We start from the raw sequence: 413,855 nt of genomic DNA, 5'->3' as shown, positions 1-413,855 counted from the left end.
GTGGGCTGCGCCACTACCAGGGGTTGAAACAATCACCTAGTCAGCTATGATGATGCATCCGATTGAATCTGGTTAAAACCTGCGCTCTATGAAGGCCCCTTTATATTAATGATCGACCTGGAGAGATGGTCTTCGCGTGGGAAGCCTGATGGACTGTTGTTTTTGATTATAAGGACACTAGGTCGAACACACTCCCTACCTGGTTTTCCTCTCGCAAAGGTACTGGATACCGCCGTTCGTTAATAAACCTAATCTTGCTACTGCCCTCGTTCCCTTTCAAATTTAGTCTCTCCTTTCCCCGGTGGATATATCCCTATGAAGCATGCCGTTCTTTTGGGGGAGTCTACTGGGCCTTAGTCTTGTGGTCGGCAGCAATGCCAGCCCAGGACTGCCCCATGGCTATACTCTCGTTAAGTCCACCGATTTGGCCAAGTCTACAACTTACGAAGAAATCGGATTTTACTCAACTGCAACGACCCCTGGAGCTTCTGCTACATTCTTTCCAAAATATGTATGGACCCCTACCCCAAATGGCAATGGAGATAGTGATATAGTGATACTAATTCCGCAATGTAGGATGCTACAGTCGTTAGTGGTAAAACGCTCCCTTTCGTAACAACGACCGATGATGCCGGAGCACCTGTTACTTGGATCGGAGACTGGAATACGAATTCCGCTGGCTCTTCAATCCTAGTACCTGTCCAGGTCTGTTCAGAAGTTGCGCAACAGTTGGACAGTAGATCGAAGCTGGTGCAGAAGCGCGATTTGGTCTGCGCAGACGTGTCTGCTTCTACTTCCAGGCCCGTGCAGACTACTACACCCAAATCACCGACTTCGACGGGGTCTACTAGTACAAGCTCTGCAGTCATTCCAACAAGTCCTTCGTCGAAGCCAAGTTCTCCGACAACCAGCTCTAAGACAACTAGCTCTGTGACTACCAGCTCCGCGACTACCAGCGACTCGCAGACCACCACAGAGCAGTCGACTTCATCGAAACCGAGTCCGTCGACCCCTTCGTCGCCCACATCGCCCACAAAGAGCCCAACCTCAAGTACCTCTGTGCAGAGCTCTACTACAGAGAACAGCTCCGAAAGCACTACACAAGTTTCGACGACTGCACAGCCAACTTCGACATCTCCGGGTAGTAGTTCTCTCATAAGCAGCAATACTACACCAACTTCTCCCTCTAGCACCCCTTCGCGCACGCGGACTAGGACCTCGAGTACTAAAAGTACTGAAAGTTCTAGCTCTACTCGATCCATTACCGCATCGACGCAGAGCACTGGTGATTCAACCACTACTAGTAATCCATCCACTACCACTGGCGAGAACACAGGTACCACAGAAAGCCATTCCATAACCCAGTCGGCCTCCAAAAATGACAAGGTCACCACAACAATGACCTCCGAGCCCACCGGCTTCTCAGCTTCTACAGTAACCAACAGTGATTGGACTAAAGATTTCATCCTGACAACCACCATTGGCGGCCAAGAGACTGAAGTGCCAGTTCTTACTGATTGTGGCGACGATTGCGGCGATGACGGCGCTATCATCTTGTTCGGGGTACCGATAAAGACCGGAATACAGTACTCGTTGCCTAATCTTCCATCCTTCCACTTCCCATGTATCTTCAACTGTGGCAGTGGCGGTGGCGGCGGGAAGCCTGGACCCCCTGAACAAGGTGAGCCAGATGAAGACGATGATCACTCATCAACCAAGTCAAGCGAGAAGACTACTACTTCCGAGGCTACTACCTCCGAAGCTACAACCTCGACCTCATCATGCACATCGGTGATGACAGTGAGCGACTGCATAGTGTCATGTCCTGCCACGGAGAGTTGCAGCAAGACATGCTACAGTACTATGACGGGCTGCGATGTGACAGGCACAACCTCTACCACTACTGGAGACCCGTGCTCTTTTACAAACACCGACTACCGATGTGTCAATACCACGGCTGCCACTCAAACCCCTGGAGTCAACGAGGTAGTCACCTATACCAGTGTGAACTACGACACCGCTCGAGCCGAGAGTATCGAGAAAGCCCAAGAGACTCAACCTACCACCTTGCCCTGGGGGAATGATTCTGGGTCCACTACAACATCGGCCTCGCCCTCGCAGTCTGCGACTGTGACTACTGCGACAAGAACACCTGGGTCGACGGGCTTTACAACTCTTTCGTCTCCGACCAGATCGCCCACTTCTAGCCCAACCACCTTCAGCACAGCTTCATCCACGCGTCCTCCCATCTGCAGCGAGGGCAACAACTCATTGATGGGATTCAACAATGAGCCGTCCTCATGGTGTTTCTGTGGCGGACGAGGTCCTTTCTCAACCATCTCCGGTTCCACCTCATCGTACTGCGCCTTCACCAAACTCCCCAGCGAGACCATCTCCTTGACGTCGCACACTACATCCATCAACACTGGCTGCGTGGTAACCTCGTAAGTACTACCCATGCATACTCCACCCAACACGTACCCCCTTACCACTAACCACTCCACCCCAGAACGGTCGTAACCACCGCCTCCGCCTCCGAAACCCAAACCTACTGCAAATGCGGGCATGTAATCGCCGGACTCGGCACCACAACCATGTCCTCCGGCACGATGATGGTCGGCTGCCAACTCTCCGACTGGGTGATGATGACAACGATCCAACCAACCACGACATCACTGGACCCCAGTCCCACCGAATCCGCCAACTGCTTCCCAACGCACGGCGAGAACGACATCGACAAGATCCTTGAAATCGTGCAACCCGACGGATCAGCCTGGTGCAACAAGCCGGACACGACGCTCGTCGACGGGAGAAACCCTGCCGACCCTGCGGGGAATAACTACATTCGTGCGGGCTGGACTCTGGCGGATGACGCGCCTGAGGACTGTCAGTATTTGGATCAGGATGAGACGAGGGCGCTGTGTGCGGATCCGTTGAATGAGATCGTGAAACAGTGTCCGTGGAATGGGGGGTCGATTAAGAATGTTTGTGGAGAGTTTTGGATGCAGACTTGTACTTTGGGGAAGACTTGTGATGTTGGGAGTCCGGATTAGGGGATTTATAGTATGATTTGATTGTTTAGAGGGCTGGATATGGTTGTGTGGGAGTGCGAATGTGAATATTTGAATGTTTTGTTTTAATGCTATATTCAAGTTTAGGGCTCAACTATACAAACAAACACATGTGCCTGAATTCCGAGCTAAACCCTTTAGATACAACGAATAGGCTTCACCACCAACTAGATCAAACCTATAAACTCCCCTCTCCCTTCTTCCACATCCCCAACCTCCCATACCACATCTCCATTCCATCCGTCGCTCTCTCCTCCCACTTCTTCCTCAACAACGCTGCCTCCTCTCTCCCCGCCCACTCCTCCCGTCTCTCCTTCGCTTCCCAAATGTCCATCATAACGTACCATTCTCCTCCTCCTTCCCCTTCCCCTTCCCAACTCCCATCACCACCAAACCCCTTGGATACCATGATACCATGAACCCACCCCCCAACCGCGCCCAAACACCCATACCTCCGCTGCTGGCCCCTCGGAAACAAGCCCTGGCGCGTATACTGCCACAACGCAGGAATCTGGGCCTTCTCGGCGGGGTCCATGGTAGATGGGAATTTGGCGACGGTGAGAGCCGTCACGGGGTAGGGTGGTAATGAGGTACTCGTGGCGGAGAGGGGCGGGTGGGTGGTGAATTTGACGGAGATGGAACTGGGACCGGAGCTGGGAGGAGGTGAGAGGAGGATGGGAGAAAGGGTTTCCATGAGCGTTGAGAGAGGGGATTGGGATTGGGGTTGGGATTGATGTTGGGTATGAAGGGCGAGGTCGTCCCAGTCTGGTTATAGATTAGATAAGTTTTGCACAACAGTAGAGCTGAGAGGAGAGTAGAATGTACTATATGTGGGCACGGATAGGGGTAGGAAATAAGGAAGAAAATATCTCACCATTTACCAAAAGAACCACATCTCCATCACCGCCACCATTAATACTCCCCCTCTCAACTCTGCCCCAATACAACCTCCCAAACCCAGGTAACGGCTGAGTCCCCTGTTCCTCAGACCCGCGAATCGAATCGAGGGCTTGCGTCCAGAGTTCCCCTGCAGACGTTGACGGATCTTCAATCGGCGTGTTGGGCCGGAAGTGCAGGAAAATGATCTCCGTGATGGCGTTGCGGTCTCGAATATAGTCTTCCTGAGTGGGATGGGCTGATGGAGGGACTGGTGGGATTGGGAAGGGATGGATGGGGTATTTGTAGGGCATTATTGTTGTTGTTGGATGGTGGATATTAAATGGTGGATATTTGGGAGTTGATGACAAGGTAGGGCTGGTTTTGGGGTATTGACTTTCGGATTGATATCGAGAAAATGGATGGTTTCCTAGGATCAAATCATATGCTATGGCTGGGCTATATATGCCTGGTACAAGAATAACGTAATCACTGTCAGACGGTTTCAGATTCCTAGTTTTGGAAGTTAGCGCAAGGCTGTGATTTATTCTGGGTGAGATCGACCCTGTGGAGTGCCGCTAGGACAGTACCGGTGTGAGACGATGAACGTCTAGGTTTGTGGACAGTGGGTCGAACTCGATCTCGATATATGCAGAGGATGAAGATGGAAGAGAGAAAGAGAGCGGAGGATCATTGAGAACAAGCGTGGTCCACGTGATTGGCCCGCTCGTCTTATGGTCAGCCCACCTGCCTCCCTGATCTATCTGTGTTCGAGTTTGAGGCGTTTGTGAACCTTAGTTTGCGAGGGGGGCTCGACAGTTGATTGATGGCGAAGGCAGATTCTGTAGAGATCCTTGTGTTCTTCGTTTCTTAGCTACAGACCTACGTATACACACTACACTTGGATACATCCAATTGGATATGGCCAGCAGAATACCTCCCAAGAATGCTAGATGCCAACCAGGGAGAGTACTAATGCACGCTGTGGTTGAATGCTGGAAGATTTACAGACAAAGGCCCTTGTGTCCCATAGTCCATCGATACATAGAAAGCACCTCTTTCCGAAGGATCTGGAATTCAGGATCGCATGAGTCCGGTCTCCTGACGCGATACAAAATAGACCGGAAGGCTTTGCGGAAGGTTTTCTGCGTCATCTCCTGTGTTAGGTTCGAACCAAGACTCGTGTGCAACCCGTCAGATTGACTGACCTGAAAGTCTGTACTCAACGTCACGATAGCAACCTCATGTGCGCGAATAATCACCTCGCAGGCCTGCTCGACCGACTCGTTGGGTCCGATCTGGGGCATTCTCTCCGCGAATAACAACAGCACAAAGCTGCCGTGGAAGAGATATATGCCGAAGAGATACGGCATGAAGGAGAGCTCTGAGTCGACGCTCAGAATGTCGCTGATGCATTGGGCCGCGGCGATGGAGCTTGAAGCACACTCCGAGAAACTGGGCGAGGCGATCCAATTGCCCGTGTCTTCGAGCATGGAGATGGCGTCCCATTCACCGTGGAGAAGGACGTAAAGAACTTTGATGATGTACGTTGCGTAGGCGATTACGAGCTGCGCTCGCGTGTTGGTGGGCCCTGGAAGGGTGCTGTCTGCGTAGTCTCCTAGACTGGATTCGCAGTGGGAGAGGGTTTGTTTGATGGCGTCGAGGTAGGATGAGTTGTCGATCGGAAGGCGAGGGTGATGGTGCCGCAGTCGGAGGTCGATGATGTCTCCGAGGATGGCCATGAGTGGAAGGAAATATTCAAACAGCCCGGGCCCGGATATAGTGGTGGATGGACCGTAGGTGCGGCGTGGGAGTAAATCGAGTGGGATGGTATCGAGGTCTTGCCAGATGTCTTCGGGCAGAGGACCGAGGACTTGACATTCGGCGTCGAGAATGTGTAATGATCCGTTGAATGAAAGCGCGAGGTGCCTGTCTAGCGCGTATACTAGCCAGAAGGCTCTTCGTCGCTCTTCTTGCTCTTCAATGGTGCTGGAACAATGTTCGGAGTTATCGCTATTTCCTGCTATGCCTGGTTCCGTGTTGTATCCGAGATACTTGACCAGACCAACGGCTTTATTCCACCATTTAAGACAGTCGGCCTTGAAAATGCCACCGGAAATGACCACAGTTAGCAGCGTAAAGGTCAACACGTCGTCTACCGTCGGCTGTGGACCAGTACTAAATGTTCGTCGTGTCTTGTCCCCTTCATTGCTGCTCACACTCAACATACAGTCCTCTTCGAGTTGCCAGCCTCCTGCAACCCGATGCCAATTATCCATATCCCTTAGGCGCAAATGCGACATGGCGAGAGAATACAGATGGTTGGTGATACGCTCCCGAGCCCCGGGCACGTAGTAAATACGGCTGTCGGCAGTCTGGGCAACGCACCAGAGCATGGTTGCCAGCAATGCGGGGGAAGTAGGACGCGGCTTAGTTCTATGCAGCAGCGACTTTTTCCGCAGGACAGTTGTGAGAACGTAAGGACTGTGGGTGCTCGAGAGAGAGTTCCCGGGCTCGGCAAAGAAGGTATCCAACAAGTCGCAGGCCTCATTTGCAGACATAAATCCTTTCAGTCCTGGCAAGATCCTCTCAAGGCAAGGGTAGCGACATGAAACAGGCTGCTGTTGCCCATTCTCGTTGCTATTAGTAGCACTAGGTGAAATAGGAAACGCGACGGGCGAGAAGGAATCCGCTTGCCGGGGCCCGAATGTTGAGCGCGAGTCTGGCCCGTTGGGCAGACCAGCCCGCTCATCATGGGCTGTTCCTGGTGCTGTCGGTGACAGTTGCAGCTGCCTGAACCTGTCATCTTCAGTGGCAGCCAGATGCGATGACAGCGGTGCCATGCCCATTGAAGAGATGGACTGCGAGCGATGTCGCGCCATATGGCCATGCGCACCATAGCTATCGGAAGATATTATTGCCCCCACTGTAGATCTTTGGCTCTGTTTGGATGCATTGCTTCTGCGACCGCGCTTTTTCATTTCACGGTTGTATTGACATGACAAGCTCAAGCCTGCTAGGATTAGATATTCGCCTCTGGGTCCAGTGCAAAGAATTGTTGTAGCTCACCAACACAACGTGTACTAATGACATAAGGACAGGTTGGTCAGAACTAAGAATATACGAGAAGGATCTTATCGTACCACGGCGCATGGCCATCGCAGCGCATGCGCGAGAAATTACACTGATCACAAGCGCGCCCGATCCTCCTTCGGTTGTTTTGAGCGTTTTCTGACGAAGACAAGGCTGGGTCCATATTCCCCAAGTCGAGATCAAGCTCGTTGATTCAGCAGTATCAAGCACCTGCCGTGCGCTAGGCAGTTGTCTTAGGTAGACCCGGAGAAACAAAAAGACGGACAAATGGATGGGTTAGCGTTCAATGGAGATGGAATCAACCACGCCGGAGATGAAAATGTGGGGAGAAAGAGGAGACGAACACCAAGCATTCGATTCCGGGGAAAGCGTTCCGCCGAAGACGAGGAATCCCCAATGCAATTAGCCTGAAGAACCTCGTCTTAGCGTGATCCTCGCCTTGGCAGAGAGGGGGTTGGTGGGCTTTGGCGGATTAACGTGAAGGATCGCAAGATGCGAGAACAGAAGCAAAAACCAAAATCTAAATTCTAGGCAGGTACAATATGTACCAAAATAGCTTGAAGTATGTCCGGTGCAGTCAATCTTGAAGGGACCTGATGCATCACAGTTCCGCGCATAAACCAGCCAGAAGGTAGCAAAGCGATGCCAGATCATCTGTGCCACCAAGCAACAGGGTTGAAGCCACTGGACCAGACCAGCATAGGCAGAGAGAGTATTACAACTGCGAAAAACTCGCGACGCCGCCACAGGGGCACTTTCGACTCCTTCTTACCCGTCTCAAAGTCGTATTCCACCCATTCTCCCAACATGCCACGGACTCTGTGGCAGAGCCCAAGATCGACTCGTTCAATTTCCTCGTTGATATCTTGCAAAGCAGAAATGTCCACTTCATCTGATTCTTGTTTGGCTTGGAAAATGGTTTGCGCAGCGTGGACATTGCTTTCAATGTCACTGAGCGAGCAGATTCCCAAAATAGTGTGAACAGAAACCCCGTCCTTGGACGCTCTGTTTGCCCTGGCAAGAGAGAACCGAAGTGCAAGGCCGGCCAGAGTCGACCCTTGCTTTTCAACCCAGTTAGATGCCTGCTTCACCGCGCTGCGAAGCCCATCGGGCGCCGGGTGCCAATCTCCAAGTTTGCCAGAGGGTACATCGCCAGCTCGCAATAGACCCGATGCTAGCGGACTCGAACTGCATATCGTAGAGACTCCGGCGCCACGCAAGGCAGGAATACCGTACCGCTCCAGCCGGGTGTTCTGCAGGGTCATTTGCGCCCAATTCTGGACAATGTCGAGGGGTCGATTATATTGTTTCTGAACGGTATGCGCAATGCGCACCAGACGGTCGATGGAGTAACCGGAGATACCCACAAATCTCACTTGGCCTTTTTCAGAGAGCTCGAAAAGGGCACCAACAGCCTCGATAGCTTCCTCCATCGAGACAAATTCAACGTCGTGGCAGAAAACAACATCCAGATAGGAAGTGCCCAGTCGTTCCAACGACCTTTGAACCGACTTTTGAATCCATTCTGCGGAGTAATCAAACTGGTCGGCGGATATTCTGCCGGCCTTGGTCATCAAGATATAATCGCTGCGGGAGTATTTGTCGGTCACCTCAGGGCTGGCAAGTGCTTCACCTAGTAATTGCTCGGATGGCTCGTAGTACGGCGATGTATCAATTGCTCTCATTCCCACGTCGAACGCTCGGCGAATAATTTCGGGGATTGGGATGCTCTTTGGATCCGGATGGATCTGGTAACTGAACCCAGCACCACCGAGAATAATCGGAGGAAGCTCCAGCTGGCGGGAATGGTCTGGCGCGTCCATCGTGCGATCGGGCTGGTCGATTTCCATGATTCCTCGGCGTGTATCCCTGATCCGAAAGGTGATTTCTGGGGTGTTATAAAAGCTGCAGAAAGTTCGACCTTTGCAAATGAGCGCCGGTGCTGTTGATCACACAGCCGGACGAAAACGACCCCGCCTGCAGGGATTGCCTGGAATTGACCGATTCGTGGTGGAGCAAGATAAGTAGGTCCGAGATAGCGGTGTTTCCTGCCGCACTAGGTGTGACTGCTCAGGAGGAATGGATTAGCGTGCTCGATGTGGATGTGTGAAGGCCGGATGAATTCCAGAAGGCTGAAGAGCGCAAAAGTCGCCGAAGGAACGGGGAGATGCGCCAATCCTGCCTAAATTCCACGAGTCGAGGCAATTAACCCGAGAAATCACCCTATTGGTCCCCGCTTCCCATCCCCGCCCCGTTTGGGGTTGACGCCATCCACACTGGATGGATGTATATAAGTCCCACGATGATCACGATTCATTTACATAGGTCTCTTGGCGGAGAGTGAATTGACGAGCTAATATGAGGAACGGTCCCTTGTTTCGCGTCTGCAACTTGCCATCTCTCTTGAGCAGTGAAAAAGCCACTCGTCTTATGGACTCCCCTCATGGATGAATGCTTTCTTGGTGTTGCCCTTGAAGCTTCTATGACTCTGCCAGCCTTGCAGAGGTCTAACCACAGCCAAGGTGGCTGCAGATTGTTGAAGAGTCAAGTTCCGACCACGATTGGTGTTCTCGGATGGCTACTCCAAGTTTAGCCAGACGACAATTTGTTCGACTGATATGCAAAGCCCTATTGTTCACGAGATTGTCCGCATTCTCTGTGTGGATGATTTGCTATCACCACTCAGCCATGCGGCTTCACGAGATGCTAAAAGTGGCGGTAACAGGCTCCAGAACAATGTCCGTCGCCTTCTCGTGAGATATGCGCACAACTTGAAAGAAGAGACAGGCCCTAGCAAGTGTCGAACAATCCCCCGGTTTGTGGGTCGGCTCGCGTCACGGATCTCGACTGGGATCTGTCTGGTTGTATCTGGAGGCCAGAAAAAAACATTTGGAAAGGCTGAGGCACTCACCCAAAGACAAACTGGATCGTGTGAGGGTGGAAGAGATGCTTAAAAGAATATGAGACCAGTGCAAAGTCAATGACATCACAGTTGATGGGCATTCAGACTCCGATGACGATGTCAGCGAGCCAGCGGACGACGAATATGAAGATGACCATGACGCGAAGTTTCCTGAGATCTCTCGGGTCGAGAAGCTCCTTCTACAGAGTGTTGCATACCACTCACTTATTACAAGGCTGAACTGAACGACTGGGTCTATCCTTTGTTTCACATCCGTGTTCGAAAATTCTTGAAACTGCTTCCAAACCCTGATGGTCTCGAACTCAACAATCGCCTTCGGAATGAACTCTTCCAAGTAGTGGCCGAAATTCAGTATTTACCGCCAGGCCGAATTTCTTTCGCTTGGGGAAAGTTAGGCTGGTTTAATCGTTCCAAGGGCCCGGTCCAAGGATGGTCCGGGGGAACATGGGACTGATGGCCGTTCACACCATATATGCGACCCTTATCAGATGGCTTGTGTAAGTTTTCAAGCCGACAAGAAGACTCATGCGGTGGAAGCTGATCGGCTGTAGTGCCCTTGCCCTTTGCAAATAAGCTTTCGCGAATGATCAAGAATCCCATGCCAGCGGGTGAAATGGCTGGTAGGCATCAAAGCATGCGAAGTCATGACTCTGGCGGCTCGTCTGAAAGACGTCAAGCTATAAAACAAGCCCAAGAAGGAACACTCGATCCCAGGCTGGACAAAAACTCCCTAGACACTGCCGCTCATTCCACCGGGGGATCGGAGATAGAATCCTCCATAGCAGCTCTTCGATACGTCCTTCTACTCGTAACCACTGGCAATTCCAATCGACTTTCCCTGATTAAAGTTCATGGGGTTGACAACAATGAATTCCTTCAAACCCTTCGGTCCGAAGTACCCTCGACTGCGAGGAACCGTGGGAAAAGTTTGATGACTCTGAGTACGCCCTCGGAAAGAGAGATGAGTATCCCGACATGCACAACGGTAGAGCGGGTATCATGTCGTAGTTGGTTGAATCAAGACTGAAGGTGTCAAGCATTAGATTCATTATTATTCTTTTCTTCATCGCTGCGAAGGGAAAGACAAGAAGGGACTCGGTCTGGTCGGTCAAGTGATCTTCTCCGTCAAACACAACAAACATGGTATAATGTTTACATCCCTCGTCCTGCACGGAATACATTCCGTGCCCGATAGCTAATGTCACAGTGCATGATCCATGAGGTGATCGATGGAATCTGGAGTCTAGCTATACAGGAGCAGGATTGTACATTTAGATTTCTTCATAGTAATGTAGACATGCACAGCGTTGGAAAGATGAGTCCTTTAAAAGATATATGTTTGTCAAAGAGGGGGCAGTGACTGTAGGGAGCTAATCGATTCCCGACAACCACCGGACCAATATCGCGCGTCTATACATAGGATATAAACCACGGGCCACGGTCGGCTTCAAATCCCGCCGTGATGTAAGGATTCGAAGATAACCATCTACTCCGTACAGTTCTACAGGCTGCTCTTCGGCCGGAAGATGCCGCGATCAGGCTGAGTCAGCCGATAAGAAGGGAAAGACGTGGCCTGTTCGGGTCGTTCTGGCCCTGTACCGTAATCAATCCCCCATACCTTTACGGGTGCAGCTGCAGCCACCCACAGGGGCTTTCGGTTTCGCAAATCAGATCTTCCCCGCGCCAGTCATTCGAGGTTTGTCTTTGAACGGAACGGAGAGCAATTTGACCGTGGATTGGCATTATTCATGGAGTGGAACCTGGCGTTACTTGATGTACCTTACCTTCGTTACCTACGGGACAATACGCCCGCTCTCCTCCGACGAGACGATCTCAACTGTCAACCACGGATCCCCCGTATTTAGGAGCAGATGTCAGAGTACCTAAGTGTTGGGAAGTCCAGATGTCATCTCCTGAGGAAAAGATAAATAAATAATAATGCATAGAAAATCAACCACCTACCTTGGGAGATTACCTACTAGGTTAGCGGCAATAATATTACCGTACCGGATGGTTAATACCGATGCTGACTACTCCACGACCTCCATAATCTGTCCTTTTCGGGGCTGCTGCCTCTTCCGCTCTCAACGCTCGTTCCTCCTTTTCCTCCTCTCCTCTTTCTCCTCTTCCCCCCGTCTTTTTTTCCCTTTTCCCGCGACCGGTGTCTGTCAAACCAATTCGCTACCTGCCCAATTCCTCCCTCTCAACGTCGTCGTCGAGGTGGTTGGGTGCTTCGATGTCCCTGCGGTGATCTCGCTTTTTTCGCCTCTCAACCCGCGTTCTCGCCCTTCGAGGCGCTTCCAGACCTTTGATCTCCCTCGCCGACTCCCCCCATTGACGATCTCAGCTCTTTTCTGTCCCAATCGGTGCGACTTGCGGACACGCTGGGAATATTCTCCTATTCTCCTGCACCCTACACAAGCTAGTAGCTGCTCAATTCGTCGGCCTGCGAAAATCGCGAACGCAATCTGGCCTTTGATTGCCGCTTTTTTCTTTTCCTCCTTCCGTCTCCCTCCAACCACTTTGCTCTTTGTCGCCAGCCTTCGCCTAATGTTTTGATGCTGAATTGAATCATCGCGAGAGATCGCTTTCTAAGTTTCTCGACTTTTTTTCTTACTCTTCTCTATCCTCTTTTCATTGGGTGGTCAACGACCATTTGATCAATCTCTCTCGGCACGAATTTCGAGACGCGCGCAGTCCAGAAACTATCGCTTTTTCTTGGAATCCTTTACGACCTTTTGCTACGTCGCGTTAAGAATCAACGGTGAACGTATGTCTGCCCTGCCTCGGATACACGTCGATGATCGTAGAGCTAACCCCGGGGATTTCTAGTTTAACGATGATGAACCCGTACCTCAGTTGGGCTCTTCTGCTCGTCGTGGCAGGTGGCCTCGGCTGGTATTACAATGGCCCTACCGCTATCAAGGCCAAAGCCCCCATCAAGCCCGTCGTGGAAAAAACGGAAAGCGCGCTGGGTGTGAAGAAGCCGAAACGCAAGGCTAAGAAGTCTCCCGAGCCTTCTGCCCCGGCCGCAAAGGCCGACGAACAGCCTGCGTACGTGCCCCAGACGGAGGAGGCCGATAAGCCAGATGAGGAGATCGACCAGAAGGAAATGGCCAAGCGTTTTGCTGCCGTGCGGGACGGAACCATTGCTCAGACCAGCAAGTCCCAGAAGAAGAAGAACAACAAGAAGACTGCCACTCTCGCCCAGCCCGAGAATGGTAACAACGAGCGTTCCGCCTCGCGCGTGTCCACCCGTACTTCCTCCACTACCGGAGCGGAAGCGGATGACGATCTCTCCCCTGCCGGCTCCCCTCAGGTCAACGCCACCGTCCCTACTACTGGATATGTCTCCGATATGTTGGAAGCCCCTGCTCCTGGAGCTTCGGTTCTCCGCGTTACTGGTTCTATGGAAGATGCTCAGAAGAAGAAGCAGAAGCCCCAGTCCTTCAAGCAGGTTGAAACCAAGAAGCAGCGTCAACAGCGCCTGAAGAACGAGGCCCGTAAGCAGCAGGTCCAGGAAGCCGAGCAGGAACGCCGCAAGCTCCTTGAGAAGCAGCTTCATTCGGCCCGGGAAGCTGAGCGCCAGCAGGCCGCTCAGGCCAAGCCCGCTGCTCCTCAAACCAACGCCTGGCAGACCAAGCCCGCGAGCAACGTCTCGAACGGCACTCCCAAGGTGGCTCCCGCCGCCGCTGCCGCCACCGCTCCGAAGGTTGACCTGTTGGACACCTTCGAGCCCGAGGCCAAGCCTTCCGGCAAGTGGGACCAAGGCCTTCCTTCCGAGGAGGAGCAGATGCGCATCCTCGAGGCGGGTGATGACCAGTGGACCACTGTTCCCAGCAAGAAGACGAAGAAGAAGGCTGGAAAGGCTGATGAGAGCGAGGCCAGCGCTCCTGAGTCCCAGCCCACTCCCGCTCCCGCCGCCGCTCCCACCCCTACCCCCGTCGAGCCCAAGGCGAAGGTGACGCCCACCTACCTTCCCGACGTCCTTCGCTCCAAGCAGAAGGGTCACCCTCTTGATTCTGACTGGGCTGCTTAAATGTATTTTTTTCCCCCTCTACCCTCCTATCTCAAAAATCGTCGAAGAGCGTCATCCCTTCTGCGCTCCTATCTCTCTGTTTCAACGGAATACCTTTCCATATTGAACTGTACTTATTATTACCTTTACGGCTTGGGCGTTTGGGTCTTTTTATTATACCAAAAAGGCACCGCGCAATTGGCGAGGTGCTTTGCGTGTCGCATATTCAGCGAAAGCAACCAGAAAAAAAATCCAGAAAACCGGCGAAAAAAATCGTGAAAATGACTGGCGCCGAGAGAAATGCAGCAAAAGGCCCCCATTTCTAACAAGCAAAAAACTGCCCCAGAAAATCTTTGATCTACATAGAGTCATGTATTCTTTTTTATGTTACTTTATTTCTTCTTCATTTTCTCCCAGCTAATTGTTCGGCCTTTTTTCTTATCCATCTATCTTATTTATTGTTTCAAAACTATTTTCAAAACTATTATTATCTTTTAACACATTTGCTGTGTGATAATTAACGAGAGGATGTTTGCAATGGCCAGACTTTGCACCTTTATTTTTATCTTATTGACTTTGTTTTTGTTGATGAGGTCCTGGTGTCGCCGATGTACCTATTCTAGTGGAATGGTCAGCAAGAAGGGGCCAGAGACAGGCCGGAAGGAGGGAGTTGGGGATGGCTCCGTTTCAGCTAGAAACAAGACACCTGGCATGTGTTGTCCCCCTATTTCTTGGTTCTTGCACTGTACCTCAAACCGTCGGCGCAGCCCTTCAATTGTGTGTCTCTGGTCTCACAATTCAGGCCCCGTACCTCCGGTCGGACTCCGCGAGGAGATCTATTTTTGAATGATTTGTTGCGCGCATGGGCCGAGGGAACGGACGTGGGCGATCAATGATCCTAAAATAATAACTGGTCCCTGATTGCAGGGAAGTGGAGACGGTGGACGAGCCTTCAGGAACTGCAAGGCATTTGGCCGCTGCAGGGAGCCTGATGACAGTCCGTCAGCGATGTGGTCATCAGTTGTCCTCGAGGTACGGAGTTATAAGGTAAAACATGGAGGGAGATGCCTCCCCAGCATAGTTTCTATAGAGGAATAAATAATATTATTGTCGGACTTCCTTGGCAGAATGCCTGCCTGGAATTCCAGGACGGAATGAAGCCTTAAAAATCAGTAACGCTGCAGATGATGTCGTCATTGGCTGGAAAGGACTTGGCAGGCTAACCCAGGCCGGACTAGCGGCGCCCATCTGGGTATCGTGGCCTGAAGGAAAGTCACGGCGGGCGGCGGAGAAGCTTCGTTTGTTGTTGTCCTCTTCCTCTTCTCTCCCTCTCCCTCTCTCTCTCTTCCCCTCTCGCTCGCTCGACCTTTTTAATTGATTCCCCCCAGTCCTCTCTTTTCTTTATTCTCATTTCTACGCCCCCGGCCTTCCCTGTCCCCTCCAGTTCCTGGTTGTCTGTTTGTCCACTGTCCCCTCCCTCATCTCCCAATTGCCGAGGGATCAACCAGCTGTTTTACTGTGTCACCTTCTCTGTCCTCTCCAAGACCCTTCGCCTCCTCTCCCGCCATGGCGCAAATTCGCGGCACTGCGGGATACAATCTCGGTCACCAGAACCCTTTCCAGGGTCCCGGTCGGGCAGATGCAACCGACGACCCGAGCCCCTTGGATGCCATTCGGGAGCAAACCAGCAAAATCGAGGATTGGTTGGACACCGTGTCGGATCCCGTGAAGCCGTAGGTGGCTCCTCCCTGAGAATTTTGTTATTTTGTTTCTTTCCACGGCTTTGCCTGTCCTCTCAACGCCATGGCAGCCCTTTGATCGCGGGATCCCGGAACCACCTCGCTGACACCGTGTCTTTTTGCCTCGCAGCTACCTGCCTGCCATTGGTCGTTTCCTGATCGTGGTCACCTTCATTGAAGACAGTCTTCGCATCCTTACGCAATGGAGCGACCAGCTTCTCTATCTCCGTGATTACCGAAAAAGTAAGTCTTGTTCTTTCCGTGCTCTCTCTTCCAGGCTTCCGAGGACAGCAATTGAAGGGACGAGATGGGTTTCTAACCGTAATTTTCTTTGCGCAGTCCCTTGGGGTATTACCCACACCTTTTTGATTGTCAACGTTATTGCAATGTCGATATGCTCTTTCCTCGTTGTTACTCGCAGACACACCGAAATCGCCGTCGCCGGTCTGCTGGGCGTGGTTGTCACTCAGGGCCTCGGATACGGACTTATCTTCGACCTCAACTTCTTCCTGCGTAACCTCAGCGTTGTCGGCGGTCTTCTCATGGTGCTCTCTGACTCGTGGGTGCGCAAGAAGTTTGTGCCCGCCGGATTGCCCCAGCTCGACGAGAAGGACCGCAAGATGTATGTCCAGTTCGCCGGTCGCGTGCTCCTGATCTTCCTCTTCATCGGATTCGTCTTCTCGGGTCAGTGGACCATGTGGCGGGTGATTGTCAGTTTGACCGGTTTCGTCGCTTGCGTCATGGTCATTGTCGGATTCAAGGCCAAGTGGAGCGCGATCATGCTGGTTGTCTTGCTCAGCATCTTCAACGTTTTGGTCAACAACTTCTGGACGGTGAGTTCTGAATGACTTGTGCGGTATGCTCGGATGGTCAAGGCTAATTGAATTTCTAGCTCCACCCTCACCACCCTCACAAGGACTTTGCCAAGTACGACTTCTTCCAGATCTTGTCCATCGTGTAAGTGTTGCTCGTTCTCTGATTTTGGAAGCTGAAGCTAATGATGATTGTTGAACAGTGGCGGACTGCTCCTTTTGATTAACATGGGTCCCGGCCAACTGAGCATGGATGAGAAGAAGAAGGTTTACTAAACGGGGGGAGCGCATTTACAAACGCGCCAACGGGGAAATGAACACCAAACGATAGGTCCGAACCGAAAAGCTTGCGTTTGCAGCACAAGGAAAAATCAAACAGAGGAAAAGCAAGAAAACGGAACTCCCGCAAACTGTGTTCGCGTGACATTCATTGTTATTATGGTCTTTTTATCGGGATGGCTCCCTTTACCCATCCAAACGGAGTATTTATATGATTCATTCTTCCCCTTGAAATGCTTCCTCTTTTTCTCTTTCGTTTCTTCTGGATCTCATCTATCACATTACATTTTGGAATTGCTCAATCTTTCCGGGAGTTGTTTTCTTATTGTCCAATACATCAGTTGGTTAGGTTTTCTATTTTATCTTCCTTTTACTTCTGTATGCAAGATATGAATCATGCAGAGGGCTTCAGAGCTACAACAGTTTCAAATCAATCATCTAACGTTCTTTCTGCGCTTTACACTGGTATCTTATGTTTATGCGGAACTATGTTCTCTGGGGTTTCTTAGGTGCTGTGTATTGTGTATACAACACCCGAGGAGAGACAAACGGGACTACGTGCTAGCCCGAGCCCTTCTATACAACCCTAAACTGACCATTTGAAGTTATACAGATTCGAAAGATCTTCAAGAGTAGAAGAAGTCGGTCGTGATCAGCCCACTAGCGACCTAGCATAACGCTGTGTCTATTTCGGGTCTTTAGTTATACACCGGCTATCATAATGGAAAGGGAACAATTAATTGAACGACTCAGGTTCCCTTCCTTATCTTTCCGAGGTTCATCCGGCGACGTTCCATGTTGATTTGACCCTGAGATTGACTCTGGGAGAGTCAGCATGGAACCAGGGTGCCGACGAAAGATCTCGACGAGATAAGCGGATCCTGGCACTTAGCAGTTAGCAGTAGCGCTAGCAGTTACACACTAGGCTAGCATGACTGGCTCTAGCTTCCTCTTAATTTAAAAGGTGTTTGGTCTGCGGCAACCAGCGCGGACGCGAAACGCTCAACCCTTCGTTAGGGCCTTGGGAAAGTGGGTCGCTTGGAAGGGTCGAGTTGGAGATGTTTTCTCTCATCTCAGCTCTGGGATGTGCATCTCTGTCAATGGGAATCTCTCATTCTAGTCTGAGGATATGTGGTTTAACGCGATCGAGAGAGGAGGACCGGGCACCGGGCAATTCCTGAGCCGTGGCTATCGTGGATGAACTGTCAGTCCAGCAAGTAAGCATAAACAATAAGCATAAGGAAAGGTGGATACAAACGCGGCGACTGCAACTCTGTCCGCTGGAGCCATCGGCATGTCAGTATTGTCCATGTCAGGTCGCAGGGCTACCGACTATCCACGATTAGTGACACTAAGTCCGGAGCAAACACCATTCGGGGTTCATGAATTCTTTTTTTGGCAGGCCAGCGTCTGCACGAAGACTCTTGGGTTTTAATTAATTCCTGACTGTCACCGACCCAGACCGACAAACGCCTCCACCGCGGCGTCTCCTGCGTCTCCTTCATCTGCTTTGCCAGCTTCTATAAAGAGTCATGCAGATGTCCATCCCTTCTTGGGTTTTTTTTTTCCTGAGCCAGACTCTACATTCTTTCATTCTCATTCTTTTCCTTTCTTTATAACACTTTCTTTAATCACTATGCGTTCTTTCATTCTCTCGTCTGCCCTAGTGGCAGGCCTGGCTGAGGCTTACACCGTCACCACCTCGGATCTGTTCATGTACAAGAACATCGATCCTCTCGTGGTGCCGGGCCAGTACAAGTCCCATATGCACAGCTTCTTCGGGTCCGATGCTGTGACCGTGAACACCACCACCTCAGCTGAGCTGCAGAAGGGATGTTCGTCCACGGCCAACCCCAATGACTTTTCCACCTACTGTAAGGCCCCTCTCCTCATCCCTACTCTCTACGCGCCTCACTAATTCTCACCCTAGGGGTCCCTACCCTGTACCTCGTCAAAGACGGCACCCGCACCCCGATCACCGTCAACCGCTTCAGCGCCTACTACATCGACCTCGACAAGGCCGAGATCCCCATCCCGCAAGACTACACCGACCTCGCGGGCAACGCAGGCGCGCAGTCCCAAGCCGACGTGGACTCCAACGCGGGCATTGAATGGTTCTGCGAAGGCGACCCCGCCGAAGACAAAGACCCGGCCGCCTTCCCCTCCACCACCTGCTCCACCCACCTGCAAACCCTCCTCCTGTTCCGCGACTGCGTGAACCCGGACACCCTCGAGGCCGCGTACTCGGGCAACCCGCGCGTCCACGACGGCTACGGCGACAACTGGTGCCCGCAGGGCATGTCGCGGATCCCGCGTCTGCGCTTCTCCATCCGGTACGACCTCCGCAGCCTGCTCCCGGAGGGGTGGTCCGGGGAAGCGCCGTTCGAGCTGGCCTGTGGGTCGTCGTACTGCTCGCACGGCGACTTCATCAACGGGTGGCTTCCGGAGGCGGCGCAGAATATGGTGGGCGCGGAGTCGAACCGGAACTTTGTGGCGATTGATGGGCCCAACGGCAAGGCGGATGCTGGGTCCGTTTGTGGCGCGGAGAATGCCGAGGATGCGGACCCGGATCATGGCACGAGTGACTATGATAAGAGCCTTGAGATGATGGGCATGGCGTCGAAGAAGGTCCGGAGACATACGCCTCGTTTTGGACGTGTTCATTACTAGGTGTTGGCTTAGCTTTTGGAACATCTGCTGGGGCGGGTTCTTGCTCTATGCCATAGGGTATACCCTACATACCTACTGTGTGGTATTGGTACCAGGAAAGGTCAGGCTCTCTGCGTTGACTGTGCAGTCTTTCGTTTACATGGACGTAATTATATAATTCCTACTAGAAAAATCCATAACTACACTTCCAGGCTGTGCCTGAGAAGTATACAAACCAGATGACTATCCTTCAAGGTCCTGTAGACTTACTTGTCTTCAGTAGCATTCAAGAGGAGCCCTTCTACTATAATTAGTACTGTCACTTGTAGTGTTACGGGGCGAAGAGGCCTGAAGTTCACTGACTCGTACCACAGATGGTAGGTCGAAATGGCTTTGAAACGCCAAATCCACCAACTAGCGTATATTTCCGCACGAAGCACTTTATACAGCCGTGAATGCCGGGGAAGGGGAACATAGGCTCACCCAGATAGCAAAGCCAGCTCATCGGCGTTATTCATCGCAAGTCCAAACGTGCCACTTATGAGGGCGTTGCAGATCCATCTCGGCCAATCCTTTGGGGTGACATTGTGTTTCTGAACAGTCGCAATCGGCGGGCCATAGATTTCGGCACTCTCCAAGCACCTCCGATCCCCGGAGTATCGCAAGGCCTAATTGATTAAGAATGATAGCTTTGAAGAACCTAGGTTTCGCGACTTGTATTGTTCCGGTTTTCACACTGCGGTTGGTGCGGCGTATGACCTGACCCAGCCTGAGGTTAATGATATCCGTTGACGAACTAAGCGCGGTTTCTGCCAAAGCCTTACCAAGAACAGTCCCTGTCTCCGTGCAATTTCTTGCATCGTCCCACCACAAAGGCGCGCTTGAGGGATGGTGGAAAACTGGGCTCCGATAGCGCTGACCGTAAAGATCAGTAGCCAGTGGGTTTCTGGGGCTCGAAATGATGTTTTGTGAAGCAAGGGGAATACTGGGTGAACGTGTTCGAAGTAACGTTGCACCCAAGCATTGATTACGGGCGTGGGTGGAAGTTTCAACTTTTTGAATTGAGGAAACAATGGCTGGGTCTCTATGGTTCTGGCTAGATGCGTCACATTATCCGCTACAGTGGTAGAGACCTCGGCAACGTGAGCTAGGTTTTCTTGGTCGATGTGCTCGTGCGATACATGGTCCATGGAGGGAAGGCTCAACAACATATCCTCATTGTTGGGAGTTGGATGATACTGACGCGGTCCAGTTGTTTCTTCTTCAACTGCCGGGGAAGGATGGCGGTTGTAGGTCTCAGTGATAGCCTCTGGAGTTAGTTGAGCAGGCGAGCGGTGGCGATTGTCAAACATCAACGATGTATGCCGTGTGAACGGCCTATAGGAATTCATCAATTCATCCCCAAATAACACGGATACAGATATTTGGGCATCAAATTCCAAGCCCAGCAGGCTTATACGGTCCACAGGCTCTGCACCAAAGGGATTGGTGAGGTCCATAGCAGGTGGGATGGCGAGTGACCACCAGAAGTCGAATCCAACATCTCACCAATCCCCAAGCCCTCAGGAACCCGTGTACTTGTATCACTTACAAAAGGAAGTGGGATAAAGTGCACCCATGTGGTTTATATTAGCTGTTATTAGGTCTTTGTGCGATTTGTGTATTAGGTCATGGGGGCGGGACAGTGAGTCTCTGCCTCATCGCCTGAGCGTTATCCGGTATATCAGAACTGGGGAACATACACTCTACCAAAGCATTGACCACGATCTGCACAGGAGAAAGGCTTTTCGCTGGTGTGTGTACGGAGATGCCTTTCGTAATGTTCCCATCGCTGGAAGGAGATGTAGCAGGTCTCACAAACCACTTCTGTTGTCTGCCCTATGGAATCGCTCGTGATGTTTGGTAGGTCCATGATGAATGTGTATCTGTATGGAAGCAGCAAGGAAAAGTGACTGAATATCTGCAGGGAGTTTTATACTCAATACCTATGGCAGTACACTTATCATATGGTAAAAATACCGTTCTCACGCCCAACCAGGTCATAATATGGGCTAACCAAACATGAATATACAAGTGCGTTGAAACGAATAATCAGTAGACCTAATCAGAGCCACAAAAGATGAGATCCGACTGCCCCGAAAACATCCATATAATCTCTTCCTGCAATATATTAGCTGTTATTAGGACTTTGTGGTGGGATAGTAGCGAAGATGTCTCACGTACCCCATATGCTATATCCACAAACATAACCCCCGTTTCAACGGGAGCAGTGGCCGATCGGGCCTTGACAGAGATAAGTCGCTGTCGGTTCTCGTGGTGCGAAAAGTAGAACCGCAGAGTATCACAAGACTGTAAGGATATTTCTTGTATATCCGCCTGGACTTCTGTGTTCTCGAACCATTGACCTAGAACACATCTCTCGTCGTCGTTATAACAAAGAAGCATTCCTGTACAGCAAGAACCCGTATAGCAGGCTTTGACCGAGGCAATGTCCTTCAAATAGGCTTGCGAGGTAAAGCTAGTAAACGGGGAAGCCATCAGAAGAGACATCACTCCCAGGGTCGGGGGCATTTCTGGTATAGACTGATGCTGATTGTGTTTCTGTTCGGCCATGGAACCACATAGTCGACAAATCGCACCGAGACTCTTGATGCCAGAAATGCCCGGAGTCATATCATAGTAGAGACAATAAATCTCTCCGTCATTAGGAGTAACTATACTTCTGAAGACCGTTTTTGATGGCGGAAAATGTGGCCCAAGAAAGAACATTCGGTTCTTGATGGTCCTGATCTAGATCGTGTTAGTAAAGGAATGCACGGCATGTGCTATACATACCGCAAGATAAGGACCTGATAACGAGTCGCATTGATGCCAGTATACATAGATCACACTTATACTATCTGAGCAGCCAAGTTGGATATGGATAGGACAACCATGTTGTTGGCCGTACCAATACACGGAGCTCTGGTACGGGGCGGCTGAATGGGAACGGGAGTCAAAATGGATTCCCAGGCCAACGAACCCCCGGTTAGAGCAGAATGCAGTGAGACCATACAGACGCCCCTCTCCTCGTAGGGGTATACATGTCATGAATCGCTGACGCTGGGTCGCGAAGTCGAAATGCCGTGGCCAATCGTAGAATAGCCTTGGGTTTAGCCAATATAGTTGGTTATAGGGCACTGGTGGTACCCAATAAAAGTCACGTCCGAATGCCATATCGTGAGAATCGACGCGGGATATCTTCCAGATCTAGCTGCGTTATTAGCTTTCAGCACTTCTCTTGAGACCATAGTCAACATACATCCCAATCGATATCGACACGGAGCGGCCTGTTGGATGGACAAGGGATGAACCGAATGAGCTTATTACCATCTTGCGTCGTGTTATCCATGTCGGTAGAGTTAGCCCCGATGCTTCTCAGAAACTCTATCTTCTGGAGTCCGTACGTCCCTAAACTGAACACGCACGCAGTACTAGAAGCAGGTACCAGGATTTCCAGACATGAACTGCTTTCGTGACCATATAGTGTGCATTCTTGACGAATACCACAGATATATGTGCCTTTGATGAGATGCGTGAAATAGACAACCAAGCGTCCATATAAAGAGATAGTCGCGCTACCGGCAGCAAGAGGAATAGACGACCAAACTTTCTTTGCTGCGTTGAGCGCAAGTAGACACCGAATCGTACCAGAGGGAATACAATCCCAAATGAGTGCACTTAGTTCGACAGGAAGTCTTCCACATCGTTTTAGCAGCTCAAGTAGAATGCTCTCACCTTCGCTACCATGAGAGGTCCCAAGCAAGGGATACGTTGCCTCAGAGAGAGCATAGCTTCTATAGATATCCTGCGGAAGCCCGGTCCATACTAGCGGCGTCATCGCAAGTCCGAGATCGTAGAGGGTGCGAGGGCTTGGTAGATCTACCCCGACTACTTCACAAAGGCTATGAACAGATGGGGCATATCTGGCTTTTCTGCGCGGATATCTGTGGATCTGAATACCTTGGTCATCCAAGTAGATTGTCTGACTATCTCCTTGAAAGCTTATGTGCTTTGTTATAAAGGTGGTCGGACCAGGGCTATCGATAATGATGACTGTTGATATCAGTTTCTAGGTAGTATAGACGTGGTTGAACCGGACATACCTGCACGGAATATTGTATTCCCATCAAACTTCTGTCCGCACAGTGAACAGTGAGGAATTCTCACATATTGACCAGGAGAGTACATTTGGAGGTCCATGAGGATATTCGCTGTAGGACTAAGAATATCTTCTGGAGGTTTTGGAGCAGGATCACTGGTCATTGACTTATGATCGATCCTTGAGAGCGGTCTGCAATCGGACCCCGCAGAGGAATAGGATGTACATACCTTGCGTCTACCTAGGGCGCCAAGGTAACCTGAAGTACAATGGATATAGGCTTTGACGGAACGACAAGGTTATCAAGCTTAGACTTATGAAAGTGACCCGAACGACATCCGGAGAAATCACGAGAAGAAAAGCTGAGACTAGAGTGCAGGATGGGATGGAGCATGGAGGATTTCCAGAAGTTTTACATCCATCGTTCATGCATCAAGCTACCTGTTCTAAGCTGGCTAGCCACGGACTCGAGAGAAGCAAGCGTTTACTTCCAAGAGGAGGACGGACTTAGCAACACCAATAGGTATTAACTGGCAACTCTGGTCATTACGGGAGTGATCATTTCCTAGGACATCTAACTACAATAGACAGTTCATGTTAACCCCCCGAGGCAGACACTTATACTCACCTCAGTATTCTCAAAGATAAGCAAACAAACAAAACAGAACACGCAAAGTATGTTCATTCCAATATTGGCGCACCTGATAACTCATTTTCTTCATTGCTAACCCCAAAAACAGTCTCTCCTAACAAGCACAACAATGATACCACAATTCATTACAGATAAGGAACCAAATCTAAACATAGACTCGTCGATCTATTTATATATCAATGAAACCGGTGAACCGGGCGGGCCCTATGCTTTCCAGGAACTCAAAGTTCGCGCTACCGAAACTTAGGGCTGGAAGGGACGAAGTATGAAACGCCCGAAAAGTCAGATTCCGAGCCTTGACTAAGAAAAAGGAAAACAAACAAACCAGTCTGTTAAAGATAACATATTCATTAAAAGGTAATATACAGGAAGATGAGGAATTACAAGAAGAAAGTGAAGAGACAATGCAAATGCAACCAAAACTTTAGACTCAAAACATGAACACAGTTAGACAATCAATCAAGACAAGGAAAAAGGGAGATAGAGAGTGAAAAGAGTAAGAAAAAGTAAAGCTAGAGTAAGGATGGTAATCTGCGCTTGGTAATAACGATGCAGGAAGACAGACTGTAGACAGGACGGGATATGTATGTGTATGGACTGCTCGAGGGCAGAACACGACGGTATGAACAGGTCAAGGACGGCGATGTATTTCCCGCTTCGAGGCGATGCGTATCTTGGACCGGCCATATATACACATTCATGCATACTGTGATGATGAAACTCTTCGAACGGGGTGTCCATGCTCTTTCCAATGATGGTATAGACAGAGAGAGTGTGCGTATGTGAGTCAAAAACGAAGCACAAAAACCAATGGGGGTTATCTGGACGGAACGAAAGCTTTTGAATGCTGTCAACGCCGAGTGAAAATAAAAAATCCAAGGATAAAAATGCACCACAATGCTCTATGGACAGGAGAAAAGAAGTGAAAAAAAAAGTTTATGACCGACGATGGATGTCATAGACGATTATATCGATCAGACATCCATGCTCCATCGCCACGGCCGGATTTGTTCCAGCTGGCCTAGGCCAACTTCGTCATGAGGCTCGTTGATTTCCACATGGAGCAACTGCACTTTGTTGTTGGTCTCCCGTGGCAGAGTTGTTAGGGCTTTGGAGATGGACGGTCGGAAATGTTTTCCGGCATCCTCGGTCTCTTTTGAACCGGGCCGGGAGACAGGCGTCTGCGGAGAATGCATGGAGACCCGCGGAGATTCCATCTCGGAATCGGAGGACATCAACATGGAAGAGTCGCATCGGGAATGGAGAGACCGCGAGATGACGAAGTTGGACTCGTCGCATCCGTAGGCAGACGCTGTCGGGGATGACGAGCGAGCCAATTGGTCCTCTGTTTTCGATTTACTAGTAGTCGGGGTATGGGCATCACTGGGGGAGGTAAACGTAGGCGATGGTTTTAATGTTTTCTTCTTCACGGAAGTTTGGGTAGATATAGGAGGGAGCTGGTAGTTCCGCGCCATCCCAGGCGGAATGGGCGAGGCCTTTTTCTCGCGGGGTTTCGTCGAGGGACTGGTCCGCTCCTTCCCAGCCATCACTCTCGCACTGGGCGGCGGTTGCAACATCCATCGCGTCTCGGCTCTGCTCTTCGGTCCACTGACGATAGGCGGATGGAGGTCGTTCACGGGTGGCACTCGAGCGATGTAGTACTTGGGCTCCTTGGCTTCCGTTCGACCCTGTCCGGAAATTCCCACCGAGGAACCCTTCACCTCCACCTCCTCACCCCAAAGCGGTTCGTCCTCGCGCTGGTATCGCATACGGTTCCACCGATCGCTAACCGGCTGCATCAGACCGCCCTTATCCTTCTTGTGTGCCGAGCCTCCCGTCTGTTCCACATCTTCTGCAGGTCGTGCGTCCGACTTCCAACTATCCGTCCGCCGGTGAGCGTTGCGGTGACCACCTCGTCGGGCCGGAGGTCCTGGGCCTAGCGCGATCTCTTCCTTCCATCCTTGATTGGTGCGAAATGCGGTGGGTTGGGGGAATGGCCGAGGCTGGTCGGTGACGGTGGCGTTCAGTTTCTCTTTCTCGCGATGCGATCGGGCGGCTTCCTTCTTACGCTTCCGACGGTCGACGGACATAGCACACGGAGTGCAAGTGGCGTAGTAGAAGACGGCCGACTGGACCCCTCGATAGAGCCACATGGTGTAGGAAGATCGGATCGGAGACGGGGGGAGGGAGGGTGGCGGTGAGAATGCGGCGGGGAGAGGGAAGGTTTGATAGTAGTATGTAGGGAAAAGAAGAAAAAGAGGATAGAAAAAGGTAAACAGTTAATCAATTCAGGCGTTCACGAAGCCAAAAAGGCTCTTGGACACCGTCGAATAAAACCTGAGATCTGTAGCGACGGTGAAGGCAACATGAAGGGCGTACGGGGGTAAAGTGTGGCTTGATAAGCGGCGGAGGAGGGAGAGGAAGAGAGAGGAAGGAAGCAAGGAACGGAGGTCGCCCAGCGACCTACAACGTAAGAGGAAAGGAGGAGACTAAAGGATGATAAGAACAGGGATGTGTGATGGGAGAGGAGGGGAAGGGAGGGGTGTGGAAGAAACAAGAAGCAAAAGAAAACAGAGAGAAAGCAAGAGGGAGTAAGGCAGAAACAAAAGACGAGCAACTAAAGGGGGAAGAAGGGAAGGAAGAGATCAGGGGAAAAACGGAAATGGCCCAACTTGGCCGGGGCGGGGCGCGCGGCAGAGAAACGGCGCTACCGTCACGAGCTGGTCTTTTTGAAACGGTTATCTGCTCTCTTACCCTCCGGACGAAGTTAATTCCTTCTTAATTAGATCTCGATCCGTATACTTCGACGTTTGTTGTTTGACTTATACTCCGTCGCTTTATACTTCTCTTCCGCCGCCCCGTCGGCCGCCGAGTTGGGCACCAAACATTAACAACTCCTCCCCGGGGCCAATGCACTTGCCATGAATCCTCCGAGCGAATTAATTGATTTAATTACTCTGGCGTCGCTCTAGTCGACACCGTCGCTTATCCATCAGCCTAGACTGTTTCCGATTCCGGTGGCTGCCAAGCACGACCGGCACGCCAGATGGATCCAACCGCGTTATACTTAATCTATTGCGTCCATGCTGAGAGGTCCCATACTGAGGTCAGAATAACATGAATAATGCATAATGGATATACATGGGGCGTATGGAAACGAGGAGAAACGAAGATCGGACTGCTTTCTTTGCCTCTTCTCATCCCCATCTCTTCTCGCCGTTCCTCCATGGCACACGAGGAAGAAATTATCAAGACAAGAAACCAAGTTAGCTGCCTATACTGCCTTTCCCTTGCTTACTCTCGCCTGCCGTCATCCAGGAATAGTCCGGGGACAACGAAGAGTCGCACTGATTCCATATTTCTTTTTCTTTCCCTTTCTCTTTCCCCGTTCTTTGGCTCCTGCTGTCCCCAATCAAAGCCCAAGTGTCTCATCCCGTAGCGTCATTTGTCCGGCTCCGAGGATCGCCACGGATCGAAATCGCCGTGCACTCCCTCCCAAGGCCACGGTAACCTCGTAATGCATGCCATGATACCAGAGAGGGGAAGGAGCAGGGAGGAGAGATCGAATCCCACGCAGGCCAATGCTGCCCAGCGCGACCATGGCTCAGAAAGTACGGTCCCCCGCCGCATGGCAACATGCGCCGAGAAGCGCACTACCCGCGCGACGCCCAAAACCCTCATGCTCGTTCGACGAGGGCCATGAAACCAAGAATCCCCCCAACAAAATACCAAGGCTACCGTCGTTGCTGTCTGTCACGTCGCAATCGTCCACATCAGTCGTTTTGAGAAGGAAAGAAAAAAGCCAAAAACAAAAATAGCGTTCCGTTTTCCTCCTTACGTCCCCCACCTCTGACTGCATGTTCTTTTTCATTTTCATTTTTTCTTTTCTTTCTCCTTTGTTTCCTTTCCCCGTTCTCGCTTTCCTTTCTCGCTGTCCGCGGAATCGTCACATCGGGTATCGAAGGTCTCGTCATCAGATATAAATTGTCTCATGCATTCTTGGTACTTCGGACTACCTCGCCCTTAACCTTGGCCCAGTCGATGTCGTTGTCAATTCCTTCGTCAACCTCACCGCATAGAACCACATTATCACCTCGGATTAGGTACAAGCCGTGTTCGATCTGCGAGCTCGGCTCCTCGTCATCCGGGGTCCGAATAATCCGTTCGATCGTATCCATAAGGACCAGATTCGTCAGCTGGTCGGTGGAAAGGAGAGTTCCGAGGAGTGTGCGTCCGTCCACGGTCAGGATCAGGACTTTCTCTAAGCAGTCGAAAACATCGACGTTAGTGCATTGTGCGCTGGCGGAAGTGCCGGAAGGAAAGGGGGAAGAGGGGGAGGTAAGTCAATGAAGGACCACTTACTATTGATGTAGGAGTGGAGAGACATCGTGAGGATATGTAGGGTGACGTATAAGGGATGAGAAGAATGACAGGGGAGAGGATAAAAAAAGATCCTCGGTCAACAGATCTATCTAGAGGCACCACCGCCCAGCGCGAGGTTGGAGCCCTCGCTCGTTCAAGATGCGAATGAATCCAGGGTCACTAGATCGTTAAATTGTAAAGTAGGCAGTCGTAGCGGAAGGCAATGTATGAGCTGGCTGCAAGATGAAATCGATCACCGGGTGTGGAAAGAGCCTAATTCCTCGAAGCTGGTATCTGTTTGCGACGAAACTGGAAAACGCGGTGGATGAAATTCGCGTGAAGAGCTGATTTTCTTCCTTTTCCTTTCGCTGCGGTATTCGGAGCTGGGGAGTATTTCCCTGCCTAGAATGTGAAGCTGCAAAATGCAAGTGTCTTTTCGAAGAGCAATGCAGAGCTTCCAGATGATCGGCAGGACAGATCTTGGGGTTCAGCGGTTCAAGTTGTAGTTTACGCCGCAGTGTTGAGTCTTGCTTTCTCCGCGCCGACGGTGCTTGCGGCATCACGTGAGGGGGAGCTTGCCCCGAGCTCCATTCCTACTTCCGCTCATTCATCGAAAATTCCAAACTATGCCTACACAAGGACATCATTCCATAAATAAATACAATAGAAGTGAAAATATACAACCTTCTATTCTCTAATCTGTACATGGAACATAGAAAGAAAGACAAGAAAAAGGTAGGCTTCGTTCCTAGTGCTTACTAGCTATCACGACTATAACAATATGCAAGCGATGCGTCAGACCGACTCTCTGCACGTCCGCAGATCAAGGGACCCTGGTCTTGCATTATCGGTTTTAGCCACTCAAAGCGCTTAAATCCAAGGGCACGCTGCTGCCCCGCCCCGCCCGATACCGTCGGGTGCCTCCCGTGAACGGTCGGGGTTTGGGCAACAACCCTTCGCTTTGGAACTTGAATCGATTGTCGTCCACCGGGATCATTCCTTGCACGCCTGCGTTCCGAGGGCTTAGTCCCGGTGACGGCCCGCCGTTGCTAAGGGTATAAGCGCTCGGATCCAAGGTAGCGGCCTGAGGTTCGTACGAAGATGGACGCGAGAGTGGTTCGCTGGATGGTGCGGTGGGGGGAGCAGATGGAGGAGGGGGGGGAGGAGCGGATGGAGCGAATGCGGCCGGTGGAGGTGGTGGCGGTGCCGACGGAGTCTGCGGGCTATGTCCAAGCGCATTCCTTGCGGCTTGGACTGCAATCGAGGCAGCCCCTGCTCCGCTGGGGGGCGGCGGCGCAGATGCTGGGGGAGCGGGAGGTGGAGGAGGAGTGGATCTAGCCGGCGCTGGGGGTGGAGGTCTGGCCGTGGGCGGAGGCGGAGGAGGTGCAGCAGGGCTAGTCGAAGGAGGTGGCGGCGGCGGTGGTGCCGGAGCAGATGGCTTCCTCAGGGACACGGGAGGTGGCGGTGGTTGCTTCGCTGCGCCTGGCAATGGAGGGGGTGCGCGGGGAGGAGGTGCATCCGGGGCTGGTTTGCTAGGTGGTGCTGGGACGGTTGATGCCGGTCGCGACGCGGGTCTCGGAGGAGGCTTTCGCAGGTTGTTGACCAATGGGTTGACGGGAGGTGCGGGAGGTGATTCTGAAGATGGCGGAGGAGGAGGTGGTCGGGCTCCTGGGGGCTTCGGGGCAGACGCAACGGGAGGCCTGGGAGCTTGCGAACCATCGGATTCTGATCGATACGGCGAGTCTCGGTTCGCACCGGTGTCCACTCCGCCGCCGCGACTGCGCAGCTTTGGCATACCCCCGGCAAAGAGACCACCGAGCTGCGGGACCGCCGGGGCAGATGCTGCGCCACTATCACCACTCCCTGAGCCGGTTTCGCTATTGCTTCGGAGTCTGTTTGCGGCTCCGGTCGGAGGCACCGGCGGTGCAAGACCACCGGGAGGCTTCGCCATGGTAGGAACAGGAGGTGCTCCTCCGACAGGTGATCCAGAGGCCTTCGCGCCTCCACCTCCAACAACCGGGGCCGATCTATCATTGGTGACGGTTTTCTTCAATCGAGTGCCTTTGGTAATATCTGAGAGTAGTGCGCCCTAGCGAATCCGTTAGCAAGCCAATCGCCCTCAAGGTTCCAGAGTGATGGGCGTACTCGGTCCTTGACTTCGCCTTTTGAAGGTCGATTCGGTAACCCTCCGGGAGGCGGAGGAGGAGGAGGGCCTCCCATCGCGCCGGGCGGCGGCGGCGGCGGTGGTGGCGGAGGAGGCATTTCTTGAAGCCTGAGAGGGGTAGAGAAAAAGGAGAGGGGAAAGAGAGAGGTCTAGAGATGCCGTACTAAGAGTAGACAGACGCGATCGCGAAGGGATCAACCGCCTGAGATCGAGCAGACCATTTGACGTTTGCTTTGACGAGCGAGAAGAGAGGAGAGGAAAGATCAAGGTAGCCTTGCTGATGATATGGGGAGAAAGCGAGAGGACGTTGTTAGGTCATTACGAGGTTACCTAATCCCAGCCGGGGGGAAGAGACCCACTAAGTAGCGGCGGCAGTATCTCGCCGCCTTGTCACGCTTCTCTCGGTCTCTCAGACGGAGGTAATTTAACGCTTTGGATATCCCAGGGACATTGCCGTCACTACCATGAAAGGAGTTGTTTTGAGAGGCCGGAGGGCCGTCAAGCCTCAGGGTCTGATTTGCCAATTGTGCCAATTGACTTCCTCTCCTGCCACGCAGCCTCGCACACAATTTGCGCGATCGTATGCCTCGACTACTCCGTTAACACGCCCGTCCAAACTCGGTCAATTGCGCCCTAAAAGAGACGCTCGAAACCAATGGACACCTAGCCAGACCATTTCGAGACGATATGCCTCTAAGGAGTCTCAGCCCTCTGCGCCACTAGACCCCGAGCAGGCCCTCGAACAACTCGAGCGCGACGCCGCGCAGCTCCGCGAGTCCGACTCCGTACCGTCCGACGAATCAGTCGTCCGGCTTCTCCAAAGATGCCAGGAACTCGCCGAGACCATCGTGCACGCCGACCAGGAGAAGCCGGAGACGCCATCTAAAACCAAGGGCGACGACGTGATCACCTCGCTGCTCGACCTAGAGGAAAAGAGCGGCAGCCAAAAGCCCGCCTCCCCGAAAGCCAAGGTCGCACAACCGCATCTCCCGGGGTCGCTGAGCCAAATCGCCTACGACATCCTCACCGACGAGAAAGTCTTCATCTCCCCCGAAGCTCTGACCTACTACACCAAGACCGCCACCCTCCTCAAGCAGGCCGATCACTGCCCCGAGATCTTTCACCTGTACGCACACAAGCCGGTGCCGGAGGAGAACAGCTCGCCCATCAAATACCACAAGGCGAACCCGAAGAACATCAACAGCGCCGTCCCCACGGAATTGGCGCATATGGCACTAGATGTTGCCACCGAGCAGCGCAACCTGCCCCTGGTGCTAGCCATCATCGACACGACGTTCTCTGCGCCGGCGTTCCACCGCGCCAAGGTCTTCAAGAAGGCTGCTGTGCCTCTGGGCGCGCTGGCAACGACCCCGATCGCCTGCTACGCCATTGCTTCGTGGGCGTCGACGCTGCAGAATACAATGGATGCCAGCACGGCGACGGGGATCGCGTTTGCCGCGAGTCTGGCGTATGTCGGGGGTGTTTCGTCGATTGGCATCTTGGCCATCACCACTGCCAACGATCAGATGCAGAGGGTGACGTGGCTGGCTGGCGTGCCATTGCGCCACCGATGGCTGCGGGAAGAGGAGCGCGCAGCTTTGGATAGGGTAGCGGTTAAATGGGGATTCAAGAACATGTCTATGTGGGGTGAAGAGGAGGGCGAGGAGTGGGAGAGCCTGCGGGAGTTCATCGGTATGAGGGGTATGATCTTGGATAAGACAGAGCTGATGCCGGGCATGGAATAAGCTGTTTGTAAATGTATACTACTTGTGATATCTCGATCTGACAATAGACAATGCAAGACTACCTAAGAAAAATTGACGTATCCAGAGTGCGGGAGGTCAGGTACTACGGAGTAGCCCTGAGTACAACTACAGAGCACATCGAGAACATGTTTAGAATCAAGGTGAATCATATTTCCGTTTTAGACTATGGCATACATAATCCCACTTCTAGATCCTAAAAAAAAAAAAAGATCCCCAGCGCACACCCAAATGCGTCGAGTAATCTAGTACAGACGCTTGGGGGGAGACATGGAAGCCTTGATGACAAGGCTGCCAACGTTCTGCCAGCCCTTCTTCAGCAGGGAAACGAGGTAGTTGATGGCCAACATGGTGTTAGCGACCAGCTCATCCTCGGTCATGCTGACGTTGCCAACGGCAACACCCAGGCAGAGCACCTTCTTAAGCTGGAACTTGATGGTGGACTTGACCTCGGTGACCTTGTTGGACATATCCTCGTTGTGGGAGACGGGGGTAGGGAATTTACCAGCTGCGAGAGCGTTAGTTCTTTGCTTCCTCGGCGGGTTTCAAAATTGATGATGTTCAAACTTACCCTTGGAGAGACCGGGACCCAAGAGACGAGGAATCTGCTTGATGAGGGTGTCGGAAGCAAGGAAAGCATCGTACTTGCGAGCAAGCTTCTTGATGAGCTTCTTGTTCTTGTTGAGCTTCTTCAGGTCATCAACGGACATGGCGTCAATGCCGTGGTGCTTGGCACGATCGAGATCGTGCTGGTCACCAAGAACACTGTAAAAGTCCAACCGTCAGCACTTTCTGAACATCGCACATCGCATTCATCCAGATCGTTCCGTCGGACTCGAGACGGATCCGCAGGTGTCGTTTTGATTTCCTCGCTTCCACATACCAGAGGCTCATGTTGGGGCGGGGCACGGTGGGCAGACGGATGGTGCCAGAGAAACGCTTGTCACGCTGGGGGTCATAGTTCTTCAGACCGATCTGAAGCTCGACGGTCTCGAGGAAGTTTCTCTTCTTCTCATTCTGAGAGTAGTCGAGCAGCTGCTGGACATTCTGGCGCACTCCGGCTGAAAGACGGCAAACGGCATTAGCGACTGACAAGCGGAACAGAGGGGTGTTGATGGCGGCGAGAATAGAGCGACATACCGACTGTGATCTTGGACATGATGGCGACAGTCTTCCAAAAGAAATTCTTATGGTGAGGCTCTACGCTGAATATCGGTGCAAGGACAAGAAGAGAAGAAAAAAAAGGTCCTCGGGGCGACCGGCGCCCGCAAGTAAGAAAATCTCGTCTCCGCTTGTGGGTGTCGGGCGGCGCTAGCCCCATATGGTCTAGTCTTGCCCTAACCGCCGTGGGCTCTTACTCAGCTAGGTCTGCGGCCTTCTTTATCAGGCACCCAAGGCACCGTATACACTGGCCGTTTGCACCTGCCATTTGTACCTGGCTGGAGAGATGAGACAAATGGGCTGAGACAAAATGAGAGGCCAGATATTTCTTCTGGCTTCCTTTTTCAGGCAGCATGCGCTGGGCAGCTACATCTTAGGCGCCGTCTCCTTCCACATCTTGCCCATCCATTACATGAAAAGCTCGATGGCCTCCATCGGATCCTCCAAGCTTTGAAACGTCCAGCACTCAAAGCGAGCTTCTCAGTCAAGAAATCAACCGGATAAGGAGGTGATCGAGATTACCATTGCAAATCCTCCCACCGAGCATGCGTCAGGCCGCAATAGAAAGTATCTAAAGGCATCGATTTCCCCTCCAGTTCTGTCAAGACAGCATCAACAACGATCAACAACGATCAACACTGACTCTCTATCTATTACACGCGCTAAAGCCTCCGTCCTCCATTTATCAACGATGGCCAAATGCGTCTCGATTGCCGGCATTGACAAAGCCGATCTCACCTATGCTCTCTGGCAGCGCTCGAGTGTAGCAATGTGGTTCACCCTCAATGGTAGAACCCCGCCTACTTTGACCAGGGATGAAGCGCAAACCATGGGCCAAGATTACGACTAGAGCTTCGATTATCTGGCGGGCCGAGTCATGAAGTGCAACTTGTCTGGAGATTTGGTCGACCCATGGGGCTATGGCCGCGATAATGGCGATGGAGCGTTGGCTGCCGTTGTCGACAGCCTCAGACACAAATGACGAGGCCATACCTGGCAGCTTGTTTAGGCGCAGGGCCGACGGCTTCGTTCTAGGGAGCGTTCTAGTCTGCTTTTCTGTTGTCCTAAAGAACGCTCGAACCGATCTCGGTATTTTTCAGTCTTGATTTTCTTATGAAAGAATGATCTTATCTCCTGGGTGATATCAACCGTGCATTTACTATAGTATCTAAAACTTCAACCCCATGATTCTGAAGGAACTGTGACAGATTACATCATGTCTGTCCGTAAGAAACGTAGAATATATTGTAGTAGATCCGGGGTCCTGTGATGCCCCTGCGAGACTAACCCAAGGCGGCAATCATCAGCCTGTCGAGCCCCTCGTGTATCGTCGGCCAGTCATCTGCAGAACCCCTGTCAAATAATCTACTTTGACTCAGTAGCATCGGCGCTAATCTTCTGGATCCAGCTGCCAAGTGACTGCGGTCATTTGCCCGGCGGCAAGCACGAGGCTGACTATCCTAGAGCTGCTCTGCCTAGATTTTCACGCGCTCATGTATTTAGCAGCTCGTCTTCCTCGACTGTTCTACTTCTCTCCTCCTTACACTGTCCATCTCGACTATTTTGTATCGCATTTCCGCATCGCTTGAGCTTTCTCCGTCTATTTCATTCCTAGGAGATCAACACTGCTCTCCTTCAGCTACCTAGCAAGCTTACAGAAGCATGACTGAACCTTCGGCACCGCAACATTCCCAATCTCCCCACGCCTACTATTCTAGTTTCACAAACAGCCCCGCCATCCAGAGAGGTTTCCATGACATTGACGATGAGACCCATTTCCGAGGCTATCTAGCGCATTTGCAATCGCCGCAAACCCAGAATTTCGTCTTGGATTTCGGTAACGACGATGCTTGGTGTGCAGTGAATCTCAGCCACGATGACATCGCGTCGTTGTTGCGCAAACCTGTAAGTCACTTGGTGCTATATCGCTTGGATACAACACTGACCCAGTGTATTACTAGAAACCCAAGTGTTTTGGAACCAGATGGATGTGAGTTGCGATGGCTTGTTGCTAGGATATGATTCGAGTCCTTTGAATGCGCGCTAATAACTCCCAGCAACATTTGGAATCCGGAAGAGCAGAAAGATATTATCAAGGTGCGGAGATTGCTCGCAAATATACAGTTCGTGAATAAGTTCCGGGTTACTAACTTACCCAGGCGATCACCAGCCAATATGGTGTCTCGGAACGTTTACAAGGAATGATGTGCACCGACCCTGTAGAGCGACCGAGACCCAGTGCCTCCCAGGCAGCGGAAATTCCGAGAACAACAGCCAACGATCGATCGCCCCGTGTTCCTCGAATTGATGATCTCGAAGAAGCCCATGGTTTGAAGGACACGGTCGACCCGGAGGAATTAAGAGCGGTTGCATCCTTTAGAGGCCTTACGTTTGCGCATGTGACCAATCAGATCTGGCACTTTTGCTCCGTCGACCATGGTCAGAGGTGTAAGGCACTCTCTAAGGGATTCAATCCTTCGCTCGTTGACTTGAGATCCAGATACTTGCGTCGGGTATAACTCGCTATACGTCGTGCCGAACGTCGAATCGTCGAATGGAAAGGATTTGCCTGATGGACGACGATTATGGTCATGGCTTATTCTGTGCGATGACGGTATGTCTTCTTTCCTCAATTGAGGGGACATAGAATGATGCTGAACGCTCAAGGCACTGTGATCTCCATGCAGGAGAACCCATTCCCCAGTCTATACGGCCCGGACCCGAGCGAGCTGAAGTCCGTTCTGGGGGTAATTCGCAGAAATGTCCAATTCATCTTTTCCGGGGTGTCCAAACAGCACTCTGCCTCATCTGAGAGTGATTCGTTGGTTACCATTAGAGTGCGACCTGCTCATGGCGGCGGTCCAGAGCAAGCAACCATCAAACAGGAGGACGGTGCTAGCCTGCTCTTTTATTATATTTTTGACGACTGGATTTCGACGTACGCGCTGGTAGCAAAGCGCGAGCATGCATACGGACGGTCGCTCGATAACCTGGTAGGAACCTGCATTTCAGTTTGAACCACACCCAAGCTCTAACAGCACGATAGAGAGAGCAAATGCTATCCAAACCAGTCGTTGAACTGGTGAACGAGCTGCACTGGTTGGGCCGACGCCTGGCAGTTCTGAAACGTCTGTATCAGAGCTATGAACTTATCATGATGCGAATCCTGCAGAGACAGCGTGTGCTGCGTGACGAGCACCGCAACCCTCGCACCACATTCCCGGTCGGACACATGGTGGGCGACCATGACGTTGTGGATCTTCGACAGTCGACTTTGCAGAGCAGCCTCAGTGTAGCAAGCATGCCGGACACCCAGGTTGGCGTCCAGCTAAGCTCTGCTGCCGTCGCTCGCTTTGAGAGACTGCTCGACCGCATCAAGCTGTACTGTTTATCGGAGATCGACACCTGTTTGACCGAAAAGGAATCTCTAACATTCCTGGTAAGACCCGCAATTATATTCTCACTTCGTCATCACCGCTGACCAAAGGAATAGAACTTCAACCTCATCGCCCTCAAAGACTCGCAGGCGGTCGAGAAACTGACGCGAATCACAGTCCTGCTGGCCAAGGCAACCATCCTGTTCCTACCGGTCAGTCTGATGACCGGGTACTTCTCCACCGAACTCAAGGGGGTGAAGCACGTGTACACGACGGTCCAATACTGGGTCAGCTTCGGTGTGATCATGTTCCTGTCCATCGTGATGCTTGCGATGTTTGGATATCTTAGCGACACGATCGAAGGCAAGACTATTTACAAGTCGCTGTTCCGGACGTTCTTTCGCAGTTCGAAGGACCGGTTGGCGCAGCGGCGGGAGGGAGGTGACCCGACTGGTCGTTGACGGTCGCGGGGAATGGATATTCAGAGATTCGTTCGGTATTGCTTAGTAGTTAACGATGAATTGTGATTAGAAACGAAGATATGGGAGGATCTCAAGGACTTGTACATTAGAGATCGCATTTGAAGATCACGAGATATGATTGATGTTGGCCAATGAGACTGTCGCTATTCGTCTATCCGACGATATATAAACGGTTCACTCTCTCTATTTACAGGTAGATACTACACCCCACTGAACTCAACAACGGAATCTACATCGCACGATCTAGTCATAAATAGCCCGGAAAGACTGCGACCACAGTGATATTAACTAAGAAGATAACAAACAACCACCACCCGATCAATGGACTCTATTCCGGCTCCTAACTACTCCTCGAATACTTCGTAATCGTATGCCATGAAACTGACACTTGACTACCTAGCCCACTAGTCCCGTAGTCTATCGTCTAGCACGGATACTATTAGTTCGCTTGCCATCCGAACTAGACCAAGCCGGTCTAGGCGAGTTAGTCTAGTCTGCGAAGACTAGAAAGGAACACGTTAAATATAGCCGGGCGACAAGATTGAACAAGTCCAACAAAAGCGGTGACTCTTATCGGTGGACCCTCGACCGCCTTTGCGGCTTTGGCCCTCCTGAGCCTGAGCCTCGGGTGTAAGGAGCCAGGGCTCTCGGTGCCAGGTTACAAAAGTACAAGGTAAAAGTAGGAGGTATCCACCGGTAGGGGCGGAGTTCGAATACTGTAAGGCTAGCAGGGCAACTGACGCAGAGAACCTTCGAGAGAGACTCCGTACGGAGCCAAGATATCTTATTCTTTTTGATCTTCTAGTAGTATTATTCGAAGATATGGCTGCGTGCGGACCGCATATCGTCAGTCACAAAACGTGGCAAACTATTTTAATGTCACATGGTAGACCAAGACCAAACCACACAGACCGGCTGATCTGTCCTCCCAAGATCCATTCAAACTGGAGGCAAAAAAAGGGATGAATAGTAATCCCGTGACGCGTAGATTCAGTTGGTAGAAGGGAAAAAAGTGGTCCGGGGGGGCTGCAGCGCCCCCTTCCCTTTTCCCAGTGAAATCCAGAGTCAACAGAAACCGCCTACCCGAATCGGAGGATCATCTCTGGCCAGATATGAAGAAAAGAGATCCACTGGAACGGGGAAGATTCCAGGCTGGTCGGGAGCCTATCAGGACCTCAGGGGGTCGGGAGTCGGGACTCCGGAGGGTCTGGTGGAATCAATCTGGACTCTGCTTGTCTTTGTTCTTCTGGTGTCGAAAAGTGCAATTAATGAATCAGTATATAGATTGAATGAATTGAAAGGGGAATGACCCAAGGGTGAGTCTGGAAGACAAGATATTTGTACATGTCCAGGTACACTATCACAATAAGGCTGTGATTTGATGCCTTCGTGCCTTCTGTCGTCAGCGGACTGACTAAGGCTCCAAGGCACGGGAAACACCGTGTCCTCTTTTGGTGACAGGATCAGACGAAAGAGATGACTCGACGATGTAGATTTAGGCAGTGATCATTTGACTGAAATATTTAACACCGGAAGATATCTTTTAAAATCCTCTCTACTACTTTATTAGTTATAAGTATAACTCTGTAGGACTGGAGGTATACTCCGACGGTATCGGACAAGATCGTTAGTGACGGAGGCTACGCCGGCAGCGGAATTTCTCGACTGGCATTTCGACGCCCAAAAATTCCAACGTCGACAAAAACAGTCGCTGCTCCATACCGACTTGTCCCGGGCTCAATCTCGATCAACGACCGTCTCTCTCTACTTGAGCTTCCATCATTGTCTGTGGTAAGTCGTGTCTGCTTTCCTTCTCGCCCGTCGGTGATTCCCCTGATCCTCTCCCGTCCACGGGTTCAACCCTTTCCCACTAAACCCAACCCACCCCTGATTGTTCTTCCCCGGCGTGATCACGCTTCCCTTTCGTCCACACCTCAAATCTCCCCATTCCTCTTCCACCACCAACTTCTCTTCCACCCGCCCCGTCTCACCACCACCACCCTAGTTGCACCACTCGCAGGGTTTGTCAACCTCCCTCGGAATCGTTGGGCTTGATCGGGACGCTCGCCCGATGCTTGCTCGTCCTATCCCATCCCCCCTCCCCCTCTCCTCGCTCAGACTCGCTCCCGTTATTTATTTGATCCGTCATATCTGACATCGCATCTTTTCCTTCTAGACCTCGACTTGATCTCGCCACCGCCAAAATGGGTCTCACTTTCTCGAAGCTGTTCGACCGACTATGGGGCCGCAAGGAGATGCGTATTCTGATGGTCGGTCTCGACGCTGCCGGAAAGACCACCATTCTGTACAAGCTGAAGTTGGGTGAAATCGTCACCACCATCCCCACAATCGGTCAGTCTTTTGTCCTTTTCATCTTCTTCTCGTTCGGTTCCCGCCCGGCTTTGGTGTCCTTTGCGCGTGTTACAATTCCGACCTATATATCTGGACGAGGCTGACGATGGCATGGACGATTAGGTTTCAACGTCGAGACCGTTGAATACAAGAACATTCAGTTTACCGTGTGGGATGTCGGTGGTCAGGACAAGATCCGTCCTCTCTGGAGACACTACTTCCAGAACACTCAGGGTATTATCTTCGTTGTCGACAGCAACGATCGTGACCGTATCGTCGAGGCTCGGGAGGAGTTGCAGCGCATGCTGAACGAAGATGAGCTCCGTGATGCTCTGCTCCTTGTTTTCGCCAACAAGCAAGATTTGCCCGTACGTCTCCCTTGATCGCATCGCGTGTGGTCCCGCTGGCCGAATGAATATGTTGACGTGTCTTTAGAACGCTATGAGCCCTGCCGAAATCACCCAGCAGCTGGGTCTGCAAAGTCTCACTCGCCGTCCTTGGGTAAGTTGTCCGTCTTTTTGGTTGTCTCTGGCCGATCGGCTAACGTTGCGTCAGTACATCCAATCCACCTGCGCCACCACCGGAGATGGTCTGTACGAAGGTCTGGAGTGGCTCGCCGAAACCCTGCGGAAGGTCAACCGCGACTAAATTGTGCCCTAATATGATGAGTGGAAAGAAATACCTGGATTGTTGACTGGGAGTTGGGAGATGATGGACGGGGAACATGGGGGCCGGCAAAAGACACCTTGCGCGTAGGGATAAAAAAGGGTTGATATTGCCCCCTTTGGTGGTTGCTTGTATGTTCTAACGGCTCTTACATTCCTCTATGCTATTAGCTTTTATTTTTCTTCTTTCATCCCGGCGTCGATCCGAAACGAATTGCCTCTTGTGTGTGCCGTTTTCAAAATCCCCCCATCTCATGTGTGTGCTTGTTTTCTTGTTTCTTTTCTTTTTCTTATGTGATTTTCCTATGTGTTCACTTACAGTCAAGACTTGAATATTTATGATCCTGACGGGTTACGTTGAGTTTTGTTCAGTGTAGATTGCGTCATGCCTAGTATGATAGCAGTACCTAAGGTATGTAGTTCACGGTCATGCGCAGTCCAATGCGACATCAATTCGTCAGATATGCCATGTCTATTGAAGACATCCCTTCCCCCTTCCACCAGCCCAATCCGTCAATCCATCAAAACATCCATTCATCTCTCCCTTCTACCCAAACATTACAACCAACTAACTCTCACCACTAACCCACCACCCCGCCGCCCTCACCACCTCCATAACAACCCTCACCTCATCCTCGTCCCGGGGCGCATACACCATCACGAACCCCGCCGGCACAAACCTCGTCCCGCACAACCACCGCCGCGACGTCTCTTCCTCCCACGCCAGCGGATGGCGCTGGCCCCAGCCTCGCTCAATCAGCACCCGCACGTCCGCCGGGTGGAGTGTGAGATGCAGACTCCCGTCGATGGGGTGACTGTGGCAGATCTCGCCGTTGCAGGTATTTCGGCGGTGCTTTCCTCCCATCGAAGGGGTTGGTGGCGAGCTGGTTGAGGACGCAGAAGGGGCGGTGGTGGCGGTGGTGCAAGGCGAGGCAAAAATCCCCGTACTATGTTTCTCGAAACAGGATGTCCCGAGGACGTATTTCTTGGGGTTCGCACGGACGAGGTCCTCGATGGCTTGTGCGAGACGCGTGTAGATGAGTTTTGTGCTGCGTTGCGTGAGTTGGCGTTGCGGTGCGATTCCCGTGACTAGCGGGGGTGGACCGCGGCGGTAGGGGAGGTGGGTTTTCGTTCGTTCGGGACGGGTTTCATCCTGGTTGGGCGTGTCCCTGGCGTTGTTCTGGCTGGTCGGTGCGGAGGGGGATGTGTACGAAGGGGATGTTGGAGGGCACGGATCAAAGTATCCCGTCTTCGGCGATAATGTGCTCGGGATTGAGGGTGGAGAGAATGGATTTCGGAGGGCTATTAGGCGGAGGATGCAGATGCGGAGGTAGCCTGTCGGGGTGGATGGGGTGCCGCCGGGTCCGAGGGCTAGGAAGGCGTGGTAGTCTTTGCGGATGGTGTGGAGGAGGAAGAGCAGGGTTGGTGGGAGGAGGAGGACGAGAGGGAGGGAGATGAGGTGGGTGGGTTTGGGTGTTGGGGGGATGGTTGGGCTGTTGATGTAGATTGGGACGTGGGCTGGAGGGGAGTATGGAGTGTCCTGGGTTAATGTTAGATATGATATGAATTCTAGGGGTGGTGGAGTGGATGGTATGCATGGTGGAGAGAGGGTGTACATACCATGATGAGTAGGGTCTACTCGGAATCTCCCTGAGCGATCTTTATGTACGGAGTATATGGATAGGCAGATCGGAGGGGAGGGGTCTAGGAAGAACGGAGAAAAGGGGTATGATATGATATAAGTAGTCAATTCCTGTTGATTTGCCAGGCCGTGATTTCTACGACCGGGCTCGCATCTCACGAAGACAGATAACAACAGGAAAAAGCAAGGGTGGATATGGATGTTCTCAGGCCCCTTGAATGAAATCACATAGCCAACCACGTCTCCATCGAACAAAAGTACGACCTGCCAGCACAGTCAGTCAGCCGGATAGGCAGGCAGGCAGGCAGGAATAGAAGCCCGAAACCTACCAAGAAAACCAAAGAAGAGCCAGCTGAATTGAGAATATCTCCCGGTGCTGATGGCTGTACGGAGGAGTTAGCTATGCCGCAGATCTACAGCAAGAGCTGAAGTGGTTAAATGCAAGGTAACATTCCGATTCCGTCAGACTGATGTCAATCACCCGGATGGCTTGCTAAATCCGTCCTCCCCAGTTTCCATCGCGTGGTCAAATCCAATCCGAGCCATGGATGTTTTGGAGCCTCGTGAATAAGGTTTGCGGGGGTCCTGGGATGTCTTTGTATATCCTTTAGAGGATGACTATCGGAGGCTAGGAGTAGCTCGACCTCGTGATCAGGCTTTGGGACTAATCCGTACGCAGACAACATGTGTGATGGTCTCGGGGAATACCATCATCTGCGCCGTGATTTTGGACTGGTGTGTGGGCTATCTAGAGCAGTCATTTAGGCTCCCGACTGGTAATGAGGACTGACTCGACCAGTCTCCCTTACTCTGAGTGAATCATCCGGATCACAGGAATGTAACGATTAAGTAGTGGGGCGCGGCGAACGGCTTCCATGGCGGGACTCCACCGGGACCAATGATGTAGTTAGTTGCCGCTTTGGGGTGATGTATCCTATCCTTATTTACTCTCTCGACAGAATGGAAAAGGTGTTCATCGGGGGCGTCGCTGGAGAAGTAATAGCATCCCATAAGTTGGAGAAAACATAGGCACACTGGAAACATAGCCACACTGGAAAGCGCCCCTTTGTAGCGCAGAACAGAACAGACTTGTTTCCAGCTGATCAATGTCTCTGTGATCTAGGAAACCTAAGGTATCTATCTACCTGTAAACATGTCAAACCGATCAAACCGGTCAAACGTCATCCGAATCGGTTAGCGTCCTCTGACCTGGCGCTAATCCGCATCGGACACCCTCGAGCACGCTTGACCCGAATAGGCCATCCAGGAGAACTTCCTTCCCACGAAGTACCGACATTCGTCGTTCTTCCAATCTCTCATTTTCATCACTACGGTGTCTGCTGTTTGCTGTCTGCCACCAAATCACGCAAGCTGTTATCTTAATCCCTCTCGACCATCCTGACTCGCCATATAGTATCTCCGGCCAGTCTGCCAAGACGGCCTGGCCCGCCCTAACGCGTAGCGCAGGCTATCTCTTGGGCAACGCCTGGGGTTATATACTACCGATAGTTGCTGGGGCCACGGCTGTGTTGATTTCGCCTCCGTTATCACCATCGGCCAGTCCACTTGAGTCGCTGTTCACGGGCCAGCCTTCTTGACGGAGACTTTGGAGCATTGAACATCTTCGTGGGCACATATTGTCTTTCTTGCTCCCTTCATTCCGGATCCACCTCCCATCGTTTTCTTGCATTCCGCAGATCGATCGGAAGCACGTTTCCTGCGGAGTCTCGGGATATTGATCTTGAATTCCTCGAGCATTCCAGCAGGAGTCTACCTTCCAATACCCACCCCGAGGTGTGAACGACTATTGACCGCGCATTCTGGAACATCGATGTCGTCACGTTGAACACTTTCAACGAACCTAGTTCTGTCTACCTCTAGATGCTCACCTTCTAAACCAGAACCATGAAGGGACAGAAGAGAAGGTACTCGGCCTACGATGGCAGCGATCCCAGGGTAGATGTCGAAAAGCAGCAATCACGCTATAGTCGTCACTATCGCCAAGATAGCCGCAGTTCGTTCGACTCGGACAGTGGCGATGACTCGATCGCTTCTTCATCTGGCACCGCTTCTACAGCTGCTTCATATCGTCCCATGCTGGGAGGCGCCACACTAAGACGCACTCGAGTTGGCACCGGCTTCTATCGAGTTCCCAATCGTATCATGAGATGGCTCTGTCTGGCGTTGTTTGGAGCCCTGGTCCTATTTGTCATCACCCTTTTCCGATTTTCCCTCTCATCATCCGCCAAACAAGCCGACCTAGAAATACCCAAACCGGTTTCGAAGCCCCCTCAGTGGGAGAGCTTCCCCTTTTTGAAGCGATACCACGGGGGTCTCAAGACTCTGGTGTCTCGCAAAGACGATGTTCCCGAGTTCCCTAGCAACAATATGGAGGAATTGGCCGCAGCTGCGAGCGCTGACACGAACGGGACTGCCGTCCAAGCCCGGGATGAAACCGCTTCTCAATTTTCCAGCTTGGTCTTCAATCCTTATCCCGACTATTACTCAGCGGAATACATCGCGAAGTATGACGAGAAGCACGAATGCTTTTTGGATGCCGACAGCACAATGCGCATTCCGCTGGTTCAACACTATCCCGGCGTACCTCGCGGGTTCCCGGATGCAGCCATGGGATCGAATGAGATGCTTGGGATCCAGGACGATGTTTGCTTCGATCGCTTTGGTCGCCTCGGCCCATATGGCCTGGGCTACAGTGTCCGCAAAGGCGGCACTGGAGCTGGCTTGGAGGGTCATCGCGAAGGGTCCGAGCGTGTCTGGGATGATTTCCCGCCTGTCGACTTTCGCCGGGTAGACTGGGCTACGGCCCAAGACCGCTGTCAAGCCGTCAACAGTCATCGATTCCGAAGCCTACCGGACCCGCGTGCCGAGCGTTTCCTCTCTATGCCGGTTGGGGTGCCAAAGGAGAGCGACAGGAATACTACGGCGGCGGATAGCGAGGAACCCCAAAGCGAGAAGACAGGCTTGCCTCGAACAGCTGTTGTGATTCGAACCTGGCATGATTATCAATATACCCCCGAAGATGTGATGTACATGCGGTCTCTGATATCAGAGCTCTCCCTGCTCTCTGGCGGAGAGTATACCGTGCACTTTCTGATCCATGTCAAGGATGAAAATTTGCAGATCTGGGCCGATGATGAGATATATGAGCGCGTTCTGAAAGACGCGCTTCCGCAGGAATTTCGGGGATTAGCGACCCTCTGGTCGGAGCGCCAGATGGCCCTCATCTACCCCGGTTTGGAGGAATCGATGACCCGCGGGTTGCCTGTACATGGCGTCTACCGCAGCACCTATATGCCCCTGCAGTACTTTGCCCACCAGCATCCCGAGTATGACTTCTACTGGAATTGGGAGATGGATACTCGATACACAGGCCACTGGTATCACCTTTTCGACAAGGTCAGCAGCTGGGCGCGGGAGCAACCACGCAAAGGTCTCTGGGAGAGAAACGCCCGCTTCTATGTTCCCTCCGTACATGGCACCTGGGAGGACTTCCGGCAAATGGTTCGGGTGCAGACCGAAATTGGCACCAACAGCCCGAACAACATGTGGAGCATCGCCAAGCCCGGCCAGAGCCCCGGCGATAAGAAAGCCTCTCACCAACAGGGCGATCGACCCATCTGGGGTCCCGAGCGACCCGACGAGCGCGATATTTTCGAGATGGACGGGGACGGAATCCCCCCCACCACCGTCGACAAGGATCGATATGAGTGGGGCGTTGGGGAGGAAGCCGACTTGGTTGTGTTCAACCCGCTTTACGACCCCGAGAGTACGACCTGGCTTCTTCGGGACGATGTGACTGGATACAACCGCGAGAACGGGATGCCGCCACGTCGTACGGCCATTATCACTGCGTCTAGGCTGTCTCGCAAGTTGCTGCATACGATGCACAAGGAGACGAGCATTAAGCGTCACACCATGTTTTCGGAGATGTGGCCTGCCACGACGGCTCTGCATCATGGTTACAAGGCCGTGTTCGTCCCACACTCGGTGTATATCGACCGCCAGTGGCCCACTCAGTATCTCGAAGCCGTGTTCAACGCTGGTCGGAACGGGGCGTCGGGCGGTGCTCGCACGTCGGTTTTCGGGGACCGGGAGCATAACTTTAAAGGAACTACGTGGTTTTACTCTGCGGGGTTCTCTCCCAATCTCTGGAGGCGTTGGTTGGGCTATAAGGTCGATAATGATGGAGGCGAGCAAGAAGAACTCGCCGGGGAGGGGAGGATGTGTCTTCCACCGATGCTTCTCCATCCCGTCAAGGATGTGGAGATGATTATTGATGATGGTGCACAAGGAAACGAGCCAGCCGAGTAAGATACGAGGTTTCCAGGAAAAAAGCCCGAAGAAAAGATGAAGAGATGAAGAGAAGGATCCATTTTCTTATGTTATTTCTTACGTGATGATTGAAAGACTTTATGTATGGACCGTTTTCAAGATATCAGCGGTCTCTTTTGTACATGTGTGCCGCATACGAGGACGGGCGAACTGGCGTTGAATTACAGAGCGATTTTATTACTTGTTGATTCGACGACTGCCTGTATATGATAACTATTGCTATGAATATTATTTCCATTTGAATGACGAGACAGCAGTCATGGTCAACGTAGTATATTTGATTAAGAGGTTGAAGTTGAACTCAATGAGCTGAGATAGATGATCATTCGTAAGAACCTATAAACGCCTACAACACCCATAAACAAGCCAAGCATCAATCTTGACCAGGACAACGGAGAAACCCAAAAGACCACTCCCAACAGCCTCACACCGACCCACCATCCTTCCCTCCTCCATCCTCTTCAACCCCCTCAACCCCCGGCACCTCCAACAAATCCAAAATCCCAAGCAAACCCGGACACGGCCCCAACCTCTCCTCCAACTCCCCCACCACCCTCCTCGCCTCGCCCATCAACTCCGCCAACTTCTCCCGACAGTACCCAAACGACCCCGTCGTCTCCATATATCGCACCGCATACGCCTTCAACGCCTCGTCCTCGCTGCGCTGCTTGAGGGTGCTGACTAGCGTCGTGTTGTCGGGCCGTGCGCGGATGCTGTGGATTATCGGGAAGGAGAACTTGCCTTCGGTGAGATCTTCCATGGACCCCTTTTTTGTGGCGTAGAGCCCGCTTTGCAGGTTTAGGTAGTCATCGCGGATCTGGAAGATCGTGCCGAGCTTGTGCGTGAGGGGTGTGAAGTCTCTAGATTTTTTTTTTGTTAAGGTGTTAGCTTTTGTGGGGGTTGGTGGTATGGGCATTGGTATAGTTAGGGTTAGGTTAGGTTAGGTTAGGTAAGATGGTGAATAGATAGATAGATAGATAGATAGGGAGGGGAACATACACATCAACATCAACACCCACCTGCAACAACCCCACCGCCAACTCAAACAACCCCCCCGTCTTATACGCCACCATCTGCATGTATTCCTCCTCCGAGGGACACACGAGCGCGTCGCGCCAGTACAGGTCCATGCCCTGGCCACGGTGCAGGTTCAGGAGTTCCCGCGTGAAGATGGAGAATGCGGCGGCTGGGTCGTCCAGGTCTTTGAGTTTCTCCTGGGCGAGGAAGTACGCGTAGTTCGCTGCGTTGATCGTCTGAGGGACGCCGAAGATGTGGTGCGCTACGGGGTGGCCGCGGCGGAGACGGGAGCCGTCTTGGATGTCGTCGATTCTGGGAGGGGAGGGGTTGTGGGTTAGCTGGAGAGGTTTGTTGTATGGTTAGATGGGAGGGAGGGAAGTACAAGAGAGAAGCAGTGTGTAAGAGCTCGATGATTTCTTTGACGATGTCGAGTTTCTCGGTTGGGAGGTGAAGCCATTCGTTGAACGCGGAGATGAGACGTCCGCGAACGTCTTTGCCGGGGATGGAGAGGAGGTAGTCGAGGGGTCCTCGGATGATCTGTTCAGGTTTATATGTAGTTGGTTCGATGGTCTTTGTATATGGGATAATAAACCGGATCCTGTTGAGAGAAAGCGCACACTGACCTTTTCATATCTCGCTGTGATTTCCTCTGGCGTTTCTTTTGCCTTCTCATCTTTTCCGGCATCCCCGTTCACAGAGCATATTCCTATATCACTCTGCTCTTGACTATCCTGACGCTGGATGTGATTCTGACTTGGGATTGGAAATCCTCCTATTCCAGGATACCGATATCGAATCGTCGGAGATGTCCCTGGTCCGCTGAATATGGGCATCGGGTATTCATGAATCATGCGTAGGGCTCCTTCAGTCATGAACGTGAGCATAGCTGGGATGTACGGGCTGGTTTATTTTCAGATATGTGCTGTTCTCGTTGGCGGTTGCTCTAGAGTTCCGGGATGGTTATAGTCAAGTTAGAGAGATAGACTGGGCTGTGTTGATGTTGATTAAGATGAGCTACCTTGTTATATAATGATTATGATCCGGCCCAGTTGGTATACGATCGTACGGGACGTACGGGAAATAACTGGACAGGAGGAAATGCCTTCTATATGTATAGGACTGCACTGTCATCCTACAACATAGTAGATAGCAGACGATCGAAGGAGCTTGAAAGTAACACACAGCCAGTTCCCACATCCTCCGTATTACGCCTTCTATCTTAATCACCATCTGCCCAACGATCAAACCCTGTCTGAATTCGCTCTTATCGCTTAATCTTTCAGCTGATCGTAAATCCACCAAGAACATCACCAATCAAATATACGGATAGGACACACACCTAGCGAGCCAAAGCAACAAGAGAAACACGAATTCCGCAAGGGAACCGAGACAAGAAGAGAAAAGAAGGAAATATATCCCTCGTATACGTATGCCCATTACAGCACATTGATAGACCTGTAAAGACACGCCACAGACCTCGACGGAAAAGGCTGGGATCTTGAAAATCCAAAACCAGCCCTCCCCACAGAGCTCACGAGCTGGATATCTCACAAGACCATGCTGTCAACAGGGACAGTGACGGAGTCCGGAGAGATCCAGTAGGGCGATTGGAATTAGGTCTGTGAACTCGTGTCCGAGCACGGTTGGTTGTTGATGAGTATGTATTTCCTGACTGGGAGAAGGGAAAGTCAACCTCAGCTATTACCTATACGGTATGTTATGTCTCGTCATTCAGCAAGCGAGATAGGAGAATGAAGAGAGAAATATATGCTTGCAAGGATCGATAAACGTTGCTGACCTGACCTGACCTGACCTGACCTGTTACGGCTCGTGGTGTGGCGTTCGAAGTCATGTTAGGGCTGTCTTAGACAGCCCTGAGATAGATGTATGACGGGTCAGGAGTTGGTTGTTGCTCCATAGTTGACTGAGATGGCATGGCTGGTGAGCTCTCTTGACAAGGGGACCGTGGTAGATTATACTGATTAGCATTTTCGGCATTACTGAACAACGAAAAAATTCCCAACTTTGTCACCTTCAAAGTCCACCTGAGACAAACATACCTGGTTCTTCCTGGCCCAGGTATATTATGGAATACTATGATATCAGGACGAGATAGGACAAGAACCGTAAAGTCATCTATTTTCCGGACACGATCACGACCTACATTCTATTCCGTCATACCAGAAGAAAGCGACACGGGGACCTCCGTACAACACACCACAGTTGAAGACAACAAATCAAATATGAACCCGAGTCTGACTTGCATATCCGCGCTGTCTTTGATCCGTGCCGATTCTCGGATCTGCGATTTGTAAATCGACCGGCAACTCACCTAAGACCGATCCCTGCTGACAGAGTTGTTTGGGTCTGACAGGTGCTTGGATCTTGAGTTTATCGGAACTGGTAAGGAAGTGTGGGTCGCGTGTTAGTACGTATATGTCCCGCTGAATCTGTAGGAATGAGGTCATAACGATGGGCTTTTTCACGGACCCAAATGCACCTCTTTCCATGATACTACTTTTTAAGGGGAAATGTATCTCTAGAGATAAATCTATTGATTCTTGTAATCTGACCAATATAATTCAACAGCCACCGCTATCTCTAAAAGTTAAACAATCAAATAGATTTCAGTATTGTATGTCTTCAAGTAACGCCCAAACCCGGGACCAAAATTTCTAATGCTACGTTTGTTCTATCTTCCTATGCTTCTTCCACGCTTGTTTATGCTGCTGAGGCACAGATAAAACTCAAAGCACATGTAGCGAGTATCAGCCAGGAACTGGCCCTGATCTGTTCGCTGGATGGTAGCTGGGAGAGATTACTGTCTAAAAGTTACTTGAGAATATCGCTAAGACCTGCAGCCTCTTTGATAACCATATTAGCTCCATACAAAGGTTTCAGTGTTATAGATACTGGAAAGCTACTGATTGTATTCTTTATAAGAGAGAAACTAGGAAGTAATAAAGGAACAAGAAAAAAGCAAAAGAAGGATAAGAGGGGAATAGGAGGGAAACGTATAGAAACTATCCCGACTAACGTCATCCATTCATCATACCAGCTGTCAAGAACATGCTGTTCCAGCATTACCATGATGGGCCTTTCGCGCACTATCAGGTCTGTCTAGATGTGAAGCCTTAATAGAGGCACTGGTATAGCAAGCCCTCCGCCGCCCTCGAGGTTTCTGCGGCCGGGCCGTATAGGAACATGGCCTTTCGATTTCATGCATGAAAGCTTGTAGGTACTGCCTATTCTGCTATTTATTGTGACGATGGCGAGCTCGTCGAACATGGCGCGGATGTTTCCGCCCACATTCAGCCTTTCATGGCAGAAGACATGCGGAAGATATAGCGGTTTTTGACTATTGTGTCCGGAGAAGCGATAGAGGTTCAGATATAGTTCCTGCCTAGCTCACTGTTTTTCTGGGCACCGCGACCATCCCCGGACTATTTCTGTTCGCGGCTCAACGGTACTTTCAACGAACTCGTCCATGGATTCTATCGGCTATGACAACCAGATGGCCATGGGATATCTCTTCATCCTCAAGTGTTCTCAACGGCAATCATTCGATCGAAGAAACGGACTCTGTTAGGTCGGAAGAATCTCGGAAGAAGATTTCGAGCACTGTCTAGGAACGCTACCGGGAATCTAAATCGACTTCAAAGGCCCCGAGAAGTGACCCCGGGGAGACCAAGTAAAAAGTGCATTGAAGCTATCGCCCAAGCGGGAATCTCATCTTTTCTTAATTTGTCTCGGATACGCAGTTCCCTTTGAATATGGGCCGAGAGAGTGGATGTTGGTCGTCTCCAGCTGTTCTGCACGATCGTAAACGGTTTATTGATACGGCCTACGTTGAGAAGAATCCCCATAGAAGTATTGATATGGAGCCCTAGATCGCAGAACTGCTCTAAAACGATGTGTGTGGTCTTCGCTCGCTCGAGACAATGGGCTAGCGTCAGAACAGCAACGAACGCGCTCACAAAGATCACCGCGGACTACTTCGATATGGTTCATTTCCTGGATATAATGGGGCTGGGGAGTCGTATGGAGATGTGTCTAAAGCCTGGGAGATAGGACAACACTCACGGCGAGTTGTTTACTTACTGGTTTACCCGCGCATATTGAATCCCTGTCGTGAATGAAGTTCAAGAGCTTCAAGGCAGCTGATGACACCATCGCTCCTTCAACCTGTACCCCAGCCGCCATCTCGTCTCATACGAGACAAGCTGGGCCTCTGAAACTGGCCAGAATGTGTGTCTCACTATGTTCGGCTGAATTACGAATCTCATTTATACGAGGAAATACGAGGAAATCAACCTGACCGTTCACTTGAGTCACAACCTAGTTTGAAAACGAGTGGCGGGTGAGAGTTCTCAGCCCAGACAACATCTTCCCAGAGCTTTTGTACCATTAATCCAGAGAAATGTATGAGTTGTCAGCTACTTGTCTAGTGAGGATGTAGAGGCATGCGTTACCACTGACAAGGGTTATCCCTGACCCCGGACTTATCGGGCTATTGTCCACGATGACCTTGTTCAAGCCATCAAGGATAACTTGATATGTCTTTGTTCACGCGAGCGCAATCCCAGTAGAAAGATGTTCCAGGATCGAATGATGAATGTCAAGAGTAATTGAGTTCGAAATTAAGAAACGGCCCTGGAAGCCGAGGAACAGTACGATTCTAGAATCTGTAGAGTGCATATTCCCATTCCTCAGGAATCCAGTAGTGTTGGTTCTGATACGTGACATCTGGAACCTCTCGGAACCGAGCCTAGCCTTTCCCATGTTCGCTAAACGACCCTTCTGTTGATCACGCTCGTATCTGATCGGCCAGCTAAGGCTCCCCCATAGGCCATGGAGGATAGTAAAAGGCTTTCTTCGACGGATAATCGTACTTTATCAGCCAGTCGAGGGGGATGGTGTCATCGATGGCATAGGATTCTCCAACAATCGGCCTCATGCCACGTATTCAACCGATCGGATCACCCACCTTTCCACATTTATCTTCGCTTTATCGGACAACGGAGCACTTCGTAGCCGATTTGAAAGTGAGCTGCAGGATGAAAAGGAAAGAACTGCGACATGGTCAATGCATCTCTCCATCAACTGATCGCTGTTTCACAAATATTGATCTCACCCACGATTCCTAAAGCTTTCTGTGCTTACGCCGAGATGAATGTCCAATATAGACCAGGGATCTAGAGCTTTTACTGAGTCGTTTTCTCAGAGAACCGATGATCGCATCAGCAGAGCTGAACCTCAGGGATGTTGCAAAGCAAGGGCTTGGTTAGCTAGCTGCCATGGCCGATTGTGGCACTTTCTGGTCTCTGTTTACGAGGTCCGGCAAACAGATCGTGGCTTCTACCGGCTCTACTGGCAAGTGATTTAATGAGTTAAAGCTCCCTGTTGGGTTCTTTTCTAGGGATTGTGTTTCTCATTCCGCCCAAGCAAGGCACGCCTCTACTGATATCGAGTGATCATCTACTACCTTGGCCATCTGAGAAACAGGATACGTACTCTTCTCTCAGAATCATGCTCGACATCGTTATCAGAATCCTCACGCCCATCCTGAGTCTAGCTCTCCCGGCTCTCCTCATAAGTGTCTTGGTCGATCGTATTCCTCCGCCGCGATGGCTGTCCAAAAAAGCCCAGTTGATCGGGCTGAAGAATCCAGAGAGCATCACCTCGCATGAATGTCCGTATGCGTATCTTCGCCAGATCTACGGGAAACATCACTGGGCTCCTTTTGTGCACAAGCTATCACCCTCGCTGAAGACCAACGACCCGGCTAAGTACACGATGGTCTTGGAGACCATGGACGCGATCCACCTGTGCCTCATGCTGGTTGATGATGTGTGTCCCTCATTCCATTTTCCCCCTCGCAGCCTTGGCACCTTGACCGGAAAACAAACATGATGCCCTAACAGAGCCACCACCGAATGTAGATCTCCGACGGCAGCGACCTCCGTAAAGGCCAACCCGCCGCACATAAGATCTACGGTCCCTCGGAGACCGCCAACCGCGCCTATTACCGTGTCACGCAGATCCTGAACAAAGTGACGCATGACTTTCCCGGCCTCGCGCCCTGGCTGATGCAGGATCTCGAAGGGATTCTCGAAGGACAGGATCTGTCGCTGGTATGGCGGCGCGACGGACTGGCCGGGTTTCCCGTCGATGCGGTGGATCGTGTGAATGCGTATCGGCACATGGCGTCGCTGAAAACGGGCTCGTTGTTTCGACTGCTTGGACATCTGGTGCTGGAGAATCAGTCGATGGACGAGACCTTGACCCTGGTTGCGTATGTTACCTTCCGTGCGGTTCCCAACCAAACCCTAACTCACGCGCTAACATCCGAGAATATCTGCCCATCCAGATGGCATTCCCAACTCCAAAACGACAGCAAGAACCTCTACTCGTCGGAGTACGCCAAACTCAAAGGCTCGCTTGCCGAGGACTTGCGGAACCGTGAACTGACTTACCCCATCGTGCTGGGCCTTGACGTCCCGGAGGGCCAGTGGGTCGTGAGAGCTCTTGAGTCCGCATCGGCGCGCAATATCCGCAACGCTTTGGGCGTTATCCGTGGGGACGCGGTTCGGTCGATGTGCATGGAGGAGATGAAGCGGTCGGGCGCGACTATCACGGACTGGCTGGACTTGTGGGGAAGAAAGGAGAAGTTGGATTTGAAGGCTTGAGGAGTAAGTGGGAATCTGCGGCGTTCGGATTTTGGGGATGGAGCGGGTTGATAGGAATGAATCAACGAAGCGGTCGCGGTCGCGGTCGCTGGTAGGTGATAGCCTCAGAAGGAAGGAAGAAGATGGCAATGGAATCTATCGCGGGGAAGGGATGTTTTGTTTGTGATACTTGTGCGGTTATTTTGTTTGACTGATGCACTGATGAACTGAGGCAAGTGGATGATGATTTGGCTGGCGCCCCACCCTCCTCCCCTAAAAAAGTGAAGAAGAAGAAGAGGCCAGCAGGCTCGTCGTAGCTTACGGATAGTCTATCAGATGCGCTCGCATATCTATTAAGTACTTATTCTAGTTCATGAGATAGCGAATCTTAATGATACTCATCTTGGGAAAGTCGCTACTCGTTTTTTTCACCTGAGAGTTGATCATCAGGACGTAGAGGCGTTGATAGCAAGATGTATCGTAAATCTACTGCGCTCCAGCTCTCTTACTGACACGGACTCTTAGGCGGCTATCTATTTCTCTCTGTTACTCTCGCTATCTTTTGTGTTTTGATCTGGACGAGTAAAAGGATGCTTAGTACACTGTCTGTACGTTGCCTGAATTAATCGAGCACCGGGGTTTCCGGATGGGTGTGTATCGCTCAAAGCCTAACACTACGCTCTAGCTAAAAGTCTACTGTAAGAGCTCTATGACTCTCTATCATGGAAATAATGAGGATTTCCAACCCCGTGAGAGGCTCTTTTCATTCATTCTATGGACAATCTTGCGCCTCCAATACAAATAGAAGAGACCCAGAAACGTACAGTACATTCGATCTAGAAACAGAAAAAATAGAACAATAAATGAAAACATTCTTTTGACAGGATCTCAAAAACTCCACCAGGTAAACGTCTAAGCAAAATTGACAGGTTCAAAACATCATGTTGAAATTTGATTATCTCTTCGATCCATCTCTGCACTGATTTGCGTTGCGAACCGCGTGAAATTACGCACAGCTCTTCTTTTAATTTCGATCTGCTCGTCGTGTCCGTCGGCTTTTGGGTAGGCATAAGGATGCCTTTGCATAAATAACTCTCTCCTATCGGCCTCACTGATTAGACAGTCAGTACATTCTTGTTTCCGAGACTCTTGAAACACTCTGGTAGGTATGACTTACTCGCTCGCTTTGATTGAAGCCTCCTGGGCGATCTTGAAACCGTCCTTCAAATCCTCGTCTGTCCATGCCGTCCAAGGTTTTCTGAGTTTTCTTTTGTTTTTTGTGTCTCTGAAAGGCCTAAATTTGGCTGCTGTTGAATTGAAATCGTTGGCAAAGTCCTTATACGCGTCATACTCCTCACAACGTTGACTGGACCAAGCCCTACGCTTTGATACGTGCTTGCCCATCTTTCAAATGACACGACAAGATATGTTCGCTTTGAAGGAAACGATGACTGAGGTGCGGTGAAATCGGTTCTGGGGTTTTCTGACGTAGCTGATATGGGGGTCGAGCACGGTTTATGGGACAGGGTGGCTTCGTGAGAGGGTAGATCTTGAGCGAGTGGTGTAAAGAGGAAGGTTTAGAGAATGAAGAGGGGAGTATTGGTGTAATTTTATATCAAAGGAGCAATAGCATTATTATTGAAACCCAGCCAAGCTTCTCGTTTGCTGGCACAGGATGTGAATACATGACAAGCAAAACAGCATGGCAAGCAGAACTGCATGGCAAGCAAACAAAGAATGTATAGCAAGAGCAACAACGTGTGAACAAGACAATAGCAGTTGAATACAGAACCTCATCCAAGCACGGTGGACTATCGGTGAGCTCTTGATAGCTCTGAAAGACATGATTGTATTGATTCTGAGTTCCCTCTTCCCAAGTGAGCTCCCTACTATTTGAGCCACCAGGCGTATCGGAAGCTCCGTGTGAACAAACAGTTCCAACAGATCTGAGATGCACTGTAGGTGGGCATGGTGGTTTGCACGATATGCAAGAATTAGTGGAAGCCAACGCGATATCCTTTGTCTTTGCTATGGTAGCGAGATGCTTTCTCAATGTGGAATGGGAAACACCACAAACCTCCGACACTAAATGGGAATTATCGTATTTTCCTGACGTGAAATGGACGATGATCAACGGCTTCTTTTAATTCAAATAGCTGAGAAATGTTATATAAAAGCCGACTTCCTGGCATGATTGCTGTGCGAATAATTGAACAACAAGCTCTGTGCACCTCGACTGTCCTCACGTTACAAGAGGATAACTATAGCCATTGCGATGTCTAGCTTGAATCCCGCCACTCACTCTCATTCTCAGAGTCAGACAAAATGTCGGCTCGAAGATGATCTTCCAGTGGAACTGCACATAGCTATCTTGCTTCGCTGCCCTGATCTGGAGACGCTTCAGGCATTAGTGCACGCTTCCCCGACTTATCACGCTGCGTATCGAATAGTCAGAAAACAGGCTCTTTTCCAACTACTCTCTGCAGAGTATTACGATATGGAAATTGTGGACGCAATCGTGGCTCTTCGCTCCAGAGGCTTGTATGCGGATATACCATCGAACAAGGAAAAGATCTATGCGCTTCTGGATCAGTGGCGCCGACACAAGGAAATTCGTCACCTGAACCTACCATCGGCGAAGAACTTTCCTGATAAGCCGGTTGATCTTGATGAGATTATCCGACTCACCAATCTACATAAGATCATGAAGTTCTGTCTTAACGATTTTTGCAGCGCTGTGCATCGCCCAGTGTGGATTGAGCCAGAAGAGTGGAAGAACGACGTCTTACCGATATGTCTGTCTCGTACTGAGAAGACCCGCTTTCTCAGGGGCCTTTATCGAGTACAGATATACGCCAATATTTTTGGCAATAGGGAGTTCTACCCGGGTCAGAAAGAGCCATCTCAGTATAAGTTTAATGACTGGGAGGAGGAGAAGACCTTTGAACCGAGTGATGTCTGGCGTTTATTCATCAGCGCGATGGCACCATGGGAGTTTCAAGAGTATGGATGTGTGTGGCAATACATCTACGAGCGATACAAGCAACCATATAAAGAGGTCGCTGACTATTTTGATCAATTCGAATCTATGCCACTTGGCTGGTTCATAGCTGCATACGATATTGATCCTCTTCCAACGAACTGCACTATTATAGAGAGCGACAATCTCTCCCAATACCAAAATCATAACTTGGCTTGCTTGGCTACCATGGGCCCAATGTTCTTTTGCAAGTTCATTCGCGAGCCGTGCTTTCTGCATCGCCGGGATCTAATTGTGATCCATTGGCGGTTCATGCCTTGGCATTTCGGCGAAATGTGGGAATCTCTAGTTGACTATGACATGTATCCCTTGCTATATCCCGGATTCGAATCTGCTGATGACTTCAAAGAGACCGAAAGCTTGTGGGCAACTCTGTCGCCTACTGACAGACCGAATATCGCATGTGAGCGGCTTTGGTTTACGGAGCCGCAGAGATACTGGTCGATCTATTCTGTGGAGGCTGGGGGAGAGGAACACTGGAAATGGGGATTTGCCATCTGGGACGATGAGAGGCTGATCGAATGGAAGCGGCAGCTGTCTACCCCATTGTCCACCCCTTATACAACAGAGTACGCGGTGGAAACGAGGAAACCGTCGCAGGATTATATCATATTTACAGGGTTACCCTCTTGAACTATCTCCGATATCAATCGATAGACTTGACCGGAAATAACTATTCTGATGTGCCAGATTCTCACCTGCCATATACCTTCATTTCTTCGCTCCCCCTGCTTTCTTTGTTACTATTGTCTCCTTCCACAGTTCCCAGGAAGCTAACGGAGCCATCCAGCAGGTGGAAAGCCATCGCACCAAGAATGTTTGCTTCTATGGGCGGCTGTGAACGGGCTTGGCCTCCAGGAGTTAGGGGGAGTTTGTTTTGAGACCAACATTTGTTAGAACGATGACTTTTGTCATTTTCCAGAAGGGTACTTTTGTTTTTTCTGTTTTTCTGTTATTGAGGCGTCGTTGGTCCTGCCTTGGCCTTTTTTTACTCGAATTTATCATTTATATTCCATTTCTTTCCTCTAAAGACCCAAAGCTCTCCGTAGATATTGGTATGATGTAACAAGACCAGTGATGAATACATTTTCTCCATCATTCCTTGTGTTGACAATAGATTAAGAGTGTACTTACAGCGACCATAAGATTCATCTACCTATACATAAATTCGATTATAAGATAAAGTGACCTGACAATGTTCCCTAAGAAATGCATATAAACTCACCAGTCAACAGGTTTCAAACATCAAGATAACGAGTGGGAGCAAGGAGCATGGCCTCTACCACGATATCCATTTATAATCCGTGGGGGGATCGATCTGCTCCTGACCACCAGCCAGGTCAGGATGAGCCAGACCAGTGGCCGCCAGGAGAAGAATCCATTCAACAAGCTGCGGAGATAAGGAAAGGGCCGTGATACATCCACACGACCATGACTCCTGCCACACCCCACGTGACTTGGACGCTTACTCAACCGCTGAAATCGGCGCGGGCTACTCCAGTCGGCCTCACCACCACGGTTGACCTTGCCATTATAGTTAGCCTTACTACTACGGTCAGTGCGCGATTAGAAAGAAGGTCTTTATATAGACTAAAATCCTACACTATATAGGCCTTCTATAGTGCCGAGGCCGCCCGTAGTAGTAAGGCCACCTGTGGTGATGAGGCCGACCGTGGTGGTGAAGTGGTAAGGCGGTTAATTTTACCGGTTTTCGGCGGTTAAGTAAGCACCCGAGTCACGTGGGGTGTGGCATCGTCCGCGACGACGCGGACAGATCAGTCATCCCAGGAAGCCACGAAAGGGGAGGCTTGTCTAAGGTACCTTGACTAACTCTGATGTATTGGTCTTCGTCTGTGGGGCCCGGCTTTCTCCGTCGTAATCTTCCCTTAGCGCCGTGATACATCCACACACTTTCGCCTTTGGCAAACCTCACGTGACCAGAATTGGCTTAGTCATGCAGCAGTCTTGGCAGCTCGGTACGGAGTACTGCGCCCGTCCCTACGGTGTAGGTAGGACACTAGAACACTCGCCACCATGGTAGGCCTGCGCAATATTTACTCTATACAAAAGCTTCATCTCGAACTGCGGTTGATCTGTAGTCCGTGGTCTAGCGCTTAAGGCGCGAGACCCGCGTACGTACTGGATTCATAGCGTTGTTCGAGGATGACAGGAAGTCGGGGCTAGAGCGTACGACTACGATATTGAGTTCCTCCATAATACGTGAATTTGATCGCTATAATTTGGACTCAGTAGGGACGGGCGCAGACGGCGCAGTATGAGCCGCCAAGACTGACAGATGACTCAGCGGCTGTGGTCACGTGGGAGGGGTGCGCTAACCGGACAGCCCTGATCAATTTACCGGGACAGCCATTACTATATTAGGAAGGCGGTATCAACCCGACAGAAGGTAAGCTATCTCAAGAAAGCGGTCTCCAAAAAGCGGTCGAGCAAGGAATGTATTGAGAAATGCTACATTCTTTCGATCAAAGATCATAACATTAAGATGTAGAAATTGCATAAATATAAGTTTCTCATAAGCGATTCGGCGAAGCAGGCAGCCAGACAATCTAATATCGAATAAAAAAACAAAATGTGATCAATTTTTATTGCATTTTCGAGCGATTCATGATGGGCGAGGCAGGCAGATGATGGTGGACGAGCGATTCGGTGAGCGATTCAGCGAGGTAGGCACTTAGGGGGGTCCCTACCACCTGCCTAGAGGGTCCCTACCACCTAGGCGGGTTCCTACCACCTAGGGGGGTTCCTACTACCTAGGAGATTCCCTGGGTGCGCAATGTGGAGTTTCAGAGGTCTACGGATCAATTCCGGCTCGGGACGGAGCACCCTTTTTCCGCTGATTACTAACCAACTGCCGGCAGAATCCAGAGGGCTGTCCCGGTAAATTGATCAGGGCTGTCCGGTTAGCGCACCCCACGTGGGACCGTGCCAGCAGCGAAGGCGGGTCTGTTTATTCCTTGATTACTCCGTACTTCCCTGGAGAATGCGACGCGAATGCCATTTCATAGTGGCACAGATCTGGTTTGATGCCCTGTATGGACTGGACAACATGGCCTGAGATTTCATTCGAGCTTACATCGACTTAGCGATTTTGAGGTTACTGGTTCGACTAACTCGTAAAATTTTGGGTATCAAGAGAACATCAATAAAGGAGAGAATCTAACACTGGATAGCATGGCAGTTCACAATCCATATCAAGTCCTACGAGCATTCCATGCGGACCCAAGAAGTTAGCCATGAGCATGTCAAGATGAAGGGCGCTCAGCCGTACCATCGAAGCAGAGCGTAGTTTGTCTTGTTTGCTCTGTTTGCTCTGTTTGCTCTGCTTGTTCCCTGCGCTGCTATCTACAGACTCTGGGACTACGTTGGGCTGAATTCTGCTTGTATTAGCAATATTGCATCTCCATCCCGCTCCCACATCGATATCTCCCACGGGTAGATCAGTGGAGAACAGCGGAGACGCTGAATCCTTATTTTGTCCACTGTTCTGCGCAAGAATGACAGGTACACCCGGCCAGAACCACGGGTGCCTAGAAGGCTGCCTGTCTAGCCAGGCACAACCACCGTCGCAGAGGTCAGGTGATCGGCCTCATTGTTATCTAGAAAACCATCCTAGTCCCCCAGTTCCTTCCTTCGTAAGTTAGCTACCCCCACCCATCACCTCACAACTGACAACTTCACCCATCAATCAAACACCAAACCACCGTCACCGATTCCATTTCATCATGAGTCAAAGCGAGCATAGCTCAGGCATGGAAGACAGCGGTTCTGAAGACGAGTATGACCACTATGGTCGTCCATCTCGGCGACGGAAGACCCCGCTAAAATTCCTCCATACTATGACAGAGCTGGAAGATGAAGCCAATAGTATTGTGATCAAGGTAAGTATAACCTCTGATCTAGACATAGACGGTACTCCGGCTGGCTTAGTCCAACTTCTCGCTGCATATCGAACACAAGACTGACTGGCTCCATCAGGACTGTAAGCTTGACGCCTGTCTCGACGTATTCCTTGCCGGTCTCCTGCAGCTTGGGATAGATCGGTCCCTAGATATGTACAGTCGTCTTCCGGACTTCAAAGAATTTAGTGGCGAAACATTGGAAGCCTTGAAAGAAGACCTACGCCGAAACCTGGATCGCTTGCTGCCTGGGTTTATCTCCAGTGATACCTCGATCCTAGAGAACAAGGTTTTCAAAAAGTCTCTGGAGAAAAGATTCACGGGGATATGGCGTGATGATTTCCGCTATGGTCATGGGAGGAGCAATGATTCCGAAAAAGATGACACTACACAGACCATTCCCGTGTCTCTTTTTGAAATACTCATGGAGAAGCAGGCCAAGGAACGCAGCACAAAAGGACAAGGAAGCCAGCCAGACTCTGTGACGGACAGCCAAGCTACTCTGACGGAGTATTGTCGCCGGCTGAAAGACTCTATAGACAGCGAAGAGGCGAATGGCTGTTTTGTTTGTGGTGGTACTATCCCTGTCGACGTGAATCCCATACACCCCAGGAACGAAGGCGACCTCTTCCCCAGTCACTATCTTCTGGTCACTCGGTCACGACGCAACTGCACGCAAGCTGGTGCTTCCCCTTGATGGCTCTGCTCCAGGATCCACCCCTCAGCTGCTTCGAGAGCTGGTCACAAGCTGTGACCCGGCCAGCTTTGGACTGGGTGAGAAGGATGTTCTTGATCCTGAGTACCGCAAAGCTGGCAAGATCGATCCGGGGCAATTCGCAACCAGCTTTCACCCAGCTGACTTTGGGCTCCTTGAGAATATCGAACAAGTTCTTCTTCCTACTATCCGTGGCGAATTCGAAAATAGACTACAATTCCGGAAGATCAAAGCCGAGCTTTACAAATTGAACGTAGGTCAAACCTTTCTACATTGGCTTGATAAGGCTAATCATGTTACGACAGACCTACTCAGGACCATCTGGTCTGTTCCAGAAGCACGTCGACACTCCGCGCTCTGAAAATCAAATCGGATCTCTAGTAGTCTGTCTGCCTTCTCCGTTCGAGGGAGGAAGCTTGATCGTTCAGCATGGTGGCCAAACAGTCGAGTTCGACTGGAGCCAGCAAAGTTCCTCAACTATCCAGTGGGCAGCATTTTATAGCGATTGCGAGCATGAAATCAAGACCATTACTGCTGGAGACCGTATCACGTTGACACACAACCTGTTTGTCTCCGAGCTCATCGGTGGTGCAATTCCTTCGCCTACCTCTATCATTGATGCAAAGACCTTTCCTCTCCACAGTTGGATGAAGAAGTTGCTCTCGGCGCCAGATTTCATGAAAGAAGGTAGCGTAACACATATCTAGTTACCAGCTTTCCTGCCCAACACCCTGTACAAAATACTAACAGCATTAGGCGGCGTTCTCGGAATGTTCTGTTCCCACGCCTACCCACATACGTCAGAGCTCGCGGGTATGCAGTTTCCTCGGATCCTGAAGGGCGTGGATTTAGTTCTCTACTCAGTTCTCAAGTCTCTTGGTATTGAGCTTGCCGTTATCCCCATCGTCGACAAAGACGGTGTCTATGGCAAGAACCCCGCGCTCGGTCTGAGAGGCACTGTCGGCAGATCTGGTCGTTACTGGTATGGATCTGGCGGATGCTATGAAATGGAGCAGTATCTTCAAAATGGCGGCTCATTGAAATTCTACACTCGCGACCATGTGCCCAAAGACGTCGACTTCACCGATGTCGACCGAAGATGGAAACTGCTGCTCATGACACGCCAAATCACCGGCATGGACGGCAGCATCGAATACGCCACTCGGCATGATCTCCCACTGAAGCCGAATAGTTTCTATGCGGCAGGATTCACGCGCGTCGGCAAGTGTTTCGCGCCGTACAAGGCACACGATCGGTCCCTTGACGATGGTGACGACGAAAATGAGGTTCGTCCGTTATTCTCCCTTTTTTACGTTTGCGTTTCAAATCTCTATCAAACATTTTCTTTTTTATATTTGTTTGTTCTTGGACTCACCTATACGTCTTCCATCTAGATGCTCAACGATTGCTTCCCCGTCTACCAAATCCCCGGAATCACCTGGATCACGGAGCCGAATCACGAAGAGATGGCCTTCAGTCACATCGCACACGGTAACGAAGCGTCCATAGAAACTCGGTACTCGTGCGTCTCCATCCTTGCGATTATCCCTCCTACAGAGAAACGGATGGACATCGAGTAGAATGAAAATGCACTCAAGAATCTATTAGCTTTGAGAAGAATGGGGGAGGTAATCAAACTGTTCTAGGGTCGACCGGTCTGGTATTTCAGTTTGTTGAAGATCAGATTAGCTTCGTTTACGGTCTTTCGGGTTTTGCTTCCTTAATTGATTGGTTTTTTTACTTGGTTGTGTTTTTGCGTCTCGGGTCTAGCTTATTTTATCCCTTGAGAGGACCTCCAGACCGAATGAAAAATCGTATTCTTTTCTTTCCCCTTCCCTTTACTGACGTAACCCTACACAAGACAGATCTTCAATAGAAGACATGCAACCCCCCCCCCCCCCCTCAATATCCTGGATCGCCTTCAACTTGCTCGAATTTTCTTCTTCTCTTTCTTTTCTTTTTAATATGATTGACCCGTGACGATCTGCGGTGCTGATCGGTTCCAATTAGATCCAGGTATTCCCCGATCCTCAAAAACGATAACTATCATCCAAGAACTTCAGCATTTGTTGATTCTCATAAAACCAGTTTCCCAACTCCGTGCCTATAGCATCCACTTCCACATTCGGTTGCATCTGCATCTGCAACTGATCGTCCTGAACAGGATCTCCCCCACCGACGAGACGGTTCTCCGTCTCCGAAACTGACATTCCGGCCCCCTCTCCTCGAGGCATGCAATCCATCGAAGACCTAGGCCCCAGAAACGGAAATTGCGTAGCCAAAGACCCAGAAATAGACGTATCCGCGGCGTCGGACATCACCCCCCTCTCAACACGCACATCCCCGCCCGGATTGAAATCAATGCGATTCATCATCCACCCACTGGGCTGAGACGCTTTCACCTCGACGTATTTTCTCGCGACGTGGTACAGGGCGCTGAAGAGGCGGAATTGCTTGCTGCAGGCGCGGTGGAATGCCGAGGGGGATGTCGACTGGAGGGTTTGTATGACCGTGCTGAGACGGTGTAGGTCGCTTGGTGAGGAGGTTTCGATGACGTGGCAGAATAGGACGATGAATGGGAGAAAGGGGGATTCGAGGAGGGAGCTGGATATATGGATTCCATCCGTGGGGTTGGTTAGTATGGTGTAAGGATAGAGAAGGGTGGTATCTGGTGATGGGTTGGGATTTAGGGGTTGAAGGAGGAAAGCGGAGGAGGAAAGCGGAGGAGGAGAGCGGAGGAGGAGAGCGGAGGAGGAGAGCGGAGAGGAAGGATAGGAGCGGAGATGGAAGGTGCGGATATGGAAGGTGCGGAGAGGGGAGGGAAGGAGAGGAGAGGAGGGAGAGAGATGGGTGTTCTGACCAGGTTATGTAGAGCTCTATAAAGTTCTGGTGGATCTTGGCGGTGGTAATGATGGAGATACACTTTTCATGTTCTTGAAGCGCTTCTCGTGCGGTCGTGATGCATTCGTTGGAGAAAGCCGCTCTGGAATGGAGAGAGGGAGGGATGCCTCGGTTGATGAGGGTGAGGAGAGATAGGCTGGCAACTCTATCGGCGTGCCATATCAGTTTGTTGATCGCGTCGCCGAGAGCCTGGCGTCTCAGATGGTTGTATCTTTGCTATAACGGCTGAGTTAGATGATTCGAGGAGATGATGTTTAGGGTAAGGATGACGGTGGAATTCCTATAGGACGGTTTGGAGTCATAAGGGGATAGGGACGCACCTCAAGGGTGTCTTCGCGATATATCACATTCTTCAACTCCGCTGCGAGAGCCCTAGCGCGGGACTCTCTGACATGAGCCGGCTCGACTAAAGCCCCCGGGCTATAAATCTCATCGTACGTTCTACCCTGCAGAACTGCGGTGTCAATCCACCTAGGTAAGATAGGATTAAGCAGTGAGTCCAGTTCCTGATCATTCAGGGTGTCCAACCGAGGGACGGTAATGTCCTGGTCACGGAATGTAGATGACCGGCCGAGTCGCAATGAAAGCATTCGTTCCGTGGTATATACAACCCAGAATAGATGGACTTTTTGCCGCCGAGCTTCAGGACTCTCTGTGTGGAGAGCATGAGCGTTGTGAAGACCGAGTGCTTGACACATGAGGGACGCATTTGTGATGAAATTCCATGCAAGTGATGACTTGGCGAATTGTCGACAATACGTAGTCTTTCGATATATCAGTGGATGTGAAGTCTTCTCCTTGGGAGAGTAAACTTACGGCAACACTCATGGCAAAAACATTATCTATAGTGGCAGGAGTATGGAATGGCAGGTTGGAGAGAACGGTCTCGAGATTACGTCGACATTTTGAGGCATATTCTCGATAATCATCTTGTGTTTGTCGACCAGCGGCCAGTTCAGCGCTCTCGCTAAAGAGCCAAAACAAGCCCGCATGACGATTATCAAGTCGGCATTGCTGGCTGGAGCAGGCGAGTACACTTTTAAGAAGTAGTCGGTGAACTGGGCTATAGAAACAAATTCGATGGACCAGTTGCAGCGAAGGAAGGGGGTTTCTAGATTGAGGTAATGGTCAGCGATGATTATCAAAGATCTTGAGCAATTATACCTTTGACCTTCCACAAGCACGAGAGAGCTACGTCGATTGGAGGCATAGGCAGATGTCGCAAGCTTAAACCACCTGGCTGGGGTATAGCATGTGGATAAAACTCTTCAAAACAATCCGGTTTCTGCTTTTGAGCGTGGATTATTTCCCGAAGTGTGTCAACTATAGATGTCATATCTTGTACGTTGTCCTTGGGGTAGTCATCGTTGTTAACAACGCTCTGAAGAAACTTGGTGGCAAAGAGTGCGTGAGCGGAAAAGGATGATTCGCCCTCATATTCAGCCCTGTTGTCTCCGGAGACATCTGAGCAGGTTTGCTTGGGACTCCCGTCTGTTCCAGTCGCCGACTGTCGAACGTTGGAGGAAAGTGTTGACGGAGAAGAAGCATTGTTCATCTGATCAATTTTTAAATGGAGTTCCTCCAACTTCCTCGTGAGATTGTCCACTTTTTCTTCACTACAGAGACTGTCAGCATCTTCGTCGACAGCTTGCAAGGCTTAATATACTATCGCGCTGAGATCATAACTCGTTGACGTTTCTCTCTCGGCCTATACCGATGGGAGTAAGAGCATTTTGATTTCACCATGGCGCATTGAGAGCATGGAATGCAACGATCACAGCGGGTCTAAATGCGTTAACGATTGGAATAGACAAGGTACCAGGAATATTGAGTACCTTTCGCTTTCGACATCGGTCGCACTGTTCTTGATCAGCTCGAAATCCTCAAGATAGGCAAATATGAATCATACAGCATATTTTTGAGAACCATGACCGCCCTCATCCTGCGCGGATAAGTCGTCCTCAGCGGCTGACTCCTCGCCGTTAGTCCCCATTCATACGCGATCGTCGAGCTTACGAGGTGACACAGAGAATGATAAGCTACAACAGACGATGTAATAGTGGATGAAGGAATCATGCAGCGGTGGAGGTGGTCGAGTCGCAGGTAACGTATGCTTGTTCGGGCCTCGGGACGCCAAGGACCCGGAGCCCGACGTACACAGATAGCAGTGACAGTCTTAGCATGACGTAGACCTTGTTCTTGGTGGCAGGAATTAGTAATGAAGCTTTCGATTACGCCAGATACAAGATTTCGAAGGCAGAATGACCATTTGAGGATCCATACCAATGTTCAGTGACTTGGAAAACTACTTAAAAATCAAAATATGTCTTACCAATTCTCTAGTCTAGTCATTAACAGTCTCGCCTTGCTTCATCTATGAGAAGCCGCTTGATTGATCGAATAGAATCAGTCACAGCTTAGGTTGAGCTTGCTACGAGACCAGCCTCTATAGCCTTTATCTGCAAGGCCACGAACTTCGAGTAGATGCGACAGAGAGCGAGGTTTCCACCCATATACCAGAAGCCCGGATGGCCGCTGGGGCGCCACATCTATAAGCACGTTAGTCTTTTCGGTCATGGTGAAAAGAGAGACAAGTCCAAAGCATACCGCGTTTACTTCACCTTCATCGTCAAGATCCCAGACATCTTTGCATCGATCGGCTACCTGATCACCCAGCGTTTTACGCACAGTGGTGCGCATGTTGTCGTACCCGGTAGCAAGAACAACAATGTCTGCATCGAGAGAGCTACCATCCTTCAGGAATAGACTCCGCTCGTTAAAGCCAGTAATTCCTTCGGGGCTGCGCTTAACCTTGATCTTGCCATCCGCGATCAACGAGCTGCATCCAACGTCGATGTAATAGCCTCCGCCGCGGGTCATGTAAGCCCGCAAAAGTCCTGCTCCATTCACGCCAAAGTCGAGTTCGAAGCCCGCTTTTCGCAGACCTTCTAGAATGTCTTTCTCCGCTTCGTACACTCTGTTGGTGAAATTGACATCCAACGCGAATTTCACGGGGTATGGTAGACTCTCGTGAATGATATCTGCTTCTTCCGTAGGGGGTCTGAAGTTCTCGTTAGCGCAATAGTACTAAATCGGGGTTTTGTTTCATACCCATTCTCTTCATGGAGGCCTTCATGCATCATGAAGACACCTTTCTCGGCGGTAACCACGTAGGTGCCACTCCGTTGAAGCATAGTGACTTCTGCCCCATTTTCATAAAAGTTCTGAGCGATATCATGTCCACTGTTTCCGGTGCCAACAACGACCACTTTCTTGCCTTTCACGTTGCTTTCGGAGGCATCTTGATGCTGGCTACCGTGGTAGACCGATCCCTTGAACTGCTCCTGGCCTGGGAATGTGGGAACCTTTGGCTCGCCGGAATGACCGGTGCACCAGATCAAATGGCGTGGATGAAGGGTTCGCTCGGATCCGTCGCCCCGACCGATAACAACAGTCCATTCCGCCTTCGCATCATCATATGTCGCAGATTTGATGCTAGTTCGGAGCCATACGTTCAGCTCCATGATACTTGCGTAGGCTTCGAACCAATCAGCAAGCTTGTCTTTAGGGGTAAACTGGGGCCAGTTCTTTGGGAACGGAAGGTAGGCCATGTGGGTGAATTCTGCCGGATCGTGGGTGACAAGCGTCTAGAAAGTCAGAGAAAATTAAACTCGGTTTCTAGAGCCTCGAATTAGATATACTCACTCGGTATCGCTTTCTCCAGTTATCCCCAATTCTTTCGTTTCGGTCAACAACCAGACAAGAGACACCTAGAGATTCAAGGCGGGCAGCTGTGTTGAGGCCAGCCTGGCCTACGGGACGTTGTGAGAAACACATTCGTTGTCAGGCATACCAGAGGATAACACATACCGGCGCCGATGACAAGTGTGGCTGGCTCGTCGTCCAGAAATTCAATCTTCCTTTGCCGTCGCTCCTGCCAGTTCCCTTGACTGAGACCCCCAGGCATCGACTCAATTGTCCCCTCGGCTCGTCTTGTACCAAGTGGCTCCTCAAAGTCCTTAAACTCTTGCAAGGCAGTATAGATCGCGTAAGCCTTCCATGTGCCCGCCTCATCCTGAGTCAGACGAAGAACACCCGCGCCGCGTCCGACACGCGTCTCGAAGAAGAACATTGAAGAAATCCACCTCAGACCCTCGGCCGGGTCTTCGAGCGCAGGTTGGAATTTGCCTTCATGTTGCAGCCGAAATCCCGAAATCTGAGACCGGGGCTGGTTTTGCTGAAGAAATGCTTGTATGGCATTGCGGTTATGGATCGTACGGAAATCCCATTCCAATGCTAACATGTCACGCCACCAAGACTCTTCATGTACGAGCTCGGTAAGTCGGGAGTATTCCCCTTTTCTCAGGAGAGCCTCCAGGTTTGTGATCCACCGCTGAGCAATTAAACGGACGTCCAATGCCCTGGGCGATAAGGGGGTGACAGGGAGTTTCACGACATAATCATTTTGTGCGAGAGACATGGTAGGATAGATGATAGCTGCATGGAGCTTGTTGTGATCAAGGTGTGTTGTGGGATCTTCGGCAGGAGAGCTTTGAGTGAGGAGCAGCAGCCCAGGTACCCGAGCAGGGCCCTCGCTTTAAACGACATGGCTGTATGAGAAGGGAGTTCGTCCGAGTCGGAGGGAATGCCGAATGACCTCACGGCGAGATGCAGAGTGCAGACTGAGGATGCCGATAGCACCGGGAGTGGAGAAGGCGTGGGGTAACCGAGGGGCTCCCCGGACTAATTCCTACCGATGGAGTAACGCGTGCCGACAGTTGCCTTGCCCATGCAGCATACCTTCTGGCAGTCATTATTGAACTTCGACTCGATTCCCTTTTGAGTAGTGTTTAGCGCGAAGGTCGGTCCCGCCTGTCGTCAAAGCGCCCTGCAGCTGCCGATCCTAGGTCTAGGTCCGAGTCTGCAGACTGGTCATTTGTTGCTCAACCCCGGGCGCTTTATACATTCCTGAAATGACAAAAACATTGTTCTGGATGTCACCCAGGTGTTGTGGAATCGGTCAAGGGAAAGAGCGTATCTAGGAATGGGGGCATGATTGTCAAGGTATTGCTAAGGCGAGAGCAGTTGAGTACGGTTCCTCACACAGACTTTCTATGGCTCATACCGTACAAGGCTATTCTAGTAGATCAAAAACCTCGACGGATCTATTTCCAGCGTCCGATGCTTACTTCGAGAGAATTATGAAGGCAATCTGTCCGCTGAGTAAGAAAGCCAGAGACTTCCAACACGTGCGACACACAGGGAGCTTGGAAATCTTAATAATGGCTGTTCTACCAATGACTTGCCTGGCGGAGAATTGGCCCGAGGTCGCCTAGGCTGAAAGAGGGTTTGTCCCTGCTCTTTCAAAGTATGACCATACAATGCGCACCAAGCCCAATGTACCCCCGACTTGCCACGGTCTGCGAGTATGACTTTGAGCCGGAGCCTTCGACTTCACAGCCGTCTTTAGTCATGTCATGGCGTCGGGCCACAGATTGGACCGGTTTCACTCCTTTGACACGAAGTAATTCTCTGTCAGCTGTGCGGTTGGGAAGATCCAGGGATATGCTCAACCAGGAGCGCAAGTAACATTTGTAATTTCCTTCGCCGGTCTAGATTTCCTCTTGGTGTTCATTTTCCGGGATTAAGAGATTGCCAAATGGGTCTGACCCCTTGCATACATGGCTCCACGACAGGTAACCTCTTTGCTTTTGATGGGTTCTGCCTTTGCCCTAGAATTCTGTCTGGCAGCCTTTATTCAATGAAGATATCTCCGAAGGCGACGGAAACATGAGACTGGGTTTCTTCCGCGTCCTTTGAAAGGCGGAGATTGGTGCCGACAGATGGCTGGTATATCCATGGCGATTCTTGGCCAACGACGACGGTTTCAAATGGAATAGGCAGGACGGAGGTAAATTGGACTGCTACAATGTCAGCTCGCAGTTGGAGACTGCGGATCAAATAATCAGCGTGGGGCTTGGGCACCTTTGGATGCAGGTCCATGGATACATTCGTAATTATAATCATTGATGAGAAATGTACTTACAAGGCGCAGTCACATGGGGAGCAGGTGACCTCTACCGACTACTCCGGAGGGCTCAACGAGAAAGACGTTCCAACTTCTGCCAAATGCCGGCAACCAGTCATCCTTGCAGCCAGCCGCCCGACGGACAAAGAAAAACGAAATGAGGAGCTTGAGCGCTGACAGCCTGACAGCGACTATTGCTATTCGTGTAACCAGCGCTGCTAACTGCTTGGGCACCCATCCCAGCCTCTCTGACTTGTCTCGGCGCCTTCCACCACTGACGCTTATTCGTCCTCAGGCCCCCGCCAAACCGAAGGAACGATGCTATTAATGGAAGGCTCCGACCTGAACGTTAAATAATATTATGATACATAATGATCTGGAGCACGACTTCCCTTAGTTCCCGGGCTTAGCTTGGCTCCTGCTCCAGCCCTGGCAGGCGCAGTCGATCCTCCCTGATCTGCGCAGGAAAGCAAACAAACATAAAGTCCTCTGGGAGACCTTTCCTCTGTTTTCTTTTCTCTTTCATCTCACATCGTGCTATCAGGCTGTCTTATCCATCGTCTCTTCTGCTGCCCATCGTCGCAAGTATCGCTTACTTCGCAGCAAATTACAACCATTCTATCTCTTTACCACTTGGGTTAAAGATTCTCTTTCAGCATCCTCACCGTCCCCCCGGAACCATGCGGTGCTTGTCTCTTCTCTCGTCTGCCCTCATGGGCTTTACGCTGGCAGCGACCGTCTCTGCTACCCCGGTCCCTCCCCAGAATGCACCCGTCATCGAGGACAACGATCCCGACTTGGTTTACCAGGTCAAGCTTCTTGACAAAGACAACACGACCGTCACTGGTCAATTCACTGCCTGGGCTACCAAGGTTGGAGTCGGCATCAAGATTCATGCTGAAGTCTCGGGCCTCCCCAACGGAGATCTTCATTACCGTATGTTGCTTTCCTCCCACCCTCTTCCGAGACCCGTGCCCATCCTGACTCAGATTGCTAACGTCTCTCGCCACAGCCTATCATATCCACGAAAAGCCCGTTCCCGAGGATGGCAATTGCTACGCGACCGGTGCCCATCTTGACCCTTACAAGCGTGGCGACGACCCTCCTTGTGACATCAAGGCGCCGCAGACCTGCCAGGTCGGCGATCTGAGCGGCAAACACGGTCCCATATTCGCTCCGGACGATGAGACTTACGAAGTCTTCTACACCGACTACTATCTCTCGAACCAGGAAGAAGACCCTGCCTTCTTCGGTAACCTGTCCATCGTCGTTCATGCACCCAACAATACCCGGCTGAACTGCGGCAACTTTGTGCCCTTGAATTCCCTCAAGAGTGAGGAATCTGAACAGCCCGAGGAGCTTCAACCCGAGGAACTTGAGCCTGAGAAATCAGAGGACTGAACAAGTCGGTGTTGGAATCTGTATCATCGGTCATGCTTTTGACTGCTTTTTCTTCTGTCTATGCTTCTGCTTCTTGTGTATGCGGCATTGCCACTGTATACTTACCGTTTGGTCTTTGATTACATATGGGTAACACCCTGTTGCTGCTGAATAGGATCGCTGGCATTATCGTTAGATACCTTTACTTTTTAATGGACAATTCATCGCTGCGCGTACAACCGCTGTAACCTTGGGCAGGCTTCATCTTCTGTAAAACATGTTCAATGTAGGTTCTGAGAGAGTCATGGCTGAAACGAAGCCCCGGTCCAGAACTTCCATTTTTACCGAGGGGTATGATTTGATGTGATCCGAGACATCTGAAATTAGAAAGCCATCAACCATTCTAGCATAGAACCGACTTGATCAGTCGGAGGGGATTCTAACTCTGTTATCCGAAACCCCCGACACTGGATGCCTGATCGATCCGGATGGGTAAGACAACGAATGGCCGAATCTAAGCCACCGCGTCACGTCTTCCCGTAATTAATCAAAGACAGACTCTGTAACCAAGAATAGCTAAAGGTGTAGGTAGGTAGGTAAGTAGGTAAATGTTGGTATCCGGAACATAAGAATAGCGTAGGTAGTATACTATATACAAAAAAAAGAGCCTTTCCCCCCAAAGTTCAAGGAGGTGTCGTGTCTATCAGGTCAACTGCGCATCCAGATTCTCCAACCGCCGTTTAATAGCGCCGGGATCGTATTGCCCCTCCTCGCCTCTGTATTCTTGGAGAATGACGGTGCGCATGAGACGGCGTGGGGCGCGACGGCCCGTGAAGAGCTCGAATTGAGCGAAGCCTTGCTCGGGGAGAACGTCGAGACCGTCGAGAGCGACCCAGCCGCGGTGCGAGAGGCTGCGGATCTGTTTCATGAGGGGCGTGTTGAGGGGTTTGTATGCTAACTGGAAGGGTTCCAAGCGGGGGTGGTGTTAGTTTGGGTTTGGGTGCATTTGAGTTTAGGGGAAGTTTGAGGGAGTGAAACTTACGTCGACTACGACACCGCCCGTCGGACTTTCTAGCCACTGCAGTGGCATTTCGGTGTTCGGGGCTGGTTGGTCGCCGATGCTGTGGGCTGGGATGCAGGAGCAGATGACGGTGGGTTGTTTGTAGCCCGCTGGCCAGGCCTCTTGGGAGGAGTGGAGGATGTGGAAGGTTGGGCGGGCGGGGGATCCGCTTTTGCCGGCAGTGTGCAGGGTTTGGCGGTTGTAGTGGTATGCGAGTCGTTCGGCGTTGGATGGGGTGCGGTTGAAGATGAAGATGTCTTGCACGCCGAGATGGATCATGGAGTAGACGGCGGCGCGGGCCATGCCGCCTGCACCGATGACCAGTCCGGTGGACGAAGGACGGATGGCGTTGGCGGGAGACAGTCCCCGGCGGAAGCAGTTGCAGATGCCGATCCAGTCGGTGTTGTCGCCGTGGAGAGCTTTGATGGGCCCGGCGCGACTTCGTTCCATGTAGAGGGTGCAGTCCTCGGAATTCAAGGCTTGTTCGCCGATGTCGCCGCGGATGGGGATTAATGTGTTCACTGCGCCAATGGCGCGGGCATGGGGTGACATTGAATGGAGAAGTGGGATCGCTTCTGTCTTATAGGGCAAGCTGACACTGGTGCCGCCGAAGTGAGGGTTTTCAATGAGATCGTTCAGACCTCGGATGGAGGATGATTGGTGAATGTTGTATCGGTGTGGGAGACCGCAGAGTTTGTATGCGGCATTGTGCATGGCTGGCGACAAACTGTACGTCGTATTGGCGCCAAAGACGAAGAACTGCATAGGATCAAGGGCGAAGGAGGAGTAGAGGGCTCCTTGCGCTTCGTGGAGCGTGATGCACGGCAGCCTTTTGGCTTGGACGTCGGGCATCAGCGATTGATGGATCACAGGTGATAAGATCGGATTGAAACAGCATGATAACCGTCCTAACGGCCCAGAGTTGTAGGCTATAAGAGGTGTTTGTTTTCCTGGCATCGACTTGACATGATGTCTAAAGCGTTGAACGGCAAAGTTGTCCTCGATCGATTCCGCCGGCTGAATCAACCGAACCATGTCGCAACCAAGCTCCTTCGCCCGTTCATATAACGCGAGGTATTTGGGATCATCCCAGCCTTCTGAGGGACGCTGAAGAGTTTCATAATGACCGATGACTTTGCTTGTCCCTTTTGAAGAAATTATTTGTGAGAGGACCCCATCGTCATAGGAAAGATCGATCGTTAGGAAGCCCGGAGCTAATCGCAGACCGTGCTGCACTAGATTTAGATACGCGGTATCCGGGCGACATGATGCTTCGTTATGCTGTGAAAAGGAGTTATTAGGATTTGTCTTGCTTTCTACATGATAGATGATAGGGACAATGATATTCCGTCGGATAGTGGCCACGGTCTGGCTGATCCTATCCGCAAGGCTCGAGTCAACTCCTAGCTGCGAGGACGACCCTTCCGTGACATCTATTCTTAATTCGAATGCGTCCGCGGCAGTCTCGAGATCCTCGTAATCAAACTTTCGTTCAAGTAGGGACGACAACGGCGCGACTGCGGCATAACTGTACATGCGGGTCTCGACCGGTCGCATTGACAGGGGGAAAGAGGTGTGTTGTTTGCGCAAATAAGTGGCATCACCGATCGCAAATGCTATGAATCGGAGAAAGTCGCGTTGTAACCTTTTAAGTGTCAGGAAAGGTGTAAATGTCTCGGACCGCTGATCAAGTTCCTGGCCCAAGTGGGGATTATGATGGCTGTCTTTGCCCACCACCGGGTCTCCCGAGCCTTTTTCGTCGACATTAAAAAACTCGAAGTTGGAGCATGCGCGATATATCGGGCCCGATAATTCGAGAAATCGGTGGACTTTGTCTTTATTCCATGCATTGAGATAGGATTGGATACTCTGCGAGTCACGAATAATGTGCACGACGGGATGGGTTTTCGCATATTCTCGTAGCAGCATTTGCCCTCTGCGCTCCATGGATCCCGGGCCACAAGCAATAACCCAACCTTCTTTGTGTTCCTCTAGCATGGTCTCCATGATCCTGACTTCTTGTTGACGATATTCCGCAAGGCCAAAGTCCCTTTTGTATTCGCCGCGCGAGCGACCGGTCGCCTGTTGAAAGTATTGACCTGCATCGATCAACCGCCTTCCAGACGTCGCGGCCAGAATGACAGCCAGGCTAGACTTTCCGGTACCACGGATACCAATCAGCACCACAGAAGCATTGGGAATGAACTTCTTCTGCGACTGGAATGGCCCGTCAAAGAAAACTGGCGACGCCCGGCCAGACTGCGGTTCACGCAGCGACGGCGCATGGCGATACAGATCCCCCGACGTATCTAATTGTTCAGACGATCGGCGAGAATCGGCACTCCCATAGCTAGCCGCTCTCCTGGCAATGGTATCCGGCGATCGCGACGGGTGAGGTTCAAAGGGTTGTGAACGGCTGCCCCGCGAGATGCGTCTCTCTTGCTGATCGAACCCGTCCAGCTCGTCTAATTTTCGTTTCGGAGGCCTCACGAGGATCGACATGGTGCGAATGGAACCGTGATAGGGGTTAAACACTGAGATGTATTACAAACATTCGGACGTTTCGGACGTAGGCATGACTTGGGGAGGTAGGAGATCGAGATCAGAGCATTGATGGTGTGAATCAATCTTGAGCTGCGACAAAGCGTTGAATGCGATCACAGGCGGGGATTCGGAAATCAAACGAGCGGGATTAGCTTCATGTGGTGTGGATAGGAGTTCCCCGGGGAATTGGGGTCGAGGGATTTGATGGCAGGGTTGAGCGACGGGACCGTATTCGGAGCAGGAGGGAGAAAAGGACCGGGAAGTGAAGGTGGAGGCACGCGCTGTGAGATCGTGGGGAAAGTGCCGATTGGGGGTTAGGCTTAGGGCCTTCGGCTCTGGCGCGGCTGCGGCCTGAGAGGGGGGAGGGGAGGCGGCGGACAAAGGCTCTGCCGTCGCGTAGCAGTGTTCACAGTTCAACGTGTTGGTAACGGATGCGCCGGAGTCTGGCCGAAGTCCGACGCAAGTTGACTTTCCGCGTTACCCCGCGGGGATTTCATGCCTGGCAGTCGTGCAGGTGCCCGTGCAAGAATTTCATTTGCGAAGGATTTTCTCTTTTTGATTTTTTTTTTCTCTCTCTCTACGGAGTTTCTTCCAAGTGTCTGCATGCCGCGCTACCTGGGGGCGCGTTCACGATCCACTTCCATAACACTACAATAATACATGATTAATCCTATGCCAATTTGCTTACGAGAGAAAAATAAAAATAAAAAAGAATGACAGAAAAAGTAAAATATCTTCTAATAAAATAACATAACAGAACACAGACGAGGTCATACTGGAAAAGCTCACCGCAGCCCCAGTTTGTTGGCAATCCAGCCAATATCATTCGCATGGCAGACTAGCCGCGGCTAAAGCTATAGGGCCCCCCTTCCCCAACTCTCCAGGCTTTTGCTCATTTTTCCTTTCTCCGCTTTTGCTCCCTCCGTCGCCTAACTACTCTTCCCTCCTCCCCTGTCACTCATCTCTCTCCGATCGTCCCTGTCAAACAATATCTGCTCGCATTGGATCACGCTATCTCCATTCATCTGATCGCTAGAGACTCGGATTATCTATTCCACCCTCTAATTTCTTCCCTCGTGCCTCTCGCCTCGTGAGGTGGGGGCGAACTCCCCAGGCGATTGTGCTCACATACTCCCGCCGCCGGCAAAGGATTCATCTCCGATTGCAGCGTCAGACGATGAACATGCGTCCAGAACAATCTAGTGGCCCGTTGTATGAACGATCATGAGCAACGACACGCGCCAAGCCTCTGGAGGCACCAGCAAAGCTAAACGACGATTGATCGATGCGGACGAAGATGGCAGGCAGAATTCGACCGCCGACGACTTCGCCTCCAACCCCAAACGGCAGCGTGTCTCCCGAGCTTGCGACAGTTGTCGATCGAAGAAGGACAAATGCGATGGCGTCCAACCGGTGTGCTCGACCTGCGCATCGCTATGCAGACCCTGCACCTACAAAGCCAATCCCAAGAAGAGGGGACTCCCAACCGGATACATTCGCACTCTCGAACTATTATGGGGTCTCGTTTTTTGCAAAATACAGGGCAGCGAGGAGGTGGTGCGCGCCCTGTTGAGGGCCGCAAATATACCTAGCCATTTGGCGACTATGGGCAAGGAAGCGGAAGGGTCCGATACGCTGCTGTCGTCGTGGAAGAACAGTATTGTGTTGAAGGAAATCGAGAGGTTGCTGGTGTCGCTGGAACAACCCGAGGATGAGCAAGATAAAGGAAGCCGACCGCCGGGGGACAACGATTCTCCTGCGGACGCCGAGGGAAGCAGCGTGCTGTCTGCGGATGCTCTCGAGTGGCAGATCCCCGAAGGACTCGCAATAGAGAGAGAGAGTTCTGGGCTATCCCCAATCAAAACACCATCGGCTGTTTCAGCCATGAGAACCCACGTAACTCGCATTACTCGGGATTCAACAACCCAAACCTCTTCCCCCAGTGTCGAGGACATCCCCAATATCTCCTTTGGGCGTACACTGCCACATTCCCTCGACTACCGTTCCGGTAGGGAGCTTCTTTCACACCATACCCCCCAACTCCCCTCCAATGCGTGGCCTCTACTTGATATTTACTTCTCCTATACGCAATGTTGGTTCCCCATACTTGAGAAGCACGACATACTTCGGACGGCCTTCCGCCATTCCGAAAATGACATACCCGTATCCCCATCTGCTGCCGGGTCTGGGGATCACGCGGCTCTGTGGTCGGTTCTTACTCTCGCATCCATTCAGGAGGCGTCAATTTCTGCCACGCGTCAACTTCCACAGGCCACCAGCGACCGTCCCGATCCTAACCTATTCTATGCCACCGCCAAGAGCTTTATCCCGGGAGAAAATGGTGTACATGAGATTGGACACGCTCAGGCGTTACTCATTTTGTCTCTTGCGAAGCTTGGCCAGCAGGACTGGACAGCGGCGTGGATACTTGTGGGACAGGCTGTACGCATCTCCCAATGCTTGGGCCTGGATCGTGTACCTGTTCCGGGGAAGGATGTTGGGGATAGTAGAGCGGCGGCGCGTTCCAAGCACGTGTTTCTGGGTTGCTTCGTGTTGGAGACTCTAGTTGCCACGCAGACCGGACAAGTGCCGTCGCTGCGCAAGAGCGACTTGACAAAAGTCGGTCCAATAAATGAAGATGGGCTAGAGGAATGGCACCCCTGGGAGGATCAGACTGGTTTGCGCCCGGTCGAAACGTCTCGTGGCTCCTTCCATCGGGGTCCCCTCCATGCGCTAAGTACATTCAATCGGCTTATATCGTTAATGTGTATCCTCAACGACACGTGTTGCATACAACAGTCTCCAACCAGTGTTATCTCCCATCTGGAATCGTCCGAGCGCCAATTGCAACTTTGGGTCTCGGCTTTGCCCAAAAGCTACCGGGTTGATTTACAGAGGAACTCCGAGCGGCCGGCATCGCCACACATCTTCGGACTTGAAATGATGTATGAGGGTGTTGTCTCACATCTGAGTCTTCAGCTAGCACTGCATGGAGGCGACGGCAATATCCAGACGTCATACAGAAAGCGTGCCACCGATAGTTCGCAGAGAATACTCATGCTGCTCCAGGCGTACATGGAAAGCTACAGTCTTTCGGCAACATGCCCCACCTTTGGAATGCTATTGACATCTGGCGTTCTTCAGACGAGCGACAGGGGCAATTCAGCCCTCGCTTTCGATCTCGAGCCTGGTCTCAAGCACAAACTGCGTTCGTTTGCGTCTCACCTCGCGACTGTATGGGCCGCAGAGGGCGGGACAGAGACGGAATATCGACCCATGGAAAAGTCTCCAAGTGCCAGCATGCCGATAATGGCGCCGACGTCGCATCCCCAGGGAGCATTGCCTGTTATCGATCCTACTGCACAGAGTACTCCCCCTCAACCATTGCCCGCCACGGCAAGTACCGCTCGCCGGGCAAGTCTCATCGATGACGCGCGTGTTGCTATGCCAGGGTCAGAGCCGTTCCTTCCAAACCAATGGATGAGGACGCCATCCAATGTGGAGGATAGCGCTGCTCTGTCCTTGCCGACTCCAACCCCTTCTCTGAGCATCAACCGAGCGACCGAATCGTCCCACCCCGCGCCCCCTTTCAAAGACACTGAAGCACATAGACACCGTGCCTCTATCTCCTCTTCCACAAGACCAACACTTAACGGGACAAGTATGATGTCCGAATTAACGTCCCCTTTCCCTCCCGCCCCGCCTCAATACCCTCCGGCATACAGCGAGCCCAATCTCAATATGGGTTCTTTCGTCGACGTTGACGGATACGGAACTCTACGACGACCGCGAATTGCACCTGATCTTGATGCCTTGTTCGATGAGCTGGCATCGCTGGATGGCACTGAAAAGTGAGTTATTTAGCCCTCTTGTCAACGGTTCCAATACTTACCGTGTGCAGAACCGACAATCTCCCCGAGTTCATGCAGAACCTAGGGTTCGTGCCCGACGCGGGAGTTCCTGAGCTTTACTCGTATTCCAACCAAGTAGAGCCATTTATGCTGGCACAAAATCAGCCACCAATACCAGGCACCGACCCTACAGGGCACTTGCGACGAGAATCGCAGTCTATGAACGAGGTGCAATCGAATGCGAAGAGATGAGCATGACTAGAATCTCGAAAATGTCGATCTCCATGGCCAATGGCTACACCATGACTGTGAGGACGAGGAAGGGAGCAATCAAGGCTCTTCAAAATCAATTGGGCTTTCATATATGACCAGCCCGACACGACTTTCTTCTGTTGTACATATTGTCACGTATATAATTTCGGACATGTCAAACTACAAGGACGGATAGACACGATGTAAAAGACATTCAATATATACCAAGAAGCCAATCAGTCTATGTAAATACACATGAATCACCTTTTCCTCCCATTCTCAGATCGAGAGCCGCTTACAAGGCCGCCTTCTCCTCCCTCCCCTTGAAGTTCAGTGCCACATGCTCCACCGCCACCTTATACCCGGCCACTCCCAACCCCACGATAATCCCCGCCGCCTTATCACTGAAATAGCTATGATGCCTCCACGGCTCGCGCGCATGCACATTACTCACATGTACCTCGATGAACGGGATCTCGACGCTGAGCAGCGCATCGCGAATCGCCACCGAGGTGTGTGTGAACGCGCCGGGGTTGATGACGATCCCGTCGACGTTGCCCCGGGCTTCTTGGATGCGGTCGATGATCGCGCCTTCGTGGTTCGATTGGAATGCGCTGAGCGTGGCGCCGAGCGCTGCGGCTTGTGCTGTGGCGGATGTTTCGACGTCCTTGAGGGTTGTGCTGCCGTAGACGTGTGGTTCGCGGGTGCCCAGGAGGTTGAGGTTCGGGCCGTTGATTAGGAGGATGGATTTGGCGGGCATTTTGGTTTTGGTGGGAGGTTGGTAGTGAGGGAGAGAGGTATAGACCGGTTTGGTGACTGCGGATATAGATAGGTAGGTAGGTATGAGGGAGTATAGATCTGCGGTGCGTCTAGTAGCAGTAGGAGTAGTTTGTATGTATGTAATGTACTACGGAAGTATCTAGGAGATGGGCAACGCGGGGCCTAAATGTCATCATAAACTCTACGACGCTTACAAGCATCGGCACCATTATTGGGTAGGAATCGGTTATTGCCTACCGAATTATGAGACATGAGGATTGTTGCGCCTGCTGGTTATGCGGAGAAGCGTTTCAATAACTTCTTTCTCGCTTTGTTCTCCCGGTACTCCATTCCTGGTAGTTAGTTAGGGTCGGCTGGGTAAGCAGAGTTCCGCGTTGCGTTGTGGGTCGGGTTGAATGCTCTGCCGATGTAGCATTGCTTGCATCTTGATCCTCCTATTATAAATGCTGTAGAGAAGCGAAAGAATTTTGTGCAGACGGTGATGTCGTGGGGACAGGTTCTATTGTATATCTGCTTTTAAGATAGTTTAATTGAGTTGCATTGGATTTGGTGCCATCCATACTTCGTAGGTCTGCCGTTGTAGATGTATGAGCCCTAATCCCCGCGGTCGATGTAGTAGATCAGGACTACAACGCCATTGCCAACAACCACTCGCACCGTTTCTATTCATCATCAAGATGAAGTCACGACACGAAACTGACAACTAACGGCCAAGTCTAGCTGGACCCGTCCAACCCGTAGATCTACAGCCTACGCAATCCGGGGTCCTCAGCTGCTCAATTTGCCACTCAGCCAACATCTTATGTCTTCAATGCTTCGTTATTGTCCAAAAAAGAAGAGATTGGCTAGGATTCTATTGGAAAGTTCATACTATTGAACGGAAATCAACAGTCTAACCCCGAAAGCACACCGCAGACACCGCGATATGAATACAGAACGGCGTCCACGTGAGGGTGGAGATCTAACTCCATCGGTTACTCGCGGGGGCCGTTGGGTCTCCGCCGTCGGAGAGATAAGTTCTGTCGGCTGCGAACTCACATCTTCCCTTCATCATCTTCCTATCCACGTCACCTTTAGAACCACACGTTCGATACCCCAAGATTATAGATCCTATATACGTCGAGATAGACTGCGCATAGTACCTACCGGCTAATACTTAGACTTGCGACGACATCGCAACCCCGCACACCGCCATCATGACGACCAATTTTAGCCAGGAGCAACTAGACGAGATCTATGCCTTCGCGATTGATCTGGGGCGCAAAGCCGGTAACCTTTTGATGGAAAGTGTCGAGAAGCGCATCGGAGGCGGTGATCAATCCGTCGAGGAAAAGGACAGTGCCGTGGATATTGTGACTCAGACAGACGAAGGTATGCGGTGCTCTTGCGATTTAACAGAACATATCTAACCTGCTCGACAGATGTGGAAGTATACATCAGGAAGGCTCTTGAGCAGAAATACCCCTCTCACAAGTAAGTTCTTTCGTCTCGACCTTTCTAGACACCGTTAATCCACGCCTCAGATTCCTCGGCGAAGAAACATACGCCAAAGGTCAATCGCGCGAATACCTTATCGATGAACACCCAACATGGTGTATTGACCCATTAGACGGTACCTGCGCTCAATCTCGGCCCTGCGCAAACCCTCACACAAGTATACTAAACCAAATCCAGGAACCGTCAACTTCACCCACATCTTCCCCATGTTCTGCGTCTCGATCGGCTTCATCGTCAACCACCTCCCCGTCATCGGCGTCATCTACGCCCCCTTCCAAGACCAACTGTTCTCTTCCTGCCTAAACCGCGGCGCATGGCTGAACGAGAAACGCCGCCTCCCACTCATCCGCAACCCCTCCATCCCGCCGCTCCCCGCCACCGCGCCCAGCAAGTGCATTCTCTCCTGCGAGTGGGGCAAAGACCGCCGCGACATCCCCGATGGCAATCTGCACCGCAAGATCGAGAGTTTCGTGAATCTGGCGGCTGAGTTGGGCAGTCGAGACGGGAAGGGCGGTATGGTGCATGGTGTGCGGAGTCTGGGCAGCGCGACGCTGGATCTGGCGTATGTGGCTATGGGGTCGTTTGATATTTGGTGGGAGGGTGGGTGTTGGGAATGGTTTGTTATCCTTTGTTCCTCACTGACTTTGTATTTGATGGAGACGGTGCTGACTTGTATTGCAGGGACGTTGCAGCCGGCATTGCCATCTTGCTGGAAGCTGGGGGGTTAGTGACGACTGCTAATCCGCCAGAGGACCCGGAGGCGGCGCCGATTGAGGACGTTCGTCTGGGGAGTCGGTTGTATCTGGCTATTCGGTATGTGTTTGATTCATTAAAAGCAGGGAACGGATATGCTGACATAGATAGACCGGCCGGGCCGTCACAGACAGAAACGGGACGAGAGTCCCAGGAGAGAACGGTCAGGGAGGTGTGGAAGCGCGTACGACAGCTCGAGTACTCTCGGCCTGGGGCTTGAGCGGCACTACGAACAATTGCAATATATACGTGATCAACAACATACTCGCATGTGCATGTAATCAGATAGAAATAAACTTATATACAGAGATCCGATTCTCTAACACAGACTATACAACTATGCTCCAGGGTATGCTCTATACAAGAATCATGAACATGAAAACGTAGACACCGCCAACATCACATCAAACCAATTAGAGATTCGACTTCGACGCAGCCCGCTCGGCAATCGACTTGGCCACCAGATCCTTCACCTTCTCCACCACCCCAGGCACCTTGACGACATCCTGTCCCGTCCAGAGCCTAGCCTGCTCCAGACCCTGCCAGATCAGTGCCTCGGAGCCCAGGATAACCTTCCATCCAGACGAGGAAGCCAACTGCGCAATCTCGGTCCACGGTGACGGATGGTAACACATCTCCAGGATCACACCCTTGGGCTTCTTCTCCTCTCCTCCCTCGGCCGTCTGCGCCTCCGTCTCCGTCTCCTCACCCAGGAAGGCCTGCAGGACCTCGCGCGCGCGGATCTCCTCCGGCGTCTTGGGCGGGTAGTTCGGGATACCCGAGACAATCGCGGCGGGGGCCTCCAGGGTCGCGGCGACCGCGGGATCCGTGACGTGGATCAACGGCGGCAGGGAGGCATCGGCGTTGACGTTCCGCTGAGCATCCTCAGCCAGGATGGCATTAACCTCCGCAGTGTCGCGATTCACGACATAGATCTTGCTCGCGCCGAGCCATTTCCGCAACACGTAGATAGCAGACCGGGCGGTACCGCCACCGCCAACAATCAGGGCCGGTTTACCACGGAACAGCTCCTCGACAGGGTTCGTAGACGGCGAGTTCTGCAGCAGAGCTTCACGGATACCGATGCAGTCGGTGTTGGTACCGACGTAGGACGTTTCTCCCGAGACGGGGTCCTTGCGCAGGAAGATGGTGTTGCAGGCGCCGGCCTGCTTGGCGTCTTCGGTCAGGTCGTCGAGATGGGGCATGATGTTGACCTTCCAGGGCATGGTGACCGAGGAGCCGACGAATTTGGGGTTGGCGCGGATGCTGGCCAGGAAGGTCGGGATGGGTGGGGACCGCGTGTACGGCGGGGGGTAGGTTGCTGAGGTGCCGGTGACGCTGGAGAGGGGGATCTGGGTCCAGTTGAGGCCGAGGGCCGTGTAGACGGTCTGGTGTAGAGGTGGGGAGAGCGAATTGAGTAGGGGGTGGCCGTATAGGTAGGCGACACCGTCGAGGTGGTCGGGGATGGTGATGGGTTCCTCAGGGGGGGGTTGCATGGTGGTTGCGGTGATTTCTTGTGGAGCAGCCATGGTGGATGGTTTGGCGAGGAATTGATGAGGAGGATTAGGAGGGAGAGGAGAAACGGGATTCAGAGGACAAAAGGATCGAGAGAAGGAATCGAAGAGGAGGAAGTCTGGAATTAAAATAAAATCAAATCAAATCAGGCAAACCGCCAGTATAGAAGGGCTGACTAAGGCGGAGAAACATTCTGTCCCGTGATGGATACGTTTAGCCTTCTCCCCTCTTTCTTTCTTCTTTCTTCTTCTCCTTCTACTTTCCCTCCCCCATCCTGTTCATGATTTCATCACTGCATAACATCCAATCCACATCGCATAATGCTAAATACCCCCCCTCCATCTCTCCCGAGATCGCAGTCTCCATAGTCCATCATTCTCTTCATCTCGGCTGAACTGTGGGTTCCCATTTCTCGGCCACTCGGCCTGACCACTGACGACCAGAAAATGTCGGCTTAGTTCCGTCGTCTCGGCTGCGGTGGATGCTTGGCTTCGGCACCGACCATAGTTGATCATCCTTCCATGACCATTTAACCGTAAAGGATTTTAGCGTCCGCCGAGATCAAAGTGCCGGGGAGAACCCTTTTCCCGAGTCTTTTTAGATCCCAAGGTTTGGCCTAAATTCGCCTATCGCGTGTTCCTCATGCGCACAATCGCCCCCGTGGGGAAATTGTCGCCTCCCTGCTAGATATCTCCGGCGAAGCCCTTTCCCCAGCCACCGATGACATCCAATATGGATTGATTGGACCAGAGAATGCGAAATGATCGTGGGGAACCTTCCCAAAATCCAACATGTTTAGCACCGCGCACCGCTGGACACCACCGGGGCGACCAGACCGCGCTGGAACACACTAAAACCCACGACCTGGAGTTTTTCCTCCTCTAGCTTCCCCACAAATGCTCGCCAATCCTACCCATCTCAGTCCCCCACTCACCGAGAGAATGAGCGGGATCGGAGCGAGGCCAACACATGGGCCGCGCAGAGATTTCTTGGGTCTGTTTGGCTGTCAGTGACTGTGAGTCAGTCTTCGATTGGTGCGGCCAGGAGAGTTTTTCGACAAGGTCCCGTGGCCGGTCAGACCTGGAGAAGGAGACGAGCGAAAGCCAAGGATGACCTTCCCCTGCACGAAAACTTTCTTTTCATCCTTCGCCTCTGAAGATTCTCTGGGCATTTGTAGTTATTTGTTTTCCCGCCTTGGTCTTTTCTCGTCTTCCAATCCTCGTCTTTCTGTCTGATATCCCTTCTTCCATCTCCTTGAATCATTTCTCCGCATCTCGGTCTCGCTTTGGACACCCCGGATTTTCGAATCCCTGGGTTTCTGCTTATTCCGGCGTAGTGCAAGCAGCAAGACCCAATATTTAAAACCCCAGCTGTCTTTTGACCCCGGCATCGTCCTTTTGCTTTTCTCTCTCACCTTCCTCCTCTCCTGTTAGGCCTTGTTTATTCTTAGGCCAGGATCCTGGCTTGTCTCGTTGCCGCAACACTCAATTTTCTCTCATAACTTCGAGCGTACAAGCACGTCCAGTGTTCGTTACCCCTTAACAAGGGCGGACACACCAACATGTCTATCCTGTCCCTTGTGGAGGATAGGCCAACTCCGAAGGAGGTCTACAACTGGAAGATCTATCTTCTGGCGGCAGTAGCCTCCTGCACGTCTTGTATGATCGGATATGACAGTGCTTTCATCGGTACTACCATTTCCTTGCAGTCCTTTAAAGATGAATTCGACTGGGAGTCCATGTCGGAAGCGTCCCAGAACCTAGTGAGCGCCAACATTGTGTCGCTGTACCAGGCGGGAGCCTTCTTCGGGGCCTTCTTCGCCTACCCCATCGGTCATTTCTGGGGTAGAAGGTGGGGTTTGATGGTGTCTGGTCTGATTTTCACTCTGGGGGCGGGTCTGATGCTGGGAGCCAACGGCGACCGGGGACTCGGATTGATCTATGGGGGTCGCGTGCTGGCCGGTCTGGGGGTGGGTGCCGGCTCCAATATTACGCCAATCTACATCTCGGAGCTGTCTCCGCCGGCCATTCGCGGTCGATTGGTCGGAGTCTACGAGCTGGGATGGCAAATCGGCGGTTTAGTCGGTTTTTGGATCTGCGTAAGTTTGTCCTCCATCTGGCAAGAAATCCGGGGTTACACTACGAACGTGGCTAATATTTTACTTTTGCGGGTTAGTATGGTGTGGATGAGACCCTTCCGCAGAGCCACAAGCAGTGGATCATTCCGTTTGCTGTGCAGCTGATCCCCTCGGGGCTTCTACTCATCGGTGCTCTGCTGATCAAGGAATCCCCGCGTTGGCTGTTCTTCCGGGGCCGTCGTGAGGAGGCTATCAAGAACCTCTGCTGGATCCGCCAGCTTCCTGAAGACCACATCTACATGATGGAGGAGATTGGTGCTATTGACCAGTCTCTGGAACACCAGCGGTCGACCATCGGACTCGGCTTTTGGAAGCCATTCAAGGCGGCCTGGACCAACAAGAAGATCCTCTACCGTCTTTTCCTGGGCAGCATGTTGTTCCTGTGGCAGAACGGCTCCGGAATCAACGCTATCAATTACTACAGCCCCACGGTATTCAAGAGTATTGGTCTCCGGGGATCCAACACCAGCTTGTTCACCACGGGTATCTTCGGCGTAGTCAAGACGGTGACCACCTTCGTTTGGCTGCTCTGGTTGATCGATCGCGTTGGTCGCCGAATGCTTCTGCTGATCGGTGCTGCGGGTGGCTCGGTCTGCCTCTGGATCGTAGGCGCGTACATCAAGATTGCGAAGCCGGGGGAGAATGACAACCAGCAGATGGATGGCGGCGGTATCATGGCGATGTTCTTCTTCTATCTGTGGACGGTCTTCTACACTCCTTCGTGGAACGGTACTCCGTGGGTGATCAACTCGGTAAGCCCAGAATTGCAAACGATGACTGCGAGATGCATGTTTCGCTAACCAACGATGCAGGAAATGTTCGACCCCAACGTGCGATCCCTAGCGCAGGCCTGTGCCGCCGGATCGAACTGGCTGTGGAACTTCTTGATCTCCCGGTTCACTCCGCAGATGTTTGCCAAAATGGATTATGGAGTGTACTTCTTCTTCGCGTCTTTGATGATTCTGTCCATCATCTTTGTGTATCTGCTGATCCCCGAGACGAAGGGTATCCCGCTCGAAAGCATGGATGCTTTGTTCGAGGAGAAGCCCATCTGGCACGCTCACGGACGGGTTCTGGCACAGATCCGCGAAGACGAGGAACGGTTCCGACGGGACCTGGAGGAGTCTGGCTTCACGAAGCGAGACACGGAACAGGTGGAAGAGGCGGATGTGTCGGTGGAGTCGAAGGTGTATGGATGATTTTTCTTGTGTCTGTTTATAATGTGTGGGATAGGGGTGATAGTCGCAATGCGAGTTTCGTGTATAGTCGTTGACTTTGCCCCGGAATCGTGTAAACCCATAGCCGACTTGACTCATTTCATGGCGATCCCCCCACAAGTCCCGAGAAAGACAGGGGAGGCGGTAAAAATCTCTACCTCGGCCGTATATCATCTGGCTCGTCCGCTCTTTTCTCTGTTCATTCCCTCAATCCACTCGTAAGTGCAAAGTAAGAAACATGCCACAACTCAACATCATCATCGTCGGTGCCGGTCTCATCGGCCCCCGTCACGCACAATCCGTGCTCAACAACCCATCCACCCATCTAGTCGGGCTCATCGACCCTGTTCCCTCAGCATCTAGTGTCGCCCAGTCGCTCGGAACAAGCTACTACCCGACCATCGAGGCCTGTCTGCAAGCGACGTCCACCACGCCTGCGTCGGCCCCCAATGCGGCCATCATCTGCACTCCCAACCACACGCACGTGGACGTCGCGCGCCAACTTCTAGAGCAAAACATCCACATTCTCCTCGAGAAGCCGGTCAGCCACGACCTCGCTAGCGGTGCCTCGCTGCTTCGATTCGCGCGCCAACCCGGCACCTCCCACCTGAAGATCCTCGCGGGTCACCACCGCCGCTTCAACCCCTACATCGCCGCCACCAAAGCCATCATCGACTCCGGGTCCCTAGGCCAAATCATCGCTGTCAATGGCCTCTGGACGCTCTTCAAACCAGACGACTACTTCGCCGACGGAGGTGCCTGGCGCCGCGATGTCTCCACCGGCGGCGTCCTAGCCATCAACCTGGTTCACGACATCGACTGTCTGCATTACCTCTTCGGACCCGTGGTTCGGATTCACGCCGAGAAGACGCCCCCTCAGCGCGCAAACCCACCACATACCGCTGACGAAGGCGCCGCTTTGACGCTGCGGTTCGCCAACGGAGTGGTCGGCACGTTCCTTGTCTGCGATGCCACGCCGTCCCCGCATAGCTTCGAGGCCGGGACGGGCGAGAACCCCACCATCCCAAGGGTAGGGGGCGACTTCTATCGCATCTTCGGGTCCGAGGCGTCGTTGAGCGTGCCGGATATGGCGCGGTGGAGTTACGACGGGCGGGCGTCGAAGAGCTGGAACGAGGAGTTGGTGGCCAAGAAACTGGATGTGGCGGATGAGGAGACCAAGCCGTTTGATCTGCAGTTACAGCATTTTGTCGACGTCGTGGAACGTGGCGTCGAGCCGAGATGTTCGTTGGAGGAAGGGCTGAGAGCGTTGGTGGTTGTGCAGGCGGCCAAGAGGGCGTTGGAGACGGGCGAGACGGTGGATGTGAATGTTAACCTTCTGGACTAGGTTGAATGAGGGTGTATAATACAATGGATATTGCTGAAATAATATGAATTGAATCGAGAGAAAATTGCCAAGGCAAAACACGCAAAAGGAGAAGTTTTTGGTGATATCTTATAACCTGAAGATTTCTTTCCCCCCTGGGCGGGTAAACGCTTCATGTCTCGGATCAGCCCACATTGGTGGGTGCTGCAAGGGGGCAAAGCACTTTGCCGCCCGACGAAGGCAGCCCTAACTTATTAACTCAGCGTGACGCGCGGATGAACGTTGCTCAGCGTCTGGGGTAAGCATTCAGGATTTGATGTGTCCAGAATTGCCAGGCACCGGGGATTAGCAAGCAGATGAAAGATAACTATTGAACTAATAAATTAATTATCTCATAAATAGCAAATTGATCGGAAGTCGATGCATCACATCCTTCCTCTTTTTCTCAAACGCCAAGCACCGCCTCCTTCTGCTCAAAGTTTGCTCGTATTCCATCTGACGACTCCTTTTTCTCGTCGGTCTTTCTAGATATCATATTTCTTTCCTTCTTCTTTCTTACCGTCCTTATTCTTCGTGTTGGCCGTTAGATCATCAGATCAGATCCGATCGGTCGAGTGCATTGCATAGCCGCTGTATCCTGATATCATCTCGCAGCCACCCGCTTCATATACATCCTGTACGTACTTAAGTACATCTTCAAAATGCCCAACCGACTCGGCATCGCCTCCATGTCCCTGGGACGACCAGGCATCCATGATCTCCCCAACAAACTCCATCAGGCCTCGCAGCACGGCTACTCCGGCATCGAGCTCTTCTTCGATGACCTGGAGCATCTCGCGCGCACCTCGCACGCCGGCGACGTCCTCGCCGCTGCCCACCACGTGCACTCGCTCTGCCTCTCCCTCAACCTCTCCATCATCTGTCTCCAGCCGTTCGGCTTCTACGAGGGTCTTCTCGACCGGACAGAACACGAGCGTCTCGTCACCGAAAAACTCCCCCTCTGGTTCACCATCGCTCACGCCCTCCACACCGACCTCATCCAGATCCCCTCCAACTTCCTCCCTAACGACCCCGTCACCGGTGCTCCCCGCACCACAGGGGACATGAGCGTCATCGTCTCGGACATGCAACGCGTCGCAGACCTCGGTCTTCAACAAACCCCGGTGATCCGATTCGTCTACGAAGCCCTCGCATGGGGCAACCACATCGACACATGGGAAGCCGCCTACGAGGTCGTCGAACGGACGAATCGGTCCAACGTCGGCATCTGTCTCGACACATTCAACCTGGCGGGTCGCGTCTACGCCGACCCATCCTGCCCGACGGGCAAGACTGCCAACGCAGACGCCGAGCTCGCGACCTCGTTAGCCCGGTTGCGCGAACGGGTCGACGTGTCTAAGATCTTCTACCTGCAGGTCGTCGACGGAGAGCGCCTCTCGGCCCCTCTAAACAAGTCCCACGAATGGCACGTCGACTCGCAGCCGTGTCGAATGAGTTGGTCTCGGAATGCGAGACTGTTCGCTTTCGAGGAAGACCGCGGCGGGTATCTCCCTGTGTTGGAGACCGCGAAGGCGTTCTTTGACACCGGCTTTGAGGGCTGGGTTTCGTTGGAACTGTTTAGTCGGACTTTGGCAGATCCGGACCCTGCTACGCCGATGAAGCATGCGCAGAGGGGGTATGAGTCATGGAGGAAGTTGGTGGGCGCGTTGGGGTTGAAGACGGCTGCGAGTGCCTTGGTGGATGGCAGTGATGGGGATTCGGTCTCGGGGAAGAGTGAGGGTAGTGAAGGGAGTGAGGGGAGCGAGGGGTTGGTGGTGCAGCATCGGCTGTAGTTGGGATGGGATTCGAGTATCGAGTATTTCGGGTTTATATATGGCATTGGAGTGGAGGATTGTATTTCTTGTATGGGTTATCCGGATTGGATGTGGACTGTGCATCTACTAGCAGGCATTTAATTGAATTTGGTATGAACGAATACAGACTGATTATGTAAGATAATTCATGAGGACTGATTATCGAGCATTATAGTTTCATCGATTCACGCCCTGCATCTTGGATGTGTATAATCGTAATAATCGTAATGATGATTATACTCGAATATCAGCTCCCTGTTGGGGATTTTCCCGAGTCATCAACGGCCAGAAGACCGCGACAGGGCTAAATGAAGCCCCAAATACACCTTTCCAGTGTCATACTCTTATGTACAACCCATGAAACCGACCACCTGTAGTCCTCACGTCAAAGATAAAGCAGCAATGTAGATTTATTGCCTGCTTTTCGACTTCAAACGCAGATTCATATACCGGGTCCGCTTAGTGCCCTACTGCAGAGTTGCTCTAGTGTCGATCGATATATATGTGTCCCTAAGCAGACTAAAATTTCTAAAACGAAGGAGTATGATTATAGTTTGTTTTAATATTAGCAGTGTTTAGCTACTACTCTTCATAAGGCATTTGTCTGTAAAAAGTGCTTTAACGTCTAGAGTTAAACTCCTCTCTCTACACAATCCTCTATCCTTTCTTTCCAGGGGGTACTGGGGACATGTCAAGCACAGGTTGTATGTACAATGATCTATATAACCTCCATACCAGTCCAGAAGACCAACTTGAGCTACAGTTTAGGCCTAGCGCCGGCTTTAATGTGAGCCTGTACCTCCGCATGGACTCGATCCAGGAGAAAGGGGTCCTACAGCACAAGGTACAGGGTGCGAATGACAGTGGCCTCAGAGGACCGGCTAGTGGGTGCGTATATCTAAGCAGCGCGTGGAAAGTAAAAGGCAGGTCGGTCAACGGGGTATAGGCCATGCTTATGAAACGAAAGCAGAGATAACCAAAGAAAAGAGAGTGGCGAGTGCCGGTGCAGCAAAGCAAAGCAGCGGTGGGGGAAGGCTGCCAGGAGATAGAGGGGGGTGGAGTAGAGAGGGTGGACAGAGACAGACAGAGCCTACCCGGGGATCATTTAAGCATTGAAGCCTGTAGTCTCAACGAGCGCCCTGAACTGAAGCGAGCTGAGGCCCAATCAATACTATGGAAGTGCGGGAAAACATGTTGGAGAAACGGAATTAGGGTCAGGTAATGGAAAGAAAGCCTTTGCAAACGGTTAGCTTCTAGAGTGAAGGCCCGGTCCAGAGACTTACCGACGAGTCAAGCGTCTGCCAATCGCTAAACAGAAAACTGTCCAACATGCTCGGCATTAATCCGTCCTGCAAAATAGCTTCGGGGCCAGCGCTGAGCATATCCGAATCCTGCATAAACGAAATGCCGAAATCTGTGTTGGCGCTGGCTTCACCACCCTGGAGACAAGTACTCCCTTGGCATACATTCCGCGTTCGGCACCTTTGAGCTTCAGACCTCAGCTCGTCGAGTATAACGCTGTAGCGCTGATTTTGAGATAAACCAGTGGACGCTTGCCTGAGATGTCCACGACATTTCTCTGCGAGGTCAAAAATCTGGTCATAAACTTCGCAGGAGGATCGTGTGCCCGTGGTGCGTTGAATCTCCCAAACGTACACCACTGCCAATGCGCAGAAGATCACATAGTGGGTCCACCAAAAGGAATGAAACAACGTCGTATCTCCCGCCATTCTGTTAACGAGTTCTAAACTAGCCTTGGTAGCGGATATACATTCATTGACATTCTCAGAGGCCGCTTCGCTCATCAGGAAAGGTCGGTTCGCGTGAATCAGGGCATGGGAGTAGGCAAGTTGCAGCGCAACGGCTTGACGCCGGAAACTGGGCACCAGTGTCGAGGGTTTGACAGTACCCAGATGGGGTGGCAAACCGGCACGCCATTCGTGTAATTCGCATCCGAGCCGATTGGCAGCTGCTAGGCGATCTTGGTTGGATAGGTCGTTGACCGAGTACACTTCTCGTGATATCTTTCCGATAATACGCGCTATTCTACGGCTCAATTAGCATGTTAAAACTGTGAAATTGACTGGGAAGTATGTACTTTGCATGGAAAATGAGGCCATCGATGTGGCAATCGGCGTCATCAGAAGCCTTGGTTCCATCCGGGGTCATGTCCTCGTCATTGACTCCCTCCGGAAAGTCCTGATCGATGTCCTCGTCCTGGTATAGTCGAGGTCGTCCAAAAACAACACTTAAATACTTGTCGATGATGTATGCAGACCAGAATGTCCGTTTATAGCATTCTGAAGTGATATAGTTCTGTCGCCTGCTCGTGAAAGGGAAGTCACGCTTCTGATCCCGTCGCCTGTGCATGCCCAAGGAGAGGGTTATATGGAATACATTCCCGAATGTATACCAGCCTTTGTTCATGCGAGCTGTTTGGAGAAGATACAGAACCTGGATCAGGCGCGCCTGGGCCGACTCGAGGCGCGGAAATCCCACTTCCATGTCCACTAACTTCATTCCCGCACAGAACAGCCGATCGCTGTGTTGCATGATAAACGACTCGTCCTCCATATAGGCCTCCCTGCGTACCTTTTCGGAGCGCAGGGTTGCGATGGCCATGATCGTTAGGAGGATCGCTGTCCGAGAATTGCCTAGCAACTGACCAAGCGGCTTTCGTTCCTGCCGTTCCCTCAGGAACAACTCCATCCATCCCTCCACAGTCTGTCGATGGAATATGCGGTAGGTTACAACACATGATTCAAAATAGAACTCCTGCAACCCCCTTGCCTTCGGAGCATCCGGTATGAAGTTATCTGCTGCGTCATCGTCGACGCCAAACGGCCGATCTCCTGCCGACGTGAGAGGCTGGTTCCGCTCTGCATCGTTCGAGTCATAAGATGTCGAGTCATCCTTTTGCATCAGCAGCTTTTTCCATGCACGGTGTAAAAAGTTCAAGCCCGAAGTAGGGTCAACGTATTGGCCCTCGGCGTCTCGTTCCGGTGAGGCACGAGGATGAGGATTCTGCTGCCAAATACAGAGCTCATTTGTATGATCCCTTGTCACTTCTTGGTGGCGTTGATCGGTCGTAGCTGAAGGTGGTGGAGTCGGCGGCCGCCCTCGGCCATACTTGGCCTCATATGCGCAATTCACTTTTCTTCTAGCGCAATTACTGCATGGAAGAGTCCCATTGCATCGGATCTTCTTTCTCTTGCAAATGTCGCACGCTCGGCTGATCTTTGGGTCTTTTCGGCGATTCTCATCGTTTGGATCCTCGTTGGTGGCGGCTCGAGGGCGCTTGCCCGAGGAAGCCCTGGATAGCCCAGACGCCGGAGAATCAGTTGCCATGATTCTACATGACGGGACTTCAGAGGTGTACGGGGTAGAGTGCTTAGATTGATGATGAAGCAGGATGACCGCTGACTAGCTAAGGTCCCCTGTGGGTCACATGTGCACTAAAGTACATTGGGACTAGGCAGGGGCCAGCCCAGGGCCATTCTATTACTACACGTTGGTCTTGTGTTGGGTGAAGGAGGTATAAATTCTGCCAGTGTCAATATCGACCACAGCAGATAAATACAATAATGCCTTTGGATACTACTTATGCATACCAAATGTACGCAATTGCTCATGCCTCTGCTAATCTAATACCTATTTTCCACCCTATATCCCTGTCCCCTTTACTACCTCCGCCTACTCTCGCAACCTACGTGACTTATTCTACTTGCGCAATTAGAGTAGATAAAGTAGGCAGAAGGGAGAAGTAGTAGACGGTAGAAGATAAGGAGTAGATAGGCAAAGTAGAAAAAATATAACCCATATGTATGTAATACATATGGATAGTGATAGTGAGGTCAAATACAGGATAAGGTAAACTAGGTTAATAGGCCACATTCAGTGGCATCTGCGGTGAAGACCGTTGCGCCTCACGCTCTAAGCGAACCTCCACCGCCGCCCTACAACTCTTCAATCTGCATTCATCGACATGCATTGGCTTTTACACAGTCGAGCTCTTCAACAGCAAATAAGGTTATCAATTGCTTCTCTATGTACAATGATTTCAGGCAATTCATGAATCTTCAACCCAACTGGACGTTTTCACAGAACCACCTTACTAAGTGACGCGGCACTGATAGCGGCGTGGATCTCCTCCTCCGCACCGGACTCGAGAGGCAAAAGGGGCGGACGAACGGTGGCGTGGCTCAGAATTCCTCGAGCAACAAGGGCATGCTTAAGTGCCACTGTACCCTCCATGTGAGACCCCCGGTGATACACGCTCTTCGTGACAGGCAGCAGCTGATCATGGATAGCCCGCGCTTTTTTATAGTCTCGGGCCTTGCCAGCTTTGATGAGCTCGATTAGGGGCTCGGGCGCAATGTTGCCGTAACCGACCAAAAAGCCATCGACATCAAATGCGGTGTGTAGAAGATATTCGTCGTGGCAACTGAGGATCTGTAGGTCGGGCCGTTGGGCACGAATGACGGGGATTTCCGTATCCCACCGGCGCATGTTCCGCACGCCGTTCTTCATCGCGAAGCAGCCGGGCTGGGCGGCGATATCCAGCATAGTCTGCAGGTTGTATGTGGCTTTTGTATTATCCGGGTACTGGAAGAGAATCAACGGCAAACCGGAGACTTCGTAAACGCGGCGGTATCGATCTTGAGGAGCTCCGGGCTGGTATCCGAAGCGCAGCCAGCCGTGAGAAGGATAGAGCAGACCAGCGGACGCGCCAGCTTCTTTGGCACGCTTGGCCTCGAGAGCGGCAACTTCGGTGCCCTCGCCGGTAATCCCGGCTATAATGGGCACCTTGTTGTCGACTGACTTGACAAAAGCCTTAATGACAGACACTTGCTCGTCGATCGTGAGGAAGGTTCCCTCGCCGGCATGACCGAGAACCACGAGACCCTTCACACCGTCGATACTGCCGAGCCAGGATCCAAGGCGCTGAATGGCTTCGTAATCCACTGCTCCGTCTTTGGTAAAAGGGGTGACCGGAGCCGGGGTCAAACCGCGCATATCAAAACCGACCATTTTGACTTGTTGAAGTGAAGCTTGAGGAACTTGTTAATGAAGATTTTTTGCTGTGATGGTGACTTACATTTGGGCGGGAGGGTCTCTTTTTATGTCTTTTTACCAAAGGTGCAGTCAATCTGATCTATGAAGAGGCCTGGGGAATGTTGATCGGACTCCCGGATTCCTGAAAATGCGGACGATGCCCGTTTCGTTTATTTTCCGAGAGCCATATCGAAACACTCCGACTGGTTAATTCAATCCCTGGCTCTTACGCTACCCTATACAGGCTAATTACCTTACCCTAGATGACCCTTGGCTCCACTTTTTCTTCCTGGAACAAGGTCGGATTTCACGGAAAAGCGGCACGAGTCCGGGGCTGCCAAGACGTCGTCAACGCACTAATTTGCTTTGCATGCCAAGTGATCTTGCTATATCTACCCCATGGGGTTGCCAAGAGATGTCTATGAGGCCGGGAATCTACAAGGCCTCCCGTTACTCTGTCTTTGTTGTCTCCACGATTTTTTCATTCCAGAGCCCCTAGCTCCGTCAACATGTCCGACAAAGAAGCTGCGGTGATGCACCTGGAGAACCAGCCAGGCGTGGGGATATCTGCCGAAGATGCAGAGTTCCTGTCGAACTTCCCGGAAGAGGCGAAGAAGAAAGTAATTAGAAAGGTGAGAATGATTCTTACAATTCATGGGGTATGGAAGTTCACTGACAGACTATCTGTACGTACATAGGTCGACGTGCGTATACATCCCGAGCTCGATCCGTCAATGGGACGACTGAGTGGCATTCTAGATGAGACTTGTTCCCATGTTCATTCTGTTATATCTGGTGGCATACATCGATAAGACCAACATTGGTATGCCGAATTCGCAGCTCCATGCAATGCATTTTCTCACTTTCAGCAGGCAACGCCAAGATCGAGGGCCTTCTTCCGAGTCTGCACATGAGCGATATGCAGTATAACATCGCTTTGTCGATTTTCTTCATACCCTATGTGATTGCTGGTGGGTCGAGATTGTGTGGAGCCTCATCAGTATACTTACCGCACTGCAGAGGTACCGAGCAATATGTTGTTGAACCGACTCAAGAGACCGTCGCGATACCTGGGGTTTCTGATTTTCTGCTGGGGTGTGATCATGCTTTGCACCGGGTTTGTACAGAACTTTGCAGGTCTGGTGGTGATCCGCTTTCTATTGGGTCTCTTTGAGTAATTCTCCCCTGTATGACAATATGTCCCCAGACTGATAGGCGTCTAGAGCTGGCTTTTTACCAGGTGCTGTCCTGGTGATTTCGAAGTGGTATCTGCCAAATGAGACACAGACCCGGATCGCTATTCTCTATACATCTGCCGCTTCTGGCGGCGCTTTCTCTGGACTGTTAGCTTTTGCGATCGCCAAGATGGATGGTATAGCAGGCTACGATGGCTGGCGCTGGGTTTGTCTTACCTTTTTCTCAATCCAGTAGTTCCGACTACTGACATCCAGCTTAGATCTTTATCATCGAGGGCCTCGCTACAGTTTCAATGTCTGTCGCATGCTATTTACTCCTCTTAGACTCCCCATCTCTATCTTCCGGATGGCTCACCCCTGACGAGATCCGATATCTCGAGGTCCGCCAACTCGCCTCCAACAACCACAGCGGCCATAACCACTCGGGATTCGACAAGAAGCTCATCACCAGCGTTCTGGCAGACTGGAAAATTTACCTCCTCATCCTGGCCAACTGGTCCAACGCCGTCCCCAATTACGCTCTCAAGTTCAGCATGCCCGAAATCATCAAATCCATGGGCTACGAATCCGCCAACGCCCAGCTCCTGACCATCCCGCCTTACGCCGTCGGCGCCGCATCAGCCTTTGGCTTCTCCGTCTTCGCGGACCGTTATTCCTGGCGCATGCCTTTTATCCTGATCCCGCAGTGCGCACTGGTCGTCGCGTTCGGCATCTTATTCGCCAAGGCGGCCGACATCGACAATAACATCGCGCTCTGCTACTTCGGCATCTGTCTAGCCTGCTTCGGCATGTATCCTATCCTTCCCGGCGTCAACGCCTGGAATGTCTGCAACATCCCCAATCCGCACAAGCGCGCCGTGGCCATTGGGTACCTTATTTGTATGGGAAATGCCGGCGGCATAATTGGGAGTTACATTTACAGGGAGAAAGAAAAGCCGCGATATCCCACTGGGTATGGAACTTCGTTGGGATTCACGGTGGCTGGAATTCTGGCTGCCTGTGCGTTGGAATTCTGTCTTTGGAGTGCCAATAAGAGCAATGAGAGGTTGACGACGGAGGAGATCGAGGTAATGTATACGGAAGATCAACTTCGTGATATGGGCGAGAAGAGTCCTCTTTTCAAGTATACTCTATAGAGCTATTTACTATCCTTACATATGAATCAAATGACAGGAATGAATGTTTTGGGACGAGGAACAAGAAAGGGAAAAGGCATATGGGGTTCCTTTTTGGTCAACAGAGTGCATTCTAGATCAGATATCTTCCGGAGACTGGGTGGAAGTTGATTCGAACGTCCTTAATAGCCTCAGTTAGTTAGCGATAGAGTATATCTTCCCGTCTTACAAGCAGTGATGTACGTCCATATTATCATATTTAGCCTGTTTAGAATACTGCGATAGTGGGCATTTACTCCCATTCACCTATAAGGACTCTGTTCCTGAATGATATACCAAGGTCCGCATTTCAGGGAGTCCGCAAACCCCATAAACTGCCCCCAAGTCTCTTGAAATGTCAATATTACTACTGCAATGACATTATAGCAGAGCATTCTCAACAATCCCATGGACTCCACATAAACCTCATATGAACCATTCTAATTTGCTTTGATGTGTAACTAACTTCAATCTTCCTGTAAGGGAACTTCGATCCACTCGACATTTGGACTTCGCGGTCTTCATTCTTACTTTGCTCGAAGCTAAGCACCGCACTAAATAAGAACAGCCTTACTTAGCGTTGTTGTCGCCCGTGGGTCATAGGTGGCGTTCTACGGTTCGGCCTACTCCGTATATGATCGCCTGTCCATCCATGGCCTCCATGTCAATCTTTTAAGCTCTGTGGTGATTTTTCTCCTGACTATTTGCGCATAGCCAATTCTTCTTGCTCGTTTATTAGGAGTACCTGCGAGCGATACTTCAAACTAGCAATACCTTTATAGCATCGATGACTAAATGGGCATGCCCACCAATTCTTTCTAGAGAAAACCGTCCTCCTCCTTGCGCTGACTCTGAGGTTGGGGGCAAATTAGAAAGAATTGGGGAGTTGGGTTGAAAAGTACTCCGGTAAGAGAGGCCAAAGATTATGGATATCACTAAATAATCCGTCTAAAGTTTTATATGGTCCACTTTGCAAGTGGGTCGCTCTTCTCTAGCAAGAACTGGCCCCCAACAAGTGCAGGTCACGAAGTGTAGACAGCAGCAGATACAGGCAGCTGCTGGCAAAACGAGATGTCAGATGTAAAATGCAGGCATGGCAAACCACCGGCCTCAAAGATCCACCAGCAGAGTCAATTATCACGCATGAGTGAGGCACTTTCTTGATTCCACAGATTAGGCGGCATTAAACAGGGCACCAGTATCTTATGATCCCTGCTCTACTCATCCACTCACCGTAAGCTATCCCTTTCTTGCTTCCTACGGCTTTCCTACAGCAAAGGCTCTTGCACCACTGCCGGCCTTCTGTAGTAGTGCTCCTCGAGCTGGACTGTTAGTTCGAACTGCGGACAACCCTAGAGAAAGTAGCAAACGCTATCTGTCAGGGTGGCCACCGTTATTACGCCAATTTCGAGTGTCTCACTTCCCAGCTCTACTAGTGAAAGGGTCTACTGAATAACCTGTTAGTGGGTCTCTTTTCGAACTGGATCCGACCGACTCTAGTTATCAAATCTCAAGACGATGTCACGTCACCAACAATCTACTATGCACAGCCCGATTTGACAGTTTCTCTCTCTTGCTCTCTTGCTCTCCCCGCAATAATAATCTCCGAAGCACGCCTTGCTCATTTGTGTTGTTTTGCAGTTTGGTTCTCCTGTCTCTGCTAGCTCTATGCTGTTCATAAAGGTGTCGACGTTGACGTTAAGTTTATTCCCTGGATTTTCGTGGGCCCATTACTCTATCCAACCTTCGTCTACCGATGGCCTGCAGTTGATCGACGACCAGCGGCTGCCTGATCGGCGGTATGCCGCTGATTTCGACGATAGCGATGCCTTTACCCTCCCATCAGCCCTGGAGCTGGCCGAGGAGACGGACACAAACACTACGACTGGATTGGTTACAGAGGCCTTTGGGGGCGTTCCCCCTCGACTGTCCCAGTTTGCTTCGATCTTGACGGGTGCCTACACTGTCACGGCATCCGTCGCTGCCGCGATCTGGACCCGGTCTCATCAGAAAGACTGCAGCTACCACGCCGGCAATATCGACGGCTGGCGGTACGAGTACGACGAATCACGACTGTGAAGCCACAGCCCCGAAACAGATTGTTGAGGGTGCCATTCGCCATTACCTCAATACTGTCGAAGACAACAAGGCATGCGGTACCCAGTGCTTAACGCTAGACATCAATGCCGGCTACGTGAAATTGGGGAAAGAGGGGGTCTTTGACTCTTCGGCCTATTGTGGTCCGTCGCTGCATTGCGAGAGTTGTACGTCGGGGATGTGAACAGCTTTTGACTTTCACGACAGGAATGGGAGATAGGGGTTGGGATAGTACTACGCTCTTGATTTCGTTGTGTTTGAAGGGAAAGGGGATCTAGGTGCAACTGAGAAAATGTCATTCTGAGGATGAAGTTGGGACTTCTGAATAGGATGTTCGTATATTGTATTGTTTTTAAAATGAGTGTAAAACCTCCCTTTCCTTGTCTTTTTGTAAGGAAATTGGAAAGCTAGGATATTCTCAATCTCAGTATGAATGGATCAGCACCTTGGGTGGACTCCTGTGCTGGTAGGTTCACAGGCTTGTGGTTCTTGAAGGGTGACTTATTCGCTTTCGATCCCAGTGTCGATATAATTCTTCTTAATTCCATTTATTAATATAACCTGTTACAAAGCTTTGGTGCATGAACAACCATACGAGTGGTCCCATGACTACACCAAGCCCTAAGTCATCAACCCCTCGTTGACACCCTGGCTGGCTCTGATTCTCATCCACTTTTTCTTCCTGCTTGTCGGAGCATTAATGTCAGATAAATAGGACACTATTTGATGCAAAATTAACCTGGAAAGATAGGTCAGAGTTAACGGCAAGCCACATAATCATATGAAAGGCACTTGCTTCAAATTTAAAGACTAATTGAGTAACGAAAACACTGCCTTGATGTCCGTAGTCTTTGTCAAGTTTGATTAGTTTAAGCATTGCTGTCATTCCAAGCTGAAAACCTATGGCGTGAATGGTTACTTATGGGCACTGGGAAAGCATCAGCTGCTGGGTCGAGTTCATCTTGCGCAGGCGAAGATTCGTTTCTGTTTGGACTAGTCTCGATTTGGTCTCTTCTACGAAGAACTCAAGCAGAGAGGCAAAAACACCTGAGAAGAGGGACAAGGGATGAAATCTGTTGAGTGACAGGCGCAATACGGTTGCCTCATTCCACATGTGGGGACAAAAAATGTGGAGTAGTCTAGTTTTCTATTGTCATCAAGCCGATGCCAAATTCCAGGTGACAAATATTCACATCAAGCCGGTACGGGCATGTTCATGTGTCAAAGACATAGGGGCAGGAATAACTGCATTCAGAATATAGCAAGAGAACCACACTACCTACCCACAAATATAACGAAACATAGGCTCTTGGACACGAGCAAGATACATTTTCTCGTGTTCCTCAAAAAAATCAGAACCATCACTATCACACTCATGACGAGGAGCGTACACCCTTTGACCACGTACATTAACCATTTTTATTTCATGGGCTTCCTCGTCACATTGACATAGAAATCCATCTTCATCACAAACCAGGTGTGTTAGCCAAAACTCAGTCCTTCTTTGTGTCAGTTCCCTCTGTTTCCTCTTTAGTTCTGGCTTTCGCTTCTTTTGCCGCTTAAGCTCTTGCTCACGCATCTTATTCTGCTCATTCGATAGTCTTTTCTCTTCTATTTTGCATGGCCGTCTTAGGGCCTCGGCTGTTGGCCCTAAGTTTTCACGTGTGAGTTTGTACACCATGCGGTGTGTAATGTCTTTGAGAGTTTTTTGAATCATATCGCTGTCCTTATTTTCTGATGACGACGGCCCCGAGCACGCAAATGGACAAGCGATTGACAGCAGCTGGTTGTAATATGACCAAAAAAACCCCTTTTCGTCATTCCCGCTCTGCGGTATGTCGACATGTTGGCAGTACTCGAGGCGAAAAAGCTGAAGGGCCAGGGCTTCATGATCATAAAACATCGCGTTCTTGGGGGGGTAGCGTGGCAGATGCAGGCGTTTTTGAGCCTCTAGCCAGTTCCTTTTGCTTTGATCGAAGACAAGTCTGATACTCTTGACAGGCGGGCGATCTACTAGAAAGCTAATGAATCGGTTGAGCCTGTTCCAGAGTAACACCAGTTGACCGCGGTCTTGAGGATCTGGTGCACAGAGATGGATTCCTAAGTGGGTTTTCTGGAATGGGAAATGCTCAAACACCTGCTCAAAATTATCGCTGGCAGTTTGATAGAAGCCCCATCTAGCACGTATTTTGGGAACTTCAAGCTTGATCCAGAGCGAGGTCGGGTCCCGTGCTTTTATCCTTACTTTCACGTGGAAATCGCCATACAAGTGATATGATACCTCATCGTGGAGGCGTTGGCTGGTGCACATAATTGCCAGCCGTCTTCGTCTTAGTGTTATGTCATATGTTTTGCCCTCATTCATGAAGCAGTGTTTCTTCAATGGGACTAGCAGATCCCATATGCAGAGACGTATCTCTGGCGGGAGCTTGCCGAACACTCCAAGATCCGATGGCATAGTCATACTCGCGTGGATACCATTGCAGAACGAGGAGTTGTTTGAAGGAAGGAACGATTCGTCCGGGACCTGGTATAAGTCACTCGGAACTGGGAGATGTGACTCATCGAACGGAAATATGTCATTTCTGCGTAGGTAACCCAAAGTCAATCATGATGCGGAAGGCACCAACCTCAGGGAGTATCGGCAAGCCCTCCTCCGCCACCGAATCTACACTTCGGATGTCTGTGATAGCTATATGCCATGTTTTTGTTTCATTATCCTATCAAACACTATCAACAAGCGGACTCTGATACTCACAACACATGGGTGAAATCCATTGCCTGTCGGTAATGGAGAGAATGACGATGTGTGCCTTCCAAGTTGATTATCCGCCTGTAGTTTCCAAGTCTACCGTTCCTTCTTCAACATTGCACCTTCCTGCATGAGAGCCCTGTAGCCTGTAGCCTGTAGAAAGTTGTTTGTTCAACGGACTCAGCTTGTAGATGTATCATGCATCCATATGCTCACTTTTTACCACACACACATTCGCTATTTCCGCTATTTTCATAATGGCACATACCCATTCGTTGTAAGTTGGACATCTAGATCTGCAGGAATCTTCTTCTAACCTCGTTCTGCCGCTACCAGTTTTCACTCGGCGGCCGAATCGTCGAGCGAGTCCGGGGACGAGGGGGGCTCGGGATCCGGGAGTATAGAGGAAGATGGAAAAAACTTAGCAGTGAGTTCACCGGCATCCGACAAGCTGATCGAGGAAGAACGGCAGGCCTCGAACGATGCCAAAAATGAGGAGACCGATCGCTACCTGGAGAAATTGCAAGAGCCAGCTGTTCCGGAAGCCGTCGCATCTAATCCAGCGCCAACCTCATCGGAGGCAGCCGACAAAATCGCCGACGAACTAAAAGAATTCCGATTCCTAGCGCTCATGGGGGATTACGCGGGCCGATTCTGGAACATCCTGAAGAGCGCTGCCGCCGCCACCAACCGGGACGTGCCAGACAGCGTGGAGACTATGCGTGACTCTCTTCGCCTCGAGGATGTCATCGGCGCAGGTTATCATACTGAAACCCTTGGCATTTGTCTCAAACATCTAGAAGAAGAGGGAAAAACAGCAACTCCCGACATGGCACGTTTGGCAATTGAGATCTACACGGATAGGAACCTGAGTTGTCATTCGAAAATTGGGAAGCGCGGTGTCGCTCGCGACCTGCCCGCACTGGGTAGGGCTATCGCCAAGGACATTGTGACGCTCGACCGATTTTTACCGGATAACCAGCGACCGAACCGTCAGACATTGGAGGACTTGATGCGATTCTACAGCGTTAGTGCAGCCTGGTTTTACGCCACGGGCGGGGACCAGACGACGACAGCGCCCCCATCACCACCCACTCCCGAGGATCACAGCGATGCCTTCAAGTTTAGCGGTCTCAGAGATGTGTCGCCCGTCAAGTCAAGGTCAGTATCGCCGAGCGAGAGGACGGTTTCCGGGTCCTCTCAGCTTTCTTCGAATCGACCTTCGGCAAATCCTGATTCCGCGACGGTTGAAGAGGGGCCTCGTGCCGATTACGGCATTCTGGAGGTCATAGCAAAGCTTCAATCCACAGGGTCTGAGAAGGCAAGTATAGCGATTGAGGATTCGCGTAAGAGACTTCTGGCTACCCTGGATTCCCTTGAGCATGAGGAGGAGCCCCGGCGGAAGAGGGGGCGTTATAACTAACCTACTAACATTCGTTCAACTACTATTTACTAACTACTAACCGTTCATTGACCGTTCAACTCTTATCGTCTATATTTTAGCCCTGCACCTACTATCTGTCTTTCCTTTCCTGGTCCTTCGTGGCCGACCATTCTTTTGTTTCTCCTATCACTATTTGGTCGGTCCTTTCCCTACTATTCTTTTGCATTTCTTAATTCCCCGTATTATTATCCCCCCAGCGATAAGCTCGCACCTCATTGTGGTGCTGGGGTCTAGTAGCTCGCAAGAGTGAAGCCAAGACGAGCTTACTTCTGTTTACCAGTCACTTTACACCCTGTTGTATGCAGATGTTGTTGTTTCGCTGTGTGATGTGATTGCCACATGGACCGGGTTTGGTACTTGTACATAGATCCAACGAAGCGTTTTTTTTTTTTTTTCCATTGCCTTCCCAGAGGACCAAAGGGTGCTTGCTGATGCTCCACGACTTGATTTGGAGAAGCCATGCTAGTGCGCATGATCAGGGGGCTTGCTGTGGGCTTGGATTGGAGAAGGAGAATGGTGAAACATGTTTGACTGTTCATTGCAAGAAGGGAGTTCTTATTCTCATTAGTTCTACAGCACGAGCGGTGTCCAGGTGCAGGTCCTTGAAGTTGAATTGTTTCAACTGCAATAGAGTATCTCGTTTCTTTTCAGGCATGATATCGCAGTCCCGACTCATCTCACCTGAAATCTTCTGGTCAAGGTCAAGACCAATCTGTCATTGTATTCTCATCGTTAGCCTGAACACTTCAGTGACGACTAGTCGTTGCTTCCAGCTTGGCGATGAGACTGAGATCCCGCATGCTCCCATTTCTAGCATCCAGTCTCCTACCACGGACGGTCAATTCAGTGAACACGCCAGCGACTACGACTCACTGAGCATGTCGGGAACCAAAGCAATTGAACACGAGACAATACCGGTGTTCGTTAACCAAACCACACTTCCTCAAGGTATCTCAGGGGGGGATGAAGCAACCGAACCCCTACGTCGCCTTTGGCACACCAACTTGGCAGGTCGTCTTCGCCGTGTGTCAGTTCTAGTGATTAAGCTAGAACCATGTACCCTAGTGATATCCGTAGTGTTGGGATTGTAATTGATAGCCCTAAGAAGTAAGAAAATAGTGCAGGGCTGTGTTCTGGGCAGTGCTTAGCTCCCGCTTCCCCCAACCCCGAATATAAAACAACTTACCCGACCACCCCATGATCCCCACTCCTTAGGTACATATACATAGTCACAAACTCCATATCCAAAACCAACATCCAAAATGCCTAGCTTTAGAACAATTCGCGACTCTATCAACCAGGCGGCCCCCTTCCTTTTCATATCCTTGTTACTCGCCACCAACGGCCTCCACTACTATGTCATTCGCAATGGAGGCATGGGCCGCGACCACATCTTATTGCATAATTTCAGCCTAACTATAGCCCTTGCTGGCACTTATCTTAGGGATCTGTCTCCTAGGTACGTACCCCATTGATATATAAACTCCGCCCCGCATTATGAATATATCAAAGCAAATATCATACTGCATAACTAACCTTCTACAATACTAGAAACACCAAACTCGCAACATGCAGCGCCATCACAACAACGCTGGCATTTATCCTCATGCCTAAAGCCATATCCTTCTCAGCCGGAAGGTTCACAGTCTCGTCTACAGCCTCAAACTTCGATAACCACCATCACCACCATCCTCATTTAGATTCTTGCTCTCCCACCAGCGGCACCCACCGCAGCATCAAATGGGACTATTATCCGTCTCGGTGCGATGATGACGCTGATTTGGAAATCCCCGGGGCGGTTTATTCGTATCTGGATCGGTTGAGGCGGGGAGATGTTTGTGCTACGTGGTGTGTACGGTTAGGTGCCCATACTGAGGCTGATGGTGATGGTAAGGTTGATGGTGGGTCTGGGTGGCTGCGCATAGGGCATGCCAGTGCGTATGATCAGAGGGCTTATTGTGGACCTGGGTTGGAGGGGAGGAGTTGTGTTTCTTTTTCTGGGTGATAGGAGATGTTGAACTGAAGCGTGGGGTGTTTGTTTGGGTGTTCACTGTAGGTGAGGGCTCCGGTGATTGTAGAGCTCGATTTGGATAGACAAGAATCCACTACCTCATATAGCATAAAACAAAAATAATTCAATTTAGTCGTTGAAGACTTTAGCATAACTTATCCTAATTCAACGCTTGCAAAAATAAATAACCAATTCAATCAAACAAAGTCTACCGTCTTGCCATGTCACCTCCTTGTCTGTTTCAGCTGCTTTAGTTTCTTCGTCATAAACCGTCGTCCTTTCAACTCATCCGTCCGTCCTTTTCCTGCTGCTTCTGGTCTGGTTCTGGTCGCGTTCGGCTTCTCGCTCGTCCTTTACATCTCAAAGAGTAGTGTTGAAATCCTTGAGACGATAAATAGATACATCAAGAGATAGTTTGGTGCGTAGGGTAGTGTGTCAAGATCAAGTCGCGTGTGGGAAGTGAGGCGCTCAAGGTTATGAGTAGGTACTGTGAACAAGTAGGTAAGTAGCAGTAATAGTATGCATGCACGCTTGCTTGGTCTGTTGTCGCTTGCTCGCTCGCTTGCTGTTGAATTATCAGGGGATATTAATCACGCGGTCTATATACACGGTAGGGTGTGTGTTTTTTGTCTGTATGGGGGTGTAGAGTAGTGTAGGTAGGTAGGGTAGGGTAGAGTGTATGTATGGTATTATGTGTAGGGAGGATATGGGGGAGGAGGATTAGGCTTCTTGAGCCCAGCGTCGCTCGCGAAGAGGCATCTCCTCACCCGCCTGGGCGCGAGTCCCCTCCACTTCGCGACGCCAGGCATAGTATTCTCCTAGACGGAGTTCGGCGTACGAGGCGTAGTCGAAGTCGATTTGTGAGATTTGAGCCTGGATTAGAGCCCAGGTGCCCCTGTTCTCGAGTTAGTTGATGTGGAAGACAGGAGGATGGCGACACAAACCAGTAGAGACCGGGGATACCACGGTATCGATCAACGTCTCGGCATAGCTGATCGACAATGTCCGGTTGAGAGGATTCCGGCAGTCCTCGATGGTGGCTGTAGCTTTTCACGTATTCGGTCAGGAATTGGCGGCGCACCGAGCGCGTCGGCACCATGTTATAGTCGCAATCGTAACCGGCCCATTCGGCGAAGTGGTTGGCAATGTCGAAGCTCGCCGGCGATGGCGTCGCATACTCGTAATCGATAAAGTGTACTGTTGTCGCCTCGTCCGATGATGACTCCTCTTTCGACGGTGCGGCGATGACGTTGGCGCAGAGAAGATCGCAGTGAGCAAATACCAGCTAATCCGGAATTGTCAGTCCAGTCCTCGGAATACGATGAAAACCTCTACGTACCCCGTTTTCACCAAGACCCTTGCCGTCGTCGAACTCCTTGACGACCCGTTGAAGCTCCTTCTGTAAGTCGAGCCTCCGCTGCCGCTGCTCATCCGTCGTGGTGGGAAGAGCCCGGATCCATTTCTGAAGAACCGTCCACGTGTTGGGGGCTGGCTGTCTCGGAGTGACTGGGACCAGGTCGTCCTTCTCCGACTGCTGCTCCACATCTACATGGTGCATGATGGGCTTTTCGTCCTCCGCAGACCCGTTCGAAGTGACAGCAGCAGCTTCAGAAATGGGGAGCACAGCATGCCATTGTGCCAACCTCCGAGCAACGCCTCGCCAAATCGAAGGCTTCACCAGGTCCTCGTGAGTCGCGGGACGACCCCGAATGAACCGATACAGCAGACCGTTCTGGAAGCGAGCGAGCAGACGAGGGGCGAGGCCGTAGCTAGCGAGGAGCGCGTGGGACTTCGTTTCTCCTATAGAACACAACAAAGAACTACTCAGCAAAGTTGTCGCAATGGGCAAAGGAGAGAGGGAGAGAGATCCCGGCGGTAGTAGGCATACTTTCACGGTCTATGATAATCTCTGTGTGGTTACCATACGCTCTCATCAGTACTGCTTCGTGGTCTATTTGTTCCTCGGTCAAGCCAGGCTTGCGATTGATGATTTTAAGAAGCTGTCGTTGTTAGTCGGCGGGTTAGCGCACTGGATTGTCTCTCCTTTGTCTCCAGGAATGCGACTAGACGCACTGTGTTGGTGATACCGTCCGTGAATCGCACGAACTCGATCTGATTCTCCGGGCCTCCCCAGTGCGGGTTCAGCGTGAGGATGAGCCTCAAGGCGGAGGCTTGCGAATCGGCATGGTTGTAGGATTGCGCAATGTAGCGCAACGAGTCGGGCGATCCGTTTATCGAACCCATAGCGACGGTGTAATCGAACGAGGGAGTCGTCAGGAGGGGAGACGGCAAGAAAGAAGGGAGGAAACCAAGGGAAATAAATTTCCGCAACAGCTAGCGCGGCCAAACCATCAGTTAATGCCGCCGAGAATGAAAGGGGGAAGGGAAGTGGGTAAACATTTCTCGTACCTTGAGAGGACAGGCTCTAGACTTCTGAGACCCAGATTTGTAGACTTTTCGCAAACAGACAATCGAGACAAATTGGCCGGCAATGAATTCTCTGCAAAGGTCACCGCATGGAAGCAGGAAGTGAGGGAGAAAAAGAGAAAGATGGAGGAGAAGAAGGCGAGGGCGAGCGATGGTCGAGACGGTCTCGTGCGCTGCAGGGCCCTGATTGGCCGAAAGCTAAAATAATCGCCCCGCTGACGCCTTCCCCTCCTTGGCTGTGAAAAGGCCTGAGGCACCGCCGTTGCCACCTCGGAATCCAGGTCAGGCACTTATCGGTTCCCTATCTCTGTCCGTAGGGCAGGCTCACGTGGATACCAGTTACGCCAGTCAGAACTCAATTGTGCCTGCATTAGGATATAATATGAGATGATATTGACCGAGTATATTAGAGACTATCTATGAGAACATAACTATGTGTAGCATCTACCACGGGACTTTGCATGGGTGGCCTCCTACGCAATAATGCGCATACATCCACCATCGGGATCGACAGAACAGCGGCAAAGCGAAAAACGACCGGATGCCGCTAACCCGATGTAGCCACCCCTCTCAACCATTCACATGTGATTCTCAACCATGTGACCTGTTGCCTATTTGTCTTGGCACAGCCACCTGAGTCTGACAGCCCTAGCCCTAAGAACAACCGTCCTCGGCAACTCACTAGTCCCGAACCCCACTAGCCGGCCCACCCCTTCTCCCCTACATAAGCCTTCCACCGCCGCCCTCTCTTTTCCTTCTCTTTTTTCTCTTTTCTTTCTCCATCATCAGTAGCGGTTTACTCTACCATAAGTAAATCTTACCGGAGCTCCGTCAAAGTACGGCTCGCTGAGGGTTATCTTGTTTGGGATTTTTCTCTATGGGTTTCCTTCCGTTCCCAGCTTCGCAGAGCGACCTTGCGTCTTCCTTTTTCCCTTACAAACTATGGCTATGCTAGGGTTTCATCTCGCAAGAGAAGATCCCCATGCGCGTTAGCTGTGGAGGAGGCGTGACATTCCCTTTTTTTATGTTGGCAATTTTCTTGTCGCTGCATTTATGTGTGCGGTGGTTTTGATTATTGTTGGCATTCTTTGCTCAAATTTTCTCGATATTATTTATCATTTAGTGGTGCTGTCTGTAGATCTCGATTTTCTGGTCTGGTCTGTCTGGTATATATCACACTTTTCGCATGCAGAATGAATCGTCAAACAATGTCAATATCATATATTTCTCGTCTCTATTCGTATTCCAATCGTACTTTCTCATTGCCTTCGACCTACTCCCTCCGTAGAACCAATCAAGCCCGTCCAGCATTACCAATCTGAATCCTCTCCCCAGACCACTTATCGTCGCTGCGCAGCACCGGCCAGCTAGTCCCGTCCGCCTTGACCAGGGTCAGCTCAAGCTTAGTGCCCAGCACGCGGAACTGCGACTTTTCGGCGTCGATCGGCGCGAACAGCGAGTAGGTATCGGTGTAGCGTTTGTTGTCGGTCGTCGGCAGGTCGAAGGTGATGGTGTTCGTGGAGAACTCGACCTTGGCCCGGGTCTTGTCGATTTTCTTGAGGTAGAGCGAGACGTTGACGGAGGAGGCGGTTTGGTAGAAATCGTTCCTGCGCAAGTTAGCTGGTGTTCGCCATGCCGTTGTACTGTTCGCCATAGATCTCTCATCCCGCGATCAGACGAGACAGATATGCTATCTCCAGATCGAGAGATGGAACAGAGAAAAGACTTCAAACTCACCTCACAGTATCCACCTTCTCCTCACCCGCCGGCTTGCCCCTCCCCACGAACAAATGCCTCCGTCGCTCCTTACACCCTTGAATCTTCAAAAACTCATCAAACTCCAACACCCGCTTCTTACAGCACGACCAGCCCTTGCTCCCCTCGTGAAACACCGGCTGTCCGGGATGATGAACGCAGTTCTCAGCGTCGCGCGACGCCCCAGGGCCCTCGTAGGTGACATTGCAGCCTCTCCGCCGACAGGTCGCGTTGGCCGGGATCTCGAGGCTATCGTCGTCCGAGAACTCGGTCTCGTCTTGGGCGGGCGCGGGGGAGGGCGGATTCGAGGGCGGGGCAAGCGCGGGCGAATGGATGGGCTTGACGCCGCGTTCGGGCACCGGCGCGGTCACGGGCGTCGAGGCGGCTTCTTCGGGGGCAGGCGTCTTCGAGGGCTCCGGGGCTGGGGTGTCGTCGACGGTGGAGTGTTTGGCTGTCGTGCAGGGCGGGATGGAGAGGAATTCTTCGAAGGTGAGGACGCGGGGTTTGCAGCATTTCCAGCCTGGCGGTTGTTAGTTGGGAGTCTGTCAGGAGGGACGGTTGGTCGGGGATGTAGGATTTGGAGTAGATGGCTCCCAAGGTGAGTAACTTGTACACCAAGGTCCTTGGAACTTACCCTTCTGTCCCTCGTGGAACACCGGGGGCCCGGGATGATAAACGCAGGGCTCCTCGGGGTCGGTGAACTCCTTCCCGCAACCTTTGTGCACACACTTGGACGTCATCGTGGGAAGTTGGGATCAGACGGTCGGCAGAGTGTCAGGAACAAGACCCAGGGGTGTCCAAAAAGAAAGTCAATATGAATCAATAGCGACAGAAGGCGGGGGAAGCTGATCGGCGAGAATAGAAAAGTCAAGGCAAGACGCAGAAATACTTCCGTCGAGGTCCCCCCCGATTAGGCTTAGTCCGGGGGAGCTCGAAGGTTCCATAATTCTACGGTGTTTGTCCACTGTCCACCGTCCACCATCAATTATCAACAGTCGACAGTACAGTGGCTCATCGTTCCCACTGGTCTGTTCTTTCCATATTACCATATAATATAACCCTAACAAGCTTGACTTCAATTGCTCAATATGTTTCCCACTCTCCGTCTCGCCCAGGCCGCTCGCGTCACGCTCTTCACTCGCGCCGGCTGCGGCCTCTGCGACACCGCCAAACACACTGTGACGCAGCTGCACAAGCGTCGCCCCTTCGACTATACCGAGACGGATATTCAGCTGCCGGAAAACAAACAGTGGAAGGATGTCTACGACTACGACGTGCCGGTGCTGCACGTGCAGTCCGTCAAGGGACCGCAGACCACCGACCTGTCCGATCCGAAGAAGCTGTTCCACCGGTGGACGGAGCAGGAGGTGGAGAATCTAGTGAACGAAGCTGAGAAGAGCTCTCAGTAATATAGGCTCAGACCGGGAGATCGGGACAGAAATGGAATGGACAATTAATTGGACACGCTAGAAATATGTACAGTACATGTGGGAAATCATGAGACGGCATCTAGTACGTGGGAACCGCGGCATCCGTCTTGGTGCCCTTGGCGGTCTCCAGTGCACTGAGCAGGAAGGTCGGGAGGGCGACGGCATCGGCATTCGAACAGACAAACATACCATGTGGAAGCCCTGGTCGGCATACTTCTTCGCGACCTCTCCGCCAACGCAGTAAATACACGCTCGCTTGCCATTGTCGACGGCCGCCTTACGAATGCGCTCGATAGCGGCGCTCAGGTCGTCGTGGAACGCGCCGATGACCGGACGGCCGATGTTGTTGCCTAAATCCCAGAGTCCGATAAAGAAGACATCAATACCGGGAACCTTCGCGATCTCCTCAACCTGTTCTCTCATTAGCAGAGTACCAACGAGTTATCTCGACTCAACAACCCACATTCTCAAGCGCCTCCTTGGTCTCGATCTGAACGATGGTGAGCAGGGCATCGTTCGCATGCTGCAGGTACTCGACCCCGGTGACTCCGCCGGTCGAACCAATGCGAACGGGCTGCCGAAACCTCTCCGACCAACGGGTGGGAACTTGGCCGACTCGACCAGTCTGCGGGCATCGTCCGCGGTGTTAAGTAGGGGGATGACGATGCCGTGAGCGCCGGAATCCAGAGCCCCTAGATACCGTTAGCCATACGTAGCCAGACAGTGACAATAGAAAGTCCATACCCTTCACCATCCACTCTCATTAGCCGCAATTCGCACGATCGGACTCGTTCCCGTGACCGCAATGGCGGCGACTGCCTCGTACATTTGCCAATCTACCCTCCGTTAGACCCAATCCAATCCTGATCTCGTCCAGCACTGAGTAGATATACCAGCGATATTCCCATGCTCCGTATCCACGCAAATCCAGTCGTATCCCCTCCGAGCCATGACTCAACCATGGTTAGCACCGGGCAGCATCTGCCAGGCACACAAGGTCAGGCCACGCTCGGTGCGGAGGGCGTTCTGGAGACGAATAGAGGCTTGCATGGCTCGCATGGTGAATGGTCTGTAGCGGTATAGCTATGTGAGGGACGCGTAAAACAGAAGAAAGAGGATCAGAAGAAGGTGGAGTCGGAGAAGAGAGCGGAAAAACAGACGGAAAAGAAAGGAGCGAGAGAGATGAAGCTCGTTGCAATGACAGCCCGAAGTGGATCGCGGGGTGAGCTGAAGCGTGGAGGAGAGAGATCGATTCGAATCCAAGTAGCCGGTGTTATGGACTTGGACTCATGGCATGCGACATGCGCAATGCCAAAAAACAGCAAAGAGAGAAAGAGAGAAACTAGACAGAAATCTCTACAGGGTATCATATTATTCACATTATTCCAACTCCCCAGCTAAATCATTAGGCAAACTGCTCAACCAACCAAAAAGTTTCAGTCGACTAGAGTCATCTTGCATACTCTCGCCTTGACTGTTGGGGGAGCATATATTCATGCGCTCAAGGATACGACGAGAGTTATCCTCGTCGAAAACGGCCGCCTCGTCCGACCCCTCGATTATTCCCGATACGCTTTCGAGGGTACGTCGACACCGCTGCGCTATGTCATAGATGCGGTCGCTGGACTGCATACTTTGGTATCCTTCGAGAAGCGTAAGGACACGACTCAGCGATAATTCCATCTCTTCCGGGTCGGGCTGATCGGGCGAAACATTGGTGACGAAAGGACAAGATTGGGCGGCGAGAAAAATGGTACCGCAAACGTATAGATAGTCTAGGTTCTCCCAGCAGGGAGGCATTGATTCTTGCTCGTGCTCACAGAGATTCAGAAGCTCCAGCGCCGCTGCAATGCACTTGAAAGAGGAATCTCGGACCACGGTGAGCGCGATTGGACATTCGGGAGAGGATTCCTTCAACACGAAATGAGGGTCGCTGCCGACTTGGCAGCTGCACTTCTCACAGGCTGCCTGTCCTAATATTAAAAGGGGCCGGTAGAGTCGTAGGCGGACATATAGATAGCGCGCGCGGAGGACATTGCGCTGGCGATGGATTATAGGATGGGTAGGTCGCCCAGGCTTCTGCAGTAATGGAGAAAGGGATGTCTGCCATTGGTACAACGTACCATCCAAATGAACAAACGAGCTGAAGTTTAAGCAGAGTAGCTTTTTCGCAGCACAGCTTCCCTGCCGCATTTGTGTTTCCTCCTCCCACGTCAAGATACCTTCCACATGTTCGTAGAGTCGAACACAGGCCGCCAAGAAATCAATGATGGATGCACGCTCCTCGTCGGGTGAGGGAATTTCCTTCGAAATTACATCGGCGTAGTCGGTGTCCTTGTGAGTAGGCAGCGGCACACCAGGCGATTGAGAAGTTTGTGGAGATAGTCGCAATTGGAACGCAATCATGCGCTCCAGAAGCATGGCGCTATGCCAGATCCTTCGGACCAGCTCTTGGTCTCGTCTCGGGCGGGCGTGTCGATCGCGCGTCCGATCTTCCAAGCCTTGGACCTGTGCAACTCGAATCGCAAAACTAATAGAGATCAAAGCCGCCCTTGGGCTTCCACTCGCATAGAGATACTGGCTCTGTAGGATACACGATTGGGCTCGCTCCGACGGCGTGCTGCGAGAGTCCAAATCTTGAGAGACCGACTGCCCGTAATTAAACAAGGACGCAATATCCGTCTCCCCGACGTCGTGCCAGCTCAGTCCGGAGAGACTAAAGATTGTAACCAGGAGGCCGTGGAACGGAGTAGACCCCGCGGCTATATTCCGTCCTATTCGGATCGCATTGTACGACGAGCGGAATTGCTCCAGATCGAAAATCGGCAGATTCACATACTCATTAGTCAGATAGGCGGCCACCAGACGGTCCGCGAGATCGGGGGATATTTGTTCGGAAGACTGGCGGAACTTTGGATCGTGGACGAGAGAGAGAAGGCGATTAGAGCGGTCCAAGCCGCGTCGTGCCAACGGAGAGCCTTCTCCGATTCCATCTTGTATCAGCTGTCTTATCTGCTCATGAATCTCCCCCTTCTGTCCCGCTGGCTGGAAAGATCGGGACTCTCGATTGCGAGTTGCAGAGGTGCGGGTTGCAGAGGGAGAATTTCGAGGCAGAACAGCCGTATAAAAGCTTTCATCTGAGGGTGATGAAGACAAATCGATGACGATGGGACCGTGTTGCCCATCATGTTCCGAGACTGCTTTGGCCGACCGCGAGTCATCATCGTCATCCGAATCAGCGCTACTAGAGCTACTAGAGAAGTCCTCGGTTGTATACGATCCCACATCAGATGGCGATTTGATCACAACCATAGGAGAAGGCCGCGAATGATGCGTCTTCACGCGCTTGGGATTCCTGATGAGGTTAGCGCACGGAGCGCACTCGAGTGATACAAGAGACGCACCGGGTCTGCGACGGAGTCTGCTCCTCTGTCCGGTAGGAACAGGAGTCAGACCAACCTGTGCTGATGCATCGCTGACATGCTACAGGAGCGGTTAACCATCGGGCCTTATGCGGGACCTGTGGGGTGTCAGTACCTGGTTTGACGCGATCACACCCTCTCTTCTGGATGCGGCAGCGATCGCAAGCCGGGTCGAAAGGCTTCATTTTAGAGAGCCGATATCAGTCACAGAGCCCGCCACGTGAGCCGGGATCATCATTTGCAGGCCGAAGCGCGAAGGGCGACGGGCTAATGGGGGAGCGAGGATGGGCGGACGGAGAAGCTGGCGAGGCGCGAGGGATGACGCTTTGTTGACATGTGGCCCGTGCGCGCCTTGGTGTTTGCACTTTGCAGTCGGAAACAAATGATTTTGGCTCCACGACCTGCTCTTTTAGGGTCATCTTTCATGATATGTCAATTGTCAGTACAGATCATGAGCTAAACTTCTGTGTACAAACTTGAGTATGTCAAGAATTAAGATGAAACTTATGTCTTACTCCGCTCTCAACTACCGGCAGTACAGGTACATGGGATCTTGGTTTGTATACTTCCTCATGTATACAAGGAAGAATGGAAAAGACAAGAGAGGAACAGATGAAAGATAAGCTTACCACCTTACTTTTGAGAGTATTTGATACTAGTATGAAATTGTCTCCATCAAGGTTAGTGTAATACCCAAATACTACATCTATGCGCACCTATGGCCTACTTCTTACTTCTATCTTACCTCACTATGCGCATAAGTGTCTAATATAGAGAATAGCATGTATACACTTCTTTCAGTGTCGTAGAATGATATTCAAACAAACTTGACATCTAAAATTGTAGCGATCAGATTCTGTCTTGCAACAAACATTACATTCACCTCGACCCTCATCCCTCATCCTCACTCTCATCCACTCAACTCCAGTCTCTTACAGAAGGACACTCACTCAATATCCCTCAACTTTTCAATCAAGCTATCCATCTATCCATCGCAAACGCAAACATACCCAAAAAAAAAAAAGCCATCCGTCATGTCTGACCCAAAGACCAAACCCAACAAAACCACGATCGGTACGCTAACCCCCTCCAACTCCCTCTATACACCTGTATACTAACCCACCTCCTCGGTACCAAAACCACAGACCCAATCACCACTACCACAAACAACTCATCCCTCGACTCTCACTCCCACTCCCACTCAGAATGGATACAATCCGCCCTATCCATCATCCAAGCCGGCAGAAAAGCTGAACTGGAGCACCGCCAGATGGTGGCAGAGTTGGAAGCAATGGCCAAGATGCTGGCAAAGATGGAAGCAATGGCCGAAGCAATGACCAAGGAGTGGGCCATGTATGCGCCGTTCTCGAAGACCATCAGGGAGGTGTTGGAGTTAGTACAGAGTAACGAGATCGATGCGGCAGGACAGGCTTTTGTCGATCGGGTGCTCTGGGATGTTATTGATGAGTTGACGGGATCATCTTCATGATCTTGGGGTTATTCGGAGAGGAGCGTAGGGAAGGGAGGGAGCTGGTTTGGTTTGAAATTGTTTATATTTCCCAAGGGCATGTTTCCTTTGCGATGATCATTTCATGGATATCTGCTACTTTCTTTTCGTGGAGATTCATGGGTTGGGAGAGTTGAATATTGGCATTTAGTTCCATACTTCGGACCCCTGGAGATGGAGCACTGATTCCTCAGGAGACAACTCGCTTGGCAAACATGTCTTCCATACAATTAAACCAATCCATATGTATCTACCGTAAATCACTCAGAGGATCTTCTAAATCATTAATTAATGCACCCAAAACGACCGACGAACGCCTCCGTGGCACCAAGAACCCGCGCCAGCCAATCCGACGCCGCCGAGAAGCCTGGGCATTTGAGCTTGTTAGACGATGATGTATAGGGCAGTATACACTTGATCTGTGGGGAATGTATGAGACATAGTCAGTCGAAGGAGTATTATTCAAACAAGAAGTGAAAATTGAAGGTAAAGGAAAGGTGGAGAGCAATTTAATCGTAATTTAGTAGCTTAGTTACCTCCGTTCGCTCTTAGTCGCTGTTCTTCGGATGCTTCGGCTCTCCACTCGGAATCTTCTTCCTGTCTTCCATTCTTCGCCCTCTCCGATATAACATAACCTACCTAATGAAATAACTCCCCCTTTCCAACCAGACATGGTAGTGACACATGGCTCCATGACTTTAACGACCTGACGATCTAACGGACACTTACCTACTCTCACCACCGCGAAACAAACCTCATCCTCACCCTTGTCCTCAACCCCCGCCCGAATAAAGATCACCAAGAAACAAGGGATCACAACGATGCGCCGCCGAACCCAAAAAACAGTCACCCACTTCCTCATCCTCCTCCTCATCCTCGGCCTAATCTGCTTCCTCAACCGTCCTCAATCCCCCCATAAGCTCTTCGCCTGGGATCGCATCCGGTACCGCACGCGCGCAACGACCCTCCCGGCCCCGAACGGTGTCTGTCCGGGGCTCGACGAATCGGGGCGTCCGGCGCTGGTGGTGTCGCATGTCGACAGCGACGGGGAGACGGGGTGGTTGGATGCGTTGAGGGAGAAGTTTCAGGTTTGTGTGTATCATATCGAGACCGAGACCTCGACCGAGACCTCGAACACCGTCGAGAAAGAAAACACCGATATCCACCCCCGCGCCCCCTCGCAAAACAAAGCCTCCACCTCAACCCTTCAAGTCCCAACAAACCGCGCCCACGAAGCAATCACCTACCTAACCTTCCTCATCGACAACTACGCGTCCATCCCATCGTCAGGGGCGGTGTTCATCCACGGCTCGCGCTTCGCATGGCACAACGACGACCCGAATTACGATAACCTGTCCCTGCTAAAGAGCCTGAATGTGCCCTTCGCCCTGCACGCCTCCGGATACCATAATCTGCGCTGCGATTGGAGCCTGAGTACCTGTTCCCCAGCCGCGGGGCCGCAGGGGAGTCTAGAGAATAGTGTCCAGGCGGTGTTGCAGCCGTGGAGTGCCAGGACGGTGTCGGATCGGGGGCTGCCGGGGGCGTTGGAGGAGATTTTTGGCTCGTCGGGGGATCTTGGGATGGGGAGTCGACTGAGTCGCACGGATACAGTGCGGGCGCAATGCTGTGCGCAGTTCGCGGTTAGTAGGGAGGGTGTGTGGCAGCATTCACGCGAGGAGTATGTGGCGCTAAGGCAGTGGTTGTTGGACGGGATGGATGGGAGGAGAGGCGCGGCACCAAAGGACGATCGCGTGGCGGGCAGGATCATCTCATATATCTGGCATATTTTGTTCATGAAGCAGGATGGAGCGGGGGTGGATCTGGGGGAGCTGAATCGCAAGGCGTGTCCGTCGGCCGAGGAGTGCTATTGTCGGTTGTATGGCCGGTGTGGGCTGCGGTGCTCGGCACCGGGGAGTTGTTTGGGGCAGTATGCGTTGCCGAAACATCTGCGTTTGCCTGAGGATTGGGCGGAGACGCATGCGTCGTGAAGTGAAGTCTGAGTATGAACTCCGTGTATATAGACATGCCATAGTATATATGAATAACAAACATTATATAGTATTGTAATAAGTAACTGTGCAGCCAACTGCCAGTATCCCAGACCAACCGTCCCTATGTCCTCCCAAACCGGCGATCGTAAAACATAACATGGCCTATCAAAGGCCGCATAACAGGTACGTACACGAAAAAAGAATATGTGGCAGTTCATAACCAGCCCGTCGACGACGGGAATCCTGTCTCACTGAACAGTAGAACCATATAAACCAGATAAAGATCACAAGAATCGAACGCCATCGCCAGGACCACTGAAATAGGAAGTCGTAGAAGGTTAGAATGTCCGATAAAGGTACAGTCCATACTCGCATAAAAGGCCGAGATCAAGCCTCGAGGATACGGTTAGAACCACATGACGCCAGCAACCAGGGCGATCACAATCGCCATACAGCTCCCGCGCATATGCTCCGAGTCTTGTCCGAACCCGGTGTTTTTGGACTGGCCGGCAGTAGTCACCGTGGGATTAGGCGGTTGTGTCGATAACACTCGCGACGGAATTCTCGGTGCGCCGGGGTCCACGCTGCTGCCGTTCGCAGATCCTGTTTCGGAAACAAATTCTTCGGACGGTGCGCTGGGTGGTGTCAACTGCGATTCAGAGGGTTTGTCGGCGGGCGGAACAGGTGATTGCACTGCTTTTCCCCTCAATTGATACTTGGTGAACTTTTCTAGATAGTCGTTCCCAACGCGGCAGGCCTGCTGCCAGGATTCTCGGAAACGCACTTGCCAACCAGGTTGAGGCGCCGAAATCGTATCGTCGCTCAGTATAGGGAAGGTATTTTCGTGATCAAGTGGTACAGGAGATATTGAGGAATTGGAGAACGCGGGGGTAGGGCGCGTAGGTATTGTTTCGCAGGTGTTGTCCGTGGGATCTTGCGGAGGAGCCGGGCGGCTATCCAATTGTTTGACAAGCGCTTTGAATGCTCGAACCCCTCGAGTCAAAGTCGATGGTCCGTCGACGTACGGAGTCGGATCGTCGAAAATAGTAGAGTCTTTGAAGGAACTTCGATGAGGCGTATCAAGAACGGCATGTCGCGGGGGAGGCGGTTGACAGGATCCATCATCGATCATCCACGATTGGCATCGACCGCGAGATGTGCGCAACCTCGACCAGATATCGATTGAATCATCCTTAACTCGTGGGGCTTCTATAACACACGTCATTCAGTTAGCCAACATTCCGACCGCAGTCGGACCGGAGATAAAACGTACGTCGAGCTTCGTGCCGCTGATAACCGATGTATCCCACCTGCAGGTTATACAAATCCCACTCTTTCGCCAAAGACGGAACCAAACTCAATAGCGAAAACACCAAAAGAGCAAGAAACGGGATTGCGCCAGGTTTAGGAATCCCCGACCGCATCATCCACATTCAAAGACCTTTGCCCAAGGCCAATGTCCAAGAGATCCGAGGTGATAAGTAGCTTCCGAGGACGCAACAGGCAGACAAAATTCATAGCTTCATTGCCAGAAGAGGGGCAAGGCAGCAAAGAAAAAAAAAAGTGTAGATAAGAGTCGATCAAAACAAAAGGTGGGATGGGACAATCTGCATGTATTGCGTACGTGCGCTGCAACAAGCCTCGTGCGGTTGGTTGGTTTCTGGGGCAAGGCAGCCTCCGGTGGTCGGGGGGTAGATGATTTTTTTTTCTTTTTTTTCTTCCCTTGTCTTATCGCTTTTCGCAGGCGGTCGGGATGGTCGGGAGAAGAGAAAGTGTCCGGAGTAGTAGGAACGGCCTGGAAAACTGGAAGGCTGAAGAGATGATCCCCAGCAACGAGAAGTGGAGAGAACCGATCCAGAAATAAACCTGATTTTACCTCTACCGATGAGGATATCTCAACAGTCGGACGTTGCGAGGATGGATCAGCGGCAATGACGTATAACACCAGTCGTAGCAGTGGTACTGTGGTAGCTCACAGTAACCAGTCGCAAGCGGATGTTGCCAAGTCAAGAGAGGATGGGCGACAGCCAAGCAGAAGACGGGAAAAGGTGAAATATCAATGGAAGTCAGATGAGCGGGCAGAGGGTCTCCCTGAACGTGCATGCATGCATGGTTGATTAATCCGAACTAAATCGTTAGTTGCTCATTAGCGGTTGGCCTAGTGATTTTAGCCGGATTGCGTTCACAAGAGATCGTGGAAGAGTGGAAATTGAAACCATTTCCGGTGAGGGTTTCGCGGTCGACCGCCTTTGGTAGATTGATACCTTAGGCTGCCGTGGTTGCATTCTGCCGGCCAAGATGCCCTATCTTCGAGAATCATGAATCATGGTACGATACCTTATCATCGGTCTGGCATGATGTGACATGATACGATATCGAGTAGCCTGACCGACAGATCTAAATTAAGGCCAGAGTTTTTCATCCATACAGATCTCATCATTCATTAACATGTATATACACTCGTCCGCATCCATAACCTCGTATCTCAAGGTTCGGTGTTTATAGGTCATATGGGATTCATCATGGTCGGATTGGGCATGGCAGGGGGCAATTGACCACTCTTCTTCTGTCGCTCGGTCTTTTTGGAATCCGCCTTCTTGATGGGTGGCGTTCGACTGTCGCCGCTCCTCGAACTTTCCGCCCGGAGCGTCCCCGACGGCGTAGTGCTGCTGCCGGCGCTGCTGGTTTTGCCGCCCCGTTTGACCATCTTGCCCAGAATTCCTACGATCTCCGCGGCATCCTCGAAACTTTCATCGTCCATTCCCTCCTGTGCATTATATACATCGGCAATGGCCTGTTTGGCGAGTCGTCGGCACGCATTCGAATCATGAAGGCAGTCGTACAAATAGGCGGCGTATTCGAGTTTGATGGATAGACGCAGCGGGTGGGATCCGGGAAGAAACCGTTCGGCCAGAACGGAAGCTTGGTTAAAACATGCAGTCGCAGTGGGAGTGTAATCGAGAACGGGCAGCAGGAATGAGGATGTTGACGGGGGAGGTAGGACAGGTGCGAGCCCAGGGGGTACCTGCGTCAATTTTCCCCGAGGCGCATTCCCCGCCGCAGAAGTCGGGGTGTTGGGGACGGTTAAGTTTTCTGGTTTCGATTTAAACGAAAACCTCGAGCTGAGCTCCTTCGTCGGTGATGCTGCATCAGCAGTTCCATTAGGCGCGGTGACGTCGCTCCGGCTGCTAGCGATCCCCGGAGAATGAACGGCCGGTTGGTTGTGAAATAAGACGAATACGTGGTAGAACGAGGCCCTGAGTTTGTAGGCCAGAATCTTCAATTCCATGTATTTATCGATGAGGGGGAAGACGAATCCCTCAAGCATTAGTAGGCCCTCGCGGGAGAGCCATATGATGTGATGGTACAGCTGAAGTGACTTGGTTTCACGGGTGGGATCTAGTCGTCGTAGCCGTCGTGCACGAAGAAGCTTTTTCGAGAGCATCACTGAAAGCCCCAGCATTTTGTACAGTACGGCGGAAAGGAATGGGCTTTCGAGGCTGGTCATGGCCGCGAAGTTGCCCAAGGCCTTCTGGTCAACTTCGGAGGAAGCCATCCACAAAGTGAGCGATTCGGGGTCTATGATAGGGCAATTGCCATTGAAATCAGCCTTCTCCATGGCGAATTAGGGCGTCGAGGTGAGGGATCGTCAAAAGCAGGGGAAATAAAATAAGATAACATGAACAGTTCCAGTGTAACCAGTACACCGGAAAAGATGCAAGTGATCGACTCCTCCGAAGCTGGGCAACATGTCTTTTAACAGACCGAAGAACTGCGCTTCGACCCATCTCAGACACAGCTAATTGAGACTCAATGTGAGACAGAGAAATCCGTTAGCTTACCTCGGAAACGCGCGCAAACGAATAACAAGGCAAGATGCAGCTGATTTTAAACGCCGCAGGGCCCCATGCTCGATGCGAGAGCGCCTAATCGCAGGTTCGTCCTTTATTTTTAGTTGACTTTCGGGGTCGACAGTAAGACTGAGCAGGCGGGAATCCGATCGAGCGTTTGTTCGTCGTGTCTATTCTCTTTTTTTCCGTGTCTGTAGTGTCAAAAAAGTCGCTTTCAAACCAAACCGGAGAATTTAACAGGCAAACGCGAGCGGTTGAAAATCAGAAAGCCACCAATTCCAATCGAGAGATCGGATATGTTACATATGTCAGGTTCTGTCTTTTCCCTTAAGTCAGATTTCAAAAGTACAGTGCACAGTCAGGAAGCTTCACACAAGATAAAATAAAAATGAAATAAGCCAATAAATCACTAATAATCAACGCAGAGCAGCACAGCAATTTTGGAGCAATTGGTGCGGTACGGAAATGCAGAATATCAAAACAAGCGACTGATGGGGCAGAAACGACTAGCAATGCAAGGCACACAAAAAGGAGCAGTCAATTGCGGAAAGGGGGACGGTGAGGTGCTCGTGATTTTGAAGCAGACAGTGTTGATGCATTGTGCGTGCAACTTCAGTCGCAAGGTGTTAGTCTGGCCCTCTTTGCCTGCAAGTGCTAGTAGTGACTTAGGAATTGAATAGGATCAAGGGGAGGTAGGAAACCCGAAGGTCAGTATTTCCACCGCGGGAAAACGAGGTCTCATCCAAGGAACAATTTCAGCCACAATGGACAGAAGCGAACGGTCGTTCCTGCTGTGTGATGAAAGGGTAAGGATAATAACAGTAATAGTAGCAGAGCAGCAGAGTAATGTAGTAGTGAGAAACGAATGATGCAAGGAAAATTGATCTGTTCGAATGGAATTGCCCCTGGCACAGTAAAAGTGGATGATCACTGCGGCCGTCTGTCGCCCTAATTAAAGTGATCTGAGGACCAGCATCTCCTCATTATTACATCTGGGTTTAGGTCTCTGTTTGAAATATTAGTTCATGCCCGTCAGACTTTTTCATTGCTTTTTTTAATCTTGTTTCTGACGGAAGGGATCGGGCAGGAACAGCGGTGGTAGGACCCCAGGATTTTGAACCCCATCATCATCATAAATAGCAAGATTAGGGAGCAAGACACAATGAAAAAATTAATAAAAATGACAAGCAAAAGGAAAAGACAGTGGCAATGAGGCGGGGGGACAGCGCATCGATTAGCTCGGTACGTGTCAGAGCCCGAATGCTGAAATTCCCTGCCTTGCAGTTTTGGATCCAGGCGAATGATAAGAAAGGAATAGCACGGTGGACCAAGGTGCACCAGCCTCTCCCATTTGGCGGGAATCCATGGCAATTGGGGCTTAAGACAGGCGGAATATCCGTGCCTGACCCAGGCCGGAGTCGAGACGGTCTCATTGACTAAACCCCAAATGTTTGGAGCCCAGCGTCCGCGCGCTTCTTAGCATGGGGGGGTGGATGGCGGCAGGAATCGACTCGGGACGGAGGCGACGCTGACAGCTGGCAGACGCCAGCGTGGCATCTGAGAACTGGTCCAAATGAGTGAAAGGTTGAAGTTTCCCAACGAATCATACAACGGAGCCATCAACCTGAAGATATGTCGATGATATCAGCGGCCTCGTATCATGAATTCCTAATGCAATCATGAATTGCAGGCTTCTCGATCCCCGGAGTTGCGAGAAGGAGGGACGGTCTAGAATTGATGGATGTCATCGGAATGGGGAGGCAGTTTGACACCGCTCTGCTGACCGCCAAGTCGGGTCTTCCAGGTTGTCTTGCGGAGTCGGAGTAATTCTGCCCAACACCTTCCTTCTATACAACAATAATCCGTCCTCTCTGGCAGTGGGGAAGTGACTCTCAGCCTTGCTAACTTCAATTCAAGGTTCATCTGGCTCCAAATCCAGGCAGTCGGCCGTCTTGTCTTGCGGGCAAGCGACAAGACGCCGCCACTGACTGTCTATCTACCCGTAGTATAACCGGCTCCCGACATATACGCTTCAGTCTTCTAACTTTAGCAACTCGCACGTATTAAGAGGTTCTCCTATAGCTGAAACAGATATCTCTGAAACACCCTTCCAGCTGTACTACCCATATTCCTTGGTGTTATCGTACTGTCTTGTGTCCAATTCTCACCGCCAGAATGATGTCGACTGCGTTCGGAAGACGCCACTTTCGAATTCTCTCCCTTGCGGGGCCTTTGCTATCGGGAGGGGTAGTGGCTTAGCTTTTCTGCTGTAGGGATTCCCTCCTGTATTGTCTAGGTATTAGAGAAGAAATCAGGGCAGGCCGAGAAAAAAAAATCTGAAAGGCGTATATACGATGGTATCTACGAATATTCTTTTCATCTGAGGTCACAAAGTTCAGAAAAGATGAATTAATAGACATGAAGTGTATATACATCCAAAATGTTGCGACTGTAGCATATTACATTAGTAGTCATCTGATAGTTGGATTCACCTCCTGTGGCGAAGGAAACGGTTCAAAAAATAATGAACGGGTCATGTCTCAAGGTCGTCAAGTTCGTCATCGTCCAGATATCCGACAAACGCTCGCTGCAGAAACGCCCGCCATACTCGGTTCTTCTTGGACTTTTTCTTTTTCTTCTTCTTCCCCTCCGCATCGATCTCGTTACTGCTGCTTTTGTCCGAGTAGTTCTCCGCAATGCGCGTGGCTAATTTGAAGAAGCTGCGGACGGTGAGGTCTTTCATTTTGTAGGTACGGTCGTCCTTGGTGTCATATTCAACTTCGAAAGAGAAAACGTCGTCAAAGTTGCCTTTTCCGATCCCCATCAGGCTTGAATTGTCAGACTGCTCAGTAGCCTTCGACACTTGTTCATTGACCCTTGTTAGATTGGCAAAGTATTGGGTGTAACTCAGCCATGTAAGGGGTTGGTTAGAATAAGCTGGACCCGGGGGAGCCGATTTCGACGGGGGCTCTGGAACTTTGAAATTAGGAGGTTTCTTCTTTCCTCCCTTCTTCTTCTTCTTCTTTTTCTTGTCGGCGGAGACAGTATCGTCATCATCATCCAAAGGCGAATCAACTTCGACAGGCTCCTCGTGCGTTTCGCTCCAAACAGCCGCGTCCTCCAACCCTGTGATGTTGTATTCCACAACCCGCAGGGTTGGGAAATAGTTCGGTACCAGACTGGGCGATACTAGCGACACGCTATACCTCTCCGCAAAAGGACCGCCGATCTTCTTGAGAAAGCGCTTTTTCTTCGATTTTTGCACATGGCGGTCATCGCCGGCCGGCACGAAAGAGTCATCATCGTCCCATTCCTCTAGAACATCTGCCTTGTTCGACTTGTGCTTAGGCGGAGATGGCATCTTAGACCAGTCTTTTCTCAGACTGGAGAGATAACTTGAACGAGAGGAGACCGAAAACTTATCCGAGTGATCATCGGGTGCAGTCGAAGATGCCGGGTCGTCGTTAGTGTCAACGATTTTCACTTTATGGCTGTCTTGTAGCATGAAGTGGTCAATGTTCATATGACCATAGGCACTGCCGACTATAACATCTCGAAATTGGTGTACCCAAAGAGCATATTTCTGCCAGCACGTCTCATCCCAGCTCCGTTTTGTCCCCGACCTCGCTGGAGGGACATGTCCGATCAGGATTGCTTTCATGTTGCGAGATCGCAGGATCTTCAGCTGTACGCGGAGCCATTCCATATGCTCGAATCCCGGCTCCGACTTGGATTTGCATCCATCGACCGCAGAGTTCGACTCGTAAAAGTACATCGTATTCAAGCTGATCACCGCAAGTTTGCCGGGAATCACTTCCGATGTGAACCAGCCGCCTTCGACAAATGAATGCCGTTGATGTTCGGGAATAAATTTGAACCACACGTCAGACAACCTTTTGGTCCACCGATTCGGGCCATCCTTCATGATGTTGTGGGGCATGATGTCGTTGTTGCCGATGGTGGGGACGACCGGAATCGAAAGACCACGGCGAGAATCTTTCTTCTGGAACACCTCGTAGAACTTATGCGCAGTCAGGTCGTTCAGCTGAATAACTTCATCCTCCGTCCGAGGGATAGATTCGTCGTTGTCATGGCGGGCGGAGTCTCCAGTCCAAATGACGAAATCAACCTGATCCTTCAAATTCTGGTGTATCCATCGGAAAGTTTCGTTGATTAGCGTGAAAGGAGAGTCGCATTCCGTTCCCTGAGCTCCGAAGTATCCCGCCGAGCCTTCCCCGCGGTGGCATGCATCATCCTGGTCGGTACCGGATTTGTAGTGTAGATCTGGATGTAAATCTGACGGATAGTCAGCGACAGCACTTTTCAATCGTCAGGTCGCATTTGAAAAACTTTCGTACCAGTTATATGCAGAAAGCGCCCTGCAAGCCCACGGGAGGGCCGTCCGCTGATAGTGTCCGCATCGATGGAAAAGTCGCTGCCCAAAGGCTGCTGGTCTGACACGGGGATGGCGGAGGCGCAGACGGCGAGAAGAACGGCGGAGGGAAGGAAAGAAGATGGAATCATTGGTGCTCTCCTTTTCGCAGAGAAGCGCCAACAGAGCCAATAACCGGGTCTGTCTTTCAATCGGTGAACACACGCGTCGCAAGGAGAGATAGTGGTGAGGTACTGCGGATGCCGGATAATTCTGTGTTGGCGACGTCACATCCGCCCAAGCCCTCAATTGGGTTTAGCGGGCCGAGTACCTTGACGGACGGCACATGACCTGACTGGACCACTGCGCCATCTTTCTCTCGTGGGCGTGGAAGGGTACATTCGTCCGATCACTCGAAAGCTCTGGCAGGCCCGGAAATCTAGATAAACGCATAGACAAAAAGATAATTCGGTAGGTTCCAGCAATCTATTTCACGTCCTCGTTTGATTGTAAAGCTAGATTGGGTTTATAGAGTTCTATGGCCATTAATGTGATTCTAAGGTACTTGTTCGTAGCTCAATGGTATTGGCGGTCAGCGATGGCATAAAGAAGCCCTCAAGTCCTCCTAAAATGGGATAGCCTTCACCTGACTTGCCTGTACTTCGTATGCTCTTGTGGACTTCGCTGGAGGATTCCAACGGGTACTAAAACCATGCTATCCTTCCGCAAATATTGCTGGGCTTACCTGGGCTAAGCAACCAGCTAGCGTTCATAATGGGTTCGGTTATTTTTCACGACCCTATAGCCAGTAAGTGGCATGCCCCTTGCGAATATGTTTCATTCTGACGCTTCTTGATTCTTACTGCAATCCTACGGAGGACGCTGTACTCCGGCATCGTGGGCTTGTGGGCTTGAGCTTGTGAGCCTGCGACATGATGAGACTCTACCGATCGTCCGATCTACTCTGTACCGGCTCGGTCGGAAGGATCCACACCATCCTTAGCCTCAATTAACTTTTTCGACTAATCGCGATGCGAGAACGGCTTCCATTATTTATAACTACGGTGTATTTCCCTGGAGAAGATCACGGAACCTGGCAAAGGACTTTGTTGATCGGATTTGCCCATGTTGAATCATAACGTGGGCATAAAGTGCACACACCAGGCGTGATAGAGAAATCAAAGTCCTGCAAACTGCACGCTTTACTCCTACTCCGTAGGGTTCGCCAACCCGAGAAAAGGGCAGCAAGGCAGCAGCGATAAATAAGAGCAGCAAAGCTTTCTCAGCCTCGCAAATGGAGCCAACGAATGAAGAACCTTCGTCCAATCATTGGACATCGGAGTACATGGATTTGCTCGCCGTGGTCCCCACTATACTAGGCTTCTGCTCTCCGGGCACTCTAGACCCGACAAAGCCTTCTTTAATTGATCTCCTTAAATGGAATGAGTTATTTTCCAACGCCTCAGTGGCCATATTCTTAGCATCCATTGCGACATCCCCTTTGGTTTGCATTCTTAGACCGGACTGGGTCGATCTATGTATTCCTGGGCATCTCAATAATAAGCAACAGTTGGGTCCGGAAAGGAATACGCAGGCCCAGAGAGGTCAACTAATCCATGAAATAATTCTAGACAACTGAAGGCTTCATCATTCTCACTGTCGAGTGCGGCTGGAGCAGCACACGAGAAAAAGAGAAATAATGATCGATCAGTTGAAAGAATCACCTAACACGAGCAAGGCTGATCTGACGATTACCTAGAACAGCCGTGAGATACTCCGTACAACCAACAGGAAAGTATTGGGAATTCAATTTAATACCCGTATAACAATTCTGGTAAGCTCTTGAATACGCCCTTGCGGAATGGCTATTTACTCTTCCTTTTTCGAGAAGGTTTCAAGGGGAAATTTGTTGCTCAGCAACGAAGAAGTTCAGGACCGTAAGCTGCCTTCAATTTCCCAAGATCTGACTGACCCATGCAGTCCTAGGCATTGAACATACTGCGTCTTCTATCTTAATCAGTCAACAACCATCTATCATTCGACGTGATAATCTAATTGTGTGGCTTCTACGCGGCCTTCAGTTAAGCTCCTGTATTGTCTCGCAGCGAGCCAATCAGCCGGCGCACTAGCAACGCTAGTTTGCGTGGTGATGGGGCCAAACCAGACTTATCACCAATCTAAGTCCAATAGCCTCATGCATGCGTAAGTCGTACACCATCGGAAGAAAAAACCTGCCACGAGAAGGATCTCTTGGTCCCATTCTTTATCGCGGATGGATCGGTTCATTTCCTTTAGGCAGCCAAGCCTGTCAGTCTATGAAGGTTATTCTTAATTAGTACGGTTTATTTTGTATCTGCCCGTTCCGTCTCGGTGTCCATTTGGAACTCTCTCTCTTCCTTCGTTTCTAATCAACACAGTTTTCTTAAGATGGGTTGATCTGGATTTGTTTTCCACACACAATGAGCACTTTCTGGCCCTTAACGGTCCCTCGAGCCCTTCGGGCTATCGTGGTGGCAGCGGTGGCCATGATGGTAGTCTCACTACTACTCTTGCATTCCCCGAAAACGCAGACAATAGCTCGTCTAGAGAGCATGGAGCTCGAAAAACCACCATACAATGGAACGACGGATCACGGCGATACGCTTGACTACAGTGAGGATTCAACTACCGACTCTCTCCCGGACCGTGTGGAACAGACAATCATCCAGATGCCTGTGATTGATTCTGACCTGGTAACGGATGTGTCGCAGTACTTTATCGACTACCCCATTGAGGAGCCATATGAAAACAAATTTGGCGAGCTCGGACGACGCTGTCGGGTCTTGCGTGACTGGTTGGCTTACGCTGAGAAGACTGATCCTACAACCAGGGACCTCCTCCTCGCTGCTGTCAACCGAGTAGCCTTGTCCTCGTTTCCATTCCTTCAAAAACCTCCGGGGCAACCGCCGTCAGAGCAGCCTTTTACGGATCTTCGCGCCTCCTTCGAGGCTGGCTCTGCAGGTATCGTCATTCCGACCAGCGACAAGACGCTCCGCTTCGCCGCCCATCTCATCGGCTCTCTACGTTCCGTCCTAGGCTCCGCTCTGCCCATTCAAGTCGTCTATGCAGGCGATCGCGATCTTAAGTCACAAAGCCGAGATTATCTATCCAGCTTGGCCGAACAGGGTCCCCCAATCGAGTTTTTGGATATCTTCACTATCTTCGATGACACCACGTTGAAGCTCCAGTCCGGCGGGTGGGCAATCAAGGCGTTCGCCGCTCTAGCCTCGCGGTTCGAGCGAGTAATCCTCGCCGATGCCGACGCTGTTTTCTTCCAGCCCCCAGAAGTGCTCTTCGAACATGATGCATTCCTTCGCTCGGGGTCTCTCCTCTTCCACGACCGGCTGCTATGGAAACACCAATTTGCAAGTCGCCACGCGTGGTGGAAAGATCAGATCCGGCGTCCGAGTCCAGCAATGAACTCCTCCCGTGTGTGGACCGAAGACTACGCTGAAGAGGGTGACTCGGGACTGGTTGTCATGGACAAGAGCCGAATCGATGTTCTAGTCGGTTTGCTCCATGTGTGTTGGCAGAACACCCACGCGGTGCGCGAGGAGGTGACATATCAAATCACCTACGGGGACAAGGAGAGCTGGTGGATGGGCATGGAGCTCGCGGGGGCTGGTTATGAGTTCTCGCAGCATTATGGAGGGATTGTTGGATGGGTCGATGTGGATGGATACCTGCCAAGGGTCTGCAGCTTCGTCATCGCCCATGTCGATGCGAAGGATCAACTACTGTGGTGGAATGGAAGTCTCTTGAAGAACAAAGGAATACAGGCAATGGAGAAAGTGTACGACATCCCGACGAACTGGATGATCGATGCCGAATGGCGGAAGGGTGATACGAAACAGGACATGAGCTGTATGGTTGGCGGCGAGGTCCGGAACCTCACCAGCAACCAGATCCATACGTTGGAGAGATCGATTGAACTGGCGCAGCGTGTCGATGCCGTCATTCTAGCTCCGGAGTGAGCCGGATTTGGTACAGCAGGACTCATGGAGGCATCGCCTTCGTTATACTTTCATCCTGGTATGACAACCCCAGGTGTTGGCGTCGAATAACTCGGTTCGAGACATCTACATTGTTGAAGATCAGCAACATGCGTGCAGCAGTGTTCATGTACTCACTTGGTGCCACCGCCCTGAGATGACCAGACGTGCTCGCGACACGCTTATCACTCGCTCAATGGTTACCTCTATATACCCCTGATCGATACCACGAGCGCATCAACTTTTTGTTTAAGAGCACTAGATTCATCGGTATCTATATTCTTGACTAACTCGCGGCTCATTCTTTAGTAAAAACTTATTTTATCTCATTTCGCTAGATATAGACTCGAATCTTACGATATTCGTTATTTAATACTTGACTGGCCTTTCCCATACACAGGAAAATTCAACAAGACATACATACGTATTGGGTTCAAACGCCGAAATGCCTATCACGGCAAGTTGAATGCTGGCATCTCCATGGTCACCCGCCACGTGATTGGGGTTGCCTGGTAACTTCCTCCTCTTTGCAACCATCCGTCGCCAGAACCTTTCTCGCACCGTCATCGACGTAATGCGGCTTAATCGCCAAAACTTTCTTTTGAATGTTTGGCAGGCTATGAGAGCCCTTTCATCATCAGCTGGTCCATAATACTATTTGAGTGCCGCAAAATGCTCTTTTCGGTGATCACGTTGAGGAAGTTGCAAGGTCAGCTGCATCCGCAAAACCTTCGAAGCTTCAAGTTTGCAAGCACATTAAGGTTGTGAGCTTCTTGTAACTTCAGCAGCCGGTTTAATCAAACTCAAACCAAATGACACTCCGGAAAAGCCTTCAACGACAGGCCCGCTCGTTGAACCAAAGGTTTCAAAGCAGGACAACGCCACTATGGAAACTACAAGCCTGGCCTATCGCACGGCAGGTTACTAGATTGGAACCTGAGGTTCGCCAACGGCATTTGCTCTATACCAGTGGATGATGCCCGGGAACGTTGTTATAAACAATGAATTCCGCGAATCAGTCGGTCTATAACCCTTTTCAGAGTCAGGCTCCTTTATTTTTAGAATATCGACAGGCTATATCTACCTCACTTATTCCTACCATGAATTGGCAGGTTAACTAACAAGAAAAATATCCTCCAATGCAGAAATATGACTTCCACTTTGCAAGAGCAAGAAGAATCCACGCCAACACCTTCATCCCTCCCTCTTTTATCTACTCCTTTATTTCAACATCATTATGAAGAAGACTCACGGATCGAACACCTGGAACGCTCCTACCTTCGAGCCCAAGCCGTTGGCAGGCATTATAGTTAGTTCACCGCTCAGCACATACGAACAATTTTGACACTCCTTAGAATTGACACCTCACGATGTCGTCGCCCTGTCGCCGAAATTTTGGCGCGCTCACAAGGACTACATGGCTATAAGAGATACTGTTGCTCAGATCATTCTTATGATTCAGATTAATCTCATAGCTGGGACTGTTGCGCGTTATGCCATGGATCGACCGGATCTACGCCCTCTACTGGACGACATCCTTAACTTCAATGTCATGTGTGTAACACTGTATCTTATCTGCTTGTTATCTGCTAACTATCCCAGTGGTTCCTTTATGCTCACTGAGGTGGAGCATGGTTGTGATGCAAGAAATCTCGAGACCACAGCGACTTTACAGTCAGATGGAAGCTTTGACTTGCACACGCCTCGCCCTGGTGCATCCAAGTAAGACATCAATCTGTTGTTTGAAGTCACGTCTAATCTTGGGGTAAGGTACATGCCGCCATCCAGACCGATTGCAACAATTCCACGCATTGGCATCATCCTTGCCCGCCTCATAGTCAACAACGACGACATGGGCATACGAGCCTTCTTAGTCCCCTTAGCTGGAAAAGGGCACATGAAGCCAGGCGTGCAGTCTCAGTAGGTACCCGTCAATTAGCGTTCAATCAATAAGTCTTACAATCCTAGACTTCTCCAGCCTGCCTCCGGCGGACGAATGTTCGATTACAGCATCACTAGCTTCAATCACGTCCGACTCCCAGACTCAGCCATGCTCGGCGACTTCACTAAACCAGACAACATGCGCACAAGCTTTCTCTCCACAATTCAGCGTATTGGTACGGGCACTCTAGCTCTCAGTATCTGGATTGCTACATTTCTTAAAGGTGCTGTGTACATCGCGGGCAAATTCAGCCTTTCCCGTACAGTCCAACAGGGCTTGAATGGCGAACGTACGGCGATTATGAACTTTCGGACTCAACATCGCCCGATCTTGCACGCTCTTGCCCATATCGCGGTATTGGAGCCCTTGGCAGACCGTATTGAAAGCAACTTCGTGGACGAGACGCTTCATCCAAGCGCAAGGCACGGGCTCGGTGTTATTCTCAAGTCAATCTCTGTTCAGCTCGGACAGAGGAGCTTGGCGAATATGAGCGAACGATGTGGCGCTCGAGGGGCATTTATCCATAATCAAATCATGGAGATGGAGGTATGTTCTGCTACACTCGGTCATCGTTTAAAAGATATATGTTAGGCACCAGGCTCATTGATTGAATGCAGGCACTGACGCGATTCAGCGGCATCGCTGAAGGGGAAATACTTGTCCTCACAATCCGTATGTCTCGCCTCGAAAGATAGCCTGTCCCATCTAATAAGATTAACAGGACTAGCCACAGAGCTCCTCATAGGCCGATACTCCTTGCCCGAGGCCAGATACCCCGACTGCCTGCTGGCGCGTCACGAGGCGGGCCTCATTTACGAGGCGAGAGAGATGATCCGATACATTTCTCACCCATTACTAGCGACATCCAACGCCCAAGATCAAGGTCTCGATCACCAAGGACAGGATAGCAACCGTTCCCACCGCAGTGAATCATACAACAAGCACATCCTTCCCCTCTGCCGCCCACTGATCCTCGCCATCGCCCATCGCATGGCTTACGAAGCCGCCCTCGACGCATCCATCGACCCCAACCTCCTCGCTCTTTTCGAGGCCGAGATGATACAGACAGATCCCGGTTGGTACATCGAGCGACTAGGACTTAGCCGATCAGCGCAGGCAGAAATGGAAGACCACGCAATGGATGCCCTCTTCCCCAGACTCAAGGAGCTACTAGACCACCACGAGGCGGTTGAGCCCTATCTCACAGCACCGATGTTATCCTCGTCACGATGGAATGAGTTCCAGAAGTCGTTGCCTACATTTGACGGCAGAGAAGCAGCAAGGCTATAATTTTTCTGCTGCCTTCCCGTTTCTATCTACGGAGTATGACAATTTCTTTGTTGAGTTAACAAAAAGTCGGATCATTAAGTGAATAGGTAATAAATTGATTCTGTTCTGATCATCAATGAGATCACCTGGGGCCAAAACACCCGACAAGGGCACGGTCTACATACTCCGACCAACAACCCTAACTTACTCATCAAGGCAACACCATTCGAATCTCCCAACTAGGAAACCCCAAATTCCCAAACACGGAATAAGCCGCTGATCTGCAGTCCGCTTCTCCGTATCCATCTCCCCTCGCCATGTCATACCCCCGACCCTGTTCATGATCTACGATAAGCAGTGTAGTTCGATTAGGTCTGTACGGACAGAATCTTTGCTGCCTGGGTAAAGTGAAACAAGAAATCTTGTCGCCTTGGCCCCGACAACTCAGACTATGGTATCTGTCCAATTGTAACAGTACAATGAACCAACAGTAGTGAGCTTGATGTGTTCTACGCCATGACGGGACGGGACATCGCCCCAGTGGTGGATGAGGATCTGAGACCCTGAGTGGCGATCCTTGGTTACACTGCCTAGGGCCTTAGTTGGACTAGCTGCTCTGAATGGAGTAGTTAGTAGATACTGGACACTATAGATGGAATTGATATAGTTAGTCAATCATTATATATAAACCCCTCCCCTCCGTCCGTCTCGCTGAGTTCAATTCATCATCAAGAAACACAAGAACGCAATCAATCAATCAATCAATCAATCAACCACTCAGCCAACCGAAACCATCTTCCAAACTACCTAAAAAGCAAAACAAACCAAAATGCCCTTCCTCACCAAAACCCTCCTCACCCTCCTCGCCACCGCCATGGCCGCCTCCGCCACCGACCAAGGCTACGACGGCACCATCACGACCGAAGGCATCGGCAACTGTCCTCTCACACAGCACGCCGAGAACCACATCGAATTCTCCTGGGAGCCCACGAACGGCAGCGTCTGCGTGGACCTGGGCCGTCCGTACGCCGACGCCTACCACGCGGGATTGACCGCGCAGGCGCAGACCCCTGAGAGCGTCGACCCGCCGCAGTTTGGCGGCTGCAGGGACAGCGACTGTACGGATTGTACGTTCGTGGATATCAAGTATGGGGGTGACCCTGGGAGCATCAAGGTGGATTGTTTGGAGTTGAAGGATGCGCCGTATTTGTTTGTGGGGGTGGCGAAGGATCAGAAGAAGAAGGATCTGTAAGGGGGTAAGAAGGCTTGCTCTTGACGCTGGATTGGGGATGTTAGGGATACGGGGTATGGTATGGAGGGGACTGGGGGATTTGGAGTTGAGAGATGGATAGCAGATCGGATGCATGGTGTCAATGTCAATCGTTTGCAATTCTAGGGCTATTTTCTGGTGTCTCATATGCACTTAGGTGAATAGTCTGATGGTAGCTTCATGTCACCGAACTAAAGTATACTAGCCACGCTCATTTCTTGGTATATGTTCCTGTCTGTAGATAATTTTAGCCCTAGACAAGATAGAATTGAAAAGGCGCTAGATTATATACAAACTGCCTTACGGCCTGCTCAATATCCTCCATCCAAGCATAGCCATTGCTTGTCCGCATATTATTGCCTCGCTGTGCGCCTCTTCCGACCCTGCTGCTTTGGCGAATGCGGCATGATGAGGCGGGGCCCCGTCAGGTGTGGAGATGCCAAAGACACCGTGGAAACTGGGGACGACGTAGGAGACATTTCCTGCAGACATTAGTATACATTATACTTGAGGAGAAAACGAGGCGAGCTCACCCATGTCAGTCGAGACAGTCGCAGCAGCGTCCGACTTCAGCTGCACGTTTCGTCCGAGCTCTGCCATCTCCTCTGTGTATATCTGACAGAGTGCGTCATCGACGATAATATCCTGGTACATCGGCTCACTAGCCCCATGTTAGCGATAGTAATAATAGCAAAATGACAAACTCACATAACGTAGCTGACACTGCATCCAGTTGCTTCCCCAGCTGCTTCGAGGCAAGCCTTAGCTCGCGCCAGGAGGCACTCTGTGCGAGCAGCCGTTCGACTCCGGATACTCCATTGCATGCGCGTATAGTCCGGGATAATGTTAGGTACTTTCCCGCCATCCTCAATAATACCATGGATACGTTCGTCAGGTTGGATGTGCCGTCGTAGCATGGATAGACTGCTGTATGCCGACACTGCTGCATCCAAGGCATTCACTCCATTCCACGGATCCCCTCCTGCGTGCGCACCCTTGCCGTGGAACTCGACCCGGAGAAGACTGCTCGCAATTGATTGCCATCCAGCGGTGCCGTGGTATCTTTCTTTGATACCGCGCTGCGAGGTAGGATGCACCATTATTGCTGCAGCGATAGCTGGATCGCTAAATGCCCCGGCGGCTATGAGCTTGATTTTTCCACCGTGTGCCTCTTCGGCCGGGTTGTCTAGGATGCGTACCCGACCGGGTATATCCCATTCCTTGACTGACTGGGCGAGGCCCAGGAACGCTGCCGTCGAGGATGTGGCGATCAGGTTGTGGCCGCAAGCGTGTCCGAGTTTTGGAAGCGCGTCGTATTCTGCGCAAAAGATGACGATAGGGCCAGAAGTGCCTATTTCGGCCTCGAATGCAGTCGACAGACCATACGCTTGCCTCGTTACATTGAATCCTCGGGACTCGAGAAAGCCAGTCAAGGTTTCGTGGGCATAAACTTCCTCGTGAGCGGTCTCCGGATGGCTGTGGATCCCTAGATTGAGTTGTCGTAAATATTCTACTTCGGAGTTAATCACAGCTTGGATGTGGTTGCGTACCAAAGTGAGATCAGCCATTGTGGTAGGGGAAGGGTAGATAGGTTGACCAGGAAAATCTGCAGTCGGTTCATCGAGGAAGACTAATTCGCTCCATGCTTTTATAGGTGTGCCATCGACGGCCCCCACGTTACTATGCGCTTATCATTCGATGCTAAATCCGAGCTAAATGAGCGAGGCTGTTCGATCTAGTCCTGCGCTGACCGTCGGAGCTCGGAAACGCTAGCAGGGATGCCGACTAGACTGTCAACCCTCGGATTACTTCTGAATGAGTCACATATGATGTTGCTGTATGACACCTTGCTCGGGGATCGGAATGTTTGACAGGAATCGGGCGTATACTAAATGAATGGGACAAAGGAACCCCGTGCGGATCCCAATAGGTAATGCCATTAGTTATCGAGCCATATCTTCGCTTTATTGATATTATCGGCGCACCTTTGTTCTGGCATTGTCTGTTAGTCAAGACAAGCACCAGAGACCTAAGTGATGCAAAGCTATTTCCATGGATGGAGGGCATCGTAGACGGCAGTGCCGCATAAGAGCAGTGATCTTCACACATCGTTCTAGAACTAGTTTTTTGATAGCATTGACCGGCTACTCATGTCAATCGGATGAGGGAAATAAGAAGAGATAACTGGTTATCATTTCCGATAGTGGGAATTGTCTGGCTGCATTTCTGATGGGGTATTTACAAGGAAGGAAATGTCTTTGTCTTTGCGGGAAGTTTGTACCGTAGGGTTTGGCCCTGGGCAATCCGAGTTGGGACTCATCAGACGGAAGTAGTAAAAAAGAGAGCATACAAGGACTTGCTTTGAATTCTAAAATGGAAAGATGTTGAGTACTGCAATGCAACTGTTTCACAGCTTACTGTGCCAGGATGTAATGCTGTCCGATCGAGCAACTGTTCTGCTCATTGCCACCATCTGTTAACCCTCAAAACACACCCTTCCATCCATCCCGATTGTATACAAACAAGGCTACTTGTGCTCGGTCTCGGCGCTGATTGTGCCACCTCCACGTGGTTGGAGCCATAAAAAGGGAGCTCCCCTCTTGTCAGTGCGGGGCTTTTGTCCAGTTCCTCTTCCTTCTTCGTATCATTTCACATCATCCCATCTCACTGAACTGGCTTCTTCTGTCAAATTTGATCCATCATGTCCGCATACCCTACTCTCAAACCCGCCTTCACCATCAAGGTAAGCCCTTTGTTCTTTGATGGTTCCATGGTTCCGAGGTTCCGAGGTTATGAATTAACGGCCTACCTAGGTAAATATAGATGCCGCGTTGGCTGTCGGTGAGTTATCCTTCAACAGCATTGTCGGCAGTCAACTAAGTCCATATAGGCAGTGCCTCGCGGTCCAACCCGCTGCAGGTCGTGGTAAGTAGCTTTCTCTGAACTGACTTCTCTCGTCAAGAAGTGTCGCTAATCTCGCATAGCCCATGACCGGCGGTACCTTCAAGACTGAATCGAGCTTCTCGCCCTCCGTCGATGCCAAATTCGTGGGTGTCGGAAACGACTACATCCATGCTGATGCGGATGGAAAACATCTGCGCCTGAATGCGCATAGCGTGCTCAAGTAAGTTGCGGTACCCCATGTGTATATTGATCACTGTCTGACCGTGCCTTGATATGTAGGACCCACGACGGTGCCGTATGTCTTCCCACGACCGACCTATAGGCTGGAAACTAACACCTTCCAGCTCATCTACATGAACTACACAGGCATTCTCGCCTTGACTGCCGTCGAGCAGGCTGTGTTTGCGGGCACCGCAGACGAGGGATCGACGTCATTTGGCAATGCTTGTGAGTATCTTCCCCGTTTGATCGGAGACGAGCGCTACTGACTCCAAGGTTCAGTCACGCATTTTACCTTTGAGGTGAGAAGCTCCGCAATTAGATATGCGAGGCAGGTGAGATCTAACAAACATGTGTAGACAGGCGACGACCGCTACAAGCAGCTCGAACACGGCGTCTTCGTCGCGCAGGGCCGTTTCATCGTCCAAAAGGACAAATCGGTGGTGGTCGAGTACCGAGTCAGTCAGGTGGTTCACGCGTAATGCGATCACATCCGATACTAAATGCCACGATCATTAATTCTGTCGGCTGCACTTAATAAATGAATGACTATCTTTCCGTTGTATAGTAGCGGCTATTGCTTACCGTAGATGTCATTTATTCTGTCGAGTTGCGCAGTGAATGTTGTAGAAGATCTAGATGCCTCAGGCAATCAGCCAACTCGCTAAAGGCAAGTTCCGAAGATCTCCATACGAAGCGGAGGATTCCATTATGTCGAGCGGAAAACTTCATGAAGTTAGCCATGAATCTGTCAAGTTAATAGGGTCTCCTTCCTCCCAACTAGTTGATCATTGCAAGTATTTTTCTACATTTTTGACTACTTCGGCAGGCTACTCCTGGCACCCGATATTCGTACGAATGTTGTCCATGAAGGACGACTCGTCGCTCTCATTCACTCATGGCTCTTGCCGGAATCTGAAAGCTCTGCAACTATCGGCTCTAGCTTTCACCCAGAATTTTACAGAGTTACAGATTCTTTAATATAATCTGTACTGGCTGTTTGGACCCTCATCATTCGATTTATATTGTCCGGCTCAACCTTACATATTTGACAACGGAACCGATCATACCATTCATCAATGCCCAGATTCTCCTAAGTGCGACAACTATCATAAGAGAAAGCACAGCTACAGGCCTTGCTCCAAGTTTCCATACTGTCCTGTCCAGCGGCCTTGGTCAGAAAGAGCGAATAAGGAGACGTTTCAAGGTCCTCAAATTCAACACAAACCAGTCATCAGATGTCCTGACATTCGGATTACTATCTCTCATCTGTTTCATAATATTTATCATAATGTTAATCCGCAAATCGCCCATATACCATACAGAGAAGTATTTCGAATTTGTGGAGGAATCCAATTTGTTGTGGATATTATGATCAAATCTATCGATCCAGCGATTATGGCTATGCGAACAGAATCAGTGACCAAGAAAAGGTGATCATTCATTCATTGATACAAGAAACCAGTACTAGGCTTAAGAAGTTGGAACAGATATACCTTTCACAGACAATAGTTGATCTGGTGAGGCTGGTTACTTGGCTATGGTAACAGACGATAGATATTACGGATATCTTCACTGTTACGTAGGGCAGTCTCGCTCATCTCATCCTGGCAAACGCATTTTACAACATACAACGGCAATCTTGAGTGGAAGCAAAGACACTCTTTTCAAATATATTCCATAGAAGGAAGAGGGTCACAGAAATACAAAGTTTCTTCGTCTTTGGACATTCTTATTGCCCGCTGGACTGCCTGGTTTTATTAAGACAGTCCTTAGCAATATCCAATGCTAATGACTCAGGTCTTTCAATCACTTCCACCAAGATCTTTGCATGCTTGGTTTGGTCCTGGAACATACGTTGGGGTATGACTTGATGTTGTTCCGCCCTTGTTCCAGGGAATCTCTCTTATTCCAGCTATAGGTCAGAGCTTCACAGTGGAGTTGGAGAAATCACCAGATGCAGATATTCGTTCTTGGTCAAGATCCAGAAAAGCACAACTTCTTGAGAATCCTAGAACTGTGGCTTATCACCGTTTTCTTCCGCGCACGACAAAGAGGAATACAGAAGATACTACGCGAGGCTTTTGGTGGAGATGATTTCACTTCTGATCAGAGACATCCCTGACAAACGATGGTATCCGCCTTATCTTTCAAGATATTGTGACCTTTTACGAAACCATCAGAGGAATAGCCCAGAACTTATCACTCCGTTCGGGGTAACAGAAGCGCCTATTTGTATGTTCTTAGGAGAAACCTAAAGATTCAACGCAAATAGCATCAGATGATACACTCAGGCTACCATGGGGCATGTTGCATAGCGGCTTCATGGAATCTAATGTATGCACCTGGCTACATAATTTCAACAGAGCTTCGTCGATCTAGAATCTACGCAAATCCTACCGATGCAGGCATCCGACGTCGAATGTTTACGGCACGCCCATCGGTCAATATTACGTCAAGATCATCTCAAAGTACTATTACTGTGCGGAGCAAATGCTAGCCTCGTTGCCCTACCGGAGAGCATTTATACCAGGGAAGTTGATCTACTGTGTCGCGGGTACCTATTCAATGGATGTCTGTTTGAATGGAGAAATCTCAAGAGTTTGTACATCAGCACACCAGCACCTTTCGTGTCTCTGGACAAATTAGTGGAGTCAATCTATGAAACTCGGCGAAATCGGTGCTATCACTCAGACAAAAGGTATCACGGCTTGGTTTTTCTCGTCTGCTCAAATTTACATCACTTTAGGAGGTATGACGAAGAGAGATATGGAGTCCGAGCAAAAATGACGCTGGCATATATCGATCATCAAATGCATCAGCTGGCTAGGTCAAGAGAAACCCCGGGCAGATTGAGCCATCTTTGAACTAGAGTCGATCAGTGATTCGCTCATCAAAGACGTACAGTGCTGTCCGGCGCAAGGGGCAGGCAGGCCCGACAATAGAGCTAGCTCCACAACTACAACAACAGGAGGGTGAACGACCGTTACCACATCCGATTGCGACCTCGTATCCGTTTACCGTTCGCCAGGAGGAATTCACTACCCATGCTCCTTCAGGTACTTCCCATATATGGGAAAATTCCAGATTACTATCCAACCACGACTTCAGAACTAGCACTGAAATGGATACACAGCATTATATACGGGATCAAAGGAGCAACCAAAGAAGGAATAGCCTCACGGCCCAGTCGTTTTGTGTATGTTGCAAGAGAAACAATCAATATGCCAGAGCATACGAAATACACACGATACATAACAAACAAAGCCACCCAGTGGTGAACAAGCTGAGGAAAAGATATAGTGTGAAGCGATCCTTGCCTCATTCAGTTTTCTGTACGTGGACCTTTTTTCTCGAAACGACAGACCTACCCGCCGTAGAGGAGGGATGACAGGATACATACACACATAGTATTCCGGCCAGTAACTAACTACCAGGGAGAAAAACAGAGAAGGAAAAAGAGGAACTGCCGCGGTTCGAACGCGGGGCCTACAGATGGATTGCTCGAGTTAAACAAAGAGTTAAACTGTTACTAGTTTAACACTAACACAAGTTGCAATCTGCCGCTCTACCAGACTGAGCTACAGCTCCAAGCAGAAATGTTGGGCTGGGTCCACAATTAGGAGATACAAGAGCTTCAGGCCGCACACGTGCGGCCTTCCCTGTTTTCATGGACATAGATATAGGTACAGAGTGTGAGGACTGACCAGAATGTGACAGTCGGTGGCAGGTGCGCTTCTACCACACCCCGTCACACAGAGGTGGCGACGGTAGAATGTAAACTGTAACACGCGGGTGTTGAAACATACATAGGGGGGACATATATCCTTTTGTTAGAAGAATAGGAATCATTCTACCCGAATATTAGGCTTCTTACAAGTCAACTCGCCAGTCAGTAAGTCCAGTAAGTACCATGGGCCAAAGAAAAAAAAAAAGAAAAAAGGAACTGCCGCGGTTCGAACGCGGGGCCTACAGATGAAGTGCCCGAGGTAAGTAAATAGTTAAACTGTGTTACCAGTTTAACACTAACACGGATTGCAATCTGCCGCTCTACCAGACTGAGCTACAGCTCCTGTGTTGATAAATTATTTTGAATTTGGACACTATATTGCCAATCACGGGTTGGATCAAGGGTAAATTGGACAGACAAAGAAGAGAAAAAAAATTTTTAGTACAGCAGAGCGTAAGAACTAGAGAGGGGAGAGAAGATCATGCCAAGGCTTGAGGTGGTCATATTTCATTTTAGTCAAGTAGGATAGTTAAGTATAACAAATACTTACCATTAATGGAATGTTAGGGCACCATTCCATCGTGGCCATGAAAAATAAAGTATTTGAAGTTTTCTTATCCATGCTAAGCATTGCTGATCAGCAGGTGTTAGCCCTGGCAGTGAACTTTTCTGAAGATGCTGAGATTTCTCGTTACCACGATGAGCTACAACACAGAATGTCGAAGGACCAGGTCTGCCACAGTGGTCGGAAGTTATGAAATGAGAGGAGCCCCTCTGATCAACACTGAATTGATTGATTGGTTGACGTAGGCAGAATCAAGGTCTTCCGCGGTGTTGCCTGTCTAAAAGGTGCCTTTGGAGGAGTTTCCAGCAAGATGCTTGGCATCCTGCCAGTTTGACTTGAGAGAATCAATCAGGAGTTAAGCGGCGTATATTGACATGTACAACCATGGGTTCCTTTTAACTCTATTCGGTCCTGCTGCGACCTACCTACTGGCCATTATTGGCGACCAGGGAAGACTTGTTAGGTATGATGGATTCACCATCGTCGAGTATAGGCACTTATTTTTGATAAGGAAATATATACTCAATTGCGGTGACGGTACCCCATCCAGATGGAGCTGTAACTCAGCTGGTAGAGTGGCAGATTGCAATTCCTGTTGAACAGTTAACACTAGAACATAGTTTAACTTAACTGGAGCAATTCATCTGTAAGTCCCGCGTTCGAGTCGCGGCAGTTCCTTCGTTTTTGCATTTTTTTGCCTAGACCGGCTGGTAGATACGTTATTAGATATAGATAGATGATAAATAGATTAGATGGGTATTATTCGTCTATCATTCCGATGACTCGGGGCTGGCAACGCGCCAGACGATCCCTTCCGGGTGAATTCCATAGGTCCCGTATATACTGTTACTATGCTCATTCACGCAGCAGTAACACCATGTGCCGTTTCTCAGGCTCCCTCTCCGAAATCGAATCTCAATTCCTCGTTACCCATTGCCACCATGGTATGCCACTATCCTACCATCCAAAATTGATAGGGCATGATTTGAATGAACCATCGCCGGCAAGGCCATGCTTCGTTTGAGTTATTATGCTTCACCAACGTGCCCCGAGGCATTGTTTTGTATCCAATAAATACAACCTTTCCGAAGTTGCGGGTTTCAGCATGTATACTTATATATAGCTCTTGGACCACACGAGTAATCACGTAGTAACCAGTAAGTTACTACCAAATAAAGGACAACTCATATATTCTTTGAGACAAGCATATGGCCACCAGTACTGGCAAAATCAACTAGATACCATTTTCATGGAGGACTCTTCCAGGGTGTTACCAGCCGAAAGAAAAATTCTCGGATTCATTTGTTATTTACTTGGTTAATAGCCATGGCTGGATCGAATGAATCAATGATAAATGAATTATCATATCCCTCAGGTATAAATCCACACCCATATCTTTCATCTCATTCAGTGAAATGAACACTTACAAACAGGCAAAACATCACCATCGCCCAGGACGCAATCTAAATCCCTCCTACACCTAGCGTCAAGTAAACGCCTCCTCCCTCTCCCTCCCCAACAGCGGCCTCCGTTCCGCATCCCCAACCTCCTCCGAATCACCCCTCCCTCTCCACACCCCCCAAATCCTCCCTCTGCTTAGCTTCCTCCGTCCCCACCACCCAGGCGCCCTCCGGAGCGCCCAAACCGTGAAAATGCCCAGCGCGATGGCAGCCAACGTGCTTAGCACGGACCCCACAGCCGTCAGAAACGTGATGGTGCTGACGTTGCATCCGAACGGGAGGGCGCGCAGCTCCCAGCGCTCTTTTGACCCGAGGGGACAGATCTGGGAGGAGCCGAGGGGGGCCAGGATGGGGATGTGTGAGGGGTTAGGGACGCAGGTTGATGTCTGTGGTGTGGTTTTTTAGTGGGTTGGTTTATGATGTTGGGAATAGGTAGTATGTATGTAGATTGAGTGGAATGAAATGTTGGAACAAAGTCGCGTCGCATGAAGGTCGGGACATTGTGATATGGATATGAGATAGAGTCAATTGGAAGAGGGATATGGAGGAAGGATAGGAAAAAGAAAGGAAGATTTACCACCGCGCACCAACTGCACGCCACGTCGCCCCGTAAACACCATCCACAGGACTGTCGGCGCCAACAAACGTAGAAGAGCGGGTCGTTGGCGTCGATGCCGAACGACGCATTCGGAGGGTGATTCATCTGAGAAATGTCGCTCAAAGAGTCATGAAATACCATTGTTAACTATGCAGATGACTGCTGTTCTGATTACAAGGTTGTTCAATTGTATAGGACTGTCGTCATGATGAGGTCTGGATGGAAATATCGATGGGGTTGCGGTGTCTGGAGGGTTTAAGCTTAATTTCGGGGATCCCGTTGGCGGGCTTATTAAGTGTTAACGTGCCTGGCAGCCCTGGCTAGTACAGTAGTGCTCGCGTGTCTGCCATGGCCCATACTGCATACTCCCTGCAGAATCAATACTTTAGAGTGACTGGATTCCAAGATCCAGTCGGTTATCCATAATCTCATAGAAATCTAAACTCCTCGACTAGTACAGAATTGAGCCATGATTCGCAAAGCAATCAAAGTGCGCTGCGCTGTCCATCAACCCGCCCCTTTTATTTAATGAAAGAATGCTCGTAAACAAACATTAGACCACACGCTTAACCTGTAAGGAAAATGTTAGCCATACGTCCGCATCACGAAGGCAAAACCCCCAGGGTCACTCACCTCGAAGAATCTCTTCAACCACCACACCTGGAAAATACCCTCGCCAATGAGCACCGCAAGCTGAAAGATACTCCACCACTTGACTCGGGCGTTGGTGCTCTCCGCCGTGTTCCGGTGCACGCGCTCTCGCACCACGATATAAGACTGCTCATCCTTGACCTGGGCCAATGCCTCCGAAAGTCGACGAACTGGCGAAAGATCCGTTAGCCAATGCTGCTTCCATTGCTGCTTGCCGTTGGAAGATTTCCTTCCCCCGGATCTGTTCTTCTTACCTTCGGTCTCCAGAGGATCCTGCTCCATTTCCGACTCCGGGACGTACACGATTCCATGGACGTTGAAAGACACTTCCTTGGAGTTGGAGGTCCAGCCCTCGTTGCTAAAGCAGTAGACGTACTTGCCGTCGGAGTGGGCGTCGAACGAGTAATCTTCGGACGAAATGGCTTGTCGGTAGTACTGGCGGTTACTGGAGGGGTCCTCGACCTAATTCAGACAAGCAAGAAGTCCGTCAGTCATCTATCTTTCACCGTAGCTGGGGATTCGAGATTGGATTGAGCCGGAGAGCAGATCACAAAAAAGTAACTGTTCACCCAATTCAACCCAACTCCAACTCCGATCCCCGAGAAACATCAACTGCAATCCATACCCAGAAATCAATCTCCAAGTTGCCACTTCCGCCGAATTCCCGATCCCCGACCTGGAAGGTCACCGTCATGCGATCATCCTTGTGCAGCGATTCGTGGAAACATTCTCGCGAGTGAGCCTTGAGTTGGATGTTGTGGGCGGTCACGGCGGTGATCCATCCCAGCGCCGTGATGAGGAGCGTGGTGGCGGAGAATCGCATGGTGGCGGGAAGCGACTATATTATATTGTTTTTCTCGTATGCTCGACCGGACGCAGAGGAGAAAGATGTGGACGGGCGGCGGTGGTGAGTTTGGCCTAACGGGTTGGATACGCGCAAGGTGGTCTTCTTTCTCCGGTCGGTCGGGCGCTTGGACCAACTTGCGAGTCGTTGGCCTGAGGTGTCAAAGTGACTTGTCAGGCATAAATTTGCTTCAAGTATCTACGAGGCACTGCTGGGGTCGCTGGTTCCCATGTTTCAATAAGAAAGACAGATCAATTTCTAGTTATGACCACTATTGGCTAGCACTATCTCCCCTCCCCTCCTGGCTCTCTTTCTTCCTCCCATTCTTCCCCCTCTTCTTCTCCCTCTTCTTCTCCCTCTTCTTCTCCCTCTTCTCTTTCCTCTCTTTCCTCTCTTTCCTCTCTTTCCTCTCTTTCCTCTCTTTCCTCTCTTTCCTCTCTTTCCTCTCTTTCCTCTCTTTCCTCTCTTTCCTCTCTTTCCTCTCTTTCCTCTCTTTCCTCTCTTTCCTCTCTTTCCTCTCTTTCCTCTCTTTCCTCTCTTTCCTCTCTTTCCTCTCTTTCCTCTCTTTCCTCTCTTTCCTCTCTTTCCTCTCTTTCCTCTCTTTCCTCTCTTTCCTCTCTTTCCTCTCTTTCCTCTCTTTCCTCTCTTTCCTCTCTTTCCTCTCTTTCCTCTCTTTCCTCTCTTTCCTCTCTTTCCTCTCTTTCCTCTCTCTCCTTCTCCTCTCCTTCTCTTTTCTCTTCTCCTCTTTCTTCTTTCTTTTTCTTTCTTTCTCATCCTCTTCCTTCTGCAAGATTGATGGCGTCTCACGCGGGGTTTCGCCAGATGATTTTCCTTGAGCCTCTCGAAGCCTTCTATTCGCAAGCGCAATCATCTCGTCTCGTTTCTCCTTGGTCCAGTCCCGGGCATTGCGATAAGCCGCTACCCCTTCCCGAAAGCTCTCGGGGCTATCCATGATCGCAAACGTTCTTAAAGGTACCATGAAGCACGTCTGTCGCTCCTCATGGTCCGTAGGCTTTTTCAGGTGATGAGCAAACAACCTGATCACGCCATCCTGGTAAGTGGAAGTGACGGTATACACGTGATTATTGTAGACGGGCTCACGATGAGACTTGCCGGGTTAATACGATTGAAGCGCCTGAATTCCCCGCGCTCCAAGCGCACCATAATGACAAGCCTGTCGCTTGGATACACTGGGGTCTCCGGAATTGCCCTTTACCTCCATGAAGAAGTTGGGCGCTATTGGGAGGCTATCATCCGTGCATGGGATGATCATGTCATTGAGATCATTGCAGATTTGCCGTTCCAAGTCCTCCGGGCGTGCGCCGTAGTATATATCGGGCTTTGCCTGGGATATATTCCCATCCGTTAGGGGCGCAAGATTATTGAATAGAGTGCCACCGCCAGCATGTTGGGAGATGTTACCCTCAATAAGAGGAATCACCGAAGCTGAAACTTGTGGTTCCTTGGACGTAGTACAATATGCGGTTTTGACCTTTTCAAAATCTGCCGCAGAAAAGCCGGACGGCGATAGGGATGGGCGACGGGTTGTTAATCTTGTCTGGATTTCTGATAAATTTACGGGCTCGTTCTCCTCCTCCGTTTCCCCGTAAAAGTATCTACGTGGGTAAACCTGATGGTCCACTAGGTGCTGCTCGAAGTTCAGGCTGTAAGGCGTGGAAGGGATCTGGGCAGTAACACCATTGGACAACTCTTGTGGTTGTTCGCTCTTAGGAATTCGCGTCATCGATCCGTGTCCGAAATCGGCTCTAGGTGGGCGGCACTAGATACCGAATTAGCCATGGATCTTATACTTTCGCACGCGCGCATGTCACATACACCTCTGAGATCAGATACGTCCAGTCCTCCTCGTCGTGAAGATCTTTTCAATGGCCCCAGGCGGTTTCCAAGCTGCTGGAGGATGACAGTGACCGAATGGGAGGGTCTATAGCAGTCTGTTAGTTTATTCCGAGACACCACCTAACAAAACTTATGGTACCTTTGATTATCCTGCAACTGCTGCGAACGTCCGATTCTACGTTGCAACTCCAGAAGAGCACCTTGGGTCAACCAGACGGTTGACAAGTTATGCCAGTAGGCTGGTGGTTTCTGGATCTTGAACTCTCGGTGCGTATTCTGCGTAGATGACATGTGGCTTCGCGTACTAGCGAGTAGAGACCCAATATTAAGGGAAATGATGACGAGAGATAGAATAGTAGATGATTGTAGGGGCAAGGTTGAAAGCCAAAACAGGGAGTATGATGAAAATAGTTCCACAAAGAAACCATCAACGGCCCCATGTGTAGAGATAACAAAGAGAAGTTTCTATCCATAGCGGGATTGGGCTCGAAGAAACAAAATGATCATAGTTGGGTCTGCCAAACGCGAATGGCCTATCAAAGCGATCTGGCCCATGTTGTAGTAGTCTCTTTTGATGGATCAGGGTTGATTTTGTGCCTGGCATTTTCAGAACTGACCGAGCCTGATGCTCAGGGTAGAGAAGCACGATAGCTGACTGAAATCTAACCACTTGACCAGTTGGAATATATGTGAGAATTTCATACAGTCAATTCATGAAGCTATGGGCCAATATTGGGGAGAGAAAGGCAGTCAAACGAAAGCAGTATCAACAATCCTAGAGCATTCCGTATAAATTGTTATTCCGTCCCGATGCTTGTCGGCAAAATTAGGCAGGAACCTGTCTGACCGCTAACTCTAAACTGACCGCCCAGGGCCTGAGGGACTACCAAAACCGCGATCGCAAGAAATGACGGTCAAACCAAACTCCGGCAGCCAAATCGACTCCCACGGTCGCAGAAAAGGTGATACTGAAGATCTAACTAGAGATTCGGATAGCCTATAGATCTGTTTCTATAGAGCGTGAATTTTGAATGACATATGGCTAGTTTGATGGTATCAGAGACCAACAAGTGTCAGGGCCCATACAAATTCTGTTATTTCCAGGACTTACCACTCTCAAAAGATGATCTGAAGTTTGTGGTTTTTTAGAGTTTCAGTCACATGACCACTTTCTTGGCGGGGACGCTGGATGCCTGAGGTGTAAAGGCCCACTACCCTTTTCTCTACATCTGTAGGACCCTTCTTTCTACACAGCACTCATTCAAGAATTAATTAGTTGGATGAAATGTTTTGCTCATAGATGATTTATCCCTGCATGCAAGGCTTCTGCAGATAGAGAATTGGACCAAATCCCTGGGCAAACAAGGGCCTACGTGGTCTTCATGTACAGCAAAGGCAATGCCTGCGATGGTGAATGCGACTCCATTAACTACAGGCTCAGAGCAAACAGTTTGAGATGGGACAATTGTGGGAACTACACGCTTTAAGAAGGCTGATTAGTTAATGGATGTCGTTTGTTCGCGGGGATACCTGTACTAGGATGTGAAGGTGAATTTTCTGTGCAACTTTCATCCACAGGAGAATTTTGGTCATATTGCTCATCCTGTAAGTTTTTGTTTCCTCAATTGACTCTAATCTCAAGCCAGAAATTGTGATACTGGCGTTGCATTTCCCTCGGTCTGACTGGTCATGGCTTAGCAATGACACAGGAACACCAAGAAAGTTCCTATCAATTGTAGTTCCTGGAGAACACTTCACGGAGTATAAAGACTTCTACTAACATACAGTTATCTTAAATCATGACCGTTCGACAATACACAAATCACTGTATTCTTACTCCATTCCCAACTCTGCAATGAAATCCATATCAGCGGGGACCGTTTGTGCTGATTGTGTTCGGGGGCTCTTTCCTTTTCACTTCCCCGTACAACCATTTTGACCCCTCCTAAAAGTCCTCCCGGACAGCAAATAGCTTGAGCAGCGCAGTCACTACCTATTGCCGCCCATGCCGTTCAATTAATTGGTATCTCCGAAGCAGCCATGCCTGTCTTTGTAGTCAACGGCAAACGCTACCGCGTACGCTTCTTGTCCCTGCTGAATGGCAGCGAGCCGATCACCGAAGACCCATTGCCGTCCTTTAGAAAGGTCAGGAAAGTTTCTTTTCATGCTCCTGTTTTCTTCATTGAGTAGCCTTGGGATATGTGGCTGGTGGCTTCCGGATGGTAACGGCATGTGCTCGGCTCCGACGGCTCTATACTGACAACTACATAAATCTAGCGTGGCAAATCGGCCATCCCGGACGTTGCGATGGACCGAACATGGACGTGCGAAGAGGACAGACTCCTCCAGGAGCTCAAGAGCTGTCATATCCCGTGGAAATATGTCTCCGTCGCAATGGGGAATAGACCGATCGCGCAGCTCAAAAGACGATGGTACCATCTTCGAGACCGCAGGCCCATGGATGTCGAGGCTGTTGACTGGGGTGACCCGCCAGAAGATGGAAATGCTTGGGTGGAGGAGGAAGACGAAGAAGATGAGAAACGGGGTTTGGACAAAACCCGACGTCGAGTGTCTTTCGCTGATCCATTGACTACTGTGAGAGAGGTGGGTATTCGCAACCTCTCGTTGTTTTGGGCAGGCATTAAACTTTTCACGCTGACCGGTCATTCAAAGGTTGACGACAACTACGATGACGAGGACGACGATGGCGACGATTTGCCCCGACACCCGAAACTCAAGAAAGTGAGCTACATCGAAAGCGAATTTACCCTGAAAGAGGTGCTTCTACTCCATCGGATCGCGGCCAAGTGGGAAAGAGACCGTTGGCGGGCCATTAGCACCCGCTTCAATGACAAGACCGGGCATAGCCTTACCCCGGAGCAGGCCAAACGGATCGTCAACAACTAAGTGGCTAGAACGGGCGAATGGAGTAGACCGAAGAGAAGGCAGGTGGAATGTTCTCGGCATCGCGCGCCGAGTATCTGGATCGGGAGGACTAGAACATGACCGTGAATGTGTATGCGGGATTGATCGGCTTGGAGAAGTCCGTTGGAGGCGGATATTGTGGGTGTAGTTGCGTGGTCTTGACTTTCTTGTTTTTCCCCCTGCCATCCTATTCGCCTTTGGACTCGGACCGCAGAGAACTCTCCCAAGGTTCGTACAGCATGGTATTCGTGTTCCGGTCCTCCATGTGACATCATTGACTTTGGTCTCGGCGAGTAGAAAGACTTATCAAGTGATTCCGCCCATGGTCCCTAGGTGTCTTGTATGTAGGCTGAATTCGAAGAATTTCGGGTGAAACGGTAAAGAAGGAAGAAATAGGCTGCGGGTTCCGCACCGAGGGTTCCAAAGTACAGAGAACTTGGAACTAAGCGTCTCGCCCCGAACAATCGCACTGTTTCAAGGGATCTGGACCAGTATGGAATGCCACGGCTAGTACGGAGTAGACAGCAATCAACGTCATCGGGAAGCATGGGGTAGTCAACCAAGGAGACGGGGATGGCCGTTACTCAGGTTACACGAATGTTGACGGTCAACTCATCCAACTCGATGCACTTCTGCCCGAAGCATACCATGTAAGGGGGTGAGGGAGTCCAGACTTCGGGACCCTGGATATAGGGCACACAAGCCCAAAGCTAGCGGGGCTTAGTGAGGGTCGCCGCGGTTAATAGGGATCTTCGGGCGAAGTTGCACTTTTGCAGTAAGGTCGGCGCCGGGGTGGGTCCGTAAGGGTCTGGATTGGACGAAGGGGCGTTCGTCCCCCTCCACGATCCGAAGGACCGTTGCCCAGATCGGTTCATATTTGGTCATGGTTGGCGTTGCACAGTGGGAGACTAGGAGGAGTAGTAAGCATCGACGCCTCAGGAGGCGATTTCTGCATGGTCGTCCCCAAGATCCATCTCCACACGCTCCTTTCCCTGACGTACTCCGGTGTACGGGCTTCTATTCTTATATATTGCTCTCGTCAATCCCTTCCTTCTCTCTTTCCTTTCGGCTGATCTCTAGCGACGCTCTTTTTCCTGTTCAGGAACTCTTTTGCCCTCCCCTTTCTTTACCGATCTTATTTTGATTCGGTCCCTCTTTCTCTTCTTTCCCTCTACCTTCCGTACTGAAAGGACTCGAGGCGGTTTCCTTCGTTTCCTCTTGTCTTGAATTTACTGCCTTTCCGACTGACTACCTACATCTCCTTTCATCACTCTTTCAATTGAAAAGTTTCACAATGCGTATCGCCGCTTTGCTCCCCACTCTGCTGGCGGCCATCCCCGCCGTTGCCGCCGACCGAGGCAAACTGGGACTCGCCTTGGGCAACAAGAACGTCAATGGCCAATGCAAACAGACCAGCGACTACGAGGCCGACTTCGACGCCCTCAAGAAGGTGACCACGCTGGTCCGCACCTACTCCGCCAGCGACTGCGACACCGCGAAGAACATCATTCCTGCCGCCAAGAACAAGAAATTCCAGGTGGTGTTGGGAGTGTGGTAAGTTACCACTTGAACACATGGCATGGGAAAATCTTTGGGTAATTGGCTAATATTCTCTTTACCAAGGCCCGACTACGACGATTCCTTTAACAAGGATTTCAACGTCCTGAAGCAGTACGTCCACGGCAACGAGGACGTCGTCCAGGGTATCACCGTCGGTTCCGAGGTCCTGTACCGCGGAGACCTCCCCGCCGCCAAGCTCAAGGAAAGAATTATCCAGGTGGTGGATGAATTCCCCAAGGTGACTGTCGGTACGGTGGACAGCTGGAACAAGTTCGCCGACGGCACCTACGATGATATCATCTCCAGCCCCAAGATCAACTACTTGTAAGTTCTCCTATAGGAGTGTCGCGTATCGTATCGTTTGCCGTTCAGCAATGCTAACATGCGATTAGCTTGGCCAATGGCTTCGCCTACTGGCAGGGCCAGGAAATCGGCAATGCCACCAACACCTACTTCGACGACATGTCCCAGGCCAAGAAGCGTGTCGAGAGCCGTGCTGCTGGCAGAAAGATCCGTTTCGGAAACGGCGAAACCGGCTGGCCTACCGGTATGTGACACGAACCCTGATACACGTCAACTATCTAGCAAGGAGTGGGCTAACGGACTTCCACAGATGGCGGAACTGACTACGAGGCCGCCATTGCCAAGACCGAGTATGCCGCGAAGTACTGGAAGGATGCCGTCTGCGGGATCCTCACCTGGGGCGTCGACGTCTTCTACTTTGAGGCGTTCGACGAGCCCTGGAAGCCGGTCAGCAAGGGTGACAACGGCGAGGAGAAGGACGAGACTCACTGGGGTCTGTTCACCTCGGACCGCAAGCCCAAGTTCGATTACTCGTGCCCTAAATAAGGGCGAGACTTCTTCCCATGTGAATATTTCTATATCTTGAAAGGTGGAGATCCTGGAGGGATCTGTTACGATGGTTTAATTCTTTTGTATCATATCATGCTCACAGAGCAATAAATATCACCACTGAAAAGGGGGGTGTACGAAGCATATGCTGTTCACTGTACGGAATAATCAGAAGAACTGAAAAGCTCTGTTTCTGAGGTGTCTCTCCTAATCTTCATTTTTTTACATGAACGAGGTCTCATCCAATACTAAACTGAATGGTAGCACATTACATATAAGCTAGCCTAACACCCAGGCGTACCGTCATCATAAAGATCATTCCAAAACAACATATCCCGAAGTATCTCTTCACTCAAGGAGACATTCACGAAATGCTCCCGTTGAGGAGTTCTGATCCTCCGATGAATTTCCCCCGCGGTCTTCCAGCCCAAGAACCCCGCCATCTCCCAATCAATAAGCCCCACAATCTTGTCCTGGTCAACGATGCAATTCGATGGCGTGAAGTCGTTATGCATGAAGCCCATATCCGGGTCCGGGTTCGGGTCGGCAAACAGGATTTCCCCTTCTAGGGGATTGATGCGGCCGTTGCTGAGGATGTTGGGGTCTTGGATAACGTGGGAGCGAGTGTGGCGGGGATGGTCGGGTTTGACGGTATGTAGTTGTCGAAGTATCCCGCGGGCTTGTTCTTTGAAGGATTGCTTTTGGGTTTGGGAGAGGTAGGGCCATGCAACACCTAGCGTGACGCCCTGTAGGCGCTCTTGGATTAGGACCTGGCGCCCGTGGATCTGGAATCGTGTTAATATACTAGCTGTGGTAGACAATTGCAGAAGGGTCCGTGGTAAATACCTTGCCGGAGAAGTAAATCTCCGGTACTTTGACATCTTTGAGGGTTGATTTGGCAATGGCAATGGCGAGGACTTCATTGGCATCGGCATATGAGTAGTCAATCTCTTGGGTATTATGGAGATGACTGGACTTCACAATAACGCCTCCAAGGGCAAACACATCACGGCCACCTTCATCGGCAGGGTAGATTCTGATAGACTCGTTGCACAGACTAACCACTGACTCCCAGTATTTGATTGAGTCTGGAGTTTGAGAGCGGACGTGCTGGGGATCAACAAGAAAATCGCCCGGCTTTGGAAGATACCGTCCGTAGAGCGGGACGCCCGCATACAAGTCGGTGGCGGGGATGTCCTCTGGGTCTGTCACGTAGGGATTCATGGTCCAGGCTGAGAATGGAGTGATGTGTGGGGATATTGTGAGCTGGTTGACTTCGACCTGAACGGGCCGTGACTGTCGAAGAAAGGTCAGCAAGATCGTTCAAAGTTGTAATGATAATTCATTGTTGCATGATGACAGAACAAATAAGATGTACCTGGGTATATAGTACTTAGGATTTCTGGCTGGAGTAGCCGGCGAGACAGCGAACCTACTCGCGATGGTACACCGATTAAATAACTGCCAAACGCCAATCTGAGAGAAGCAAGGCACTTTCATGGCAACCTAGCGATATACTATACATATATATATACGTTCCATTCTAATTGTTGTGATACAAGAGCAGAGAATGTATTGTTTTTGAAACTGAACCTTACTTAAAGCTAACCCTAGTACAAGCTTTTTCCATTGATGCAACTATCCATCTGATAATCTTTCCTTTCTGGGCGAAAACAAGGCAATTCCGAACGTACTCACGGTGCTCAAGATCAGGATGACTCTGCAAGAATCGCGGGGTCACTTTCTGCTTGTATGTAGGCCTGTGGCTACTGCGCTTCGATCTCCTTGCAATCCGAGTGGATAGACCTGGCCTGCCACTGAATAGTGTTTGCCATCTGCAGAGTATCGGCATGATAGAGTTACTCCCGTCTTCCGTCCGTCCAACGGCCAGCGGAAGCGTGTCGGCTGACATAAGCACAGGTCACGGGATTGCCGGAGAACCGTGGTTCCTTTTCTATTTTACCCCTGAAATGGAGACACGAACCACGGCGAGGCGCGTTTGGATGTCTGATTATTGTTTACGCCCGCGGGAAGCTTCACTTTCAGGGGCTCACTTATCAGGTATCCACCTCAGACATCTGCCCGTCTCGAGGAGATTAGATTTAATTTATTCACCTCATAAATTCTAGAATTGTTCTTGCTTTCCTTTTGATCTCTTTCTCGCTCTGTTTATTTCAGGCCCAGATGAGGGACCACAGATGGCGGTCAACGACAACCCATCCTAGTCTCGCGCTGAGTTGGCGTTAGCACAAGTCGAGGCCCGTAGCTCCGAGGTATCGAGTACCTCATAGGCCGTGGTACTAGTAGGACCTAGTAGTACCAAGTCGTAGTGAGGACTAAGTAGTCCATACTCCGGAGGTACTGCCGGTTGATGCCAATTTGACTTTCCCTCCCCAACGCCTTTTCGACCTTTCCTCCGGTACGTTCACTTTGCTCAGTTAACTGGTTGCTGGCAGATCGTGCCATGATCTAAAACTAATTAGACAATCTCAATTCTGTTTTTTTTCCCTTTCTGCCCTTTCCCTTTCCCATTCCCCCCCTACACCTAGTCTCGATTCCTTTCTGCATCGTCCAACCTCGATCCAGCTGTCCTCCGCGTATGCGCCATGTCCAGGTTTTCCGCATACCCTAGGTATCTGTGATCTGTTGTTCGTTTTCTTCCTATCGTCAGTGCTTCTTGACTCTTTGTTTGTATTTTCTGAAATCTGATTGGGGTTCTTTTTTTTTTTTTTCTTTTTCTTTAGCACCCCTCTCCCCTGAGGAACACTAAATTTCCGCGCTCTTTTTTTTTTTCCTTCCTGAACAATCCGAGTCGAGACACCGCCCTCTCCTTCCTCCCCTCCCCCTTCTTTTCGCTGTCCTTGCATCCTCTTTCGTGTGCCGATCAGAGGCTGAATTTGCGAGGTGGATTCCTTATCTGCGGTTTTGATTTCCATGCTTCAACATTCTGGACGATAAGGAGAGCAGCAAGCAAGTGCTTGCTGCAGCAGTCGAGACGGAAGGTGTGTGTCTCTTTGGTGCTTCAACTTCCCCGACGGCATCAATTTCCCCAGCATCATTATCCTATGCCCGGAGTGTGGTTTTTTAATATAGACAATTGGATTGATACTACCGTCCTCTCCTGGAATCCGACAATCTGAGCTTGGACTAAATTCTCAAGTGTCTTTAGATCTAGGTCCGTCCGTACCCTCCGCCAATTCGGCGCATTCTCCGCCGCCGCATTCCAGAGACCCATCCCGCCTTCGTGACGATTCATACTTGGCTGCTCCGTTGATCTCATCGTCCGTATCTCCCGGAGCGTCGAGTCGTTCGGCCGCTGGTTCCCCCCGGACCCGTAGCGTCACCTCTACCAACCCGCCGAATTCCATCCCGACTGTGTCGAAATACCGTGGCGCGTGGGATTCGTCGACCTCGTCCCCGGAGAATAAAAGAGCGGAGAGCAGCATCTACTACACCACCGCCTGGGGCTCACCGTATGCTGCACCCAGCCCTCGGAGGCTTTCGTGGTCATTGAGTCAATCCGCTGGCATCGATCGTGGTTCGGGCATCAGTTCCCGGGCGTCCATGCGCAGTGGTTTCTACCACGGCTCCGAAGCAAACCATACCGAATTCCTGAGACCCTCGGCCCCGGAGAGCTCGACCACGCAATTGTACGGTGGTGATACGACACTCGACCGCTCGCCGCGCCGTGATCTGTTGGGCAGAAAAGGAGGAAAGTCCATCAAAGACTTCACCCAGGATTGGATCAACCAATATCTCTCGGGCCAACCCAGAACCGAACGCAGTAACTGGCTCAGCGACGACTCCGGTAGCGAGGCTCCCTCGTTCTTCACGGCCCAGAATCATTTCGCAGACGACCCGTCCGACGATTGGCTTGCTCTAGAGCAGGACACCCGCGACGAAGACCTCTTGAAGACCCCGACGCTCGCCGACTTTGTCAAGAGAAGGACGATTGCGACCCACGGGGAAAATAGTCCCGGACGTCAACGCACGAAAGACTATCTTCACCGGAGAGCCGATACACTACGGCAAGAAGACTTTTGGGGTTTCGCCTACGACAAGGACCCCCAGCCCATCACCATGGCCGACACAAAGGAGGGTCAGCCCCCAACATCCCAACCGGAGCTCCCCCAGGTACCGTCTCCGAGCGAAAAGCCACTCCCCCCTCCCCCTGCCGATGCTGGGAAAGAAGACAACGCTGCAGCCGTGCCTGTAGAAGGTTCCGAACCGAAAGCTACACAGAACAAAGTGTCGACAAGCAGGAATACCTCAACGCCCGTGCCGAGAGTAAGAAAGAAGATCATCTGGCGCGGCAAGGCTTGTATCATTGGACTGCCACCGGGAGACAAAAGAGGCACCGAAGAATCCGGCTATCGCCTATTGAGTGCTGAGGACGTTGAACAGAGGCTAAAGGACTGGGAAGAGAAAGGCTACAGCGTCCGTGGGTTTGATGTCGGTGCGCCAGAGGACAGCTCAGAGGTTACCGAATTAGGCGGGCTCAGTCGTCCCTCTTTCCCAGACGTGCCGGAAGCTGAAGAAGAATTGAAGACAGGGGGTTACGCCGTCAACTTTCCGAACAAGAATGTCTGGGACTCGTACGTTCGGGCCCTCCAGGAGGAGAAGCTTCGAGCTCTGGGAGTTTCACTCGGCGAGGAGGAAATGCAGCCGTCTGTATCGCCGGCCATGAGCCAGATGGCTCCGTTCCCCGGGATGGGCCCGTCACCACCGATACCGACGGCATCAGCAGCCAGCAACCCACTGTCCGGACCGAACCCGTTCTCCCCTCATTTCAACCAGTCCGCAAACAACAATGGCATTGGTAGCTTGGCATCCCCCGTCTCGCATTTTGGCGTTCAAACACCATTCTTGGGCGTTGACCAGAACCTCTTGCCCGGATATCATGTTCCGTTCCAGAATACGCCTCCTGCACAGGGCTCGCTTACCCCTCAGAACTTCTTCAACGCCCGTCATCCGAATAACCCTGGTCTTCCGGGCGCTCTCCCCGACCTAACGTCTATCTTGTCACCTGTATCACCGATGAATGGCCCGGGTGCCTTCCACCCTGGATTAAACGAACAGTCGGAGCTGCAAAACAGTGCATTCCATGAACCACACATGGATCATCATCTGCAACAAGACAATGCTATGGAAGGCCATCTTTTGCGTCCTGTTCACACCCCTACGGAAAATCTGGACAACTTCCACGCCTCGACCGTGGAGATCGCTCAGCCTACGCCCCGCGGCCATAGCCGTGGTCACAACCTGAGCGAAACGCTCCAGAAGGGACTTGATCAGATCGCCCAGTCCGACTATCATTTGGAGGAGTCAATTGAGAGGCAACTTGAGGAGGGTGACCACGAGCCGGCTCACAATTTCGGCGCCCCAGGATTGATGCACTCTCAATGGGCCCTGCCAGAGAACGACAACCGTGACCTCCAGCACCTCCCTCAGCATGTGCATCAGTTCTACGGTGGAGGGTATGCTGGCAACAATGTCCAAGAAGGATCCGATATAGATACGAACCCGAGTCTCTCTGGAACTCCTCGCAGACATGGACCACTTGGGCACCACATTCCCTGGCATTCGGCCAAACCCAGCGGTGGGTCGTATCCCGGTCACCGTTCGAAGCTGTCATCCTCCACTTTGAATGTGGACGCCAAGGAATTCGATCCAAACGCTTCGACGGCCTCGCAGCATTTCGCTTTCCAGGGTAACTCTTTCCAGTTCCCCAACGCCGGTCAGGATATGTTCACCTTCGGTTCAGGACCGGGATTCAAGCCCTCAGTCAACTCATTCGATGCGCCCCCTGCCCCCTTTTCCGCGAGTGGCTCGCATCGTATGGCTACCCATGGATCCGGTGAATTCAATTTCTCATCACCCTCTTTCAACGTTGCGGCACCTGTCTTCAACCCAGCCGCTAGCGTTTACTCTGCCGGTTCCGAGCAGCCACCGGCCGCCAATAGAACCAAGATATTCGACGACGTTGATGTTTCACAGGCTGCAAAATCTGGCAAGAAGTCGAAGGCAATTCCCATCATCCGCCCTGATGATAGTACGCCCGAGAAAAGAGATAGGGATGGGAAGGCACCGAGTGGAAAGGCTTCAGACCGCCATAAACGTGCCCGTCGCGGGGATGCGCCTTCTGATGAAGAGGCTCCGTTCAGTCCGGGTCATGCCCTAACGGAGTCCAATGCCCAGCGATCCCAGATTCCTCACGGCTCTCATGTAGCCGCCGAGGGCAAAGAAAATGCAGTTCCCACGGGCACATTGCCTCTGTCGGCTCAGCTTGGCAAGCCTGAGGAGCGCAAGGACACTCCCGTCAGTGAAGCCTCCACTTGGGCTCCTTCTGGTGCCAAGGAAGAGGCAGCAACTGCCGCGCCGGAACCACCGAAACGGGAACCCGACACGGCAGTGTCAACTAAGCCGGAAACTGATGCCGCAGCAGCTCCTGCACCACAGCAGCAGGAGCCTCCTAAGGAGCAGCCCCCGAAGAAGGACTGGAGGACAGCGTTGTTCGGATCGAAGAAAACCTTCACCTTCAAGCCCTCGGTGGCTGAATTTATACCCTTCACGGTTGATCAGCCGAAGGCTGCGCCGGAGGAGCCGCCCAAGAAGAACGACCTTACGGCTTCTCGGCACGCTGTCCCAAGCCCTCCGGCTTCGCCTAAGCGCAAGACCCCGTCACCCGAGCCGGAGCAGCCTATGCAGCCTCAAACCGACATCAAGGCAGAGGAGCCAGCGCAGCCAGAGCAGCCGGAACAGGTTGCCAAGTCTGACTCTGACGCAGACTCGCCTGACGAGGATGAGATCAACGCCATTATGGAGCAACTCAACGAAGGATCCGACGTTGGAATCGAGAGGGTCAACACACCCCAGGCTGCTGCCAATCGTATGCCTCAGACCGCAGTGGCAGGACCGTCGAAAGAAAAGCGACACGGTCCCGCAGACATCAGAAGCGACCCGCCCAGCCCCAGTCCTGGTCGGGGACATGTCTCGCACGCGTTGGATGTTCCGAAATTGGATTTCGATGCCCAGTCTCACTTCGCGGCTACTCCTTCCAAGGGCTTTGCTTCCGGTATGCCATCGCCCATTCGGAAACTCATCAACCAAAACGATCAGATCAGCGACTGGGACGATGTTATCACGTCCGGCGAGGAAGAAAAGCTGGTACACCGCAGCAAGTTCTTTGACCGTCGGATCAACGACCTCGTCGGCTCTGTGGTCGACGATCGTCTATCCCCTCTGGAGCGTGCTCTGAGCGCTATCCAGCAATCGGTTTCGGCGATCACCCTGTCGACGCAGAACAAGCTGGCCTGGACCAGCACGTCCGCCGAGGCGGAGAGCGATGCCGACGACGAGGACGACGAGTATGATGAAAATGACTCCCAGCGAGCCCGGTCCCCACCGAGAGACCGGAAGCTTGATCGGTTGAAGAACGTCATCCTGGAAGTGCTGGCCCAGCGTGACACGCAGGAGCCCGTGGAGAAACCCGAAAACACCGAGCTGGTGCAACTCCGGGACAGCGTCGCCGAATTGCAAGCCATGGCCACCGAGAAACTGGCTCACGACCCTACCGCCGGCCTGCGGGAGATGCTCCAGGAAGTAGTCGCCAACCAGTTCAGTATCCAGAATGCTCGTCCGTCTGACGCCGACGAGATTGGTGCCGACAGTCTGATGCTCCAGATTGACGGTCTGAAGAACATGCTGAGAATGACCGACGAGCGGGCAGAGCAGGAGTACAAACTGCGCAGAGAAGCACAGGATTCCATGGCAGAGCTCCAGCGACTGCTCAAGGACGTTGAAGACGATGCCGCCCGCCACAGTGAAGCCGCCGAGTCTGCCGAAGCTCGCTTCCTGCAGTTCAAGGAAGAGAAGATTCCTTACTTTGAGCAGGTCCAATTCAGAGCCGATTCCCTGGAGCAGGAGCATGCCAAGCTCAAGCTGACTCTGGCTGAAATCTCCTCGAAGAACATTGAACTCGAGGGCCACTTGGATGAATACCGTGTCTCTAGTGACAACTGGAAGCGTGACAGCGAGCGGTCGAAGGGAGAGCTTGAGGAAGTCAAGCAGGAAAACAAGAGCCTGCGTGGCTCCATCGATCATCTTAAGACGCGCATTGAAGACGGCATGAGCATCCGACACAACCTCAGCGAGAAACTGGATCGCCTTCAGGATGAAATGGCCACGGCTTCCGGGGATATTGCCCGCGAACAGGCCATCTGGCGCAGGCGGGAAGAAGAGCACGTGGCTCGGTATAACGAACTCAAGGCGGCTTACAGCCGCGAGCAGAAGCTGCGTGAGAAGCTCGAGGTTGATATCAGCGAACTCGAGCAACAGGAGCGAGAGGCCGCCAAACTCAAGTTCATCTTCGGGCAGTCCCAGCAGGAGAACGCCAGGCTGGAAGAGCTGGTGGCTAACCTGCGGGTTGAAAACCACGACATGGAACTCAAGGCGGCCCGTTTCGAGCGTGAATTCAACGAGGCTCGCGAGAGCAGCCGCGTCGAGATCCAGCGGACCCGGACCTCCATGGAGGCCGATGTCGAGGCCGCCAATAGCCAGGTCAACATCGTGCGCGCCGAATTGGAGGCACAGATTCTCCGCCTGCAGAGCCAAATGGACAATGTACGCCTTAACAATGACACCGAGCGCGAACGTTACGAGATGCTGCTTGAGGAGGCCACCGAGACCAAGGCCAGCGCCTTGGCTGCGGCAGCCGAATCGCGGGAGATGGCTGTAGAGGAACAGCGCAGCATGCATGAGCGCGTCCTCAATGACCTCCGGGAGCGCCATGCTCGTGCCTTGCACAACTCGTCCGAGGATCGACAGCGCGCCGAGTCTCATCTGATGGACAAGTTGGCGTTGTCGGATGACAAGGTCCATCACCTGCAGGATCGTGTGCAACACCTTGAAGACAAGCTCGAAATCGCCCAGTCCGCTGCTCGGGCTGCTGCGGAGGCTGCGCAGATGGCCAAGGCAGGAGTGGCGACATCCACGCCTCCTCCTACCATGCCCGTCAACACCCCTTCGATGTCATTTAACGGCTCCATGGTTCCTGAGAAGATCTCCCCGCAGGCGTTGCGCGAGTCCATTCTCGTGCTTCAAGACCAGCTACAGCAGCGTGAGACTCGCATTGAAGAGCTCGAGCAAGAGGTCGCGTCCGTGGACAAGGATGCCCCCAACAAGCTTAAAGAGAAGGATACGGAGATTAACTGGCTCCGTGAGCTGTTGGGAGTCCGAATCGATGATCTACAGGATATTGTCACCACCGTGTCCCAGCCCTCATTTGACCACAACGCTGTCCGTGACGCTGCCATTCGCCTGAAAGCCAACCTGCAGATGCAGCAACAGGAGAAGGAAAGGGCTGCGTCTGGAGTCCAGGGCCTCCCAAGCCTTCCATCACTGTCTGAGATCCGAGCATCCCCTCGAGCACTCCCTCTCGCTGCAGCTGCAGCATGGGGCAACTGGCGCAAGGGCCGGGAGGGGGCAAACAGCAACACTTCGAACCAGACTCCTTCCAAGCCGAGCCACGCCACTGCTTTCCTATCTGGTCTCCTGACGCCGCCTAGCTCTAATCGACAGGCGGTCATCAATGCCCGAGCAGCCGCATCAGGCGCGAGACGGTCGTCGGAGAGTCGCCCGCTAAGGAGCGTCAACAGTACACCTCGACCGTTGTCTTCGCGGGCCGCCGGCAAGATGCGCGAGCCTCCAACTACACCCCCTCTTCTCCGGAGGTCCAGCTATGACCGCGATGCAGAGCCAACCGATTACGAAGAGACCTACGGACAGGCCTACGGAGAGGGTTCTCCGGGGGAAGAAAATGAAAGTACGGTCGACGGATTGGTCTCTGCGTCTCCACGGGACACCAATGACGGTCCATTTGGACCGCAAATAACAACATAGACGGGATTTCCCCCCTCTTTTCTTTTCTTTCTATCTCAGCAGATACCTTAGCATTTGAAATTCTTTTTGAGACTGAATCGGTTTGATTTGTGACTTATGTGTTGTTCTCCCCCTCAGCTTCTTACTCCTCTCTTTTAATCTGACATAGTTCAATTGGTATTTCCTTCGTTCAGATGCACTGTTTAGTCTTTTTCTACCTTTTCTTGTATGTGATAGTGGGATTGCTTTTTTCGTTTCTGTTTCTATTTCCATTTCCCCTTGATCCTCCCATCTGATACCAATACCAGCTATTGTCTTATTGCGATCTTTTTTGTACAAACTCTTGCGTTAAATATCTGATTTGACTGTCACTCTTTTTGTTACTTGCATACTTTCCTTCGTGTCATTGATATTTCCATTCTGATTTATTCTTGGTCTCTGCGAATCGTCTACTTTCAATTTCTAATTTCTTCTCAGATTGGGGCTTCTTCATACCCCAGGGTTTTCTTTCTTTCTTTCTTTTCGTGTCGTTGGGTTTCTTCTTTCTTCTTCTTTCTTCTTTTTAGGCAGTGGTGCTGTGTAGATACTCTTATTATTTTTTTAATGGACATAAGATAATTTAATTTGATTGAATACGAGTGGATTTATATGTAGGGTTAGTTTGTTCATTATGTGTTTTGAAGCCTTGCTTAAAGCAAGGCTGGGTCACATTAGTTGCTCCTGCTCGATAGCATGCTCATAAATTCATTTGAACAGTCTTATTGCTTGCATATAGACTCGAATATTGTCACTTTTCTATAATGTGTAAATATACCAAATCTAGGCGACATAAAGCTTTGCAAGACTTCAACATTGATGTCATTCTGAACATGAAATCACTATTCCAGTCTAATATCAAAGTATTCTGTTTGAAACTCTTCTCTTGTCCTCCCTTCTTCCATCCTTTTCATTTATCATGTCGAATCTCATCCCTCTCGTTCCCTCTCCAGAACCCCAACCCCAACCATAACTAAACACCAACTCCACGCCCAGCACAGTTAAACCTTCTATCATCTAGAATAACCATTCAATCTCCTCACCCCCTGCAATCCCCGTAATCTTGTACTTGGAGGAACCACCCCTTCTTACCCTCTTCACTTTCAAACTCTCCACATTCACACTCACCCGATCTAACAGGAACGGCCACGTAGGGATGATATCTCGACGTGGGTAGGGCTTTTTCTCCATCCCTCCTCTTCCTTCTTGTTCATCGCCACCCCTCTCTGTGTTCAGATCAGAGCTAGAATTAGAATTGAAATTGAGATTGACTTCTCCACCTCCTCCAACACGAAGGGATTCGTGAATCCCAGACCCAGACCCAGACCCAGGCTGATACACACTCGTACAACTCCCCACGTAGCAGACGTATAGCGCCCCTCCTTCGACGACACAGCAGGCGTGATCTGGCTCGTAGATTACCAGGATTTGGTCGTCGGAGGACACGGCGAGGTGCGGGGATGAGAATGTTCCGGAGGGGAGGTTTGTGGATGTGAATCGGGGGAGGGTCGTTTGGAGGTTGTAGCTGTGGGTTATTCTTTTGGTTGTTCCGCTGGAGTGAGTTTGGGTTTGAGTCTGGGTTGGGGGTGTGGTGGTGGTGGAAGTGGTGTCTGGTCGATGAGGATAGGCGTAGAGGCATGGATACTCTTTGTTTTGGGGTGTCATGGGGATGATGCTGCTTGGGCGGGAGTAGATGGATGGGAGGAGACGGATTAGGTGTGTGGAGACTGGGGAGGATGGGGATGGGGATGGGGATGTGGCGAGGCCGATGCAGTAGGTGTCGATGGAGTTGGTTTGGATGGAGGCGATGAAGTAGCGATGGTCTTGTTTGTTTGCAGTTGTTGAACTTGAAGTCAAAGTTGAACGGGGATGATTGTCCTCCTCCTCCCATTGATCCCTCACGTCCACCACATCTCTCCCCAAAAGCCTCAGCCCTCGCAGAACACATCTCCCTCCATCACCTCCCTCTCCTCTGGCGAACGACACCCCCAACGCCGCAGAATCCAAATACACCTTCTTAATAGCCTCCCACCAATATCCCAGATCCGGTCCGTTCGTCAAGGATTCCGGACAACCTAGATACCGCACGCGAGTCGGCCGATGAATCGTCGATTCCTTGCCAATCGCCACGCGCAGCAGCGTGTCGTTGTCGACAAACTCGAGACCCTCGACTACCCCGTCGGTGTCTTCGTAAGCCGTGGGGTCTGATGGCCGCGCGCAGGCGATGTGTTCGGTGTTTTGGCCGAGGACGTATTCGGCTGGTCTCTGGTGTGTATTCTCCAGGGGATCGCGATCGAGATCTTTCTGATGCCCTTGACCGCGGGATGAATGAGGGAAAGATGAATAAACCTGAACAACCCTCCCCAACGCCACAGCCACAAACTCTCCTCGCGAAGACACCGCCACGCAATGTTTCGAGTACCGGCGATTCCCCGACCAGCTGGCATTGGAAGTAATGCTCTGGTTCATGAGTGCGCGGCACACAGACGTCCAATGCGGGTAGAGGGATGATGCGAGAGGGAATTCTTGAGAGAGTGTGAATTCGCTGCTCTCCGTCATCTCGCCTTCACCCTCATCTTGACTCTCGTCTTCGGAATCATGTTCGCTCTCGGCTTTGAAATCAGATCTATATCCCATTCTAGATTCGGTTTCCGGAATATGAGACTCAGACTCAGTCTCAGTCTCAGACTCAGATGACAATGGTTGATGAGCCCTTCGAGCCCTAAAAACAAGCACCTTCGCCCCCCTCAGCACAGCGACCGTCCTTCCATCTTCTGATCGAGCTTGTACTGAACTCGCCGGTGACGGACATAACGGCATCTGTGCTCCGTGACAAGGACCCCGAACCTTACAAACAGACTTCCGAATATGATGTCGCCGACTAAGCAGATTCAGACGTGCAATCTGTGCGAAATACGTGGTCCATTGCTCTGGCGTTAGGGTGTCTGTTTTCGGATTTGCATTCGCTTTCGCATTCATTTCCGTCTCCGTCTGATGAGTAGAAAATGAGTAAGGAAGAGGAGGAATCAAAGACGCCGGGATCTGTTGCAGCGCATGACGCAGCATGTATGGAGTTGAGGAGGCGCGGCGCCAGGAACGGCATGCTTGGTGCGCGGAGAGGTATGTTTCGGGGTCGGTTTGGAGGAGGATGGATTGGATGAGTTCGGTGGGGAGAGTGGAAGCGGAGGACATGGTTTGGTTATTTGATTTGCTTTGGTTTTGTTAGTTTGATTTGAATTTCAAGTATATATATAGTCTTGGGGGGTATATTCATGTATTCATGACGAGGGTTGATATAAAGAAGAACAAAAAGTTAATTAGAAATAGTTGAATGACTCAAGTGTGATTTATTTCTAGCGAGACCCAACATTATAACGTCTACTCAATACTCCAAGGGGGGATGGAAATGATAAATCCTAGAAAAATGGACTGGATCCACGTCCAACATATGCAGGCTATGTGGACGAGAGCAACGTCCTGCATGATCTTGCATAAGCCCTAACTTGCGACTCGTCACTTGGCAAGATCCCTCCCTCGCAAGAACCATGGACCGTAAATCGAAACCGGTCAGAACTTTAATCTTGCCCATCTTGTTTCGGGTATTCTTTCTGCTGGTTTTGTGGTGGTTGTGGTTGTTGTAGCGGTAGCGGTAGTTGTTGTAGTTGTAGTTGCGATAGATGGCGGTCTGAAAGACTGTCAGGTTGACATGTCTACCTAACCTAAGCAACTGACAACAAATCTGATGACTCATTGATGCAGCTTCATGCTGTATAACCGCGAAATACCTCTGTCGATTCCATAGCGGACCACGTTTCGGGCGATCTGCAGGAACTGTCGAAGCAGCCCAACAACCTCCTTTAGAGTCCTTGCTGTTATACAGGTATAGGCTGCACGGCAGGCGGTCAAAATCTGCACGTGTGTCTGATTTCTGCAATGATCAAACACTCCATCAGCATTGGTCTTGTATTCGGTTGGTGGCGTCGCTGAGACATCAAAGGCGCAAGGATGATCTCTAGGCTTCCGAGTGCTGACACATGGACTTGAGAAACCTACCCGTCAACAGGCGCTAATGTTTTCTTTTTTCTGGCGTGTTGAAGAAAAAGAAAATCTGACAGCTCGATGATCCGGTCCTCAAATGATGATGTGCCTTTCCTTTTGGTATAGATCCTTGAGAAGTTTGAGCTGCGTCACGCCCATTGATTGACGGGGCACGGTGGAGGGTAGCTCGACAATGGCTTTCCGCATCATAGCCAGCCCGACATGTCCAAAAAAGCTGACAATCCGCTCGGCCGAAGACTTGAGCATCGCAGAAAGAAGGATGAAGTGTGTCTCTTGAATGTCAGACGGCGGAATGGACAGAATCTTGTGCATAGCCCTCCAGAACATGTGGTTGGGGAAGGGGTTCTTTCGAGGGGTCTTGCCAAAGTTACGCAAGGTCAGCGCGGCGAACCCGGCTCCCAAGGCCGTCATTCGCTCTGCGTGCATCTGCTCGCTGATATATGGGCCACCCGGTCCGTCCCGCCACCATCCTAGGGCCTTGCGGCCGCCTTCTGTCTTTTCGCTGCCGTAGAATCCCCATAAGCCCGGGCAAACGACTCGGTATTTGGCCCATAGGATGTCCACCATGGGACAGCCTTTGTAGATAAACGCATCCATCGAGAAGATCTGTGCTGCGACGATGCCAATCGGTTCCGCGTGACCGTGGTTAAGCGAGGCCTCGTTGAGGAGCGATGCGATTAGACTTTTCGCAAACATGTTCAGCGCGTAGATCAGAAGAGCCGGCACCTTCTCATTCTCGGAGTTGGCGATCTCTGGGGGTGGGAAGGCCAGGAACTGGCGGATGTCCACCGAGGGCTCGGGGATGGAAGCGGCTTTTTCGAGCGTCGTTTTGATCTCCTGGAGCTGGGTTTTATTGGTTCCTTTGCCTTCACGCAGCTGACCCACGCACTTCTTGATGGATCGACGCATGTCTCCCATGTTTTGCTTGACTGCGTTGTTGGCTTTGCCCTGGTCTCTCATGTACTGCCGGAACTTCTTGAGATGCTGATGCAGCTCCACATAGCGGTTGTGCACCTTTATCTCGGCCTCCGTGGGCCGGCCATTGGCACCTTGGGTCCTCCGCTCCGCCTGCGCCTTCTGCTCCGCCTCGGTTTTGGCTCGAGCGGCTTCTTCCTCGGCCTTCTTGGCCTCTGCTTGACGCTTGCGATTCTCCTCCTCCACTCGTTGCTTTTCCTGGCGTTCTCGTTCCGCCTGTTCGTCGCGTCGTTTCTTTTCGGCCTCGGCCTCGGCCTTCTTCCTCGCTTCCTCCTGGGCCTTTCGCTCGGCCTCGCGTCGAGCAAGTTCCTCTTGCTCCCGACGCTGTCTCTCGGCCTTCTCCCGTGCCACTCGCTCTGCTTCCTTGCGCTCCTCCTCCGCCTTTCGAAGTCGTTCCTCCTCTACCGCTCGGCGATGCACACGCAGGGTCTCTTCGGCCTCCTCCAAGAGTTGGCCATGGCGCGCAGCGACCTGGTCGAGGGCGGCGTTGTGGACGGCTTCTAGCTCGCTATCGGCTCGATCGAGATTCTCGTAGAATGACCGGCGTTCGTAGGCTTTCACTTTCTTCAGCTCGGTGTTGTGGACTCGCAATTGCTCCAGATCCCTGGCCAGGTCGGATACTAGCTGTTTGGACGGGCTGTCCAGCTGCGAGGGGTAGCTTAGTCGGCCCATGTTCTATGATTTGAGGGTTTGCTTGTTTGGCGAATAGTTGGAAATTCGGCGAAGTTCGAAGGCAAAGGAGAGATAGATGGCGGAATAGCTCAAATGAGGGTTCGAGCGCTGGGACAGTGCTAGTTGAATGACCGCAAGACAAGCAATTTCATAGCTCGGGGAACCTTGGGACACAGTAGAAGCAGATCACTATGACCCGGACAAGGAGTTGGGTTCCGAGATACACGCCGAGCTTCAATCAATCGTATCGGATGAACTTGCGCGACCGATTCCAAGGACCAAAAAGACCTATGCTCAATTGGGATGGAATTCCCAGCAGCAGATGCAGGATGAAAGGAGGGACGAGCCAAAGCGGCCAGGTGAAAGGGATGTGAGCGTCACAGTCGACAAGTCAAGAATGGAACGCGATCTTTTTGTCTGGAAGGGCGCTGAGTCAGCCATCTGCAGCCTCAGGGATCAGGCCGAGGACAAGCAGCAAACGGTGCAAACGCGGGTCTTCCCAGTTCCTTCGGTCGGCCCGACTTTGCGTCATGATTAACCTCTCTTTTAACTCTGTAAGTACCTCTTCTTCCATCTATTCTTCCGTCGAACTGTGGTCACAACGCAGATGGTCTGGTCGCATCCTCCCCGAATCTTCTACCCGAGTGCTCCTCTCACTCCTACGAAATATCTCGAATCGATTCTACCCTCCGAGCAAGTGACCTTCTCCGGAAGCCCGCAAAGCCGCCGACAGCTTCTGTGGAGTCGCAAGGACCCAAAGACGAGACAACTATTGGATCCGGCGCATCACCCGGTGGATCCGTACCGTATCAGGCATACGGTAGCCTGTAGGGAATAGTATGCGACTAGGAGACTAGGAGAGTAGGTTGTTGGGAGGTACGGAGTAAACAGGATATCATATGGTTGGAGTCTGCCACTCGACCCCAAGCATTTCAGACTTACTACTCAGCTATCGTGTCTATCTACATGGTCAATTCAGAGAAGGATTCAGATGGACCTCAAGAGTGGGTAAAAGGAATACAATACGCCATGACAGCAGGCCGAACCAGACCCTGCAGTCCTCCAAAGTCTGGTAACTTTGCTTAGTCTCTTCCCCAGCATATGATGATGAGGATAATGATGATGATGGTGAAGAAGAGAAAGAATGAAAGAATGAAAGAGAGTTACGGCGTAAGTCGATTTAGCATCATCAGACTCGACAGTAACTCCGTGTAGACCGTCGTAGCAGGTAGACTGTAGGAACGTTCCAGTAATCTTCGTATGGTTTATATTATTATTGATCCCCGTTATTCCTTACTTGTTCATCTCTCTTTCTTCTTCTTCTTCTTCTTCTTCTTCTTCTTCTTCTTCTCCATCACTCTTCTTTCTTCTCTCTTCTTTCTCCCTTCTTCCTCCATCTTCCTTTTGACTCTCTCTATCTCTCCTTCATCTCCCCTCAATCATTCCTTCGGGTTGATCATTCGGTTTCTGTCATTCTCTTCGTGGTCAGATCCATCATCTTTCCCCTCCACTCTTGGAAAAGAAAGTCGTTCAAAAGATATTCTTATCAAATTAAAAAAACTCCAGAAAAATAACCAAAAAAATAACAAAGACCGACCCCTCGCGTGGGGAATCCAATTACCAGTTCGACCACTTCGCTTTGATCGACTGAGTGGCCTTTTCCCCTATTCCTTCGTCGGGTTTGAACCGGAGGAATCGCCCTCGTTGATCCTCTCTCCCTGATCGCAATCAAGGAATCAATCCAGAAAAATTAAGAATCGAAAATAAGAAACGACACAAAAAAAACCCGGAACGGCGAAGAAAAGTGTGAAATTAAAAACGAAGGCGAAAGAATCCCCACCGAGAGAAAAAAAAAAATCCCCCCTGAACGAGGCCAGGTGCGCTAGTCAGTCGATGGCAGTTGGGGCATCCGCTTACTCGGTCGTTCCCCTCTCTCCGTCTTCCAAACCCCCCCCCATCCCTCCAGCTTCATCCTCTCTTTCCACAAGTCGATCTAAATCTGGCTGCGGCTTGATTCTGCTTCAATCTTTTCCCCGACTTCTTTTTTCTCTCTTCTTTTTCTTCTTTTCTACCTTTCATCTTCCCTTTTCTTTCTCCTCTCCTCTTGTTTCTTGTTCTTTTCCTCTCCCTCTCTCGCTCCTTTCCCTCTGCGATCGACCCGTAACCCGGTCACCGCTTCCTTACCTTCAGTAAAAAAGGAATTTCTCGTGTGAAAAAAAAAAGGGGGAAGAGGGAAATCTCAACAAGACGTCACGGTGGACGATCATTTACCGGTAAGCTTCTTCACTGCAAAGAACCGTCAATGCCGGTCTACTCGACTTGCCTTTGGACCTTCCTCCGTGGCTTTTCTTGCCTCCATTGTCATCTGTCCGATCTCTTGTCCCCTCCATCCCTTCCCCTCGTTCCTTCCAGCCAGCTTGCCTCTGTTGATGTCACTCGCTCTCTCGTCGAGGACAATCGTAGCTTCCATCCGGGTGTCTTGCATTGCCCTCCTCCCCTTGCAGCTCTTCTTCTGACTTCCCCGATCGATCTTTGTTGTTCTCTTCTCCCACGTACTCCTAATTCGCTCCGCGCACCTAGACTGACCTATTTGTCTCTCTTATCTAGTAGCAATACTTCAGACCTCATCCGTCGTTGCTCCTAAGTCTTTCGGTCGCTTTGCAAACGCAAAACGTCCTCTTTCGCCACTCTCTTGTCATTGACAGGCCCCTCTTTGCAAAGACTTGATCCCGACGATACCCCGTCCTCTCATTTCCTCCCGAAAGATGGATCAACAGGGTCAATCCGGGGTTCCCGGCCCGGCTGGCCGCAAGCTCCATATCGCTCATCGGAGAAGCCCGTCGGAACTCACTCCCCTCATGAGTACGTCCCCATACAATCTTCCCTTTGTCCTTATACTTGGCCAACAATTGAGCTAACAACTCGTCAAGTGGAACAACTGGCTATTCAGCAACAGATCGAGCTGCTCCAACAGCAGCAGCAACAAATTGCCGCCACGCATCAACAGTATGTCAACATGGGACTGTTACAACCGCAGCAGCTGGGTCAGGTCTCGGGATTCTCTCCTTCGTTGCAAGGCGGCGGTGCGTCCGTCGGTGGCGTTTCCCCTCAGATCAATGCCTTCCAATTCCCCCAGCTTGCCCAGCAGCAGCTCGGTCAGCAGCAACAGCAGCAGCAGCTTGGCGTGCCGATGAACACCTCGAATCAGCATTCCCATCGGCGCAATCAATCGGCACTTCCGGGTCTTGGTATGGGTCCTCCTCCCGCCCCGTCCTCGGGAGCATCCGGATACTCCGACTTTAACCAGCAACAACAACAACAAAACTCCCAGCCCAAGAATGAGAATGGCAACCACGGCCGCAGTCGGGGACCCCCCGGCGGTGGCGGTCACCAGCGTCGTCACTCCCTGGCCCTTCCCGAGGCGAAGAAGGCGGCCGAGCTGGCTCAGCAGAAGAGGACCGCGTCCGGTTTCCAATTCCCCGGACCCAACGCCGGCGGCGAGTCGTCCGATAATACGGCCAACTCCGACGACAGGTCGACCCCGCTTAACACGCAGGCACCCCAGGGCTTGGGATTCCAGCGTGCGGGTAACGTTCGGGCCGGCGGCGGTCACGGCCGCAGCCAGTCGATGGCCGTGGGCGGCAACCGAGGGTCGTTGTCGGGTCGCGGTGCTGGAGGTTTCCAATTCCCCGGCCCCAGCGACGGATCGACCGGGTCGGAGAACCAGCGACGAGGCAGCCAGGCCGGCGGTCATGCTCGATCCGGATCCAGGAACTTCGACAGCAACTGGCGTCAGCCGAACAACCAGGGCCAGGGTCAGGATCAGCAGAAGGGCTTCGGCCAGCAGAGCGGTGGTTTCCAGCCCGGTCACCGTGCCCGTGCCTCCATGAACCAATCCATCGGCTCCATCGGTTCCTTCCAGTACCCCAACCAACCCCAGCTCATCCAGCTCCCCCAGGGCCAGGTGGTCATGGCCTCCCCCCAGATGTTTGGCGGTAACCAGCAAATCAATCCCTTGCAGCTGGCTCAACTGCAGGCTCTGCAGCAGAACGGACAGCTCAACAACCAGGGCCTGGGTCTCCAGGCCAGCCAGCATGCTCCTCCCCAGGTGTCTCCCCAACAGCAGCAGCAACAGCAACAGCAGCAACGGAAGACGCTCTTCACTCCTTATCTGCCTCAGGCCAACCTTCCCGCCCTGCTGAGCAACGGCCAGCTGGTGGCCGGTATCCTGCGGGTCAACAAGAAGAACCGTTCCGACGCGTACGTGACGACTCCGGACCTTGACGCGGATATCTTTATCTGTGGAAGTAAGGACCGTAACCGTGCGCTGGAGGGTGACTACGTCGCCGTGGAGTTGCTGGATGTCGACGAGGTGTGGTCCCAGAAGAAGGAGAAGGAGGAAAAGAAGAAGCGCAAGGACATCACCGATGCTCGGTCGGGCAGCAACGCCGGCGGAGACAAACTCTCACGCTCCGACTCCGGCCCCAATGGCGACCGTCAGGAGGTCGGACCCGACGGTAGCATCCGCCGCCGCGGCAGTCTTCGCCAGCGTCCCACGCAGAAGAAGAACGATGACGTCGAGGTGGAAGGTCAAAGCCTTCTCCTGGTCGAGGAGGATGAGATTAGCGACGAACAGAAGCCCCTCTACGCCGGTCATGTCGTGGCCGTGATTGAACGAGTTGCCGGACAGATGTTCTCCGGAACCCTTGGACTCCTCCGTCCCAGTAGCCAGGCGACGAAGGAGAAGCAGGAGGCGGAGCGGCTGGCCAGAGATGGTGCACACGGCCGCCCCCAGCATGACCGTCATCAGGATAAGCCCAAGATTGTCTGGTTCAAGCCCACCGACAAGCGTGTTCCTCTCATCGCCATCCCCACCGAACAGGCCCCGCGCGACTTCGTCGAGAAGCACCAGGACTATGCCAACCGTATCTTCGTTGCTTGCATCAAACGGTGGCCCATCACCTCCCTGCATCCGTTCGGAACTCTGGTGGAGCAGCTGGGTGAGATGGGTGATCTGAAGGTCGAGACCGAGGCGCTCCTCCGCGACAACAACTTCGGCTCCGACGAGTTCTCGGACGCTCTTCTAAAGAGCATTGGCTGGGAGGACTGGTCCGTCGCTAGCCAAGGCGAGGCTCTTCTGGCTTCCCGCCGTGACTTCCGCCAGGAGGTTACGTTCACCGTCGATCCCCAGGGCACCAAGGAGCTGGAGAACGCCTTCCATTTCAAGACTCTTCCTGACGGCAAGGTCGAAATCGGTGTTCACGTCGCGGATATTGCCCACTTCGTTAAGGCCAATTCTCTGGTGGATCGCGAGGCCAAGAAGCGTGGCACGGCCGTTTACCTTGTCGACCGTCTCGTCAACCTGTTGCCCCAGCGTATCTCCACCGACCTTTGCTCCTTGCTGCCCGGTGAGGACCGTTTGACCGTCAGCGTTGTTTTCAAGGCCAACCCGGAGACTGGTGTCGTTGACGACGATGTCTGGATCGGTAAGGGTATCATCAAGAGCTCGGGTCGCTTGAGCTATGATGAAGCGGATGCCGTTATCAAGGGTACTTCGGAGGTCGCTTCGCCTGAAATCAAAGCCGACACTATTCGGGCACTTTACGTAAGTTTCTCCCCTTTTTTGACTCCTCTGATTCATGCAGCTAATATATTCCTCGAAAACAGGCTGTGTCTTCGAAGTTCCGCGAAGCAAGATACGGAAACCGCACTTCGCAGCTGCCCCCTCTTCGCCTTCTGTACCAGATGGACGATGAGAACGTGCCGGTTCGCTACAACATCTTTGACGCATCCCCCGTGCAGGAGCTAGTAGAGGAGCTGAGTCACAAGGCAAACTTCTTCGTTGCCCGCAAGATTGTGACTGCGCTGCCCGACAAGGCTTTCTTGCGTCGTCAGCCCTCTCCCAACGCGCGCCGTCTCCAGACCCTGGTTGAGCGCATGAACAGACTTGGCTTTGGCTTGGACCCCACCAGCAGTGGCACCCTGCAGAGCAGTCTCTGCAAGGTCCAAGACGACAACCTGCGACAGGTAAGCTTTTCCCGATTGAACAAGCAACGACGGTACAGCGCTAACCGAATCACACGTCTATAGGGAATGGAAACACTCCTTGTGAAAGCAATGCAGCGTGCCAAGTACTACGTTGCCAGCCCTCAGGATGAGCAGCGTCAGCACTTTACTCTCAACCTCCCGGTGTACACCCACTTCACCAACCCTTCCCGACGATATGCCGATATCATTGTCCACCGCCAGCTGGAGGCTGCTCTCTCTGACGGAGCGGTTGAGTTCTCCGAAGACTTGGAGTCTCTGAACAAGACCGCGGATCTGTGCAACAACAAGAAGGATTCGGCCCACAACGCCCAAGAGCAGAGCGTTCACATCGAGGCTTGCCGGGAAATGGACAAGAAGCGCCAGGATATTGGCGGCGACCTGATCAGCGAGGGTATCGTCCTTTGCGTCTACGAGTCCGCCTTCGACGTTCTCATCCCAGAATATGGGTTCGAGAAGCGTGTCCACTGTGACCAGCTACCTCTGAAGAAGGCCGAGTTCCGCAAGGACAGCCGTACTCTGGAGCTCTACTGGGAGAAGGGTGTGCCGTCCTCAGCGTACATCCCCGAAGACGAACGGCCGAAGCCTGCAAACTCCCGTGCTGCCCAGGCTGCCGCAGCCGCGCGTGAAGCAGAGGCTGCCAGAGAGCGTGCGCGCGAGAGGGAGGAGAACATGCGCAAGCAGACCGAGACCGGTACCATGTCCGCCGACGATGTGGACGCTCTTTTCGATGACGACGACGACGTCTCCGAGGTTACCGAGATGGCCGCTGGCGTGTCGTTGAACTCGGCCGCCGATCGCTCCACTCAGAGCATGCCCCCGTCCCCTACCCGCAACGGGCACCTCCAGCAGGCCCCTCACCGCACCCGCTCGGATCCCAAGATCGCCACCATCTCCGGCGATGCTCCCGAGGCCAAGTTGACCAACAAGGAGAAGTACCTGCGGCTGTTCAAGCTGCGCGAGGAGGATGGAGAGCACATCCAGGATGTCACCGAGATGACCCGTGTTCCCGTTATTCTTAAGACTGACCTGAGCAAGAGTCCTCCGTAAGTTTATTCCATGAGCATGTCTTGACCTTATTTCGTCCCCTACTAACCTCTTTTGACTCTAGATGCCTCACTATCCGCTCCGTCAACCCCTACGCTTTGTAGAGGGCAGAGCACTCTATATTCGCCTCCTCACATGTTGAAGTAATAAGTTTTGGCCCATTTGGCAAACCTTTCACAGGGGACGTATAATTGATATACATTGGTTGTCCTACAGCTCAACCATTATTACTTGATCACTCAACCAATTGGTTGGCTCTTGCATGTCTTTGTTTCCCTGACAATATTGCTTTTTAATCAGTCTAGCGTGTTTAGTGCTCTCTGTTTTCCTTTTCCCATTTCCTTTTCCTTTTTCCGTTTGCTATAATGGCTGGTCTCCTAGTTTTTCTACAAGACCGCTCCGGGGAGCCGGTTATCTTAGGTTGTTCAAATATCAATTATTCTTACAGCGTGGTCTTGTTTTGGGGAACAGAAAAGCCTCGGGGAGAACTGTGTTGATGTATCACTGATCTCGTTTTGCGAAACGTATACTGATCCAGAAGTGTTCCACGGAGATGAAGGAACTGGAGGATGGGTCGCGTCGGAAAATTGTCTTATTTTAGATAGTCTCATGGCTTATTGACTGGCTGTTTCGGAGATACTTGAGTTGTTGTAGGATCAACCGTAAGATAAGAAGTCTACGAAGAAATCAAGTCACGAATCCATCGATCACGTTTGGATAACTATACCAAGTCTATCAATATCAAGTAATATCAAGTAATAGACTCCAATACCCAATGCGATCACAATCACAGTGGCTTTCCCGAGAGAAAGAGAGGGAGAAATGTATATAAGTCACTTTTTCAGAACTCATGTATGAATGTATGTATGCCATGCACGCCAATCAGTTGTCAGTTGCCTGTCCGATTCCAACCCTGGCCCCAATGCTGAACACTTTAAAAAACTGGAAAACGCCAAGCCAAATGCGACATACACCCCGTACAGAAGCCCTGGCATGGGAAGACAGGACAGAGGGGAATAAAAAGGACAAGGAAAGAGAAACGAACAAGAAGGGTGGGGGATAGGGATATAGGAAGAGAGTCAGGTATAACCTGAAGGTATTATAAATAAGGGTACGTGAAGAGTAACGGGATGGTTGATGGAGGATGGTTAGGTAGGTAAGGAGGTTACAGCCTCCTAATACCAAGACGAGGTTTCGCTTTTTTCATGCCAGAGCCGGAGACTTTTCTCGAGCCTAGGAGGCCCGGTCTGGATAGTTTAGAGGTGCCCAGGCCAGGAGCAGCCGCGGGAAAGGTATTGGCCGCCGTACTGCCGGCTGGGATCGTTGACGAGGGAGCGAGGATGGTCGATGGGAAGGAAGTGGAGAGAGGTTTTCGATCCCGTAGACCCTTAGACCCTGCGGCGGAGGTGGACGAGGAAGATTCATGGTTCTCTTTGCCGTCGCCGCTCATTTGACGGTCTAGGTCCATCCCATTTCCTGTCGCGGGCTCGGGAACGTCCTCGAAGATTTGGAGATCGTCACGGATGCGGCCGGAGGAGTTGACGCCTTTATGGAGGAGAGAGAGTTTAGGGGATTTGCGCTGCGGGGAGCCATCAAGGGAGTTGTGGTATTGGGGGTCGCGGACGGCGGAGTGGTGGTTGGCGGCGATGTTCTTTTCAGAGGCAGTCATGGGGTGGTCGGTGTCGGTGTCGCTGTTGTCTCCATCTGAGGCCATGCCCATTCCCGTTGCGGATGAGGGATCTGGGTAGTCGACTGGGACTGTGAGGACAGACAGGGGTCGTTTGCCGAAGGCATTCTTGCGGGGACTCGACGAGAAGAACTTGACGGGAGATGGGGATAGCGAGGGGTCGTTCTCTTTGCTGGCGGCAGAGAGGTTGTCGGGCTCGTCGTCTGAGAAGGTAGGGGCCGGGGAGTCATTTTCTGTATCATCGAGTTGGTCATCGTCGTCATCGTCGGATGTATCTTGGTTATCGAGTTGGTACGGCGACGGTTGCGATTTTGCTGTCGTCAGCGGGGTAGTAGCGGGTGCGTTCGTCTGGGCGGTTTTCTTCATTGTCACTGTTTGGGTCTTGACGTTTTTGCGAGACCGTAATAATCGACCATCCTCTTGCTCTGGAATCACCGTGCCCGCATCCTCTCCTCGTAGTTTTGCCTCGGACACTGCCTGTTTCATGTCTGCCGGGACAGGCGCATGGATAGACGTCATTAGCTTTGCCTGGCGGGCAAAGGCTTCGTAGTTTTCTTGGAGGAGCGATCCGGCCGACGAATTCAAGGCAGAGTCTGGATTCGGATAAATCAGGAGACATGATATCGTCTGCGCAACACATTCCACTGGTTAGCTTTTCAACCGTGATTCAACACCCCGGACACTAAGGCCACTCACGATAAGAACATCCTTCAACGTCAATGTCGGTTTCCAGTCCCGTTTCAATGTATCCACGCACACAGCCCCCGTCGATTCCTCCACGTTCGGATGCCATATGCGAGTTCTGAACGTGGCCTTGGGCGGGCTCTTGGGGTAATCCTCGGGCATTTTGAGGTGGAGTCGCCATAGACCCTGCGAGTACGGCGTGCCCTGCGGTCCAGCCAACAGGGTCGAGAGTTGAGTCAAGTCATCGCCGGACGAATCTTCGGAGGGATGGAGGTAATTCGGCGGGAGGTCCTCGTGTAGGGCGGCATGGTCTGCCGCCAGACGTCGGAAGCCAGACGGCTGAAAGAAGGGGCGAGGTTAGCTAAATCGTCCATTTCGTTCGTCTGTTTTATAAGTTAGAATAGTTGGAGGGTGGGCTAACCATATTGTTCCTGGTTTCCAGTTATAGGCAAGGCAATGGAGCGGTGGTGTTGGTGCGATCTGGCAGCTATTGACGATGATCGAAGTATGTTGCGTGGTGCCACAAAGGTGCCCAAGGTCCAATGGTAACGAATGCACGCTGTGATCACGACAGAGATAGAACCGGAAAGATAAAATCCGATTTGACAGAGCTAAGCCAGACACATGTAACGGAGTCCAGGCGCAAAAAGAAGAAGGCGACGATCACAGGCCAGCTTTGTCTAGATCTCGGTTGCCCCGACGTCTGCGGTGTTTCCCTTCTTTTGTTTTGATGATGTGAAGCGGTCGCCGCTAGTCTCCATCGGGTCGGCAAACAAAGGCGCGAGATCCGTCATGTGACTGACGCGTGGCTGACGCGTTTGGGGAAGTGTAATGGGTTGCCTATTCGGGACTAGTCCTTATCCCTGGAGACTATTGCCTTCTTAGCCGTTCATTATTGTGGACCGGGGATCGAGATATCCAAGATGGTAGATCAGACTAGACGGAGTATAAAAGACATCCATAGTTCCTTTGATCCGCCCCGTAATAATATCTACAATTGGGACTCAACCTTTAGAAGCTCAGGAGTGTGGATCCAGACACATGTCGCATGTACCGTGACTTCATTAGGATATTATTATTAGTTTACTACAGAAGAAGACAATTCTTATGTGCGCCGCAACTATGCATCTTTTGTAACAGGCGGTTGGCTTCGAGCAAACGAGAGAGACAAATGAAACGAGAACGGACCCCTGCCCAGCATTGATACAAATTCCAGATGAAGAGAACGTGCGGCAGATCGATATTGCTTATCTCGTAGTTCTCCTCGTTGTTCCTTTTGGGGAGGTTTCAGATGGCGGAGAAGCCATGAGCATCTGTTTCCTTTTCCCACATCGATCAAAGGATTGACAGTAGCGGGATCGACGTCAACTCATGGGTCCAGCGGGAGGTGAGATGATGCCAGTCGTTTACAGGAAAACAGCGATGGCAGCACCGGCCAGGAGACCCATGGGGCCGGCGGTGGCCATGGGCACACCGGCGTTGCCGGAGGAGGTGCTGGATCCGGTGGCGGAGCCAGAGGCGGAGGCGGATTCGCTGGACGAGTCGCTGGTGGAGGACGACTTGTGGCCGGACTTGGTCTTGGTAGAAGTCTCGGTCGAGTTGGTGGTGTGGCTCTTCACGGCGCTGCTGGACTTGGTGAGAGTGGAACCGGCCGAGCTGGATCCGTGAGCGCCGCTGGAGGCAGCAGTGGTACCGGTGGGGATGACGGGCGAGGAGGTGGCACCGGTAGCACCAGAAGTGCCACTGACAGCGGTGGTAGCGTCGTCGGCACCGGTCGAGACAGCAGTATCGGTGGCAGTACCCGAGGCAGTGGCAGTACCCGAGACAGCACCGGTGGCCGTACCGGTGGCAGTAGCAGAAGCAGTAGCGCCGTCAGTAGAAGCACCAGAAGCCTGGACCTCAGAGGTAGTGCCGGTGGGCTGATGATGCAAGCGTCAGTACGATTCGGGCTTGGATCGGATTATGGAATACATACCACAGCCTCGGTAGAGGACTGAGCGACGGCGAGAGCCGAGAAGGCGACGAGGAAGAGAGAGGCACGCATTTTGATTGAAGGTTGTTGTTGATCACGGAAGAGCTGAACGACTGACTGTTGATCGAGAGGGGACGACGAGACGGTCTTCAGATAGCGAGCAAGCGAGCGAACGAAATGAAGATGAAAGTCAAGAGTAGTTGCGAAACGACGGTGGGGGGGAGGAGGGAGAAGACTTTATATTAACGGAAGAGGGAAAGGGGAAACAAAGAAAGTGACAGGTGCAGGGGAAACCTTTAAATAGACCGTAAACCTCGTACCGTAGCTAGCTACAGGCCAGCCCCCGGTGACCCTACAGTGGTACTTCATCAGCCCTGCGTCTCGTTGGATAAGCCTACGCCAACCTGGCCATCCCTCCTAGTGGCAATCGCACCTGCAGGATCCACCGGCCACAGGGAGACGGGAGACTGAGTCTAGGGCGTTCCGGGGCGGGCTGGTCTAAGCCCTGTTGGTGCGCAGCAGAAAGCCAAATCTGCCTGGTGAAAGGGAGGGTTTGCGTATGCTTCCAGGCTATTTGGGCTATTTTTGGCCGCCACCCGGACACAGTCAGCTGCTGGGCCCACTGGTCTCGTCTGTTTGTTGTTGTCTTTTTACTTTCTCTTTTCTTTTTTTTTCCCTTGTGTTTTCTTTTTTGTGCATTCGTCTCCGTAAAAGTTTGTCCTCCCTCTGGCACTCTGGCTCCCTTAGTCCAATCCTTGTCTCACTCATCGCATCCCAAAATAACGAAGTATCCATGACTAACGGTTATCTCAGTTGCTTCTATTTTCAACCCTTCTGTTGAATTGGAAGACATGTGCAACTCCATCGAGATTGTCCGATCCGCATAGACCTCATTCAAATTAAAACCGCCAACAAATGAATCACTCATAATGAAAATGACCGGGGCAGGTCAGTTGCCCAGACCTCATCTCCCGCGCCTACCAGTTAGCCCATTGCTTAGGGGTTTCCTAGGGGAGGGTCAAGCCACCGTCATCCCAGCAATCATAATGTACAGTATTCGTACTACCCTGCAGTACTCCGTAAGTTGTAACATACTCCGGTGCCTCGACTCATACGTAATCCCCAACTGAGGGGGGGACCGAGTCCTATGTGCAAACGGCGCATGGTTTGCAATCCATCCATCCGTGCAAGTCATTATTCGAGAGTCGCCCGTATCTGCGAGGCTTGAGCCTCGACTTCGCACCACGGATTGGTTGACAAGAGTCACGGACGCCGCAGGTAAGATTGGATTTCCTGCCATCCTACCTGGGGGCTACCTAGGTATGATTGTAGCATGTAACTGTATGTATGTGTCCGGAGTATACGGATCCTACCTAGGGAAGCAAATACTACAGGGTCCATACCTACAGTAGAACTAAGGTAAAGTCTTTTTTATGTATGCCCGGCTGGTCGATTCTTACGTGTCGAATTACGAACAAGGTAGGACACAGGCTGCACACACGCACACCTACAGCCAGATCTTGACATATCGTCGAATTCCTCGGACAACGCGATGAATGAAAGAATTCCCGTCGCACGGAATCAGCCGACAAGCGACCCTTTTGTGGCAGGGAGTACGTATGCCCGCCCTGCAGCATCGGCCTGACAGACAGAATTTCCAAGACATTTGGACTCGGTCTGGAAGAGTCTGCCGTAAGGTACCGTTTCCAGGGGGTCTTGGACTTTCAGTGTAACTATGAATGTACTGTAAACACTGTAGGTATGAATTATGAAACCTCCGAGGGGAAAAGAAGGGAGTGGTCTGGATGTATTGGTAATTACCGCCCCCTCCTTCCGACGCAAGGGAAATTTAATAAACCAATGAGTGAATCATAATGAACGAGGGTTATGGCAGGATTCCCCCTTCTGAAGACATCAACAGTGCCTGACGATGATGGTATCACCGTGACCCTTTCTTTCTACTTCTAGCTCGACTCCCTTCCCCCAATCAGTGACTTAATCTGCCCCAGGACTAGGTGGATCTGCGTCAATCTACGTGATGAAAATAAGTGAGAGAGACAAAATTGAGAAAATCTCAAAAATCCAAAGAATGCGTGGAGACAAGACGGAGCAAGACACGGTGGCACCAAAGGGAGCTAACTCGTTAGCCGACATCCATCGCGGGAATGGAATCCAATCGACGGGAGGCTGTCAAAAACATGTGGTTCTCTTGTCTCGCTCTCTTTCAGACATTCTCACTTCTCACTTTCTGGCTCTCAATTTCCGTCTATTTTTATAATCGATTCCTGTCGGGTGTTTTGCCATATTGACGAACGCCCGAACGGCTGAAAGAGGGCTGACTGGGGAGACAACGTGGAGGAGTCAAATGATGCGTCGCTTCTTATAGATCAAACACCATGTGACACATGTCGTCGGAGCTGTCCGTAGAGACCCCCAAATCAGGCTAAGAGGGCGTCGATTCTATTTTAATCGGGAGAGTCATGCTCCGTTCAATCTTATACTAGGATAAATTGATGGAAGAGTCGAGAAATCAAATTAACCCGCCATACTAAGCGGTAGAGCTTAATCCGAACATTTCATTCTTATTAGCTACGACATACGAATCATCATTATCTGTCTTTTGGAGCTGACAAGACCCTGAATGACCAAATCAGGGTCCAAGATCCGTAACACCTACAGAATACTCCGTAGTTAATCAATCCTACATAAGATTATGACACCCTCTACTTTAATACGCCGTCGGAGTAGTTTTACTCCCGACATTCTGCAGCCCTCATTTTGGGCCCTTGCTTGTGTGCCTGTACGGTACCTTGCACCTCACACCTCACATGCGGGAACTCGGATGTATTCTTGATTCGATGAAATGATGTTGTCCGAGGTCCTTCCAGTCTATTCTGAAGTTGGAGGGCAACCTTTCTCATCCAGAGCTTGTGCAGAATCCATGTCCAGCCTCTCATCTACAGATCTCATGTCTGCCGAAAGCTATCTCACGCTATAATGTGAATTCACTTTCAATAATACTTGATATCTCACTATGATTCTATGCGCACAGAGTACTCCGTACTCTTCTGTCAATCACTAACAGCTAGATCATTTACCTACACTAACCAGATAACATAACCAGATGTCAGATCCTCACCCCAAAGTCTCCCTCACCAAGCCCTCATTCGCGCGCAAGAAATCCCTAAAACTAGCAAACGTCACCCCCAACTCCGCCTGCAACTCCCTCGGATCAAACAGCGTCTGCCGCTCCCAATACCACAGCTGCAGATCAATCTGCACACTCGTCTTCGCCAGCTCCCTCGCCTCCGCCTCGGGGATATGCTCCACTCGAATCTCCCTCCCACTGACCTCCGCCAGCGCCCCCGCCACCTCCTCCGCCGTCAACGCCTCCGCCCCGATATCAATCGCTCGACCCGCGAACCGGCTCGGGTCCGCGATCACCGCCGCCGCGATGCGCCCGATATCGTCCGGGCTGATCAACATGGTGCGTTTGCCCTCCGCTAACGCCGTCCGGAAGACATGCGACGCGGTCAGTTCGGGGAAGAACGCCGACGCCGTCGGGTTGAGGTAGTTTGTCATGAAGCTTGGCGGACGGAGGATGGTCCAGTTCGCGAACCCGGACGACCGCACGAGGTCTTCGATGGCGGCCTTGTCGAGAAAGTAATTCTTCAGCACGCTATCGGCTGGCCAGGTGGCCCAGCCCGGGAAGGACTCGTGGTGTTCGATGCCGCACACGCTGGGGTAGACGAGGGTGGTGACTGTGCCTGCGGCGCGCGCGGCGTGGATGACGTTCGTGGCGTGTCGGACTTCTGCGCCGTCGTTGCGGAAGGACGGGGACACGTTTAGGAATACGGTTGTTTTGTTTGCGCAGGCGCGGTGCAGTGAGTCCGGGTCGTCGAAGGATCCCTCGATGAGCGTCGCTCCGAGGCGTTGGAGCTCGAGGGCTGCGGCGCTGTTGGGTGTGCGGACTAGGGCGTGTACTTCGATCCCAAGGGCGAGGAGGTGTCGGGCTGTCGCGCCGCCTTGTTTGCCTGTGGCTCCGGTGACGAGGACGCTCATGTTTGGTGGGAGGGGAGGTGTTGTGAATATCGTAGTAGGGTTGTATGTATGGTAGAAGTTGAGTTGGGAAGCCGAGGGAGTAGATTGGTTATGTAGTCTACTGAAATGTAGGGTTCGATCTAGCCTAGCTTTTTTCGCATCGAATGGACAGAACTGTCTGGTTCTATACAGCATTCACTACCTGGACCTTTGTGTATCTTCCGGCTGGATACGGGGTTGCACCGTGAAACCCCGCATTAGCATGATTATGAATCAATCCTTGTATATTAATAATGTCAAGGTATCGAAAGGCTGTGGGTGGTCCGCAGGATCCCGGAGGCCACGGATATAGTTATGTGCAGCTCGAAACGGAGTGGTGCCATGGCACTTCGGCCAGATTAGTCGTAAAGTGTACGTAGTCGTCATATGTGGCTTATGATGCTCATATACGGAGTGTGATCACTGCCAAAGGGGTCCTGAATGGTAATCTAGTTATCCCAGTTGATGAAATGGGCGGCTATGCTCAGTTGTTTGACCCTGGAAAGGCGGCCATTGCTGATTAACTTTCCTCCTTCGGTGTCGCCGTCCTATGAGGTTAGGCTGTACTTGGAGTTGGAATTCCTTTGACGGGATGCTGAACTTGTCTTTAGTTGATCAGGTCATACACATACAAACTGTTCTTTTACATCTTGCTTGCCTTATCAAACTGAACCGAAGATAAGTACTTGATAGCACGAAAAGCAAACAGCCTCACCCCTGTCAGCTAGATAGGTTCTAGAAAGAACACTCAATTGATTCAAAACTTCATATAATACATTATACGATATCTATGCTCTCTCCTTCTCAAAGCTACTAGCCAGGTCGAGCACATACCTACAATACACCCCCATTCAAAGGTCTAGTCCATTCTCACATACTCTTCTAATTCCCGTTAAGGAATATAGATAACTAGGTACGTAGCAGGTAGCCAGAACCCATGCACCCACCCCTGACCAGATAGTATTTCACATCCCCCAATATCTCATTCAATTCAAGCCTTCGGGATATCTCCCTTCACCCAGTCCGCGAATTCCTTTCTCTTGGCCTGTCATATAACACCCGTTAGCATATCTCCCAAACACAAATATATCCATCCATCCATCCATCCATCCATCCATCCAATCCACCCCAAGAACCCTCCCATAGAGCCCATAACAACAAAACCAAACCCAACAGCCCCATTGTAACAAAAGATGAAGAAAGAAAAAACATACCCTAACATCCCAAAACCCATACCTCTCATCCAACCTACGATAGGGATTCCTCGCCCCTCCCTCCCGTTCAATCTGTCCCGCCCACTCGCTCCAACTAACAGGCTTCAATTCCGGGGCCCCGAGCACAAGGCCCACGGAGACGATGACGAGCGAGACGAGGGCTTCGATGACGATGTCGTGCGGGAGCGCGCTGGAGGCGCTGGTGAGACGGGCGTTGCTGGATAGGAGGGTATGTTCGTGCGCAGAGTAGCCTCTATTCGTTTTATGTGGTTAGTTTAGGTTCTGGTTCTGGAGATAGGGGAGGAGGGGAGACGGGGATTGGGTATGTTGTGGTGTTGGTTTTGGGGTTTGGAGTTTGGGGATTCCTAAAGGTAGGTAGGTAGGATGGTGAAGGACTAGACGTACGCGTGGGCCAGCAGCACGAGGCCGAAGAATGTGGCGAGGCGGGATAGGTATCCCATTTTGTATATGAGTTGAGGTAGGACCGACAGAGTGGAAGTGAGAGTCCAAGATGAATTCAAGGCGCCGATAATATCATATCACAGCTCCGGACTTCATGGCGTATGTAATCGGCTCGGAAAGTCTGGATTCTACGGTACCCTAGGCAGACCACAAGTGCAGGTCTGCAGGATGGAGACCTCAGGCGACAACCCCGCCGGGCCAGAGCCCAAGTGAAATTCTGGTTGGGCACCGGATTTTGGCCACTCGGCGGGGTAGGTCTGAATTGACCAGATATGCTTGATTACAATTACACATGAATCTACTGGTATAATGAAAGAGGTTGAATGTGGGTATTTTGGTTTTTTTCATTCATCAAAACGACCGGAGATCAACCGGTCGAGTTCTAGTTATTCAAGTTCGTGACATCAAATAATAAAATCCTTCATCACACCATTTCGCTTCATGATTAGACGTTTCATTTACAGCTTCTGCATGGCAGCAACGTCGGTGGACTGGACGTGGTCCTCGTCCTCCTCGATCTGAGCCTGGAGCTCGTCGGTGGAGACCTTCTCGTCCTCAACGACCAGGTTGATCTGGAGCTTCTTGATACCGAAACCAACGGCAACGAACTTGGAGGCACCCCAGACGAGACCGTCCATCTCGATGGCACGAACGTTAGCCTCCATCTCCTCAAGGTTGGTCTCATCATCTGTAAAGGTAAGTTAGCACGGTTCGACGAAAACAAGATGGCACAATACATACCCCAAGGCTTAACCTCAAGAGTCACAAGAGACTTAGCAACGGGCTTGGGCTTGGCAGCCTTCTTAGCCTTGTAAGCGGCAAGGTTGGCCTCACGCTCCTTGACGACCTCGGGGTCCTCCTCCTCGCTGTCGCTGCCGAAGAGGTCCATGTCGTCGTCATCCTCGGGCTTGTTCTTGGGGTTGGTGGGCAGGTCGGTGGACTCGGGGCCGTAGGCAGTGTAGGCCTTGGCGGAGTCACCGGGAAGAGAGGCGAAGTCAGACTCGAAAGAAGCGATGTGCTTGTACCAGCGAGCGACGTGAGGGTACTTCTCGGCGTCAGGAGCGCCGGAGAAGGCCTTGAAGGTCACAGCATCAGCCTGGGAGGGGGCGTCGCTATGAGGAAGGTTAGCCAAATGCAGTTCAACACGGCAAGCATTGATAACAGTTTTCAATCAGAAAAAGCAGCAAATGACAATAAAGACATATCCTTCCTGGCGATCAGAAACGCGATTGCTCGCAATTGTTGTGTAGTCTTGCAGCGGGGTCTTAATCCGCCTCATAAACACGGACCAATTGATTTTCATCATGCAAACAGGAACAGCTGAAACATAAAGCAAAAAAAAAAAAAAAAAAAACATGCAAGAAACATCGAAGGGGAAAATTCAAGGGTGGTCTTACCCAACAACGTAGCTCCGGGTAGAGAAGAAGTTGTTGGCAACTGAGGGGTACAATTAGTTTCCTGCAAAGAGTGTGGGAAGACGAGGAGGGGGAGAAGAGGGGGTAAAAGGGTTGTGAGAAAGAAAAAAAGAAAAGAAAAGGAAAGGTCACGTACGGGTGAGGCCAGTCTCAGAAACGAAGTCGGTGAAACCCATTGTGAAGGATTATGTATGTGAAGTATGAAGAGTGTGTTGGAAAGGAGGAAAAAAGTTGAGGGAGGGAGGGGAGTAATAAATAGGAGGGGAAAAATGTTCAAAGCAATTTCTTTCCGTTGCGAATTTTTTCGGCGCCAAAAAAGCCCCTCGACGGGGCTGCACGTGACCCGCCCACTGGTGACGGAGCTTCCTTGGAGCTTCCGCCACTCACCGTCGCGCCGGTGGAGCTTTCGAGAAGCGTCACGACGCTTGGGGTGCTCGGGGTATATAGCCACTGCCATGGACCTCGCTTTCATGGTCTCTTCGACTGCCTGAACCCTGCAAACACCTCGAACATTCCCATTTCAGTGTGTTCTTAAGCCATGGCTTCCCGGCTGCAGCTCACCCGGAGCCGTTTGCTTCGTACACCAGCTCTATCGCCCAACCGCATCATTCACCCTTCCCAGCGATTACGTCTTATCCCTCAGACGCGACCACTCCCTGCCCTCACCAGTAACGCCGTATTCTCCCCGTCAATCCTCGCAACGCGCAGCTATGCCAATGGAGGACGACCTCACCCGCCCGGAGGTACCCATCGGATGAACCTTGGGGGCGAGCCGGAGAAATCTGCGCTCGAACAGTACGGCGTTGACCTTACTGCCAGAGCAAAGGCCGGAAAGCTGGATCCGGTCATTGGAAGAGATTCTGAAATCCACCGGACCATTCAGGTGCTGTCGAGGCGGACCAAAAACAATCCTGTCCTCATCGGTGCGGCCGGTACTGGTAAAACAGCCGTCCTGGAGGGCCTGGCTCAGAGAATTGTGCAAGGGGATGTGCCCGAAAGCATCAAGGACAAGCGCGTAGTGTCCTTGGACTTGGGCTCACTCATCGCTGGAGCTAAGTTCAGAGGAGACTTCGAAGAACGACTCAAGTCGGTTCTTAAGGAGGTCGAGGACGCGCAAGGCGGTGTGATCCTTTTCATTGATGAGCTCCATACCTTGCTTGGCCTCGGAAAAGCGGAAGGCAGCATTGACGCTAGCAACCTTTTGAAACCCGCGCTTTCCAGAGGCGAGCTTCAGTGCTGCGGCGCCACCACATTGAACGAATATAGATTGATCGAAAAGGACGTCGCGTTGGCCCGACGATTCCAGCCGATTCAAGTCGGGGAACCCTCGGTCGCTGCGACAATTTCCATCCTGCGCGGCATTAAAAATAAATACGAGGTCCACCACGGTGTGAGAATTCTGGACAATGCCTTGGTTGCCGCAGCAACTTACAGCAACCGCTACATCACAGACCGCTTTCTTCCCGACAAAGCCATCGATCTAGTGGACGAGGCGGCCTCGGCCCTGCGATTGCAACAGGAATCCAAGCCCGATGTAATCCGAGAGTTGGATCGTGATATCACCACCATTCAAATTGAACTCGAATCTCTCCGCAAGGAAACGGACGTCAGTAGCCGGGAGAGACGTGAGAAATTGGAGGAGGACCTCAAGGTCAAGAAGGAGGAAGCTGAGAAACTGACCGAGATCTGGGACAAAGAGAAAGCGGAAATTGAATCGCTGAAGCGCACTAAGGAGGAACTAGAACAGGCCCGTTTTGAGCTGGAACAGGCCCAGCGGGAAGGAAACTTCGCCAGAGCCGGAGAGCTGCGATACGCCACGATACCGACTTTGGAGGCTAAGTTGCCCAAGGAGGGTGAGGAAAAAGAGTCAGGAGGATCTCAGTCGTCTTTGATCCATGACTCTGTCACCGCTGATGATATTGGAAATGTCGTCTCTCGCACAACCGGTATCCCTGTCAACAGACTCATGGCCGGAGAAGTCGAGAAACTGATCCACATGGAAGACACGCTGCGGCAGTCTGTGCGTGGGCAAGACGAGGCACTTTCCGCTGTCGCCAATGCCGTGCGTATGCAACGAGCTGGCCTGAGTGGAGAGAACCGGCCCTTGGCATCATTCATGTTCCTTGGTCCCACTGGTGTTGGAAAGACGGAGCTCTGCAAGAAGATGGCCGAGTTCTTATTCTCCACCGAGACGGCCGTAGTGAGATTCGACATGAGCGAGTTCCAAGAGAAACACACTATCAGTCGCTTGATCGGTTCTCCTGCCGGTTACGTTGGCTACGACGATGCTGGTCAACTCACCGAAGCCGTGCGACGGAAGCCATATGCCGTGTTGCTGTTCGACGAGTTCGAAAAGGCTCATCGCGATATTTCTGCTCTTCTACTGCAGGTGTTGGACGAGGGCTTCCTCACTGATTCTCAGGGTCACAAGGTTGACTTCAGAAACACCCTTATTGTCTTGACTTCCAACCTTGGTGCAGACATTCTGGTGGGCGCGGACCCGCTGCATTCCCACAAGGACTTGGGAGGTGAAGAACTCTCCCTTGAAATCAAAAAGGCTGTCATGGATGTGGTCCAATCTTCGTATCCGCCTGAATTCCTGAACCGTCTTGACGAGTTCATTATCTTTAGACGTCTGTCCAAGGATGCTCTGAGGGACATTGTCGACATCAGAATCAAAGAACTCCAGTCGCGACTTGATGACCGACGCATGATTCTGCAAGTAGATGATGAAATCAAGAACTGGCTGTGCGAGAAGGGATATGATCCCAAGTACGGTGCTCGCCCTCTCAATCGCTTGATTTCCAAGGAAATCGGCAACCGACTGGCCGACAGGATCATCCGTGGTGAGATCACTTCCGGGCAGACTGCTCGTGTTTCATTCAATGCCGACAAGACGGCGCTTGCAATCACACCGGAACCGGCAAATGCTGAGGATATTCCAGAAGCCCCCGAAGCTTCAGAGGCCGAAAAGCCGTAATGTCTCATGAACCAGTGCGCCTTATTTGTTTGTGACGTTGCATGATCTGGATCTTTGGGTTTTTGTGTTATATTATGGGTTGCTCCATCTGTATATGTATATAATAGCATCTCCTCTACTGTATATTATGTGAATTAATTGTATATGAACTATGAAATTTAGCATCCGGGCTATCCATGGCTGTTAATATGATCCTTATCACGAGATCTGGGAGCCTGAGGTATTCAGCCGCTACAAGTCATCATTTCTTGAGCCGAACTAATCCAATATTCATCTCCATTCTCTCCATTTTCGCTTGAGCTATGGAACCATCTATCGGAAAACTATCGCAAACCCTGTGCAATACAATCACTTTACTCCAATCTAGACATACCCCAAATGCCACTCCCCGCCCTGTCACTCAGCGTGCGTTACCGTTAAGCTCTCAGAGAAACCCTGCGTCGATGATCCCTCCATCGCCTATCGTCGTACACAGCAAGATCAATGACCGCCTAGATGAGCATCTCATTGATGATGTTTTCGATCAAGTCATAGTGGCTATCGATACAAGGGATTCCGGCACCGTCGGCTGCTCATACTACTCGGCCCGTGAGGAGAAGTTGTATCTGCTTGGGGATATGCAGTCGTCAGGTACCGACGTAATTGATACCAGTACGTTTTTTGCTGATGGTGAACTATGCGATATACTAAGTCGCTACTAGTAATCTTCCAGACCAAGCCTACCGTGATATTAGCTTCGCCTCGAGTCGACTATTTGCACGGCCAAGGAAGATCTGGGTCGGAACAAGGTTATAGTAAATTGGCGGTACATTGACATGGAATCCGCGAAGAATAACACGATAGCAGGCTCGGAGTCATATCTTCCGTATCAAATCGATATACGCCCATCTCAGGAATTCGGTCATGCGAGCGCAATGTCCAAGCTCGTGTCCTTAGACTTCTCGTCGAAGCATGAAGAGCGGATTAGATTCCTTGTGCCTCATGCAGGATTAGTCGACCCTGACCAAATGGATACTGAAAGCTTGGACTTTACGTTGCAAGAAGGGCGACTTTTACATATGGGTGGCTCAATCGAAATGCAAAACACCGTGACAATGGGCTGTGCTGGCGCTATCCTGACCTATCTGCAAAGGCGAAAAGCCATGATGTCGTCTGGCAATGGATCTGTCGAGATCTTTCGCATTGTCTCCGTCGAGATGATGGGATTGAAAGGTACCATGTAAGCGGCTACGCATATTCCCCTGGGCCTCAAGAAGTCGTCTTATGAAGAATGATAGGTTTGTCAACTCCAGGACTTTGCTTTCACTTCAAATTATGGAGTCAGAATCACACCCCTGCATGATCAGTCAAGGAGCTGGGAAGAAGTCTGCGTCGGCAAAAGAAGGACTTTCGGTCTACGGTTTATTTCAACGGTTCGCTTTTACACCTCAGGGTAAGAATATGCTCAAACAATACTTTCTTCGTCCAAGTACCGAGATGAACGTGGTCTCCGAACGACATAAGTTTATCGGTGTATATCTGAAACCGGACAATTTCAATGCTCTCAATAAGATCGTCAAAAGTTTGAAGCACGTGAAGAACCTCCGTTATGTCTTGATCAATCTTCGAAAAGGGATAAGTACTGGAAGTGCAAAAGTCACTGGCTTCAAAACCACCGTTTGGGCTACTCTTCTGGCTGTATGTCGAGTTAGCCAAATAATCTCTGACAAGGCGCCTGTTTGACTGCTTTTTAGTTTGCCTTCTACGGCATCGACATTCACGACGCCCTTAAAGAAACGTCCACTGGGTGTAGGCTTGAGTTGCACCAGAAGGTCGAGCTGTTGGCATACATTTAATCCAACAATGCTGACCTGTCCCCAGGCCCTTCGAGCTATTGAGGCTGCCCAACTTTACAAAGTTGGGAGGATGGTCCAAGAAATAGTCAGTACCATCTCACTCCCTTAAAACCTTGAGTAACCGCCTTAGGTCGACATCGATAGCTCTGAAGAGCAGGGCCGAACAGTTGTAAAGCCAGGTCTCGATCGAGAGCTTGATAAAATGAAGGATACCTATGATGGACTGAGTAGCTTGCTCAAGCAAGTCGCCATAGAGATTGCTACAACTATTCCCGAGAGTCTTGAAATCGACGTGAACGTGATCTACTTTCCTCAGCTCGGCTTTAACATCGCCATTCCGCTGACTGAAAGGGGCGAAGCAGCATACGTCGGGCCTGTGGACGACTGGGAGCTTGTTTTTGTAACAGAGAACCGGGCGTATTTCAAGGACTTTCGAATGAGGGAATTGGATCAGACATTGGGCGATATCTACGGGCTCATATGCGGTACGTACAGAGCCTTGAGAAACGATCGACACGCTGATCTTGTTTTTTGGTCTTCAGAAAAGGAGATTGAGATTGTTTATGAGCTAGCACAGAAAGTGCTTCAGTACGAAAAGGTCCTCATCGAAGCATCGGATATCTGCGGTCAGGTTGACAGGTGAATATCTCATATGCTTGAGCAAAGATCCTTTTTAACGCTTTTCAGTGTCCTTGCGATGGCGCAGGCTGCAAACTTCTATAAATTAGTCCGCCCTAAGATGACGGAGGAGAATATTCTTCGTATCAAAGGGGGCCGGTAGGTACTAGAAGTTATTTGAACGAGCAAGAAGCACTGACAACACGAAAGGCATATACTCCAAGAATTGACTGTCTCATCCTATGTTCCAAATAATACATTCCTTGTCGGGGGGAAATTAGACGCCGAAGCCCCGGAATCAACACATCAGTCTTCGAAGAAGACACCAAATATGCTCCTATTGACCGGTCCCAACTACTCTGGGAAGAGTGTTTATATGAAGCAAGTAGGTGTAGCAGCCCTTACGAAGGGATATGCTTCTCAAGATAAACTAGGTTGCACTCGTCGTCTATCTAGCGCAAATTGGAAGGTATGCAAGTTTTGATTCCGGTCAATCATGCATGCAAATAACTGGATGCCGTAGCTTCGTCCCAGCAGAGAGCGCAGAAGTCGGAATCACCGACAAGATCTTCTTCAAATCAAACACCCAAGACAGTGTTTCGCAGGTGAAGAGACAAAACCAAGTCAATGCTCTCCTACAGTTACTCACGACCTTAGAACCAAAGCACGTTCATGAACGATCTGCAGCAAATGTCATTTGATTTGAAGCAGGTGACAGGTCGAAGCTTGCTGTTGATTGACGAGTTTGGCAAAGGAACAAACGCAAATGGCTCGTATCACCATTTCCATTGACATCATCGGAATCAAGCTAACAAGTCATTTTGTATTCAGATGGCATCGGCTTAGCATGTGGAGTACTCGAGCATCTCCAGAGACTTGAAGACGCCCCAAAGATCATTTTCGCAACACATTTCCATGAGATTCTCAATCATCATCTCATAAAGCCCGGTCCTCGACTGCAACTAGCTCACATGGAAATCAAAATATGCGAAGACACCCGTGAAACCGGTGACCAAATCACATATCTCTACAAGTTTGAGCCCAGCCTAGTCTCATGATATCATACATTGACGAAATCCATTGTACTAACGCATACGGTCAATAGTTTCCGTCTAGGCCGAAGCAACAAGAGCTTTGGAACGGTGTATGTCTATTCTTACTTCCCTTGATTTCGAATCTGACGTACGAGGTGCAACACAGCTGCGCAGCCATGAATGGAATCAGTCAGCCAATCGTTGACCGGGCGAACGAACTCATATCCCTTGCAAATCGTGGCGAGAATCTTGTTGCTGCTTGTGCCGTGTTATCAGCCCAGGAGACGAGCATGCTGGAGAAAGCGGTATGATATCTCCGGATATTCGTATCGCCTATTTGAGAACCGTTGAAGACTTAATAAATAACACTTGATTGTAGGATAAATTGGCAAGAAAGTTTTTGAGTCTTGAGCTTTCAGATAAAGACGATATGAAAGATCAGGACGACTCGAATGATGCAGACAGAATGCTGGATAGGCTTTTTGAGGAGGCTGATGATTGATCTCGTATTTTCGGTCTTTCTTCCCTTGTATGGATTCAATTGGGGACGCAGATTGTCAGAGGTAACACATGAACGCATGCTTGTTACAGTGGTATCTTAAAGTTATATAGTACCTTTACAGCTCTAGTCGGCTCAGTAAGCAAGAATGGCGATGAGCGCTGAATCAGTTAATGAAAAGACATTAGCCTGTCCAAAAGATCTAGTAATATATGTACACGCAATAAAGAAGTCATTTTTGATATCACATATGGCAACGCCCAGACCCAACCCAAGGCTAGAGTTTAACACTTTTAACCAGGTTCTTCTTGATACCTGTGAGTTCACCACCGTAGCCGCCACGGCCTTCACCACCCTTGTACTGCTGGCGAATACTACTAAGCTTCTTCTTCTTGTCTTCGAACCTCTTCCTCTTCTTGACACGAGGGTTGCGCGAGTCCTTGCTCCGCTTGGCTGCAAGACCCTTGTTCTTCTCGATCTGGTACGTGATGGCTCGTTTGCCGTCCGGTCCGATCTCCTCCTGGACCTCGACGTGTCCACCCTCGCGGGCGGCCTGCGCGTAGGCGTCGGCGCGAGCCTTCTTGTCGTCCTTGCGCTTGTTGGCCCGGGCCGCGATCATGTCATAGTATTCGTCATCGTCGGTGCCGGAACCATCGCCTCGCAATTCGTTGGCGACCCGGCGGTCCTCGTCGTCACTGTCGCCGCCCAGCTGTTCGGCTCCCTTGGGTTGCTGGCGACCACGCTTCTCGGCCTCGGCGTTCAGGCGGGCCTGGCGATCCCTCAGGCGCTCCCGGTAAGGTAGATCTGCATCACCACCGGCATCCCGACCGGCTGCGGTACGCTTGTTCGCCTTCTGGGCGAGCTGCGAGGTGTAGAAGCGGAGGGAGCGTTTCTGCTTAGCCTTCTCCTCGGCTTCCCGGGCGGTAAGGGCTTCTTCGTCACCGAAATCCGAATCGTCATCCTCCTTGGCGGATTTCTTGGTCTTTTGAACGGTGCGCTTCTTGCCGGGCGCCGTGATGAGGTCGGATAGATCGGCAAGGTTGGCTTCCGTCTTCTTGAGTCGCTCTGCTCTGCGAGCGTCGGCTTCGGCCTGGGCCGCTTCCGCGGCGCGCTCAGCCTTGGACAGTTTCCGCGTCTTCTCCTTAGCCTCCTTAGTCTTCTTGCTATCTTTCTTGGGTGCGACATCCAGTTCCTCCTGCTCCTCGTCGCTGTCCACCTCGGAAGGCTCGGGGTCGCTAAGGTCTTTAACGTTTTCCCAAAGCTTTCGAAATTCGACCAGAGATCCCATAACCGGGTGGGCGCGCAGGTCGGCCGGCGAGAGGGCAGTTGCCTTTCCTTCTGTGTCATTCGCTGGGGATGTTATGAGCATGAAGTAGAGACCGATTGTGCCGAGATACGCCGACAAAGCGCGGAACTTAATGACAGAAACAGGGGGTGCGTCCAAGGTGTCGTCGTTGATCTCCGTTGCGCTCGCAGCCTGTGCAAGCTCCTGGTGTACCGATTGAAGGTCACTGAGATCTTTGGCCAGCGGTTCGAATTCGGGGTATCTCGACTTCAGGATCTTCAATTTCTCTTCCTCGCTCAAGTCTTCGGAGATTTCGGCCTGCGGCAGGACTTCCGTTACCACACCGGCTTCGGCCTCTTCGTCCTCGTTCTCTTTACCAGTTTCCATCCACTCAGATTCGTCGAACCCGAAGTCCGCCTCGTTCATTGCCTCCAGCTGCTTCTGTTGGAGTCGCTTCGCCTCCTTTTCTTCCTCGAACGCATCGGCCTCCGTTTCGATCTGGTCGGCATTGTAGAGATCCTTCTTGGAAGAGCCCCAGGCGGCGATACCTTCCTCGTCCTCATCATCGGAACCGCCTCGTCGCTTGTTCTTCCCTAAGATGTCCTCATCGTCGTCGTCCATGCCGTCCTCGTAGTAGCCGTCTTCTTCGGCTTCGTTGTCGTCATCCAAGTCGTCCTCGTCTACGGACTCGTAGCCCATAACCTCCTCATCGGAGAGTTGGAGATCTTGCTCTGTGACCCGGCATGGTTAGAAATCCTATTGGAAAAGAGAACCAGAGAATTGAGAGCAGCTCACCATCCTCGATCAATTTCCGGCGTCTTTTCGCATCGGGGGCTTCGTCCAGGAGAACTTGATCGCGACCGGTTTGAAATTCGTCCTCTGAGTCGTCGAACCTCTCTTCGACAGCATATTTGGTCTTTTCCGGGGCAGGCGCATTTCTAGCGGCGGGGCGACCGCCGGCCTTTCTTTTCTTCGCCATGACTTATGGATCGTAAGGAATCTGAACGAGACTACAAAACTCCGGCGCTCTCGAATCGATAAACTTTTGATAAAATTTTGGGGCGGGTCTCTCACCGCCCGCAGTACGCTAAACCATGTTGGGTGTGTTTGTGCTGTTTGCTGTATCATACATGATAATACACTGAAACCGACAAAGTCCCCGCCAAACAACGATACGGTACGGTCATATGCATACGGGAAAGTCGCTCGGCCTCTTCTCCTTCCGCCTTCCTCCTAACTCAACATACGAAACAACTAAACAGGCAGGCTCCCCCCAATTTGACCGTGTAAGGAAGCCTCGGACGGCGTGTTGACATTCCCTCTTCTTTTCCCCCTAACTTTCTCGTTTTCTTTCTTCCTCATGCATCCAACACTATCCTTCAACTTGCATGACTTATCGCCCACCCAGCTGGGAATTTCAGTCGTTCTCTTCGGATTCTTCGTATATACCGCTAGCAAAATGCTTGGCTTTGGAACTCGTAACGAGTTTGTGGTGGACGGCCGGGTGAGTCTTCTTCATCATTCTCTCGTCTCAGGGCAGTTGTCTGATACTTTGCTGGCAGACCATCGTGATCACCGGTGGCTCCGAGGGCATGGGCAAAGCCACTGGCTCCCTGCTTGCCGAAAAGGGTGCCAATGTCGTCCTCGTTGCACGCACCACCGCGAAGCTGCAGGAGTCCATGGAGGTCGTCAAGGTACGTGCTCTACTTGTAACTGGCTGCTTTGCACTTCGCTCACAGCTTTACCACAGGGCTCCGCTGCGGACATCAAGAAGCAGCGATTCCACTTCATCAGTGCCGACCTGACCAATCCTGCCGACTGCGAGCGGATGATGGAAGAGGTCACTGAGTGGAACGGCGGTCTCCCTCCTGATGTTGTCTGGTGCTGCGCTGGCTATTGCAACCCGGGTTTCTTCGTTGACACGCCCGTGCAGACGCTCAGGGATCAGATGGACACGGTCTACTGGACTGCTGCCAATACTGCTCATGCCGTGCTCAAGAAGTGGCTGAAGCCTGTCGGTCCCAGCGAGCAGCAAGCCCTGCCTCGCAGACATTTGATCTTCACTTGTTCCACTCTTGCTTTTGTTCCCATTGCTGGCTATGCCCCTTATTCTCCAGCCAAGGCTGCCATTCGTTCTTTGTCCGATACACTCAGCCAGGAAATCGAAATGTACAACGGCTCTCGCATCACCAAGACCCGCTGCGAAGCGACTCCCGCCGACGTCAAGATTCATACGATCTTCCCCATGGGCATCTTGAGTCCCGGCTTTGACAAGGAACAGCGATTGAAGCCCGAGCTCACCAAGCAACTGGAGGCCGCTGACAAGCCCCAGTCCCCCAAGGAGGTTGCGAAGATCTCGATCGAGGCTCTGGAGAGAGGCGAGTACCTGATCACTACGATGTTTGTTGGCCATGTGATGAAGGGAAGCGCTCTCGGCGGCAGCCCCAGGAACTACGCTATCCGCGACACCTTGACCAGCTGGATTAGCAGCTTGGCATTCTTGCAGGTCACTCCTGATCTCCGCAGACAGGCTTGGAACTGGGGTGTGAAGTATGGTCTTCCGCAATCCAAGGGTCGGGAATGAGTGTCATGATGTCGCATGTTACGTCTGGTCTGGTGCTGTACATTAAATACCCTGCAGTGCTTTCTTGTGTTTATCTTTATAGCCTTTGACATTCCTGTCCCTCGAAGCATATTCATAACATACGATAATGAACATTAGTTCGACTCCCTTTGGCACTTCCTGCCTTTGTCGGTCCACGAACGATGAATGAAAAGCCATCCTTTGCTTTGATCTGTCCTCCATTCTCTGGTAGTGATTGTAAAATCGAGTGTGCATCCATCGATTGATGTCGTAACCTATCGACTAGGAGCTACTACGCGGTAGGTATGTCTTGCCTCATTGAACCGGAGATATATATCTCGGTGGTAGCAAGAAGACATACTCAGCTCCACGCGTTACTCTGCCTGTATAGTATAGACAAATAGACGAAGAAGACGACTGAAACCTCAAAAGGCATCATAAACACAAAGACCCTTCGATCTCTCGCATTGACAGCAAACTGCAACCATGGGAAGGCGGAGGACAAGTCGAGCCTGCAGAACAAAGATGGTGCCCGATTAGGCTTAGCGTAGGGTTTACCGCCGATCGGAGTGACGTCGAGACCGTCGAGGGCGCGACCGCAAAGTCCGCGCTCTTTGCAGTTTGCGACGATGGCTGGGAATTTAGTCCGTCCCACTTCCCATCCATTATTATTCAATTCTTTGATCGTCCGGCTCTTTGTTACAAAGACCCCTGGGACTCTCTCTTTCAAAATGGCAAACGGTAGATGAACCATAGACCCTTGAAGTTACCAGGCGCCATATATAACCCAACCACGGCGTCGTCGGCGTCCCCACCGTCATCATGCTGGACGCCCTCTTCTCGCTGCCAATCATGACCGTCCTACTCATTCCGGCCCTGTCGTCCTATAGCACGACTCTGAATTTCATCTTCTTCTACATGACATGGACGACCCTCGTGCTGTCGCATACGCCCCTTCGCGTTGAATTGTTCGGCACCATCGCCGTGCGCGTGTTCTTCTGCTTCCTACCATCGTTGCTGTTCTTCCTCTTCGATATCCTCACGCCCTCCGCTGCGGCGTTTATCAAGGTCCATGGCGAAGCTGGTCTTCCTAGTGGCGGTCGACGGGCTAGAGTCCGACTGGAAACTATCAAAGTGGCCGCATGGTCGCTGCTGAATATCTTCCTGAGCGTCGTGGTGCAGGCGGCTATCGAGAAAGTTCGGATCGATGGCATGCGCATGCGCAGCGCGGTGAAGGTCTCGATCAAGTTGCCCATGCCTTTCGAGATCGTCAAGGGACTGCTTGCTGCTCTTTTGGTTCGCGAGGTGAGTTCTCCCTTCAATCTGCCTTGGTTCCTTCCCCTACTCGCCCAACTTCGAGCTAAATCTAACATGGCCACGTTGCCATAGGTACTCGCATACTTTATCCACCGCTACCTCCTGCACTCCCGAGATCGCCGGCTCTCCTTTATCACTAAACTCCATCGCTCCTGGTACCACTCCCTTCGCGTCCCCTTCCCCCTCACGGCGCACTACGACCACCCCGCCCTCTACATCCTTGGCACTTTCCTGCCAACGTATATCCCCGCCGCGCTGTTCCGCATCCACATGCTCACCTACCTGTTCTACATGGCGCTCGTCTCCCTCGAAGAGACCTTCGCCTTCTCCGGCTACTCCGTCATGCCCGGGAAGTTCCTTCTCGGCGGCATTGCCCGCCGCACCGAGATCCACCTGTTCAGCGGCGCAGAGGGTAACTTCGGGCGCTTCGGTCTGATGGACTGGGTCTGTGGGACACTGGTTGCGGACGACGAGGAAGACGAGAATGGTGGGCATCGCAAGGATCTGGCGGATAAGGTGCAGCGGGCGGTGGATGAGAGTACGAGCCGGAAGTTTTATGAGCGCAGTCGGTTCAAGAAGAAGGGAAATTGAGTCGGTTCGTTTTCTTGGTCTGCCTTTTCATTGATTGATTGGTTGATCGAATAGTCTAACGGATGGGTGTTTATGGGTTGATCTATGGCTGCTAGACGGCTTTGGTGGGGGGTTTTGCCTATGAGATTTGGTGCGGTACGTATGGGAGGGAGAAACTTAGTCTTGCCATTTTTTGCCCCTGTGTGTTCTTGGTGGAGGGGTTGCTTATCTTGTACACATCTGCTCTGTATGTATGCTATATGTTGCTACGATGTCATTGAATCATGTACTCTGGAGATTGGGGATTAGAACTGGATACTGCAATGATGTACGCTCTTAGTTAGGTAATTTAGTATAGACTATAGAGATAGACTAGAGAGAAACCGGGGAAGGTGGATAAGAAATCAATTCCTGGGGATTTCATTCGCCACTATCGGGGATTGATTAGGGCACACCCAAACCGATATAGAACTACTACTGCACTTATTACAGTTGAATATCCAACAAGAATCGTAGACAGAGTATGTATACTAGAATTGTTTATTATAAAGATATAGCCGCCCCTGATATAGACAATAAGATATACTGAACATGTAGGTAGTAGTAGTGTAGTGGTTTTTTTTGGTCCTTTTTCCTGTTTTGTTTTAGAATTCATATTTCGGCTCATTTATCAAAGAAGACATAATCGAGAAACAACTTTTCCTGCAGGATCAGCCGTCCAAACTGGAGGGTTCGAACGCGAGGGCAGGCGACGTGGAAAAGAAACCAAGGGGTAACTAGGTTCCGTGAAACCGAGGGAGAGGATTTGGTTTGTGTTTTTTTTTTCTTCCGAATTGACCGTAAATCCTAATAAGAGCAAAATCGGGACTCCGAATCGAAGTTACATATTTCATGAAAGCTTTGGTTTTTTCCTTCCCTGCGTTGACCCTCTTTTCTTTTATCCCCCCTTCCTGTCTTTTCATCCTCGTTTCCTCTCCCAAGGTCCTGAGCTCGAGGTATCGAGGCAGGATTGAGAGAAGTAGTAAAGGGTAGAAAAGATAAAGAAAAAAAGCAAAAAAAAAAGACTGCCAATCCGCGTTCTAAGCCGCCCCTCACATTTAAGAAGAATTTCCTCCACACTTCAAATCACCGAACCCGCGGCCGCCGCATCGACATGTTTACCACTTCATCTCGTGGGGCTTGTCGCCGTTCCGCAGGCTGAAGGAGGTAGCGAGGTAGCTGCCGAGGAAGTTCTCCTTCTTGACGGAGGCGAGGATGGACTGGTCGACGGACTTCTGGTCGCTGGCACGAGCGCTAGCAACGACCTTCTTCTGTAGAGTCGGAAAAAAAGGACCTAGTTAGTTATATGTCTTCTTCAACGAGATACCTTATCTCTTTCCCCGCTTATCTAGAGGTTCTTCCCCAGATGCGTGTGAAGGATATATCCCAAAACGAAAGCGCAAGCTCTGGTCTGCACGTACCTGGGGCTTCTCTCCCTGCTTGAAGAAAGCCTCCTCAGTCTTCTTCTCGTTGACCTTCTCCTTGGTGAAGTAGTCGGCGGCGGAGACCTTCTCGAGGGTCTTGGCGTCAACACCGCTGATGTCCACCTGGGTGCTGGTGGCGATCACGTAGCGGGAGTTCACACGGCGGAGGGGAACACCGTTGATCTTGAAGGGACCGGTGACGAGGAGAACACCCTGGTCGAGGTGCTTCAGGAGGACGACACGCTTGCCGCGGAAGCGACCGGCAAGGAGGATCAGAACGGTACCGGGCTTGAGGCTCTCACGGAGCTTGGTGGGACGGACAGCCTTGCGGACCTATATTGTTGCAACAAAAATTGTCAGAATACTTGTTTCTGTTTCCCTGGTTTGTCGAAGAGGTGCGGAATTGCGAAAAAAAAAGAGGATATATGAAATCATGCGAAAACGAAAGATGCGATCCCGTTATCCATTAGAAACTCCATGTTCCCCAATTCACACCGGTCTTTCTGGTCCTGGCGGATTCCGACCGGCGCAATTGTCGCACTTGTTCAAAAATAACGGACCGGCATCTTCCATTGACGCAGGACTTTCTTCTGCTCTTGTGCTTTCTGGATGTCCTTGCTTTCAGGATGTACTGACTTTCCGGGGCTGCGTCTCGTCATCAACGGGGTACCATTTCTGGGCCTTCTGGGCCGGCACGGTCCTCTGGCCCTTTCCAAACTGCTTCGTCTGGCCAACAGTAGAGTCCGACATATTGGCTGCTGGGGACGAAGAGGAGTCGAAAAGAATGAAGGGAGGGTGGTTGTCGACGGCGGGTTGTTGGAATTGATGTGTGACGGTCTACTTGCGGCCCAGGGCGGGAAATCTGAGGTTTGTGGGAATCACGAGCCCTAGCCGAAATGCGCTAGTGCCGATTTGGACCGCCCGCGATACCGCCCGATAATGGCCTAAGGCAGCAACTCAAGGGAGCCGCACAGCGACCTAGAACGCACCGCCAGGAGCTGACTCAGCCGGTCCGATGTTGTTGCCGCTTTGCTTGAACCGAACTGACGTATCTTCTCATCCGCGCCAGCAGCTTCTTCCCCATCCTCGGCGAATCACTCTTGTCTGGGGCATCATCACCTGTCGATCCACTTCCATTTGTCTTGCTGTTCATATTTGTTATTGACATCTCATTCATCAATCATGTCTATCGCCCCCATCATTACGTTCAAGGCGGGCATCTGTGACCTGGATGTAAGTAGCAGGCTGAGTGAGCTTCGAATCATCCAAGCTTTTGGCTAACTGCAGCCGTTCGTAATCATAGACGTCCAGTGACACCCCCATCGTCAAGCCCAAGACGACGCCCGGCTACATCTATCTCTATTCGGAAGATGAATTGGTACACTTCTGCTGGCGGCCTCGGTCCGCCCCTCACACGGAGCCCGAACTGGACTTGGTGATGGTCCCCTCGGACGGAAGCTTTTTGCCCTACAAGCCAGCCGGCAACAGCACACCCACGAACGGTCGCGTCTACGTCTTGAAGTTCTCCTCCAGCTCCCAGCGGTACCTTTTCTGGCTACAGTCGAAGTCGCAGCACGAGAGAGGCGATGCGAGCTGGTTCAGTCCTCGGGACCTCAAGCTCGGAGATATCGTCAACACGCTGCTTCAGGGTGAGGAAGTCGATGTGGAGGATGAAATCGCCAACCTCCCTAGTGGATCCGGTGGCGGCGACGACGACGAGACTATGGAGGATGTCGAAGGTGTTGACCACGACCCGAGCCATAACCACGGCGGAAACAGTGGCGGAGCGGGACCGGATGCTACCGGTGGAGATGTCAGAGAGGAAGGTCAAGAGTCGAGGGAGGGTGGTGCCGACGGCGGAAGAGCGTAGGTACATATCTCTGTTTTTCTTTTTCCGGTCTTCCGCAGCATCGTTTGGCTGGAAAGGCCCACGTCAACTTCGTTCTTGTTATGATCGTATCGCGAATCATGTGCTAATGCTAACACCTCAATAGGGCCGCAGATGATTCGGATCCTTCGTCGGTCGTGCAGAACTTCTTGCAGTCCATACAAGGGAAATCGACCAACCAACCCCAGGACCCTGACAGACCATTTACTACGCTGCAAGATCTCCTTCCACCATCAGCTACGCTGCCTTTTGTTGAATCCGCGGATGACAAGGCCGTCGACAATCTCTTGAGCTTCCTACCCCCCACGCTTCTTCTGTTGGCCGCCGAAGTGGAGGATGTGCCTGCCGAGGACAGCTCGGAGATCGCGTCAGCGGTCATGGAGTCTCTGGAGCTGTCGCAAAAGAAGGGCATTCTTCGCAAAGTGCTACACTCGCCTCAGTTCACGCAGAGTCTGGCGAGTCTGACGACGGCCATCCGAGACGGCGGTCTACCGAGTATCAGCGAGGCGCTCAAGATTCCCGTTGAAAATGGAGGGTTCATGCGTAGGGGAGGGGTCCCACTGGGCGGAGGGGATGCTGTCGAGACATTCCTGCAAGGCGTTCGGAACCATGTCAAGGACTCGGCTCAGGGCAATCCGATGGAGACGGACTGAATTATTGAATGCTTATTGAATATTATTTGAGCCTATTTTTTTTTCTTTTTCTTTTTCTTTGTCTCTTCTTTTTCCCTGATCATCGGTCATTGCCATGTAACTACAAAAGCGGCCATTGATTTCCAACAATAGAGGGTAACCAGGGGCCTGGGATCATGCAGACAGAAGACCTCTACATGAAACATGCTCCGTAGGTCCGTAGTGAACCGTTCTAAAATGAAGAACCAAGGATGGAGCATGTCAAAAATGTCCCAATCTATTTTTGGAGCTGGCGGGGAACGGAGTTAGGCAACCTCATTGTCTCCATCTGGGCATTTCCGTGCCAGGACATACACAGTCCTACTATATGATATCTAATGTATACATATAAACATAGATAGCATATACAAAAGCATAAAATCATAATCCTATCTAATTTCGTAGGAACTCCTGTCAGTTCAGCCCCGAAGGCAACTTGCGCCCGTGGCTGGTGGGATCTGCAAGTGACCATAAGGCGTTCAACGGGCCACACAGAGGCTTTCTCAGCCCCGGCTTGGCCCAGAAGCTCCGCTGCGTTCGCGATCTAAGAATTAGTGCTCTCGTCGAAGGACGACCACCTGTCCATTATTTGCTTGATTTGTTATTATCGTCCCGTATTATTCTCATTATCCAATCTTCCATTCATTTACCGACTATGCCTTCTTCGTCCAGACTGTTTGATTGATCATTGGCCCCAATTTTAAACGTTCCGTTCCGACCGATACCAACCAGTCCTTTTTCCCTGTACCTTTTTCCCCTAAAATTAATTTAATCTAGAGAGAAGAAAGAGGAAGACAGCGAAAAAAAGGACGATTTCTCCCCGGACGGACTCAGGATCGGGAGATATTTAGCAACAGCCCCCAACACTTCGATAGGAACCGAAATTTGTTCTCCGCGACTGATTGATCGTCTCCGATTCAACGACCCCCATCGTCGAATAAATCATCTTCGCTTTACGTCTCGAGCTGTTTCTTGCGGCCTGGCGATGTCTGCGTTTGGTTAGCGATTCGATTCTGTGCCCATGATGGCTTCCAATAGCCATGACCGCGGCCCCCACGAAGACAGCTTTTCGTCAGATCATTCAATCCCCTTACAAGACCTCTCCGGCCCGCCGGATATCGGGAGACATGAAGAGGTGGGAAGCAGGTTTCTGCCGGGGCGATCGTTGACCAGAAGAGGCCGGTCGGAGACGAATTACGCGAGGATAGCGGAGGATTCTCCGGTCGACAGCACGACAGCTGCAGGAACTGCGCGCCGCCACCGTCAGGGCTCCGATGCCCACGATGCCTTCCCCGATGACCCAGGGGCCTTCGCGGCCGCCATGTCCTCCGTCGGAATCAGTTTCAGCGGACCTCCGGACCACCCTGCCACTCGCAGCCGTGACGACCTCGATACCATTCCCTTGGACAGCTTCGGTCTGCAAGAGCCCGCGCATACCCTCACCCCTAGCGTTTCGTATAGCGACACCGCGCCCTTGACGAATATCGGAAATATTCAACCTATCAGCGGGGCGATCCCCGATCGCGGGCGACAGAATGACAGGCACAGCGCGCAGACCGTTCATTTCCCCGACGACGGCCATACGGGGGCGCGCTTGGGTGACGATCTACACAATCTGGAAGGTGGACTGGGTGGGAGGAGTCGCGGTGGGAGCAATGCGACTGAGAGGGGTCGCTCGCTGTCTCCGTCGGCGTCGGGTTCTGCTCTAATGCGGGCCAGCTCGATGATGAAGTCCATGTCCCAGCGTGTCGTCAACCTCAGTAACGAACCGGAGGTAGTGGAACAATCGATCCAGAGGGAAGAGTCCCACAAGAATTCGCGGCTCGAAGAACCGCCGTCGCTTCCTTCGCTGCCGGATTACGCGCACGATGCACCTCCGACGCCCGAGCTGAACGGCCGGGTCAAAAGAGAGAAGTCGACCGCCAGTAAGGCGTGGAGATCTCTCAACAATCCGCTTAGGGGGAAGTCTCTCGGCATCTTGGGCCCGGATAACCCTCTTCGCGTGCGACTTTGTGATATCCTAGTTCACCCTTTCACCGAGCCATTCATTCTCGTCGTGATCATCATCCAAACCATCCTACTGACGATTGAAACGTCAATGTCAGACTGGCACAGCGCCGGGAATTGGGGTGCTAGTGTGATGGATTACCCCTACTTTGCTATCTTTGTCATTTACACACTCGAACTGATTGCCAAAATTCTGGTGTCGGGCTTCATCATGAATCCTACAGAGTACAGTACAATAGACCGATCGCTAGGGTTTCGAAAAGCCGTAAAAGAGAAAGGAAAGAACCTCATCGCTCCACAGCGACATCCGTCGACGAGAAAACCATCGCCAGCCCCGGAGCATCCCCAGGCCTCGATTATACGCACCTTCACCGGCGGGCTGAATCAAGTCGAACAAACCCTAGCCGATGATCCTCTCCAGAAGCGTCGGGTGAGACTCGCTCATCGGGCCTTTCTTCGACATTCGTTTAACCGTCTCGACTTTGTCGCCGTGGTGGCGTACTGGGTTGCTTTCTTGTTGTCCGTGTTTGGGGTCGAGACCGCCCAGCAACTCTACGTCTTTCGAATGCTTAGCTGTCTGCGTCTTTTGCGTCTCCTTGCGTTGACGAATGGTACATCTGTAAGTTCCGTCGTTGCCATCAATATTCTGTGTTACAACGTTGCTGATGTATATGAAAACAGATCATTCTTCGAAGTCTTAAGAAAGCTGCCCCCTTGATGGTTCACGTTGCCTTCCTGGTAGGCTTTTTCTGGCTTCTCTTTGCTATTGTCGGCATCCAAAGTTTTAAGTCAAGTTTCGGAAGAACTTGTGTCTGGCGTGGCGTTGACGGCCAGGAAGATTTTCCGTTGAATGATCCGGACGGCACTCTCCAATTATGTGGTGGATATCTCGACCCCATCACCGGCGACAAGAAGCCATGGATCGACAGGAACGGCTATGAGGCCAACGCGAAACCGAAAGGCTATATCTGCCCGAAAGGATCGGAATGTGTCGAAGACACCAACCCTTACAGTGGAACCATGAGCTTCGATAGCATTCTCTACTCTTTGGAACTCGTTTTTGTCATCATGAGCTCGAACACGTTCACGGATCTTCTCTACTACATGACCGACAGTGATTATCTTGCTGCCGCCCTCTTTTTTGCTTTCGGATTTCTCATTCTAAGTTTATGGATGGTGAACTTGTTGATTGCCGTGATCACGCATACTTTTCAGGTCATCCGAGAAGAAAGTAAACGGAGTGCTTTCGCCGTGGATAAAGTAGGCACGGCGGAGAAGGAGGAGCAATCATCTCCGAAAATGAGCCAATTTAGGCGCCTATATAACAAGACCGACTGGTTTTGGGTCACCGTGATCCTTTTCGGTCTCATCGTACAGGCATTGAGGAGCGCTTCCATGTCAGATGATCGAGAAAAGTTTATCGACATCACGGAAACGGTAGTCACCTTTACGTTGCTGGTAGAAATCATCCTGCGCTTCGCATCCGACTGGCGCAAATTTCATCAGCATCGGCGCAACTGGGCGGACTTGTTGTTAGTCGTCATCACCTGTATTATTCAAATTCCCGTCATCAAACACTCTGGAAGGGCTTACTCGGTCCTTACTCTCTTCCAGATCCTTCGGGTGTATCGGGTGGTGCTGGCTTTCTCCGTGACGAGAAATTTGATTCAGGTCGTCTTCCGCAATGCCAAAGGTCTGATGAACTTGATTGTATTTGTGTTCCTGATCACATACCTTGCGGCTATCTTCGCCACCCAGCTCTTTCGCAGTCAGCTTCTCGACGTTGATGACGCCGACATCAATTTCAAAAACATTTACAATTCCTTCCTGGGGATGTATATCATCCTGTCCAGTGAAAATTGGACCAGTATGCTCTACAATGCTACATCCTACACCTATGATTACCGTACCGCCTGGATTTCCGCCACTTTCCTCATCATCTGGTTTGTCGTGGCCAACTTTGTCACCTTGAACATGTTCATTGCAGTCATCCAAGAGAGTTTCGATGTGTCGGAAGACGAGAAGCGCGTCCAACAAGTCAGAGCATTCCTGGAGCAAAAGCACGTCAGTGGGAACTCCCAGGGGAACCTTTCCCTAACCAAGATACTCATGATGGGCCGGGACTCGGATCGTTACAAAGACCCCCTTGACTACGGGCCTGCGGCTCTGGAAATGCTGCTCAAAGATGCAGTCGTCCAAGATTTCCTGGACGAGCAGGAAGGGGTTGCCGAAAACCGCCGAAGTCGTTATATGGAGGCCACGGCCACGGCCCCGGCAGAGACCGAGGAGCCGGGCGTGTTTGCGCGCATGTGGACGACCGCGACGTCATGGATCACACGTAAAGAGCCCAATCCATTCTACTCCAAGCTGAAGTTCTCCCGCGCCTATGAAGAGTTGGATCCCCGGGCCATGGCCCAGGAGGTCGTATCTGCGGCCGAACAAAGGAAGCGAGCGCAGCGAGAATACCTTATGCGGCACCCGAATTACAACAAATCCCTGTTTCTTTTCGCGCCGGACAACCCCATACGCCGAGTGTGTCAGCGCATTGTCGGGCCTGGACGAGGACACCAGCGTGTTGAAGGCGTGGATCCGTACAAGCCGGTGTGGTACTCATTCTCTGCCTTCGTCTACGCCGCTATCGTTGCCATGGTGTTGCTTGCGTGTATCACTACCCCTATCTATCAACGGGACCACTTCCGAAATGACCGAGACTGGTTCACCTATACCGACATGGGATTCGCCATTCTATTCACCATCGAAGCCATGATCAAAGTCATCGCAGACGGGTTCTTTTGGACGCCAAACGCTTACTTCCGTGGGTCCTGGGGATTCATTGACGGTATCGTGCTCGTGACTCTTTGGATCAACGTGGTCAGTTCGGTGTTCGAGGACTGGGGAGTATCTAGAGCCATCGGGGCTTTCAAGGCGCTGAGAGCGCTAAGGTTGCTGAACGTGAGCGACAGTGCCAAGAACACCTTCCACTCCGTTATCATTGTGGGAGGGTGGAAAGTTATTGCTGTAAGTCCTGCACTAATCCTATGGTAGGTACAGCTGAGCTGATGTTTTGCAAACAGGCCGCGTCCGTTTCGATGAGTTTTCTCATCCCGTTCGCTATCTATGGAGTCAACTTGTTCAACGGCCAATTGGTGCAGTGCAATGATGACGACTTCGAGGGCAACTTGGATTACTGCGTGAACGAGTACATCAGCACGCCTTACAATTGGGAGGTGCTTGCGCCTCGGACGGCTGCTAACCCCTACTACGATTTCGACAATTTCGGAAATTCACTCTTCATCCTGTTTCAGATTGTCAGTCAGGAGGGCTGGACAGATGTCCTCTCAAGTTCCATGAGCATTACCAGCGTAGGTGAGCAGCCCGAGGACTACATAGCGCCGGAAAACGGGCTCTTCTTCGTTGTGTTCAACTTGCTTGGTGCTGTCTTCGTCTTGACGCTGTTCGTGTCTGTGTTCATGCGAAATTACACGGAACAAACTGGCGTGGCCTTTTTGACGGCGGAGCAGCGGTCCTGGCTCGAATTGAGGAAGCTTCTCCGTCAGATCTCTCCTTCTAAACGCTCGTTCGAGACCTCCAGCCACAAGTGGAAGATGTGGTGTTATCGGGTCGCTGTCAAGAAACATGGACGGTGGGCTAGATGCATTACTACCATCTTGATGCTTCATCTCTTGCTGCTTGTTCTGGAATACTATCCTGAGCCGAAGTGGTGGGATTTGGCTAGAGGTGAGTTATCCCCTCAACAACGTTTTCTTTCCAAGATTGCAGTTTGCTGACTTTCTACCCGAAGAGGGTCTCTTCTTTCTATTTGGTCTTTTTTACATTGCCAACGTTCTCATCCGACTGATTGGATTGGGCTGGCACCGATTTACGCGAAGCTCCTGGGACCTCTTTTCGTTGATCGCTGTTCCCGGGGCCTTTGCTACGACGATTCTCAATTTCCTGGGAGACCAGCAGGTGATTGTGGAGTTGAATAAGCTCTTTCTCGTGGCCATCACGCTGCTGCTCATCCCGCGCAACAATCAACTTGACCAGCTGTTCAAGACGGCGGCGGGTAGTTTAACGTCCATTGGAAACCTCCTGGCCACCTGGTTCGTGCTATTCCTGGTGTACGCGATCGCGATGAACCAGGCATTCGGTCTCACCAAGTTTGGCGACAACGAGAACAACAACGTCAACTTCCGCGACGTCCCGCGGTCTCTGATCCTGCTCTTCCGAACCAGCTGCGGCGAGGGGTGGAACGAGCTAATGGAGGACTTTGCCACGATGGAACCGCCCATGTGCACGTACGGCAGCGACTTCTTGAACGACGACTGCGGCAGTGCGCCGTGGGCTCGCTCACTGTTCATTTCCTGGAACATCATCAGCATGTACATTTTCGTGTCCTTGTTCGTGTCGTTGATTTACGAGAGCTTTTCCTACGTGTATCAGCGAAGCAGCGGGCTCTACGCGTTGAGTCGGGAGGAGATCCGTCGGTTCAAACAGGCCTGGGCGACGTACGACCCCGATGGAACGGGGTACATTTCCAAGGACCAGTTCCCGCGATTGCTGGGAGAGCTATCAGGTGTCTTCTCGATGCGCATCTACGAGGGCGAGTTCACGATCGGGCGCATCTTGGAGGAGTGCAAGGTCGACAAGCGCGACTCGTTGATTGCGCACCGGCGCGTGGTGGAAGGGCTCGACATGGACCGCATGGCGCGGATCCTCCGACGCATCGATATCGACAACGTGCGCGAGCGCCGGCAGCGACTCAACACCTTTTACGAGGAGGTGCTGGTCTCGGCGGACCCGGTACGCGGCATCTCGTTCCACTCGTGTCTCATGATCCTGGCCCATTACAACGTGATCACCGACAGCAAGAGTCTGCGACTCGAGGAGTTCCTGCGTCGGCGTGCCCGATTGCAGCGAGTCGACGAAGCGGTGCGTCGCGCCACGGTTATCGGCTTCTTCGATACGTTGTACTGGTCGCGCGAGTTCCGTCGCCGCATCGAGCACAAGAAATCGGCGCGCATGAGCTTCGTGCCGCAGTTCTCGGTGCCGGAGATCTTCGTCGACGACGGATCGCATGACGACCAGCCGGAAGAGGAGCGCCGCCGACTCGCGACGCAGGAGCCCCTGGTGCCTGGCGCCGAGCCCATGCTGTCACCCACGTCGCCAACCAGTGGTGCCGGCGGCGATCCGGGCCCGTCGTCCTCACGCGGTGCTCATCTGCCACGCATCGATACCAGCCGGCTGGGCCACATCTCGGCGACCAGCTCGCCGACGACGGAATGGTCGAGCATCAGCCCATCGCTCTCGCCGCGGCGGGACCGCGCACACACGACGTCTTCTACGTACGACACGGGGCCGGACCCTCACGACGAGACGCCGGATGTTGGCGAGCGCTCGCGACAGAACAGCACGATGAGTGTACGCGACGTGATGCAATCCTTGGGCGAATCAGCCTGGGGAGAGAGTATCCGACGAAGTTTTACGCAGCGACGATCGGATCGACGATCGGATCCGCGAGATCTGTAGTACTGTACAGGCAGTACTTCCGTACATATTCTATGATATGATGAATTTGTCTTGAAGTTATTATGTTCTGCTATTTTTGTTATTGTCTGAACGATGCATAGGCCATCTGGGGGTTCTGAACACCGCGATCTCGCGCATGTTACCTGTCACATTCTTCTGAAATGTCTGGCTTTTTCTGATTCTTTCAATTTCTTGACGTTCTTGGCGTGAATTGCAGCACCGAATGCATTCAGCATTCTTCCGTCCGCTAGAATCTTGGGAATTGCATAGCGGTGGCGTGTCGGAGACTATTTCTGTGAATTTTCCGTCGGATTTGTATGTACGTGACTGAGTGTAAATGTTAAATCTAGAATGTACGATTCATGGATTGAGTTACGGGATCAAAGGCCGACAGGAAGGCCGGTAGGAACCAAGGCATAAGAGAAGGAGGCCAAGGGATTACCGGAAACGGAGGCGAAGGAGGCGATTCAGACTCCTCGCAGAGAAGGGGAACCCTGGGAAAAAAAGATGAAGTCGGAAACGGCGCCTCCCCGGAAGCAGCCAAAGTGGAAAGTTGATCGATCATCGCGCGATCGCCGTCTTCGGGCGCCTTGCATTGTTTTTCCATCTCATATAATCCCGATGTCGTGTCCGGTCCCGACTTGAATTTCTTCTTTTTGTTGCAGTGGCATCTCACTCTCGTGTTCCTTCTTTCTTTGCTTTTCTTTTTCTTTTGCTGGCGCTTTTTGCCTCCTCGTTTCGCTTTGCCTTCGTATTTAAGGTAGTCGCTACTACTTCTGACGAGGATTCCTTCGATCTGTCATTCTTTATCATCTTTATTATTCTTCTGGCGTATCTACCATCTCATCCTCCTCTCTATAATATCATCAAGAATGCGCCCCAACCTCAACCCCCTCCACACCTCCTTCCACCCTCCCTCCTCATCTTCTACTCCTCGTCCTCAAGACCAACCCACCACCAACCCCAGCCCAACAACCAGCCCAACCAGTCCCACCACCACCGCCTCAATCTCCTCGCCCTCACCACCCACCTCTCCCTTCTTCAACAACAACCTCACCACTACTACAACCCACCGACCTCGCCGCCTCCACCACACCTCCACCTCTACCTCATACGGCCAACACCGCCGCGGCCGTCTCCCCACCCGCGATCGCCACCCTTACTCCAACAACGCCAACACCAACAGCAACACCCACCCCCCCTCCTCATCCAGCGCAAGCGCAAGCCCCAGCCCGGGCTCCCCCTTCCGCCTCAGCGCCTGCTCCCTCCTCGGCGTCTCCTCTTCATCCCCTCGCCCCTCCTCAACCATCTTCCTCCGTCGACGGCCCTCGCGCACAGAAGTCGCCCTCCGCGAAGAACGATGGCGCGCCGAGGAAGATAACATCGAACGGCTGGGTCTGGAGATGCTAGAGCCCCGCCCGTCCGGATCGTATACATCGGGTCCGTATGCGGCGTCTGCGGCACTGGGGATCGGGGGGTTCGAGGACGCGGAGATGGGGTTGTGTTCGAGTATGAGTATGAGTATGGATGGGGCGGTGGAGATGGATTCGGCATCGTTTTGTTCGTCCGGGTTAGGGGTGGGGTTTGGGGGTGGGTTGGGAGTTGGGTATGGGGGTCAGAGGGTGGTCATGGAGGGGATTTTTGAGGTTATGGAGGAGGGGAGATGAGCTCTTTTTTTTCTTTCATTTTCTCTCTCGTTCGGGTTCTTCTGTTGGTGGTTCTTCCGATGGTATCTGTGGATGGTTGTGGGGGGGTACCTAGGTGGTGGGAGTTGGTTGATGTTATGTTGATTGAATCTATTTCCGGATCTGGAGTCTGGTTTGGTTTATTGATTTTGTGGTTCATTGGAATGGACTTGAGTCTGGATGGGTATGAAGGTATCCAAGCAATGACCATTCATCCATTGAGATATATGGATGATCGGAAGGAGAGATGATAATGGAGTTCATGGGGGACTCAGTAACTGACTGTTTGATTTGATTTGGTTCGGTTTGATCTGTGTACTTATAAGCGAGGGAGGATAGTTCTGATTTCGATTATTTGATTGATGGTCTGCTTGTCTTTGGCTCTTTGCTTTGCTTTATCCTTGTGATATAGGCTAGGTTAGGGTAGTCAGGGAGGGAGGGTGTTTACTATCTACTGTGTAGGAAACTAAGATACTATATTAATATATGTACCATATGATATACTGTGCTCGTCTTTCTAATACTCATCAGATTGAAATGCTAGCCATGCTAACAGTAACACCTGATAAAATGCCATATCAACAGCATCCATGCATGCATTGTATTGATCGAACCAGACCAGATCGATCCAATAGACTAGGTACATTTTAGCAAACCACCAAGTCACTCCATTCGACTCCATTGAAACTAGAAACAAAAACATCCACCGTATTATGTAACTGCCAGGGTGACAAAAGTCAAGTCAAGTACAAATGCAAATGCAAATGCGGGCCAAAACGGGAAGAATGGTACAGCAGAGCTTGGGTATTCGAGACCGGCGGGAATAAGAGCAAGAACCAAAAGTAACAGAAAGGAAAATGACAAGAGGGGTTGATGGGTGGGTGGTTTACATCGTTTAATCACACTGCTATGTGTTGCATCGTACTCGGCTCCACGTCAGAGTGACTTCGTGGATGGAGTTGGTAGAGGTCTGACTTGTAAATCATACCAAGCGACGAAACATCGGGTCGGAGACGGTGTTGAAGTAGGCGACGTTGAAGTAGACGGTGCACGTAGACGAAGAGGCAAAACTGAAGCCAACAGAGATATCTGTCCGTTTATCCATGCAATCCAGATGTACAGTTCGAGTCAGCCCAGCTGAAACCAGAAAGCCAGGACTCGAGCATGCAGGCATGTGCAACACAAGACGACAACTATCTGGTTCCCTTGCGTTGATTGGGCCACAATTGTCCTCGACAGTTACTTTCGCCACAGAGACATGCCACCACCTGAGGATCCCGATCGACATGATCGACTTTCTCGGCGCCCGGGTTATAATCAAAAGTCAACTCGGTCATCGGGGGAATCTCCTTCAAAGAGAAGAAGGCAAGGTCGTACAGTCGCTGGTCGGCGTTGTTGCGCGTGGCCGGAAACATGCGACAGTTCGGGTTACACGAGTGGTTCATGAAGCGCGTTGCAGCTCCGAACTTCTGCCCGTCTATAACGAACATGTCCTCTTCAGCCACGGTGTCGAACCAATCCAGGCCGAAAAGATAAGAGTGGCCATGTTTCGCCATACAGAGGTCCTCACGCACGTCCGCCACGTCCTTGGTGATGACTTCGCCCAGATAACAGTCGATGAATTGCCCGGCACGAATGAAATCGGGAGAACGAAGGCCTATATATCTTAGCAAATGATAATCTTGAAGAGGAGAAAGCGGAGGGTAAGTACCAAATCCACGGTTTCCGGTATGAAAGATCTCCAACCTGATCTGACGTCCACTCTGCACGACGCGATTCCAACAGCCTGCATTGCAGTCACACCGAGAACCACACTCGGAAATCATCATGTTGCGCTTTAGGAATTCCGGCGTTAAGACCATTAGCCGCGAATCGTCCTTTGCTCGCTCGTAAGGAATGATCGTGCTCTTAGAATCCCCCTCCTCAGTCTCGAGACAAGTGCAGCGACCCGGGTCACAGAATGCCGCACAAGAGCATCCACCATGAAACTCCTCTGGGGCCGGCTGCACCCCTCTGCGCAGCTTATTGCCATTAATGAACTCGAAGTTTTCAAACTGCGCTAGCAACTTTTGGTCGGCAGCAGCGAATGTGACCGGAGGACCCTTAATGACGGATAGCTTGCGCTGTAAAGAAAGCTGTAGCTGTCGGTTGACTTTCGGGCGAGAGGTAAGAAATGGACCAGGGGAGCCAATCTGAAACGGGATCTCAGTTCGATTGACCTTTCTAGTAGATGGATAGGCCCCCTTAAGTGCGCGTTTTTCGTACGCATCGGTAGGATAGTACTCCTGTGATAAACCAGTCGGGCCGCGATCCGGCCTTGACCAGCTGGCACTGGCGATCTCTCTTTTCAGCTGGCGAGATGGGGATGGGACCACGACCGTAACTTTGTTCAGTTCATCTCGGCTAGCGGGATCTGGGCTGGGAGTGGAGGACTGGGCTTGATTTTGTGACAGTTGAGGCTTGTAGTAGGTTTGACCATAAGGGCTCTGGTAAGTGCCATTGGTAGGGGCAATGTGAGGCTTTTTGTTATTAGAGTTCTGGTAATTGTACTCCACGAAAGACTGGAGCTGTCTTTGTGCTTGGAGTTTGTAGACATCGGCTGAATGTGAGGCTGTGTTCTCACTGTCTGTCAGACGAGAGTCTCCATTTGAAAACCCGGAAAAATTTGCCTGGTTGAAGGGGCTGTCGGGCAGTGCAGATGGCCATTCCAGTCCGTCTTGTTTGCGCTTCAACGGTACTGTACTGCGATGAGTTAAACTTGAGGTAAAGGCTGGTTGTGCTGGAAGAACGTGGTTTTCATTGACAGGCTGTATAGATCCGAGTCAGCTGATGATCACGAGACACGTCGACGTCAACATGTGATCCAGGGAGCATGAATAATCCAAGAGCAAGGTAAACCCAAAGTAAGTGGGTTTTGGATTCCAGGAAAATCAAACATTAAACTGTAAACCCGTCCAGCTGGAATATCACCCCAAATCTTGGTAAAGAATCGGTAGGTGGTACATGACCCCATAGCGCAGACATAGCCGATTTAATAACGTGAAGATCATCGCGAGGGGGAAAAAAATCAAGAAAGAGAAACAGGTCCTAAATCCGGGATACCCGTTACCCACTTAAACCTCACTTACCAAAGTCTGGGGGCGAATCTGACTGTCGGAATCAGAGTCCTGGGTGAGGTCTATGACCATTGTGGAGAGACACGCCCTAGAGCGCGAGGGCCAGGCCGCTAGAGTCCAGGGAGCGGGTTGGGAAGCCGGGAGGAGGGGATAAGAGCAACTTGAGCGCCCATGGAGATCTTAGAATTAAAAGGAGGGAACTGAGGGAAGTCTTCTTTCAAGTCTGGGACCCTGTTGAGACTAGTCCTGTTCGGGCAGTCATGGCTGCTTAGTCATAAGATTTAATCTCTAACGAGATTAAGTGAATATAATCAAGGCTAGTGAAGAAAGAGATCCTAGATGTTAAGAAGGAATCTTTGTGTTAGTGAGTTAAGAGATCATTTCACACCCTTCTTGCAAGTGAAGTGAAAGGGAGTGTAGATATCAAGTGAATCGCAGGTAAGTGGTAGAAAATGGCAGGAAGCGATGGATATATCTGATATCTGATATCCCACTGATTAGTGGGCGCGGGAAGAGCCCGTTCAAAGCGCTCGTCTGGCTCCGTTTTCCGGCCGCTTTCAATATCAATTAACGCTACTTGGCCAATCAGGATCTAGGACACCATCCCTCTTAATTATACTATCGAAGTAGCTAGGCCTATGCAGGAGAATATAGGGACTCACCTCGATCTCTCAGAAATAAATAAAAGGCCATGGTCATGGCAGGAGAGCGATTTGAAGTTTTTAAGCAATTCCATTGTTTTTTCTTGGCAGGCGCCGATCGGCCATGACTAAGCATATCAGGTGCACCTGCCAAGCTGTACAGATCGGGGGAGTTGGTCTCGTCCAGCTTGTCCAGCTCAATTATATAGCGAGAAATATACGAAATGTCTATACCTAAGTTTGAGTTCAATATCTTCTGGTACTACTACAATCTGGACAAAAGGTTGAACACTTTCAGTCTCCGTATACATGTATGTAGGCGGTCAATGCGCCCTCCCGCAAGCCACCAAGTATATACGGTAAGCCAGCGCCAACCAACTGGCAATCCGAGCCCGGAAGGGCACCTCGCAGCCTAGCGGACGGGTGCCCGTTTTTAGCGCCCACATTAGCCACCCTTGGGCTTTGCCTGGGGCCATCAGACATCCGCAGCCCGCGGCCTAGAGAGCTCAGGTGTTATCTAGGCCCTAAATTTGAGATACTGTCTACTTGGCCGGTAGAGGTTTAACTAGCTCGAAGTAAATCTTCGAAACCATGATTATGATAATAAACTCCGCAAGTATATTTGTTTTCTTTTACATCAAATACCTAATTTGGCTGTTTACTAAATCACCATTATCTCAGAATCACTTGAATGTCACCGGGGCACCTTGAGGGCGCCTCTCACCGCGACCATGAGGGTCGAGAGTTGGGTGAGCTCAAGTTTGTATGGCACTCTATGTGGCGGGTTGGATGGTGGAATCCCTATGAGTTTTCATGTTGCTCTTTTTGGCTCATGTGGGAGTTCACGCTATCCAGTGTGGCCCTTACATATACATACTTACCACTACCAGCAAGCGAGCGGTTTTAAGGAGCACAGGGCCCGATTGTGTTCCATGGTCTGGCAATCAGTCATTGAAGCTGTGTGACACTGAGCTGAGACAACTTCAAACAAACCGATTGATTTATCATAAACCAGTCAGCATCTACTAGTGCACATGTATCAGGGACTTAGGGTCCTCAGGAAATGACCTGACTGCCTGTGGTGCGGTGGTAAATGCGGCGCATTGCACCTGACAATAGGGGACCTGTTAGGAGTCGAGGACTACTGCTATTTCTAGTTATACTGAAGAACTAACTCTTTGTGTTTTTCTTCTATAGTGTGTAACTCGACTACTTTCTGGTTTGACCTAGATAGTTATAGATAGCTACCTACTTGTCTCAAGTATGAGGTATCAATCAGGGAGTAGGTACCTATCTATCAGTACTCTACCCTCATTGTGGGCTGGCTCTGGTTCAAATTTGCTATTCTGGAGCTATTAAAGACGCCAAATACCCCAAAATCTACTGTATGATTCTATCTTACCAATCAATATTAATCCAATGCCCAACATTCACTACATATGAACACCACATCTCGAAGTCATATCAAACAGCAACTAAACAAGAACTAAGCGCATGAACCGCAGGAACTGCAGGGCCTCAACTAAGCAGCGACAAAATTATATTATCAGGGCCCAGAAGGAGAAAGAAGACATAACGAACTGTAAACTGAGATATACAGAAAAAAGAAAAAGCGCACCTATTGGATAGCCGTATCGAACAAAACGGAGAAGTAAATAACAAAACTGATTGAAATCCATGATGCGCCCTTTCTTTTCTCGGGTCTAATATACACCATGACAAACCAGTTGCGGTGGAATTGAGCCAGCTCAAGTATGAATGCAAACCGAAAGCTGACGGGAATTGGATTCATAGTGGTGTGGAATGATGAGGGGGAACGCAATGGTGGGGGTAAGGGGTCGGTGGCATGCAATGAGGGAAAAGGCTATTGAAGGGCTGGGAAAGATAATAAAAGGAAACATGATGCTCGTGCAAATGCTTCATGATATAGGCCGTCCATATCATTCACAGGGGTGGAAGAACAAAAAACTTCTTATCGTCTCTTGATAATAAAACCAAAAAAAAAAGCAAAACAAAAACAAAGAAGAAACGATTACAGTCTCAAGGCGTCCAGGATTTTCTTGGCCATCTCGCGGTATTGCCACATACCTCCTGCAACCTTCTTGAACTGGATACCGTGGAGTGAAAACAAGGGAACCTTGACGATGAGGATTTCAAATCGGAGAATCAAGTTCTCTCCGGTATCGCTCTGGACACGAGTCGTGGTTTCTCCCACCACACGTTCTCCTACAGCGACGTTGTTGTCCCGAGGACCAACGTAATCTTCAGACGCATCCGAGTTGGAAACGAAGCTACGGTCCGGCGGAGCCCGGGTCCGACGCGGTGTTCTGGGTGTGTGGCGATTCTCTTCCTTAACCTCATCGTGGTTCAAAAGACCCCCGAAACTAATTCGTCGTCGATGGTTCGAAACAGGACCTTGTCGGTCAGGGCTGGGCGGCGCCACGTCCGTCACCTTTTCCAAATCAATACTTGGCGCGTGGCGGCAGCTGAACCCTCCCTTGATCTCGACGTAGTCCACAGAGAGTTGCTTGAGCACGCGGATAATGTCCGCGCGGATGACGGGTAGAGGCTTGCTGCTGGTCGTGGACACGCTAAATAGACCCTTAAGGTACACCGGCTTGGACAAATCTTCGCCCTCGTTCGCGCTCTCCAGTGCCGTTCCTGCCCCAGAGAGGTCCGCATCGGTTTCCTCGGGGACATTGGCTTCCCGGGCAGCATCTCGACGCGCGCGTCGTGCTTGGATACTTTCCCGGCGGGCATGGCCCAGTGACATGGTTCGGGAGGCGTGCGTACGGCTAGCTGATCTTGATTCCTTTGAAGGAGTCTGGTCCTTGGGTACGTTCGCATTGTGATCCGACCCGCTACTCGGAGGTGGTTGTCCGATCGTATCAGAGTCATTCCTTCGTGCCATGCGGCGACGGTAGTCGGCTGAGTTGACGCTTGTTGATCTCTCGAGGAATTTATTAGATCGTGAGGCCGGCTCTGCCGATCCGGGAGCGAGGAGATCTTGCTGCGGCTGGCTGCCACTGGCCGGCGGGATGGCCGTAGGAGAAGGATCCGCACGTCGGGTTTTCCTCATGCTGAACCCTCTGGACAAGGGCGAAGCCGAATCGGCAGGCGGCTGTACGCTCAATGACGGCGCATGGGGACTGGCCATTCTTCCGCGTTCGGGTTCGCGACCGCGCTCCTTCACCTTGCGGGTGCTGAAGCGCCTCAAGATGCCCGCAGCTGTGCTCTCCTTCTTGACCGGAGTCCCGGGTTGCGACGTCGGGGGAGCGGGCGACGCTTGTCCAGGGGGAGCCAAATGAAGATTCTTGATCCCATCGGCCATATCATCGTCTCCATGGGTTCTTGCGCGAGGACGAGTCCGCCTTCCGACATCCTTTTCTCCCGGTACTTGATATTGGTTGGTGTGGGCCGCTTCTGGAGCGGGTAGATCGGGCATCTGAAGCATAGCGTCTCCGGCCGCCTGCGGCACGCCAAGGGCACCGGGATTGGTCTCGGCTCTTTCTCTGTCCAGCTTCTCTTTCACTAGGTAGTAGATTGACAGTAACGGGCTGTACGCGTTCAAAGGGTCAGATCCTAATTGGACCGCTTCGGCAGACGGCGCGGACAAGGTATCCCTGCTGGCCGAATTGCGCCGCTTGTAGAAGTCGAACATGCCGCGTTTTTTCTCGCCGTGACTTGGAGGCGGATGGTCGCGAATATTCACCTTCACGGCATGCTGGTAGTCCTCCGACTCGACGATCTTCGTGAGCTGCGCGGTAATGTAGTCCGCGGGTCCAAAATCAAATCCCGTCATCTTGTCGATAACTTCCGGGTCCAATGGCAATTGCAACGGCTCGCGGTGGGGGAGGTTATTATCCGGAACGCCGTTGAATCCTTTATTCATCCAAGGGTGATTCATGATTTCCGCCAAGCTTGCGCGCTGCTTGGGGTCAGTGACCAACATGCGCGAAATGATGTGACGGCATTCTGCAGCAAAGTAACTCAATCAGTATCATGGGACATCTCTATTGGCCAGCTAGTGGGAATCAGATACATACCAGCCGTAAGTCCGGGAGGGTACTCAAACACGCCTTGTTTGATCTTGGCATGCAGCTTGGGCATACTCTGATCATCAAAGGGCACCTTCCCGCAGACTAGGACGTAGAGAACGATTCCAAAACTCCAAACATCCACCTCTGGGCCCGTGTACTGGCGTGCCTGGAGCAATTCGGGGGCGGCGAAATACAGACTTCCGCAGAAGGTCTTCAGGAGGCTTCGCGGAGAGAACAGATTGCTGAGGCCGAAGTCAATGATCTTAATGTCGCCAGTTTTGCTGATGAGGATATTCTCGATCTTCAAATCGCGGTGCACGATGCTGTTACGATGACAGTAGTCCAACGCGCTTGCGATCTGCCGGGCAAACTTCCGAGCCTGCTTCTCCTTTAATTTCCCATGGGAGATGATATAATCGAGCATCTGACCGCCGTTGACGAGTTCGAACAGCATGTACCAGTGATAGTTGGTTCGGACCACGTCTCGCATGCCACAGATATACGGGTGATTGACGAGACTGACGATAGCGGCCTCGCGGGCCGTCCGGATTTCTTTTGAACGATCTGCTCTTTCCGCCTCACGAGAGCTGCGATGTTCTTCCGTCGATTGCCTGGGGACGATCTTGACAGCCACCTAGGAGAACATTTATTAGTTATCGACTTACGAAAGACAAAAAGGATGAGAAAGAATAACTCACCTGTTCTCCGGTTTCCATGTTCTTCCCTACTTTGACCTTGCCCATACTACCTGCACCCAAGGTCTTACCCAGCGTCCACTGGCCGGACGGCGTCGTGATGGTTGTGCGACGTTTCGACGGCACCGGATTCATCGGGTGCAGTCGCGACGCCGGAACAGGCTGTGGCGGGACCGCAGCTGCGTCCGCGGCAACGGGGGCTGCGGCAGCCATATCAATGCTGTTTCGCTGACTGCCTTGAACGGACAGGTTGCGATGATGTTTGTTGGAAGAGGAATCGGGACGGTAGGCGGGGGTTGAGCGTTCCTGGGAACGTTCCTTGGAGCTACTCCGACGGGCGGGAGGCGGTTGGGCAGCTCTAGAAGCCTCGTAATCCCGACGGGCTATGTTGTCAAACAGCGCTTGGTTCGAAGGAGGGCGACGATCATGAGAATGCGATTTAGAGTGGGAGTGGGAATAGTAATTTTGCGACGGAGGGTGAGGTTGTTGCGAGGGCGACTGATTTGCAGTCGCAGGCCGGACTGCGACGCTTCGAGTTCGGTGAGGAGTATCGGATTGCACAGGACGATAGGAGGGAGGTCGGGAAGAAGTGGACTGGCTGCGGACGACCGACGGCGACGCACTGGACGGAGCAGCGGTGGACATAACGATCAGGAAAGGAAGGAGAGGAGAGATAGAAAAATTTAAAAGAAGAAGTGAAACAAAGAATCTCCAACCACTTCACTCACAGCCGGGGGAAGGAGGAAGTCTGGCCCGAGACAGGAGGACGATGGAAGTGATGCTTAACGGTCGGTCGGTCGGGGAGGCGGGGAAATTGGCGTTTGCTGACAACCGTCGGCCTGGTAGGTTGCGATACCCCCCATGTACCATAAACAAAGAGGATTGTTGTGCGGGAATGTTAGGGGGGGAAGTGGGGGGAGAAGGGAAGAAAGAAGGAAAGAAAGAGAAGGAGGAGAAAAGAGAAGGGAGGAAGAAGAGGAAGAGGAAGAAGTTGGTTGATAATGAAAGAAAGAAAGAAGAGACAGCACAGGGGCCGCAAGCAGAGGAGGCTGGTGCACTCGTATCGGGACTAGGAAGGCATCCCTTCGCCTCGGATTCTAAGGAATATACAGTAAGTCTTGACTATCATTATTCACTGTTCTGTACAAGAATAGGAACACAATTAGAGACATTCCTGGCCGGATGGATCGCACTCGTGCCAATCTTAATCTTATTGATCAAACACCACGAGCCGATCGCTGCCTCCCCATCAGGCCTGACGTTCTTAATATAGCACTCTACAGGAAGGAGGCTTACGGTGTATACATATTCTCATATCTCGACTCCCAAGGATTGATTCGCACGAGATTCATGTCCACAAGGTCCATCTACTCTACACCAAACAAGTAACCGAACCCCTTTTCCTGTACTGCCAGCCACCGACAAAAGCAAAAACAATCACCTGCGTTCGGCACGTAGAGAAAGCAAGAAAAGAAAAAAAAAACAAAAAAAGAAAGACGATCCCGGTGCGACTCGAACGCACAACCGCTAGCACCGGAAGCTAGCGCGCTACCATTGCGCCACGAGACCAGTTGATGACTACTCGCTTCAGTTTTAGCCTTATAATCACTTCTAGCTCACAGCAGCCACTCGTGGCGGTGCCCGAGTCCTCCCGTTAATCCCGTCGCATCGGCCAAGGCGACCGAGGCATCACTCCTGCAACTCCCTCTTTGCGATAACCACAACACGGTCTCCCTCTAGCCTATGGTCCGATTGGCGACCTATCGCTCGCTACGGTAATATCGTAGGCTACTCGAGTAGGCTTCATCTTTCCCCGCTCGTTCATCATCCTCGCATCTACTAACGATACGTCATCGCCTAGATTCGCGACCAGGAAATAATATTATGACTACACGCTAAAGTCGCTTCGTTTCTCCCCGCAATGGCCGGTAAACGAACTCGCGCAGCCTTCGAGGCCGATTTGCAAGCGCATCAGTCCCCCTACGCCTTCTTCGGAACTCCTCTTCCCCCGCTGGATGATCGCGTCCGCGACGATGGCTCCTACGAGCCGATCTGGAAACAGGAGGTGACCGATGACCGGGGAAGGAAACGCCTTCACGGCGCCTTCACCGGTGGTTTCAGTGCCGGGTGAGCTCACGATTCGTTGATCGCCTTGGACAGCTCGCTAAAATGTGGCCTCCGTTTTTACTATTTCAGGTACTTCAACACCGTCGGATCCAAGGAGGGATGGGCCCCGACGGCGTTTGTCTCGTCTCGCCAGAACCGAGCGAAGCCCGCTCAGCAGCAGCGACCGGAGGATTTCATGGACGAAGATGACATTCGGGAGGCGGAGGAAGCGAGGAAAATTGAAACCTCAAACGAATTTGCCGGGTTTGGCTCTACGGAAGCAGATGCCACCCGTCGAGGAGGGTTGATGGACCTGCTCAAGACTAGTGGTGAAACGATGGGGGTCAAGCTGCTGAAGAAGATGGGCTGGAGAGAGGGCCAAGGAATCGGTCCCAAAGTGCGACGAAAGGCAGACCTTGGAGAAGGTTTAGGCTCGAAGGGTCCCGAGGCCGACAAGACCTACCTTTTCGCCCCGGAAAATCCGCCGATGGTCGCCTTCATACACAAAACAGATCACAAGGGACTTGGGTTTGAGGGCGAATCTCGCTTGGAGTCTCGCAAGGAGGGGGGCGAGGCATCGGAGGACGAGGACCAGTTCTTCGGTCGACGGCTAATAGGCCCGGGCAAATCCAGGCCTCCGAAGGCCAAAGAACCTCGGCGGGGGGCGTTTGGCGTGGGCGTTTTGAATGACACCGGGTCGGACGATGAGGATCCGTACTCGCTAGGGCCGCAAATCTCCTACAACCGAACCATCGGAGGCGACAAGAAAAAGAAAAAGAAGAGCTCGACAGACGTTGGCAAACCGTCGATATCGTCCTCGAATCCTCTCTTCAACAACAAACCGGTCTTCATATCTAAGAAGACGATTGCTGCAAAAAGCTCCGTCGGGTTTAGAAGATGTCACGACGGGCGCCTGCCCCTGGACGGATTTCTCCTGGCGGACGGCATCTCGGGTCTCACCATTTCGTCCCAGGAAAAGAAATACGCGCCTCCTGAAATCCCCAAAGACTGGAAGTCGAGTAAGACCCCGTCAACAGAAAGGAACAATACCAACTACGTTTCCACGGCCGAGGCAGCCAAGGCATCTTCGCTCGATCCCGTATCCAGAGCTGCGCTCCTGGGCGAGGCCCAGCTGCCCGGGAAATCCATCTTCGATTGGATGACTCCCGAGGCTCGGGAGAGAATTATGAAGCTCACGGGGAAAACCGACCTACCGCCAGCTTTAGGCGAGAAGGCCCCCAAAGGATTTGAACGGTCCGATTCCCAGAAGCGCAAGGACATGTGGGATCTTGTCCCCAAGCTGGAGAAGCAGATCGCCGTGCAGGCCTTGACCAGAGCAGCGAGTGGTTGGATGCCATACTCCGATGACCCGGACAAACGCTCGCGATATCGCACGTTCCTTGAAGTGCGAGCCGAGCTTCGAGATACGCTGCCCGAGCGGGTACCTGGCTCCACTACAGACGAGTGGGTTGCAGAGCTCCACGAGTTTTCGCGCGCAGCGGAGGTATTTAAACCCATGTCCGGCTTAATGGCCTCGCGGTTCACGTCCGCTTCCTCAGGGCCAAAGGGGTCTTCGGATGAGTCCGATCCTTCTGCTACCAACTCGCCTCTCAGCAAACCGGCCGAGAAGCCTGAGGACCCAGCCGTAGCGGCTGCGAAGATTGGGATGTTTGGACCGATGACGCGAAGCACCGTTTCGTTTTACCCCTCACGTCTCCTGTGTAAGCGGTTCAACGTGAAACCTCCGGACCATGTGCAACTTGACCCGGCTACACAGCCGGGACGAGCGGAACCCACGTCGGGCGGACGCTTCGAGTCGGCTGGATACCAGACCGATTCTCGTCCGAAAGAATTGGTCTCGCAGGATGTGATGAGCCAACTCATGCTGGAGGCTGGCGGGTCTAGCAGCTCGGGCGCAGGAGTACCTGCAGAGGCCGAGAAACGCCAACCAGTGGTGATGGAACCGGAGCGCAACGAAGCACTGGAGGCGGAGCGGCCTGGAGAGGCGGTCTTCAAGGCGATATTTGGCAGTGACGACGAAGATGAAGAGGATTGAGTGTATTGCGCAAGCAGAGGGGGTACGAAAACATAAGTCAATATTCACCGAGTCAAAATAGAATTTAACGGCTTCTGTAACTTCAATCGGATCTTCCCTGGGCTTTGGAAAGGTTACACGACATGCATTGATCTGGAGAGCAGAAGACGGTGTGCAGCGGGGATTGGGCGACAACCAGCGGTCTAGTGTGTAGGTAGAGGTAGATTAGAGAGAGCATGAAGCTGCGATGAAAGTCGTACTATTTGAAGAGTCCCGATCCAGGACGAGTCGGAAGTGGAGGCGGCGCGTGGTTCGGCCTTAAAGTTCGGGTTCCTTGCCCATTATTAAAGGATGCTGTAAGTAGTTAACCTTCCCCTCACCTTTTCTCCCTCCCTCTCTCTCTCTCTCTCTCCCATCATCGTCTACTTTCTTTCTTTTCGCCCCCATCCCTCCGTAATCCCTACGCTCGTCGGTCGCAATTGCTTCTTTCACATCTCTGGTGGCGTCATGCCAGCTGCCCGATACCTTCAAACCTAATATACTTCCATACTTGCTGAACTCCACTTTCAGTCGTACGATTTCCGCTACAGACGCAACCATCTATTGATCACCATCAGGGCCACCCTCTCCCCTCCCACCCTTCTTCTTTTTCTATTTTTCTCTCTTGCTGCTGTGCGGGTCCGAAGAACTGATCGTGTTTATCTGGCTGATGGAGTCTCGTCGATCGTCGATCCTGTCGAAATGGTGAGTGTCTTTGGTTTTCTTTGTCTCGTGCTCAGTCAATCATCGTGATTGCGCCGTACGTCATCCATGGCCCGCATCCCGCATGCAGAACCCAACGCCCTTCTACTTGTCGCCAATGAGCCTTCTTGGATGAAACCCTCTCTATGACTTCGCTTTCGCTGTACATTATGCCTGGCTCTAATTGTGTGTCTGCAGGGTTGCTGCTTTTCCTCGCCTCGTCGTGACGAAACTGTCTCGCAACATGCCTCGCGAGTAGTCGCGGACGAGCGTCAGCCAGACTCAATTCCTCATCCTACCCATCCAACTCCAAGTTCAAACATTCTGCCCGCTTCTACCATTGCCTACCGACGCGCGACGAACCAGTATGCGCTGAGCGAGCATTTCAACGCCCCGATTCGCCGCCATGTCTGGTACAGCAAGCGTCGGCTGTGGAGTCGGGCGACGTTGGACCAGGAGCGCAAAGACTTCTTCGAGACGAGAGTGACGGGGCGTCCGGAGGTTTGGGCTGCTTTATCGACGGCGCTGACCTTGATGCGCGCCAACGATCTTGCGACAGCCCAGAGCATCATTGACGCCGCCGGGATAACGGTGCCCACGGGCGATCCCTGCCAGGGCTGCTATGACGAGCAAGGGGTGCTTTATCGGCTGCCCCAGTGTATCGTCAGCGATCCGGAAAACATAGTGCGATCAAGGTCCGATGGCGAGGTCGATGGCGGCGACGACGACGACTTCGACACTGAAGACGGTAAATTATCGGCGGACGAAGCCTCGGGCGACGAACTGATCACGGAGGAGCTTGAACGGCGCAGGGATGAAAAGGGCAAAACCCGGGAGCGAGATCTGATCTGTGTCAAAGCACGACTCAGCGACAGGGGTGGACCCGACGTAATCGTGGCCGTCGGAAACGCGCAGAATGTAGGCTTTATTGCCCGGAAGGTGCAGCAAGAAGCTAGGGTACGTCACCCCGTCTACGTAATTGTTTGATTGGATTGTGTTGCGGCAAGCTGACGTGTAACATTTGGATACCGTATAGATTCCCAGGAGTCATCGTGTACGCATCGCGTATCTGGGCAAGATGCTCAAGGAGAATTCCACCCTGGTCGAGCAAGGATGGACGCCAGGCCATGTGGTCAACGCACTGGTTACGATCAGGCATTGATTCTGAATCTACTTGCCTGGTTGCCTGCACCTTGTGTGAAGGTGATCCAGCCTCTGCTATTCATCTGGACTTGAACAAACGTTTGCAGACCGGTCACTTTCACCCAGGCACCCCTGCATACGTCGCCACGCAATTGACCACTTGAATTCCAGCGCCACCCGCCTCCAATACCCAACGACTAACTATGTAATGATGATTGATCTCGATGATTCCCGGCGTTATCTCCTGCGCATAATACCCATGTTTTGCTTTTTCCCTACATATTCACACTACTTTGTGCCTGTACTTCCTATGCTTCTGAACGCGTGTTGCAATTCTGCTGCTGTCTATTTATCTATCCATCTATCTATCTTGCTGTCCTATTCCTACTACTTGGCGGTGCTACTCCGTACTGTTTGCTCCGTACCTCTCCATCACTCCCCTCCTGATTCTTCTCGCTCATCTGGTGCGCAGCTTAAATTATGTCTCGCTTCGTGCATAGTTACGTTGACCGGTATCTTCTTGCTTCTTGAATCGTGGATTTCCACTGGCTTTATCCGGAGGTACTTTGAAACTTATCTGTCTAGGTGTCTTATCTAGTTTTAGGTACTTGTCTAGCGCTTGCTTTTACGCATATGCATGCCGTGCAATCAATTTAACTTAAATGCCTACCTTACTTGATCTATCCCAATCACGATACCTGTGCTGCTATGTAAACATGGACATACATACTAAGAAAGATTGGGGGATGACACTAAAACGAAGCAAAACGAACAAACAGGCCACTCAACCTATCGATCACATGGGTAGGTAGGTAGATAGTAGGGTAAGTGAGGGCCCACTGCCTATCTTTCGGCAATTAGACAAAAAAACAAAGAGATGTAAAAAGAATGCATCATCCGTGAATCGAACACGGGCCTCGTCGATGGCAACGACGAATTCTACCACTAGACCAATGATGCTGGGGAGTGGATCAGATTGGATTCTGATTCGCTGACGCGTTTTAGGTTTCCTATATTGATTGATGACCCTGTGTTGTTTGGACTGGGTTGCTTACGGTTAGGTCATGTATACAAAAACATCCATAGAATTGAGAAAAATCTAAACTATAACACAACAAAGTATCCAAGATACTAACTGAACGAGAATGAGCGGATGCAAAATAATATATTAATTAAACAAATGAAACAAAAATAACGAGTGGAACCAGATCTCGAACCCAACCAACATTCAAGAATACTGTCTGTCTGTCAATGCTACTCCCGAGGACGGATATACAAGTGGAAATATATCTCCAGCAACATGAACACACCTCACACCAACCGACCATTCTCCGCCTCTCGTCCCTTCGGCGTCTCGCCCGATCGTCGCTTGAATACGCGACAGATGAATTTCGCGCCGCGCACGACCCCCCGGACTAAGGAGGTCGGGTTGTAGTGTTTGACCCGGAACATGTAGTACAGCAGGACGGTGCCGAAGATGTTGAAACCGATGTACGCCCATCCGATGCCGAAGTTGCGCCAGCGTTCGCTGTAGTCTAGAGTTTGTTGGTTAGCGGGTTGGTTCGTGGTTCAATTGTGTGATTAGGTTATACTGATCTGATGGTTGGTTGGTTGGATGGATGGATGGATGTGATAGTAGGACGCAGAGGGGCATAGGGACGTACAGATATTGGAACTGGCTAGATACTGGTCCGCGTTGCGGAGCTGACAGTACTCGCAACCCTGCGTTGCGCTTGGGTTGTACAGCTGACCCGGCGCGGCCTGCAGGTAGGCGGCCAGGTACTGACCGCAAGTTTGGCCGCTGGGAGGATCGAAGACGCTGAGTTCCTCGCTGGCGCACACGATTGCTCGTCCGTGTAACCCGGTCCCCGTGATGCCGGCAATCAGGTACGTGAGGGGCGAGACGCGGTACATGAAGATCCAGAAGCCCGGGAGGGCGTTCGGGGGCTGCATCACGCCGTTGAAGACGAGGGTCATCATGAACAGGAGGGTGGCGATGGTGCCGCCGGTCTCGGCATCCGGGAGCGCGGAAATGATGAACGATGCGAACGTCGAGGTAAAGACGTAGAACTGGATGATTAGGAGAAGCATGAGACCTTGGCGATGCGGCGCTTGGTTGGCGCCATAGACGGGGTAGTAGTATGATGCGTAGGCGACAATCGCAGCGAGGACTTGGTACGGGATCTCGACGATCACGTTGGCGATCAGGAACGCGGCCCATGAGTACGCCTTGGACGGTCTTTCTCGAACCTCGTAGAGAGATCGTTGAACCACGAATTTGGGCATGATCCTGATAACGCCGTGAGCTGGAGTTGAACAAGACAAGGCACACGAGGGACTAAGTGAATAGGTTGTGGATATCGGTAAGACTTACTGTTGCACCAAGGTCGAGAAAATGGAAGTCATCATGAACGCACTGAACAGAACGTCCTGAAACCCCTGCTGGGAGCTATCGGGCTTGAAGAACGTAAAACCAATGAACAGCGACGAGGCAGTGGCCAGGATGAGTTTGGCATAGACGTAGGAGGGTTCGCGCCAGTATTGCTGAAAGACACGATAAGTGACATACCACAGCTGGGAGGCGAACGGCATGGCATATTCCGCATGCTGGTCCTGCTCGGCAGTGTCGGCCTCGCTGGATGCGGACGCGCGATCTCGATGGATTCGCTCAACCTCACTGGCCACGTCCTTGGCCTCTTGACTTTCGTTCCAGACAAGCGCCCAATCCTTGCTTGCCTTGCCAGATGCACCAGCCCCAATGATCTCGAGCATATACTCAGCCGGCTTTTTCACGTCAGCATAAACCAGGCTATTCAAGGGGAGTGAAAGGACCTACATTCTCTGATTCACCACACTCTCTCGCCCCATTGCCTTCGAAATAGTCAAGCAAGGTACGGGACTGGTCGCCGATGTTGCCAAAATAGACGGTCCTACCACCCTTGGCCAGGAAAAGCAGGCGATCAAACTGCTGGAACAACAGAGCACTGGGTTGATGAATCGTCGACAACACTGCCTGACCGTGGTCTGCCAGTTTTCGCAGAAAAGCAACAATAGACCACGAGCTTTGAGAATCCAGACCACTGGTCGGCTCATCGAGGAAAATCAACAGCGCAGGCTTTGCGGCCAGCTCCACTCCGATGGTCAACAACTTTCTCTGCTCGACATTCAACCCCTCACCTGGCGTTCCGACGATTGCACTGGCGAAATCCTGCATACCGAGCATCTCTATGACCTCCTCGACATACTTGTACTTTTCGCTCTTGGGGACAGACTTCGGCTGACGCAGGACTGCACTGAAGCGCAGCGCCTCTCGAACGGTGGTGGTAGGAAGATGGAGATCCTGCTGCTGCACGTAGCCAGTTTTTCTCTGGAAACTACTGTCCAAGGCCTTTCCATCTACCAGCATATCGCCAGTCACGACGCCGATTGAGACACGCTTCGCCAAAACGTCGAGAAGGGTCGTTTTGCCGGCTCCCGAAACACCCATCAAGGCCGTGAGAGTGCCAGGCTTCACCCAACCCGACACATTATCCAGAAGACGTCGTTGACCCCCCTTGACGGGTATATCATAGCAGACATTCCGCCATGTGAAGACGCTGTGCTGTTTCGGAATAGCATCCTCTTCTTCCTGGCCGCCTTTTTCGGGGTGACTGACCACCGCTGATGCGTTGTCGGTTTGATCCTTGTCGACGTTGCGCATGTACGCTGGAACATGACCTCGTCGAAATACCAAGAATTCGGCCTTTGAGGAAGTTGCGGAGTTGATCTCAGTAGCGACCAAGTACAATGCCGTAAAAAATATCCAAAATCCAATAAGGATGCCGAGATTCCGCCATTCATGCGCATATGTGTATGTGTATTGCGATCCGATATATGCATCCCCAGACACGGTCCTCTCGCCTGCCACAGCGCCTCGGATGGAGCATATGAAAGAGTTTCCACTTAGGTTGGGATATGCAGGCACGAACTGAGAACACGTGAAGCGTCGGCCGTGGAACTCATTCGCAATCATCGCCTCGTAAGTGTAGAAGACAGGATTGATCCATCGGATCCAGCTAAACCAGGGAATTGAGGACATTTGTGGCACGGGTATCACGAAACCTGTATAAATGACTATAGCGAGGACAATCACACCAGCGATGGACATTGCTTGTGCGAGTGTCTTCGTTGCTGCGGCCAGCGTTCGGAAGATCCCTGACATGGCAAGTGTGCTGAGGAATGTGAACAGAAAGAAAATGAAGAATTGAGACGGCTCATATCGCTATAATCTAATGTTAGTGACAAGCACGAATCCACCTTCGTTAGGCTTGAACCTACCAATCCAGCCAGAAAATAGAATATGATGTTGAACACGACCGCCGCGAAGAATTTGACCGGAATATCAGAGACAACTCCGCCGAGTGCTTCCGCAAAAGGATGAACAAAGGCATACGAGGCCTGCTTCTCGACGATAGGCCGTTGATCATAGAGCGAGTTGATTTCCGTGATACTGATGAGCGCGTTCATCCTAAAGCAGTGTGTTAGTCTAAGTTTCAACCGGATCTCGTATGTAAAAGTAAACCTACAAAACTGCAAAGAAAAGAGCTGCTCCCTTGCTTTGGAATCCAGCGGTAGCATTTGGGGTCCTAGAGATATTAGAATGGAGTTCCACCGACACTCTCGGGAGAGCTCACCCATAGTATATGGATCCAATGATAAGAGCCATACAGACTCGCCCAATAAGTGTTGTCAATGTAGAAGGTTTGTCGTTCCATATTCTAGCATCATTAGTCGGTATACTTATGAACGAGCAACGGTGGGAGAAACTAACCTCTGATAAGCTCTCATTGTGCAAAGCTTGATCTGCATGATGACCGAAATGACATAAGGACTCTTGGGTCGGACGTGCTTCGCCTGTCGCAATCTCTTCATCTGGCTAAATGCCTGCTCCGATTCTCCACCGGGAGGAAAATCCCGATGATACTGCTCGATTTCCTGACAGAGTCTAGCATACTGGGGACTGTTCTTCCAGTAATTCTCGAACTCATCGGGTGTGCGAGGGACCCGATTCTCCATCCCATTGCGTACTTGACGCTCCTGGGGGTTGGTCACGGACGTCAAGAAATCACCGGTCGTCTGACGTGGTGGGCAGTCCCAGCCCATCTCGATGAAGTAATCTCTTGCTTCTTCACAGGGGCCGAAAAAGATTTGGCGGCCTTCATACAGAACGATTGCTTTGTCAAAGATATCGTAGATCGCCTGTGAGGCCTGGTATATGGCAACGGCGTGACAGGTTCCAGCCAGATCAGACGAAACCCGCAACGCCTTGACAAATTCCAGGGCACTCGCGGAATCAAGACCCCGAGTACTGTTGTCCCACGCTGCGAGAGGCGCCCCGGAAACTGGTAGTCGTTAGCTCACAGCCGTCATTTCGTACAGTCGAATAACTTACGTGCCATCTCGGCAATACTAAAAAGTGTTAGCTAACTAGCAACGTCGAGGGCATGGCGTACTGACCTAACTCGCTTGCGTTCACCTCCAGAGACACCCCTAATGTAGTCATCCCCAACTGCATTCTTGGTTAGAATTGTCAAGTCCACTCTCAACAGAACAGTATACATACCCTTCGTGTTGTACGTGTGGGACAGGCCGAAAATGGTCATGACAACTTGCGAGACATACTTGGCATACTGCTGTCGCCCAATGCCATTCAATCGAACCTCGGGTGTTCTCGCAGCAGCAGCAAATTCCAGCGTTTGACCAACCGTCAAATGCGGGAAATGTTTATCCACTTCCTGGTTGTACAGCACTTCGCCCTTGAACTCTTTATGCATCCTTTCCATCGAGATACCATTGTATTGAATTTCCGAGCTCTTGCGAAGCTTCAGCCCATGTAATTCCCCACAGAGTGTCTTGAGCAACGTCGAGCAGCCGCTACCCGGCCTACCCAAGACGATGAGTAGCTCACCACTCTGAAGAAGACCGTCGAAGTTGCGTAGGATATGCTTTTCCGGAGATCGTCGGGCAAAACTGAGGTATTCCTGGGGACGGAGAGGGGCCAGCAGCATCGAGCTCACACTGCTCTGATACTGCAACGCAGACCCGGACCCGGAGACATTGAGGTTCTGAAAGGCAACGCCGGTGGAAGCCGGACGCGAAAGGCCCTCCCGATCCAACAACCGCAGTATCTTGCGGACCCATTTCCGCTGGTCAAATTGTCCGCTGGTCGGATCGAAAGCCGGATGGTCCTCATCCATTTCTTCAATCGTATCCTTTCGCTCGAGGGTCGTTCCACCGGTGCTTAGATTAGTCGCGCGGCGCTTGGGGAAATTCGAGGCGATGCGAGTCAGATTTGCTCTTTCCTCCGGGCTCATATTCTCGAAGACTTGGCTGCCATTGCGGTCGACTCGCGACTGTCGTCGAGAAACCGGAGGCTCTTCCACGATGTCATTCTCGTGCGCGGTATGGCTGGAGGTAGATCCGGAGGAGATATCGTTTTCGCCATGCTGAGCCATTGTGGGCAATCAATCGAGGCACAAAAGCCTGCTATGAAGCCCGACACAGCAAGATGAGGAAGAGGGAGAGTAAACACGACGAAAACAGAAGACCGTGCCAGTCAGGGGAGAAAGCCAAAGCTGGTAGAAGCAAAGATGAAGAATGCCAGAAATAGGGTGTCAATGGCTAGTTCATACCCTACTTCCGCCACATCATGTGAGATGATCGTCGACAAATGACAGGCAGATTAGGAAATGATTTAAAGAAATCCAGGGCGATGGAGCCCGATCAGTAACATCAGGGCGCCCCTGGATGCTATTCGCCCAAGGGGTGAGTGGTGATGTCATGATGGTCAGGTTATCTCCTTTGTGTAACTACAGTGGAGTTTTGCCCGGAGGAAAAGTGATCTCGGATTTGCTTCAAGCCATCCGAATCAATAGGCAGACAGCTCGCTTGGGACAGATCCCAGCCCGAGTGAAAGTTGCATACCACAAAGGGATGGAAGGAATGTGGACGTTGCCGGATGCGGCCCCGGAAGAAGCAGAACCGTCCACAATGTTTCTAGATCTTCGGCATCGGAACCAACAACGTTAAAAGACACTCTAATGAGAGGTATCGGGGGATCGGGAAGTTGACCCTGCCTGCAGATCGATTGGCATAACTATCTTTCGTTGCTTGATCGTACCGATTTCCGATAACTGAGAACTATGAACAGCATAGTCGGAGTACGGAGGACCTCCCCCACCCAAGGTCCCTTAGGGCAGAAAGATGCGGCACGGGCTCTCGGGAGCAAACACATCCGCTTACCTACAGTGACGGGCCAATCTGTGGACTCGCTAATGGCCCCGTCCGTATTTCGTATTCAATCTGATAGGGTCTGCATCATGATCGTCCCGGCAAGGCCATTGCCCGTTAAACTCGGCATGGATGGCTGCGGATCCCGAGATCATTGGTACTTGGGTGCGCGTGCATGCGACAAACAATAGGTATGAATTTTTTCTTTCTTTCTTTCTTTTGATTTCACTCTGTTCATCAAGTGTACTATATTCCCAGAGCACGCTGATGTGCTAATAAAACAAATCTATCAATGGCTTTAGTACAGTAACAGTCAACCCTCATCAGAACTTGAAAACAATAGCATGTCCAGGGTCCTCCAGGTCATGAGCGGCGCTCTTCCCCTGAGCTTACATGCTGGGAAGGGATGTGTTAAACAATAGTAATTAACAATATAAGATAAACATGAGTATATCTGGGGATATTTATAAGTGGAGCTATCTCGGTTCCAAACACCATGGAGTTGACACAATAAAATCGTGTCAACGCATAACACAGGGAGTTCTACCCACCTCCTGCAGAGTCCGATGTACTCCGTAGTGTGGGCTGCCTACCTAGGTAGGTAAACTAAGAGTGAACAAATATTGCTGTATGCTAGGCAACCAATGGCGGACATCAGTACCCTAGTGATCTATCTACACCGAGTATGTAACTAACTATACTAATACCAGTAGTCAACAAAGTAAGGTAAACATAATCATCTACTTCATTGTCTACTCTATCGTCTAACAATCGAAGGACCCTGGGTCCTATCTATTTGTTCTATATCGTCTATGATCTCTACAACACAACTGATGGTACACCTACACGTTCTTTCATAAAAGTCCACTGCATGGAACCAATCCGCCTGCTGTACATGGCACCTCATTGTGGACGAACGACATCTCCAGTATATCCACAAGGGAGTAGTATCTTTTAAATGATCTGACCTGGTCCCGGAGACAAGACGCGATTAACAAGAACTAAATTCCCCAATCGGATTGTTATATTGAGAGATCCGATGAGGCCCACTCGCAGTCTAACCAAGAACAGCAGCAATGGTGCCCCAGGCAGACAAGCAAAGCAAACAGCGCAAACAACTTTCCATCCAAAAAAAAAAAAAGACTATGGCCGCAATCGCGATAGCACTTCTTGGATTTCTGAAATTGAACGTTCGCCAACACCTACATTCGCAGTAGGACATTTTGAAAAATACCGACCCATTCGCTTGAATTAATATCAGCGACTTTACAGAACGAATTTCCTATCTGATCTGGCCTGCGACTGGAATCAGCTCAATCATATACCTACGAAACATCATGGCGGATCTACAAAAGACTCCTTTTGTTAAGGAGCTCGCCTCAAGCGGTATGTTCCCTGCAGACCCATTGCATGTCGATAACGCTTACTATACGGTCAATCAACTGACATGTTATGCCCCTGTCTCTTACAGACCGACGCACTCGCGACAAAGCCACCGAGTCCCTGACTCTCTTCCTGCGCTCCAAAACCGACCTCTCTCTTCTCGACCTCCTGAAACTATGGAAGGGTCTATTCTTCTGTACGTCTATTCCTCATTCCCTTAGGGTCTAGATTACCTAGCCTTCTAGGGCGCCCGCGCGAACAAGATCAATTGGAAGACAAAACCAAGTCCGAGCTAAACTAACCACATGATAAATTAGGCTTCTACCACTCCGACCGCCCCCTCACACAGCAAGCCCTCGCCCGGAACCTCTCGTACGGAATCGTCCCGACCCTGCCCCGAGCCACGCTGCATCGCTTCCTGCGCGCGTTCTGGATCACCATCGGTCGCGATTTCCACTCGCTGGACCGTCTGCGTCTCGATAAATACCTCTTCCTGATCCGATGCTACGTGGGCGTCGCATTCGAGATCTTCGTCAAGGGCGCCAAGTCGCAGCAAACCGAGGAGACGAACAAGAAGCGCAAGCGCCAGGACGCTGGCGGCAAGAAGGAGAAGAACAAGCGATCGAAGGGGAAGAAGAAGGCGCAGGCTGAGGAGGTCGCGGATGAAGAGGAGGAGGAGGGCACGGCGAACGGTGGCGATAGCAGCGCACAGGGTAAATGGGCGGATCTGGAGTCCTACATCTCGATTATCGAGGAGGGCCCGCTCTGTCCTATTAACTTTGATCCGGACCAGCCGGCTGCGGACGAGAAGAATGATTACGTGCCTATGCCGCATGGTCCGGATGGATTGCGCTATCATATCATGGACATCTGGATTGATGAGGTCGAGAAGGTGCTGGAGTTTGACGAGGCGGATGACGAGGAGGAGCCCAAGGAGAGGAAACCCAAGGGCGATGTGCCCATGGACCTGTTGCTGCGGCCTATTGAGAAGTTGCGGACGGATTGCCCGTACAAGCCGGTGAGAACGAGGGCGACGGAGACGCTGAATGATGATCGCTTGGTGGAATGGGGCTTCAAGACCCGTCCCGTTCAGGACGACGAGGACGAGGAAAGTGAAATCGAGTGGGGTGGCTTCGATGATTAATTGAGATTTCTCAAGGATCGATTCTCAAGGCGTCCGGGGAACCGGCTGTATATCTAGCCCAAAAAATACATTTTATCGCGGAATGGCATCTTATAGACACTGATTATGAAGACAGAACTTGTATTTGTTATGACCCCTGGGACTGTACACATGCAAAGACAACACCAAAGATGATTAAAGCAAAATCGTCAATTCAACTGTACATACAAAGCAGGCCAGTGCTTGATTGGAATGGTCTTGCGCGAGGGTATCAAAGAGTGCGAAGACTCGTCAGCAGCTATATAAACACACCCAAAAAGTCGGGGCTCGGTTTGCCCTTTCTACTCTATCTCTGTCGCGGGATCCGATCAAGTATATTTCGTTCATATCATGGCCTGGGCCCCTCTGCCTCGTAGAGGTGTCCTGACTTTGACAGGACTGTGCCCAGGCCTTTGTGGATCTCAACCTGGAAAGCTTCGAAGGGGATCCGCTCGCCATCCACGCTGATATAACCTTCCTTTTCGCGAGGAACCAGACGATACGCGGTCGCCTTACGGATGTTGACTTCTGGCATATCGAAGAAGTTGCCCTCAGGAATTGCCGTCATCATTTTGAGGGACGTGGCGACCCCGAGGGTTCCGTCGATGGTAACAATGTCCATCAACCCATCATTGGGCAACGAGGCTGGGAAGAAATTAGTGTCTTTGGACATGATAGCCATGTTCCCTGCGTAGAAGTTCCCCAGCGTCTCGGACGGAATGACCTCCCAGTCCTTAGGGAGATCATCCTGCACAGTGCCGTACTTCAGCTCCGGAAGGCCCCCGGACCGTCCAGCAGTCTCTTCAGGGGAACGGAGGGGAGGGACACTGTTCGCGTATGTGTTGTAATGGTCCTTGATGGCCTTTTTGTCATCGATTTCCACTTTGACGGCAAGATCGCACGGCCAAACGGTGCTCTTCACAATCCTGACAAGGAAACCGTACGTAAATCGATGGGCACCCATCCATCGAATATTGTCGGTTCCCAGGTCACACTCGGCGATGATGCCGAAAGATTGCGACAGGAAAGACAGAGTGCGATTCTGTCCTTGTGTGATCGAGGCAAGATCCATCGGTGTGCGCAATCCCTTGACAATAGCCAGTGCCGCCACAGACACGCTTCCCGTTCCGCAGAGATTCCAGGTCATTGCATTTCCCGAACCGCACGGTATCAATGCAACGGCCACCTTGTTCAGGGCTTCGCCGGCGTTTGGCTTCCTTGCCAGACCGTTGAAGACCTCGTACGGAAGACCGTCTCCGGAACAACAGACGATCGCATCGAAAGCATCAATGTCGATGCTCTCTGAGATCTCGCTGGCGTGGCCCGAGTGCGTCGTTTCCTGAACATCCACCTTGCAGCGAGCCGCGGCAAAGATGGACGCTGCATGATTCCGATACAATTTCACGGCGCCTCCTTTACCTCCAAAGGGGTTGACAAGAACCTTGAGCCTCTTGTATCGTTGCGCATTTCCATATGCCAGGTCCAGCAATCGGGCGATCCAGGCTTCGACGCTTGCCTTTTCCTCGTCGGCGATCGGGTACTGAAGCGCAGTCACGGAGACGTCGTCTTTGGTCGCATGCTCCGCATAGGTAATCGTCAAGCCTGCCGGAGAGATATCGGCGTCTAGTATATTATAGAACGAAATGGCATGGGTATCCTTGGTTGCTGAGAGGCGGACGAAAGGGTCAGCAATTCCGAATTACCTTGTCGGACAGCGCGGACATCAACCACACGGAAAACAGATTGGATTAAAAAGAAGGAATTGATCAAGCATACACGACTTGGGTAATAAACCGCAGCATGCGCGACTCGAAGTACGCGTGGAGGAGCGCTCATCTAGAAAAGCAACGGTTTTGGTTAGAAGGGGAAGCCTGCCAACGTGGTGACAGTCGGGTAACGGTTACATACCGGCGACGAGAAGAGAGTCGCTCCCCAAGGTGAGGGAGACGCACTGTGCTACCGTCAGAGTCGAGTCGTGCTGCAGCAATTGGTGTTGGGAATCCGGCTGATCCGCATTGTTAAGGGACGGACGCGCTGCGTCATTGGTGGGCGAGATCATGATGTTCTCAAGGGGACAGAGAGCATCATATAGCCACCGCACAAAGAGAATCAAACAGGAGCCCAAGGAGAGGATGATCACGAAGAGGGACGAAGGGGGGAGAGGATGGAGCGTGGCCAGGAAGGAGCGGAGAAAGAACGGGAGACTAATTTTTGTGAATTTGCTTATGAATGCCATCACGAGATTAATTAAGGCGCATTTCTGGTTCGCTTCGATGTCTGGGAATCGGTTCCACTTTCCCCAGTCTTTCTGCCCCTGTTGGGTCGAGGAGTCTGGCGACCCATTGCTTATAATTTATTGCAAGACTCTCGAGTCAACTTGATCAGTTGAGGTGCTACAAGCCTACAGCATACTGGGACCATGCGGCATTCCCAGCCCATTCTCGGGACCTTCCGCATGCATCTTCCACCAACGCATTGAAACCGACTCTTCCCTCCTCACAAGAATGATCGCCGACTTCTTCACCTCAAGCATTCGAACCTATTCCACCCGGATGACCGTTGTACTCAAGATGCGACCACACTAGATCGACGGCGGAGACACCGCGATCCGCGGAGCTGTGGGGATGCTGAGTCGCGGACAGAAGCAGAGGTCCCTCATTCATTTAATTGAAATACATCTAGAAAGAGTACAAGACGGAAGAGACACGGTCTATTAACTGTAGGGCTTCAATTGAAAAAGAGTCTTTTCTCATCCAGTATAACACAGACACAAAAAAAAAAAAGAAAGCGTATGGTCAACAAATTCATTCATCAGAAACAGGAGAGATAGAAACAGCCGCGGATCAAGTAGAATAAGTAAAGTAATATGGGAGAATATGATAAGGGTACTTGGGTTAGTCACTATTCAAGAGGAGAGGGAGGTTTACGCGGTCGAAGCCTTGAGGCCCTTGAGGGATCCCAGGCTCAGCGCCAGTCCCTGCGACCGACTTCTTATCCGCACAAAACCGGTGATCGGCCCGTCATCGCCCTCCTTCTCGATGCTCAGGTTCGCCAAAGCGTCCTCGCCTGTCTCAGGTTAGCCATGTGTTTCACTCAAAGAATAGGAGCCCACTAGGGGATTTGGCACTTACCAAATACACTCCGGGCATATAGGTTAGCACTCAAGAAGCGGCAATCGCCCTTCAGCGAGGCGTCCGGTGTCAAGCAGGCCATGTTGGTGCTCTCCATGAGCTGCTTGAGGAATTCGCGGAGATCCTTCGCCTTGGAGTTGATGTTCACCTTGTTCTCCCACTCGAATTCGGTCCACATCGTACGGAACTGGGTCTCGGTGCAGTGGGCGGGCTGGATGTAGTCCATGATGTCGGCATGGATGTCGTTCAGGATGACAACGTGCGTTTCCGTCGAGCTGGCGCCGTCGTACACGATGTTACCGAAGATCACCCCGGTATCCGTCGACGACACCTTGATCGTAGCCTGCACGTTCAAGAAATCGCGGGGTCCGAGGTTGTGCGTGGCCGGTCGCTCGACGACCTTCAGATCTCCCAGAGTGGCGAACTCGACCGACAGGTTCTGCAGGGTCTCCAGGGTCTGGTTGACCAGAAGCACATCAAGTACGATGTCAAACTGGTGAACGGTGACGTAGGCTTCGGCGTAGACGGGATCCGAAAAGCCAGTCAGTTGCACCACCCGGCTCAGTTTCGAAGAAACAGTTTCCACTGTCGAGTCACCGCCGGTGGCCTTGGCGAGGTCGAGCTCGATCTCCTCTGCGCCCTCTGCTTCGTTCTTCTTGGTGAATTGGCGGATGGGGATGGCGTCGTCGATCTGGACGGCGCTCTTGGCCTTTTCGGAGGCTTCCTTTGCCTCCCGTTTCTTGTCCTCGACCTGGACCATCGCACGGAACGCTTTCCGCGTGTCTTCCAGGAAGGAGGTCTCCAGATCCTTCTTCTGCGAGAATTCGGCGAGAGAGCGCACGCAGCACATGATGCGGTCCACGGAGTCTTCGTCGATGGGGGCCTTGACGAAGTGAGACTGGCCAACACGGATGATCGAGATCATGATCAGCATCGCTTCCGCACGCAGAGCGTTAGTTCGAGCGGCATCCTGAGAAACCTCGGAGTGGCGCATCACCAGCTTGGTCAGTGTGGAAGAAAGAACCGTAGCCAAGTAGAAATCGCCGTCCAGGATGAGTTGACGGAGAGGAGGTTTTTGGGCAGCCTTGACGGCCTCGAGCCTGGCGGCCGCTGCAGACTGGCTGGTCAGGGCATTCTCAGTCGCATAAGTACCGTCGGCCAGGACCTTTCGCGACCCCGAGGGCGCCGATGACTTAGAATGGCCGTTGACTTGTTCTTGGATCACATGCTCGTCGGGAACTTCTTCGAGCAGACGCTGCTCCGATGCCAGAATAGGGATTTCGCCCAGGCTGGCTCTGATACGCTTCCAAGCCTCACGGATATCCTTCTCCTCCAGGGAGTACTCTCCGACGACCCACAGAACGCCACGGTAGACCTTGCCGGCACGGACCTCGCTCAATGTGGACACCAAGCGGTCGACGATAGAGGCCCGCAACCCGGGGAATTTCTCCACGACCTCCTTGACGAAAGAAATAACGTCGACGGCCGAGTTGTTGTTAAAGTCCGCAATGAAGTCCATCAGAAGGTCGACCACGCTGGCGGCAATTTCCGAAAACTTGATGGCGCAGGTGTGAATAGACTGGATAATGAGTTGACGATATTCGCTGTTCTGTAACGCTCGTCAGCAGGCGTTCATAACTCGAGCATAGAGATATGCCTACCTTTTCATACTGCTCGTCAACCGTCTTTGCAAGTTCCTTCTTGAGGAGCATGACGATCTCTTCCACATTCTTGCTGGTGACCATTTCCAGCGCAATGCTCAAGGCCTTGCGTCGAACGTCGATATCCGGACTCGTGAGAACACGCAGGATCTCCATGGTGAGATCATCTAGAACACCCTCATTGCGAATCCGTAGTTGGTCAACCCGATCGAGAACGATCAGCTTGACGTTGTTGTCGGCCTCCCGAATGGCAAGTTCAATCAATTTGCCCGCTGCAGCCTTCACAGCAACGGGGTTACTGGTGAGTGCCGTGAGGGACGTCGCAGCTTCGTAAATGACGGTGCTCGTCGACGCATCAAGAAGATCGAAGATCAATCGCAAATATCTCGCCTGTTGGCCGTTAGCGGACCATACAGCCGACCAAATTCCTCTCCGCCCAAGCCTACCTTGTTCTGCGTGTTCTGGACCGCATCCTTGCGAATGAATTCAAGCTCCACCAGCTGAAGGAGTTCATCAGTGTTCGGAATACTGTCGAATGTCGAAGCCAGGTATTCCAGGGCCTTCTGGTGGCTGATAGACATCAAAGCCGCAAAGGCATTGCGCTTGCATGTGCCGTCGGTCTCGGTGTCGAGGAATGTTTGGATGAGTTCGGGGGCGTCCGGGATGAGGGATTCCGAATGCTGGAAAATAGAGGCGACGGCCCAGACGGCGTTCTTTCTCACGTAGGCATGGCGGTGTTCCAAGCACGAGCGTGCGGATGAAAGGAGGGGTTCGATGAGTTCCGGCTCTCGGAGCTTGCAGAGGAAGCGAAGTGTGTTGCCTCGAACGTACTCGTTGGGGTGCTGAAGGTCATTACGAATGCCGTTACTGCCCACGAATTAGACGGTCAGATAGCCAGCAGGAGACAGCGGGGAGCAAGCAGGCAGAGGTATATGTAGGGTCGGCTTCTTACCACACCAGGATCATCTCTTGCTTGAGCTTGCCATTCGCGTCGAGTTTGGGACAGATTTCGTAGTAGAAATATAGCAGTTTCTTGAGAGGCTTGCTCCGCGACGGCATCACAAAGCGAATGATGTGCATCAGGAGTTGAGAGAGAGGATCTCCATTGAGCATGATCGTAATGATCTGTCTCATTGTGTCCAACTTCGTCTCATCGGTGCCCTTCTCCAGCTGCAATTTCAACTCCTGCACGGAGGGCTGATCCGCAGTATTGTCCAGATGGATCAAACTGTATGCATTTTCCAAAAACGACGCCATGGTGACCAGGGGTGGGAAGCGGCCGTGACGGGGGAGGACGGTGGGATAAGGAGGGAGGAGAGCTAAATGTGGTCAATACAACAACACTGTTTGGCCCGCCGAGTCAGGGGAGGAGGGCCGAGGAGACGGGGGAGAACGAACCAGTGGGACTCTCCTTGAAGAAGACGCAGAGGATAGGTGACTAGATTAATTCAATTCGACGCCCCTCACCGGCCTTGCATTCATCAGCGCAAATGTAGGACAATCCGGGGGGACTTTGAGGACCAAACCAGCCTGGCCATTTGCGCGGCGGAGCGCAAGCTGTCCGGAGTGTGTGGATGACTAAGCCCGCCCGGCCCAACCCTGCAAACCTCCGTCGCCGGTATTGTTCGACTTGCTCTTCGTCGAGTCTTTACCACCACCTTAGCTATCTTTTTGGGTTCTTACCATTGACCATGTCGAATCAGAACGAGCCGTTCTATCTCCGTTACTAGTAAGATCAATCTGTGCAAGGCCCAGGTTTCCTCCGCTGCTGACAGTTCCGCAGCTCAGGTCACTCTGGGCGGTTCGGACATGAATTCCTGGGTATGTTTGCGCCAATGCCGTTGTCTTTCCTGTCAGCTGCTAATTTCATCGCAGAGTTCGACTTCCGCACTCTAGGCGATGGCCGTAGCGCCGCCGTCCGATACGCGAACAACTCCAACTACCGCAATGACTCTCTGATCCGCAAGGAGAGTAAGTACCCTGCGATCAACAAGACCCGTCACAATGGATGGCCTCTGATGACCGAAATACAGTGTGCGTGAGTGCGGCGATGATCCAGGAGGTCAAGCGCATCATCAAGGATAGTGAGATCATAAAGTATGGGATCTACAAGACATTCAACGACGAGAGGGGTGGATGCTAACGTGAACCTAGGGAGGATGATTCCAAATGGCCGCAGAAGAACAAGGATGGACGACAGGAGCTGGAAATCCGAATTGGGAATGAACATATTTCTTTCGAGGTGCGTCGCTGGACTTGACCTGGAATACCGTGATTTTCTCCTAACTCTGACGCTGTGCAGACCGCGAAAATCGGCTCGTTGGTGGATGTGACCGAATCGTCAGATCCTGAAGGTCTGCGAGTGTTCTATTATCTCGTGCAAGACCTGAAGGCTCTCATTTTCTCACTCATTTCTCTCCATTTCAAGGTAAGCCAGTACAAGTCAGGGACGTGTACAGGGGGTCGTGACCTAATCCGGAATCTCATCTACAGATCAAACCTATCTAATCACCTGGACGAGGGCTGAAACTGGCTGAGACAAAAACCGGGCGTTTGAAGAGGTGGGCGAGGTCTCAAATTATGGGCGACCGAGTCGCAAAGCGGTGATGACGCAATGCTAGATTGACTACGTACGGAGCAGACATCAATACCCATTTTATTGTACGGAAGTGCATACATATGTCAGTAGACTACTACCACGTAAGAGGGGCGGTGCACATACGGTGTACACAGCACATCGTGTAGAGTAGAGTCTATCTTATATAAGGTGAAGGTAGCCCAAAAGGGCAAAGTGGGTGCCTGAGTCGGCGGGCATTTCTGACGGGCACGATTAACCGCCTCAGGCGCCCGTTTGCCTCCCCCGCGCTCGCATGATCCACGCCGCCTTAACCGATTCGGGCAGGGCGTCTTCCCGCCCCAGACTGAATAATGAAGTGAAGATGCACTGCTTCCTTTCCCTCTCTCTCCCTCCCTCACTCGTCTTCTGCTTCTTTCATCCTTCCCTTCTTGTCCCCCTTTTCTTTTCTTTTCGCTTCTCTTCCCTGTATTTGTCGTTGTGGTTGTCATCCCTAACCATCTCTCTTGCCACCCCCCCTCCTCCGTTGTCGCCCTCTCTCCCCTTACTTCGTCGGTGCCCTGAAACCCTGCCAGTTTACTTAGTCGGATCCGATGTCATCTCCTCCCTTGGCTTAACTCGCCTCAATGCCGACCCCGAGTGACAACACACCACGTCTCGATGCCACATCAATCCTTGATGAAATTTCTGCTCGCACCACTTGTCCTCCCGAGTTAGAGAGGTCATCGTTGTGGAGAGACTCGCCCGAATCTTCTCCGACCACGGAGAGCGACACTCCTGATAATGCGCTCTCCCGGGTCATTGCATCGGCGCAGTCTGCGCTGATCCGCTCGGACGATGCTATCGCCCAAACGGTTTCCGACCCTTTAAACACCCCTGGCGCACCAATGAAGGACGCAAACAAACCCGAGGACGAGCCCGTTGTCGGCAGATTGAGCCCTACCGGCGACCAGTCATCGCGCTCCGCCAACACTCCCTCCCCTCCAGTCGCCACACCCTCAAGTGCTTCCCTTCTAAGCTATGAATTCTCCAATATCAGAGTAAGTTTTTCTTCTACCTGACTAAACCCATGTGGCATCACCTTGCTGATCCTTGAAAGCTTCTGCCGAATTATACGTCGTCCTTTTTGCGCCCGGGAAGCAAATTTACGGGTACCCAGCAGTCGGACCGTCAGATTTATAATGTGGACGTAGAGATCAAACATGTCGACATGGTCGAGTCCTACCTCTGCGGATATCTGCGCATTCAGGGTATGTTTAACCGTTTTGTGGTTCAAATCAATGCGTGTCTCAATTTTGCCTCTAATCGACTTTGGCTTTCCGCACAGGCCTCACGGAAGATCACCCCACTTTGACGACCTTTTTCGAAGGAGAGATCATCGGCACCAAACACACTTTCAAGACCCGGAATGAAGCATGGGGAGCTACAGAGAAAACTGATATGCATCATTGGGCCAGATTTCCCGCCTGGCGACCACTGGCTAAGCAGGCGAAGAGGCCCGATTTCACCTACCGCAACTTTGCCCAGCGCGAGCATATCTTTATGCGATGGAAAGAATACTTCCTCGTTCCCGACCATCGGGTGAGGTCTATCTCGGGCGCAAGCTTCGAGGGATTCTATTACATTTGTTTTAACCAGGTAGCGGGGGATGTCACAGGCATCTACTTCCACGCGAAGAGCGAGAAGTAAGTTCGATGTTATAAGTTCCGTCCTATTACACATATATACTAACTCAAACCTCAAGGTATCAACAGTTGGAATTAAAACATGTCGAGGATCACGGTTGCACTCCTGCGATTGAATTCCGTTGAGATGTATACTCCAGCATTTCCGGTTATCGACTCTTCTCACCTCATCTCTTCGCCTTTATAGGTCTCATTAATCGCCATCATCCTCTCTATATTTATCTCCATTTTCTTTGCCCATGATGGCATCTCCCATGGCTACGGTGTTTTTCTTTTTGAAGTGTTGAAGACAGCAAGCTTTTATCCTGTCTATGGTTTACGACGGTTCTTTGAATTGGCGTCTCAATTGGTTGTGGTCTTCGATTACCAGGTTTTCGTTTTTCTTTCTTCTTTTTGTCATTGCCTCCTAGTACTACTTACTACTCTCCTGCTTTGTCTATCCCCTGCCTTTCTTCGGTTCATGCGAGCACCGGTATCTCAGCTTTCCATTGGTAGTTTCAGTCCTCATTTCATGTCTTACCCTTGTCGATTTTTTCTCTCTTTTTACGAAACGAACGAAATGTTGCCTTACCCCCACCTACCCATGCAATCCATCTAGATAGGTTGTGTTTTCTTTGCCGCTATCTAAATGAAATCATCACCATCTCTTGAAGAGGTTGGTTTTTTCCTTCTACCATTGTCAAATGATTTCATCCTTGTGTGATTCTATGCGCGTGTCTTTATCATGATAACTCTGGTGACTTCGCATTATCTGAGACTTTTGTTTCGATTTAAGTCAGCTCAATATATACGCGTGCCTGATTATCTACCCAGTTCAGCTATAGTTTATCTTCGAGAGGCAATGGTTCTGATTCGGGTTTGCTCAGTTCAGGTTGCTACTACTGGCTACAAAAAGCATACCCCAATAAATATACAACCAGCAACGATGCAGGGGGAAAGGAAACATAGTCTGGTCAAGACGCTCGTATCAAGTCTGCGGCCCGTTCAGCCACTGCATACACGGTGGAGATGGGATTCGCCTGCGGAACGAGGGGGAATATGCTTGCGTCTACCACCCGGACATTACTCACGCCATAGACCTTCAGATCTGGTCCGACCACACCACCTTTCTCGCGGGGAAGCATAGCAGCCGTACCGCATGGATGGGCAGTCGGGATCGCCATCGACTCGCGCACCATTTGGGTGAGCGTTTCTATGTCGTTGGGCGGCGGCACGTCGACGAAGGGCTGGAGGTGGGTGGAACGAAGGATCCCTTGCAAGTGCTGGACGTGTCGAACCATCGAAGTGAGGTCTGAGGGGCTGGTCAGGAACTTTGGATCAATCCTGGGGTTGTCGGCCGGGTCCGCCGACTGGATATGGGAGCTGCCCCGCGAGAAGGGATAGGATGGAAAGACGCCCACGACGGCTACATCGCCGGGGTAGACGGCAAAGTGAATGCATGCGGACGCCTCGTTCGGGTTATCCAGGATCCCTGAAATGGCAGGGTAATCGTTGCCCTCGCGGGAGCCAGCGAGAATCCCGTGTATGTCTGGGGGACCTAGGCGGATGAAGGCGTTTGCTTTCATGCCGGGTGCAATGCCCTTGAGGTCCGGGTGGTCCCTCAAAGGGGCGGTCAGAATACTGATGGCATGGTTAGACAGATTCTCTCCCACCCCGGGCAGATGGACGAGTGGCGGAATGCCGAGCTCCTGGAGTCGATCTGTGTCCCCGATCCCAGACAATTCGAGGATCTTGGGATTGTTGAGCACCCCCGCGGCCATGATGACCTCCTTGGTGGGTTTGAAGATGACGGTCCCCTGGGCTTCAGTTTGCACCTCCACTCCAGTTGCAGTTCGATTTCCAGCAGAGTCGAACCGGATCCGAGTCACGTTTGCGCCCGTGATAATTTCCACATTGGCGCGAGAAGCAAGTATAGCGCCGTATCCGCTGGCTGCACTGCTCCGATCTCCTGACCGCGGGTCGATCGTCGCCGTATATGGCCGTGTGCCTATGGTTGTCCCTTCAGGAACGAAATCGCCGGCGTAATGATAGCCATTCTCCTCGAATGCTTGCTTCCAAGCATCTAGCAGAGTGGTGTCGGCCTTCTCTGTAGACACCGGGTAGCTCACTTGGATGGGACCGGCCTGTGCTTCCCCGCTCCTTGAATGCAGGGTATATGCCTTGTGGAAATAGGGCGCCAGCGTTTCCCAGTTCCAGCCGGGATTCCCCAGCGAACTCCAGGCATCGAGTCCCGCTGCAGCCGGGGGAAGGAAGATGCAACCATTGATCATGGATGATCCGCCCACGGCCTTTCCCGCAGATTGGTGGAATTTGCGATTGTTCAGTCCGGCCTGAGGGGCCATCCTGAGGTTCCAATCCATCTCACTGCCCGTAAGAGACTCGTACGCCAGGGGATCCTTGACGCGAGCATCCTTAGATTCATCTTTGCCCCGCTCCAGGACAATGATGCGCGTATTGGGGTTCTCTGAGAGCCGACAGGCAACGACTAGAGCTGCCGTGCCGCCGCCGACGATGATATAGTCGGCAGGTCGAGAATGGCTAGCCTCTTCCATTTCTGCAAATGAGCTGTAGACCAAGGGTAAGTGAACAAGATTCTGGCTGAGTGAGGATCAAGGGATCAGGTAAGGGATTCGAGGAGAGGGAAAGACAGGAATGAGGGGAACTTTATGCTATTGATTAGCAGAACCGGAGATTTCAACACTCTACGTTGTTCAAAATAACTTAAATACATATAGTCAAGGATGCTACCGGCAGAATCCAGTATAAAGAAACATGGCTGCAAGTCTTTCTTTGTCCAAGGTACGGCCCACTCCCCTTGCTAGCCCTATTGGCCTTGACGGATGTCTGAGCACATTATAAACCATGCTTTGATGACAGGGGCTCTTTCAGTTGAACGAGCCGTCCTATAGTATGTTTGGGGCAGTTTAATGCATATGTGACCCACCGTGGAAATGGAATGGTCATATGGTGGATCGAGATGATTTAGTTCAATCCGACATTCATTTACCTTTTCCCTCGACCACAGCGATCTTCTAAGAACACCCTCCTAGGCTATCTTATACAAGCTTATACTATTAGACTTAGAGCCCCGAAAGTAAATTGGTCCCGAGCCCTAAGGGGAGGTTTATCTTATGACCATGCATTCCGGCGACATTCACATACATGATACATTAACTAGGTATACTGCATACTCAGCACGCAACAAAATCTATACGCGAATCCAGCAACTCCCAAATAACCAGATACTGTGCCATACTCCCCAGACCCTCTATCCCAGCAACGCACCTCTAATCAGACAAATACAAACATCACTCATCCACCCCTCGCAACAACCGGCTCCTCAACCCTAACAGCCCTCATCTTACTCCTATCCAGAAACCGCTCCTCGTCAGCAACAAGCCGCTCCCCATCCTTCATCAAAGCACCATGAAACGCCCCGAAATGCTCAACATCCCGAAACGTGAGCTCCGCGTAGACATCGTACTGGAAATCCGCAGACTCCCCGGCCAAGATAGGCGCCGGGTACGCGGTATTCGAATGGTCCGTCTCGTCAGCATCAGGGGCCCGCGTCCGAGGAAGATAGAAGCGTTTATGAGCGATGGGGAAATGAGGCCCGGCGAGTTCTTTGAGAAGCGGGATGTGCGTGGTTTCGTAGTGGGTTTTGAATTCGGTCGGTGTGAGACCGGGTTTGCGGGCGAAGAAGGCGATGATGGTGCAGGGCATTTTGGGATTATATTTTTTTTTTCTTCTTCTTCTTCTTTATGGATCGGTGATTTTTGGAGGTTTTGTTTGACACTGACAGGCTAGGAGTGCGTGTTATGGTTGTTTAAATAGTCTCGTTCCTCCGAGGAGAGCTCCGAGCCCAATGGTTTGGAGAAAAAAAAGGAAATCGACGAATAGACAATCTCTAAAAACCAACATATCCATAGAAAAACCCGAAAGGATCCAAAGGTCTTTACTATTTACGTTCTAGATCGCCTTAGTCGGTTCGTAAGCGGCGACCTCAGCCTCGTCTTCGGAGATTACATAATCGGATCCTGCAAAAGCGAGACTTCTTCGTCATGATCACTAGTTTAAGGACACTGGATACCACTCCGCCCACGCTACCATGACTAGGAAGGTGGTATAGCTAATATGAGGGTTGAACACTGATGATGTCGGGTTCAGGGCTTTCTAACAGGACCAATTTTGGAAACAGTTCCATTCATACCATTCCATACCTAAGTGCTATTTACTCAGGCAGATCAACCAGACCTAGAACACCTAACGATACGAGCCCTTCGTATTTTTGGACATCGATATATACAGAACAAAAAGAGGCAAGAACGACAAAGTAGAAGAGAAGCTGAACGGACCGAACTGGACTGATCGACTAGCCAGCCAGTCTACTAGGCCAACAGGGGAGAAAGAAACTGAAAACAAACAAGATGTGTTCCTCCCAATGTTAGGTGGAAAATTGAAGTAGACATAAAGAACTTGATGTCAAAGAAAAGGAAGTGGAAGATAAGAAAAAGCTCAGCTAGCAAACGACAGCGTCACACGGAACAAGAGGTATTTGGTTATAAGCACATGTCTGAAAGAGATTGTGGCAGTTGTATGGGTATCAAATGCAATCTTTTGGTGTATAAGGGATGGGGTAAACAAAGAGTGCGTATGAAGTGTAAAACAAGACAGGAAAGACAAGAAAAAGTGAAGTGAAGCAGGGTAAAAAACAAGGGATGCAATGAAGAGGTGTCGTTGATGATAGCAAAGGAAACACATGAAAGAACGGCAGTGCTTAAGCATAGTAATAAGAGTTGTTGCGACTGTTGGAGGAGTTGGAACTTATGCTGCTGCCGTGGTCACTGCTAGGAGTCGGAGGCTCGAGCACGACTTGCTGCCTGATGCAGACAATCCATTCGTGTTGAAGTAGCTCGGCCGCGGTTGATCGCTTCAAAGGATCACACTCGAAGCAACGGCGAAGGAAGTCGATGCCTACATCGCTCAGCTGGTCTCGGCTAGGTAGCTGCGGCTGATTTCCTTGGGCAATGTTGTACATGATCGCCCATTCGTTATCCAGGGTAGACCAGGGACGACGACCAGTGGCCATCTCCAAGATCACACATCCGAGAGACCAGATATCAACGGCGCCTTGGCGGTGGACCAGCTTGGAAGAGTCTCCTCGAATTACTTCCGGAGACATGTACATAGGGGTTCCAGTCATGGTTTTTTGGTTCTTGCCTCGTTGTTGCGCGAGCTGCGCGTCTTTGGGAACCAGCGCATCCTTGGGGTTGGGACCAGCGAACGCATCCATGGGTACAACAGTACGGCCCTGGCGAGCGATGATTTTGGCAGCACCGAAATCGACATATTTGATGATGCCGTTGTGGTCAAGCAGAATGTTTTCGGGTTTGATATCTCGGTGCACGATGCCGGACTGGTGCAGATATGCCAGTCCCTCCAAAAGTTGAAGGGCATAAACCATGATGACTGTCTCATCTTCGACACGGCCGTGTTCCAACAAACTCGCCAAGGACCCTCCGGAGCAGTATTCCATGAAGATGTAGACCTTGTCACGGTGCACCTCAATGCCATGGTACGACACAATATTCGGGTGATCCAAAACTTCAAGCACGCCCATTTCGTCCCGAATTTGCTGGGCAATCTTGGGAATGAGCTGCGGGTCTTGCAATCGAATTTCCTTGACAGCCATGAGATAGTTGCTATCCAAGTTGATGGCGGCATAAACGGAACCAAACGTTCCACCGCCAATAAATTGTCCCTGTTGCCAACGCAGAGTCACGTTGGTCGCAGAAGACGAGAGGACAGTCAAGGACCTGTCAGCTTCGTTAGACCCTTCAAGCACCCTACCCAAAGCCTGGCGCTTCGCGTTCTCTTCAACCCTCCTGTCCTCAATCTCGTTGAGATGTGACAGACGCTGCTCACGCACAAGCTTCGTGGCTTCTTCGTCCGTCAAGATCCGGCCGGAACCGAATTTCCGTCCTCCTACTCGCTCTTCCATACGCTGCTTTTCTGCCTGGGCCGCGCGCGAGGACCGAGCGCCCATAATATCAAAGTGGGATATCAGAAGCGACATACAGCCAGCGACTTTCTGCCTTAGAAAAGAGAATTGCACATCGTCGATGGAAAGAAGGTGTCTGCTGGAGGTGATGGCCATAGCGAATTCAAGTGCGGACACGGCCCATTTGAAGGTTTTCCGATCGGCGGCATCGCAGTCATCACAAACGAAGGACACCCAGTCGAGAGATAGCTCAACAAGTCTGGCGCTGTTCATGGCCCGTCTATTGGGGTCGACGTTTGAAGAACGGTTACCGAATTCAGTAGCAAAGGCATAACAGGCCTGGATTAGATCGAGGTTCTCGATGCCTCTTTCCTTCAGTTGGTCCCTGATGATAGCCACACTATCCATGATGGTCATAGAGAGCTTGAATGAGGTCTTTTTGATTTTGTTGAGTTCCACGTTCACGCGACCCAGATTCGCGCGTTGCTCAATAGCCATATCAAGCTGAATGCCAGTTAATTGAGCCAACTCTTGACGGGCATTGGACAATCGCTGTTGTGTTCCTTCGACTACGAGGCGAAGCTTTCCCAGTCGCAGGTCTGTAGGTTGTTCCAGCACATCCACCTGCATTTCCCTGCCGGACCATGTCAAGGGCTTCTCAGGCCGAACTACCAGCAGATACGGCGCAAGAGGGGTATCTTTCGGCAAATCTTCTTCGCGAAACGATGTTCCGAGAATTGCCTGGATGTCAGTGGGGCGATCCCACAAGGCAGGGTGAGCAAACAGATATACTCCCTTCTGGCCAATAGAAATAGGGGATTTGATGAGGAAATGGTCCGAGATGAGAAGGGCTTCAAAGAAGTCGTAGGCAATATCAGTGGAGAGGTTGTATTCGGTGGCATTTTCGAAAAGCTGTCGAAGGAACCTGGAGAAACGATAGAGCTTTCGTTGACGGATCCGAGTCGAATCCAACACGCTCTTGTAACGTTTGTCCATGTCGGCCGGGTCTTCATTTGGCATTATTGTCAATTCTCGCTCGAAATGAAGCATTAGACGCTGGAGTGATTTTGCGGTCAAAGCACTAGTGATCAATTAGTTTATGGACTTCGAATTTCTTGTCCAGGGATGGAGATCTTACCTGAATTGCTCGGCGACTTCGATGTCTCCACCTTCAAGCTGGCGTCCAATGTGATTAGAGAACTCCCAGTCCTGTTCGAGAATTTCTGCTTCCTTGAACGTGTTCTTGTTCGCATTCAGCTTCCAATTTAGCAGTCGGAAATAATATTTCAGTGCGTCTAAGACCACCGAGTCGAAGTTCTCGTCGATACAAGGCGGAAGATCCCAGCCAGGTTCAGGCCTAGCGATGTCCAAGTAGCGTTGCTTGATTTCGACTGCAACTTTCATCAAGATCTGAAACTGGGAGATCATTTGATCGACCAAAATGGGAGACTGTGAGGCCGGGTCTTTCATATTTTTGGCGTAAGAGAGGCGGACTCGGATGATTTCTTGCATAAGACGAGAGGGGAAGTTGATGAGGGTCAGAAGTTCTTCGATGTAGGGAGGCAGATGGCGCTTTGCGAAATTGCTCGCATTCTCAATCAGGGTACTCTTGGCCTTCTGAATCACTTCGCCAATATCCATTAACATATTGTGGTCGCCCTGAAGCGTCCTAAGTCCGTCCTCTTTCATGATGCGGTCGAGGAAGGAGGACTCGTCAGAAAGGTCGCTGTTGGTCGTCTTGTCTCTCGGCTTGCTGAAGTCCAGCTCGTCGTTTCCAACCCACTTCCGCAAGATGGCGAGTTCCGTATTGATAAGGATTGTTGTATTGTGCCATGCAAAGACCGCCTCACGGCTAGAGCAGAACTCCTCCGAGGCAACGCGGGGCTGTTCGCTTTCGAGCTCCTTGTGCGTCGAGTAAAGCATCTCGCACTTCTCAATCTGCTCCACAATATCCTCAACCTGTTTTATGGGCGTTTTTCCAATCTCCGTCTCACCCTTGATCTCGAATTTGATAATGTCTTCAATGATAGGCCCCAGACCCGCGCGTGCTTCCTCGATGAGTTTGTGTTGCAGAGCGACGCTGCGTCCGCACGTCCGAGCTCTCACACCCAACCATATGGCACTGTTCTGAGCCGCCGAGCGTTTCGTCTCCGCAGAACCAAGCAATCGCTGCTTCTCCTGCTTCACAACATCTCCTTTCAGCACCGAAGCCAACATGGAATGCCATTCCAGCCTCTCCTGATTCTTTGGGTTCTTAAGTTCTTCGAGCGTTGGCTGGTTATCGTCTGACAGAAAGAGTTGAGTATCGGGATCGTAGGCGTCATCCTCGAACGGAACCTCCGAGGAAGGCGACGGTTCCTCTAGATCCGAGTCTCCGACGGCCGGTCCCATGTTCTGAGCCTCGTCGAAGTGGCTATACCACGCCTGCGGGTCCGCGCGGATCCGCTGCACATATGCCTTTTCCTGCGCTCGATATTGTGCATTGGGGTCGCGTCTTGGGGTTCGCTTATTAGAGGAGGAACGGCGACGGTCATTTTGGAGGCTGATGTACTGCGGTGGACGACGTTGGGGGGCGTAGGTGTTGGACGGCGTTCTGGCGGGGCCTGATGGGCGTTGGAGTCTCGCGTCGGACACAGGAGTGCCGTCCAATGGCGGTACCTGATCTAGGGCGGAGGGAGTGCTGAGGCTGGTACCGCGAGGGCGCGAGGAGGTGGTGCTGGGCCAGGAGGGAAGACCGGTCGTATGCGATGGAGGAGGCGAAGAGGTGATGGTGGTGGCCGGCGTGGATTGGATCTGAGGGTCAAAGTTCTCTGGGTATCCCGGAGTCGACAGAGCGGCGTACGGCTGCTGAAGGAGCTCGTCGGAGGACCCCGAGCCGTCCGAATCATGATTGTTCATGTCGGGCAGCTCCATGATTTGGGGAAATCCACGGTCCTGGTGCGGCTCCATGATGAGCTTGATCGATGACGGATCGGATGGACGGCCTCAGGCGGAGATATAGGGGCTGTGGCGGTGCATTCCGATCGGTGGCTGAAGGAGTGAAGTGGAGTAGAGTGGAGTGGCGGATAAACAAAGATTGCTTCTTATCTTCCATGCATTCACAAAGTGGATATATAGTCGTAGTATGGAATTTAACCAGGAAGGTCTTCTAAGTGAATTCTGAAGGTACAGGAAGAGAAGTGTGCCAACGGAGAGCTGGAGGAACTACAAAAGTCTATATGATGAGTCAGCACATGGTTAACGTCAATGTGCAGAGAGCCATGGTTCACACACACTGGTCCAGAACGTCTTTCGAGGAATAGTAGTCCTACAAATACGCTTTGGTTGCTCGAAGTATAGCTGCCCATGATAGTACGACCACGAAGGAAGAGATCAGTCGGTATTGGAAACAGAAGACAGGGAAGAAGGAGCCAAACTATTCATATCTCTGCGATTATGGCTGCCTTGAGTGATCGTCTCTCTTCTAGCTGAGAGTAACTGCTATGGACTCGATAATCGATGTATGCTCGTTACTTGGGTTCAAAAATAAACGATAGCCTAAGGTCAACTATAGGGCTGACAACAGGCAAGATCATGCACTAACGCCCTTGCCAGTCTTCCTTTCAGGAGCAGATTACCACTCCTGCAATGCTACTTTGCAAAATCTAGGGATGCAATCCAGGTAAGGAGTATATGTGTAACTTCCCAAGTCCCCGTTAACCCCTAGGGAAAAACCCCTAGGGAAAGGAAGATGGCCGAATAAGGCCGCAGAATATCTATAGACGGGAATGACACTCGTCCTATCGGTTCCATTGTTACCCCTTTTGAAACACCGGGGTTTCCGGTAATAGTATCCAATAAAGACATTCGCACATAGACAGCATTGCGACAAATACTGCTCGGTGCTCACATAGTATCGACCGAGCTCGAATGTCGATAGTGGCATGCATTGAGATGCCACCTGCTGATCAGCGGGACCGACAGGCCTAACTTGGCGTTTGCGGGTCCCTGTGAAATCTCAAGGCCAGCAAGATAACAACAACATGGACGATCTGCCCCTGTTCATGGAGGTGGGTTCAACAGGAGAAAATGCAACCCAAGGAATTGTTTGGGGCGCATTGTCTCGCATGATCGACCGGTGCTCATTACAAATGTTGGTACCTGAACTAATCTGTAGATGGCTAGTATTTAGTGACTGTCATGGGATGAAACAAAGCTGAGTCCTTGCGTTATTTCGGGATCTGCAAGTACCCTCCCATCTAGCTGGTGAAGTCATCGTTGAAACACATTTCCACTGGTGTACAATACACTCTGTAGAAGACATGTTGAGAAGTGAAGATATTCTCATGCGGGCCAAATGATCCGAACTGTGATAGAACTCGAGGGTTGATAAACCTCCGTGCCTCTGATAGTCCGACTGGACACCATTCACTTCGGCGAGAGCAGAATCACTCCCAAGAACAAAAGAAGCAAAGAAAAAGAAGACCGACTGGACGTGTCAACCTCAGGCCAGCAACGCCAAGGCCAGCGTTCGGGATGCCGAACACCAATGAGCGCCCGAGGGCTTATCTCTACTTCCGGTCCTGGAGGTAAAAGGTACTTTTCTCGACTTCGCAGCGCCCATCATTTTTGCCTGCCAAAGAGGTACTGCTCGGTATCTTTTCTATGGATGATCAGCTGATGTGTACTGCGGAAGGTCTGTGGTTGACTCTTGGGCTTGCTTCTATCTTCTTCCTTGATTCCTCCCTTCCAGGTAAACAGATTCATTGTTGGCTGCCGATGTCGGGACCCAAACGATCAAAGCTTCCTCATTCGAAGAGGTTCGTATTTAATTGCCAAGGGGCTTGTCTATCAGGCTCCGCGAACAAAGCACCGTCCAGGATCCATGGTCAGCACAATGTGTGGGAGGAACCGGATGATAAGCACCCATCGGCGCCTGCTGATTGGCAGATAAGGCACTGATATGGCAGAGTGATAGATGAGACCGGACTCCTTGTAGGAAACATCTCCGATTTTGAATTATTATGGCCATCCAGGAACTATTGACCCAGTCTGGCCATCACTCAATGCAGGGGGAAAGTAGTATATCTCACGAACTATCAGAGTCAACCACATCCAAGATGGGCTCATCCTCTGAGTCTCTAGGGCTTCATGGCGATCTCCCCACGCTCAGAAAAGATCTCCGCTCAGGCAATTGGGCGAGGAATAAACAGCAGTTGACGGCCATGCTGATAGGTAGATAAAGAAACAGGTAGTTGGGCTCGGATGATTGGTGACTACGCTCCTATCTCCCACCAGTCCCTATCCGATATCATCCACTCTATCCAAAGTACCGGGTCCTTTGGCCCCCTTTTGGCCTTTGGGCACCCTCCGGTTCCCGTTGGCATTTGTCTAGGGCTCAAAGATATCAAAGGAGATCCAAACAAAGAGGATGAATGATTCGAACGGCGGGAGAAGGAAAAGAAGAACAAAGATATGACGTGGGGAGATCTAAACCCATTACTCTAATCTTGCAATCAATGGCCCGGGCTCGTAATCCTTTGACCTTATCCGCTGGGATAGGGCTTGGCTTTTGATATCAAAACCCCAGCTGACGGTGGAGCTGATGGCGTCCTGACTGGATCCGCGCTTGCATGAGATTTATTATTTATCGCCTCTGTCCCTGTCACATTGTTTATCCCGTCAATTCTTCCTTTCGACCTCTCCTGCATAAAGTTCTGGGACCTCGCGCTATTGGATCCATTCTTCCCAGCGCAGTATTCAGTTCAGCATACACGTCCGATTCCAGGGGCAAAAATTCGAAACGCATAGATAAACGCCTCCAGTGATCCTATCTGGAGAGCCCAGAAGTCCTGACACTGCTTTGTGGCATACCACATCATGGCGGAATACCCTGTCCCTTACAATGGAACGGAGACTGGCACCGGGGGTGACTCCATGACGGAAGATCTCAATATCTGGTACAGTGTGAGTACTCATGATAGCCCTAAACAGAGAACAGGATAATGTCAGCTAACCTCTCCCAGTCTGGTGACATTGCTTGGGTTGTTACCTCGACAGCTCTTGTTCTGTTGATGATTCCCGGTGTTGGGTATGGCCGATCTTTCTTATTCATCTAACGACCAGTCCAGTCCACTTGAGAATGGCTTTGCTAACAATGTGATTCCACTTATTAGGTTCTTCTACTCCGGTCTCGCCCGTCGGAAGTCTGCACTGTCCCTAATATGGCTTTCCATCATGTCTGTCGGAGTCGTCTCCTTTCAATGGTTCTTCTGGGGTTACTCGTTGGCCTTCTCTCACACAGCCGGAAAATACATCGGTGACCTCCAGAATTTTGGAATGAAAGGTGTTCTGGCTGCACCCTCGGTGGGCAGTGACAAGGTTCCCGATCTCTTGTTCGCCGTTTTCCAAGGGATGTTCGCCTGTATTACGTACGTTGCCACATTGATCCAAGTCAAGTCACGATATCCTCCATTCAAATCTAACGAATCACACACAGAGTTGCTCTCGCTGTAGGCGCTGTCGCTGAACGTGGCCGTATGCTTCCCTGCATGGTCTTCATTTTCATCTGGACCACCATCATCTACGATCCCCTCGCCTGCTGGACCTGGAATTCGTCTGGTTGGGTTTTCAACTTGGGAGGATTGGACTTCGCGGGTGGCACGCCAGTCCACATTGCCTCTGGCTGTACCGCCCTCGCATACTCCCTGATGCTAGGCAAGCGTCGCGGACATGGCACCCACGAGCTCAACTACCGTCCCCACAATGTCACCCACGTCGTCATCGGCACCGTCTTTCTCTGGGTTGGTTGGTTCGGTTTCAACGCCGGCTCTGCCCTAAGCGCCAACCTGCGGGCTGTGATGGCTGCTGTTGTGACCAACCTTGCGGCCTCCGTGGGTGGTGTCACCTGGTGTCTGCTCGACTACCGCCTGGAACGCAAATGGTCGACGGTAGGTTTCTGCTCCGGCGTGATTGCCGGTCTGGTGGCTATTACCCCAGGATCTGGATTCGTGACTCCCTGGGCGGCGTTCATCTTCGGTGTCGTCGGCGCAGTCTCGTGCAATTATGCCACCAAGCTCAAGTACCTGATCCGTGTTGACGACGCCCTGGATATCTTCGCTGTCCACGGTATTGGCGGTCTCGTGGGAAACCTTTTGACCGGATTATTTGCCGCGTAAGTCAACCCTCCTCCCCGCGCTTCAGCATAAGAATCTCCGGGTGTTCAAGAACCACGGCTAATTCCTACCTCTCGCTTATAGTGACTACATCGCTCGTCTGGACGGATCCACCGAGATCGACGGCGGCTGGATCAATCACAACTACGTACAACTGGGCTACCAGCTCGCCGACTCCGTCTCCGGCATGGCCTACTCGTTCTTCGGCAGCTGCATCATTCTCTTCGTCATCAACCTCATCCCCGGTCTCAGCTTGCGTGCTCCCGAGGAGGATGAAATCATGGGCATTGACGACGCCGAGATTGGTGAATTCGCCGTATGTCTCTCCCCTATCCCCTTCCCTCCAACTTTTGTTGTATGTTCTGGATCTTCCATACTAACATGACATCCCTTATTAAGTACGACTATGTCGAAATCACCCGCGACGTCATCAGCGCCCCGGGCAGTGAGAACGGAGACGCAGCTTCCAAGCGTACCGCGACACCTGTGGAGGGGAACGAGACCAAAGCCTAGATTAGATGTCTGAGCGAATCATCATACCAAACTAGACCCAGTCCCCGGCCGGTGTCTAGGTCCGGGGGTGTGATTGATTGATCGTTTTTTCCCCATTCCTTCTCAGATTTCTATCTCTTCCTATATTCCTTATTCTTATAATTTCCTTTCTTACAATACCCCTTGACTGTACCTACTTTTATTTCCTTTTTGTTCTATAATAGCTATGTGAATATCAATTCTTACTGACATGAATCCATATCTCGTTCCTCTTCTTTTCCAATGATACCTACCTCTCCTGTCGGCTGTTTGTTACGCACATACTTACTCGATACTCAAAGCACAAACTTCATACGTAGACATCGAGCCCTCTATCTACCATCATCAAGTTAACGCTTGGTCCAAGATACGACCATTCCATCGATATATGGCTAATGGACCAAGCAAGACCTTGGAGTCGTTCGAACAATGGATGCAGGGTACCTACCATGTCTGTCTCAATAAGTCTCTACCCGACAGAACCAAGGATATTCCTCGCGTAAGATGTTAGCTCTAAGAAAGCAGCTAGTCGTCAATTTACACAAGAACCAGTGCCTTGACAGATGCGTGGATAATTGTTTTTAAACTATGTGCTATTTGATTTAATTGGTCAAAGGGCCTTCGAGCCTTTCAAAATTAAGAACAGGAAAGAAAATTAAAAAACGCTCCGTCAAAATAATTTGGTGGACTAAGACCTGTACCCAGGCCAGAGCCATAGAGAACGTAGGCTTATCAAGGGTATTACTCTGAGCAGATCTCAATTCACGTCACTCCGGGCTGGAGAAATTTACTCCTCACCCTCAAGGGGCTCCTCCTCGAGGCTGTGAAATCAGTTAGCTTGGCTTGATGATGACCGGGCCGGTAGTCACTTACTACTCCTCCTCACCCTCGGAGATGGAGGCGTCCTGGTACTGCTGGTACTCGGAAACCAGATCGTTCATGTTGCTCTCAGCCTCAGTGAACTCCATCTCATCCATACCCTCACCAGTGTACCAATGCAAGAAAGCCTTGCGACGGAACATGGCAGTGAACTGGTCGCCGACACGCTTGAAGAGCTCCTGGATGGAGGTGGAGTTACCAATGAAGGTGGAGGACATCTTGAGGCCGCGGGGGGGAATGGAGCACAGAGCGGTCTGGATGTTGTTGGGGATCCACTCAACGAAGTAGGTCTGGTTCTTGCTCTGGATGTTGCGCATCTGGTCCTCAACCTCCTTCATGGAGACCTTACCGCGGCTAGATGTAGAGTCAGTAACTGGAATGGACGTTGAAAGTTATAATGCAAATGTAGATAGGGATCCACGTACAAGATAGCGGAGCAGGTGAGGTAACGGCCGTTACGGAAGTCAGAAGCAGCCATCATGTTCTTGGGGTCGAACATCTGCTGGGTCAACTCGGGAACGGAGACGGCGCGGAAAGAGTGGGCGCCACGGCTGGTCAGAGGAGCGAAGCCGACCATGAAGAAGTGAAGACGAGGGAAGGGAACCATGTTGACGGCCAACTTGCGGAGGTCGGAGTTGAGCTGACCGGGGAAACGCAAGCAGGTGGTGATGCCGGACATGACGGCAGAGACCAGGTGGTTCAGGTCACCGTAGGAGGGGTTGGAGAGCTTGAGGGTGCGCATGCAGATGTCGTACAGAGCCTAGAAGCGAGTCAGCCTCTCGTATCCCCCATGTCGAATATTAATTTCCAATGCCTCGGTGAGTGGCATCAAGACATGCCGAAACATACCTCGTTATCGATACAGAAGGTCTCGTCGGAGTGCTCAACGAGCTGGTGAACGGAAAGGGTGGCGTTGTAAGGCTCGACAACGGTGTCGGAGACCTTGGGGGAGGGAACAACGGAGAAGGTGGCCATCATGCGGTCGGGGAACTCCTCACGGATCTTGGAGATCAAGAGGGTACCCATACCGGCACCGGTACCACCACCCAGGGAGTGGGTGATCTGGAAACCCTGAAGGCAGTCGCAGCCCTCAGCCTCGCGACGAACGACATCGACAACCTGGTCGACGAGCTCGGCACCCTCGGTGTAGTGACCCTTGGCCCAGTTGTTACCGGCACCAGACTGGCCGAAGACGAAGTTGTCGGGGCGGAAAAGCTGACCGAAGGGACCGGCACGGACAGCGTCCATGGTACCGGGCTCAAGATCGACCAGAACGGCACGGGGAACATACTTGCCACCGGAAGCCTAGAAGATGAAGAAGGCGTGGGTTAGAGCTTTGTACGGGGCGTTTCGGATCGGCGAAAGGAGATAGAAAATTTTCGGGCAACGAACCTCGTTGAAGTAGACGTTCATGCGCTCCAGCTGAAGGTCGGAGGAGCCATTGTAACTGTTCACCCCATCAGACAACCAATCCCACCATGATCATTTCTTTCTTTTCTTCTCTCGTCGATTCTGATTTTGATAGGTGTAAACGCGGGATGTACTTACACACCGGCGCCATCAAGGCCGTGCTCGCCAGAGATGTTTTGCCTATTCACCTATCAGTAAACAAGTATCAAGTATCAAGGATTGAGAGTCATAGGTCACAAGGTATCGAAGATGATCCTGGATAGCCCAGACTGCCAATGCCAACGTGTAGACTTACCAGAAAGCGGCACCAATTTGGTTACCCTGTTACCCCGATTCCAGTTTAGTTGCGTTCCAACAGCGATCCCATCCGGAGGGATTTCGAATTCAACATCGGGTTGCACTTACACACTGGCCAGTTTGAAGATGAACCTAAAAAGAGAAGATATTCGTCAGCATTCCAGGTCGCAGTGAACCGGTGGGGTCTCCAGGACGGAGAACCAAACAAAAAACGCGTCTGGAGAGGGGTTAGGGGATGGAGGATCACGTACGATCTCACGCATGTTGGGTGGGATTGTGACGGTGTTGATGGGAAAAGTAGGTTGGAAAAAGGCGGATGGGGTGGATTGAGGAGGTTGAGTCGACAGAAAGTCCGTCAGGAGGAAGAGGAGGTGGAGGAGAAGGAGGAAGGGGAGAAGAGAAAGAACGGGTTGAGCGGTGAGAAGGAGGAAAGGAAGTGTGCGGGAAGCATCAACAACTCAGTCAACACCCCGTTGCGGTTTAGCGTCGTCGGCCTTGGGCAGGCAAAAAGGGGCTGGCCCGATGGGGTTAGGCGCCATAACAGGGGAAGAATCGGAGGGTTGCTCACCGCCTGCCTACGGGGTGGTTACGCGAACCAGACTTTAACTACTGTTCTTTGTTGTCGTACGGAGCAGTTAGGGAAGCCCTGATTACTTGCTTTGCCCGAAAATCCCCTATGATACAAGTACACATAATTCAATCATTATTCACTTGGCCGTGTTCTCCACCGTATGAGAGCTTTCCAACCACGTGCCAAACTCATCCAACCGTTGCTCTTCGTCCGAGTCTTCCGCATCAAGTCCTCTCTCCGCTAGATCCTCCAACGCCGCTCGTTTCTCATTGCTCTTCTTAAACCGCTCACTGCCATTGGCAATGTATGCCTCAACGCGCGTTCCGCCAAAGTAGCGTCCATCCATGACCTGAGAGAGGCAATGCCATGATTAGCTCCCAATTCTATTGGAACACTGTTACATTTACGTTTCTCGCGCTGACATGGATCACGTGACACGAGATAGAGCGTAGATGTAGCGGTTATAGGAATAGAATTCGGGAATGCACTCACCTGGATGCAGCGTTTGGCCGCTTCTGGCTCGAGAAAGCGGACCATGACGACTCCATCGGCTTCTTTATCGTAGAGAACAACGTTGGTCACCTCCCCCAGTTTGGAACATTCTTCACGGATATCCTCCTTGATGTCGAGAATGGCGGCCGGATCCTCCTGCCAATGGGTCAGTCGTGTGAAACGTACATGATTAGGGAAACTCAGGGATCTTTCGTACGTTGAGCTCTTCCAAAGTAAACATGTGCTTCAAGATGACGATTTTCTCAAACTTGGAGTTGGTTTCCGGTAACGTAGATGGGTCGTCATCGTCCCAATCGGCGAGTTTGCTACGAGTATGTTAGCTCGGGCAACTCGCACTAAAGACAACAACGAAAAGCGCGAGTTCAAGATCGCCGACGACGTTCCGGTCGACGGCCACTTGATTCGCCGCTCATCCGATGTATGATGTATGCCGTACCTATTCAACTTCTGCGTCCTCTGTATGATCTTTCTCCTATCCCTCATGCTAGTCCTGGCCGGCTGCTCTTGCTGGCTCTTAAACGAGAAATCTGCGATCTGAACCCGCATGGGCCCCTGAGGACCTTCCTGTCCGATCCTAAAGTTCGAATCATCCAGCATCTGAATAGCGAGGTTGACCGACTCGGGTCGGAAGTATACGATAAGGGCTTCCCCTTTGAACTTTCCGTCGTCGTCGTTGTACATCTTGATGCGAGGACGGCCGCTGTCGATTTCTTCGGCGATCACCCCGCATTTAGAGAAGGTATCTCGGATTTCCTCGAAGCCTGCATCCAGAGGGATCGAGGTGACGAATACGGCTGTGTTGACACGCTGCTTCTTTGGTTTTTGTCCGTTGCCCTGCATCGTATCTCATGGCATTAGTTCAAGATATTTGGATGGAGTTTCTCTATCACAGATGATGAAAGCTCACAGGAGACAGCACTCACCTCGTCATTTGCCTGTTGCTTCCGCTTTTGTTTCAGTTGCTGCGCCGTCACTGTCTCGTTCTCATCGACCCCTTGAACTTTGTAGGCTTCTTGCTGCTGTCGGAGCAAGTCATCATCGACCTGGAGAACACCCACGGGCGCGCAAAGAGTGGCGCCAACCAGAGGATCAGTTTCAGAGCCAAGCAAAATTCATGCGAGCCATAGCCTTGCTGGCATATCTACAACAAGAGATATTTCCCTCGACGCTTCGCTGCGTCGTGGCAAAGCGAATAGCGATCGAAAAACGAACAACAGAAAGAAAAAAAGACATTATATCGCATAGAGGGGCAAGGTTTGTTGTTTTTCAATCACCACCACAAAGCACAGCAGGGGAATCCAGCTGGAGAAAAAGCGCGCACACACCGTCGGAATCCATCGCTTCAGCACCGTATCGTATTCAAACTCGTTTCCCTCATCGGTTTCCAGGATGAATTTGTTGTCTAGCTTGGAGAAAGAGACCCGCGGGTCGCTGTCGAATTCGGACGGATCCTGGGGGAAACTGATCGATGTCGCGGGGTTTGAGACGGCGTCGGGGCTTTGGGTCGCCATCATGGTAGCGCAAATCGAATAGGAGATTCCCAGGGATGTGAAGATGGTAGACATGACTTGGTCCAGACCTTGCGGGGAGATGCCGTCCGGCTTTGCTTTCCGCCAGGATGCGCCTTGCTGCCTCAGGCAGTAGATTACGTAGCTCCGCGGCTCAGTTCTTAGTCTGGTCGATTGGCGCTCAGCTAGCTTTTAGGTAGTATATCCCACGAAGGATCGTACTAACTCAGGGGCGATGTCCTTTAATAGGTTCTGAACCCCTGTTAAAGGTCTCCGAGTATCATTCCTCTTGAACATCATTAAGGGGCATCCCAGCTGAGTGGAAATTACTACCTACCGGTAATCCAGCAGGTTTGCTTCACGGGCCCACTAGTCTGGCACCTTGACTATTCTATATCCTACCTATCTGTCTAACCTGAGAATGAAACAAACAGAAGGAAGAAAATAAGAGCACTGTGTGAAAAATAAACATAAACCGGCTCTATCCAAACCCTCTCCTACATGGTATATCAATGAAACGGGCATTGACCCGTTCGCGAAGTTTTCAAGCCCTCGACAGTTCTTTTCTGGAACTCTTGGCCTTTCCCCAGGAAATACCTGGGCCCGACGTCAGGAATTCTGTATCCTTCGGGGTGGTACTTGCCACCCTCGTCCCCCGGAAGCGGCCGGCCCATTATCCACGTGAGCCAAGCCGTTGGTCCCCAGCGATTCCAGATGGTTGGTTTCACGTAGTAAGGTGCGGCATCCCATTTGATGAATGACAGGAAACCATGTTCATCGGGCTGGTCAGTGAATGTGGTGTAGCGGAGATAATCTGGTCGAGGGAGCGCAAGATGGCGCATGACGAATCGACGTACACGCAGAAGCGCCGAAAACACCTTCGCGTACGATTCGGGGGGGTCATCATATCTAAGATATAATTAGTTCTGTCTGAAATGAAAATCAACTACCCAAGTGGTCTGTCGTGCACTCACAGCATCGCTCTCCGAAGGCGCTTGTCCATCATGAATGACACCAAATGCAGCCCAACCTGCTGTAACGGCTTCGGAACCATGTACAACACGATGGCTGTAGTCCCTGCCGCGGTCTGGTGGTTTTTAATATTCGGAAGCATGCAGCGAACTTCATAGTCATCGCTCCATGCCATGATCTCCTCAAGCCAATGTAGACCGTCACGAAATCCCGTCTTGCCTGACGGAAGAACATCATAGCTGATCTCCAGGCCATCGCCTAAGCTTTTCCAGAACGTCCCGATAGCGCATTTTTCCATGTCGGTCAGGCCGCGCCATTCGAATTTCTCGATGAATCGCACCGGCTGAATGGCGAACAAACCCAGCGTGTAAAGCATGTCATCATCCAAGATCTTTTTTGAAGCCCGGTAGCCGCTATGAATAAAGTTGGTACGCGCAATAGATGCATGGGTGCGGGCAGAGGACGGAGCCGAGCCGATGAACTCTTGGATGAAGACGGTGGTGTCTGCGTATCGCTTGAGAGACAACTCCGGATCACAGAATTGCTTTGTACTTGTGAGAAGCCCTGATATGGTCGGTATTCCATATGTCTATCATCACAACTGCATTAGGCATTCGGCGTCAGGTGAAGGAAAGGGGAAGAACATACCCTGAACAAGGCGAACTGCAGAGCCTTGATGTAGATAAATGGGAACTCCAGCTGCAACAAAACTTTTTGGATCTCCCAGGCGTCGTTATCGGTCATACGCGACAGGGATTCACGCGTAGGATAGTGGTACCTCCGGTGCAACCATCGGACACGGCGAAAGCGCAGCAGAGATACCAGGACCGGATACACAGCCAAAATTGTCACTAGGAATATCCTGACCTGACGGAAAGAGAAATCTAACGAGGCTAAAATTATTGCAGGATGAGAGGCCCAGCCATTCTCCAAAAACGCGAAATGTGTCTCATTGCCCATCGCTTCGGGGACACAGCATTACCGATGGATAAGTGTGACCAGATCCAAAAGTGCCGATAAAGGATGGGCCAGAGACCGAGAGATTTATGGGAGCTTGGTATTGATTGTAGTTCTGAATTGAGTGATGTATTTGGAAGAGGTTACATTTAGCTCAGCGACAGGCGAAACCGAGGTCTGCAGTTCTCCAGTCACGTTAATCTTGTTTGTTTTCCCCGCACCCCGGCTTCTTTTCCTATTGTCTTTTTTCTCTTTCTTTTTCTTTCCTCTCCACTTCGCTTTCTGCCACACCGCATGTTTCTTCTTCCCTGAGAAAATGAACCGCCGAAGATGGCTGGGAAGATCGTAATTTTTTTTCTTCCAATCTCTTTCTTTGCTATCTATTCTTGAACATAGGCACACAATGTGACATACGATTCGATTCGTCCACGTTGCGTGAGAATGCCTTTTTTTTCCTGGGTCGTTGATTCTGATCAGGACTAGAAGCCCTTGTTAATCCCGCTTCCAATGAGGGTTCGCTGAGAGAAAAACACTGACAATTGATTTCAATTTGCAATTCACAGAAAGCATCCTTTACAGCATGCTTAGACGCAAACGGGTTATGGTACACAATGCAAGGAGGTAGCCGAGAGTGGGTACGTACAGAATGCGCTCGGGTTACCAGTTCTTGGGACTTTATCCAATGAAATGGGCAGAGACAAGGTCCTGTTATACATATCGGGCCCTTACATCCACCGTCAGAAATCATGCCCGCTCAGTTAACGGCCAATGATCTTCATTTCCAATAATCTCAGGGGTGGAAAAGCAAGGGCTGTGAATCCAAATCCAAGCCAGATGCCTAGATCGCAACCTCCCTCGATCGCTTGGGCAATGGGTCCGGTATAATAGGCTTGGTCCTGTCCGGGGAAAGTGAGATCAGCAACAGCCCACCACCTGCAAGAAAGGGATAGGATTAATAGAAAAGCTTACCATCCCCACAATGGCTCCCACCCAGCCGATGAGGAAAGCCGCGCTGGCAGCCATTCCAACCGGAAGTTTCTGCCGAACATTCCAAATGGACCAGTCATAACCGGTGCCTCGATTGAAGAGCAGGTCTTCCTCGACCACAATGGCAAACCAGATAATGACCCAGTAGCCGATAAGTGGTAAAAAGTTCTTGAAAATCTCATACAACGAATTGCGGCCCCCGATGGCACAGGCTGCGTATGTGATGGTCGAAAGTATGGTGAAGACAGGTCGAGGGATCTTTCGCCACATGTCTCCGAGCATCTGAAAGTTCATTGCCATGGAATAAGAGCCAGGGGCATTGTTGGAGACCACTGTCACCACATTAATGACAGCACAAAATTTACCAAAGGCCCCGAGTCTTAAATAACCCGCCATCAACAAGCTACCGGGGCTGCCGTCATATATAGCCGCCCACTTCGGTCGGTAGGCGACGCCAGACCCGAGTCCGGCTCCCAGCAGCAAGGTTGTCATCATCGATAGACATAATCCTATCGTGGTCATTGACCATATCTTCCATTTCCGAGTACTTGGCGGATAATTCACGTAGTAATCCGAAGCTAATGGAACCCAGGAAAGGGCGACAGACAGGCAAAGGGAGAAAAACGCCAGGCGATTTCCATGAAGCTTTTCTGACGATCCAGCAGAATAGCCGTTAAAGTTGAAATAGGGGCCTGCTGATCCGGTGATAACACAGAGAACCATTAATTGAGGAACCCAGGCGAACCTAAAGATCATGAAATGGGTCACCATTGTTCTTGCTTGAAAGGGGATTTCGTTTCCCGTGGCTCTTACCTCTCGTATATCTGAAAGATACGCATGCCGAAAGTTGCCATGATCCAACTTGCGAGGGCGACAACGACAATGCCCACAATGACGGAAACAGCGCCCCCTGACAACTTGGAAAGCAGCTGTCCTCCGATCATACAGTTCATCATTCCATATCCCAAGTTTGTCAATATGTTCAATGAGCAGCAGACTTTGCTAGGATGGTAACCCATGAAATACCTCGCCACGATCTGTCATGAAGCAAAAATGAACGGTAAGCCATGTTTGCCTGGAAGCTTGGGGGAAACAGCAGAGGAAGAAATAGGGTGTCGAAATCTGCGCAACGGATGGACCATACAAGTGTTCGATTTCCACTTCGGGGACCCCAAGTGCTCATCCAGCCAACTGCCAGGCCTCCGAGGAGACTTCCAAAAACAGCGCAAAGAGAGGCATCGGCATAGCTCAGTTGCAGTGTTAAAGTCCCTATTGATCCTACCACGATGTTGTTCAAAGACATCCCCATACTGAACCACATTAACAACATGTGGAGCGAGTTTGATGCATTTGATTCTAAGCGTTCATCCAATGGAACCGGTTCGATTCCGCGGGTCTCCAGCCCTTTGATGTGTCGTGCCCATCTTTGATACCTGGGCTCCGAAGCTGCTGTCGCGGGATCCCGAAATTCTAGCCCATCCTGTGTTACACTTTGGAAGGAAGAAGATACACGGCCTTTTTCAACGTCTGACACCATGTTGGCACACATGGAAGTTGAGACTGTTTTCGGGAAGGGGTAATGAGCCGGTCATACACGCTTCCTCCTCGCGACAATGACGAATCGTGGAATGCGCGTCGGATTATGAAGCGAAATCACTCAATGGATTGAGAGAGCGGATTAACGGCGGGTTTATATAGCGGAAAGAGAAACGGAAGAAAGGAGGATGCCAGGTGTGTAAGGGCTCCCTGTACCCGATGATAGTGGCCTGACATCAGTCTTTTCTCTCCAGTGTAGCACCTGCACTACTTGAAAAAGAACATTCCACGGATAATGTGCAGCAGAGCTAGGCTCCTACTATCCGGTCTAGCATCACCGAAGCACATGAACAACATTTTAGGGGACTTGAAACTGGCACGACACCCCCCGATGTCTCCAAGGGGATGGTAATCTTTACTACAACAAGGGCTTGGAATCCTACGCCAGTCAGAGGTTCCAGCACGGACGCAATGCACACCAGTCCATAACAGGATGGATGTAGCTATCTATACCCCGGCTTGACCATCTAATGAACTATCGGGTAATTCCTGTTACGTTATTCGTCTTCGAACCATGCGTACCACATACCAGAGCCATCCTGGGGTGTCAAGCCGGTTGATTGGAATGCACTATCCATGTAAGGGACGGGAGGTGGTTATACACGATCCCAAAGCAAGATTGAGTCAGAAGAAAAGAGTTTGACAAATATGCAGATGATGTTCTCATGGGTTTGAGAACCGAAAGTCTTCCTGCGACACGGTGTTTTAAGGCCATGTGTAGCTCTACCGGAACATATGATGGTCTTAGTTCACGGATATATGACCAGGCCTGTCACCAGGAAGTTCTGCGAGTAAGGACCAATACAATGTGTACAGGTAGGCTTGGTTATTTCCTTTTCTTATCAAACAATTTCCGACTTTGTTCTTTCCAACAATGAATCAAGGAAAGGGTCATTCCCACACTTCGGCAATAACTCGGGACAATCTCCTTACCAAGAACGCAGGGAATTAGTACCACTCAGATAAGAAGCAACAAGTGTAACATAATTGTTCCGCTGCCTTGGCATCGAAAGCTTGTAAGCCAACCATTAACTTTGGGGTTGTGCATAAAGAACCAAGGATGACCAGCAGACTATAGCCAGAATTTATTTACAGCACTCATACCGTTAAGGGCGTGGAAGATAAACGCCCTCCTTGACAATGACATTGTCCAGAACATTAAGATCTAGGTCAGTCGCAGCTCAAGTTGGTTTCAATACAGAATTGCTAATGTACCATCCAGACATGATCATGATCTCTTCATCCCTAAGGACAAGCTTCCGAAATGAAACCACCGAACGCCACATATCGTAAACTAGTATTTCCAGATATCAGAATAAATCTTGAACAATGTGAAAACAATACCAAACGCCAGATACCAAACACCATATCCTTCATGGCTCATGAGTCGTATTCATCAACCATCGCATATGCTATCAAACCCCAGCCATCCAGACGCCGTGACCATGATCGCTACCTTACATCAGAATAAAGCGGCATGAGAACCACAGGAGCACAGAGAGGATCAAGTCGCAATGCCTAGAGAAGGAGAGTCAAGTCAGCAACCAGATCCTAGTCTAACAAATAGAAAACCTACCCCAACGGCGCCTAGAAACGAGTATTAACAACAGGCTGAGCTTTCCCAGCCGAATAGCTAGGCTTGCGCCGCTTGCGAGTCACAAGCTGAAAAGGCTTGTCGTCATCCTCGTTGGCGAGAGGATCAGGGCCGAAGGGGTTTGTGGATGGGTCTGCTCCGCTTGCAATGAAAGATCCAGTACCCGAAGACGTGCTGGAGGATCTGGACGACGACGAGGATGATGGCGACAGGGCAGGACGGTCGGCAATCATTGCGATGAACTCTTGTTCTTGCTGGAATGAGAAACTCTCGTGAAACGGTCCAAAGCGTTCGCCTTTCTCGTTCCAGGCCATGAACGTGATATGCCGTCTAGGGTCCAGATCGCTCTGGTGGGCGCCCTGGCTGTTAGATTCGAGACATTGAACAGTCAGCTTGTATTCCAACCTGAACATCTTGTTTGGAGTTCATATCTCGAGGGAGGAAAGCAGCTGGGGAATGGTCCTACAAGAGAGTGACCTTATACGCCCAGAGAGGCGCGCAGGACTTCACCTTCATACAGTGAGCCTGGCGTTTGAGGCGATTGTCCTCCCCAGAAAGGAGCTCAGCTGGCTCGAACTCGACAAGAACAGGCATGATGCTCTGATGGACGTGTTCAACAAGCATAAGAGTAGAATCTGTGACGCTGGGAGACGAAAACAAATTGCAGTGGAGTAACGCTGAGGGGGGAAGGGATTCCAAGATCATGACCACAAGTACCAAGGGAAAGAAAGGGAAGGCAAGGTGAGTGAGGTACATCTGTTTACGACTACGGCTTTTAACCAAAGCAGTATACTCGCGAATGACTAGTTGATTTGGACTAGCTGATTAGACGTGCAGACACGTGGTTGATACAAAACAAGCTAACAAAATGGGATATCACCGGTAGAACCATCGCTATGGTAGATACAGATCCTTGTTATGGGACTCGCTTCTGCGTTTGTGGGGAAGTTGGCGGTGTGCATGATTTGTGATGCTGCGCGATGGTCATCTTTGGAGAGACCTGAGGGTAAGATCACCATCTGGATCAATCAGATCAACGAAACAAGCAAGCGAAATGCGGGGCTTGATCAGCCTTATAATCTGTGCCTGCATAAGTGCTACCGGAAGATACCCTCAGCAAAGAGATAGTGCCTATGCACCATGCTGTTTTGCGCAAGAACAGAATCAAGTATACCACAACAAATCCTTCGCTCTATGAAATACTAACATTACTGAAGATGAGCAAATTCACAGCCAATGACAGGACTGCCACCCACGGTTCCTACCTATCATACTACATATAGCATCCTCAAGCTCTTTCCTGTCACTCGTGTGATTACTCTACCTCCAACCATCCAATTACGAGCAGCGAGCCTCGGAGCCTCGTCTTTCCGGAGGCCAGACCAAGGGAGATGGTGCACGGTCCTGCACAACGAGAGCTCTGGACCTCGGAAGTTCTCACGATGGATGAGGATAGTGATTGATTGGTGGGCTCTGTGCCGTTTGTAGACACTAAAGCGGATTTCCATGGGTCCGTTCTTTGTTTGAAGATTTGATCATACGGCAGCTTCATCGGTTGGTACTGTTATGGACGATATCTTATGCTAGGGATATGGCATAAGAGGCTGTTGATGGTGATCTAGTGACTAATGCAACAAATTGCACTGATGTTAGGCTCTATTCAAATGATTCTTCTCTTCTTGCAAGAATCCTAGGCCAGTCTGCATAGTTACCACCAATATATCTTATGCTCACAACGACGTTGACATTAGCAACCAGCCTAACCCAATCCGGTAAGTCTACCCTAACCCCAATCCCAGGATTCCGGGAGATCTCATCTCATCTCATCTCATCTTTTTGCAACTCAATTCCATCCAATTTACCTCTCCCAGATAATTCACTCGTAAACATATCCTAGAAAATTGAATCTCCTGATCTCCCCGGTCTCACAACAGCCCAGGTTATGGATCCATCGACAAGCAAGCTATTCATATCCCTGCCCTTCCGATAGGATGCTCGCGTTACACCGAATGCCAGTCTCGCTGGACCTCCCGTCTCCTCTTTGACGAAGCTGTTTGGGGCTCCTGGAAGGCTTCCTACAGGCTATATATGTAGGGGGTCGGTCTAGAGTAGACTTGACTTGACCTGATCTGACCAAGGTGGACACGATGGGACTAGACGGTTGGGTGGATGTTTGCTTGCCTGGGTCATGCTATGCGATGGGTTGGGATGACAAGGCGCTTGGGGTTATATAAAGGGAGTGGTTATCCCGGCCGCTTCTGCTTGCTTGCTTGCTCGTTTGTTTGCTTGCTTGCTTCTTCCTCTTATCTCTGCATACTAGGCCTACACCCTGATGTCGTCTAGGCTAGTGTCTAGGTACGTACCTCTTCCTCTTCCTTCCTCCCTTTGACGACCATCTTCTACCTTTTCTCAGCTAACCACCCGTCTCCTCGCATCAAGCACATAAACCCATAAACCAACCAAACGAACCCCCATCACCACATACATCGCCGCAGCCACAAAAACAACCATCAGAAAAAAAGCAAAAAGAAGGGAAAAAATGGACCTCCCAACCCGCGACATCCTCACCAACCCACCCGCCTTCCCTCCCTCCCCAGCAACAACCACTCTCTTCACGAACCCGCCCACCACGCCCATCCAGACTATCCAGACGTACGAGACGCCTGATCGCATCCTCACGGGGATCCGCATTACCTGGACGAATGGGGATACTGCGAAGTTGGGAGTTTGTTCTGATGATGTTTCTGGGCAGAGCTCTAGCTCTGGCTCTGGCTCTGGCTCTGGGTCTGGGACAGAGATGAATATCAGCGCCGAGTCAAAGTCTACTACCGGTCCTATCCATACCCATAACAACGAGCACAAGATCAACGACAACAGCAATATCAACAAAACCTCGGACAACAAGAACTTAGGCACAGATACCACCACCACCACCACCTCCTCCTCCTCCAAAAACCCCAACCCCAATATTGAACCTAATCTCATCATGACAAAAACATTCACATTCGACCGCCAAGAACGCATCCAAATCATGTACATCTACGTCAGCCCCACCCAAGTCGAAGGCTTCTGGTTCGTAACCAACAAACAAAAAAGCTTCTTCCCGGGGCGGTCCAGCGAGAGGCGCGAGATGAGCGACCTGGGCAGCGGCGTGTTGGTGGGGATCGAGGGACGCGAGAAACGCGATGAGCTGGATCGGGTGGTGGGTGTTTTGGGGTTGGGGGTTAGTTTTAGGAGATAATCATCCCCCTTTTTTATACTTTTGTTTTTCCTTTTGACTTTGGTGGGTTTGGTGGGTTCGTCTCGTTTTGTTTGCTGCTAGCACATTATGTATGCGCGTAAGGGAAGTAGGGAGTATGGATGGGTGGACAAAATTGAACAAGTCTACAAGCTATACCAGTATCAATAAGAAGTAATATTCACATCAGACCTCAAGCAATATGTACAGAATCCAACTCTCACAGACCAATCAAGCGATTGAACAACAAACAAAAAAAAGACCATCCACCTTTGCGCCCAGGCCAACCCGATGCGAAAGTGTCTATGAACAACAGCAAACAAGTGCCTTTTTTTCAAATCACGGACGCCAACAAATCGCTAGACATTAAAAGGTATTCGGCAGGGGGATTAAGTCCCGAAAACTCGGAAAGGGGGAATATGAGGTGAAAAAGACGGAAACGAAAAAAGAAACCCTTCTGTTAGTAGAAAGGCTGGACGAGCAATTCGTAAGAATACATCGTTGGTGAAATAAGATGGTGGCTCAGATGAACCCAATTAACGTATCAAAATTTATGTCTTTGATAGCAAGTGATGGCCGGGCTATTACCCCTGGCTTTGGTGACTGGATCGAGAAAGTCGAGATGTAGACCGTCTACTGCGATGCGATGGAGCACGCTCTGGAGGCGCATGCTCAAAGAAGGGAAGAAGGTCGGGATTCTGACTCGGAGGGGTGGTCGAGGTCGACAGATATTGGCCCACAATCTGGTCATCGGCGGCGGTTTCCGGATGGATCTCAATGCCCTGCTGCTTGTCCAGACCTCCGTGGGGACTGGATCCAAACTTGAACGATTCCCCATCGGACGGTGCCCTCTCGACCGGGGACCAGCCAGCAATACTGCCAGCAACCACACCGGCCATAGCCGCGGCGGGCCCAAATGCCGAGTTCGACCGGGATCGGGTCCGACGTCGAGACCGCGAGTCAGGGCTAGCAGGCGGAGGCGGAGTGATGCTTCCTTCACCATTCGGCGTTCCGGGGATCGAGTTTTCTCTGGATCGCGAACCGCTGCGCGATCTTGGCAGCAGCTCCTGAGGGTGCTGTAGCTTGTGCTTGATGTGTCTTAGACGACCTCCACGAACCGTCTTGAGGAATCGCAGCTGATCGCGGATCTCTTCCAAGGCAGGGTTCCACTCGAATCGTCGATCTTCATCGGACACCAGGAGCTCTGGTCTCTTCTTGCGATGCGCAAAGCTGGGAATTAACTTTTCAAACAGGAAGTCGGGAATAAGGCGAATGATCACTCCAACGGGAAGAGAAATGACACCTAGAACCAAGCCGATTCCCCATTGCGCTCCGTTCAGTCGGGCAACGGAGAAGGCCTCTCCACCAACAAAGATGATCAAAACTTGACCGCCGATGATGATGAGTTGAATTCCAAGAAACCATCGGTTACGGATCATGCCCTCGAAGATATTGAATCGGTTGTCGAGGCGTCGGGAGTTCCACTGGTTGAAAATTTGCATCCAGACGAAAGTGTTGAATACCACTGTCTGATGTTCTCTGCCATCGTATAGATGGGCGAAGTTCAAGGCAAAAGTAACGGCGAGTTGGTAGATACTCTGTCCGATTATCATTTTCCACATAGTCAAACTGATCAGCGGGCTGGATTTCGGCTCCGGTTTACGATTGAGGACGGTGGGAGCCGGCGGATCCGTGGCTGGAAGAAGTCTCATTAGCACATGAAACTTTGCGATGATAAGACCAACATACCTAGGGCAAGTGCAGCGAAAGTGTCCATGATGAGGTTGACCCACAGCAGTTGGACCGCTGTCAAGACCGATTCCTGATCACCACTGGCAACTGCAGAGACAAATGTGAGGAGAACCGCCGTAATGTTGACCGTGATTTGGAACTAAGCAACATTAGCATCCGGTCTCTAGCCTGCCATAATTAGGACAAAGTTTCCTACCTGTAAGAATTTCTTGACCGCATCATTCACCGTTCTACCCCAAGCCATAGCCTTGATTATAGAGGTGAAGTTGTCGTCCATGAGGATGATATCCGACGCTTCTTTGGCAACCTCGGTGCCCGAAATTCCCATCGAGAAACCAACGTCGGCCGTTTTCAAGGCCTGGGCATCGTTCGTTCCATCACCCGTAACCGCTACTGTTTCACCCAACTTCTTGAGCTGAGTGACGAGAATCTTCTTATCATCGGGGCTTGACCGTGCCAGAACCTGCAGTCGTGGGATGATTTGAGTCATCTGGCGACTGCTCAGCTTGCGGAACCGGGGACCTTCGATGGCCACGCCTCCAGGAGTAAAGATTCCACACTCCTGGGCAATAGCCTTAGCGGTCATGATGTTGTCTCCGGTGACCATTCGCACGAAAACACCCGCCTCTTGACATTTCTGGACAGACTCCGTGACGCCCGGGCGAAGGGGATCCTGGATTCCAAAAATACCAAGCATTGTCATATCCTTGAAAAGCGGGTCGAATGCCGCCAAGTTGCGGTCTTCCTCCTGCGTTTGGGCACCGCGCGGCGGCCATTGCTCGAAATCACGGTAGACCAGGCCAATTGGCCGCAGCGACTGAGATGCGTAGTGAGTCATAATGTGATCCAGCGTGGAGCGATCATCATCAGACAAGGGTTTCTCGGACAGCTCCTGCGTGGGATCATTGATGACGCGGGTGCACTTGCGAGCCAGAATTTCCGATGCACCTTTGACCAACATGCGGTATTTTCCATTGTCCATTTTGTACACGGCTGCCATGCACTTGCGACCCGAATCAAACGGCACCATCTGCACCATTGTCGCATTGGACCGTGCCTCGCTGAGCGATCCCATCCCGAGATATGTCCGCGCAAACCCCAGAAGGGCAGTCTCGGTTTTGGAGCCGATGAAAGTCATCACACCCTCCTGTTCGCCTTCAAATGCGGTGGAGTTGATTATGATAGAATCGAGTAACAATTCCTTAACCGAACGCGCGAGGGCCGAAGCGAATTCAGAGGGCGAAAGAGCGCCGGTCGAGTCATTGGCATTTCGGTCTTCGTTTTCAGCGTTGGGATTAGGGGAAGCGCTGGGCGTTGCCTCCCGCGATTTGCCTCCAAACTTCAGCGTCGTGCCTAGAGTAGCGGTAACAGCGGTCATCTTATTCTCCGTTAGGGTGCCTGTCTTGTCGGAGCAGATCGTTGTCGCATTTCCCATGGTCTCACAAGCGCGAAGCAGTCGCACCAGGTTGTTGTCCTTGAGCATTCGTGTGGTGGCAAACGCAAGTGCTAGCGTAACGGCCAGAGGTAATCCTTCGGGGACGGCGACGACGATGACGGTGACAGAAACGATAAAGATCTGAAGGAATGCTTGGCCTTTGTTGTCGGCGCCCTGGATGGACTTCAACTGGGCCAAGAATTTGATGAAAAGCACCACGAAAAGAAGCAAACCTGCAGCCAAACCAAGCTTCGCGATGTACTCCGCGAGCACGTTCAGCTTGGACTGCAACGGAGTGGTCTGGCCTTCATCCTGAAGGGACATCATCGTCTTACCGTAGGAGGAATTGACTCCGACCGCGGTGACCAAAAACGTACCCACACCTTCGGAGACCTTCGCACCGGACAGGATGAACGGGTCTAATTTCGAAAGGTTCTCGTGATGTTCGATGGCGCGCGAAACTTCATGAGCCGCTGTTTTGTGCAAAATGTCCGACTCGCCGGTGGCAGAAGATTCATCGCATTTAACGTTGTGACCGTCGATGAAGATACCGTCGACGGGAATCAGATCTCCGGGTTCGAGGTGCATGACATCCCCAACAAGAACGTCGTGGACCGAAATTTCCATTGTATTTCCCGAGCGCATAACCTTGACCAGCCGATCGTCCTTCTTCTTGTTCAGCTTCACAAACTGACGCTCTTTCTGCCAGTCATTAGCCGCTCCCACAACCACCACAATGATAATGGCCACTAGAATAGCCACGCCTTCCACCCACTGCACACGTGCCTCGTTGCCCTTGGCCGTGACGGATTGGTAGATTCCAATCGCTAGGGAGATGATTGCAGCAATCGTCAGAAGGATCAGAACCTTGTCGTTATAGGCAATCCACGCTAGTTCAAAGATACTCTTGGCTTTCTTTTCCGGAAGCTTATTGGTTCCGTAAATCCGCTTTCTGTCCGTGAACGATCGATCTGCGGATTTCGAGAGGCCGGTGGTGGTTCGGCTCGGGGGGAAAGGAGGCTGCGTGTCGGACTTCGGGATCGCTTCCGGCCGTCGAGAGGTGACATCTTCAAAGCTCACGGTGCCCTCCAAACCAGTCTCATCCAGGCTTAGGCCGCTACGGACGTTGGTTCGCAGCCCTTTTTCTAGTCCTTGAACCCCACCCAGCGCATGGAACGCGCCGAGACTCTTCGGGTTCAGCAGCTTATTCAGCTGACCCGGGGAAAAGGCAAATCGGTTGTCCTCCACGTTGAACTCCTCTTCACGGCCTGGATCTGGCTTGAGAGCTTCGTCGTCGTCGATGAGCGTGTGCGCCAGATCAGAGCGGGATCCCTGGGATGTTGTCGGTACATATGTGTCCCCGCCGTAGGAACTCGAGGAGGGATTTGTGTCTTCGGATTCCAACGAATTTCCCCGGGACCTGGTGCCGGGAACCGCCAGATAGTTGGAATTCGACATGGGTTCGGTCATCTTTGAGGTGGGCGAGGAGACGTTGTGTGGGGAGGTCGGTCTGCTTTCGTGGTCTCTTGGTTCCGACGAGGTGAATGAGCGAATTGATGCCGGCGACCGCGTGTCAAAGGGAGATACACTGCCGTTGTTTAGAAGCGCGCTGGTATCGCCCGAGTCGACATTTTCCGAAGAGATATGGACCGAAGGCTGCGCCGGACTGGGTAAGAGCTGTGGAGGAGGATCGATCTGGTCTGCGGGGGAGGTCACGGCCGAGGTGTCGATAGTGATGGTCGGCGCCCGTTCCCGTCGCAGGGGAGTTGGCTGCTTGGAATCCACTCCATCCGATCTGGAATCCGACATGATCGTCCAAAGGGGTGTTCGAAAGGCCGGGAATGGTGGGTCTCAAGGAGCGAAAGTACGGGATAAACAATGAAAACAGGGATAGTGATATCAGTAAGAATGCGGCTGCAGCAGGACCATATCCATCGAGTCTCGCCGGATCATCAATGAAGACCAATCGTTGAACGGGAATCCGCGTGGAATGTACTGTAGAAAGAGCAGCTGCCGATTGAGCTCCGCCCAGGTGGATCGAAGATCAAGGAGAGACCGTGCAGAGATATCCCATGTGTAGATGTATTCTAGATCATATCAAATCGACGTTTCCCAGCTCATGTAGTTGAAGGTGAAAGATGCGCAAAGACAGGCCGTTACAGAGGAACCTATGAGCGCAAAACGATGCCGAATTGTCTGGATGAGAAAATGCCTTTGAGCGCTGATGTCGCAGAATTGAGATGAGAGTCGCCTCGAGAAGTCCAAATAATTAAAAGTAGAGGGACACGACTGGCGGTTGCTGGGAACTGCCGTGTGGGAGGATGAGAACAGCCACAACGATCTAGACGAGGAGGTTACGGAGTAGAAAAGGACTGGCGACCCCCGAAATTACAGGGGAGCTATGAGTCGAGACTGGAGGTTGCCGAAACAGCAGCCACGTTGAGAGAGTGTGAGAGAGAATAGCGATAATAAAGGCCCGTCAACCACGACGACTAGACCTGTGAAGTGTCAGTTCCAAGGAGTTGGCAAATCCGCGAAGACGGAGACAGCCACACGAAAGCGCGAACGACGAGGGAGACGGACACGGGGGGGGGGGGGGGGGGGGGGGGGGGGGGGGGGTTGTAATGCGCCTAATACAACCAACGCCGAGTCAATGGGTTAGATGAAAGGGCAAAGAGAGGAACGAAAGAAAGAAAAGGTGAATTACGTGCAGTCGACGTATGGAGGAGGAGGGAGCAGCATCAGCAGCAAATTAAGGTGTCGGGAGAGCCGTGGATGGAGAGCGAGAAGTGACGAGCCGGATTTGCTGTCGTCACAGACTTCGGTCTTACAGTACGGAAAAATGGAAACATCCAGACTGAGTGGCCCGAAACCTCGTCTGGCCCGTTTGGGTCTAGCGCGCAGAGGGTCCCTGCACCGTGAGACGCCACGGCCAATCAACAGAGCCGAGCTAGGACGCATGCGGTATGAAGACCCGTTGGCCGAATCCATACCTGCCCGGTTTGGCAAGCACCTTCTTTGAGGTGCTTCCTGCCCGTCAGCCCCACTTGGTCCGCCGAATCGGTCGAGATCCCCCCCGTACGGTAATGACCGTCTGGCCCCCTTAGGTAATCTGCTGCAGACCTTAGCTTCTTTCGACCGAATGAGTATACGAATGAAGGTGTGAGAGACTGTTAATTCAGGATAGGTATGCATCATGAATGTTGAATGTCGGGTCACCATGGTGGAGGTCGTTGCCACCCGATCAAGAAACTGGTCCTCAAAGAGCAAAGAGACTTACTTGGTGCTGCAACGACTTGTCAAACGCTGGAATGTAACTCGTCGTTGGCTTTTTTTGCACTGCCTCACTTGATCCCCGTCTTGGAACTCTTTTTTTTTTCTTTTTCTCTTTTTTCTCTTCTCCTCCCCTCCCCTTTTTAGGAGGACTTATAATTCTGATTATAATCATAATAATAATTTTACTTTTGTTCTACTTTATTTTTCATCTTTGATCTTCGCTTCAACTAACTAATTCTCATTGAAGTCGACTCACAAAGACTGGATTATTTATGCTCCCTCCTTCTAGACGGTTTCTAATTAATTAGACCGGCACCACTCCAATTCGTTTCCGCCACTGTCATGGCTTTTAGTTTCCTCTTATTCAATCTTCAGACATCCACCGCCAGTCCGGAAAACCTGACGACTTGTAGAGCCGCCCCCTCGTTCATATCGAATTCTAAATCTACCGACTAGTAGCTCCTCCGTAAGCGTTCTAGCCTTCCCAACCAACCAACACTCGACATGGGATCAATCACGATCGATCGTATATAATTGCAGCGCTTAGAATTGAGACGCAGAAATGGGGGCTCCACTCGGCGATGAGTTCGAATTTCGATATACAATTCCTACCGAGTACGGAGTACGACTCTTACACTCGGCGATAGACCTCGACTGTCACTAAGGGCCATCATCACGAATTGACTATTCGATTTCCCGCCGCCACTAATGCAGTCTCCGTCCACCGGAACTTTAAAAGCCCCTAACCGATCCCGAGATATTCACAATTTAACTGTTGTGTCGGCGTTTATCCTGAGTAGTGTTCACTGTTCACTGTTCACTGTTCACAACCTCACAAAACTTCCCGCCTGTCTGCGCATCAGTATGGAGACATACGGGAAACCCCCGACCTCTCGCCTAGATGCCAGATGGATATCGTCCAGTTTACCGAGGGACGACCCGAATGAACCAGACGAGACCGACACGGTTGATCTCCAGGCCCACGGTGTCAAAGAAAAAAGAAAAGAAAAAAAAAAAATGAATGACGGAGCAATTAGGGTCTGTGGGTCTTGGCAAATGGGCGGTGCAGACAGGACCCATACCACGTCCACACCTTCTCCATTCTGGCCTCCTTTCTTTTGGGTCCTTTTTTTTTTTCCCATGCAACTTCTCCTATCTTTCTTTGCGGGTGCGGAGGTCTGAGTTTGCTAGCTTGGGACCTTTTCGGTCTTCGCTCGTCTGTCATACGGAGTATAGGTAGGATTGTAGGTAGGAAAGAGCTGATGTGGCCTGTGTACGACATAACCAAATAATGATGACATGATTTAAACCACTGGACGTAGATTACCCCCATCCATGCGGAATACTTACTACTTGGATGGCCATCGCCTTGTTTAGGCTGGCTACTGGCCACTGGCCAGACTAGGTAGCCAACTAGACTAGCACTACCATACTACCTACTCCAACAGCGCCTGAACCGTTACACTTCCATGTCTTCCACATACCCAACCTTACGCTGTACAGTTACAGCCGCAAATGAGGCGAACTTCCGAAGTAAGAGTAAGTGGACCGGGTTACTGTCCAGTCGTGATCCGTGCGTCTTCAAGCTTGAGAAACATATAGCGTATGCGGGTGACGTAGTAGATGATGGCTGGGTTGGGACTATTGGAATTGGGGTAGATGGGGGGAGGGGTCTCGTTCTCGGTTTACCGAGCTTATGAGCCCATCATGGCGTGGCATGATTGATATATGTTTACTTTCTTCTTCTCCGGTTGGGGGATAGATCAGGTACAGTGCTTCGTACCTTGTTAGAAGTCCTCCGTAGTTTAAATGTTAAATATCGGTAACCTATCCTCCAATCTCAAGCACATCTACAGCACATACATAGAATGACAGAGGGACGTCTCACTCAAGCTCAAACATACTTTTCACAAGCATAATAGCTTCAAAGCGAACCACAACACCTTAACTCATGTCCTTGGTTGCCTACCTACCTACGGCTGTATTGCTTGATTGCGTGCATTGATAGCTAAGCCTCGATTGACATCATTATTGTCTCACTCACTTCCAACCAACAAGATGGTGCTATTACTGCTGATAACGAGGTATCATTCCATACTCAGCAGGTAAACGAATCTACGGTCTAGCTCGTTATTAGGCAGGTATCTAGGACCTGTCTGTAATACTAACTTGTATGTAAACCCAAACACCACATACACCGTACTTGATCCGAAAATCCATACTTTATCCAAACATATAAAAGCGGTCAGATGCAACCAACCTTACTAGTCGGTGAAGACCCAAACGCTGTACAAACTGCTCCTACCCCTCCCCCTTGAACGGGGAACAAGATAGGCAAGTTAGACAGTTTCAATAGTTATGGAAATGTACATGTGTCATGTCGCACCGTCAAGGTACATACATACATACGTCGAAAGTTGGGTAGAATTCTGGAACGACCTGGTCGTACAGAGTACAGCGATGCAGGTGGTACGGATGACACGAATTTGGGTCATCTAGATAGGTTAAGTAGATTATTGAAGTTACGAGTAGGGTGGGACGACCCAAGAAAGGATGCAGGTTGTGCCACCGTGCAGACTGGGTTCTTTGGGTGCCTGTTCAGGTTCTGAGCTTACGGGCTGTGGCCAATGGAAAATGGTGCAACCTTCTAGAGGCCCTTTATTTCATGTCCGATGAATTATCCTGTGTTATCGGTCTCATTTGGTAATGGCCACTGAAGTGACCACCGAGGTAATGATAATCGTAAATCGAATCAAGTGACAGCCGGAAAAAAGCGTCGCTTGTTCTCTCTTGTATCTTGTATGCAGTCGAGCTAAATAGAATAACAACCGTCCCCCGTCAAAGCGCCCTCAGAAATACTCCTCATAAATCCAGTCCAAATGCAATCAGCTGGGGCTTTTGACCGGTCTCCCCGTCCCTGCCAGTTCATCTTCGGACAAGGAAGGGGTAATTGTAACGCAAAAAAAAAGCAATGACATGGGGATAATATACAAGGCCCCTTTTCAACGCATCGTACAGTACATTCAGTCTGACCCGGGGAGATTCCCGTCTTCGGGTACAGTGACGTTCCAAAGTCCCAACGATTCACCACCCAGGAGTTTCTTTCCAGGGTCCGCTCCTGTGTTGACCATAGCTTTGCTGGAGAGAGCCAGAGCTTCGACTAGCTCCCTCATCCGGCGGGACGTAACAAAGCAGCGGGTTAAGAACTCGTTTTCGGCTAGCTGGATTCCTAGATTCATGCATTGCACCAGGTTATCGCTAGTAAGGACACGTGCGGAGTAATAGAGAGCAGCATGGTAATCAAGGAACAGTTCCGGAATGTAAGTGTTCCGGATCTCCTCTAGCTGAGCTTGTTCATTCTCTGTGACATCAACGCCCATTAGTCTCAAGTTCAACCGCTAGACACGAAAAGAAGCATCAAATCTTACCATCCGCAGCAATGGTTAACCATTCATCCAACACCGCATCAACGTGCACTGCTATTTCATCTAAAGCTTCTTGAAGCGCCTCTCGCAAATCATGGATGGTGCCAGAGTCGCGTCGATGTTTGGTCCTGATTTCGAATGGGTTAGCACACATATCTTCAGGCAGAATGGTTGGTCGGCTAAACGTACTTATCAATCTTGTCATACGTAATGGCAAAGGCCTCCAGGGCTTCAAAGCCAAGAACCAATTCTTCCAATTCCCGCATGAGTCGCGACTGTTGAATGAGTATATTGGTCTCGCCGCTCGATGGAACCCCATTGGTGGCAGACCGACTGCGTCGGTGAGACCCGAACAATCTCTTGGTCGGGCTGGAGGGCTCGATAACAGAGGACTCCAAACCATCAACGATGTTTACTGGGAATTCGGTGACGTCAAATCCAAAGAGTTCGCGCGACACATCAGACAATCCCATGCGGTGACTCAGCTCTCGAGCAGCGGCAAATTTACCACTAACTATTCAATAAAGTCAATAAACGAACTTTGCAATGGTGGCACTGAGACCGTGGAATTACATACGATAGAATTGCTTGTAAAGCTGAGCACCAAGGTGGCAGATCCTGCCCCATTGTCCATCAACATAACGGAGCCACTCGAGACTGCGAATAATTCGCTCGTCGGCACCGGAGAGGTCGGTTCCGATGAGATCTTTCTTGACAGGGGCGAGCTCGCGGACTCCATCCTTTCGAATGACCACCTTGGGGTAGGTCTTGCGAGACCTTTGATGCTCCACAGAAGAAACGCTGTCGCTGATCCAGTTCCATTGGTCTTGGAGCACAGATTCAATGTCAATAGCGTGCTTGTCCATGAGTCTGACGAGTAATTTCCTTTCTTGCGGGTCGACAATCTCAATCAAGACCTGCCCAAGAACGGAGTGTGCCATGTTTCTCGGTAACAAAGATGCATAGGAGGGTATAAGATCCACAAGGCCTGCCTCCTCGAGGTTGGCGATGTACCCGATCACATTCACGGCAGCGACGTCGGAAAACTGAGTATCCGTGCGGACGTTTCCGAGGGAGTTGGCAATGACGTAGAGATGGGTGGCAATGCGCAGAGCGTCGCCATCTTCGGCCGCAATGAGAAGGGAGTCTTCAACATTACTCGGTGACAAGTCGGGGACGAAGGTCGTTAGCTCTGTCTTAGTCGTCGCCGCCTGCGAGACTGCCTTGGCCAGGGAATGGAAGAAATTATCATATCCTTTGCTGATAATCGCAGCCTGGATGGTGCGATACGGGTTGCGCGCCTCGACTCCGACGCGTTCGTTGCCCTTGGTGTACAAGACGAACTTGTGCACGTCTGCGTAGCCGGCCGGTTCGGGTACAAATGCCACGGGAGTTGTGGGCGAGTAGGTCAGCTTTCGCTGAAATTGTTTGCAGAACCCTTGGTAGCGAGAGAGCACGACCTTGTTGAAGTAAACGTAGATGTAGTCATCCCAGTTTTGACTAACTTTAAAGGCTGCGTCCGTCTCGCCGCTAAGAAGCCCGTAAACGGCCCGCTCGAAATCCTCGGCGTGCTGGTTGCGAGCAAGCGCAGAGCAAGCCGCCCGCCAGGTGTTCTGCGATCGGAAATTCATCATGCGCGTAGCACTATCATCGACCGGCGTTCGTTCGCCATGCGCCTTTTTATCCACGCTGGATCCACACAAGCTGACTGCCCGCCAATTCTCCAGGCGTGCGTGTGCCCACTCACGGATCCGAGTCCAGTCCTCCCCCTGTCTGAGCATCTTCCAGCAAGCCATCCACGTGGCGCGCTCATGGAACTGGTCCTGCTTTTGGAGGCCGTGCTTCTGGCGAGTGATGGCATCGGGGTCCAACTGCGTGATCAGGGGTTCCGTTTTCTCGGAGTTTAGGAGAGACGTTGCGATTCCGGGATCGTTGGGTTCAAGGGGCTGTGGCCAGGCCCTAAGCCGCTTCTGGCCCTTGATGGCCTCCTTCGTGTAGAGCCAGCCATGAGTCCATAGCCCTTCTCCCCTTTCGGCCTGTTTCTCCAGCTCAGCCATGACCGAGTCGATATCCTGAGCCGAGGTTTTCGCGGTAAGCTCCAACCATTTCATAATGATCACACATTCTAGCGCGTAGTGGTCTGCATCCAGGAACTGCTCCCAGATTTCGCGATCGGACGAATAGCGGTGGAGTTTTTGGAAGGCGGTCTCCTGGGCTTGCTTGGCACTAGCTATGCTGGGGGGGTCATTGACGCTGATGAGATTGAGCAAAAGCTGCCAGGTGTTTGCTTCCAAGTGAAGACGTTGCAATTCCTCCTCGGTCTTGGGGTCATGCGCGGATCCGTTGGCTCGATTCGAGTTCCAGCCCAGTTTGGCGCGTCGCACGGTGCTCTGCTTGGAGATGTCGTTGATGGCGTCCTGCGCGATGGTTTGGTAGTTCTTCACGAGCTGGTACGCAGCTTGATAACTTCCGAATTCATCGGCGCGACTGCCCTGTTGCTTGAACCGATCTAACTTGTCCGCGAAAGCCTCGATTTGACGCGTTACCCGGTCGGCTGTGCGGCGAAGGGGGTGTAGCGCTTCTTGCGCACCAGCAGATGTAAACAGTTCGGGAGCGGGGGCGTTCAGGGTTTCTTGCATAAAGTCAGCCATTTTACCCAATGGGCATACAGAGGCGAACCCGGGTGGACAACGGAAACATACTGTGACCATTCGGGGCGGGAGCCAAATTCAAAGGCGATTCACTGCCATTCAAGCCGTTTGTCTCATCGCCGTAGTCGTCCTGTGACTCGTCCTCTCCGTCCTCGGTCTCATCCATTTCTTCGTCTTCATCTTCCTCCCCTTCGTCATCCTCCTCATACTCCTCATTAGTGTCTAGATCCTCATCCTCGTCCATAGCTTGATCATCGTCTTCATCGCTGTCGTCATCGAGCTCGATAACCTCGTGTCCGTTCGAAGGAAATGGCTGAGAAGACTTTAGTAAAATGGAACGGATGACGAACCGAATCAGCTAGACAAGTTCTCCGAGAGACAGGGCAAAAAACAAATACTCACATTAACGGGGGCAAAGCCGGCGGAGCCGGTCGGGCCCGTAGCTCTCGTCAAGGGAGCCATGAGAAGCACGGCCGGCGTGTCTGACGGGATCAAAAGCACTTCCACGGAACTGGAGCTTCTCGAGAGCCGTGCGTCCGAAGGAGATTGGGATGGGGGGAGAGCGGAGGAGAAGCGAAGCAGAAGCAGCGAACTTCTTCCTCGTTCCGCGTGTTTTGGCGCCAGCGGGCCACTAGCGCCTAAAGGGGTTTAGCTCCGTCCAGCGCACGCATAGAAAAACCTCGGATTTTCCCGTCGCTTTTTCTCTTCTTTTTTCTTTCTTTTCTTTCTCTAATGTCATTTAGGCAGTCATTAGAGTCTCGAGACGAGCAGCTTCAATCTTCGTCTAGGTCAAACGGCCTCTCTGCGTGCTCACGATTGTCTTAGAGAAATTCTGGCAATTACTCAACTAGCCTAGCTCTTGATTCCTCACATGAGGGCTGAGACTGCAAAGGAATTGTCACATCCCGATTTTTCGATTTGGATTTACTTGATGCTGTGAAATCTTCGCCGAATCGCTTTGAGTCTATTCTCTACGCTGTATACCCCAATGCCACAGTGCTATGTACAAAGTCGTCGATGGTCTTGAATGAAACACCAAGGGACAAGGAAAATTTTTGTAGGTCGTTAGGACTGCTGCGCCCGTTGCTTCATCTTCAGCCTCAGCAGATCGGGTTTAGGACAGCTGGGAGTCTTCGCTCCCTCGCCTCGATCCTGGTAGAACGCATTGCAGCATTCGTACAAGGCATTGATTTGTGTCTGGCACTTTGCCTCCTGGTAAGAATTTTTTGTCAGGCAGGCTGAGTCAGGTTAGCATGTCGTAGAGGACTGATCCATAACCAAATATATACCTTGGATAGCACACTACTCGACCGGTCAATATTACATTTGGTTTCTACCGAATGAGTATCTAGTCAAGACTTACTGCTCGTGGATGACAGGGGGGATCGTAGGACAAATCTTCTTTCATATTTCCCTGAATATACTAGTCATTCACCGTTCGATTTACCGTTACCCAGGGTGCTTTGAGTGCCGAGAGAGCTCCTACCATGATGTAATGTTGACCAGCAAAAATGAGTGGTAGGTGAAGAAGACCTCAATTATTCACTTGACTCCTGCGTTTGTTTCACTGCAAGCTGCAGGTTCTTTGTTCTTGCTAGCTTCAAACGACCAATTATTCCACGGAAGTCGGGGCGAAGGGAAAAGGTGTGAAGTGATTGAATGCATGCAGAGTGACGCTGCACCCAACCGGCATCTCAGTTCCCCAGCCAACCTCTTCCCTCTCACCGCCTTCGCTGTTCGACCTGCACCGCAAAAACAAATTATCCGAAGTCTCTCCGCTGGTGGGGTTTCCAGTTACTTCTCAGCCATGAGATTCACACCTCCGACCTTTCGCTCTCCTTCGCCCTCTCCTCAGTCATCTCTCCCTCCCGTCTCCCATATCTGCTCCAAAAGTCGCTCCGGCTCTGACCCCTCGCCACCTCCGACCCTCCCAGCTCATCTAGGTAAGTAGTCATCTCAGCCCATCTCTCGCCTCGCCTTGCCTCACTCGTTCCCCTCTTCTACCTCTTCGCGACTTGCGACAGTGAGGGGCGAATCCTCTCTCTACGAACCCAAGACTAACGGCACCTCTTTTTTTTTTGCCACTCCAACAGCCAGCCCACCCGTTTCGCAGAATCCTCCATCTCTTGATATCGCAATGTCCGACTCTGTACCTCCCGCCGGTGAGGCTCCCGTGGAGCACTTGAACATCAAGGTCACGGACAACAACAACGAAGTCTTCTTCAAGATCAAGCGCTCCACCCAGCTGAAGAAACTCATGGATGCCTTCTGCGACCGTCAAGGCAAGCAGCTGTCTACCGTCCGCTTCCTATTCGACGGTACCCGCGTGCGCCCCGAAGACACCCCGGACACTGTATGTTATATCGCTTGTCGCATTTCTCTCCCTCCATCTTTTTCCCCAACCGGAAAACCCCCCCGCTAACTTGTCAAACCTCTTCTAGTTGGAGATGGCCGACGGCGACACTCTCGAAGTCCACCAGGAGCAGATCGGAGGCTAGATCTAAAACGCGAAAGACATTCTGTCCATTTGTTCTTAGTCTTTTTTTCTTCTTTTCTCCTGCCGAAATGTTTCTTTTATCTAGGATCGTCGCGTCTTAAGCTTCCGCATCCTCATCCAATACTCTACGTCTCGTCATGTGAACATGTTCGATATCCTCATCTACGTTTCTCCCTATTTCCCCCGAATGTTGTTATTTTTTCGTCTTTGTTTTACCTCGCATACGAGACGGGCGCTGTGGTGTTTGCATTGGAACCTTTCAAGTTTTGACATGACTTGATTGGTATGGACGGATGATGTCTTGTCTTTTCTTCACAAATGACTACCTATCTGCCCTTACCTTTCCTGATCTGCCTTTTTTCTAGACCGAAAAGAAGAGTGAAACCAAGGGATCCTACTTCTATCTATAAAAACTTCTAAAAAAAACTTGCATCCGACTGAAAAAGGCATGCCTTTTTCTACTTAAAAAACTTTTCTAGTTCATTGTAGACTAATGATAGACCCTTGCATACACCCGGAAAATCAGACCAGCCACCATCCGTCCAATAACCCCTCAAAATTGTACGATTACATCCAAACCCCAGACGAAAGAACCGTCATCAAACAGCCCCGAACTAAATGTATATAAACAGACAGACAGACAACGAAAGGTCAAACAAATAAATATAAAACAAGAGAAACCACCCAAAGAGGGAGTACGATAAGTAAAAAGCTAGCTGCTAGCTGCCATGACCTCGGCAAGCAAGCTCACTCATCCCAAACAGCCGCCTTGGCCCGATCCTCATCCTCCTTCGCCTTGGCGGCCTCCTCGCGTTCACGGTTCCTTCGTCGAATCTCCTGTTCCTTGACAGAGCGGTCATACGCGCGCTGTTCCTCCGTTCTCTTCGGCGCTCGGATGCCTAACGCTCCCGCGATCATCCGCCCCGCGACAGCGGTCTGCTTCTCGGGCCTCCTGTTTGGTGATCGGGTGCCCGACGACGCAGACGACGACGGTCCCGTGCTTGCGTACGCCGGGGCCGTGACCCATGGCTGCGAGGTCTGCGGAGAGATAGGGGTGGGTGGGGGATCTAGCGGGCCCTCGGCTGTGACGGAGGGGGAGAGTAGGGTTGAATCTGCACCTTGATCTGGGGAAGCGAGGTCCGGAGACGAGGTAACAGACGAATCGTCGGCTTCGTCTTCCCAAGAGTCCGCGACGGGGGCAGCTTTCTTCTTCTTGGATGCAGCAGTATTACTGCCCAGACGGTTGGCCGACATGCTTGTCGTTTGCACGGTGGGGCGGGGTATGTCCTTTACGGGGCTTTGAGCGATGGAAAGACTGCGTAGAGATGATTGGAGCTCGGAGGTTGCTGCTGCAGAGGCTGACATTTGGTCGAGGGGTGGGAGAGGACGTTAGTTGAATGACTGATTGATTGGATTGGGATGGATGGGATTGAAATGTGGGATGTGAATTGATGGAGGACTTTAGAGGCAATTGGACTAGCTGAGCGAGGAGGATAGGTAGGTAATTGGGTAGATGAATAGTAGATACAGAGAAAGGAAGTGCTTGATGGAAGGAAACAAGAAACGAAGATAGAAGGAAAGATCACAGAGGAAGTAGTCTGGAGGAAGGAGCTTCTGGACAAGAGAGGCAAATACGGGGGAGGGAAAACACACACACAGCGATTCCACCGATCTGCCAGAAGGGCCACAGTGGACCGGAGAGATGGAACGGTGAGTACTACTCCGTAAGTTCTCCGTAACCAAGAGGAAGATCAGACGGAGTCGGTAGCCGGTCGAGAACAATAGCCACGGGGAGGGAGATATTAATAGCGAGCAAAAGTTACGGAATGCATGGCGTCAGGCGTGGAGAAGACAGACCCCGCCTTCGCTCGGTCGCTGCGGGTCATTGGCTCAACTGACTCTGCTGTGCTGGACTGGCGGTTGATCGCGTTTCATCGTCGTGTCGGTGGCTGCTGCTGATCGGTGCAGGCCTTGCAGGGAGCTGGACATGTTTCTGCGTTCTGCTTTCTGGGTTGGGGAGACTGCTCCAGGGATTTCTTGGTGGTGAGTATATCCGTAGATTTAGTAGATTCAGATGGAATGACGTGCAGATGATAGGGTTGTCAATTGCCCTACATTTTGGGGTTAAATCCGTTCCAGAAATAAATAAAATCATAGTGAGAATTCCAATAGTCCACTGTAACTGTATAAGATTCCCTCATCGTCTGAGCAACTTCCTGAAAAAGGAGGAGCCCATCTCTGCCTGGTTGCCTGACTGCCTGACTGCCTGGAGAACTACACGTGATTGATATCTGCCAAGAGAGTACAGTTCCGAGAAACCCTCTCGTAAACCCCGGCACCTCGGAAACCACCGGCAATGCAAGTCCGAGACCGGCGGAGTGACCGTCTAAAAGGCGGCGGATCTCCCGAGACCTTCCTCACCTCCTCTACCTCCTCTCCACTTATCCAGTGTTGAGACAGACCCTCCCGTCGCAATTGCACCATGACTGGCTTATACTCTCTTCCCGCGCGGGCGCGGAGAACGTCGATTGTCCAAATGCCCGTGAAGAGATTGAATCGCTTCTCTACCTTAGGACCGAGGTATAGCTATGCGGACACGCTGCCGAATTTGAAGATTGGCGCGCATACTAGGGTTTTGTTTCAAGGGTTTACGGGTGAGAGAGCATGTTCAGATAGCATTTGATAGATGGTTTTTCAAGCTAATAATCGATCCAGGCAAACAAGTACATACTTGGACCACCCTCATGACATAATTGATGGCATCGGGTGCTAACGGGTCCAGGCCACTGCGAATGTGAAAGAGTCTCTAGCTTGGGGAACCAAGATTGTCGGAGGCGTCAAACCAGGTGTAGAGGGCGAACACCTGGGGCTCCCTGTTTTCCCCTCCGTTCGGGCTGTACTTTTTGCTGGTCCTTGTTCTCAAATCCACATACACCCTACTTATATAGACGCAGGCCCAAGAAAAAGCGAAACCCGACGCGTCCGCCATCTACGTGCCAGGGAACGCCACAGCCAAGGCAGTGGAAGAAGCGATTGAGGCGGAGATTCCCCTCGTTGTAGCCGTCGCCGAACATGTTCCCATCCATGACATTTTAAGGGTACCTTGATTGTCCCCGGTTTTATAGGATGCACGAGGTACTGACCACCTGTGCAGATCCACTCCATGCTCCAAACCCAGTCGAAGACAAGACTAGTTGGCGCAAACTGTCCCGGAATCATTTCGGCGATTGGAAAATGCCGCATTGGCTTCCAGCCCCTGCCCTGCTTCGCGCCCGGTAATGTCGGCATCGTGGCGAAGTCGGGTACTCTGAGTTATGAGACTGTTGCATCGACCACGCGGGCAGGCCTGGGCCAGAGTCTTTGCATCAGCATGGGAGGTGATGTCCTCGCTGGGACGAACTTCGTTGATGCGTTGAAGATATTCGAGAATGATCCCGACACCGAGGGAATCATTCTTGTTGGCGAGATTGGTGGAACGGCGGAGATTGATGCGGCGGAATGGATTAAGGATTATCGACGGAGGAGTTCGAATCCTAAGTATGTCTAATTTATTGAGTCTCAGATAGTGTTGCTGACGTCTCGATAGACCCATCATGGCTCTTGTCGGTGGTCGATACGCACCTCCAGGCCGTATCATGGGCCATGCAGGCGCATGGACGGCCCCTGGAGAGCCGGATGCAAGCGCCAAATACAAGGCTCTGGAGAACGCTGGAGCGGTCATGGTCAACCACCCCGAGGACTTTGGGGAGGGAATGAAGACTCTATTCAGTAACCGGGGGCGTGTCCAAGGATCAACGGTACGTTTCAACCAAAACAAAAGTGAGCCATAGGGCTGACAAGATAAAGTCCGCCAATCCGGCCAACCAGAAACGAGGTCTCCATACAATGAGACGCGTGGCCCTTAGAAACACCAGACCGCAGTTCCTACCACAGTCACAGACTCGCTCCCTTTACATCAAACAATTCCAAGCCCTCGACATGCTGAAACAGAAATCCGTCCCCGTTATCGACGCGCCACCTTCGGACTCGGATATCTTCCTGTCCTTGACCGTCGATAGAACAGCACTAACACCCTGCGTTGTAGCCTCAACCAAGGCAGATTTCGACCGCTCACACACAGCCCGTTTCCCATTCCCCTACAAAACCCCAGACTTCAATACCTCAAACCCTCTGATTGGAAATATTGCATCTCAATTACAACTCCCGGAAACTGCACATGGAGGGCTAGCGAACTTAGTCCAAGCCTTGTGGCAGATCTTCAAGGAAAAAGAAGCGTATCTGCTCGAAGTCCGAGCTAACCCTTCCACGCAAGGGACCTTGGAAGTACGAGGCGCGCGCTTCGGATTTGACGATGCTGCGTTCAGAAGCTCAGGGCGTCAAGCCGAGGTTCATCAATTGAGAAACACCGCCCAGGAAGTCCCTGAGGAAGTCGAGGCAGAGAAAGATGGCATCGTCTATGTCAAGTACGTTATACCTTCCGATACAAAGCACCTTGATCCTGACATTATACTCACAAGACTCAAAACAGACTCGACGGCGAAGGCAGTATCGGCACCTTAGGTAACCCAACCTTCCTCCCATAGCATGAAGATTAACGGAACTGACAAGAAATCCACAGTAAACGGCGCCGGCCTGGCAATGAATACAGTCGACGCACTAACCCTCCACGGCGGCCACTGCGCCAACTTCCTCGACACCGGCGGAAAAGCCACATCGGAGACCGTCAAGTCATCTTTCCGGATCATCGTCTCGGATGCGCGCGTGAAGGCCATTTTCGTCAACATCTTCGGCGGCTTAACGCGGTGTGACATGATCGCTGAAGGGATCATCATGGCATTCCGGGACTTGGACATGAGCGTACCTGTTGTGGTGAGATTGAGGGGGACGAATGAGGAGGAGGGGCAGAAGATGGTAAGATTAATTCTCTTCGATGATATGTTGTGATGGATGACTGATATTTTCGATCGTGTAGATTGCCGAGAGTGGCCTTCCTCTCCACGCCTTTGATAAATTTGAAGATGCGGCAAAGAAGGTGATCGGTCTTGCTGGAGGGAAGCCCTCTAGTGCATGATATAGAGTGTTTCGTTACTAGGTGGAATAGATAGCGGTAGATGCCAAGATATAGGTATACATTCAATATAGATCTTTTAGATGAAATTCTAAGTCGACATCATGCTTGTTTCTTGTCGTTAGTCGCCCAGGGGGTCTTTGTCCGAGTCAACATCGCTTCCAACCTGGTCGCCAATACCCGGAGAGTCCACGGGTTTGGGTTCCGAAGGGATTGCAAGCGGGACTGTGGTGAAGCAGGGGCAGTCCAAAAATAAACCTCGAAGCTCCGGGATAGAAATTTTTTTGTTGGGATTCAGTTCAAAGATGCGGTTCAAGATGGCCATAGCATCGTCGGTCAGAGGTAGGACTGAATCCAAGAAGCTTGGTACTTCAAGTAGGCCCTATACGAAGAATTCTCTAGGGAAGCCAAATTCCATGGATTGCGGCCACAAATCAGATTGATACGGATAACCCCAAGACTCCAGACATCATGGGGCACCGAAGCGTATTCTTCTGAACTTGGATCCGACGTTAAAGATTCTTTCCACCGAGATCAGATTGTCAGTGGATCTATACCTCGCAGCATGGAAGGACAAGCATGAGCTTACCTGGAGACGCGTAGACATTCCGCTTATCCGTTTGTTTTGCAAACAACACTAAAAAGCAGACACTAAAGGAGGTTAGAAACCTCCAATTTGATATCGACTATAGTCTAATAGATAAGAAACAGATAGCTGGGTTACAATTGGTTCCTTCGGCTGCAAAGCATCCCGAGATACCACATTCCCGTTAGCATAGTAAGCTGACAATGGCCTCCAGCTGTGCAGGGGATTGCCGAAGGGACAGCTAAACGGCCATTTGTATCAAGACGTGCGCTCATTGAAACGTTAGATCAGGACCATGCCATGTTCTCATCAGAGTCACAGCGAGCGCTTACATGCAGCCACTGGAACAGTCCCAAGTGGATCTGATTCGCAAGATCCGGCGGTTGGGCCTCGGGCGATCATTGTTTGACTTAGGTAATCCCGCTATCATTAGTTAACCAAGACCTGTCTACTTTTGTCCTTTGTTCTCTGACCTCCTTGATAAAGATGTGACTTCCCACAGGACAATAAGGCACCCCAGAGGCGCTCTCTTGAAGAACATAGACCCCTCCAATATCAAGATTATCAGACAAATTACGTGCTCTGATTCGTCCGCAATATTCGAGGTAGATCTGGATGGACAAAAGTATACATTGAAGCTTTTCCACGACAACGGCGACCATGGATATACCGAAAAAGGTCGTGATTTGAACAGATTTCGCTGCGAGTTAAATGCTTACAAGAAGCTCCTCACTTCTGGTGTCTGTGCACGCGGTTTCGTGCCAAACTTTTACGGCTACATCGATCGACTGGATCCCGCAGTATTCCATCCTGCTTTACAATCTTTCGCCCAAGATAAGCTAAGGCCGAGAGCAATATTGCTAGAATATTTCCCAAATGCAGAGAGTTTAAACTGCGTGAATTACTCGGACGCGCTCTATCCCCAGGCAGTTGAGGGCATGCATGAGATACACAGGGCGGGTGTTCACCATCGAGACATCTACCCCAAAAATCTTCTTCTTGTCCGTGGAAATCCCGATAAGCTGGTCTGGATTGACTTTGATGTTGCAACGACCTTCACCGACTTTGGACCTGAACAGCTGGCCCGCTGTGACCACGAAATTGCGCTTGTGAAGGGATTTGCGGAAGCTCTAGTATGGGTTCTGTTGCTGTCTATATTGGGATTATTTAGCGTGCTAACGAATACAGAGAGATGACCAGGCTGAGGGACTCCCACCGAATACAAAATTCTACTAAGGGTTCCATAGAATCTACATCTGGAAGAGCCGCTCTCAAAGCCAATTGGATCCTGCCTTAGCTACATCGTTTGCGCTGCAATCCTCGTCTAAATTGATCTTTCGCCAAAATGCCGGGTATATCTCCGAAGCAGGTAGATTTACCACAAGAAAAACCGGTATATAGTAATACATAAGGGTAAACGGTATTGCCAATATCATTCCAAGGGAAACATGATGATTTCTCTCGTACGCTCGTGACCATAGAGGCAGTGAAGGCGGTTGTTGAATTGCAGCATGGCGATTGCGGGGCTTCGTGTACGCCAAGACTAGGATATTGATTCTGAGGGCTGAGATACTTATCTATTTTCAGGAGCCAATTGAGGTTTGTATGAAAAACATGAGAGGAGTGTTCAGGAATGGTCAATAAAGAGTCGGCAGCTGATCATTACCAGAACAGTTCTGCCGAAACGGGTGAGCAACTTTCGGACTTATGGCAAGAGTGTGGAGGTATATATGATTTCGAATACTACTGTAATCATTTGAGACACTTCTCGAATAATCATTTCAGTTTTTCCTGTATTCTCCTTTTTAGATTCCTTCGGCAATTTGGAATCGTATAACAAAAAGAGAGAAAGAAATCGAAACATGGAGATCTACAGGTTTATAAATATTTAAAAGATTTAGCAAATCCGAAATAGATATTCAAATAAAGTTAAACCCAAAGGCCAGTTTCAGTACTCAGATGATCATCTAAGATCATATCATATTCTAATAATGAATAATTGTGCCTTATCTGAGTAGTTTATCTGTAGCCTATAATTCTCTAGTGTATAACCAAGCCTTGTGATTCTTTAGAGGTTAGTTATCGATTATTATCTAAGAAGCTAATACACAACTAACCAATCTACAAGGCCAGCAAGCTAGCGGTTACAAGCAGAGTTTACCACTCGAATTAATCAAAGATTCGCCCTCCTACTTGCCACCTCCCGGTTTTCCTCCCATTTCTTCCTGATATGAGTGGATTCCTCCGCACGTCTTACCAACGCCGCATGTAAATCAGCATAGACTCCCCCCTCTCGCGGCAAATTAACCTTCTTCCCGGTCCGGTGGTTGAAGAATACCGTCCACCCCTCTGACTCAGCCACAGCGACTCTCTGCTTCGTTGACCAAACAGAGAAACGCCAGTGGAATCGATCAGGACGGACCTCTAAGATGCGAGCTCCAGTGATAAGCTAACGATCAAGTCAGAACGTCATATACCCTTGGTTATCTGTTCTGCAACCAACTTACTAAATCCGGATACTTGACAACCCTCCTCACAGTTATCGTGATCCTCCGACTCATGGCACTGATCCCCTTGGCGGTCATGAATTCCGGAAACTTGTCTCCAAGATGCTCCTGGAAGGATTCGATGACACGATTGCCGCACTGAGCGGAGATATGACCATAGGTTTGGAACATGACATGGCCGAAGGGGTCTTGGTCTTCGGCCCAGGCAACGCTATGTTGAGTGAGAGTGGAGTACTCGTTTCCCTGCTCGAGCATGTTTTGAGTTATCTCTTGGACTTGTCGGCGCGAAGCGTCGTCTTTATTGGGATGAAAGTATGAGGATGCCTCTAGGGCACTATTGGGTTGAGGCATGGTAAGCCGATTTCTTTTAACGAACAGAACAAAACCAAACGATACGCAATCCAAATGACTTAGCGGGCTCGGGGCAGGTATGAGAAATAAGAACTCTCTGGGTTAAATGGTGAATCTCCGCGTTGACTCTACAGGCTACGTTACCAGATATTTATACCCATGAATGGAACCTAAAACGCAACAAGGGCGCGACATTAGCGGTCCGATTGAGGTACCAATTGCACTCTGATGTCACAAATGTCTGCCATTTGTTAGTACTTCGCGAACTTCAAGTGGCTGTCCTCAGCTATCGCCTGATGCAAGCTTCCTCCAACGGTTCGAGGACGGGATTCGACAAGGTTTCAATGACAAATGCCGACCTTGTCTCCTTGCTTCACGGATCACCAGTCATATTCATGCAAGTATGCGAAGAACATGAATTGAGAACCACGATACTTGATTTTCTCCGTCAAGTGGGTCAAGGCCAGCATTCTTTGTGGCTGAACAGTCGATATTATGACACAAGAGGATGGCATGCTACGCACGTCCCTGTGAAAGGCTATACATGCCATCATCTCTGGAAGCTAGATTGAACCTTCCATTGGCTGGGATATATATCCACGAGACGACGCGCTTATGACTTGAGCGGTAAGATATGGAGAATTAGTGTGGAGTGGATAGACTGGATTGCATCTCTCCGTTCTCGCCATACACTACTCCTCCATGTTTAACCTGTCAAAGAAATGGAATGGTTTCCGCTCTGCTAGAGATTCTAGGGACCTTACGATATTGGTCTGAAGTATAGTTACAGTCTACAGCATCACCATGCGGTGATACAATCGACTCCAACTCTCCGCTCCGATCATCGGCGCCGGACGCAAAGCCCCTCATTCCGCAAATCACGCAAGAACTGCCAATGCAGAGAAATCTCTTGGACGGTCAGACATAAAGGTTCGCAAAGAGACCTCTACAATCATTTCCATATAGATCGAAACAAAATCAATATAAATCCCGACAGGATCCTCTCATCCTGAGACCTAGCGCCGCCCAACTACTGTAGAGAACACGCAGTGCGCACGCAATCCCGCGATCAGCGCCCCGCTCTGTGACAGGACCGCCACGTACCTTCTTCATCCTTTCTTTTCCTCCCTTCTTCTTTTCTTATTTCTTCTACACTTCTGTCAATTCTCTTCCAGTTCAATTATTTTTCTATATACTAGAGTCCTCATGATGGCCACGTACGTTCTATTTAATTTCCTATTTGCTCTTCAATGTTGCTTCCCTGAAAATTCCACCTATCCATTACCCCTCCATGCCCATGCCCACCATCCCACCATCCCAATAACCCAAACTAACCCAACCCAGAAACATCACCTTCCACGCCAGCGCCCTCACGCGCGCCGAGCGCAGCAACCTCCGCAACCAACGCGGCCTCACAATCTGGCTAACCGGGCTCTCCGCCTCCGGCAAATCCACCCTCGCCGTGGAACTCGAGCACCAGCTGCTCCAAGACCGCGGCGTGCACGCCTACCGGCTGGACGGCGACAACGTGCGCTTCGGCCTGAACAAAGACCTCGGCTTCAGCGAGAAGGACCGCAACGAGAACATCCGCCGGATCGCCGAGGTCGCGAAGCTGTTCGCCGACAGCGCCTCCATCGCCATCACCTCGTTCATCTCGCCGTACCGGGCGGATCGCGACACGGCGCGCGCGCTGCACGAGGTGCCGACCCCCGGCGAGGACACGGGGTTGCCCTTCGTGGAGGTGTATGTGGATGTCCCCGTGGAGGTGGCCGAGCAGAGGGATCCGAAGGGGTTGTATAAGAAGGCGAGGGAGGGGGTGATTAAGGATTTCACGGGCGTGAGTGCGCCGTATGAGGAGCCGTTGAAGCCGGAGGTGCATATTAAGAATGTCGATTTGCCGGTCAAGGATGCTGTGGCGCAGATTATCAAGTACCTGGATGAGCAGGGGTATTTGCCTGCTAAGAAGGAGTAAATTTTGTCTGAGTTGTGTTTGATGTTGCTTGCGGGTTGCGAAAGGGTATAGATAGATTTGACTGTTATGATTGATTCCTGTTGTTGATATCCTTGTGTTCCTTCTTGTACGTGTACATAGATGGACGGTGGTTTTTGTTGCTTGATCGGTTGATTGATTCAATCATCATTAGAACTCTGGGAGATTCGTTGCAAATGACTCTGTCTATATGTAGAGGTGATGGCCTACGATTCTGTTCGGTCAGAGTATGTAACTTCATGGTATGATAGATCAAACTGCATAACAAATGTATGTACGGTACGCTACCAAAAAGCAAGGTATCAAGTATACCAGCCAAATTGCAGAACGAAAATATGTCACAGAGATAATCTCCCCTCGGCTTAGTTGAATTCAAAATCATAGTACACATATGCCGTGTACTCGCCACCTCCCTCGCCGTGCATCTCGCCCGGGTCGTCTCGCTTGACCCGGCCCTTCTTGTCGCGGCCGAAGGCGTTGCCGGCCAGATACGAGTATTTCTCGTCCAGGTTATACTTGGCCTTGTCGGCCTGTTTCGAACTGGGAGTCTAACGTACTCGTTAGTCTAGCTCTTCTTGAGTTGCGAAGGATTAAGCATACCCGGATAATGGTGCAGACAAAGTCAAGAGGCAGACCGTATCGCAGGACGGTCTCGACGAACACCCGCAGGACCAACACATGCATCCAGACCATGACGGCCTCGCTCCACGCCGTGCGGCCCAGTCGCAGCGTCTCACCCCAGAGCTTGCGCTCGTCGCCGCCCACGCGCTCGAACTCCTTGCGCTCCTCCTCCTTGCCGCCTTCGACGTACTTGAAGTCGCGGGGAATCCACTTGTTTTCACGGGCCTTGTGCACAAACTCGACGCTGTGTTTCCGGAACGTGGTGACGGCGTACAACGTGAACTCGTCGTCCGACGCGACTAGCGTCGCCGACCGCGGAACTACCATCGGCGACACAGTCTCGTACGTCTTCAGGAACTCCTTGATCTGCTGGGATGGCACGGCGACGAGATGAGTCTCGATGTATTCGGAATCTTGAACGATGGCGCGAGGATCGACGACGGAGGCGAGCGACTTGGTCGATAGGTTGCCTCTGTATACGTGTTAGAATCGAAATCTGAATGTAGAAACCCGCGGGATTGTCCAGATAACGCACGTCTGCTTCCGCTGAAGAGTCGCCAGGTTACCCTTCACCTGGTTGTATTGGGAGTATTTCGTCCGGATGTCGTTATCAATGCTAGCGGCCTCCTATGCGCGAGTTAACCCAACCCCAGTAGCCTAGACCTGGCTCACGAGCCCATGCCGAAACATACCTTCTGAAGAAGGTCGATCAATTCACCCAGCGACTTATCCGCCCGATACTTGACCTTGTTCCACGAGAACGTCCGCAGATACTGGTCCACCGGCTCTACATCACGTTAACCGACCGTCGCTCACGGACCACGAGTCATCTGGAAACCAGACAGACAGGTAGGCAACATACTGTCATTCACGGTCTTCATCTTCTCGATCTGCGCTTCGTCGCCGTCCAGGATGTTCTTCAACGCATCTCCGACCTTCACCACCACGGCCTGACAGGCGGACTCGAGCTTGGCCAGCTCGTCGGCCTGCTGCACGAGGGCGTCTAACGTGCCGATCTTGAACTCCGGGATGGAGAAGGGGGCGACCGATCCGTTTTCCGGGGCGACGGTGGCGGAGACGGCGTCGAGGGCATCGTCGCGATGGTGGGAGGGAGTGATGGAGGTGGGGAGGGAGACGAGGAGGTACTTGGCTGTCTTGGACATGATGGGAAGGGGGTTGGGTAGAAGTTTGGGGAGAAATGGACTGAGTAACTAGTAGAGAGGAAAGTCCGTTGCCGCGCTCGAGGAAGCGGGCATGGAGGTAAGACGCAGAAGTTGGAGGGAAAGTCGGGGATCGAGGGAGGTGGAAGCAGGTGAGTCCGTCATGCTGGGAATCTCGCCGGAGCTGCAGCTGGCCGGAGGCGGTCAATCCGATTATCTCCCGCGGGAGAGAGGCTACGTAAGAGATAACCCGCCTGTCCATCAATCAAGTCTGTCTATTAAGGATACTCTTACACATTCTAGTTAAAGACGGACAATGTGCCTCGTCCGAGAGAAGAGAATAATATATACAGTAATAAATACAAGCCCATCTATACGCCGGCCCTACCCGAACCCTGGATATAGACACCCCCCAGATAGCCCATAGCCCCCATTTAGTCTAATTTCTAGTTGGTGACTTTGTAGAGACTCGACATAGCCTGTGGACAATGTTGTCAGCATACTTTCTCATTTAGTCTCAATCCAGTCAGTGAACCTACCGCAGCCTGCTTGGGCTCGACAAACAGCGCCTTCGCTTCCACCAGGACAACCGGCTCCTTGCCCTCCTCAGGCAGAGTCTCGATGCGTCCCTCCACCCACGCCTTCCGACCATCGACCTTCACGGTCTCGGCCCGCAGCACGACGTAGGCCTCGGCCATGGCGGGCCGACGATAGTCGATGCTCAGGTTGGCCGTCACACCCACCCCGTTCGGCAGAGCAGGGAAGCAGCACCGTCCCATGGCTTCGTCCAGCAGAGTAGCCAACAGACCACCGTGCACAATGCCCGGGTGACCGCAGATATTCGAGCCCAGGTAGAACAGGGAGATCAGGCTCTTGCCACCCTCCTCGCAGAAGATATACGGAGGGACCACAATCTTTTCAGGACCCGCGAGCGTACCGGCCGTCAGATTGCGGGTGCGCATTTGCTCCGGGATCTTCAGGTGAGGGCGCGATTCGGTGAACGCCGGGTTCTCCCGCAGCGACACGGCGAGCGGATGGTCGCGGATGAAGTCTTCCACTTCCTGGGAAATCGCATCGGGAGGGATGAACGAAGTGAGGGTTTCCTCGTCGGTGGGCATTGTAAGCGTCATCATGCGCGACACAGTTTTCTGAGTCTGGTAGGCTAACCCGGCGGAGAATGCAAGGACTGCGATGGAAGTGAATCCCACGAAGCGACGAAAGCGGGACCGAGGCTTAGGGAGCTCCGGTGAAACGGGAGAGGAGGCAGCTTCTGCAGTGGGGGATTCAGGGGATCAGTAAGTCTTCGGACGGCCGGGGGCACGGAGGATCAATCAGGGAAATAGACGGCAGCCTACCAGCAGAGTACAATCGAAGACGATTCTGACGGGTCAGACGCACGAACCACGAGGCATTATTTGTAGGATTCAAGCTGAGACCGAGCCTGGTCGTAGTGGGGACCGCCCGAAAGAATCTCGACACTGGGACTCGCGGCATGACGAAGAGTCTGGACTTGGCGGAGGAATGGATCCCAGAGGCAGGCTTCCGAGGCTCTTTTGCTTTCTAGTGTCTGGAGGAAACGCGATGCGACTGAAAAATGGGGAATCCGGTCAGCGTAAGTGACTGGTGAGCCTCCGGAAGTTCATCGCCAACGGTCTTTCATGCAGCCCCGAAGATCATCAGGGCACCAGTCTCCTCTGATTGGTCAAGGGCGAGGCGGACAAAGACCGAAAGAACCTCGGCTGTTGCGAGGATGAGTAATCCCCGACATGGAGAAGAGAATAGAATGAAGAGAAGAAGAAAGACATCGTCACGGATGATGCCGGAATTCCAGCCAAATCCTCGAGTGATGCCTCTTGGACAAGTCGTGGTTTGCCCTGTTTGTTGTCTTTGCGCGGTATGGCTGCCCCTGGCACGTGACAGTCGCCCTCTCCGTCGGCCAAGTGGATCTTCTTCTTCCTTTTTCCTTCTTCATCCTCCATCAACGGTCCGGGATCCACCTTCAACGGCCGGCGGAGAACTTTCGAAATGATGTCGTCTCATCGTGATCCAGCCTTTAATGGTAAAGAACAGACGGTCTTGATCGAACTATGGGACCCAGCGATCTTATAAGTTCTCTCCGGGTGGAATGATGTCCGGCCGCATCATCGTCCGGACTGCATGTCGGCCCGAGTCCCAAAAAGGGAAGGAAAACATTCGAGTCCGTCGACTTTCTCCGTCTTCCGTCGTGTTCGGCGGTCTTTCTATGAAGTCTGTACAACATGGACGGGTTGATTCCGTAGCTCCATCCTACTTCTATGGGCTAATTGGCACCATCCCTGTCAGGGCATCGCGCTGAATCCTCCGGACTTGATCGATCCTCCGCATTTCTGGACCCTAGCGTGAACTACTCATTTCCCATAGCCCTATTCGATAATCATTCTCCTACTGTTGGCGAGACATGCGTCGATCTTCAGGGGCACGTTGCATTTTTACCTGCAGCATGCCTGCAGTTATATTAGCTTTAGCTATCGAAGACTCCCAATGTCCATGAATGGCCCATTCCCAGAGTCCGGCGCCCCTTGCTGGGTTGCATTGCCCGACAGCATGCCGGGAAGGAACCCTCTGGCCAGCGTAAAGCAATTCTTGTCACCGACTCGCCATTCTTAGATACTCCTGTCACTCTTTTATCTACCAACTGTAATTATCTTCAGTGATCATGGCCCTTTATCGCGCTTTCGCGCTTCTGGCCGCAACTCCATTCGTTCTGGGCTCGTCCGACGACCCCCTTCCTCCGGTGCCTGACAACCACGATGTCCTACAATACGTCGATCCACTCATTGGAAGTGCAAATGGAGGTATCTGCTGCTCTGCGAATTGCCTCGGTGCTTAGCCTTGCTCTTCCAATGCTAACGAGGATGATTGTTCGCGTCCAGGAAATGTCTTCGCGGGCGCCTCCTTGCCTTACGGCATGGCCAAAGCCGTGGCCGATACCGACTCCCAGAGCAACCAGGGAGGTTTCGCGTACGACGGCAGCCGCATCACCGGATTCTCCAGTCTGCATGATTCGGGAACCGGTGGTCAACCCTCTCTCGGAAACTATCCTCTGTTCCCCTACGTAAAATGTCGCGACGACGATGTCAATGGCTGCGTGTACCCCAAGAAACAGCGAAAGACGACTTACGCTTCCGATTCGGTCAAAGCAAGCCCGGGTTACTTCGGACTTACGATGGAGTCGGGTATCCATGTAGACATGACGGTGGCTCACCACACGTCCCTCGTTCGGTTCCAGTTCCCTACGGATGATAAATCGAGTCCATTGATCCTTCTGGACCTCACCGATCTATCAGACACACGTCAGGACAATGGGACTGTCTCCGTCGACCCCATGACAGGGCGCATGACTGGACATGCTCGCTTTCAACCGAGCTTTGGTAGCGGCACATACGTTCCCTATTTTTGCGTCGACTTTGACAGTGCGGCGAAGGTGCGCGACCACGGTATTTTCATCAATTCGCGGGCAAGCACCGATGTGAATCACCTCGACATCTCGCGAAGCATTAACGGGTACCCACTTCCGGTTCGTGTCACTCCATGTTTCCCATGCTTGGAGCTGACATTTATAGGGCGGTGCATTTGTTCGTTTTGAATCAGCCCCGAACATCACGGTGCAGGCGCGAACCGGTCTCAGTTTCATCAGCAGCGATCAGGCATGTCGAAGCGCCGAAGCCGAAATCCCCAACTTTGACTTTGAGGCTACTCATTCTGCGGCAGTCGAGCTGTGGACGGAGAAGATGGCCCCAATCCGCGTGTCAAAAGAGGGCGTTAACTCGTCGGTCTTGACCAATTTCTACAGTGGTATTTATCGTACTATGATCAATCCGCAGGATTATACCGGGGAAAACCCTCTGTGGAAGAGCACGGAGCCGTACTTTGATTCATTCTACTGGTATGCATGCCTATCCTTTGTAGATCCTCTTTCTGATAGCCAACCAGCCTCTGGGATTCTTTCCGGTCCCAATTGCCTTTTTTGACTATCTTTGATCCGGCGTCTTTGGCCCGAATGATCCGCTCGTTGATCGATACTCAACAGAACTTGGGATGGCTTCCTGATTGCCGCATGTCTCTCTGCAAGGGTTTGTGTCCAATCCAACTTCGGTATGGCAGTGACTAACCCAAGTTAGGGTACACCCAAGGCGGCTCCAACGCGGATGTCATTCTTGCGGACGCATACCTTAAGGGCATTACGGAAGACATTGATTGGCAGGCAGGATATGCAGCGGTGAAAAAGGATGCCGAAGAAGAGCCCTATGACTGGGCCAATGAGGGTCGAGGGGGGCTAGTCAGCTGGAAATCGCTGAATTACATCCCGGTTGAGGATTTCGACTATCTCGGGTTTGGACCCATGACGCGAAGTATCTCTCGTACGCTGGAATACTGCTACGACGATTTCACTATTGCGCAGATGGCACGCGGCCTGGGAAAGACTGGTGATGTAGAGAAATTCGAAACGAGCTCTCGCTACTGGGAGAATCTGTTTCGAGAGGATCAAACCTCGTTCCTCAATGGGACGGATACGGGATTTAGAGGCTTCTTCCAGCCGAAGTATCTGAACGGGACGTGGGGATACCAGGTATGCTCTCTCGTGCTTTAGCATGATAGCACTAACCACTGACGACTCCAGGATCCCATCACCTGCTCCAACATCGACACAAGCGGACGAGCATGCTCGCTGCAGAACAACGCTGCAGAAACCTTCGAATCCAGCATCTGGGAATACCAATTGTACATTTCATCCTACTCCCCACCTCTACACAGCTACTAACATACAATTCCAGCTTCGTCCCCCACGACATGGCCTCCCTGATCACTCACCTCGGCGGCCCTTCCCAATTTGTCCGCCGCCTCGACTACCTCCACGACAGCGGCATCACCTACATCGGCAACGAGCCCTCCTTCCTCACCGTCTTCCAATACCACTACGCCGCTCGCCCCGCCAAATCCACCGCCCGCGCCCACTTCTACATCCCCAAATACTTCAACCCGGCCCCCGCCGGCCTCCCAGGCAACGACGACTCCGGCGCCATGGGCTCCTTCGTCGCCATGACCATGATGGGCCTCTTCCCCAACCCCGGCCAGAACGTCTACCTCATCACGACCCCATTCTTCGAGTCCGTGTCCATCACCTCCCCGCTTACCGGGAACGTGGCCACCCTGCGCACCGTCAACTTCGACCCCAGCTACCAGAACGTGTATATTCAGTCTGCGACGCTGGATGGGAAGCCGTATACGAAGAGCTGGGTTGGTCATGATTTCTTCACGGAGGGGAGGGAGCTGGTGTTGGTTCTGGGTCGGAATGAGAGTTCCTGGGGTACGGGGGAGGATGATTTGCCGCCTTCATTGTCAACTTCGTTTTCTTCCTTGGGATAGAGGAAGTAGAGTAGGTGAGGTATGTTTGCTTGACTACTTACTATTAATTCTTAGGCGGTAGTGTTAGCAGTATCAAGACCACGTGGAGTTAAATATCTTATGTGCCTGTGTAGTGAAGGACTGTAACGATTTAAAACACTGATAGCTAAGGTACCACCTAGATACATTTATACCATCTTTCAAGTCGTGATGACCCATCCATCTATGCTGAAACCGTATATTGCAACCGCTCCACTACTTCTCAACTAATACTACCCAAACTAGCTGCTTAGCCATCCTGGTTGGAAGCTTGAAGGGGAAGTGGCGGGGGGAGGGAGATGTTGAAACATGTAGGTAAGATGTCCATCCATAACACACAGACATGACGGGCGTTTGAATAGGGGGATGAAACTGTAGTGAGCATGAGAGAGAAAAAGTCGGAATTGGAACGAAACGAAACAATGAGATAAAGGCAGAAAAAAAAAAAAAAGGAAGCGAGAGAAACAGGGAAATAAGGATATCGTAATATCTATGTACATATTTGAAAGCGCTCGTCATTGTCGAAATCATACACCTTGGCGTCGAGTTGAGCAACGCCGTTTCCCCCAGGTCTACTACCTCTCATCATCAGTCCCATTTCTAGGTCAGGGTTGACGAACTCAGGGAGCAGTAAAAGAGAAGAGAACCTAAGTCAGGGCAAGCAAGACAGGCTGGGTAGGGTTTGATTCATAATGTTATTTATACTTATTTTTTTTTTCTTTTCTTTTTCTCTTTTCTAACCGCGGTAGAACTTGCTCTCAACCCAAGGCATACCGACAACGCTCGCCTTGCGAAGTCGACTCCGCACGAGAATACCCACCTCGGTGCCCTTCTTATGCATACCCTGCTTGATATACCCCATAGCGATGTTCGTGCCGTCCAGCGACGGACTGGGCAGACCGGACGTGACGACTCCAATCTGGGTACGGGATTCATCGTTCAGATCGACGATGACGGCGCCCTCGCGGGCAGGCGAGCCCTTCTCGACGGTGAACCCGACGCGGCGCTGCGAGAGGGTCTTGGCCGGGGAGGCGATCTGGGGGAGGATGGCGGAGGAGCCGTTGAAGTTGGACAAGGGGGAGGTAGAGTCGCGACGGTCCTTGCCGACGACCCAGCCGAGGGAGGCCGCGGGGGGTGTCTGTGCCGTGGAGATGTCGTTGCCGTATAGGCACATGCCGGCCTCGAGGCGGAGGGAGTCTCGCGCGGCGAGACCCGCGAGACGGACTTGGTCGGGGTTGGAGAGGAGGAGCTCGGTCACTTGCGTGGGGAGCTCTGGGTGGCCGGCGGAGGGGATGGAGATCTCGAAGCCGTCTTCGCCGGTGTAGCCAGTGCGGGAGATCAGGAGGGGGTGGGCGGTCGGGGAGCCGTTGGGGAGGGTGAGGTGGAGAGAGCGGCAGTTGCCGAAGTAGAGGGTGCTGAGATCGGTTTCGGGGCCGGAGCCGTGGATGTGCGATTGCAGGACCTGCGCGGCGAGAGGGCCCTGGAGAGCCACGAGGGCGCGGTCGCTGAGGATCTCCCACTTCAGGCTGTCGGCGCCGTGGGTGTTCTTGTAGCTGTCGATCTCGGCTTCGAGGAATGCCAGGTCCTCGTCGCGGCGGCCGGCGTTGGTGACGAAGTAGAAGGTGTCTGCGGACCGGCGGGTGATGACGGTGTCGTCGATGATACCGCCGGTGGCTTCTTCTAGCAGACAGGAGAGCGTGGACTGGTTGTCCTTGAGCTTGTCCAGGGAGGACGGGGTGACCTTCATCAGGAGCTCCTGGGCACCGGGGCCGCTAAGCTGGTGTTGCACCCTGGAGGGATTGTGTTAGAATCGCTGAATTCAGACCAACAGTTGCCATTGGGGAAGCTGGATACGCACATGTGGCTCACATCGAACAAGCTTGCCTTCTCCCGGGTCCATTTGTGGCTCTCCACATGGCTCAGATCGGAGTATTGTAGGGGCATGGAGTACCCCGCAAAGGGCACCATCTTCGCACCGCGGGCGACATGGAGGTCGTAGAGCTGTGTCTGCTTGACGGGGCCCGAGGAGCTGGACGAGGCATAACGAGCACCGCCGTTGGCAGCTAGAGAGGCTGTACGGGGAGAAGGGCGGGCAGCAGCAGCGAGCGGGGAGCGGAGACCGCGCGGAGAAGCGAACTGCCGCGGGACGAGAGAAGAGCCATTGGCAACGGCAGGGGCGGTTTGGGCGAGCGATCTCGATCCCAGGAGGTGAAGGCCTCTTCGCAAGGGCCGTACGGCAGACATGATGCAGTTCTGAAGAGTGTAGAGGATGATTTACAGAAACAAAACCGGAGGAGCAACGCGAGGGTTGAAGAGCGGACGGTCATGCGGAGATAGCGGGAAAGTCACATGGCGATAGGGCAGTCTTCCCGCGGACAACGTCGGGCAACTCCATCTACGATAGACTGTGGACTGTGGACACGATGATATCACGGATTCTCAGTTGATGCCAATTTGTCTGAGTATCTGAATCATCTCTAAGAATCGAATAACAGGGACATCGTTTGATTTAGCTTCAAGCATCCGCTCCGACTATAATCCAATTCTTCAGAGTTGAACTCCAGGATCTTCTATATACACAAGTGGTTTTATCAGCTAGTCTAATCATATCAATGCAGAATCCTATCTAATTTTCGCGCCTGGTCCTCCAGTTCTATTCTATCATCATGCTACCCCAGACGTGGCGGTGCCCGCACCAGGCGGTGATCCGGCCCATACATTACCACAGCGTGAGTAGAGCGAGTGATCTACGACGACATATATATAAATGCCCCAGGATCTGCTGCGAGCAAGGGACAGAAGCAGCACTGCATCATCCATAATCCCACCCTGGGTCTGGGGTGGTCTCCAAGCCCTTTTTCTTTCAGCAGACCAGCTTCCGGCTGATCTACAGGGCTTTCTTGCTCGCGAGCAGTAGGTTATTTTGTATTGACCCATGACAATAAAGGTTGGGCAGTTGAAAAACGACAAGATCCCTGCGTAGAAACGGAAGATCTGCCCGCATCAAATGAATCCGGCCTTCCAGGTCCTTCGACATTAGCACCGCCCTTCTCTCGAGGTGTATTCGACATCACAACACAAATCCCAGCTATTTTCTGGAAACAGTACAGCAAACAAAACCAAACATGTCATGGAAACTATCATTAGAGTCCGTTATTGGCGCAGGAAAAGGGGCTTCCGACGGTTCCAGCCCGATAGTTTAAGATTACACTCTCGATAGAAGCCTGGTATCTCGTTAGTAAGCCTGCGCTCTGACAGATAACAGGATGAGAAAAACTTACGTAGGTACCTGGTCCCAGGAAAAAGAGCCCCACGCCAATCAGGCCGACGTTCAGTATGGCTCCGGCCCAGCCTCGAATGCCTCGGTTCTTATAGAACCCCGGCCCGTAGTCCTCCCGCCTCATCCGGAGGTACGCGACGCCCCAGAAAATGAAGCCGAAGAAGGAGTCGAAGAGCGAACTCATGATGGAGAGCAAGTCGGAAAAGAATGGAATGACCTGGGAGATGATAAAGGCCAAGACCCACAGGACAACCAGAATACCGGTCCATGCGGCCCAGCCGACCACAGTATGATTGCCCTTGTGACGAGTTCCGTCGAACAGGCGGAAGAAGACGAAGCGCGCAGACACCGAGGCATACAGCACTCCGAGGAAGATCAAGGTCGGGACCATGAAGGAGAAAGACACCTTCTTGTAGACCTCATTTCCCAGCGAACCAAATGCCGGCGCAGTCATGTACTGATTACCGGTGTAGACATACACAATAGATCCCGCCAAGCTGAATACGATGATTTCTGCGATCGTGACCGCAGTTACCGACTTCCAGAAATCCCTGGGTTCCTTCATTTCGGCGATGAAACTTGGCAGGGTGATCTGACCAATGAAGGTATAGCTGATGTTCAAGAAAGCGCTGACGCCGGAGACGAAGGTTGTCCCCTTCACAGGGATGGCCGTTATAATGGGCTCGCCCAATTTAGCGCTGTAGCCCGCGGGATGATCCTCAATTCCGGCAAAGATCATGGCCAGCAGAACCGAGATGAAGGTAGTCAGAGCCGAGAAGGTTGCCACTTTCGACAGCGTGCTAAATGTGCGCGGGAGCGAGAAGATAAGGGACACAATAGCCGTCACCAGGGCAAACACGATTGAGCAGGTGGGATGGCCGGTGACCGTGTTTAAGTACTCGGCGCCGACCAGACAGTGCAAGCCCTAACTAGACATTAGATCTGTCCAATAACATAAACCCGGAAGAACCAACCTGAATGAAAGTGTTGTTCAGCAAGAACATTATGGCGGTCAGATACCAGACAATTTTCGAATCCCAGAAGAGGAGCTGCCCAATGTCACACACGTCGCGGACATTCGGATGACGCAAACAAAATCTCCTAGGCCACTCATCAGTATGCGCGCTCCCGAACCGACAGCCTGACACACGTACCAGATAATCAGCGATGTATAGAGTACAACCGCCGCGATAAATACGGTTAGGATCAACCCCGGAACGAGACCCAGGACGGAGTAGGACCAGGGAAACGACATGATCGCAAGACAGATATACTCGGAGAAAAGCAGCGCCGCGGTCTACAACAGAGTATCCGGGTTAGCTATGGTTCAATGAATGGGCTTTGAGATTGGGAGTTTGAATGCGCTTGCGACGTACCTTTTGCCAACTGCAAGTGCGATACTTGATCGAGTTCCCGGCCTCCAGTTCGATTTGTCTTCCGACATCGCCTCCCTCGGATCCAGAGTCCATTCCGATGGGCTGTTGAGTCTCGGGATCCAGTTTCACCTTGTCATTGGCCGGATCGAGCTGGTCGGAGGTGAAGGAGGGCCTACGGCCCGCGGCCTGGGTTGTGTTGTACTCCGCCATTTGATGGAGCGGACGAACCGCAGGTGGAAGGAGTCGATGGAATGGGAAAAGGAAATCACGTTCAGGAGTCGCAGATGCATGTACTGCTCCAGGAAGTACTAGGCGGGGATGAATCTAGAGGTATTGGGTTAATCACGGATCGGAAATGACAATGGGATTCCCCCGGCTGTGAATGACGAGCAATGGGTTGAGATGACTGGGCAGGCGAGGGCAGAGAGATTTATAAAATCGAGCCGAACGAGGCGAGTGAAGAAATAATCAAGCGAGTTGTTCGCTAGAGGGGTGGAAGTGGGAAGTGCAATGGACCTACCGGAAAGACGATGGGCGGCGTACCAAGAGTCCAAGACACCGGACGAGGGGCGAAAAGTCTTGGGAGGAAATCAAGAAAAGGCGAAGCAAAGCCAAGGGACGAAAGTAAAGGCTTAAGAGGAGGACTTGGATGGGAATCCTGGTCTTTTTTTTTTTTTTTCTTTTCTTTTCTCTACCTGCTTATCTGGTTGTCACGTTGGCTGAGATTAACTTTCTAGTAACGAGGATTTAAATTAATTCCGTCCATTCGGTGAAGATCGACCGATAAGAGCGGCAGGAAGTGAAATAGAAATAAAATTGAATATTCAATAATATGATAATAAAATAAAATAAATCTAAGCTCCGAGTCCCAACGCAATCAATGCGGCCATCCAGACCATGACGTGCTCGGCGTGGGGCGCTGGACGCTGACGGCTCTTAACTTTGAATCCCTGACCTTCCACGGACCTGGTTCTCCCCTGAACAAATGAGGAAATTCCCACAGCCATGTCTGTCCTACACCGAGCGATTGGAATTGAAATTTTCTCACCTCTTTTTTTTGTTTCTTTTTTCTTTTTTCTTTTCTCAATTCTCTTCTTGCTCGCAGGCTTACCCGAAGCGAACTAGTCCGAGAGCATTCCACGATATACAGCGGGTCTGGGGACAGTCTCCACCTCCATATCGGCTTCCCGCCAATCATGGCATCTCCGGAGCGGCCAGGCGGAGTCATCCGAGTTTTCTCAGGCCCCGCAAGCGTCTTTCTTTTCCGGTTAGAACTGACTTGCCTCTTTCGGGCTTTCTTGGGTGTCGGCTGCGTGCGACCTGCAAAGTCAAACATGGTCGATGAGTCATCCACTCAATTTTTTATAAGGGACAGTTGGATTCATAAGTTAGTTCATAATTAGGTAACCAGCCAAGTCTTTCTTGGCAGGACTGCAGGATGCACCGATAGTCTGACTGCCTGCAGGGATCGAAAGAAGACAAAGAAAAAGGAAAGAACTGCCTCTGGTTGGTTTTAACCTCGAGCACGCTATGCACTAGCTGATGGCGTGATCGTCGTTCCACGTGTGTCTACTCAGTACAGTCTAGGTGCTGTAGTCTGTATACTGTCAACTACGGCCATCTCCGTGCCCCCCGGTCGCCCAGTCGCCTTCGTTTGCCTCTCTGGGAGACTCTAGTCGCTAACCGGTGCCTGAATCCCTTGCGTCGTATGACGGGAATGCCTCGTTCTCATATGGTCTTTCATCTCCGATATAGCAAGGGATACACCCCACAAGTACACTTTACACTTTCTTTTGTTTGGCGAAATCACCCTTCCCCTCTCTACAACATGACTGACGCCACCTACCTCACCGGCGTCAGTCACGATCCCATCCATCTGCATCAAATTCCCGATGCAGAAGCCCTGAATCTCCTGTTCACACATATGCAGGGTCCAGGTAGATAGAGCACCCATTCTATACAACCACGTCTAGAACTCGAGGTTCCACGGCTCACTTTCCCCATCCGCGCCATTCCCATCTGCTCCGGGCCTTGTGCAGGCCGTTGCGGTCGGGGAGTTTCGAACCTAAGATGTGCCTGGTCGGGGGGACAGGCACGTTCACATGTTATCAACCGGGCTCTCCTTGTATGTTCTCGATCTTTGTACGGAGTACGGAGTACCTGTCCCACTCATCCATGCCATGCCACTGCATCCCCACTTCCCGATTCCGACTGTCGGATTTAGGGCTGGCCTAGCCTCGACCGTAGTCTGTACTCTGTACTCACTACTATGCAGTAGTAGGTAAACCACTCAGTAAGTACTAAGTATGCGTAGGGCAGCCATATGGAAAATGCATCGAGCACGCCATCGACATATTGGGGCGAAGCAGTAAGATGAGAGCATCTATCTCGCACTGACACCAACAAATTACTTCCAATATCCCTCGTATCCAACTCACTAGTAGTTGGTACCATGGCCTAAATCGAATGGTCCAGATCAGGAGTCGAGCGGATTCAATTTTATAGTTTCATTTAGCTACCTTAACTAGGGCTGGTCAGGAAGCTACTGTAGCCCCATCGGAGCTCAAGAATGCTTGTCATTCGGCCCCAGATTCTCGTCCAATCGTCGCCCCATCGCAACATGCAGGTGGTTCTACATCGATGGTATCAGATTAGCGGTGATTGCACCATCTCGGGTCGGCCCACATGGATGCACCTCAACATCCAACAATCTATGTCTGGCTAGTGGGAATATGGACGGAGTACGAGTATCCATTATTGCGAATTTTATATGAATTGAAGGAGGAAGGCGCTGTGAGCCTACGTACAGAGTTCAGTAAATGGAGCTTTTCTTTTTTTTTCTCCTACACGGTACACTTCGTACTGGGGTCACTATGGCACCCGCAAGATATGGTCAATGCTCACTATTCGGTGACCGTAAAGATCTCTCCTATTGATGCTTCATTTTCGTTCTCTTGTTCCTCGTGCTCGTGGCTGTAATCTTCTCGCGAGAAGACATGCGCCTGTATCTAGATGGTGATAAAGATGGCCGTGGTCAAGCAAGTCCGCAGCCCTATTTATTGCTATAGTTCGCATAAGATCACATTGCATCTTGCAAAATTGGAATAAACATCCTTTGAAATCTTTGGTTTCTAGTACAAGATCCCGACCGGGACAAGCCCCCGTCTGTTCAACTTTGCAAGCCGTCGATAATCATGTACAGCTGTTTATGGTTGGGAGATCAGCATTCTTTGGCCGCAACCCTCAAGAAAGAGAGAAGAACATGAGAATAGATATGAAAAAATGATAATGTGAGTCTCCAAGATACATTCTCATATTATATCTAATGCTTTATGAATTCACCCCCGGTTCGCTAAGCTGTTGACTAGATACTCCCAGCCATCGCGTCTCCATACCAGTCCAATGCTTCTCATCTTAATCCGGTTTTGTCCAATCGTATATTCCACGGAGGTCGTAGGTATTTCTGGGCTGATGGTAGCAAAGGCTATCAATAGACTGTTGTACCTCAACATCCATAATGCATGTAAGTAGTACGAGCTTCACGCTCCTCGTCGGGTCTCTAAACTTGTATGCCGCATTCTGCCAGACCTGGTTACATAGATCTCTAGTTTGAAATTTTGGGTAGTGAGATGACGATGGCCTTCGGCTATTTTTTTTCTTTTGTATCCTGAGGCTTTAACCCGATCGTGTAATCTGAGTTGCCCGGCCACTGTCGGCGCAACTTGCAGCTACACGTCTGTCGGGAAAGTAGCCAGCGGCTTTATCGAAGAGGCGTTTGGTAGCCTTGAAAGGATTGCCAACTATGTGACGACCTGATCGCAGTCGGAGGCTCTGCAGGGTTCTCGAGAGCTTCTATTGCCCTTGGTGTGACAGGATTAGGATCGGTGCGATTAAGAGGCTCTATAGCAATGGTATCGACACGATGGAGAGACTCTGTAACAATCGGCTCAGCGGGGAGCTCAAGAGATTCTTGCTCCGGTTAACGAGCTTGCCACCGAAGTCGAGCGGGATCGTAAAACGTCAAGAGATAACGGAGACTCGACACGATCGAGAGGGTGCAGACTAAACCAAGCAGCAAATTGCTCGTCACCGCTGTCCACGAGGTGTTTGCTGAGCTTGATGAACTCTTTCGCAGCACGACGGACGCTGGGCTTGTAGATCAACCAGTCGACCGGGAACAGACTGTCTCGCTTGACTGAAGGAGGTCTCGGAAGGGTGGCAGAGACAAATTGAGCTTTCAGTATGAGGTCGTTGCTGAAGTCCTGCGACCAAGGACACTCCAAGTGCTCGTAGAACCGGTGTAGTTGGTGACCAAGCTCTGCAAGACGGGAGGTCATGGAGAAGCTCTAGAGGTGTTCGAGAGGGTCAACGACCGGGCCCTTAGGCCAAGATGTATGGAACGACCAAGTCAAGTGACATGCTACCAATATGGAGCAGCCGTGTTGATGGAATCGATCGTATTCATGAAGGTAAGTGGTGTTGCAACTGCGGATCGAGACCATTCCACATGTAGTTGATCTGCTGGAATTCGTCCTCAACTCGTGCGTTGCGACAGAGGCGTATGACCTCCTCTGCATATACCTGAGGCGCATTTGCTATATGTGGTCATTCCATGCACAAATGTGTTTCGGAGAATAGGGTTGTTCTCTCCCGCATGGAGCTTTAGGACTGCATATAAATCTTTCCTTGTTGATGACAGGAGCGCAACTGTCTTGGAACACCAGACGGATCTTACCTAGGAGTATATTTCGCTGCGCTGCATCGTAGCGTATTTCTCTGTCGGCTTTTGTACATCATGGACCAGGTTTCCGATACCCAGTGACTGCAGTTGTCGGGTTCCTAGAGTCGGATATCGAGACTCCTAGTGTCATATAACTGAATGCTTGACGGCGGCCTTTGCTCAGCGAGTCAGCACTCCAAAAACATCCCTGGGCGTTCATAGATTGAATGTTATCCAGAAAATTTTTTCCGCTGTCGATGTTAACCGTCAAGATTTTGACGATCAAGAAGTACGATTCAAACTACCTGTGTGCGTCGACCGCACGCCTCCCCGTCGATTCGGAGAGTCCAATCTCGACAACCCATTCGGTAGCCTGGTGGTTATTAAGAAGACCCCAAGGAAGTCCGGTTCTTTTGAGTATGGCCTGAATGTTCATCACGCTGCACCCAGGGACACGATCGAGCGAACTTCTCGCAGCTGGGTACACAAGTGAATCCCCCTCGGTTGTACTCTATAACAACCGGGCGACCTTTTGCAACCCGAGTACTTCTCGGAACGGTATTCGCAGAGTTGGATTTGTAGTCTAACCTCAAGGGAGAGTCGATTATTCATCGAAGCCCTACACCGTTTCCCAAAAACGGCGGTTATCTGAAGATAAAAAGTTCGTTTTGTTGCTCCTTGCCAAATGCTGTTCAATTCGTCCTTTCGACTTGTTCCAGTTATGGAACTTCTCGGAGCATTATCGGAGTTTTGTATGATAATGACCCAGCTTCCCTCTGACCGAACCGCAAGGATACATACTTCCCTGATCCCCAGATTTCTGGGTCAGGAAGTCCTCGCGGCCGGCTGACGTAGTCGTCTTAAGTGTAAATGGAATCGGGATCCACAGTGCCCCGAAGGACTAGCTGTCATTCAACAGCTGCAATTAGTTGGACTCCATACGCTTTGGAGTTACTATGAGCAAAAGTGTATGATATTCACTGGCCGAGAGGGTCGTCGTTGTGTCGCTCCCACAACCAGGTCGTCGTACTTGTGCCCAAATTCATCAACGAAGGCCAGAAGCTTAACGTTGAGGATGTATGTGTATCTCCCCGGTGTGGCTCAGATAGGCTTTCCTAGCTCTTCTTGGAGAGTAAATGCGGCCACGCCCTGAAAATTATCGCCTGTATTTCTCGCAAGGTCAATTGTCCAAGTATCTGATGACAGTGGACAGTCCAGTATTTTCAAAGTGCGTTGTTCAAAATCCTTCAACGCAAATGAGAGACATGCGAAGCGGCCGAGCATTCTTCACAAGACCCCGAGTGACAGCTGCTATCGGTTCCTCAATCCTATCTGTTATAGTGTCAGGGGCCAGACCAGCTACGCGGTGCGTATTCTTTGACCATTCCTTGTAGGGTCCTGGTGATTCAGAGGCATCCTATCCTGCTCGTAATCCGGAGACACCGGAGACATGCTGTGGGCCCAAACATCACAGGACCTTGTCACAATCGAAAAGTGTGGACTAACAACAACACAGCCCATCGTGGTCTTGTAGAGGCCGATACGCGCCACATATTGTTTTGATAATGGCGGACATGCGGAGGATCTCGTCTTAGATCCCACTGTGGCTCCCAGGATTCGCAAGCCGCTGTAAACCGCTCTGTTTTGCAGGTTTGTAACCACCCTGCAGGACTTAAAGTCAACCCTAACTCTACAGGACGGTTTTCTATCGGTATCAATATCAGCCAGGTTCTTGCCAATAAGATGCGTTAAGGTTCAACTCACAGAGTAATTTCTGATCTTTCTGTAACAGCCAGAAACTTATGTGTTCTCTGATATGTCATGGCCGATTTCGCCAGGTCTCTCCCTAACTTGGTGCTGCCTGGCAAACTACATGCAGGCTTTCTTTGGCGAGTCAAGAATACTGTCCGTACGATATTAATGGAGAAAGTTGACTAGATTTACCCGGCACACTGGCAACGTACGCAACGGAAGCCGGCATGAGTAAACCACTGGACAGGCATTTTCACCCAGAAAGTCGAATTTCCCTTCGATGGGCCCGCCGGAATCGACCAGGGCACTTCTTCTAAAGCGTCGGTATTAAAAGGATTATGCTTTGGTCAGTCACTTGATTATGGGAAGACCGAGTTCTTGAACGAACTGTCGGCGTCTTTTTCCAGCGCAGTAGACACCACGTAGCGGGTTTCATAGCGAGAAGCAGCAGAAGCACGAATCTTGGCTTGAAGAAGAGGAGATTCTATTGAACAAGATATTGACGGTGGAGGAAGAAGAAGGGGAGGGAGAAACAACGACCTACGAAGTAGAGACGAAGAAAACTTTTTACAGTAGAAATATTCACATCGGATTACTATGCTATTCACCGAACTGATCGTCTCACATTCCCTCATCCTCATCAGCCAGCAGGGCCGCGTAGTCGTCTGCCGAAGCGAACGTCGGCAGGTGCTTGAGTTTGCGGCGTTTCTGCTTCTCGGCCTGCTTCTCGTCCTTGGGAAGCTCGTCGACGGTGCCAAGTTCCACTTCCTCGTCGCTGCCCACGAAGGCCTCGTCGTCCGAAACGTCCATGTCGAAGTCGTCGTCCTCGTCGAACTCCTCCTCGGCCTTCTTGGACTTGGGCTGGGCCTTGGGTTTGGCGGCGGCGGGCTCGTCCTCGTCCATATCCTCATCATCGGATTCGTCGTTGAAGATGACGCCTTCGTCGCCGCTGGCTTCCTCGTCATCGGATTTGTCATAGGCGGACTCGAGGTCATCCATGTCGAGGTCGTCGTCACTGTCGCCACCCTCAACCTCAGGTCTCGAATCCACGAGAGCCTTCCAGATCTCAGACTCGGCGTCACTGAGCTCGTCGTCGTCGTCTCCGGTTTTGCCGGAATCTTGGGCCTTCTTCTTGCGAGCCGCCTTCTCCTTGTCCTTTCCGAGACGGTTAAAGTACTCGTGGAAGAAGACATCCTCGGCGGCAATATCTTCGGATTTCTTCTGCCAGAAGGCCTCCGAGTTGAGGGGAAGGTGGTGGGCGTGCTTGCCGGAGCTGACCAGTCGGTCCTTCGCGTCGCTGCCGGCAAGGGGCTGCATGATGGACGAACCACGAACACCAGCCGAAGCCTTGGGGGTTCGGTAGACGAAACGGTCAAGGAAGTGAGTCAGCGTGTGGATGGTCATATCCGGCTTGCCACTCATCGGCTTGTGATCAAGTAGATGCTCGGCATTGACGGACACGGACGGATGGAAATGAGACAGATAGGGTAGCTGTAAAGTGTATCAGCATGCGCACATGCAACTTAATTAAGGGCGGAGAACTCACCAATTCCCAGAGACACGTGCGGTCGGCATTGCTGTGCTCGGGGTCTCGCTTGCGGGGGTCGTAGTTGTTGGAAGGCTTTTGTGGGGTGGCCTCAGCAACCACCGGCTCTTCCTGCTCGTCATCCTCATCGGGCACATCCCTGAACACCTCTTCGTCGTCGCTGTCGTTCTCCTCGGGCTGGTCGAACAAGGACTGGAGTCCAGGGAACGTCTTCTCCAACTCTCGGATCAAGTAGAATACACCGCAAATGAAGGCTGGCTGGTGCAGGCCGAGAACTTGGATGATGCGCTTGACGAAAGCCTTGACACGACGGGGGTTCACATCGTTCTTCAATGCCTTGAACAGCAGGTTAAGGTAGAGGGATTGTTTCGAAGACGTAGCCACCCGGGGATCGAGGAGCGACTCATACAGAGTACGGTAAAACCGGTCGGCGGCAACTTGGTGAGTGGATGTCAATTGCTGAATCAACATGAGGGCTTGGATGCTGGTGTTAAAGTTGGAAGAGTGGGTGATGCGGAACAGGGTGTCGATGTGCTTGGAAAGCCTACGAAAGTAATTAGTAACAGTCTCATGGTTGAGCAGGCAGGTTCAAAACATACCGCTCCGTGTCCGAGCTGGTGAAAGGATAGGCTCGGTTGACACCAGTCAAAACTCCCGAAATGAGTTTATCTCGCATTTCTTCAGTCTGAGCCTGGCCCTTTTCTGCATCTTCCTTTTCTTTACCACCCTTTTGACCGAACTTGCCATGTCTCTTCTTCTTGTCCTTTTGGGGCTTGAAAGATTTCAACAAAACAACGAAGAAAGTGAAGTAAATGTCAAGCAGCTTGATAGCGACCTGCTCCTCTTTCAGGCTCAGAACGGTCTGGTTGAGGGTGATCATGGCATAGTACTTGGCGTGCTGGCTCTGACCGGGACGGAAAAGGACTTCCTCAACAGAATTAATGATAGTCATTCTCATCAGTGGATGCGCTTGTTCGAGTTGAAGAAGAAGGTAGGAGGCTCGGGAAGCGATCTTCTTCGCTTTGTCACCCAGTTTGTTGACCAACAATCGCAGAAGGTTCGTTTCCTGTTCGGGCTTCTCCTTCAGAAGTTCGTAGACGTAGCTGACCGCGCGAGAGCGAGAAAATTCGATCTCATCATTGCACCACACCTCGAGAATCTTCAGCATCTCGAAATACTGGTCCTTAAGGAAGCTCTCAAAAGCCCAAACGATCAAGTGGCTTTCCTCGAGACCTCCCGGAAGAGCGTCGCCCTCCGACCATCTGCCTCCCGCGCCTTGGAAGGCCGTCAAAAGACCCGGCTGGTTTGCAAACGACCGGAGTCTACGATCACTAGGAAGCAAGGTACCCTGGGCGAACATATCTTTCAGGGACCGGAGGACTTCCACGGCCTGGGCACGACTGCGCTTTTTACCAAGGTTGATCAGACTCTCCAGCGACTTGCTGTTGTGCACGGGCGACTCTTGAACGGCAAGCGTCAAGGCTGAGATCTTATCGCTAAGGGTTCCGGATGACATGATTGTTGTGTAGAACTTGTGGGAGGACGACGCAGAAGCTTGCTGGGCCTCGGAGTACATCTTGCTCTCCTTCTCGAGCAGTGTAAGGGCATGTTGGTACACGCGGTCAATCAAGTGTCGGGGTAGTGCGTTGACTTGCTTCGCAGGGATCGGAGGAAGTTCGATGTTGTACCAATCAGATCGTGGGGAAACCGTCTGTGCCTCGCATTAGTATATAATAACCTGCAAGACTTTTGTGTAAACTCACAAGCTTGGAATATTCCTTGGGGAGGCTGTGAACCGGATCTTGATTGGCTTTCTGCTTCTTCGTCTCTTTCTTAGTCGGAGGCGGAGAAGCTTCCTCGTCTGACGATACATCGCCACCCGGGCCCTCGTTGAGGTCGCTCTGTTCCTCCTCGTCCACATCCATTTCGTTATCCTCCGCTTCGTCATCTTCCTCTTCCTCTTCGTCCTCATCTTCAGCTTCGGCTTCCTCGTCGGGTATATCATCAGGAACAACCTGTCCCGCAACAGCCAGCATACTCGACAGTTCTTTCCGTAGGATGTCGTCGTCTGACTTGTTATTCGACTTCTTGGGGGTCTCCTTCGCACCCTCCACTTCAGAGTCCGATTCGATCTCCGCTAGTAGATCAAAGTCTTCCTCGGTACCGCCTAGAGCCAGAATCTCCTGTCGCAGGGTATCATTGTCATCCGCTCCGTCCGTCTTCGTGGGCTTGGGCTTCTCCGCATCTTTCTTTCCTCCTCTCGCAATCACATCGCCGTTGCGATCACGCTTCTTGCCCTGGTTGTTCTTATCGGCATCGGATCCCCGCTTAGCAGCTTGCGTCGGGGCAGCCGGCTTGTTGTTCTGCTTCGGGGCATCCTTAGCACCCGGCTTCGGCTTGGCGTTGTTGTTCTTCTTCTCCTTCGCCGCATTCTGGTCCTTCAACTTCTGTTCGATCTTCTGTCGCAGGCCGGCAAAGGCCCCCTCTTGCAGCTGGGGGAAAGCATCTCCAGCAGCGCTGGAGTCATTGATGGGCACACCACCATCAGGGACAATCGCATTCGCCCCGGAGGAGCGTTTACCCTTATTCTTAGCCATGAAGGGCAGTTCAAATCAGCCAAGATGTGGGATTGAATTGATTGTCTGATAACTTTTTTTTTTCTGCCGCCCGAAAATCCCAGACGGACGAGGCCGCCGGAGAAATGGTTCCGCCGAGAAGTGGCCGGTGCACGGGCCATCCGGAGGCCCATCGATTCCGACTTGTTTGATTTGATTTACTTCCCGACATGAAGATATACTTCGATCAATCTGGGGCTCTGGGGATTGCGCAGCTCGGTCAATTGACTCAAGGGTTTAGTGAAAGCTTCAATTGAACCTCTCGTGATTCATGCTCTCCGGGGTCCGCCCGACTGCGGGCCGCTACTCGGGTCCGTATCGAGCATATCTGGGAGTCTTGCGGTTCCAGAGAGTTCCAGGATGCTGTTACCATGTATGTTTTCATGAGCTCAGGTGCGATCATCATTGCTGACTCTGTAGACTGATGGGCGAAGTCGGATATCAAACTTCTGGATCCCGACAGGTGGCATCTCGAAGAAGAATGTCACGGGAGAAAAAGGTACTCGCGAGAACCGTCGTCGCTCTGATTGATAGATCTAACTCGGAATTAGAGGATGCAAATGATCTCTTGGTCAGAGGCGGTTTTCTTCGACAGGTTTGTGTTCATGCTGTGCACTCAACGAGTCTGGTGGGTCTAATCTGCTTCAGGCTTACTCGGGCATCTTCCACATGCTACCTCTGGGACTACGTGTTCAAGATAAACTAGAGCGTCTAATCGACAAACACATGCAATCAATTGGTATGTACTTCTACCGAAATACTGCAACGAAAAAGCTAATACGGGCTTACAGGTGCCTCCAAGGTTTCTTTATCGTCCATATCCGCCCAAGAGCTTTGGGAGCGGTCCGGACGTTTGACGGACAGTTCGGAGGTATGGGCCCATTACTTCCGGCTAAGGCTAGTCGCTAATTGTTACTCTTCAGGTGTTCAGATTTCTTGACCGCAAAGAGTCTCGCTTTCTTCTCGCTCCCACTCATGAAGAAGAAATCACCACCCTGGTTGGGAGTCTCGCCAAATCTTACCGCGATCTGCCTCTAAGGGTATATCAGATCTGTAAGCTCAGATTGTTTAGCTGTATACGGCGAAAGGCAGCTGATCATCATCATAGCGAGGAAGTACAGAGATGAGCCAAGACCCCGGCAAGGCCTCCTTCGTGGGCGTGAATTCATCATGAAGGATCTCTACACATTCGACCACAGCGTGGAGGAGGCGCTGAAGACATACTCGTCAGTCAAAGCCGCCTACACGGAACTTTTTAACGAGCTCAAAGTGCCATATTTGGTTGCTGCTGCAGACTCAGGTAACATGGGCGGGAACATGAGCCATGAATTTCACTTTCCCAGCGCGAAAGGTGAGGACACGATCATCAGCTGCACCAGCTGCGACAGTGTCTATAACGAAGAGTTGGCGGATGGGAAGGCCCATGGGCCCGAGCAGATTCCCCACCAGGCACCCCAGGCGGATGGATTTGACACCGGAGGAAAGTCCATCGACGCGGCGTTCACCGTTTCAACGGGTCTCTGGATGGCTATTTCCAAGGACAAGCAAACCTTGCTTCGGGGCTGGTACCCGATATTCTCCATGCAAGACGGAGGCCAGGAGCCCGTGAAACGAGAGGTCAATTCTCACGCTGTCAAATCCGTCGCGACCGCAGCAGGTATCGATCTCGATCTCAGCGTCGAGAACCCCTTGGAGCAGTGGACGGAACAGATCAAGTCTGCCAAGGCATCAGACAGCTCTTCCTACCGACCGCGGGTTATGGATCTGTACGATTCGCAGGTGCGCGTGTACAAACGGCCTCCTCTGAGTGATCTGCTCCAGCAGGTGAACTGCGAGGTAGACGACATCGACTATTCAATGCTCGACCGATTCCCCGAGACGACCAGCGGGCTCAACCTGGTCAAGATGCACGAGGGAGATAAATGCGGCCAATGTGCTCAGGGACACATGAAAACGCACACTGCCATTGAGCTCGGCCACACCTTCCACCTGGGCACCCGATACAGTGAGGTTCTCAAAGCATCCGTCATGCTCGACCAAGCCCACAATGGCGGCGGCACGGAGGATAAGGTTGTGCCTATGCAGATGGGCTGTCACGGCATCGGCGTCTCCCGCATGATCACCGCAGTCGCCGACAGCCTCGCGGACTCCAAGGGTCTCAACTGGCCGCGTGCCATGGCCCCTTACGAAGCCATCGTCGTCCCGATCAAGGGTCTAGAGGAAGAAGCCGAGAAGGTGTACGATATTCTCAGCGCGCATTCCGGCTCCAGCTCTCCGATCGATGTCATCCTCGACGACCGCGACAAGCAGTTGGGCTGGAAACTCGGCGATGCCGATCTGATCGGATATCCGGTGATCGTGGTTGTGGGTAAGGGATGGAAGAAACAGCAGACCTTGGAAGTGCAATGCCGTCGACTGGATAATCTGAGAGAAGATGTGCCACTGGACCGACTGTCGGAGTTTGTCAAATCCTTACTGGACCGACTATAGTGGAGTGTTCGGCCATGTCCGCGTCCTTGTACAATAGATAGGCGGTGCAAAGATTGTATACTAGTGTCTCTATACCCCTCATATTCCCAACTCATCTCATTCGCCTTGGACAGGAACCCCGATCCATAATCTCACGTCAATCAACAACAAGAAAAACCCCTCAATTGACGGTAAATGCACGAATCAGCCTGCTCAATCAAATCCAAGGCAAAATCCACCTATAATTCAGGAAGAAACCTTATAGCAAGGCATTCTCCGTGTCTTATGCCTGCCTATCAAATGGCTGTGGCGGAGCGGCGTTTACCTGTATCCGTAGGGCAGGGCAAACGACGGCATTTCTTGGCGTTGAAGTCAACAATCACTGACTCACCGTCTGCTGTTCTCTTTTCTTTCTTCTCTGATTCTATATAAGCATCCCCATATCTGCAATCCCTCCTTTCATTTCTCCCTGAATAACTTCCTAAAGACTCAGTCACGTGCCTACCGTTGTCCATTTTCATCAAACCCCCCAATCCCACCACATCCACATATATCCCCGCACACTTCAGAAAACCAAATATCAAGAACAATGAACCCCCGTATCGGAGTCGGCGTCTTCATCCTTAACGCCCAAGGAAAATTCATCCTCGGGCGACGCAAGGGCAGCCACGGCGCTGGTTAGTATCCCTCCCCTTAAAACCCAGCCATCCGCCACAATATTCAACCTCCAAAAATCAGGAACATGGGGTCTTCCCGGCGGCCATCTTGAATTCGGCGAGTCCTTTGAAGACTGCGCAGCGCGCGAAGTGCTCGAAGAAACGGGCCTGAATCTGCCCCCGCAGAGCATCAAGTTCCTGACTGCCACGAACGACGTCATGGCGGCGGAGGGGAAGCATTACGTTACTTGTTTCGTGGGATGTAGGGTTGCTTCTGCTCCTGGGGGAGGTGAGGTGGAAGTGAAGGTTCGTCTCTTGGATTTCTTTTGTTTTCTCTCTGTTTTTCTCTTGCTCCTCTTGGTTTATTGGCTTAGTTTTGCTTTGCTTGGTTGTGACTGATTCTGATGGGTTGTTAGGTCCTCGAACCAGAGAAGTGCGAGGAATGGCAGTGGGTGAGCTGGGAGGAGATTGAGCAATTTGCGGCAGCGCAGAAGACTGCAGAGGAAGAGGGACGGATGGATTCGTTTGAAGGAAGGAAGCTGTTCATGCCGATTGTGAATCTGTTCGAGCAGCGGAAGGGGTTTCATCCGGTTCATAGCCTGAGTGCATGAGCTTGAACTTGAACTTGAACTTGAGTGGTTGTTTACGCGAGTTGGATTGGATTGAACTGGAACCTTCACGTGTGATGAATTGATGATGTTTTTCGAGAAGAGCTCGTGAAGGCTGATGAGTGAATGACGACATAAACCAACATAACAGAGTTAAAGATCGATTAAGGGATAGATTGCCTCCCTGCATTTGTTGGTCTCTGTTTCTGATGATGATGCTGTACGCTTAGTGATGTACTGAGGTAAACGGTATGAGCCTCCTTATCTCTACTGACCAAAGTATACATGAACGTTTCCTATTTCGAAGTCTACATGGCTCCTGCGCCCGCCTTCCTTACCTATACTTGGTTGAATGGAACAGGAAGGTGCAAACCAGGCAGGCGAGTACCTCTCTATTTACGCTGAAATCCTGTATGACATTCAACTCCTTTTTTACACATATGCTATCCACTAAACAAGCACATATATCCAAACAGCACTATCCATCTATCTTCTAAACTTGTGGCAACCCTCCTTACTACCCTCACAGAGCCCTGTTCGACACTCCAAGATGGACGAATCATCTAAACGAGTCAAAGTTCCTCCCTTCGCCGGCCTCTCTCAGGCTCTTCCTTTACCGAGCAACGAGCAATATGCGCAAGATCACCGCCCCTCTCCGAGCACTCAAGCAGACAACCTTCCAAAGAGAACCACCATCGGCCTGCCTGAGATACCCATACTCAAAGGCCAGAACAACTTTGCCTTCTGGATCTATTGTGTCCAAGCCGCGTTGGATGCTTGGGACTTGACACAGTTGATCAACCCGAATCTGCGTCGCCCCGACCGGACGAACGCTGAATACGTACTTTGGCGAAAATGGGCACTGCGCGTATCGAGCTGGCTCAGATTACACATATCAGAGGAGGTAGTGAGGGACCTTGTACTCGTTCATAAACCGAACATGTATCCCGACGAGCTGATCTGCACGATCTCGCAGTTGCTCTTCTCCACTCTGCCTGACGTATCGGGCGATAACGTGTTCTTGTTCCCGATAAGAGAAGAATCCTTAACACGATCGCACTATGTGCTGACCTTGTGGGGCAGAAAACTGTACTCGGTTGCACAGCACAGGGAGGTGAATTTGTTCAAAATGTCATTATTCATGCTGGCGGCTTTGGATGATGAGATTCCCATAACCGTTGCGGCTGAACGAGATGTCCTTCTAAACGGCAGTTTCATGACGATGGAGGAGGCTCAGTTCAATAAGTTGCTTGAGAGGCTTCTGTCTGCTACTGAGTAGTCCTTCTGATGGATTTGGGGGGTCGACACAGCGGTCCTGAGATACTTTGCCAGGGCCATCCTTCTCTTCGTTCGTTAATTCGGCATGCTTTTCTGGTTGCTTACTTGTTTATAACTAGCCTTTCGCGGGAATTAGACATGGAAATCCGAGAGCCTTGAGCAATGATACAGGAAGATTGTAAAACTGTAGAAGGCTACATGCCCAAAGCAGGAGACATGATGTGGCGTATGCTAAACCGAAGGGTAATAACAACCAGTAGGGCCATCGCTAGGTCGTCGATCTACGGTTTGGTTACGATTATTATTTGGCAAACCATCTAAGCTCTTCAACTAGCGATATAGTTCTAGGATTCTAGAAATCATGGTCGTCAAACAAACCAATCCCCAGCATTTTATTACTTGATCTTCTACCGCAGTCTTGCGCATTCACCAATACTGTTATGGTGATGTTGCGGCACTTCTCTATATTGCGACAATATGGTGCTAGAGAATTTAAGCACTCTCCCTCCAGACCATCACCCCAGTCCCACAATGCGTTCAGCAATGTGAGCGATTAACTCCAGTAGTAGCCGAGTACAAGCAAGGGGTTTGTTTGGACATTCCAACAATGAAGCGGTGTAGCGCCCCTTCCTGGACCATATAGAAGGAGTTCCATATAAGCACACCCATGAGTATATCTTTCATCCAGCATCCGCGGTCCGCACGCTGACAATCTCTTCTCAGTCTGTGGATCTGTTGGTTCTATTATGCTAAGCGCCGCATTAGAGATCATCGCCCCTGTACGGGCCGATTATCCAGGGGTATTTGTGTTCCTGTTGAGTAGCCTCTTGCTTGCAATTGCTTATAGGCCACGATATACGGCCGGCCTGCCACTGCTCAATGGTAAGAAGCCATGGGAATTATCCTCGTACAGGGCTCGGAAGCGTTATGTGGCGAACGGACCAGAGATTCTCAGGGCTGGATTCGCAAAAGTGGGTTTCGTCTGCCCCTTGGAGTACCGGGAACTTCACTTGGTCGACATAATCTAATAAGGATATGGTCTTCCGATATAGTCGCCCAGAGGTTTCTATGCATTGACAGACATGGGGATCGATCTGATCCTATCCCACGAATACACAGAAGAGGTTGCAAAAGACAGAAGGTTCGATGTATTCGGGTACACGGAAGAGGTATGTTTTGTCTCCCTTTGGACGATCGAGTAGGCAGTAGCTAAGTTTACGTGACTTGGGACTAGAAAATGCACGGGAACCTCCCTGGTTTCGCAGCGTTTACTACGAAGTATATGCCAGCAAATAAGACATTCAACTCCTTTGTGCTTAAAGAACTCACTTCGGCCATAGGTAAGCTAGCTTTATAGTACTGCCGATGAGGGGCCCTCATCTGGGCTAATAAAAGCGGACTATAGAGAAATCTGCAGGCATCCTCTCCTCAGAGGCCCATAACCATCTTCAGCGGATTTGGACTGATAACACAGGTGGGAAGCCTAACTCCCCCCAAATCGCATCTCGGCTAACTTTTATGCAGAGTGGCATGAGATCTCGCTAAAAGACACCATTTTGACACTACACTCTGGTATGAGCAGCCGCATCTTGGTAGGAGAGGACCTATCCCACGATCAGGCTTGGACGGAGCTCGTCAAGCGCAATGCTGTGAATTCGTTCCAAGCGGGCGATACGATGTACAACTGGCCTAAGATCTTCCGACATCTTGTCCACTGGTTCCTGGCCCCTTGCCGCACCCTACGTAGGGACATGAGAGAAGTTCAACAGCGCGTCAACGAAGTCATACAACAGCGCCGGAAGTCCCAGGCAGCGCGAAAGGCGCAAGGAAAGTCTTCTGAGTATTTCGATTCGATCCAATGGATGGAAGAGGCAGCAGACGGTCACGACTACGATCCGGCGTTGGTCCAGCTGACGCTGTCGATGGTATCGGAACATACGATGACGGATCTACTGACGCAGACCATGCTGAATCTGACGAAGCATCCAGACCTGGTGCAGGATCTACGCAAGGAGATAATCGCGGTAATGAAAGACGAGCAGTGGAGCCGACGATCCCTTCGCAAACTCATGCTTATGGACAGCGTGTTCAAGGAAACGCAGCGCCTGAAACCAATTAGTCGAGGTAAGCAGTAGGCTCTTTCGTCTTTCTCTTACCTCCTTACCTGAGCTGACAGAGACCTAATAGGCACAATGAGACGCAAAGCGCTTACCAATGTCCGCTTATCTGATGGACTCGAGGTCCCTAAAGGCACGACATTCTTTGTCTCCTCAGAACACATGCAAAGCAATTCTACATACCCGCATGCGCACAAATTTGACGGATACCGCTTCTACAAACTTCGACAAGAGCCCGGCCACGAAAATCTCCACCAACTAGTCAACACCAGCGTCGACGAGGTCGGATTTGGACATGGGGGATATGCGTGTCCGGGACGATACTTTGCGGATGCTGTGGAGAAGATCTCACTTTGCCATATTTTGCTAAAGTATGATTTCCGCCTGGCTGAGGGATCCAGTGCCGATCCTATAAACTATGGCACGTCTTTGATCTCGGATCCGACGGCGAAATTGGTCGTCAGACGTCGGCAGGAGGAGATAACACTATAATATGACGTGCTCCTATGCTTGACAGTAACCATTTCAGTAGGGTATAAAGGACTCTCTGGCGAATCATCCTCCGGGCCAACTACAGAGAAATATTAACGCGAAATTGTACGATACCACTGCGAGTTGGATTATCCGAGTAGTTCTACTCCTGGGCGACTACTATACCAGCCTCAAAAGTACAAACGAGTTTAGGCATTAGATCGGGCAGTATATATAGTGAACCAAACGGAGCGATACACCGATCTAAAGGCCAATATATAGTGTGGTCGGTGGGGACAGGAGAGGAAGAAAGGAGGCGCCAATGAGTGCAGGATAGAGGACTCAGAGGGATGAGGAGAATGAGAAAGAGGTTGAAAGGGCAAATCCGGGTCTTTTATGTCCAGGCAATGGAGGGAGAGGTCACCTGATGGTGTATTGGGGCACTTACACTACAGATTCAGTGTAAACCAAAAACAAAAACAATTTTGGCTGTAAAGCTGTAGAAGTCTTCTCTATATCAGTGTTACATATGCAAAGTGCCATAGAGGGTGAGCAAAGAACGTCATAGTGTGTTTCCAGATGTATGCAGGGTGCTAGATATTGATTCAATGTTGACGTTTTGGGGGAGCATAGTGCAACCTCAGGCATCAAAATACCTACAAAAGTACCCGCTGAATCAGCACAGCACTAAGCCCAAACCAGAATCCCCGAACGTGACGCCGGAAAGAAAGATCTCCATTATTGTTCAACGTCCGCAGCTCCTTTCTCTTCGACGGACCTCAACCCCCTCAAGAGTGTCTCCGAAGCTCCCCTCCGGACCCTCGATCTTCAATTCCCGTATTACACTCAACCTCAACTCACCCACAATCCGGAGGCTCCTTCGACCCTCCACACACCAACAAAAATGCCCCCTCCAAACACCCCCGCATCGGACCCCCCTCCGGGCGCAGGTAAAGTCTTCCTCCTCCAAAACACACATCTGCTGTAGGTGCAACCCAAGCTCTTGGGACTAACAATCTCATCCAATAGTCAACATCAACTCCCTCTCCTCCCAGCAGCTCCGCGCCCTGCAATCCCGCCTCTCCTCGGAACTCGAACACCTGACTTCCTCGCACGCCAAGCTGCGCGCCGCGCAGTCCAAGTTCCGCGACTGCGTGCGCTCCATCAACGAAGGTGTCCTGGGCTCCAAGAAGAAGGGCACTGACGGAAAAGATGATATCTTGGTTCCCCTGACGAGCTCGCTCTACGTGAAGGGGAAATTGGCGGATCGCGAAAAGGTCCTCGTTGATGTTGGGACGGGGTTTTATGTTGAGAAGGTGCGGTTTTCCCCTCTCCCATTCTTCCTTCGTTTTTATTGTGGTTTGTTGAGTGCTGGGACTGTTCATTTGGATCTATGGAGAGAGATGGGGGTGATTGAGAGCACACCTGTTAGATTGGAATGATTGTCCCGAAGTCTAGCTCGTGCAAACCAAGCTAACTTGATGAAAACCAACAGACACCGCAAAAAGCGATCGAGTTCTACGACGAAAAGATCAAAAGCCTAGATGCCAACTTGCTGGAATTGGAGAAGATCGTGCAGACCAAGAGCTCGCAGCAGAGGCTCTTCGAAGACGGTATGTTATTCCCGGGCTACCACCAGCTCTGGTATCTAGAATACCTGCTAACTCGCATGCTTTCAGCCCTGAGACAAAAACTGTTGAGTGAAGGTGCCGCCGGGGGATCGGGTCAGGCTGCCGCTGCCGGAGGCGGTTGAATTTGACGTATAGTTCCCATGCAGGGAGTTCATGATATGGGACTTTGGGCAATGTCAACGTGGACAGGACTTTATTTGGTGGACGATTACCATACTGGTGGGACCCATGAAAATAAAATTTGAAGTTATACCAGCGTAAATAGAGCTTGCTGGATGTTAGAGTCCAGTTATCAAAATGATGTTAGGAATAAAACGTTCCGTTGCCTGGTCCAGCTCGAAATCAAGAATCCATGCCATTGAGCGACTCTTTTATTCCTACCGGAAAACTAAAGAAAGAAATACAGAAGCCTTGACCACCCATCGATGCAACAGGACGACAATTAAATCCCGAAAATCAATACCATCTTCCATCAGAACAGAGTACCTAGATCTGTCTGCATCAAACCGGTGGAGCCTTCCTGTGAAGCAGGTTGTGGCTTCTTTTTATTGGTAAACTTCGAGCTAAAGCTAGTATTTGGTGCAGCATTGGGAGGAACGGGGGTCGAGCCAAGCATCGCAGCTATTTGCCTGACCAAGGATACGAACTCCCAGAAGCCCGTATGTTTGCCTTCAAACGGCGATTCCTTCTGGGCTGGGAAGAAAGTGTCCAGATCCATGCTGTAAGCTGCCGAATGTCCGACGGATAGATTGGCGTGCCCTCCCAGCAAATTGTCCCACTTGGGATTGAACACTGATGCACCCCAAGATGTGGAGGGGACATCAGAAATCTCGCTCACCATAGTCACCATGCTTTGTTCTGGGAAATTTTGCGTGTTGACACGGCTATATTCGTCATAGCGGGCAATTTCGAGGATGTATTCGGTTCCTTTCAGCCGATACCGCATGGCTGTCTTCTCCACAAACCTGGCCACCGGAGCTGACTGGGAAAACATCACCTTCCTCTGAGGCTCTGCAAAGATGTCGTGCATGGTAGTGGAACGACGGAAATTGATCAAATGAGAAAATGCTTTCAGGGAGACATCAACCGAGGACGCTTCATAAAACTCCAAGGATTTGACCTCAAGCTGCCAGTCGGATCTACGCCAGTTTAGCTCGCTATATCTGACTAGGAGAGAGGGACTCAGACGGACGTACCTTTCAAAATCAATGACCCCAATCTGCAGAGGGGCCTGCCTCTCAGTATTCTGGCCACTTTTACGAGGTCTGAGCCATCGCCTCTGTCTAATCTCATACTCTTGTGCACCGGGAGATCTCGCAAACTCTGCTTCAAGCCGGAGCATCGAATTGTTCGAGCCCAGGAATTCGAAATTGACAGAGTAAGCAAGCTCTGCATTCTCTAACGAGGAGCATGTGGTATCGTAAGGCTCGAGTAAATGGGTTGCTTTATAGCATCTTGTAAGAAGTTCCTTTTGGTCGACTTTCAATCTAACTCGCGTTCGGTTGTCAGCAGGCAGGTCTATTGCTAATGAAATGAGAGGAAAGGCATACCCAGGGATCAAGCGGCCTTTAGTTTGGTCGTACAGCAGCATCTCTCGGAACTCTTCAAATCCGTACCAGGACTTATCATCTTTGGGGAGTCGATAATTCTCCAGGATAAATGAGCCAATATTCACTCGCATGCGCAAATGTCCACGCACGAAGACAAGACCCCGCAACGATCTTTCAACGGCGTTTATAACGCGCGCATTATTCTTCGACTGTATGAGCTTTCCTCGGCTGCGCCAATTTCTCAATTCCGATTCACTCAGTATGGCTCCAGAAAGCGCGGCTCTGTGCAGGGTATTATTTTGAACAACAACCTTTCTTCTCATATAACCTGCCTCCGGTGGCTCGACAATGTAAACCTTGGATACGATATTGCTATTCGCAATCACTTCGGCCCACTTGGTTCTCAACCGGTGAGCAATGTGCTTGATGGTGTCATGGTCATCACCAAGGACACAAATGAAATTCGGATCATCCTTTAGAACGAAGACGTGGCATAGGAATTTGGATCTGATTGAGTCAAGGGATTCAAGCTCGGGTCCAAGTGCCTCTTTGATGGATGGGCCTTCCTTGGGCCAGAGGAAAAGCAACTGAGAGGGAGACCGATTTAGTAAGGGTTGAATGCGAGGACGGTTTTATGTGCTGACCTGCTCTGGAAACACGTAGGTCATATCCGGTTCCTTCCTCAGTTGGACCAACATGCTCTCGTGTCTCTCTGCCATTTCAGTATTTGCCTCTTTGTTGGCTGAATGTGCGATGATCCTTGGCCATTCTCCTTTCTTGCTGCTGAACATACGTTGCAGACCAATGCACTTCGAAATGATACCTTCGAGTAGTTCCTTTGCAGCAGAAACCTGAGCCGCTTCACCCCATATGCACATTACCTTTAGTCCATTAGTGCTTCAACTCGGTGTTTCCAAGAAGTCTCAATTGCTCACCGATTCGTTATAAGAGGGCGGATTTACATATGCACCAGTTTTCTTGCCGACGGCATCAAATACCTCCTGCTTGGCATTGGCTGCCGAATGGCCTCCGCCTAAAAGGTGCGTTCTTGCCACTCCAAAAAACCTGCACGTTGTTCAATATATCAATCTATTTCAGTGAAGACTTAGAGCATACTCATGCTTGAAGGACCCAAAGGGAGCGGGCAGATTCATGAAATCTAGAAAATTCATACATCGTTAGCGCTGTTTATCGATAAACAGGGAACCTCGATGGTACTCACGAGCTGGCTCGTTTCCTGACCTCCATTTTGACTTGGCAGGGGACTCCTGAAAAAGATTCCTTGGCTGACGAGGCGGGGATGATTTACCCCGGAACCCACCACGTCCTCTCGATGGGCGAGACCAGCCTCTGGGTCGGTTCTCGAACGACGGCTTTCCACTGGGTATTTCGACCGGCACTCCTTCCTCTGGGTTTTGATTGAGAGGGTTTCTCGCGGCGGGGACTTGGACTTTGGGAACGGGCTCTCGAGGTGTAGTAGGCTGGAACGCTGGATTGCTTTCTTTCAGCACGATACGTCCGTATCCAGGCAAGTGCCATTCTGCAACAAGGTTAGCAAAAACTCTTGGTACGACGAATCATTCACCCAACAGAGAAACGGGCATGCTCTGGGATTTAATGGAGGGCTGGAAGTCAAGCTTGATCTTACCTTGAGCGCCCGAAGTCTCGTGGCTACAGTGGAGTTAGCCGACAAGAAAATAGTGTATATGAACAATTACTTACTCCATTCTTTGCAGCTCGAGCGTGGCAACAACCAGTGAGAGATTACCCGATAAGAGAAGACTGCTAGGGAAAGATCTCGATGCAATGACGACACCCAACTGCTGCACCAGAGCTGTGTCTATGATAAATGATAGAATGAAGCGCTGCAAAGTCTGGATGCTTGCATAAGAATTGATACAAGCAAGGAATTGAAGAGGATAGATCGCAGAGAAGGGGATGATTGAGAAAGAAGAAATGAGAAGTGAAAGAACAGTGAAGGCAACACTGAGGAGGACTGCGACCCAGAAGGGAATGACACGTGCCATGCTTGTTGTCTCTGCCAAACGGGCAGGAGAGGGGAAGTACCTCCACTGCAAATTTCTGAGCAGTAGTACCTACCACCAGGTTTAAGACATGGCCGCCAGAGTGACCGGATAGCTGCATCGGCCATGTCTGTGAATTTCTGGGGTGAATCTTGTAGAATATGGCCCGTTCATATTAGAGCCTACAAGGAGGTATAGAAGAAGAGATTTATTTCCCCCTAGAAATCCCACGCAAAGGTGAATTTCCAGTTCCATCTACCTACCTACAGTAAGGCCCTGACTGATATTTTGATTGTATAGATCCAATGGAGGCCTTGGATTGGCGGATCAGCTGAGATCTGCGCTAAGCCCGAACGGGATAAAAGTGGACGACGCGCCTTTCCTTTCCCGACGTGACGCTTCATTTTCTCCCTGCGCCGGCTTTGCCTTCACTGCCGTTCAATTTCCCCCGGATATCGCTCCTAGCCTTTGACGCCCTTCATGACGGAGATGACTCCAGACCCTGCAGACGAATCTAATCAACTGCAGTCCCGCAAGCGCAATGCTCGAAAGCGCGCTCAGCAATGGATGACCAAGGGAGGCCTGGTCCGCGACGACTCCGATGACGAGCTTGGTGATGAAGACCTTCCTTGGGACTGGATATACGACGAAGATTCCGACAAAAATGCGGTAAAAGACTCGACGACCGATGCTGTGGACGATACCCCGAGGTCAAGCCGGAAACGCTCATCCCGTCCGAACGCAAAGAACCGCCGAAAGATCGTCGGAGCTCGGATGGGCTCGTTCGAATGCCGATTGGGACAAGTGGTGCTTCTCAAGTCTCCGGAGCCTGGGAAAGACTGGATCGGGATTATTACCGAGTTTCTGGAAGAAGATGATGATGAGGGTGAGGGAGAAGTCTTGAAATCGGTCAATATCATGTGGTTCGCCTCGCCGGATGAGTTCATGTCGACACGAAACAAGCGAAGGGCGGATGCTTTGCCCAATGAGCAGTATCTGACGGCGGACTTCAACACAAACCCTCTGACCTCGATCAATGGTAAAGCCACGGTGATGTCCAAGGATGCTTTCTATGCCAAGTATCCGAACGGCACCCCTCCGAAGGGGAAGGACGAATTGGCCGAGTACAACAAGTGCATTGTCTGCCGCAGAGGTGTCAATCAACTCCAGGGACGATACACCGATGAATTTGTTTGGGAACAAGTCTACCAAGAGGATAAGATCTTCGACCTGATTAGCATGATCAAGAACGGCCTGAAATCGGCCAAGAAGCGCAAACAGGTTGACAATGATGTGAGTTGCCGCTCGTGACATGAGTTGAGGGTGTCTACGATGCTAATAGATCCAACAGTATGAGGACACCAAAGAGGACGATGACTTTACACCCACGACCCCGAGAAAGAGGCAGAAAGTCACCTCGACGGCCACCACTCCTCAGTCCCGACGGCAGAAGCCTCTGACAACGCCAACTCACAAGAGGTAAGGCGCGCACACCTCTCCCTAAAACCAAGATAGACACTAATTATATTCTCGATAGAATCGTTGTTAAGAAACCGCTCGAGTTCACGCCTCTCGGAACTCGCGTTCTCTCTCCTACCCACTTTGCTTCCCCATACCGTCAGGCACGCAACCTGTTGCATGTGTCCACAGTCCCCACATCGCTTCCATGCCGGAAAAACGAATTTGACACGGTCTATACGCACTTGAGCTCTGCGATCATGGAGGGGACCGGAACCTGCATCTATATTTCCGGCACGCCGGGAACGGGCAAGACAGCAACAGTGCGTGAGGTAGTTGCGCAGCTCAATGGCGCTGTGTTAGCGGAGGAGATGGATGATTTCATCTTCGTCGAAATTAACGGAATGAAAGTGACGGATCCTCACCAATCTTACTCGCTATTGTGGGAGGCTCTGAAAGGTGACCGCGTTTCTCCTTCCCACGCACTCGACCTGTTGGAAAGGGAATTCTCACATCCGTCCCCTCGACGAGTCTCGTGTGTCGTTCTCATGGACGAACTGGATCAACTTGTCACGAAGAACCAGTCCGTGATGTACAATTTCTTCAACTGGCCAGCCCTGCGCCATTCCCGTCTTATCGTCCTTGCCGTCGCAAACACCATGGACTTACCCGAGCGAACCCTAAGCAACAAGATCTCCAGCCGTCTAGGCCTGACTCGTATCACGTTCCCCGGCTACAAACACACCGACCTCATGGAGATCATCAGCACCCGCCTGGCAAATGTCCCAGGAAACATTGTCGATGCGGACGCCGTCCAGTTTGCCAGTCGAAAGGTAGCAGCCGTCAGTGGTGATGCTCGCCGTGCACTGGACATCTGCCGTCGCGCCGTGGAAATCGCCGAGCAGACCAGCGATGCCGCAGCCAGGGTCTCAAACTTAGATCAACCCAACGGCGACGACACCGAGTCCCTCCCCCCAACCCCTAGCAAGACCCCAGCTCGCAAACAAAAATCCACTAACAAACAGCCTACCCTCCCCCCGATCAGCGAATCGCCCCAAAAAGACCCTCCCCCCCAGAAACAACCCGCCGGCCGCGTCACCATCGCCACCATCAAGCAAGCAATCCAAGAAGCCACCTCCACCCCCCTCCAACAATCCCTCCGCTGCCTACCCCTCTCCGCCAAACTCTTCCTCGCCGCTCTCGTCGCCCGCATCAAACGGACCGGCATCTCCGAATCCACCTTCGGCGACGTCATCGACGAAGCGAAACGGATCGCCGACGCCGCCGTGGCCGTGGCAGGTGCCGCCGGTGCTGGAGTCAAAGAGTTCCTGCTCAATGGCGGGAGTAACACAGCGCGCGTGCGATCCCTCGGCTACGCTGCTATGGAACTCATGAACTCGGGTGTCTTGGCCGTCGAATACGGGACCGGAGCCCGAGGACCGGCCGGTAACTCCTTGCTGTCGAACAGGGGAGACCGCACGGGGAAAGTAAGGCTTCGAGCGGCAGTCGAGGACGTCAAGCTTGCTTTCCGAGAAGATGTCGAAGCGAAGTCGCTAGGGTTGGGGATGGATTCTTAGAGCTATAATTGTTCTCTTATCGTTCAAGAGAATCGGTATAAAATCCAGCAAGCATATATGGCGTATGCAAATGCGGTTATTTTGAGATTATTTAGAAATACGGCGGGTAGCCAGCTTGTACACACAAGGTACACAATTCGATAGATTAATTATATATGATACCCATTCTATGATATATCTATGTCAAAGCAATGAACATACAAGGCTAAACCTCACTAGGGGTAATAGATAGTCAGAAGTAAAGAATCCTACGTTTCATATCATATAATACAAACGATCGCAGCGTGGCAAAGGATGAAAATAAAGTCAACCGATCAATTCCTTTTGCGAACCCTCCCCAATACCAACGGATAAGTAAATAGATGACATCAAAAACGCTGAACGCCATAAAAGTGCGCAGAACATGTAGGTAGATGGATGGACAAGGTAGATAGGTAGGTTGAAGGTTTCTTGGGTCGGCAAATTTCCCTCTCTTTGTAAGATAAAGATCAATCCGACCAGTTAATAGAGCGGGGGTATAAGAAAGGAAGGCAGAGGGGATGTGAGAAGATATCTAGTATCTCTGACGACCCAGGGTAGGCGCCCAGGTAACGGGATGCGATTCGGGCGTGGCCTCGTCGTCCTGCTTCCAGACCTTGATGGTCTTATCGGCTTCACCGGTGATCAGACGCAGACCGGTACGATCGAAGGTGGAGGCCATGATGCCGGCTTCGGCATCCAGGGAACCGGGCTGAGCGGTGGTGTCGATGGACTGGAAGCGGTAACCCGTCTTCCAGTCCCAGAAGGACATGGAGCCGTTGTCGCCGCCGGAGAAGAGGACGTTGTCTTCGTTGACGGCGAGCGAGTTGATGACGGCGTTGTGGCCGTCGAAGTTCTGCATAAAGTCACCCTCCGGGCACTTCCATTGCTTGATGCTGCCGGTGCTGGCACTGGCGAAGGTAAATTCCCGGGGATGGGTGACGATGTTTCGCACGCCCTTCTTGTGGTGTGTGAGCACGCCCATGGACTTTCCGGCGGCGAGATCCCACAGACGCACGGTGGCGTCGAGCGAGCCGGAGATGATCTGCGGGTCGGCTTCCTGGCATTTCACGTCGGCGATGGTGCCCTTGTGGCCGGTCAGGACGTGCACGTTGCTTCGGGTTCGCATGTCCCAGACTCGGACGGCGCCGTCACGACCACCAGTGACCAGGAGGTCGAGGCGGGGGTGAAGTCCCAGTGTGTACACACCGCTGAGATGACCGTGATAGTGGCGGATGACCTTATTCGTTTCCAAATCCCAACATTTGACCATCTTATCTTCACCGCAGGAGAAGAGATACGGGTGGCGAGGCGACACCGCCAGGCCACGCACAGTCGAGATGTGACCCGTCAGCGTCAAGCGCAGGGCACCCGTCGCAAGGTTCCAGATCTTAATCGTTCGGTCACCCGCACCACTAGCAAACCACTCGTTGTTCGGCTCCACGGCCAAAGCCCGTACCCATCCCAAGTGTCCGGAAATCACACGCATCAGCTTCCATGGCGCGTGCCAGTCGGGTCTCTGCTGTCGCGTCGCGGAGGGTCGCTGGATCAGACTCTTAGGTTCGTTCTCACCACCGATGCCGCCGGCCTGGGGACCAGCAGCTCTCTTCACCAAGGACATCGAGGCGCCGCTGCCATCCACGGGCGCTTGCGCCTGCATGTGAGTCTTCGGCCGCTTTGCGCGCCCAGCGGCGGCAGCCTTAGCTTGCTTCTCGGCGAGAGCTGGTGGAAGTTCCTTCACATCCTGGTATTCGGCTTTGCGGCGGTACGAGACTCCGATCGAGCCGTTTCCTGTCGAGGGCGTGACCATGAGGTAATCGGAGCCGAAGAGCTCGGCGGTTCTTTTGGCAGACGTGCGCACTGCATCTTCCGGCGAAAGGGGGGACGGAGCGACGTCCATTTTTGCGATTGAGGGGTGTGTAGTGTTGTAGTGTCAAGAATCTCGAACGGTGGCGGAGCTACTTCGACGTGATCGCGAGAGGCGTGAACGAAAAAGAGCGTGTCGTTAGCGTCCTAATCCGCTGTCAAGGGCTAGGGTCGTTGAATTCGGGGAATGACCGCGGGTCCACGGTCCTCCAGATGCTGCTCGACGCGAGAGAACACGTCCAGAGAAGCGAATGGTGGACGGCGAAAGGGAGTGGGAGGAGGAAGTGCGGCGGACGGGACGAGATCGACTTAATTTCCTGTTCGACTTTTGGCGGAGAGCTGTTGCCGCCTGAGGCATTAAGGCAGTTAGGTGTCGACACCCACTCGTTCTTATCGCATCTCCGACAATCATCCGATCTCTCCAGAACCGACCGCCATCGATAACACCATGGATCCCGATCACGACGCGAAGTTCCCTCTCCACGAGGCTGCCCGGGAGGGCAAAAGTACGTACCTCCATTTGCATGTATGCCCGGTATCACCTCTAACTTCCTCTAGCTCAAACGGCTGAATCCCTCGTGAACGTCAGTGCCCGCAAACTGCCCCGCATCCATCCGCCGCAGCTGTCTCCAGCTAACGGACAGCACCGATAACATGCTGGACACCATGTACTAACGAAATCTCAGGCGAACCCGAAGCTAGCTAACACGAAAGATGACGATGAACGCCTACCGATCCACTGGGCTGTGGCATACAACCACCTTCCCATCGTCGAGCTCCTAGTGTCGAGCAAGCATTTTGATCCCGATGTCGAGGTTTGCGCCATCGTCCCACCCGCGGTTCACAGAGAGAGAACTCATGAGATTCACAGGACGGATCAGGCTGGACCCCGTTGATGATCGCTTCCAGCTTGAAAAACGCAGAAGGCGATCCGATCATCGAGCTATTACTTCGAAAAGGCGCCGACGTAACAGCCAAGAGTAACTCCGGCCAGGTACACACCATTCCCTCCACTCCCCATCCAAGCAAGAAGAAAAGCAGACTGCTGACAATCGGTATCCGTACACAGAATGCGCTCCACTTCGCAACCTCCAAAGCCAACATCTCCACCGTCCGCACCCTAATAGCCAACAAATGCAGCGCCAGAGTCAAGGATAAGCGCGGGCAATTGCCGCTTCACCGGGCCGCAGCGATCGGGTCGACGGCCATCATCAACATCCTTCTGAAGGATGGCAAGAGTCCGGTCAATGCGACTGACATGGATGGCATGACGGCGCTGCATCATGCTATCTGCGAAGGCCATGGTGATGCTGCGATCACGTTGCTCAAGGCGGGTGCGGAGACGGACAAGAGGGATGCTGATGGGAGATTGGCGATTGATATGGCTCCTGATGGGAAGGTTTGTCTTACCTTCTCCCCGATAGCTCTAGCTGGTAGTTCTGGCTTGATTGAAGATGCTGATGCTAATGGTTTGGATCTAGGTCAAGGGGTATATAATCCAGACTGCTGAGAGAGAGGGCATAGAGTTGTAGGTCTATAGTCTTGATGATGCAGACGAGGACTAGGAAAGGGAAAGGGCGTAACAATACAGATACCCAGACTTTGTGCATGCAGCACCATGAAACCCTCTTCTTCCTATACCAATCTCATACAACCTCATTCAATTACCGCGGTGGCTACGGTGGGTGAGAATCTTCTACAGAGCTAACCTATGTGGTCGAGGGCAATTTAATAATGAAAAGCTCACTACACAGAAAGATTTTCTTGTAAAATCTGTATCACATAACGTCGTCTAAATCGGAACCCATCTACCGTGAAATGCTATATATACAAGAAAAGAATGATGTGAATAGTAATGGGGCAAAGAAAACGAAAAATAGAGATTAAGACTTTTCAGAGTCCATGCATCGCTCATTTCATAGTACTGTCGACCAACTCACGATAGATCTTCTTGAGATCGGTAATATCAGCCTGCAGCTCTTCCACCTGCTCACTCTTCTCACCCAGCATCTCCAACGTGGTCTGATACCGCCGGTCGAGATCTTCCAATCGTTTCTCGAGCTCCTGGATCCGATCGTCAGATTCCTTTTTCTCTTCCGACTCCCGCATCAAGTCGACAACTTGCTGTCGGGCCTCGTCGCGCTGGGTCGTGATTCGGGCAAGTTCGTCTTTCGACGCTGCTCGCTCGCTCTCTAGTCGACGGACCGTGGCGCTCATACGTTCGACCAGTTGAACGGAGGGACCGGCACCGACGGTGGACTCGGAAATGATGTCGTTGATTCCGCGCGACTGCGCGCCTCCGTGAGCGGACGGGGTGCCTATGCCTGTGAAGAACTCATCCGGCTCGTAAGAGATCCCAGGGGTTTCGGGGATTTGGTGGATCGATACACCGTTTGCGACAGAAGCCGGGAATGAGTTCTGTCGCGGAGGAGTGCCGATTTCTGACGACGCCATTTGCAAGGTCGAGGGACGACGGCTCGTGGGCCGGTGGTCGGACAGAGAGCCGACGGGCTCCAGGTTGCTCGATCGGCGACTGAAGCCCACGGGGGATTCTGTCCGGAGCAGATGCATAGGCGAGGGAGAGTGGTCGCGTATCTTGGACCGTTCTTCTTCGAGCTTCTGCGTCCACGTCGCATCCCACACCTTCTTTTGTTCGACGAGATCGTTTTGTGCTGCCTTCAGATCGTCGCCGGCTTTCTGTAGCTTCTGCTCTAGTTTCTGTAGCTCTTGGTCGCGTTCTTCTAGTTTGTTCTCCAGATCCTGCTCGGTTTCTTTGGTATTCTCTAGTTCTTCTTCTGTTTTCTTGACCTTGAGGCTCTGCCCATGGCATTCATGTTAGCATGTTGTTCTCGATTGTTAGAGATTCATAATAGTTCTTACCACTTCGCGGATCTTGCGTCTCAACTCCCCCTCTCGCTTGGCAACTTCATCTCGCTCTTTTTCGACATTGGCCAGTCGCGCCATCAACGAGCCCTCTAGAGCCTGCCAGTTCTCACTGGCCACGGCATACTGCGTTTGCAATGTCTCGATCTGTCGCAGAAGCTTGGCCTGGGTGTCACTGGCGACCCCAGACGAGGCTTCCTCTGCCTTTGAACGAAGCGACTCCATCTTACTCTCGAGGATCGACTGCTCGCCTTTCAGCTCAGCCTCTAACATCCGAGCTCTCTCCTTTTCTTGTCCAATGGCCTCTTTCAGGTCACTGATCTCTCTCCTGAATTTCTCCTCGGTGATGTCACGCTCAATCTTAATGCTAGTCAGCTCCTCTTCCAGTGCGGAAGCATGTCGCTTTTCCTGTTCCAAGGCATCCGAATGGGCTTTCTCCTCGGCATCTTCGGCGCGCGCAACGGCTCTAGCAAGCTGGCCTTTCATCTCCTCGACAGTCTGGCTTAGCGCATCCCGCTCGGAAGTAACTGCATCAAGATCTCGGGAAATCTTCGACTGGGAAGTGAGAGAACCGGTTGCCCTTTTCTCTGCCGCCTCCGCTCGTTTAGCCCGCGCTTCTGCACTAGCGAGATCCCTTTCCAGCCGGTCGGTCTTCTTTTTCTGTTCCGTTTGGAGTTTCGAATTGTCCGATAGTTGCTGTCGGAGCTTCTTGATTGCTGTCCGGTGGTCCATCTCGGTTTTTGAAAGTTTCTGTCCCTCCTCCAGCAGCAATGCTATTCGCTCATCCTTCTCTCGCAGCTGCTTTTCGACACTTCCAGGGTCCGCTGTCGCTGCTGCTTTCTTCGCAGAGTCTGCAGCGTCTTTGGCAAGATACTTCAGCTTAGACTGCAAGGCATCGATCCGCTCGATGTACCCGTACATCTCTTCCTGCCATCGCGATTCGGCCGCCTTGTGTTCTTCCCTCAACTGCGCGACCGTTTTCTCGTCGCCGTTGACTGTGGTAACTGTGGTGGTTTCTGCAGTTTCTCCTGACGTACGTGGAGGTTCGGTCGGTTCGTCTGTTGGTGGATCCGTAGGACCAGCCGCATCCTCGGAGGTTTCGGCTACAATCTCAGTCCCATTGTCCCTAGATGTAGCATCATCGGTAGACGGAGCGGTAATCTCTTTCGAATTTCGTGAAGGAACGCTCGAATCATGGCTGGTTCTCGGGTCGACCGTTTCTTCTTGCGGTGGAGGGCTCTGGGGAAGCTTCTCGGCTTTATCTGGGGACTCGGAATTCGATTCGACATCCAAACTTGAACGCGCATCATTGCTGGCTGTCAGACTGGCGACGGGCGAAGCGACACGGCTCGGAGGGGAGGATGAGCTGACATTTCCCGGCGCATTGTTCTTTACAACGGCTCGCGCTAGACGTTCTTGAAGGCGGTCGTTTTTGCGCGCATTGGATGAACTCCGAGAAATGTCTGGAACCTCGTTAGTACAAATCAGACGGGGAGCAAGGATGAGCATACTGCCGCTCTGGTTGGGTTTTCCAGTCGCGGATTTAGATTGCGACTGTTGTTGCTCCTCTTCTTCCGCCAAAATCAGGTCCAGTCTCGACTCTACGCCGGCGACTGCTTGCTGGAAGAAGGATCCAACCTTCCATTTCGGTTTCGAAGATTGTTGCGCCATGATGTGATTTCTAGCGGTAGGTAAACTCAACTTAATCGGTTCTCTTCGTCATGAAAGGCAACAGTTCCTGACAATGACGATATGATTAGACGATGAGTGGTTATCACCAACAAGACCAGTTCAACGGGCGGTCCACGGGGGCGAATTCGACAAATAAATAACAGAAACGAGAGACTAGGGTAGAGAAGGCAGACGAGAGCGCGCACAACCACGTAGGCAGAAGCACGACCGGAGAACAAATGGCTTGCGTGGACGAAGCGTTGAAGACGGGAATCCGATCGGGGCTAACGGGGCTTGGCATGGAGAACGTCAGTCGTCGCTCTCTCGACTTGTCGCAGCTCTCCCTCCCTCCTCCTTCTTCCCTCGTCTCTTCTTCTGTCTTCCCCTGTTTTTATTTTTATACCTCCTCCCTCTTTCTCCCCGTCACATCTCCGCCCGGGCAGGATCCCGTCTCTGTCCCACCCTCCTCCCCCCTTTTCTAATCTCCCCCCGCCCGACACCATGTCGACCATGCCGTTGGAGCCCCCGGCCTATCTCAGCTCCCTCCAGAACAATATTCGAGCTCGTCCGATCCCCTGGGAGGGGGCCGTTCGCGCAGGTAACATCACCGATGATCATCTGAAGAAGATCAAGGCGGTCGATAAGGTCCGCAAGGAGCAGCGACGTCAGACGGTGGAGGGAGACCTTCCGAGCTATGTTAGTCTGCTAGCTGGCAGCTCCGACGGCAAGAGTGTGCTGGACTTGGCGTCCAGGAGAACCGATATTGTACAATATATTCTGGTGTTGGCAGCCGATTTGATCAATGGTAGGTCGCTTTAATGGGTGACGGAGTCTTGTGCTACGAACCTGTAACTGACTTGAACAGATGTCCCGTCTTTATCGTCCGCACTGGTGGCGCATCCCAGCCCCTACAAGCCATTCCTTCCCCTCTTGCGTCACTCCACAAACACCGAAGATCCCATCCCCCTCCTCACCTCTACATTCTTAACCAACCTCGTATCGATCAGTCTCGTTTCCACGTCCAAATCCACCCCGCGAGATGAGGAAGCGCTCCCGCAACTTTTCACCTACCTTTCTAGCTTGACCCAGAACCAAGACAGCGGACTGCAGGATATCGGGGTTCAGGAACTGTCGGCGCTACTGCGCACGTCGCGATCTCGGGAGATTTTCTGGAAACAGAGGAAGGAGACGGTCGATCCCCTGGTTGAGATCCTACGTGCTGCTGCCGGAGCCAAAGACACCGGCTCCAGCACTCTGGCTGGTAGCTCCCGCATCGAGCCCGGTCTCTCGGGTGGAGTTGGCCTTCAACTGCTATACCGCGTCCTCCTGGTCCTGTGGCAGCTCAGCTTTGAGGGAAGTTTGATCGGTGATGATCTTCAAGCGTGAGTTACCTTGCTGGGCTACTATCATGGGCTTGTGTACTGACGGACTACAGGGACCATGAGTTTATCCAACTGTACTCCCACCTCCTGCGTCTGTCTCCCAAGGAGAAGACTACGCGCCTCCTTCTTGCGACTCTTAAGAACCTCCTGTCCTCCAACCGCTCGACTCTCCTCCCAGTAGCGGTATTCGTGCGCCTCCCCGCGCTGCTCACCAACCTCTCCGGTCGTCATCTGACCGACCCCGACCTCCTCGAGGACCTTAAATACTTGGCGGATATGCTAGAGGAGTACACCAAGACACAGACGACGTTCGATCAGTACGCCGCCGAGCTGCAGTCGGGCCACCTGCGCTGGTCCCCACCCCACCGCAATCCCACCTTCTGGAAAGACAACGCCCGCCGCATCCTCGACGACTCCAACGCCGCGCTACCGAAGAAGCTTGCCGAGATCATCTCCAAGAGCTGGGACAATGACAAGCAGGTGCTGGCGATCGCCTGTAACGACGTGGGACACCTGGTGAAGGAACTGCCCGAGCGACGGAACCAGCTGGAGCGATTGGGGTTGAAGGCGCGTGTGATGGAGCTGATGGCGGACAAGGACGAGACGGTCAGATGGGAGAGTCTGCGGGCAGTGGGCGAGTGGCTTCGGTATACATTTGACGACTGATTTTGTATTCTCTTGTGTGATTGATTTGTCTGTCTATATTACCCAATGTGTTGATTTTTTCTTGTGTTTATTTGTCTCACCTCAGGCATCAGTAAGAAACGGCCGTTGTGTTGACGGTACAGCTTGATGTGCATAATAGAGAATTGGCAAATGCGACAGTGACCCAGGTTCGTCCGTTATGCATCTTTTAACTGTATATCAACACCTTGGCGATAACCGAGGGCCTCCCTCAACGTGACATACACTGTACTCAACCAACCCATCTCCATGGATCAGCAATTCAAGGCTCCGCAAAGCACGAGTCCACAACTCGATCTCCGGGGAAGAAACAGACGCAAAAGGCTACCCCGCATGGAGAAACCGCCGGTTAATCCCTGTTCGTCTCCGCTTCGACAGATCGAAAAGAACAAAGGCGTCAACACTCTGTATGCCATTCCATCATCGGCGTTTGACTTGACTTCCAATATTTCCTCCCTTATTGGACACAGCCCAGTCTTCTTGTCCTGATCTGAAGTGCTGGCAATGCTCCAGGGCGATTGAGACAAGAGGCAAGATCCTGTGGACCGCAGTCGGTGATCGGCCGCTATCTCGACACATTCCGTGGGCCCCGACGGACTTATCTTTGGGTGTGGATTTTCCGCTGATAGCCAGTCACCACCCTGGTCGTGGTCGTGGGATTGGGTCTTTTTTCTCTTCTTATTTTTTCTTTCGCGCTATATCATCGCATCTGAGGTATCGAATTGCACTGGAATCTCATTTCGAAGAGAGTTGGTACATACTCTACGGTGTCTGGCAGGCAGACTAGTTTCGCCACAGATATCGAGTTCCGTTCAAGACGAAAAGCGAACAACGAAAAGGGGAGAAAAAGAGAGGGAGAGGGAGAAATTCCCACAACTCCCGCTGTCAAATTCCCATGTCTCGATCGTTCACCGGCTGCAAACGATGTAAAGCTCGCCGACAGAAATGTGACGAACAACGACCGATTTGCGGCCGATGCAAGACGGCCGGCACGCAGTGTGGGTATGCGATGCAGCTGCAATGGGGAGGAAGAGCCTTTTCGCGATCAAGGTTCGGCGCCTGCGTGGGGACTGGGGGGATGCAGAAGTTCGGTGCGTTTTTAACCTCCATTTGACTTGGGCTAAATTGTCCCTGACTGTTGATTGTTGCTTGGTCTAGAATACTCCCCCGGAGAATTTATCTACACCACGAATGCCACCTCCCCCACCGCCGCCGTTGAAACGTTTCCCCTCGTGCAACCCGTCGATCCGTTCTCCTCGCTCTCATCGGACAAGAAGGCCCTACTCCACCATTTTCTCAACGATGCGTCGCAGATCACGGCCTGCCATTCCGGCATGCAGCGCGATATCTGCAAGATGCTGGTCCCCATGGCCCTGCAGACCCCGTCGCTACTGTATGCGACGATGGCGCTGTCCGCGATCCACCTACAGGCCTTGTACAATCAATCAGAGAACGTCAAGTCGGCGCCGGATATCGCCCACCTGATGGCTCTCAGCCTGGAGCATTTTCGCAAGGAACTGCAGAATCCGCAAACGAGGGGCTCGGATGCGCTGCTGGCCACCGCTCGAACGCTCTGTCTCGCTGAGGTGCACTCGGGCGCTATCCATCCGAACTCGTGGCGCGCTCACATCGAAGGTGCCAGGGCTTTGATGGCCGCTGCCGATAACCGAGGAAGAGGAGTGTCGCCTGGCTCATCGGACGGGTTCCGCAGATACCTCGACCGGTGGTATCGATCGATCGTGTCGCTGACGGCCTTAACGGGGAACGGGCCGCCGGTCGAAGTCAAAGAAGAGGTTGTGTCCGACAATCGACATATCGATGCGTCCGAATCTCCGGACTACCTCGACGACTACTGGGGCTTCACGGTCAACCTGGCGGCGATCTTCCGGCAGATCGGGGCAGCAGCCTGGCGACATCACCCGAGCCACGCGACTCAGGACGGCGGCGACGACGAAATCACAGTTCTCCACGAAGCGGAGACGCTCGAGTCCTCGCTGCGACGACTCATGGACCGGGGGGCCGGTTCCATCCCCACGTTCTACCCAGGGGTCGTCGAAGGCCTATCCGCCACATGCATCCAACAATCCATCCTCTGCAACGAAGCCTTCCAGCACGGCGCGCTCATCCAGATCCACCGCCGTCTGCGACGGACGCCCGCGTCAGCCCCAGAGGTGCAGGCATCCGTGAGGCGGATTCTCGACTGCACGACGCAGATCGGGCCGTCGTCGGGACTGAGTCCGTGGGTGTTGCTCACGACGCCGTTGTTCATCGCAGGCTGCGAAGCGCAGGGCGAGGACCGCGCGCAAGTCCGGCAGCTGCTGTCTGCGCTGCACGATACGATCCGCGTGCCGAACGTGTTGCAGTCGTTGAAGTTTCTGGAGCAGTATTGGGGGAATCAGCTTGATGAGAGCGAGAGTTGGAATCAATTTTTAGGTATGTTGAATGCCGTTTCCATTTCAATGGTGGTTTATCTGACGAGATCCAGATCGAATGAGGTTCGATTTTATTCCATATTGAGTGCGTGAGGTCATCATGCATCACGCATCATGCAGTTTATGTTTACGATATCAAGCGAGCGAGAGGATCATTCTGTTTATATTCATGGTGTTTCTGTCGATGTATATATTTAAGGGGTAGCGTCGTACGGCGTTTAGTATATTTTACCTATCAATTGACGTTTACCACATATATAAACCCTAGATTTAACATGTGTAGGAATTTGGGGTGCCAGGGGTAGGCTACCGAAGTGGAAGAAAAATTGAATGAGTTATTGAAGCTTGCTTGAATGCTAACTAGGGGATAGAAAGGCCCTTTATATCTTCAATATCACGTGGTCTTCATGGCCGATTTCATGGCAAATACCGCTTATTTTCATGGAACCTTCCGCTTCATATAAAGGTTTTCGGAACTTGCCTTTAGCGAGGGTTTGGCGGATTGCTCGAAGCACCTGATTCTTCTACAACATGCATACACCTACATACATCGTATACATCCAAAACCCATCCCCGAACTCGACCAGTCACAAAACCAACGACGGAAACCCCTTCACGAGGACAGCCTAAGCTTTTTTTCCCTCGAGGAAAGAATGCCAGGAAACCAGGGTCCAGCCCTTCCAGCCCGCCAGTCCGAAACTACTACCGGTCAGGTCCCTTGCAGCGGTGGTGAAACTGTCAGACTCAGGAACAGGAACCAGGAATGCTGCCACTGGGCACGGAGTCGTTTCTTTTCGGCGAGGAAAAACAGGGCTGACATTAATGAATTGATGACAACTAGAATGTGAGTACCTGTGAAATTGACGCCGAAATATTCTGCACCCGCCAAGCCCGTTTTTTTTTTTTTTTTTTTTTTTGTAGTACCGCACCTCGTGCTGTTGGCTTACCCTGCGAACCTCTTCGACTCGAACGAGGCAAATGTGCGAAGGAGCAGGGGCATTAACATCCACTGATTTGCCGACGAAGTAGACCGATGTAATGAAATCGATTGGTTTGGTGTTTCTGTACAAATAGTCCGCAGGATCTATGCACTGACCTCAGAGTCGTTTGAGTTGATTGTCGTAATCCCATTTTATCCGAGTCCTACATGAAGATTGCGGCACAGTTAGTCTCACAGGGACAGCGCTTAGGACGGTCTATTGATTTGCTGAACCATTGTGCCAGGAACGCGGCGCAGTACGAGCTTCAAGAAAACATCACTGCAGTTTCCTGCTTTCGCTATGCAGACCCGCCCTCAGTCAAGTTGACATGACATGGAAGTACGTTGGCACATAAATGCCAGTACACTCAAACTCCACACGCCTTGCTTCGCCTGGGTCCATCGGAGGTTGCATTGCATAGCCCCTGGTATCGCAGATCTGCCTATAGCTTCCTGTTCTAGAGTGCAGTGGCGCCCGATTGTCATATCGTTCATTCGAAGTCCTCTTGCCCAGTGGATGTATCGTTGAAGCCTCCACATGGTGCGCATTAACCAGCGGAGAAAATAATTTCGCCTCGCCTCGCCTCGGCCAATGCCTCATCATGGAGTTAGGGGTGGCTTGCGACTGTGCAAACTTTCTTGTACTCATCCTCAAGGGCACTGTGACAGTCTCTCAGCCTTGGTGTCGGTTCAGAACCAGAGATCATATATTTATAACATGCTCTGGGATGTTGCTAGAATCTCCATACATTTTTCAACATACTTCAAGCAAGAACTGACGGAACCTCATTAAGGAAAGCTTGTCAGCTCAGTCAGGCTCCTCTCTGCGCTCGAGCGTATGATGTAAACAACAAAAACAGGGTACGTCTGCGTCGCGCGCATAGAGCGATCTCGCTCGTCTCTTTCATGAACCGCATCGAGTGCCGCGGGCTGAAGGACGTCCTGCACTAGCCGAGTCACCTCAACACTGCCTGTCTGCAGCTGCGCCGGGCTCGAGCTCAAGGAATCATTCCACAGCTTATGGATTCGTGTCTCAACGTCGTCGAGGAAGCTGTTGGCAGTCTCGCCGTCTCCAACGTGAAGTGTGACTGTGCCGATCTGCTCGCGTGCCTGCTCTCTGGCTCCGCGGTGGCGGAAGGTGTTAGTGGAAGATGGGGTTGTGAGGCTGAAGCGTTCGATGGTGCCGTTCTCGGGTAGGAGATGAAGAACATGGATTGTGGCACCGAACTTGCCGATAACAAGGAGCACGGACGGACTGGTAGAGCGGGCGAATATATTTTTAAGACGGGCAAGCATGATTATGTGAGTTGAAGATTGGTAAATGAAGAGATATAAGTCGTAGTTGCTACTTAACGTCAGAAAGGCAGTCACGCGCGTCAAAACCAGACCACATGCCGCAGGGTCCCGGAACGTGAAGGGGCTGTATTATGGAGCCGAAGTCTCAATCTATTGAGGAAGACAACTGATTGATATCTATCTATGCGACCCCTAATGGTAGATATAGCCTAGTCCGCCGGGCCGAGATTCCTGCGGTCAGGGATGAAATGAGCGGGAAGTCGGGGAGTCGATTATCCAAACTGCAGGGTTATAGGCGAGAAACTTAAGATTTCAGTAAAGGAAGTGACATTGATCTCTATAGACACCGTAGAAGGTGAAATGAGTCCTATAGCTAGGAATCGGGCCGACTATGAATCCACCTTTACCACCTTGATCAAGGGATTCGGATTAACTCAAACCCGTCTCAGTTAGTTTTATTAGAATTAATATGTGGCGCCCGAACTATCGTCCGTTTATCCGGAGACATTTCCCAAGTCGTGACTAGACTCGAGGCCAGCAGGCGCTGCACTATCATCGTTTCAGGTTGGTTCGTTACAGGTAGAGGATATTTTTAGCTAAGGGATTGTGGTTTGACCGTTTGGACTCCGTGTTCATCAATCTTAGGAAGTTAGGAAATACTCCGTTCTCCGATGAATGGCTGTTGGATCACGATAGGGATACAGAACACCGAGTACACAGTGAACACTGAACACTCAACACTCAGCAGTAACACTAACAAGACTCGGCAGGTAGGCTTTCTCTAGTCTCTCGCACTGACTCCTTTCTCCAACCAGTCAGAGCCCTAGAGTCGGGGATGGTCGTGGAGAGGAGAGGGAGCTGGCGCTGGTCCGAGTGTCGAGGATCTGGCTGCAAGCAAATAGGAGGATTTTCTATTTATTCCTGCTGTATGTACTATTTGACACCACCGGAATAGAACATCAGAACATGACATGATCGAGGGTCGGTTGCTTTAAGCTACGAGAGGGCTGACCGCCACCGTATGATTTGGTCGGTTTAATGTCCGAGTTTGACGCTGCTATGTATAACTACACAGTAGCTATACATGAGGTCTATGTTTAGTATCCCGTGCTGTGCTACCTATTCTGTACTACTTACTCTACTACTGCATGCACTCGATCGAATCAAGAAGAAATCAGACTGTAAGGCGGTCGATCCCAACGGCCAAGAAGGTTCGTGTGGCATGAACTATGAAGGATGGTTTCATCCAGGGGCCGTTTGCACTGCAAGACTGGCTGGTATTAGATTAATCTGCTAGACTGCTTCTGTCTACTCCGTAATCAACTGAGCAAAGTAAAAGTTCCCCTGAAAGATGCGGTGGGTCTGCCTGGTAGACTTGGGCGATCGGCCGCTCTAGTCCGGCGCCTACGAGCCGTCTTGCTTGACCTTGACCTTGATCTCTATAGTATGGAGGATGGCAGTATAGACTCTGTAGAGAGAGTTAGGTACTCTTGTGAAGAGTTCTGTGACAGAACATGTCAAATTGGGCACATCAGACATACTCCGTCTGTTGAAGTACTCCTATATGCGAGTGACTTCTCCGACAGGCACTGCTGGCGGCCCTCCGCGGTCACGGCACCATCGGCGGTACATGCAGCGGCGCCAGGCCCACCCGGCGCCAATCCTTCTGTCGCTTCTCCTTTTTCCCTCTCCTTCTTTTCCTCCCCCCTGATGGCCAGAATGGCTCCTTCTTTCTTGTCTCTTTGCAACCCGCTAGTCTAGACACTACTGACCAGAATGTCCCCCCTAAAGCTATCGGCTGCCCCGTGCTCGCTCGCTCCTCGTCACCCATGAGGGACTGTCGATCCGTTCATGGACCAACGATGGTTTCTGATTCTCTCTCTCCTTTCCCCATTCTGACACTCATTTATTTTTATTTGTTTCTTGATCGAATTAAATTGAATTTGGACCATTGATCCGAGTCCAATCATCCCCGAAAAAAACCATAATAACCGCCGCCATGGCCCCCGGCTGGGCATCTCCTCCTCCATCCCATCCAGGGAGTCCCCCCGGTCAGCCAAGTCTTTATCCTCATCCTCATCCTCACTCGCATTCTTCGTCCACCGCTCCTGCTCTCCTGTCTGTCACCTCTCCTCCCTCCCCTCCCCTCGTGCGCCGTAAGCCGTTGCCCCAGGATGCCTCCCCTGTGATCCCTTCTGGCCATTCCAGGCTCTCGACCTTGTCCTCCATCACCTCCTTCCCCGGGGGCGATACACCTGCAGATCCTCCAAACCCTACTTCGTCGCTCTCCAATTCGACCTCCCATCTTTCAGTCTCAGCTACCCACTATCAGTCCTCCTCTTCCCTTTCTTCCCCGTCTTCCGTGCATGACGACCCCTCCCTCTTTGTTCCCAGGGACCTGGATAGGTATGTTCGCCCCCAATTAAGCGCCCTCTTTGTTTGCTCCTTATTGTCCCTTTGGGGTGGTTTTCAGCTTTCTTATTTCTGCCCCCTCCGTCATGCCGTCCTGTAACTGCCCCCAATTGAATCGTCAATTCCTGTGGGGGCCTTGAACACCTTTCCTCTTCTTCGTTCCTCAACTTGACCACCTCATGCGATTGCCTTCCCAACTTATGGCCATACTAACGTCGTGCTGTCGTTGCTCATCCCCAGATTTCCCCGTGGTGGTCCGTCCACGTCCCATCTGCGAATCGACACCTCGACCTCCTTTGTAAACCTCGACGACAGCGACGAAGACGGCGCTGGCTATACCTCCCAATTCACGAATGGGACCCCGGTCCATAGCCGCCTTGTCAGCGAACCCTTCGTCCCGGTCCTGAAATCGCCCCCAATAATCCATAAAAGAGCCGCAACCATGGCCTTACATCCCCCCTCCAATCGTCCTCCGCCACTGCACATCGACTCCGTGCGAGGCATGCAGGCTGCCATGGACTCTAGACACAACCAACAACAACAACAACAACAACAACCGAAAACCCCCGCAAATAAGATCAGTAATTTCTTCGGCTGGCGAGCCCAGTCGTCCTCCCCTGGCGCCGAATCGTCCAGCACCGAAATCTCCGACACGGGCCGGTCCCCGTTGCCATCTCCGCTGCCGCAGTCTCTTCCCAGTGCCTCCTACTCGATCACCCCCTCCACCACCGTCCCTCTCGATCACTCTAAACACCCCGGGCCGCCGCCGCCAATGCGGAACCCTTCCCTGAGCAGTGCCGGGATGGCGGAGTCGGGGTCGTCCACGTTGGTGGCGGAGATCGAAAACGAGTTGCGGGAGATCAGCTCCGAGTTGGCTGGTTCGATCCGACGGGAGATGGAACTCGAGGATCTGGTAGAGCGGCTGCAATCGGAAGACACTCCGAACCGACGCACGAGCGACTACTTCTCCGATTCGGGGTCCAATTCCATCCGATACACCTATGACGGCCGGTTAGAAGACGTGGAAAAATTCCGGCGTACCGCAGAGCAAGAGCGCGCGCAATTAAAGGTCGATCTGACGCAAAAGTGGCACGAGGAACGGTCGCGTCGTGCGGCTACCGAGTCCCACGTGCAAATCCTCGAGTCACAAGTGCAGCAGGTGAGTGAACCCTTGTTCAGAATTATCTCCTGCCTTCGCGGGTCATTGACGGGTTCGTCCAGCTCCGACGAGAACGAGCCGAATTTTCCGACCTGTCGTCCCGAGCCAAAGAACTCGAAAGTGCGCTTGAATCCGCCCGCCGAAAACTGGCCGAGGAGCGACAGATCAAAGATAACTTCGAAGATCTTCTCACCGCCATGCGCGTGGAATTGGAGCAGCTTCGAAATGAGCGGGATCAGCTGCGGGACGACGTGATCCCGCAACTGCAGCATGGCCAGGGTGGCTCCGCCAACCCCTCGGAGGTGCAGCGTCTGGTTGAAGAAGTCGAGGCGTTGAGGATCGAAAACGCCTCGTTAGCGCAGCTGCAGGGCAGCCGATTCGCTTCCATCGCCGAAGAGGACGGCTCGTCCAGCCGGCGAAGCTCGGGCTTGGGATTGTCGCGCTCGAACTCGCTGGCTCGCGGCATGCACTCGAAATCGAACGGCCCCAGCGGTCTGTCACGGTCGAACTCGCTGTCTCGCGCGAACACGGTCTCCGCTCGCGGTGAACGCGACACCAACACCCGGGAATCGCTGGCGGACCGGGTGGAAGGCGCCGAAGCTCAACGCGACGCTCTCCACCAGGCCCTGCGGCGCCTGCTTGACCGTCAGACCCACGACGCTCGCGAATACGAGAAGCGCATCAAAGTCATGGAACTGCAGGTGCTGCGCGCGCAACAGTCGGGCTCTCCGCGCAGGCTGGGCTACGAGCGGCAGGTGCGCAACCTGCAAGACGAAGTCAACCATCTGCGGAACCGCGCGCAGGACGCTCTTGACCAGAAGTGGCAGTGCGAGAAGGGATTAGCGGGTCTCAAGATGGATCTGGACCGTGCAGAGCAGGAGACCTCGTCGTTGCGCGAGCTGCTGCAGGAGCACGACATCACCGCTCCCCAGGAAGTCGAGACCGACCGAGACGGGTTCGCCGAAGTCATTGCCACCTCGTCGTCGTTGGAGTCCGCGTATAAGCAACTGCAAGCGGACCGGGAATACGCAGAAGCCAGCGCCGCTCAGTCGCCGCAGGAGGAGCACGGCGACCTCGCGGCCTCCGTCAGTCGCACAGAAGTCTTGGCGCAGAACGTGCGCCGGCAGCTCGACACGAACCACACCCTGCGCAGCCGTCTGGCTGACGCTATCGGCAAGGGTGAGAAGGACCAGCAGGTCTCGGCCATCCGCATCAACGAGATGCAGGCTCGACTCAAGGAGCTGGAAGACCTGCTCATGCTAGCGCAACAGCATTCCGAGGACGAGATGGCCCGCCACGACGAGGAGATCCGTCACCTCGAGGAGACGCACAGCGCGCAACTGATGCGCTTGAAGCATAACGGCGGCCGTAGCCCCTCCGCTCTGTCTCCTCTTCCTCCTTCCACCCCCTTTGGCTCGCGGTCGCCGCGCTTGGATAAGACGACCAGTGGCGACGGTATGCCTTTGACTCAGGCTATTCAATCGGAGGCTCTGGAACAGCGGGTAAAGGAACTCGAGAGACTTCTGCGCGAAGCGGATACCGAGATGAGCGAGGTGGTCAGCCGGATGAACCGAGCTCAGATTGACGTGGCGGAACTTCAATCCGACCGGTAGGTTGAACCTATCTTCATCCTAATAGATCAGTCAGCTAACAAGTACCAGGGATGATGCTCTTCGCCAAACACGCCGACTTCAGACTGAGATCCAGGCTGAACGAGAAGCGTTCAAAGCCTTGATGGGCTGAACGCGATCTATATCTCTGCATAATCAGTCCTACCTCCTAGACGGTGACTGATCGACTCTAACCGACATGAGAGACGGTTATATCAACAAAATAATAATCTCACGGACATGGTGTTCCCGGAGTTGGGTATAATCTGCATCATCGCAAATAGAATACCCTTGGTTTTGATGGATGCAATATTGCGTCTGTCATTGGTTATTTGTTTTGGTTGTTTTTGATCATTTTGACTCGTCTTTCATTCGAAGGAGAGTCTTGTATATGTGACGCTTGTATATGGTTTTGATTTTTGCCACGAGAGTATGTGGGCTGTATATATGGAGAGGCTTTATCCTGGTTGATATATTGATATAATAAGAGATGATGAGTTGTGTTCGAAGAAAGAAGAAGAGAGGGAGGGAGGAAAGAAATGTGATGGATGAATGGATGTTTTCTCCCTGCATTCCTTTCCATTCCCTCTCTTGGCTGGTTGGCATGTCACATCATGGCTGATCTCTGTCTTGTATACACGTTCTCTATCTATGTCTGGACCTGGATCAGAAGTTTAGTTAGTTACGGGATGACTTGTCTGAGAGAGCCTTGGCACATTGCATGTTATAGTGAAATAAGCATTGTAATGTGTTCAAACCATCTGACCTGTCAGCCATCTTGGGACTTGATCCTAGTGCACGTGACTTGTGAGTTCAGCTGCTCTCCTGGATTCGTGAATCAACGAACTTCTCCCCAAATTCGTCATTATGCCTAAACCCCGACAACTGCTTCAAGGGCAAATCACGTACTCAGATGCCAAGGCTGAGGAATTCAATATTCTCCATCGACTTCAATATCATGCTGAACAAACTAAATTTTTCATTCACCTGTATGATAAACGTGAATGGATGAAGGCTACTGTGGCCCATCATTTCGGCCTAAAACCGTTCACTCAGTGTCAGGTGGCAGACACGGAAAATTGGCTCCACGGTAGCTTTAATGTTTGTATTTTTATTATCATCGACAGTTGGGACGGCAAACGGGTTCTTCTGCGGTTCCCGTTACCATATCGCATTGGCGAGAGTTTCAGACCCGGGAATTGCGACGAGAAAATCCGATGCGAAGCAGGGTCCTATGCATGGTTTTAACAAAACTGTCCAGATGTGCCAATTCCCAAATTATATGGCTTTGCTTTGTCCACTGGCGAGACGGTAGGGATCTGGATTATTACGGATATATCTGATTTCCTGTGGCTCATTAACTAATCCTAGTTCACTCGACTTGAAACCCTGTCGTTTTTCCCTCGTTGTTTCCATCTCCTGCGTCAGCATTTTCTATCGTGGCTGAAGAACTCAATTCCTTCCCAGTATGTCCGCCACCAGAGCACAGAGCCAATCTTTGCCGATGGTATAGTGAACCTCAACCACGGCTACCTTCTGATTGAGTTTATCGATGAGACACGTGGATCCATGCTTTCTAATACGTGGAAAGAAGGACAACATAACCCACAGTTACGAAAGAACTTCTTCCGCGATCTCTCCCGGCTATTTTTGAGTGTTACTCGGGTTCCTTTGCCCAGAATTGGTTCATTCATTATTGATAATAATGGATTGCTACAACTTACAAATCGGCCACTCTCCATTGAAATTCAGCAATTAGAAAACGAAGAGATCCCAACGAAGATACCTCGCAATTATACTTACTCAACCGTTGATTCCTATATTGTTGATGTACTTGGGTTCCATGATAATCGTTTTCGGTATCAACCTAATGCCGTCAATAATCTTGGAGACTGTGCCTACCAACTTTCTGTGTTAACTTCTATGCGAACTATCTTTCAGTCAATCTTTTCTACTTCACTCTGCTACCTTACCGACTAGATGACTTGCTAGTTTGACGCACGTATCATCCATGCACGACTACTGTTCACCATGTTCATAGGCAGGGCTTTTCCCCTTTTGTCTATGCGTCTATATAGGTAGCAGTGAACATTGCTACAGTAAAATGTTCCGGTGGCAGGGGTTTACATACACCAGTATTTGCCACGCGATATTTCAATTGAAAGGTTCTTCATTGCAATTTGGATATGTAACACATAATAACTGCCAACTAAACCTAGAAACAACTTTTCAGTCCACATGAATGGCCATTTACTGGGGAATGAGCCTCCAGACATAAGCAAATGGCTGCTGAGAACTTGTAAGGCGATTGCGTCTAATGCCAATTGTAATGATGCCGGTGATATTTTCCCAAACTATCTGCTCGACATTGTTGGTAGAGTCGAAACCCTTCGGCGATCCCTTCTCGTAGTTTTTGGGTCCCTGGTTTCCGTGGCGCTCAAAGTCACTCATCCTTGCCACGAGATTGAGGTCGTTCTGAAGTTTAGCACCTGGAAGATCCGAATAGGCCAGCGTTACTTTTAGGGTAAATGACGATGTCCTTCCATCTGGCAAACGAACCATCGGCGGGCTGATATCTGCCAAATCCATTGGACTTGGATCCTCATCCCCTATGACGCCGACACCGAAACCCGCCAACTTATCCTCGTCTGGTCGTATCATGGAGCCAGCGAGATCTACACGGCCAAAGCCCGAATGGTTATTTGGCGACCCCTTTGTCCCGGACGGTAGGTGTTCCCCATCGATTGAAACCGCCCCATTAACCAAGAGAGCTTTCAAAAGTGCTCCCGTCGGCTGAACTACCCCGTCCTTCTTGTCCTGATAACCCTTCTCCGTCAGCCATTCCCGGAGAACGGCGCAGCTTCCGGCAACCAGCGGACATGCCATGCTAGTGCCTGCAAGGTACATGAACCGCGTATCGCCCGACAATCCAAACTCCGCGGGAATGCGAGTGTCGGGCAGTTTTCTAGACCTTGTTGACAAGATTGCTGTACCCGGCGCTACCACATCGGGTTTCAGCCTGCCTTCTACCGTTGGCCCACGACTGCTAAAAGCGGCCAGGTTGTTGGGATCATTAGCCATGTGGTCATCGGCGATGGCACCCACCGCGAAATCGTTCGGCCAGAAATCACCGTACGTATAACTGAATCGGGAGCTTTGTCCACGGTATTTAATGTGCGGCCGCATATTCTCGGAGGCACCCACGGTGATGCAATTCTTGGCTGCAGCTTCTGCTCCAATGGACCTGGAATCCACCCCTCCATTCCGGTCCCTGTCAGTGCCAGAATTCCCTGCCGCGAACAAGACGGCCATGTCTTGGTGGTTCCAGACAAAGGAGTCAATTTCCTCCGAGTCTTGGGTATAAGGTAGCTGGGTTTGTAAAGAAAATGGACCCGGCCCAGATCCCCACGAATTTGTATGGACTCTAGCACCATCTTCATATGGCGTACGGAATAGGGCTTTGAGATCAGCCGGGATTCCGCTAAGTGATCCATCGTCAGCCAACAGAGACTGAACGATCAAGTCGGCCCCTGGGGCGACCCCTTCAACCTTTCCCTCGATATTCGAGTGCCCAGCCCCCAACACTGAACCGCACACATGTGTTCCATGTCCGTCAGGATCGTCTGACAAAGACGCATCTTTTCGTCCAAGGGGATATAGTTTAATGAATCGACCTTCGAAAGCGTGATGGACATCGGTAGTGCTGCCGTTGTCAAAACCAGTGTCTGCGACTGCTACGGTTTGCCCTTCTCCCTTGCATATGGTGCCATTGACAGTCACGTTATTTGCATTCATGATTCCGCGAGCGACGTTGTTGAACAGTCTCGCCGAATAGATTTCCTTGATGGACCGCACGGCATCAATCGCAGCCAATTTGGAGAGCTCCCCCTGGGTGACATGAAGCCTTGCTTTGCCTTGATGGCGTTCTATTGCAGACGTGTTAGCATTCGCTGCGTCGGCTATTTGCTGAATGAGCGCGTCCGAGAGCTCTACATCATGATGTAGCATGACATCCACAGATTTCTTGGCCTTTCTGTTCGAGGGATATTGGCTTTGCGCTCCGGGCTGAATAACGAGATCTTGGCCATATACGCTGGCGTGCTTGACAAAACCGAGTGCGCGAATGCGTGCTAGGTCTTCTGGCTCGTAGCCACAAAGGTAGATGTTTCGAGATTCATCTCCAACGAACTCATGGATTTGGACCCCCATTTTCTGGAGTTCCTTTTTCTCATCCCCCTCGAGGGGGCTTTCTTTAGTTTCAATCAGAATATAATTTGATTCTGATGCATCACATTCGGATTGCAGAGCCAGGGGATCTAGTGGTTTCCCGTTAATATAGATAGTTGTCATTATGACGCCCAACCGAGTATTGTAACAGTTTGGATTATGGAAGTTCAGCTTGAAACTTATTCAAGATCTTTGTGGTATCCAGTGCGAGCATAATGCTTTTTTTTATAGCATGCTAGACTTGGAGTTACATTCCACAAGCTCCAGACTCGAAAATACCATGTTGTCACCATGACGCGGACTTGGGATGCAAAGAACGACCTGGACTGGGACAATGATGAAAGATATTGGTAGAGATATCACGCGGGGGTAGTTCCAGGCCCTGTAGCCATGGCACAAGTAGGTCTACAGAGAGCCTAGTTCTTCATTCTTTGTGCCTAGGCAACATAACTGTCCCATTGTCATGATTGAAGTTCACTGAAGACAGAAGGATGGTAAAACAAGCTTTCCACTATACGAATGGAAACTGTTGGTGCTAACCATTAGAATCTACTGGATTAGGATTTGATTTGGTCATACGATTACGGTCTACAATTCCGACGCTTGAGTAACGGTCCTCTGCTGCCCGGCCGGCTATTCAAGCAAATGGTAATGAAGAAAGGAGAGAACTGCCAAGGCTCGTGTTTTTGAGCCACCAATATTGTGGTTGAAGCAGTTTGTGCTGCCATGACAGCTTCCGCAAACGGAGAGGGAGAGACGAATGATTACAAACGCAGTATTTAGACTTCGATTGCCTCCATAAGAAATTGCATTCTCGTATTCTCATCCGTGTGACAGCATAGTTATGGAAGTCTCATGGCACAGATCGTGTCTACGGCTCTCAGCAAATATGGGAATATGTAGAGGGTCTAGAACACCTCTGCAAAAGCCACCGGATGCGGACCGAGTATACCGTGGTTGATCACCCGACGAACAGCCCCACGCGATCTACGGAACGGATACGGAGCGGATCTGAAAGTAGCCATAGTCCTGCTTCGTTGGGTCTTTTGCAGTGAGACTATCGATGGCGGTGGTGTAATCCGTCTTGGTATAGATGATAACTTGTTTCCTGCTGCTTTTCCTTGTCCTGCTCCGTCCACAAAATACTATTGGAGACCCCATAGCCAACCGAAACATGGCTATAGACGTTTCCGTACTCTTCTGTCTCTAAGAATACTGAATGGGTGACTCTGGGCTCCTCCAGCGGCGCTCTTTCGTGGTGGCAGGTGAGCTGTTCTCGTGCATTGACCCGAAGACCCCCATGTTTGCTCAGTGATCAAATATGGTGCAAAACTGTTAGACGATTCATCAATGCTGTATATATCCTGGCGGCGGCTGTGGCCTGCAAGAGCCCTGTACGCATCATGAACCTCTTCCACTCCCATATTATTTGCACCATTGATCACTGAGCCAGGCAACAGCGTGTGGGCAGAATGACCGTCGTGGTAGCTTCCAGTAACCCGTGCCATTGTGTCTGTCTGCTCCAGTCCGATGTAAAACCAACTCTTTGTGTGTGCACAGTTGGTCGATAAAACTGCATTCCAGGTTGTTTACTAAAACTCACTCTACCCTGCGCAGGGAGCAAAGTCTTCTTTAGTCCATTCCTCAACCATCTGGAAGCCACGGAACTGGCGCTCATGGTGGTCATAGTGGCCATTATGGTAAGGCATACTCCGTAGTAGATGCGGTTTTTGCTACGAGATCCTTTTCAACCATACTTTGAACGCAGTGCACGGGAAATGGTAGCTGCGTTACCCCATGGCATCCCACCACGCTCGTCGTCCCGGCGGGTAACGAGTGGAGGATTGATACCTAAGCTTCGGTATCGCTGTTCCAAAGGCCTCCGGTGACAGTTACTATAAAATAGGATAAAAAGAATAAGATAGAATAAGAAGAATATAAATAGAAAAGTATAACTATCTATCTATGACTAACCATCTCTTCTCTATCAAAGAAAGAACGGGAAGAGGAAAAGGAGAAGAGAGAGAGAGAGAGATGCTCTCCTCTATAGTAGCTGTCTCTTTAATAATCTATTCCACGTCTCTTTGACCGGTAGTATCGCTACAACTATCATTTAGGGAATATCAATATAATCAGCAAACTAGCTCGGCTTTCTATTTATATAGTTATCTTTAATATCCTATCCTATTTCTTCGCCTACACTTGTGCACTTACTTTTACTTTATAAGTAGAATGGAAAAAAGAAATGTACGTACGTACCTAATCATTCGCAGAACTATAACTAGTTATCATTCTAAGGTTGTCCAGTAGGCAATCATCTATCGATCTAGGTATCATGATTGATACGAATAGACATGACTCACAGATTGCAATAGACGTCAGAGTACAACTGTTACTAATAACTTCACATCAAAGCTTAAAACTTGGATCAACAAGTAGAATGCATCAAGCTGTTGGACAAGCAGTCTCACCCTTACGGTGTTACAATAGTCTGAATCCCACGCATATGCTAAACCACCGGCAAAACAACTAAGATAATTTCCAACAGTTGATTACGGATGAACATATACAAACATTGCACCATGACACTGATACCAAAATGTCCAAAAGTAGAGTGCATAGACAGGGTAGAGTAAGTGCAGTTTGAAACCTAGATGCTAAGACAGACATGGCAGAAGAAAGAACAGAAAGCAAAGGAACAAATTGATTGCGGTCGATAACGCTTGGCCCAAAAGTCGCAAGAAAGATCAAGTCATCATCACACTCTGGAACCCGGCCCTCTATCATAGAACAGATGAAACATGCACAGTTTTCATACTCATTACGTGAATCCATCTCCGGCCACCTCGACGAAAAGCTCGGAAAACAACAGCCTCAGCATACTTGCATAGTAACCAAAGACATAAGGCAAGATATATAAAATAAACAGACACAGCAGCATCGGGTATAGCAGAGGGTATAGAAACGAGATGCGCAAATTATCATTAGCTCTTATCCTTGAACTCCCAAGGATAAGTTGTAGCAAAAATGAAAAACGGCACAATGAGAAATAGTCGGAATGCAAAAAGAAAAGGGGGAGTCTGCACACTCAACAGGCGAAGAGACCAAGAGACATAAAAAAAGGGGTGAACAAATTCCTAGGACCTACTAACCAAGATTCACACCAATTGCAGTACCGACGCCTCATGTACCCATGAACGCCAAGTTCTGGACAACGCCGGCCCATGAAATTGCATGAGGAAAATAATATAAAAAAGAGCGAGAAATATTTTTTTCTTCTTTTCTTTGTTCAATTTTCTTCCCACTTTCAGTAGTTGGACCATCCAAGGGGGGCTCCAGACTGACCGGGCTGTGGATGACCCGGTTGCATCGGCGCCCCGGGTTGCGGAGACCAGCCTTGGATGGCTCCACCCGCGCTCATCCCCATTGCCATTCCAGGCTGCGGGGGAGTGCCGGCCATGAAGGGTTGGCCCCCCGGACCTTGAGTCGACGGGTACATACCTCGAGCAGCTGTCATGGAGGGATAAGGGGCTGCCGTGTTACCAGGGAACCCCATCGAAGCCATGGGTTGCTGCTGAGGTGCTTGTGGGTGATGCAAGGGGAACGACTGCGGCATCTGGGGTACGGACGGACGAGGCTGATTACGAGGGGACTGGGATGGATGTGGCTGTTGCGGCAGAGAATGAGCGAGAGGCGAAGGCGAATGCTGTTGCTGCGCATGTAACTGCGAGGCATACTGCGGCATCGCGACGCCCTGGGGCCCGCTGGCCGGCATGGGCGAAGGCTGCGGCTGTGGCGGCGGTTGGCCCCACATCTGCTGCGGCTGGGATGGGAACCCATACGGTGCTTGAGGCTGCGGCGTTCCCGCGCCCGACATAGCCGGGTTGGACCGTTGATGCATGAGGTCAGGTCGGACGGGAGGCATGGCTCGAACAGGGGACTGTCCAACGGGTGGCTGGGGTGGTGGCTGCTGCTGATGGTGATGTCCCGCGGGCTGTTGGAAGCCTGACTGACCGGACATCATGGGAGCCGCCTGATGGGGCATCATAGGCTGCTGCGGTTGGGTCGAGTTCATCACCCCGGCCGAGGGCATTTGAGGCGACTGCAAGGGTTGGGAGACCGCCGCGGCGGTGTCCAATTGTCCCGGCTGAGACTGGGCCGCCGACTGCGGGATCTCGCGTTGCTTGGAGTAGAAATCCTCCAGGCCCTTCTGACGATAGCTGCGCTGCGAGCTCAGGATCTTGTTGAAATCGGCCGTATGCGACGCTTGATTCAAAATATCGGCGGCCGAGCTGGGCTGGGACCGGTCCTGGTACGGTTGACCGGTCAACTCCTGGCGGGTCCGGGGCATGCTGTTGTATTCCCTCAACCGCGGATCATCTGTCGTGGTGGCCATGTGGATCATCGGGAGCGGTGCGTGGGACACCGAAGACGGGGGTCCCAGAGGCAAGCTGTTTGGCATCGCCTCGAGCGCATTGCTGTAGATGACATCACCATGGGCTAGGGCTGGCAATAGGTTGGCCGCGCTCGCCGCTTCGGCGGCAGCCGCATCACGGGCCTTGGAGCCGCCGGGTCGCTTCTCGCCGGCCAGGTCGTCCTCAGTGAAGCCTTGCTTGCGCGCTTTGCTCTCCCAGTAATCATCACGCACCCGTCGGCCGTTGACGATCACCCTGCTGCCGAACTGCCGGAACATGGATTTCGCCGTGACGATGGCGATCTGGCGTGATCGGTAGGAGTAGGGCAAGATATCCTGCTGGATCAAGTCGTCCTTCTCAATTTGAGTGGCGATGATTTTGTGCAGAGAGCGGTTCTTGTTGAACAGGAGATAAGAGTCGCGATACCCCAGAACACGCGCGCATTCGGTTGCCAGCATGAAGAGTTTTGTGCCGCGAAGAGGAACCCGGAACGTGCGACACTTGTATTCTCGACCACCCTGGGGATAGCCCATGGCATCCACCTTCTTCTCACCAGCCTCGTCGAATTCTTTGGGGATGTACTCGTCTCCCTCGTCGTTGAGTTGGTCCGTGGTGTGGTCTCGCACCGTCGGAAGCGCCTTGACGAGGGTAGTCTTGGTCGGCGTCGTCTTGTCGGAAGGCGATGCCTGCGGAGGCGAAACATTCACGCCGGCATGGGGCGGGAGCGGCTGGGTTTGCATGCGAGGAGTCTGTACATGAAGGCCAGCCGACTGTGGCTGATCATTCGTGTTTGCGGTGGAGGGGCGCGGCGTCTTTGGGGGACGGCCCCGTTTGCGACGACCATGGTCATCTGCTATACCATCAAGGTCGAGCAGACCACACGTTAGCTTATATGACCTTGAAGGAAAACAGAGCATGTGTTCGTGTGTGCACGCGTTCAAAAGCATTAAAAAGACCAAATCAAAATCAAGTTAAATGAGACGACGCGGCTCTGTCGAGTACCTCACGGCCATTGGAAAAAGACGGACCGCAAGAGTACTCGCGACGCACACATACCGTCATCGTGGTCCCCATCAGCGCGCGCGTTCCCCCGCAGGTCCGGAGTCCGACTCCGTTTCACGCCACGAGGTAGGGGAGTGAGGGTGGTTGTTGTTGTTGCTGCCGCAGCGTAGGACGGGGCAGGTAGAACAACTGCGACTAGCAGAAGGCTGTCAGTTTGGAGGTTGTCGCGATGGACAGACAGATGGAAAGATTATGAACTGTAAGAACCTCCATAGATGGCGACAACGACGCGATCACCGTCGTAGCACAATCAAAACAAAAGCGTAAATGCCGAAGGGGTGAAGAGGGGATCAATAAGAACGTTCAACCCCGGAAAGAGATGAAAGGGAAACGGTTCGCACACCAAAACACAAAGCATGTGGGTGGTCGAATCAAGGGGTTGGATGATGGGGGGGGAAAGGGTGTGGGGGAAAGAAAAGGTTAAACCCGTCGAGGGGGCGATATACAAAGAAAGTGGGAAAGAAAAAACAAGACTACATACCGCTGTTGTTCAAGGCAGCCGGATTGATAGTCCCCGAGCCATCAACGAGGTCTCCCCCGATCCCATTCATCGGGGCGGAAACGGAGGAGTGGGAAGTGCCGTACATGGCGGGCCAAGGCAGGACGGCAGGAGGTGAAGGAAGCCGTCGCAAAAAGGCCCCGGGCGCGTCAAGGAAAAACGCGAGAGGTGTCCAGACGCCAAAACGGGAAGGGATGACAAGCTGGGTCGGGTCCTGCAGCGAAACCAAAAGCGAGCGACAGGAACGGGCGACGATGCAAGTGATCCTCGGAACAAGTCAACGGAGACCACGACACGCATGCAGTCGGAGCAGAAAAGACGAGGGCGAGCGCTGGTCGTGGTTTGGACTGGTAGGTGGCAGGAAGCGGATCAGCGGGAAGTCGAGCAAATCGCTTTTGTCGGGAGCTTTGACAAGGGCAAGAGAAGGCAGGCGGTGAGGGAGGGTGTTTGGGGTGTTGGTCGGAGTTGTGCGGAGTGCGGAAGCTTCCCAACCAGGCAGAAAACCGAAAATGAAAATAAATAAAAAGAAAAGAAAAGGAAGCGTGTGGCGGTGTTCCGCCACAAGGGGAGGCTGTACCTGGTACTAGGCAGTTGCAACTTGCAAGTTTGCAACTATGGAGGGTGGGCGCCTAAGGTAATACCCAAGGTTCTTCCCTAGTGCTGCAGAAAGCAGCGGCACAGGGAGCGAAACGATAGCGATAGGTAGAACGGACAAAGCAGACAGAAGAGAAGAGGGGGGGTTGCAAGATAACGCTGAAGATGATTCACGGCGTGCCGCTGATGGAACCGATCAGTGGGGACGGACGACTGGGGTTGTGTGACCGTCAGAATGTCTGTGTGTCTGTGTGTACAAAGAACGACAATGTATGTGTGAGTGTGTGTAAGACAGGATCGATGGATTATTGGATTAGAACAAAGGAGGGGGGGGTGGAAGGGGAAGGACAAGGTGTGGAAGTGGGGACGAAGGTTAGGTTGGAGTCAGGACTGGGAAAACAAAGGGAAGGGAAGGGGAAGGGGAAGGGGAAGGGGGAAAAAGAGAGGTGAGAGAGAAGAATGGAGGGAGGGGAAAGGAAGGGAATCAAAGAAGGGAAAGACAGGAAGGGACAGGAAAGGAGGGGTCACTGGACGGGAGGCGGCGCCACCGCTGGGTGTCATTGGCTGTCGGTCACGATACACCCGCATGGGGGACTTTTAGGTTCACCCCCCAAAAAACATACCCCCCTCCGCGAGATGGATTCAAATGCTGCACAACGCATTTAAATCTCAATGATAATTCCTGTGAGACTTGCAAGGGAATCCCAAACTCAAAGAAACACAATAATCTCAAAAAAGCAAGAAATCAAGAATCGAAAAGAAAAGCAACGCGTAGGACGCGTGCGCTCCGGGCCGAACTCACCTGGGGCCTGAATTACCTAATCCAGGACTACATGCATCTCCAACTCCCAAAACCCCGAATCGAATTCAAATTCAGCCCAGCATGTGGATGGGGTTCGGGTAGCGCGGGCGTATGTACGGAGGACTAACCTAGCCCGAGAGTCAGAAGTCAGATCACAAATGGCTCGTTCCCTTTGGAAGCACTCGCCGTGGCTCCTTGCCTGTTTCTCCGATCTCGCTCTCGTCACGTTCCCTGCGAAGAAAACAAATCGGATGCCTCGACGGGATCGATCGACGGCCAGACGAGAAAATGGTGAAGTCTGAAGACGCCTCGCAGTAAGACTACCGGCAATATCAATCCTCGTCAACCCATAGACCGATGTGATTGCGTGGATCAGCCTTAGGGTAGCAATGGCTCGAGCATTAACCCGATTGACTATGCACGGAGAAATTATTAGAAGACCAACCAGAGGGGGAGAAAAAGAAAAGAACTGAAAAAAGAAATGAAAATATTAAAAACAAATCAAAAAATGAAAAAAAAAAAAAAAAAATAAGGGAAGAAAAAACAATCAACTAAGACCAGACCAAAAGGAAAAAAGCAACGATCAAATAGCCTGAGATCCGAACCACCGCGGGGCAATCCTTGGATAGGAAAAAGAAAAACGAACGGACAGAGCCGCTGTCTCTTACCCCCCTCCCGACAGATAGAGATATGGTGTGACGACTACCGGGAACGCGATCGAGGTACTGTAGAGCAGGACGAAAGATCCGGCGGGTCTTGTATACCTTTCTTTTCTTTTTCCGTCGTTCGAATCCCAAACTATCGACCCTCTTCTCTTTCGCGCCTTTGTGTTTTTCGGTGTCCAGCTCTCAGCTCTCACTGCACAGAATGGACGAGCGGGGAGACTGCTGCTGGAGAAGCGGATGTGGCTTGTACACTGCGACGGTACATGAATAGCGTTGAAGCCAAACAAAGCAGATTAGACTGACGAATTCCCTGCCAGCCAATAATCGAGCAGTTGGCTTCTTCTGCTGACGAGGACGAGATGCGCTATCCGGTTAGCACCGCGCAGTAGTCCCTGGAGAGGGGCTTGCGGCATGCGTTCCCGAGGTTGGATGGGATTTGCCAAGGGCTGATGCTCCGTTTCAGTCGGTGGAAAGCTGCTCGATGATTAGTGAGATGCATTTGGGGGGAGCTGATGGCCTGCTGCATGGCGTTCGACTTATTGGTCTGCCGTGGTAGAGGATGAAGAGGGGAGAGGAAGGGGCCGTCTTACTATAGGCAGTCTACTTCGCTGCTAGAAGTAGTACCTAGTTAATTGAGAACGGGTACGGGAGATCCTCAAACGCTCCGAGTCAAAGTCCTTGATGGCTTTTCCTTTCTCAAGATGGACAGAGAGTTGGAAGAGGGGGAAGGGGAAGACGGGGAGAGGGTGAGAGGAAGAGAGATAGATGAAATAGATGATTGGATCGCGACAATGTGCAAGACAGGGTCAAAGAATGGGAAGGAGAAACAGAAGGAAAGAAAAAGCAATGATCGAAGGGGGCAGGATCATCATTATTATTTCTATAACCCTGAGAGACTACGGAGTATGTTCATGAGTTCATCCCCATGAACGAGACTTCAGAATGTCTCCCTCGGTCATACTACTACCTACTCACTACTAGTACCAAAGAACGAGTATAGAAGAGGATCCTGTCCAATGACACCCTATCCTATCGATCCCCATCGATGTTCATATTTTCTGGTTTTTCGGGGGATTCTCAACCTCAACCACCTACTAATTCTTCGTCGTTTTCATTCCATCATCACCATCGCACCTTTCCCCTTCAAGACCAATCACAAGACTGGCGCTTCTCCTCACTCCTGATTGACGGACGACCGGTAGGTATCGTATTGTCATGGTTTGCCAGGGTTTCCATTGGAGGATGAATGATGGCTATGACAGCCTATGGATGCCGGCTGGGAAGATTCATCCGGTGCCTATCGATAGTCCAGCCTGAATACGAAGTCTGGTCCATACTACTGGGGACTGGTAAGCTAGCAGCAGTAGTGCTCTGTAAAGAACGATCCGTCTACCTGATAGACCCTCGCAAGGGACGGGACATGACGATCTAGCATATCCCGTTAACCCCAATCGATGGTAACGGTTGCAGGGGATCAAACCGACGCAGCTGAATGCATCAAGGGGGTTACCCCAGTTGAGCAAGATAAGTTTATTTAGACTTGTGCAACGGAGGGGAAAGCTTCGTGATATCGCTAGGGCACGCTTCCCTTTTCCCTAGAATTTCTTCCATCCATCTAGCGGAATCTCAACCGAACAGGCACCGGGCGGAAGATGGAGGGGGGGCATGGGTTTCAATGAGCTTAACGTGCAGAAACATGGGAAACAATCGGAATCCTGCCGAAAGCTGTCAACTATTCTCCGCCACGACGGTTACATTTGAAGCCGTCGTAATGCCATTCTTTTTCAGGCTCGGAATCCTTTGTGTCTGGAGTCGTCAGCGTTTAGATCGGATAAGAGAGAGAAATTCATCAGAATGCCAACCACGTATAAGGCTAACAAGAATGAATACCTGGATTTGAAACCAATCAGAAGGACCGTAAAATCGAAATCCACCCCCGAAATGGGGAAACCAACAATGGGAGAATCGGCGTGCATTCCTCGCGGGGGCAGATGACCGACCATTGACTTTGGCGAAAAGGTCACTTGAGCGGGAACTAGCGGCGATCTCCCAAGGACCGTGCGCTCTGGTCCAATCTGGTCCAAGGATGGCCCCGTCGGCGGTACTTGGCTTGTAGCTCTAGCAGGTACATTCACAGAGCAAGTATACTTTCCCGTATCTCCGTATCTGGTTTTCTTTGTATGGGCAATCTTCTTTCTCATCAACTCCGTCGCACGACGCTGTCATTGACACACGCCTCTTGTACGTCGACGCCCCGTTCGTCTGAACTCCAGGCCTTTTCAATCCGTGGCAGGACAGCTGCAGTGTCACCTCCCAACTCTCCACAAACACTCCATCCGGAATCAGCTTCTTGACCGTGCCCTTTGTGATACTTTCTTGTCTCTCATATCTCCCCCCACCCTCACTAGCACCACTGCTGTCTAGCCAGTGGCTCAAGCTTTCCTGTCCCTCCAGGCGCGGTGTATCAGTATCCCATGCCGGTCGGGGGATAATGGGACGGACAGCAGCCAGAGAGGCTTGATCAGGTTGGGTCATTGGAAGGCAGCCATGATGCCAAGCGACTAAAGGCAACAGAGTATGCAAGTCATCAGCAGAACAAGGGAAGACAGTCCTAGTCTAGCCCCGGCGGGCCTGGTCCGTCGTGACTCATGGGGTGATGCCGATTATTGGCTGATAGCAGTCTCCAAGAGCCATCATTTGTCCAACCTAAGCATACCACATCCTCCTTCTGCCCTTGATATGGGCTGATAGGGGACATGTCTGACTTGGAAAGGCGGGCTTCGGGCGAGGTCTAAGAATAGACGACTATTCATTCACCATGCCTTTTTCTCTCCCCCTCCATCACCGCGACGATAGTAGCGTCCATCGGCCCCTCTCCTGTTATCATGTAGATATCGCATAATTGTTCCGCCCAATAGAGGCAGTGAGGTTTTTTATTTTGCACGACCCTGCTTCAAGCAGATGGCCCAATACGGAAGAGTTGCGTATTAGTCTTTTCCCTCATCCGGTGACTCTTTTCTCTGGCGCTGGCTGGGCATCCGGTTGGACACAGCGAATGTTAGCGTTTGCCAATGACTCGAAATATCTCCTTCCCGCGCCATGCAATTACCCGAGACAACCGCAACACCTTTCGGACTGGCTTGTTCAACTCGTGTACGACCAAGATGTGTGGAGAAAGCGAGAGTCGGGAGGTTCGAGACCTGCGCGGTCGAAACGGCCTTTGCCCCGCCATGGCTCCCGCGAGGTTCATCTGCGTCCAGATCGGCCTAGGCTTTCCCCATGGCTCGCCCAGTGAACAGAAATGGCCGAAGTCGGATCTCCGCGCCGTGGCAGTATCGGCTTGCAGCGTTGGATGGGGACAAGGGGGTCTCTGCACAGACACAGATCCCAAGAATGGCCGTGCGCTCGGTTCGCTGTCTCTTCGACCTCGACCGGGGTAGGCGGGAATCCAGACCATCTTGTGTCCTCTTACCCCTCCATGTGCATATCTAGATACCCGTGCGTTGGGTATCAAATGAATGCGAAGCCGTTAAAAAGGTGCCCCACCACGCAAGATTGGCATGAGAGCCTGAGGCTTGTCCGGTTAGTTCGCCGGTATGGTGCCTGAGGCAGCCGGCAGCAAGTGGTGATCCACGATCCACGACCCACGATATCGCAACTAAAATCTGATAAGCACATGTTTGCAGATTTATAGAGATTCCGACCACCGGGTCCGGCACGTTGGCTTGATAGCAGTGACATGGCAGGGTAAGAAGTTTATTTCCTGAGGAGGCCTCAAAGTTTGTCCAGCTGCAAGCGCTGTCCCAAGGCTAGGAGCTGACGAGGAAGTTAGTACCCCGTATTCACCGCGGTCATCGACCAACGCCGCGCAATCTACCGATGCAGCGGTTGAAGAAGGCGAAGACGACGGTGACAATGGTAAACGATGATGCTGGCGCAGGGAGCTACTCGAATGCGATCGAGTGACGCGATTAAATCATGGTCTGAGGACCCCGATCGATGTGGACGCATTGTCAATCGTTCAGCCTTATTTTTCATCACGCTATCGTCATACCTTCCTTGGAAAGGTTGGCAGAGACTAACGCAGGTCGGGATCGATATGCAAAATATGCAAAATGCTCATCTATTGATTGAACTCTTCGGTTCTCTTTGACGGGCTCCGCCGAGCGTGCGGGGGGAACTGGGCACCGATCAATTAAGGTACTTAGCAATTGCATTGTTGGACCATCGCAACCGTGGGATCATCGTGTGGCGAGCACTGCCAATGAAGTTGAGGTGGTTTGAGGCGAGCGAGGCGGGTGGAACTAATCATGAGATCATGAACTTCGGACCTCGCCTCCGCCATGGCTGACATGCAATCCTTACATCACTATTATGACGAGACGATCCGAGATGATATCAGATGAGATCAGGATTGACCATTTCTTTTGGGCTCGTTCAGGATGTCGAGCACGGACAGATCTCTATGGCGAGAATTGACAGAAGAACGTCCGGGTCAAGGCTCAACATCGAAGCCATAGTGGGAGTACATCGTCGTCGGTCAGCCTGCTTGAACCCCTGCCGCCTGCCAGGAAAAACCGGTCCAGCGACAGGGGATTATTAAGGTCGCTGTCTTAGTCAGGGCGGTCAGAGCCGGACTAAGCCCGGACGGGGCATGGCGTTTCCCCGTCGAGACCACGCTAGGCCGGATGAGTCTATCCCCGCAAAAGACGGCCAATCATATTGGGAGACTCTCTCTCCGTCCCTTACCTAAGGTCAGTTCTATTTTCACCCAGACTCCTGTCTATCAATAATCTATTAAATTATTAGATTATTCCCACCGGAACTATTTTGGGTTTCCCCGACCGAAGTTGACCTTATTGATTTGTCTTCCCAAACAGTAATCATTTTTTTGAGGAGAAAAATAACATGAAAATGAAAAAAAAAAAAAAAAAAAAATCAAATTGCCAATTGTACAACACATCAGGAGTCACTTGAACACCTACCCCAAGCGATCAGACAATTTGCAAGATGCAAACGCACAGGCAGGACAACGAGAGCGCGGCATGGAACATTCCATGGACTGCCGACCCAACCGGACCCACCGCAACGAGGTCAGCTGCTCGATTCTACTTTTAAAGTGGAGCCGCCGCGTCTGCGTTTTTCTTTCTCGCTGCGTTCGCCGTTCGCCGTGAGTCAGCCGTTGCCACCATCTGGGCAGACCCTGGCAAGGACATTCAAGTATAGGATAGGTTAGAATCTGGAGATGAATCTTGTTCAAATGAATTGTCAACACATTATATCCTATGTACATAGATGGTACACCGTAGACACGATAATGGAATAACACCAGTGCAGTGGGGAGATAGCCACGCCGGTCTAGAACCCCAAGGATCATCCGCTTGCAGACTTTGCCAGATCAGATGGTGCTCCCAGCCGGATTGCTGTTTTGGGGGATCCGCCAAGGACAGCGCGTAAGGACAGGGACTACTGGCAGTACTGGGACTACCGCCCATAGTCGTCGGAGTGACTCCTGGGTCTGGGTCTGGACTCGGCATCGTGACTTTCTCGCTCCCTCTTTTTTTTTTCACCCCGTTCCCTCGCTCCCTTTCCCTCCTTTCTCTTCTTTCCTCCCTCTCTCACTTAAGAATTTCTTTTCCGCCAGTCAACCCCGGATTTCTTTTGTCCTTTCTTCAATCACACTTACACTTTCCTACTCCAGGAATTTAGACACATCACTTAATTGCTCCTCCTATTATCATCCTTCCCTATATAATCCAACTGCCCCTCTACTGGAGCGCCAATTTGCGCCACAATCTACCACCCCCTCTCTACCTCAACCCATTATCTCTACCAATCTCGTATTCCATATACCCCTCCCATCTCATCCTGGAATACTTCAATTTCTGTCCATCAATCCATCAACTTGTCTTTAATACATCTAAAGACGATCAATTCTATACCACCTCCATCGCGGACGTGAAACCCCGAATAGAACTAGCCTACCCATAGAATGGCCGTTCAAACCCTTCCACCTACAAACACAACGACAAAGCCAGCAACTATGAACCCCCGTCTCCCTCCTCTCGCCAACAAGACCTCCCTCACCTACAAGCTCACCTCGCTGTCGAAACAAAAACTCGCTCGCGAAGCCACGGCCCCGGACCCGGACATTCGGCGCTGTCTCGGCCACTTCCGCCTGCACGTGATGTCCATGGAGTTGGCACAGAAGGAGATGACGACGCGCATCAACTCGTTCGAGCTGGAGGACGAGAGCGATGAGGAAGAAGATGCCGTTGTCGACGAGGTCAAGGATATGGCCGACAAGGAGGTCGTGGCGGACCAGCCGCTGCCCGTCTCGAAGAACCAGGACGGGGACCACGGCGTTGCTGCCGATGCCGATGAAGAAGATAAGGAGGCCCAGGCCCGTTTCCACCTCTCGTTCGAGCAGACCTCGACGCTGCCCTCCTCAACGGCTGGGTCTGCGGATCTGCTGGATGAAGTGACCACGACGATCCCGCCGTCGGGCCTGCCGGTGCACGAGTCGGAGATGCCGGCGTCGACGAACCCGTTGCCCACGACGCATATGCAGACACAAACGAATGCCTCTGCCAACACGACGCCCGTGAACTCGGACACCGAATCCGATGGCGAAGGCGAAGGCGAAGTCGAGAAGGATGTCGAAGATACCTCCACGGAAACAGACTACGAGACGGAAACGCAAACAGATACTGAGACCGAGACGGCGGCCACCGACACCGATCCTGAGATCGAGTTCGAACCCGAGTCGGACGAAAAAAAAAGTCCAGACGGCACGCTCCTCGAAAAGGGTCGCTCCTGCATTGAGAAGACCGTTCAGAACTCTTCACACTTCTGGCCGTCGACTCACGGACAATGTATGCCCGTCCGAATTTCCGGGTAATCGGTCAACCTAAAAAAAGAAAAAAGTTTTCTCAAAAATATATTGCGAAGAACAACCTTTTGTCCCAGCAAGCAAAACAAAGAAAACCGGCAAAAACCTCATTATAATAATTACGACATCTACGAAGTTTACGAATCTATTTGTGTTATAGGTGAAGCAAGCAAGCAAGCAGGTAGCAGGTTGGATGTTGTTTTCTTTTTCTCTTTCTCATTTTTCTTCTGGTCGGCCACGGTGTTTATCAACAGGATCGGGATTGGTGTTCTTTTTATCTTCTGTTGAAAATTTACTCTTCTCACCATGTATCAATTTACCTACCTTATTTATTTATATATACATATTATTTTTCCACACAACAGAGGACACATCACAAACACTTGTACCAGTACCAACCAACCCATCTTAGTCTTCACCGCTAGTAAGGATTCCTCAAGTCCGATTACTAGGCAATTATCCCCCGACCCCAACCTCCACAAATGTACCCTGTACGATGGGAAGATCTGATTGGGATAAAAGACCCTGCTGATCAACCAACCCCAACTGATAGTGGACTAACTACGTGTGCCAGTCCTCAGTACGGAGTATGTAGTCAGGTGAATGTAGGTATGTACGTATGGATTTCGTTTCCGAGTTCCCCCAAGCAAGGAAGCCCCCCGTGCATTGTACTCACACATACATATATCACCCTTCATCTTCATGAGTCCGCAGCAAGCAGTAAGCATGGTACTTCCTTATTAAACCCTGCGAAGAAACTACTGGACTAGTTGAAAAGTACGAGCTACACTGCAGGATGGCTGCACATCCTAGGACCTACAGCTTAACAGCCTACAATCAACACCCTAACCCGGTAGTCTGCAGGGCGAAAATTGAATAGGATCGTGATCACACCCCGTAGTTAGTAATACAAGAATAATAGTCAGCTAGGCAAACCCACCTTGTTTGAAGGGGCGGTTTTCAGGACGGGGAAAGATGGATAGTGGATCCGATCCACATCCGGTGTTCCGGATACTACGGGGTACTTATAATTCTTTCTCTACACGGGATACGGAGAGGGAATATGGTGGACGAAATTGTTATGTCTATGACTCCTCCATTATGTGTGTTATATATTCCACTGTTATAACTCCATAATTAGCCTCGATACGACTCGATAGTGGACCATTCCCCATAATCACTCAAACCGGAATCAATGAATCAATGAATCAATGATGTGGAAAGAATACCCAAGACTGTGGACCTACTCCGTAGAAAGTGATCATGTGGCAAATAGTACGCATACTTAGGTATCCAGTCCTTGTGGCTTATGCAACCTACCTACCTGCCTGGCAGTCACAGTCGCAGCCCGCAGGATCAGGATCGACCTCCATTCAAACGGGGAAGATCCAACAAAAAAAAAAAAAAAAAACCGCTAACATCCTTCCACCCAATTAATCTTCCCCATTGGTGGCATTGTTTCTATTCCGTGTTTCCCCAGTCCTCAATTCTTCCGCCTGTTCCTTCCACCCCACATTTGGGTCTTCTTTTTCCGGCGTTGCGGTTGTAGGCTTTTGTCGGCTGCTCGGTCGAGAAGCCGCCGACCTCCGCCGAGAGAAGGAATCGAATACACATTACACGGTGTACACCTAGGAATATGAATTGACGGATGCATGTTAGGTACATAATACAGTGTATGCCGATTGCCGAGGTTGTGCTCTATCTACCAGGTATCTACTACATATTCTTTGTTCCATACGCAGGAACCATGGACTGAGTAGTGACTACCTAATTATTATTGCTATAAAGAGTGCGGAATGGAAAAGAATCCTTAAATGTGACTCACCATCCAAATCAATTAGTTAGCAGCAAGTTGATGATGATCTCGTTAATGAGCGATCATCACCTAAGTTATCCCCAATGTTGTTAACTAGTTGAATGCCAACATCTCCGACTTTCGGAATTCCAAGGGCTCCAGGGCCGGAAATCCAAGCGATCACGGCGTTATCCAATTCCGAACTAGGCAGGTTTTACCACCGCGGAAATGGTCACGAGGTCGTGGTTGCGGTCGGCCTACCTTCCCTTTTTTTTTGTTCTTTTTAGGGTCTGCCTGATCTGCTTACGGGAGTACACATGGCTTAAAAGTCACCTGTTACCTACGGAGTACACGGTGTATGGAGTATGGAGTAGTTGACTACCTACGGAATACGCAGCATCTATCTATCGATCTATCTATCGATGGACACTAATCGGGTGAAAAGAAGACCAATCCGAGGTGATAAGACGTGACACCCTGTCAACACCACTTAACGGGCTCCTGTAGCATTGATATGTAGGCATTCTTGAGACAACCGTTGCTTGAACATTGCATTCCAGAAGAGAATATCTGAATGGCGTTCTTTAGGCCTCGTCGATAACGAGGTTAGTCTTCGGAGCCAGATAATCCATATTGGGATCAGTTCTTGTCCGTTACTCGAACTTGCTCCAGGTGTGGGAAGGTAGCAGCTATCTCCTACTAAAGGATATCTACTGTATGTTCTTCGTAAACTGATAGTACTGCTGCAGTAGTTGGGCCAGCGTTGTTTTTCCGCTGCAGGCCCCTCGGAAATGCACAACTTTCTGCGAAACCAATAAGATCGATGAGTTTTAGATTGTTTCCAATCGAGCACTGAAATACTGACGAAAGATAAAAGCCGTTCATATGAATACAGTCAGTTATGTCATGAGATGGTTGAGAACACAATCTGACAGGTTTCTAATTTTCTGCTTCCCCTACTTGGATTCGAATCAACTCCTGCTGAACTTGCGTCTCCATGTTCCAAGGGAGTGGATGAAGATATTCTTCACAGACAATATTTAGCTGTTTGTCTTGAGACACTTCCGTGAACTCTTTACGAAGACAGATGGTTCTCGGATTGATTGGATAGGGATAGTTCTCTGTGTGATTGTCACTGATAGGGAGATACTCAATCCCCCTATCCCAGATCTGCCCTCTAAAGACCAAGACTTGAAATTATGCTACCGGAAAGGATTCGACCATGATCGTCTCACGTATGTACACTACCGCGACTGGGACTACCATCTTCATCAAGTATAACAATGCTGAAATGGCCGATGCTCACGCTCAGCTGTTCTTTTACTCTCGCGTAAAAGCAAACCCCCAGTTGACCATCCGCATTCCGGACCTTCACCATGCCTGGGTCTTAGATCAAGACTCAAGCGTGTACCTTGTGATGGAGTACATCGATATCGATCACTCTGCGTTCGACGAAGAGCGAGCGAGGGTGCTGGCGGAGTTAATCGCGGTAGAGCCGCCACTGGGGGTCTTTGAAGCTTTGGCCCATCGGGGGGATATATCAAGCATTCGTTTTTTAATGATCGGGCGGCATGTAAGATAAATTCTTCGGTGCAAGATCTGCAGGACATGATTAATTGGGTTAGCTTGCTCCATTCTGCACATTCGATCATGAAGAAGCATTTGGATGTAGGCCGTTATGGACAGCCACATTGCCTATAGGAGGATGGATGTCTATCGCTAAATATGTGCAACTCCTTAGCTTCTTCAAGATCTCTCAAAGTCTGGTAAGAGGCAAGGTTCGGTAGAGTTCAGCGATGAGCCATTACTCTGCTACTACGGCGATATCCACCGAGGGCAACTTCCCCGTTGACCGGTCTGGCCATCTCTAGGTCGTCGATCTTGACATCACGGGCGTGCTCCTCGCGAGCTTTGCCAGCTGTCCTTTAGATGTTAGGAAGAAGCACCCTCTACTTAGTTTCATTCGGAATACTATCCCACTCAGCCATTCGAAGAACCTAAAGCCAATGTTTCGGGCTGCTAGGTTTGAGCTTGAATCTATCTTGTAAGCCAGTACCGGATATCTGCAATCGTATAGAAGGTTTATACTTACCCTCTTTGTCTACGGGTGTCTTCAAATTGAAGGAAAGGTGGTCTGGGATGGACATCTACTGATAAGCCAGGATGTTAGTCAGATCTGACTCTTCTAGAAGGGTTCAATCTTGACCTTGGCTTTTAGTGTAGTGGCAAAATTTCACATCTACATGGTCTATATGTCCCATCTGAGGTTCGATAATGGAAACCAATTCATGGACTTATGGCTTATGACTTACGGGTTATTTGTTATGGAGCAGTTAACTACCTATAGATACTAAGTAAGTGTACGTCTACGTCTACATCTACACCGTACACTGTAGGTAAATATAGTACCTAAAAGATGAGGTGGTTCTTACTAATCCTCCTTTTTTTCTTTTCCCTTGGTGCTATCTTGTTTTGTCTTGTCTTGTCTGATATTTGGTATTTTTATCTTTTTACTGGGGCTAGTTATATTTAGATTTACTGAGTGTGGGTCAACGGGATGGCCAGATTTGGTGTTGTCTTGCCACCGTGATCCGCAATGTACAGCAGTACTCCGTATACAGCCGAGTTAGTTATGGTCCTATGGATATTAAATGTCTGTTTAACTAGTGCAACGCGAGGTGTCTCACGTGTATCTGTCCTTGGGTATACTCAGTGCTTTGTAGCAAAATACAGAATACGTACAAGACATCATTGACTCGGTAGGTACATATTTAGTGTTTAGAAGAAGCAACGTGTACACCATAATCAAAGTTCTTGTTCATGGACCTATATATAATCTATCTACTATGTAAATGTTCATAAATCATTTCCGAGAACCGCCAAACCATCCATTCCATAGGTGGTTGTCAATCATACCACGCCATGTTCATACCATGCAACCATGCCCGGTGAACGCCCGCTAAGAAACAAACAAACAGACAACACATAAAAGCCCAACCCAACTCAGCGCAGTCAAATCAAATCACATTTGAAAAAAGTGAGAGGAACTACAAATCCATCTCATCATCCCATCCCAACTGCTCGTAAATCGACTTTTCCGGAGTGACAGGCGGCGCCGTCGTAGTCGGGACTTGCAGTTTCGACGAAGAACTCCCCTTCACTGGTGTGCTGAAGATCTTTGCAGCGGGAGGCGTTTCCTGTATGCTGGGTCCCGAGGGACCCTGTCTTGGTGGGGTCTCCATGACCATGGATGATTTGGGGGGTTCACTTGGCATGCTCGTGCTCGTGGGGTGATGATCACGGTATGCGTCCACGTGGCGGGCAGATACTGGCGTAGAGGGGGCTAGCATGTCTGTGGTCGTAGAGCGGGGAGGAGCAGCAGTAGCAGGCCGTGGAGGAACACGGAACAGGGTTTTGGAGATACTAGGAGATTCGCCGATGCTTGTGACACCGTCGTCGTAGGAGCCAAGTGGCTGGACCGCTGGACGACGGGTCGGAGTTTCTTGGACCATCCCCGGGGTTTTGGACATGGGGGTACCCGAAAAAGAGTTGGGCCGTAGGGCGCTGCTACTGGACATGCGTCGAGGTGATCCGTCGCCACCGAATAGGGCTGCAGAAGAGCCCTTCGGTTGGGTAGATGATCGCGTGAGGCTGCGTGGCAGAGGTGGCATGCCGATCACTGCGTCTTTCTTGCGACCTCCCTTGGGCGTCGCTGCAACCTGCACGCCCTGTCCCAAAGGATTGCGGACCGGGTTCTTGGGCTTTCGACCGCTACCACCGGTTCGTCGCTTGTCGGCGTCCTGGGCGATATCCTTGGCCACCAGCTCGCGATTGGGCTTGCGAAGCGTGTGGATGGCTGCGTCGAGCTCCTTCTTCTGGTCCATCAGTAATTGCACCTTCTTCAACTTGGTCTCGTGCTGTCGCGCCACGGCGATCAGGTCGACTTCGCGGTTCTCCATTCGCTTGGCCTTCTGTATACCGCCTCGCACGTTGGCGCTATGACTAGGTAGAAGAGGCTCGAGGGAATCGCGCCGAGCGTCAGGGTTGGAAGGTGCCGTATTGGACCGGTTCAGTGACGGGTGCTGTATCTGTGACGTGGTTTGACTGTCGGTCAGCACCCGCTGAAACGAGCGACGAGCATGTTTCTGTGGCGGCTTTCGCTCGACGGCCGCCCCAGGTTCCGGATCTTGAGGGGTCTTCTTTGCTTGAGATTGCTTCGAAGAAAACGATGAAGGCATGGCACCGGAGACACCCAGCTTGCGCGTGATGGCCTTACATTTATCCGGCAGACGAGCAGCGTAGAAGGGGATGATAACCTCCGTACAGAAATCACGAACCGCATCGCTCTCGACCTTCTTTCCAGGAGCGCTGCTTGCCTTGGTCGTTTCGGAGACGCCGGTATCCTCGAAGTTGACGGCATGCCAGATGCACAGGCGGTCGAGATGCAGCTCCAACATGACTTTCATCTCCTGTAACTTCTTGTTATTTTTCTTCGGTGATTTGTCCGCCGGTTGGCCGCCAGTTTCGTCCGACTTCTTGGCTTCGGCGGCAGCGACAGCAGCGGCAGCTTCAAGAGCTAGCGTCTCCAAGATAAGAAGTATCTGCAGTTGAGTCTCGCGCATTCGTAGATCGGCCACGTTCTTCTTCACTTCTGCCTCGCGCGACAGCTCAATCGTCGCGCCCATATCGGCCATGGCGCGGTCTCTCCACCATCGTCGGACGAATTGATCTTCTCCGGGGTAGAGACCGTTCTTCCCCATCTTCTTCTTCCTGCTTTTGGACTTCTTCTTGCGACCCGGTTCCTCGTCGGAGATGGCCAGCATAGCATCCTGTATGGTAGCCGGTAGCGTCTCTCTGTACTTCAGATCCATCTTCTTGGCCGTCAAGATAGCCTCTTGATAGAAGTTGATCAGGTCAGCGGGTTTTGCCGTCTCCGATTTAGGCGACTGAAATGCAACACGGCATCGAGTCAACGGGCCCTTGGCGAAATACGCCACAGAGGTCTAGAACGTTAGCAACAGAATACCCAGCATGAAAGACTGAGCCTACCTTAGACACATAGAGAGCCTGCAGGTACTGCTCCCTCAGATTATCCAGCAGCTCCTGAGGCGACAGTGACGCATCAGGCCTATTCGCGTCCAACAACCCACCATCCACACCCGTCGACACCACCGCATCAATAGACCCCAGCATCTGCGCCGCCATAGTTGCCTCCGAGCTCGAACTCCTCTCAACAGGCATCTTCGGCGCCAACGACTGCGCCCGGCTCTCTAACGGCGAACCATCCTTCGTGCTCATATCGACATCGTCATGAACCATCCCCACCCCGCCAAACACAACCGAGACATCAACCTTCGCCCGTTTCGACGAGAACCCCTCCTCCAAAACGGGCTCTTCAATCCTCGCCAGGTCCCACCACTCCGTGCCCTGTGTCACAGGCACAGGCACACCCTGACCCGCATCCAGCGACGGACTCCACCCCTTCACCGCAACAAAAAGATCACCCTCCTCCACATCCCTGGCTAGCTTCGACAGCGCATATATCCCCTCCTTGACGCGCTCCACCACATAGATGCCACCATCGCTGATCAGTCTTACCGCCAAAACGGCCGGGTCTCGAGGAGTCGGAGCATGAGCATGAGCACCGGACTCTTCTAGGACGGGGATATCAGCGACGAAAAGACACCCTGGCTGAATAGGCGATAAGGCAGAGGGCGGTTCGAGCCACGAGAAGGGCAATCGAGAGCGGGGGATGAGGGCGATGGGTTCGAGAACGAACGGTTCGTCGGATAGAGAGGCGGCGTGGGCCTGCACCGTGGGATCGGATTAGTATACCACTCGAGGAGAGCAGGTCTGTGTGAATCAGGTAGGCAACGCACCCGGATATTAATCGTCTGGTTCGCCCACTCGACGGCCGTGTGGCATGTTTTGCGCTTTCGAAGGAGCGGGCGGGTCGAAGCGTCTGAGAAGGAGCGGGATAGAGGGGTGGATGATTCGAGGAGGGATCCGCGTGAGGTCATGAAGGCGGTGGGTTTATTCATACATTGTGATTTGAGGAAAGATGAGAACAAGCGAAAGGGAGACGCGAATGGATCCAAGCCTTCGAGGACGATTGAACGATCGGTAGGCAGAGGGAAAGTGAGATGAGATGCGGTGTTGACGCTGAAATCGGAGTCGAGACGCGGTCCCCTTCCGTCTTGGCGTCACGCGTCGCTGCCTGGAATTGATCACTAAATTGACCTGAAGGGATTACGATGAGGACATGTAGCGAGCATATACGCCCTGACTACGGTAGGTACCAGGAAATCTTCGAGGCAAAGTCAAGTGGAGTGAAATTTGAGGAAGGTTGGAAATAATGGAGGAATCATGCCAACCAATCCTATGGTAACCCTAATTCTACCATATCAGGCAAGTCGATGCCTGAATGTTCCAGACCGAACTACAACTTCATCGTCTACCAAGTACAATTGAGATAAGCACGGATGAATATGTTTATGTTCATTACTCTATAATGCTAATGTTTAGATTAGCACACTCATGATTGCCGGTCCAAAACTCGGCAAGTCATGAAAATGTTACCTCCTCCGCCAGACGTCCCATCCCAAGCACAGCTTGCAATAGGACGTCTCGGCAGCTTTCTGGTGGAAATACTATCCTCCCACGGATGAAGATGTGGGCAGATGCACTTCCCGGTCCAGTATATCAAAGCCTGAGGTGGCCGTGTGTTGAAGACTGTCGCTCCCTGAAAAAAAATCAAACGCCGAAACTTCCCTCCCAACAGATGAAAGTGGTATCATGTTGAATTTATCCTCGCCGAACCCGTCGCCCGTAGGCGACCATGCAAATATTAAACAAACATTCCAAATAAGAAGCTTTTTCACATGTCTATGCTCGTGCTTTGAGTTGTTGAAAACAAAGCAAAATCATCACATTCGTAAAAAGAAATGAAGGTGTCACACACACAAGGCACGATCAAAGATCTTAGTTAGCTCGCAAAGAGTGAGGCGAGCGCACTTAGAACTTAAGAGCCTTGGGCTTCTCCCAGGAGAAGCTCTGGTTGGTGAAGTGACCGTTCTTGGCGGTCTGGTTGTAGATGGGCTTGGCCAGGTCAAGCTCCTTGACGATGACACCGGGACGCAGATCGAAGTTGTCGCGGATGATCTGGACCAGCTCGTCGGAGCTCTTGGAAGAGGTGCCGTAGGTCTCGACGAAGACGGACAGAGGCTCGGCAACACCGATGGCGTAGGAGAGCTGGACCAGAGCACGACGGGCCAGGCCGGCGTTGACCAGGGACTTGGCGATCCAACGGCCAACGTAGGCGGCGGAACGGTCGACCTTGGAGTAGTCCTTTCCGGAGAAAGCACCACCACCGTGGGCACCCCAACCACCGTAGGTGTCGACGATGATCTTACGGCCGGTCAGACCGGCATCACCCTGGGGACCACCGATGACGAAACGGCCAGAGGGCTGGATGTGGTAGACGGTGCGGTCGTCCAGGAGCTCGGCGGGGATGACCTTCTTGATGATCTTCTCCTTGATGACAGCGCGGAGCTCCTCGGTGGAGACGTCGTCGCTGTGCTGGGCGGAGACGACAACGGTGTCGACACGCTGGGGCTTGACGGCACCGTTGTCGTGGGCGTACTCGATGGTGACCTGGGTCTTGGTGTCGGGACGGAGCCAAGGGATGGAGCCGTCGTTACGGGCCTCCTTCATGGCGCTGTTCAGCTTGTGAGAGAGGAGGATGGTCAGGGGCAGGAGCTCAGGGGTCTCGTCGGTGGCATAGCCGAACATGATACCCTGGTCACCGGCACCGAGCTTCTCCAGAGCCTCCTCGTAGTGAAGACCCTGAGCGATATCAGGGGACTGCTGCTCAATGGCAACCAAGACGTTGCAAGTCTTGTAGTCGAAGCCCTTCTCGGAAGCATCGTAGCCGATGTCCTTGATGGCGTTACGGATGACCTTCTGGTAGTCGAGGTTGGCCTTGGTGGTGATTTCACCGAAAACCATGATCATACCTGGGAGGTAATGTTAGTGTATACATTCCCTACAAGACAATTGTAAGATAATGCATTGAACATACCAGTCTTGGTGGCGGTCTCACAGGCGACCTAATTTTACTCTGTTAATTGCCGTTCGAAAATTTCGTGCGGAAATACACCGGCCCAATCAGAAGCGATTACGGGGCCGGAGGAACCAAGAAATCGCGCGAAAGAGACCATTATCGTCTTACCTTCGAGAGGGGGTCCTCGGCGAGACAGGCATCGAGGATGGCATCCGAGACCTGATCGCTGTAGAATTGTCAGTTAAATGTTTTATAGAAGAGCAGAAAAGAGGGGCAACGTACGCGATCTTATCGGGGTGACCCTCTCCGACCGACTCGGAGGTGAACAAGAAAGTTCCGGGCTTCTGAGCGACGCTACCCATTGTGAAAGATGAAGAGGGGGAGAGAGTGAAAGAAAGAGAGAATTGAGTGGAGTGAGAAGAGGAAAGTCGAGGAGGGAGGGAGGAAAGAAAGAAAAGCGCGAGGAGTGGTGGAGAGAAAGAGAGAAGAAAAAAAGTGGATAGAGAGAGGGAGGGAGAAGGGGGAGGAGAAGAGGGGGAGGCGGCGAGAAAAAAGAAAGAGGGGAAGAGGCCGTATTAACGTCGCTCCGATCGCGCCATCGCTCCGGCGGTCTCGGAGGGCAGAAAAATATCACCGCCGCTTTCGTTGATTTGCGTCAATTTCCATAAGCTCCATACGCATACTTCATTAGCTTATCAACATCTGGCCTAACTCGCATCCCTGTCTCATCGCCTCATCCTGCTCGGGTCCGACTGCTTCTCCGTCTGACGCTGACTGTGCCCCCTCCCGTAATCATCCTTCGCCCCCTCTCTTTGATCACATCACCTTCAGCTCCATCACATCCCCGATGTCCAAGTTCGGCGTCTTGGTGATGGGCCCGGCGGGCGCCGGGAAAACCACCTTCTGCAATGCCATGATCCAGCACCTTCAAAATTCTCGCCGAAGTTGTTTCTACGTGAACCTCGACCCCGCCGCGGAAACCTTCAGCTACGAACCTGATCTGGACATCCGCGAACTGATCACGCTAGAAGATGTCATGGAAGAGATGGGCCTCGGCCCCAACGGCGGTCTCATCTACTGTTTCGAGTTTCTACTGCAGAATTTGGACTTTCTATCGGACGCGCTCGATCCGCTGAGCGAAGAGTATTTGATCATCTTTGACATGCCCGGCCAGATCGAGCTCTATACGCACGTTCCGCTATTGCCGTCGCTGGTGCAGTTCCTGTCGCGCGCGGGGCCGCTGAACGTCAACATGTGCGCGGCCTACCTTCTCGAGAGCACGTTCGTGGTGGATAAGGCCAAGTTCTTTGCCGGCACGCTGAGTGCCATGTCCGCCATGCTGATGCTCGAGATGCCCCACGTGAACATCCTGACGAAGATGGACCAGGTTCGCGACATGGTCAGTCGCAAGGAATTGCGGCGCTTCACCAACGTCGACGTACAGCTTTTGCAGGACGATAACGACGATAGCCCGGGAGCGGCGGCCGATCCGATGGCCAAGGACGCGCTGATGAGTGGTGGCTCGTTCAATCAGCTCAATCGCGCGGTCGCACAGCTCATCGATGATTTCAGCATGGTCTCATTTCTACAGCTGGACGTGCAGGAGGAAGACAGTGTCGCGGCCGTCTTGAGTCATATCGACGATGCGATTCAGTACCACGACGCCCAGGAGCCGCGCGAGCCCCAGGACGCGCAAGACGTGGACTATGAGGATGCGGACATGTGATTCTCGACGGGGAAAATATGAAGCAACCCGTGATTTCTGACCGACATCAATAATCCACATCCGACAGCTCTGGGATGGCATATGCCTGTTTGCAGGGGCGGCAATTAGACCGTCCCAAACCCCGGGCAGTCGATGACTGCGACACCCACGGCAGGATTCTCGAATCTGCAAGGGGAAAGAGCGGACCGCTCGAGCAGACTGGCAGATGCAACGATGCACCCGAGGAGAAAGTCCAGCCGCGCGGATGTAACCCAGCGATACGATGATATGAATCATCCACGACATGTTTTCAGCGCCAATTAACTAGGATAGACAAAAATAAATAATAATAACAAATCATTCACGTGATAGCCATCGTAACAATATCGGACAAGAGTCATTACAAATGCAGAGACAATAGAACAAAAAGAAAAAAGCAGTAATAATACCGCTGAACACACGATCGCTCAACCGGAAAACAAACAACAAGTTCTACATTCATGCGAGGTCCCCCAAAAAGAGACCCAAAACCACCCCAACCTAGACCAAGTTATCCAAAAAGTCCAAAAAAAAAAGTCAATTCACACCCGGACCTGATTATCCCCGTAGGAATACCCTCCCCAACCACCAGACGATTGCCGCTGTCCCTCCGCACCATTCTGGAAGCTCTCCACGGCGCCCTTAACGATCCCGTAGAACCAGCCCAGATCCTGAGCGGCCTTCTCCAACCCAGCATTATACACGTAAACGCCCGCGCCGATGATGAACCCCCAGTACACTAAGCGCAGGGCCAGCGTGACCCAGAACATAACCAGTCGGCGCCCGTAGTCCAGGACCTTGAGCGAGATGAAGAGGGCCAGGAGCAGGATGAAGACGGACAAGAGGTCCGGCATGGCAGTGAGGAGGTTCGCGAGCGGCTGGATGACGAACGGGTCGAGGTAGGCGGTGCGGAGGTGGTCGATGGCAGGGTCGAGGTAGGTGACGCGCGCGTGCTCGAGATGAGCGGTGGCGGAGGAGGACATGAGTTTTTGGTAGGAGGCGAGCACGAGCTCGTTGTTGAGGAGGGTTTGGAGGTGGTTGGACACGAGGTCGGAGTGAGGCACAGAGGCAAGTTTTTCTTGAATGAAGGAAACGAGGGATGCTGCGGGTTGTTGGTGGTTAGTTGTAGGTGAGCTGGGGGTGGAAGGATTGTCGATGGTCACTTACTCGGGAGAGAGGCCATGGCAAGATCTATGCGTTTATGTACGGGTATGAGACACAAAATATGGAGAATGGAAGGACGATGTCTGAGATCGGTGGATCTGATCTTATAGTCGAAGCTTCTTTGTCGCGCCAAACGGAGGATTTCGCTTCATGTGAAAAGGAACAAAGCGCAGACAAACCAGGCAAACAGGATCCTTATGTAAGGCAGGCTATACCAACTATGGAACTATATTTACTATCAGGAATTTCGACTTGATATATTCTTTATAGCTATTATCTATAAAACTAAAGGGATGTTCTAGTTACGCTACAGTTGAATTGAGTATAAGGGAGCATCCCAAGCATAATGATCTAGTTTCATACCATGAGTTCTGAAGCTGTCTCCAGTTTGATCTCGATCAAACAAGAGTTGCTACATGGGCACGCTGTTAATTGTATACTACAATTGCTCATTTATTTAGCATCGATACACATTTGACCACATAATACAAATACCACACCTCTAGTCTATAGTAAAAGCTGAACAATGGAATCAACAAAAGTCAACTTTTACCTCCCACTCCCACAATACTCAACTAACATACACATCTACAGCACACTCCTTATTTCCTCTCCCTTAACCCTCCCCAGCACTCCTCTCCTCACCTCCTCCACAATGCTCCCCGCGTCCTTCACCCCATTGATCAGCCCAATCCCAGCGCCCGCATACGTCGCCAATCGTCCCTCCGGTCCCCACCCCAGATCCCCCATCTTCAACGCCTTATCATGCTCCTTCTTCAACTCCTCAAACGCCCTCCCCTCGCAATGCTCCACATACGACCGATTCACCACCCCGCGCGGACTATACTCCTTCGGCCACCCCATAGTCCCACGAAGATGGTTATACAGGAGCGTCCGCGTCGTGGATACCGCCGCGTCGCTGGCTCGGACGATCTCGTTCTGGTAGCCTTTGCTGATGCGCGCTTCAGTCGAGGCGAGGAATCGTGTTCCCAGCACGATGCCGGACGCGCCGAGACAGAGCGCTGCAGAGGCGCCGCGCGCGTCGGCGATGCCGCCGGCTGCGAAGAGGGGGATGTGTTTCGCCGAGGAGGAGGATACGAGATCCGCGATCTCAGGGAAAAGCGTCATTAAGCCCATTCCGTCAGTGGCGCGGCCGTGACCGCCTGCTTCGGCGCCTTGGATGACGAGCACGTCTGGTGAGGTATCATTCGTGCTGTTAAGTTTGTGTTGGTGCAAGATCTCGCGCGCCTCTCCCACCGTCCCGATCTGCACCCAGATCTGGGTGTTTGGGCTTGCGTCCCGGATGCGCTTGATCCACTTGAAGAGCTCCTGCATGTTGCACGGAGCGAACAGCCAAGCGGCGCAGGGCTGGTGGAGCTGGATGGCTCGCGCGGCGGTGTCCAGGTCGTCGCTCCAGAGCTGGAACCCAACGCCGACGGGGAGAGGCGTGTTGGGGAGGGAGGTGCCCGTGCCCGGGGAATTCGATTTCGAAAGGAGGGAGGTCGCTTCTTGGAGATCGGTGATTGTGTCTTGCGTTTTGGTACCGGGGCCGATGAACCCCAGGCCGCCGGCGCGGGAGACGTTGACGGCCAGCGCGGGCCCGGACATGACGCGCATGGGGGCGCTGACGATGAAGGGCGGCGTTACCCAGGGGTAGCGGGCGGCGAGGGATTTAGAGAGGCGGAGGGACATGGTGGGTAGATTGTATTGTGTCGTATGGTGGGGAGTTTGTAGCTACTCACTAAATAGGTGTAGGGTGACGACTGGGTGCATTGGGATGGTTTATATAATGATTCTAGAGCAGTTGCACATGCAAAGACGATGCCGATGCGATGCGCCGTGATGTAATCGGGAAGGGCGGAGCGGGTATTGCGGGTGTGGGGAGACTGAAGAATGGAGACTGGCGACTATAAAAGGGTCATCGTCCCCTACGAAGAATGCACGGATTGGGGTTCATTCATGGTTGATATTTACAAATTGGTCGGAAACAAATTCATCAAATCATCATCCAACGTCTCGTACAGATTAATCCCCTGCAGACTGGGCATCTCCGCCACCAGATCCTCCAACCACGAGATTTCCTCTCGACTCGCCGCCGCCGGTTCCACGGGGGCCTCCATATCCGGCTGATGATGCGAGCTCACCAGCCCGCTCAGCATATCCACGTCCTCCTGTCTACGTCGCTGATACAGCCGGACTAGCAGACACGCGGTGCTGTACGCCTCGCGCATGGTATCCGTGTCGTAGGTGGAGGCGACGAACCTCAGCGTCTGCATGGCCTCGGGCAACAGAGCCAACGACGTCCGTGTGTCCATGTCCAGCAGCACGCCGATGATCTGAAAGGGCACATTGGCCATATGGTGCCAGGGACAGCAGTTCATGGCCATGCTGCGCGCGCACTGCAGTGCCTTCCGGAACAGCGCCAGCACCCGCTCTTTGACGGCGGACGACGTGCTCGCGTTCATGACTAGCAGCCGCCGCAGCAGACATAGCGCCAGGTTGCACTGCGCCATCACGGACGGTGGTTGCGAGTGGCTGCCGTCGAGGACGCGGAGCAGCGAGGACTCCAAATCGCGATCGTCCGGGGACTTCTCGGGCCCTAGACTCGCGGACACCGGCAGCAGGCTTAACAGCTCGGTCGTATAATCACCCGGCCGCGCCGCCGGCGCCAGACATTGGTCGTTCCAGAAGATCACTCGCGACAGGCCCAAGTCGTAGGATACCCACATGTTCAGGTGGCGGGCGACGCCGACCAGCCGGCGACGAATGTCCGGGTTGCTGCAGTGCACGCGGCGCGAGAGGACCGTCTCGCCGGCAGACTCCAGATGCAGGCCCAACGCCTCGACCAGGTGCATGAGCGTCGCGCTGGCGATCCACGCCGAGTGCGGCGACGCAGTCATACGCATGTACACGACGCGAAGGGTCCAGCCAGTCGCAGTATCAAAACAGGGCATACCACAGCGATTATTGACCTCGAGGATAGAGCGCGCCGACTCGACCAGCAGCAATTCAGTGACGTCGATGATGCGCCGCGAGAATAGCGACCCCAGGGCACCGACGCCGGCCAACACGCTGTCGTAGACCCCGCTGCTGAGCGGCGACCGCCATCGCTCGTCCAGCCGCTCGTAGAACTGTCGCGGATCCAAGAACCCGTAGCACGGATCCACCTTGGCGAAGTAGACGCCCGCCAGCGTCTTCATGCCCTCCAGCGACACGATATCCACGATGGGCAGCGCCGAGACCGCCGTGCCGTTCCCCAGGCCGGACGGGAGCCGGCGCTCGCCAATATTCCATCCGAACAGGTTCAACCGGGGCGCGTTGGTGGAGTCCACCTTCAGGCCTAGATTGCGCACGAACGCCGCCCCGGAATTCGCTTCCAGCGAGCGGGTGATGCGGTGCGGGTCCGGGCCGACGCGGTGGCTGGCCAGGGCGTCGTTGTGGTGGCTGCTGCTGCTGTGGTTGTTGTTGGTGGCGGTGGTGGTAGTGTTGACGCTATAGACCGTATCGGATGATTTGCCCGGAGAAGCGGAACTAGGCAGGATGGCTGGATTCTTCTGCTGCTGCTGCTGCTGTTGCTGTTGCTGTTTCTTCTGTTGACTAGGGAGCGCACCGTGGTAGCACTCGTAGCCCCAGTCGAGGCAGGTGGCGCACGGGTTCCCGCCGTCGCATTTGCGCTTCCGTTCTCGACATGGCATGCAGGCGACCCGAGAGCGCTTGCGTTTTAGGTGGCCTGTCATGTTGGGGAAGGGTTTTCGGTGTGTAGCGTGTAGGCAATAATCATCTGCAGGAACTGGCGGCGCAGGAATTGATCGGGCAAAATGGACGATGCGGGGAGGCGGCGGCATTGGCGGATGTTGCGGGTGCTACGGGAGCCGCGCGGAGAAACTTATTTTTAGCACTCGAGTCGTCTTTATTCGATTCAAGTGTCTACATGGCAATCATATCAGCTGTGCTAGCTCAACTTCTCCCAAGTAATAATTGAAAACTGGATTTTTTGCCAGCTATGAAATATACAAAGAATACACAGTTCAATATCCTACTTCTTGACCAAAATCTAGAGTTGTGATCGGTGCGGTTTCGGGCGGTTTCGGTCCAACTTTGTACTGTACTCTAGGGGATGATATACTGTAGAAATCTGCCTGCCTGGAAAGATTCTTAACATAATTTATTTATGTATTAAGCACAGTGGTAGGGAATAATACTGACTCTATTGTATTTCTATAGTTATATGATCAGACAGACTCTGATATATCAGTAATCTTAGGTATGGAAAGGTCTCTTCCCTCCTTCCGACGAATTTCTGTAAAGACCTTCTATAAGTTTGTTCGAAGTCTCCTGCCTGGTAAATATACTTGAATCATTGAGTATGACAGATGGTTGCCTACCGGACAACGTCAGAATGATTAAGTCCTGCGAATGGTTGCATACCTTCCTTGTTCTATCTCCAGAGGGGGGAAAACCAGTAGAAAAGTAAAGAAAAGAGAGAGAAACAAGGCTACTCTATTCACCCGTGTACAAGCAAGCGCAGTGTAAGAAGGCGGGTCATGAAAATCGCCAAAGTAAACAGAAAGCCAGGCTGGGCCCAATTATGTTAATACTCCCCGAACGATGGCACAGGGGTACAGCCGGTATTAGACTAGATTAGACTATAGACTAGACTATACTGTCCCTCCGAGCTCGAACCCAGCAGCCGTCGAGTAGGGGAGGGCGCCTTTCCCCCCCTCTTTCTTTGATAAAGTAGCGATAGTAATAGGTAAGTAAGGGTACTTTGTTATTTGTTCTCTTCCTCTTATTCTCTTTCATTTCTACTATTCTATTTGGTAGCAATAAGCAAAAAGGCCGTAATCCAATGAGGTTCTGCTGGGGTGGGGCTCATAGATTTAGACTACTATTTAAGTATTTAGACGGCCCCTCTAGGCCCACGCCACGACCGAACCGCGCCTCTTTCTCCGCCTTCTTCCCTTTTCTTCACTGAGGAAGAACTTGCTTTCTATTCCTCCCTATTGTTTTTATTCTAGACATTCTGGTCTACGAACAAGCAGAAATAACGGTAGTAAGTCTACTAAATGAAACAGATGAGCGACCTAGACCCCTCTTACTTCAATACTCCCACTAGATGGTGCAGGAGTGGGAGGAGCATAGTTTTTTCTTCTCTCTTTATATTTCATCAGGTCTACGCTACTAACAAGCAGAAACAACGTCATTAAGTCTACTGAATGAAACAGATGGGCAGCGAGTTTCCCAATACCTTAACCTCCCTACCCGATGGTGCAGTGGTCTTGCTGCCGGGGAAGAGCACATTCCCCCGGTATTGTGCCCATACGCCGCGAGTTCGAACCACCGCACCAGGGTAGGGGGGGACGCTTTTCTTTTTGCCCCCTCTTTCCCTGTCTTCTTTTGCGCCTTTTTTTATGTTAAAGGTACTGGAGAAGATCAGGTTTACGTGTTTTTTAGATCTATATAGCTCTTAAACGATGATTTCTATGTGAGTAGATGAAGTATGGATGACGTATGGTTCTACACCTACTTATTGGCGGCAGCCTTCTGACGGCAAGATTGGTTGGTTATTAGGACATACAGGGGATATGGTAAGCCAAAATAGTCATCTCTAGTTTCTTCCTTATGCGTGTTTGATTGAGTGAGTGAGAGTTATAAATTGTTCATATCCTATCGTTTACCGCTCTACACGACCTCTTTATCCTTTGCTTGTCCTAGGCGCAGGCTTGATGTATATGGAGACAGACGCATGTACATGATAAAGTACGTCTAGACCTTGGACACAGCCCTAGAAGATGTTTCAATATGCATATGCATGTGCATATCTCCGGATGGTAATCAAGCACGCGCTTCTATATCCACCACACTGAGAAGGGCATAGTCTCATCCTATGGTTTACCGCTGTACTTTCATTCTCTGGTTATCAGACCCAGACTTGAAGCAACCATGCATGTACAGCTTTCATACAGGGAATGTAGAAGGTCTAGATTCGAGAGCATAGCTCGAGCTGATGGTCACCATCTTATAGAAACGCGTATACTATTCACTCCTATGTCAGAATTAGGAACCTCTTTAGCCCGAGGCCCGAGGCCAGCGTCACGCTGAACTGAAACCTGTTCTCCAGCTGAGAATGGTTCAGCTTTGGAGGCGCGGGTGCTGGGGAAGGGAGTTAGATGGCGGTAGAGCCAGAGACCTATTTGAATGGTCTTTGAGATCGCAAGATCGAGGAGTTTCCATTAGACATCAAAACAACTTTTAAATCTACGAGTTTCCTCTGTTATTGCTTTTCCTCCAGTGGGTCTCTTCCGACTATGTCTCTTCTATTCAAAAAGTAAAGATCAATAGATATAAACGCCCAACGACACCAACCAGAAAAGAAAGAAACAAAACATAGAAAAGAAAAGAACACAGTCCCCAAGCCTATTCAAGACAACATCAATCAAACTCCAACCGCACATCATCAGGTAACGGACCAGACGTGACCCCAAGCCTCTCCTCTTCCTCCTTCTCCCGCGGCCGCGCCTCGATCTGCGCCAGAAAATTCGCCCAGAACCGCGGCTTCACCTTCCGCTCCAGCCACTCCATATCCTCGGGGTGTTGCTGCATGTACTCTAGCTCCTCGTCGGGAATGCGCTGCGCCTCGCGGAGTCTTCTCCGCACCACTCGTCGAATGGGCGGCTTTTCGCGCGGCACGTACGGACCCGGCGTGAAGGGGATCTCTTTCAGCTCATCCTGGACTTCTTTTGAAGCGAGAAGGTCGGGCGTGTATTTGCTAGAGTTGATACTGTTAAACGGTCTGTGGTGGGGGGAGGGGAGAGGTGAAGAAGGAACATACAAATCCTCCCCCGTCCACTCATAACACAAGACGAGCACTTCGTCATCATTAGACGTAGTACCATGGTCAACCATTAAGAAACATAGCCGGTTGTTATACCCGAACTCGTCGCCCTGGGTGTAGAACCGGTTCTCGAACGGCCAATACGCGCAGTTCCAGTGATAGCGCGAGATACGGTTCAGCATGGAGACAAGCTTGTCGCTATATACGTCGTTTCCCTGATCCTGGTCTTTGGGGACGAGTTGCGTCTTAGTCTGGACTAGAATGCGGACGGGGAGGTCTTTGGGCAGTGGGAGTTCTGGAGGAGGGGAACGTTCTGTCATGGTAGTGGGAGTGGAGGTTGGATGTTTGGGTTGGGATGAGGGGGGTTTGGGGGTTCGAGGTTCAAATGTGGAGTTCAATAAGAGCAAAATATGAGGAAAGTTTATGTTTTAGTTCCAGGTGTCTGGCGGAAAGAAAGATATGGAAAGATCGATAGCTACACCGTAGATGCCAGACCCGTGCCGGATATCCCCCGCATCGACGCCTCTCGTCCAAACAACTACCCGCTCTTTTAGCGCCGGGAAGCGCCCATCAGCCTCGGGGTGATCTATATAAATAGAAATCAAATATCTACAATAGAACGGACTGACTATTATGATGATCACGAATAGAAACAATCACCCAGACAGCTGTGAAGGAAGATGCGGTCTTCCCAGGTGTTGCATACAAGAATTGACTCGGCAATTTGCACTCAGAGATCAAAGCTTTCACATACCTATATCTACTACTCGATCAACTTTGGTCTTCTAGAATCATGTTGTATCACGCTAGATCACTGAAGTTATATGCCAAATACAATGCTATGAGGTAGGAGTAGCTAAGGAAATTCATTTATTTTTAGTCGTCCTCGTCGAGTCATCATCGCCGTCATCGTCATGGGAGATTAGCTCGTCGTGGGTAGAAAAAAGGTCAGCGTGGATATGATTTTGCTTGGATACTTGCAGGAGCATCAGCGTGACTAGGGTTAATCCCTCGCCCACTGGGGCACGCTAAAAAAAACACCATGCGAGCTGAAGCTTCGAGGCTGCAGAGACCACTGAGATGGAGACCAAGGCTATGGCAAAACACACTCGTTTGATATCAGCAAATACTTTCATGTCGCTCCTTCATATATTGTGATAATCTTCGCAATCCTATACAGAACCTATACTGTCTTTGAGCAATGCCATTCCCCTCTCATCCAAGTTGGAGTACTTAGATAGAGAGTAAAATTCCAACCAGAATTCGCGGGCATCAGAAAAGTCAGGCATATACTTTTGCAACAGAGTCTTCCACTCTTTGTCCTCTTGCCCCAGACCGATTCCAGCGCAGGTGAACTCCCACCATACTGGGAAATACCCGGAGGCTTCCCAGTCGAGTATGCCAACGAGGTTGCCATGTTCAACCATAATATTAGCAGAAGCGAGATCCCCGTGAGTAAACGTATACGGCGCTGCAGGCGGCATGCGACTTCGAAGTCGTTGGCGAGCATCATCAGGGACACCTTCAAGAGCTAATTCGAGTTCGGTCCAAAGGTCTTGGTCAGATGAGAAGGGGCCATGTGGAAGGCCATAACCGTTTGGAAAGAGGAAAGCCGAATATATTGGCTTGTCCCCGAGAGATTTCATCTTCTCAGAATGCAAATTGCGAAGTTGCAATAAGTAGTTTGCAGTCTGCTTGGCTATGTTTTCCTTTTCATTCATAGTCATGCCCGCCCAGAGGCTGCTGAGGGGGGAACCGGGAATACGTTTCATCAATAAAAAGTAGCGCCCATCACTCCCTTCCCAATCTTCGACCACAGTAGGCACCGGGATTGAGGTTACTTCTCCTAAGAACCGTACATTCAAAGCTTCGAAATTAGGCGCCTGGTTAGAACGTTCTTTCAAAATCATAGTCGAACCCAATGACCAGACACCTCTGTCGCTCACCCCGTAGAACAGCTTAACGTGGCTTTTGTAAAAGCAGTTCTCTTGAAGTTCAGAGGTCCAGCCGCAGGCCGAACAAGGCGTTGAGTTGCGCTCCATGTCTTTGAAAATGACAAACAGCAAAAAGACTCTCAAGCTGATTGTGAGGATGATTCGGAGAGACAAACAACAGGATCAAACAAGAGTTGAATATGACAGGACAATTAGAAGAAGTAGAAGGAATAGGTTGGGGGAACTGTCCACATTTAAATGATTTTGTGTGTAAGGTCAGTGGAGCACGCGATCGGACCCTTTTCCTAAGGGTAACTACCAGTTAATCCAGTGACAAAAACAAACATTTCACACAACCGCATTGGAATAATAAACGAAGGATTACAATTAGGTTCTTTCTTATTCTGAGCCAGCATACCACGTCTTTCACTATGCCAGACGTTTGTCCGATACCGTCTCGAATCCCCTGCGGCTAGTGTTCCAGGGAAAGAAAAGCCATACTCTTCAGACGAGGTACTCGTTGAAGGGGTTGAATCAACGTCAGTTGGGAAGTCGAAGGACTTAGATGATTCTAGTACTGAAGGGGCTATGGCCTGTAGGCTGCCTGGCAACCCATACATACCATGACTGTCGCCTCCTGAAGCCAGCAAGCTCCTCGGTACGGAGGAACGTTCTGGTTAGTTAACATAGGATCGAGGGACCCTCCGGTAGGCATTTAGGAACCTTCCTGGATGCTGATTGAGCCTTGCTAGAGCTTGCTTGAGTAAATTTGGGTTTGGAAAAGTTGGATGAGGGATCAACAGTTAAGCAGCTCTGGCTAATCTTATCACAAAGTACGTAGGTTGACCCACTTAGTTCACCTTGGAAGGCGTTCGTGGAAGACCCACTATGTACGGAGTATGTGCCCCAAAGAAATCTTAATCTTACTATAAGACCTCTCTCTTATACGTATGATAGAGTAGTTTCATGAATATCTTATTACTGCTTTTCATTTCTCTCTGCGTCGTTTTGAAAATACTTTTATTCAGAATTTGGAAGGAAGCGAACAGATAGGTATTAGCTTATTTAAAAATAATAACATGCTGATACAAACACCATCCTGAAATTCATCAGGCATAATCTCACTCTCCAACTCACAGAAGACTTCATTCAACGTGCAGAGAGAAATAGGTGGGCAGGCCAGGAGGTTCTGTTGCCTTTCCTCAACTCTAGAAGAGCCGCATATCAGGAATATCGGGACCGAAGACAATGGGCTTGAAAGCGATTTCAGCGAAGATAAGAAAATTGAAAACACCAGCACGAGAAAAGCACTCTGGGGCTTCTTGATGAATGGGATATCGATAAGCTGCCTGCGTCACACAGGCGAATGTGTGCTGATTAGGTCGATCGTGAGTTCCAGCGAATGCTTGATGTAAAACTTACTGTGATAGAAAAAGAGGGGGAGAAAAGATAGTGAGCGGGTTAAAATAAAACTCAACTCTGTGGTATGTATAAGAACTTGTCATCGAAAAACTTCTTCAAAAATTCATTGATGCTTTTCTTTGGTTTGGTTGCATCGCTGGAGCCTAGTAAATAAAGCTGTTTCTTCCCTTCGTCAACTCTTCGGTCAACCAAGGCAGTCCCAGTGACGTAGGTAAGTATTTCCTCCTTTGCTTTATTTTTATAAGCCCAGAATACTGATAATAAACTTATGAGATAGCTATGAATAAATATACTCTACAAGCAAACTAATTAAGACAAGCTATGTATGATAGACCTAGGACCTCAAGATAGGACATTTAGGGTAAGAGGTCCGTTCTGCCGCCACCATAGTTATTCCGTAAACCTTCAACGGTTTCCGGCACATTGCGGATTCGAATGTCATGATGAGTTAATCATTATGACTCAATAGCAGGGCTTTCCACCTTATACCCTACATCTTCCTTTCTCCTCGACACTTCCAAGTCAACCACTTCACATCATCTTCATCTCACAAATCGATAACACCAACACCTCCATCCAGATATGACATCCAGATCCATCACCATGACCGCACAAGCACCTCCAAGTCTCCCCCTTCCTTACAACGCTCCAGTCCGCATCCTAGTTCAGACCGTGACAGGACTCGTCCCCAAAGACCTGGGCTGGACCGACAATGTATGGGACGATAAGAACACCTCTATGGTGAACCGCATCTCACGATACCACTGGGATGAGGCGTATTGGTTGCTTAGAACACATAGAATCCGATATTATGTCTACGGCTGTGACTACGGGTATGATAACCGGCGCTGCTACTTTCTGGTCGATCAGGGCTTTACGTCGAATGATGAGAAGGTGCCTATCTTGTGCTGGGCGTGGACGGGAGTGGGTTTGTATGCTTTCTGTCCATTGTTCCCCATTTCCGCTCCCCTTTTAAATCTCTTTCTCTCTTTCTCTCTTTCTCTCTTTCTCTCTTTCTCTCTTTCTCTCTTTCTCTCTTTCTCTCTTTCTCTCTTTCTCTCTTTCTCTCTTTCTCTCTTTCTCTCTTTGGTGACTGAAACCCCCGGGGTCTCGTTAACTAACTCATATCGATTCCAGCAAATACACGCCCTCGTTCCTTCAAAGGAAAAAAGTCCAGGACACACTAAAACGGTACCCCTTTACGCGGAGGCACGTGTACGTGCAGCGCAATGTGCGGCGCAAGGAGCTGTCCATCAGACACCAGGTACTAGATGGACTCCGCAAAGAAAAGAAGATCGCCGAGGATAAGCTATTATTTATGCTGGAGCATCCCGGCGATATAGAGTGGTTGGCGGATCATATTAGGTCGGAATTCTGGCCGAAGTTTTTGGCGCAGGTGAAGAGGGTGCCGAAGGAGAAACTAGAGGCTACGGTTTCGTGGAAAATTAAGAAGAGGGCTTCGTCTAGGTCAAGAAGAGGGAATCGAAGTTGAGGGACTGGTTGGGATGGTTGATTTTCATTTTCTCTTGGGATTCTTTTTGTCTTTCTTCTCCCTCTCCCTTTTCTTCTTTCCTTGTTGTTTGCTGGGTCAGAAGAGGGCCTTGAGTTGTTTGCGGTGAGGTTCTGTCTACTGACAGGAATATTTTCATGTTTCTCAGGCATTTGGGTATCGTTTCTGGTCGTCTACTTGATATAACTCAACAAGATATGTGGCTTGGATCATATACTATATCGTATCGCACAAATCAATAGCCGCTGTAGACAACACAAAGATGATCTTTTCGCGTCCAAGCGATCTACATGGTCAGTGTGAAATCAGGTCATCTCTTTCGATCACCACAGTAGCCACCCTTACTATATATAGAATATAGATCGATCACCCAATCATCTACCCGCCTTTTGGCGCCGGAAGTGGCCTTAGCCACTAGGAGTAAAGCGTTGCACCAACTTGTCGAGCAATTCCCCATGAACGTGAGGGTGGTGTGCATTCTGGATGGTGTTACCAGGTTCGAATGTGCCGCCTGGTTGCCAAACCTGATAGACGTTATCTCCTCTCTGAATCAGATATCGTGTATACAATCCCGTTTTATGTCATAACAGATGGTACTGTACAATAAATCCCAAATCCCGCCGCCAGCCTGACCGACAACTTGATGGGCTGGTGGGCCAGCTAGTGCCCTAGCGCTTCTAAGCCGGTCTTGTCAACCCATTATTGGACGCGAAAGACGAACAAGACTGCCTTTCGGACGGGCCCTTTCAATCTCTTTAGTTGCATCCCTGCGCGATACGCGGCGTCGTCTCATTGGGGAATCACCGCTAAGGCGTTTCACTGCAACTCGGACGCCGTGATTTCATAGGTAGAGATACCAGGCGGCGGCTGTGCTTGCATATTGCTAATGCAGCTGTTGCGGGCCTGCGAATATTTAAGTCCTCGTGTTCCTGTGCGTCTGGGAGGGGAGCTTCTCGGCAAGCTTATTATATACGGTTTGGACGATCTACAGCACGGCAATGGGGCCGACGAGGGATCGAATTACGGTTTACGAGCAGCGCGGTATGCACACTCTCTCACACACTTGGCAGTTCGGCTGGTTTGTACCTGCTAACGAGTTTAGAAAATGACCCTTGGGCGACGCGGGATTCCGATATATATACTGCGTTGACGGCAAGTACATACCTACATATATACATACCCGACTGTACAGCGTGAGCTACCACTTACATTAATGGCGAGAATAGGAGCCTGTCAACGATTCTTCCACCCGTTTGATGTCCGTATCAACACACCGCAAGAACCCAGACAAATAGAATAGTCTAGTAACAATGACAGATTCACGTCCTCCACGCCGTTGGAGGGCCACATCCCGATCGCATTCCCAGAAGGCTTCAGCTCTATCATCAACGAGGACCTCAACGGGTCTTTCTTCTGCGACTACATCTCGTCCGAGGACGACGACGATAACATCGTCCGCCACGGTAAGCCCAAACTCCCCTATTCACGACCATTCTAACAAAAGCACAAGTATCATGGACCTGCTTCAAGGTCAAAATGGTCCTCAAACCCAACGTCTACGAGTGGATCCAGACCGCCCTCCTCATCGACTGGACGGCCTCCACCGACAGCCAAATCGTCCTCGTGCTCAACCTTCCCGAGAAACAACAGCTGCAAATACAACGTAAACTGTCGCAGATCAAGGCCCGCGTGAACCCTTTCCAATGGCACATGGAGTTCACGAGCACGCTGATTACGCTGTACGACGAGTCGATTTGGTTATTAAGAGATTTGGTTAGGGTGTTTGAAAAGGTTCCTACCTCGCCCTGCCTTGCTTCACAGATATATCTAACCCCGACTAATATATGGATAAATATATAAATATAGTCAAGTAACAAACCCAACCTCTTACCCCCCAACTTTCCACACCCGCACGATATCGGCCGCCATATCTTTCACTCGACCGAGACGCTGGAGATTGCCGGAAACACCGTGGCCAATATTATCGCCGAGCAGGCCCGCTGGCGCGACAAGTCCCCGAAGTCCAGACAAAAGGGACGCGACGTGTGTCTGCACACGCAGCTGCAGTTGTACAGTCTGTCCAAGCAGCTGCTGTCGCTGAAGACGCGGTCGACGTCGTTGACGCAAAGGTTGAATGATGAGACAAACCGCAATGATATGAAATGGCACAATATTATTAGTTCTCGGTGGAGGAAAAATGAATGTTTCAATTGTGGCTATGCAAGTCATTATGAAAATAGGTGTTATTTGAAATGCGGGAGATGTATACTCAATGACCCTGTAATACGTGCATAGCTAATATGGATAGGCCTGACGGGCGGTCATACGCAACGAAATTGCCGAGAACGCATCAGCCAAGCCAACGGTGATTTTACAGCCGAGATGACCGAAGTTGAGAGACTGCATGGAGTAAATCTTGCAAGAACGGATCTAAGCCCTGCTAATGCTTCTGGAGACTGGACGAGGCAGCAAGACAACGCTGCTTACGATGCCCATACTAGCCGAAACCCATCCTCATTTAGCCTTCCAGGGGGTATCGCGAACGATAGACAACCTCTACCTGGCTCTGCCGATTTCGAATATTCTGAATCATCCAGCGAGAACGACTCAGTATTTTCTGCTCCTTTCTCCGTTTCCAGCACCGCATCCTTGGAATCTGGGAGAGATGGTGTAAATTTGCTCCTTATTCAAGAATTTGCAAACCTATTTCATGAAGACAGCATTCTGTCGTCGCTCATTCTGGACGGTATAACAAAGCCGTGGATTGGATTTGAGACAATGCTGAAGAACTTTCGAAGATTTCTGATACACTTTGCAAATCAGCTCAAGACAGAGGTCCTCAGCGACTGGCACCAAAACGTCAGTTCCTTTGTTCGCTCATCTTCAACTCAGATTACCCGTGCATTCTTTGCTATGGTGTCCATAGACAAAGAACACAGTATCAACCCTCAAATTGTATCAGTGAAAACCCGTCATACCAAAAGAAAAGTCGAAGATTACTTAAAAAGCCTGTATGGAGGCCACCATGCTTTCCGGCCAAATGGAATAATCGAAGAATTTAATAACGACCAGGAGGAGAGTGATGAAGACTCTGTGCTAGACGAAGCTGGAGAAGTTGAGCCCTATGAGGGATCTTTGCAGCACTTGGATCAAACGAAGCACTTAATTTCGGAAAGCGCAGCCTACCAAACCCTTCTTTGTCAGCTTGAAGAGTTTATTCGGCCATCACTGCACTCTCGACTTCGAGATCTGTTAAGAAGGTGGTCAAATCCACAAAACAAGAACTATAGCGATGTCGTGCGGTATAGTCTGCGGGATCTGGTTGCAGAATTGCAATGTGAATCCTTGCGACATTATATTTGACCATGGCGATGAAGCTTCTCGATTTGTCTGGTATACCAGCTATTATCAGCATTTAGTTGAGTACTGGACTGGGGAGCGTTGGGATTGGTGGCCACTGCCTCGTTGCCTCAGACCACTTGGAGAATCGGAGACACGGTTACGGTGGAAATGTGTAAGTTTCTATTCATGTTCAGCTTTATATGAAATCTAGATACTGATTAGCAGTGCAGTCATGTGGTGAAGAGCGATGGAAAGAAGTGCCAAAAACTTTCACAAAACGGCTTCAAGCCATAATTAAAGATATTGCCTTGAACACCGCGGGAAACCCAAATATACAACCTCCTCCAGCGGCACATCTTAAGTCCACGAGTCCTCGCAACGCTTCAAGCAGTGGCCAAAGTTCCAACCAAAAACTGCGTACGGATAATAAACTTCAGAAGGATAGTCCATCATCTAGTCCTTCGGTTCATCACGAATCTATGTGGCTCAAAGCTAATGGCCCCAACATGAGTCTTGCCCAACATCGGGTTCTCTTCCTCGCGAAACAAGGAGAAGATTACAAACTTGCACAGATCCGCGTTGATGATTTAGGTTGCGATACATTCTTCGACACGTTAAAGAAAGAGTATTTTCGCCTAAGGGGGGTTCTACGGGGCCATTTCAGCGTTTGGCGGTACTCACATTGTGACTTTTATAAAGTGACTATCCCTGTCTGGTAATTTACGGAGCATGGCTGATTATTGAATCATAGTTTGAGAAGTTCGATGACCACGAATTCACACCCAGAACTAAAGACGCATTCCCTGACCAGACAAACACCGACTACGAGTATAGGCCGAAACCGATGGACAACATTCCTCCAATCTCCCAGCACGAGTTCACGAAACGTTTCTACGCTTGTCACAAACCTAGGCCCCTACTTCACATACATCATAGATGTAGAAAGCTAGGGATTCATTCCTCTGATGTACTGCATTTTCTTCCAAAGAAAAAGACGGAACTGGAAGAAGCTGGGTTCAAGCGAGAGGAGTTTTGGGGAATCTATGCCCGCGAAATCATCAGTCTTCGTTGGATCATTCTCTACAACTTCTTTTGTGTTTCTCCTTTACTATTGTTCTTCGTCGCATGGACTGTACCACGCGGACATGACACGGATTTACAAAGTTCATCTATTCCTCTTTCCTTGATGGGCTCGATGCTTTCTCTCTTTTGGAGCATATTCCTTAGCAGTTTGCAATTTGGAAAGTCGAATTAGAGGAGACATGTAATAGTCGGTAAATTAAACTCAATTTTCTGTACGTATTAGTTTAATATTGGCCGGCCTTAGTAGCAGTCAATTCTATTTTACAGTTATATATAGCTTAAAATATCTAACTTATTATACGAGAAAATATGCGCTCTTGCTAGTGTTTTTAGAGACCTTTGAAGCCGATTAGTAATAATAATAATAATATCAAGAAAGCCAATTAATCTTATATTGTATAAGATATATTTAGAAGTTACAAAATCTAACTATATACCTAAAGGATACCTTGGCCAGAGATAACGGATGCCTTCTCTAAAATGTGTATGCCGATACTGTAATAGTTATTACAAAAGAGAAGTAAAATCTATATTTGTATTAGTCGAATTTTTGAACGCTTATACTATATTCTTATTTATTCTGGAAGAGACTTCATTAGTTTATGCTCTTAGAACCTTTTGTTTAAATAGGATTAGGCTATTTGTAGTAGGTTTTATATATATTATAATAGGAAAATGAAAGTAACTAAAATCTAATCTTTTGCTGACTTAATGGCTAGAGGTGTAGTTAACTTAGTTTAAGCCGGCTATTTTAGAAGACAGGATAATAAATTAATGACTATAGGCTTTCTCTATTTAAAGGTAAGAAATGGAGTAGTTAGCTAGATTGCGGCCAGTTATCAGAAATCGCTGGGCAATTTGGGTACTATTAAAGCACATTTAGGAAGTTTGTACTGACGGTGCCAGCAATTGCTAGGGTTGCTGGTTTAGAAATATCTATCTGCCTATTAACTGCACATAAGCTACACGCTGAGTAGTTGGGTGGGTGGCCACCAGTGAATCCCAGCTGTTGTATGTTTTTGCTTTTCTACTTTTTCTCTTGTTGAGATTAGGCGACGACCTGTTTTTTTCGAGACAACAGCGCTTCACACCATATCAGTTGACAAATAAGAAAAGCCATCGAGGTCTGGGGAGATGGGCCAGTCTGGGAAGAGGTTGTGGATGTAGGAGCGGGAGCTGCGCATGTTGCAGGTTTGGATGTTGATGGATTCGCGGAAGAGTTCGTGGATGAGAGGTCGGAAGGGGCCGCTGCCGCGGGGAAGGCTTAGAGTGCTGAAGGTGACGTTGGCGGTTTGGAGGGTGCGGGTGAGTGGGCTGACGAGGTAGCTGTCTGGGGTGTAGATGTGCTGGGTGTCGATTAACTTCTTCCAGAAGCCGTGTACGGGTTGAGCCTGGGCGACTCCGCCGTCTGTGAGGCGAGAGTCGCGCCAGGAGGCGGTGCCGTTTCCGTTGATGAGGGACCAGTAGCACTATTGAGGATATCAGTGTCGTGCTATGGAGGATCATGGGAAAGGACGAGCATTCCATGCAGGCCAGCCGTAGTATTGGTCGGCTGCGTTGTGCCAGCCCTGGCCATGACGACCTAAAGATAAGACATTGTAGTTGACATTGGATGGGGATTCGTCGTTCAGATGAACCACTTGATTATAGAACTGCTGCCACTGAGTGAGAGTGTCAGTGGGAGACTGTTCATCCGCGTCGTATGTACGATTGATCAATCCGAAATTTGTGGCTGCCTATTGACCATTAGCATCACTCTCGCAATGACGACGCGGGCATGTACCAAATCAAACGTAGAATAATCGGTTTCATCGTCGTCTTGAAGAAAACACCCAGCCACCGAGATACAGTCAGTATACGAAGACGCTGTGGTAGCAAGACTCAGTGCAACTGAAACAAAAGTCGAGGGTTTCATTGTGAAAGCTTAAAGCTGCAGAAATGATCCCACGACTCTGGAATATCTATTTTGGTTATACCGCTGAGGGCGTGTCTCAGCCAGGAATGCGAGATGTGAAGAATGCCAGCTGTTTGGTCAGTTCCTTCCTTAGTGACACAAGAGCTGTCGAGGAACCACGAACCAGGGACCGCTAGTAATCATTTGCCGGACTGGACATGATCCAATAGAAGCACGCAGAACTGACCTCGTATCGAGTTCAGTCTAGAAGTGCCTGGGTCGAGCGACTCGTCAGGACCTTCAAGAGTAGTGGAGCCCTCCTTGACCGAGACATACCCAAATGAAAGAATGTACAATGGAGAAATGCAATGGAAAAGAAACAATAGCCTTCAAGAGAGTGTGACTGGACGATGCTTCCAATGCATCGCCCTTGCTGCCATATTATGTGTATTACAGTAAGTAGTAGATAGTAGATACGTGCCAATAAACAAGTGCCTCCATATATATGTCAAAAAAAAATCCAGCCGCTTCCAAATTCACATGCAGAATCAAAACACGAAGTCGAAACCCAAGATCAACCCAAAAAAAAAGAAAAAGAAAAACGAATTGAAGACCATGGCAGACGCCAAAGAACGACACCAACAGGAATGCTCTGGAAATCATGCAGCCAAAAAAGCACGGGATATTAAAACGAAGTCCCATGGATATCAACAAATAATGCCAGCACGGCTTGAGCATATCAAATAATAGTATCACAGGAGAATATTAATGAGAGATATGTGGTGTATATATTGGTCGCATTTATGCCCGTCGACCTGAGAATTATAATTGTTCAATAAATTCTTTTTTTGTTTCGGTTTTCTTTTTGACCTCAAAAGTCATTCGGCGTTTGGTTCGTGAACGTGTACGCTTTGGGTTTTTGAGGAAGTTGTTGGGCGACAAATCGGTGAGCCTCCTGTTGTTCCGGGAATTCATGGATGTAGAATTCGGTGGGCTTCGAATCACCAGCCAACGACGCAGTCAACGTCGGCATGTCGGCATCGGTGGTCGGATACATCAAAGTAGGCGAGCCCGACACGCTGTCGACGGAGTGCTCGTACGACATGGATGGGATGTCCCCCTGCTGCGGAATTGGACAGCGGCTCTGAAAAGCGGCTTCTGGGGAAGGCATTGAGGTGGCGTCAGTCCAGCTTCGCCCCGTCAACACAGCCCCATCACAAGCAGCAGCGTAGTCGGGAAATGACGTGTAGTGAGCAGGAGCAGACATGGGCGGTGCCACGCCTTGGTAAGGGTAGGAGGACATGATATCCACGGCTAAGGGAGTAGCCGGAGGTGACGCAATGTTGGTCTGCATGGGCTGCGTGGTCGGGAACAGCTGGCTGGTGGGTTGGGCTGACAGGCAATATCCGCCATCACTAGGAGTGGTCGGCAGCAAGTGGTGGAAGTCCTCCGGTGTAAGGGGGGTCGGCGGTGCTAGCGCGCCTGTCGTCACGGCAGGCTGCAGCATGGACGACATCTCGGCTTTGGAGGAAGCCAGCGCCCCAGCCTCGGCGAACGTGGAGAGATTGAGGGGCGAGCGCTGAGCCGCAGAGGCCTTTCTGACCCCGGCATACCGAGAGTTCAGACACTGGGCAGATTTGGACTGTCTCACGCTATGCCCCGAGCCGTAGCTCGGAAGCCTTGACGTGGTGGGAGACATGGAAGCCGATCCAGCCAGCATTGACGAAGACCGCGACGTACCAATGGCGGCAGGCCTCGGTCGCTTCCTCCGGGCAGCGAGATCGAGTTCTTTACCAGCATCCTTCCACGAAGGATCAGCCCGGTTTGCGAGCTGGGGCAGACCATGTGTCCCGTGAATTCCGATGCCTTCCAGCGTGTCGGCAAGTTCGTCGGACGACTCTCGCCTGGACAAGGACAGTTCCGGCTGCATGTGGTATTGGGCGGTGTGATAAGGAGCTTCGGCATCACTCGTGGAGTGGTAGCCGGAAAGCGATTTGGTCGACATCTGCCCAGCCCACCCCTCACCCTCCGAAGGGTGGAATTGGATGTTCTGCATGACATCGTCATGGGATACATCATGATGTTGCGAACCGTCCAAGCTCGGCACAGTCAACGACTCGGCGGCGGAAGTCAGCGGCGTCGCGTTCAAGCTGGCATACCCAAGAGTTCCCTGCGAGCTGTGGGACGAGGTCCACGACATAGCAGAATCCTTGGCGTGGTCCCATTCGGACAACGCCGAGGTAAGCGCGCTCTGGTGGTGGTCACGATGACCGATATCTTGACTACCGTTCACCGAAAAGGCCGCGGTCGGGGAGACGGATCCTTCGGCACTTGTAGCGCCGGGCTGAGCCTCGTCTTCTTCCGAGCCGTATCGCTCGCGAGCCGCGACAGCAGCGTTCAGGGCCCTCTGCAAGGAAGCAAAAGTAGCCTCGCGAGCGGCCTCGCTCTTGGTTTTCTGGTGCTTCGACCGTGAACCAGACGCCTTGGTGCGACTTTGGGACGTCGTTCCGTCTGCAGGTTTAGGGGTATCTTTGTGAGTGCCTTCAGAGGCCTTGGCATCTTGGTTCGACTCGGAGTCATCCGCGTTCTCTGATTTCCCGCGAGCAGCCTCCTCGGCTTCCACTTTAGCCTTCTGCATCCTTTCGAATTCCTCCTGTCTCTTCTGTTGCTTTGCCTTTGCTCGTCGGTTCTGGAACCAATTCTATAACCAACCCGTCAGTTTCCCTGATCACAGACTCTACCCCAATAGTGAAGGAGGAAGTACTTACAGCAACGCGAGGGAGACTTAGGTTGGTCTGAGCAGCCAATTGGCGCTTGACGTTGCTGCTCGGCTTGGGGTGTGCCTGGAACTGAGCTTCCAGGGTCTCGACTTGCTCCTTGGTTAACCGCGGTCGCGAAAGGTTCTCTGCGTATTCTTCATAGTCCATGATGGGTTGATGATAGAAGTCAACCATGTCGAATGGCGGGTGTTGGTAGATGTAGCCATCCATCGGATGCATCATGGACGGGTGTGCCATTGCCGGATCAAAGGCGATCGGCTGGTCGATCGGGACATGGCTGGCATATGGATAAGGATGATGGATATAATTCATGATTGCGAGAGAAGGAAGAAGAGGAGGGAGAAGGAGGGAGGAGAAGGTCGGTGAGGTTGAGGTTCGATGGGTTGCTCGGCGGGCGGCAACTGGGACGAGGGAACGAATCTAGATCATTGAACAGATTGGACCACTGATAGAAAATGGAAGATAAATAGCGGCTGGAGAGTTGAACAGTGGAGGATATATTGGCAGTTTAAAGGATAAGGAAAATTAAGGATTGGGTGGTGAGAGAATGACTGGTACGCTGAGGTCGGTGGGTATACAACAACCACAGCAGTTCTGGATTTAAGGAAACAGACGAGAGGATCAATGAGGGTATAAGTTCCAAAGACAGGTACTAATAGGCAGATCACAGGAAATGCGAAATAAAATCAAATAAATAAAGACCGAATAAAATAAGGAACGACTAAGCTGACTGAGAAAAGGAACGTAGGTAATAAAATCACAGGGAAAAAAATCAAATGAAATAAAAAAGAGGGGACGAAAGAGGAAAAGGAGAGGAGGAAAAAGAGAGAGAGAGAGAGAAAGTCGAAGCAAGAAAGAGTGAAGTGGACGAAAAGGAAAAATAATAATAATGAAAATAAAATAATCAGAGAGGGAAAAGGGAAAAAAGGGAAAAAGAAAATCAGAAAATCGAAAATCCAAAAAGAAAAAGAAAAAAGAAAAGAAAAAGGGAAAGGATTGACAGCAAAAGGTGTGGAGGGGAGTGCGCTGATTGGAAGATCGCCGCCCGGAACTGGAGGATCCCAAGGTATCAACTGTATATGTATTCCATTTACCGTCACGGCGTCCAACTCGTATTCTCTCTTCACTCTTCCAGGTTGTCCCTACAGGTGTACCGCGACATTGCACTAGATGTGGGATCATGTCTGTTAAATGCAGATCTACAGCCCTGTTGCTTAACCTGTAGGAAATGAATTCCATGGTCAGTCAATGCTGTTGTTTAAATTAAACTACCTTCAAGATTGACTTCATTGCACTGGATATGCGGTACACTACTCCGTACTCGGTACCCAGTACTTGAGTGGCCAATACCTGGGTACCGGTACTTCTACCCCCGGTTATCGGGGATGGTCACGAACGGTATCAGGTACGGTATCAGCCAAAATATTGGCCGAACCGAGTGGGCTTGCGGTGCTTCCGCCCGCGCGGTTCTAGGGGGTGGCGGCCCAGCCCAGGCTCTTACAACCTAAGGGAACTTAGCAGTCTGGGCTTAAAATAACAGAACTAAATTTATTACGGACCAGTGACTGCCGGCTGTAAATTTGTAATCGGTTGGCATTGTCAGGAAGCATCGTAGACGGTGTACCTCGGGATAATGATGATAATACGGGGAGTGACTTATGTCGCAGGATATAACTCAGACAAGTCAAGACGACGGAGTGTCCGCGGATCAGTTCCCAGTGGCAACCGTGGCGGTGACTGTGCTACTCGGAGGGGTAAGGGTGTGCTGTACGACGGGTCCATGATGCATCCTGTGCCTCGGGGGTGTTGTCAATTGCTTTTTTCTCGATATCACTGGGCACATCAAGGCAGATGTGATTCCTTTCGTTTCGGCTTACGGGGTGGAAGGGCAGATATGTGCGTAAGTACTCTTCTTCCTTGATGAAATCTTTCAAATCTATCTGATATCTACCGAGTTACAGAGTACTACCCGGTACTCAGTACTAAGTTATTACATATCCACTTGTAATTAACTGGAGTGTATCCGACATTCCCGCGCCGCAGTGCCACGCGAGGGGAAGATCTCATTGGCGCAAAAGTAGCAGAGAGGGGGGCAGAAGGGAAGAAAAACATGGAAGAAGGATCCCTCCCGCTGTCCGTGATGTCTGTCTCCTTTCAAACCCGAACCAAAAAAAAAGGGGGGGGGAGGCAAAACCAAGCTTAAGTGTGTCAGGTACCAATCCTATGATCCTATACTGCCCTCGCCCCTAATTCCCAGCTCTCAATGATTCAGAGTGAAACTGTAACGAATGGAGCCGAGTAGATCGCAAACGAGCTTTTCGTCAGTTCCTGCATTAGCGTGAGAAACAGGGACAAATTTAGCTTTGCTAACAGGGGAGGGCGAAGGAAAAGTGGAAGAGTCTAAGCCTAAGGGCAAGAGAAGGGCTCCATAGTGGAGGAACCTATCCAAGGCGAAAATAGCACCAAACGATGCCAACACCGACCGTTCGTATTAGGTGATGGAGATATGAGGAGGGGGGAGGGGGCAGGACGAAAGGAAAGGAGGCGATGATGGGATGCGATCATAGTTACCGCAGAAGAACTTGGTGATCATCGATTCGCAGGCTGCATCATACAGGCGGATCGTGTCAGAGAAGAGGGGGAAGAGAGAGAGAGAGAAAGAAGCTGCTGGTGCTGCACCCGAAGTGGGTCAGCAGTCAAGTCAGACAGCCGAGATCGCTGTTCATGTCTCCCTGCGACGAGTGTGCGACTGCGAACTGTGCAGTGCGCAAGAAAAAGAAAAAGGAGATCACGGGGCAGTGGGTGATCGGGATCCATTCCATGGTTTCTGACCGGGGATCACGCCAGCTCGTCCACTCATGCTCTGGATCTGGTTGACTTTGAGCGGTCCGCTTCCAACTCCCAAGGTCCCAACTTCCGACTGT

At 51.3% G+C, this 413,855-nt stretch overlaps 156 protein-coding genes and 5 non-coding genes across 167 annotated transcripts; 79 read left to right on the top strand and 82 right to left on the bottom strand.

Moving 5' to 3' along the window:
* Positions 1–322: 322 nt before the first annotated feature.
* Positions 323–3,053, top strand: LDX57_003799 (uncharacterized protein; the record flags this gene model as incomplete). Its single annotated transcript, XM_046085454.1, has 3 exons — positions 323–511; positions 577–2,444; positions 2,510–3,053. 3 exons carry the CDS (start codon positions 323–325, stop codon positions 3,051–3,053), a joined length of 2,601 nt encoding a protein of 866 aa, XP_045941417.1.
* Positions 3,054–3,249: 196 nt separating this feature from the next.
* Positions 3,250–4,261, bottom strand: LDX57_003798 (uncharacterized protein; the record flags this gene model as incomplete). The annotated part of the gene is made up of 2 exons (XM_046085453.1): positions 3,250–3,836; positions 3,946–4,261. 2 exons carry the CDS (start codon positions 4,259–4,261, stop codon positions 3,250–3,252), a joined length of 903 nt encoding a protein of 300 aa, XP_045941416.1.
* A 690-nt stretch (positions 4,262–4,951) lies between these two features.
* LDX57_003797 (Zn(II)2Cys6 transcription factor) lies at positions 4,952–7,203 on the bottom strand (the record flags this gene model as incomplete). The annotated part of the gene is made up of 4 exons (XM_046085452.1): positions 4,952–5,092; positions 5,156–6,960; positions 7,017–7,030; positions 7,091–7,203. 4 exons carry the CDS (start codon positions 7,201–7,203, stop codon positions 4,952–4,954), a joined length of 2,073 nt encoding a protein of 690 aa, XP_045941415.1.
* A 345-nt stretch (positions 7,204–7,548) lies between these two features.
* On the bottom strand, positions 7,549–9,203 carry LDX57_003796 (uncharacterized protein). Its single transcript, XM_046085451.1, has one exon. It carries the CDS (start codon positions 8,888–8,890, stop codon positions 7,691–7,693), a length of 1,200 nt encoding a protein of 399 aa, XP_045941414.1. The 5' UTR covers positions 8,891–9,203; the 3' UTR covers positions 7,549–7,690.
* Positions 9,204–11,973: 2,770 nt separating this feature from the next.
* Positions 11,974–14,002, top strand: LDX57_003795 (uncharacterized protein; the record flags this gene model as incomplete). The annotated part of the gene is made up of 2 exons (XM_046085450.1): positions 11,974–12,056; positions 12,796–14,002. 2 exons carry the CDS (start codon positions 11,974–11,976, stop codon positions 14,000–14,002), a joined length of 1,290 nt encoding a protein of 429 aa, XP_045941413.1.
* A 1,545-nt stretch (positions 14,003–15,547) lies between these two features.
* ERV29 lies at positions 15,548–16,808 on the top strand (the record flags this gene model as incomplete). The annotated part of the gene is made up of 5 exons (XM_046085449.1): positions 15,548–15,714; positions 15,851–15,963; positions 16,060–16,553; positions 16,613–16,677; positions 16,736–16,808. 5 exons carry the CDS (start codon positions 15,548–15,550, stop codon positions 16,806–16,808), a joined length of 912 nt encoding a protein of 303 aa, XP_045941412.1.
* Positions 16,809–18,447: 1,639 nt separating this feature from the next.
* LDX57_003793 (DUF1996 domain-containing protein) lies at positions 18,448–19,481 on the top strand (the record flags this gene model as incomplete). Its single annotated transcript, XM_046085448.1, has 2 exons — positions 18,448–18,685; positions 18,742–19,481. The coding sequence occupies 2 exons, from the start codon at positions 18,448–18,450 to the stop codon at positions 19,479–19,481; spliced, it is 978 nt and encodes a 325-aa protein (XP_045941411.1).
* Positions 19,482–19,939: 458 nt separating this feature from the next.
* On the bottom strand, positions 19,940–20,812 carry LDX57_003792 (uncharacterized protein; the record flags this gene model as incomplete). Its single annotated transcript, XM_046085447.1, has 2 exons — positions 19,940–20,128; positions 20,285–20,812. 2 exons carry the CDS (start codon positions 20,810–20,812, stop codon positions 19,940–19,942), a joined length of 717 nt encoding a protein of 238 aa, XP_045941410.1.
* A 4,415-nt stretch (positions 20,813–25,227) lies between these two features.
* On the bottom strand, positions 25,228–26,406 carry LDX57_003791 (uncharacterized protein; the record flags this gene model as incomplete). Its single annotated transcript, XM_046085446.1, has 1 exon — positions 25,228–26,406. One exon carries the CDS (start codon positions 26,404–26,406, stop codon positions 25,228–25,230), a length of 1,179 nt encoding a protein of 392 aa, XP_045941409.1.
* Positions 26,407–28,242: 1,836 nt separating this feature from the next.
* Positions 28,243–28,640, bottom strand: LDX57_003790 (U6 snRNA-associated Sm-like protein LSm8; the record flags this gene model as incomplete). Its single annotated transcript, XM_046085445.1, has 2 exons — positions 28,243–28,514; positions 28,616–28,640. The coding sequence occupies 2 exons, from the start codon at positions 28,638–28,640 to the stop codon at positions 28,243–28,245; spliced, it is 297 nt and encodes a 98-aa protein (XP_045941408.1).
* Positions 28,641–29,213: 573 nt separating this feature from the next.
* On the bottom strand, positions 29,214–31,184 carry LDX57_003789 (putative proline-rich, actin-associated protein Vrp1). Its single transcript, XM_046085444.1, has one exon. The coding sequence runs from the start codon at positions 30,564–30,566 to the stop codon at positions 29,469–29,471; it is 1,098 nt and encodes a 365-aa protein (XP_045941407.1). The 5' UTR covers positions 30,567–31,184; the 3' UTR covers positions 29,214–29,468.
* A 59-nt stretch (positions 31,185–31,243) lies between these two features.
* On the top strand, positions 31,244–32,524 carry LDX57_003788 (uncharacterized protein; the record flags this gene model as incomplete). Its single annotated transcript, XM_046085443.1, has 1 exon — positions 31,244–32,524. One exon carries the CDS (start codon positions 31,244–31,246, stop codon positions 32,522–32,524), a length of 1,281 nt encoding a protein of 426 aa, XP_045941406.1.
* A 263-nt stretch (positions 32,525–32,787) lies between these two features.
* On the bottom strand, positions 32,788–33,701 carry RPL10A (60S ribosomal protein uL1; the record flags this gene model as incomplete). Its single annotated transcript, XM_046085442.1, has 4 exons — positions 32,788–33,050; positions 33,114–33,307; positions 33,426–33,603; positions 33,683–33,701. The coding sequence occupies 4 exons, from the start codon at positions 33,699–33,701 to the stop codon at positions 32,788–32,790; spliced, it is 654 nt and encodes a 217-aa protein (XP_045941405.1).
* A 693-nt stretch (positions 33,702–34,394) lies between these two features.
* On the top strand, positions 34,395–34,553 carry LDX57_003786 (uncharacterized protein; the record flags this gene model as incomplete). The annotated part of the gene is made up of 1 exon (XM_046085441.1): positions 34,395–34,553. One exon carries the CDS (start codon positions 34,395–34,397, stop codon positions 34,551–34,553), a length of 159 nt encoding a protein of 52 aa, XP_045941404.1.
* Positions 34,554–35,365: 812 nt separating this feature from the next.
* LDX57_003785 (uncharacterized protein) lies at positions 35,366–37,541 on the top strand (the record flags this gene model as incomplete). The annotated part of the gene is made up of 8 exons (XM_046085440.1): positions 35,366–35,608; positions 35,665–35,693; positions 35,761–35,800; positions 35,863–36,151; positions 36,204–36,317; positions 36,371–36,696; positions 36,750–37,142; positions 37,197–37,541. 8 exons carry the CDS (start codon positions 35,366–35,368, stop codon positions 37,539–37,541), a joined length of 1,779 nt encoding a protein of 592 aa, XP_045941403.1.
* Positions 37,542–39,766: 2,225 nt separating this feature from the next.
* Positions 39,767–40,562, top strand: arfA (putative ADP-ribosylation factor; the record flags this gene model as incomplete). Its single annotated transcript, XM_046085439.1, has 3 exons — positions 39,767–39,914; positions 40,038–40,282; positions 40,350–40,562. 3 exons carry the CDS (start codon positions 39,767–39,769, stop codon positions 40,560–40,562), a joined length of 606 nt encoding a protein of 201 aa, XP_045941402.1.
* A 585-nt stretch (positions 40,563–41,147) lies between these two features.
* LDX57_003783 (uncharacterized protein) lies at positions 41,148–42,202 on the bottom strand (the record flags this gene model as incomplete). Its single annotated transcript, XM_046085438.1, has 2 exons — positions 41,148–42,097; positions 42,196–42,202. 2 exons carry the CDS (start codon positions 42,200–42,202, stop codon positions 41,148–41,150), a joined length of 957 nt encoding a protein of 318 aa, XP_045941401.1.
* A 1,924-nt stretch (positions 42,203–44,126) lies between these two features.
* Positions 44,127–46,553, top strand: LDX57_003782 (DUF3405 domain-containing protein; the record flags this gene model as incomplete). The annotated part of the gene is made up of 1 exon (XM_046085437.1): positions 44,127–46,553. The coding sequence occupies one exon, from the start codon at positions 44,127–44,129 to the stop codon at positions 46,551–46,553; it is 2,427 nt and encodes an 808-aa protein (XP_045941400.1).
* A 445-nt stretch (positions 46,554–46,998) lies between these two features.
* On the bottom strand, positions 46,999–48,475 carry LDX57_003781 (FPP/GGPP synthase family protein; the record flags this gene model as incomplete). Its single annotated transcript, XM_046085436.1, has 4 exons — positions 46,999–47,434; positions 47,574–47,903; positions 47,974–48,128; positions 48,215–48,475. 4 exons carry the CDS (start codon positions 48,473–48,475, stop codon positions 46,999–47,001), a joined length of 1,182 nt encoding a protein of 393 aa, XP_045941399.1.
* Positions 48,476–53,120: 4,645 nt separating this feature from the next.
* Positions 53,121–54,280, top strand: LDX57_003780 (uncharacterized protein; the record flags this gene model as incomplete). Its single annotated transcript, XM_046085435.1, has 3 exons — positions 53,121–53,441; positions 53,534–53,886; positions 53,962–54,280. The coding sequence occupies 3 exons, from the start codon at positions 53,121–53,123 to the stop codon at positions 54,278–54,280; spliced, it is 993 nt and encodes a 330-aa protein (XP_045941398.1).
* A 2,476-nt stretch (positions 54,281–56,756) lies between these two features.
* On the top strand, positions 56,757–57,932 carry LDX57_003779 (uncharacterized protein; the record flags this gene model as incomplete). The annotated part of the gene is made up of 1 exon (XM_046085434.1): positions 56,757–57,932. The coding sequence occupies one exon, from the start codon at positions 56,757–56,759 to the stop codon at positions 57,930–57,932; it is 1,176 nt and encodes a 391-aa protein (XP_045941397.1).
* Positions 57,933–61,042: 3,110 nt separating this feature from the next.
* On the top strand, positions 61,043–61,913 carry LDX57_003778 (uncharacterized protein; the record flags this gene model as incomplete). The annotated part of the gene is made up of 2 exons (XM_046085433.1): positions 61,043–61,198; positions 61,296–61,913. The coding sequence occupies 2 exons, from the start codon at positions 61,043–61,045 to the stop codon at positions 61,911–61,913; spliced, it is 774 nt and encodes a 257-aa protein (XP_045941396.1).
* A 665-nt stretch (positions 61,914–62,578) lies between these two features.
* LDX57_003777 (uncharacterized protein) lies at positions 62,579–63,511 on the top strand (the record flags this gene model as incomplete). The annotated part of the gene is made up of 3 exons (XM_046085432.1): positions 62,579–62,618; positions 62,688–63,217; positions 63,326–63,511. 3 exons carry the CDS (start codon positions 62,579–62,581, stop codon positions 63,509–63,511), a joined length of 756 nt encoding a protein of 251 aa, XP_045941395.1.
* A 450-nt stretch (positions 63,512–63,961) lies between these two features.
* On the bottom strand, positions 63,962–65,660 carry LDX57_003776 (fungal specific transcription factor domain-containing protein; the record flags this gene model as incomplete). Its single annotated transcript, XM_046085431.1, has 4 exons — positions 63,962–64,535; positions 64,792–65,048; positions 65,153–65,596; positions 65,649–65,660. The coding sequence occupies 4 exons, from the start codon at positions 65,658–65,660 to the stop codon at positions 63,962–63,964; spliced, it is 1,287 nt and encodes a 428-aa protein (XP_045941394.1).
* Positions 65,661–66,903: 1,243 nt separating this feature from the next.
* Positions 66,904–69,495, bottom strand: LDX57_003775 (putative flavin-binding monooxygenase). The gene is made up of 5 exons (XM_046085430.1): positions 68,703–69,495; positions 68,538–68,644; positions 67,944–68,479; positions 67,440–67,893; positions 66,904–67,381 (listed from the first exon to the last, which is right to left on the bottom strand). Exons 1-5 carry the CDS (start codon positions 69,310–69,312, stop codon positions 67,250–67,252), a joined length of 1,839 nt encoding a protein of 612 aa, XP_045941393.1. The 5' UTR covers positions 69,313–69,495; the 3' UTR covers positions 66,904–67,249.
* A 2,045-nt stretch (positions 69,496–71,540) lies between these two features.
* On the top strand, positions 71,541–72,261 carry SOD4 (putative cytosolic Cu/Zn superoxide dismutase; the record flags this gene model as incomplete). Its single annotated transcript, XM_046085429.1, has 2 exons — positions 71,541–71,796; positions 71,873–72,261. 2 exons carry the CDS (start codon positions 71,541–71,543, stop codon positions 72,259–72,261), a joined length of 645 nt encoding a protein of 214 aa, XP_045941392.1.
* A 563-nt stretch (positions 72,262–72,824) lies between these two features.
* LDX57_003773 (putative quinate pathway repressor protein QutR) lies at positions 72,825–76,118 on the bottom strand. The gene is made up of 2 exons (XM_046085428.1): positions 73,283–76,118; positions 72,825–73,198 (listed from the first exon to the last, which is right to left on the bottom strand). The coding sequence occupies exons 1-2, from the start codon at positions 75,800–75,802 to the stop codon at positions 72,944–72,946; spliced, it is 2,775 nt and encodes a 924-aa protein (XP_045941391.1). The 5' UTR covers positions 75,803–76,118; the 3' UTR covers positions 72,825–72,943.
* Positions 76,119–77,068: 950 nt separating this feature from the next.
* Positions 77,069–79,947, top strand: LDX57_003772 (putative C6 transcription factor QutA; the record flags this gene model as incomplete). The annotated part of the gene is made up of 2 exons (XM_046085427.1): positions 77,069–79,695; positions 79,746–79,947. 2 exons carry the CDS (start codon positions 77,069–77,071, stop codon positions 79,945–79,947), a joined length of 2,829 nt encoding a protein of 942 aa, XP_045941390.1.
* A 295-nt stretch (positions 79,948–80,242) lies between these two features.
* On the bottom strand, positions 80,243–80,707 carry QUTE1 (type II 3-dehydroquinate dehydratase; the record flags this gene model as incomplete). Its single annotated transcript, XM_046085426.1, has 1 exon — positions 80,243–80,707. One exon carries the CDS (start codon positions 80,705–80,707, stop codon positions 80,243–80,245), a length of 465 nt encoding a protein of 154 aa, XP_045941389.1.
* A 1,081-nt stretch (positions 80,708–81,788) lies between these two features.
* Positions 81,789–83,294, top strand: LDX57_003770 (inositol monophosphatase family protein). Its single transcript, XM_046085425.1, has 6 exons — positions 81,789–82,098; positions 82,149–82,200; positions 82,251–82,339; positions 82,402–82,840; positions 82,906–83,037; positions 83,089–83,294. The coding sequence occupies exons 1-6, from the start codon at positions 81,924–81,926 to the stop codon at positions 83,195–83,197; spliced, it is 996 nt and encodes a 331-aa protein (XP_045941388.1). The 5' UTR covers positions 81,789–81,923; the 3' UTR covers positions 83,198–83,294.
* Positions 83,295–83,319: 25 nt separating this feature from the next.
* On the bottom strand, positions 83,320–84,598 carry LDX57_003769 (shikimate dehydrogenase family protein). Its single transcript, XM_046085424.1, has one exon. It carries the CDS (start codon positions 84,504–84,506, stop codon positions 83,391–83,393), a length of 1,116 nt encoding a protein of 371 aa, XP_045941387.1. The 5' UTR covers positions 84,507–84,598; the 3' UTR covers positions 83,320–83,390.
* A 63-nt stretch (positions 84,599–84,661) lies between these two features.
* Positions 84,662–87,828, top strand: LDX57_003768 (sugar porter family MFS transporter; the record flags this gene model as incomplete). Its single annotated transcript, XM_046085423.1, has 3 exons — positions 84,662–86,590; positions 86,668–87,381; positions 87,442–87,828. Exons 1-3 carry the CDS (start codon positions 86,054–86,056, stop codon positions 87,826–87,828), a joined length of 1,638 nt encoding a protein of 545 aa, XP_045941386.1. The 5' UTR covers positions 84,662–86,053.
* Positions 87,829–88,084: 256 nt separating this feature from the next.
* Positions 88,085–89,279, top strand: LDX57_003767 (Gfo/Idh/MocA family protein; the record flags this gene model as incomplete). Its single annotated transcript, XM_046085422.1, has 1 exon — positions 88,085–89,279. One exon carries the CDS (start codon positions 88,085–88,087, stop codon positions 89,189–89,191), a length of 1,107 nt encoding a protein of 368 aa, XP_045941385.1. The 3' UTR covers positions 89,192–89,279.
* Positions 89,280–89,871: 592 nt separating this feature from the next.
* On the top strand, positions 89,872–91,002 carry LDX57_003766 (sugar phosphate isomerase/epimerase family protein; the record flags this gene model as incomplete). The annotated part of the gene is made up of 1 exon (XM_046085421.1): positions 89,872–91,002. One exon carries the CDS (start codon positions 89,872–89,874, stop codon positions 91,000–91,002), a length of 1,131 nt encoding a protein of 376 aa, XP_045941384.1.
* Positions 91,003–92,013: 1,011 nt separating this feature from the next.
* LDX57_003765 (Zn(II)2Cys6 transcription factor) lies at positions 92,014–94,498 on the bottom strand. 2 transcript variants are annotated; one of them, XM_046085419.1, is made up of 3 exons: positions 93,122–94,498; positions 92,307–93,069; positions 92,014–92,257 (listed from the first exon to the last, which is right to left on the bottom strand). In XM_046085419.1, the coding sequence occupies exons 1-3, from the start codon at positions 94,369–94,371 to the stop codon at positions 92,195–92,197; spliced, it is 2,076 nt and encodes a 691-aa protein (XP_045941382.1). In that variant the 5' UTR covers positions 94,372–94,498; the 3' UTR covers positions 92,014–92,194. The 2 variants fall into 2 exon arrangements, with proteins under 2 accessions (XP_045941382.1, XP_045941383.1); XM_046085420.1 differs by having other exon boundaries at positions 92,014–93,069.
* A 623-nt stretch (positions 94,499–95,121) lies between these two features.
* Positions 95,122–96,054, bottom strand: LDX57_003764 (dihydrodipicolinate synthase family protein; the record flags this gene model as incomplete). Its single annotated transcript, XM_046085418.1, has 1 exon — positions 95,122–96,054. One exon carries the CDS (start codon positions 96,052–96,054, stop codon positions 95,122–95,124), a length of 933 nt encoding a protein of 310 aa, XP_045941381.1.
* A 533-nt stretch (positions 96,055–96,587) lies between these two features.
* Positions 96,588–98,410, top strand: LDX57_003763 (putative MFS transporter; the record flags this gene model as incomplete). The annotated part of the gene is made up of 7 exons (XM_046085417.1): positions 96,588–96,710; positions 96,777–96,782; positions 96,838–96,901; positions 96,951–97,049; positions 97,099–97,252; positions 97,302–97,479; positions 97,535–98,410. 7 exons carry the CDS (start codon positions 96,588–96,590, stop codon positions 98,408–98,410), a joined length of 1,500 nt encoding a protein of 499 aa, XP_045941380.1.
* Positions 98,411–100,096: 1,686 nt separating this feature from the next.
* On the top strand, positions 100,097–100,507 carry LDX57_003762 (uncharacterized protein; the record flags this gene model as incomplete). Its single annotated transcript, XM_046085416.1, has 1 exon — positions 100,097–100,507. One exon carries the CDS (start codon positions 100,097–100,099, stop codon positions 100,505–100,507), a length of 411 nt encoding a protein of 136 aa, XP_045941379.1.
* Positions 100,508–103,534: 3,027 nt separating this feature from the next.
* Positions 103,535–104,700, top strand: LDX57_003761 (uncharacterized protein; the record flags this gene model as incomplete). The annotated part of the gene is made up of 2 exons (XM_046085415.1): positions 103,535–103,554; positions 103,614–104,700. The coding sequence occupies 2 exons, from the start codon at positions 103,535–103,537 to the stop codon at positions 104,698–104,700; spliced, it is 1,107 nt and encodes a 368-aa protein (XP_045941378.1).
* Positions 104,701–107,452: 2,752 nt separating this feature from the next.
* On the bottom strand, positions 107,453–109,263 carry LDX57_003760 (putative ethanolamine kinase; the record flags this gene model as incomplete). The annotated part of the gene is made up of 5 exons (XM_046085414.1): positions 108,806–109,263; positions 108,621–108,732; positions 108,072–108,532; positions 107,677–108,017; positions 107,453–107,627 (listed from the first exon to the last, which is right to left on the bottom strand). The coding sequence occupies exons 1-5, from the start codon at positions 108,974–108,976 to the stop codon at positions 107,453–107,455; spliced, it is 1,260 nt and encodes a 419-aa protein (XP_045941377.1). The 5' UTR covers positions 108,977–109,263.
* Positions 109,264–110,453: 1,190 nt separating this feature from the next.
* Positions 110,454–111,654, bottom strand: LDX57_003759 (cysteine and histidine-rich domain-containing protein; the record flags this gene model as incomplete). The annotated part of the gene is made up of 3 exons (XM_046085413.1): positions 110,454–110,766; positions 110,897–111,434; positions 111,549–111,654. 3 exons carry the CDS (start codon positions 111,652–111,654, stop codon positions 110,454–110,456), a joined length of 957 nt encoding a protein of 318 aa, XP_045941376.1.
* Positions 111,655–112,002: 348 nt separating this feature from the next.
* On the top strand, positions 112,003–112,323 carry LDX57_003758 (glutaredoxin family protein; the record flags this gene model as incomplete). Its single annotated transcript, XM_046085412.1, has 1 exon — positions 112,003–112,323. One exon carries the CDS (start codon positions 112,003–112,005, stop codon positions 112,321–112,323), a length of 321 nt encoding a protein of 106 aa, XP_045941375.1.
* A 57-nt stretch (positions 112,324–112,380) lies between these two features.
* LDX57_003757 (uncharacterized protein) lies at positions 112,381–112,767 on the bottom strand (the record flags this gene model as incomplete). The annotated part of the gene is made up of 1 exon (XM_046085411.1): positions 112,381–112,767. One exon carries the CDS (start codon positions 112,765–112,767, stop codon positions 112,381–112,383), a length of 387 nt encoding a protein of 128 aa, XP_045941374.1.
* A 957-nt stretch (positions 112,768–113,724) lies between these two features.
* On the bottom strand, positions 113,725–115,951 carry LDX57_003756 (transcription factor domain-containing protein; the record flags this gene model as incomplete). Its single annotated transcript, XM_046085410.1, has 2 exons — positions 113,725–115,699; positions 115,749–115,951. 2 exons carry the CDS (start codon positions 115,949–115,951, stop codon positions 113,725–113,727), a joined length of 2,178 nt encoding a protein of 725 aa, XP_045941373.1.
* Positions 115,952–116,800: 849 nt separating this feature from the next.
* LDX57_003755 (uncharacterized protein) lies at positions 116,801–117,255 on the top strand (the record flags this gene model as incomplete). The annotated part of the gene is made up of 2 exons (XM_046085409.1): positions 116,801–116,840; positions 116,912–117,255. 2 exons carry the CDS (start codon positions 116,801–116,803, stop codon positions 117,253–117,255), a joined length of 384 nt encoding a protein of 127 aa, XP_045941372.1.
* An 839-nt stretch (positions 117,256–118,094) lies between these two features.
* Positions 118,095–119,261, top strand: LDX57_003754 (DUF3431 domain-containing protein; the record flags this gene model as incomplete). Its single annotated transcript, XM_046085408.1, has 1 exon — positions 118,095–119,261. One exon carries the CDS (start codon positions 118,095–118,097, stop codon positions 119,259–119,261), a length of 1,167 nt encoding a protein of 388 aa, XP_045941371.1.
* A 409-nt stretch (positions 119,262–119,670) lies between these two features.
* LDX57_003753 (uncharacterized protein) lies at positions 119,671–120,697 on the bottom strand (the record flags this gene model as incomplete). The annotated part of the gene is made up of 2 exons (XM_046085407.1): positions 119,671–120,473; positions 120,538–120,697. The coding sequence occupies 2 exons, from the start codon at positions 120,695–120,697 to the stop codon at positions 119,671–119,673; spliced, it is 963 nt and encodes a 320-aa protein (XP_045941370.1).
* Positions 120,698–121,770: 1,073 nt separating this feature from the next.
* erg27 lies at positions 121,771–122,883 on the bottom strand (the record flags this gene model as incomplete). Its single annotated transcript, XM_046085406.1, has 1 exon — positions 121,771–122,883. One exon carries the CDS (start codon positions 122,881–122,883, stop codon positions 121,771–121,773), a length of 1,113 nt encoding a protein of 370 aa, XP_045941369.1.
* A 2,617-nt stretch (positions 122,884–125,500) lies between these two features.
* On the bottom strand, positions 125,501–127,929 carry PPN1 (endopolyphosphatase). Its single transcript, XM_046085405.1, has one exon. The coding sequence runs from the start codon at positions 127,053–127,055 to the stop codon at positions 125,649–125,651; it is 1,407 nt and encodes a 468-aa protein (XP_045941368.1). The 5' UTR covers positions 127,056–127,929; the 3' UTR covers positions 125,501–125,648.
* Positions 127,930–130,015: 2,086 nt separating this feature from the next.
* On the top strand, positions 130,016–131,500 carry LDX57_003750 (uncharacterized protein; the record flags this gene model as incomplete). The annotated part of the gene is made up of 1 exon (XM_046085404.1): positions 130,016–131,500. The coding sequence occupies one exon, from the start codon at positions 130,016–130,018 to the stop codon at positions 131,498–131,500; it is 1,485 nt and encodes a 494-aa protein (XP_045941367.1).
* Positions 131,501–133,568: 2,068 nt separating this feature from the next.
* LDX57_003749 (uncharacterized protein) lies at positions 133,569–135,053 on the top strand (the record flags this gene model as incomplete). Its single annotated transcript, XM_046085403.1, has 3 exons — positions 133,569–134,006; positions 134,078–134,132; positions 134,182–135,053. 3 exons carry the CDS (start codon positions 133,569–133,571, stop codon positions 134,748–134,750), a joined length of 1,062 nt encoding a protein of 353 aa, XP_045941366.1. The 3' UTR covers positions 134,751–135,053.
* Positions 135,054–135,558: 505 nt separating this feature from the next.
* Positions 135,559–135,981, top strand: LDX57_003748 (uncharacterized protein; the record flags this gene model as incomplete). Its single annotated transcript, XM_046085402.1, has 1 exon — positions 135,559–135,981. The coding sequence occupies one exon, from the start codon at positions 135,559–135,561 to the stop codon at positions 135,979–135,981; it is 423 nt and encodes a 140-aa protein (XP_045941365.1).
* Positions 135,982–136,299: 318 nt separating this feature from the next.
* On the bottom strand, positions 136,300–137,567 carry LDX57_003747 (M20 family metallopeptidase; the record flags this gene model as incomplete). The annotated part of the gene is made up of 3 exons (XM_046085401.1): positions 136,300–136,481; positions 136,533–136,660; positions 136,708–137,567. 3 exons carry the CDS (start codon positions 137,565–137,567, stop codon positions 136,300–136,302), a joined length of 1,170 nt encoding a protein of 389 aa, XP_045941364.1.
* A 1,133-nt stretch (positions 137,568–138,700) lies between these two features.
* LDX57_003746 (DUF3237 domain-containing protein) lies at positions 138,701–139,225 on the top strand (the record flags this gene model as incomplete). Its single annotated transcript, XM_046085400.1, has 5 exons — positions 138,701–138,742; positions 138,813–138,840; positions 138,890–138,924; positions 138,984–139,123; positions 139,183–139,225. The coding sequence occupies 5 exons, from the start codon at positions 138,701–138,703 to the stop codon at positions 139,223–139,225; spliced, it is 288 nt and encodes a 95-aa protein (XP_045941363.1).
* A 31-nt stretch (positions 139,226–139,256) lies between these two features.
* Positions 139,257–139,604, top strand: LDX57_003745 (uncharacterized protein; the record flags this gene model as incomplete). Its single annotated transcript, XM_046085399.1, has 3 exons — positions 139,257–139,350; positions 139,405–139,424; positions 139,482–139,604. The coding sequence occupies 3 exons, from the start codon at positions 139,257–139,259 to the stop codon at positions 139,602–139,604; spliced, it is 237 nt and encodes a 78-aa protein (XP_045941362.1).
* A 2,979-nt stretch (positions 139,605–142,583) lies between these two features.
* Positions 142,584–142,713, bottom strand: LDX57_003744. Its single transcript has one exon. It is a non-coding gene; the product is annotated as a tRNA-Cys (tRNA).
* Positions 142,714–143,063: 350 nt separating this feature from the next.
* On the bottom strand, positions 143,064–143,195 carry LDX57_003743. Its single transcript has one exon. It is a non-coding gene; the product is annotated as a tRNA-Cys (tRNA).
* A 774-nt stretch (positions 143,196–143,969) lies between these two features.
* LDX57_003742 lies at positions 143,970–144,095 on the top strand. The gene has a single exon. It is a non-coding gene; the product is annotated as a tRNA-Cys (tRNA).
* A 1,930-nt stretch (positions 144,096–146,025) lies between these two features.
* On the bottom strand, positions 146,026–147,056 carry EMP24 (emp24/gp25L/p24 family protein). Its single transcript, XM_046085398.1, has 2 exons — positions 146,752–147,056; positions 146,026–146,588 (listed from the first exon to the last, which is right to left on the bottom strand). Exons 1-2 carry the CDS (start codon positions 146,947–146,949, stop codon positions 146,061–146,063), a joined length of 726 nt encoding a protein of 241 aa, XP_045941361.1. The 5' UTR covers positions 146,950–147,056; the 3' UTR covers positions 146,026–146,060.
* Positions 147,057–148,087: 1,031 nt separating this feature from the next.
* Positions 148,088–149,118, bottom strand: LDX57_003740 (uncharacterized protein; the record flags this gene model as incomplete). The annotated part of the gene is made up of 3 exons (XM_046085397.1): positions 148,088–148,750; positions 148,807–148,912; positions 148,967–149,118. The coding sequence occupies 3 exons, from the start codon at positions 149,116–149,118 to the stop codon at positions 148,088–148,090; spliced, it is 921 nt and encodes a 306-aa protein (XP_045941360.1).
* Positions 149,119–151,134: 2,016 nt separating this feature from the next.
* LDX57_003739 (uncharacterized protein) lies at positions 151,135–151,734 on the top strand (the record flags this gene model as incomplete). The annotated part of the gene is made up of 1 exon (XM_046085396.1): positions 151,135–151,734. One exon carries the CDS (start codon positions 151,135–151,137, stop codon positions 151,732–151,734), a length of 600 nt encoding a protein of 199 aa, XP_045941359.1.
* A 1,312-nt stretch (positions 151,735–153,046) lies between these two features.
* Positions 153,047–154,161, top strand: bgt1 (1,3-beta-glucanosyltransferase Bgt1; the record flags this gene model as incomplete). The annotated part of the gene is made up of 4 exons (XM_046085395.1): positions 153,047–153,306; positions 153,376–153,636; positions 153,705–153,859; positions 153,926–154,161. The coding sequence occupies 4 exons, from the start codon at positions 153,047–153,049 to the stop codon at positions 154,159–154,161; spliced, it is 912 nt and encodes a 303-aa protein (XP_045941358.1).
* A 287-nt stretch (positions 154,162–154,448) lies between these two features.
* LDX57_003737 (uncharacterized protein) lies at positions 154,449–155,388 on the bottom strand (the record flags this gene model as incomplete). Its single annotated transcript, XM_046085394.1, has 2 exons — positions 154,449–154,949; positions 155,011–155,388. 2 exons carry the CDS (start codon positions 155,386–155,388, stop codon positions 154,449–154,451), a joined length of 879 nt encoding a protein of 292 aa, XP_045941357.1.
* A 1,931-nt stretch (positions 155,389–157,319) lies between these two features.
* Positions 157,320–157,610, bottom strand: LDX57_003736 (uncharacterized protein; the record flags this gene model as incomplete). The annotated part of the gene is made up of 1 exon (XM_046085393.1): positions 157,320–157,610. One exon carries the CDS (start codon positions 157,608–157,610, stop codon positions 157,320–157,322), a length of 291 nt encoding a protein of 96 aa, XP_045941356.1.
* Positions 157,611–157,728: 118 nt separating this feature from the next.
* Positions 157,729–164,064, top strand: LDX57_003735 (putative myosin class II heavy chain (MHC); the record flags this gene model as incomplete). The annotated part of the gene is made up of 1 exon (XM_046085392.1): positions 157,729–164,064. One exon carries the CDS (start codon positions 157,729–157,731, stop codon positions 164,062–164,064), a length of 6,336 nt encoding a protein of 2,111 aa, XP_045941355.1.
* Positions 164,065–164,748: 684 nt separating this feature from the next.
* On the bottom strand, positions 164,749–167,271 carry LDX57_003734 (F-box protein; the record flags this gene model as incomplete). The annotated part of the gene is made up of 2 exons (XM_046085391.1): positions 164,749–164,763; positions 166,210–167,271. The coding sequence occupies 2 exons, from the start codon at positions 167,269–167,271 to the stop codon at positions 164,749–164,751; spliced, it is 1,077 nt and encodes a 358-aa protein (XP_045941354.1).
* A 939-nt stretch (positions 167,272–168,210) lies between these two features.
* On the bottom strand, positions 168,211–169,785 carry LDX57_003733 (putative RNA export mediator Gle1; the record flags this gene model as incomplete). The annotated part of the gene is made up of 1 exon (XM_046085390.1): positions 168,211–169,785. One exon carries the CDS (start codon positions 169,783–169,785, stop codon positions 168,211–168,213), a length of 1,575 nt encoding a protein of 524 aa, XP_045941353.1.
* Positions 169,786–172,550: 2,765 nt separating this feature from the next.
* On the top strand, positions 172,551–176,981 carry ssdA (mRNA-binding translational repressor SSD1; the record flags this gene model as incomplete). The annotated part of the gene is made up of 5 exons (XM_046085389.1): positions 172,551–172,647; positions 172,716–175,390; positions 175,453–175,812; positions 175,876–176,876; positions 176,942–176,981. 5 exons carry the CDS (start codon positions 172,551–172,553, stop codon positions 176,979–176,981), a joined length of 4,173 nt encoding a protein of 1,390 aa, XP_045941352.1.
* Positions 176,982–177,680: 699 nt separating this feature from the next.
* Positions 177,681–180,273, bottom strand: LDX57_003731. Of its 2 annotated transcripts, XM_046085387.1 has the most exons (3): positions 179,670–180,273; positions 179,261–179,587; positions 177,681–179,191 (listed from the first exon to the last, which is right to left on the bottom strand). In XM_046085387.1, exons 1-3 carry the CDS (start codon positions 179,670–179,672, stop codon positions 178,043–178,045), a joined length of 1,479 nt encoding a protein of 492 aa, XP_045941350.1. In that variant the 5' UTR covers positions 179,673–180,273; the 3' UTR covers positions 177,681–178,042. The 2 variants fall into 2 exon arrangements, with proteins under 2 accessions (XP_045941350.1, XP_045941351.1); XM_046085388.1 differs by having other exon boundaries at positions 179,261–180,273.
* Positions 180,274–180,654: 381 nt separating this feature from the next.
* On the bottom strand, positions 180,655–181,292 carry LDX57_003730 (putative GPI anchored protein; the record flags this gene model as incomplete). The annotated part of the gene is made up of 2 exons (XM_046085386.1): positions 180,655–181,167; positions 181,224–181,292. 2 exons carry the CDS (start codon positions 181,290–181,292, stop codon positions 180,655–180,657), a joined length of 582 nt encoding a protein of 193 aa, XP_045941349.1.
* Positions 181,293–184,355: 3,063 nt separating this feature from the next.
* On the bottom strand, positions 184,356–185,282 carry LDX57_003729 (uncharacterized protein; the record flags this gene model as incomplete). Its single annotated transcript, XM_046085385.1, has 1 exon — positions 184,356–185,282. The coding sequence occupies one exon, from the start codon at positions 185,280–185,282 to the stop codon at positions 184,356–184,358; it is 927 nt and encodes a 308-aa protein (XP_045941348.1).
* Positions 185,283–186,291: 1,009 nt separating this feature from the next.
* Positions 186,292–186,975, bottom strand: LDX57_003728 (membrane magnesium transporter family protein; the record flags this gene model as incomplete). Its single annotated transcript, XM_046085384.1, has 3 exons — positions 186,292–186,345; positions 186,515–186,767; positions 186,920–186,975. 3 exons carry the CDS (start codon positions 186,973–186,975, stop codon positions 186,292–186,294), a joined length of 363 nt encoding a protein of 120 aa, XP_045941347.1.
* A 319-nt stretch (positions 186,976–187,294) lies between these two features.
* On the bottom strand, positions 187,295–188,666 carry LDX57_003727 (translation elongation factor 1 subunit beta). Its single transcript, XM_046085383.1, has 4 exons — positions 188,528–188,666; positions 188,374–188,413; positions 187,718–188,088; positions 187,295–187,664 (listed from the first exon to the last, which is right to left on the bottom strand). Exons 1-4 carry the CDS (start codon positions 188,565–188,567, stop codon positions 187,435–187,437), a joined length of 681 nt encoding a protein of 226 aa, XP_045941346.1. The 5' UTR covers positions 188,568–188,666; the 3' UTR covers positions 187,295–187,434.
* A 263-nt stretch (positions 188,667–188,929) lies between these two features.
* Positions 188,930–191,371, top strand: hsp78 (chaperone ATPase HSP78; the record flags this gene model as incomplete). Its single annotated transcript, XM_046085382.1, has 1 exon — positions 188,930–191,371. One exon carries the CDS (start codon positions 188,930–188,932, stop codon positions 191,369–191,371), a length of 2,442 nt encoding a protein of 813 aa, XP_045941345.1.
* A 302-nt stretch (positions 191,372–191,673) lies between these two features.
* On the top strand, positions 191,674–192,072 carry LDX57_003725 (uncharacterized protein; the record flags this gene model as incomplete). The annotated part of the gene is made up of 1 exon (XM_046085381.1): positions 191,674–192,072. The coding sequence occupies one exon, from the start codon at positions 191,674–191,676 to the stop codon at positions 192,070–192,072; it is 399 nt and encodes a 132-aa protein (XP_045941344.1).
* A 213-nt stretch (positions 192,073–192,285) lies between these two features.
* LDX57_003724 (uncharacterized protein) lies at positions 192,286–192,594 on the top strand (the record flags this gene model as incomplete). The annotated part of the gene is made up of 1 exon (XM_046085380.1): positions 192,286–192,594. One exon carries the CDS (start codon positions 192,286–192,288, stop codon positions 192,592–192,594), a length of 309 nt encoding a protein of 102 aa, XP_045941343.1.
* Positions 192,595–193,408: 814 nt separating this feature from the next.
* Positions 193,409–193,849, top strand: LDX57_003723 (MutS family protein MSH5; the record flags this gene model as incomplete). Its single annotated transcript, XM_046085379.1, has 2 exons — positions 193,409–193,691; positions 193,749–193,849. 2 exons carry the CDS (start codon positions 193,409–193,411, stop codon positions 193,847–193,849), a joined length of 384 nt encoding a protein of 127 aa, XP_045941342.1.
* A 1,785-nt stretch (positions 193,850–195,634) lies between these two features.
* SAS10 (something about silencing protein 10) lies at positions 195,635–197,621 on the bottom strand (the record flags this gene model as incomplete). Its single annotated transcript, XM_046085378.1, has 2 exons — positions 195,635–197,373; positions 197,438–197,621. 2 exons carry the CDS (start codon positions 197,619–197,621, stop codon positions 195,635–195,637), a joined length of 1,923 nt encoding a protein of 640 aa, XP_045941341.1.
* Positions 197,622–197,883: 262 nt separating this feature from the next.
* On the top strand, positions 197,884–199,437 carry ksrA (3-dehydrosphinganine reductase). The gene is made up of 3 exons (XM_046085377.1): positions 197,884–198,146; positions 198,205–198,336; positions 198,393–199,437. The coding sequence occupies exons 1-3, from the start codon at positions 198,003–198,005 to the stop codon at positions 199,224–199,226; spliced, it is 1,110 nt and encodes a 369-aa protein (XP_045941340.1). The 5' UTR covers positions 197,884–198,002; the 3' UTR covers positions 199,227–199,437.
* A 611-nt stretch (positions 199,438–200,048) lies between these two features.
* LDX57_003720 (sterol desaturase family protein) lies at positions 200,049–201,134 on the top strand (the record flags this gene model as incomplete). Its single annotated transcript, XM_046085376.1, has 2 exons — positions 200,049–200,531; positions 200,616–201,134. The coding sequence occupies 2 exons, from the start codon at positions 200,049–200,051 to the stop codon at positions 201,132–201,134; spliced, it is 1,002 nt and encodes a 333-aa protein (XP_045941339.1).
* A 1,136-nt stretch (positions 201,135–202,270) lies between these two features.
* RPL6 (60S ribosomal protein eL6) lies at positions 202,271–203,326 on the bottom strand (the record flags this gene model as incomplete). The annotated part of the gene is made up of 3 exons (XM_046085375.1): positions 202,271–202,423; positions 202,574–202,909; positions 203,213–203,326. The coding sequence occupies 3 exons, from the start codon at positions 203,324–203,326 to the stop codon at positions 202,271–202,273; spliced, it is 603 nt and encodes a 200-aa protein (XP_045941338.1).
* A 432-nt stretch (positions 203,327–203,758) lies between these two features.
* On the top strand, positions 203,759–204,446 carry LDX57_003718 (uncharacterized protein; the record flags this gene model as incomplete). The annotated part of the gene is made up of 2 exons (XM_046085374.1): positions 203,759–203,809; positions 203,880–204,446. The coding sequence occupies 2 exons, from the start codon at positions 203,759–203,761 to the stop codon at positions 204,444–204,446; spliced, it is 618 nt and encodes a 205-aa protein (XP_045941337.1).
* An 80-nt stretch (positions 204,447–204,526) lies between these two features.
* Positions 204,527–205,117, top strand: LDX57_003717 (uncharacterized protein; the record flags this gene model as incomplete). Its single annotated transcript, XM_046085373.1, has 2 exons — positions 204,527–204,532; positions 204,608–205,117. 2 exons carry the CDS (start codon positions 204,527–204,529, stop codon positions 205,115–205,117), a joined length of 516 nt encoding a protein of 171 aa, XP_045941336.1.
* Positions 205,118–205,508: 391 nt separating this feature from the next.
* On the top strand, positions 205,509–210,930 carry cch1 (calcium channel protein CCH1; the record flags this gene model as incomplete). Its single annotated transcript, XM_046085372.1, has 3 exons — positions 205,509–207,761; positions 207,824–210,160; positions 210,217–210,930. Exons 1-3 carry the CDS (start codon positions 206,157–206,159, stop codon positions 210,928–210,930), a joined length of 4,656 nt encoding a protein of 1,551 aa, XP_045941335.1. The 5' UTR covers positions 205,509–206,156.
* A 346-nt stretch (positions 210,931–211,276) lies between these two features.
* On the top strand, positions 211,277–212,671 carry CCH1_1 (calcium channel protein; the record flags this gene model as incomplete). The annotated part of the gene is made up of 1 exon (XM_046085371.1): positions 211,277–212,671. One exon carries the CDS (start codon positions 211,277–211,279, stop codon positions 212,669–212,671), a length of 1,395 nt encoding a protein of 464 aa, XP_045941334.1.
* Positions 212,672–213,543: 872 nt separating this feature from the next.
* On the top strand, positions 213,544–214,338 carry LDX57_003714 (uncharacterized protein; the record flags this gene model as incomplete). The annotated part of the gene is made up of 1 exon (XM_046085370.1): positions 213,544–214,338. The coding sequence occupies one exon, from the start codon at positions 213,544–213,546 to the stop codon at positions 214,336–214,338; it is 795 nt and encodes a 264-aa protein (XP_045941333.1).
* Positions 214,339–215,549: 1,211 nt separating this feature from the next.
* clrD (histone-lysine N-methyltransferase Clr4) lies at positions 215,550–217,544 on the bottom strand (the record flags this gene model as incomplete). Its single annotated transcript, XM_046085369.1, has 3 exons — positions 215,550–216,013; positions 216,068–217,163; positions 217,485–217,544. The coding sequence occupies 3 exons, from the start codon at positions 217,542–217,544 to the stop codon at positions 215,550–215,552; spliced, it is 1,620 nt and encodes a 539-aa protein (XP_045941332.1).
* A 2,601-nt stretch (positions 217,545–220,145) lies between these two features.
* kin1 (putative serine/threonine protein kinase Kin1) lies at positions 220,146–223,493 on the bottom strand (the record flags this gene model as incomplete). The annotated part of the gene is made up of 3 exons (XM_046085368.1): positions 220,146–222,088; positions 222,160–222,787; positions 222,852–223,493. The coding sequence occupies 3 exons, from the start codon at positions 223,491–223,493 to the stop codon at positions 220,146–220,148; spliced, it is 3,213 nt and encodes a 1,070-aa protein (XP_045941331.1).
* Positions 223,494–224,345: 852 nt separating this feature from the next.
* LDX57_003711 lies at positions 224,346–224,417 on the bottom strand. Its single transcript has one exon. It is a non-coding gene; the product is annotated as a tRNA-Arg (tRNA).
* Positions 224,418–224,769: 352 nt separating this feature from the next.
* On the top strand, positions 224,770–224,979 carry LDX57_003710 (uncharacterized protein; the record flags this gene model as incomplete). The annotated part of the gene is made up of 1 exon (XM_046085367.1): positions 224,770–224,979. The coding sequence occupies one exon, from the start codon at positions 224,770–224,772 to the stop codon at positions 224,977–224,979; it is 210 nt and encodes a 69-aa protein (XP_045941330.1).
* Positions 224,980–225,150: 171 nt separating this feature from the next.
* LDX57_003709 (uncharacterized protein) lies at positions 225,151–227,010 on the top strand (the record flags this gene model as incomplete). Its single annotated transcript, XM_046085366.1, has 1 exon — positions 225,151–227,010. One exon carries the CDS (start codon positions 225,151–225,153, stop codon positions 227,008–227,010), a length of 1,860 nt encoding a protein of 619 aa, XP_045941329.1.
* Positions 227,011–227,730: 720 nt separating this feature from the next.
* On the top strand, positions 227,731–228,892 carry LDX57_003708 (uncharacterized protein; the record flags this gene model as incomplete). The annotated part of the gene is made up of 3 exons (XM_046085365.1): positions 227,731–227,733; positions 227,929–228,687; positions 228,767–228,892. 3 exons carry the CDS (start codon positions 227,731–227,733, stop codon positions 228,890–228,892), a joined length of 888 nt encoding a protein of 295 aa, XP_045941328.1.
* An 870-nt stretch (positions 228,893–229,762) lies between these two features.
* LDX57_003707 lies at positions 229,763–229,833 on the bottom strand. Its single transcript has one exon. It is a non-coding gene; the product is annotated as a tRNA-Gly (tRNA).
* A 351-nt stretch (positions 229,834–230,184) lies between these two features.
* LDX57_003706 (uncharacterized protein) lies at positions 230,185–230,964 on the bottom strand (the record flags this gene model as incomplete). The annotated part of the gene is made up of 2 exons (XM_046085364.1): positions 230,185–230,408; positions 230,538–230,964. The coding sequence occupies 2 exons, from the start codon at positions 230,962–230,964 to the stop codon at positions 230,185–230,187; spliced, it is 651 nt and encodes a 216-aa protein (XP_045941327.1).
* A 279-nt stretch (positions 230,965–231,243) lies between these two features.
* Positions 231,244–235,462, bottom strand: LDX57_003705 (uncharacterized protein; the record flags this gene model as incomplete). The annotated part of the gene is made up of 9 exons (XM_046085363.1): positions 234,476–235,462; positions 234,370–234,421; positions 234,305–234,321; positions 233,684–234,254; positions 233,547–233,630; positions 233,439–233,498; positions 233,191–233,380; positions 231,710–233,134; positions 231,244–231,657 (listed from the first exon to the last, which is right to left on the bottom strand). Exons 1-9 carry the CDS (start codon positions 235,365–235,367, stop codon positions 231,244–231,246), a joined length of 3,705 nt encoding a protein of 1,234 aa, XP_045941326.1. The 5' UTR covers positions 235,368–235,462.
* A 2,017-nt stretch (positions 235,463–237,479) lies between these two features.
* Positions 237,480–238,669, top strand: LDX57_003704 (ribosomal RNA processing 1 family protein; the record flags this gene model as incomplete). The annotated part of the gene is made up of 3 exons (XM_046085362.1): positions 237,480–237,528; positions 237,614–237,721; positions 237,843–238,669. The coding sequence occupies 3 exons, from the start codon at positions 237,480–237,482 to the stop codon at positions 238,667–238,669; spliced, it is 984 nt and encodes a 327-aa protein (XP_045941325.1).
* Positions 238,670–239,036: 367 nt separating this feature from the next.
* Positions 239,037–240,746, bottom strand: LCB4 (putative sphingosine kinase (SphK); the record flags this gene model as incomplete). The annotated part of the gene is made up of 3 exons (XM_046085361.1): positions 239,037–240,352; positions 240,464–240,523; positions 240,596–240,746. The coding sequence occupies 3 exons, from the start codon at positions 240,744–240,746 to the stop codon at positions 239,037–239,039; spliced, it is 1,527 nt and encodes a 508-aa protein (XP_045941324.1).
* An 864-nt stretch (positions 240,747–241,610) lies between these two features.
* SEC26 (coatomer subunit beta) lies at positions 241,611–244,736 on the bottom strand (the record flags this gene model as incomplete). Its single annotated transcript, XM_046085360.1, has 5 exons — positions 241,611–241,753; positions 241,819–243,427; positions 243,480–243,869; positions 243,926–244,346; positions 244,432–244,736. The coding sequence occupies 5 exons, from the start codon at positions 244,734–244,736 to the stop codon at positions 241,611–241,613; spliced, it is 2,868 nt and encodes a 955-aa protein (XP_045941323.1).
* Positions 244,737–245,102: 366 nt separating this feature from the next.
* MNH1 (mago nashi family protein) lies at positions 245,103–246,189 on the top strand. Its single transcript, XM_046085359.1, has 7 exons — positions 245,103–245,208; positions 245,263–245,300; positions 245,355–245,450; positions 245,513–245,576; positions 245,634–245,721; positions 245,782–245,907; positions 245,973–246,189. Exons 1-7 carry the CDS (start codon positions 245,171–245,173, stop codon positions 245,985–245,987), a joined length of 465 nt encoding a protein of 154 aa, XP_045941322.1. The 5' UTR covers positions 245,103–245,170; the 3' UTR covers positions 245,988–246,189.
* Positions 246,190–246,680: 491 nt separating this feature from the next.
* LDX57_003700 (GID4/VID24 family protein) lies at positions 246,681–247,865 on the top strand (the record flags this gene model as incomplete). The annotated part of the gene is made up of 4 exons (XM_046085358.1): positions 246,681–247,094; positions 247,154–247,304; positions 247,382–247,739; positions 247,799–247,865. 4 exons carry the CDS (start codon positions 246,681–246,683, stop codon positions 247,863–247,865), a joined length of 990 nt encoding a protein of 329 aa, XP_045941321.1.
* Positions 247,866–248,692: 827 nt separating this feature from the next.
* On the bottom strand, positions 248,693–250,742 carry LDX57_003699 (GMC family oxidoreductase; the record flags this gene model as incomplete). Its single annotated transcript, XM_046085357.1, has 2 exons — positions 248,693–250,333; positions 250,737–250,742. 2 exons carry the CDS (start codon positions 250,740–250,742, stop codon positions 248,693–248,695), a joined length of 1,647 nt encoding a protein of 548 aa, XP_045941320.1.
* Positions 250,743–251,051: 309 nt separating this feature from the next.
* On the bottom strand, positions 251,052–251,462 carry LDX57_003698 (EthD domain-containing protein; the record flags this gene model as incomplete). The annotated part of the gene is made up of 1 exon (XM_046085356.1): positions 251,052–251,462. One exon carries the CDS (start codon positions 251,460–251,462, stop codon positions 251,052–251,054), a length of 411 nt encoding a protein of 136 aa, XP_045941319.1.
* Positions 251,463–252,516: 1,054 nt separating this feature from the next.
* Positions 252,517–256,689, bottom strand: sskB (putative MAP kinase kinase kinase SskB; the record flags this gene model as incomplete). Its single annotated transcript, XM_046085355.1, has 2 exons — positions 252,517–254,821; positions 254,879–256,689. The coding sequence occupies 2 exons, from the start codon at positions 256,687–256,689 to the stop codon at positions 252,517–252,519; spliced, it is 4,116 nt and encodes a 1,371-aa protein (XP_045941318.1).
* A 2,693-nt stretch (positions 256,690–259,382) lies between these two features.
* AMT1 (ammonium permease MEP2) lies at positions 259,383–261,975 on the top strand. Its single transcript, XM_046085354.1, has 6 exons — positions 259,383–259,686; positions 259,746–259,810; positions 259,896–260,150; positions 260,219–260,893; positions 260,979–261,210; positions 261,294–261,975. The coding sequence occupies exons 1-6, from the start codon at positions 259,600–259,602 to the stop codon at positions 261,405–261,407; spliced, it is 1,428 nt and encodes a 475-aa protein (XP_045941317.1). The 5' UTR covers positions 259,383–259,599; the 3' UTR covers positions 261,408–261,975.
* Positions 261,976–264,471, bottom strand: TUB2_1 (tubulin beta chain). The gene is made up of 9 exons (XM_046085353.1): positions 264,263–264,471; positions 264,120–264,143; positions 264,010–264,035; positions 263,853–263,894; positions 263,697–263,751; positions 263,154–263,609; positions 262,730–263,064; positions 262,299–262,658; positions 261,976–262,246 (listed from the first exon to the last, which is right to left on the bottom strand). The coding sequence occupies exons 1-9, from the start codon at positions 264,272–264,274 to the stop codon at positions 262,213–262,215; spliced, it is 1,344 nt and encodes a 447-aa protein (XP_045941316.1). The 5' UTR covers positions 264,275–264,471; the 3' UTR covers positions 261,976–262,212.
* Positions 264,472–264,718: 247 nt separating this feature from the next.
* On the bottom strand, positions 264,719–266,609 carry LDX57_003694 (U2 snRNP complex subunit CUS2; the record flags this gene model as incomplete). The annotated part of the gene is made up of 6 exons (XM_046085352.1): positions 264,719–264,931; positions 265,075–265,230; positions 265,292–265,400; positions 265,532–265,929; positions 266,019–266,138; positions 266,421–266,609. The coding sequence occupies 6 exons, from the start codon at positions 266,607–266,609 to the stop codon at positions 264,719–264,721; spliced, it is 1,185 nt and encodes a 394-aa protein (XP_045941315.1).
* Positions 266,610–266,831: 222 nt separating this feature from the next.
* On the bottom strand, positions 266,832–268,662 carry LDX57_003693 (uncharacterized protein). The gene is made up of 3 exons (XM_046085351.1): positions 268,224–268,662; positions 267,578–268,164; positions 266,832–267,512 (listed from the first exon to the last, which is right to left on the bottom strand). The coding sequence occupies exons 1-3, from the start codon at positions 268,533–268,535 to the stop codon at positions 267,113–267,115; spliced, it is 1,299 nt and encodes a 432-aa protein (XP_045941314.1). The 5' UTR covers positions 268,536–268,662; the 3' UTR covers positions 266,832–267,112.
* Positions 268,663–269,290: 628 nt separating this feature from the next.
* TPN1_3 (Vitamin B6 transporter) lies at positions 269,291–270,014 on the bottom strand (the record flags this gene model as incomplete). Its single annotated transcript, XM_046085350.1, has 3 exons — positions 269,291–269,428; positions 269,502–269,851; positions 269,909–270,014. 3 exons carry the CDS (start codon positions 270,012–270,014, stop codon positions 269,291–269,293), a joined length of 594 nt encoding a protein of 197 aa, XP_045941313.1.
* Positions 270,015–272,702: 2,688 nt separating this feature from the next.
* On the bottom strand, positions 272,703–273,303 carry LDX57_003691 (uncharacterized protein; the record flags this gene model as incomplete). The annotated part of the gene is made up of 2 exons (XM_046085349.1): positions 272,703–273,072; positions 273,176–273,303. The coding sequence occupies 2 exons, from the start codon at positions 273,301–273,303 to the stop codon at positions 272,703–272,705; spliced, it is 498 nt and encodes a 165-aa protein (XP_045941312.1).
* A 1,945-nt stretch (positions 273,304–275,248) lies between these two features.
* On the top strand, positions 275,249–275,950 carry LDX57_003690 (uncharacterized protein; the record flags this gene model as incomplete). The annotated part of the gene is made up of 1 exon (XM_046085348.1): positions 275,249–275,950. The coding sequence occupies one exon, from the start codon at positions 275,249–275,251 to the stop codon at positions 275,948–275,950; it is 702 nt and encodes a 233-aa protein (XP_045941311.1).
* A 581-nt stretch (positions 275,951–276,531) lies between these two features.
* pmcA (putative P-type calcium ATPase) lies at positions 276,532–280,943 on the bottom strand (the record flags this gene model as incomplete). The annotated part of the gene is made up of 3 exons (XM_046085347.1): positions 276,532–277,643; positions 277,697–277,838; positions 277,896–280,943. 3 exons carry the CDS (start codon positions 280,941–280,943, stop codon positions 276,532–276,534), a joined length of 4,302 nt encoding a protein of 1,433 aa, XP_045941310.1.
* Positions 280,944–285,433: 4,490 nt separating this feature from the next.
* Positions 285,434–288,948, bottom strand: NUP84 (nucleoporin Nup84/Nup107 family protein; the record flags this gene model as incomplete). The annotated part of the gene is made up of 6 exons (XM_046085346.1): positions 285,434–285,771; positions 285,839–285,963; positions 286,025–286,349; positions 286,413–288,467; positions 288,538–288,808; positions 288,889–288,948. 6 exons carry the CDS (start codon positions 288,946–288,948, stop codon positions 285,434–285,436), a joined length of 3,174 nt encoding a protein of 1,057 aa, XP_045941309.1.
* Positions 288,949–289,226: 278 nt separating this feature from the next.
* SMT3 lies at positions 289,227–291,455 on the top strand (the record flags this gene model as incomplete). Of its 2 annotated transcripts, XM_046085345.1 has the most annotated exons (3): positions 289,227–290,429; positions 290,580–290,839; positions 290,928–291,455. In XM_046085345.1, the coding sequence occupies 3 exons, from the start codon at positions 290,150–290,152 to the stop codon at positions 290,982–290,984; spliced, it is 597 nt and encodes a 198-aa protein (XP_045941307.1). In that variant the 3' UTR covers positions 290,985–291,455. The 2 variants fall into 2 exon arrangements, with proteins under 2 accessions (XP_045941307.1, XP_045941308.1); XM_046085344.1 differs by having other exon boundaries at positions 290,294–290,429; positions 290,580–291,455.
* A 275-nt stretch (positions 291,456–291,730) lies between these two features.
* LDX57_003686 (uncharacterized protein) lies at positions 291,731–292,348 on the bottom strand (the record flags this gene model as incomplete). The annotated part of the gene is made up of 1 exon (XM_046085343.1): positions 291,731–292,348. The coding sequence occupies one exon, from the start codon at positions 292,346–292,348 to the stop codon at positions 291,731–291,733; it is 618 nt and encodes a 205-aa protein (XP_045941306.1).
* A 1,775-nt stretch (positions 292,349–294,123) lies between these two features.
* On the top strand, positions 294,124–296,102 carry LDX57_003685. Of its 2 annotated transcripts, XM_046085341.1 has the most exons (6): positions 294,124–294,520; positions 294,570–294,780; positions 294,830–295,446; positions 295,512–295,543; positions 295,602–295,894; positions 295,956–296,102. In XM_046085341.1, exons 1-6 carry the CDS (start codon positions 294,147–294,149, stop codon positions 296,052–296,054), a joined length of 1,626 nt encoding a protein of 541 aa, XP_045941304.1. In that variant the 5' UTR covers positions 294,124–294,146; the 3' UTR covers positions 296,055–296,102. The 2 variants fall into 2 exon arrangements, with proteins under 2 accessions (XP_045941304.1, XP_045941305.1); XM_046085342.1 differs by having other exon boundaries at positions 294,830–295,543.
* A 1,473-nt stretch (positions 296,103–297,575) lies between these two features.
* On the top strand, positions 297,576–297,873 carry LDX57_003684 (uncharacterized protein; the record flags this gene model as incomplete). Its single annotated transcript, XM_046085340.1, has 2 exons — positions 297,576–297,770; positions 297,826–297,873. The coding sequence occupies 2 exons, from the start codon at positions 297,576–297,578 to the stop codon at positions 297,871–297,873; spliced, it is 243 nt and encodes an 80-aa protein (XP_045941303.1).
* A 1,247-nt stretch (positions 297,874–299,120) lies between these two features.
* Positions 299,121–299,399, bottom strand: LDX57_003683 (uncharacterized protein; the record flags this gene model as incomplete). Its single annotated transcript, XM_046085339.1, has 1 exon — positions 299,121–299,399. The coding sequence occupies one exon, from the start codon at positions 299,397–299,399 to the stop codon at positions 299,121–299,123; it is 279 nt and encodes a 92-aa protein (XP_045941302.1).
* A 1,302-nt stretch (positions 299,400–300,701) lies between these two features.
* MET14 (adenylyl-sulfate kinase) lies at positions 300,702–301,467 on the top strand (the record flags this gene model as incomplete). Its single annotated transcript, XM_046085338.1, has 2 exons — positions 300,702–300,712; positions 300,840–301,467. 2 exons carry the CDS (start codon positions 300,702–300,704, stop codon positions 301,465–301,467), a joined length of 639 nt encoding a protein of 212 aa, XP_045941301.1.
* A 380-nt stretch (positions 301,468–301,847) lies between these two features.
* VMA5 (H(+)-transporting V1 sector ATPase subunit C) lies at positions 301,848–303,269 on the bottom strand (the record flags this gene model as incomplete). Its single annotated transcript, XM_046085337.1, has 5 exons — positions 301,848–302,033; positions 302,086–302,578; positions 302,642–302,733; positions 302,799–302,893; positions 302,969–303,269. The coding sequence occupies 5 exons, from the start codon at positions 303,267–303,269 to the stop codon at positions 301,848–301,850; spliced, it is 1,167 nt and encodes a 388-aa protein (XP_045941300.1).
* Positions 303,270–303,712: 443 nt separating this feature from the next.
* On the bottom strand, positions 303,713–304,760 carry LDX57_003680 (PaaI family thioesterase; the record flags this gene model as incomplete). Its single annotated transcript, XM_046085336.1, has 3 exons — positions 303,713–303,745; positions 303,806–304,536; positions 304,622–304,760. The coding sequence occupies 3 exons, from the start codon at positions 304,758–304,760 to the stop codon at positions 303,713–303,715; spliced, it is 903 nt and encodes a 300-aa protein (XP_045941299.1).
* Positions 304,761–304,942: 182 nt separating this feature from the next.
* Positions 304,943–305,245, bottom strand: LDX57_003679 (uncharacterized protein; the record flags this gene model as incomplete). Its single annotated transcript, XM_046085335.1, has 1 exon — positions 304,943–305,245. One exon carries the CDS (start codon positions 305,243–305,245, stop codon positions 304,943–304,945), a length of 303 nt encoding a protein of 100 aa, XP_045941298.1.
* Positions 305,246–305,961: 716 nt separating this feature from the next.
* On the top strand, positions 305,962–306,135 carry LDX57_003678 (uncharacterized protein; the record flags this gene model as incomplete). The annotated part of the gene is made up of 1 exon (XM_046085334.1): positions 305,962–306,135. The coding sequence occupies one exon, from the start codon at positions 305,962–305,964 to the stop codon at positions 306,133–306,135; it is 174 nt and encodes a 57-aa protein (XP_045941297.1).
* Positions 306,136–306,213: 78 nt separating this feature from the next.
* On the top strand, positions 306,214–307,416 carry LDX57_003677 (uncharacterized protein; the record flags this gene model as incomplete). Its single annotated transcript, XM_046085333.1, has 3 exons — positions 306,214–306,822; positions 306,869–307,191; positions 307,239–307,416. 3 exons carry the CDS (start codon positions 306,214–306,216, stop codon positions 307,414–307,416), a joined length of 1,110 nt encoding a protein of 369 aa, XP_045941296.1.
* Positions 307,417–307,647: 231 nt separating this feature from the next.
* On the top strand, positions 307,648–308,672 carry LDX57_003676 (uncharacterized protein; the record flags this gene model as incomplete). Its single annotated transcript, XM_046085332.1, has 3 exons — positions 307,648–307,875; positions 307,927–308,027; positions 308,081–308,672. The coding sequence occupies 3 exons, from the start codon at positions 307,648–307,650 to the stop codon at positions 308,670–308,672; spliced, it is 921 nt and encodes a 306-aa protein (XP_045941295.1).
* Positions 308,673–309,426: 754 nt separating this feature from the next.
* On the bottom strand, positions 309,427–310,934 carry GCV1 (glycine decarboxylase subunit T; the record flags this gene model as incomplete). Its single annotated transcript, XM_046085331.1, has 2 exons — positions 309,427–310,480; positions 310,549–310,934. The coding sequence occupies 2 exons, from the start codon at positions 310,932–310,934 to the stop codon at positions 309,427–309,429; spliced, it is 1,440 nt and encodes a 479-aa protein (XP_045941294.1).
* A 30-nt stretch (positions 310,935–310,964) lies between these two features.
* Positions 310,965–314,034, bottom strand: LDX57_003674 (putative neutral amino acid permease). The gene is made up of 5 exons (XM_046085330.1): positions 313,867–314,034; positions 313,347–313,670; positions 313,125–313,267; positions 312,945–313,071; positions 310,965–312,895 (listed from the first exon to the last, which is right to left on the bottom strand). Exons 2-5 carry the CDS (start codon positions 313,554–313,556, stop codon positions 311,834–311,836), a joined length of 1,542 nt encoding a protein of 513 aa, XP_045941293.1. The 5' UTR covers positions 313,557–313,670; positions 313,867–314,034; the 3' UTR covers positions 310,965–311,833.
* Positions 314,035–317,305: 3,271 nt separating this feature from the next.
* On the bottom strand, positions 317,306–317,683 carry LDX57_003673 (uncharacterized protein; the record flags this gene model as incomplete). The annotated part of the gene is made up of 1 exon (XM_046085329.1): positions 317,306–317,683. The coding sequence occupies one exon, from the start codon at positions 317,681–317,683 to the stop codon at positions 317,306–317,308; it is 378 nt and encodes a 125-aa protein (XP_045941292.1).
* Positions 317,684–320,385: 2,702 nt separating this feature from the next.
* MAK21 lies at positions 320,386–323,999 on the bottom strand. Of its 2 annotated transcripts, XM_046085327.1 has the most exons (4): positions 323,128–323,999; positions 321,964–323,075; positions 321,365–321,908; positions 320,386–321,309 (listed from the first exon to the last, which is right to left on the bottom strand). In XM_046085327.1, the coding sequence occupies exons 1-4, from the start codon at positions 323,959–323,961 to the stop codon at positions 320,440–320,442; spliced, it is 3,360 nt and encodes a 1,119-aa protein (XP_045941290.1). In that variant the 5' UTR covers positions 323,962–323,999; the 3' UTR covers positions 320,386–320,439. The 2 variants fall into 2 exon arrangements, with proteins under 2 accessions (XP_045941290.1, XP_045941291.1); XM_046085328.1 differs by having other exon boundaries at positions 321,964–323,999.
* A 161-nt stretch (positions 324,000–324,160) lies between these two features.
* LDX57_003671 lies at positions 324,161–326,639 on the top strand. 2 transcript variants are annotated; one of them, XM_046085325.1, is made up of 7 exons: positions 324,161–324,352; positions 324,400–324,478; positions 324,531–324,574; positions 324,628–324,718; positions 324,771–324,850; positions 324,903–325,032; positions 325,088–326,639. In XM_046085325.1, the coding sequence occupies exons 1-7, from the start codon at positions 324,251–324,253 to the stop codon at positions 326,467–326,469; spliced, it is 1,908 nt and encodes a 635-aa protein (XP_045941288.1). In that variant the 5' UTR covers positions 324,161–324,250; the 3' UTR covers positions 326,470–326,639. The 2 variants fall into 2 exon arrangements, with proteins under 2 accessions (XP_045941288.1, XP_045941289.1); XM_046085326.1 differs by having other exon boundaries at positions 324,400–324,574.
* Positions 326,640–327,037: 398 nt separating this feature from the next.
* LDX57_003670 (nucleotide triphosphate diphosphatase NUDT15) lies at positions 327,038–327,715 on the top strand (the record flags this gene model as incomplete). The annotated part of the gene is made up of 3 exons (XM_046085324.1): positions 327,038–327,125; positions 327,187–327,410; positions 327,521–327,715. 3 exons carry the CDS (start codon positions 327,038–327,040, stop codon positions 327,713–327,715), a joined length of 507 nt encoding a protein of 168 aa, XP_045941287.1.
* A 547-nt stretch (positions 327,716–328,262) lies between these two features.
* On the top strand, positions 328,263–328,991 carry LDX57_003669 (uncharacterized protein; the record flags this gene model as incomplete). The annotated part of the gene is made up of 1 exon (XM_046085323.1): positions 328,263–328,991. The coding sequence occupies one exon, from the start codon at positions 328,263–328,265 to the stop codon at positions 328,989–328,991; it is 729 nt and encodes a 242-aa protein (XP_045941286.1).
* A 1,081-nt stretch (positions 328,992–330,072) lies between these two features.
* Positions 330,073–331,599, top strand: LDX57_003668 (cytochrome P450; the record flags this gene model as incomplete). The annotated part of the gene is made up of 5 exons (XM_046085322.1): positions 330,073–330,159; positions 330,225–330,330; positions 330,396–330,464; positions 330,515–331,114; positions 331,178–331,599. 5 exons carry the CDS (start codon positions 330,073–330,075, stop codon positions 331,597–331,599), a joined length of 1,284 nt encoding a protein of 427 aa, XP_045941285.1.
* Positions 331,600–332,482: 883 nt separating this feature from the next.
* Positions 332,483–333,331, top strand: GIM5 (prefoldin subunit 5; the record flags this gene model as incomplete). Its single annotated transcript, XM_046085321.1, has 4 exons — positions 332,483–332,528; positions 332,608–332,894; positions 333,074–333,191; positions 333,258–333,331. The coding sequence occupies 4 exons, from the start codon at positions 332,483–332,485 to the stop codon at positions 333,329–333,331; spliced, it is 525 nt and encodes a 174-aa protein (XP_045941284.1).
* Positions 333,332–333,681: 350 nt separating this feature from the next.
* LDX57_003666 (uncharacterized protein) lies at positions 333,682–336,904 on the bottom strand (the record flags this gene model as incomplete). The annotated part of the gene is made up of 10 exons (XM_046085320.1): positions 333,682–334,348; positions 334,406–334,696; positions 334,760–335,346; positions 335,404–335,640; positions 335,695–335,824; positions 335,876–335,918; positions 335,982–336,299; positions 336,345–336,430; positions 336,482–336,633; positions 336,860–336,904. The coding sequence occupies 10 exons, from the start codon at positions 336,902–336,904 to the stop codon at positions 333,682–333,684; spliced, it is 2,556 nt and encodes an 851-aa protein (XP_045941283.1).
* A 155-nt stretch (positions 336,905–337,059) lies between these two features.
* Positions 337,060–340,018, top strand: ORC1 (origin recognition complex subunit 1). The gene is made up of 3 exons (XM_046085319.1): positions 337,060–338,076; positions 338,135–338,262; positions 338,321–340,018. Exons 1-3 carry the CDS (start codon positions 337,264–337,266, stop codon positions 339,816–339,818), a joined length of 2,439 nt encoding a protein of 812 aa, XP_045941282.1. The 5' UTR covers positions 337,060–337,263; the 3' UTR covers positions 339,819–340,018.
* A 353-nt stretch (positions 340,019–340,371) lies between these two features.
* PRP46 (WD40 repeat domain-containing protein) lies at positions 340,372–341,736 on the bottom strand (the record flags this gene model as incomplete). The annotated part of the gene is made up of 1 exon (XM_046085318.1): positions 340,372–341,736. The coding sequence occupies one exon, from the start codon at positions 341,734–341,736 to the stop codon at positions 340,372–340,374; it is 1,365 nt and encodes a 454-aa protein (XP_045941281.1).
* Positions 341,737–342,150: 414 nt separating this feature from the next.
* LDX57_003663 (uncharacterized protein) lies at positions 342,151–342,355 on the top strand (the record flags this gene model as incomplete). The annotated part of the gene is made up of 2 exons (XM_046085317.1): positions 342,151–342,208; positions 342,261–342,355. The coding sequence occupies 2 exons, from the start codon at positions 342,151–342,153 to the stop codon at positions 342,353–342,355; spliced, it is 153 nt and encodes a 50-aa protein (XP_045941280.1).
* A 242-nt stretch (positions 342,356–342,597) lies between these two features.
* Positions 342,598–343,234, top strand: NAS6 (ankyrin repeat domain-containing protein; the record flags this gene model as incomplete). The annotated part of the gene is made up of 2 exons (XM_046085316.1): positions 342,598–343,101; positions 343,184–343,234. The coding sequence occupies 2 exons, from the start codon at positions 342,598–342,600 to the stop codon at positions 343,232–343,234; spliced, it is 555 nt and encodes a 184-aa protein (XP_045941279.1).
* A 379-nt stretch (positions 343,235–343,613) lies between these two features.
* LDX57_003661 (M protein repeat protein) lies at positions 343,614–346,256 on the bottom strand (the record flags this gene model as incomplete). The annotated part of the gene is made up of 3 exons (XM_046085315.1): positions 343,614–344,519; positions 344,583–346,048; positions 346,097–346,256. The coding sequence occupies 3 exons, from the start codon at positions 346,254–346,256 to the stop codon at positions 343,614–343,616; spliced, it is 2,532 nt and encodes an 843-aa protein (XP_045941278.1).
* A 501-nt stretch (positions 346,257–346,757) lies between these two features.
* On the top strand, positions 346,758–347,642 carry VMA13_2 (H(+)-transporting V1 sector ATPase subunit H; the record flags this gene model as incomplete). Its single annotated transcript, XM_046085314.1, has 2 exons — positions 346,758–347,061; positions 347,122–347,642. 2 exons carry the CDS (start codon positions 346,758–346,760, stop codon positions 347,640–347,642), a joined length of 825 nt encoding a protein of 274 aa, XP_045941277.1.
* A 20-nt stretch (positions 347,643–347,662) lies between these two features.
* Positions 347,663–347,869, bottom strand: LDX57_003659 (uncharacterized protein; the record flags this gene model as incomplete). The annotated part of the gene is made up of 1 exon (XM_046085313.1): positions 347,663–347,869. One exon carries the CDS (start codon positions 347,867–347,869, stop codon positions 347,663–347,665), a length of 207 nt encoding a protein of 68 aa, XP_045941276.1.
* Positions 347,870–347,914: 45 nt separating this feature from the next.
* Positions 347,915–348,304, top strand: VMA13_1 (H(+)-transporting V1 sector ATPase subunit H; the record flags this gene model as incomplete). Its single annotated transcript, XM_046085312.1, has 1 exon — positions 347,915–348,304. The coding sequence occupies one exon, from the start codon at positions 347,915–347,917 to the stop codon at positions 348,302–348,304; it is 390 nt and encodes a 129-aa protein (XP_045941275.1).
* Positions 348,305–349,217: 913 nt separating this feature from the next.
* LDX57_003657 (Zn(II)2Cys6 transcription factor) lies at positions 349,218–350,839 on the top strand (the record flags this gene model as incomplete). The annotated part of the gene is made up of 3 exons (XM_046085311.1): positions 349,218–349,413; positions 349,481–350,755; positions 350,808–350,839. The coding sequence occupies 3 exons, from the start codon at positions 349,218–349,220 to the stop codon at positions 350,837–350,839; spliced, it is 1,503 nt and encodes a 500-aa protein (XP_045941274.1).
* Positions 350,840–352,522: 1,683 nt separating this feature from the next.
* LDX57_003656 (uncharacterized protein) lies at positions 352,523–353,029 on the bottom strand (the record flags this gene model as incomplete). The annotated part of the gene is made up of 1 exon (XM_046085310.1): positions 352,523–353,029. One exon carries the CDS (start codon positions 353,027–353,029, stop codon positions 352,523–352,525), a length of 507 nt encoding a protein of 168 aa, XP_045941273.1.
* A 1,999-nt stretch (positions 353,030–355,028) lies between these two features.
* On the top strand, positions 355,029–358,343 carry LDX57_003655 (uncharacterized protein; the record flags this gene model as incomplete). Its single annotated transcript, XM_046085309.1, has 4 exons — positions 355,029–355,435; positions 355,682–356,600; positions 356,663–358,209; positions 358,262–358,343. The coding sequence occupies 4 exons, from the start codon at positions 355,029–355,031 to the stop codon at positions 358,341–358,343; spliced, it is 2,955 nt and encodes a 984-aa protein (XP_045941272.1).
* A 734-nt stretch (positions 358,344–359,077) lies between these two features.
* LDX57_003654 (uncharacterized protein) lies at positions 359,078–359,458 on the top strand (the record flags this gene model as incomplete). Its single annotated transcript, XM_046085308.1, has 1 exon — positions 359,078–359,458. One exon carries the CDS (start codon positions 359,078–359,080, stop codon positions 359,456–359,458), a length of 381 nt encoding a protein of 126 aa, XP_045941271.1.
* Positions 359,459–360,460: 1,002 nt separating this feature from the next.
* Positions 360,461–362,419, bottom strand: LDX57_003653 (S8 family serine peptidase; the record flags this gene model as incomplete). Its single annotated transcript, XM_046085307.1, has 1 exon — positions 360,461–362,419. The coding sequence occupies one exon, from the start codon at positions 362,417–362,419 to the stop codon at positions 360,461–360,463; it is 1,959 nt and encodes a 652-aa protein (XP_045941270.1).
* Positions 362,420–364,639: 2,220 nt separating this feature from the next.
* Positions 364,640–369,443, bottom strand: LDX57_003652 (putative nuclear localization protein). The gene has a single exon (XM_046085306.1). It carries the CDS (start codon positions 367,797–367,799, stop codon positions 365,745–365,747), a length of 2,055 nt encoding a protein of 684 aa, XP_045941269.1. The 5' UTR covers positions 367,800–369,443; the 3' UTR covers positions 364,640–365,744.
* A 4,195-nt stretch (positions 369,444–373,638) lies between these two features.
* On the top strand, positions 373,639–373,914 carry LDX57_003651 (uncharacterized protein; the record flags this gene model as incomplete). The annotated part of the gene is made up of 1 exon (XM_046085305.1): positions 373,639–373,914. One exon carries the CDS (start codon positions 373,639–373,641, stop codon positions 373,912–373,914), a length of 276 nt encoding a protein of 91 aa, XP_045941268.1.
* A 2,603-nt stretch (positions 373,915–376,517) lies between these two features.
* LDX57_003650 (uncharacterized protein) lies at positions 376,518–377,375 on the top strand (the record flags this gene model as incomplete). The annotated part of the gene is made up of 1 exon (XM_046085304.1): positions 376,518–377,375. The coding sequence occupies one exon, from the start codon at positions 376,518–376,520 to the stop codon at positions 377,373–377,375; it is 858 nt and encodes a 285-aa protein (XP_045941267.1).
* Positions 377,376–381,954: 4,579 nt separating this feature from the next.
* Positions 381,955–385,636, bottom strand: LDX57_003649 (uncharacterized protein). Its single transcript, XM_046085303.1, has 3 exons — positions 385,041–385,636; positions 384,211–384,969; positions 381,955–384,164 (listed from the first exon to the last, which is right to left on the bottom strand). The coding sequence occupies exons 1-3, from the start codon at positions 385,200–385,202 to the stop codon at positions 382,209–382,211; spliced, it is 2,877 nt and encodes a 958-aa protein (XP_045941266.1). The 5' UTR covers positions 385,203–385,636; the 3' UTR covers positions 381,955–382,208.
* Positions 385,637–387,759, bottom strand: SAM2 (S-adenosylmethionine synthetase). Its single transcript, XM_046085302.1, has 3 exons — positions 387,506–387,759; positions 387,242–387,449; positions 385,637–387,176 (listed from the first exon to the last, which is right to left on the bottom strand). Exon 3 carries the CDS (start codon positions 387,172–387,174, stop codon positions 386,176–386,178), a length of 999 nt encoding a protein of 332 aa, XP_045941265.1. The 5' UTR covers positions 387,175–387,176; positions 387,242–387,449; positions 387,506–387,759; the 3' UTR covers positions 385,637–386,175.
* A 311-nt stretch (positions 387,760–388,070) lies between these two features.
* Positions 388,071–388,949, top strand: LDX57_003647 (putative signal sequence-binding GTPase GPN3; the record flags this gene model as incomplete). The annotated part of the gene is made up of 1 exon (XM_046085301.1): positions 388,071–388,949. One exon carries the CDS (start codon positions 388,071–388,073, stop codon positions 388,947–388,949), a length of 879 nt encoding a protein of 292 aa, XP_045941264.1.
* A 560-nt stretch (positions 388,950–389,509) lies between these two features.
* LDX57_003646 (Apq12 family protein) lies at positions 389,510–390,150 on the bottom strand (the record flags this gene model as incomplete). Its single annotated transcript, XM_046085300.1, has 2 exons — positions 389,510–390,069; positions 390,135–390,150. The coding sequence occupies 2 exons, from the start codon at positions 390,148–390,150 to the stop codon at positions 389,510–389,512; spliced, it is 576 nt and encodes a 191-aa protein (XP_045941263.1).
* Positions 390,151–390,460: 310 nt separating this feature from the next.
* On the bottom strand, positions 390,461–392,071 carry LDX57_003645 (nitronate monooxygenase). The gene has a single exon (XM_046085299.1). The coding sequence runs from the start codon at positions 391,821–391,823 to the stop codon at positions 390,720–390,722; it is 1,104 nt and encodes a 367-aa protein (XP_045941262.1). The 5' UTR covers positions 391,824–392,071; the 3' UTR covers positions 390,461–390,719.
* Positions 392,072–392,101: 30 nt separating this feature from the next.
* LDX57_003644 (Zn(II)2Cys6 transcription factor) lies at positions 392,102–393,868 on the bottom strand (the record flags this gene model as incomplete). Its single annotated transcript, XM_046085298.1, has 1 exon — positions 392,102–393,868. The coding sequence occupies one exon, from the start codon at positions 393,866–393,868 to the stop codon at positions 392,102–392,104; it is 1,767 nt and encodes a 588-aa protein (XP_045941261.1).
* Positions 393,869–396,563: 2,695 nt separating this feature from the next.
* LDX57_003643 (uncharacterized protein) lies at positions 396,564–397,286 on the bottom strand (the record flags this gene model as incomplete). The annotated part of the gene is made up of 2 exons (XM_046085297.1): positions 396,564–396,900; positions 396,964–397,286. The coding sequence occupies 2 exons, from the start codon at positions 397,284–397,286 to the stop codon at positions 396,564–396,566; spliced, it is 660 nt and encodes a 219-aa protein (XP_045941260.1).
* Positions 397,287–400,925: 3,639 nt separating this feature from the next.
* LDX57_003642 (uncharacterized protein) lies at positions 400,926–401,814 on the top strand (the record flags this gene model as incomplete). The annotated part of the gene is made up of 2 exons (XM_046085296.1): positions 400,926–401,254; positions 401,460–401,814. 2 exons carry the CDS (start codon positions 400,926–400,928, stop codon positions 401,812–401,814), a joined length of 684 nt encoding a protein of 227 aa, XP_045941259.1.
* A 904-nt stretch (positions 401,815–402,718) lies between these two features.
* LDX57_003641 (uncharacterized protein) lies at positions 402,719–404,146 on the top strand (the record flags this gene model as incomplete). The annotated part of the gene is made up of 5 exons (XM_046085295.1): positions 402,719–402,873; positions 403,150–403,295; positions 403,343–403,623; positions 403,699–403,875; positions 404,141–404,146. The coding sequence occupies 5 exons, from the start codon at positions 402,719–402,721 to the stop codon at positions 404,144–404,146; spliced, it is 765 nt and encodes a 254-aa protein (XP_045941258.1).
* A 3,196-nt stretch (positions 404,147–407,342) lies between these two features.
* On the bottom strand, positions 407,343–408,172 carry PMU1_2 (phosphoglycerate mutase family protein; the record flags this gene model as incomplete). The annotated part of the gene is made up of 3 exons (XM_046085294.1): positions 407,343–407,726; positions 407,778–407,993; positions 408,041–408,172. The coding sequence occupies 3 exons, from the start codon at positions 408,170–408,172 to the stop codon at positions 407,343–407,345; spliced, it is 732 nt and encodes a 243-aa protein (XP_045941257.1).
* Positions 408,173–409,022: 850 nt separating this feature from the next.
* LDX57_003639 (uncharacterized protein) lies at positions 409,023–411,243 on the bottom strand (the record flags this gene model as incomplete). The annotated part of the gene is made up of 2 exons (XM_046085293.1): positions 409,023–410,852; positions 410,920–411,243. The coding sequence occupies 2 exons, from the start codon at positions 411,241–411,243 to the stop codon at positions 409,023–409,025; spliced, it is 2,154 nt and encodes a 717-aa protein (XP_045941256.1).
* Positions 411,244–413,855: the final 2,612 nt, after the last annotated feature.

The sequence above is a fragment of the Aspergillus melleus genome, assembly GCF_016097325.1.
Source record: "Aspergillus melleus strain CBS 546.65 chromosome Unknown contig2, whole genome shotgun sequence".
In the NCBI taxonomy this organism is placed as follows: domain Eukaryota; kingdom Fungi; phylum Ascomycota; class Eurotiomycetes; order Eurotiales; family Aspergillaceae; genus Aspergillus; species Aspergillus melleus.
This window is presented reverse-complemented; position numbering and strand designations above follow the sequence as displayed.

Excerpts from the sequence above, each read along its gene's own strand:
- LDX57_003769 (XM_046085424.1), bottom strand. The coding sequence starts at position 84,506 with ATGGCTGCTCCACAAGAAATCACCGCAACCACCATGCAACCCCCCCCT.
- LDX57_003765 (XM_046085419.1), bottom strand. The coding sequence starts at position 94,371 with ATGGCAACTGATTCTCCGGCGTCTGGGCTATCCAGGGCTTCCTCGGGC. Across the intron at positions 93,070-93,121 it reads GGCCTCATTTTCCATGCAAA|AATAGCGCGTATTATCGGAA; the intron begins GTACATACTTCC and ends ATTGAGCCGTAG. Across the intron at positions 92,258-92,306 it reads GGCAGACGCTTGACTCGTCG|GCTTTCTTTCCATTACCTGA; the intron begins GTAAGTCTCTGG and ends CCGTTTGCAAAG.
- SAM2 (XM_046085302.1), bottom strand. The coding sequence starts at position 387,174 with ATGATCATGGTTTTCGGTGAAATCACCACCAAGGCCAACCTCGACTAC.
- ksrA (XM_046085377.1), top strand. The coding sequence starts at position 198,003 with ATGCATCCAACACTATCCTTCAACTTGCATGACTTATCGCCCACCCAG. Across the intron at positions 198,147-198,204 it reads AGTTTGTGGTGGACGGCCGG|ACCATCGTGATCACCGGTGG; the intron begins GTGAGTCTTCTT and ends CTTTGCTGGCAG. Across the intron at positions 198,337-198,392 it reads AGTCCATGGAGGTCGTCAAG|GGCTCCGCTGCGGACATCAA; the intron begins GTACGTGCTCTA and ends GCTTTACCACAG.
- LDX57_003645 (XM_046085299.1), bottom strand. The coding sequence starts at position 391,823 with ATGTCCCTCCGCCTCTCTAAATCCCTCGCCGCCCGCTACCCCTGGGTA.
- TUB2_1 (XM_046085353.1), bottom strand. Across the intron at positions 263,610-263,696 it reads TGAACGTCTACTTCAACGAG|GCTTCCGGTGGCAAGTATGT; the intron begins GTTCGTTGCCCG and ends TTCATCTTCTAG. Across the intron at positions 263,065-263,153 it reads CCTTCTGTATCGATAACGAG|GCTCTGTACGACATCTGCAT; the intron begins GTATGTTTCGGC and ends ACTCGCTTCTAG.
- LDX57_003671 (XM_046085325.1), top strand. The coding sequence starts at position 324,251 with ATGCTCTCCGGGGTCCGCCCGACTGCGGGCCGCTACTCGGGTCCGTAT. Across the intron at positions 324,479-324,530 it reads GAATGTCACGGGAGAAAAAG|AGGATGCAAATGATCTCTTG; the intron begins GTACTCGCGAGA and ends ACTCGGAATTAG. Across the intron at positions 325,033-325,087 it reads TCTAAGGGTATATCAGATCT|CGAGGAAGTACAGAGATGAG; the intron begins GTAAGCTCAGAT and ends TCATCATCATAG.
- EMP24 (XM_046085398.1), bottom strand. The coding sequence starts at position 146,949 with ATGCGATTCTCCGCCACCACGCTCCTCATCACGGCGCTGGGATGGATC. Across the intron at positions 146,589-146,751 it reads ACTTGGAGATTGATTTCTGG|GTCGAGGACCCCTCCAGTAA; the intron begins GTATGGATTGCA and ends TGTCTGAATTAG.
- LDX57_003727 (XM_046085383.1), bottom strand. The coding sequence starts at position 188,567 with ATGGGTTTCACCGACTTCGTTTCTGAGACTGGCCTCACCC. Across the intron at positions 188,414-188,527 it reads TTCTGAGACTGGCCTCACCC|TTGCCAACAACTTCTTCTCT; the intron begins GTACGTGACCTT and ends TGTACCCCTCAG. Across the intron at positions 188,089-188,373 it reads ACCCGGAGCTACGTTGTTGG|CGACGCCCCCTCCCAGGCTG; the intron begins GTAAGACCACCC and ends CCTTCCTCATAG.
- LDX57_003685 (XM_046085341.1), top strand. The coding sequence starts at position 294,147 with ATGCTCCAAACCCAGTCGAAGACAAGACTAGTTGGCGCAAACTGTCCC. Across the intron at positions 294,521-294,569 it reads CGGAGGAGTTCGAATCCTAA|ACCCATCATGGCTCTTGTCG; the intron begins GTATGTCTAATT and ends ACGTCTCGATAG. Across the intron at positions 295,895-295,955 it reads AGGAGGAGGGGCAGAAGATG|ATTGCCGAGAGTGGCCTTCC; the intron begins GTAAGATTAATT and ends TCGATCGTGTAG.
- LDX57_003674 (XM_046085330.1), bottom strand. The coding sequence starts at position 313,556 with ATGGCGGAGTACAACACAACCCAGGCCGCGGGCCGTAGGCCCTCCTTC. Across the intron at positions 313,072-313,124 it reads TATACATCGCTGATTATCTG|GAGATTTTGTTTGCGTCATC; the intron begins GTACGTGTGTCA and ends TGAGTGGCCTAG. Across the intron at positions 312,896-312,944 it reads TGAACAACACTTTCATTCAG|GGCTTGCACTGTCTGGTCGG; the intron begins GTTGGTTCTTCC and ends ATGTCTAGTTAG.
- LDX57_003770 (XM_046085425.1), top strand. The coding sequence starts at position 81,924 with ATGACGACCAATTTTAGCCAGGAGCAACTAGACGAGATCTATGCCTTC. Across the intron at positions 82,201-82,250 it reads CAGAAATACCCCTCTCACAA|ATTCCTCGGCGAAGAAACAT; the intron begins GTAAGTTCTTTC and ends TCCACGCCTCAG. Across the intron at positions 82,340-82,401 it reads GTGTATTGACCCATTAGACG|GAACCGTCAACTTCACCCAC; the intron begins GTACCTGCGCTC and ends AACCAAATCCAG.
- LDX57_003789 (XM_046085444.1), bottom strand. The coding sequence starts at position 30,566 with ATGGCGAAGCCTCCCGGTGGTCTTGCACCGCCGGTGCCTCCGACCGGA.
- LDX57_003796 (XM_046085451.1), bottom strand. The coding sequence starts at position 8,890 with ATGGAAATCGACCAGCCCGATCGCACGATGGACGCGCCAGACCATTCC.
- AMT1 (XM_046085354.1), top strand. The coding sequence starts at position 259,600 with ATGGCGGAATACCCTGTCCCTTACAATGGAACGGAGACTGGCACCGGG. Across the intron at positions 259,811-259,895 it reads TTGATGATTCCCGGTGTTGG|GTTCTTCTACTCCGGTCTCG; the intron begins GTATGGCCGATC and ends TCCACTTATTAG. Across the intron at positions 260,894-260,978 it reads TTGACCGGATTATTTGCCGC|TGACTACATCGCTCGTCTGG; the intron begins GTAAGTCAACCC and ends TCTCGCTTATAG.
- PPN1 (XM_046085405.1), bottom strand. The coding sequence starts at position 127,055 with ATGCCCCACAACATCATGAAGGATGGCCCGAATCGGTGGACCAAAAGG.
- LDX57_003649 (XM_046085303.1), bottom strand. The coding sequence starts at position 385,202 with ATGAATAAACCCACCGCCTTCATGACCTCACGCGGATCCCTCCTCGAA. Across the intron at positions 384,970-385,040 it reads ACCAGACGATTAATATCCGG|GCCCACGCCGCCTCTCTATC; the intron begins GTGCGTTGCCTA and ends CCCACGGTGCAG. Across the intron at positions 384,165-384,210 it reads AGGCTCTCTATGTGTCTAAG|ACCTCTGTGGCGTATTTCGC; the intron begins GTAGGCTCAGTC and ends CTAACGTTCTAG.
- LDX57_003652 (XM_046085306.1), bottom strand. The coding sequence starts at position 367,799 with ATGCTTTTGAACGCGTGCACACACGAACACATGCTCTGTTTTCCTTCA.
- ORC1 (XM_046085319.1), top strand. The coding sequence starts at position 337,264 with ATGACGGAGATGACTCCAGACCCTGCAGACGAATCTAATCAACTGCAG. Across the intron at positions 338,077-338,134 it reads GCAAACAGGTTGACAATGAT|TATGAGGACACCAAAGAGGA; the intron begins GTGAGTTGCCGC and ends TAGATCCAACAG. Across the intron at positions 338,263-338,320 it reads ACAACGCCAACTCACAAGAG|AATCGTTGTTAAGAAACCGC; the intron begins GTAAGGCGCGCA and ends TATTCTCGATAG.
- LDX57_003693 (XM_046085351.1), bottom strand. The coding sequence starts at position 268,535 with ATGGGCAATGAGACACATTTCGCGTTTTTGGAGAATGGCTGGGCCTCT. Across the intron at positions 268,165-268,223 it reads TGCAGTTCGCCTTGTTCAGG|ACATATGGAATACCGACCAT; the intron begins GTATGTTCTTCC and ends TTGTGATGATAG. Across the intron at positions 267,513-267,577 it reads CGCCTTCGGAGAGCGATGCT|ATATGATGACCCCCCCGAAT; the intron begins GTGAGTGCACGA and ends ATTATATCTTAG.
- LDX57_003773 (XM_046085428.1), bottom strand. The coding sequence starts at position 75,802 with ATGTCGATCCTCGTGAGGCCTCCGAAACGAAAATTAGACGAGCTGGAC. Across the intron at positions 73,199-73,282 it reads CGGGCGGTGTCGTAGTCGAC|TTAGCATACAAACCCCTCAA; the intron begins GTAAGTTTCACT and ends GAACCCTTCCAG.
- LDX57_003775 (XM_046085430.1), bottom strand. The coding sequence starts at position 69,312 with ATGTCTCTCGCACAAAATGATTATGTCGTGAAACTCCCTGTCACCCCC. Across the intron at positions 68,480-68,537 it reads ACTGGAGAAAGCGATACCGA|ACGCTTGTCACCCACGATCC; the intron begins GTGAGTATATCT and ends CTGACTTTCTAG. Across the intron at positions 67,894-67,943 it reads GGCCTCCATGAAGAGAATGG|ACCCCCTACGGAAGAAGCAG; the intron begins GTATGAAACAAA and ends CGAGAACTTCAG.
- LDX57_003731 (XM_046085387.1), bottom strand. Across the intron at positions 179,192-179,260 it reads CGTTGAAGGATGTTCTTATC|ACGATATCATGTCTCCTGAT; the intron begins GTGAGTGGCCTT and ends TGTGTTGCGCAG.
- MNH1 (XM_046085359.1), top strand. The coding sequence starts at position 245,171 with ATGTCGAATCAGAACGAGCCGTTCTATCTCCGTTACTA. Across the intron at positions 245,301-245,354 it reads GTTCGGACATGAATTCCTGG|AGTTCGACTTCCGCACTCTA; the intron begins GTATGTTTGCGC and ends ATTTCATCGCAG. Across the intron at positions 245,451-245,512 it reads CTCTCTGATCCGCAAGGAGA|TGTGCGTGAGTGCGGCGATG; the intron begins GTAAGTACCCTG and ends ACCGAAATACAG.
- MAK21 (XM_046085327.1), bottom strand. The coding sequence starts at position 323,961 with ATGGCTAAGAATAAGGGTAAACGCTCCTCCGGGGCGAATGCGATTGTC. Across the intron at positions 323,076-323,127 it reads CCAAGGAATATTCCAAGCTT|ACGGTTTCCCCACGATCTGA; the intron begins GTGAGTTTACAC and ends TGCGAGGCACAG. Across the intron at positions 321,909-321,963 it reads ACCAGCTCGGACACGGAGCG|GCTTTCCAAGCACATCGACA; the intron begins GTATGTTTTGAA and ends TTACTTTCGTAG.